This window comes from Thermobia domestica, chromosome 8 (genome assembly GCF_964235325.1).
Source record: "Thermobia domestica chromosome 8, izTheDome1.hap1.1, whole genome shotgun sequence".
Taxonomy (NCBI): Eukaryota; Metazoa; Arthropoda; class Insecta; order Zygentoma; family Lepismatidae; genus Thermobia; species Thermobia domestica.
In genome coordinates, this window is record NC_137461.1 from 140678353 (window position 1) to 141141145 (window position 462793).

General features: G+C 35.4%; 3 protein-coding genes across 13 annotated transcripts; 2 read left to right on the plus strand and 1 right to left on the minus strand.

Moving 5' to 3' along the window:
• Positions 1 to 550: 550 nt before the first annotated feature.
• Positions 551 to 87888, minus strand: LOC145693249 (uncharacterized). Of its 8 annotated transcripts, none has more exons than XM_081769068.1 (18): positions 87703 to 87888; positions 77679 to 77807; positions 72323 to 72461; positions 65632 to 65869; positions 61942 to 62063; positions 55122 to 55293; positions 52743 to 52849; positions 51004 to 51113; positions 48917 to 49024; positions 46741 to 46928; positions 43891 to 44051; positions 42363 to 42502; positions 39343 to 39538; positions 34653 to 34726; positions 28615 to 28857; positions 19022 to 19207; positions 7742 to 7882; positions 551 to 1886 (listed from the first exon to the last, which is right to left on the minus strand). In XM_081769068.1, exons 1-18 carry the CDS (start codon positions 87835 to 87837, stop codon positions 1746 to 1748), a joined length of 2730 nt encoding a protein of 909 aa, XP_081625194.1. In that variant the 5' UTR covers positions 87838 to 87888; the 3' UTR covers positions 551 to 1745. The 8 variants fall into 8 exon arrangements, with proteins under 8 accessions (XP_081625194.1, XP_081625193.1, XP_081625191.1 ...); XM_081769067.1 differs by having other exon boundaries at positions 52743 to 52852; XM_081769065.1 differs by having other exon boundaries at positions 52743 to 52852; positions 55122 to 55296.
• A 35488-nt stretch (positions 87889 to 123376) lies between these two features.
• On the plus strand, positions 123377 to 411939 carry LOC145693250 (bcl-2-related ovarian killer protein-like). Of its 4 annotated transcripts, XM_081769075.1 has the most exons (5): positions 123377 to 123544; positions 209122 to 209196; positions 250023 to 250111; positions 363984 to 364725; positions 411653 to 411939. In XM_081769075.1, exons 4-5 carry the CDS (start codon positions 364006 to 364008, stop codon positions 411791 to 411793), a joined length of 861 nt encoding a protein of 286 aa, XP_081625201.1. In that variant the 5' UTR covers positions 123377 to 123544; positions 209122 to 209196; positions 250023 to 250111; positions 363984 to 364005; the 3' UTR covers positions 411794 to 411939. The 4 variants fall into 4 exon arrangements, with proteins under 4 accessions (XP_081625201.1, XP_081625200.1, XP_081625202.1 ...); XM_081769074.1 differs by lacking the exon at positions 209122 to 209196; XM_081769076.1 differs by lacking the exons at positions 123377 to 123544; positions 209122 to 209196; positions 250023 to 250111 and adding an exon at positions 284650 to 285087.
• Positions 411940 to 419227: 7288 nt separating this feature from the next.
• On the plus strand, positions 419228 to 421611 carry LOC145691847 (uncharacterized). The gene is made up of 2 exons (XM_081767162.1): positions 419228 to 421383; positions 421486 to 421611. Exon 1 carries the CDS (start codon positions 419253 to 419255, stop codon positions 421101 to 421103), a length of 1851 nt encoding a protein of 616 aa, XP_081623288.1. The 5' UTR covers positions 419228 to 419252; the 3' UTR covers positions 421104 to 421383; positions 421486 to 421611.
• Positions 421612 to 462793: the final 41182 nt, after the last annotated feature.

The window sequence follows — 462793 nt, forward strand, 5'->3', positions numbered from 1 at the left end:
CCATACAATTGCTCCAATTATTATTATAATAAAACAAACATGGAAAAACAAATACAACAATCACTATTTGTTCAGGTCGCGGTTTCGCTTATAATCTGCGAAGTGTTCTGCTGGAATAGCTTTGGTTAACTTCTTGTTCGACTTCAATGGATTTTGATCAAAATTTGACACATATAGTACTAAAAACTACATAAATATATCCGTAACAATCCCTATCGCTCTGTACATCTTTCTCTTCCAAGAACACATACTTAATATAGTCATTAAAGGGGTGTCTCCCCTAACTAGGAAATTTGTTATTGTCTTTCATGTTTGATAATGATTATCACGAGCGAAACAGTTCGCCATAATTTGTTTCATTTTTATAAGCATAAAAACGAGCAGAAACACACATTAATATACTGATTTTTATATGCCCGTACTATTATATCTCTTATGTTGAAATTATTTGGTTTTCTTACATTCAATGATATTATTGTAATTACAATCGACTTATTTTACGAAACAGCAGGTTGTGAATATCACTAAATAACAACAATAATGCAGTATATAAAGAAAGTTCTCATTTTTTTTTATCCTCAAAACAAGTACAGAAAGATTTCTACATGCATATTGAAACAAAAACATATGCGAAAAAAAACTCATTCATAATAATGAGAAATAGTACAAATATTCCTTAGGAATGGGGATGTTATCAACTTTAGTTGAAAAAAAAAAATCAATGATCAGGTATTGATTTCTCTCATACGTTCCTTATGTTGTAACATAATATCAACTTTACGCTTTACGTATAGGAAAAGTAATGCATTCTATAGAGTACGATTCCACTTTATAGTAAATATAGACTACAGAAAAGCACCAGAACCAAACTTTGGGGTGTGGTTCTTTATATCAAAGCGAAGGGAGAAAATCTAATAAGCATGGATCAAAGAATATGTTCTTTTAGAGGTATAAGGTGTCGAAAATGCGAAACATCCAAACTTGAAAATATGAGACCAATCTCAAGCAGTAAAGAAAATTACAAAGAAACTACAAGTTCTACTTAAATATCCATGTTTTCGAACTAAGAACGGTAAGTCAGATTTCTTATATTTAGTCCTGTCTTCTAATCTGCCGATTCGCAAACATGAATATTTAGATAGAACGTATACTAGTTTGTCTATAATTTCTCTGACTGACTGAGCTTGATCCCATATTTTCAAGTTAAAATGTTACCAAAGCTCATTTTTAACACTTTTGGTATATAATAGGTCAATTTTTAACTCATCTGATTAATTTTGCTCTTATCTAATCTTAGGGGCCATCCCCTGAAGTTTGATGGTATTTTCTGCAGCCTGCATATTTCAGATACATACTTCATCTTCATCTACATCATTTTTTTAACTAGAGATACTGTGTATAAAATATATATATATGATCATTTTTATATATAATACTTATCGTCATAAACACACACTTTAAGGAAGCAAATGTACAATACATACAAAAAATTACTATTTCAACCTTTATAAATATTTACAATTAGCATCAGTTTCTTTTAGTTAAGGAGTCATTCTAGATTGTAAGAACTTATAATACAAATGAATATAATATATATTCACAGTTCTACATAGACACATATAAACATGGAATGAGTTTATACTTTCTGTTTTCAGAAATTTTAAACAGAAACAGTAAACAAAATAGTCTGTCTGTACATAATCCACTATCATAATATAGTGTCGCAAGAACTAGAAATGTCCATTTTATAAATAACCTACATTATAAGAAGTAACTAATCTCACTTGCTGCCCATCTTGTGTTGTAAATTCGATGGCTTGACCATTTTCAACTATTTGCGGAATTCCACCCTCAGAAACGACAACTTCTTGTGGCACTTGATCTTGCTGGAAATAACACGAACAAACTACACATTACACACTAGATTCAATATCAAACAAATGAGACACAGCTATTTTAAAATTAAAAACAAAAAGACCAACAACTCATAATGCAAAAATACTAAATTTATCTGGGAGGACTGTTAAAGCATCTTAGAACACAGAACCTTGAAAATAAAGTGGGAAGAGGTAAAAATAACTACCGAAAGTTCCTCTCTGTACTTAGTTACAAGTATAGTCAGTTTCAAATTATATAAATTTTACTACCACTGGTTAATGCGTCTGTAACACTAAAGAAATTCAAACTACAACAGTAAATAATACTAAACTAAACTTCTGGTGCAACACCCCCTAGGGGCCACGGCTTGTGGCACTCATGCTTTTGGAGTGATGTTTGATCAGCACATTGTCTCCCCCACCGTTCTTGACGGAGTTCGCTACTTCTTTCTTTCAAGTATCTTCCCAACTGTCCTCACAACGCTGGGAGGACGTCGCAATGCTCATACTATTTGGTGAGTACAAATGGTCACCCATCTTTCCTCGGACCAAACCCGCCACAGTTTGACTTGGGTGACCTCACGAGAAGCGATACTCCAGCGCGGCTAGAGTGCTGGCAACGGCAAATACAAGATTATAGAAAAGCGAAGTCGTTTTAATTTTACATCCCATAGATATGCCTTGCAGACTGCAAGATTAATGACATGAATGATTATGAAAGATTAGTGGAATTAGAATATGGGGGAAAAAGAACCCCGAGAAAATTTATGGAGGTGGCGCTCTTCACGAACTAACGTGACCTAGGATCGAACACGAGGTAAGTGCTTTACTACCGAGCCTTGTGTCCCCAAGATATGGAATTTGACCAAGTTAAAATACACTCTTGTCCAGAAGTTGAAGGACACCATTGGAAAATAATACATAAATGAAAATCGGGGACGTGGGAAAGATTCTGGATCCCACATTCCAGATTCTGTTATCTAATGACACTTATCACGTGATTGCATTCAAGTATGGCGCTCAATCTGAACGCTTCACATCTTTTCTCTTCGTTTTTAATTTTTCCTTTTTCTTCTGCATATCCTTCCCTCTCTGTCTGGAGAAGCGTTTTAGCGAAACTAATTGTAAGTTAGTGTACTTTTTAGTGTGTGTGTGATCACTAAAGACCTGCAGCTGGCCTAAAATGATGTCATATGTCGCCATTTTTACAAGAAATCGAGAATAAATCCCATTTATTGTGATCATTGGCCATATTTTCCATTTTATAGATGCTTCTTAAGATTTTTTCACCTTCCTATTGGAAATACAAGTTATATTATTCGCCGTTATCGTGGAATGCAGATTACCAGTGAGACACGGAATTTACACTCCTCACCAGAAAGATGAATCGGTAAATATTGTGCAATTATTTCCACGACTCAAACCGATCTTAACCGACGGATGACGTAACTTGCATGTGTACAACCGAAGAAAATGCTTGTGATAGCATGCAATCAGAAGTAAACTGTGTTGTACGGCATGATTGGTTTATCAAGTGCGGAAGTAGCGTGTACCAAATGTGAATGGAGTTTGACTGATTGATCACTGCCCAAGCCAAACTGCTTACGGTAAGAACTTGAAATTTGGACAGGGCATAGAATTTGCGGTGTAAGGCCGCACTAACGATTTTTGGAAATTCGACGAGGATGGAAAGAAAGGGGGATGGGGAAGTGGAAATTATTGTGTTAAAATGGCCATATATCGGAATTTCTGAAGATTAGACATGAAATTCAGTATTTGGACTTTTCATTTAAAATAATTAGATACGAGTTTGAAGTTTACATTTAAAAAATTAACAGGAATAAATGAATGAAAAAGAACAAACAAACAAAAATCATTAACTTGTATGTTAATGTATGAATAACGTAATACACTAAAAGACAAGAAAAATGAAGAAAGCTGTAAATAAGAATAACACACTTGTTTTCTTTTTTAATTGTTACTGTGAAAATTTTAAATATTGGTGACCTCTACAGCTTTATAAGAGTTTTTTTTTTTTTAAATTTAAGTTTCTGGCGCCTTCCATTTCAACTGAGGAAAAAAAAATCTCAGATATTGTTGACTTTTTTTATAGCAACTAGACATGTTTTTAAGAGACCCATATTTTTTTGTTTTGTCGAAAAAAAATTTCCCGCCAAGTAATGGGCCATCAAAGACTGGGAGTACAATTTATGAATTGTAGAAAACATGGAAAATGGTCAACTTCGGAGCCCCACCATTCAGCTATGAAGACAGGTAGAGTTATAATTCTTGTTGTGGTATGTACATAGGGATATAAATAAACTATATTTTATTATAGTTTGGTTTGTGCATACGTATCTTTTTGTACATAAATTAACAAATGAACGTCAGTTTCTCTGAAAAGTCAAAATTTGCGAATTTGTTCGAGTACTTCCGGTTCGAATTTTAAAATTCTGTTTTCACGGTTGGTAAGACCTAGTTACCCGCTTTCAGAAAAAAAATGTATCTCTTCTGTGTGCAACCGTTTCGTCGAAAAAAATTCGAGAAATTGTGAAGTTTTCAAAAATCGCCACTTTTGGGCGCCACTTTTCTCGAAAAAACACCATTTTTTAAAATTCTGAAATTTTGTCAGATGGTTCAACTTTACATGAATAATAAACACACCAAATACCATTTTCGACCAATGCTTTATGAATTAACTACAACCTTTTGAAGTTAGCGAAGTTTCGTTAACTTTGATGTCTCAGTTGGCAACACTGGAAACAATAAAAGTGCCACAATTTGATGATGTTTGTGATTCACATTCATTAAATAACGAACAAAAGCTTTTTCTAGACTGCTTTTTATCATTTTGATCAAAAGGGCTCTCTGAAAGAGTAAAATGAGCCTCCCGCTACTCCTCCGTTTTCTTAAACCGAAGTAATCTGAGATAGAAATTACTAAACACACAAATTTTAAGTTCACTTAAAATGGTCTTGGAAACATAATTTCACTGATTTGTTTTACACATGAAGCAATCATTTCCTTGCTTTGCGCCTTCTTCGCTAACAGCATGTAACCGTGCAGATACTCCAATAGGTGTTGGTGCACTCAACTCGTAGCACATTCTCGATAGTCACAAAACATTTATTTTCACTTCTCTTATGCTCTTCTGCAAACCTGTACCCTGTTGAAGGTCCACGTGGAAGCATAAACAGCACTTCAACTTCACGTAATTCATGATTTATTATGAATATTTTTGCTACCCACCACTGGTTATCATATTTGCATGTAACAAAAGTTCCTTTTTGCAGACTTCTTAATCTACACTCTGAATTGCAGAAGCTCGATTTTGGGGAAAGAATGAAGTTAGTTCATGGTAACCCGTTACTGCATAAAAACTTCGCCATTTTACAAAAGCCAAAGGTGACTTCGTTGAATACCAGTTACCGGTCGCACACTTTTCCATTCTTGCTTCTTTTTTAAAAAAAATGTCGAATTCAGTTCTAGGCAACAAAACGAGAGTAATACCCAGAGTTTTTACTTGCACTATACTCACGAATTCTTCTGCAGTTTTAATACTGAGTATCTGTTTTTGCCTAAGGTTATGCCGCGTTGCCACTTCTTTACAACCCCCCTTCCCCTTCCCAATACCGTCACAGAGACCTTCCATGGCCGGTTTCACTGAAAAAACACTGCTTTATCGGACCTGTCAGCATCTCGAACATCTGAAAGCGATTTTTAAAGTGGGATGCAGCACCATCAGAAATCACTGACACGGTTTGGGAAATTGTAGGCACTTATTTTCACGTATTCGAACCTTTTTCTATAACCTATATTTTCGCTTTTCTTCGAGTGTTTTTAGAATCTTGTCCATGGCTATGAGTACATGTGCCGAATTGTGTGTTTTGTCGTCGCTTATTACAACAAAATTGTCAGTTGTTTCATAATAATATACCACTGCCGTAAAGATGGAAATCTGCTCATTTTTCCAGTGATAACTCTGAATTCATTTTGCAGAATAACAGTCCAGTTTTCAGAGAAGTCCACATGAAGTAAAATAGAATTTGAATCTTGAAATTTTATACGATGCTTTTCGGTAGCAATTAATTCTCTTTGGATTTTCTTGATGTAATCATGAATTACAATTCTTACAGTTAAACCAGCAACGTACGATATGAAAACAGAAAGTGGCACAGTTTCTTTTCTTAACGAGATCATTGTTTTTCCATATGGCATACGTAACACTTTCATTTTCATGAGGATCAATAATTGAAGACTCCACAGTTATTCCTTCCACTCCAGAACATTCACCAGATTCTTGAAGAAGACAACTGTCATTTTCTACGGATCATACTACTAAAGAAAATAGTCACTCATGACAGCCTCAATACGGGCTGCACTTTTGAGTTGTTGCAAAGCAGTAGCAGCTAACTTAAAATTTGCACAAATACACACAAACACTCTTCTCTCGCAGGTTGCGGACCCATTTTGGTCGAATACTATAAAATGACCCATTCTTATATTGGAATTGTTCTGTTCAAAAAGTCTGTAAATTTCTGTGATGGAACGCGTAAGAAAACGTTTCAATTTTGTAACCTTTTGTCCATATTCGATCACTGTAATGACATCGCACTTGTTGAGACTTTGTCTGGAGCATTCCAAATCATCACTGAGGTAATAGTTCAGGCTTTTTATAGATAATCAGATTTATTGGTGGGCCGTTCTAAGTAAACTTAAAATTTGTGTGTTTCGTAATCGTAATGTCCACCTCAAATTACTTCGCTTAAAAAACGGGCGAGTGGCGAATTTTACCAAAATAATAAAAAGCAGTCAGGAAAAAATTTTATTCTTCATTTAGTGAATATGAACCACGAACATCATCAAACTATAACACTTTCATTGTTTCCGGTGTTGCCAACTGTGACATCAAAGTTAACGAAACTTCGCTAATTCATGAAGCATTGGTCGAGAATGGTATTTGGTGTGTTTATTATTCATGTAAAGTTGAACCATCTGATAAAATTTTAGAATTTTAAAAAAAGGGTGTTTTCGGGAAAATGGCGCACAAAAGTGGCGATTTTTTAAAAATTTCACAATTTCTCGATTTTTTTTTTTCCGTGACGAAACGGTTGCACACAGAAGTGATACAATTTTTTTTTTTTCGCAAAGCGGATAACTAGGTCTTACCAAAAGTGAAAACAGAATTTTAAAATTCCAATCGGAAGTACTCGAAAAAAAATTCGCAAACTTCGACTTTTCAGAGAAACTGACGTTCATTTGTTAATTTATGTACAAAAAGATACGTATGCACAAACCAAACTATAATAAAATATAGTTTATTTATATCCCTATGTACATACCACAATATGAATTACAACTCTACCTGTCTTCATAGGTGAATGGTGGGGTTCCGGAGTTGGCCATTTTTCATGTCTTTTACAACTCATAATTTGTACTCCCCGTCCTTGATGGCTCATTACTTGCGGAAAATTTTTTTTTCGACCAAAAAAAAAAAAAAGAAAAAAAGTTCAACAATATCTGAGATGGTGATGGTACATGCTCTGTCTGAATTGAAATGGAAGGCACCTCCTAACAAATGTCACTATTGAAGCAAGCTACTTGCAAGTGTGAATCCTTGAAAACAGCTCTCTTTGTTAGTTTTAAATGTAAGATATTTCTTGCCTTTTAATTCCTACAAACGCAATTAAGTTATATTTTTCAACTTTAAGAAGCTTAACATTTTAAAATAGTTTCTTCTATACTAATATAATTGCAATTTTAATTCAAACGTTTAGTCTTGACATTTATAATATAGTAGCAAGTCTTTACCAAGAGTTCTAGTTATTTAGAATCAAATTCGTAAATCCCAAATATTTACTTACCATACCGCTCATGTCATTTACTTTTAGCTGCATATGTTCATCAGGTTTGCACGGAATAACTTCACCTTCGGGTGTAGCCAATTGAATGGGAAGACCATCATCAGTCATTACATGCAGAGCCTGACCATCAGCTGCTGTCAACTGTAAGATAAATGAAAATAATACGCTGATACACATAGATATTAAACTTTTTTTTTTTTTAATGGATCGATTTCTATTATATAAGGAACAGCCACCGGTAAAATAACGCTAATCTTTGATTATTATATACCTAAATTTATGGAATTTTTGCAGTCAAGTGCAATCACTAACATCGTTATATCAACATCTTTGCATTACTACGGCAGAATAAGTCAGGTCTCGTAACGAGGGAAGTTACCCCCCCTCTTCATAATAACGCTAGGCACAACTAGTCAGTAATACACTACTACCAGATCCTAATCTGTCCATATACGATTTTCATGCACTCGTAGCATCGGCAAGGTTGGAGGTGATCACCTCCACTTTCAATAAGGTCAAGATGTGCAGGACAGGTTTCACTCAATCAAGCACACGAATTCTTTAACAGAGGAATATGTCGCTTGTTATCACCGTAGGAATAGACTGTGGTTAACGATGAAAAATATTAAAATATGAGTGTTTTTCTTTCTGTTGAGAAAGTGAAGACTGCGTTATTTAAATTAAACAGAGAAGTGAGAACATTCGGTCATAATATTTCTGTAGTTTTAGCGATTAATTTGTTGTAACTAAGCTGATATGTGTTACCTGTTCACAATTTGTTAACTTAGAAGACTAGCTATTGTGAAGAGTGAAGCTAATATGGTTATTCTGCCAAGTGCTGAGTAATGAATTAATTTGTGATTTCCACAAGCGACTGTGCTGACTGTTGACTGAAATTTCATTCCCAGATCTGGTTGATGATAGTGTCTTACTATTCAATAATTTGTTAGATAAGAGTAACCTGAGTTTTCTCGAAGCACTTCTCACTGATGTAGTAGGTAAAAGAGAACTTTGGATTAATAGCGCCCCCTCAGTTAACATTTTCGTTCCACTCGCTTCCGCAGTATTTTAGTTGACTGAATCTGTATAACTACTCATTGATGAGCTTCACTTCACGAAACAAACAATAAATAAATATAAAGTAATAATAATCCATACTTTCCCATTTTATTTTAGTTTTTGTATTAAATTTCATTAAGTCATCCAACTGAACGTAAAATATTAGTCAAAGTAAAATTCCGGTATTTAGGTACAGCAAGTAGAAAGGTCTCCAGAAAATAAACAACAGATATGTTGGGAATTCGAAATTCAATATAGAGTTATTCATGAAGTTTTCTACTTACTGGTAAAAGTATTGAAGTATTGACTAGTGCTTCTACTATTTCTAGTAAAAAGTAATTATAATTTTACACCAGTACTCTCATAAACCGTTAAGGCAAGTTACATTATTACTAATGTGACAGCCAAATATACTCCTAAAAGCAAGTTAATTAGCCTCATTACATCTAGAAGGCACGCTCAAATTTGCAAATACATTTAATATGAATAGAGAATTCAACTAAAGGTACAACATACAAATATTATTTAGATTTTTCGGTGTATTTAACAAAACTATACCATACGTAAATAACAAATGTAACGCTGTTCGAAATTGGTTTCTCTTATGCATTATTATACTAAAAATTTACAAAATTATCTATTTCAGAAAGATTTGTATTGCATGAGTTTGTGCAGTCTCGTTCAAAAACATCCTGGCTATCTACCTCTCTTGAAAAGCCATATTCTTTGTTACAAGCGAAAATAGTTAAAACAAACGTCAACTTCTGTAACTCCTAAGATCTTTATGCCGAATTGAAATATTTAATTATCCTACATTCTGTTGCGAGAATATTACGTTTTAAAAAGATATAGAGACATTAATATAGGGGGTGTTTGGAAAACTTGATAACCCTCATTGTAATCTTATATACATCGGATGCATTTTTCTCAAAATAATTTAATCATCGTAATAATTAACCATTTATGCATATAAAGTTACTAAATAAATTCGAGCTGGTGGTTAGAGCAGGCGATTTGGCATACTAATTTATAACTTAAATCGCTTTTATGCAACAAGTTGATTCCTGTGGGTTATCAACTCATTTGGCCACATCGTTTAATTAGGTTTTTAGTTTGGTGTCCTTTTCAGCGTATGAGACATCGACATCAGCTTACAGTGGAATCCGAACCATATGAGCTTCAGCCATGAATCAAACCCGGGTCTTCCGCGACGAAAGAGCGTACGCTATATAACCCTTCAATTAGGATATAGCAATGATTAGACCCAGACAACAAAAACTGTATTTTATAGATAACATTGTCTCATAAGTAGAAGCATAAAATTGAAATAAAATGTTTTGATTTGATTTTGGGTGTAGCGTCCTTTTCAGTAGCGAGGCTACATGAGACATGGACCTACAGTTTAACGTAATTAGTCTGAAAAACTATTTGCTATATTCGAAGAAAACAAACTATTACAATAATTAAAAAGACTAACTTTCCATCCCATTCTGGGAACGCACGCTAGGATGAGTTGAAAATGACACTTTCAAACTTTTTTTTTTTTTTTTTTCGAAATTGAAAACAGTCTAGTGCGGAAAAGTTGTGTAGATGTATATAGTGAGCTTGAAAAATCTGAGTCAAATCGGACATCTTGAGTTGCCGTTAGCGTCATTTTTCGGCGCCCATGCAAAGCAAGTTCCTTTTTTTTTTTTTACACTTTTCAAAGGAATTCCTTCAATATTTTCGTTAAAAAAATAAATTCAAGTTTTACGTCCCACGGTTATGCTGGTTAGACTAAAAGAGACGGTAATGACGAGAAACGAATGAAATGGTGAAATAAAGAAAGTGGGAGGAAACGAGAGAACCCAAGAAAACCCAGTAATTGTCCACCACGAAGTTCACTTGGCGCGAGCCATAGCCATATATATTTTCGTTAACTGACGAGTTACAAGCATAAGTATTAACTAAACTGTTCCTTTTGTGGTGCCAAACATTCGAGTAAATTACATCTTCAAAAACATTACCAAGTTAATCCCCGATTTTTGCCAAACCTGTTTTAAAGTGAAAATACTAAATTTATGACGTTGGCTTTTTATTTATGAATGATAAATCTCTGTATGATCTTTCGATTATACAACTCCCCACTTGTCTGTAAATAGGTACAGCGGGCGACACTTCTAAATGGTACAGCCATATGGAGATTTACGGCTAAGGTGTACCATTTAGAAGTGTCCACCGCTGTACAACCTGGAATTGACCACGGGCAAGTGATTGTGTGTTACGTTCATTCCACCTATGCCCAGCCGAGCCGTACAATCCATTTGGCACATCTTTAATGTTTGCAGTCCAATGTCTCAATAACAATTCTTCTCTGTTACAAACTTCCATAATTTCTTACTTCTATCAATTATGCCTCGATTAGAGTTTAGCTTGAATCTAAACATTGAACAGTGATGAAATATTTAGACATTGTGATTGTTCCCTGTTAAGGTATATTTTGTTATTATTGTCAGCTACCATCTCATACAAGAGGCAAAATTTGATAAACAACTCGGAATTCATATCAGACAACTTGTCACAATAGATTGAGATCGGAATGAGACCGAACTCTTTCTAATTCGATTACAGGCAGCATCTGCGTGATCAAGTTATTTACCGATAAAGCACAAAAATGAGTATGGTTCTGTTAAATATTCATTTAGCTAATGAAGTAGGTGAGGGAGAGGGAATTCGTTACTATGCAACTTGCAAATACATCACTGTACTGGTTTTTAATCTTTTCTTCTATTAACCGAATAGCATCTCCCTTTGATCTTGCGTATATCACAGTTCCATCGCAGTCAACAACCGTTAAATTTTCAGTTTTCATAATAACATCCTTTAAATAGTCCGTAATACTTGATTTAATATCGATGGATGTACCAGAAAGTGACGTGACGTGATCAATATATTTCGACTACGGCTCTGCAGGCAGAACATATTTCTGAATTACACTCTGCATTGATTCTTCCAATATTTACTAGTTTGATAGTTCTAGTCTTTCTTTCATCCCAACAGACAGGTTTCGTGCTGATAATGTCGTCAATTTATTTTTCACTAAGTTTATAACATTTTCTTTGCATCTTTCTTGACAGTTTAGTTTTGTCAATCACTTTTCTTATATCTTCTTTAGTCAACGGATCCTGTAAGTACTAGTTTTTTAACAGAAAACTTGCAGTTTTATATGTATCCCTGGAAGACACTCCTATCAAGTCGCATGCACTTGCAAATACAGGTAACCTAATGGTCATTTGAGATGTAGCAATGGGTATCTCTGACATATATTTTCTTCTGAGTCTGGTGGTCTGTTTATTAAATCCAAGCACAAAGACATCTTCCATTTCCATACGAGATTGAGAAGATGAGGCCATAGAGTAGGTTGACTCTATATATCTGGCCAAGTTTCCGGCTGAATCAGATTATTTTCAACTTCTTTCCATTCGTTTCTTGTATCTTCCCATACTACACTTATCTAAGCCTGTCATAACCATATTTTTCTCTGATCAATAAGACGACCAAATTATGCACAATAGTTGGGACCTCCTACTTATTTCGCCTGTGTATTTGAACAGATGCTTGTTGCAAGTACAAATATCAAAGATGATCTTCGCTTGACTTTTGGAAGGAAATACAGAATTTGGAACACTACACCTAACAAACTGAGAGTAACGCGCCATGGTTTCGTATCTCAATAAAGTTAACAATTCATGCTTTTGGTGCTACAAAATGGGCACGCCGCTTTCACTCTTCTTTTCGTCTTCCTTCTTCAGCAGAAGAATTCATTCCGATGTAAACTTACTAACTCAAGAAAGAAAAAGGATCTATATAAAAGATCTGCACATAAATACGAAGGTTTACGATTCTCATAAAATCCGTAAGACTATTTCTACTTACGTCCTTCTACTCGTGCTAAGTCGCACGCAAGTACACAATCGGATTAAATGACTGAAAACAAATTTAGAATTGTTTCCTCGCATCAAGTCTAAGGAACAGAAGTTTAGGCGAAATTCAGTACATGCGAGAACTTTCTCGTAGCTACTGTTTAACGTACGCGCCTTTGGCCGAATTTGATTCTCGGTGAGAACTCATGTCGTTCGGATCCAACGTTAAGCTGTAGATTCACGTCTCCTATAGCCTCGGTGCTGAACAGGAGATTAGACTCCATATGAACAAACAAAATCAACCAGTACAAGAGACAACCATATAGAAGTTTTCCTCAAATATCAACGTGAAATGTTGCTCTAAAACCACAAGAATAATGAAAGAGGGGCATGTACTTGAGAAATAATGTTGTTTATGTTCCTCTTGAGTGTTGCGATTATTGTAAAAATGAAAGGAAAAGGAAAGTAAAGTATTAAAAAATTTACACATATTATATATATATATATATATATATATATATATATATATATATATATACAGACTGTCCCATAATTCGTGTGTAAACTTTAATTTCATAGTACTCAGAACTGGTAAAAGCTAGAACTGTGAAATTTGTAGGCAATTTAGAGGAAGGTCGGAAGATTTGTTTGATAGCAAAACGAGATCGCGGGTGTTATTGTTTGCGGAGTTACAGGGTCAAAGGTCAAAATGCGATTTTTTCCTTATGGGATTTCAATGTTAAATAGTAGTCTCACATGTCATTTTTTTGAATATCCATCTCCGGTAGCAAAAATTGGTATATCGACATAAATTCTGATCCGAAACAATGTGATAACGAGAAATGTGGGCAATCGTGACCCGGTGACCTCTAACAGGTCATCTGTGACCCTTGAAGAAAAAGCTCCCTTTTTAACAGCTTATTGTACACAACTAATTCAGTTGAAGATAATGTTAAAAACACATATGCACAAAGGATCTACCGAACATCCTTTTTAGCAAAACGAAGAGGTCAGCAATATCATCAGAGGTCAAAGGTCATGTAGTTAAAATGTCATATTTGATGTGTTAACAAATAAGAAACTGTAACATTGGAAATAATGCTTTGAGGTGCCATAGAACACATGCATAAAGATCCTTCCAACAAGTGTGTATGGGCATAGGAAAAAGGTCATCATAAGAGGTCAAAGGTCACGCTTTTAAAATTTCATGTTTGATGTGTTAGCAACTATGGAACTGTGACGTTTGAAAAATGATTTGAGGTACCATGGAACACATGCATAAAGGTGCTTCGAATTGGTGTGTATGGGCATAGCAAAAAGGTCAACAATGTCAAAAAAGGTCAAAGATCACGCAGTTAAAATTTCATGTTTTTAAGTGTTAACAAGTATCAAATCGTGACGTTAGAAAGAATGATTTGAGCTGCCACAGGACGTACGCATGCTGCACAGGACACAGGTCCTTCCACTTGGTGTGTATGGGGATAGGAAAAAGGTAAACAATGTCATAAAAGTTCAAAGGTCACGTAGTTAAAATATCACATTTGATGTGTTAGAAAATATGGAACGGCGACGTTTGAAAAATGATTTGAGGTACCATGGAACACATGCATAAAGGTGCTTCGAATTGGTGTGTATGGGCATAGCAAAAAGGTCAACAATGTCAAAAAAGGTCAAAGGTCACGCAGTTAAAATTTCATGTTTTTTAGTGTTAACAAGTATCAAACTGCGATGTTGGAAATAAGGATTTGAGCTGCCATAGAAAATATGCATAAAGGTCTTTCCAATTGGTGTATATGGGCATAGCAAAAAGGTCAAAGGTCACGCAGTTAAAATGTCATAGTTTATGTGTTAGCAGATATGAAAGTGTGATGTTTGAAAAGTGATTTGGCCTGCCATAGAATACATGCAAAAAGGTGGCCATGGAATACATGCAAAATTAATGGTCAACAATGTCATAAAAGGTCAAAGGTCATGAAATAAGAAGTTTATAGTTCGTATATTGGCAAGTATGAGACGGCAATGTTTTAGAACTAATTTAGTTGGTATGGTATATAAAATTAAGAATGCTTATTTGGGCTCTCGGAAATCTTTTCTTTTAAATAACAAGAATACTTTTAGGAAGTCATTATAGAATGAGCACTATTGTGTGCAGGACATTCTAGATCATAGTGGGTGCAACATATTATTTCGTCTAATAGATTCCAAAAAAATATATTATTTGAGTAGCATTTTCCAATGAAAATATCACATTTAAATGCAAATCACTTAGGAGTTCCCCCCCCCCCCCCAAAAAAAAAAAATCCTGAGAACAGACTGTACTACAGATTGTTCGTTATTTCTTTGTATCCATATCAAATAGGATAATGCATTGAAAATAAACTGTTTCCAAGCAATGCATTGTGTTATGAAGTTTGAGGGGAGAACAAAGATGTCCCGTATTCTCATGAAAAATAAATATGGAAGCTTTAATATTGCCTAGATGCTTACCTAGGAAATTGAGAAGAAAAAATAAAAATAATTCCACTGGAAATAAATTGCTTCCCCATATGTAGGAAGAGACGCACTCTTATCGTTTATTTATACCCTTTCGTGGATGAGGCATAAACGCGATCTGTTTATGTTTTGGACTCACGTCAAATAATAAGTCTGTTTCGTTCACAAGGGTGGTTTGGTGTTAGTCGAATGATAATCTGGTCGGACAGGGACAGTGAGGCAGTGGAGTGTGGAGTTGAGCTTAAAATTAAATGACTTTGTGAAATGTGAATTAAATGAGTGTGTTTTGTGAATGTGTTGTGAATCTTGTGTGTCTTGTGAGTGTGTAAGAAAATAAAAACTGTTACATTTCTTATTTTCCCTATACTCATAGACCTACGTGTTTGGAAATGTGTGGGTGTGTGCGTGTGTAATTGTGTAAGTCACAATTTATACTCTAACAAAGGAACAACGTGCCGATTTGCCTACAGTTCTTAGTAGAAATTAGGTTACAAAAACGCGGAGAAAGGCGTTTGCACGGTGGGGTATGAAAATAAGCAATACCCAAATTCTTCATCTTTACAAACAGTTTCGGAATAACTGTTTTAGCAAGGAACATCTTTCTCAGCGACAACGAAATGCAGGACCACCTGTAAGGATCTCTACAGAGGATACTAAACCCAAAGTGGTTCGTTCTGTGCCTAGTTCACTAAGAAAATCAATCTGTCGCCGGAGTGTTGCATCCAACGTTAAAAGAAGTTCGCTGAGTAGGATATTGCGTGTGCTTGAGGTTAAGGCGTACAGTATGAAGATTGTACATAAATTACATGATGATGATTTCGATGCCAGAATTTTATTTTGTAATTGGTTGATAGACAGATTAAATGAAAATCCCATGTTTTTATTTCAACTTATAATGTCAGATGAAGCTTTTTTTTTGTTTTTTAAATGGTTCGGTGTCTTCGTCACGTGAACGATTCTTGGGACCCAGTCCACCGGCGGAATGAATTGAACGCTGTGCTGATCAAAGGGGTATTATGGTGTGGATAGAACTAACAGCAACTGGTATAATAGGGCCGTTTTTCTTGGAAGGAAACGTTAATCAACTTATATACCAAAATATTTTGTGAGAATTTCTTTTCCCTGAACTTGATCGCTTAAATCTTGGTCCACACAATGATATGTGGTTTGAACAGGATGGTGCTCCAGCACATTGTACTAGGGCAACATTACAAATTTTAAGAGGAAGGTTTGGAAACCGTATAGTTTCTGATGTTGAGTGGCCAGCTAGAAGTCCTGATCTAACCCCATGCGACTTCTTTTTATGGGTCTTTCTTAAGCAACAAGTTTATGAAACTCCTTCAACAACACCGTGGGACGTAAAACTCAAAGATTTCATTTCATTTTCCTTCAACAACACTTGAAAAACTTCTACGATCGATACAGCGTGCCGTTGAACAGATAACTCCAGACACTCTTGAAAAAATCTTCACAAAGACTCTTATACATAGAGTGAACTTAAGTTTAGCACATCACGGAGATCACCTGGAGTAAATTGCAAAGTACTATTAATATGTTTCAATAAGAAAGAAGAAAAAAACATTTTGAATGCAGTTTTGCAAAGCTAAATAATTAACAAAAGGTGGGACTAATACTATGTTCAATTCATTGTTTTAAATATCACAGAAACATACCTACCATTGCCTGCAGGATCTGAATTACAAAATTAGGCTTCTTCACCTTATGGCAATATTGACCTTTTCATTATGGTCATGTGCACCCCTTGGAAGGACCTTTCTGCATGTGTTCTATGGAAGCTCAAATTCGTATTTAAAACGTCAGTTTTATACTTGCTAACACATCAAACATGAAATTTTACCTGCGTGACCTTTGACCCCTTACGATATTGTTGACCACACACACACACCTATTGGAAGATCCTTTATGCATGTGTCCAGTGGCAGCTCAAATCCTTATTTCCAACATCGCAGTTTGATACTTGTTAACACTAAAAAACATGAAATTTTAACTGCGTGACCTTTGACCTTTTTTGACATTGTTGACCTTTTTGCTATGCCCATACACACCAATTCGAAGCACCTTTATGCATGTGTTCCATGGTACCTCAAATCATTTTTCAAACGTCGCCATTCCATATTTTCTAACACATCAAATGTGATATTTTAACTACGTGACCTTTGAACTTTTATGACATTGTTTACCTTTTTCCTATCCCCATACACACCAAGTGGAAGGACCTGTGTCCTGTGCAGCATGCGTACGTCCTGTGGCAGCTCAAATCATTCTTTCTAACGTCACGATTTGATACTTGTTAACACTTAAAAACATGAAATTTTAACTGCGTGATCTTTGACCTTTTTTGACATTGTTGACCTTTTTGCTATGCCCATACACACCAATTCGAAGCACCTTTATGCATGTGTTCCATGGTACCTCAAATCATTTTTCAAACGTCACAGTTCCATAGTTGCTAACACATCAAACATGAAATTTTAAAAGCGTGACCTTTGACCTCTTATGATGACCTTTTTTCTATGCCCATACACACTTGTTGGAAGGATCTTTATGCATGTGTTCTATGGCACCTCAAAGCATTATTTCCAATGTTACAGTTTCTTATTTGTTAACACATCAAATATGACATTTTAACTACATGACCTTTGATCTCTGATGATATTGCTGACCTCTTCGTTTTGCTAAAAAGGATGTTCGGTAGATCCTTTGTGCATATGTGTTTTTAACATTATCTTCAACTGAATTAGTTGTGTACAATAAGCTGTTAAAAAGGGAGCTTTTTCTTCAAGGGTCACAGATGACCTGTTAGAGGTCACCGGGTCACGATTGCCCACATTTCTCGTTATCACATTGTTTCGGATCAGAATTTATGTCGATATACCAATTTTTGCTACCGGAGATGGATATTCAAAAAAATGACATGTGAGACTACTATTTAACATTGAAATCCCATAAGGAAAAAATCGCATTTTGACCTTTGACCCTGTAACTCCGCAAACAATAACACCCGCGATCTCGTTTTGCTATCAAACAAATCTTCCGACCTTCCTCTAAATTGCCTACAAATTTCACAGTTCTAGCTTTTACCAGTTCTGAGTACTATGAAATTAAAGTTTACACACGAATTATGGGACAGTCTGTATATAGAAAAAGTTTTTCGATCAACCCTAACGCACGCCCACGTGTGTCTTATGTTACCCCATAGTCACAAAGAAAAACCTTTTTACTAACTACAAACTCCTGAAACTTTCCCTTTTATAGTTGCAGAAAAGTTGTGAAACCACAAAACAGTGGCAACTTTTCTTTAAAATAATCATTGTAATACTGGTACGATTGTCTATTCCAAATATTCAACTCCAAATTCAAATTACTTATTGTCTACGATAACTGAAGGTAGACTTTTTCATCATCATTATTATTTAAATAAAACTCAGTACTATCGTCAATAGCAAATCTGAAACTTCGAGTAAAAGTGTTCTGATTTTATGAGCCTTATAAGCGATCATTTTACTTACAGGTTATGCGATTACTACCGAGACCATTTGCATTCCCGAGACAGCGTTTCTGGCATCGCTCTACCCTAGTAAATCCGTTCTTGTTAACTTTTCCTGATGTTTTGTCTCCTGTTTTTATTCTCCGTGACCAAGACACCCAAGGGGAGTCATCAGCTCGGAATTGCATGTGGTATTCAGGAATCGCCTAAAGTTGTAAGTAGAATGATTATTAGAATTCTTGAGCGTGTCATTAAGCTGTCTTATGTAGCAATCCTTGATGCTTGGCTACTTTTCATAAAATTCAAATCGAAAGGTACCTGTATCTGATTTCCATCACGTACGGTGAAATGTACAGGGTTCCCATGCTCGTCTACAATTTGGAACTCAGCACCATTGGACTCTGGAATTTGACCTTCTCTTTCTACTACTTCGCTCACAATATCACCTTCTGCAGGAGGCTTCACTGAAAGAGTTCCATCAGGATGAATACAAGCGGTATCATCCTGGAAGAAGAAGGAAAAATGGTTTCTTACAATTAACTGCTTGAATTCAACATACTGACTACATGCTAACACCATTCTCTAATTTAAGTTCTCATATTAAGATTTATTCTTTTAAAGTTTTACGCCAGGGGTCCAAAAATCTTCTGACTAGATGTTTCAATAACACAAATCCAGTTTGATACATGTTATGGCCTTAAACTATAGTTACTGATATAAAAAGTAGAACTGACTTAGTAACGATACTGTTTTTGAAAGAGTAACTTCGTCTAATTATGAAATTTCATCTCCTCACTTCATATGGTTCTGACTTAACACCAGAACATGAGTCTTTCTTTTCCACCGACATGTTAAAATAACTGATCAGTCGAGATTGCTTAATACCCTGAGTTTGAATATCTGATGCTGCGCATGTTACTGTTATGCTGAAAGCAACAAAATTTGGCTAACTCTAAAGTAAAACCACACATATATCATAGAATAAAACGATGTAGTACGCAATACTCGTAATTCAAGGAAATTAAATACAGCGGAGTCTTTTCAATTCGAAGGGATATATATGTTTGAGATTCGAGGTAACTTCCAAGCTCTGATCTTTCAATAAATTTATTATAACTTGTTTTTAATCCATCCAAGGACATTATATATATATATATATATATATATATATATATATATATATATATATATATATATATATATATATATATATATATATATATATATATATTTAAATTCCTACTGGCACGTAATTAAAATTACACTTTCTGTTTATTACAAAATATATACAATTATTATTTAAAAAGTAGTTAACAAGGAGCCAAGACAACATGATAAGTCATCAATTACAGTTGAGTTTGTTTTTCTAGTCGCTGCCTTAATCTAAATTTTTGGGTAATTCATATTCTGGTCACACTGTAATTCCTATGAATGACAACACTGAAAATTCTTCCGATTCGTATTTTCGGGTGTAGAATAACATTATCTATTACTGTAGTAAGTTACATTTCATTATCTCTTTTCACTTACGAAAAACGGCCAAAAGAAAAATAGTTAGCTTTTGTATCATTTTTAGTAGTCTGCCCTCTTAAGGTCTTACACAATTTGGTATGGAATGCAGCTTCAATGATGACTTTTGAAAATTTTCTAAAGTTCTGTCAAGTATAGTTCGAGTTTCTTCTTTCACTGCTTCAGCGTTCAACTCCTGAGTGACATCACTCTCTTCTGATTTCTGAGATAAAACTTGTTCAACAGCTTGTAGAATATTCATATTTAACTACTTCTTACACGATGCACATATTTTCTGTTCACAGATTAAATGAACATTTGCCTTGTCTGCTACCTTTTTCCTGTACTGTAAACAGATTGTACGCAGAGTGCTTAACTGGAACGCTGTGTAATTTCAAAAGGTCGCAGCATGATCTCTGAAACAGTTCATACTTCCTCAAATACAATGCATTGTGATGCCAACAGATTGCCTCCAGATCTGCGGATATACATGTCTTAGCACAAGAAGGGTCTGTTTTTCTGGCGGCAATATTTCTACACTTCTAATTCTCTTGCTCTTTGTGTTATTCATTTTATAACATTCTTCGCTTTTTGCATTCCAAAAGAACATGGTTTGAGTTTTTGACTAGTGGCCATTGTTTTATTTCAAATACAGAACACTGAAACGATTGAACCATTTAACTTCAATCGCTTCTATGAATCGAATTGATCTAACTCAATTATCGAATTAACTACACATTACTTATTGCCCCAAGTAAAATTAATTATGTAACACACACCCAGACTGTACTAGCAAATCAAGTGTTGCAGGCACGGTGGTAACATATTCCTCCCCAGTCTGTAGACAACTTAACCCACTACACCAAGAGGACTGCTTTTATAATATAGGTCATGGATTATTCCACACAGTTCGAGAATGTTTTGAGAGAAAAGCAATCTAGAATGCAGTTCTACAATATTCTGCAAAATTTGAAACTGTTCCCAAGCATTATAAAATATTCTGGAATGTTTCATATTCTTCCGGAAAGATCCAAATTGTTTCGAAAAGATATATATTATCCTATAATGTTCTACAATATTCTGCAAAATTTGGAACTTTTCCAAAGCACTGTAAAATATTTTTGAATGTTTCATATTCTTCTGGAAGTGTATCAAGAACTTCCACTAGGGGACAGAAATGAAGTACCAAGCTTCAAATAAGTACCAATTTTCCAAAATGTCTAAAATAGTAGGGGTCTAGGATATCTGAATTAATGCAAATAACCTAAAGGTGGCAACATTGTTCACCATAATGCCTATATGTGCATATGTATTACTGAGCATCTCACATATCTACCTATTTTAACAGTGATATTAATTTGCGTTGAGCATGTAACACTTGTGTTTTTTTTTTTTTTTTTTTTTTCAAAATAAACAAATGGATGAGTTCAGAGATTCCTTGCATTATATATATATATATATATATATATATTACTAGTTATGTATAAGAAGTAAGTGTTCGGTCATGCTACATTTGTGTACTTGGGCCTTTCCTGACCTCATTTCGACGCAATCTTTGGGATACTTCACCCCCTACACCACAGTTCAAACATATATATCGTAATTTGTAATTTAACAATTCATAAATTTATAACATTTTATCTTAATATTTTTACCTGAAATCCACAAACTTTGGAGTTCTTTGAGACCATTTTCACGCAGCTAAGATCTTGAGCTATAACATGTTCAATTTAGAGTGCAGTCTCAAAGCAGAATCTCGGAAGCTGTGTACGCTATTTTTCCAAACTTTGATCGCCTTTAACTTTAAATCTATTTGGTCAGGAGGAAAAATTTTACCCAGGTTATGACTCTTGTACTACTAACAAATGATAGAAGTTTCAAGACAATCTGAGATGGTGGGTTAAATGGCCTGGATGAAGTCACATGGAATGACCACATACTATTGTCCAGAAATTTCTCCCATTATTTTTCAACGGCCCCATCCGCTTAACGATCATTCCCTGGAAATATACATAACCTTTTATTCCAAATCAACTACTGATCCTCAATTTCTAAATATCCTTCAAGCATAGGATAATATTATACCTATGAATGCAGAACAGTTTTGGCGCTCCGTTCTGGCTTCATCATCATCCTCGTCGATAATAGCTCCACAACATTGATTATGAATTACTCATACCACCGTGCTGTAGCATTAGAGTAACTTTCCAATCATGTATGTTACAGACCTCTGATGAAGAACCCCACCAAGATCTCTTCACTAAAATTTTCTATGTTTCTCAGAACAGAGATGCGAAGACACTTAAATTACCATCTTATTCGTGAACCGTCCTTCTGGTCTCAAGCTCTACTACACTTCAACTTAATAATAAAACTCATATTATTATGCTTGTATATTTAGCAGTGATCTAGATCTAACTTCAAGAGCTCTACTTTCCTTTTATCTGCCACAATGTATGTTAAAAAAAATTGTGCCAAGAACTAACACATCTAACAAGTCATATTAAGTGCACAGAAATTATCCGCCAAACAACTTCTTCAATAGAAAGTAACGTGCACGAATCTTCCTACATTAGGTTCAAAGTATCTAAATTAATCTGGATGAAGGGAAATTAGATATAAAATACGGATAGTGTCACCAGAAGTTTTTCTCAAAAATTTAAATTACTATGGTGTATCTCACCTTGCTTTTCTGAGAATGCAAATGCTCGAAGGTTTCTCCCGAGAGCAACTGAACTTTGGGGGGGAGTGGATTGTCTGTACCATACTGACTTCGTTTATAATTTATGAGTGCCTATTGATAGTGATAGCGGATCCTCATCGTTGTTAGGCATTAAATTTACAATATTTTGTGTGTTCCTGTTTTGGATTCTGTGATTTCTTCCTAGACAGTGATTACAGTTTATCTTCTTGTGAAGATAATATAATTTCTGTGCATTTAATATTGATTTATTAAATATGTTTGTTCTTTGCGTAAGTTTTTTTCAGAGCAAATCTTGACAGACAAAGGGAACACTAGAGTTCTTAAAATTATCTACGTGTATTACAGGATAAATATATAGGTATAATAATATCACGGTTTCTTATTATCATTCCTTGGCTAAGCGGTTAGCGTACGCGCCTTTGGCGCGGGAGACCCGGGTTCGATTCCCGGCGGGAGCTCATGTGGTTCGGATTCCACGTTAATCAGTAGGTCCACGTCTCATATAGCCTCGCTGCTGAACGGGACGATAAACTAAAAATCAATCAATCAATCTTATTATCATCAAGTTAATAATAATGTGCCAGACAGCTTCCTTCTTAACTTACTACGTACAATCACTCAGTTTCCTATCTTACTTTTGCTTTTTTCATTTTGTATTCTGTCTATTATTGTCATTACTTTTTATTCTACATGACTCGTTTTTATTGTCCCATTAATTTTATCTTTCTCTAAGAATATACCGCCCGGAAACAATTCTGCATTATCTTGTATTCCAACTTAGCTCCCACCACCTGGATATTCTACATCTATTTGAGTTCTTTCATTTTTAAAGTTTATAGTGTATTTTGTATTCTTTGATTTTACAGTTTACCAGCGGCGGCTGGTACTATAGTTGCATGGTTGTGCAACCGGATATTTTTTTAATACTAAAACTATTTTTAAGTATTAAAGCAGTGTATCAGTAAAAAATTAACCTCTGCTCTTGAGCGCAAAACAGTATTGATGCATTTCTGAAAAAAGTCAATTAAAAAACGGAAAGAAAGAGAGAGATTTACATTTCCGGTGGCAGCGAACGTTGCCACTGGAAGCAGTAACATTGAGCATATGGCAGCAAGCTCCTATCTCTTAACATGGGGAAGTGGATTTATTCTTGCATCGCTCCTATCTTCCCGTATAGCTCTCATGCGGTTGCCTTTCTTCCGCAACTGGTCAGCTTCTGTAATAGTTACGAATTCCTCCGCTTAGCAGCGCTTGACTCAATTCATAGGGTGAGGAGACGCTTGGAAGAAAGAAGTTATTCACAAAACATAAACTCGCAAAGAACAAATATAAGTCTGGTGGTAGCAGGGACGAATTCAAGCTGAAAGTTTGGGGGCGATCGTTCGAAGTCAATAGATTTTATTTAACATTTATAATACAAAAGTGAAAATTCTTGGGATAAGATTTATTTTTTAAAAAACCCTATTCTGGGGGGGGAAGGGGGGTCGATCCAGTCTCGAAGAAGAAAATGTCTTACTACTGGTCTAATTCCTAGCTCTGTGTCTTTCGTGCACATGATTCCGTGTTCGATTTCCGGCGGAGAGCATAAATTAATATCAAATCATTCATTTCCAATACTCATTTGTCTTCTTTAGCCTAATTTGCAGGAATGTTAAACTTTTTTTTTTTTTTTTTTTTTTTTTTCATTTCCGAAGGAAAACATCATAGATTTCATGCTTCTTTACAGACAAAAATACGTGGTTTCTGAAAATGGACTTTTTGTACCGTATATTTATACAAAGAAATGCTAACAAAATGCATATTGTCGGAGGAGAGAGGTGTTTCTGGACCCTAAAGAAAATAAAGCGGAAAATATTTGCGGTAGCGATGATTTTTATTCAGAGAAACTTGGCGAGCAGCATTTCAGATTTCAATAAAGTCATAGAAAAATTTGAAGCCCAAAAGATCGAAGAAAGACTTTCCATTCTAAAATAATGCATAGTTTATATAATTAAATAATTTTGTTTAACTGTGTGCATGCAATTTTCTTGCTTTTTTTCTTCTTTTCAGATTAACGCCATCATTCATGGCTTACAGCACATACTATATATTAGATTTATCTCGTGTTCAATAACATGAGTGTAGAGGTTTTGTACATAAATAGTGTATAAACGTACATTGATAGTGGTTGTTTGAAAAAAAGGAAATAGCTTATATATTAAATCAATATTAGAGAAACAATTTAATCAATAATATACAAATAGAGCTTAAAAGACTTTCCTCTTCATATTTCCTGAATATTTTTTGGGGGGAGGGGAACACTTGCGCGTACCTACATACCTTTGATATTGCAACATTGCAACCGGTACTTGTACAGACTACGAGCCGCTACTGCAGTTTAAAGTGTATTTTTTAAAAAACGTTTTTAGTGTACTTTTGTGAGATTGTGTTTTCACTTTCTTCTGATAGGTAACTTACTTTCCATTCAGACTTCGCGATTCCTCCTAACTATAATATAACGTAACCTGCTTTTCATCTCCAGGTGAGTTTATAAAATATGTTCGTTTCTTTTAATTTTACATTCCAAGCCACTTTTTATTATTTCTTTCAATTTTACATTGCAATCAACTTTATATTATTATATCTTTGTAACACAACAACATTTAACTTATATGTCGAAAATAAATTTAATTAAATTTCAATATTTGGCTTAGTTGACAGTGTTCATATCATACTTTTTAAGCAATACCGAGTTGCACGAAACTACCATAAATAAATAAATAAATAAACTGTCATAAGATGTCATATAAAATCATCTGGGGCAAAATAATACCAAAAATCGTGATAATTATAAACAAAATCTTAAACTAAAGAATGTCGCCGTTGCCTCCAGTGGAAACAAAAGCTCTACAGCTGGGCTGCATGTGTTGTTATTGTCAGTAGAAGATGGTTGAATCGAGATCTAAGAAATACTGCAGATGATATGTATAATTAAATTTCTTAAAATGGAAACATAAAAGAAGACAATTTGATATAGATATTGCATAGTATACACAAAAGGCAGGAACTAGAAGCAACATAGTTTTTTTTTTTTTTTTTTAAGATACTGACAGGGGGCCAATGTAGTGTCAGAACAATTTTTGTACATTTTGAAGTTCTTTCATATTTTTTGGATATGTTCAAGTTTGAAAGCCTAGCAAATTTTCATACTTGAAATACCGGTGATGGCGCTACTAACGTCGAAACGAAAATGGTGTCGGCATCCGAAAAGACGCATTGGGTGTGGTGATTTGCAGAGACAAGAAGTGCTTCAAATGTACCAAAACTTTTGCCATGTTTACCACAAGGATCCTCCACCACGCAACAGTATCCAGGCGTGGATGGAACAATTTCTATCGACAGGTAACAGGAAGTGTAGTGAAACCGCACAGTGGTGGGAAATCAGAGGCAGTAAGAGTGTGTTTCACTCGTAGTCCGTGTAAGTCAATTCGCGCGGTGATCAGACACCTGGGAATTCCAAGGTCAACTGTGCACAATGTAGTACACTGTACGTACGTATACCTGTTGCGTGATGGAAAGTCCTTGTGGTAAACATGGTAGAAGTTTCGTTGTAGTTGAACAACACTTCTTGTCTCTGCAAACCACCACACACATTGCGCCTCTTCGAGTACCGATGGCATTTTCCTTTCGGCGATACTAGGTGCCGGCACCGGTGGTCCTACAAGCAATGTCGAACTACTCCTCCCCCCCCCCCTTTAAAATGCGAGTTTTCTTTTTTCCCTATTTCTTGCCATACTGCACCCACCCATTTGTGAAAATCGACAGCTCCATTCCAGATATCCTGTTATCATTTTTGAATCTTGTTTACAACGGTCTATACATGGCATGCTGCGCTCAATTAACGCTCAGCTGGAAGGTATATGTAGTGCTCGTCCTTGATATTCTAATGAACACAATTGAGCATACGAAACCATTGTAAACATTTTTCAAATTCCAAGACTCATAGTGGTCTGGTCTCATGTAAATAGTTGAAAAGTGACCAAAAGCACACGAAAAAGTGACCAAAATCTCATCATGCTCCTTTTTTCCTGTCAATTTCTCCATCACATCTCTTTTTGATTGTTGTTTTGTTTCATCTTTTCTTCTTTTCGAGCTTCCTTCTTTCTTAGGTTTTCTAGGTATGCTTTGTAATTACGGAAAGCAGATTTAGCAGATGTAAGAAGCTTCTGAGTGAATGGAACCAGTTCTGGCCTATTTCCGTATTTCTTCACCCCAGACATTATATTTAACTTAAAATTGAGAGTTCTTAAAGTCATGAAATATTCAAATTCATCACCTACTCGTAAGAAGAACATACAAGAAGCAAAACACAAGACGAACATGATGAGTAACATACACATACAACGTTGAGCGGAGCGTTAACTATTACGAGAGAAAACTAAAAACCTATAATGATAGAAGAAAGAATGGACACAGAAGGGTTCTCAACCCCACCTTGAGAGCTTAAGCATCCACCAACCATACACTGTGCTTTAGAAAGAATAAAAGCTGAAGTGAGAATAAAGCTGACTGTTTCACATGTGTCAGCAAGTACTGAAGCTTTCAGAAGAGTAATGAGTAACAAGTTTTTACCTTTTTCCATTTATTTTTATATTTTTCTTAGAAAACTGCCAATGCAAAACATAAATCACATGAAATAGTGACTTTACCCCCCACAAAAGTAACTTTTAGTTTTATAAGTGACTCCCTATGAGCCCTGAAATTGTAGTATTTTTTACTTTTAAAAGACGTTAACATACCAAGGTAAAAAGAGCTACAAAACATGTAAAGCTTGTTTTTCTTTCGAATTTCTGTCACTGCACTGACGCCGTATGTATATACTTTTCAAACAAAACTAATATGTTGCCTCATCTTCCACACTTTTTTGTTCATACTATGCAATATATATATTACATATTGTCGTTTTGTATGTCCATTTTCAGAATTATAATTAGACATACCATCTGCAGTATCTCTCAGATTTCGATCCAACTATCATCAAATTTTATGGTTTAGACAGTGACACGGTGACAAAATTCTTTTAGAGAACCGAAGGATACTTGAATTGCGGACATAGTAGCTTTGTATTTATTGAAGGAAAAGTAATCAATAGAAAAATGTTTATCCTATACATGATGGTTCAAGTAGCCTTCGGTTCTCTAAAAGAATTCATTCCAAAGCATCCTGCGGGAGGTGTATTTACCCTGTGCAGGAAGCTACTACGAGCCAACAGAATTTGATCTGGCATGGCAAATATTTGAATGCACCTTTGAACTGAGAGATTTATGGGTTTACATTCGTCGAAGGATTCGACTCTTCAGAGAATCGAGGACTCTATTCGTAAATAAATAAATAAAAATAAACCTTTACGTAACACATGTGTTAACGTATTTTACAATTATTATTTCAGTTAAAATCCAAAGATGATTTTTAAAAAAGCAACAGAGAGAACTCTGTACCAGATTATGAAGCCAACGCGGATTATGTATCATAGTTCTAAACAAGCTCTTTTCCAATCAAATTGTAAAAGTAAAATCAAAATTCCATGCAGGACATTATTAAGTAATGGTGGAAGAACACGCATAGAAGCATCATTAAAAAACTGTCAAGACAGAATTCTAGTTACGGACAAAACTCTTGAAAACACTAATAAAACTGAGTGGTGAATATTAGTGCATACCTTCATAATTTTTCCTTCTTCATCAGCATTTACAGCGTTTACAGCGTTTACCCCTTCAACCAAATGAAGTGTCTTTGCTTCGTTCGGATCATCAGGATCTTGATAAGCGACGTAGATAATTTGCTGGACATTTTCATCTACCTCTGCACCATCTGGCATCTTTATATCTTCATCACTCAGACGTGTTCGTATAATGTTCCAAACACTATCTTCAACAGGTACAGATTTATTCTCACGGTGAACCTACAAATTTTGGAAATTTTCATTAGAAAATTGCATTACAATCAAAACAAAAAGACTTAAAGCTTTCCATATAGAGTAGGTTTCTTAAATTGATCTGTAAATTCTTTAAAAGTACTATTTATCTTCCGATTATATTTAACCTAAGTTTAATTTCTATTCACTAATTTTACAACTGACATCAGTAACAAAGTACAATTGCTTTCAGAACAAAATAGTGCCTTGACAAATGCAGAAAACTTTGTTGTATTAAAAAAAAACACTCTTCAAAAAAAAAAAAAAAAAAGTCATAAGCACAATATTTCCACACAACCCAAACAGCATGAGCGTATATAAGCCGTAATCGACCATTTAAAAAAAAAAAAAAAAAGTAATATGGCAAGCGTTTATTTAAAACAGGCCGCCACTCTGTCATTATCTTCCGTCAGTTTTTAGTGGCACTGACCATGAGTACTTAACAACGTCTGATAAGTAAATTGTTACTATATGAGTTCAAATATAAGTAAAACACTGTAGTAGCAACCGAAAACATTACTCATGCGAAATGAAATGAAAGGAAAGGAAATCTTTGAGTTTTACGTAACATGGTTATGCCGGTTAGGCTAAAGGAGACGGTGATTATGAGAAATGAATGAAATGGAGTAAAGAAAGCGGGAGTAAACGGGGAAACCCCAAGAAAACCCACGAGCACGGTGTTTGTCCACCACAGAGTCCACACGGCGCTCATGCAAAAGGAGAATGCGCAGTTAACCACAGTACAACAACTCTTTGGTCCAAAAATTTCGTGCAAGTTATAAAAATGTCGAAGATCACCCAAGATCCAATCACTCCAAAACAACAGATTTTGAAGTCATACCCACGTCACCGAGGAAAATCCATCCACCAACACATGACGATTGTCAAACCAACTCCCCATGTCCCAGTCCACTGTAGTGCGTCACCTTCACAAACTTGTGAAAACATCAAGAGATGCCATATTGTACATGAATAGATACCAGCTCAGGCCCCGAGGAGAGTGGATGTGTTCCGAAAACTGCTGCAAAATTTGCGTGATATACGTCTCCTGAAACATTGTTAGATGCGACGAAAAGTGGGTGTTTTTCCGAAATCCGAATGTGCAAAAACTGGTTCAGCAAGGACCAATTTTCAGAATTGGATGTCAAACAGGTACGTTTCGGGCAAAAAGTCATGCTGTGTTGTGTGTGTGGTGAAAAACGAGCGGGTAACTCATTTTGAGTTCGTTCCTAACGTTCGTACAATTAATGATGGCCTTTATTTCGAACAGCTGGAGCGGATGAATGCTGCATTACGCCAAAAATATTCCGCATTAGTGAACCGGACGCGCGCACTGCTGCAACAGGATACAAAACCAAACTTGGCTCGAAAATTGCAATAAAAAGTTGTGGAACTTGATGGCATCGACTCCCTGTAAAAAACAATATGGCATGTTAAGATGTTCGTTAGTTACAGATATAAGGTAACCAAAGAAAGTTCTTGCCGTTTCTGACGTCCCATTGATCATGCACTTACAGAGAGGAAACGAACTGACGTACGTGCCTGACAAATGATCGGTAGTTAGTCTGATCATCGACCTTTAGTAATACAACCACGTTACGCACAGACAGCAATCATAACTCGTCCAGTGTCGAAGAGAAATGGAGATATCGAAGCAGCTTGTTCGCGTGTGTTTGTTGTATGACTTTAAAATGGGTCTGTCGCTGCCGCATTTGGGGAGAATGCTGTGAACCAATGCGCCGCCAGGTATTGGTTCCAGAGATGTGAGCCTTTTGGATGAACTTCGCAGTGGACGACCACATGTGTTGAAGACGAGTTCCCGAAAGCAGCAATTGAGAATAACAGTGTTCTAACGTGAGATGAACTTGCAGAAAAATTCCATGTTTCCGCTGAAACAATCAGATTGCACCTGTATCGGACAAGAAAGTCATACAAGTTATGGAAGTGAGTACCCTACACATTGTTGGCAGCCAACAAGGAACGAGTGAAAGCCTGTTCTTGCTCACTCGGCACCTGAACACACCCATCTTTGATCGCTTGCTCACTGGTGACGAAAAGTGGATAATCCACAACACTCCCAAGCGTACCGGACATTGGTTGTTCCTATTCCTCACACGTCAAGGTCTCCTCTGCACCCACGAAAGGTTATGCTCTTTGTATGGTGGAATTGTCGGCAAGTAATGCATGACGAGTTCCTTTCACCTGCTCAGACCATCACTGCTGACCTCTACTCTAAAAAATAAGCCGGCATTGGTGAATAGCACGTTCCTGCAGAATGCCAAGCCATATGACAAAGAGGACCCGGGAGACCCTTCAGCAATTTGGCTGGGAGAAACTGCGCCATGCACCATATTCACCGAATCTTGCACCAACAGATCAGCACATGTTTCATTCCCTCGACAACCATATCTGTGAGAGATCCTTCGCAAATTGGACAGACCTGCGGAACGCACTCACTGACTTCTTTGCATCAATGACCGCCGAGCTTTATCCCCAGGGTGTTACTATCAGGGTAGTTGCAAGAACGCTGGAAAAGTCTTATTCTCCTGCATCGTTCTTGTGTGACGGAAATGTCGTGCAACATGAGGACACCATGTCTGCTGGACATTCCTAGATGCATGAGGACAAGTTTAGGTTACAGTGCACAGAGTTCAGCACAGTAACAATCTGCACTGATGCCTCCACCTCACCTGAGAAAGACATGGGTGATCACTCCCACCATTCCAGCAACAATTCCTGTGGATGGAGAGGTGGCTTAGGAAACCATCCAGGACGTTGATCACGATCCAACCATTGTCCTGATTATTTACAAATCCATTTCTCATCGGAAGTAGTAACCCGAAGCAGGAAACTTTCTCAATTATTCTATAAATTTAGAAAACTGCACATCTCCAGATAGTGATTCTCATTGACCAACCTCAACTCATGTGACACCAACTGATTCAAATTTTTCACCGCTGATTCAGAGATCGCACAGCACCACCGTGGTACGGTATATGATAAATTCGTCTGCAATGACACTATCACTTTTACGAACGTCAACTTTCACAGTGTTTGTGCTCACGGGATTAATTTTGCAATGCTGTGTCACCGAAACGAAATTTCAGAAAATGGCGGATGATGCGTTCGTTCGCTATTTCTCACCCAAATGCACTGTTAATATTCTTTTTGCGACTTGCTGTGCAGAATGTCCTAGTCTGAATTCGTAAAGAAAAAACGCAATTGTGTGTTCTCCATGTTGCACTTTCAGACTCTGTTTATTTAACAACGCACTATCTCCTGATTGACTAGATACCCCAGGCTGATTGTTGGACTTCTACTACGTTTGTAACGTTAGACATGACCTTACTCCATCCCTGTGTTGTTTCTGAGATGAGTTTTCTACCAGATGTCAAACTGGTTCTCATACATACCAACCTAATATACACTACATTTACTAATTACACTATTCTTGAAAATCATAATGCAAGAGTATTTTTTTTTCTAATTTAAACGTCAAACCACTGTTTGCTTAGTTTAATACAGGGTAGGATTCAAAAGTAATGAGCCTTCGTTCAAAAAGACAGATTTATTGAACTGATCGGTACAACTGACTAATAGTCTTCAAAATAGGCACCTCCTGCATCAATGCACTTCTGCAGGCGGCTTTTCCATGACTCAAAGGCTTCCCCGAAGGCCTGTTCCGGGATGGCTGCAAGGGCTACCTTGGCATTTGCTTTGATGTCCTCGATGGAGTCGAAACGTTTTCCTTTCAGCGCTGATTTTAAGCGCGGAAACAAGAAGTCAGGAGGCGACAAGTCCGGACTGTGGGGAGGATGGGGTACCACAGGAACGTTAACTCGGACCAGGTAGTCAGTAACGATGAAGGCGATGTGGCTGGGGGCGTTATCGTGGTGAAGCTTCCAGCTGTCCTTGATGTCCCTGCGCTTGCGCGTGACGCTTCTTTTCAGCCTTTTCAGGACTTCCTGGTAGTAAGCAGCGTTCACGGTCTGTCCGGGCGGGACAAACTCTTAGTGGACGATCCCCGTCACTTCGAAAAAGGCGATAAGCATGGTCTTCGTCTTCGATTTGCTCATCCGCGCTTTCTTGGGATGAGGTGAGTTTGAGGTGTGCCACTTAGCGCTTCGTCGTTTTGTTTCTGGATCGTACTGAAAAGTCCAAGTTTCGTCGCCGCTTATCATTTTTTCGAGAAAGGCAGGATTGCCTTCGCACAATTGCAGCAGGTCTTCACATCGAGGCACTCGGTTCCGTTTCTGTTCTTCAGTCAAAACTCTCGGCACAAGTTTCGCGCAGACTTTCCGCATTTGCAAGACCTCGATAACAATACGTTGCACCGTTGTCTCTGATAAGTTCAGGGGTTCTGCTACTTGGTAGAGACTCAAACGCCGGTCGGTGTTCAAAAACTCACGCACTCGCTGCACATTCACGTCAGTACGGGCCGACGACGGGCGTTCCAGATCGGGGTTCGTCAGTCACCTCTTCCCGGCCCTCACGAAAAGCCTTGTGCCACTTTTTAACTTGAGAATAGGACAGACAGTCCAAACGACTGTTGAAGCATGGCGAACGTTTCGGAAGGAGACTTGCCCAACCGGAAACAAAATTTGATCGCGTAGCGTTGCTCTAACGAACTTTCAATATTACCGTGTCACGCACCACCGTATAGGGGTTACTGTTAAGGCCGATGCTACCGCTCCGAAAGCTGGGAGCCAACTGACCCACGTTGCGCTGTGAAGCCAACACCCACCACCACCGTCGCTGTCAAGCGGAGCGCGCTGCAGTGTGCACACGCGTCAGCATAAAGTGAGGTTCATTACTTCTGAATCCAATCTGAATTCTTGTTTTGGATAAAAATACACACTCTCTATGATTTCCTAATATGCACGAATATATATATAAGTGCGATTTTTAACTCCGAAGCATGTTTCGAACTCAAGCTCTTCGGCATACCTATTTGCAGTCGATTACTTGTTTTCCTTTCCTGAAACTGAATTTTCGACCATATTTTTGTTATAGTACCGAATCGCAATACGAATCATCCTTCGCTCACTATATCCCCTACATGTAAAAAAGTGTAATTATTTTCTTATTTGAGCTAAAATTTTCGATAGTTGACGTCGAATTTCCTGGATTGACTTCTTTTGTATATAAACCTAACATGAACATCTGCAGGTAATATACATACCAATTTTATGACTGTAATACAGTTTCTTGCATTGAACTTTACATGTTCGCCTTAGGATCTAATCATCTCAATACCTTCAACATTCCTTTCAACAGAGTTGTTAGTCAAAGGAAGTTCGTCCATTTTTATGTCTTTTGCTTCTATTGTCTTTTGTTTCAAACATTGAATAAGAACATCAAACCTTATTTGTCGCTTATTATTGTTGAAATCTTCAAAAACCTCCAGTATACAGTAGAAAGAAAACCACCGACATATTTGAACAATATATGTCACTTACTCAAGCTTTTATGCATGTAAGAGTACATAACTTTCTTGATTAATCCCTCAATTGGCAATCTGTTATTTTTGACTACATACCGCTCAGAAAATACAATAAAAAATACATTAAACACAACATACACAAACTAATTCTTTTGTTTTCCCCTAAATCTTCTCACTGCTATCGAAGAGGTGGTAGTTAAAAACGAAAATTATAGCTTCTAACATAGACTACCAAACGTAAAAAAAAAAGTAACAAACACTTCTATTTTCATTAACAGATTGATAAATGAAATAATTTCAATTCAAAAAATAGACACCAAAATGGAAACCTCTTTCTTACCTTTCGATGTTTGGTTAGGTTAGAACAGTCAGCAAAAGCCTTTCCGCAAGTATTACAAGAATATGGTTTTTCTCCTGAAACAAGACACAATGACATTCGTTCCTAAAATTTGGATTAGATTTTTTGTACAATTTTACTACAAAATACTTTGATGAGACACATTTGATTGCGAAGTTAATTGTGAGAATGTTATGTCAGAGATTATTTAGACAAGTACTTCGACAACTAATCGGTGTTTCTCTGAATACTAGAATTTCGCATTTAACGATCTACCTCCAAAGTACATTAAATATATCACAGAACAACTTTAATAAATTAAATACAAATGTGTACATTTTCCTGTTCCTAGAATTTAACCAATTTAAATTGTTAGTAACATTAATTTTGCTTATCGCTCAGAAAAATGATCATTAGTTATCTTAACAATACAAGCCCTCCCCGCTGGTCTAGTGACTGTCGAATGTGCTTTTGATGCACGTGGTCCCGGATTCGATTCCCGGTGGGAGAGCACAAAAATTTAACTCATTTTCATTAATCCTCTGTCTCCTTTAGCCTATAGACCATAAGCCTGGAACGTTAAACGAAAATAAAAATAAAAAAAGAAACCATTTCATCTTAATACAAAGAACGTTTTTTTTTTTTTTTTTTTTTTTTTGTTTGTTTGTTTGTTTGTTTGTTGTTGAAACTTAGTGTCCGTTTCTATTACTAAGGCAATATATAAAGTAGACCTACAGTTTAAGATGGAATCCGAAATCACCGTGACGCATTCAATGTTCTTTTCCATGGGAGTAGAATCCAGGACATGCGTACCAAAGGAGCGTGTGCTAGCCAATGAACTAGAGGACAGTGTTTGAAAACTCCCAATAAGACTTTTACCTTGAAAGTTAAGCCGATTGTTGAAATACACTGGTGTTGAAAACTTAAGCATAATGATTGTTCGAGGATGTAAGAGCACAAAGAACATTCCCACACACCTCGCACACATCAAATGGAACAGGCCACATTTGCACGAACCATGATAGAAGGGGATCACAAGCGCAAAGGCAAAAAACAGACTAAAACTCACATACCACAAAAGACTGTGAGACGCACTGCCGGCACCGACGTTGAGGAACTCTTGGGGCAGCTAAATCTACTTCTCACGAGAAGTGCAGAGCACTCCATATTCTGAGGGCGGCTGGCGGTCTCCAACACGTTTTCCTAGTGCGTCCCAAGCATACTCAATCAAGTTTGGTACCGCTGGCCACTCGATGCGTTGTGTATCTTCATCGCTAGATCTCCATCGATTAGTTCGATAAGGACGGTCAGTTATCCATGAGCACAAACTGGGACCGACAGCGCCCGTGTAAAACCGCACATAGGAATGCAGAACCTCGTCCCTGTGCCTTTGGGCAGTGATGAATTCTTCATCACCTTAATCCCTGCCCAGTCCGGTACTCCACTACCATCATACTGATCTCTTTCCACAGTATTCATGGGATGAAAGCACGTTCTTTGTTCGCGTCAGGTCAATGTATGATGGGAGTCGATCTCGGAACTGTATCGGAATTACATCTGTGACTAGTACGAGGCTCCATTCATCGTGGAGTCTGGGTATTCTCGACACCAATATCATTGACACTTTTTGTGCGCTGAAGTACGTGGAACACAAAATGCTGGTCGTGAGTATACAGACCATTGGCACCAGTCTCCGGTACACAATTTGGCGCGACACTATCACCCCTGAGGTGGTTGTAAGCTCCGCTGACAATTAACGTGCGCGCATAGCTCGGTTGCGATGCGTAGCTGTGGTCACCGACTGTTGTGGAGTTGTCACCGACTTCCATCGGGCATACGGCTGACTCTCCTGTGTTAATAAACTTATTCTACAACCTAAAGACTGCAATTTGTGGCACATTGACGTCTTGTGCTACTGCTGTCTGTGTGCCAGCTCGTTCCAAGCGCCTGATGTGGCCTTGGTAAACGTCTGCATGACGTCTTTATGCCATATTCCTACTGTCTATTCCAACATTCAACTCGGCAGTACCCTCTGCCCACTAAAACAGACCTACACAGCATGTGCGCAATTATGCTCCACGCACTAGTATTTGATTCCTTCCACACAGGGACAGGCTGATACTTCTCACGGCCAGTTCAATGAACTCACAAGAAATACGCGCCATCAGCCACATTCTCGTGCTCGCAACACTCTTCCCAGCCCCTACCTGGAACTTCTTGCATTATGCTTAAGTTTTTGGACATCAGTTTAGTTTGTATAAACCCTTAGTCCAATATAAGAAAATTTTTTGTCAGTCCTCGATAACTATTGACGAGTCTAGTAAGTAATAATTTTCCACTCCCGCTTAGGTATACAAATATATATATATATATATATATATATATATAAATAATATATTATATACAAGGTGTTAATGAACTATACCCACAAACTGTAAGAGGTGATTCCTCACATCAAAATAAGAGAAAAAGTTCATATGGACCTGTAGGGAAAGTCAATACTTTCAGAGCTAGGGCTGTCTAAAATCACAAAAAAGCCAAATTTCAACAGACCCTATTTCGAATTCCAGAAACTGTGGATGGTGGTCCTTATCAGTGTAAAGGAAGAAACACATATACAATCCAAAAATGTGTATTTCATTAATGTTCAATGGGTATACAAAGTATTCCATACAGGGTGAAGTTCCCAGACATGCCATCAACCGAATTTTGAGATATGCTCTGACTTTATGATTGGTCCAAAGTAGGCAAATGATGAGCCTTGATAGCAGTGAACACAGAATCCTTTGGCGAGATGTCGGAAGTGTTAAGGAACGTCAGCAGCACGGTCTCTCGTACTCTGGAAAACACATGCTGCGATGTTATCTTTCACGTTTATAAGTGAAGAAAACGTGAAATATACAGTGAAGAAATACATCACATCACACGTTATTCTGAACGCAAAAAACATGGAGCCGCCGGTTCCTAACATTTCCGACTTCGCTCCGAATTATTGGATGCCCATTGTTGTCAAGGCTTACCTCCTGCCTACTTTGTACCCTCCCTGAAATCAGGGTATATCTGAAAACTCTATTGAGAGTATATCTGAGAATTACACCTGTAGGGAATACCTTAATAAACAAACTCCATGGTTCTGGATAATCATAATAACATTTAAAACACAGTTCTGACCAGAACAAAATGAATTATATTAATAACTATAAGTATTTTGTTACAGTTTCAAGGACCTAACGTCCTCTTTATCAGACATTTAGAAAAGACATGACAGCAAATCTTATTATCTTCCTCATATATATATATATATATATATATATATATATATATAAAACATGCTAACTAACGGCTGAGGAAGATATAAGATTTGCTGTCATCTGTCTTTTCTAAATGTTTGATGCAGAGGACGTTAGGTCCTTGAAACTGTAACAAAAAACTTATAGTTATTAATATAATTCATTTTGTTCTGGTCAAAACTGTGTTTTAAATGTTATTAAGGGAATACCTTGTATACCTATTGAAAATTGACGAAATATGCACTTTTTGATAATGTATGTGTGGCTTCCTTTACGCTGGTAAGGACTACCATCCACAATTCCTGGAACTTGAAATAGGGCCTGTTGAAATTTGGCTGCTTCGTTATTTTGGACAGCCCTAGCTCTGAAACTATGCACTTTTCGCCATAGGTCCATATGAACTTTTTCTCTTATTTTGATGTGAGGAATCACCTTTTTACAGCTTGTCGGTATAGTTCATTAACACCCTGTATATATACATATATATATATATATATATATATATATATATATATATATATATATATACCGAACCGGGAATGGAAAATGAATTACTTATAAAATTACAGTACAATAAAATAGCTATGAAACATCAAGGTGAATCACTTGGAATGTAGCGTCACGTGATAAAGTAATTGATTCTACATTCCAAATCACCACTCACCTGGACTCTTCAGAATCTTAGGAACAAACATGATAGAGAAATGGGAAAACTTCAAGGAAACTTTGGGATCGAACTAGGGATCGAAAGTTTAATTTTTTTATTTCATTTCAAATTTGTAATTTCGAGTTTAGCGTTCCTTTCAGCAGCGAGGCTATATGAGACGTGGAACAAAGAACTAGCGAGGTTCACGTGGGATTCGAACTACATGAACTCCCGCCGGGAATCGAACTTTGGTCTCCCACGCCAATGGTACATACGCTAACCTCTAAACCACGAGGGAACTCATTTCAAATTCACAAATTATATTTAAAATATCCACAGCGATAAATCACTTATTGCTGTTCGAAGAAAAATATTTAAAAATGACCGCATCTTCACGTTTAACTTGCATCAATAATTATATAAGACAGAATTTCGCAAACTTTCCCTTTATCCATTTCAGTTTGGAGTATGTAAAATAGGAAAAATTATTTATCGAACAGTAAGTAACAAATATTCTGCATAAATATGACTTAAGTTTTTAATTTAATATGGAAAGGAAGTTTTTTAAACTCCTTCCTTATGACAATTTTCCAGTCTTGCAAACTTTTTCATTTTTTTTTTTTTTTTTTTAATTAACCATGACATTACCACAACAAATTCCCTGATTTTTCGGACATGTAATCCTGCTTATTGTTATTACCAATCTTACAGTTACTAAAGGAGAAGGATAGAATGAAGTGAGATTAAAGCTGTCAACCTGTGTGCAGGCGTACGTGTTTCTTCAATGCCCATTGTTCTGTGAACCCTCTATTGCAATAGTGGCATTGGAATGGTCGTTCCCCTCGATGGCGACGAGTATGACACTTCCACGTATCTTTGTGAAGGAAGGTCTTTCCACAAAATTCACACTTCCACGGTCGCTCGCCTGTGTGTCTCTTGATATGGAGTTTAAACTGTCAACAAAGAATAAAATATCTTGATATATTTCACTACGAAAAGAATATTACCTCTAAACACATTTCACTATGTCGTTATATTATTTTGAGTATACCTAGGTATAATTTCCTCTTCAACAACAAAGTCTGAAACAATATTACCTCTTCAACTATCGAGTCATACTTTTCTTACAAAATATGCTAACGTTATATAATATATTACATGCTATTAAAAAAGTAAGAATAACTTTGGAAACATTCATGGAAACGCATAAGTACGTATTATCCAGTATACATCGTCCTATTCGAATAAAATTCGCGCCACAGATTGCATGTCTGTAGAAAGTATGCTTCTAGTAATTTAAAGTCATCAGGCAACACAATGAATGTAGATGTGTGCACAATCCTGTGTCCGCAATACCGAATCGACACCAGCGAATACCTTTTCTGAAATTAAGTAACTTGTCAGGACAGGCCAGCGTGATTTATAGTAAGACTGCGACAAGGGGTGGTTTTTCTGCAGAATTGCCGCTCGCTTGAGTCGTGACGTGTCAGTCTATCGATGGTTTATGCTATGGAAGCAGAGAGTTTTCACAGTACACGTGCCTTCCAGTGCCTCCTTGATGTACGAGGAATGCATGGGTATAACTCGGTCCGCTTCGATTAGACAGGACAGCAACCGTCAGGGCAATCGGAGCCCCCGTTGCCTCCCATTAAGCGCAAGAATACTAAATCGATTGTTGTATGCAGGTTTATATTCCTGCATTCCTCTCACATCTCGCCATCGCCAAGAACTTCTCCGGTGGTGTCAGGAGTCTTTTCGGTGCCCCCTTCCCCGAACAGACAGAACGGCAACCGTTAGTACAAGGGTCGTTCAAGGTTGACCGGGATTTTCGTACGTAAATAATCGATGAATAGCCGGATCATCATGAAACTTCGGGTGATGTAATGTATTCCTTCTCGAGTAACTAGGGTCCGGCATGACGTGTTTGGCGCATGCGCAGCAGTTGCAGCGAACATGGCGGCAAGCAGTGTGTCTGTGGCTTTAGAGCAGTGGTGTGTAATCAAATTTCTTGTGGAGGAGAAAGTTAAACCAGCTAAGATTTTCAGAAGATTGGAAGCACAGTATGGTGAACAAACGATATTACGGACAAGAATGTACAAATAGTGTGAACAGTTTCGCAAAGGACGGGGGCTGGTGACAAATGAAGCACATGGACATATTCGCCCGACTGCAGTCACACCAGTGAATATCGCAAATGATTCTTGAGAACCGGCGAGTAACAGTGCGGGATATTGCTGCCGAGGTGAATATCAGTGTCGGGAGTGTTGAGACAATCATTCACGACCACTTACGCTTCCGCAAAATCTGTGCAAGGTGAGTTCCCCGCCAGCTGACATTTGATCAGAAGTGGACACTTCCCGAAATGCGCTGGGAAGTTCTGCCCCATCCTCCCTACAGTCCAGATTTAGCCTCCAGTGTTTATCATTTGTTTGCACTCCTTAAAGACTATCTGGGAGGGAAGAAATTCACGACAGATGAAGCACCGCGGAAAGATGTCCTCCAAGGCTACGACAACAACCAAGTTCTTTCTACGTCAAAGGAATCAGGGAGCTGCAACAACGATGGCAACAGTGCCTCGACGCGCACGGAGAATACTTTGAAAAGCTGACATGGTTTGGTGCTTCTTGTGCTATCTGTTTCCTCTGAAGAAATAAAAGTCCCGGTCAACCTTGAACGACCCTTGTACAATCAGAGCCACTGTGGTCTCCTATGTAAGTGCACACATACTAAATAATCAGGTCTATATTCCTGCGTTCCTCTCGCATGATTTCACATCTTCGGAGGTGAAATGGCAAGGTGAATTGGGAACAGTGGTATTGAGTGATGAGAGTCGTTTTTGCCTTTAACATAGTGATGGCCATGTACGTGATCTGCAGATAACCCGTAAAACCCAGAGTGAGTTAGCCTCGTCACACAAGACCTACATCTAGCATTCCGCAGTACGAAGAGTGCGGGGTATTATGGTTAGTCTGTGGTACATTTGTGAATCCTGTCTTCCAATTTTGTGGACACTTGCGGGACTATTTCATAGTAACATAAGCACGTCCTCATACTGCCAAGGAAACCCACAGTGTTCTACTAGATATTCTGGTCTGGATGGTACATATCCGGATTTTGGTTTGATCGAAGACTTGTAGACTAGTGGCACAACACCGGCAGCCGGGCTCTGGTAACGACCAACTAACTATGTCAAGATTAACAGCGAGTATGGAATACCATACCCCAGAAATTCAGCATCTGTATGAGCGGCTACCTACCCGAACAGCTAGCCACCCATGTGGTTACACGCATTATTAAGGGAGTATCGCTAGTTTTCGATCACTCCGTATAACTACGTACTGTTCATGTACAGAACATGTTTTAAGTTTATAGTGAGGTCAAATGTGATTTGCGTAATTTGAATAGTTTTCGTTTACAGGAAGTTACCTGTTAAAGTCTATTATAGTTAGAAATAGCTTGATATAGCATATAAAGAAACAGGTACAACAACACAAGATTGTCATGTGAAGATAAGTATTGATGAGCCTTAGTGGTTGCGATTGTGTGTGGTTATGTAACTAATTGTGAGGATTACATATTTGCATTAAATTGGATATATCCTAAGATAACATTTTATCGGCGAAGCAAATAAACCTTACAAGGGTATTTATTAGTCTATTTAAGCATAGTGTTTTGCGAGAACTAAAAGTATTTCAACTCTAACTTTGCTCGAATGCTTCAAGCAAACGTATATTTAACTTCTTATTGAAACTTAGAAAAAAAAAATCAGTCAGTTACCTGAGAAGAAGTGGTGAATTTTCTTCCACAATAATCACAGCAGAAAGGCTTCTCGCCTGTGTGGATGCGAATGTGTTCCTGAAGATTACCATTCTGAGAGAAATTCTTTCCACATACTTCGCAATGATACGGCTTCTCGCCTAAAATAAATTTTAAATAAATAAATTCAACAAAATGTAAATAAATGTTATGGAAAGTTTTAAAATTTAAATTTACTTTATCTCACGTCTTGAAAAGTTAGCAGATTGATTTTGAGTTTAGCGTCCCGTTCAGCAGCGAAGCCACATAAGACGTGGACCTACAGCTTAACGTGGGATCCGAACCACATGAGATCTCGCCTGTACGCTGTAAACATAACCACGAGGAAGCTGAAAAAAGTTAACAGAAACTCGACTCTTTGTGATGACAGAAGAAGGGTAGTCCAGAAACCCTTTAAAAAAAGAAAAAGTGAAAAGCTGCATACTTCTATTACTCAGCAAAAATATGTGACAAATGAAATATATTTCTTATCTGCAATACCTCAAATAGATTAGAAAAATGGCATTTATGAGTTTTAACTTATAAGTTTTCAGAACCAATAGCTCGTTAAAAAGCAAATAATAACAGTAAAAATAATAAAAACAAGAAGTATTATCTTAAACGTGAGTAAAAAAAAGTAACTTCAAAGATACCGAAAATGTATGGAAATGATTTTTAATGGAGTAGCTCGAAATCTATAGAACTTAAGAACTGTGGTTTAACAAATTACACACTAACTAGTAAGTATATTAAAATTATATTGCAGAATAATAGAGAATTTGCACAATTGATTTTATTCGGTTAATCTGTTAGACAAGAACTCGTCTCGTTTACAGTAACTCCTGAAAAGGCATTCTTTGTAAGTGAAAAGGGAAATGATACTAAGATCTGACATTAACTAACTCTAACAAACTACATAAGTAACGTATTAAGGAAATAGATGGTTCAACGCCTCGGAAACAAGAAACGGTTATTAGATCCTATCCCATGCGAATCCAACCCAATCGGGATTGGTAAAATTTTCTTCCAGAAGATCCTGTTTCTTACTGTTCTTTCATCATCTTCTAGGCCTACGTAGAGGTATCCTACCAAAAGATTTTCCAACTAGAATTCTATACCCGCGGGAGTTTCCTACATAAGCAAAGTGTCCTGCTCATCTTAAGCATCCTGATACAACTCGTATAACATTCTGTGACTGATTTCACTTACACTATAATTACTGAGGTTAGAAGAGCTATATGCTGTGGTTCAGTATCTCTTTAGTAGATTGTTGGCTATTGGCACAATAGCAATGTTACACTATTTGGAACGAAGTAGTATACTACTTCTATCGTTAATATTTTATTTATTCCCCATTAAACTTGTTTTATTTGTTATCTTGTTACTACCATATTATCCCTACATCTAAAAGAACAAATACCGTAATCAAGAAATACACAAACTTCGGAGAGGAGTTATCACACAAATCTATTGAATTTGCGAATGAATATCAATTATTAACTGAACTTACCTGTATGCCACCTATAGTGTAAAGTAAGGCTTGTTTTATGTGCAAAATGCTGTCCACACAATTCACAGAAATACTTCTTCTCGCCTGTGTGCTTCGGTTGATGATTAAATAAGTTGGCTTTTGTTTTGAAACTAGCTCCACATAACTTACACACGTAAGGCCTGAAAAACAAAATTACCACTAAGGTATGTTTTTTTCCATAACAGAAGAGTTTCTCAACAACTTACGTATCCGAAATACTTATATATAACAAAGCTTCTACTTACAGAAATATGTCGGTATTATTCTAGAGGAGCTTTTACTTTAAACATATTTTCATTTTAGAAAATTACACGGATAAGACACTAATGTGATAAAAATAAAAAGGAGACTGAGGCTATAATAAGAGGATATGTTCTCGTCAGGCCTTTCAGAATATGTATTTCGTACGAATGAGATTTTAAGACTTAATTACTAGAGACCGGATGTTAGGCAAAATGCCTATTCTTTAATATTAAAGATATGATCAAAAATAACGTTTTAAAGTTTATATAGGGGGTTATAGTTTCGATTTAAGCCAATTTTATTTTGCCTATTTTGCCTATTTCGACCTTTACTGCCTAAATAATTGCTTTAGTGCCTAGTGTTGCCTATTCTATGCATTTTCTTCAAAATAAGCCTTCATTGGAAAAATATATAATTTATATAACATAAATAATACATACATATATACGTATATTAGGTATTTGTAAACACAAGCACGTGGTACGTTACAATATATACACAGGGTGAACTTCAAAGATGTGCACATACTTTCGAGGTGATGAATGATATCAAAAGAACACAAAAAGTTCTCTTGTAGTTTGTCGAATTCCGTGTCGTGTGGAGTGATAATGATGCCAACTTGGAATCGAAAATCGAATATTGACAATTGGACTGGAACAGATAGATGTGCACATACGTTGGGAGGTGATTCGTGACATGCAAAGAAGACAAAAATCCTGTTGCATGTGGAATTCCGCATCGTGTACTATTGACAGGGGTGCCAACTTGGAATCGAAAATCGAATCCTGACAATTGGAACGGAACAGATAGATGTGCACATACGTTAGGAGGTGATTCGTGACATGAAAAGAAGACAAAAAGTCCTCTTGAATATCACGAATCACCTCCCAAAGTATGTACACACTTTTATGTCTCGCTCCAATTGTCAGGATTCGATTTTCGATTCCAAGTTGGCCCCCCTGTCACTCGTATACGACGCGGAATTCCACAATATGCAAGAGGATTTTGTATTCTTTTGATGTCACGAATCACCTCCCAAAGTATGTGCACATCTTCCAGGTTCACCCAGTATATGTGGAATGCATAGCAAGCTTCCTTTTTATATATGCAATAAAAGAAGATATTGACAAAGAAGTATGTTTCTATATTCTTTCAGCATTATTTATGACTTTAATCTATTTTTTAATGGTATTGAGTATTCATTATTTCGAGCTACATTTTAGTGCCTATTTTACTGCCTATTTTTTAAAATTTTTAGTGCCTATTTGCCTGCCTATTTTTTAAAATTTTTAGTGCCTATTTGCCTGCCTATTTTCTAGGTTTTTAGTGCCTAAACATCCGGTCTCTATTAATTACATACAGAAGGGAACGTACAAACAGTTTTATATCCCTACTGAGAAACCATTTTGTTTTATACTGATACAGAAAGATCAAGTAAAGAATGAGACGCTATCATTAAAAGTTTTATGAGTAAACAATAACGATTACACACTAGTACGAAGGAATTTATTTCATCAATACTCTATCGTATGTACAAGGAGTGAATGATAAGTTTGCGGCCTAGGACATTAAATAAAAGAAAATTTACAATTTAAAAAAAAAAAAAAAAGAACATTTCACAATATACTCTCCCTCGAATGAAATGCATTTCTCACATCAGGCATACCACCAAAAAATATGCTTTTTCTTTGCTTTCAAAATGGCTTTCTGCTGGCGATTTGATTTTTATTCCCATGTTCAAATCTCCGGCTTCGTAATTGGAAAAAGAAAATAAGTCATTCGAAGCCAAGTCTGGACTGTAGAATGGGTGATCTCTCCCTTTAAAACCTATATCTTTTAAGGCTTGCCTCTAAACTCTCGTTTCTGATAGACTGCTTCACGAATCTGAGCCAATAAATTTGTGTACTATTGACAATTCACCGTAGTTCCCTCTGACAGATAATCGATCAGCAAAACATCTTCAATGATCCGAAAAAAAAAAAAAAAAAAAAAGAAAAAAAAATTGCTATATGCTTCCAAGTCGACTTTTCCACCTTGAATGTCTTTGGCGACCTTTCTCCTTTTTTAATCCACTGCATGGATTCTTGTCTCGACTCCGGATTATACTGGAGAATCTAAGTTTCATCTAGAGCTACGATTCGGATACAAATTTCGTCGAGATTGTCTCCGGCTAATTCCAAAAAAAATATTTACAACTCTCCAGTACAAGAATCATTGCTAAATATCTAAGAACTTGTCAGCTGCTCTCGTATATTGTAATTTAAAAGTTTTTTGGTTGGCAAGAGTACAAACAAATGAAAAAAGCTAAAAGTGAAAATATATTTAGAAGAGAAACGATTAAATTTCACGGAATATTTTCGTCTGAACTTAAGGTTAATGAGCATTTTTTTAAAATTTATTTTACTTTAAAATACCATAGTCCATCTTTTTGTATTATTTCATATTAGGTAAGTTTTCAGGGTCCAAAATTAATAAGAAAAAGAAAAACCTAGAATACTTGGTAAGAACCTTTATAAATATTATCAAAGTAAGTATTACAATATACAAGATGAAAATAGTAAGTGAATAATAAGACGTACAAAATACCTTTCATCTGAATGAACAAGTTGATGCCTCTGTAGAAGTTGCTTATGTTTAAAGCCTTTCCCACATTTATTACATACAAAACGACGACCATTATTATGTTCAGCTTCTTTATGATAAACAACTGAACTAGGATGATTTAACAATTTGCCACATATATCGCATGGATAACCTTTGTCAGTCTTTAGAACCTAAAAGTATTCAAAAATATTTAGTGAGAAATAAGGTCTGAGGAAAAAAAAAAAAAAAAAAAAAAAAAAAAAAAAAAAAAAAACTTTATATGTGAACAACCAAACGGAAAGACGTGTTAAAATATAAAATATTTTGTGGAATAAGAAAATATGTCCCCAATATTTTGTTTTTATCAACACACTAGATAAAAAAATGAATATGTACGTTGAATGACTTTACATGCTAGCAGTACCAGAATTAATTTAACAAATCTTTTGCAAGTATTCGTGGAAAAGAAGTTACAAAAATCTAAAATTTTACCTGGTTTCAAGAATAATTTTCAATATGCAGCTTGCCAAAATGTAACAGTAAGGTGTTTTTTTTTTTTTTTTTTTTTTTAAAAAACTTAAAATATACAGTTTTTTACTTAGACAAATTACGAGTTGATATATACTCATGCTATATACACTGGTCAAAAGAATAAGGAGAGAAAAATCAAAACAGCAAAAACAATCTTGGAAACTGTGCAACACTGTAATGTATTTCTGCGTGTATTAACGTAACAAAAAAGTAGATTTATGCTGGATTATGAGTACGACAGAATCTTAAATGTCTTTATGCAAACAATACGTCAAAAGGCATACGAGAAGTACATGTACACGTCAGCAAAACGACAGAAACAAACACAGTCACAAGAGCAACTGACCTCCGATGTGAAAGGTAATCTCCTCAATGCGAATTCACTTTGGCATTTAATTGATGAAGTTATGAATAGAAGCCTGAGGAAGTCATCACCACTGCTCCCAGAAGATCACTTCCAATTGTTACAGAGTAGCGGAAGTGTCAGCCCAGCTGCAGTGTGTCTTTCCAGTGCGCGTTAGACGTGCTCTTAGCATGGTTTCTCAATTTATGGTAGGCAAGCGGCTGCTTGGTGGTACGGAAAGGTCGAGAAACTCTGCTATATGGGATTTCAATCCGGATTATGCTATCCGTTCGATGTCTTTCATTTGAAACACGTCGTTCACCATTCGCTCTCTAAAAGCAATTATTATCGCCCATAGAAATGAACAAATCCTAATTGCTCGAGCTTAAAGGTGCGACATGAGGAAAGAATGTCTTTACCACTGGGATGTCAAGCCACCATTCAAAGACTTGCAGGTCGATACGTATGCCACCATGGATTCCTGCACAGACTATACTTCTATTACCACTTTGGAATGAGCTCTACGTTCCTTCCAGATCAGTTCGCGAAGCCTATCAGACATGACACTCAAGCTCGAATTATCCAAAACTGAACTCTATTCACTACTGCCCCCAAAGGCTGCTAAGTTTTACAGCACAATGTATATGGGCTTGACGAAGATTGGTCAAAGGGATACATACTAACGGCCTTGGTACATCGAGAAGACTTTCCCGCGGGCAGTTATTGACAACCATCTTGCATCCTGTTGCTGCGATGTATCTCACGTTACAGGTCAATAGCAATTTGTCAGCTGGTTTGATGAGCCGGTTGTAAGCTAAGTTCAATCGTCTCTTGTTGATGTTGCTCATGGACGGCCATGTTTTGGCTTTATTTGCAATTTCTGTCTGTTGAAGGCGTGTTCACAGAGGAAAATAACACTGCGACACACAACAAGGATGACTGCTAATTTCCGTTGTGTCTGTCCTGCTTACCTTTCCACGCCATCGACTCCCCTAAAATCGCGCTGTGACTGTATAGTTCTATAAAACATTTCAGCTACAAAATACCCAATATGCATTCGCGCACTATGAGCAGCACATTACTGGGATTGCCATGTGACATCGAATCTTATCACGTTCAATGAGCAACGCATTCTTAAGTCATACCTGACTGCTGTACCGATAATCCAACATAAATTATTGCATTTGTAAAGGTGACGAGAACTACATGCAGCAATGCTGCACAATTTCCATTGTGGTTCTGCTGTTTCAAGCTTTCCTGAGTATTTTGACTCATGACTTCTACATACTACATCTTCACACTCACCTCATGCGACAAAGCATGACCTTTTAAACTATTTAAATAGGCGAACTTTTTCCCACAGACTTCACAAGAAAAAGGTTTTTGACCCTCATGAATAGCCTTTAGATGCACCTAAAAGACAATAAATTTGTGGTTACAGGCATAAATACAAACGGGAATACAAGTTATTAAAAAAGGGAGACAGTAGCAATAAATCTTAACGGATATTCATGCAGGCTTATTGTTTTTAAAAGAAAACCAAGAGTTTTTAATATAAAGTAATTTTATGCATATTCCCACTAGCGACGTTATGGACGAACTCTACAAGATATCGCCAATAATTTTTTGTTTCTTTAAAGATGACATAGATTAAATATTGTAAACATAACTCTAAAAATAATGCAAATTGACATATCATTTTTAATCATAACTTACCATTACAAAAATTACTCGTATACACATACATCATAGCCTGATTGTCACCAAACGAAAAAAAAATGATAAAAATAACAACGTTCAAGGCAACACTTTAGCACGCGTTAAGAGATGAATAGAGAATAAAATAATTGAGCGTATCTTTACATGAAAAATTATCAGCAGAAATGAAAAATAAAAATGCATGCAATATAAAAGAAAGAAAAAAAAATGAAGATATATGGAAGAACACGATAGGATGATATAAGAAGATATCATTCAAACGTCTCACTTTCAAGTCGATTTAACAAACAGCAAGGCTTCAACAATATCTCTGATATAGAGTTCCTTTTAACTTATGACGAATTTACAACTAAGAAATTGTTATGGGAAACAAGAGCTGACTTTTTCAACAGTAATAAAGTTGAATATTACTCTTTCTAGATTCATATCATTTTTAACTAGCTGTCTAAGCAATTAATTTTTCGGTAATCACAAAAAATGTTCCAGAAAAATAAAATTCTAAACGCATATCAGGCACAAACTATAATTATCTTCATTCCGTTTTACTTCGTCAATGTCGTATTATCGACAGTTAATGGAAAACACATTTTACTCAATTACTTTAGGATAATAATTAGAATTACGCAATGATTTTAGCCAACAACGGGACACACAATGTCAAAGCCAATGCAATGTAATTATTAGTAAATGATGTTCCATATAGTAACAGCTGTATTTCACTTACCTTGATATACAGCAAAATATTTTGGATGTAAATAGAACAACTTCTGTGTTTTGTTTGTTTGTTTGTAATGAAAGCCCCTTTTATCAGCATATCCCTTGTTGCTTGTTGGTTGGGTTGGAGTTTAGCGTCCCTTATGCACTGCGAATATATGAGACAAACTCCAGTTTAAGGTGGAATCCTAACCACCGTAATGCGTTCAAATTTGAAGGCTCTCCCACTGGGAACCGAACCCGGAATCGTGTGAACTAAAGACACCAACCATTAGATCGGCAGAGCTTAGGCGTGTTCTTATTATTGACCGAAGCAACTGTTTTAGCAGTAATTGAGTGATTCCAAGTCACTGCCGTCATTATTAATAATATATATTTTATTAATAGTAAAATATATTAGTTTTGCTATTTTAAAGATTTTCCTTATAGTCATTATCGAAAAGGAAATTAAGTTAAGAGATCTGAAAAAATGCGATTGCTAGTTTTATGTTCGTATGGCCCGTAAGTTAAAGGAAACGGATCATTGACGAAAAAGTGAATGATTATGAAAGAATTGGTAGAATAATGTAGGAGGAAAAAGGGAAAACCCCGAGAAAATCCACGGACCCGATGTTATCCACACAAACTCACTTAACCTGGAATCAAAACAGAGGTAAGCGCTCTACCACTGAGCCACAGTGCCCCTAAGATATAGTGAGTTTTAGTGTGCACTTACAAGAATTAATTTTAAAATGTGGAGTCAATTAAAAAAGAAACGAGTGATGTGGAGAAGACCATTAATGTCTAAGATGGAAAAGAGGGAGAGAGAAAAAATGTAAAAAATGCCATTTTTTTCTGAATGGATCCAACATGATTTAATATCATTCTTCTAGTGAACATTTATCTTCCTCGACAGTGTTATCTTTATTTCTTTCGCAACGAAGTACTACGTAAGATGCTATAACTTACTGTTTATTTACCTCGTAACTCTGTTTAGTCTGAAATGACTTATCACACTGATCACAAGGAAACCTATTTTCGGAAACTAGTTCTTCGGGATCCTTTCCATCTTCCAAGCCTTCAATAATACCTACAAATAATAATTTGAAATATTAATTAGATTCATACAAATAAATACTCTTAATAACTCAATGCTTTTGTAATACATGATCTGCAGCAGCAGACTGTACAAAAAAGTCACTTTTTCAAGAATGTCTTTTTTTTTTTTTTTTTTTCGTCCCACTTCCACATCATCAAGAAAATATTTCTGAATTTCTGTACAAAATAATAAACAGAATCTTTGATGCACACATTTTTTCTTCTAAGTGTATTCAGATTAAAAACAAATTTTGACTTATTCAAATTTATCTATAACAAAAAACGTTATTTCGGAATACATTTTACTTTGAGTAATTAATAGAAATTAACACTTTCGTTCACAGTTCCTAAATGAAAGTACACTACATTCCAATAGATACTTAAAACTGATTTCATAATCATTCTCACGCAACACAAAAACAGAAATTTTGAAATTATACAGAGTCCGCCAGAAAAATGTATACATTCTTTGTCATCCTGTATCAGGATACTGGCATTGACAATTGCTTTGAAATTTAAGTATGTTGTAGTATGGTTTTTCGCCCAACAGATTCGCTGTCGTATTAGTATAGTAATGAGTAGTAGTAGTAATAATACTAGTGGCAGTGGCACCAATAGTGGAATTAGTACTAGTATTCGTAATCGTAATAGTAATAGCAGTATTAGCAGCAGTAGTTGTAGTATTAGTACTACATACGGTGTAGCAGTTTTACCTATCTTCTCTGTTACTCGTAACGCACTAATGAGTGTAATATAAGACTTTTACGTCCATGAGCTGTATTATGCAGGTAGTCTAAAAAGTCCCCTGACGCAGGGTAACTCAGTTATTATCAGAGTTACAGCAAAATATAAGAAGGAAAACAATCTCCAAATATGATGTTTTCAATCTAAAGTGAAGGAATTCTTAAAACCGAACAAGCAGTTTGAGCTGTACACTCTTTACGCGCTCAATGTTAAATGAAAATGCAACGTTGCCATTTACCTAGACCCACAACGTAAGTGAATGAAGTTACTGTTTTTTACACTAACATGTAACGTTGCATTTTCATTTAACATTGAGCGCGTAAAGAGTGTACAGCCCAAATGGCTCGTCCGATTTTAAAAATTCCGTCACTTTAGATTGAAAACATCATATTTGGAGATGGTTTTCCCTCTTACATTTTGCTGTAACTCTGATAATAACAGTTACCCTGCGTCAGCGGACTTTTGCAACACCCTACAGGATGGACAGAACAAGCACAGATAAATAGACGGACAGAAAGGGATATAGAAAGTAAACCTTGGGTAACATTTTACACAACTTTTCCATTCGAGGACATAGATATTGCAATGTTATCACGACATATATCTCATTTTCCATTGAATATTGAACGATTGACTTGACTTATCACGATTGGTTGTTCTCAGGCCGATTACGTCCGGCCCGTCTTCGGGCCTGGGTTTGCAGGGTTCTGATCCGTATTGCATTCATATTTCATGGCTCTCCTAGTAGGAATCAAATCGGAGCCCCGCGCCACTAGACCAGCAGGGACATTGTTATTTCTCTCGAACCTAAACGTCTCAGAAGATAAATTGACAATTTTGTCAACTTTATAGTTTTCACTGTTACTACTATACTCACCCTCTCCTGTGTGTTCCGAAGTCTTTTGATGAAGGTCTAAATTTTCTTTATTAGTGAATCGTTTGTTGCATGTACTACATTCAAATTTAACTCCTTTATGGAAACTCCTGCTGAAAGAATGCAAAGTATTAAAAAAAGAAAACAAATGTTGAAATCTGTCAAGTAATCAAGAAGGTTCAGTGATTATTAGAAATATTCAAGCTGCACAGTGTTACAATAGCTCTTTTCCAACTAATGAAACTGCTGAATGATTCTTTCTTTACCTTTATGACCATAGAATATGGTTGAATAATTTACTTAATACATATTCTTTATTTTAATTAATTTTTACCAGTGTTGTTAGATTATGAAACCGATATTCATTGCACAAACTATAAAATAGTAAGTGTTCAATTTAAAGTAAAATATACTGCATATTTGATTTATAGAACAGTGTGGCACCAAAAATTAGTCCAGTTCCGACTATTATACAAATTGTTTCATATAATTTGTAAATTACGTATTACATCAGGCAAAATGCACACAAGATGATCATGGATGAAGCATGAGCCTACGTGAGCGTGGAGTCAAAACGACACGCCACGCCGATAACAATGATCCGTCTTCTCAGGCGCATTTCGGTGTTTACAATGGTTTCTTGTGGTCCGACGTTAATTTGCCTATATTTACGTGGAGACTGCGACTGAAAACGTTCTAGACATGTTTCCCAATTGTCAGATTCCCACCAAGTTAATAATTCAAAGTCCGCTCAATAACTGAAGAGCATAATCTATTGCGAATGCGCCCAAAAACAGGCCTGCAACTGCATAGACACCTGAGTTGACAGGAAAAATACAGGAAGTGATTACCACAAGTCCAGCAAAGTCAAGAAGCAAGAAACGACTGACCTACCAAATTGGTTCCTCTGACAGAACGTCTGGATGTGTATTCCAACAGTTGTACATATGAGCGTATCGTTTGACTGTGGTGCATGAATTTAAGCCATCACCTAAAAGGTCAGATATTGCAATGGCTCAATTATATGACAGCAGATGATCATCTGGACCAAATTCTCTTGTTTACGAGTAATGAACCGTGGTTTTATTCCTCTGGGCACGTGAAATCCTCAGAATACGAGATCTTTATTACGAGCTACTTCAGCACCCAGCGTATTACTGGCCCTATTCTCTGTCACGAAACAGTGAATACCAATGCATATCTCATATTATTTGAAGAATTCTATGCACAGTTGCTCAGTTACGAAAAACAGTGCTATCATTCCAACAAGATGGTGCAATGTGCTATACCTCTACGTTCCCTGTGAAGTGGACTGGCCGTTTCCAGATGAGACCAATTGATCAGCAAAGATTTGTCGCCCTGATATCTGGACCTATCCATACGCGATTTTTACCTTTGAGAAATCTGAAAGGAAAGATCTATGCAAACAATCCCCATATCTTTACGGCAACTGAAGGACAATATCACATGCGCATTGCGCAGCATTTCTCATGTGAAACTGCAAGCTGCCTTGCGAAACATGTTAGTCCGTAGACAACAGTGTTTATTGGTCAACAGTGACCACTTTCATCATCTATTGTAATCAATAAGTATATGATTCATTGATATTTCAAACGTATTGTCGTATCCTATATTGATCGGAACAGGGCTAATTTTTCGTTCTGCACTCTGTACCACTGTGTCAATGAAACTAATTATAACCATCTTATGTTTAGATTTCTTTAAGCTTTACAGTCCATAAACCCAACTGTTTAGAAATTAATAATTTATAGGTAGGAACTTTCTTTATATTACATGTAAATTTATCATTTGTAACTCAAAATTTCCTAAACCATTCTTATTAAACGGTTCGACTTAGACGATACAGTAAAATAGTCATCAAAACTATAAAGAACTAAATACTACTTCTGAATATTCTAACGCTATTATAATGTAAGCCGCTTGAAGAATAATCTTAAATAAACTCGACGATACAATCTTTTATCTAAACCATTACAGACCGTTACAAGAAATCATGTTAAATGTTCAAATTTTGCTGACAGGTGCCAGCATTGTCAAGACGGTCAGGACACAGGTAACAAAAGGTTTTACTGGGAATAAGATGAGTGGGAATTAATATTTTATATATATACACTAGGGTAAACATTTTTTATATCATATACAATTAATTCCCCATATACCCTATCCCCAACAGTGACTGATAATGATGACAGCTGTCAGCAGCAAAATTTCGACGTTATGATTGATTGATTGAACAATCTATAATAGTTCAGAAGACTAAAATGAGCTTTTTTTTTTCAGTTTATTGATTACTAAGGCTAGTTTAATTTCTATATTCTTTATCACCAACGAATTAAAAGAATAACAAAAATCACCTATTACCTGTGTATTAAGTAGCGCCCTCTATGTTGAAAACCTTTGCCACATATTTCGCATTGAAATCGTATCTTCCTGCGTCGTCCTCTGGGCCTACCTCGACCTTTTCCTCGACTTACAATAACTAATTCACCTAGATCTTGACCTTCCTGAGTTTCCAAATGCCCAATTACCTCACCTTCTGAAACAAACACCAAATAAAATTCTACATTTTCAGCTTTTTCTAAGCATAAGATGTTGCGCAAGAGTTTAGAGAAGACAATCTACAGTGAAAAAAATCACAACGAATTGTATACAAAGTTACAGTTCCTTTGTTACTCCTTTCTTTCCTTTTTATGAAAAAAGGTTAAATATTACAGGGTTTCTATTGATCAGTACAAATCTATTTCCCTGACTTCTCTCTGACCTTTGATAGAAAATTCCCTGACTTTCATGGCAGGTGTCGGATGACATTGATATATAAATAAGGAATAAATACCGGTGAAGATTTATATGGGAACATTTATTCTATAGAGACAAATAGTAATCAATTGCTCATACGTACATTCCACATTCCACTTACCTCCCATAAAAAGCTGAGCAATGTCCCATATTGTGATCATTATTTACCCACAAATGTCTGACAATCAATTATTCTGAAAATACGAAACTTCTTATACATTCATTTAGCTGATAGTGGTTGGTTAAACTGAATTTAGTGTACAATTAATGTTAGAAAAAATATATTTTATATAATTTCCCTCACTTTCCCTGATTTTTCCTTGAGTTTTCTTGACCTGCACCATTTTCCCTGACTTCCCTCACTAGTAGGAACCCTATATTAATTAACAAATTTTACCAAATGTTTAAGTTTTCATTATCGTAGTCATGAAACAACGAAAACTTAAATTTGTTACACATAAAATAACGAATATTCTTGAAGTACGTTTTACAACTGATTTCTGGTGCGAGATGCTCCCTGTGTGATGTTTACCCTATAGGATGGAGATCCAAATAGAGCAAGCATTACAATAGATAATCATTAATCGAATATTTCGCCCGAGTATTAACGGCGAAACAAGTTATAACCAGATTAATAGCTTCTTTCACCGCTAACAACACGTAGAAGAACATTCACACAACGACCTTATAAATAGATTAAAGCTTCAGCATCATTTGAACTGAAAAAGAAGATACAACAATAAAAGATTCGTATCAATATATATCGCATCAGGCGCCACACCATGGAACAACACGAGGTAGCAATACTCAACCAATCTGACGCTGTCACTACGAGTAGAATAAATGTTCTATTTTTAAATAATAGTATACTTAGATGACTTGAACAATAAGGCAACACTTTTGAAATTACAAAGACATGTAAATGGCAAATACAAATAAAATTAGGGCTGTGTGTCCATTATGAATGCAATTGCTTGAACAATTTCTAGCAGCGTTCGTCCATTAACTTGTTTCTTCCATACTTCTCGATTCGTCATGCAGCTTCTTTGTCCTTGCTGCTCATGTGAGTTCCCACCTACCAGGTTTACGTAAGCACAGGTAGAACTATGATTGGCTGCTGGAGGCGGCCAAGGCCGTCGACTGCTACCGTCTGCTTCGCTGCTGATATATCCGTTGTGAGAACATACAATGATTAGTTACATTATGCGTGGAAAAGTAGTAGACTTCAAAATAAAATGATTAAATTGTCTGAGCTGGACCACCAAAAATAATGCACAAATAAGTTTATTACACCTGGTTCCACTTTTATTTTGTTTATAATTTCACTAAATATACCATGCGATCCAAAAGTCGCGAACAACCAAATTCAACTGTCCATAGTGCTATAGTTGAAAAGTTCCAGCGGCTATCGCAAGATGACACAATGAGTATTAACAATACATCTCGACACTATTGAGATGTGTATTGAGCACATGACGCTTGCATTAGAGCTTTGTGTACTCCTTGGTGAACATGTTTTTCCAAGAGCAAAGAGATTTCATTGTTGAACATTATTTTGCCAGAGGATTGTTATGCACGTGTTGCAGACTAATTTCGTAAGAAATATCCTGGTGTGGCAGTGCCTTACAATTGAACCATTAAGAGATTAATCGGCCGTCTTAGGGAATGCGTATCTGTTGCAGACAAAGAAGAGAACCGGGAGACCGCCTATTTTGACTGATGCTAAACTGTTGATGTTAAAAATGTGATGCAGCGTTTGCCCTTAAAAAGATATCAATACACTCTCAGATTTCATATGGAAGTGCTCAGAGCAGGGTTATGAAAATTACAGGGTTTGTTATAATAAATAAATAAAAAAGAAAAACCTAGTGGATTTTATTGGGTAAAATTGGGTTTTATTAAATCTTGTACACATAGTTAAAGATATATTTTTTATTTAAAATACACTTTACGCACTAATTTTCTATTGTACACATGAAACTGGGATTCCATAGTAGAGTGCGGTGAGTCACCTCTGGCACGGGTTCCTGGTTTGATTCCAGTTCTTGCTATGTGAGCTTTATGGTGGACGAAGTCCGTATGCATGGGTTTTCTCGGGGTTCTACAGTTTCATTCCAGTTTCGTCACCACTATCATTCATCTCATCATCATAAATCTCTTTAAGTTTCAATATATAGTCGGTAAGACATTGAATTAAACAAAAAAGTCGCACAAGGGAATCCATGAAGCGTCATCCGCGTTTCGTGGGACACACTTTGCACCATTAACACTCTCTTACATTTCAAATTCTAGAAAGAAGGACGTAGACAATTTTGTAGAGTAACAGAGAGGTGGGTCGTTCGTCCTGACTGAAGATTCCTTTTGTTTCCCTCAAAATACGCCAAGCAAATACTGGGATAGTACCTTAAATTCAGGAGCTAGAGATAAAAAAAAAGGGCTTAATTGAATGGATTAAAAAAAATTGAAATGGAAATGGATTCGTTCTTTTCTCATTTCTAATTTACAATTTGCTTTCTCACAATAGATTTTACGATTAAAGGGCCTTTGTAACATACGATAATTGTACTATACGTCACATACTCCATCAAATACACAAGAATAATTCGAGTTTTATGACCTGATTGCCGTTAGTATTGAGAAGCCAGAGATATAACCTCAGTAATTTCCTTTTTTAAGTGAAGCGTTCTCGATTTGTAATTAAGTGACATATGGAGAAAGGCATTTTATTATTTGTTTATACTAATACGCAAGGATGTACTACAAAAGCAAAAGGGAATGTAGTCGCATTAGTTTCTATTCCAGACTAGCTGAAATGCCCGTTCCTTGCACGGAGAGAATTAAATTCAAGGAAAATGTTTGAGCTTCCTCTTCCCCTTAGGATACGCATATCAATGAAAGTGAGTAAAAAATACCTCCATAAAATATTCTATTTCTGGAATGAATTCTGAACCATCTTCTCCCTTAGAACACGCCCTAAAGTTACATGATAGTACCTACCTCAAGCTGGGAGTTTATGTTCAAAAACTCATTTCAAACTGTTCAGCCATTTCCCCTAGACGCGATCACAAATAACAGGCAACGCTGATTTAAATGTGAAGAAAGAAGAAAGAAATTATAGAAAAATGACCTCCTTCCCCTAAAAGGAAATTTTCAAAAACGGGAAGTGGCGTGTCCCCTTATTTTTAAGGAAAAGTATATATACATCGAGTTTAATCTTTCTAATTGGCGGGCTTGTAACATACTATATTTTTTTTTTACACAGATTCTGAACCCTTAGGATGAGCCCTAGAATCAAAGTAGTATGATAAAAACCCAGTTAAAGGTAGACACTATTTTCAAAAATTCATTTTAAAGTGATTAACCGCTTTCTCTTGATGCGATCAGAAACAACAGGCCACATTGCTTTCAATGTAAAGAAAGAAATTATAGAAAATGTCTTTTCCCTCCTTAAAACGGGAATTCTCAAAAACGCTGGGACTTAGGTCCATTTATTTTTAATGAGAAATTTATATACCAAGTTCCATCTTCTTCACTTGAAATATTTAAATTTTCGCACAGATTTTAACTCTCTGCTTCCCCTCCTTAGGATGCGCATTTTAATCAATGTTACAGGACTATAAAACCCAGTTAGGTGTGTGATAACTACATCCAATAATTCATTACAAACGGTTTAGCCGTTTCTCCATGATGTGATCACAAACAAGATTTTTTTCATTTTTATATGATAGATTATAATTAAACACTGTTACAATGAATCTGATCGAGTGAGAACAAAATTGGTTATGCATGATTCCCAAACACTTTTTTTCAATGGTATTCAGTTTTGATTATATTTTTTGATAAATACATATTTTAGGCTAATTCTGAGACACAGGCATGCACTAAGAAACACAATTGAAGGAAGTAATTATAATCACATTAAAGTTATTATTTCAATTCAAGTTTTGAAGTATATTTTTGGATTTTTTTAGGGTGGGTTATTGTGTTTTATCCCCCCCCCCTGCAAATAAAAAAAAATACTGGGGAATTTTGGACTGCGAAAATGTCATCAATTCTGGCTCTTAGAGCGACGAAGATGTTACACTTTTGTGCATATATATTTGCAGTGTTCAGGAGTTGAAGGAACCAGATAAAGATAAGCGTGTAGTGTACTGTACTGTACATGGCTTCATTCGCAATGATGAAATCGCAGATCTTGACCATGTTTTCTTCACTGATGAGAGGTGGCTTCACCTTACTGGCTACATGAACAGTCAAAATACTCGAATTTGGTCAGCTGAAAATCCAAATGTTACACGAAACCTCCTTATACTCTCTGAAAATTGGAATTTGTTGTACCATATCACGTTGTCGTATAGTGGATCAAATTTCCTTTGAAACTACAGTGAACAGTGTTGTGTACCAAGATATCATTACACAATTCATTGTGCTTCTTGACGAGGATAAACGTGATGGTTGATTCCAGCAGGACTGTGCCACATGTCACACATCCAACGAAACCATGCGCTTCTTGCGTGAGTTTTTTGGCGAGTGTAACATCTCTAAAGGATTATGGACTTCACGTTCATCCGATCTGATGTTCCCTGATTTCTTACTATGGGGTTACCTTAAAAGTAAGGTTTCTAACAACAGGTCACACACACACACTAGAGGAACTAAAGATGAATACAACAAATTAGATTAACATCATAAGTGTACACGTGCTCAACAAAGTGGCCTCAAACATGGTGAAAAGAATTCGTACGTGCACTACTGAACGAGAAAGTCATTTTGTACACATGTTATGAAAATATACATTACCAAGAATTCATATGTTGTGAAAATATATAATACTATATCAAACAGTGTTATTACTTAACTTCGTCTGTTTTTTATTATTTTTTTGATAAGCACAACATTTGCATCACCCGTTAGTTCGACAACTGAACCAAATTCTAGTTTGGATCTAACAACTAACTTACAAAAGTATACATAGGAATTGTCACTTGTAAAATCAGACCATTACCTGAATATTAAACCTATTGTTTTTCTCATTTCCTTGCACTATGTCATTTGCATGACTACCGAATTTTAGTGGTTTGTCATACATAATGGTTATCTTTAGTTTGTTCTTTGTTTATTGTTCCTCCATTAATATATTTACTGACACAAAACTAGGTCTTGTCAATAAATGTCTTATATTTAGTATTTTCACAGTTGAACTCTAATCAATTAATTTTACAGCAGTAATATACCGTATCTAAATCTTTCTGTAACACATAATTCCACGCTTATCAGGGAATGAAATTTAAGTCTAAATCCAATCGCCAGATCAGAAAGTTTGGTCACTATTTAGGAAACAAAGTAAGGGCTAAATCCCTATCATCAAATCGAATTATTCTGCAATCAACAGCGACCGGAAATTTCTCGTCCTGTACTTATTATTAAGTTGTTCAAGCCCATGGTTGACAAACAAAACGGAAATATATGTGTTTCCCCCATCTAATTCTGAGGAAAGGAGAAGTATGGTTCAGAGTTTTAAATTCAAACATCAAAAATTAAGTCGAAGGCTGAGTTGTGATTACAAATAAGTAGGGAAAAATATTCCTCGGATTACGATAGAAGTAATTACGCATCTGGATACGTATGTCTAAGTTTCTCCGATAACGAATACGAAACAGTAAATGAGATTGGAAGTATTGCAACTGCCAGCATAGCGGACTGAATATGTTTCGTAGTGCCTGCTGTGTCTGAAGGTCAAACTAGTTTCGAATATTGGCCAGATTTAGCTTTTACGCTTTCGGTATTGGTTCAAGGTAGAAACGGGAGGTTTCAAGTGCACTTCTCGTATATAGGGTACTCGGTTGGCCAATTTGAGGTAGACAATTTTGAGTCGCGAAGTTAAATTTATTTCAGTCCCTAGCGATAAGTAAACTGTACGTATATGGTGTTTCTACGAATGAAGGCTACAATGGTATTGCGTGAGAAGGCAGGGGTAACTAACTTTCCATAGGTGCTTATTTATTTCTCTTTGCACGAGCCAGTTATTTACGCGCTAAGGTGTTTGTGTGTGTGAACAAGGTGGGGAGATCCTCTGTTAATGAGTACTGATGTTTAGGGTCTTGAAGCAGTTTTCTAGGAATGACATAGTAAAGCACGAATAGTCAAAATGATAAATCTTATGTGATAAGTGTGGAAGCTTATAAACTGAAGGTATTGCATGTTGTTTGTAGATTTGATGTGTACGTCAGTCTCGAGGCATCCATTCTAACTCCAAATAATAGTCTAGAAAGGTATTTGTATTTACTGTTTTCAGTATTTCTGACCGCAAGTATCATGAAAGTACACATATGTTTCAAAATAATACTTAACATTCATACTCAAAATGATAAAATTAGTATCTCACCTTCCTGACTATCTTGCTCAACAACAGTAGTCTTTTCCTCTGTTTCAGTTTCATCATCATCAATAACACCTTCTTCTTTAAATATTCGTTCAAGTTCTTTTCCTTGAACTGCCTCCTTGAATCTAAAAGAAATAATATTTTTAGCAGTATTTCAACAACAACGCTGCACCCAATTATAAGTTATGAGCACTACAACACAGGTAAACTTTTACTAGTAGTTACAAGTGAAGGTTAAGAGAAATTAGGATAACGGAAAGGTCTTGAAGATACTTGAATATTCCGAAGTTTAAGACAAGGTTTTCAATACAAAGTCATATCGAATATTCTGGTTTGCCTTACTTTGCATGTTCCTTCTAAACTAAGGTATTTTTAACAACGCCAATTACTGGACAATTCGTAACATTATTTAGTGTACAAAGCGAATCAAAAGCAGTTCGAAATAAATTCAAACCAAATCAGTAAAACTACGCAGTTGCACTTTAACAATTTTATTCGCGAATACTAACAACAAAAACGGGTTATTATTTTTACTTCTGATATAATGAAGATAAATTTATATGATAATAATTGCTACATTAAATAACAATATTATTACAAAAATAGAACCCTAAGTCATAAGAAGAATTTTCTGAGACGAAATGTTTAAGATAAAAGTACTTCTTGCACCATACGCACCAAATACGCTCAAGGTTATTACAGTTAGGGCACTCCTCATCACCAATCCTAAAACAGTTCCGACGGTGAAAAGAAATTAGCATATCCAATTTAACGAAGGCCAGATCACGAAAATGTATTGATACAAACCCAATAATGCGGTGATTTCGTTTGTTTGTGAAAAACATAACGTATCCTGCTTTCGTTATTACAGTTAGACATTCTAAAGGATCTGAGAAGTGCAAAACCTGCAATTACTTCTAACTGTTTTTGATTTGTTTTGTACACCAAACACTGGCGTACTCATCGTGCCACATTTTCCAATAGATGTCGTTGCTAAAAATGCCTTAGTTTGGAAGAAATCTGGACCAGAAGATTCAACAAATTTTAGAAGTACTCAACGGGGTAACATTGAGAGTAGTTTTGAGTAGGCCATCAAGAGCTCTACTGAATGACACATAAAACGTTTCATTCCGTTGTCCTAATTCTCCCTATCCTTCCCTGCTAGAATAATAACTGGGAAGTGGACCGGAAATGAAATGAAATCTTTAAGTTTAACGTCCCACGGTTATGCCGGTTAGGCTAAAGGAGACGGTGATAATGAGAAATGAGTGAAATGGTGGAATGAAGAAAGTGGAAGGAAAGGGAGAACCCCGAGAAAACCCACGAGCACGATGTTTGTCCACCACAAAGTCCAAACGGCGCGAGCTGGGATAAAACCAGGGACCCCAAGCACCGAAGATGAACGCTCTACCACTAAGCCACCGCGCCCCCTATGGGAAGAGGACTGGGTGGCGCAGTGGTTAACGCATCGGGGCAGTATGCCGGAGATCCCGGTCCAGTCAGTCACTTTTTCACTGCGTTAGATTTCGCACCTATACAGGATTTGGTGTGTTAAAAAAACTTGTTTCCCCCTTTCATTAGTATAGATGGCCCTATTTGCTTTAAATTGATTCGGCTCAAACGCGAATAGGATTACCCTTCGGTGTCATACAGCAGGTGAGATCGCAAGTGAGATATTCAACCTCCTACAGCCAGTTAGGATTACCAGTGTGTTCGTCTACCGGAGTACAGAGAGAGAGAGAGCAGTAGGTGTTCACTGTCACGGTGCGTGCTGGAAGGATTCTAAGACCATCACATTGCAATGAAATTGGGTGCGGAAGAAAAATATCATGGAAACGAGGGCTTCGGCTCTACAAACGCCGCAAAGGACATTTCTTAACTCTGTAGCTACGGCACAACAGGGTCATAAGAGAACGTAAGTTTTTTCAGAAGTTCACACGTGATTCACACTACATCTTGCTTACGACCATCACTTCTCTCACAGAGCAGATGAAACTTCTGCATGGTGTACGATTTCAGAACTTAATTGATATAAAGCGTGCTGTAGAGCACTAGGTAAGAGGCCCGCAAAAAATTCTTAAAAGGAGATAGCCTGAAAAGTTTCAAGACGGTACATGCGCACAATGCAAGTTATATTGAAACACTACTACGTAACAGAAACGAAAGTAACAAAATTTCCCCCAGAACTTCAGAAACATTCTTCGTATAAGGACTATTGTTCATTAAATAATACAACAATTATATGCTTCGCTAAGTACTCAAATTCTGAAACTAACAGATATGCTACATACACATTGCGGCAATTACGAAGCGATTTTTTTTTTCGAAGTTGGTCCTGAGACGTAAGTTTTTCATAGCTGGATACATATGCAGAAATTTCCAGTTCACTCTGTCGCTTCTGACATTTTGAGCACCTATGTATTGGCTGGTTTTGCGTTACCTCGTAATCGCTTAAACAATGGAACAAAGAGAAGATACAAAGTTCTGTGCGCGCTTACAGAGAACTCCAACGAAACATGTGAGCTGTTCAAAGAGGATTAGAGGGACAACTGCCTTTCTTAAGTTATTCTCGAATGGCGTAAGAAGTTAAGTGCCAGTAGGAAATCTGCGGAAAATGACGAGCGCCCAGATTATAAGCAGATCTGTCAGAACAACTGAAATGATTGACGAAGTTCGGGATACCATTTCCAATTACCAAAATGCAAGACTCATGGTAATATCAAATGTCGTGGGGGTGAATGAGAACACTGTTCGCCAAATAATAACGCATATTTAAAGAAACGGAAGCTTCCTCTAAGTTTTGTGATCCATTCCTTAATGGAAGAGCAGAAACTACAGTGAATGTTTGTGAGTTTCTGATCCAAAATAGTGTTTATGTACTACTAAAACCCGTATATTCGCCAGATCTGTGCTGCTGTAATTACTTTCCTTCCACAAATCAGAAGCACCACTGGTGGGTTGCATTTTGACAATGTTTCAATCTTCCAGAAAGCAGTGACTTTGAGCATCATTACAGTCCCTCCAGAAGCCATTCCATGATGTACTAGGTCGTGAAATGCTTGGGCGGACAAAGGAAGTTCCTACTTTGAATAAACCGAGGGAAATTGATTCCACCTGTTAGCCATTTATTTTTTTACAGGTGTAGTTTGGCTTTCTAATTGCTGCGCAGTGTATTACTACCAACGACCAAATTCTTCGCAATCAATAAATAATAAGTTTCAAGCTTCATAATGGTAATTATATATGCTCACATTTATCTATTCATAAACCGATGATCCGTCATTGCCAAGATATACATCAATTCTACATTTCTAATAACAGTTATACCACATAATCTGCGACTATTACGAACACAGGCATCCTCCATTAATCAATCAATTTATATCAATCATATTTCTTTCTTTTCTTGTTTAGATGTTATCCCATTTGACGAAACCTTCACTGTCAACAAAATATATTAAACATTCACAACATCTACAATCTAAATACGCTCGACAATCCGAACATTTTCCTTGCCATTGCTTTTCCTTGAAACCAAAAGTGTTTGCGTATTACATGCATGAATTTATAAATTTTGCAAAAATTTACATGCAAGAATTTTGAATCTGTTATTAAAAAAGTATACACTTAACAGAGAAATAAGTCTTTTTTCTCAAGAAATAACACCCTTCAATGATTTACTGCTATGAATACCTCTGTGGAATTTTTCTTTTTCTTCTGCGTGTTCTTCCATCCCCATCCACTTCGTCTTGTTCATCCATTTCCTGAATTGCATCTGGAGATTCTGGCAGTTTTTCAGCTTCCTTCTCTTCGCTGGGCTCTGCAGGCTTTTTGGGAGGACGCCCACGTTTCCTACGTGGTCGCTCTAAGCCTTCCATTTTCAAGGACATGTCATGTTCAGGAGCAAATAATGAAGTGCCGTCAGGAGTAACTGAAAAATTATGAACTGTGAGTTTCTGAGACTTACTAGTGAAAGAAATTGTACTATACAAAGACAAGACTGTACGAAAAAGTACCTCAGTTATCTACTGCAATTTCAATTATTTGACATTTCTTTACTCTAGAAGCTATTTCAATTTTTACTTATTTTTGTAAAGCCTGTACACTTGTTCATAAGGTTATCACTCTACTGTATGTTGTATATTGCATTCTTCTGCTGAACCCATCAGTACTTCTTATTCTTTTGGCCCTACGTGTCTATCATAATGTTTCAGTGTTTCTACACATGTAAACCCGTTTTCAAAATCCAGAGAGCGTATCTGTTACCTTTTTGGCTTACATTATATGTATATATTATGCGAGAAACTCAACTGATTTTATTCTTACACTATACCCTGTAAAGCTGCAAATTAAACGGTACTTCGAAGAGAAAAAAGAGCGCCTGGCAGGAAATCGAATTCTGCTCTCCGGATTATCGTACTACTGAATTAACCATTAAACAATCCAACCCGGAACGGTAACCCTAAAATGCAAGATTCGATTCTCAGCCCAGTTATATTTTTGCCCTTTCAATTTCATTGAATTTACCTTACATACATAATGCACTTTCAGCAAATAGTGATTTTGAATAGCCAGTAAGAAAAAAAATAAACGCTTTAGAATTATTGCCAAGAAATTTATATCATGTAATACAATAATAATGGAATGGAAGACAAATTTCTTTGCAATACATACATAACATTAAAACGCTCAGGAATTTTCACAATCATTCTACTTTCCAAGTACATATATTTCCTAAAAGCCCCTGCACTACCTAGCTTTCGGCTCTTTCCTGGAGTCTTGAGCACGGAGGGTGGAGAGAGAAAGGTAAATAAAAACATCAAGAAAATAAAACGAACGCACTCACAAGGCGGTGAGCAATGTGAGGAACACCTTATCGAAGCTCCTGGTCACTCATCTAATGGAGAAGCAACACGCTGTAACATTACTAACACAAGTTCCTTGACAGAGTATGCGCAAAACCTTTCAAAGCCAAGCAATTACGAAGTATTTGCTACGGCAAATTCAGGAATTTGCGGGAACCTTGTTCTCCAGCGTACAATTGTATGGTGTACCCTCTCCAGTAATAGAACAAAAGGAGGCTCTCAAAGACGGTAGAGACTTGACGAGGTTTTGAAGCTTTAAATCAACATCATAATGTGTAACATGACAGCGATGATACTTTGTCGAAACTGTTACACACGTGTTTTAAATATATTTAATACTTTCGTGAGAGAGTTTTTTATTAATATGTAAGGAACGTATCATGTGGTGAAGGTCTTTGTTTTATGTTTACAAAACGTAAACAACAATTACTGATTTCTGATTGGTTTTATCTCCGTACATGACAGAGATTCTAACGAGGTATACTTATTTGAATTAACGACTGTCGCCATTGGTTAAAAATTCTTTTAATGGTTAAAAATTATACCGCAGCTCGGGAAGTTTTCTAGCAGAAGAGATGGCACCTGTTCAGCTGAGTGATACAGCATCAATATCGACTCTTTTAATACCGTTATTACTGTCTACCTTGACCTATAGTTTGGATTTTTTTAAATAGCTTCCATTTTTCCGCATGACGTGCCAAGATAAAAATCTCATGACTGCCGACCGGAAACCGAATTCGGAACCACACAAACCGGGAAATACATTTTTACTTACATTTAGAAGAATTATCTTTAAATGCAAGACAGTATTAGCGGTAGATCTGATGGAGGTACAGATAAAACGAGTTGTACCCATACTCTTCTGGACACCAGCGCGGGTAATCATTGTTATAGATCAGCCTTACATTTTTGGCGGATCCGTTTAATATATTGAATAGACAAATACTTGTAACAATGCCAGAATCCTTGAGTCTCGCCCTTACGTACTAATGCAACTCCCCTAGCGAGTGGAGCCTACTGTCACGAGCAATGACAACACCCGACCGTTATACGGCAAGCTCACCTCCCCCTTGGAGAATATAGCCCTAAGTTAACGAATCCCATGGTATGACCACAGTTCGGCAGAGTCCAACTTAACCAGGAGCCTCGGGGCATCCCGAGGAGGCTCGGTTGCTGGCCCTGCCTACCCACCTGTCGTTCCACCGCGCCAAAAGACAGAACGCTGTTTTACAACCACCACCTTACGAATCTAAAGCATGCCTTAGCCTCCCATTTGGGAAGTATCCGGAAGGTTTTCCTCTTCCAGTTGGAACAACTGGATATTAGATTCTGTCTACCTCATTTTATGGAAGAGTTGCATTGTTATTGGAGATACCAATGGGTGATGTCCATCTGCACCATGAAGATATTCCCATTTGGGATGCAGAAATCGCTCTCCCCCGGTAGGAGCAACTACAATAGCCTGCCTCACATCGTAACGTGGTGAGATAATACATACACTCCTGGGCTTAATGGTTTGTGTATTTATCTGTTTATGGCTACCCTATCGGAGAAGGCACGGCACCATACGAAATAGTCTATTACGGCACCCTGCCTCCTCCAGTAGGGGAACCATCACCACTTCCACTAAATACAAGGGACACTGAAATAAAAGTTAAAAAAAAAAAAAAAATGAAAAATGTTACATAGTTGGAAAACGAGAGGAATCAGGAATATGCTACCCCGTATGTTTTTCTCCCTCTCCTAACATTTTCTGCTAGGTAAGAAAAAAAAAAGAAAGCGATTGCACTGACAACGTTGTAACTACTGACTACTTCAATACTATCTTCCATTTGTATTTATATAAAAATATGTCCATTTCTTAATCTTTTTGAGTGAATCTGAATGGAACTGTTAATATTTTTATTCCCACGATGGAAATTTTTCTCAAAATCTGTTACCAAGTTCTTCTATGATATAGAACTGAGGAAATCTCAATCATTCTCTTACTAAATAGCAATGTTTCTTTACAATTATTTAAATTATAATTTCATCTGCACTAAGTACCAGTAAGCACAAAACAATCAACATACGAAAATCTGTTCATTGGAGATTTAACGACTACCCCTCATTTGTGTGATTGATATTTTGGACACTTCGTCCTTAAAAAAAAACGCCTGGCAAGCAAACTGCGTTAGCCTCGCTGAGAAATTTATGTCATTCCATCATTGATGTTTTTATTTGTATTTTTACACATTGATTACGTGAATAATTCGAAAGACAATGAACTACTTCTAAATGGGTTTATTTTCCGTTATCTCTTTATTTACCAGATACATTATCTAAATTGTTGTTTGTTTGCTGAAAATCGCCCATTTCAACACTGAGACTATATGACATAAGCCTATAGCTTAAGGTCGAATCCGAACCACATTATTGAGTTTAATGCTCTCCTATCAAAAATCGAACTCGGGACTACGTGTACCAAAGGTGAGGGCGTTAGCCACTAGACCAAAGGGAAGGCTATAGATTGTCTAGATCTTCTGAAATAAATAAGAACAAGAAGAAAAAGAAGATAGAACAAGATTAAGAAAGTTTAGTTACGGAAAAATTTCTCCCTTGATACAAAAATTGATTTCTTGACAATTTGCTTTTTGATATATATGGGGTGACATGAGTATAAAGATGTATACATTTTAATAACTTAAAGGAGTATTGGTACTAAAATAAAAGAACATACCAAGAGTTCCAAAAATTAATATGTTGCTGAAGCACTTTGTTCAATATATAGTGAAGAAAGCACGCAATAATGTAACCTGAAGAAGTCCGGAAGAAGTACAATGATCTTGGAGAAATATTGAGTTCTCGAAATACAAATTTAATGTGTTCTGTTCGCTCAATTTCAAATTATTCTTGAACTCTTAATAAGTGTGGAAAGGTGGTAGATGTGTACAATACGTCCTCTTCATAAATCATTTATCGAAACTTTGTAACTATAAATTAAATCTACTAAGATAAAATATTTCATTTACGTTAATCACGGCATTTCATATTAGATATGTCTTCCATTTTCATCGTAATAACACAAAGCCGATGAAAAGTCTCTGGAAGAGCAAAAATATGTTAACCAATTGATGTGTGATCATCAGTTAGTTTTCGTCATCACTATTTGATGCCCTTTTACAGTTGTAAACCTTTCAATTAACTATCTCCTAAACTATCTTACAACTTGGACCAAAACATATGCTAAAAGCAGAGAAAGGTTAACTATTCGATTACACAAAACTTCACGACTACCAACTTTTACATTATTCGACTACTTTGTGCATTACAATGTAATTAATTAATATAATAACTTTGTCTGACTTTATTAATACAATCTTAATGATTTGAAACATTTTGACTACTTAGCTATATCAACTGAATCTTACGTCATTGTTCGCAAATGGTAAATGTTTTCCTAGATATAAGTATACGGTACTCACCACACCATTGTGGCCAAAATTGTTTTGTATGGCTTATGGTTTCGACACTGGGCTATTATTTTTTTCTGATCCTCATATTCACAACTTATCTCATAAGCACTAAAATGAATAGCATATTTTTATCCAATCGTTAAATGATTACCGATTGAGGTGATTTAAAAGAAACCTGGAAATCATATTTATTTGCTACTTTCTTTTATGCGTGAACGTGAAGTTTAGCCATGAGGGTAATGATACCCAATTGGCGGCAGTCTTACTTAAAAGTATAATTCTGACCACACTTCTATAAATTTGCAAAGCTTGTTTTCTTCACTTTTCTATTTTCTTCCCCGGATCTTTCGACTGATTATTATCAGCATAATTTTTCAGCGAAACCACCCAGTACACTGTTCAAGAGAGAAGAAATGAATTCAAATTTTACTTTGGACAACGAAACATATTTGTTACGAACGTCGTAACCACATAAGGTTAGGTTCCTGTAAAGCTTATATATTAATTTTTATTTTTATAATAGTAAAATATAAACTAAAAGATATGGAATTAAATATACTGATGACATCGATAGTGGCCATTTTTAGTTGATCTGCAGTTACCACGGCACAGAGATCTGTTTTGTTTCTGAGTACTATTGGAGCATATAGGAATTTCCCGGTATGTCGTACGACATATTTTAGTAATCCTTGGCTATCAAAAATGTTGGTTGTTTTCTTCCTGATACTATAGGCTAAAGTTGTACTTCAATCCTTATGCACTTGAGGTGAACCATAATTGGCAGAAAAGGCGGAAACATTTATGCGAAGATGCTTGGCTAAGTTATCATTTATCGGCAAGGATTTGTTAAGAAAATTATTATCTTTCACACGATATCCTAAAATGAGTTAGCAAAAGATAGTAAGTACCATACTATTGAGTTTAGCTAATTTATCCTTACAATACATCTCTTCAATATTAAACGCGCCACCCCTTTTACACGTTAACAATCGTTGTTAATTTTAAATCAGTCACGGAATACTTTAATAGTTTTATTATTATTATTTACTTACGCTGATATTGCTTGTATCCATTGTATGTTAAAAAGAAAAGAAAATGCCAATAACATGCCACTACAAAACACTCACGAAGTGAGTTGTAAATCTGTAATTCGTAGAGGCATGTCGGCAAGAAATATAGGAATAGAATTAGGGAGAACACCAGAGACGCCAAGGAAGGCTAGTCAGCGGCATTTGAGAATTTACAACATAAAATTATGAATGTAAAAGCAAAAAATATATAAAACCTCCTCAATACTAGAAAGAAGTGTATATTAGTCCTATTACCTAGGTATATGAGGTCAAAAAGTCCAACATTAAATCTCGATAGTGAGAATTAAGACAAGAAATAGAATTATATTTTTTTTTCTAAAGAAATTATAAACTATACATTAATCAATATGGTTCATACAGACCTTTCCTACAAAATATACATTACATTTAAACCTTAATGCTACCTTAAAATATTTAAGTATTTAATACGGTAACACTGACTTTGAAATTAACTAAACATGGCGTCCTTGTAATGTCATTGGATATTGTGATATTTGTGATTTTGTCCGATCGTTTGAAAGAATTCAGTTTATATTTACTAATCTAATTTTAATGGAACTTTTTAGCTACAGTGTAGCTTTTGAACAAACAGAAATAACCAGATTTAAGAGAACTACATACGTTCAATTTGCAAGTAGGCAAGAAGTTCGTTGATGCGAAAATCTAATACGCAAGATGTATATAAATTTCTTGATTTCTACTTGTGTCTATGTGGGACTACAAGAAGACATCAGCCCGATGTTAAAAATCGGGCATCCATTAAAAAATAGAATATAATGGTGAGTGGAATTTTATTTAAATTTTACCGTCTCACGACTACGCTCGATGCTAAGCTACATAGTCATGATGACAATAAACGAAATAGTGGAAGGTAATAGTAGAATTATGAAAACCAAACACACACACACACACAGTAATTGTCCACAACAAAGCCCATTTGGTGCAAGCACCATATCCTTATAAACATACTTACTTTGAATAAATATAGTATTTGTGCCATCTGTTGATTCGATCATTTGTGTTGGTTCTCCGGTAGCTAAGAAGTGACCAATCAAATTCTCTGTTCCCTGAACTTTCATCCGTTCTCTTGCCTCCTTTTTTTCTCTTTCCACCTGGAAACACAACGCACATATGAATTAACAGTTTACCAAACGCTAAAAGAAATCGTACTGTTTTTATCTATTTTATAATGTGCGAACTATTTACATCCTTCCAAAAAAGTAATACTAACGGAACTTTTCAGTTTTGTTCCCTTAGTAACATCATAGTTTATATATGAATGAAACAGAAGCCTTTTCGTTATATCGTAGTTCCGCACCAAGCCTACTCATCAGTCGTAAGTTATCGATTGGTAACATCGGTCATGCAATTTGTCGGAATTTTTAGATGGTTTTCACAAAAGCTGTTGCAGTCTTTCTTTGTGTGGGAATATGCGAAGGTTTTAATTATACAGTTAAAAACTTTCCTATAAGCGTCCTAAAAAATGTAGAAAACTACAAACGGTTTCGGCAAATGACTGTTGCTTCACAGCGTGACTGAGAAAGTAAAGATGCTTAATCTATAGCATTGCGTAGTTGCTTATTAGCAGAGAAGAGTCAAAAGTTATGTACATTTTTTTCCAATGCTAGAAAGGATAATTTTAATGGTAGATTAAATTAAAAAACGAAGAGACATAGAATTACTATAAAAAAACAAAACCAATTAAGATACCAATCTTTGATGCACTATACTTGGCAAAAATGTTTACTTTCTTCAGTCCTTAAACTGAAAGAAAAGCACATGCACAAAGGGTATTAACTTCAGAAGAAAACGACGGTTACAATTACCAACGGAAAACTTATAACGTAGCAATGTTACGCACATATAACATTAAGTTCGTTGTCAAACTTGCGTTCATTTCATTATAGATTGGTTCGTTGTAGGAGCTTCAGCTCTTATTCAGAATAGATAACTGACTTTGGTTTGTTTGAATTAATATTCGAATGCATTTTTCAATAACCTAACTTAAGGATTTCACTGGAATTTTTGTTCTTGGAAAAATGGTAAAGAGGGATGATCGCTGAATTATACATATAGCCAATTGCTCTGTCATATACTCAAACTGTATATATGTAACTGAACATCAAGAGCGAAGAAAGTGTGTCTAAGTAGCATTGGTTAGCGCAGTACGTAAGGTCGAATGGATAGAGTACGGAACTGGAAGTGGGTAAGTTATACTAATACTACAAAGTTTTTTTTTTTCCACCTGTCAATGCTTAAAATTTAGAAACAAGTCTGCCATAAAAGAAAATATAAAATATTAAACATGTATACACAGTGATAAAAGCAGTAGGGTAAATTTAGTAACATAGTGGGATATCACTGTAATCCTCTTTTGCCAGGGTAACGTGACAATGGTAAAGAAAAGCCCAAGTTAATATGAAAGAAAAAGAAGTCACGTATTTGTCAGGATTGTCTCAATTGAACTGGAAACAAACAAACAAACAAAAAAAAAAGCATTTAGTGACAATAGAACAGGTAACAAGCACGTAGGAGGAACCAAGAAATAAGTATAAACACTAGGACAATCATAATACGGGTAGGACACGGAGGTGACTAAGAAACATAAAAACTTGAGGGATCACTCGGCGATCAATCTCCGAGCAGAACTACGTCTAGGACAAAGTCAGCTCGAAGCTGAGCATGATTAGAAGATTCCACAAGCAGATGTTGAATATGTTGTCTAGCTCCACAGGCCACACACAATGGTGAGGTCTTCGTTTAGCTTAATAGAAATCCACGTGTTAAGTAATAATGCTTAACGCATTGGAATTCGTTCCTCACTTCGCGGATCTTAAGCTGGTGGTCCAGACACCAAATGCAGGTTTGAATATATGTAATCCATTGTTGACAGCCTGGTCCCATCCGAGCTTCCATCGTTGATACACCGAGCAGTAAACAGCGAACGCAAATCCATGCTGAGGTATGGAGAGATCAAGCTCTCTTCCCTTATGGGCAGCGACTTTTGCTGCACGCTCTGAATCTTCATTACCAGCTATGCCAACATGGCTTGAAATCCAGCAGAGTTGTACCTCTCATTCCTATGCTAATACCCTATGACATGATAAGGCTTGCTAGACGAAAGAATTTTTGCTTTGCATATCAAGGAGGTTACTCAGAACACTTCGCGAGTCGCAACAGATTAAGATTTGCGTCGGTGGCGTAAGCTTGTGCAGTTCGCACGAGCACGTGAACTACCAAATATCGTGCGCTTTTTGTTGTTCCTTAAGATATTTAATAATATTTAGTATATTATGATATTGTTATTTCGTTTCTACCCTCCGCTTGCTTTACCCCTTGCGTATATGCATTCCATCATCACATCACTACGTTTACAACAGAGCAGCGAGCGTGATAGACTGCTCTGTGTGTAGTTCAAAAGGATAGGGCAGCTGAGGGGAGGAACTGCGGTCTCCTAACGTTCAAATCAAGATTTGAACTTGCAGCGTTGACGGCTGTTGTTGACAATTTTCCAGTAATGTGGCGCTTTAAACAGAATCAAAGAATGAACTGCAATTTAAAACAGAAAGCTACAGTAGTATATAACTCATTCTAATGAAAATAAACTAATGGAACAAACAAAATTACGGCTTTCCGAAGTCGTACCGAGAGGAATGGGAGGTTTAGAACCCATTCTCCAGAGATGCTTAAATTAACGCAGACCAAACTTAAATTTTAATTTATTTTAAAGACTTCTTTTCAAATACTATAACTGTTCATAATAAAACTATATTTGCTTAGTAGAGAAATGATTGATGTAGCCTAAAGATTTTATGTTACACTTTGTATTCTTTCTTTTCTTAAAAGAAAATATAATTCTATATTTTTTCTTAGAATATAGATGGCAGAACTTTAATATAATTATATCTCGTTTCTCGAGTGTAGAACTACATCGGATCAATCGTATATAGATGTAATGTCTTAGAGTATTGAATTCCTCTTCGAAACTTTGTACTCATCCACTACAATTTTCTTCATGCGTGACAAATATTCTATCACGATTCGTTCGCATGATAATTTCTGTTAATATTCATATAATCTTGTAGAAAAAGAAGTCACATTTGCTCACTTTTGACTGATTGCATCAAATTTTGGGGTGTCTGAATATGTTGTATGTCTCCAAAGTCTAATTCGAAGTATGTAGGAGTCCGAAGATTCTAGCAGCTCTGGTGTTTTCCGTGGTTTGGTTACTTTCATGAAGTGTCCTGTCCTCCTCATTTGTATAGTGACTAGTGTGTCTTTGGTGGACAAGCCATTCCGGGTAGGAGAGCATCAAACACATTACAGTAATCTCCTTTTTAAACTCTAAATCTCGTCTTCTATAGCCTAATTTCTAACAGAGAACGTTAACAAAATAAACAGTCATGAAGTGTCTTGAGACAACAATGCAAAAGCACATGGACGAAGCGTTCGTAATTAAAGATGTCTCTGCAACTATCATAATAATTTGATACATTATATGCTTCGTGTATAGTGTTAGTTCACAAAACAGCATACTTGGTAATTCAAATATACAAGATAGCAGACTTTTGCAGTGTAATGCAGATTCCATTTAGTATATTGTCGTGAAATTGATGGTGAAGTCGAAATTGAGAGAGAATAACATTCAACAAAACTCGTAAAAACCAATGTAAATAATCCGATGTTGACTTCAGAAACTAAAAATTATTTTACCATTTTAAAGAATATAGAAGCATTTAAAGGAGTGCTGTAGCTCAAAATAGCTTCAGTGCGTTAGCTATAGTATCAACAGAGAAAAAATTGTCAAAACTAAACTTCAAAAGAGTTATTGACAAGTTGATTGTAGAGAACATCCGAAGTGATTTCATATACGAATGAAATGGGGCATTTTCTATGAATTGGTACTTCTTATTATATGTAAATATACCATATGTGGTTACTTTCATTGATTTTTATCGTTTTTCTTATTTAGAACGCTGAAAGAATTCTAGAATTAGAATTTTCTAACGGCTGTGAACTACCGAAAAATTATGTCACGAGATGGCACTGATCTGCGTATATGACATGCAGAAACAACGTAAAGTTTGCAAAATTGCAATCAGTTCCGCAGTGAATATTTAAGAAGAGGCATGTAATTTAAAACTATAAATGTGTAGTTAGAAAAAAAAGTGAAACTTCTGAAATTCGTGAAGGCTAGTGCTTGGCTTCTTATAGTGGGCAGGTAGAAATAGCACGCTAGACGAACTATCTTCCATGTGGGCGTAGGTAGAAAACTGAACTGATATAACAGAGGAACTTCGATGACAAGGTCATCCAAACGTCCCACAGCATGAATTTCGAAAGGCCTGATAGCGTTGAGTCGTGCCTGATTATGTTGGTAGCGTTTTCGTTTCCAGCGCAAAAGATGATGGATGGTGAGGCATTGATTTTAGTGGAGCATCAGTCGATGACGTGTTGATTTAAGGATGACTCGTGCGTTTCAACATACAAGTAAAGAAAACTTTTGATCTTAATTGTATTTCAGAAGCTAAATAGGATTTACATAATTATACAGGATGGATCAATTATCTTGATAAGCCCTTGTAACTTTTAAACTAATGGACAAAAAACACTTGAAAAGTTTGTACGATGCAAATATCGGCAAGGCGACATTGTTTGGCATACTGTAAACTACTTGTGAAATCATAATAAATAAATATAGAAAATTTAGTTGTATCTTTTGTTACAGGAACAATTGTTACATGAGGCGTTGGATGGCAAAGTGGCCTAAGTCAGTTTTGAGACATTGTGAGACTTTTATTACAATCGATATAGAAAAAGCAGACACAAATGGTTCTTTGTGCTGCCATCTGTTGGCCTATGGCCTGGTATTTTAACTTTGAGATACGCAACTTTGTCATGGTTATGGTTTCAAGTTCACGAAATGACTTAATCTCGTAAAAAAAAAAAAAAAAAAAAAAAAAAAAGTTACGCAACTTTGCCACCCAACGCCTCATATAGCAACATTGAGAGTCGAATAAAGAAAGATATCAACTTTCATTGATTTAAAAGCAGCAGCTAAATCGATTTCCGTAATAATTTGTACTCGTGTTCACAGAACTATGTGAAAATAAATGGAAGAATTAAAAAATTAAATTAGACTGAGGAGAGTTAAAACTGATTTTTCAATCCATATTATGAGATTCAAACTACAAAACCCAAGTTAACTTACAAGAAATTTGTCGCCACCCATGAAAAATTACAAATGTTAAGCAAATACATCTATTCACAAGACACAGCCAATGTTGTTATTCATATTTATATTATTATGTGATTTCTACACAAATCACCTGATCCTTCCACATTTCTCGTATCTTTCTTTGACCATCAATAAGGAGCTCAAAAAACTGCACCGTAGCCTGTAGCTGAATATTGCAGCCAGGGCAAATTGTTCGAGGAAGTTTTCCGTCGTCATGAATCTGAAAATAAAACATAATGATTACTTTAATGGTTCTCGGAATACCATTTTCCAAAAATTTGATATTTTATTTTCCAAATAAGTACCAACTAAATTTTGAGATAATTATCTATATAAGACAGTGTTAAACAATATTGAAATGTACGGACCTAAAATACGTACTTCAAATGCCAATTGTGGGGTTAGAACGCCATGAAAGAAATGAAATCTTTAAGTTTAACGTCCCACGTTTATGCCTGTTAGGCTAAGGGAGACGATGATTCAAGTAAGTGAATGAAGATGGAAGAATTGGCGGAATAAGAATGTGGGAGGCAATGGAAGTATCCCGAGAAAACTCGATGTTGTCCATAAACTTACTTGCCGGGATCGAACCAGGGACCCCATGCACCAGAGATAAGTGCCCTACTATTAACCCATCGTACTCCCTTAGAGCACCATGAAGTATGCTGTTCGCGGAAGATGGCATTATTCAAAGATAAGACGGAGAAGAAAACTAGAAGTATGAAGAATAGTATTGGAAGAGGGAGGCATGAGGATAATCAGAATAAAGACAATATAATGCACTCAATACAGAAGATGTGAGCCTCTTAGAGCTACAAGAAAAGAGACTACTAGGGTCTACCTACCTGGAAAATCTCGAAATTTAAGTATCTTGGATCATAGCTCGACTAGAAGGGAGGGTTATATATAGAAACACAACACAGAATAGAATCTGGCTCGCTAAATTAGAAAACGATAAGCGGAATGATGTGTGACAAGAAGGTAAATACTACATACAGTAGTGAAACTTGAGCAATCATAAGGGCCCAGGAAGGAGATGGAAGTGGCAGGGATGAAAATGTTAAGATGCATGTGTGATGTGACGAGGAAAGATAGAATAAGGAACGATTATATAAGAGGCATTGTTACGGTGGGATCCTTAAGTAAAAGTCTCAAGAATTGAGGCTGAGATGGATTGAACATGTATAACGAAGAAACGACTATATGAGAAAGAAAAATGGCAAGTTGAAAGTAGCAAGAAAAGAAGAGGGGAGACCCACGATGAGATGGACGGACAAGATACACGATGATCTGAGGTAGAAGGGATGGAGAGTAGAAGATGCCCAGGATAGAGAATGGAAGAAAAGAATTAATAACAGGAACATTGACCCAATATAAACATGGAAAAAGGAAAAGAAGAAGAAATAAAATTTGTAGGAATTTGTAAGGCTTTGCTACATTTGTTAAATACTTAACGTTAAGTATGGCTCGGTTATATTCGATGAAACGCTACATAGATACATTGATGTGATGGCGTAATGAAACTATAAGTGTGTCAGTCAGGGTGTGAAGACAAACCAAGCCACATGAATTCATGGAAATTTATTTTTATGATTATTTTCTCCTCTTAGGGCGAAAATGTTAAAGTGTGATTTGTATAAGAAGGTAACATCAATGTCATAATGTGCAATTTTCTGTTTACTGCTTGATAAAGACATCTTGATATTCCATTTTTCTCTAGTGTTCAGCGCTTGAATAGGGGGATATTAGTATATTTGTTTGTTATAATAAAATAAAAATCGCACCGTACTTATTTCTGTGACATACTTTTAGCTAAAGTAACATAAATAATGTCGTTACCATGTAATCCGCCGTATAAGAAACAATACACAAGTATACGAACTCGAGCAAGAGTAGCGGACTTACTTAGAAGTTAAAGTGTCTTCGCTTTAACCGCCCGTGTTCTCACCCAGTCTCTGGGTTCTCAGGCCCCCCAATATTCCACTGGGTTACAAAATTCCCTCCCACAAGCATGCATTCCTTGTCGCTCTGCGCCAGACTGAAAATAACTTTCCAATGCTGGACCAAACTGTGTTCAGAAATGGTAAAAGCACGTCTCATAGCATTAAATTTCAATTTTCGGCTCTAGTCGCGACCATACCCTTTAAATATTGATACAGTGGTTAGCATTTAATCTGTGTATTATACTTTTTTTTTTTTTTTTGTTGTTGTTGTTGTTTTCGAAGCCGGAACGGATAACTTTTTATTTAAGTTGTGGAAAATGTTATGTTGGCAATAGTTATCTGTAATTTCGGAACTATTTTACTTGCAGGAAAGATAACGACCTAAGACTAGTAATAATTGATTGGATAACACGTGTTTTTCCGAAAAGCAACAATTTTACAATGATATGTCCTGTCTAGCAATTTATAGACATCACCAAAGAAAGCGTCAGAAAATATTGTAGTTAAATGAATAAATCACAAAAAATTGAGATACACCGCAAGACTGTTCTTATTTGAATTATGTATCCTTTAAAAACTATCAGTGAAAGTCAGATATATTCAGGAAAAAAAAATACGTTTGATTTGTGAGGTAAGTACATACACGGTGTCTCAAAAGTCCCCTCACATAGGGTAACTCTGATATTATCTGAGTTTAAATAAAATGTAAGAGGAAACTGCCTCCAAATATGATGGTTTCAATCTAAAGTGAAGGAATTTTTTAAATCGGACGAGCCTTTTCAGCTGTACACTCTTCATGCGCCCAATGTTAAATGAAAATGCAACGTTGCCATTTGCCTGGACCCACAACATAAGTGAATTATTTTATGTCTTTTACGCTAACGTCTAGATGGCCAGCCCCATGTCATTCAATTATGCTGTGGGTCCAGGTAAATGGCAACGTTGCATTTTCATGTAACACTGAGCATATAAAGGGTGTAGAGCCAAAACGGGTCGTCCAATTAAAAAAAAAAAAAAAAATCCTTAACTTTTGATTGAAAACATCATATTTGGAGACGTTTTCCCCTCTTACATTTTGTTGTAACTGATAATAACAGTTACCCTACGTCAGGGGACTTTTGAGATACCCTATATATTTATCTTAAAATACCTTCAACCAGAAGCTGTGACTTAAGTGTTCAAAGCGTTAACTACGTAACAACTTCACTTAATCAACATTAAATTGGGGTGCAGAGTGGGTGGATTGATTTAAATCACTTGATTTTTTAAATAAAAATCGTTGATTTAAATCGAATTCCGAAATAAATTAAAGTGAAAATAAATAAAATCCCGTTTCTGTTCTGTTATTTCGATTATGGAAGTTGATAATCATAATACAATGAAACTCAAATGTACAGTATAGTATGAAAACAAGTGTCACGCAGAGGATGATTAGGAAAAATCCCGTTTTGAACAGGTAACGGAGCAATCCTGCTTTCTTCTCGTAACATTGGGCTTAGGTTTTAAAATCGTTAACTATTCCAACGGCAAAATCACTATCGACATTTAAGACGAAAATTCTTTTTTGTGCGTGTCTGTTTGTTCCAAGATAATAGGGCGTATTAAGAGGGGTCCTATCCCCTCTCCATTTTTTTTTTTTTAATTTTATAACTTTACGCGAAATTTATGTATTTCATGCCGCAAGCTAGTTCTGAGTTTTTAAAAATAGGCCACTGCCAAATATCAGTAACTTTTGTGAAAAAAAAGTGTCATTTCGATAAACGTTGCTGTACTTTTTCCTTAATGCTTAACCTTTTAAATTATATCAGCTATTTTTAGGTGATAGGGTAGAATCTTCATTATTCGATTAAAAAAGTACCAACAAGGCTTTTTACTTCGTTTTCTTCAAGACTGGAGCATTTTAGAACACGTTAAGTGTGTGATGACGTCATAAATTTAAAAATATATTTTTTGTTATGCGTTTTTTTTTTTTTTGTGGGGGACATTTTGCGGCCGGAAGACTGAAACTTTGCACACTCGTTTAGTGCACCCCTTAATAATTTTCAGATCTCTGCGTGGAAACAGCGGAGTCCAGAGGGGCAAAAATGTTTTAAAAAAGGATATTTTTAACCAAAAAAATAGATTTTTTCGTGATTTTCCCGCCTCAGATGGAGACATATGAATGGTACCGTTTGAAAGGCTGTTCTATTCTGAAGAATATGATGTACGTACTATGCTCCTAGGATAAACAGGAATATCTCAGGAAACTGTTACCTGAGATCTTGTTTTATACGGAATCTGGGGTATTTGGGGACTATTATTTTTCGCGGGCTTACTTTTGCATTTACAAGATTGAAATTTTGCACATTTACTTAGTGCACCACTCAGTATTTTTCAGTTTTGTTTCTGATCTCTGCCTTAAAACAGGGGGAGGGGTCCAGAGGTAAAAATTAAAAAAAAAAAAAAAAAAAAAAAAAGAGAGAAAATTTCTTATTTCGTGATTTATATGTCCCAGATACATGATGGAGGCATTTGAAGGGTACCATTTGGAAATTTGTTTTACTCTGAAGAGAATAATATACAAATCATGATCCTAGGATAAATAGGTATGTCTGAGAAAATTTTTATATTATATCCGGGTCATCTGCGGCACTGTGGGAATGTTCCTAGTTCATTGTTAAATAGTTTCCTCACCCTTACTACTCAAGATAGAAGCTTGAAATTTTGTACACACATTTAGTACACCCTTTAGTATTTCCCAGTTGACATTGAGATCTGTGCGTTCCACAGGGGAATCCAGAGGTGACAAAAAAAAAAAAAAAAAAAAAGAATTAAAAAAAATGCCGATTACTCTCAAAATTTCCCGCTTCAGGGATATGATAGAGAAATGTGAATGTTACCGTTTCAAAAGCTGTTGTATTCTAAAGAAAGTGATGCATGTACCATGATCCTAGGATAAATAGGGATGATGCTATAGCTGCTTGACTGAAAGTCTATAATTTACCTTTAATAACAACCATAATTTAAAAGGGTTAAGAAACATTGTCTGGGATTGATATAGGTTAACGATTGGGGATAATTCAAAATTCAACCCCAATACTTTCACTTAAATGGCATAATGAGCATTTAATAGTAATTCCTAATGCTTTTTCTTCAGTTCGCGGCTTGTATTATACGAGGAGAAAGATTTGATTTAAATCAAAAAAAATTGATGTAAATCAAAAAAATCAACAAAAATGATTCTTTTAAAAAAAATCATGATTTTTTCCACCTTTGGTGCAGATTAGGAATAGAGCTGCCAAGGTTTGGAAATCTGGATAAAAACTATTACTTTAAAAACCAAGACTAACATCTAAAGAACTTAAAGGAGCAGTTCGACTTAGAAATGCATTTTTTACAATTTATTTCCATTTGTAGAGTTGAAAATTCTAAAAGGAATGGTGTTTGTTTGATCGCGATACGTTCAGTCGTTAGCGAGTAACAGAAGAAGAAAGATTTTGTGATGACGTCATAGGTGGGCAAAGAGCGAGAGCAGGCTTACAATACATACTACACAGTGCCAAGCATTTCGTTTGTGAGAGGTGCGGTGGCACGTTCTAAGCGCGGTTTCCTTTTCCAGAACTGGTTGCAAAGACTTACAAATATCATCTGCATGTAGAAAATGATATCTGATGGTGGGCTGTACAAACATTTTTATAATATTATAAAACGTATCCTATAAAGCATGAATTCAGCGTTAAAAAAAAAAAAAAAAAAAAAAAAAAAAAAAAAAAAAAATCGAAACCAATATGTAAATAGATGGCGGACGAGATTGCTGCAACACCTAAGTACCTTTTCTTTAATCATTCTTCCGATTCCCAAACATAAGTATGTTCATTTTCACGTTTTGTTGCAATTTTTAACGTTGACCCTACAATTTTGTGCTTCAAGGTATGTACAGGAGCGCAACATATGAGGCAAAAATGAAATAACATCTGTAAAGTTTGCCAGAATACGAAAAACACTTCACCGGTTAAATTTCTTTTATTCTCATAGCTGTCCGCGGAAAAACTCTCATCACCCGTTTCATCTTCATTGTCACATGATACAGAGAAATTAAACGATGAATCAATGTCTTGAGGGACAGTCATCGTCACTGAGTCCTTCTACAAGCCGGTATATTTTACTCCCTAATTCACATTGTATAGCTTATTTCTAAAGCAGTATCTTCAGAATCATGAGTGACATCGTCTCTATTACCCTCTAATGCCTCGTCTTGATTACAACCGTCAATTGCGTCTTGTACGATATTTGTACGTTGGTAACTGGACATAGATCGGTGCTTGTTCAATGGCTCGGATTTTAAACCTTTCAATAATATACTTGGAACAGCATTCTTTCTCAGTTTGCGTGTAAATAATTCTCCTGGCATTAGCCAGAAGTTAATCTAGACGGTAAAAACTCAGGGGGGGGTCAGAACCCAGACTATGACATGTATATCATGTTTACTAAAAACTTTCAAAAATATCTAAATAATAGCTTAAATCAATTTTGTCACTCAAAAACTGGGGGGCCTAGGCCCCAGTCTAGATCCGCCACTGGCATTAACTTTTCTTTCAGTAAACTTGACTTCTCGAAGGCAGGCTCTTCAAGATGTTTGGAACACGAGTGATTTTATTTGGTACATTTTTTCCCATTGATTTTCTTGAGCCATAATTTATATCGATCTGGTGATTTCTCACGACTTAGAAACGTAAGAAAAGATACTTTACGTCCTCAGCTTCAATTGCACAAGAATTACAACCGAAAACACAGCAGGTGTTAGGCATTTCTATTTCACTTCACAGACAAAGCACGCGCTTCACTAACACGTGTTTTCTACTTCACACTAGTGTTCCATTCAGGAAAAAAAATCCGGGGGTGGGGAGAAAGGGACACTTAGTATTCGGAGAGGCACATTATTTTTACACAGTACTATTATATTTATTACATTATAGACGTATTATTTTGGTCTCCTCCGGGGGAATCTCTCAGGGCTCCGGGAGACAGTGCCACCATAAAAACATGTCTGGAAGAAACACTTTCGCACAACAAACGTAATTATTGCTCTCTCTCTCTCTCTACTCTTTTTTTATACTAATGCTATAGGAAAAACAACTATCAAAAACTTCCCTCAAGAATTCAACACTAACAAATCCAAAACACAATCTATTAAATCCAATGCACTATTAAAGGTTTATCAGCTGCGTACAAGGGAGTGGTTGCTGACTCACATTGAGTTTCTCGCGTATACCACCAATGACGTCAGCATTTACGATTCATCAAAAACAAATGTCTGTAGAAGCTGAACGAGACGGCCTATCAAGATATAAAAAAATACGGGTCTCTTATTTTTTGTTACTCTTTCTATTGCACCAAACTTGTTTTTAACTCGAACTGCTCCTTTAATGGCATATTTTTGTATTTGGGGACGAGAATTTTTTCGAGTTAAAATTTCTTACTTTGCTGGTTTCTGTACTTTTTGTGGGCTCAGGTTAGGATAGGTTAACTTTGTATTGGACTCCCAGTTCCAAAACTATCCCGAACTTACTTCTGTGGCACAGTTCCAACTAGTGTAACAAATAATGTGCCCTTGTCATATAATCCGCTGTATAAGAAACAATACACAAGTATACGCACTGATCAAGCTACGGGTAAATTATACAATACACGCTCCAGCTCCGCATATATATATATATATATATATATATATATATATATATATATATATATATATATATATATATATATATAAAATCTTTTTGTCCACGACAAAGTCCACACGGCGCAAGCTGGGACCGAATGCCATCGATAAGTAGGGCCACTTTAGAAGGGCATAGTAGAGCAGGGTAGGGGTAGGAATGGGTTAGCTTAAGGTTAGGGAAGTTATGATCCATTTTCATGAAAAGGTTTATTCTAATTGTGGGGGCCAATACAAAGAATGAAGGTAAATACACGGTTTAGGTTACATGACATTTATTCCGAAGTTGCTCGTCCGCCTGACTTTTGACAAAATTCGTAATACGAAAGCTACTGAATTTTAAAACTCATCAATTTTTAGGACTGCTTTAAAAGGGTATAATAGAGCAGGGCAGGTTAGGGTAGAGCAAGAGTAAGGTAATAATAAGTAGGGTAGATAAGGATCGGGTTAGCTTAGAGTTAGGAAAGTTTGAACTCATTTTGTTAAAATTAATAGAGTGTAATTTCTCGTCTATGCGTAAGGATACCAACTGAAGCGTCTCTGTTTTCCCACAATCCAACCATGCAGTAACCTTGCGCGAAGTAATTCCCTCCGCTTGCCAAATAGTTCCATGTTTATATAACGACTTATAATGAAAAATAAACAAATTCCGCTTTCCTCACATATTATCAAGCACACAATCGAGCAAATTATCCTTTTCTTGCCGGTAAATTTTCACTTCGGAACTTAGTCCGGTTACATTACAGTGTATTTGGCATTTATTCCGAAGTTGGGCGTCCGCTTTCACCACGTTTTTTCGCTGATATCTCCTTTGCACACTTTCTGCAATTTGTTACTAGGTTCATTAATCCGTGCTCTTCACAAACTTTTAAAAGATTTTGTTCGTTATCAACGTATTGCTTCACAAATGTTAAAACTGTTACTTCATTGCCCTTGTACAATCGCCATGTTGATAACATAAATGCTCGTTTCTTTCCCACAATGCAACTGTTTTGTTACCTTACGCCAAGTAATTCCCTCCGCTCGCCGTATAGTCCCATGTTTATAACCGCTTATATATAACAAATAAACAGATTTTTCGAGATTCTTATATATTATCAAGCACACAAACGATCAAATTATCCATATCTTTCCTGTAAATTTTAAAAATTTTGCTGGAAACGGACGCCCAACTTTGGAACTTAACCCCATAAAATTAACAGCGTGTAATTTCCCGATTCTGAGTGAGTATACCAGCTGGAGCGGGCATTGCAAAGTTCACCCCAAGCGACTTTCGCCAACTTACCTGAAGCTAAAGTTACTTCACTTTAACTGTCAGGGTAATAGTTAAGAACAGCTACTTCTCATCTCCCGTGCACGAGGATACATCTTACTGTTGCACTACCTAAACACCCTAAGTACAAGGGCAAGAACTCAGTCTATTACCTACTTATTAACATCCTAGATAGTCAATGAATAATTCCTGAAAGTATGGCGTTTCTCGTCCTTCCCTAAATGGGAAGTACGGCTCCTTAACTGTAACCCTCCAATCTTTCACTAGGTTACAAAATTCCCTCCGTACGCATGTCTAATAACAATATATAGTCGCAAACAAAATACGATTTCCGTAAACATATGATCTCTATAGCTAATACATATACTGACAACCCGATGCTTAATTTACACGTAAACTGATTTGTACTCAGGTTACGAAATCATAAAAGAGTGCAAGGCTTTTAATTTGAATATATTGTCATCAAGAAATTTAACGCCTACTACGAATGCGCGGCAATTTATGTATATATTTAAATAAAATTATGATCACCTCAAAACACCACTATAAGTTCGAAAAATAATGTTTGTTGTCTTTGACAAGCTTCAAGGGAGAGAGTGGCATACCCCACAAATTATTTCTTTTAAAGCTATAAAGTACACTAGATCTATGACTTGCTTACTATCAGCTGTAAGAAATCACATGCTGTAGCAAAATTAATAAACTTCCAAATTTATAGTTTATCTCCGAGATATACAATTTCAATACTTAAAACAATTAGGAAATATTAGACACATCTGCATACCTTCGAGTAAGTGTCAACACGAAATTAAATACAATGTATTAAATAAACATCAATACAATCAACTCACATGAAGTCCACTGTACTCTACTTGATAATGCACTTAATCTTAACTTCGTCTACAAAATATATTTCTATACTACAATGTTTGAAAACTAATAAAGTATACAATTGATAATTGAGAATATAAATATATTTTCTATATTAGTTCTGTATAAGCATGCTTATTGTGACTGACAGCTACATTTTTTATTTTTAATATGATCATACTTTTATTATCTTGCGTCAGTTATACCACTGATTAATGTAGTATTTTGCCAGACGAAAAATGTGCAACCAAGATCAGTATACCCTCTACATTTATGCAACAAAGGAAGTCAAGTTGTTATCCCATTTCAGAGATATTACATGCAATTATACCTTTAAAGGAAGATAACGGTTCACCAGAGAGCTCAAGTTTGGTTCACTATCATCTGCTGAATACAAATATACACCACTAGGATTTTCTTCAGCACATAATCTGCAATAAGTTGAATCATATAGTAAAGTGCCCATAATGGCGGACTTCAGTGTTCTTGGATGTAAATTTATGACCAATAGCGATTATCGATATCTATACTGCAACGCTAACATGAAACAGGAGATTCTATTGGTGCTTTCATACTCTGGGTGTTTGCATGCGCTCTTAAAAAGTAATGCGCTTGATTTGAATTAAAGAATAATTGTGAAAATGTAAAATTCTTGGAATAAAATCAAATTTTTAAAAAAATCCTGAACAAAACACAGGTGCGTCGTTGCGGATAGGGGTGGATAGATACAGGGTGCGTAAACAGTTGAAGCAGGGAAATGGGGAGAGGAGACAGGAATTTTTTAATAAAATCTGATATGTTTCGACTAGAGATGCAAAAAAAGCCGGCTTTTTTGAATCGATGGTCTTTTGCACATAAAAAGCCGGCTTTTTTGGAAAAAAAACGAGAATTTTGGAAATTTTGGCTTTTTTCATTTTCATGATTTTGCTGTTTAAATAGCTTTCTTATAGTATACTCTAAAGTTAAATAAGATTCCATGACCTTAATGCCACATTTCGCCAGTGTTGGGTAAGTTACTTGTAAAAATGTAACGCGTTACAAGTTACTTTACTTTCTCTTAAAATGTAACGCGTTAGTAACGCGTTACTTGCCCAAAAAAGTAACTGTTACTTTACTTCAAAAGTAACGCGTTACTTTTAGGTCCGAAACTCTAAATATGTGGAAAAAAATATTACTTCAATTTTCGGTAACTATTACTCCCGTTATTATTATTATTATTATTATTATTATTATTATTATTATTATTATTATTATTATTATTATTATTATTATTATTATTATTATTACACGTTCTGAATGTAAATGCAAGGACAAATTTTTACTTGATATATGAACATTTTCATATAATTTAATATTGATAAAATGCCATACTGCGTTACTCGTAGGGATGGGCAGGAGCGAGTTTTCTTTGAAACTCGATTCGACTAGAAACAGACATCTTTGAGCTCCACCCGACATCTCGGCTCGAAAGATTTCCTCCAACTTGACTTGAATTGGGGTCGAATTTCGAGTCGAGTTGAGCCAAATCCGGTGTGTAATTTCGAGTATATTCTTCAAGTATATTACATAGACAATATAATTATTATCAATGACACTACTACTACTACAACTTATTATTATTATTATTATTATTATTATTATTATTATTATTATTATTATTATTATTATTATTATTATTTATAACAACACTGTATATAAACATGAAAGATAGGCGGTTTGTATTTGAATACTAAAAACTAGTTGATTGCCAACCTCGCTAGTCGTGAAGTCTAGGAGTCAAGGCATTGTTCACGAGCTTCTGAATTTGGGTTGAGGGTCTAGATTGAGTATTCGTGCTCGAGCCAAACACTGTTAAAAGTTATAGGGCACTGGCCAAATACCTTCAAAACTGCTCGACCGGGCTTTAGAAATGTCAACGACTCAAGAAGCGCGGCTCACAGCTCATTCACTATCGACCCGAACCGAGAAGTGAGCCGAGCCAACAGCTCACCCAAACTACTCGGCTAGAGCCTTCGGCTCATTTGAGCTAAATCGAGCAGATGGCTCATCCCTACCAAGCTAGCTCGAGCCGATGGTTCACCCCCAAGTTAGCCGGCTCGAGCCATCTTCTCAGTTGAGCCGAGCCGAGCCGAACTGACCTTGTTATAAAACATATCATGTGGTCTTGCTATCGAGACGAGACGAGATGCGAGCAGTGTTCCCTCTCGTGAGCAACACTAAATGTATTCCATATTACTGCTTAGCTTACATTTCTCATGGCTTTTGCTTTCCAGTGTAATCAGGCCATGATTTAAAGACAAGTTAAAACGAACGAGCCATTTATCAAACTCGACTGGACTCGATACTCGACTTGAATTCGAGCCGAGCCGAGTTTTATCTTGACTCGTGCTCACCCCTATGCGTTAGAAAAATAGTTACTTATCATTATTCTGCTAAACTAATTATATAATAATAACAATGTTGTTATGTAAAATTAAAAATACAGAATATAGAAAAACATCACACTACGACTAATAAAATGAGAACACATGAACTAGGGGTGAATCAAAACTTGCCAGTAACTCTAAAATCGATACATGCTTTTTAAAGCTAGCTATAATCAACGGGACTCTAGGATAAGCAAACTAATCTGAAAGAACTCAAATATTACATACCATCAGCAAATTATTTTCTAGTAATAAAGTAGACATACTCATCAGAACACAGTTTATTCATATTAACCCCGTACTGTATATTGTTAATTATGGCATCCTAGTTGTTAATACATATTTCCCGCCGGGGCACTTCAGACACTTTACTTTTAATTCTGTCCACCATCATTCTCAGATCTTAAGAAAAAATATTCTTTCAAATGTTCGAACGGTAAAATATTTTCGTTCTCCATCTTTATTAAAAAAAAAAAAAAAAACACCAATGAAACTAAAATAGACTGCCGGTATCATTGCACTCCTAGTTCACTCACTGAAAGTATTGATTTGGAGCTGTCAAAATCTACGACAAAATCTTCCAGATGCTTGCAATCAGTACATGTGATTTCCCTAAGGCTGTCCTCGTCTTCCAAAAGCAGCAAGTGGCAATACGAACTTATCTGTTTCTGTGTGTGTCGGTGACTGTCGGTCACTGATATACGTAGTTCATGCTCGAGTGTTTCATTCTGAGAAATTCACTTACAGGAAAGACATTTGTTTCCGAAAAAAAAAATACATATAATGTAGTTACTCATCCGAAATGTAACGCGAAAAAAGTAACGCAAACTAGATACGTTACTTAAAAATTTGTAACGCGTTACCGTTACAGTTACTTTGGAAAAAACGTAACGCGTTACTAGGAAACGTTACTTAAAAAGTAACGCGTTACAAGTAACGCGTTACTTGCTTTACGTTACTTCCCAAGACTGCATTTCGCTCTGGAATTCATAATCATAATGGATGGAGCACATGATTTATGAATTAAAGTAAACATAAAGTACATAGTATTTGAGGGCAATTTTAGAAGCTATTTAACTTGATTTTAAATTCTGAATTATCGACATTTTTTCTTCTCTAGATCATTTCTTTTTAGTCATCCGTGTTTCACTTCTTAGAGCTTAGTACTCTAGCTTCTAGCACATAATTAAGCTTATGTTTTTCAATATATCCATCAGAGCGTACGTTTTTCAATATATGTATCTGTCAGAGTGTACTTCCACATTTCCGTTATACTGTAGCTGTGCAATGATTTAACAATAATCTTCCAGACACAACCTTGAATACAATTTGATAGAAATAATCAGTATCGGATTTAGAAAAAATATTTGGGAGGTTTTTTTCTTCTGAATAATGTTTGTTTTTTCTAAAAATTTCTAACTTTTATTTAAGAGGAGCTTAAGTTTATGAGTACAGGCATAACAAATATTTCGTTTCGTTTGTATATTCAGCTATAATCTTTCAGATACAACCTTGAAGACCATTTTGTACTGATAATCAGTGGCGGATTTAGAAAAGTATTTTCGGAGGGGCTTTTCTTATTAATGCTTAGTTTTTTCTAAAAATTCCTAATTTTTTGTTTGAGGACAGCTTGAAGTTTATGAGTAAAAGCAAAACAAATATTTAGTTTGTTTTAGAAATTCCGTAATTTCGGGGTAGAGGCTTCAATCCGGAAGACATCCCTACCCTAACCCTCTTCTCAAATCCATCACTGCTGGTAATTAATAATAACAAAGATTTAAAAACGATTAGAAAGTAAGTCGGCCAGGACTCACAGTACACGTACTATCTCTACATTCACAGATGGAATTAAGAAAAACTTTTGTCAAAATGGTTGAATGCGGGGTTGAACCCCGGACTTCACGATATAAGCGCAAAAGCTAACCACTCACTCATGTTTGTTGTGCAGTTGTGCTTGACTTAAATGTATTCTCTCTCTCTCTCTTTCTTTCTCTATGGCCACAAAAGCTCTCCATTGACTTCTGTCCTTATCCATTTCAATCCAGTTTCTACTCTGTATTTCTATTTCTGCTAGATCCATCTTAATATTGTCCTCCCATCTGGGCCTAGATTTTCCTAATGGACGTTTCCCGATTGGATTTCCAGTTAAAACATTGAAAGCGTTCCTACTTTCTTCCATTCTGGGTACATGACCTGCTCACCTGAGCCTCCTAGAGTTGATGACTCTTGTTTGGTAAACCGTATAAATTATGTAGTTCCTCCTTATGAAGTTCCCGCCATTCTCCATTCCCGTTCCTCTTGGGTCCAAATATTCGTCTCTGAATTTTATTCTAAAATAATTTCAGTTTGTGTTCTTCCCTCAGCGCAAGCGACCATGTTTCACAACCATAAAGCATAACAGGAATGATTATTATTTTATATATTTTAAGCTTTAAATTTCTTGACAGAATTCGCGAAGACAAAATATTTTGAACTGAATAATTACAAGAATTTCCTGATTTTAGTCGACATTTAATTTCTTTGTGGGTATGATTTTGGTCTGGTAATACTGATCCAAGGTATTTAAAAGTATCCACTGTGTCGAAAGTATTAATTGACATTTTAACGCATTCATAATTTGTCGTAACTGCCTTCTATTTAGATTTCTCTGCATTTACTCATGTCCCTGCAAGCGTTTAATAAGGCCTCTGCATTTCTTTCGATCGTTCTATCAGATTTACATCATCAGCATACACCATAACCTGGTGAATACCATTCAACCATAGGCCCTGGTTCCTATTTTTGATTTTTCTTATAGCGTACTCCGGAACAAAGCTGAATAATAACGGCGATAACGCATATCCTTGTTTCAGGCCAATCTCGACGTGGAAGCTCGCATTTTTCTACTCGGACTTTACTCTGGAATTCATTTAAACACTTAATAAATATAGCTTTTTCGGTATTCCAAATTCTGTAAGAATGTTGTACAATGCTTTCCTCCTTACCGAGTTGTAAGCCTTTCTAAAATCAATAAACAGTTGATGTACTGGACTGGGAAAATATATGCCCATTTCTTTTCGATTATTTATCGAATGGTAAATATCTGGTCGATTTCGACTAAATTCACACTGATAATCTTCAATAATTTCATCTGCGTATGGGGTCAATCTTATTACTAGAATGTTAAGAGAAATGCCTCGATAATTATTACAATCAATTTTGTCGTCTTTCTTGTGATTGGAACAATGATTGATTCTTCCACTCTTTTTAAATGTATTCCATAGTTTTTCTATTTTGTAAAAAAAAAAAAAAAAAAAAAAAAGTTTCGTAACTATATATTGAATTAGAAACCTTCAGCATTGGGTAAACCGTGATGGTGGTTATATATTCTACAGCCTAGGAAACCATACGCTCAGATGAACCGTCTATTACGTATATGATCCATGAACAGAAAATTCGATACTTTCCCGATTCGAAACAAGCTTAACTAGCAGTCAGTGCATCACAGAATTTGGGAGCTTTACCGATTTTGCAGATCCGAAGCACCTGATAGGTTGTAACAGATTATTACGTATGTGATCAATCAGTGAAAAATTTGTTCGAAATATTCGTACAATGTATATGAAAATTAAAACTTAACTGAAAAATTTCAAGAATGTACAGAACCACCCGAAACGAAGCTCTTGATGTGCAGATTTCTCTCATGTTTTTCTTTACTTTGCTTCAAAAAGAGGGTGTGTGATATTTTGAAGTAAAAATACTACATACAATTTTCCTAGTTATTTGTGTACCATTTTTAAAAGACTTATTGTATATAAGAGGTTAAAATATTATTACATATATTGGTTAATCCTTTAGAATTCATAATGTAAATATGTTAAGAATTTTAAAAAATCTTTTTGAAATTCATGGTTTATTTTCGAGGTTTCATATTATTATCTGCATCAGCCACTATTTAAATGAGTTCTTTTTGTTGTAGAGATGCGAAACAAAGTCTGCTTTATCAGTTTAAAGCAAAATTTCCAAAAAAGCCCAAAATTTCCCAAGCAAAAAAGCGAAGCAGAAAAAACCGAGTTTATTTTCAAAAAAGCCTGTTTTTTTTTTTTTTTCCGAGCCCTTGCATCTCTAGTTTCGACAGCTGTGTTTCAGGTGGTCTTACAACCCTGGAAAATTTGTTAAATCTATGAGTGGCGTAGTAAAAGAAGACCATGTAGAGGAAAAATTTTTGATCGTATTCAGCTGATTAAAAAAGAAAAATTTTGATCAGTTTTCATGCCGTAGATGAAGATAATTTACAAAGAGATCTAAAAACCCTCAAATTCGAAGGGAAGATTGCGAATGATAATGTGTCAACATTAAAATATGTTCTGAGCTCAATACTAGTTCAACACACTAAAAAGCATATGTGTGAAAGTATTGACTGTGTCAAGAGCTACTGTTCAAAGGTTATTCAGCATAATTAACGGAGTAATGGCACCAGGGGTGTAGCCAGGGGGGGCATCGGGGCCAGGCCCCCCAAATGATTTCCTGCCCCCCCAAATGACCAGCTTTTAAAACATCATTGTAAGATTACCTCTCTTCAGTCACTTAAAAATAACAAAGTTTACATATAATTAATAATTTACGGTAAAATAGTATGGAAAAAGACTATTTTACCATACCAATCGAAAAATAGTATGCTATCTTCTCCTTGTACCAATCGGATAACAGTATGGTTTATTTATTTATTTATTTATTTATTTCTTACAGCAGATTACACAATTTACTGCGATTCATATTTGACACTTTGAAGACAAACGGTTCAACAAGGTACTATAAATACCACCATAAAACAATGGTACTAATAGCTATGCATGCGAACGGGATTCCCCAAAGGAATGGAGAGATTCCCGGACATGCTGTAAAGGAAAAGTGTCACACGTTGTTAATCCCCTAGCGCACACGTAGCTGCGTTTTCAAATATGCATTTTTCAATATAGTAGGTACGACTTTCTAAGTGACGTTTTTAACCGCACTCTCTACGATGTGTTGTTTCCAAGCTGTTGGCCTCTGAAGTTCATGTTCCCACGCTTTCAACACTCTGTCATTCCTAAACGGGATGGAATTTCCCCCATGTTCACTAGGACTTTTTGCTTTTTTTAAAGATTTACTATCACCCGTCCAAGTTCGTCCACGTAGTTACCGTTCACCCTGTATATATATATATATATATATATATATATATATATATATATATATATATATATATATATATATATATATATATATATATATATATATCGGGTGTTGCAAAATAAGTGTTACAACTCTTGGGAGGTGAATCCTGCCACTGAGACAAGAAAAAAAGTTCTCTTGAACTTTCGGCTATCGGACATAGTTTCAGATCTACAAGGTGCCGAAAGCGTGGGAAAATGACTTTCGGACGCCAATAGCTCGGAAACTATCCAACGTAAAGACAGCGGGTAAAAAATTCACTGAAGAAGTCATACCTGCTCTATTGAATTTTGCATGTTTCACAATCCTACCATGCACGCGCAAGGGATTCCCCAAGGGAAGGTAGGGAGTCCCGAATAATCTGCTAAATGAAAATCGGTCGAAATGGCTATGAATTGATGGGGTTTCTACCAGGTAACAATAATTCATTTGTATTAAGTCGATATCTGGAGCAAATACAAAATGGCGGACACTTTCATGCCCGTTGTGTGTGGTTGCATAATTGCCAGGTATGGATGATAGGAAACAGTGAAGTTCTGAGCATTAAGTGTAGCGAATTTGTACTCAGATGCTCTAGAAAGACGTCTGTAGTGTCGGTAGAGCACAACAGATGGAGCAGGGTGATTCACATGTGTGGAACACGTAACGAAAAATGCCCAGAAATGCACTCATACTCAGTAAACGTGAGTTCAAAGCGTCGGAAATGTAAGGATAGGCGTCAAGAACATGAAAGTCAATTCACCAATAATATTCCCTCAAACCGACGCAATATAATGTGCACGGTTGCATACCAATAACGATGCAACAACTGAGGACGAGTTGAAATTGTGCAGGGGGACTCACTAAGAAACTGAGTAAACTAAAAGAATGTCTCTAGTGGGATCTCGTGATCGATATTGAAATGCGGAAAATTTGTGTGTTGATATCGATATGTAGCTAGTGGAGAAATGTCAACATGTGCCACTACTGCTGAGACACCGTTCCGCGTGGGAAAAATAGGAAAATAACTACTCGGGTCTTGAATCTGAGGCCGTGGGCTCACAGTAGGATTGGAAACTGCGACCACGCGAGCGAAAGCAAGCGCTCTAGCCCTGAGGCTCGAGAGAGCCTGACTTTCTCTGTATACATTTCTTTGAGGAGTACCCACTTAGTTTGGTAAGCGCTCTTGTACAGCCTCCCGACATGCTTGTGTGTTACATTTTGTTACTCTTACTGCACAGTTGTAAACAATCAGAGCTTTAAGACGTTTCTTCCTATTTCTCATGTCGTTTTATTTTCCATATGTATGGTGTTCCAACTGTAGTGTTACATGTGACAAATTGGTTCATTTTCGTCTTTGTCTTGGCATGTGTTCTGTGTGTAAGATACATATTTCTGGAGGTATTTTGATATCGAGTACGTCATATGTCCCAGAAGACGTGAGACATGATACAAGTTTGTTATTTTCACGATCTATCACACTTTGAACCATGGATTAAGATATTTCTTTTCCTATGTGTCGACTGTGGGACAATGTCCCAAACAAAGGGGGACATTGATACAATCTAGTTCTAGTTACGTTCTACCAAAAAGTGCGCCAGATGTAATAGCAGAATATACAACGTTATTTTCCTAGTTTTCGCATGTGAGACGGTGTCCCAGCAGTAGTGGGACATGTTGACGTTTGTCCATTAGCTACATGTCAATCACACACATTGGCCACATTTCAATATCGATCATGCGGTCCCACTAGAGACATTCATTTAATTTACCCAGTTTCTTAGTGAGTCCCTTTGCACAATTTCAACTCGTCCTCAGTTGTTCCATCGTTATTGGTATGCAACCGTGCACATCATATTGCGTCGGTTTGAGGGACTATTATTGGTGAATTGACTTTCATGTTCTTGACGCTAATCCTTACATTTCCGACGCTTTGAACTCACGTTTACTGAGTATGAGTGCATTTCTGGGCATTTTTCGTTACGTGTTCCACACATGTGAATCACCCTGCTCCATCTGTTGTGCTCTACCGACACTACAGACGTCTTTCTAGAGCATCTGAGTACAAATTCGCTACACTTAATACTCAGAACTTCACTGTTTTCTATCATCCGTACCTGGCAATTATGCAACCATACACAACGGGCATGAAAGTGTCCGCCATTTTGTATTTGCTCCAGATATCGACTTAATACAAATGAATTATTGTTACCTGGTAGAAACCCCATCAATTCATAGCCATTTCGACCGATTTTCATTTAGCAGATTATTCGGGACTCCCTACCTTCCTTTGGGGAATCCCTTGCGCGTGCATGGTAGGATTGTGAAACATGCAAAATTCAATAGAGCAGGTATGACTTCTTCAGTGAATTTTTTACCCGCCGTCTTTACGTTGGATAGTTTCCGAACTATTGGCGTCCGAAAGTCATTTTCCCACTTTCGGCACTTTGTAGATCTGAAACTATGTCCGATAGCCGAAAGTTCAAGAGAACTTTTTTTCTTGTCTCAGTGGCAGGATTCACCTCCCAAGAGTTGTAACACTTATTTTGCAACACCCGATATATATATATATATATATATATATATATATATATACAGTGAAACCTCTACTAACGGACACCTCTATAAAGCGGACACCTCCCATAACGGACATATTTTGTAATCCCCAAACACTGTAATAGGCAAAAGCACATTGGCAAACCTCTCTAAAGCGGACACTCTATAGTACGGACACGGACAGTCTTTCCTGTCTTTTATAGGTATTATTCACCTCCGTCTTACGGACACTTTCTCTAGAAACAAGTTGAAAAGTACAGTAAAATATAAATTTTTTGTGATTCATACGTGTCAGCAAGGAAGCACATGAGTGTGTGACAACATTTTGCCTCCTCAACTGTCTGCTCAAGAGGAAAGGTCTCCGTTTAACATCCTCGTGTTCTTTGCTTGCACTCTACTCTCACCCAACCTGTTTTAGATACAAAAGTGATTGACAGTTGCCCGCCGTTTGGGATGATAAGTCATTCTACTGTCCGCTGGAATCTCTAACTAAGCAAAAGACAAGTTTGGTGTTTTTTGCCCGCGGGTACGCATCTTGTCTCAAAAGACATTACTGGACTGTAATTAACTCACAAATTAAAACAATACACTGAAAACGTAGTACGTAGCAATAAGTGTAAAGTGCAGAGAACTATAACACCTTATTTCCATGTTGTGCCTCGAACATAGAGTATTGGATGGCTCAAGATAATACAGGTACAGTAACATTTTGTTAATATTCGTAAATACATGACTCATCTAAAAATATTTTTCTAATTGCACAATACCTTGTACTAATTTACGTAAGAAGATAGTGAAACCTCTCTAAGGCGGACACCTCTCTATAGCGGACAATTTTTGATTCCCCACGGCTGTCCGCTTTAGAGAGGTTTCACTGTATATATATATATATATATATATATATATATATATATATATATATATATATAGAGAGAGAGAGAGAGAGAGATAGATAGATACAGATGGTGATCAGAAAAATGGAAACACCTGTAGTTGGCAACACGTCAGATGTATGGGTTAGCAGTGGTGTCGTGGCGCCCGCAGCGCCGGACCGCTGCTGGTGGTGTGTTAGGTCGGTCTCCATACTACGTCAGGCGCAGTAGAACAGCAATGTCCAGTGGCTGCAGCAGACGGAGGTAGTGTAAAATGGGAGGCCTCTCAGATTTTCAAAGAGGGCAAATTGTTGGTGCGCGGTTATGTGGAGTGAGTGTGACGGCAGTGGCTACTGTGTTAGGTGTGTCGCGTGGGACAGTGTCGAAGGTGATGACGGCCTACACAACACACGGGAAAACCACATCGGGGAAGCGGAACAGTGGGCGGAAGAAAATCATGAGTGACAGGTCACGCGGGGTATTAAAGCGCATTGTCACGCAGAACCGTTGTGCCACTGCGGAACAAGTGACGGAGGAACTCAACCAGCACCTTCCCCACCCTGTTTCGACAATCACAGTCCACCGCGAATTACCTGACATGAACTTACGGGGTCGTGTTGCACGGGCCAAACCGCTCATCAGGGACCAAAACGCTTTCACACGCCGCAAATGGTGCCGCGACCATGCAACTTGGACCGTTGAGGACTGGAAACGTGTGATATGGTCGGATTAGTCATCCTTCACCCTATTCCCAATTTCGGGCCGTGCTTATGTGTGGAAAACGCCCAAAAAAGCTTATGATCTGCAGTGTCTCCGTCCAACTGTGAAACATGGCGGCGGCTCGGTGATGCTGTGGGCCGCAATATCATGTGTTTTATTGGGTCCTGTGGTCACACTTAGCGGACGAATCACTGCCAACGATTATGTCGCAATTTTAGGAGACCACTTGCATCCTATGGTCCGGATGTTGTTCCCGGACAATGACGCCATCTTTCAGGATGATAATGCACCCATTCACACAGCTGGCGTTGTTGCAGCGTGGTTTGAGGTACATCGGGATGAAGTTCAACCCCTCCCCTGACCCGCCCAATCCCCAGATCTCAACATAATTGAACATCTGTGGTCCGTCTTGGAAACACGACTCCGGCGACGATTTCCACCTCCATCCTCCCTCACAGAACTGGCCGATGCCCTGCACGAGGAATGGTGTAAAATTCCACTTGCTACCATTCACGACCTCTATGCCTCCATCCCACGTCGCATCAAGGCTGTTCTGAAGGCGAAAGGTGGCCCGACACCACATTAATCTGGTAAATTGCAATTTCGTTCAGGTGTTTCCATTTTTCTGATCACCATCTGTTGATATATATTTCCATTATTTAGAAAAGTTGCGAACTATAGCCTATATAAATTGAATCATACAGAAGGGATTCGAAGACGCACTAGACACCAGCATGATTGGTGAAGGACCCTGTGTGTATTACAATACAATAAAACTCCGTTTTGTGGCTATCGCAGCATTGCATTCATGCCACACGCTTTTCTGGAGTTAGTTGTTAGTGATCGTAACCACCGCTTTAAAAATTCTTCGCGTTCCCACTTGTATCGCTATTTCTGAGAGTATTATTTAAAACTTCTGATTCGAATCATTACCCACTCTTTTCTTCAAAAAAGTTTCGCATGTGAAACAGAAGAAACATTTTTTTCGTGAAATAATATTTTCCACGACGGAACGATGCACGATTTGCAGACTTAAGGATATTAAAAACCTAATTCGTCGGATATTAATGTCGTACTACTTTTTTATTATTATTTTTGGATTTGAATATTTCTGAAGAAATCGAGTTTATTCGCATTCTCGCACTGATTTAGGAAAAAAAGAATTTGTAAAATGGTAAACTGAAGTCCGAAGTCCAAAGAAGATGCTCGAAAGCTTGTTCACAAACGAGATGTCCTGCTCCTTCACGTGTTCAGCCACTTCGAATCTATGGTCGAGGAGGAACAGAACTTTGCATCGTTGACACTGACGAACTTCAAATGCACGAAGCATCCTGGACCTCGGAAGAAGAGTTAAGCCCTGTTTTAACTGCATCTTCCGCAGTACTTTCTCCTTGCCAATCACCAGGGACCTAAAATGATGGGTGCGATCTCCTTGGGGAAACGACAGTAGCATTGAAGAATTAGGATTGGTTAATTAAACAACCTTATGGGGATAAAATATTATTACGAGTCTACCATTTTCTAATACTTTGATTTGTTGGCGAAAATCGCTACAAATATATTCACAATAATATAAGCATTTTGTAATAAAAAGTTCTACAATTAAAAATAGTTTTTTTATTGTAATAACCCATAAAATAATCAAAATAATGAAAAATCAAAAAGTGTTACGTAACAAAGGGGAGGGGTTCGGTCTTGCGCTACGAAATGTGACAAGCAGGAGGGAAGGGGTAACATTTGGTCAAAAATAGCGTTACGTAATATGTGGACGGCTCCTAGAACAGGAAATGGGACATAGATGTTAATAAAATAATGATTTTTTTCTTTTAGTCACGAATCTATATATATAAAAGAGAACGCACAAATCCTTTGTTACCTCATCACGCTAATACGGCTGAACCAATTTCTTTTATTTTTGGGGGGTTATTAGGATTTGGACCCTAGATGGTTTTTATCATATCACTTTAATTTTTAATTACCAGTGTCTTGAGATAATTGACCATTCAAGTGTCCATAACGTACAAATCCTTTGTTAGTTCATCATAGGTATAAAAATAAACGTATTTATATGCAACCCGCATGACCGTGTCACTCGGCGGGTTAACATAAATGACAGGCGATATAATGTTAACATTTACTGCAATCTACTATGGTTTTTATCATATCACTTGAAAGCGAAAACTTCCGGGGTGACCGCAGCGAAGCGGGGCGGGTTAACATAAATGACAGGCGATATAATGTTAACATTTACTGCAATCTTCTATGGTTTTTATCATATCACTTGAAAGCGAAAAAGTAAAAATTATCTAAGTAACAAAGTTTATTGCGTTCCGGGGTGACCGCAGCGAAGCGGGGTGAACGCTGCTAGTAATAAATAAATATGTTTGTTAGGAAATCTTAAAGAAAATATGTGAAATTTCAAAGAAAATCAGCCTTATGTAGATAGGTTCTGTGTACAAGGGCTTAAACTAAAATAGTTATGCACAAAGGTATAACGTTTCGTCCGGGACAGTAATTATTGGTTGAACATAATAAAAACTACTTGGAATATAATTTAGGACAAAAAGCAAATAATAATAATAATAATAATAATAATAATAATAATAATAATAATAATAATAATAATAATAATAATAATAATGATAAGAAGAAGAAGAAGAAGAAGAAGCTAGAAACTAGTGTTTTTTAGTTTCCCGGAAGGAAACCAAAATTTAATTTTTTTCCAGGCGTCAAAAACACTAGCTGCAACATAATTTCTTTTGGCTTTATAGCTGCCCCCCTAAAAAACGACGGGCCCCTCCTACATAAACCGTCTGGCTACACCACTGAATGGCACCACTAAAACATCGACTCGGAAAATCACTGTATGAGGATTTCTGTTGAAGATGTTCAAAGTGAAGAATTTTAAATTTACGTTCTTGAGTGGCATGCGTTCAAATACAAATAAGAGCCTTGGTTAGAAAAGGAATGCATTTGCAAGAATTATTACAAAATTTAATAATGAATTATAGGTAATAGAATAATAAGTATTTTTGCTACATTTAATTCTCTGGTATATAAATTTAATGGATTAGAAATTTGCAATAAAATGTAAATACCCATAAAAAATTAACATGTAATTGATTGCAAATAAAGTTGTAACTAATTTCTCTAATTCGAATTACTTCAAGGAAGCGCTATTTTAAAAAGCTTTAGATATTAGACGTAGTTCAAACTAAAATTTCTTTGCTATTCATTTAGAGAAATCCTGAATGATTTTTCTTTAATGTGGGATGCAGGGCTGCTTTTCCACCTCGGCACGCTAAGCACGTGCCTAGGGCGAAAAAAGAGAAAAAATAAAATACGCTGGTGCAGAAAACATTTCCGTTCCGGTTGAGCTATCTGGTTACAAACAAACTAGATCCCGGCGGCTAATGTAAATGTGATACATATAATTTTACTTTTGTTAATTGAAAATAGAGATTAATATTACTGTACTTGATAAATCGGAATACTTAAGGTTTTTTTAACGTCCAAATAGTTTGTGTCTAAAACGTAGATGGCGCCACCGTCACCAATGTTAACATATACAACTAATAAAATTAAAATAATCAAAAATAAAATGATTAATTCAAAAATTAAGCAAAACCGGATATAATCTGGTTAATAGACGTTACAAAATCTAGGGAACGATACGTGACGATTTCACATATTGTTGTTAGTTTCATTGTTAGAGGTCATCATTGTTAAGTAAACAATCAACTTTATCTGCTGTACTTTCTAACAGAAACTGACCAAACTTTGCACACGCATTTAACATTGAAATATATAGAGAAAGATATGTTTCGATTTCTCATATTGTTGTTAGTTTGATTGTTGAAGACCACTATTGTTAAATAAACGATCGTTGAGTTTCTCCATCGTTAAATAAACTATCAAATTTATCTGCCATACTTTCCACCACAAACTAACCAAACTTTGCACACTCATTTACGATTCAGATATCTATGGAATGGTACGTGTCGATTTCACTTATTGTTAGTTTCATTGTTAGAGGCCACCATTATTAAACAAACAATCAACTTTATCTGCCATACATTCTACCAGAAACTGACCAAACTTTGCATACTCATTTAAGATTGAAATATCTAGGGAACGGTGCGTGTCGATTTCACATGTTGTTAGTTTCATTGTTGAAGACCCCCATGTTAAATAAACAATCAAGTCTATCTGCCGCACTTTCTACCACAAATTAACCAAACTTTGCACACTCATTTACGATTGAGATATCTATGAAATGGTATGTGTCGATTTCACGTATTGTTGTTAGTTTCATTGTTAGAGGCAACCATTTTTAAATAAACAATAAACTTTATCGGCCATACGTTATACCAGAATCTGACCAAGCTTTGCACACCAATTTAAAGTTAAAATATCTAGGGAATGCTATGAGTTGATTTCAAATATTATTGTTAGTTTCATTGTTGAAGGCCACCATTGTTAAATACACAATCGTTGGATTTCTCCATTGTTAAATAAACAATCTACTGTATCTGCCAAATTTTTCTACCACAAACTAATTAAACTTGGCACACTTATTTATCAATGAGATATCTATGGAACAGTACGTGTCGATTTCATATATTGTTGTTAGTTTCTTTGTTAGATTCCACAATTTTAAATAAACAATCAAGTTTATCTGCAATACTTTCTACCAGAAATTGTCCAAAGTTTGCACACACATTTAAGTTTGAAATATCTAGGGAACAGTACGTGTTCTATTTCACATATTGTTGTTAGTTTCGTCGTAGAAGGCCACCATTGTTAAATAAACAATCAACTTTATCTGTTACACTTACCACCACAAACTGACCAAGCTTGGCACACCCATCGGATTACCACTAAGATATCTATGGAATGGTACGTGTCGATTTTACATATTGTTGTTAGTTTCATTGTTAGAGGCCACCATTGTTAAATAAACAATGAACTTTATCTGTCATACGTTCTACCAGAAATTGACCAAACTTCGCACACCAATTGGAGATTTAAATAGGGTTATGGCACTATATATCGAACACTTAAGGACAATCCTATGAATATTTAATCTTTATTTTCTATCAGTGAGGAACAGGGCACTCTTTTAGCGATAAAACTGTAAAGGTGTTATTTATTGGTTGAAACCAACCCTTTATGACAATTATAATTAACAATTTTGAAATTTGAAGAACATTTAAATAGCAAAGTTGTATTACTTCATGTATCGAACGGGTTGTGTTAAATATCGATTATTTAAAAACATACTCGAACAGCTATTTCCAGCGAAATTTAAACCCGGGGCAGTTCACACAGATGTAAATCCAATAATAATAATAATAATAATAATAATAATAATAATAATAATAATAATAATAATAATAATAATAATAATAATAATAATAATAATAATAATAATAAATCGGTCAAGAAGATGTGGAAACGCCTTTGCAGATCAGCTATCCTAAGAGAAATTTTTCGTTATTCACACCAGAAAAATATCAGAATGGTATCTAACTTACAGGCTCCAAGTAGCCTCATTTCCAATGCCTTTAACGAAGGATGTTATCCCTCTGATATCTTCGTCATCCGGAGATGCCATACCAACCTTTATAACATGAATTAAATAAATAAACTTACGTCTTTCTCTGAAGTAGTAGCTGGCAAATTAACATGTTCTTTTAATTTTTCTTCGCTGTTTCTGGATATCTCTGCTTGTAAACTTTCGTCAACGGAATTTCCACATCTTATGTATCTTTTCCTTTCTAACCAATTTTCTAACACCTCCTTGGACATCTTAGAAATTGCGAATCAGTTCTTAATTGGTCAACCCAAACTACTAAACAAATATTTTGGAAATGACGGCTGTACTGAAATGATCAAAGACTTCTGTAACATACTCATACGTGCAAGTCTTTCCTGACTTTTCTTTTCTACCCTCTTCTATTAAGAAATTTTCTTCAAATATTTTTTATCTGAACGAAAACGAAACAACAAAGAAAAATGTTTATTTTTACCCCCTCTCGTTTTTGCTCAGTAGGTTGTGGAAAAACTACTACTGATACTACCCCGTATGCAAAGTGCCGCCAACTATCATCGGTCCGCCATCGCCTTTTGGCGGATAGCCGCCGAAGTGAAGGAGAAATGATTGCCGGCATCGGTCCGATTTCGGTTCCAAGCGGAAAGACACCGAAGCAGAAGCGAAGCTGCAGTCGTCGGAAAGTTAGATGGCAGTTGTCGTTTTTCCGCCACGCGGTGTTATAGAGACTTTTCGACGAATGACAGCTGAATGATGGTGAGAACTCGGCAACGTCCGCTGAGAACTGATCTGCCACCTGTTGTTTCATCTGTCTTTTTATGTGCTAGGACATAAGAACAACAGATGGCAGCACTGCTACTCATGTAACTTGTCAGACAGTTCATAAACTTACAGAACTGTTTCCGTGATCGATTACAGCAGAAAATCTTACGTTATTCGTTACTTGGCAAAAATGTCAAATACCATACACTGCGGAAAGCTTTGCTTGTTGCAAACAATAAAATCCAATTAAAAATTCTGACTGACAATTACTAGTTACTTCTGAGATGCTCGGAAGGCCATGTCTTTGGTGCTAAATTAATATACAACTACGCTAAAGCGGTAGTTATTTTGTGTTTTAACCATGTATTGGTATAGAACTTTCAGGATATAAATACCAATGCAATACGATGTTGGCAAAATTGAGAGTAGAAAATTAATGGCGCCAGAGAAGAGCCCATGTAGCGGGTTAATGGAGGTACTAGTGGTTTCAAGCCGACACTGGTGGTTCAGACGAGGAAAAACGGCGGATGCCGCCTTCCGCCGTGGCGGTAAAATAGTGGCATTCGTTTAATTTCGTAACGGTACCGCCGTGTTAAGCCGTCATCGGCCCGCCAAATTTTCGAGGGCAGGCCACTGCTGTTCGCAGTCGGTGCGATTACGTCTTGCACATGGGGTGGCTGCTCAGTATTTATCGAAATCAATCGCCGCTTTCTTTGATATCATTTGCGGCTACAAATGAACAGTACTAATCCGAGGTTTGCTGTTGTAATTGATGGTATTGTGAACGATTGTAAATTCTTCAAACTAACCCGACGATAGGTCACGTGTTTTGTTATTTTTGTGGAGGTCAACGATTTCTTGGCGCAAATATATTAATTTAATTTCCTCTTAACCCTTGAACTGAAATGAAGAGCACATTTTTTCGGAACCTCCATCCGCGATTAGAATGGAACTGGCTTCACCTCGTATTGCCTCACTCAAATTGTATCCAATTGGCAAATTTTGGATTTGGATCATAGAGGGAGTGAAAAGTGTGTCTCAGAGACCTCGAACTGAAGCGATTACAAACTTAGAGAAAGGGAATGGGAAATGTGTATATATATATATATATAAAATTTAATAAGTCTTGAACCACCGTACCAATCTTGGTAAAATTTTCAACCTAGATAAAGTTCGAACCGGAGATGGTTTTCTCATATCATTTTGATGGTGTAACTAATGGAAGGGGGAAGGATAGCAATATTTAGAAGAGAACGAAAAATGACCGATATTAGTATCGATTCTATAATTTTTTGGAGTCGCTGAGATGAACAGTGACACATCTGATGCCGTTTAAATCCAAATTCAGCCCGCAACATGGAGAAGGGGCAGACATATAAAAACGATCAAAATAACCAATATAATTGTCGAATTCATAGTTTTCCGTGTGGCTAAGATGAACAATGACACTGAAGATGCCATGCTCCGCAACGCGGGGAATATAAAACTCATCGAAAATTATCGATATCAAAGAGCGCTTTAGTAACAGAAAAAGTGACTGAGTATACTTTTGAACTTGCAGGGCGAAATTAATTCATAATATCTTTTTATTTCTGAAATTTTTCCTGGTTTGAATGTGGTTTCCTTTACTAGTGGGCACTAATTTCTCTCTAGGTCGTCGAATAAATGAATTTCGTTGTGCACTTAGGTGCAAATAACCTTACAGGAAAAAGCTTGATCGTTCCAAAGATCAAGGCTAAAGTAAGTAATATTTCGGTTCCAGTTTCAGATGGCATGATAGTAAGGGGGCATCATAGTGTAGGGGTAACGTAATGGCCTTATGGATAATATAGCTATCTAACGTGGGTTCAAGTCCTGTTCACGCCAGAGTTTATTTTTCTATCGCAACAAAAACGTCGCAGAGTTACAAGGTCAGCAAATAAAAAGAATGAACCACCTGCTTCCCAGTGTGCTTCACAACGATTGAGACAGTCCAGTTCACATGACAAGTTATCACATGAAAGAGCTACATCTGACTCTGAACTGCAGTGAGTGTTAATAGCTTGACTCCTTTTCACGATACGATAAAAACAGTGTTTATGTGGTGAATCACCTCGCATGTTATGTGTGGTTTTCTTTTTTGTTTCTTTTTTCTTGTTAGTTGTTTACACGTGGGCCGGATTAATAGATTTGATGTGGTCATTTCTCCCCATATTTTTAAGGATTTTTCAAGTAAGTACTGGTATGTGTGTTTTTTAATACTGACTCAGAGCATGCCCATGTTAAATGCTTTTACCCTTATAACTCATAATATTAAAAGGGTTAGTTCAGCACAAAATTTAGCATTATTTAAGCAGTTTATAGAGCGTCGCCATTCAGATGTATGTTGCCTCACTGAATTGGCTTTTCATTCTTTCGATTTTCTCAATGATTATAATGCTATTATCAATTGTGAAGCTACGACTGGAGTGGCAATCCTTGTGAGAAAAGGTTTAGTTTATGATCGTGTCATGCTCTCACCTGACGGTAGAGCAATCCGATGTTATATCTCAGGTATTTGTATTATCTTATTGTATGCTTACTCTGGATTTCTTAAAATCAGAGAGAGGGGTGAGTTTTTTGCAACAACCATACCGTATATGATTCCCCCCGGTGTCAATCAATGTATAATGCTGGGTGACTTTAATGCGGTGATAGATCACAGAGATTCCCTCCCCCTCCCCCCTGCCCTTCACTAGTTGAGCTTGTGCGTGCCATGAAGCTATATGATGCTCTTATTGTCTCTAATTCTCCGCATGTGATGACATACCGTTGTGTGACCACTCAGAGCAGACTCGATAGGGTATACGTCACAGATCCTTTATGCAAGGCAGTGCTTCACGTTTTAACCCTCTTGTCCCCTTTGTCAAATCATGCTGCGGTTGAAGTAGCCTTTAAGCTTCCTTTTTCTCTTCCCGCTGGACGAGGTCCATCGTATTGGAAGATTAATAACGCTCTTTTGTCTCGTGAGGACGTGATAGACGAATTTATGACACGCTTTAAGTATTGGTGTAAGATGCAACGACGTTTCCCCACTGTTGATATATGGTGGCATTTATACGGTAAACCTAAAATCCGTAGTTTTTTCCAATGGCACGGTAAATTGGCACGACAACAAGACCGCACTCTATCAGAATTTTTCTATCGAGCTCTCAGCGAGTTATGGGTTGCCCTCCCCCCCGTCCTTGGTTAACAGGATCAGAATTCAGGAACTTAAAAGTCGGTTGCGTCAACTAGATTCACACGCATCAATACAAGCCTATTTTTCGGAGGATTTTTATCATTGTTTCCCGGAGGAAACTGCCTCAATATATCAAGTTGATCTTCTGTTTCGGAAGAGGAAAGCTACGTACATTGAATCCCTTCTAACAGCGGATGGAATGGTCGTTTCTGACTCGTTACAAATACTACAAGAATTCACAAGGCATTATACAGCCTTTACGTGTGCGCAGACTCCGGATCTCTCTCTCGCCCCTGAATTCTTGTCTGCTTTGCCTCACAAGTTGACAGAGACTGACTGTCAAGACTTAATATGCCCCATCACTGCGGATGAAATTTTTTCTGTTCTCCGACGAACCAAAGACCGTAGCTTCCCTGGGGTTGACGGTCTGAGCTTTGCTCTTTATAAATGTTATTGGTCTTTTCTTTAAACACATTAGTTTCTCTGTTTAACGCATGTTTATCTGGGGACCCCTTTTCTCAAAACACAGTCATTGTGGTGCTCATTCCAAAGTCCTCCACTGCGTGAATTGTGACTGATTATAGGCCGCTGTCCTTATTACCAGTGGACCTTAAATTATTTACGAAAGTTCTTGCTGCCAGACTCCGTCCTATTATTCAGAAATACATTAGGCCGTATCAATCTGCGATACATGACTCGTATAACATCCAATACACGCTTCGCTCCCTGCGAGATCTATTTGCGTATTATCACCTTCGTAACGTTCCCGCTGGCGCACTCGCCGTGGATTTAGCCAAAGCTTATGATCCTGTAGACCATCAGTTTCTTCATCTGACGCTTAATTCTTGTGGTTTTCCCACTGTTTTTCGACAGGTAATTCATAATCTATATGATAAGGCTCAGTTCCGTTTGCAAATAAATGGACATCTATCCCCAAATATTTCTTTACGACGCGGACTGCGCCAGGGATGCTGCCTTAGCACCGTTCTTTTTGCTTTGGTTTTAGGCCCGCTTTTACATCGTTTAGCCATGTTGTTCTCGAATGGACCCTCCCTGTTCCGCAGTCAAAACATTTTTGGGTATGCCGACGATTTGACCATAACCGGAGTTGATCCTGTCTCCCTACAGGGCGTGTTTCCTGTACTGACCCGTTTCTTCCGATGCTCGGGTTTGCAGTATAACGACAGGAAAACTCAGGTGTTGCCTTTTAATGGTTTCCAGCTCCCTGCGGACATTTGGTTTCTCCGGCCTTACCGCATGTCACTTCACTCACTATTTTAGGCATCCCCTTTAAGTCTAACCCAACTCCCAACTATGATGAAGTATGGGCTCCCCTTTTAACGCAATTTCGTAAGTTGTTCTACTCCCAGCGTTTCCGTAGGCTCCATTTACTTCACCGTATTCATTTTATCAATATCTTTGTTGTGTCTAAGTTGTAGTACAGAGCGCGTGTTTTTCCTTTCCCAGAAATTTATGCCAAACGATTTGAATCCTTACTACTGTGGCACATTTGGCCTGGTTTCTATTTTCGTATTCCCCGTACAGCCCTTTATTTGCCTCGTTCTGCTGGTGGGTTAGGCTTAGTCAATATTCGTATCAAATGCCAAACGTTGTCCATGGCTGACACCTATGCGGCGCGCTCATCTCCCAGCTCTATCACTAATCATTGGGTAAGTTGTTTTTGGAAGGATTATGGTCAACCGCAAACCCACCCTTTTATTCAATTCGTCGATCGGTGTCCCGGCATATATCAAGACTTTCATCCGATATTGGAATTATTCCGGGGTGTTTCTCCACCCTCAACAACACAATGCGCGCTCGTTATATAGGACTCTCACCGAAAACTCTTCCTCTGCCACTATTTTGCGAGTGATACAGCTGTATCCGCAAGTAGGTTGGCCACAAGTGAGGTCTAATATATCGAACCCTGTTATACCTGGGTAAATGCAGGTTCTTTGGTTCGAGGTGGTACACCAACTTCTCCCGACACGGGCGCGTCTCTGTGAAGTTCAACGGGCCCCAGATGCCTTGTGCGAGCACTGCCAGCAAGAGGACACATTAGCTCACCGTTATACACACTGTGTCGGCTCACAACCAATTTGGCTCGCCATGCAGAAGGTGTTGGGACGTATTACCCGCTGACCGCCTTCACAATTCACGGTGCAACATATGTTATTCCCTGATTTTCATTTTTATCCTCCCACTAAACATCGAGCGGTGCTGTTTCTTGTTGCAAGCACTCTCGTATATTTTCAGCGCTACAAACCCTTGTTGGATGCACGCACGTATTTTGATTTTTTGAAACGCGCACGTCGAAAGTTATATGCCCCGGACAGGGACCGGTACTTTTTAGCCAGTTTTTAGAAGTGGTATCGTAATAACTCACGTTCTTCTCTCACCTGTTTTTTGTTATTGTTATTGTTCTTATTGTTTTTATGTAATATAGTAAGCAGGTTTCAGCCTCCTTTTGTACTTAATTATAAGCTGTTTATGTTTGGCTCACGTGGTTGAGTTTCCAGTTTGTACTTTCTGCAAGGAAATAATAAAACTGATAGTGTAGCGGTAACGTAATGGAGTTACGATTACTAAAGCTGTCAGGCATAGGATAGAATCCTGTTCACGCCAAAGTTGCATTTTTTACAAAGTGATAGTGAAGAATCGATTTCTCATATTAGACGTGCAATGCTTAAGAATGTGGAAGCAAACACCTTTATCATGACAGAGACGATTTACGAATGTTGGTTGGGAAAGGGCAAGGGATTTACCAGACATTCGAAACACTTCATTGATCTGCAGTAAACACTTTTCATGTTATCATTCTCAGAAAGAAACATTACAGCATTTGTTGGACAAAGTTGGGTAAAGCAATCGGTGGTGTAGTGTTAAACTAGGAGACTTCCAAGCGGAAAATCTGGGTTCTATATGTTTCATTTATATTCGTCTCTCTCTCTCTCTCTCTCTCTTTCTTGACGTTTCTCTATCCTGTCTTTGCATCTTTCACTTCTCCCCCTCTCTCTCACACACACGCACTTCATGTGCGTGTGCATGTTCCAAAGGCAAAACGGAGGAAGAGACCGATAGACCTGGTGTGGAAAATGTAATTAACTGGCAACTTCAGCGTCTAGTTTTTGTGCTCTGGGCATAGCATTAGCGTTGCCACGAGACGAGACATTTCTCGTGTCTCGTCTCGTCTCGTAAACGAGACCAGACAGAACCATTTAGACGAGACACGAGACGAGACAGACTACTTGTCCCGTCTCGAAAACGAGACAAGACACGAGACGAGACAGGATGTCTCGTGAAATGTCTCGTCTCGTCTCGTGTCTTGAAAATGAAAGCGCTGGCGAGAGTGGCCAAGATTGAAATTGCCAGTGGTCATATAGATTGCAAAAGAAGAAGACATGTTTGTGTGAAAACATGTTGAAAAGCCTTCATAGAAAAGTGTCCTCTGTCTATTGAATGAAACAATCGTGATACATGAGCTTCTAGGAATATCATCATTAATGTCTTGTCCCCAATTCCCCTTGCTGTAAACTGAGGAATTTCATTTTTTTCATTTCTGGCTGGAATGATGACAAACAAAATCAAAGACAGGGAAGATTTTTACAAGGTCAAGAAACCGAACTACCACCACCATCTATTCAATTTGAAAACTGGATAAGGTCTATACTCATTACAGGCTGTAGTTGAAAGTTCTGGCTGAGATGGCGGAAGAGAACAGAACAGACTACACTTGTCTTTATTCTCTGGTGGCGGTATTCTTTTTGCCATATGAAGCGAAATTAACCGAAAGCGGCAATTGAAGTATGTCATCTTGCAACTAAAATTTTGTTTCTCTCTCTCTCTCTCTCTCTCTCACTCACACACACACATACACACAAAAACACACTTTTACCATTTTACCAATCGCTCGCTTATTATACAGCAGTCATGTTGTAAAATTCACCTGTTTGTTGGGAAGGCGGTCGAAGGGCAAAGAAAGCAAAGATATTATCGACGAACCCTTCAAAGTGTTTGCTTTCAGCAAATTTATGATACTAACAATAACACTTTAAGTGAAGAGGTTTTACAGGGGGACCTTCGTTTTGTTACGCGGAAATGTTTGATTTGACCAGAGTGCGAAATTGCCCTCTGCTTCCATGTTGAGAGGAGGGGAATACTTCCCTTTCCTAGTGAATAATATTCATTAGGACCTAGATTATCTTCAGAAATGATTTCTTACAGGGTGTAAAGAACATTTGGTATAATATTCATGGAACTCCGTTGAAAGCAGAAAATATCATGGGAATGATCAAAATTCGAACATTGAAGAACATAATTAACAGAAAAGAAATAGGATACCCAAACCATAATTTTAAACCTGCTATAAAATGTATATCCTATATTTTTACTAATTCCTTACTCCCATGAAAGTATCCTGGGGAAGATATTCTCTCCAATTTTTTCAGACTGAAATCCTTTTATCCCGTACGATTTCGCCCCCTGACACAATACGAAAAAACAAATGCTATTAAAATCCATACATCAAGCCGATGGTCTATCGCCGCAGACCGCTCGGCTTGGTATGAAGATGTACGTTGTATGATTGCGAATAGATCACGACAATATAAGAAACTTTAATCCAAAATGGCCACCCAAACATCAACTTCTTTTTTAGACCACTAGCTAATCTGGGTGTACTGTCATGAGTTTGTTACACAAACGGGGCAACCACCATATAGTGGCACACCCCCCGCGGTTATGGGAACAGATTTGTACCATGGAGGTGAAGACTGGCCCCAAGCATTCTTTGGTCCGATGTGTCGTTCAGCTCCCATTACTATGGCATTTTAAGTAGAGCTTACTGTGCAGTAACATACAAACTTTCAATCAAATACTTTCCATTACTCAATAAAATTATTTGGTACCGAGCTTTTTTTTTTTTTTAAAAAAAAAAGAGTAATTGCAACAAATCTAAACATGCTAAAATGGAAAGTAGTTTTTGGATTGGTATGAAAACCTAAAGGCTGGTGACATCTTTACATCGAACTTTGCTTGTCGTGTAAACATTATTTGACATTAGTGTCTTCATCTTCGACGTACCTATGAGCAATTTACTGTATAGTCGTGTATTGAAACTGGTGAAACAAATTTCAATGTTTCAGAATGTATAAAAAAAGAAGAAGAAGAAGAAGCCAGGGTCGAGAAGCCTCAGACAACTAACAGCAGAGATATATTATCCTGTAAACTATTTGTCCTTGCCTTGTGAGCTTATTTGAATTTATTTTTAAGACCTTTAGGCAACTTTGGGCCACCCCGAATGCATGTTGATGTGAAAATTAGTGGAATGAATAAAGTGGTAGTATACTAGACAACTTCGAGAAAACACACACATTCGAAAAATGAAATGAAATGAAATCTTTGAGTTTTACGTCCCACAGTTATGCCGGTTAGGCAAAAGGAGACGATGATGATGAGTAATGAATGAAATGGTGGAATGAAGAAAGTGGGAGGAAACGGGAGAACCCCGAGAAAACCCATGCACACGGTGTTTGTCCACCACAAAGTTCACTTGGCGGGGGCTGGGATCGAACCCGAGACCCCAAGCACTAGAGGTGAACGCTCTACCACTGACCTACCGCGGCCGCCACACACATTCGATGTTTGTATACCACAAAGTTCACATGGCACTAACCGAGATCGAACCGACTACCACATACACCAGAGGTGAAGGCTTCACGGTATAGCTACCGTGACATTTCTTGTCTTGTGTGTTCTGGGTAATACTTGTAACTTAGTTGTATCTTGATTAGCATGGTGCAGCCTGCTACATTTTACTTTCGTTCCCATGGTATGCTGCTATATTTTTTATGAGACAAGACGAGACAAAACGGGACAAACGAGACGAGAGGAGACGAGACGGGACAGAACCTCTGGAGACGAGACACGAGATGGGACAAGGCATTTTTTCGAGACGAGACACGCTTTGTACGAGACGAGACGAGACAGCCTGAAGTCTCGTCTCGTCTCGTGGCAACACTACATAGCATCTCCAGTCCTGGTCATCTCTGAAAAAAATATTGTTTAAACACAAGGGAATAAGCAAAATATCTTTTTTATCATCTGGGTTACCGATAGTGATGAGCAAATGCAAGACCAAGACCAAGACCCGGGTGGTCTTGGTCTTGGTCTTGGTCTTGGTCTTGCACATGCGGTCTTGGTCTTGGTCTTGCAGTGGAACCCTCGGTCTTGGTCTTGGTCTTGGTCTTGCACACCTAGTCTTGGTCTTGGTCTTGGTCTTGCACACCCAGTCTTGGTCTTGCTTGCAAGAGTCTTGCAAGCTTTGCTTTTAAGAAATCTATGATTTTCATAAGTAAATTTTACTCTGGATATAAGGGATAATAAATCCTACATTGCGTCAGTAGTGAGGGAAATACAATGTATGTTTCTAAATGTAATATAGAGCCTATTTTACCTTCGTGTACGTGTGATGATACTGTACAACATAGGCGATGACCTTTACTTTTTTTTTTTTCAATGGGTGATCACGCTTCACTACTTATAAGATAAATCACAATATTTCGTAATATTTTTATATGTTTTAACAGATCCAATAATCCACTGGTTCCCAAACTGGGGAGGCTATCCCTGACAGTGAGACGCATGAAAGAAAACCAAGACGGCACAGATTTCTGAAATACCATAAACTGCAAAATTATTTTTACACTCTAAAGGCGTCAGATTTTTTCTTTCCAACCACGATTAGCTTATCTTTGTATTGAACAAACTCCCAATTAAATATTGAAATTTTGTTTTACTGATTCTAATATGTACTGTATGGGGCAGAAATAAGAACATACGCAAAAACGATGAAACAGACTTTCGAAATGTGGGCATGGAGAAAAAAGGAGAGAATCAGCTGGGTTGAACGGAAAACGAATGCGAAGGTTTTAGAAATAGTAGCAGTAGGGAAGAAAAGAAGAATTTTAGATGTAATGAAGAGGAGGACATTGGCTGAGGAGGAACTGTATTATGAGGGACGTGCTAGAGGGACGAGGCGAAGGAGATTGTAGTTGAAGAAAGATATTAAGACAGAAAATTGCTACGTTAAGACGAAGAGACTAGCTGAGGACCACAGTCATCTAAGCTTCTCAGCTGCAGCAAGTGACCTGCCAATAATGGCAGAATAGCTATTATTATGACGATGATGATATGTTTTGCAATATTGACCAAAAAAGAGAGAAAAAATTAAAATAATAATAATTAAACCTCTTAATATTTTAGAATATGAAATTAAATTAAATTTGTGAGTTTTACGTCCTACGATTATGCCGGCTAGGCTAAAGGAGACGGTGATGATGAAAAATGAATGAAAATGGTGGAAAGAAGAAAGAGGGAGGAAACGGGAGAACCCCGAGGAAACCCACGCACACGGTGTTTGTCCACCTCAAAGTTCACTTGGCGGGGGCTGGGTCGAACGTGGGACACCAAACACCAGAGCTGAACGCTCTACCACTGAGCCACCGCGGCCCCAATATTTTAGAATAATTTGAGTGAAAACTGAAAACGACTCAACTGTCTGTCTTTTTTATATAAGCTCAATTTATATAAATACTTTTGACTACATTAGAAATACATAACAACGGCATCAAACTTCAAGTTATTTGAAATAAGTACGAAATCACTCTCAGTTGTGAATATAGATTATTTATTGTTATTGTTGTTTATTATTATATCGTTGAATCCTAGATATGCCGTATACCTAAGGGGGCTATAAGTTATATTGATAAACAATTATTCAACGTATAAGCATCCACCTATGAAATCAAACTTGCGGTCATATGCGCTAAGTTTTTTGTCAATGTCATGAAAATGTTATTTCAATATTAATTTTATAAGTACACATTAAAAATTTCCAACGGATGCTTGAACCTCAGAGCCAAGGCCTCGGCACCTATGGTGTACGGAATTGCCGATGTTCAATGCTACATTTCCCGTTAGTTTTGGAAGAAGAACACCATTAATATGTTTTTAAAATGAAATTAAATATCTACTTTAACGTCCCACGATTATAACATTGAGGCTAAGGGAAACAGTGATGATGAGAAATGGTGGAATGGAGAAAGTACGAGGAAATGGGAAAACCTACGCACAGGGTGTTTGTTCACCAAAAAAGCTCACATAGCGCAAGCTGCGATCGAACCAGGACCCCATGTACCAGAGGTGAACGCTCTGCCACTGAGCTACCGTGTGTATAACATGCTCTAGTTTATTTTTGCTTGGGGGCCGCGGTGGCTCAGTGGTAGAGCGTTCACCTCTGGTGCTAGGGGTCTCGGGTTCAAACCCTGCTCCCGCCAAGTGAACTTTGTGGTGGACAAACACCGTGTGCGTGGGTTTTCTCGGGGTTCTCCCGTTTCCTCCCACTTTCTTCATTCCACCATTTCATTCATTACTCATTATCACCGTCTCCTTTTGCCTAACCGGCATAACCGTGGGACGTAAAACTCAAAATTTCATTTCATTTTTTTATTTTTGCTTATCCACTTCTTACGGACACAACTATTCTTCATATGATTTCCCAAAATCCAATCATGGGCCGTCGTGAATGATCAAATGATGACCAAAGTAAATCAGACACTGAAGTTATTATAGCTTGTAACAATTCATAGAATTATGCTGTCGGTCGTCTCGTGAACAACCGATTCAAAAAACGACATACTGTAGCTATATGTTACAGGAGCAGATCGACTCACATGGATTGCATAAACTACTGGGAACACATTCACTCCGGCGGTATTTTTACTGGAGCCAAGAAGTTCACGTGAAAGATGTAATGATTTTTCCCCTTCCTTTTTACATTCTACAAAAAAATTCAAGTAGTGTTGGTACTTGTGCAAGACTCTTGCGCAAGAGTCTTGGTCTTGGTCTTGGTCTTGCAAGTATGGTCTTGGTCTTGGTCTTGGTCTTGCATCCCTTGGTCTTGGTCTTGGTCTTGCATCAGGATTCCTGGTCTTGGTCTTGGTCTTGGTCTTGGTCTTGCATGCAAGACTCTTGCAAAAACTGCAAGACCAAGACTCTTGCGCTCATCACTAGTTACCGAGTGTCAGTCGAATTACCGGGTCACTACGGCTTTGAATCCTCGACCAAGTGGTGGTCCATAGGCTAACCAGCATCATCCCACTGACACTATGATCCGTTTGAGCTCTAGCGTGTTCATTCTATCTGTGCAAATTACAACGTTATATCCGTAAGAGATGAAAATGATGCTGGATGTTCGGAACAGATAAATCTTTGGAAAAGACTAGAAAATGACAGTCTCTTTGCTTATTTGAAAACAACATTTTATTTATACTAATTCGACACAAATTTGTTTCCATCCTATAATTGAATGTGATTTATTCATGTTAAAATTTGAAATATGCAAGATCTGCTTCATCTATAAGGAACATCCAATTTTCCATTTGAACATTTGTAACTTATCATTATGATACGGTTTGTACTTTTAATATAGGATATTTCTGATAAAAAATTACCAGTAAAATAGCACTCATTCAATTTTCTTTCTTTCTTTCTTTCTTCCTTTTTCTTTTCGTTTTTTTTTTTTTTTTTTGTTCACTTTGCGTTAGTAGTCTGGAATGGAAGATATGACCTACGCTACCTACTGGGTTTATTAGAATGTGGTTTGCATCAGTACGTCCAATGAACACTACCGAATTAACAACCGAACCACGCGGAAACAAAGCATATGTGTTAAACTTTTGACATTATCTTTGATGTATCTGTGAGATCTACAGTTCTACTGGAAATTGAGTATGCTATCCTTTATGAAAAAGACTTAATAAATGTTTCAAGCATCTTCTATATATTCGAATAGTCTTGAAAAATGTATAAAAACAAACTTTATTTCTATATTACTGTTGGATTTCTGGTAACGGAACTTTATAATATTAGGTTGTTTTCTTACTAAGTTTAAAATTCCACATTTTTATCTGTTCGTCCTTTTCTTTTTCTTCTTCTATCGCCTTCTCTCTCTCTCTCTCTCTCTCTCTCTCTCTCTCTCGCTCTCTTTCTCTGCCTCATTTCTGAACCTCTGTGTAATAGACAACCATTGGTTTCAATTCTTCATTGTATTTGTTTCAGTTTCTCCCTAAATCAACCTATGAATCTTGTTTCGTCTCGGTTTTGTTATTTCATTTTATCGATACTAATACATGTTTAGTTTCAAATTAGAATTGCGTTCATGTTGTTAGCTAATTTTAGTATGGGAGAGAAGAAAGCAGGGAGAGAGGGGGTACCTCTTTACCAGACACGATTATGGGATAAGAAGGTGTATATTGGGTGGCCTAGCTGCACGGCGTTAGCTGTCGCAATTTTTTTGATGCGGAGTGTACCAATTTTTGGAGTCTGTTAAGTTAGACGCTGGCACTGTGTTTGTTTTTAATGTCTTTCTCCCAGACAGCCATTTTTTTGTAACAAGAGCTTAAGAAAACAGCCAATTTCTCTACTAAACCAAATAAATTTTCTGCTTGGAGCAAATTTACTGTAGAATCAGATACATCCAAGTTTAGTACGTACCCATGCAGAGTGTGTAAATAAAATCTGGATTATCCCTTTTGAAAGGCCCTTGAAGACCGTTGTAACAGCCGTTCATGTTACTCACTCCATCAAAAGAACACGCAATAATATTCGAAATTTTAATACCACATTCATCTAGCTCTGACTCTATACATTCGTACAAAGCAAGTTGACTTGAATCATCAACTGTTAAATTTAAAAGTCTTTCATATGCCTTCCCCTGGATTACGTAGAGGACACAGATTGACAACTGGACCATAACAGCTATATCTTGCGTGCTATCTATCCACCATCACGCTATCTTGAAGGTTTTTCAAAATAATATTCCGTCCAAATTTAACAATTATGTTGATTAACTTGTTGATAAATCCTTTTTTTTTATAAAATCATAAAATTTCATAATAATTCTTTCTCACACGTAAGAAACGAATAACAATATAAATATTCAGTATGGAGTTATAAACGGATTCAGCGGGATCCCCGGTGCGTTCCAATGCATACACTGTCGCTATTCTTCATTGAACACCACTAAATTTCAGCAGTCTACCAGAATTGCTTTCTTGCAGAATGTCAACCAAATGTGTGTACCGCAAACTAAGTTTATATTAATACTTCTTGCAGACTTGAGTTAGTGCGAACGAGGTATAGATGTTTAGCCCTACAGCTTTAAATAATTTTCACACATCTATGCTTGAATGCGATGGAATAGTATCTAAATGTTTGTAAACGTTTTTAATACCAACCAAAAATTTATGTTGTTCCTGGGCCCCAAGGTCCTTGGAGATCACCGACCTGCCGACCTGGCCAGACCGCCCCTGCCCTGACTACTCTATATTTTATATGTAGTTGATATGCCCCAACCCCCACCAGCAATCTATTCTTTACAGATTGCACATGATACCACATTCCTTTCCCTATGTTCGTCGGTATAGATCGCATAAACGTAACTTTATAACAAGCTATTGATAAAGGGTCTTTCCTAGTAAGATAGTGAAATCGGCTTTTGATCCAGATTGGTCGTTATTGATGCAAAAGGTTACCTAAAACTACCTCAAAAAACTTTTTGACCCCCTACCCCCTCCCCTTACTGAATTATCGTATCATGTATGCTCAAAATTGAATATATATTTTTTTTAATTTTGGTGGGGCTGGTCGAAAAATTTTGAAAGTTTCGCAGATTGTAGATACTATCTAGATGTAAATGTACAATTTTTTTCAAAACCATCGATGCGTATTTTCTTTATTTATTTATTTATTTATTTATTTATTTATTTTTTTTTTGCGTGTTGAAAATTTCAAAAAATTGTAGAAAAACATTTGGGAGGGGGGAACACGTCGCTGATTTTTTGGTTAAAAAATTGGTTATGCCCTTAAGTACAACATAGATTTTCTTCGGAGCCTGAAAGTGATGGCAACATTGTCAAAAAGAAATAAAACTTAACATAAACTTGTTTTTCGCACAGTTTTCCCACCATTTTAGGGCCCTCAAGGTGAGGGCCCCTTCAAACAATCCTTTACCGAAGTTCACAATTTTCATTTCTCTTGTGTCTCTTATGCTTCTGTCGTTTTTCGGCTGCTTCGATTGTCTCCATTTCGGTATAGAAACACCACAGTAACAGTGATCCCACTTCAACTGACTCTTGCACAATAAAGTTACACAGCTCGCGGTAGAGAGCGCCACTGTGTGCGGCCAGTGAAACAAGCACTGATAGATACAAGAAGCCGACGCGAAATGTGTGTAACTATCTTACTAGGAAAGACCCTTTGTCAGTTGGTGCCTTGAATGGAAACTGAAACTAAATCCTCAACACCTCAATTGAAAAGCTCACTCTACAATTTAGAAGCTAATATACGCCGAAAAATCAATTTGTTGTGCGGTTTACGAGGAACCAACTGGGATCTCACTGTCAGTACAAACCTCATACTTTATACGTACAAGGTCTTTGTTCGTCCTGCTCTTACTCATGGATATATCGCCTGGTTATCCGCCCCACCAAAGTTCTATGACAGAGTACAGGTCCTCGAACGTCATGCCTTGCGCCTTGCTTACTCACTACCTGCACGAACTCCAACACGAAATTTATCGTCATACAACTATTCCTACTCTTTTACAATTACGTTCAACACTGTATTAATGCCGGCCGCTCATCCGATCCTTCATGAACTATTAGATCAGACTCCAGCTGTACCACGTCACGCATATTTACCAGTCGATCATCTTCTTGCACTCCATGAACATGATCAGGCCACTTCTCTCTACAACCCAGATTGTCGTATTTACTTACCATCACCATCCGCCAGGCCGCTAGCCAGCCCAAAAATGTAGGGGGGCCCGGCCGAAGTTAGGGGAGGCCCGATCTAACTATATTATAGTTCATCACCATATTATAGTTTATTTGCAAGTCTACCGTGAAAATTTTAGGGTGGACAGCGAAAATTTAGGAGAGCCGGCCCCCCGTAGACCGCCCCTGGATACGGGCCTGCCATCCGCATATCTATTTCGCATAATTTCATTATTACACTCCTTTATTCTCACTAATAGGGCTTTCCACTGTCTCAGTCCGTTGTGAGTATCCCCAGAGCAGATTAACGTCCTTGTCCCAGATAGCATCGCGTGTCCTTATATGAACAGCATTTCATTGCTACCATCATATCATCTCTCATCGCAATCTTACGCATTAATGGCAATAAATAAATAAATAAATAATTCATGATATCCACTCCTAATATATTTTTACTACACTTAAATTGATGTCGCTGGCCCAAGAGAAGAAGCTACCTTCTGTGGCCCGCTCATCTATTGATGAGAATGAAACTGCATTTAAATAAATAAATAAATAAATAAATAGTAAAGAAATAAAATATTTCTTATGCACATCTTTAGCAAAATCCATCCAAATTGCGTATGATCGAGGCGGCGTTGATAGACGACGGCTAAGGTGCTAAAACCAACCTATTCTTAAATAAAGTTGGGGCGCTATCCTTAAACATAGGAAGTAAGGACTCAACCTGTCGCATATTCTATTACATTGTTGGGTTGCGTTTTCAGAATGTGTGAGAAGTCAGTTCCTCTAATTCAACAAGAGAAGAAAAGAAAAAAAAATGAAAGAAAATTAAATTTTCGGTTTAACATCCCACGATTAGGCTCTTTAGGATAAGGTAGACGATGAGTAAGGCAAGTGAATGATGATAGAAGAATTGATGGAATGGGAATGTGAGAGGAAACGAGAATACCCGAGAAAACCCACAGACACGATGTTGTCTACCGCAAACTTACTTGGCCGGGGATCGATCCGTGGACCCCACGCACCAGAGGTAAGCGGTCCAGCACTGAGCTACAGTATCCCGGAAAAAGAAAGAAAGAAATCACACTCACTTATAAGAACTATTTAAGTGTTCAGAACTGTAATTTCTTTGAGTTATTAAAAATAATGGAAGAAATCGTTTCAAGGGAAAATCAAAACATATGACGTAAAACACTCCAGAACAGGGACAGCTTTAGGATTTTAAATTTGGGTAGGCCCGCTCCCTTACTTATGGATACATATACACATTTGATTGATTAATGACAGTAGGAAATTACTTTTACAGTAGTGGTTGATGCTATTTGTTAAATAGTTATCTAACATTAATATAAATAATGGAAAATATATTTACTCTTTATTGTATCTTTTAGCGTTTATATATTTTTCAAAATTTTTGGGTAGGTCCGTTTATTAGGCTAAAAGGGACGGATGATTAATGAAGTGAATGGTTATGAAAGATTTGGTGGAATAAAAATGTGGGAAAGAACGGGAGGACATGGCTCACCTGGACTAGGATCGAATCAGGTAAACTTCCCGCACCAAAAGTGAGCGCTGTCCATTGTGCCACCATGCCCCATACCATATAAAATTAGTTCAGTTGTTTGACATTGAATTCCTCAATGCTAGACAAGGAGCAACACCATATTCGACCCTGTTGACACGTCCTGATCATGATATATCAATACATCCTGGCTGATACTCAGCGACTTGAGCTCTGCTTCCCTTCCCTCCTCACACTCGTGTTGGAATTAATTTTTGAATGATTGACTTCGGGATTGGATTGAACACCGCTGTATAAATAGTTTCAGAGTTGCTCGCTAGATGTCGGAGGCGTGTGAAATCCTGCCAGATTACCGGCGGGTTCTTCAGTTCAGTAGTTGCTCGTATACTTGTCGGAAGGTGAAGTGATTTCAGTCGGCAACGCACGCAGTGTACAGAGCAAGTTAACAGTTGTTTTGAACTTTTCGTGTGTTTGTGCCATGTGTTACAGTGGAGGAACCTTTAAATATAACAATCCTTCATGATTGACCACACTTCCTCTTACACATGAAGGTAAGGGAATAATATATTCTCATTATGTTGAAGATTAATTAATAAAACAAGTGCAACGTATGTGAAAATTTACTTTCTGAATACGTTGTGTTTACATTTTTGAAAGTTTATATAAAACATGTTTTTAAACATTTCTTTCCATCAATTTTTTTTTTCTTACATGAACTACTTGCTTTCCTTCAAAGCTCTGAAATATCGTTCTTACTGGATCAATTATTTTTAAATAATAAATCATAGATTATGTTGTAGCTATAACTTTCTATAAAATTAGAATATGTTAAATTACATTTTCCAGGGGTGCCCACAAAGGGGGGCTATGACGCAAACTGCGTCATTGAAATATTTGGGGGGGGGGTAAAAATCTATATAAATATGTTTGAGGGGGTGTAAAAATTAATCGAAAAGATTTTTTTCTTCATGGAAGAACACCTACAGATAGACAATTGAAGGGGGGTGCGTCATAGACATGAGGGGGGCACCACTGCATTTTCAGCCATATAGTTAAGAAGAGAAGAATATCACACTGGTTAATAAAAGAAAATAGTGAGATTCAGATGTATGTACACGGTCTGAATCTCTTCATGAGGACACTCAGAATTATGGTTTAGAATGGAAGAGGAAGTAATTGAACCAGGGACATCATTTGAGGCAATTGTCGCCCACACATTTTAATCAGAAATATAATAATATAGTAATGAAACACATGAAGCTAGTTATAGTGTCAGTTGAGGGTTTCGCCTCCTCTCCATCCCCTATTGAGCTCCCTCGTCACAGTGGCGGATCTAGAAGGTAAAAACTGGGTGTCCAACCAGAACTATACTATAATAGGTATATCATGAGTTTACTTTACACCTGCAAAAATATATAAATATTAGCTTAAATTATTTTTGTCATTCAAAAACTGAGGGCCTAGGCTGCAAAAATATATAAATATTAGCTTAAATTATTTTTGTCATTCAAAAACTGAGGGCCTAGGACCCCCCGGCCCCAGCCTAGATCCGCCACTGTCTCGTGGCTAAGCGGTTAGAGTACGCACCTTTGGCATTGGGGACCGGGGTTCGATTCCCGGCAGAAGCTCGTGTGGTTCGGATTCCACGTTGAGCTGTAGGTCCACGCCTCATATAGCCTCGCTGCGGAAAGGGACGATAAACTAAAATAATTTTAAAAAACTCCATCACCTTAGCAAAACACGAAATGACACTACTGAATTGAACTGTACATGGTAAGGTTTTTATATCATAATCCGCCCTTAAACTAATATCTTCGCGCACATGGCTTTAGATATTGGAGGAGGGAACACAAGGATATACAACTTGGATCAGGCCCGTAGCCAGCCCAAAAACTTAGGGGGGGCCCGATCCAACCATATGATAGTTCATCACAATATTCCTAGTTCTTTTGCAAGCCTACTGTAAAAGTTTTAGGGGGCCAGCAAAAATTTAGCCCCCCCCCCTAGACGCTGGATACGGGCCTGACTTGGATATGATATCTTAATTTTTATACCACAAATGTCTGTTTTATTATCATTTGTATTATTTGTTATTCTTTATGTTTAGTAAATTGTTTTAGGACAGAGGAAATGAAAGCCAAATCTCAATATTTTCTTGAAAGCATCTGGAATCTTGAAGCTTTTTTTTTTTTTTTTTTTTTTTTTTTACCAATTATTTCGGTCCAATATAGGATTCAAAGTGATCTAGCTTACTAATTAAAGCAAAAGCATATTTTCAAAAATTATTTAATCTTTGTAATAAATACAAATTTATCTTCTTTCTTTCTCATCTTACCTTCAACAAAAGGGAAAAAATGAACGTATGACAGAAGCAAAGGAAACAAATTTGCTAAATATCATGATATTCGAGATTGTTGTTATAGCAAAAATGCTAAAAATTTTAAAACTTCAACTTTACCTTTGATGTGTTGTTTATTTATCTTTTATTTATTTATTTATTTATTTTGTTGTTGTTAGATATAACTAGTACATACAACATGAATTACCGGGCGTGATTAAATAAAGAGAAATTGCCTCGAGTACGATTCATTTGAATTTCGGCAAAATGTATCATATCTAGGCAGCGAAAGTGATGCGATAGAATCATATTCTTTATGATCAAACAGGATTCAACTATAATTTTAGTGCAATGGAACCATATTCAGTGCTTTTCTTTAAATGATTCTGCATAAAATTAGTGTGGTGGAATGATCCATTACCTTTATTTAAATTGATTCTCCACAAAGCAAGTAAGTACGGTGGAACCATATCGTTTATGCTTAAAAAATGATTCTGCAGAATTTTTCAGACTCCAGCTGAGTACCGGTATGCATGAGAATTCTGAATATAATTTATACATGGGTATGATTTTATCAAAAATAGCAATTTATTCATTTTTCTCTCTTTAAGAAATATATAGTTTATAGTTTTATACACATATATGTATATACAATATACCTAGGTAAATGTAGCGCTCATCTCTGGTGCGAAGGGTTCGTAGTTTGATTTGAGGTAATGTGAATTTGTGGTGGACAACATTGTCTGCTGATTTTCTTAGAGTTTTCCCAGTTTTCTCTTTTCTCCCACATTTTCATTCCACCAAGAGAGACAGCGAAAGAGAAAGAGAGAGAAAGATTTAGGATTTTACTATAAGAGACTATACACGCTTTTGTGTCATTTGGTCATTGGTCCATTCTATCTTATTCGTTTTTAATAATTAAAGTCTTTACCGGTAATCAAGCTCCGAATTGCACGCACTGCTGGTAATCTTGTTTGATATGCTAAATTATGTTAAAATTTCTGAATTACATGTAGGCCCTATATCTAAGTGTTGCAGCCGTTATTAGTGCACGTGACGCTGTGGATGTGCTCTACACACTTGAGTGAATATCTTGTTCCGTTATTTTGATTGAGGTCGAAATCAAATGTATACAGCTTGTCCTGTCCGTGTAATGATCGTCGTAATTTGGTGCGTACAAGGTACTTAAAATTGACCTCTTAATCATATTGGATCGGACAAATTCCAGCCTACCTGAAAAGACGTGCTTGAAAATGGCATAAACCTAAAGCCTAGGTAAATGAGGAAAAACAAATCGACGGAACATAGCGCCTTGCTTTTCTAATACTATTTCCAATACCAATCCTTCACATACTTGCTATTTCTCATTTTACACAAGGGTTCTGAAGCAACCCGGTACTCAAAAACTGGAACTCGTCAAATACCTGATAGATTGATTGACTAGGTAGAAATGAAATATTTCAGTTTAATGTCCCACGAGTATGCCCTTTAAGCTAAGAGACGTTGCTATAACACTGGGCAATTTCTAGGGATGCACAAGAGATAAAATAGAGCTCTTCTAATAGAAACCTATATATTTGTCAAGACGAGACATCATTTTCACATAATTTTGAGGCGAGATAACATCACTGTCTCGTGATCTACTCTACTAACTGCATTCTAGTTCTTTGGCAAGGAAACACTACTCTTGAGCTTCTTCATAATTATGTTATTAGCGTGGAATCTCTTGTGGTTTGGAACCGACGTTAAACTGTAGGTCTACGTGGGATTCTACTCTATTCTTGTCTCAACCCAACGATACATACAATTAAGTTGTTCCCATATAGGCGAATGATCAACCCTATGTCTTTGCTTGCCTGGTTCCCAGTTCAATTCCGTATCGAACTATTCCGCATCGAGCTACTGAATATTCCGTATCGAACTATTCCGCATCGAACTACTGAATATTCCGTATCGACTTATTCTTATGGTCAAAAATTGCAGAGCTGCTTGAATTAAGAGGTTTCGAATTCTGTTCTGGGAAGCCAGAAATAAGGACAACGGGAGAACGTTCAGTAGCCACATATCACATAAGTGGAGTCTCTGAATGTTCATAGCTACAGGGAACTTACATTTTTTTTTTAAGTTTCCCAATGTATATACAATTTGTTTAAATCATGTTAGTTTTTTTCTTTTTCTAAACAACAAATTGAACGAAATTCTTTTCTAACAATTCATAGTAGTGTACAGGCTAGGAATTTTCAGTAATGTGATGACAGACAATATCAAAAAGCACCAACTTCAGATTTGAAATCCTTAGAACAGTTCAGTGAAAAATCTGGGAATTAAGCAATCTTTCTGTTACGTACGTATGTGTGTATTTGGCACTAGTAAGTTTAATTGCATGAACAACTATTTAGTTTATTTAGACTTAAAATTATTCTTTTGTTTCATCTTTGCATACATACATGATGGCGTAGTTGCTTAACTTACCGCGTTTACTTCAAACTGTTTTGGCGTATAAGTTTGCATAAAGATGTTTCTGAACTAATGTCTCTTAATACGTTGATTACTCCTTTTCACTTTTGAGCCCCCTCATAGCTATGTGGTTAACGTACGCGTCTTCCACGGAGAAGACTTGGGTTTGAACCCCAACGGGAGTTTTTTTTGGGTCGGATTCCATGTTAAGCTGTAGGTCCACGTCTCATATAGCCTCGCTGTTGAAAGGGACGCTAAATTCTAACCCAAACAACCAATTCTTTTCACTTTTTCTATCATTTTTAAACATTCTTAACGTAGTCCTGAGAACATCATAGAAACTATACACAGAAAACTTCAGAATGGAACAGATACTCCACGCTTAGTATCAGTATCTAGATTGGACGAAGTTTGAATATTTAAAATATATTCATATATAACCTAAGAAGCTATAAGAATGATGCTGATATGACCTATTTCAATGCGTGACAATCTTGTTTCTCACTCAAGCGTGAACGTTATTCATTCATGACGGTACATTCTTCTGTTGACTCATTAATCTGATTCAATCGCTGCTATAAGTGAATCCGTTATCTATTCAGAATATCAATCAATGATAAGCTTTATACTCTGTTATATCAATTCATGTTCAAATACATTTATATAATGAACAACTACTGCCACACATTTAGACTTGGAATGTAAGGTTACGAAAGAGAGTAAAATTATAATTCATACTTAAGATTAGCTTTATCTTTGTTTAATCCGTGAACTATGCTAGTGACAGAGACATTTTATGACTTCCTAAAATGCCAATGAGATAAAAGCAAATCAGTGAAGAAAGTTAATAAATTAATTGAATAAACTATTTTTTTATGTCATCATCCCATCTCTTGTTGCGTGGGGATTGCAGTACACAAACACTGTGTGTGGGGGTTTTCTCAGTGTTCTCCCGTTTCCTTCCACTTACTTCATTCTACCATTTCGTTCAATATCACCACCGTCTCCCTTAGTCTCGGAACATAATCGTGGGACGTTAATTTTAAAAAAAATCATGTAGGAGATATATAAGAATGCTAGCAAGTAGAAGGTTATAAATGATCAATTCAGACCTACAGATCCTTTAGAGGTTCGTAAGTTTAGGAAATTTGCCTACCGCTATTTATAAATTAGGCAAATCTCAGGAGGAGGAACTAAGATACCTAAAGAATGCCATACTACTGAATATTGATAGCTTCTGTGTCTTAAAACACAGTATTGCATTTTCAAACATTGCCACTAAGAACCTAAAGTGGGCTCTTTTTTCTGTTTTTAAACTTGTTTTAGAGCCAAACTATGTCTTTTGTCCAAACCATATTTATCTAGAGGACAAAATCAAATATGTAATGCTTATAATTAATAACATAATTACACCTTCGGTAGAAAGTCATTAGTTGTGAATACTGTATTCCTTTCTCTCCTTTAAAGCCAGAAGTCATTCTGGTGCTTTCGTGGCTGAACAGTAGGGCTGTTCCTAATTCCGGAATTCCGGAATTTTTCGGAACGGAAATTCCAATTCCGGAATCGGAACACAGTTTCAAGACGTTCCGGAATTCCGGAATTTCGAAACGTTCCGGAATTTCGGAATGTCGAAACGTTCCGGAATTTCGGAACATTCCGGAATTTCGAAACGTTCCGGAATTTCGGAACATTCCGGAATTTCGAAACGTTCCGGAATTTCGGAACATTCCGGAATTTCGGAACATTCCGGAATTTCGAAACATTCCGGAACTTATTATTGAAAAAATAATTTTTGCTGTTACCCCGAACTGAGAGGTGTGCGCAAAGCTTAGCTTTGAAACTGGATATTGATTCCGCTGTGCTGAAGGAAGGAGTTTTGGTCCACGGCAACTGGTTTGTTTCATTCTCTAGATCCGTTCACTGTGAACGATTGCGCATAAGATTTGGAACTTTGTCTGGTTATCCATAAAGTCTCAATCATAAGTGATTCGGTGTAAATTCCGTGATTTTGTTTGTTGCAGAAATCGGAAAACAGAAATTCGAGCTAGTTCTTCCCTTTAGTTTGGTTTATCTACCAAGAAACACCTTTTTTATAAACCACTTTGTGTATTCTTTTTTAAATGAATACCGACTGTACCTTTTCCATTTATACGAGGCAACCCTAACAAGAAATTGAACTGCATATCTTTTGATTGTATGGCCATTGTTAAGTATAAGTACCTGAAGGAGGGGCAGAGAATCATTTAAAAGAAAATACGATTTTCATTAATTAAAGGGATACGATAGTCTGAAATATTTGAAAAAAATTTTGACCAGTATTTCCGGTGGCCCCACACCCCTGCTTACTGGGAGGGAAGTAGAAATTATTTGTCAATAATCTAAAGAGGAACATGATTCCCAACCCACCGACGTCCGTGCTTAGTTGCTAGATTTTTTTTCTTGATAGTTGGTTGATGGCTTGGCATTTTAATTTGTGATAATCTGCAATAGTGCACAGAATATTATTTTGCTAAGTCAGGTGTTTCCGTTTTGTGAATAAATAGATCATTTCGTTGACTAAAGCTTGATGTGCATATGTAACATGACGTGAACACTAGAGTATAGTTTTCGTGGCATTTCAGTATGCCATAGCATAGCATACGCTATGAAGCAGTGTCCTTTTGAAAATAAGACACTTTTGTATTAAACAATCTGAAATAATACCCTACAAGGGATAAAAGCGAATTTACATGACGTACCCAAAGATCCGAATTTATCGCGCCAAAATCAAAGCTTGGCTTGTGAGCTTGTTACTTGCAAATATAGATACTAAAAATATATTTTAATTACGGAAAAAGAAAAATCAAAATGGCATGGCGAAAAATCAAAATAAGAGAAAAATCTCCTTAACTTTTATTAATGAATAAAGTAGAGATAATATGGGAAAAGAAAGCACTGAGGTCATGGATCGTCTCATCAGAACTAACTATAACGAACTATTCAAAAGTTACATATAAAGCTGTACGGCCAGGACTCTGCCTTTCTACATCTTTACACCTACGCCTCTCGCGCGACAGTTTTATCTTTATTTTTAGCCTTAGTTGCCTAAAAATAAAACTAAATTCAAATTTAGTCATTCAAGTTTAAACTCAACCAGTCGAAATTCAATAAAGTTTTTTCATAACACCACAAAATTCTAGTAATTTGTAATGACAGTTTAATACTATGATGTTATAGCTGGTAGGCAGATATTATTGTGGTACCGTTTAGTATCTTACATAATTTGTTACAAAATAGTGTTTAATATTCTTTTATCTTCAGATATATAAATGTACAATTATTATGCTGCTGCCCGTGTTATGTAAAAATATGCATTATTGATGTTGCATGATGCTGCATGCTGTAAACAGCAAAAAATTTCTTAGAACAAGGGATTACTGTTTAATGTTTTTTGTAACTTCTATAATCATGATGCTACTGCTGTTTTTTTAAATGAAAGCTTTATCAAGCATTATTTGCATAACTTGTCAAAATATACAACGAGAGTAAATCGAATAGAGGTGCAAACTTTACATAATATCTTATAATTATTCACATGTACGCGCTACTCTTTTCTTGTCCTGCGACACTTATTTGAATAACTAACTAAATAAAGGTGTCTATCAGTTAAATACTAAGCATTGGAACCTACGTATGAAGATTAGTTCTAACTCTACTAATCAAAATTTTATGCAAGGTGATAAATGAATTGTGTGAGTGAAAAACATTTAAAATTGGTTTGTTGAGAAATTGTATTAATCACCAATATATTATCAATGTTGTGAAATTCTGATGTAAAAGCATGTTACTTTCTTTAAACAATTACATTGATACAAGCCAACAGAATATGTACATTTTCATACAAAGCTGCAATATGAAGGCTAGTTATGCATTCAGATGAAAGGGTCTGCACCAATGACTAACTAACAACAAGAAAGGTAAATGTTCAATTAGTATACCCGAAATTGTGAGTAGCGATGGTAGAAGTTAAAAATGAAAGAAATCATTTCATAAATGTTAATATTCACATTAAAAGTATTAGCCTAATGTTCATATTTAGCTCTTACGAAATAACTAATTTGTATCAAAAACTATTCGTACTTCGCGTAAATTGATCTTTACAAAAATTGATGTCTTACTTTCCTTGAGTAGAAAAGTTGAAAACTTTCTTTCTCCTGATTTCTCAAATAAATCAGATAAAAAAGACCAACGAGATAAAAGAAGTTTGTTAAGCCAAAAGTCCCTAAAACCCATTTTATGCGATGCAATTTTCTATGCAATCTTGCATGCTAAGAGTCATGCGTTCAAATTATTTCGTGTAATAAAAATTAGAATTCAACTTTCCATAGTAAATTGCACGTGTTTCACCTTGTTCGGAGATAGAACATATGCAATCTACCATGGAAAGTTGGATTCTAATTTTTATTACAGGAAATAATTTGAATGCATGTCTCCTAATTTTGCATACTTAATTGCCTTGTCTAATATCGTCTAAAGTATACTTTACCCTAATTTTTACAAAAATCATCTGGGCATTTATATGAAAATTGACATTTAATACATGCTCTTATAATATTTTATTCACATCATTGTTCTCTAACAGTATTATTTTGTAGCACAGAAATTTTGCTTTTTCTTTCAATAGTAATTTACATTTACATTTTTGTTGCATTATTTGATGACGTCTCAGGTAGCATCAGTAATACCATTTCAGGGTTTCAGTTGTCAAAATTTTCACAATTATGTATTACTCATGTGTACTCCTTGTACTTTAGATTAAAAGTTCATTAATATAATTCCAAATGACATGACTACAAATGTTTCGTGTGCTCTTGTATTGTTTGCTTAATAGTAAAACAAATATTTTGGAATTAAAATGCCAAACATGTAAATTGTTTCCTTGTTGGTACTTCAAAATACAAAATGGCAATGATTGAAAAAAAAATGTAAAAGATAAAGATAAAATGCTGTACTTTATTCCAATAATTGTAAATACCAGAATGCATAACTGTTTAAGACATGTTGCTACTATATTCCATAGATACCAAAGTGAAAACGAGAAAGTATTTGCGAGTAAATTTGTGGGATTAAAGCCTTGTAACAATGTTTGAGAACCATTGCCTCAGAACTGTTTCGAATTTTTATATTCAAACTTCGAACTAATATTAATATTACGATTCCAGAATCAACAGTAAGTTTCAAAATTTCAGTCTTGAAAACAGTTCCGAAATTCATACTTTTGAGCATTCCACAATTCCAAACTTTTGGAATGTTACGGAATTTCGGAACATTCCGGAATTTCGAAACGTTCCGGAATTTCGGAACATTCCGGAATTTCAAACCGTTCCGGAATTTCGGAACATTCCGGAATTTCGAAACGTTCCGGAATTTCGGAACATTCCGGAATTTTGAAACGTTCCGGAATTTCGAAACATTCCGGAATTCCGAAACGTTCCGGAATTTCGGATCATTCCGGAATTTCGGAACATTCCGGAATTTCGAAACGTTCCGGAATTTCGGAACATTCCGGAATTAGATGAATTCCGAATTCCGGAATACGAAATCGAATTCCGAACACCCCTACTGAACAGTAACTACTGTTCACACGCGGAAATGATGAAACCACACACAGGAGAAATAAACTCTGTCATTAGAACAGTTTTGTTCAAATATGTGTAAATAATTTTTTTTGTAGTTTTTCATATCATCAGAAGAACATGTTAAAGCGCTCAACTATATTGAAACATACTTAGCCACAGCATAAGACCATTCGATTTTAGCGATTTGCTGTTGCTCTAATTTTGTATTTTAAATCCTCTGTAATTAATTCGCTTCATCATTAGTCCATGAAAGTGCTTTGGTTATGAACGAGATCAGCACATGGAGAATCAAAATGCATGTCAAAGTCAAATTTCAAAGTTCATTGCAGAAAATTCTAAAGGGATGTTTATGTGCCTTATCTAAACCATTCAATTTTACATAAAAGGGTTTAACATCTACTTAAATTTTTGATTTGTAACGATATCATGCATGCGGAAAATACAAATCTAGCTGCAGAGTAGGCGTTGCATGGTTTTCCATTACATAGACAGCGACTATTTTGATTAACTAGGGATTGTAGTTTTCTTATATTTTGGTCTTTAGAAACGACGTACGTGGGGAGGACATTGGGGAAGCTTCTAATTTTAGTGAACTATTCTAAATATTTAGTACATTATTTTTAATATTTTGCATTATTCTTTAACAATTAGGTTTATATATTATTCTATTTACTCAGGGAAAGCGGTGCTTCCACAGCTTCTATGGATGCTAAATGTTCTGTTGCAGAGGAATCTTGAAATCATGAACAAGAGTAGCTTGTTTATCTTAAAAAGAAAGAAGACATCTATAATAATGTTTCAGGCTGTGTCACTTACTAATCGTGACCCTTCTATCTAAATAGTCAGTGGAGATATTCACTTTACACTTCATCGTTTCCTCATAACTCTTTTCTAATCACTAATTTGTATCTTGGTACTAATACATGCACTAGAGTACATTTTGTAAGGCTGGTTTGCTTTGGTTGTACGTGTATAATTTATTTTGATTAGTGAACGAGGAAACTGAATGGTTGCCTGATGTAATCGATAGTTTCAACAGATGCTAGTAGTTATAAGAGTCCTGCATTCATGCTTATACGGTACCGAATCAAAATGTCTAGCAATACTATCCTTACTTTTTCCTTCTATAAACATCACGTCCATCATATTATGCTTACCAAAGCTGTACCCAGAAAATAATATGGGACGCAGATTTATTATTATTATTATTATTATTATTATTATTATTATTATTATTATTATTATCTTATTTTTAAAAAGAAATTTATTAGAAAAACTTGAAAAAATATTTAAAATATACTACTATTTTATTCAGTTGTAAACTTGAGATCGGAGGGGTGTGCTCTAATTCTTCCACATTCCCTGCCGGCATAGCTTTATTGTTTGCTATGGTGTATACAAACATGTTTTTTTTTTTTTAGTTTAACATCCCACAGTTACGCTTTTTAGTCTAAAGGAGACGCGGATAATTGATGAAAGTGAATGATTGTGAAATTAATTAATTGTATTTGTGCTCTCCATTGGGAATCCAAACCGGGGCCACATGCCAAACACACACGCGCTATTCTCTAGATCAATGGGAAGGGCTGTATATCAACAAGTCAACAATTTCTATATATATATATATATATATATATATATATATCCAACAAACAACCTTTCCCGCTGGTCTAGTGGTTATCTATCCGCGGTTCAAGTCCCTCCGAAGATCATGGGTGGATTTTTAATTGCCTCTGAAGTTTGTGTTCGTTTCCCTATCATATTTAAATAGAAAAAAAGATACAGTGGAATACCAAGGAGACACATATTCCGGTTGGAACGAAATTTTAAAGGAAAAAGTGGCTACCGCACGGGCCTTTGATGCACAGGCTCCTTGGTTCGATTTCCGGTGGAAAACCATTAAAATTTGCATGCATTTCGGTGGTTTGAATTTCACCTTAAACTGTTGGTCCACGTTTCATATAGGTTTGGTCCTGGAAAGGGACGCTAAATTCCATCCATCAATCCGTAAACTAATTTGATTTTTATAAGGAAACTAAAGTAGATCTAAACTTCAAGGTTTTTCATACGGAAACAGTGAATAACATTCTTTTCGCATTTCTTTTTATTATTTTATTTCTTCCTATTATTTCTTAAATTAGTTTCTTTCTAGACTATTTAACATTTAAAAATTACACGATTTATTATTTTTTAACTATGCAGAGTTTTGAAGTAAGCACATTTACAGTGCATCTTGAACGAAATTTAAAATGTGAAACTTTAAATGAATTATCGTTCTCTGTGCATTGCCAATATATTAAACAACTCAATGACAATATAATCCATAAATTGTTGAAGTGTACCGATCATTCTTTTTGGATGTGAAGGTAGCACATTTCCCATTATCGTTTTATTTTAATATTCGCTTATTCAGACAAGTTTTTGTAATGTTACAATCCAAGCAAATCGTTACTGGCTCTATTTTGATAAATTACCACTAAAATGTTTGGCCTTCACGAAATCTAATCTTATAGGGCACTGATTCCCAACCGGTGTGTAGCCATATTTTAGAATTTAAAAATCATGAATAATTTAATATATTTTAAAAAAATAATTTTGAGACAGACTGTAAATCAGCGCCTCCAGCGGCAACAACAATGCTCACAAGGAACGGACATGAACGTGTCATCCGGACATAGAAATCAAACCTAGTCCATTCGATAAACATAACAAAGATGTGTTCATTCACAAAAAAAATAGGTGCCATGGACAACGGAGTAAGTCCCTGGAGCCCATTAAACCTGTTAGTATAAAGAAAATCGTAGACTCGCAGTGAAATGCTTTTGCATCAACATTGTTCATAGGAAAGTCATTGTTTACAGTTCATTCTCTTCAGCATGATACAAGCTTTCCAAAAGTGATATGCATTGGGGTCCATAACGTACTTGAACAGGGAGAATTGGGAGAATGTCGGCGAAATTCCCTCTAGAAATCCCTCCCATCAACTTTGGACCCATCTGGAATGGCCCTGGTAAAAGCACACAATCCAAATGTATCTAAAAGAAATACTACAGGGGATAAGAAACGCGTGTACCAAGTTTTGTATTGATAGAGGGAATAGATATGAGAGAAAAGCTTGTATACCAATACACGCTTTCCCTATTCTGTCTAGCAATACAAAATTTGGTACACACGTTTCTTATCCCATATAGCAGGGTTTGTCAACCTGTGGTACGCGAGCTACGTTTGGTGGTACATACGGCTTATGGTGGTATAAATAATTAATATGCTTGATGGGAGGGATTTCTGGAGGAAATTTTCCCGACATTCTCCCAATTCTCCCTGTTCAAGTACGTTATGGACCCCAATGCATATCACCTTTGGAAGGCCTGTTTCATGCTGAAGAGAATGAACTGTAAACGATGACTTTCCAATGAACAGTGTGGATGCAATAGCTATTTGACTGCAAGTCTACGATTTTCTTTATACTAACAGGTTTAATGGGCCCCAGGGACTTACTCCGTTATCCATAGCACCTAATTTCTGTGTATGAACTATGAACATATCTTTGTTATGTTTATCGAATGGACCAGGTTTGATTCCTATGTCCGGATGACACATGCATGTCCGCTCCTTGTACTTTATAGAAGTGTGTAGTCTTAAACTATTAAAATTTATAATATTACCAGCTGTCGGCTAGCTGGAACTTCGCCCCCATAATTGCTCGTCTTATAGCTTCGCACCTCTTATTTCAGTCTTTAATAATTGTAAATACCAAATTTCGTGTTTCTAACCTTAAGAGATTTCGAGATATGGCTACCCTATTTTCACAATTGTAATCTGCACTCTCTTTTTCTACCACCTTCTTTATTCTCTTGTAGGGGAAATATAAATAAAACCCACTAAAATATGCCTTTAATTAATATACTAAATGAAAAGTCCAAATACCAAATTCAATGTTAGTAACCTTACAGGATTTCGAGATATAGTCGCAACAGTTATTAACCCCATTCTTTTTTCCCACTTTTTTTTTCTTTCTGTGAGAAACATAAAAAAACGGTGAAATGCGCTTCTAGTTATTTTAAATGAGAATGGACACTTTAGTATAATAATTGCCACCCCCATTGCCCCTCCCCCCTCGAATTTCCAAAAAAAAAAAAAAACAACTCTTTAGTGGCACTTACGTTCAAGTTTCTCGCTTAAGCGGTATGGTCTGGACCAACTCATTTTCTCAGGACTTCTCCTTTTAGTATATATATATATATATATATATATATATATATATATATATATATATATATATATATATATATATATATACGTCACAATTATGCTTCAATTATGCTACACAATATACTCCATATGTTTTAATTTTGTTGAATCTCATCTTTTTGGACCTATCGTGACGCGGAAGGATTCTAGTAATAACTTCTAGATGAAATTAAGAAGAACATTAGGGCATAAATTTTGTTCGTAAATTTACAAAAGAAGATGAGAAGAGAAATTATTCTTCGATAGAGTCAAAACAAGAAAAAATCTTCGAGAATTGAGACGAGACGATAATTCTACAAAATTTACCAGACGAGACGGAAAAATATATCTCATCTCGGTTCTGGGGCCGCGGTGGCTTAATGGTAGAACGCTCACTTCTGGTGCATGAGGCCCTTAGTTCGACTCCAGATCACACCAATTGAGTTTTATGGTGTACAAACACCGTGTGCGTGGGTTTTCTCAGGGTTCTCCCACTTTCTTCATTCCACCATTTCATTCATTTCTCATCATTACCGTCTTCTTTAACCTAACTGGCATAATCATGGGACGTAAAACTTAAAGATTTCATTTCTCATCTCGTTTCGTCTCGTCTGCAATACTATACGAAATGGCTCTACCTCTACTCCAGCCCTTAGACTATCCACGGCCTGTCCCGGATATGGGGAGGAGGCATCTTTACCTATTTGTCAAAACTCATCAAAATTATATCTTATTATTTTTCTTTAGGACATCCGAGAAAAAGACAAGGTCGTATTTTGAAAAGATGAAAAATATAAACAAAGACATCCTTTTTTAACCTAGGAACACAAACATGAATGACCGATATATTACTAGTGAAAGTGGTATTTTGAGTTACGTGGGCTTATAGCAATGCCGTCATCAAAGGAGAATTTATCATGACATACAAAATTATATTTTAAGTTTGAAAGTGTGATTTGTTTTTCACTTGAAGTATCAATAAGAAAGCTCCGTTCCGGAAACGAAACATATTTGGTGATCATATCAATACGAAGTGAATGAACGTAAGAAACTGAGAGCTCAGAGACCATAATAAAAACAAACCTGAAAATACACTCTGTGGATGTTGTTACAAGGTAATCAAGAAAGAAGTGTGACCGCATAGATTAGTCTGCATCCGGTAATAAAGGACAACGTAATAGCAAATAATAGCAGCAACATTGCCATAACAAAAGCAAAGTTGGTCAAAAATTATGAAATGTGTACACACGAACCAAAACTTTGGTTTGAATTACACATTGGATATTGATTTACATTTTGAAGTAGTAGTGTGTTGCATTCACAGTGCGGTCAGTTTTCTTTACTGGATCAAAAGATCCAATACATTTCAATCAAAAATTTTCTTTTACGCTTTATATCTGGAGAACTACATGTAGTAGTCAAACCCAATCTATCTCTTTTAAGGTAGTCTGATGTGCTTATTCCGTAGAAAATACGAAAACTCGATTTAGGGGCCGTTCAAAAATTTTGTGGTCCCTAATTCAAAAACTAATTATTGGCCAAGATCGCAAATTTTTAATGCTTTTTTTTTATCCTAAGATTCTTGATCAAGATCGCAATCTTTTGATCCATTTTTTAAAATCATTCCTGAAATTCTTGTTTAAAAAATCACATTTGACAACTCGGAGAAGTGAAGGAAGCCGAAGAGTTGGGATGAATATATCATAATCACAATTTTAAGCTGTAAGTCCCGCACCATATAGTATTGGTATTAAAATAAGCTATTAGATTTCAATCAATCAATCAAGAGACTGTTTTGCACTACAGGGGGAAATCAAGTGGCTACTCTACCCCTGTTCTATTGGATTGCTGGTCTCACCTTGCTTCCTTAGGCCCGTTACACAGTCACGCGGAGCTCCGCGCGCGGAGTCCCGCGTGGCAAGATTGTTCTATTGATTCTTATGGGTGCATACATAGTCACGCGGAGGCTTCCGCGTGCGGAGCAGCCTCCGCGTGGCCCTATCCGCGCTCCGCGCTCCGCGAGGCAGATAAGGCCATTGAGCAAATGGGTGCTTACATAGTCAAGCGGAACTCCGCGCGCGGAGCAGCCACTTCTCTTTAAAATTTAAAAAGAAACGTGCATGGTAGCAAAAGCAAAATGCAAATTGATCCAGATTTCTTTTCTTATTTTTGATAGTGAGTTGCTAAATAATATTTTATACTGTTCTATAATACTATTTTCATATTGTTTAGTGTTATTTTTAATTTAGCTATAATGTCTTCGTTTGTCTTTGCTTAATTGGAACTGTACATGTGGTGCATCTAATATACCACTGTTAACAGTACGTGACTATTGTAATTTTTGGACTTTCTTTCAACAAATTTCAGTTTCAGTTTCAATTATCACGGAGGTTAAATTAACATCATGTTAATGGGATCCCTCTTGTGAGGAACACAAAAAGCGTGACATTCGTGAACAAGCATGGAACGAGATATGTAAAAGTTTTTTTTTTTTTTTTTGTAAAAATGAAGGTATGGACAATGAAAAAAGATAAATTGAGGCAAATAATTTATCTCTACTATTAAATAGTTGATTGGATGTGAAGTTCTAACCAAATGTACAAACATAGGTTATTTTCATTTGTTAAAAACAGTATCTGTTAAATGCTGTATTTTAAGAGCGTGCATATGAATTTTATTTAAATTGCATTTTTATAATTTCGATGGATTTTTTTTTCAATTAGGTCATCGAACGACTGAATTGACGTACGGAAATTATTGAAGTACTTCTCGTCTTCTCGCAAATCTATATACACAGACGTAAAGCTCCCTTCAAACTTCTTTGAGAAACTAAGGGATGAATCTTGAGACATTTATTTTTCTGTGTTCTTCGTTTTCTCTTCTTACAGAAATATTAAGATGCCACTATTGTCGTTTCGAACTTTTTATGTTGACTCGCAACACTGACTGAGAAGAATCCTGTATATAATCACGTGACGCGTAGCGCGTAGCTACGGATGACTGTGTAAGCACACACGCGTAGTGCGGAGGGCGGAAGACGGGACGCGGAGCGCGGAGCTCCGCTTGACTGTGTAACGGGCCTTAGAGTAAGGGGCTATTATTACCAGGGGTAAAAATGCATCTGATAAGGTAGGGGGACGCATGACGTCACGCCGTTCCCCGTGCCTATCTTTGCCCATTGTAATTTTTTTAGGAAGTGGAGGGATGCCATAGATATTTTTGGAAATAGGGTGCTAACGTCCTCCTGCGTTCCACCTCACTTTTAACCCAGATTATTACTTGATTGCCGGTAGAACATGTAACAAGACGTATAACTTAAATTGCATATCCACAATACGGTAAACTAACGTAATATACTGTATATTACATTGAAATTTACCCGAATCAAATCTATAAAATAACATTCATATAGTTATGTTCCAAATTACGCATAATTAATAATTTAAAGGTGTACGTTAGAAATAAATAATTTGTTAAAATTGCATTATATCAGATTTGTTAACTATTTAAGAAGTAAATATGAGGATTTCAGAATATATATATTTTTTATTTATTTTAACAAGAAAAATAATTATTGGATTACAACTTGAAGAAATAGGGCACTCTTATTTGAGTAGAATAATAGAAATGAGAGCTAGGTTTACTAATATGGTAAAGTGCCCAGCTCTGCGTGTTGAAAACGTTCGATGGATTTTGGAGTGGAAAAGGGTGTATTTTTGTTATGTTGAGATTATCCCGTTTTCTCCAAGTTTCCAACTTGGTCAGTTCTTCAGCCATTCTCATCCGTTCCTTTAACTTGTAGGACATAAAATGTCATATTTTATTTAAAACCCTCATGTAATTCCCATTTAAACAGATATTCATCGATCTCAGGCAACATTCTCTTGTTTTTTTTTTTTTTCTTATGCGTGTACAGTCATGTTTTTAAAAACCTTGAGTTCTCACCTTCCTTTCAAGAGTTCTTTTCTGGTGATCCCGTAGTTACTATGTATGTATAATACATAGTCTTGTAAGCAGTGGCGTCTCCAGAGGGAAGTCTTGTAAATAAAAATTACAATTTTATCACTATAGGCTAAGGGAAGAAAATTTACCTGCCAAGCAAAACATTAATGCCTCATAAATTACCATCGAAATAATTTTATATTAGAAATTAATTAATTTGTTCGGCTTCACACCACTTTAAAAATGTTTATAGATAATTGTAATGAATTATTTTGTGCTTTTAAACGCTTTATTATTATTAAATAGATATTTAATTACCAACTCTATTTCTTGGTTTAACAACTATATATTATGATATATGCATAATTCATTTCTCTTGAAATTAAATATGAACAGCTGTTCATTGGTAGAGGTGAGTTCTGTTCAAATCCGTAACTTTTATGTACAGTAGTATGACAAACGCTTAAAATGTGTCAAAAAATGTCTCGAAAAATGCTGGGAGACAAGCTCCGAGATTAAGATAGGCACATGATACTGAAAGAAATTATGGAATTAAGAAAGCGGAAGAAAACTTCCACACACGGTGCTTGTCCAGCACAAAGTCCACTTGGCGTGAGCTGGAATCAAATCAAGAACCCCACGCACCAGAGATGAGCACTCTACCAACCACTGAGCCACTGAAGATCCACAAATGTATTATTGATATTAGATGGTATTATTAGTATTAGTCAGATAGTATTATTAGTATTAATCATATTAATACTAATAATAGATGGTCCACAACACATTTTTAGTTTATTTAGGTATTTGCCATCCTATATAAAAAGTACGGATTTGAACAACTTTCACCTTCACCAGCAAACTTCTCTTCCAATTAGGCAAGCAAGCAAATCTCCAGGTTCGTTGAACACTGTCCTCTAAAAACCAATGTGCGTTCTCCACGTGTTGCCTTTTCCATAATCTGTTCCTTTTACCTAGGTATATGTAATGTAGTGTTTTTGTAAAGCAATAACAGACGGTGCTAATTGACTAGGGAGAGTGATTTTTTTTTAAATATTTTTTCTGTGTATACACTGGTACGCATTCTTCTAAATGTTCTTGAAAGCAAGTGCAAATTAAATATTGTCCAAAATGTTTCTTTTATGAAAGCTTCTATTCATTAGCTTTTTAAAAAATATTATTATTTGTCTTTTTATACCATTGAAAAAATAGCCAAGTTGGATATATTTCTATTTGACTTGAAGTCAATTAGCACTATACATGTTAAAATATAACGCAGTTGTTTATAATAGGAGTGTTTCAAAATTTCAATGTTAGTAGATTTCCGTTTCACGCAAGCTCCCACACACTTACACCCTTTAATTTATAGGCTAGACAGTATTGATTTTAAACATTTAGTTTGCGTGAAAATAGCGAAGTTGTTGTAGACGAGATGCTACTGGGACTGTGTGCTGAGTAAACAATGGAGCTGTTTCTAAAGCCGTTGGAGAGCTGTGTGGATCAAGAGGTGAGCTGGACAGAAAAAAAAAGCGTAATGGAGATGAGAGCCTATGCGCTCGCTACAGCAAACATCCCATTAAAAGTACCGATCACGGTCCTTCGTAGGCTTAATATCAGATAGTTTCAATTGAGTTTAATGGCATAATATCATCATATAATAAATGAATTACAACCAGCAGAGTCGGTAAGGCGTTTCTATCTGGTGACTGGGTGGCGCAGGTTCGTTCCTCGGTAGGGGCAGACTTTTCCTCGTTCTATCCTCGTTCCAATGTGGCTGGATAGACTCTTTGAAATGGGTACTTGGTACATCTTGGAGAAGTAAAGGGGCCGAAGCGCGTGTTCACTTCAGCATCTCCCCTGACTACTAGGAATACGCACGAGACGACACGAGACAGAATTTTCCTGACAAAATTCGAGTCGAGACATCTCTTCCAATAGAAATATATACATTTTCGAGTCGAGACATCACTTTTACAGAACATTTTCGAGAGAATATAGCCTCAAATCTTGTCTCATGTGCATCCCTACTGACTGCCAAAGTCAAGAAGATGTAACTAGAAAATCAGTATTGTAGAACGCTAGAAAATCATCCAATTTAACTGCGAATTTTACATTACAAGTGTTTGGTAAAAAATCGATTCTTGCAAATATTGTTCTGGGTAGTTCGTTGGCAAAATGTATATCGTCAATCTTAGCTTGGAAGACGTGTTATTTTGTCAATGAGGAAAATCTCCATATCAATAATGATTTATTAAATACACAAAAGCAAGAAGTACTTTAAAGGTTTGTATTCCCCCTCTCCCAGGTGAAAATGTGTTTCTATGAATTCTCCACTGTGTGGAACGTTATTTACGCCAACGGGGAACAATGGATCACCTGTGCTATGTGCTAAGACTGGTATCATGTCCTTTGTGTGAACGTTCAGTGCCCTGAGTTCTTCCTTTGTGATTATTGCAGCGGATTTAGTGCCTACTATCCATTTCATAAAGATAGGCCCCTGACTTCGCGGTGCTGCCGTGACGTCCAGTCAAAACTTATACTGCATTGTTGTACCTCGTTGGAATTGTTGGAATGTTGTCTTTTCAATACTTAAGACATACAAATTTTCTTTGTACTGTGTAGTGAGAAAAAAATAGAAATTAATGAAAAAGTGCGTATTTTTTCGTACTTTTTTGGTAAATCAATGTTTATAGGACTATATCTCGGAAATGAGATAACATGAAATAATTTCCTGTGCACGATATGTAGGTGCATCTATTACCTGTAAGTTCTGAAAATTTCATTACTCAACACGTAGTAATTTTCTTGTTATTCAGTAAAAAGTGAGACATCATTATCTCTGAATTGCTGCGGTGTATTAACAATCTGAAAAAACTTTTAGAAAGATCTTAAAATAGCTTTTTCAACCAAACTGTTTTGACTTGTTTTAAAAGATAAACAATCACAAATATGACATTATGATTATTTCTGCTTTGCGCCCTTCGCTATCGCAGTTTATACGGAGTGCTACGTTGCCACATTTTCCTGGCGCGTATAGACTCTCAGCCGGACGGGTATTTAAACTTGTCACGCACACTGTCCGGCACTTTTTAGAGATATTTTTAAAATGTAATGTCTCCACAGATTTTAAACCAATTTCTTAGAAATTAACAGGATATACAATAAATGTACCAAGTGTTCAAAATTAGAAAAGCAAACTCTTATCTTGTTTGGATTTGCATGTGATGGTCCTCGAAAATTTGTTGCTTTTTGTCAGTTTTTCACTTATTGCACGCAGTACAAAATACACTTGCACAGAAACAAGAACATGCACAAAGTTTATTATATGATACAACCTTAGTTGATATGTAATATTGAGTTTACACTTCACAGAAAATCTGTTTTCAGATCTAAGAGCTCCAAGCTACATTAGAATCTGCCTTTGAATAGGAATGACGCGTTTTTTTTTTCGGCGCAGCTTCAGGTTTACTTGAAACAGAGTTACTATCTTGTTCACTCCCGGATACGCCACTGAGCACAGAATAATCAATGTCCTTACTATTAATTACTAACTCATAACCGTCTGAGTCGGAGTCATTCATCAGTTTTGCAATTTCATTATCGCTAAACATTTTGCCTCTTCTTTTTGTAATATCGCCGCTCGTGAAGGAATATCCATTTTTTTTTCAATCAAAAAGCACAAGATATACTCACAAAAATATAAATGCCCATTCGTCCGTTTCATTGCAATGAACCCATATGATGTGAGTGTGTGTGGAAGTTTTTGAGGCCTACGAACCCGAAGGGAAGTGTTGAAGATTTAATCAGTGCGACGTGATTAGACGCAAATACAGCCCTCGTCACCTACTCATTGCATTGTTTACTTTCGTTGAAAGAAAACAAAGGACTCATTCTGTGTTACATTCGGCAGGGGAATTTATCGCAGAACTTGGGTGAACACATGATTGCCAAGGCTACAGTAGGGCTACATTTCTTTAACATGTTCGTAAGCTGTAGAGTGTGTATACTGATAGATCTTGAGGTAGAAATGGAACCATTGTTTATAAATATTAGGGAAGATAGCAGGAGCAGCGATGAGTCAACAAAGCCATGACGAAAGTGAATGAAGTAAGTAGATTAAGAGATGAGTTTTTGGATGTGTTTCTTCAACGTTTTATTTTGATTACATTGAGATGTGTACACTCATGTCCAAAATTATTGTCGCATATCTATAACTGTCTTCTTGTAAGAATATAATTTGATAATGATTTTGCAGGGTACTTTTAATACTGATACTATATGTAGAGTCGGGAAATGTATATTTATAATAAATTTCATAGGAAAAGAATGCGAAAATTAGCATGAGTAAAACAAAATGTTCCTAAATGGATAAGAAAATTTTAGTTTCGTTTTATTGTTCTTATTTACTGCTCTTTTGACATGACTTTGCCGATTATACACATACTAACATTATAAGAAATACCAGGCGAATTCGTTATCAAATTATATTCCTACAATAACATATTTATAGACATGCGACAATAATTTTGGACATAAGTGTGCATGCATTAATATTTTTATGATGTTGTGAAAGGTTATAATAAATACTTTTCCTATTACATTCGTATGAAGTAGGCTTCACGCTACAAGCTTCCTGAACGCGACAACAGTGCACGACAGCGTTGCCGCACTTCCATTTACTGTATGCTGTTTCTTCATATAAGCGCGGGGAATTTAAAGATTGGGTTGCAACATGGCTCACCGCTTAACGCAGAGAATATGTTGAAGTAAACATTTTTTTAAAAAAAATAAATACTCTACCAACTAAACCCTTTTTTGTTTATAGTTCCAAATATTTGGAACACTAGACTTCCAAATTTTCGAACAGTGTTTTGTACGTTTCTCTACCTACCATGGTAAAGGAGATCAGAGCGTCGTACATTTGTTTTAATTACACAAAAAATATCAAGTGATGAAAATTGAACTTTTCACATCTTACAGTTAATGGATGCATCTACATACTGTACACAGGAAATTATTTCACGTGATCTCTTTTCTGATATATAGCTCTATAAACATTGATCTACCAAAAAAGTACGAAAAAATACGCACTTTTTCATTAATTTTTATTTTTTTCTCACTACATAGTACAAAGAAAATTTTTATATCTTAAGTATTGAAAAGACAACATTCCAGCAATTCCAACGAGGTATGACAATGAAATATAAGTTTTGACTGGACGTCACGGCAGTACCGCGAAGTCAGGGGCCTATCTTTATGAAATGGATAGTAGTTATTTACATCAAACCAATAGACAGGACTCTTGAAATAAGTATGGTTTACGTGTATGTTCAATTATCTTTTGCTTGGTATTGTAATAATTTACGTTTTATTTCTTCTTTTGTACATTTTTTGTATCTGCTTTGTATTTTATGTGAAAATATTAAAACAGAAATGCTGCTTATATTTGCCCTATGAAGTGCTCATATTACCCTTGTACTACGGAAGATATGAGCACTGACCACCTACTATACTAATCTGTTTATTACTCACGAACAAAAGTATGTATAACCTTGTACTTTTTCGCGTTTGTAGACGAAAGATCAAGCTTTCTTTTGGTGAGACTTTTTACTTTCTGTAATACATCGTTTTTTAGATATATTAGTATTTTCATTAACTATGCTCATATTCAACTGACTTCCCCCCTCTCTCTCTCTCTCTCTCTCTCTCTCTCTCTCTCTCTCTCTCTCTCTCTCTCTCTATATATATATATATATATATATATATATATATATATATATATATATATATATATATATATATATACAGAGGGTTGATTAATTCGTGTGTCAGTTTCATTTGTTCACTGTGCAAAAGTGGTATGAGGTAAAGCCGTGCAATTTAGTGTAACTTTAGACGAAGGACATAAGTTTTGTTTCGTCATAGAAGCATGTCACTCGTACTAAGGATTGAATAGATATAGGGTCAAAGGTCAAATTTCGATTTTTTCCTTATGGGATTGCAATGGTAAATTCTGAAAGAGCCTGAAAAAACGTAAATCGAAATGATAACAAAGAAAAAGCTGTATGATGTGATTCTATGTCGCAAGCCGAACAAATATGCGTCAATCAAGTGTCATGGTCAGAGGTCACTGTCAGATCAAGGTCACAGGCCATCTTGAGAACCCATTTGAATACACTGAAAACAACGCAATGTTCGTACCTCATCATGCCAAATGGGTTCTCAAGGTGGCCTGTGACCTTGATCTGACAGTGATCTCTGACCATGACACTTGATTGACACATATTTGTTCGGCTTGCGACATAGGATCACATCATACAGCTTTTTCTTTGTTATCATTTCGATTTACGTTTTTTCAGGCTCTTTCAGAATTTACCATTGCAGTCCCATAAGGAAAAAATCGAAATTTGACCTTTGACCCTATATCTATTCAATCCTTAGTACGAGTGACATGCTTCTATGACGAAACAAAACTTATGTCCTTCGTCTAAAGTTACACTAAATTGCACGGCTTTACCTCATACCACTTTTGCACAGTGAACAAATGAAATTGACACACGAATTAATCAAACCCTCTGTATATATATATCGTCCTTAAATTTTGAACACTGCTATATTTACCTTGTACATCTGTCCAGGAGACGAAAAATCTCAAGAAATACTTCATGGACAACCACCAAATTTGATTAGAATGTAGAGGATCAAGAGTTGGAAACCAAGTTAGTTTTGGAGCTGATATTCAAACCGGAAGTGGTAGAAATTTACCATTTCAGGCTTTTATGTTGGTCCCTGTAGAGCGAGAAACGGTAACATATAGAGAGAAGTTGTTTTCTGCAGATGATTAAGGGTCCCAAGAATACCTTTCATATACTCTACTGAAGCCATAATTGGTAGAAATACATTACAACATCTGGTTTCAATATTTATCTATAGAGCAAAGCGATAATAGATAGAGAGTCTCTGTTGTTTGGAATCGATATACTGTCCTGAGAATATGTACGTACTATCTTCTCTCTTAACTTCGTATTCAAACAAGAGAAGACAGAAATTAACCACTCTATGTTTTAACGATGCCCGCCATAGAAAAGAAAATCTTATTATATAGCGAGAAGCGGATTTCTGCAATCAATTAAGCATTCCAAGAATATATTTCATATCCAATTTAATTTCTCTACTAAAAGTAGAAGTGATAGAAATTAACCGTTTCCGGTTTTTACCGTTAATCATTATAAAATAAAAAATGGTAACAGCAAAAAGCGGGTTTATGCAAAATATATCCCATCTCCACTCTAATCTCTCTATATATAGAGGCAGTTTTCTGTAATCGATTGAGCGTCTGAGAAATATATTTTACCTTCATCCTTAACTCTCTACTAAAACCGGAAGTAGTACAAATCATCTACAACTACTGGTATCAATAAGACTGTACGTAGGCCAAGATTGATAAGAGGTAGCGAGTAACGGGTTTTTTGGAATCGATTTAACATTCTAAGAGTAGGTACCATCTCTCCTAGCCTCATATTCAAACCTGAAACCGCAGAAATCAGCCACCTTCGGTTTAACGTTGATCAGTATAGAATTAAACCCATAAGAGATAGTGAGAAGGGTCTCTGTAATCAATTAAACTTCCCAATAATATTTTCTATTTCCATTCCATTCTCTCTTTACTAAAGCGAGAAGTGGCAGAAATTAACTACTTTCGATTTTAACGTTCATCGTTGTATAGTAAGAACGATAACATATGGGGCTACAGTAGCTCAATGGTAGAGTACTTACCTCTAACAGGCACGTAGCCAGGATTTCGTAAAGGAGGGGGGGTCCGTGACATGAAATAATGTGGTTATCACACCTGGGGCTCGATTATTCTAAACTATATTACTGGAACATATATTGGTTCGTTTAGCCAGAATTTCGTAATGTGGGTGTGTGTGTGTGAGGGGGCGGGGGGTAACATGAAGTACTGAAGGCCCAGGAGCTTGATCAATCTAAACTATTTTACTGGCAACATTGGTTTGTTAGGACAATAAAATGAGAATATACTAGTAAGTATTTTATTTAAAAAAATTAAGAAGAAATCTCGAGTAAAAGAATAAAACAAAAAGTATTGAAAAAGATTTTACAATATTTACGTTCCTTCCTCTGTTCGTTCAAATATAACAATTTTCCTTTCATTATGATCTCAACTATTATAAAATGCACATACTCACTATTATAAAAAGTACATATTCAATTATGTCTTGCAAAATATTTTACAATATTTGCGTTCCCTTCTCTGCTGAATAAAATGTTAACAGAACTTTCTTTCCACATAACTTTTTTTTGTTTTCATTATTCCGTTAACCACTGTCTGCTCCAAATGGCAGGTTAAAGGAGCAGTAGAAAACTGTTTCTGAAATAACAGGTTTGATACTGCAGAGAAGTAATGACAAAAAATGTCTATTCTGTTACAGAATTGCACTATGCTTTCGAAAGCTTGAAATTTCCGTGACTAGTAGCAGAAATTCTGAAAATTCCGTACCTTTTTTCTAGAAATTTCAAATTCCCTGACTTTTCCAGGATATCCCGCTCATTCGCCACCATGTATTGCAAGTAATACAAATCTTCTCATAAGAAAGAGTAACCAAATGCTTGTTCTCTTTTTTTATTATTATTATTTTTAATGCTGATTCTTCTTTTTCTCGTTTCTTTTTGTTTCATCCTTATTTTTTGGCATTTCTGGTCTCAAAGGGGGGGGGGAAGGTCCGGACCCGCTCCTTGGCTACATCCTGCCTCTGATGAGTGGGGTCCTTTGGTTCAATCCTCTGTCAAGTAAGTTTGTGGTGAACAACATCATATACGGTACGTGGGTTTTCTCAGGGTATTCTCACTTCCACCCACTTTCTCATTCCACCAATTCTTCCATCATCATCCATTTACTTTAATTATTGTCTCCCTTAGCTTAAAGGACATAATCGTGGAACATTAAACTAAAAGATTTCATTTCATTTCATTTCTCAACGGTAAATTATCAAGAAGCGATTTTCTTCAATCAAGTGATCCAATTATATATTTCACCTCCAATCTAATTTCACTACTAAAAGCGGAAGTGGTATAAATCCGGTTTCTATATTGAGAAAATACCACGTTATACAAGTCAAAATCCTTCACATGGTGTACACGTGGCACTGCTTGCTACTTGTTTAAGTTTACAAAAATCGTTTTTCTCGAAACCTATGCATGAGAATTTACACTCAACCATGTTTTATCTATCTTAAAGAACTTTACCGATTGACATATGCCTAATCTTGGTACATTTTCTTTCATTAAACACTTATATTACTGTAGAAACATTCTCACTTTTATATTACGAATTTTTATGATACTTGGGAAACAAAAGCAAATTATAAGTAATTGGTCATTATTTTCTTCTCTATGAGAAGATGATCATTATTACAGTCGATGGTGTTGGTACAAGAGCAATTTTTATGGGTTTGTAACACATGTTTGCATTCCATTTGGCTAGCCTCCAGAAGAATGTCCCAATACCACGTCCGAAAGACGAAAAAGAAGAAAAAGCCACTGCGCCTACTTACGTTCGTGTGATCACAGTCTGAATTAAAATGATTCCCGTGATTGGCATGAACGATTAGGGAGATGCCGTGTAAAATATCTCTCTCTATAACTTGTCTTGGGTAGTGCAAATGACCGAATTAATTTGCGTGTACCAAATGTTTCTTTCTACCCACTTCAATCTTAACACTTCTATTAGCGCACAGAAGACTGATTTATAATGTGGTTTTTGAAATTAACACAAGCGAAACGCGGGGATTAGTGTATTCAGAAAGTGTTAGCTGGTTAAATTGAAGACTGAGGATTTTCTTGAACGCAGATAGCTATCTAGTTACTTTTAAGGGTTTATGACTTAACGTTTTCTTAAGGATATGGAAGTAGGGTTTCATCTTCAACGCGAATTGAACCCGGAATAAGGAGCATTAAATTAAATGGGTGCTAAGAACCGGTTAAGTCTAACCGGGTCGTTAAGCCTAAGGATTAATCATGAAAACGAACAAGTGAGTTACACTTTCTCATTCGTGATAACATTATTTTATATAATTTTATAAATCTATAGATTTGTATTGCTTATTATTTTCTATAAATGTATATAGAATTGTATTGTTTATTGACATTGTTAATTTAAATTCTAATAAAAGCCCTTGAGATTACACATGGATAAGAGCTTAGATTTCTAGATAAAGTTGTAAATTGTCTTACTTTATAATTGACCTTCAAATTACATATCTTCTAAGTTTCACTTATGTTTGAACTATAATATTAATCATAATAATAATAATAATGAATATAATCGCAATCATAATAATAATAGGTAATAGTAAAATAACTATATAATGAAATTTTGGAGACTTATAATATTAACTTGTTATAGTGAAATTTTGTTATTATGAAATAAGTCAAAATGTTCACGAATTCACCTGTTGTTATACCTACTGCAGCATTTACATTACATCAACCTAAATTTAGAGACGAAAAGGCATAATATTGATACTTCGCTGATTTCCAGCTTTCCCAATGGAGGCACTGTTTCTCAGTGTCATGTCCATTCTGTGATTATTACGTATTTGTGGACGCAAGTACGGCAAGTTTCAGTAACGGGCGAGAGAGTGGAAGAGATTCAGGGTTTTACTCGAGTGGAGACTGCGTTATCGTATACATCAGTGTGCATATTTTTGGAAGCTTCGCTCCATCATTCATTCATCTCATCTCTTTATTTTGACACAGTACATTCTAACAGACGTCACCACCTTAAACTACACTTAAGGCGTCCCAACCTGGGGTTGGGCAACATTCTGGTTTACCGCCTGTTCCATCACAATCATCTTGCTCCTACGGAAACGCGATAAGACGGAGATGTCACCCTCTAGAAAAGATTTCTACGAGAAACATACTATACAGACGCTCATCTAGCTTACATATAGTCATCATATGCACAGTAACACCTTCTGTACTAACATGGCTCCTATGTCTTCATTGATGCCTAGCGCTGCCCCTAGGCGAGAAGATAACCCGCATTTGTTGAACTAATAGAACCTGTGTGTTGTAGTGTGCTTCGCACTTCATTTCATCTTTTCACATCATATCACTTACAGTTATGCTTTTACTTCACTGAAGTTTATGTCTTTCCCTCACTTCATGATTATGGTTAAAAATCATAATGACCGTTATAGTTTGAACAATAAACTTTATGTATCTACTCATATCCCAACCACTGCTTCCTGAACAGCATAATATTCAAACATCTCTTCCCCTACAGAGGGCGTAACCCTCTTGGGATAGTAGTAGCTAGCCTCGGCTAACTGGAGGGAAAAAAGGCTTAATATTTATTAAAATTAAAATTAGGATATACAGACAAAATATACTGTACAGTAACTGAAAAAGCTGTTTTTATAATTTTTCAGCATCCAAAGTTTTACACTGTACACAATATTTCTGGATTTTATTTTTGGGAAAAGTTTGTGATTCTCTTCTGTACAGTCCCAATCACAAAAGACCGTCCCAATCACTTGCGTATCTTTACACTTTGATAAATGTTCTTCATTGTATTGGTACAATCACTTTATCAATTCATAGTTTTAAAAAAACATCGTGTAACACTAAAACAGTGATATCATGACCTGAATTCGTTCCAGAAAGTTATCCGTAGCATAGAACACTCATACCTTCAATCGAAATTTTCCATATGGTATAATAGAGATCCCATTAATTTGTTCTATATTATTTTTAAAATATTAATATAAAAACCAATCAACATGATATTTTCTACAGAATTTATTCTAGAAATAACAATAATGTTAGGGTACAGTAAATAGTACATATGAAAACGAAATCAAAGAAATAAATGTAACAGAAATCAAACTTAATTTTATCTTGCAGAAGATTCGTGACTGTGTTGAAACAGACAAGATGGAAGAGAGGAAAAAGGCAATTTTTTTTTTTTTTATAGAAGAAAAATCCTCTCGTACGAGAACTTTGGATAATTCTGTCTCAGGGGCATTTTCTCTTCTCGGTTGTTTTATCTCATTGGAGTCTGGTTGTGGTTCACTCCGCTTCCTTGAAGCACGTAGCCTGGCTAAAAACCTATCTAAAGACAGTTGCTTCTGTCTTTATTTGTTTGTTGTATTCTTTTAAGAATGTATTTTCGACTTTTTGTATTTTCGGGAGATGTACAGAAGTATTTCCGAAATTTCACCACTTCCTATTCTATCTTTCCTTTTAAATAGGAGCATGCAGATGTTTTTGCTTAAGTTTAATGTAACTTACTTGTTCGATTTCTCTTATTTTTCACTGATATTAGTTAATACCGAAGTTTTGATACAGGCGATGTTTATGAATTAATCAAATTAAGAGAACCTTCATTTCATTAACTCCTTTTTTCAAGCTATGTCCACGATTTGGCCGTTTAAAGAATAAAAATATATAAATAAATTTTAAAGCAAATACAAAAAATAGTGAACATAGCAAATAATAATTATACGAATTTTCTATAGGGAAAGAAATATTTCAGCTATAGTTCGCACCTTCTTTCCGTTGAAATTAACTGGGCGTTTGGTTGTCAACTAAAATCATATATTGTAATGCACACTGATACTTGGTTACATTTTTTTTTTTTTTTTTTTTTTTTGCAATAGGGGAGTGGATGACGATATAAAAGTTTGTTTTGACTATCTATCAGCTTACGAGGAAGAATAGTAGTTTATATATTAAATGACATCCGACTTGTAAAACAAATTAATAAATAAAACTTACGGTCAAACTGTCACTGAGACTTATGCATTCTGTGGCAGTTCGACATGTAAGGATTTGACGTTTATGATCATGTTGCATTCACTTCATATTTCGGGGGCCGCGGTGGCTCAGAGGTAGAGCGTTCACTTCTGGTGCATGGGGTCCTTGGTTTGATCCCACCCAGCTCGCGCCAAGTGAACCTCGTGGTAGACAAACACCGTGTGCGTAGGTTTTCTCGGGGTTCTCCCGTTTCCTTCCACCATTTCATTCATTTCTCATCATCACCGTCTCCTTTAGCGTAGTCGGCATAGCCGCGGGACGTAAACTTAAAGATTTCATTTCATTTCATTTTTCATCTATCACACTACTAGTTCCTTATCTTTTCTCATAAGTATCTTGAGTAACACTTTGAGGTAGTTGTTTGAACAGTTGCAACGACTTGTGGTTAACATAGGACGTAAAATGATCAAAGGAACTAAATACCTAAAATAATTTTCTTTATCCACCACAGAAATAAGAATTAATAATGTATTTCTTTAAAAAAAACTACGTGAACCAAAAAGGGTTTTAATAAGGAAAAATGGGCAAAACGAAATGAAACACTGAATGAACATTGCAGAATATTCTCTGTTTCCTGAATACTTCAAATTTCTCTTATTGCAGTCCCACACACTTTTCTTTCCAATATTAGTCTTACATTCCTAAACGATGTTTGTGTTTCAATTCAGTACATATGGACAGGCATCTTTAATGATCATCTCATTTTTTCTACAGATATGTAGATTTGCTATTTAAATATTGGCTATTTCAATTAAATTTCTTAAATTTGTATTAAAATGCTCATTCTCAATATTAGTGACATATTTAGGACGTCAGTTCTGGCTCTTTAGCAAAAGAAATTCGTAAGCTTGTCCTACTTGAGGGTACTTCTATATAAAGTTTGTTTCAAAGTATTTATTTTCAATGCAGTTAGTTATTACAGAAGTATCAAGTTATTATTTTTCTTTTTGGTCTTAGAATGATGTTCGTTTAAAATTAATTAATAATGTCTACACGCAAAAAAAGAAAAAGAAAAGAAAAAGAAAAGAAAAAAGAAAAAGAAAAAAGAAAGAAAGAGAAAGAAAGAAAGAAAGGTTACTAGTAAACAAGAAAAAGGTGGAGAGTAACCAAGTTAGTTTGTCAATATAGGGACAACAAAGCCGTGTGTCGTGTGTCCCAGCAGCCAAGCCAAAAAGGTTAACGAGAGACGGTAATTGCAACCTTACGTTACAGATTAATATTGCTAGGTTACAGTGTAATAACTCCAGGGGTACACCAACCGATCACGTAGTTACCGCTACCGATCATAGCCTGTAACCGGTAACCTAGTTATAGTACTCGCGCCGAGTCATGAAGCTTTTGCTCTAAACCAATCAGAAATATTTTGCTTGAGCTCCGACATATCGGAAAACTTCGGTACAATTCGTGGAGCCGCTTCCCGAGCGCACACTTGGGGAAACGTCAAACAGCTGAAATTCACCAACTATGTTGCCAAACTTTGAAGACATAGTAAATGTGTATTAAAAAAAAAAAAAAAAAGCATTTAAAATTTACCAATAATAACACTGCACAACAATAACCACTGTAACAATTATTCTAAAACAGTAACAATAACACGAATAGTAACAACGAAAACATAACGCAAGAAGAAACAATTCACAAAACGGAACTTGCCGCCAAACCGACAACACTGTACTCTAGAGAGATGTCTTCTGTGTAGCACGAGAGAGGACACTGACAAAATTTGATGGGTGGGGGTTGACGACTGGAACACACCCTCGCGTTCTATTGGGTGGTGAAATTGTTAGATCTAGGTCAAGCTTCATGACTCGGCGCGAGTACTATAGCATGTTAAAACAACCGACTTCTCGGTTAACAAAACAGGGTGCGAGGACTTTCTAAACGTGTATTTTGATTAATATATTTAATTAATTACAGTAATTGGTATTATTATCTCAGCCACATAACTGATGATGGGAAAACATTAAAAAAAAAATGCAATGTAAGATAGGCAACGACTACCTAAATTTATTTTTCATTTGTACAGTGTGTCCAATATACAATGCAACAGTGAGAATTTGTTTGGGTGTTACTCTTCCCTATAAGCAAAGACGTAAAAAGATTTTGGTATTTGATCCGTAAAGCAACCTAAAACGTATTAGGTTTCCTATACACATCATAAAATTATTGTTACGAGTGTATGAACTATTTGACGACAGTTACATGATTAGTAATGCTACGATCTAGTGCGGATATTAGTACTAAAAACATGTCACATAACATTTTATTCATTTAAATCTCAGAAACTGCATAAACCTCCGTAAATAAACTTTCCTTCACATTTCTCTATTAATTTATGTAAAATACATATTTTAATAACTGTTTTCCTATTCCTTCCGACGTTTTCATAATTGTTAAAGCTTTTCGTTCTTAAAATTGCAAATGGCGACCTTGCTGTTTGTGCTTCTAGTAATGCAGCGTTACCAATAAACAAGTTCTGGAGGGTTAAATTTACCTTGTGTAAAAATCGGTTGATAACAACAGTGTGTTTTAAATTAAATTAACCTTCTTGAATTGGTTACCTTCTTCTAACCTACTTTATAGGTTAATAATAACCAAACACTTGATTGTTTCTACGCAATTATCAGTAACCTTTTTCAATTGATTACCGGTGACCTCTTAAAATTAACCTTTTTTTGTCTCAGAAGGGTTGTTGCAAATTATTAACTGGTTCTAGCAGCCAAATTGTCCATTAACTTCCACTAGGTTACCGCTTATTTTTTTCAGTGTAGTATCGTAATTCTTCTATTTTAGGTAATATCGTTGTGTTTGATAGTGCAAACATTTCTCTTAAATTTTCTCTATTTTTATGAAAATCTAAATAGGCAATACGCAAATTATCTAAAATGCAATGGGCTTACTTCATTCAATAATAATAGTGGAAGAGAAACTTGATTACTTATAATGGGCACTTAAAACAAAAACAGTTTTCTGTGGACCAGATGTCGTTCTTGAATATAGGACAACATGAGTTGAAAATCGTAGGATAGGGCATATTAAATTAATTTTGAACTTGTCTTCAAATAAAGAGGCACTTTTCTCTGCAATACTTGATAAAAACAGACAAATATTGTGTAAAAAATATCACGTAAAGGTTGTCTCTTTGTTTCAAGTTAGGCCATGATGGCACAAGGAATGTGTGTGGAAGTAAGGCTCTATACTTCCTTGATTCCTGCACTCATAGGAAAGATGTAGTAGTCTCCTTTTAGTTTCTCAGATTACCCCAGGTAAAAATTTCAAAGACGTTAGGTAAACTTTTGACCTGCATTGGAACAAGGGTTGAATAAGAAAATTAATTCCCCGTCTCTACCGGGGATCGAACGTGAATGAATCAGGTGACAGGTAGACTTCTTAACAACTATGTTACCGAGACTATTATAAATATTACATGTCCAAAGGAAATATTCTTCATGTTAAAGTGAAGAATAAGTGATTACAAAGTTCATTATGACTGCAAATCATCTAATACAATTTTTCAGAAAACACTTTCTTTCAAGGATAATTTCGAGTGTTATTATAGCTTTATCAAGCTTATCTTTAGCTAGATAATCATGGAAATAAGCGGAAAACTTATCAATTATTCATAGAGTACAAACAACAAAAATGTCAGTTGCATTAATTAATATCCCTTCCTACATTATTAATTACTGCTGAGTTTCGACTTCTATTGCTGGCGAAACGACGACACTGTACATATAAATATCAGAGGGTTATATATATGCTGGGTTAGTTACTAACTACTTCTAAGATGGTGTCACTTCTTAGCAGGCCCGTATCAAAGAGGGGTCTAGGGGGGCTGGGCCCCCCTAAATTTTTACTGGCCCCTCCTAAAATTTTCACGGTAAGGGTTTAAAAGTGAACAATAATATGGTGATAAACTATAATGTGGTTGGATCGCCCCGCCCCAAACTTCGCCCGGTCCCCCTAAATTTTGGGGCTGGCTACAGGCCTGCTTCTCAGTCCTCTAGCTTGCGAGTACTATGGTTAAATTTTATTTTTAGGAAATGTACATTCATGTCCAAAATGATTGTCATATATCTATAACTGTCTTCTTGTAAGAATATAATTTGATAGTGATTTTGCAGGGTACTTTTAAAACTGATACTATGTGTATAGTCAGGAAATGTATATTTGTTGTAAACTTCATAGGAAAAGAATTATAAATACGAAAATTAGAGCCTATAATGAGTAAAACAAAATGTTGCTAAATGGATAAGAAAGTTTTATATCCGTTTTATTGTTCTTATTTACTACTCTTTTGACATGAAATTTGTTACACACATGTCTTTGCCGATTATACACATACTAACATTATAAGAAATGCCGGACGAATTCGTTATCAAATTATATTCTTACAACAACATATTTATAGACATGCGACAATAATTTTGGACATGAGTGTACATTGAGACACTTCTAGGTTATTAAAGGAACGATTTGACCGATATTGTCAAATGTAGCTTAGTACTATGGTTGGTAGCCGAGGTATCTACCAAAAATGCTGCGAAAATATACCTTGTTTCTTTGTTAGTAAAAGTTTAGCTTTTTTTTTTTTTTAAAGTACCGAGACTATACGAGACGTGAATCTCCAGTTTGAGGTTGAACCCGATCCACCGTAATGCTTTCAATGCTCGCTTACCGGGGATTAAACCCATGACAACGTTCACCAAAGACACTCGCGCTAGATAACAGAAAAGGCTTACAAAACTATTGTGTATTAAATAGGAAGCAATATCAAAAATACTGTGGATACATTTTACGCTGCAGGAGAAATTTCTTCAACCTCTAGCTTTGTTATGTGAACATTCTTTGACTTGGAACAATACTTCCGTGATATGAGCTTCGTCAAGTGATTGGCACACTTCATTGTTATGCCTATCGTGGATCATATCGCACTTCAAATCACCTTGGAAAATCATCTGCCGTTTACATATACAGATAGTTATCAAAATAATGGAAACAACTGTAGTTTGCTATACGTAAGATATGTTAGTTTGTAGCACTGAGAATGCGGGTTATTTTTATTATTGTGTAAGGTGATTATCCGTAGTACGTATGCCAATTTTGGAGCCCAGACGCCAGAGCAGATGTTCTCTCCCATCCCCGCTGACGGAATTGACGGTAAGTGCTACCCTGTATAAGGAATTATACGTACAATGTTTCTCTGGAAACTATTCATGACTTATGCCCATAAGACGAAGCGAGACAGAATTTTCGTGACGAAATACGAGATGAAACATAACTCTTCCATTAGAAACATGTGCTTTCCGCGACGAGACATAAGTTTTATGATGAGACAAGACAACCTGAACCCTACTATCTGTAGTTACAGGCCACATTAATCAAGCATGTTCTATTGTTTTCAGATGTTCTCACTATTTTGATAACCATCTGTATATAAGCGAATATAAGCGGTATGGTAATATATAAATGTTCCAACAAAAATTCCTTGGATCGAAACGTATGGGATTTGCATTTACTACAGAGAAAACCAACTAGGTAACAAATGCATAATGCTAACTGTTTGCCTGTCACCTGCAATCCTGCACAACTTGTTTCACTCTCCCTCGCTTGCTTTCCGTCTCATGTGTATATGTTCTAGAAGGTTTATTGTAAGCAACCCGAGCAGAAAGTGCTGAATTATCCAGTCTCTTTGTTCTGGAAATAAGCGAAATAGGTAACGACGGTCGCTTAAAGGAAAACCGTCGAGGAACCTCAACAACCCAAAACACTTTCATTTCCTAGTATTTAAGCTCGCTTGGAATAAATGTAATCCGACTATTATTTTATTCAGTAATCTGCAGTGTTCACGTCACAGTATAAATTTTAGATATTAGTTTGCAACACACATTCCTACATGCTTTTTACCCCTAGCCGTGTGAACAATATCTCTGTAAGGTATCATTATCAAGAGGATAGAAGGACCTACTAGTATATTTCATATTAACACTATGAGAGTCTTTGTTATTGAAAAATACCTTTAAACACATGCCTATCCCTCACGTATATACACGTGTATACGAGATTTGTTTGTTTTCAGCCTCCTTTAAGTCATAAAAGGAGAACCACATGGAATGATGAAACAAGGATAAGACATAGCTGTTCTCATTGGACGTCGTCCCATTCGCTACCTGATAGACAAACTCGTCCAATCATTATAAAGTAACGAATTTGAAAACATATGGAACGCAATTGATGCGTCCACCAAGTGTGAACTACATTTATGTAATTTGATTGCTTCAGCCGGAAGAGTATAACACAGCTGGAATTCATCGTCGAATGAGGAGGGATTATGGCGGGAACTTTATAATGATGTCTGTGTGCACGGCTGCTGCAGAGAGTTTAAAAAAGGACTTACCAGGGGCGGATCCAGGGGGAAGGGCGATCGGGGCAATCGCTTCCCCCCCAGAAGAGGAAACTTTCTTATGTTATATATACAAATAAAACCCATCCCAAAGTTTGGAGTCCTTACACGACAATAACGGCCAAGGGTGGAGTACTGGTGGAAGATGACCTTGCTGAATGCGTGAATCATGTGGCTCATGATGAAAGGTGTATACTATGATTTCTTGAACTGCACTGAGAAAAATACGTTATCCGGACAACGGTACATTGTACAAATATACGAAATCCTAATGTTTACTGTACGGAAATCTGTACGAAGCCTGTAAGAATCCGTATCCTCATGTATATAGAAATTTATACGAAGCATACGTTATTCATATGCTACATAAGAAATGCGCTTAGATGCTGCATCATGCCGCTGCAGGATGTTTGACATTTAACAGTCTTCCATATATTACATACGAATATGTATGATACGTACATCAGCTGTATGTAACATATGCCCATCTGTATGTGAGATTCTGACCGCCTATACACAATTCCTTCTTTCGTACGGAAATTATGTTTATTTGGAACACTTATCCTATACGGAAAGTACGTATAAAACATGTTTTCAGTTATACGTTTGCAGCAGGATGTTACATAGGGTTGTATGTTAAGTCCAAAAACTACATAATTTATGCATGTAACCTGGTTTCTACATACGACACATATGTCTCTTTTTCAGTGTGTCTACTGATAGTGAGTTCTATGAAAGTTCAAACTCAGCGCCTGGAGAGATTAAATTATGCTTAGTGGGCGCATTGAATGCATTTGATACATTTTAAAGCTCGTTACTTCACAATAATTGAATGTGAATCTCACTAACGATGTAGGGCTAGACATCGTCCTATGAACAGTTTTTTTTTTTCTTATTCTCGTTTCGTTATCTCACATGGTTCTTCTCTGGTGCCTTAGCAGAGGTTGAATAAATAGTTATCGTAAATGTTAAAGGTACGCCCTCCATTTGGAACAAGCGAATGAGGTACGTATCGGTGACGTGAAGATAAGGCTTCATCCTTCCTCAACTTCAGCATCAATATAGTAATCAGTGTTCAGCATATTCAACGTGATGTGACCAGCATTGTGAGCAAGGATGTTATAAATAGAGGATCTGCCCATATGTATCTTCATCCTATTAAATCGGTGAAGCCAAAAAGCAACTGAGCATCGGCACGTCCGATTGGCTACTCTCGTTTCTGCCATCGTCTGATTGGCTACTTTCGTTTCCGCCATGATTGTTGGCTCAAAACATTGCGATCCTATTGGTCGGAGTGGGCAGAGTAGGGGTGGCGAAACTGTGACGTATGGCTTCAAGATTTTGTTGTAAGGGCAGATCCTCTATTTTATAAGATCCTTGATTGTGAGCTTGCAATTTTGTTTATTTCAATTGTTTTGCTTCTTTCTTTTCTGTTCGGAATATCTTTTAAGGTACAAATGATGTATCTTGTCATCTACATTATTTAAACTTCATAATTTCAAACAAAACAAACAATCGACTACTGAAATATCAAGAAATGAATAGAAATATAATTATAAATATTCTATATGTAATCAGTGGTCCTATTCAGCCGGTTCGTACCGGTCCGCTAGAACCGGTTGTTAAAATATTTCCAGTTCGCAGAACCGTCTGTTATACCCATATATAACAGTAAATTTTACCCAGTTATACCCAGAACAACTAAATTTTAGTTTAACTATCTTTGTTTTTAGAAATTCTTACAACTACAGGGTTAAACATAACTCTCAGAACATTGTATAAGCGTTTATTTCTTAATCTCAAATGCTCAGATATGAAGAATGAGAACTGGGATCACATGAGTGTAGTGATGAGGGTTATTTATATTTAGAATGCATATATGCTATTATCAAAAATTGTTGATCCATTGCGGATTAAGATCTTTCCAATACTTTTTTGAAAATCATCTATCCTGGATAATTCGTTTCCAAGATATTCGCAGTGTGACAAGTGCTACCTAATTTCGTCAGACCACCTTGTATTAGGATGTAGTGTAGATATTTACTTATCACTTGTGGTATCCAGTAAAAGATTTGCTTTTGTTTACCTTGTATGGTTTGTTTTGTTTCGTAAGAGAGTGTATCTATCTATCTATTCATTTCTCTCTCTCTCTCTCTCTCTCTCTCTCTCTCTCTCTCTATATATATATATATATATATATATATATATATATATATATATATATATATATATATATATATATATATATATATATATAACTGGTAGTCATGTGAAAAGAATTCATGTAACTATTTGATAGATTGGTTCTTTGGTATATATATATAACCCAAAGGTATATATATATAACCGGTTGTTAAAAAATTAGAATAACACCACTATATGTAATGCGTCGCGAACATATAGAGAATAGAGGCACATTACAATATTTTCTTTCCGATATTCATCTCTCTTAAAAAAAAAAAAAGTATATATATTATTAAAAAAAAAGAAAAACATATGTTTACGAAGCATATTTCTTCTTATTTACTTTGTTATCTGCTGTTCTTTTCTGAGCAACAGTAAGCTCATGATCACAATTTTTCCATTATTTTGCATGTGTGACACAATACTTTATTTCATTTCTATAGCCATACATTTTATGATACGAAACTCAAAATTTCCCAAATATGATAATTATCTGTTGCTAGGATAATTTCACACGAATATTCTAAAGACATCGGAGATACGGTAGTAGGAAACCTCCAAACTTTGTTATCCATAAATAGTAGTTGGTATAAAGATATTATCTATGTAAATCATACAGTTTGTCGGATAAAAGCTTTTTAACAGAAAAATAATCTTCAGGAATGCAGAAAATAAAAATAAAGCGCTTAAAAACATAACATAATTTATTGCTATTTTCTATGTTTTTTTATAAAAAAAAATCGTATCATACCGAACAAACTAAAACCATTGGAGAAACTTGGTCATAAAAATGTTTAACCTCTTAATTTATACAATCAACTTTACTTCGTTGGTTATTTGGTTGCCGTGTTACAGATAAGTTAAGGATACAAAATTTTTGGGATAAGTTTTTTTCCATCAGGCATTACAGAATTATTTGATTTTTAAAAAAGCTCTTAATTATTCAAATTTTCAAACGTATTTTATACGTAAGAACCTTCCTTGGAAACAATTGGTTCGATTAGTGAAAACCCCATCGAAATATGACCAACAGTTCTTGATATAATCTCGAACATACCTACATACTAATATATATGAAGATCAAACTTAAAACCTCTTTTTTTTTAAGTCGGTTAAAAATGAAGGTTATTTTATGAAACAATCGTGATGAAAAATAAGTAATTTCATTACTTCACAGTATTATATATATATATAAGAATTAATAAAATATCATTTCAACGTTGAAACAATTTTAAGCACGTTAGTTTTGTGTTCTTAAAAATCGTTGATATCGTTCTTTGGAACGTCGATTACTATAGAATGAACTCATTGCTTCTTGTTATGATGTAGTCAGGAAAAGAAATTGTTTTTGTCTTTTTGTTTGCCAATGCTTAAAAAGTATGATAAGCGTTTAAACGGAAAGACTATGCATAAATAGAATTCAATCGTGATTTTGCAATCTCATAATAACTTATGTTTCAAGAAGATGCTTGCAGAATAAATGATTGTTTTTAATTAATCCAAGAGAAGATGTGTATTTAAAAAAAAAAAAAAAAACATAAATTGTCTGCTCAAATAAAGTTCCAGAGAGATGCAGAGAGATGCTAACAAAAGTAAAGTTTATTATGTTAAGTTACGTTTTCACCTTTTCAGGAAAACCTTTACAAAATATTAATAATATCCAGCAATTTTACAAGAACTACCGGTACTGGTTGGCCCACGTAAAAGTGGCTCAAGTAACCAAAGCATTATTACAATAAGGATTTGGTAACATACAAGTTATAAAATGTGCTGAAAGTGGCTCTCATTTACTTCAATGTATATACATTTCTGGATACGTCTCATCACATTGAGTAATACTGTACACCAGACGCAGACTTTCATCAAGGGAGATCAAACACTCAGTCTCAAACTCTATCCTTTCAGGATAAGCGTATTTTTGTATATATATATATATATATATATATATATATATATATATATATATATATATATATATATATATATATATATATATATATAGCAAATGCTTATTTTTCCATAATACCTTGCTTAATTGAGGGGGTTTAAATACTGTAACCACCCTTGTGTACGCCAGTGCTTGGTCATAGTCGTCCCACCGCGATGCTACAAATTGTACGATGCGGTCTTTTAGCTTCTTAAGATTCGTATTAATACAGCCAAGTAACATACAAACAAGTAACTGACAAAAACTTGAGTCACGGGAATGGAACAGCAAATTCTCGACGCACAGGAAAAAGAACGCCTGATAGAAGATATATATACAAGAGAAAATGTTTTCTAAGCTTTACAATTAAATTAGAGTGCAGCAGTGCTTTGAAATTATATTACAGGAACGAATTTTACATTTTCGAGTAGAGTGGTAGTTTCTTAACTCAATATACACATTTACATTCGTCTACTTTCACTTTGTTTTTCCCCTCTGAAGCTGCTAAGCCGAACTTTTTCCCTTTTACGAAATAGCGACTATAGCGCCAGTTTATCTCGAAATCACGAATCTGCTTGGCTGTTATTTAGTTGTACAGCCTACTGAACTTGAATTTTCATTGGACAATATAAGAAGGCTAGCCTTCGACTACCTAGAGATTTCACCCTCAAGCCCCCACTCTTATTAGGCCTATGGCCTCACACTTCATATTTCGGCCTTTGCTTCCGCTCTTCGCACGGTGAGTTGCGAAGAATACGCATTTCAATTGAAGTGAAATGATAAAAATCCACGTCGGCCCAAGTGCTAACTGTGTTCAAAAATTAATTTCAAATGGTTCACCCGTTTTTCCCCGATGATGAGATTGATAATCTCAAAGTCATTCTTATATATTGACAAAATATTAGAAGTTGACTAGGGATGCGCACAAGTCGAGACATGTCTCTAATCTCGACTCGACTCCACTCGAATTCGAGTCGAGACACACTTTGTAAAATTCGAGACGAGTCGACAAAACGTATTTCTCGACTCGAATTTTCGAGTCTGGACTGCTCGTAAAAATCTCGACTCGACTCGAATGTCTCGAAAATCTTTCTATAATTTTTAATATTATTTTGAAGAAAGTATTCACTCAGAAACAGCCTTGAAACCAATTCCAGCATTTATTACTTTAGAAAGGTACAGAACGCATAAACTTACTAGTTAATCTTTCGAGATCAAGATTTAATTTTCAGCTCAATTCAGTTAATTAAAACTAATAATCAATGTCATGATATTTGATTGTACTTCAAATGTAATAATAATAATAATAATAATAATAATAATAATAATAATAATAATAATAATAATAATAATAATAATAATAATAATAATAATAATAATAATAATATCTGACTTTCTAGTTTGTATAAAACTATTGCGATAAAGTGAACTTAATAATTCTCTGAATTATTAAGAGGTAAATTCTCTGAATGAGATGGGAGGGTGCGGATCCGTCGTGTTCCAAGGAAACAGATCCTTGATACCTGTATTGCGGGACGGAGACAAGCTGGCGACGGCTTAATTATGCTCTGGGGAACATTCACATGAGTATCTATGTGTCTAGTGGAGCTCGAGCAAGGCAGCACTATGACGGCCGAGGCGTACCACATACTGCTTGCAGACTACGTACACCCCTTCATGACGACCATGTTTCCCAACGGTAGTGGCATTTTTCGACAAGATAATGCACCATGTTACAAGGCCAGGAGTGTGATGGAGTGGTTCGAGAAACACAAGGGCGAGTTCCAAGTGATGTGCTGGCCCCCCAACTCCCCGGACTGAACCCAATCTAACACATATGGGATGTGATTGAACGTGACGTCACAGCGCATCGCCCCCTCCCCGGAATTTACGGGAATTAGGTGACCTGTGTGTGCACATGTGGTGCCAACTCTCTCCAGTGACCTACTAAGGATCATTGCGTCCATGCCAAGACGCGTCGCCGTTGTTATCTGTGCCAAAGGTGGACGTACTGACAATTACGTAGATAGTCATAATGTTCTGGCCGATCTGTGCGTATATTTTAACTGGTACATTTTGTCTCGACTCGAATTTCGAGACGTCTCGTCTCTAATTCGAGTCGAATCGAGACAGAAAAATATTTTCGAGTCGAGACATGAGTTGAGACATTTTCTCCAGACGAGTCGAGACAGGCTTAAATCTCGACTCGACTCGACTTGTGCACATCCCTAAACTTGATCCCCTTCTGCTATTATGAACGGATATTCGGAAACGCCGTGGCATATACCAACTTGTTTTGAATAAGGAGTATATATGCCATATTTCATATCCTTAGCATGTCATTAATCTTAAGGGATTTCCATATAAATATATCCTATTATAACAATTGTAACCTACAAACTTTATTCTTTCTTGTCTGTTTTCTTGCATTCTAATTGAATCATTGAGTTCGAAAACCGGCCATCTCCGTCAAAACGAATTTGAGAGTAGTGACAAACAAAACTAAATTATTCAATAAATTATTAAATTTTGGAAGAAGCAGAATTACGTGATTTGTTTTTAACAATCTGTTCTATGATGTGTACTATTTGTTAACAATTCTCTAGCAAACTTTTGCTTTTTGGATAGTTGGTTTGGGGATTAACATCCCTTTCACCGCCGAAGCAACTCTATATGATATGAATTTTGTTTCGCACAATAGTTGCAGTATCCTCGAACCATTTGGTGCGTGCGTGCTTACATCTTACAATTTGATAGCTTAGTTGCGCACGTGAGAGCAGATTTAAAATTGAGCGATCAAACTTTTGCGTAACTATTACACAATTAATAAATGCATCTAAAAGCATCGCTTGATCATAAATAAAAATGTGACGCTGTAGTTTCATACCACGCAAAGTTCGTACACTCTCATCTGAAAGTGATAATAGCTTTAGAGAAAGTTTCTCGCTGCGTAGATAGCTAGCTTTTAAGCATTTATTTTGCAAAAGTTGTTTCATCTAATAAATTTTGTTCTTATCACATTTTTTCTTCTCTTTATTTTTTCTTAAATCTTTTTTGAATATCATTTGTTCTTTCCTTTTTGTTACCTTCTTCAGGAGGCGTTGCTAGTCAAAGAAACTTGAGTTAGTAGCAACATGCTTTTTTTCTTTATTTCCTCCCTCTCAAAATAGCTGGTAATATTTGATTGAATGTAGTTAGGAGTTTTCTTCTCTCTTCCTTTCTTTCTTAGCTGCCTAATTATCCTTGAAATATTGCGCTTCTTACTTCTCTCTCTCTCTCTGCCTGTCTTTGCGTTCCTTCTTCCAATCTCCCTATGGCGTTACAAGACCGTTAGTGAAACTTTGATTAGCTGAAAGAGCTGTTCGTAATACGTTATTGTATGTCTGTGCGTGTGTGTGTGCCTGTGTGTTCCAGTGGGTGGCTGGGTGAAAAATTTCCTACTATTGTAGGCACGCAGCAGCTATATGGATGGGTACAAAAGCGGATTAAATGTAACCTACTTTAGTTCGTTCTTACAGCAAGCAGAATACAGCTAAGGAAGATCTTATTCGTTGGTGGTATAAGATCAACCGTTAAGAAAAAAGGTTTCGGATGTGGTTACGAAATACTAGTATGGAGAAGAGTTGTTCCCGCAAATTCTATATACAACGGGCTAAAGCATATAACGGAATTGTATTTATTTTTAAAAAAAAATAAAGAAAAAGAAGAATAAAGTGAATAATTATGAAGAGTATGCTTATATGAAGTTGTTAAAGCTATCAGTATAAACTGTTGATATATTTTTAAAAATACAGCTTAAGATGGACCACTAGGTGTTCCTAGTGCTATGCTAAACGCTGCTTAAATAGTGTGGCGTTGTCAGGTAGTGTCGACTGTTTACTGATGCCAGATAATAAAGGAAGTATTCATGGAATTCTGCTTGGATACTTACTAGAGAAATTAGTTTTCGACCCTTACCGCAATTCCGCTTCTCGAACTGCAACGCTAGAATCCAGGAATTTTCTTATTATGACTACTACAGTAAACGTACAAATTTGGCAACAACGCATTATGGCGTTCTGCGCAAGTTTCGTCTCAAAATCTATTTCCTTAAATGTAAATTAATATTTAAATAAAATATGAAACATAACACGAAAAACGGTATATATATATCGTAATAAGATCGTTACTTTAAAATACTTTACACAAACAAATAAACATTTCGTAAAACTGAGCACTTCTAGTAAGATCTTACAGCAAGTGTCATCTTGTGTGCTCATTGTAAAACGAATCAAATATTTTTTTATATTTGTTACATTTTTTCGATATCAGAAGACATAACCAAATAAATCACTGTCTTGTGCTGTAGCTGAAACATTACTCTATCTTATAGTACAATATTTATAATATATAATGTTTCATTGCGCAGTACTTAAGGCAATGAGCTAAAATATGTACTGACTTCCGGGTGGTGTTCCATCTTAAAAAATATACTAAACTTTAAAGAAAATTAGCACAGTAATTCCGGACGCTACAGTCCACGAAAACCGATGACCTGTTTTATTGCAGTACATTGAATTATGTAAGTGATGTGTGGTCTACACATCACCCAACACTATTATTTCTGACTTGTTACACCGGCGTTCGCTCCCTTCGTTATGACACTTGGACAATACGAAAAATTCTGTTTCCTCCGGGAAATGAATCCGGGTCTATGCACAACACAGACACACACATTCCAGCCATTCGGTATACTATTTTTTTCACAAACACATTGAACAAGGTGACAGAAACAAGGACTTGTATTATATTGTTAGATGAATTTACATACAATATTTAATTTTTTTAACTCTTCAAACATTATGGAATACTGCTAACATTTTAGAACTTTACTTTTTATATACGAACACAGTTTTTCAGTGGTAGAGCGCTCATCTCTAGTGTGTGGGCTCCCTGTTTCAATCACCGCCCACGCGAATTTGTGGTGTTCAACAACGTGTGTGTTGTCTTTGTCGTAGTTTTCTCCCTTTGCTTCTACATTCTCATTCCACCAATTACTTAATCATTCACTTTTATTAATTATCCGTCTCCCTTAGCCTAACTAGGGATGATAATACCTGGACCAAGTACCTGGGAAAAACCTATATATCGTCTGAAAGCTCTTGCCATGAGAAGTACGAAACCGTTTTCAAATCACGGACAAACCCACAATCTGACCCCATAAGTGGTCAGTTTGTTAGTGCTTGTGACCCTATGTATGGCATATTCGACAAAAGTAAAAATGAATGTTACGATACATTACGCGGAATAGTATGAGCCCATCGTGTTCCTTTTGGCTCATTGCTAGAACGAGATTCGGGAAAGAGTTTGATAATATCACTTTGCACCCCGACGTACCCATTTGGTCAGTGTTGCCAACGAATTGTAAATACAACGCGACAGGTGGTTTGTGCAATACCGGATGTATATCCATGAAATGTGGCATAAACATCATTCGTCACTAGAGAAAATATATTATGGACGTATTCCTCTCCCAAGGACCCGGTTTGTCAGTATTGCCAACCAAATGAAAAATAAGTAGTTGTAAATCAGGTTCGGCACGATGAAACGTTTGTTCACCATGCTTGGCAGAAACATCACATGACACTATAGCAAAAAGTCGTTGAACGTGACCGTCTCCCAACCATTCTAGATTGCCAGTGTTGCCGATAAGCGTATACGTCACAATGTTGAAAATGACGTGCGTATCATTGAACGAATATATAACAAATGTGGCAGATGCAGCATTGGACAGTGGAAAACATTGTGAGTGTCCCCTCTCCCAATCATCCCAATGTGGCAGTATTGCCAACCAATGCGAATATTCAAGATTTTCGCATGAATTATACAGCATTGACAGACATAATTAAACAGTGGCCCATACTAGGTTTGTAGTATGTTAGTGTGAACCCACAACCACGTGTTGTCAGTTATGTCTGCCAATGCAGTAGACTTCATGCGAAAATCTTGAATGTTCAATTTGGTTGGCAACACTCCTACTAGGGTGCTTGGGAGACTGGGGCATTCACATTGTTTTCCATTGTGCAATGCTGCTCTGTCACATTTGTTATACATTCGTTCAATGGCACGCACGCCATTTTGAACATTGTGATGTTAACACTTATTGGCAACACTGACAATCTAGAATAGTTGGGAGACGGTCACGCTCAACGTTTTTTTGCTATAGTGTCGTGTGATGTTTTTGCCAAACATGGTGAACAAACGTTCCATCGCACCGAACCTGATTTACAACTACTCATTTTTACATTTGGTTGGCAACACTGACAAACCGGGGTTCTTGGGAGAGGAATACGTCCATAATATATTTTCTCTAGTGAAGAATGATGCTTATGCCACGTTTCATGGATATACGTTTCATGGATATACGTGTCATGGATATACGTTTCATGGATGTTTATACGTCTCAGACGATTCTACGTAATGTAACGTAATATTCATGTTTAGTTTTGTCGAATATGCCATACATAGGGTCACAAGCACTAACAAACTGACCCCTTATAGGGTCAGATTGTGGGTTTGCCCGTGATTTGAAAACTGTTTCGTACTTCTCACAGCAAGAGCTTTCAGACGATATATAGGTTTTTCCCAGGTACTTGGTCCCGGTATGGAATCATCCCTAGTAAGTGCATAATTTTCGGACGTAAACCTAGAAATTTAATTTCATGTGAAGTTCAACTTTTTATAGTACTTATAAACTAATACGTCCTAAAGTAGCAAGTGTTCTTCTGAAATTCCTGTTTCTATTATGTAATACGTTTAATTTTATGTCAAGTTTTAGCTAGTATATTTTGGTTCTAGACTTTCCTTACACCCTGTTTACAAGACTGAATAGAAGCTTATGTGCAAAGTAGCGTGATCGTTCAAACTCTTGTGTACTTAATTATGGTTCAATTTGCTTAAATTCATTTCCATTGTGAGGAAAGAAATAGTGCGGTTTCGTAATTCTCTGCATCTGTTGAAACCTTGGTACAGCTTCATTGATTTCGCCCGAGTCTCCCTCAAGACTCTTCAAGTAATGCGTTGAGCTTTGAGAAAAGGGAATTCAGAATATGGTAGGAACTCCAGGGACCAAGAAGAACGAAGTAAACTTGTTTTTCTTCATTTTTAGTCTCAAACCAGATTTGAAGATAAAAGCAGTGCCTAAGTCATCATATAAAGTTCACTAAATTGATCACTCTCATTTTATACATTTTAACGTCTATTTGAAAACATTGATTCTATGTGTTTTATTCATTCTATTTGATTAGCTAACCTGACACGTAATTATGAATACTAGTTGTTGGATTCGAGTTTTCTTCTTAATTAAAAGCTCTTTGTATACTTTTAACTTTTTAAGAAAAGTTTTTCCACCAATTAGCGTGCAGTTAATGCTTAAATTTAAATATTACGGCCCTTGTCCTAATAATAAAGAGCAAATAATGTTCATACTCAGTTCGTCACTAACCGTTTTTAAATAATAAAACTGAAACAACACAGTTTCAATATTTCAATTAAGTTGAAACAACACATGTGATCATAACATACATTGTTTTAGAATGATATTTCATATGTTTTTCCACTCTAATGTCGAACAAATTAAATGGTAAAAAAAAAAAAAAAGAAAGAAAGAAAAAAGAAAGAAAAGAAAAGGATTTTCCCACAAAGAACTTATGTTCGGTCTCGAGCATTCTCAATTTGTTTCTCAGGCCTCACATGCAATGAAACCAATGGTGTACGCAGAATTTCGTTAAGGCGAGGGTGTAAGCATTCAATTTCATTTTCTATAAGAATAAGGGTGCTTGTTATATGTATCTGTTAATACAGGAAATATTTGGTTTTCCATAATATCCTGCTCAAGTAGGCTTAAACCACCAGCCTTCTTTCTTTTGTGTATGCCACTAAATGAAACTACAAGCCACATTTGTTATTTCTAGTTTTTAATACTCGTGGAAGGCTGTATATGGAGAGTCGAGGTACTAACGGATGAACGAGTGATAACTACTAGAGGGAGACACGATGGCTTACTGATAGAGTGGGTGGGGTCCCTGGTTCGATCCCGGGCCAAGTAAGTTTGTGGTGGACAACATCGTGTCTGTGGGTTTTCTCGGGGTTTTCACGTTTCCTCCCACTTTCTCATTCCACCCTCTTCCATCAGTATTTACTTGCTTTAATGATCGTCTCCCTTAGCCTAAAGGACATAATTGTGGGACGTTAAACCGAAAGATTTCATTTCATTTGAAAGACGCTACTGACATTAAAGGAGAGAAATATCAAGATAAAATTAAGAGCAAGAACTAGCTTTATCAACCTAAAATTTTAAAGGAAGAACCAGATGAACAAATACAAGCCAATGAAATAGGACATGGGTAAACTCGAAAGGATTTCTGATGTAAATATAATCAGCAATAACACTGGAAACATTCTGATAAAACAAGCAAAATACATAACTATTTTTAACGAAAAAAGGATAAGAAGAACATGCTAAAGATTACTGATAAAGAAATAGCAAAGAATATCACCAAAAGATTCCTAAAAAAACAAGAAAAAACATTTAAATGATTCGCTAAAGAACTTCAAATGAAATAAGAACAAGCTAGAACTATTTTTCTAGTAAAAAATGTACAAAAAATACTAAAAAAACGTCTAGTGATAAAGAACAAGGAAAACAGATTTTTTAGAAAACCTTATAAAAATAGACACTTGAAAAATACCCAGAAACAAACTTAATGAAGAATGACAAGATACAATGATGAAAGATTATAAAGATATGCTAATATAATTGCAAGAAAGAAGAGGTTAATCTTCATTGACTCAATATATTAAGTCATGAAAAAGTTTCATTATTTTAAATGTCAGTTTACTTACTCGCTTTCTACATTAAATTAGACTAAAACACTGTTCAACCAATCATTAATACCTCATATTCAAACTCTACTTTCAAGCGTACTTTCTTGCAGTCTGCTATTTTCAGAAGAACGTCTTCAAGTTTTGCAAGTAAGGAGTAAAATTGTAGATGGGGAAGCTGTTCTTTCAATGTTTGAATCATATGAGAAAATGATTCAGTACTAGTCGTATTGCAATCACTGCCGAAATAATATAACCACAGAGAACGGAAAGTTGCCAAACAATATAGCAAACAATGATTTAATATTGTTTAATAGTGAAATATTAGTATAATAGTAAAATATCAGATCACTTAGTTATTAATAGTTCATCATATGGAAAATGAGAGAAAATGATTTCTTCATTTTGTTGGAAAGTGAAATTTCTTGTATCTTTGAAAATATGTTTCTCCAAAGAATGGATGGTAACTGTAGCAAAATCGATAATAATAATAATAATAATAATAATAATAATAATAATAATAATAATAATAATAATAATAATAATAATAATAATAATAATAATAAATTTGTAGTAAGAGAGATATAACTAATTTAAATAACTGCCAGCCAAAGTACTATACTGGATTAGTCTGTATCTACTTTCTTCTGCAACACCTGTACATGCCAATCTAATATATTACTTAGTTGCCTTGATGTGCGGGTAGTTAAACCGATCAGTAACTGAAAGGTGTTGTGCTGTGGTTTGAGAGAATTATATTGTTTGTAACTCCATTCACAATAATAACATGGCAATATCCCATGCACAGTTCACTTTTGCACGTGGAAAGGGGTTTAACTTTCTTCAACTTTAGATTCTGTTGTAAAAACAATGGATTTGGGAAGGAACGGCAGAAAAATCATAACCATTATGCTAGATAGTGTAGGTCAGAATTAAATTAAAGATAAGGTTTAGTTGAAGATAAACAGAAATGTGTGCAGAAATTTATTTCGGGAGGGGGTCCAAAGCTTTCGGGGAAGTATACATTCAATATGAGGATAAATTATATGAATATTTGTAAAATCAACTCTAAAATTAATCTAAATTTACAGAAAAATTGGGATTTCGGAGGGAGGACCCGCATTTGTAAATTTGATTTCAAATCACTTCAGGATGCGCACCCTTGATGGATGCGCACCCTTTACACAGTTTGTTTGTTACTGGAATGCTTTCGCTTTATTCTACGTTATCATTCTTCCTCTTTCTCTTTTCATTGTGTCTGCCCCAATTTTCTGAACAGAATCTTTGAGTAGCATCCATTCATCACTATTCGTAGAAATATAATTTCATTAAATAAACGAATTCCTCTATTCAATTTTCTTTATAAACTTGTAATATCATCTTCATTATATTGTGTCCAAGTTTCAGAGAACCTCACACTAATATATTAAATTTGTTCGTTTTGTATGTTGCATATACATCTAGTATTCTGAACTTTTCTTTTCTTTTCTTTTTTTTAAATAGCTTTGTATTGAAATCTAACATTTTATAAGTGTGGTAATATAAGATTACTTTAAAAAAAAACACACATTTATGAAACAAAAGCAAAGAATAACCTGTATTATGAAAATATGTATTTGGAAACAGCATAGAAGTAATTAGATGAAACTTTAGCCACCAATATTCACCAGAACCAGTATCTGACGAGCCCTTGCCTTCTATCACAGTAGAGTGTGCAACAGGGTGTTTCCGTTTCAACCTGTCCTTAATATTATGAAAAAATAAACATTTACCATATTAAGATATGTATACAATATCATTATCTTCAAGATATGTATCTGAAACAATATCAACTGGGGACCTTGAACTCCCCCTTGATGAAATTCTATATGCGCTATTGACCTATCACATTATGTGAATTTAAAACAACGCGTTGGAATCGTAGATGATTGACGGTGATGACACAACTATTGCAATCATCGTAGTAGTTCCAGCAACAATGACACAGGTGGTGCGTTAAGCTGTCCACCGGCTCCATATCGACGTCTTCTGCGAGATTTCTTACTGAAACTTTTGAATTTTTAAAAAAACTTAAATTGTGATATATTCTCCCTGTAGCATTATAAATCATGCTTATTCAAAATTTTGTTGGAAAATTGTTAAAGGAGAAAAAGTTGATGTGTTGTTATACTTGATTCACTTACATTGAGCCGAATTTGAACGTGCTACTTACCTAGGAAGTGCCGTTTCCACCACCGGTTGTGTTCGATGTACTGAGCACTTCTTCTGACTATTCTCCGGAATCGAAGTTTCCATTACAGGAGATTGAGTTGCAGATGGATCATGGGTATCTTACCCACTCCTCTTCCCACACTTTCCATAAGCCGGTTACGGTGCGGACTCGACGATGCGATAGGTGCCACTTTAGGAGTCCGAAAGCACAATAGTCCATTAGGTTGGCATCTGAACTCCTCACAGGGATGTCAGAGAAGGAAACTGTCGAAATTCCAGTTTCTTGTTCCATACGGCGATAGAATTCCAACGATGTTTTAAACGTGTTCAACAAATTCATGTCTTATCCGTGCAATGCTGGGATTTCGTGCTGGTACATTTCAGTCAGAACATGAGTCTGGTAGTACACAGCATTGATTTTGAGGTTTCGCTCCACCTTTCGAGACATAGTTTGCTTCTGTACGAGAAACAGATCACAATCATGAACCCTTTTGGAAAATGATTCTAACTGCTCCCATTGGTGTGGTGGACCCAGGACTCTGTATCGCTTATTTCAACATAATGATTCATAGTGGCATGCCCAAAACGAAAATTACGCATGTGACACATTCCTATGACGCACGATGCCGTGAACTTAGCATCAGAAAGGGCTATAATGAACCTTTCCCGGAATCTGTTCAGTTTCGGTGGCATTAGACTACGCTGCTCGATCATACTGTTCAACTTACTACGTAATTAACGAGATGCTATTGCTTGCCTGGTAGGAATCTCACGGCGATGGGTTGCGCATTCGCGGTACAGTTGCACATTGACTTCGGCTCAATATAGATGAATCAACCTCTGTCCAATGCAGTTTTTAGAAACGAAGGATGGTACATCTGTAATACGTTTCCTGATGTGATGTTAACGAAGTGTCATACTTTGATCAATTAGCTATTATAATAAGTTTGTTGTTACGCTATATATTAAAAAAAACGGTTCTGTTATTTTTTCAAATTGTGATCTTGAAACCAATATTCAAAAAAATAATCTGATGAATGTGGCTCTGATGTGTATAATAAGCAAAGCATCAATTTCCCTAATGAAATAGATACTCATTGATTCAAATTGGCATTCTTTATGATGTCTTTAATGTAAGCTTCTGCTCATTAGAGCCCATCTTGTATAAATGCATAAATGAATAAAATGAAATACGTGGGAGTAAATATTAAATTTCATTAATTATATTCATTAAAAAAACAAATTCTAATTAGTTTTTTTTTCATTTGTTGAATATTTATTGTTCACATTCTCCAAAATGTTACGTTTACACAAATATACACCTACTATCGTGTAAAATTGGCTCCATCACTGAAAAAATGTATCTTTAACTGAAATTCTTGAAATGACAGTCTTTCTCGATAATACTTTACAATATCAAGCCACCATAACTTAATAACAGTTCAAGTAGCTACTTAAGTCTAAAAGTAAGTAAACATCTTAAGATGTCATTCAAATTCTGTTTTTTATGCATCAAGATCTCATTACATTAATTATATATATATTTAATATATATATATATATATATATATATATATATATATATATATAATTAATGTAATGAGATCTTGATGCATAGAAACAGAATTTGAATGACATCTTAAGATGTTTACTTAAATTTTGGAGCGGAACCACTGTAAATGGATGCTGTTTAAGTAATTAAATATTACATTAAATCTGTTTGGCAGTAATAAGTACCAAAAAATCAATACGTACTCAAATATTAAGCTGCGTAGGAGATAAAATAACAAGTGTACGTTCTTGTATGCTGCTAATGTTACTACGACTTGATTTGAAAATTTCAATCCCCACCATAGGAAAAATTGTGCTTAGCCAAAATATCAGGGTTAATCAATGCCAGAAATCTTATTCAAATGCTCAATTCAGCGAATGCGTGCGTTACTTGGTCGTATAATGCATATACAACTGATTCATACTATATTTAAAAACATAATGGTCAGAAGCAAGAGCTCTAGAAGGAAGGATTCCTGCACTGTTCACCTTTTCCCGTTTCGCCTTATGACCTCTAGCAATGAAATTTGCATACAAAACCTGTTATCATTGTCCATCTTAATGTAAGGCGGAACGGGAAATCTCGATGTGCATTTTCCCGTTTCGCCTTACAAACTTTATATTAGTAGGCTTTCAAATATATTCATAGACACAATTTGATTTGTTTATTTATATAACAAAACAAGCACAGTTACTACAAAAAGTACAGAACATCTATACCAGATGCTATTTATCTTCCATATGTATACAATGAGCAACAGCATCTAAGTATTGCATTAGAGAAATCTGATTACTGCTCAGTTTACATTTCAAAGTACGAAGGTGAATGTTTAATTGTCTCCACTTATATTTCTGATGTATTGCAGCATGTCCTGCTAAAAGATACAGTCATTTTACACAATAACACACTTGCTTTAATACACATTTGAGTAAAGAACTCAGTACTGATCAGGAACTTTTACTCATCAGACTCAGCGTGAAGCTGCTTGAGCAACATATAGATCTTTAAATGAGACATCTAATCGGAAACCTGTTCTCTGATTGGCTCCTAACAACCAATCATCTTATAGAAAACAAAGTTATACAAAAATTCTAAAATCCCATTCCCTCCTTGCTCTATCCTTGCAAATGCATACAAATAATCTAATTACATGCATTTCAATAACTTACTTAACTGATAATAGCGGACTTGCCTTATCTGGCTACCGGCAAACACCAACATGATAAAGAAGAAAGTATATATTTCTAGGATTTTTTTTTTTTGAAAGTTTAACCTTAGTCTCTACGCTAGACAGATGCTTTCAACATCATCTAGTGCTAGATTGTTTAAAATGTTTCGATGGACACTATTTTTAGAAATCAAAGAATGGTTGCTTTGATTCTAATGTATAAAATATAGTTAAAATGTATAAGAATAATAAGTATTTTCGATAATTTTTGGAAATACTTATTATTCGTATATATTTATTATTATAAGTTGGGTATGCTACCTTATTGAGGCTTTGGTCTTCGCAGTACGTGAATTTAGAATAATAGGTTGTATAAAATGTATCTATAAACTATTAATAAGGAAGCAAAAGTCAATTTGTCTGACTTTGCGTTTTTATGGTTATAAATGGAAGGAAAAAAAGCTCGAAGAAAATTAAACTATCTCGAAGATTAAACTCAGACACCATTATACAATATATAGTATAGCAATAAATTGGCAATTGTGCATCCAGTTAGGCAAATCAGAGTATCACAGCGGATGATTAATTTCATTTTTTGTAATTATTTTAACGTATTAGCGTTGTTCAATTTTCATTTTTAAAAATACTTCATTTTATATTACAAACATTCTTCATTTGCTGTAGGCAGGGAGTGGGTCCTGGAGGTCCGAACCCCCATCCCCGAAATCCCGATTTTTCTGTAAATTTTGTCTAATTTTAGGGGTAATATTACAAATTTTAATACAATTTGTCATCATGTTGAATTTGGATACCCCTCCCCCGAAATGAATTTCTGCTCAATCCCTGGCTGTAAGTAATAAACAAGTTTAATAAACACATAATAAGCGAACCTCATTTGGTACGATATAGTTTGGAGGGTCATCTCCCCATTCTTTTCCCCCGCTACCCCTGTATATATATCGCTATTGTAAGTTCCTTGTTGTTTCCGTTTTTTTAAAAAAATGTTAACTTTACTAAATAAAACTATCCTCCCTTTGAGTTGTGGGAAAGTTTATTCTTTTTTTCCGTGCCTAAGTATGGTCCTGCACTTTTTGCTTCCGATTGTTTGCACTAATGAATATTGGGCTTCGGAGTTTCTGTAAAAATGTTTTCTTTACGCAATAAATGAAACATGATTATAAGAACTATTATTTTAATTTGTTCTTTTTCTTTACATATAAGTAGTAAGCATCAGCGAGGATTTTTTTCACTCTTTAAAACTTTTCTGCGCTCCTGATCTGGGTTCAGTTGTTTTTAAGGAGCTGCAATCCTATTTCTGTAGACAGAATAAACGATTGTCATTGAGGTTAAAAGGAATAAAGTATATGTAAGGTGGATAGTGTACGCAGTTTTAATGTACAACGAAAGAAAAAATAAATCTGTTAAAGAGAAATGAAAAATGACAAAGTTAATTTGAGAGCGTGGAAGCTGATTCGAAGCAAGCTGTATATTGCTCTAACAGGGCTACCAATATATGAATATTATTGTAAGGCGAAACGGGAATTTCCGTTTTGCCTTACGATAACAAATCATTAAGTACCAATTTTTGATTGACGTTTCCTGTGATAATAATCATAAGGCGAAACGGGAAAAGGCTAACAGTAAAGACACGAGAAGAAAGTCTATTTTTCTTTTGCCTCAGGAACCTCAACATTTCAATTGAAATTGAGGAAGTAATGCCTGACTCTTTTTTTCTGTGCTGGTGATCGTAATCAGGAGTTATAACTAAAACGAACCTGTAAATACTGTATTTATGAATGCATCCGATCTTTGGGCTGTGTTAATTGATTTAGGATCCATTCTCTCTAAAGGTAATAGACCATCCATCTCTATAAATTAAACAATGTAACGTAAGACTTGTTTATTATGTTAATGTCATGGTTGTGACAACTGATAACTAAACCTAACATTGTGTAAACATTTATTATTTCATTAACATGTCTTTTCCAAGTTAATTTTGGATCAATAAAGAAAAGATTTCACCAATCATGTTTATGTATTGGTCTTAAATCGAGTCTTTCAGTAGATAGCTGTATACGTTAGTTTCTATTTGTTTTGTTGTGCGGAAAATAGTGCTTAACAGTGATGATTTTTAGGGGTGGCTCAGAGGGAATTCTCCCCCCTCCCAGAGCCAAGAAATTTCCCCCCGGAACATATATCATATTGTGTTCAGTGTGGATTTCCAATATTTTTGTAATACTACTTTTCACTGCCCAATGTATGGACCCCCCGCAGAAAATCTTCTGAGGTAATCACTAGCACATAATAATTATGTATATAAAAGAAATCTAAATAGGTGATAAAAATTTATGGCTACATACTATATCAAATATATGTCTCGGATAGGCTTTGAATGTTTTGATACATATCAAGAAAAACATTTTATATATGCATAAATTTAAACTACTTATTTAATTTATAATAAAAGTATACTTATAATAAATGTACCATATGCTTATCCTTGACGTAATTGATATCGTTACATTTATTAAATGCCTGAAATGTCGTATTGATATGGTCTTAGGTTTATGATGTTTAACGGCATTATATGGGTGATGTAACGTTTTTCAAATTACTTTGATGCATCTCAAAAGTAGAAAGATCAGAATTATGTCACCTTTCTTATTTCCGAACTACTGAATCCTCATACAGCTGAATAATTAAAACATCCACTCTTTCGTTAAGAAAAATCTCCGCTTTGATTCCAGATTACAAAATTAAAAATTCATCATTTCCACTAACACAGAACTATTCACGAGATACTTTTGTGAATTATAAATTAGAGATCTCCAGTCTAGGGAGGTAACCAGAAAAAAAAAAATGAAGGCTGTCAAATGCGATGTGTTAACTATTTATCAACTAACAGACAAGTCATATATAATGCTAGATTGTAACGTCAGAGAAGTGCAAACCACATGTCAAAAGATGATGCTAATATTTACATACTCTCTTACTCTCTCTTGTAAGGAAAACGTTTCTAAATTTTGTAAGAAGGGAATTTCTGTACAACTTGCTTTGCAGATAATTTTCCTCGAGCTAGCACGATTAACGGTACTTTTGCTAGTTGATTTCATCGCTAGGACTACAAGGGGAAATTTTGATCTTTCAAATGGAATATTCATGATGAATTTTGCATTTAATTTCTGGTCAAAGCATGTTAAATGTGTCCGCATTCAGAATACTGGCTGTTATTGCCCTTTTCCCTTCTGTACATATAAATTATTACCATTTTGCCAAGTTGTGCTAAGAACAGAAACAACCTAAACAATACTTTGTTAATTTCCAGAAAAATTGACAAATTAGTATATATATTGTATAAAAAGTATAAAAAGTTAGTATAAAAAGTTGTTCAAGAGTCAGAATTAAATTTGTACTGGAAAGTATTATTATGAAAGTTACATCATAATAAGAATTTCCCTGAAATCTGTTTTCCACTTTGGTAAGATATAATCATATACATTACGATACATGAGGATATTTCGAATATAAGATACTAGAGTTACCTATAACTTCTTTCTTGACCTTGAATGTTCTTCGTAGTTTTAATCTATCCTACAGAATACTGAGTAATTTCGAAAATTTGAATCTTCAGTTACTATTGAAAAACATAAAACAAATAAGCTAGAATGTTGGATGCACATTCTTATTCTCAGAAAAGAGCCTTAAAATTAACATATTTATAGATTTATATCCAGTGAGTAATTGAGAATTTCGAGGATGGATAAATACCCTAATATTATCTCCCTGGCTACGGCATTAGGCGAATATTATTAGAGATTCGTTTTTTTGTCAGTAAATCAGTGCAACTATAGAAAATGAAATTGACTGGCTTCAGCTGTATCTTAATTACAGAACTTTATAAATAAATGTTCTTGATTATTATTTTCTTTTATGATCCATGAACTGTTACGTTAGTTACCCTTTTCTGATAACGACATTCATTCAGCATATTGTTCCTCTGTTTCTATTGTATATGTATAAATGTAATGTAAAATTAGTTTTTTTCTTTCTTTAGGTAACAAAATCCTAATTCAGTTTTCATAAGATTTCATTCTGAAGTCGTTGGAAGAGAGAGTGAAAATCATATTTGTTTTAGTTTTTTTTTAACGATATTTAACAAGTTGGACGTGACATTCAGTAGAGTAAAATATTGTAGCTTCATTGTGTACATGTGTAGTCATGTGTTTTATTGTGCAGCGTTTACCGTGTCTGCCGTGGTCGAATTCGAAATAAATTACGATCGGTATACTTAGGAACCTTACCAGTCTGCCTTACTTAGGAATACACACTTTTTGAGAAGTAGTTAAAAAGTTATCGCTTTTCGATGCCCCTCTTTTTTTATCAAGGCTAGTTGTTTTTCCCAAGCAGGCTCCTAGCCACAACATTAAGACAGAAGTATGCCGAGATCCTTTTTTTTTTGGGGGGGGGAGCTAATTTCAGTTCACTTTATATTCATACATACTGGCAAATAATTGAAAGTTTCAGGGGAAAGGAGGTCGTGCCCCTCGCCTTCGGCTTGCTGTATGCTATAAATTAAAATGATGCTTATTAAAATTTCTAATTATTTACATTTACTGGCAACTATTTTTTCTTTAGTTTACCCACTGTGATTACACAAATATTAATGCTCAAATTTATTATAAATATGGTTAGCTTCATGTGGGCTGGCAGTTAAGCTTATTAAATATTGACTACAGGTAAATAGTAAAATTGTCTGTAATTTATATAGAGTCTACTGTGCTCATGTTGCTTATTTAATCATTTATATTGTGCTCGACATGGAATAAAGTACTCGTAGATTTTATACAAGTAATACAACCTTATTTACATTTCGGCCTTTGTCTTAATAGTAAACAAGCGTTCCTGTTCAGCATCATTACTACCCACATAGCACATGACGTCCCTATGACGTCCTATTTTGATTCCAATTATTCCATATAATTCCCGGAATTATCGGGACAATGAGTAGACATGCCATGGACGTTCTGCATGGGACGTCCTAAAGGATTCTCACGTAGGATGTCCACGGGACGTCCCGAATGGGACAGGAGATCCCAGGGAAAACCATGCCGGGCATACCTAGGACCACTTTATCCCACGATTTACTAGTGGACATCTCATTGAGGTCCTGTTGAATATCCCGTTTTTCGGGATATTAGCGGACATCTGGATGTCCCAAGAAGATCCTATGACTGTCCCAGGAGCAAATTTGGATGATCCCGAGATGCTCCGTTGTCCATTGCGGTCCGATAAAGACAGGCAGGGACCGTAGTGAACTATTATTAACTATTAGGAATTATCATTGCTCACATTCTGAGATTATTTTGTATTATAAATAGACTAAATTCATCGCGAGGAGACGTGAAGCTTGACCTAGATTTATCAATTTCACCACCCAATAGAACGCGAGGATACAGTGTTGTCAAATTGCTTCTAATTTTCGTTTTGTTGTTATTGTTGCTGTAGTAATTTTATATTTTTGCTATTATTATTGTTACCCTTTAATTCGCATAATTGCTAGTTCGTGTTATAGTTCATTAAATACTTTTTTTTTTGCTCGTTTGCCTTGCCCTCTAAATTCGGCAACGTTGTTAATGCACTTCTGCTGTTTCCCTTTTTCTGAAGTGTGTTGCGGAAAACAGCTCCACGAGTCGTACCGAATTCTTCCGATGCATTTCACGTGAGGGAAGGTACAGCTCACAGATGACGAGAAGAACCCTAAAACAGGGGAAGCGGGAAAAGGTCAACGACACGGTCAAGTCCATTTTCGGTTTTTGAGGTGTGGTCTATACTCAGATGTCGTCTGCTACTCCGGTTAGTTATCTGTGTGCTATTTTGTGGTGTCATTTGAAACCCCCATGAGAAAAGTGGGCGAGATCATACCTACGTCACACTACTTCTGCTAGGGTTCTTCTCGTCATCTGTGAGCTGTACTTCTATGATTTGCGTACAGCGCAGGCTTCACAAGTCGCCGCGGCCACTGTAGTCATTCCGCCAAGTCTTCAGGTCGTCTGCAAATTGCCGATACGCTAGTAACATCTCTTGACGTCAGATAGGAGGTAGAGCAGCTAACGACAATTATTAGTCTAACTGAAATATTGGAAATTAGCGTGACTGAGACTGAGAGACGTATTTATAACAAAGAATCTCTGAAAACTATTTTAATTTAACTAATGACGTCAAAATCTCACTAAATTATCATAGTACAATATGTCGAAGAATTAAAATCCTAACCTTTACCCATGAATAATATTGAATTGAAACTGATAGAAAATAGATCTCGCAATAGAAAGGAGGGGCTATCTGAGTACTGAACTTTTATTTTATTTTATTTTTTAAATATTGCATATCTAGGTCTTATACTACTTACTCTATGAGCACCTTCCTGGCTAAGCGGTTAGCGTATGCGCCTTTGGTGTGGGAGAAACGGGTTCGATTCCATTCTAATCAGTAGGTCCCGTCTCATATAGCCTCGCTGCTGAAAGAGACGTTAAACTCAAAATCAACTCAACTATTTACTACATGAAATCAAATGAGACAAATTACTTTATAGAATGGTATTTTATCAAAATTAACGGTTTCTTGCAATACTAAGAAACGTACTATGAAACTTAGGAACCAAAAGAGTTTAAAAGTTGTTAAAGAAACGTTCACTTCGCTTGAAACTGTTTTTTTTTTTCGAAATCCCTACATAAAACTTATGATATAATTGTTTGTTTACATGCGTGCAGTGAATCCGATCATATTCTCTAGTGGATTTATCAAAGATATCCTTAGATAACTTTTCCCTTATTTTCGAAATCTTGGTAATAAATTACGGAGAGTCACAGTTCTCATAACTATTTTTTTCTTGGATTCATTGATATTGTAACATTCATCGTGGTTATTATTTGTTGACACTAGTCCTGTACGGACTTTTCTGCGATCTCTTGATCTTCGAGATAGTTTTGCTGCTCTTCCTAATATAATATATATATATATATATATATATATATATATATATATATATATATATATATATATATATATATATATATATATATATATTCAATTCGTCTTACATGTAAGTTGCACTTTAATATTGAGGAAATGTTTCGTGGCCAATGTACGGTGGTAAGCAGAGCATTTCAATCTCATGTTTCTCCCAAAATTAGATTGACTCAAATAGCCCCATTGTTTGTGTTTGCGAATAAGTCAGTGCCACTTGCTCATGTAACGGACGAAGATTTAGACACATGTACACGTTTCAGTAAATATATGCATTCACACAGCTTTGGCATCTTATTTGCTGTATCATAACATTAAGGCCATGAAAATAGGTGTTGCAAATCACCTTGCTAAGAAAATATTCATATTCCCAGCAACTGTTTAATTAATTGAGAATAATAAAAGTGCCAACGTTTTACATGAACAACAAACTCAAGCCTGAACGAATTTTTTTAAAAAATGAAATGAAATTCTTAAGTTTTAGTATGCGGGCTAGACTAAAGGAGACGGTGATAATGAGCAATGAATGAAATGGTGGAATGAAGAAAGTGGGAAAAAATTGGAGAACCCCAAGGAAACACACGGTGTTTTTCCTCCAAAAAGTTCACCGGGATGGAGCAGGATTTGAACCCAGGAACCCATGCACAAGAGGTGAACGCTGTACCACTGAGCCACCGCGGCAAGCGAACTATCCGGGAAAGTAGGGAAGGAAGTAAAGAAAGGGAAAAGAAACGAAGCAGCCTGGAATCTTTATGTTAAGTGTCATCCTGGCATTTGCGTTATGTGAATGAGAAAACCCTAGGTAAACATCACTCAGGATGGCTGGCTCGAAAAAGCTTTGACACTTTTACGACCGAGTGTTTCCAACCGGGAATCGAACCCGTGACTGCAAATTCATCAATATATGGAACTTTTATTCCTAGAGGATGTCAGGACAATGTCTGAAGAAGAATCAAATCCTTCTCACTTGCCTAGATCTCTATCATCGTAACCGCAAACCACAGGAGACGAATATACAGGATGCTCAAACCAACAAGGCCACAGTGAACCCATAGCTAGAGACAACTAAAAAAAAAAAAAAAAAAAAAAGATATGCGACAGTTGTAGCCACTGCAGACCAAATATATTTGCACACCCAACGAGAGTATAAGATTCAAATCGAAGGTTAGGGCCACGGCTCGACACTCCATGCAAAGCAATGAGAAAGAGAAGAGAGAAATGACAAATGAACAAGTATGCACATCGACACTACTTTAATATACTAAGCAGAGGCTATTTTAATCTTTTATAGCTTTTGACATGGTATGCCATACCGGCCCAATTCAATTACTACATATCCATCATATTGAATTTCACCTATCGTCATACAACAAGTATCACTGTATATAAAATAATCCTAGTTTAAATACTGCTGTTGGATGTATACAATGCGATTAGATGAACATTGTACAAATATTCTTATGTAATAATATAGTGTGAATCATGGGCGGAATTAGGAATTGTCTGCTGGGGGAGGGGGAACGATAAATACAAATGAGAATTGAAGGATCTTATAGATGGCATTTTTGTTTTTTGTCAAAAAAAAAATTGGGGGGCAATGCTCCACCCCCCACCATAGCTCCGCCTATGGTGTGAATCCAATGTCAATTTCACAAAGTTGTGTGATAAATACGTGTTATAGTTCAAAAATATTATTACACAGTACTTCCGCTGCAACGGTGAAGAAGCAGTGAGTGCTTAGAGGCAGTGCATTCGTGTGTAAATTTTCACCTGACAATTCTGAAGTGTCAGTTCTCACCTGTACGATTAATACATCAGTGCATTGTCATTAAATGCATGCTTATTACACACAGAGTGTTGTTTTACCACGTGGCACAAGCCCGGACCTTTCTTATCTCCAGATAAAAGTTAACAATAACATACTAACACAGTACTTTTTATATAGGTGTATATGAAAAAGAAGAGTTGCTTATAAAAAAATATTCTTATTTCTAAAATGCAAGTCTGTTTTAATCGCTATCACAACAAGAAACATGTTTTGTTATGGCTGCCACAAATACTTTGTAACATGGCGATGACAGCAATATGCCATGTAGTCTAGTAAAACGGGCGAGGCTGTTTTGTTCTTATTTTTGCTCTGTTATTTTGGTTTCTTACTTCTTTTTGTAAGATGAACTCAACAAGGCTTTAATTACGGTCCTTAGTTTGTAAGATGACCTCATTCTGGACAGGGAGAAAGTGGTAAATGCCGGCGGCCGGCATCTTTCGTTTTCGGCTTTTTCGTTCTTGCCTTCATACATTTATACATATATATACGTGTAGTCGCTGACACTAAGCAATTGAGCATTATCATAGTTTTAATTCTGCATCATTTTTTTCTTCTTCTAGTTAAGTATTCTTTGCACTATCGGAATATTTTGTCTTTGTCACAGAGTAGCCATCTCTTCTTGATGTTTAGATTCACTTCTTAATACAAAGTGCGGCAGAAAGAATACCTGTATTTGGAAAAGCAAATAAATTCAAAACCAGAGTAGATACAGCATTTTCTTTCCCTCTGGAAACTATGTAGAATGTCGTTTTAAGTCGACGTGTTTTAAACAAAACATCATTGAAGTGCTGAACTCCATTATTGATACACTGAGTGCAACTACGTGTTTCCATGCAAAACTCCTTGAGGATTCGAAGCCGTGACAACTAGCACATTTTCCGATAGTTGTATCTACAACATTAAGAAATTTTCCTTTTAGTTTCAAGCGGGAAAACTTTAATGTGTACCAGACCGATATGATGCCCTGCACGAACCGTCTCTGATTTCAATGCAGAACCTGTTTGTCTGAAATTTAATATCCAAAAATAAACCGTTCTTTTACCAGGAACAGTGGATACGAAATACACACTGTTACCGGCAAACCCGCATTTTTTAAAAATAAAATCCTCAACAATAAAATCACATTTTCCCGACCACGCCATGTTGTACATTGAAAATGGCATGGCATACACCAATATTTAACGACACGCTCCCCACCATTGCACGTTTTCCTTCCGAAGCTATGCCTCTCCCAAATCGCGAATCTATTTTTGACGCACCCTGTATAACTCTGGTCATTTCATAGTTAGTGTAATATTTTTCCTTAAGCAGATATTGCAATATTGTACTACGTGTGATTTTTAAGAGAAAATGCTACAGAGCATGCCACGAGGAAACCAATTTTCTTTGAAAACTCTTTAATTCATAAGAGAAAGTACGTCAAAGATGTATATTATTTTCCTCCTTGAGACCTTTATTAGTAGAAACAGAGTGCGAATTCTCATCGTGTTTAATCTACAGTTGATTTATGTTGCTGTTGCCTACCATTATCAAGTGATAAAAGGTCCATCTTGGAGAAACACAAGGGAGAAACCCGACTAAATTAATAGGATAATTGGAGTAATTATTTACACTAGCATTGTAAGTAATAACAAAATAGTCATCACTAGAGACCGGGTGTTTCTGGATTAAAAATATGGAAAATGTGCAGGCAAATATTCACTTCTGATTTAAAAAAGTCAAAAGATATACCACGTGAGGGAGTTTGGTTTATCACGGTGTGCACAACGAGAAAATTGAAGTGTGAATTTTTGCATTTCCCCTTATTCACCATTTCTCACTTTAAAGCTTTAGTAAGATAAACAAATATTTGAAAATAGAAAATATTTAAGTGTTCAGTTTTGTCGAGTAGAAAGTTATTTAGTTTCATTTTAGTGTTGTATTTCATGACAGATTAGTATTTTTTGCATCCTGAGCAGTATACTAACCCGTTATTCTCAACAACATTGCGGATAATCTATGAAGTAAGGATGATATCCATAATTACTACCATACGAATATATAGGGAACTGATTTTGAGATGAACTGGATCTATAATTTCATCAACTTCTATTTATTTCTAACTTTCTACCTTCTACATCCAGGTTAGGGATGCGCACGAGACAAGATTTGAGGCTGTCTCGTCTCGAAAATGTGCTGTAAAGGTGTCTCGACTCGAAAAATGTATATTTCTCTATTGGAAGAGCTGTGTCTTGACTCGAATTTTATCAGGAAAATTCTCTTTCGTCTCGTGTCGTACGCATCCCTGATCGTGGTCAAAATTGATGGTAATCCATCAAGGAGTTGTTGAGATTTTTTGTCTCCCGGACGGACACACGGACAGACAAAGTAAATATATAAAGGAGTTTTTAGTGAACAGAACTCCTTAAAAATATTCACTAAAATCTAACTCGAAATAATTTAGCATTTAATGGTACAAACACTGAAATTAAGTCTTGAATGGTATTCAAGTAACCTAGAACTATGCCTAAGCGTCATTTGTATACAGCATTTTCTTTTAAATGAATAAAATAAAAGTCTTTGCATGTTCACCTAAATAAATCATTCCATGCAGCATTATAAAAAAATGAAAATAAAATGTTTGAGTTTTACGTCCCACGTTATGTCGGTTAGGCTAAAGGAGACGGTGAGGATGAGAAATGAGTGAAATGGTGGAATGAAGAAAATGGGAGGAAACGGGAGAACCCCGAGGAAACCCACGCACACGATGTTTGTCCACCACAAAGTTCACTTGTTGCGAGCTGGAATCTAACCAGGAACCCCAAGCACTAGAGGTGAACGCTCTTCCACTGAGCCACATGCAGCATTTCAGTTCTTCAGTACATCATCACTAGACATCTGATTTTTATGCACTTAAAATTCGTGAATCATGAAATATGCATGCAACTATGCTGTAAAATGTGTTAAAAAATATACACTTAATATGCATTAACAGTCCAATAAAAGATAGCATTTTCAAGCGTGCAGCAAAGTTATGACAAAGTTTTATAGTAATATTGAAAGTGTATTTTACCTTTCAGTGACTTCTGTTCAGAATTTATTTTTATGACAGTTACAGTTTATATATCTACTCCTAACTTTCTAAAACACAGAAATTATGAGATTAAAATAAACATGGGATTAAAATAAACGGGGCCTATTTTCATTGATGGAACCTTGAATGCTGCACAATATGGAGATATGCTTGAAAACACTTTATGCCACTTTTGTTGGAAGAGAAGGGTGATTTCATCAATATTGGCAACAAGATGGGGCACCGCATTATGGCCGTAATGTAACCGATGGCTCAATGAACACTTTTCCGGCTGCTGGATAGGTTGGCATGGACCAGTTGAGTAGCAAGCAAGGTCCCCGATCTAACTCTGTTGGATATCTATCTTTAGGGACACTAAAGCTATTGTCTACCAGTGTAAAATTATTGACATTGGCTACCTGAAAAGGAGAATTATTACTGTCTGTGAACAAATATCACCAACTATGCTTCGCAGAGTGCTAAGCACAGGGTCACACGGTTAAGGATGTGCATAGAACAGAACGGTGGGCATGCTGAACATGTCATGTGATTGTAATTGTCTCATGTGTGTTAGCTCTCTCTCTCTCTTCCTGGTTATTAAAGAATACGTAATGTGAGATGTTACAAAGCTTGCTTTTTGCTTTATCTTTATTCTTCAATTCGAAACTTCGCACAGCACATTTCACAGCATTTTTAACTTGTTAATAATTACGTCCTAAGTTCAATAAAATTTTAAATCAGTTTGACGGTAGTTTTCGGAATTTTAGAATTTAGAGTTAAATATTTCTAAAAGTATGCGTTTTATGAAAAATTGTTTCTCTTTTTAAAATAATATTGTGTTATCTATGTTCTATAAAACGATACTAAGTTTATCTCTTTATGTTCAACCATAGCGAAGATATTGCTATTTTTATCTGGGTATTGTTCATTTGACCCTTCCGGCGGCCATTTTCCAATATGGCGGCGAAGGTCACCTGAGATTTCAGGGGACTTTTAGTATGTTGTTTAAAACATCATTCCCAACATCTGTACCAATTTTCAGCTTGTTACTAATTTGTTCCTTACTTTTTACTAATTTGACTGCACTAGTAAATGCATTGAAAATACGAACTAAATCTGGATTTATTCCATGCTATAAACATATTCTGAAATAGAAACTTATAGAATGTGCTCTTAAGCACTAATATATGCTCTAACTTTGAAATATGCATTTATATGTACTATACAACTTAAAATTCGAATATTATTGTTGTTAAAAAACCCTACCAAGTTTAACAGAGATGCATATAAGCAAACAAAATATGCATTTAAATAAAAAATCCGATGTCTAATTATCACTACACACAATAATCCAGGGTTTTACAGGTTTTACGCAAAACATTCCAAATTAAGACATTATTGATATTACTTTCTTCGGGAGAGATATATCTCACAGGACTATGGAAGAGATTAATATATCCGATTTTTACAATACGTTTTATGCCTACGGCTGGTACTGGGTTCGATTTTCGGTGAATTTAGGCTTCTTAGGTAGTTGATTGTATGAATGGAGTTTTAGCATCTCTTTTCAGCACCGAAGCTATAATATTATGAGACGTGAAGCTACAGTTTCAAGAGTTATCCGAACCACAGTAATGCTTTTAATTCTCCCCCACTGGGAATCGTACCCAGGACCCATGCACCACATGCACATGTGATTGCCACAAGACCAGTAGGGAGGGCTTAACCTCCTTAAAGATGCCAACAGGTCAGGGTTGTATAACGTAATAGTATACAACAAAATACTTTGGTTTGTGTAATATTTACCTGTACTTTGGGCAGAAAGTACTCATACATATGCACTATACTTAGTAGAATGTTCATTTCATATTAACAAAAGAAGAATGTTTTTAATATATGTAAGTGATTATTATGGGATAGTTGATGATATGGACATGTTTTATGGTTACCTAGTCAGTGAATTTGTGTACTTAACAGTTTTAAGAAAAGGATATTATAAGTTATATCAAATAATAAACCAGTTTAACATCGTTTATAGACGTTGTCAGTTTTATTAAAAAGGTGAGATTAATGGTATTTAAATATCGAAGCTAATATTTTTAATGTCAAAGAAATACTACCACTTCGAATTTTTACCTCAGCAAACGAACCAGGTTTACGACTATCATTTTGATAAGTCGTTGTAAAAATTTTGGTTTACCTCACCCGGGACTTTGTAAATTCAGTTCCCGAAGAAGAAGAGTAAGGTTGAATTTACTTCTATGAATACGAACTTAACCATATTGCGAAGTGGTAAAGTAATCATAAGAAAAATGGACAACGAAACAATGCAGCAGGAATCAAATACTAGTGACAGTGATGAGACTAGTGTAACACCAGGATTGACATCGGAAGATATCTTGTTAGCTTTACAGCGACAATTAATGCAGATGTCTACCGAGATAAAGAAGCAAAATGAAGAATTAAAGCAGACCATGGAACAGAAGATAGAACTGAAGTTTGACGAAGCTAACAAGCAAAATGAAGAATTAAGCAGACGATTGGAACAGAAGTTTGACGAAATGGAACAGAAGTTTGACCAAGCTAACAAGCAAAATGAAGAATTAAGTAGACGAATGGACCAGAAGTTCGACGAATCTAATAAGCAATATGAAGAATTAAGTAGACGGATAGAACAGAAATCAGATGAAACGAAACAAACAATTGTCCAGGTGGTGAACGACATATCCTCACAGTTTGATGAAAAGTTAAAAAAGATATCCGATGATTGTCAAGAAAGGCACAATCACCAAAACCAAGAACTTAGTGCAGTAAAAAAAGATTTAGAAGTAATAGAATCTTCCATTAAACAGCAAAAGATCCAGGTTAGCAACAATTCTAATAACATACGTGTAAATACACAGTTGTTAGCTACTATTCAGGAAGAGATTAGAACGTTACAGGCTAAAGACAACATTTACCGTAATAACTTGGGTAGTGATCGCTTTGAGTTTCCCCACTCACCAGAGATGAACTCGCCTTCGCCGGGGTCTGAGGAGGATATTATCCTAGAAGAAAGTTGTCCGAAGAGTACTGATGAGCGAAACATAGATGGTGTCACGACACAGCACGTCACGGATAGGAACTATCACTCAACAAGAACAAGGAATGAGAAAGGGAAGGTAAAATTAAGTGTTAAGATGAGTGAAATTCGAGCTATGAGCAAATTCAGTGGTAAGTGTAATGAGAATGCTACTTCTTTCTTAGAGAAATTCCAAGACGAATGCAATATAATGTCTATCGATCGATCACAATATATGAAATTAATACCCCATGTATTACTCCCACCTTGTTCCTTATGGTTTAAGGCAATACGTGATCACATTAGTACATATAAGGAATTCAAAGCATTAGTACATTACATTTACATTACATTTACATTACAAAGCATTAGTACAATTAGTACATTGATCGCAAATTATGAAAATGACTTTTTGCTGGCAAATAGAGATGCCACCCTTAGAAATCAACACTTCAATCCTCGATTGCACAAATCTGTTGTAGAGTTTGTTGTAAATGTCTACAACGAATTAAAGGTCGTTAATCCTTTGCAATCGGAATCGAGAATAATAGCATCGATTCGAAATTTGCTTCCATTTAAATTGCAACAGATCTTATTTTCCACACAGTGTATGAGTTTCAGCCATTTATTGATGCTTGTCCAATGCTACGAAACTCAATACCATGCCATGAATCCACAATCAGGAATGGGTAAAAATAAGAATAATTCAGATCATTTGGTGCCTGTTCGGAATTTAAATATACGAAGTATGAATAATACAGAACCTAACCTAAGCCGAGTATACTCTAGCAATCAAAATGAGCAAAATAGACAAGGTTATGTAGAGAATCCGCCTAACCTAATTAATCGTAGCAATTCATATGTTAGACCATATAGTCAAAATAGATTTAAAAATCGACGTAATGTATGGCGAAATTCCAGAAATACAGCGAACTACGCGGATAGACGTAATGGAAGGACAAGAGATGGCACTTCGCATCAAGATCCAGGCATTGAAGTAATTTCTGTACAGAACAATAATACGGGACATAATCACGATTGTGCTGTACAGTGTACCTTATTGGAACCATACACGAGTATGAATTTAAACTAATCGCGGCTGATGTGGTAGGGGTTAAACCCATGTCAGCTATGGATTCTCATGAACATTTATCTAAAAATTTAAGCGATAATTCTTACGAACATTTATCTTCCAATTTACATGTTCATGCTAATTATGAAAATGATCTTTCACATGACGTCATTGTAAATAATTATTCTGAAATAGCAATTAATAGGTGTCAGTACCAATTTATACCGGTTGTAAATCGTTGTTGGTTTGAAGATGATACTGTCAATGATGGTTTTAATATTGAAGAAAATTTTGTATTTTTAAAGTCATATAGTACAGCTAAAATACCTATTAAAGTTAATGGGTTAAGTACCGAAGCTCTACTTGATACAGGAGCAAATGCCTCTCTATTATCGTATTCATTGTGGAAAGCAATTACTAGTAATTATTCGAATCCTAAGTTACAAAAGGCTGAGAATCTTATTATAGTTGATTTTACCGGTAAACATAAAAAGAGAGTAGCAGGAATTACTCGTGTGACAATATCTATTCAAGATTTTGAAATATCAATCCCTATTCTGGTGATAAAGGATCTTAACGAGAAATTAATTATGGGCTTAGATTTATTATCCCAGTTACGTGTCATGCTTGATTTTAAAAACCAAACGTTGACAATACCGGGTATACCTCAGGAAATTGTTCAGAAACTGCTTCCAAAATTAGATAATCTTGCTTGTCAATATAATGATATGTCTCCTATAGTGAATAATGTTTCTATTAGTGCAAAAAGTGATAAATTAAATGATCCACGATTGGAAAAGACACAAAATTTGATGAATGTAAAGGATGACGTATTATTTTCTGAGCATGTTAAATCTCTTGAAAGCAGCCTTGATTTTGCTGATAATACAGTAATAGCCGACTTTAAGAACATTTTATATAAACATCGAAATGTCTTTTCAGAACGTCCTGGACGTTGCAAGGATTTTGTTTATTCTTTTAAAGTTAAAACAGACAAACCCATAGTAACTAAGCCCTATATAATTCCATATAGATACAGGGAGAATGTGCGGCAGCAAATAGCAGATATGTTAAGAGATGGGATCATTAGGCCTTCAAGAAGCGTACACCTTAACCCACTACATGTTGTTCCAAAGAAAAATGGTTCTCTACGTGTAGTATTAGATTTGAGACGCACTAACAGCCACATTGATCTGGAACAAGTGAGGTATCCTCCAGTAGAAGAAATACTAGCTTCTTTACAAGGGAACACTGTATTCGGAAATCTAGATCTAGTGATGGCGTATAATCAGGTCGAGCTACATGAAGATTCAAAACCATACACAGCATTTAGTTTTGAAGGTCACCTGTACGAATACAATCGTGTAGTCTTTGGGCTTATCAATGGTAGTGCAGCATTAGCATCCTGCTTGAACAAAGTTCTAGGTCAAGACTTACGTAGCAACGTGATAACGTATGCTGATGACATCTTAATCATGGGGAAAAATCCACATGAATACCTGAAGTACTTAGATATAGTTTTAGACAGATTGGAAAGTTCAGGCCTTACTATCAATCTACAGAAATCCAAATTTCTGCAGAATTCTATAGAATTTCTTGGGTACCAAATTGATGCCTCTGGTTTACAATTCAGTCAATCTAAAGTTCAAGCCATAGAAGATCTACCTGCGCCAGTAAATGTGAAACAGACACGACAAATATTAGGACTCTTTAATTGGTTTCGCAAGGCCATCCCGTGATTCGCTGAGATAGCCCAGCCTTTATTTATGATCATAAAGAAAGGGGTACCATGGCAATGGGGTCCTATTCAAGAACACAGTTTTAATAAGTTGAAGGAGCGCGTAAAACGAAACATCCATTTGAACCACCCCAGATACGACGTTCCTTTCTATGTACAGTGTGACGGTTCTCAACTTGGAATCTCTGCAGTACTCTGGCAACCTAACCCAACCATTCAGGAACCAGCTGTTATACATTGCGCTAGTCGTACTCTTAAGAAAGCTGAAAAGGGATACACCACGACAGAAATTGAACTTTTGGCTATACGTTTTGCAATACAAAAATTCGCTCCATATCTTAGCGGATGTCATTTTATAGTACTTACCGACCATAATTCATTGCGATACCTCAATAGCGTACAAGGATATAATAACAGATTACTTCGCTGGTCGTTAGATCTTCAAGCTTATGATTTCGAAGTACAACACATTAAAGGGGTAGATAATGGACCCGTAGATACCTTATCACGTCTGTTTCCTGGAGAAGAGCAACATATTTTGTCCATTAACGAATTTAAGATCTTACAGGATGAAATAGCTACCATTTCGATAGAAGATTTAAGAGAACATCAAATGAAGTATCATGAATATAAACAAATCATGGAACATTTATCTTCATGTGGCGAGGGATGTAGTTGTCCCAAACACTGGAATTCCAGATTTAAATTAAACAACGGGATTTTACTTATTAAAGATTTCAAATTCAAATCTAGGAACAAAATTTGCATTCCACCTACGTTAACAGCACGCATATTAAAGGCCTACCATGATGATTTTGGACATTTTGGGTATGTGAAGGTATGTGCCTTGGTTAATAAATCTTTTTACTGGAAGGGAATGAGAGCTCAAGTCAAAAATTATATCAATGACTGCATTGAGTGTATGCAAATTAAGCATAATTATCAGGCTATACAAAAACCAATGCTCTCAATAACACCTGAGAGACCACATTCATTTCTATCGATTGATTTATATGGACCGTTACCCAGAGCAGCTACTGGAGAAGTTTATTTGTTAACAACTATGGATATCTTTTCACGATATGTGGTAGCCTATCCCTTGCGTAAAGCAACCTCCGCTGCTATCGTGAATAAAATTCTGAATTATATATTCCACATTGTGGCGCTATCGAGCATATATTATGCGATAACGGTTCACAATTCAAAAGTGATGTGTTTCTCAAAGCCATGAACAAGGCCAACATTAAAATTCATTTTGTGACTCCGTACCATCCAAGTAGCTCCGTGGTAGAAAATGTACATCGCAATTTTGGTATGTTGTTTCGGCACTTTTGTAAGGATAAACATGCTGAATGGATTAAGCATGTCAACCAAATTACGTACCTTTTGAACCATTCTATATCAGACACTTTAGGTGTGTCTCCTGCTAATGTGCATAATGGCTCTGATTTGATTTTCCCTGTGGAACAGCATTTTGATGTCAAATTAGAAGATTCGACAATTATGGATTCATCCAGTTTAGTGAATATGGTGAAGATCCGAAGACATAACAAGTTTTTGAAACGTAATTCGCAAGTAGAGTCTTTGCAAGAAGGAAAATATCGGATCAAGGTCAATGACTTAGTTTTTGTTAAACAACATCCGCAAAGTAATATGTTGTTAAAGAGGATTTATAAATTTTGTGACATTTTCTCAGGTCCTTATTTATGTTTTAAGGAAATAAATCCTAAAGTTTTCGAATTGTTGAACGCTAAAACGGGGATGTCAATTGGACTTCGCAATATAGATGAGTTAAAGGTTTGGAAACCTACTCCGTATACAAAGGAAAAATGGATGCATCTAGTGAAAGAGTTAGTAGCACCTTACATTCTTGCTCAAATAAATAGGAATGAAAAATAATAATAATAATAATAATAATAAAAATGTATTTATATAATAACAAAAGGATGTCTTTTGTTTCTGTAAAATAGATTTATTTACTTACATGTGCTTATTCAAACGTAGATTGTGTTTAATTTTTGATTTTTGTTCAATTATATTTTCTTTGATTTTCATTCATCAACGATAATTTTTCAATGACTTGAATTCTTTCTTATTAACGTGAAGGATTGTAATTTAATTCATGATTAATCAAGCACAAAAATTGTTTTCATTATATTAATTTGTGTTAAAACTTTCTTGTTAAAAATATGTATTTGATGAAATGAAAGATTTATTATGAATGTATTTATATATATATATATATGTATATGTGAAATGTAACGAATAGATATACAAGGTGCGATCAAAATATGATGGACATATGTTATGTAAGAACTATAATGTAAACGGACCAGTGGTTCTTGAAGATAAAAGCCAAGCCAACTCATGACTTTTATATTCAGTCCCTTTGTCGAGCGACATTTTATACAACAAAATACTTTGGTTTGTGTAATATTTACCTGTACCTTGGGCAGAAAGTACTCATACATATGCACTATACTTAGTAGAATGTTCATTTCATATTAACAAAAGAAGAATGTTTTTAATATATGTAAGTGATTATTATGGGATAGTTGATGATATGGACATGTTTTATGGTTACCTAGTCAGTGAATTTGTGTACTTAACAGTTTTAAGAAAAGGATATTATAAGTTATATCAAATAATAAACCAGTTTAACATCGTTTATAGACGTTGTCAGTTTTATTAAAAAGGTGAGATTAATGGTATTTAAATATCGAAGCTAATATTTTTAATGTCAAAGAAATACTACCACTTCGAATTTTTACCTCAGCAAACGAACCAGGTTTACGACTATCATTTTGATAAGTCGTTGTAAGTATTGATTTCGTGTACATTTGCAAAAGCACTAATCAAAGTCCTCATACTGTTGCGCTCACAAGATTTTTATTTGAGAGTAGTTCCTTTCGTTTCCGCCTTTGATTTGGTAAGAGTAAAAGTAGTTAAGATCCCACGCTAAAGTTCGTCATTTTAAGTAAATTCGATGCTAAAAGTAACATTTAACTCCAAACAAAGGAATTATCTCTATTATTAATGTAATCTTATAGGCCTAATAGAAATACCTGGCCGGTTAAAATTTTCGGGTAATATGAGAGTTCTTCCCTGTAGTCGAAATATTAGAAAGTGTGGTCCTGAGTTTCATTCTTGGTGAGATACAGAAACTTTTTGTATTGAACCAACACTGTTAAGTAATTGGGCGCGTACTTCAATTTAGATGTATCGATCTCTGGCCTAGAAGGTCAGAAACAACAGAGGGAGTCGATGTGGTGATCACAGGTCAAGAGAACCAACTGAAATCCGTTCAAGCTGACTGGATAGTGCTAACTTTCAAGGGCTCTAACTCTAGGGAATTTTTCGTACTGTAGCACCCAACTCTTATTCATAACAAGATCGTGAGCATATGAACTCGTTCGATAAGCGCCTTTTTCACATTTAAGCGCAAACCTAAGTGTGATGTATTACTATCGACTGAAACGCGCAAGAAAGTTCTTACGTGAGATTGATACAATGTACAATAACTTTAATTATGAATGGATACCAGTACTTAATAAATGAAGGTTCTCGTATTTTTTATAATGTTATACAGGGTGATCAAACATGACCTCCCACATTTTAAAGCCTAGTAAAACAAAAATATTGCAGGTAGATATGTATTTATTCAAATAAAAGGGTATTGAAAACAGTTAGTAATCGCTTTATTCTGATTTGAAGTGACACACTAGACAGTATAATTTGAAGGTGATTTCTGAAGGCTACTGTTTGTAATTGCTTAATATTCTCAGACATACGAGTACTTTTAAGTTGGCTGATTTTTTTTTTTTTTTTTTTTTTAAGCGTTGAGCCTATTGTTTGGAAATTCTCGATCCACTGCAAGTTAGTCTTACGTGGAATAGGAAACTTTAAACGAGAAGCTCTTTGCATAGTAATCACAGAATTGCTGCTTTTGAAAAATATTTGGACTGAATACGCGCGACGAGCCTTACACCAAATCATAATGACAACTGAAAACAGCAGAAGAATGGTGAGCGGAAGGGATGGTCATTCCTCTCGCCCTTCCACTGACAGCACTACAGCAGATAATGAAGTTGGGGGTTTTAATTGGGTATTGTTAAAAATAACTGTCTCGTCAATCGATGTGTAACACACAAGAGAACAGAGAGATTCAAATCAGAACAAAGAAATTACAAACTATTTTAAATACCATTTTATATTTTCGAATAAAAATATTTCTATCTGCAATACTTTTTGTTTTATTAGCCTTTAAAATGTCGGAGGTTTTATTGGGTCCGAGTAAATCATTTACTATTTACATTTCGATCAAATTGTCTTCTTGCGAAAAAAACCTGATTAAATCTGTTTTTTTAATAACGGATTTTCTCTTACATTGTCTGTAAATGAACAAACTATTTGTTTTGGCAGAATATATGTGCATGGAAATTTACCTTCAAGCAGCTCATTTTTATTAGCTCAATATGACATATTGATTTATATATGTCTCATGTTTCGACAATGTTATAAATGAACAAAATTTAACGTTTAAGAGTTAATCGTAATTTTGGTTTATATCTCACTAACTATACGGAACACCGTCATCTTCCTAATGTCATATGTCATTAACTATACGCAACACTGTCATTTTGATAATATCATATCTCACTAACTATACGGACCATTGTCATCTTGCTAGTGTCCTATCTCACTAACTATACGGAACACTGTCATCTTGCTAATGTCATATCTCACTAACTATACGGAACACTGTCATCTTGATGATGTCATATCTCACTAACTATACAGAATACTGTCATCTTACTAATGTCATAATACGATGATGATATACTTCAATATTAATTTCATTTTTTTTATAGATGGTGTAGTTATCTTACATCGATTTTTAGGTTTACGAAAAGTTTTTTCTCGATTTCCTCGAAAACTCGCCCATGTCATTTTATTTAGCTCAATGATACCTATCGATTGGCATACGTCATATTTCTAAACAATATTTTTCTCCTAATGAGAATTATTTATGCTAATCTGCATGGAAATTAATGAAAGAGATTGCAACTCTGCTTGGTCCCTTTTCCTTTGCTGAAGTAGCTTTTAATAAGAAATCATGCAGTGATAAATGAATAAAAGGAGAAAAGAGAAGTCCATACCTTAAAAAAAGAAAAAGAAAAAAAGAAAGAGAGATGCCGTCTTGCTCTTGATACCTGCGATGTTGATGGTCAATATTATGTAAATTCTTTCTTCTTGTAAATGTGGGTTAATTCAAGCTGTAAATTTGATTTTTCAAGGCCATTCTTACTAAATTTGCTAGTAGAGAATCAAGTTTTATGTGTAAGCGTGTGAGTATTTATATCGATAAAAAGCAAGAGGAAGTTTACAAAGCTTTTAGTAGCCATTAGCCAGAACTCATATTAAAATCTTATGTTCGAGTGCTGCGCCTTTGGTCTTAAACTTTTTATCTGATATATAAATAAAATTAAATGATCTTGCAATTTGGAACAAAAATCTAGGGTGAAACCATTATTTTTAGGGCAGTTTTTACTTTTGTTTCATTTATTTAATTAATTAATTAATTTTGTTTGATTAATTATTTACAATAGTACATGTGTCACTGCTAGGAAAATCAACGTGTGTAAACTTAGCAGGACCATATTTGAAAATTATAAATATTTGCATCCCGTACGTTTGTAATGCATTTGTACCGGATTGTACCGTAAAAAAGTTTCGTTTGTACTGGCTTCAAATTCGAGGAAATCGGAAAATAAAGTGATTCTGCTGAGTTCACGTGAACATAGCAGAACTATTGACTAATTACTTCAAATTTGAAGAATATGTGTATTCCAATAATAATTGCACAAACATTCAACAAACATTCGAACACAGAACACAAGCCAAATTTTATTTACATTGTGAAAATAAGACCTGTTTTTACCAGGGTTGAAAAAAAACATGTTTTTTTTAAAAAAATCATAAAAAACGTTTTTTATGTTTAAAACATGTTTTTTTTGTTTAAAACGTTTTTAACGTTTAAAACAAAGTACTTTGTTTTAAACAAGAAAAAAACATGTTTAAAACGTTTATTTTGTTTAAAACAATAATCTACATAAGCATATATATTAAATTTTTACACTCTTAGGTACTGCTTGCCATCTATATTCAACCGCTATATCAAGTTTCGGGAACTTCCCTAATCTCGATCCGCCCAAATGTTCAATTCCGGAGAAAAAATCGGGATTTTCCCGATCTCCGTTCACAGAATATGTAGTTTAGTTTCTTTGTGTTACGTTCTACTGGTCGTCTGCATTCTTAATCTTTAAACTCCCATTGACGCAACTGCTGTGTCAGGGCTTTAAACCTCAATGGCTCAGTCTTAAACCTCAAATTAAGGCTGGAAGATGGTTTTGGTACTAATTTATTCCTCAAAGATGCAACTTTCCTGGTGTGCATTTTATGTATGTGGGAGGAGGGTAAATATCGTGTTTTTTTTTGTTTTCAACAGTTTTTTGGGGGCCGTTCCCCCTCTTGGGGGATAGATTCATAAAAATTGTTACATGAAGCAATGAAGTAGGTTATTACATGGTAATATCGTGTTTTTGTACCAGGGTTGGCTGGTTTAAACCAAAAAACGAAAAATGTTCCTAAAAGTGTAAGTGTTTGTAAAATCTTGATGAACACACGTTTGTGGGTTATCACGTTTCACTCCCGTATATTATTCGTATTATATTCAGACCTAAATTCCCCATTCATTACTCAAAAAGATTATACTGCATAAGCAACTTTATATATATATATATAAGTTTATAAATGTTTGTTTTGTGATTTTTTTGTAGTTGTTATTATTGTTTTTATTTAATTGCAATCAAAGAAAAATTCTAAATATTGTTTCGTTTTAATGTTTACTATTGATAAAATACATCGAAATGCCGTACTTTTTGTGTGGGGGGAGGGGGGTCAGACCCCACGAGAGACATTTAGTGAAATGAGAAGTCTCTTTGGTATTTATTTATGTATAAATGAGTCTCAGCCAAAGGGGACTCAAATAATTCGTATCTTTATTCACTTTTCTTACTAATATGCAAATTAAGTCGTTGTATTTCTTTAATTTGGACCAATAAAAGTTGCTGTTAACTAACTCGAACTAAATTAGTTCTTCTGTACTCCGTAGTACTTTGAAATTGTCCATATGTAATTCTGTATAATGCTTTCATTTGTGCAACTGTTTATCTTTTTGTCCTTCTGAAATGACTCTTGACAGTTATATTAAGAAGCATGTAAAAATCAGTACAACGTATTTTTATCAGGATTCCTTCGTAAGTGAGTCGGCAGACGTATCGCATTTGTGGCCAATTAGTTCTGGTTCCGAGTTCAAATGGAGGACAATTTCTCTCGGATGTAACTCGAGAAACGATTTTTATTCCGCTTTAAGCTTATGTGATCCCTTCCAGCATAACCCGGTAGTTGCATAATAACATCAAGGCGAAACAAACTTATTTCTGTCCATATATGATATGAATATATAGAGCAAATTATTTAAACCAAAAGAACCTGGTTTAAACCAAAAAAACGTTTTTTTTTCAATAAAAACCATGGTTTTTGCCAACCCTGATTTGTACTTCTTGCTTATTATGGGGAGCAGGGAGGGGACAAAGTTAGCCAATTTTTGGAGTTTCAGTTTTTTGACGTAAATTACATTTATTTTTACAACAAATATGAATAGCTCAGTCCTTAATTAAACTAGAAAGGTGATTTGGTACCAAAGTATTTTTGAGAGATAAAGCTTTCCGTCACTTGCATTTTATGTATATACGGGGTACGTATGTACGGCCGAGAGAGGGAGGATGAATTTTTTTTTCATCAATTTTTTTTTCATCAGGTTTTGGCGGGTATTCTTCCACTCTGTGTGGTACATCCATAAAAATTGGTATGTGAAGCAATGAAGTAGTCCCCTACATGATAGTAACCTGTATGTGTACTTGTTGTTTATAGAGGAAGAGGGGGTCAAATTTGGTTAATTTACATTTATTTTCGGGACGGTCCCGTATAACACAAGATATATTTCACTGAAGTGGTCTAGAAGCATAATTCTTGTTCGTATACATGATGTGTGCAGCAAAAATGATTTGCATATGGACGTGGTACTATAGTGGGGGAGGGGAGAGAATGTCTAATTCAATGAATGTTTCTCTGCGCATATTTTTTTAAAAAATATTTCCTACATAAAACGAATTCATTACGCAATGGCAGCAATGGCTACCATTTCTTATATTATTGTCACAAGTATGTGGCCTACACATTAGCATCATTTTGTCAGCGCAGGTAACTGCAAGGGTTGCCAGGGCCCCGCAAAGTCAATATTTTCATATTTTTAATGATTTTTTATGTCTGTTCTTTTTCTACGAATACGGCGGGAATTTGACGCATATTATCTCGTTGGAAGTTGTGGTCTATAAGCTTTTCAATGGTGTATATCTCATGAAATGTTCAAATACTTCACTTGAACTTCTGTTGGTTTAGTTATAAGCACACTGATGTGCAGAATTTCGTTCAGTAATTGCTGTTATAATAAGAATATAACTCTGCTTGTAATTTACTCCATGCACAAACCCTGCGGAGGATGGGTTGTTTGTTAGAAAATTAAATTAGCTTCTTCAATTTGATATTTTAGTTGTTTTAAACATGTCCAACCAGCATCGAAAAAAAACACGTTTAAAACAATTTGTTTAAAACGTTTAAAACAAACTGAATAAAACAACAGCCCTCGTTTAAAACATGTTTTAAACACTTGTTTTAAACATTTTGTTTTAAACATATCAACCCTGGTTTTTACATCGACTATTTAAAATGTTTAAATAAGGGGTCTTACTTCAATTGCAAACAATATCCATAATATAAAATAAAAGACATACACAACAAATAAAAGAAATAAATTCATATCTAAAAGTTTTCCGTTACGTCAACTGTTTTGTTGACTATTTATTATTTAGCAAAATTTAAAACAGAATTGAGCAAATATATATATATATATATATATATATATATATATATATATATATATATATATATATATATATATATATATATAATGCCTTCAGAAAGTACTTTAAAATCCAAATTCAGAAAAAATATAAGAATGTACATTAAACTTAATCCACATAAACATACTGTATAATATCTTATAACAGAAACATTAGTTATTCATTACACATGCATTTTAACGTAAGCATTTATATCATGTTTGTCGTTTATAAAAAGTCTAATCACACTCTAAAATACAAAATCATACCTCTCTTACTTTTAAATGGAAAGAAAAACTATTTAGTTTAGGATTCAAAAACAATTTTTGCTATCCCACTTGCTCTATCCATGTGACGGCTCTGATTTCATGAGTGAAATAGAAAAATAATTAGAAAGTGTTAAAAGTCATAGAGAAGGTTCAAAACTGCTGCTGTACTTGATCAATTCGTTACTAGGGTAAGAAGTGAACTTATGTAATGGAAAATGCATTTTGTACACTGAATACTGTATTATTCTTGAATTCCACTGATACGATTAAAGAATAGTCAATGTGACAGACACCAAAATATACGAACATATCCAGATGAATCCTTCGGTATGAAGAGAGATTTTTTTTCCTGTAACTATTAATGCTTCATCATGCTCAATAAATCCAGATTTTATATTTGTCCGAGAATTCATTCCTGTAAAGAACTCGAACCTAGAATCTCCGTAAATGAGGCAAATATACTTCCATGTATTGCAATTGGCTTTACTTGCTCTGTTTTCGTTTTGCAGGTATCAGTGATTTGAGATAAGTGACATACTTTTATGATAGCTAACAACAGATATAGGTAGTTAAATTTTGTTTTTCTGAAGCCGCTACTTACTTTTAGATAAGAATGTTATGTTTTCACACATGTGATAACTCTTCTCGCGTGTGGTGTAATCACCGGAACTCCACATGTGACGCATAGTTATCTAACGGGACAGGAATAATTATTGACTGCATATTTAACGCTCTGAACAATAAGTAACAAAAGTGCTTTTTTTTTCTTTTGTAACATTTTTTAAAATATTAGTTACATATAAAGTTTCAAGAATGGAATAGTAATAAGAATATTACTTGCAACTATACTTTATCATTTTATGATGGAGTGCTTTGGCTCAGTGATAGAGCACTGACATTTGATGCAAAAGAGAAGGGCATCGTTTCGATTCCAGGACACGTAAAACTGGGGTGGTCAACATCGTGATACTGATTTTTCTGCACTTGAATGTATCTTCCCACTTACTTCACCCCACCGGTTCTTCCATCATTTACTTGTATTTATCATATCTTTTTTAGCCTATAGAACATAACGTGATTCGTTAAACTACATTCAGTCATTTTTCTTGTTTACACAATACAAAGTACAGTAAATAAAAATTTTGAAGTTTTCATGTGTGTCATATTATGTATTTTATTTTTTCAAAAAATGGAGAGCGACCCTTCGTGTTTAGACATGGTTTCCATAACACAATAATCTGGATAAATATCAATTATTTAAAAAAATAGATGCATGAAATGTTCAAATGTATTGAAAGAAATATGCTCTATTATATTTCTTGTTGATTTACTGGTATAATATTATGATATTAATGCTTTATTATGTGTGTGTGTGTGTGAGTCTATGTAATATTAGGAAATACCGCCAGGTTTTACTGTGAGCAATATTTTGCGTTCTTCCTTCAACAACTTCCATATAGAAAACGCTAAAAATTCGAACTTGTCATTTTGCCTATATTATGAAACACATATTTAATTATTTTAATGAAGGATCCAAACACCAAATTTCATGTACCAATTTTAAGGGATTCCGAGATATGATTATCTTATTATAATGACTGGAAACGTGTGTTTAAATAAGCAGTCCAAGTACTAAACTTCATGTCTCTAACTTGAACGGATTCCTATATAAGTATGGCTATCTAAACATAATATAGATCTCTTATTATAATAATTGTAATATCTCCCCTTTTTTCCGTTCACCCCATTTTCTTCTCTTCAAGGTCAAATATCAAAAGACACTTGTATATTATTTTACATAAGAAGCCCAAATATTAAATTTTATGTCTCTAATCTTCAGAGATTCCGAGGTATAGACATTTTAATATAATAATTGCTATCCTTATTTCTTCCCTTCGTTGTCTGATTTCCAAAAATCCTTCCTTAATGGTATCTTACATAACAAATCCTATGCATTGCCCAAATCTGACTAGGTGTTTATCACTCACTCAGGACTTCTTTTATATATAGGGATTGAACTAGTCAGCTGTAGATTTCAGAACGGGAAATGAGGAAGTAGGAGGTAATTATTTTCCATCCGGTATTTAAGTTGCTTGTACGTATTTTTATTAACTGTTCATTGTTCTTCGAAGTACATTGTAGCATGACGCCAGGATGCATGCTTATGCAGGGATATTGATGCTCTCAGTGCCAGTTGTGATTTCCATTTCCATTTCTAGAATCTTTGGAGAAAGAGGAAGAACGGAAAACTTATCCTCGATAGATAACTTGGAGAAGGATAAAGCTTCATTTGTAATGACCATTTACAATTTGGCTCAAGCAAACTTCACAAATACTACTGACATTTTGTCTTTGAAAAGGCAGGGGCATGAAATTTGCAGAATTTACATAGCAGACGCCAGGTGAATAAAGTTGGAAACCACTGATCTATACGGTTACATGTAGAGATGCAAAAAAGCCGGCTTTTTTGAATCGATAGTTTTTTTCACATAAAAAGCAGGCTTTTTTGGAAAAAAACCGAGAATTTTGGAAATTTTGGCTTTTTTCATTTTCATGATTTTTCTATCCAAATAGCTTTCTTATAGTATATTCTATAGTTAGATAAGATTTCCACGACCTGAATGCCATATTTAGCTCTGTAATTCACCATCAAGATGGATGGAGCACATATTTTACGAATTAAAGCTAACATGAAGAATGTAGTATTTGAGGGCAATTTTACAGGTTATTTAACTTTATTTTAACTTTTGAGTTATCGACATTTTTTTCCTTCTCTAGATCATTTTAGTTTGTCATCCGTGTTTCATTTCTAAGAGCTTAGTACTCCAGCTTCTAGCACGAAAGTTAAACTTACGTTTTTCTATATATCCGTCAAAGCATATATTTTTCAATATGTCCGTCAAACCGTGTTTCCACATTTCTGTTATACTGTAGTTGTGCAATGATTTAGCAATAATTTTCCAGATACAACCTTGAATACCAATTTATACAAATAATCAATAGCGGATTTAGAAAAGTACTTTGGGAGGGGTTTCTCTGATTGTTTCGTTTTCTAAAAAGTCCTAATTTTATTTGGGAGCAGCTTGAAATTTATGAGTACAGGCATAACTAATATTTCGTTTCGTTTATATGTTTAGCAATAATCTTCCGGATACAACCTTGAAAATCATTTTATACTGAGAATCAGTGGCGAATTTAAAAAAGTGTTTTGGGAGGGATTTTCTTGCTACTAATGTTTAGTTTTTCTAAACATTCGTAATTTTTATTTGACGGGAGCTTAAAGTTTATGAGTAAAGGCATAACTAATAGATATTTTGTTCGTTTTAGACATTCCACAACTTTGGAGAACAGGCTTCAGTCCGAAAGACCGATCCTCTAACCTTCGCAAAACCGTCACTGCAGGTAATTAGTAATAATAACGATTTAAAAACAATAAGAAAGGAAGTCGGCCAACTCCTACACTCCTAGTCGGCCAGTACACGCACTATTTCTACATTCTCAGATGGAATGAAGGAAGGCTTTGTCAGAATGGTCGAATGCTGGGTTGAATCCCGGACTTCCCGATAGAAGCGCAAAAGCCAACCACTCAGTCACGTTTGTTGTGCAGTTGTATTTAGCTTAACTTAAATATATTCCGTAGATTTTTTTTCCGTAATGATATGTTGAATCCCTCTTGTTAAAAATTCAGAAAACTTGAGGACTGGGTAAACCGTGATGGTGATCAAGGGCGCCCATGTTGTGGTTTCCAAGGAGGGGCAAGTATAAGCGACGTTTCAAAAATAGTTTCAAATTTTGCTGTAACTAATGTAAAAATCCTATTGGATTTTCAATATTCTGAAGTACATTTTCCTCTAGGGGAGGCAAGCGCCCCCTTAACCCCCCTGATGGGCGCCCTTGATGGTGGTTATAAAAAACTTGACTGTAGAATTTCAAGAATATACAGAACCATGTGCAGCCTTTAATTGTATCATACAAATCTAAGTATTTCTCTTATGTTTTATTTTAATTTTATTTTGTTTCAAAAAGAGGGTATGGAATATTTTGAAGTAAAAATACTACATACAATTTTGCTAGTTATTTGTGTATTTTTTGAAAGAAGTTTTTACTCTTAGGGTTGGCTCGTTTACACCAGCTGTTTTTTTTAATAACTGGTTTAAACTAAAAAAAATTAAAAGAACAAAAATGCGAATCGTGTGAACTTCATGGTGACATTTCACATGTCAAACCATCTGCATTAGTCTTATTTCCTTTTCACCTTTTAATTAAGGTGTCCCATGTTCAATTCTCGGTCGAACCACAACCCTTCTTTCATGTGTAAACCAAGTACTCTTTCGGATGTCACTTTAAGCAAAAGTCTTCTCCTTGATAACCTCGGTATTACGTAAGGATGTTAAGCCTAAACATACAAAACGAAACCAAATTATATATTTCTGCATGCCTGTTGTTTTATAAGGAAGCGAAGGTTGCTTAAATATATTGATTAAAATTGGTAAAATTTATCGATTGCCTACTTAGCTTCCAACATTAGCTTGGATTGGACTTTCAATGATACCTACATACTAAATTTGTAATTTAATACCTCAGTTTTAGAAAAATAAACACACTGCTGAACAAGACTGCACTTATTTAATATAAAAACACATTTACACGTGACGTTTCGATCTTCTATCCAAGACCCTCATCAGACGTACACTCACGTCTGATGAGGATCTTGGATAGAAGATCGAAACGTCACGTGTAAATGTGTTTTTATATTAAATAAGTGCAGTCTTGTTCAGCAGTGTGTTTATTTTTCTGATTTTATTCGTAAGACGTTGACTATGATTGTGTGTCACTCAGTTTTAGCGTACTGATTATAATGCGTTGACCTTTAAATTTTACATGCAAATTAAATTTTACAGGATTTTCCCGTTATTGTTTTACATTTAAAAGAATGACGGGATTTTCCCGATGGATAGGGCGGGAGTTTCTCAATTTAAGAAATTTACTGACCGGACTTCTTTAAGCTTATGGGACCTCTTCCAGCATAACCCCGTTGTTGAATAATAACACCAAGGCGAAACAAACTTATTTCTGTGAATATGTAATATAAATACATAAAGCAAAATATCTAAATCAAAAAACCTGGTTTAAACTGCCCCCCCAAAACGGGTTTTTGGCATTTTCAGAAACAACCATGGTTCTTGCCAGCTCTGCTTACTTTTGTATATAGGAGGTTAAAATGTGTTTATTATATACATTGGTTAATCCTTTGGAATTCATAATGTAAAAATGTTGAAGTAAAATTGTTTAAAATATCTTTTCGAAATTCATGGTTTACTTTCGAGGTTTTATATTATTGTCGGCATCAACCACTAATTAAATGACTTTCTGTATTATAGGGAAGCGAAACAAAGTCTGCTTTATCGATTTAAAGCAGAATTTTGAAAAAAGCCCAAAATTTCCCAAGCAAAAAAGCAAAGCAGAAAAAACCGAGTTTTTTTTCCAAAAAAGCCGGTTTTTTTCCGAGCCCTTGCATCTCTAGTTACATGTCTTAAGCTATCTTACCTTTTCTATAGAGGAATTCTGAAAACCCAATAATCACTTACAGCAAATGTTCGTAACCAGAAAACCCACGGAACCATTCCAATGGAAGAATATGTATTTTTTTATTAGAGCTATCATGCAGCTGGGTTATTTATGCATGTGGTTTCTGATGTAACTCTTAGAGAGAGAAGATTATGTTCAGTTGAGGTAGCATGTAGGTAGCTATTTGAAATAAGAATTATAGAATTACGGTCGTGTAGATATCCATAAATAATGGCGATAGGCTTCATGTGCTTATCAGACATCACCCAAGAAGATGTAGAAGAATATAAGATCTAACCGCATATAATCACGTGTCTAATTGATTTTTTTTTTAACGGAGGAGAGATACCGAAATAACATGAAGAAACCTGGAGAGTATTTTACATGTTAATTTCAATTATAGGGACCCTGGTACTTTAGTTCTTCGTTGATTTTTCCAGCTACATTGGAGAATATTTCAGTTATTATTATTTTTTTTTTCACTAAAGATGGACAGATTTGGTAGGTCATCACTAGATAGAGACAAAATATAAAAATACACATTTTAAACTATGCGCCATATAGCAATGGGAACAAGGATCTTAATGTGTCATGGCATATTGAGTCGAAATAGCGTGTTTTAAATATTCATATTTTATAATATTTTGACAAAATATTCATATTTAACAAAAATCTTCATATTTCTTCATATTTTGTAATGTCATACGGCTAACCTGATCTCTAATTTTGAAACAACTGACCTTGTGTTATCTTGACGGATAATCTATTTTCCCACCCCATACAGCAGGAAATGTTCTTTCATCTCCTAGTTATATCTACCGATAGAGGAAATTCTCCTAGCGAGTGGGAGTCTCCAGCATTTCCAACGTTGGCGCCCGAGAGTTTTAAGGCGAACTAACAATCCCCTTCTTTGATGCCAGGATGCGTCCCGATATCGCAAGATACTGACTCCCACAGTATTATCACAACCCGGCAGAGTTCCATCCATGATGTAGGAACTCCTTAAAACCAGGCTATAATTCTAGTCCTACCTACCTCAGATTAAGGCTGAGGTATTATCTAGGCAATGACTCGTGCAATCCGCCCTTTGAAAGTGGGATGAACTTTTTCCCCAGCAGGATGTCTCTTCATATTTGCCTTACCTTACCTTTATGAGAAAGGAAAATAATGTCAAAGTAGGATTAACTTGTACCCCCAATATATAATGGAGATATAACGCAAAATTGAGGAAACCAAAATGGTGATAGTTGAATATTCCGAGGCGTGTACCCCTTTGTATGTTACTAAAATAAAATCGAGTTAAATTTCTCATTTGAAGTTCCATGTTTATACCCTGGTAGGGTAAAGCAGATGGATGATTACTGAATGTGAATATTTATGAAACAATTAATGGAATTAGAATTTGTGATGAAACATGAAAACGAGAAAACTCATGGACATGATGTTGTTCAGCGCAAGCTTATGTGGCTTGGGTTCGAACCAGGAACTCCTAGCATCAGAGTTGAGTGTGCTACTGCTAAGCCACTCTTTCCCTTATGTGTTACTTTGTCGTTTAAGTTTGTGCTATATATCAACAATGTCAATTGTTAATGGTAAGCTTTCATTCTGAAACGCGCTGAAATAACCGTTCTTCACACGGAAAGCATAGGTTTATGTAAAATACTTGAAAGGTGTATCTTAACACCTTTTCCTGCTTTCGATGTGGATTTTAACCACAGTAAAATTAGATACTCAGTTTGGCCCATGTACTAACTATATTCAAAACGCATTCTAGACGGTGCCACCATTATTTTTTGCGAAAATCTTAAAATTCAAACCCTTTTCTCCGTTAGGGTACAAATTCTATTCAAAGTGAATTGACAGAATTCCAGATCGACACAAGCTGGTACAAATTCACTTTAAACGGTACAAACATTCATCATTTTAGTCATTTTATGGATACAACATGAAAAATAAAATACTTTAGAAATTGAGCCTCTTTTAGAAGCGGAACTTCCGAAAACACTTGGAAACGTGTCAATCTACATTTGGTAAGTAGTTTATGTATCGAGTTACATCTCTTTAGCTTGAAAGGCACTTTTCGCGTACAGTTTGAACCAGGGTTGAAAAAAAACATGTTTTTTTTAAAAAACATAAAGAACGTTTTTTATGTTTAAAACATGTTTTTTTTGTTTAAAACGTTTAAAACAAAGTACTTTGTTTTAAACAAAAAAAAACATGTTTAAAATGTTTATTTTGTTTAAAACAATAATCTAAATACGCATATACATTACATTTTTACACTCTTAGGTATAGTTTGCCATCTATATTCAACCGCTAGATCAAATTTCGGGAACTTCCCTAATCTGGATCCGCCCAAATGTTCAATTCCGGAGAAAGAAATCGGGATTTTCCCGATCTCCGTTCTCGGAATATGTAGTTTAGTTTCTTTGTGTTACGTTCTACTGGTCGTCTGCATTCTTAATCTTTAAACGCCCATTGACGCAACTGCTGTATCAGGGCTTTAAACCTCAATGGCTCAGTCTTAAACCTCAAATTAAGGCTGGAAGATGGATTTGGTACCAATTTATTCCTGAAAGATGCAGCTTTGCTGATGTGCATTTTATGTATGTGGGAGGAGGGTAAATATCGTGTTTTTTTCAACAGTTTTTTGGGGGGCCATCCCCCTCTTGGGGGATAGATTCATAAAAAAATTGTTACGTGAAGCAATGAAGTAGGCCACTACATGGTAATATTGTGTATTTGTACTTCTTGCTTATATGGGGGAGCAGGGAGGGGGCAAAGTTAGCCAATTTTTGGAGTTTCAGTTTTTTGACGTAAATTACATTTATTTTTACAACAAACATCAATAGTTCAGTCCTTAATTAAGCTAGAAAGATGATTTGGTACCAAAGTATTTTTGAGGGATGAAGCTTTCCGTCAGTTGCATTTTATGTATATAGGGGTACGTATGTACGGCCGAGAAAGGGAGGATGAAGTTCGTTTTTTAATTTTTCATCAAATTTTTTTCATCAGGTTTTGGCGGGTATTCCTCCCCTCTTTGTGGTACATCCATAAAAATTTGTATGTGAAGCAATGAGGTAGTCCCCTACATGATAGTCACCTGTATGTGTACTTGTTTATAGAGGAAGAGGGGGTCAAATTTGGTTAATTTACATTTATTTTTGGGACGGTCCCATATAACACAAGATATATTTCACTGAAGTGGTCTAGAAGCATAATTCTTGTTCGTATACATGATGTGTGCAGCAAAAATGATTTGCATATGGACGTGGTACTAGTGGGGGAGGGGAGAGAATGTCTAATTCAATGAATGTTTTCTGTGTTTTTTTTTTTTTGAAAATATTTTCTACATAAAACGAATTCATTACGCAATGGCAGCAATGGCTACCATTTCTTACATTATTGTCACAAGTACGTGGCCTACACATTAATCATTTTGTCAGCGTAGGGTGGCTGCAAGGGTTGCCAGGGCCCCGCAAAGTCCATATTTTCATATTTTTAATGTTTTTTTTATGTCTGTTATTTTTCTACGAATACGGCGGGAATTTCACGAATGTTACCTCATTGGAATTTGTGGTCTATAAGCTTTCCAATGGTGTATAACTCATGACTCTGTAATAATTAGGGAGGTCACCAGAGCCCCGAACGTGAGAGTCTACCATTTTGTTAAAATCCCTGGCGGGCGTCTAGAGTTAATTGTGTTGTTATGCCGTAGACATTAATCATTATTAGCTACTCATGTTGCATATAGAGATGTATCTTGAAAACTGTTTAGTTAAAATATGTCATTTGCTCCTTGTAGGCTAGTCACTGCTCTTTTCTATGAGTTGTATTGTATTTGTCAGAGAATTTCTTCTAGCTTATGATGTGAGAACTCTTCATTATTATGGAAATGATAGTGATCAAAAAATACCCAAGTTTTGAATTTGTGAATTTAGATCTTAGAATAGTGTATAGTGTGTTTAACCTCCGTTATTCTTGGAAATTAAGAAATGTTGAAATACTTCATTTGAATTTCTGTTGCTTTAGTTATACGCACATTGATGTGCAGAATTTCGTTCAGTAATTGCTGTTATAATGAGAATATAACTCTGCTTGTAATTTACTCCATGCACAAATCCTGCGGAGAATGGGTTGTTTGTTAGAAAATTAAATTAACTTACTCAATCTGATATTTTAGTTGTTTTAAACATGTTCAACCACCATCGAAAAAAACACGTTTAAAACATTTTGTTTAAAACGTTTAAAACAAATTGAATAAAACAACAGCCCTCGTTTTAAACACGTTTTAAACACTTGTTTTAAACATTTTGTTTTAAACATATCAACCCTGGTTTGAACCCCTTCCCCGTAAGGTAATCATTGAAAGTGACATGAGAAAAACCTTAGCCCCGAACCTCGTGCTAATCACACTGAGAAAAATAATTCCAGATTTATTTGAAATTCTTGGGTAACGTGCTTTCTGGTGGCAACGCCATGCCAAGACTGAAGTTCCAGATCCTCAGACGGTGGTGTCGGTCGTACTAATACTCGTATTAATTATGGTGAAACACTTCAGCAGGTGAAAATAACAATTACCTGTTACCGAATTTCACTCCTCCAAATTAAACAAATCTTTTAATTGGATCTCTTTTGAATAGACCCTAAATAGTGGCAAATTTTAGTATTTGAGAAGTTTCATCCTTTGCTAAATACGAAAGCATTCTTTTGAAAACGTTGATACATGTATTCCATTATATTTAATAAAGACTTTACATATCGAATTGTAAACCTGCAACTTTAGCAAGTCCTTACATTAGCGTTTTCTGGATAAATATTGGAAAATGTATATATTATAGAAATTCCCCTTCCCTCTTACCTCCTTAAGAACGGGATTTTCGAAAACGCTCAAGTATTCCATTATTTTTAGTTCAGTTTAAATGTCGAATATTATACCTCCAACTTTAGCGAATCCTTATACCTGACATTTTCTGAATAAATAGTGGAAAATATAAATATAGATATTGGTGCCCATTCCCCTTTAGATGCGGAATTTTCAAAAACTCTGAAACACCTGTTGAGTTTTTCTTAATGGAAAATTTGTATGCCGAACTTCATTTTCCCAACTTCAAGGATTTGTAAGATACCTTATTCTTGGCAAAAAAAAAAAAAAAAAAAAAGGCCCCGTTAACCTGTTTAGGATACTTTTTTTTTTTTCAAAAATCCTTCCTTATCTCTTGCTTTCATGACAAAATGAACTATCTATCAAAATTACGGATTTTATTTGTGTTAGTATTTCGTGGGCGATGATGAATGAGACACTTCTACGCTTTTGTATAGTCTACCCTAATAGTAGGCCTATAGGTGGATAATGATATAAACCTATACCTGATTACGTTTTATAAAAGTTAACGAATACGTGATAAATGTAAGGTAATAAATATACATAAAGTTCATGTTTAAAAAGTACATTATTAAAGCTAATATTTTTTTCATATTTTGGATTTCGATTTTCATAGTAACTTTTTATTTTTTTTTCATACTTTGCCTCTTCATAGTCATCATATTTAAGAAATTTAAATATATCTCAAAACGTTGTTACTATTTCTTACATGCTACTCTTTCTCTCTCTTTTTTTTTTTTTAAATCTAAATACGCCTTACACGAAGTGTAAATTTTGCCAATTACTTCTAATGGATTTTATACCTAGGTAAATTATGCTTTTGTAAGTTTTGTTTCTCTCTTTCGTTGTACTTTTATTTTCATGCTAATCATGAACGCAGTTCTCGAAGCTGATGCTGATATATATATATATATATATATATATATATATATATATATATATATATATATATATATATATATATATGTGTGTGTGTGTGTGTGTGTGTGTGTGTGTGTGTGTGTAGTGAGTGTGGTGAGTGTGGTGTGTGAAAGTGAAAGCAAGGAAACGACGAGGGAAAATAAAATTATTGGACAAAGCTTTTAGTGGCTATCAAAGTAGTTTCTTAAATTAAAATCTTATGTTCTGGTGCTGCCTTGAGAACAGCATATTTCTTTATATTCACGAAATAGATTCTTGTTCTTTTTCTTTCGTATAAAAATAAATGAATCAAAAGCATTTGGAATGTCTTTATATCAGTTTTACAATAAAAGAGTATGCTTGTTCTATACATAGAAGAAACGGTAGAAAGATAAATCCACATAGCAGACGATGGCCTGTAGTCGTAGTCCATTACGCTCTTTTTATGGTAAAAGACTAAAACCAGTTAAATAAAATAAAGAAAGTGAAACGAATTTCATAATATAGAACATTCCACAATATTTTTAGCGTTTGGCGGGGAATAAATGTCCAAAGGTGAGACGTGCATCCATAGTTGAAACAATTAATGAAAATTTTAACGGATTTAAATTAAAAATTAAGACTGAAAAAATAATTAATTAAATTAAAAAATCAATGCTAGAAAAAAAGTAACAGTTAATATCTAAATAAACTGCAAAGTTAATTCATTTTTTTTTTGTTTTTTTTTACGTGAAAATTCTCATATGTTGTGAAAATTAATGCAAAATTTAGTAAATAAAATAAAAGACGTGGGAAAAACCATTATGATGAAATTTTACTGTTTATGTATAGTGTAAAAATATAGTAATAAGGATTAGTGTATAACGTATCATGTCAGTGTCATGTCCTTGTGAAATATCCATTTCACATGTATTTTGAGGGGGAAAATAACGAATATTAATTGATTAAATAATAACGGAAATAATAATTGATTAAATTAAACATTAGCATTTTTTTAACTGAGTAATTTAATCGTTAATTTTTCAGATAATTAATCATAAGCCTCCATATATCAATAGATAGACCTTATTGAGCTAAACCAAATTATATGGGCGAGTACAAAAGCGCATGCGGCGTTTTTGAGAAAATTGAGATAACCAATTATATATTTGTAAACCTAAAACTTGATGCTGCACAAGCACTATGCCAGTTACTGAAGTGAAATTGATATGGTTAACGAATTATAGTCTAAAACTCTTAACTGTTAACTTCTGTTTAACTAAAATATTGTCCAAATATAAGGCATATATCAGTTGAAAGATCACATCGATTAGAATAAAATAATATGCTTAAGGGTTAATTCGCCTGTGTATTTATTTGAAAAAATAGAAACAAACGAATTTCCATGACACTAAAAAAGTTTGTAATTCGTTGCCATTAATATAACTGACAATTTTTATTATTAATATTTTGCTGGGAGAAATTGTTGCTTATTATGTACTGTGTAGGCTATACAGCAAAATACTTTGTTCACTAGCAAATTATATTCTGTGTTATTTCTTTCCCTAATGGTGGCACACATATTCTTTAATCACATATAGCTGCGGTGGCTAAATCAGAGAGCACACTGAGAAAAATCCGTTCTCCGGACAGCAGTATGTTTACAAATATATGGAATCCGCTTGCTTACTACAGAAATCAGTACGGAGCATACGTTATCCGTGTGCCCTTAGATGTTACATTATGCCGTTGCAGGATGTCTGATATCTAACAGTCTTCGGTATATATTTCATACATATATATATATATATATATATATATATATATATATATATATATATATATATATATATATATATATATATATATATATATATATATATATATATATATATGTTACCTTCGTCAGCTATATGTTTTATATAGTCCCATTTGTATGTGAGATCCTGACAGCCTACGTACGCCATATGCATTTTTTTCTCAGTGCGGTTACCTTTTGCGCGTGGGGTCCCTGGATTGATCTCAGCTCCCGCACTGGGACTATGTAGTGGATAAATACCGTGTGCACGGGTTTTCTCAGCATTCTTCCTTTTCCTCCCACTTTCGTCATTCCGCAATAATCATCTATCTCATCGCCGTCTTCCTTAGCCTCGGTATATAATCATGTAACGTTAAACTTAAAAAAAAAAATAAAATAAAATAAACACTTCACGTACATACTTCCTATAATTAAATGTAACCAATAAGAATAATTTCGTATGTCCAATTATAAATAACGCACATTCTGGCCATTTGATCGTGTATACTAAATTCTCAGCGAATGGGTTGTAGTCTATATTGGCTCCCATAGGCATTTCTTTTTCTTTTTACTATTATTTTACAAAACTCCACCATCTCTGAATTTAAGTAGTCCCGAATTAGTTCACAATATTGGCTTCAAACAGAAAATTCTGTTTGCTCACCGGGACTGGGGATGAAGTAGACCGAAGGTGTATGCATTAACAATTTAACTACACGTGTGCACATCTGATCATGCATAAATTGTAAACCTACTTATAAATGGAATTTAATCTGTAGTTTAACTTCAATTAGTTATACAGTATTCCCTTTAGGCTAAAAAAAATAGATCAGAAATTAACATTAAATGATTATGGGAAAATTGCTGGAATGAAATTAGCGTGAAGAAACGGAAGAACTCGACAAAATGAACGCGCATGATGGTTGTCTGCAACTTAAAACAAACCGCTGTGTATAGGTTAGTAAGCTTTGCAGGAAGATGGGTCTTTACTTATCAGTGTTTGTTGAAACAGTCAGATTGTCCGGTGTTTTGAAGCATGTATTAAGTACGGAACAAAAATAAACGACCAAAATGGTCATTAGTTTTAATAGTGATTTTGGTATTTTTTTTCCCCCGTACTTTTGCTGACGTTATGAGAAGAGACGAGAAATAAGTTTTTTTTATCTCGTTCTCGTACAATTTTATAGAAGTCTCGTCTCGTCTTGATTCTCGAAGAATTTCTCATTGCATCTCGTATTCGTTCTCGGAAAGCTTTTCCCGTCTTGTCTGGTTTTGTAAATTTATACACAAAATATATAGCCTATTTTCTCTTTTTAATTTCATCTGGAAGTTATCAGAATCCTTCCGTGCAATGAAATCTTTGAGTTTTACGTCCCACGATTATGCCGGTTAGGTTAAAGGAGACGGTGATGATGAGAGATGAGTGAAATGGTGGAATGAAGAAAGTGGGATGAAACGGGAGAACCCCTAGAAAACTCACGAGCACGGTATTTGTGCACCACAAAGTTCACTTGGCGGGGCTGGGATTGAACCCGGGACCCCAAGCACCAGAGGTGAACGCTCTGCCACTGAGCCACCGCGCCGACAAGATTGAACTTTCGTCAAGAGATATGAGACGAATGAGACGGAGCTATTCCAATAGAAACAGATATACTTTTCGAGACGAGAGAGTACTTCGTGACACCTTTTCCAGATGAGACAGACTCAAATCTAGTCTCGTGGACATCATTAGGTGCAAAATCAATTAATATTGGCTTGGCCTTTATTCTTTTTAGTTGAGTAATGCTATGATATTATTAACTCAGTAATGCTATTACTTTTACAGGCTTATATTACAATACAAAATTGCTAATATTCATAATAGGATAATATGCTTAATGCCAAAAGAACTCAATGATACAGCTGTAGTATACACAATTTTAATATGCAGTACGAATATAGTTACGCTGTAGACAAGATTCGCATTACAATTGCAGTATTACTTCCCTTCTTGTTTTGATTCGTATGTTTACTTTTGTGTATTTTCTTGCTCTTCTCGTTCTAGTACTTTAGAATGCATAGGATTTCATATGAAATAAGTCATTTATACATGTAACCCTATATACATTTTTATGTTGTACAAGCTTCTTACTTTGTACAATCTATGCTTAAGTCATTAGATCTCAATTTTCCTTAATTTTATGGTTTACTAAATGGCTGTAAAGCAAAAGGAAATATTAAAATTGGAAAAGAGAACAGTCCAGAATATACTCTGAAAGAGTGGGGAAAATTTAGAGATTTTTTTATATGAGAAATACGAAAAGATCCATCATTGTGACAGTGTAACATCATATCCTGTCATCTATTTCTAAGCTAAAAATAGCGTGTGGATTTTTTAAAATTTTATTCCGTAATACGTTCAATATTCTAAACAAATCTCTTCTCCAAATTATAATATTGTCTTTTGCTTTATAGAAGCTTTGCAATATATATGAGGCCATTACGCCATTGATGTGGCTAATCTCTTAGTATGGAATCATATGTATTTATAATTAATTAAGAAGCTAAAGGTTTTGAAAGCATATATATTTTTTTATCTCTAGACAATACTGATACACACTAATATACGATCTTTTGAAATCGAATTCGGTCACGAACGGAAATCACTGATCCCAAATTGGGAAATAACCCGAGGCATCTGTGTACTTCATTTTCTAATTCTGTTTATGCTGCTAAAGTGTAAGAGTAATTAATTACAACTAAATTGTCTACGATGCTACTATATTATAGAGAAACTATCTGTAAGTTGCTAGAGGCTTTTTTTCATATGTAGAATATTACTTTTCATTGACTGATTGATCCATTGATTTCATGTTGATGTCCATTATCATTTTCCAAGTTCTATAATACGGATCCTACTGATTAAAGCGTGATACATCTAACTCGTGTAGCCACGTTTGGCCTAATCCTCGTTTCGCCTAACCAATTATCTGACACTTTTATGACAGATAAATGATAATATTTGTGTCCGCCATTTTAGGCGGAAAAAGGATCCTCGTTTGGCCTAATCCTCGTTACGCCTAAAATGGCGGACAATAAGAAAAATCGTGGAAATTCAACTAGAGGGAAATTATATAAATATAAGAGAAAATTCCCTAGTATATAAAGAATTAAGAAATGCAAAGTATATAGATTAATATTATATTAACTATTTTCGAGGAGTTAGGATTACCAAAACTCCTTTATGTATTTACTAGGACCATGGATATATACGAATATATATGAGTAGGTGAATAGCAAAACCCGTTAAATTCACATTTTAAAATTTGTGACAAATCGAGAAAAACTGTTTAAACACGTCATAATTGTAAAATAACATTAGAAACTAGTGAACATTAAAAAATTAAGAATAATGTGAGTGTTGGTCTGTCGAAAGCTGTATAATCACACTAGTCTGTGAATCGCGTTATTGAAGAAAATAGTTTGGATTTAACAGGTTTTGTGTATGTAAATGGAAATAACAGCTTTTGCATCTGGACGAGCGGCCATTTTGTTGAGGCTCAAGAAACAAAACCTATCAAAAAGAAAGGGTGTCAGTCAGAAATCAGTATTATGCCTACTAAAATATTGGGGGGGGGGTTGTATTATCAACTATACATTGGAGAAGATTGGCAGAAATGAATATGGATACATAAATGCTACATTAATTTTGTTCTAAATTGAAAACAATGGATCCAAATGTGCAAAAAATTGAATAATGTAACCTCCTCTCCATCATCTACTAAATGGAAATCCATATCGTCGTCGTCCTCTGGTGCATCACCATTTTCTCGGTTTTCTATTCCTCAAAAACCTCTTTGTAAAACATAAGCTTTGAGCTGCTTTCAATCGTCAAACCCTTCGTAACTACAAGTGGAGTTAATTATACGTATCCATACACATTTCTAAACTGAATTACTATATTTTGGAAGAGTTTGTAATCTTTTATGAACTAACATAGGGTGAATATTAATTTGCCAATTGTCCTAATATATGAATTTGAAATTAGCAAAACAAAATGTGCAAATGTTTAGTTTGAGCAAAACAGTGGCAGAAAGAGAATCAGAAATGGTAAATAAGTGGCAAAATTTTGTAACATGTTGTACCAGAAGCATGTTATAATTTTGAATGATAATTGACACGAGATATTTTAAGAAAGAGATTCTGCTGAAGCTGAAGAGACCGTTTAGAGAAGAACCTAATCCAACAATGTTCTGAAATACAACAATGTTCTAAAAAGTTACCCTGAAATACAAAACAAACTACTTTTAACCATAGATAGTCCACTCACCTTGTCTTTTTGGCTACATTTCGTTTCCAGTTTATCATGTGTCTTGTACGTTTTCTAGACAATTTTGGTGTTGTCTGATAACAAAATTAAGATCATCACTGCTTAGAGTATCGTTTTCTTTCGATTTTGCGTGCATTGTCTAGTAATTATTAAAGAAAAGCAAATAAGCACAGAAAAGTTTCACGAACAGTTAGGTTAAGACGTATAATGTCACCATTTTCAGTCCAGGGTGCGCGGTGGCTCAGTAGTAGAGCGTTCACCTCCGGTGCTTGGGGTCTCTGGTTCGATCCCAGCTCGCCCCATGTGGACTTTGTGGTGGACAAACACCATGCTCGTGGGTTTTCTCGGGGTTCTACCGTTTCCTCCCACTTTCTTCATTCCAACATTTCATTCATTACTCATCATCACCGTCCCCTTTAGCCTAACCGGCATAACTGTGGGACGTAAAACTAAAGATTTCATTTTCTTTTTTTGCAATTTTCAATCCAAAAATAAAAAAAATAATGAAAGCGCACACTTCAAATTCTGCCAAATAAAATTTCGAATGATTTACGAAGAGTTGCAATAAATATTCAGATTACTAAACTAATCCTATACAGTACGAAACCTCAAATTGTTTGAAATATGGAATTAACCGGGTTTGATTCTGCTTTTCTCATTAGGTTATTTGCAGGTTTGGGATTTAACAGTTTATGAAACTGAATATGGAAGAAGGATTTAACTAATTTTGCATCTGTATTTCTCAGTTCTTCACATAGTAGGGAATATGAAATTTTCCCTACTATGTGAAGAAAAATTTCCCTCCAGTTTTATCTCCACGATTTTTTTATAGTCCACCATTTTAGGCAAAACGAGGATTAGGCCAAACGAGTATCCTTATTTCGCCTAAAATGGCGGACATAAAGCTTATTTTTTATCTGTCATAAAAGTGTCAGAAAATTGGTTAGGCGAAACGAGGATTAGGGCAAACGATGCAAGATCCATCTAACTAGAGATATTACTCAGAAGTGCATTGCCGAGTTAAGGGCATAGGCCCAATTACCATTTCTCATTTTCCGAGAATGGGAGTTTTGACAGTCCAAGTGAATTGTTTCTCAGCTGATAACATCTTTTCTTCGACATTAGGCGTTTTGACACGGATCTGACACATTCTTAATGTGTGGGTGTTCTGTCACCAAATCAATAGCTTAATAGAAGTAACGAACCTATCTATATCGGTATATATTAAAATGCTAGGTTTATATGTTTGTCTCCAATCCTTTCGACAATGAGATCTCGAAAAACACAAGCGCTAGAAACGTGCCGTTTTCACTGGTGGATTCCAAATTTTATGTCGATTGTCTAGTTCTATTTGAATATTTTTTTTTAAAAAACGAGGCCGTTATTTCTTTATTACATTTTTAGGGGTACACTGGAAATTTTGATTAAAAAAAAACATCATATCCTATGAGTTGTACATTCCAACAGAACATAGTTGTATGCAGAGGTTGTATATATCTCAGGCATTTTGCTTCGAGACATAATGATAATGAAAAACGAAGGGCAACCATTTCTCCAGGCTAAGCTGAATCTTTATTGTTTGGAGTCTTTTGTCCAGTGAACAGCAGATATCACTGACATTATAATTAATTGCGTATGTGATGTATTTGCTTATTGCATACTGCATGCAAGAAGAAAGAAGTGAATTAAAAGCTCCAACGGAAGTAACTTCAACTTTAAATCCTTCAGCCCATAACTTTGGGGAAGGAGAGATATAGTATATATAAATCATCGGAAATGACCGATATTAGAGATCGCTTCAGTAATAGTAAAAAGTGACTGACTAACGGAACATATTACTAATTTTTCTTATTTTAACCCTAGCGAAGCGGGTGATTGACGTTGGTATTTAAGAAACCGTAGAATGTAAGCCAGCTAGTACCTACGAAACACTATTATAGAAACTAATAGTTGTTTTCAATTCCTTTCGTATACTGTATTAAGGGTGCCCAATAACTATGACATCATAAATTGAACCACAGATTTCTGGTCTATAGAGAAAGGTTTGTGAAGGTTAATAATTTGATTAATATCATTTTATAGATACTACTTGCTTACTTTCTACATTTTTATATTCTTTATTGTCTTTGAATTATTTACTTACATTCAAAAGAGTAGAGTTAAGCTAAACGAAGACACTTAAAGATCATGTTCATCTGAAAGCCCACAATATGGAAATGGACAGTAAAACAGAACAAAATTTCATTGCACGTCTCTGAAACCTTTATCAAATGGTTTAGATTGAATTTCTGATGCTAAGCTATCGACTTCCAAAACTTTAAGTCAGAGCATCAGTAACAGACATGTAAATGAGAAGAATATATAGAATCTGTCCCATCGTTCACACATATACATTTATCTCTGTTTTATAAAACTAATTGAGGTCATTGAGAAGTAATCACTTACCAAATGGTGACATGTCATTTGTTGTGAAAGCCAGTTTTATGGAAAGAACTTTAGTTAACAGTGAACTAATTCCGTTAAGAGCTCTAACAAACTGCAACAGCAAAAGCTTGTGTCTTTTGAATGGGCTTGTAACATTCATTTCCGATGACTTTATCAAGATAGCGAATTTGCAGGTTGTCGTCAATTCAACAGAGGTTTTCTCCTCAGTGACAAAGTAGTGTGACAAATCAGTTTCTTCTTTTCATCCATCATGGCGTGATCCTTCTCTCTGATACTAGTCTATAACGGCAACGGGGATTAGGAAGATTTACGTGACGGGAATTTCTTCTCTTTTTTCGTGATTATATCGTGAGAATAGACTTCTTTTATTGAACTTGCATGAACTCAAAAGTATTATTAAAATAACACTTCAGTATTCCTCCCCTTCTCCTCCTCCTACTAATACTACTGCTAATACTAATAATATATATATTAGTTAGCGTGACTTTTATTCTCTTCACTTACTCACTTTTTAGACTTCCAAACTTTGTTATGCATGAATGTAAGAAGTCTTACAACACAAGTATGTCTTTCTGTCTGTCAACAGATATGAGAGTTAAACAAGTGGGTTTCGTTTCACAGTGTGAAACTACGGAAAACTTTCAAGCTATGAAATTTAATGCTCAAACTTCAAGTAGTACATCTAATAGGCCTACTACTGGTTGCGATAGCTTAATAAGATCAAAGATAGAATCTGTTCCTTTGAAGCATAATCCATATCAGAAAGCCTTACTCGCTGTGCTTTACCGATTTTGTTTTATGGTGATACAGGTTGAAACTGGAAATCGTTAATTTGACCCACTTTCGATTTAAATAGATGGTTAAGGAAGGAGATAGAACCTACTTTTGGGAAGCTTAATTAATTACAAGAAAACTATCTCAATATATTTTAAAGATTTGGCCTACAGAAATCACTATTGAAACCGGAAGTAGTAGTAAATTTCAACCATTTTTGGTACGAGTTGTGATGGTATGTTTTCTTGACACCCGCGATAGATTGCAGAAAACATCTTGTCGCTATCTATTACCATTTCTGTTCTATGGTGATAGATGTTGAAACTGGAAATGGTTCAATTTTAACCACTTCCGAATTCAATAGAACATTAAGGAAGGAGATAAAATGAACTCTTCGGAAGCTGAATCTTTTCAAGAAACTGCATCTCGATATCTGTTACCGCTTTTGCTATACGGAAATCAGCATTGAAACCGGAAGTAGTGGTAAATTACAACCACTGTCAGTTTTCGTAAAGTGTTGCCGGTTATGACGATATGTTCTCTTGACACTCTGAATCGATTGCAGAATACCACTTGTCGCTATCTATTATCATTTTTGTTCTATAATTATAAGTATTGAAACCAGAAATGGTTAATTTGAACCACTTCTGATTTAAATAGAGAGTTAACGGAGAAGGCGGAACCTATTCTTGGAAAGCTCAATCAATTGTAAAAAAAAAAAAAAAAAAAAAAAATCTCGACATCTCATCATTTTTGCTATATGGAAATCAGTATTGAAAGCTGAAGTAGTAGTAATTTACAACTTTTTCCAATTTTGGCAGAGTGTTGTAGGTTGTGATGGGATGTTCTCTTGACAGCATGACTCGTTTGCAGGGAGTTAAATGTTGAAAGCGGAAATAATTTCTTTTAACCACTTTCGGTTTGAATAGAGGGTTAACGGGAGAGATAGAACTTATTCTTGGGAAGCTGGATCAATTACAAAAAAAAATTGCATTATGATACGTCACCGTTTTTGCTCTATGAAAATGAGTATTGACACTGGAAGTAGTAGCAAATTTCAACCACTTCCAATTTTTGGTAATGCGTCAGGATAATCGTGGTACACTCATGTCCAAAATGATTGTCGCATATCTATAACTGTTTTCTTGTAAGAATATAATTTGATAATGATTTTGCAGGGTACTTTTAATACTGATACTATGTGTGTAATTGGGAAATGTATCTTTGTGGTAAATTTCATAGGAAAAGAATTATAAATACGAAAATTAGAAATGTTATGAGTAAAACAAAATGTTGCTAAATGGACAAGAAAGTTTTATTTTCGTTTTATTGTTCTTATTTACTGCTCTTTTGATATGAAATTTGCCACATACATGTCTTTTCCGATTATACACATACTAAATTTTAAGAAACACCTGGCGAATTCGTTATCAAATTATATTTCTACAACAACATATTTATAGACATGCGACAGTAATTTTGGACATGAGTGTACGTTGCCTTGAGATGCTGAATTGTATATACATAGCAATATATATATACACATCGCTATCTGTTCCCGGTTTTGTTTTATGGCAATAAATGTTGAAATCGGAAATTACTCATTTGTGTGCCAATTCCGGTTTGAATGGATAGTTGATGAAGAAGACGATTTAGCCTATCCTTAGGACGCTGAATCGATTCTAAGAAACCTCATTTCGATATCTCTTACCGCTTTTGCTCTGAAAGCTGCTGTCAGAGTGACAGACAAAGTGGTCCTATGTACTTATGCATAGCATAATTTGAAAGTCTAAAACGGTAAGAGATAGTGAGAAGCAGTTTTTGAAATAAATTCAGACTTAAGAAATAGGTTCCATCTCTTCCCTTATTACTCTATTCAAACCGGAAGTAATAGAAATTAACTACTTCCGTTTTTAATGTTGTTAGGTAAACGTCATAGAACAGAAAGAATACAGTAGATAGCAATAAGTTGTTTTCTTTAATCAATTGAGCATCCCAAGAATAGATTCTGTCTTCACCCTTATCTCTCCGCTGAAACAGGAGTGGTATAAATACACTACAACTTCTGGTTTCAATATTGATCTCCTTAGAGCGAAAAGGATAAGAGAACAAAAAATAATTTTCTGAAATGGGTTCAGCGTCGCAAGAATAAGTTTTATCAAAGTCCGTATTCTTTTGCTGAAACCGGAAGTAGTAAAATCCACAACTTCCAACTTAAATGTTGGTTCTCACATCGTAATAATTGTAAAAGATAGCAAGAAGCAGCTTTTCGTATGATATCAGCGTCTGAAAAAGAAATTCCATCTTTAACATTGTCTCTCTATTGCAACTAGTAGTCATAGATGTACTACTTCCGGTTGCAGTAGTGAATTTGAATAGGTTCAAGTCTATTGTAGTTTTATTATTTAAAAAAAAAAAACTCACTTCTTTGGTATTATTACAAGTATAACTTACGGTAAGATTTCGGATTACGGAACACAGTGAGTGTTAGTTGCCTGAAGCATTAAAAATTGGTTTTTGAAATAAAATCATTCAGTTTAACCTCCCATTATTATGCTTGTTAGGCTAAGAGAGACGCATGATTAAGGGAAGTGAATAATGATGGAATAATTGGTGGAATGAGAATTTGAGAGGAAACCAGAGTACGCCGAGAAAACCTACGGACACGATGTTCTCCACCACAAACTTAGTTGACCAGGGATCGAACCACGAACCTCGCACACAAGAGGTAAGCACTCTACCACTAAGCCAAGGTGAATAAGTGAATCGTGGCGAGAACATGCGAAGTGCACTGCTAGTGATTGTAAGCCCATAATACGATGGATGGATACCCCTCTCACCATATACCTATTTCAAATAATACCTATTCAAATAATAGGCCATAAACGAGGCAGCAGCTCTGTGTTGTTGTGGGCAATAATTTCCTTATTCACTGCTGGAGCTGTTGAGTAGTATGAGCTGTCAGTTCACCATTTTAAAATATTCTCTTTAAATTCTGTCAGAATTTTTTATTATAAAAACTTTTACTTATGAGGCTTCCAAAAATTTGAAGTAAACAATTTCCGTCTATGGACTATTATTGTTAGCATCTGAAAGAATATTAAATATACATATCATCTCTATTGTAAACTTTTGTGTTAAATAATTTTCGTTTTAATTATATAAAATCTAGACTGCGCGGAAGAAACAGTATAGGGCCTAAGTCAAAAATTGGCCAAAATAAGATAAGTCAAAATTGGAGATTCATGTGTCATGCTCCATCTCCGGTTAACTTGGTATAAGTCAATTCTAAACATGAGTTGAATAATGGAGTCTTGATACTGTTAGTATAAGTGATTCATACTTATGTTTGGTAAAATAATTTTAAAAAATCACCTGAAAACTTTTTTTTTGACATACTGTTTCTCCCGCACAGTCTAGAACTAAAACTAGTTGTTCTATATTTAGAATAAATAGCCGTGTTCATTTCTACACCACGTGAAGAAATTTGGATTGTATGATGTGACACTTTCTCAAATAATTTTGAAGTCGCAAGTGGTAGTAGATTTCTAGAATAGAGTAGAGATGGAATATATTCTTGGAATACTTAGTCGATTGTAGAAAACCGCTTCTCGTTATATATTTATTAACTTTTTTTTTTTTTTTTTTTTTTTTTTTTTTTTTTTTACTGTATAACGATCAGAAATCAAAAACCAGGAGTGGTTGATTTCTACCAAACCTAGATTGAATAGAAAATTAAGAGAGACGACGGTACATATTCTTACAACGCTAAATCGATCCCAGAAAATCGCTTTTCGCTTTCTGTCGTTTTTGCTCTACGTAGATCAATACTGAAACTAGAAATTGAAGTAAATATTTATCACTTCTCCAGTTTAAATATCATCATCATCAATTAACTCGATTCCTCACTTTTGGCCCATTACATCCTGGCCAAAATTAATGGAAATCTATCTAGTAGTTCTTAAGATTTTTCTCCCGGACGGAATATATAAAGACTTTTGGTAAAACCCAATTCAAAAATTTAACATTTTCTGGTCCAATTATCTTCGAATTTCTTTTTAATTTGAGGTGGTCATATAGATCACCCTCACCCATTCCTTGCTACGCCTCCTGTTTCTCATTTCTAAAGGCCAAAAAAAAAAAAAAAAAAAGATGATTTTGTCATCAGCAGGACAGACATTAATCTTTTTCTAGTTATGAAAGTGAAACATGAGTCAGTTTGTGTGTCACGCTATCCTGGAATGTGATACTACAGATCTGTACTGTTGGTTGTAGAAGAGCAAGGGGAACAATGCCAATCCTATTTATAAAAGATAAGCATTACAGTGAATCACACTAATTCCTAATAGTAAACATTCACACTAATAGATGTCACCACTTGCGTTGCCTGCCTGTCTGACGTCAATAGATGTAGCTACCGTACAGGTATTTTGCACATTTGAAACTATTCTGACGATTTAATTGAAAATTTAAAAACTGCATTGTTTCAATTTAATTAGGAATATTTGAAAACTGGAAGAGGCTCGTAACCATACTTAGATTCCAACATTGATACTTGTGTATTTCTACCAAGGACCTTATAAAATAGAGGATCTGCCCTTACAACAAAATTTTGAAGCCATACGTCACAGTTTTGCCACCCCATCTCTGCCCACTCCGACCAATAGGATCGCAATGTTTTGAGCTAACAATCATGGCGGAAACGAAAGTATCCAATCAGACGATGGCAGAAACGAGAGTAGCCAATTAGATGTGCCGATGATCGGTTGTTTTTTGGCTTCATCAATTTAATAGGATGAAGATACATATGCGCAGATCCTCTATTTATAACATCCTTGATTTCTACAGTAATATATTGTGACGATTTAATTGAAACTTAAACTGTTTCATTTCAATATAATTATTTGAAATGAATTTGTTTCAGTTTAACGTCCCACGATTAAGCCCTTTGGACTAAGGGATACTATGATGAAGGCGAGTAAACGATGATGGAAGAATGTGTTGGAATGATAATGTGGGAGGAAACGGGAGTACCCCGAGACACGGTGTTGCCGATCACAAAATTACTTGGCCGGGGGTCGAACCAGGGACCCCCACACACCAGACGTAAACGCTCTACCACTGAGCCACTGTGGCTCCTTAATTATTTGAAGTGATGATACTGAGCATAATAGTGTTTTGCTGTTTATTATCATAAACATATTTATTTTTAAGCAATAATATTTGTGTAACCGCAAGTTAGTTCGGGGCAAGCTAAAAGTAAAAAAATAAATGCAAACAATTGGAGCTCTTAAGTAAACACGATTTTAGCCAATAGTGTACAGCAGACCGAACAGCTTACTATAAATAGTATATGATAAAATTGAAATCAACATTGTGTTATATTTTTCGAAAAAAAAAAAAAAATTGAAACATTTGTCATGAACAGCAGAAACACTTGAGTGAACAATCATCTTCCTTTGAAATAATTATCCTAAGAGGGAAATGTTTTCTTTTTCGCCAAGAACACAATATCTTACGATTTTCTAAAGTTAGCAAGATGAATCTCGCGATCCTCATTAAAAATTAGTGAGAATGTCTTAGATTCTTAGAAAATTTAGCTTTTAAAAAATGCTAAAACGGGAGAGGAGAAGAAGCAACTTCTATAATATTATAATTTCCCGATACGGAGGAAATGAGTGAACTGTTTGAAATTAATTTTTTAACATTGTTAGCACTTGGGTCGAGCTATTCTTCTTCTTCTTCTTATTCTTTTTAAATAATTTCACTGTGACTGAAATGGTATTCTAAGGGGGAAGGAGTACAAAAGAGTTTCAAATCTAATTAAATAAAATACATTCATAATATTTCGCTTAAAATGTCATTAACCTTATAGCAAAATTCAAACTTATTTGTCTGCATACTATGACACGTAAAGCTATCACGAACAATAAATCATTTTATTTAAAGAATTTACATGTATTCACATGTGTTATATCAATAATTTAGTGGTAGCGCACCCACCTCTGCGTGGGAGTCCTGGTTCGAATCCACCTCACGTCCAATGGCCTTTCTGGTAGAGAAACACTATGTACGTGGGTTTCTCGGAGTTTTCTCTTTTCCTCCCACTTTCTTCATTCCACTATTATCATTCGTCTCATTATAGCCATTTTCCTCAGCCTTGTAGCATAATTTTGACGTTAAACTTATAGACGCGGATCTAAGGGGAGGGCTATAGGGGCTATACCGCTCCGCTCTTGACCTCAGGTATCCATGGATAAAATGGGCTTCAGTCCTACTTTCATTACACTGGATAAAGTGGGGAACTATGGTTTAGCCCCTCCTTGATCATATCCTGGATCCGCGGATATATATATATATATATATATATATATATATATATATATATATATATATATATATATATATATATATATAGAGAGAGAGAGAGAGAGAGAGAGAGAGAGAGAGAGAGAATTTTAAACAAAACTTGAACGTTTCAAGCTGCGGTTTTGAAAGCCACTTGCTTCTCGGTTGAGCCATTCTTTTTTCCTGTTTCGTTGTTATCCATGGTGTTAAATCTTCCAGTTCCACTTTATTATTTACAAACGACTTCTGGCAGCGCATTGTCTCACTCCGGCAAATCCTCTCCACCTGTGACGACAAAAACAAATGCCTTATGACGTCAATCAGAGGATAATGAACCATCCCAAACCTCCAAGTGCACCATATAATGTAAATAGGTTTTGTATGCAGATACCTACAGTTCAGATTGACTAATATTTCTTGTCTACCAATGGCTTTTTAACAAGCTGCATCCTCCCTTGTTTTTCCTTTCCATAGGATAGGAGGATGTGGTGTTTGTTGTGCCATAGTAATGTTGATGATGTAATCAAGCTCCGCTGTTTGTACAAGGTTACACAAAATAGTTCCAACCCTGACCGTAAGAGTTTAATTCAATGTTAGCAGATTGCCTGATGGATGTGTTGTTAACATCAAATATTAACAAGTTCACCGCCATAGTGACCTTCAATTAAATCCGTAGAGTAATGTGAACATCAAACACTGGCGTAAAGTTATACATAGACTCTATAGTCGACACTTGCAAGAACTCAATGGGGGATGATATTACATAATCAATAACATCTTCCGTGACGTTTCTAAATTTTGCTACAAATATCAACACATATTGAATAGTGCTGTTCTATTATTAATGTAGTGAGCTGACTTAGTATTAAAAATGTTATTACTATTTATTCCAGTTAGTGTTACCCATGAAACGAGAAGCACATTTTTAAATTCGAGACGAGACAAAAAACATGAGAATTCTCGTCTCGTTCTCAAGATGAGACAAGAAATTTCATGAGTTTCATGTTCAACACTAGTTTTCTCAAGTTTTCAAGACTTCAAACACTGTTTTAGTGTTACACGATTTATATAAATAGCTATAAGCTGATTAAGTAATTGTACAAACACAATGAAGAGTGTTTATCAACGTTTAAAGGTACACAAGTCAATACACAGTATGTTCTAACAATATATCTGGTTTAAATGCTGTCATATCACATCTTTTGTAGATTTCTCTTGACGCGGAAGGATTCTGATAACCCCTAGTTAAAGTTAAGAAAAAACCAGTGCATAAATTTTGTACTTTAATTTACGAAAGGAGACGAGACAAGAAAGAATTCTTCGAGAACTGAGACGAGACAAGACCTACAAAATTTACGATATAAGACAAGAAAATCTCTCGTATCTCTCGTCTCGTCTCATCAAGTGTCTAATATTAATTCTAATGATACTACTAACAATGAGTAGGATTAAGTCATGCAGCATGCTTATATTGACTTTTTAAATTTTTATTTTTATTTTATTATATTTTATTTGCAAAACTCACCAAGTACTGAGATAGGCCTAGAAATAAAAAGAGGTATAATTGATCTTTAGAAAATTCGTGGCTTGTTTTCTTCTTAACTTGACAGTCGACAGATGCATGATACCCTTGGCGTAACCACAATTTCATAAATGGCGTTGTATCCCATTTGCCTAAAGACTTTTTATAGTAAGATTCACTGTATGCATTTCTGATATGGAATAACACGTTATAAAAACGAACTGCTTTTACATACAGGCAAAATTTCATTTTCGTTGTTGAGATGTAGAAAAATTAAAGTGTTATATCACAACTGCAACATGTTTTAATTGCCCTTTTAAAAGTTGAAAAGTATGAAATATGTGCATATATTAGATGCTCAGAAATAGTATAGATAATTATTATAATTAGTATTATCTTGTTAAGTACTCGATCTAGACAATAACAATAGGAGAAAGCAATTGTTAGAAATGATTCATTCTCATGGACGTCTGCAAGTGGGGAAGAGGGTGGTCCTTCTCTGGAACTCAAATAAATCAATAATTTGAATTAAGTTTGCGGGCAGAAGTAATATTTTCTAAGTTTAATTTTCCATTATTTTCTTTATTTTTAACAATATTTTCTAAGTTCAATTTTCCATTATTTTCTTTATTTTTAACATTTCTAACTTCTTTTATGAAAATGCGTGTTAATGATGCTAGGTGATCATCAAAATATAGAAGTATATATGTCTTTTTGCTGAAAACTATGCCGTGGTGATTGCATACAAATCAGCCCCTGGACGATTTCCACTTCCTAGGACTACAAATTTTATCCACTCTTACGAAAAATTCTGCGGTTCCCATGTTTCTCCATCAGCTTACAAGAGCCCGTGAAAACTCATACCCATGAGCAAACTACTCCTTGCGATTTTTTTTTTCTTCATGAGAAATGACTTACATCATATTGTCGGGATGTTAGAGAAATATTTGTGATTGAAATATAAACAAAATCAAATGAATATTTTTTGAGAATACAGAGCGAAAAGAACTAACTCCCAAGAGTTAACTACCCCTTCTGGATTTTAATTACAAAAATTACTTGGTTGTTAATGAAATATTGATTTTTGAAACTAAAGAAAATCATACAGATGTTTAGGTAAAATCGATTTTTTAAAATTATTGTTTTCCAGTAATAATAATAATAATAATAATAATAATAATAATAATAATAATAATAATAATAATAATAATAATAATAATAATTAATAATAATAATAATAATAATAGTAACAATAATAATAATAATAATAATAATAATAATAATAATAATAATAATAATAATAATAATAATAATAATAATAATAATAATAATAATAATAACTAGAGAATCATACAAAAGCCTTAAGTTGGTGTGGATATGTTGAACGGTATGACCTCTAGGCGAGTTTACATGGGGCCTACAATGGAATTGAAATGAAATCTTTCAGTTTAACGTCCCAGAATTATGTCCATTAGAGTAAGGGAGACGAGAAGACCTACATCGAGACGACAAAACGAACAGACTGACAGACATCGACATCTTTTTTTTGTTTAATTTTTAGTTTATTTGATTTTATTTGTTTATTTTTGTTTGTTTCTGTACATGTACATACGGGACATTACGCGTGTACGTCCGTTGAAATCTCAAATTCGATTTTTTCACAATCACCATAGTTCCTTCGCTCGAAGATAAAAAACTGGATTACAGTAGAACCCCTCTAATCCGTTACCTTTGGGACTAGCGGTATGGTCGGAACGCAAAAAAGGTCGGATTATTAGAAAATACGGAAAATGCGGATTTTCAGCTCTAAACCAACGAACAGTAAGCACTAAAAACTGCATAGTACAGTACAGAAAAGACGCACAACGAAAGAAACGATACAAGAGATGACGGAGCACTAAGGCGAACAGCGGTAACAGCAAGTAAACAACAATGCCGCGATGGCAGTAAATGACAATGGGCCTCGTGAGTCACCGGCCAGTCGGGACAAGTTCGGCTCGAGCACGGTCGGATCAACCGGAGTGGTGGACTAGCCGAGGGCGGACAAGAGGAGTTCTACTGTAGTTAATTTTGTCGTAGGTAACATATAGAGTTAGAATAGATATTGATAACATATTGTCATCAAAGATAGGTGTGGGTTGATAGGAATGAATTATAAATTGATTGCAAATTTGATCTAAATGGATACACATTCAGAGAGGAAAGTATAATAATCATGAATAAAGTTATGTAAAACCGTGTATCTTGTACTGTTCATCTATCACGAGATAACATTTTTAGTATATCTAACATTTTCGTATTGACCGAAGAATACAAGGACGAGAAAAGAAGGAAAAAATTATTTGTCATCGTCATTGTTGCCTTTTTCCTATTAAAAAGTAAACATAACTCAGGTCCTATGTCCTTCATAATGTTTTAAAGCCGAACACTATGACGTCAATGTTTGGTAAATATCGCTTCACATATGTACACAATGTAAAGAGCTTGAGCCATAGACGCTAAAAGTTAAAGTATACAGTTTTCTTGAAGTTAAAGCGTGATTGAATACATTTAACACGAGATAAAATATCCTCTGAATTCATATAGCAGTTCGGATCTCATTGTAACCTATCTTCGTCAGCACAGACGATACGAAGAACTTCTTCTATTACATACTTGTATCTCACTTACACGGAGTTAACATTCCTCACGATGAATTTCCATCTTGCTCGATTCCACACATTATGTATCTTCTGTTTACTTCTTTTGTTTTAAGTCTGTGTTCACACTCTGCCTATTTTCTTTTCGGTGCCCCTCTTTCTCTTGTGTTTCGTACCACATTTTTTCCCATTCTCCTGCCTACATAATTCTTATTTGTTCTTGTGAGTGACCATATCACACAGTAATCTTCTTTTTTCAAAATTTCAAGTAACACTCATGTTGTTTCTTATAATTACATTTCAGACCTTGTCCATTCTGGCGACACTTCACATCAGGCCCGTAACGAAAGACTACGACAGGGAACGGCGATATTCTGAAAGGAGTGTTGGTAGTGATGAAGCTAACATGAGTTCACCTAACACGCATTCTTTACTTTATCTTTTGAGCATAGATTTATCTGAACAAACAACTGAAAGTTTTAGGAGACTGAAGGTGGCCGCAAATGGCTGAACCACGTTAGTCACTCCCTGGCTGCGGGCCTTATATACATCCATCTTAGCGCTCTCATTTCAGGCATATCTAGTTTCTTCTCTTATGCACAGGATACAAAGTATTCTGGATAAAATTGATTGTGCAATTCGACGTTCTCAAGACGTAATATCATATCAATATGATGCAAGGTGTAGTTTGATTTTCTTCCCGTAGAGTAAAAGCATAATTTGATAACTTTAGTGGGAATAAATATTGAGGTACGCTGAAACTATTGCCTAGTATTTATCATCTGCTCATGCTATGTCTTTTTATGAGAGATTAAATGGAAGGTAGTACTACACGTTGTGTACGTACATCAAAGGATAATGTATAACCACTTTACCTTTACAACTATGCCAAATCTGAGTTCACGATGGATACTGTGTATACATCTGGTTGAAAGATACCACGTAGTAGTAGTTGTTTTAAAAACTATTGCTATCACAGAAAATATCGGGGGAGAACTTCGACCTAATTAACACATCAAATCTGAATTGTTAGATTCACCTTCTGGCATAATTATTCTAACGATAAAAAGAAGGTAATTCAAAACTATATACTGAAGCACAGAGACAATTTGACAAATGATGCATTATTAAGGAGAAAAATTGAAATGTTTATACATTTCGATCCTTGTTATAAGGGATTGATACGTTCCGATGTATATTTTCTTATCTTTACATAAGAAGTAGTATTTCCCACGAGATGAAGCGAGAAATGAGGTCTTTGTAAGTTTCAAAATGTATGTACAAAACCGCTATTTTTTTTCTTAATTTTTTTTTCTAGAAACTATCAGAATCCTTCCGCGTGATGAGAGATGTGTAATACAACATTTGAATCATGTTTATTAATGAAGTATATTATGTAATATCTTGCGTATCTTTAAACGTTAATAAGTGCTCGTCATTGTGTTCATACTGTCGCTTTTTTATCAATTCATAGTTTTTAAATATGAATCATGTAACACTAAAACAAGTGTTAAAGATCTAAGACTTGGGTGAACAAGTGTTGCCTACGAGACACGTAAAATTTCTTGTCTCGTCTTAAATTTAGAAAGCACTTCTCGTCTCGTTTCCAAGATGAGATTCAAGATGAGACAATAAATTATTTGTCTCGTGGTTAACACTAACAAAGAGATATCAGACAGGAACATACACTATTTTTTTTCAATCAAAAGCTTTATAGAAAACTAAATCATAACGCATACATAACCATGTCGGTCCCGGCGTCCCCCACAAAAAAAAAAAAAAAAAAAAAAAAGGAAAAAAGAAAAGAAAAGGAAGAAAGAAAAAGAAATTAGATTTTTAAGCTTTACGTCTCACGGTTATGCTAAAGGAGAGGGTGATGATGGGAGATGAGTGAAATGGTGGAATGAAGAAAATGGGAGGAAACGGGAGAGCCTCGAGAAAACCCATGAGCACGGTGTTTGTCCATCACAAAGTTCACTTGGCGGGAGCAGGGTTTGAACCCGGGACCCCAAGCATCAGAGGTGAACGCTCTACCACTGAGCCACCGCGCCCTGCGGCGTCCTCCACAGGGGACATAAAATATGACGATATTATGATCATCCCCTGTAAACAGTTTTCAATGTTGCCAGTCGGATTTTAAAGTTGTAAAGCAAAATATTGTCGTAATATTTTATGTCCCATGTGTGGGATTCCGGGACCGACATGGATAATAAAATTACGATCTTACCTATTTCTCTACATAAAAATCAAAATATTTAGAAGTGAAGGAATTGTATCAGTTTGAACTTTAAACCAGTTGCTTGCATATAATAATCGTTTGTAATCTGCTGTTTACGTCATGGTAAGAAAGAAAACGAAACGAAACGAAATTTCTAGGTTAATGTTCCATGGTTACGCTCTTTATGCTAAAATATACGAGTGACTAATGAAAGTAAATGATAATGCAAGAATTTGTGGAAGGAGAATGTGAGAGGAAACGGGAGAACACACGAACACAATATTTTTCACCATAAACGTATTTGTCCTAGGATCGAACCAGGGAACCCTAGTACCAGAAATGAACGCTCTACCACAAAGCTACCATCCTCCTGTAAATAAAGAAAAAAGATAATGTAAGTGACTTTACGATATCCTATCGAGTTTCAAGTTATGACGAGAAGTGTTTTAAATGCGGACATCTCTAGTAAAATGAAAACTTGCTCGACGAGAGTTACGATTTGCAAGATATTATGTTGACATAAGTTTTCTATTATTTTCGTAATTTCTTTCGAAAGTTATTATCCGTATTGTTATAAGTTAAGAAACAAGTTAGATTCGTTCACAGAGTGGAACTACTTTAGACTTCCCAATCATGTTACCGTTTTCGTTCTATGTCGATAAACGTTGAAACCGGAAATGGCTAATTTGAACCACTTCCGGTTTGATTTGAGTGTTAACGGATGAAATGGAATGTATTCCTGGAACGCTGAATCGATTGCAAAACACTGCTTCTTGATAATTCTTACCGTTTTTGTCATATGGAAATCAGTGTTGAAACCAGAACTAGTAGTAAATTTAAACCAATTTCGGTTTTGGTAGAGTGTTTGGGATAGTCATGGTACGTCCCTTGGGACGCTGAATTGTTTGCTAAAAACCGCTTCTCGCAATCTGTGACCGTTTTCGTTCTGTAGTAATACAGGGTGTCTACTGACCTGGAAAACCTTGAAAACCTGGAATTAGCCTGGAATTTACTTTTGGACCTGGAAAACCTGGAAATAGCCTGGAATTGGACGAGGAACCTGGAAGTTTTAATTTTTTAAAAAAATATTGTTTTGGGGATTGGTATGGAATAAGTATATTTTTGTAAAATGCAAGAAAGTTATATACTACAGCATAAGTCAAAAGCCAATAATAACTTATTCAGTGGAGACGTAGTTGAGAAAGACAGACAGACGTGAGCAGAGTGCAGGCGGTGAATGTTTTTGGAAAGTATGTTGAGGGTACAAGAAGAGACAACAAGATTGTATTTGTTTGGCATGGTCGTTGTGAATAACAGTGACTACAAAAAGAGCTAAATTAGTCCCCGATGAGATTAAGGTATTTGAAAAGGTTAAATTTCATGATCTATTAAGGTTGTGTTTTACACTGAGGGGATACTGGCATACAAGCCAAAAGCTTTCTCTGTAGTTGCTGCTTATTTGCATAGTATGAATCAAGCTTATTTGCTGCTTTGTGAAGACATTGGTTTACATGTTTCTATAGCAAGATTAGTAGACAGGTCTGGAACAACATTCCGCTTATACCCCTGTGTCGAAGATATTTAACAGGAGTCCAATCCCACGGATGTCGCAGTGAACACCATTCCCGGTTTTCCGAAAGATGTATCACCGGAAAAAAATAAAATTGCCCACATCTTAACGGAATTACTTTTTGTATTTAGGTTAACATTTTACTAGTCTTGCAATAAATCCTGTTACACAGTAACAATTAACATTTTATTTTTCAGCCATTAAAATGGGGAAAAGTAAAACTAAATTCCAGGACTCGTGGAAAGGCCAGTGGAAATGGGTTATTAGGTCCAACGATCCATTTAAAGCAGGTTGTAAACTCTGCAGAACTGATTTTGACATTTCAAATATGGGAGCTGGATCATTGAAATCTCATGAAAAAGGAAAGAAACATCAAATAGCTGTTAAAGCTCTTAATGCATAATGTACGATCGTAAAGTTCTCAAGCAATGTTAACAAGGAGCCTTCCTGTACAAAAAAATTCTACAGCGTCTTCCAGTTCAGTGACTAGCACATCATCTACTCCAGTTGTTCAGGAGAAAAATGAAAGCCCAGCAAAAACTAGTGGTGTAATAAAGAGTTATCTTATCAAAGATCAAGCCAAGCGAGTGCAACGGATTTTGTTTCCTTTAATGTTTCCTGAGTGGGAAGTCATGCAGTTACACAAAGACAAAATAGGTTATGTCATCACCTTTGGATTGGGCCCATATTTCCAACAGACGTTATTCGTGAACTACAAAATTGTGAATTTTTTGCAGTATCGTTCGACGAAAGCCTAAACACTATCTCACAGAAAAATCAAATGGACTTAGTAGTCCGTTTCTGGCACACTGACGAAAATAAAGTTTTAACACGTTATTTAACATCAGTATTCCTCGGACATGCTACTGCCCAGGATTTGTTAAGTGCATTTATAAATACTTTCAGGACAAGGGTCTCGATTTTCGTAAGTTACTTCAGGTTTCTCTTGATGGCCCCAACGTTCATTTGAAATTTCTGAGTGATTTGAAGGCCTATCTGAGTGAAGAAAATTGTGAAGGTCCACAGCTTTTGGAGACAGGAACGTGCTCTTTACATATTGTTAATGGAGCTTTTAAGACTGTGCATGTGACAGAGTTTTTGCGAGCGTTGTTCTATTTATTCAAGGACTTCAAGGAGCAGATTTCATGGCAGCATCTGGAACAGCAGTTTTCCCTCTTAAATTTTGTTCTATTAGGTGGGTGGAGAATTCTAAAGTTATCAACCGTGCCATAACTATGATTCCTGCCTTAAAAGTTTATGGTGATTCAGTGAAAACACACTCCCTGGAGACATTTGTCGAGAAGGAGCAAATAACACCTGTAAATGCTGATATGGTGAAACGGGAATATTTAAAATTCTGTTCAGACCAAGACACAGCACGAAAACTATGAAATTTCAGTTACAAAAATGACAGATTAGACGTTTTCCTCCATGATCTGTTAAGTAAAGGAGGTGTCTCCAATGCGTTTAAAACATTGATAAGATATGTGTACTTTTCCATAGCAACGCAGCAGTGGAAAGGAGTTAACAAAGAGTGCATTGTTGAAAAGCTCCAAGAGGAGTGCTTGATTGCCCAGAGAAGTGTGTTGGATGCTGTGCGTGTTGCTGGTGACATACGTAATATGAATATCACAAAGAGTATGATCCAGTATGTGAGGAATGCATCAAGCAGAAGAAATGAATATCTGAAAGACCGCGGTGAAAAAGAAGACAGAGCAGCTCGAGAAAAGAAAGATATTAAGAAAAAAATAAAAGAGTTGGAATTAAAGAAGAAAGTAATACTAACTGATGTCGAAGCAGTAGATGCGTTGGAAGAACAGGTGAAAAAGTTAAAAGGGATGTTGAACTCTAGAAGTTAAATGTCAAAAACTGTTCACTGTGAAAGTTGTTTTCTATATTTGTTCATATAATGTGCGTGGTTCCTTAACATTTTCAGTTTTTTAAACTTTCATGTTACAATATATTTTTAAATAAAATATAATTGATGGCCAGTCCCCATCCAAGAAGAATCTGCAGTAACGTTTAACAATATGGACTACTTTGCGTAAAGAATTTGTATTATATATGATCATTTTCTTTTTACTTCTAAACTAATACTAGTTTGACAAAAGTGGCGGGAAAATAGCTTACTCACCGCTAAGTCCTACCAGTACGTAGCATAAAATACCACAAGAGTACTTTAAAGGGGAGTGCTTGTAGTAAAATACTCTTGTGGTATTTTATCCCATAACTTAGCGGTGAGTAAGCTATTTTCTCGCCATTTTTGTCATTGTTCATCAACACTTACGTGCTACTACTATAATATTAGTTTATTTGAAGTAATGTTTTTGACGGAAATTTACTATTATATAGGGTGAACGTTAACTAAACCGATAAACTTCGGGAGGTGATTCCCGAGCCCGAAACAAGAAAAACAGTCCTGTAACTTTTCTCCACGGCACATAGTTTTGGAGCTACAAGGTGCCGAAACTGTGGAAAAATGAACTTCCGAGGCCTATATTTCCAGACCTATCCAACGTAGAGAGTGCAGCTTAATATCTCTTTAAGGAAGTCCTATCTGTTCTGAACATACGATTTCCTTTGTGAGATTTTAAGCAGCACTCCCTACTTTGGATAATTTTGGAGATATAGGCATCGGAAGTTCATTTTTCCACACTTTCGGCACCTTTTAGCTCGGAAACTATGCGCCCTGGAGAAGAGTTAAAGAGATTTTTTTTTTTTTTCTTGTTTGGGTGCCGAGAATCATTTCCCGAAGTTTGTCGGTTTAATTAAGGTTCACCCCTGTATAGTATTCCTACATTAGGATATTTAAAGCTACTGCACATTTCTCTCAACCGGCCTTCTGGTAGGGGATATTTTAATTAAACATTTTCTTGTGTAAAATGTTTTGAGAACCTACATTTCAGTCAGTTTTTTCTTTTCATCTTGTCACTTAAAGAAACCCACTTGTCATATGCATTCTCTAATTATAACCAGTTTTTGTTAAGAACTATATAAAATTGCATTAACTTATATGTGTTACAATAAATGACACTCTACTGAATAGACCTGGAAAAAAAGGAAAAATAAACCTTGAAAACCTTGATAAAACCTGGAATTTGAAAATGAACATTTAGTAGACACCCTGTAATAAACGTTGAAACCGGAAATTGTTAATTAGAGCCACTTCCGGTTTGAATAGAGAGTTAACGGAGGAGATGAAACCCATTCCTAGAATGCTGAATCGACTGCAAAAACACTGCTTCTCGATATCTCTTTTCATTATTGGTTTGATGCCTGTTCGACAGACGAACGGACAAAGCCGTTATATAAGACTTCCAATCTTTTGCATAGCATGATTTGGAAGTCTTAAGAACTTAGAATTACTCACCCTTTCAGGTGTATTACAAATAAAATGCACAAACATTTTAAAAATATGCTTTATGGTAAAGAAAACGGTTCATGATTCTAAGCGTTATATGCTAGTAGTAAAATGTTAAGGTACGCCGGTTTTACATTAATAAAAATTAAAATTTAAGGGTTTCCGATAATTTTATGTTATATATTTTTAACGATAATATGTGCACTATTATCCTACTGCTTCATAGTAAAATGGTAGATGATTGTCGTATAATTTAGTATAGTTTCATCTTAATAGATGATTGATTCTCATATAGTATCAATTATCATGTTTACACAAAAATGGAATTGTCTATTTCCTCATAAACTACACATGAGGATTTATCCTCAAATATGTATTTTGGTCAGCTCAATGAGATCTGTCGATCTCATCTTTGGACGTTTTTTCATTGTATGCTAATAATATTGTATAAAATTTGATCTTTAAAACTAGAAAAAAAGAAATAAAATATTTGAGTTTTACGTCCCACGCTTATGTCGGGTAGGCAAAAGGAGACGGTGATGATAAATGAAATAGTGGAATGAAGAAAGTAGGCGGAAATGGGAGAACCCCGAGAAAGCCATGCACACGGTGTTTGTCTACCACAAAGCTCACTTGGCGCGAGCTGGGATCGAACCAAGGACCCCTGCACCAATGGCGAACGCTCTACCACTGAGCCACAGCAGCCCCTCTTTGAATTGAAACTAGAATTTCCTTACAGATGCAGATACAACTTTCCCCTTCCCTTTCTTCAAGTTCGTACTTTTAAATACCCACTATGGAGAGACGGTTTCACTCTAATAGAGATATTAACTTGTAAAGATACTAAATGATGCTTACTTTTAGTTGAAACACAGTGGAAAAAGGGGGGGAAAAGAGTTAAATCTTATCTCTTTGATGTTTGAGTGTACTATGACTGAAGTATATTTCTCCTTGATTTTCTTGTTCTTTCTCTTCCATATGGAGGGCACGGTTGCTCAGTATTTTATCACTTATCTTTGGTGTGAAGAGTTTCTGGTTCGATTCCAGGCCATATAAATTTGTGGGAGACAACATTGTATTTGTGGGTTTTATCGGAGTCTTCCCGTTTTCCTTCATACTATCATTCCATCAATTCTTTCAAAATTATTCACTTTCACTAATTATCCTTTCGCCTAAAATACATTAAGATTTTAGTTCTCTTTCTCATCCATAGTTTGTTCGTAGCGTTAGAGCGGGTATCAAGAACTATACTTTAGCCTTCACTTACACTACGAAGAGTTCCTGATTCGATCCCCTATCGTATGAAATTTGCAGTGAACAGCGTCATATCCGTTCGTAACTTTTTTGTAGAGTTTCTCTCGTTCCCTCTTACCTTCTTACTCCAACAAGTCTTCCATAATTTTTCACTTTATTGCAAATAAAAATATAATTGTGCGTTTACAATAGTTTACATAGTTCATAGGTTATCTTAAAATTACCATCAATTTCAGAATACGAATGGCAACGATGACATAAGTAAACTTAAAATAAAATCAGGTTACAAGTTCTAAATTTTTCTATCAATGACCTTAGCATATGAGTAATAATTACAATCCTAAGGTTCAACAAATTTTGAGCTAAAATTGTGAAACACTTGGCTTGACTTGACTCTTTACAGGTATTTTCCGTTCCTGGATTCAAAATATTCTTCAGAACATCGTCAAAGTGGTTATCAGCCTCCTAGGATGTCTGTACTTAGGTCTTAGTGTGAGTTATAGAAGAAAAATCTCGTCCAGAACTTTGCCAGGAGGTAATGTGCCTAAGATCGATGACACATTCCTGCGCTGAATGGCGATACTGATACGTTGAGAAAGGAATGCAGTAGCTCGGGGATCACCTGTTTTGATCGCTATTCGATGACCAACTTCATTAATGAAATTAGATCTTTCGTGACCCCAAGACCCACTGGTTTCTATTGCTACTGTTAGAAACCAATATTTGTCCAATAGGTTTGTGCATTTTAGTGTTTTGTCGGATTCTCTGTGAGCGGCGATAAGACTTGCCTGAATTGAAGAATGGGGTATGTTGGAAGGAGCAAACGTAACGGAACATATGAAATCCCAGACTAGTGCTTTTCCATTTTTCCACGGTACCAAGATCATGCCGTCAGGCCTTTTATCATCTTCATTTATATATTGTATTCATATCTTCACCATACATCTAGTGTATTCGTAATATTTCATTTCGCGTGAGCGTTACGCTTAAGTTGCCAACATACGTGTATTTTTATTAGAGAAAATTACATAATTTAATTACATCGTCCGTATTTTTCTTCATTACAAACTATTATAGTTCGGTGTGAAGACTTTAATGTCTCATATAAAACGTCTAATCCTTATAAATCACAGTAAGTTTTGAAATAAGAGGGCGAAACAAAAACTGAGAGAAGTTAATGTCATAGGGCGCATCGAATGGAGTGCTCCTTGAACAACAGAGACTCTTATCATGAGACCCCGAAGGGTCTCCCGAAAACAAAGTATGTAATGTTTTACATAATTGAAGAGATCGGGAAAAAACACAGGTACAAGTTAGTGAGATAGGGAAAAGTCATAAGGCACATCAAATACAGCGTTCTGCTTAACGCGCAAAGCTTTTTTTTTTTTTTTTTTTTTTTTTGTCATGGGGTTTCGGGGGTCATCCGAAAATTCTAAATAGCAAAGGGTGTATAATTCGATACACGATTAAAAGAATAATGAATAAGCAAACATTTTTTGCAGGAAAATATTTTCGTGTGAAGCAACGTTTACGAAATGGCAGTAGGTAAGTTTTACTAGGTATATACTTATGCAAGAGTTCGCAATGAAACAGTGGCTCTTTCGTAGCTAGTACACCGCACAAAAAACTGTTTATCTTACCATTACCTTTTCAATGTTGTATCAAGTTGCAGACCTTAACATTTAAAATTTTAGGGTGGCCAACTAGAGTTTTATGATAGGAATATTTGTAAGTCAAGCACAGCATTTTATTCGATGTGCTCAATGGCATTTCTCCATTTCACTTTTCTGTTTCACCCTTTTATCTACAATCGTTTCTAGTTAAAAGTACTGACTGTGAGCGTTTTATCTTAAACACCCGGTATATTCCGCGTAAAATTTCTTTTCTTTTATAGAGCAACTTCCTTCCGAAGACCAGAAAGAGTTCATATTTTCCAGTTCATGTGTCATGGACATCTTCCATGTTTTTTGTTATGTGTTCCCAAATAAATATAATTTGGGGGTGGGAAAGCGACACGATATACGAGAAAATAAAGGTGATGTATTCGTTCTTCTAGAAAGCCTACTTCAAACAACAAGACAAAGCAAATGTTGTGCAAGCAATTTATTCAGTACGAGTGTGGTAATATATAAACACCGCAAAGTGTCGAAAGAATAGACATAATATGTGAGTGGAACAAAGAAAAATTAAAGCAAAAAAGAGAACAATTAACGCAAAAATACAAGTTTTGTGAGAAGAGACATAAATTTCACATAATACTGAAAATAAACTCGGTAATCCTGTTGAAAAAACATAGCATTGATACGGATTTATTAAATAATGTGTTTTTATTTCTCACATAGTGTTTTATTTATTTATTTTTAAAAAAAAATCTGTTTCGGGTTTAGCATTCGATTGGAGCACAAGGACTATATGAGACGTAAATTTGCAATTCAAACTTGGGATCAAAACCTCATGTACCCTAGTGGAAATTAAACTCAGGATTATACACGGAGAAATGACACAGTAATTATTAAACATCGAGTTGTTTGTAAATTCTTGTATTACATAACGTGCTAACAGATTATAGCCTATAGATAGTGGTCTAGTAAACGTGTAATATCAAGAATTTAAATTTGTGTTGTAAATAGTTTTCCACTTTTACAATTATCTTATGTGCGTGGGTTTTCTCGGGGTTCTCGTTTCCTCCCACTTTATCCATTCCACCATTTCATTCATTTCTCATCATCACCGTCTCCTTCAGTCTATTCGGCATAACCATTGGACGTAAAACTGAAAGATTTTTAGCTTATGCACCATATCCTATTGTATTCATGTTCCAAACACGATGAAATACACGAATCCTGCGATAGTGCCTTGTTTTTAAGTTTTACGCAACCACGCAACGACTGATATCATGTATAGCCAGGACCACAATTTTTAAGTCCCGTTTATGTGGCGTTTAGTGAGAATTACACGCACAGGTATAGCACATCTAGAAATATGTTTCACAGCTCGCGTCAAAATTTCAGTTAGTGTCATAATTTTAGCCGCAATAAAAGTATTGCAAAACTGATTGGTCATCCCTTAGGACCCTGTTTCTAGTCGAATGGCATGCGTGCAACGGAATCAGCCATCTGTTTTAGCTACTCGTGATTTATTCTTGCCGCACGATAAAGTATCCTTCATTCTTCAAAAATAAGTCGTTAATGTTTTTTTCTCTTTTTTCTTTTTCGAAAGAAAGGTAGTAACGTTACTACAACACACCCTATACTCACCGGGTTTGTCTCTCATTGACATCTACACCATGTAAAAAAATAAATAAATAAATAAATAAATAAATAAATAAAGTCCGCCCGTTTGAGGATGATTAATATATTTGACTTTTCCAACGCATAAGTAACTGAGCACATGTCAATCAATGATATATTGCGCTAAGTGAACCCTATTTTATAAAATAATAATAACAATAAAAAATGTTCATATGGCCTTAGTCTTCAACTTTGTGAATTCAACATTTTACAGCAGCATTCTTCTTCTTTCTTAACGTTAATTGAAGTTTTATATCTTCATATGCAGACCTAGGTTCCGGTTTCAGTTACCTATATCACTGAATGTTGTTATAAATAATTCTTTTGTAATATAGTAATTTTAATGTAATAAGAGGTACGGACCATCGCACTAAACTTTTCTCGCTCAAATTCCTTAAAGTAAATCATGTTTTGATGCAGTATTAATGAAACATTTTCTTGTGAAGTAAGAACCAAATTATAAGGCATTTTGGGAAACCTCATTCAAAGGAAACTCATTGCCAAAAGTGAACTACCCTTTGTAGATTTTTCCATAAGAAATAACTGTTATTAATGGGTATGTTAGGGTTATTAATGAAATAGTAACAATAATAAAATAATATTGTAAAAATTAGAATAAAACAATAACAAAATCTCATGGGGGATGTTTTACAAGATTGGAAAAAAGAAAGCTCACTCCAAGACTAAATTACAAGGAAGTGATTTGTACAAAATAATAATAATAATAATAATAATAATAATAATAATAATAATAATAATAATAATAATAATAATAATAATAATAATAATAATAATAATAATAATTAATAATAATAATAATAATAATAATGAAACACTTATTTATGAAATATGACCGAAATCGCCTGAGTCGTTTTTGAGAAAGTAGTTTGAAAAGAAACCCTTGTGATTATTTTCGTAAGGAATAATTTACACAATATTATAGAGTTATTAATGCAATATTATTTATATTTATGAAATATGAACAAAATTGTTAAAATTGGTTTTGAGAAAATCGTCTGAAGAAAAACTCACTCCCAAGAACAAACTACTTCTCATACATTTTTAATTGCAAATGAGTTATACCATTTCCCATCTCCATCTCTAACCCTTCATTGAAACCAGAAGTGTTAAATTTGCCATTTCCGGTTGCTATATTGGACTCCATATGACAAAGCGATAATATATTCTTTACAATGCTGCTGGTTGAAACATAGCGTCAGTGAAATACAACTCATGTGGTTGTTAATGTGTAGAGGTATTGTGATTTTTGGAAAATGAAGTACCAGTAATATTTATGATATTAATTAAAACTTTAATAAAAAATATGGCTTAACACTTTATTACATATTGCGTTTTCTTCCCTTACAGGTTCATATTATGAAAATGACTTTCTAATTGACGGAAAACTAAGTCTACTCATAAATTGCCAAAGGCTTCAGTAAATTTTCATCTCAAATGTAAGTATTAGGACCAAATGTTTTCGTAACAAGGTAAATAGATACAAGATTTAATTTTATGTGTCTTATATTTATTAAATCAGCACATAATTTCTAGTTGGTCTAATCAGTACGTAATTAGGTTGGTAACCTGCTCTTGGCCCCCTACCTCTTTCCTTTAAGAAACTTAATGGCTGATTATGAGGTTGCTTATGGTTAGAGTTCGAGAGATTTAATTTGATCCACTTGCCACTCAAAGGTTACGTTAGAGCTATTCTTCGAACTGTTGAAATTGTTGTGAAGAGAGTTATAAACGGTTTGAATTATATGTGAGTAACTACAGGACAGCATTCACTTGTAAACTGCTTGAAACCATTCATATTCACAGCTAAGTTTCTCATGGAAAGAAGTGGATTCACTTGATCGAGTGTCCGTCGACAGGAGTCGTAAATCTATTGGATTTAGATGTATAGAGTATTTTAGTAGAAAGTCAAAGAAAGTCTCGCTAAGCATAACACAATATATCCTATTATAAACATTACGCTAATAGCCTTATAAAATCCACACAATAATTCTTGAACGAAAGTGAATTTTTTAGTTTATTTTTCAATAAACAGCTAGTGTTCGGCCTGGTTCGTTAACGGAGTCAATCTCTTCAAGGGTAACGGCGACTTTAACGATGGCTATCCATATCTAATATATGGATAATGAGATTTTCGCGTGATTTTCTTTCCTGTCTTTTACCAGAGGCTACTTTTTTGTTTATATTTGACAAAGCTTAGTACTAAACCTTTTTTTTTTTAGTGTTCTATAGTTAGTATTCATTAAAACATCATTTTTGGAACAAGTTTTAGCAGTCATTTTCTGTCTTTCTGGTTTTGAATAAAGACTTATTTCGTATAGTCGTCAGGAAAATCGGGATATCCATTTCTTACGTATTTCTTTTCTATGGATTTGAAAATAAGAATCAACTTTAAAAAAAAAAAAACGAAATGAAATCTTTGAGTTTTACGTCTCACGTTTATGCCGGTTAGGCTAAAGGAGACGGTGATGATGAGAAATGAATGAAATGGTGGAATGAAGAAAATGGGAGAACCCCGACAAAACCCACGAGCACGGCGTTTGTCCACCACAAAGTCCACATGGCGCGAGCTGGGATCGAACCAGGGACGCCAAGCACCGGAGGTGAACGCTCTATTACTGAGCCACCGCGCCCCCCAAGAATCAACTTCAGTGCAGCTGTTTTGACATTTAAAAAAAAATCGTATTTACCTGTGTGTTACTGGAAACCCTTTCAAATTAATCAATTCATCACGAGGCTCTTAGCAGACAGGAAATCTAGGGCTGTGTAAGAAGAAGAAATGTCGGCCATTGTATACTCTCTTTCATGTTTTGGACAATCTGCAGGGTGACATAATTGTTGGCCCTAAGTGGCAATTACTGCATTCCATCAAACCCGGGACTACTCACATCATAGGGACCAATGTTCAGTTTTTACATGTATAGGAACAATGGTGCACGCAGTAATTCGTCAAGGGTGGGTTCAAGTATCAAAGTTAATATAATTTCAAGTATTTGTATACATATCTTAATATGGTAAATATTTATTTTTGCATAATATCATGCTCGACGGGGGTTTAAAACCCGGAAAAACACATCTTGCACACTCCATTGCATAGAAGCAAAACACTGAATGATCTAAGACTATAGAAAATCAGATGATCATGGTGTTTCAGTATACCGTATCTTATTACCCATTTCTATTTGTCTGTTGTACTTATGTTCCTGTTAGTGGCCGAATTCAAAACAGATTATTACATATATGATAACATCGGTAAAAAAAAAAAAAAAAAAACCGACGAAGACGAGTAAAATGAAATTAGATTTTCGTTTTAATAATGCTCATTAAAACCTAATTTAACAATATCAATCACGAATTTTTTTCACTTGGACATTACTTTAATATAATATACGGGTACGGGTAGTATAAATTGTGAGATCTGAATTTATTACCGGTATATCATACCTGTTCATACCGAACCCAATTAGATTACTGATTCCTCCTTAGTTTACCAATTAGTACGTATTTTCAAGCGTATTTCTTATGAGCCAAACATAAAAGAATTAAGTACATTAATGATTTATCACCCCCTTCCTACTCTAAAACAGTTCTTAATTTAACAAGGATAATACGACACATTTCTTAATGTAAGAAAGTTGATGACAATGTCTTAGCGATTATTTCGTTCAATGAACTGAACGCTTTCAAACTTAAACAAGAATACTTGTATCTCTAGTGTACTCGTGCTACAAATGGTAAAAATATTGGTGAAGGTCGGTTATATAAAGAAATATAAATATGGAAACTTGTAAAAGTCTTAAGAATTTTGGTATGTTGAAGTTGATTTAAAAAGGAAGATAAAATGTGTATACGTATCTCTTAATCTGGAAGCTTGTCTTCAGAGACCAATTTAAAACACGGTAATAACATTGCCGCTGCATTCCCTTCAAACGAAAATTAATTTATAGAATGGCAATCAAACCAAGTTAATTTTCTTTCTGAAATTTTATAGTTACCTGTGTGGAATTGATATAAACCAAGGACAAGATCAGACTGGCGCTATTAGGTAAATGCAGACGGTGTGCGTGTGTGTGTCCTGTCCCGTTCTTATTGGAAGCAGATGGAGCTCTAATATAATGAGATCCGTGTTAGGATTGAAGCCAATTTAATGAGACTTTCAGACGTCGTATCTTTCCAGACATTACTAAAAAGTTTAATAATAAAGACCAGCGGTCAAGTCCGAAAACTCATACATAGAGCTAATAATACTTTTTCTCCTTACAAATTTAAGGTGTATCAATACTAAAATCAGTGATGTCTCATTTATATTAGCGGAAATACGTCAGACATGCTTTTTTTCGTTGTCTGCGAAATAGAAATTTCTGACGTCTCCAGTTCTTTCTTTTCTTTTTTTTTTTAAATCAACTTTTCAACTTACAAGGACAACAAGCACATTTTATTAGGTCCTAAGTCTATTGAGTGCTAAACAGTTTTTGAAGTACAGAAAAGGTAAATGAGCTATGTTTTCTTGAAATTTATGTTGCCAATTTACAAAATGTGGAAAATGGAGGTATATATTTTCTTGATCTCATACGCTGCACTGTCGTCAACAAAAATAGCAATTTACCTCTTGTTACGCTGTAAGATTGATACAAACCACTAATAACCGTACTGTCATTGTGTTAGCACACGGAAATTTTTTTGTAACTTAATAACGAAGTAATGACTGCGTATTTGTCAGTGAATCCTTGTGATCTTGATTTTTTATGACCTTGAAAATATGCACATTTTCTGGTAATTTGTAACTCTTATTCAAAAAGAATCCTGACTAGTCATCTAATTTGGACAATTTCTGCGTTCTCAGTCAAAGAAAGAAATTGTAGAAAACAAAGGCTTAATTGTTGTGATTGGTGTCTTTCAGATCTTTAGCTCTTCGTGTTCGTACATCGGCAATGTAAAAAGTAAAATGTTATATCTTTCATGCAAGCTTCATTAATAAACATTGCGCGGCTACAGCTGTAAGTAAGCCTTTAAAAGAACGGTCAGTGGTCAGGTGCTTTTGTTGTATTTTTCAGTACAACGATCCGGTGAATGTGTTCTCAACAACCCTAGAAGGCCGTAACATGTAGGCTATAACTTACCAATACAAACGATACACTAAAACCACTTATTCTACTGCAACCGCACTAAATCATTAAAATAGAATTTCTTGTATTGCTGCATTACATACAATATTAAAACCTAGTCGTTTATAAAATTTTACTATACAGAAATGAGATTTCTAGTTTTACACCCCACGCTTATGCCCTTTATACTGAAGAAGCTATATGATTAATGAAAGTTAATGATTGATTGATTTGATTTTCAGTTTAGGCCTTACAGCCTTTCAGCAGCGAGGCTATATGAGAAGCGGACCTACAGCTTAAAGTGGAATTCGAACAACATGAGCTCCCGCCGGGAATCGAACCCGGGTCTCCCACACCAAGACGCGTACGCTAACTGCTCAGCCAAGAGGGAACTCTGAAAGTTTATGAATACCATATGAGAATGTAGGTGAACCCGAGAAAACCCATGGATAAGATGTCCACCAGAAACTCCTGTAGCCGGGGATCGAACCAAATATCTTTCACAGTAAATGAGAGTGGTCTACACTGAGCCACCATGCCCCATCTTCCTATACAAAATTCTTCGATTACGAGAATTGCTTATCACGAAAATTTATCTATAATAATTATACAGACATTTATGTGTGTCAGATGAAAAAAATTATACATACGTCTAATTATCGATGGAGGAGGGGGCGGAAATCCGGGTGTTAATGACGTCAGGATTTTTCTTTCCTGTTTGGCAAAAGTTCATGCAAAAGAAAAGATAATCTAAGGTAAAGATGCTTATTAAATAAACTCGACGTCGCATGTTCCGAATATAAGATTTAGAACAGGATGTTCGTATTTCCATATAACGATTCGAATAATAAACACAGGGCTGTTTCGATGTGTTCATTTATACAAGTGGATTAAACCTTTCACAGCGAATCGAACACAATTTGCTGATTGTGATACAACAATAGTCTCGAAGATTGTTACTTACGATAGGTTGTAAAAAGAAAATACTATATGCTGTATCACGTATTGAAATGTTGTGTTGTGTAGAACAATAACAAAACCAAAATGTTGAATAACGATGCTGTGATCTGCCGTGTTTTCATTGCAAATTCAGTTTTGCTGCTCCTGGACACAATAGAGATCGTGATAACACCTTTGAAGAAATAACCAAGTAAGAGAATTAACTAGCAAATTACCTAACTCTTGTTTACGAGATTGTCAAATCATTGTTTTCATTACTCGTCTCTTTCGTCTTCCTAGCCGAAGGAATTTCCAATGCCAAAGTCAGTGACGAAAAGGGAGACAGAAACGTGATTATTTACGTCATAATGATTCGTTCGTCCACATGACTTTAATTTTCCTGTTTATGGTATGCATAGTAACGATAGTCGCAAGTAGTTATATTTTGTATATACATATCTGTGAAAGACGGATACATTGTGCTAGTCGATAGATCCCTTATCTTCAGTGTGAACGGTGTTACACTCGATTAATGCAACATCAGCTTGTGGTTAACATCATTCATGAGCAGTGCCAGATTTACATATAAGCTAAACAAGCTATAGCTTAGGGCCTCACTCCCTTGGGGGGAAGAGAAAAAATAAAGGAAAAAATGGCGATAATGTAATTTCAAAATAAGAAAAGCAAATACGATAAAATATATATACAACAACAGTGTTTCGTATTATGTATCTTTGAGGCACGGTGGGAAGTTGTGCATACCACCTTTGATATTCATTTTTTTCGTCCAACTGTTAACTGAAAAATTAAATTAAATTTATTATGTGTGTTTGAAATTGTCTACATTTATAATTTTTATGAAAATCGAAAAAAAAAATCAAAAGAAAATTTTTTCGTTCAGCAAGGGGTACAAAATAAGTTGGCTCCCGTGCCACAAAAAGTTAATTTGTTATGAATGGTGCCCCTGTTTTCCAGCTTGGCATGTAATTGGAGCCTGTTTCTCAGCCCCGCTTGTTTTGGGATGGGGCCTCGGTAACGTACCCCGCATGTAATCGAGCTGTTTCCCAGCCCCACTTGTAATGGGGCCCCGTTAAACCAGCCTCGCTTGTGGCAGAGGCCCCATCTTCAATAGCTTAGCACCCCATCAAATCTAAATCCAACACTGTTCATGAGTATGGATGAGTTCTCTCTTTTTCTGAGTCCTACTGTTTCATTCCGTCAATTCTTTCATCACCATACAGTTGCATAACAAAATGAAATGAAATCTCTCAGTTTAACGTCCCATGATTATGCCCTTTAGGCCAAGCGAGATGATGATTAAGTCAAATGAATGATGATGAAAGATTTGATGGAGTGAGAAAGTGGGGGGAAACAGGAGTACCTCAAGAAAACCCACGAGCACAATGTTGTTTACCACAAATTTACTTGGTCGGATATCGTACCAGGGACCCTACGCACCAGAAGTAAGCGCTCTACTACTGAGCCACCATACCCCACTGTTGCATAACAAATAAATAAAAATGTTTTCGGTACTTGAGGAGTACATATTATCCAACTGCTTAAGCCTATAGAGAGCAGTCATTTCCAAGTACCGGATGTATGACGTAGGAGGGTGATTTTACAATCTGATAAAACCAGAGAAAAACGTAATAAGATGTTATGTATAGCAACATCTGATATATTTAAGAATTAAAATTTATGTACAAATAGTAAGAGGATAGAAATTGAATACAAGCTAAATCAAGTATGTAATATCCACAACCAAGCAAAATGGAACAAAAGTAAGTCTTCCTAATTTGCTACATAAATTGGATGATCATACATCGGATTTGAGTGGCCCTCTCTCTGATTCTTGGCTAGTTTATGATTTCTTCTTCTTCTTCTTCTCTTTACGATCACCATACTATCTATTTATGACGTCTCTCAGGCATAGCATAACAGTTCTATTAATTTTTTAATAGAATATCACATAAAAATAAAGTATAAAGTAAGCAGAAATACAATGGCAATATTTTTGTAAGATACACACCACGGTGTATTTAAGTTCGTGTGTGTTTACTTGCTATTCAGTACCATCGAATGGTAGTGTCAGATGCGGCGTCAGTATCAGATGTGTATGATTTTGCACTTAGCGGAAGCTGCTATTTTTAATGCGTTATTCTTAATATTCTGTATTATTCTTAAATTATTATCGCATTATTTATTAGCTCCCAGTGTAAGCATAGGGGGGTTTACAGTTTCACTTCAGATGTGTGTGTGTGTTTCTTCATTTGTCGGAAATTACTAGCCGAATCTAAACCAAATTACGTGGGCAAGTAGCCCACCTTCTAAAGGACAAGGATCGTTATATTTGGTGGCCAAGCTCAGCTACAAACAGGCTCGTCTTGTATGTGGCACTTTATTTCACTCTGACCTGGCCAGACCTAAATTAAATTTGGTGGAGAAGTAACCCATTGTCTAAGAAATAAAGATCGTTATACTTGGTGGCCGATGTACATGAGGGACAGGCTCGGCTTCTATTTGATATTTTATTTCTCGATATCTAAACGAAGTCTTCTGGGGAAGTATAAGGCAGTGGTTCTCACCCTTTTTTAACTGACGACACATTTTACTGAACATCACACTTGTTTGATATTATTATTATTATTATTATTATTATTATTATTATTATTATTATTATTATTATTATTATTATTATTATTATTATTATTATTATTATTATTATTATTATTATTATAGTGAAACCAATTAGTTTTTATAAAGACTATATAGCACCGAGCGTTATTGCTACCGCTTGAGGTGTTGTACAGTCTGTCTCGATTTTAACTAATTATTATTAAATTCTTCATGATTTTTAAATTCTAAAATTTCGCGACACACCTTAGGGGACTGCATGACACACAACTGTGTTGCAACACATTGGTTGAGAACCACTATAAAGGTCGCTGCATATGATGGAAGAGCTCGACAGGGACAGACTCGGCTCAGCACGCTGAGAGCTTCTAAGTTTGGTTTACGTCGGCTTGTATTCTCCAAGCCTTCAGCTCGCTGAACAAAATAAGTTAAAATTGTCCTTAATTAAAAGTTGTAACTGTTTACATTAAACTTTTTAGTTTACTCACCACCAAATTATGGCTACACAAATATCAATGCTCAAATCTAAATATGGTTAAGACCCTTATCTTAATAACAAACAGGAAAGAACATTGTGTTAATCATCATCATTATCCATTTCCAAATAATAACATTAAAACAATACAGTTTAAGCTGCAATTAAATGATTAGAATATATTAGTATTGAAAGAGAAATATTCATGGTCAAATCTAATATGATTACAGCTTTGTCCTATTTTGAAATAATTAAATTGAAACATTGCAATTTTTAAGTTGCAATTTTTATTATAGAAGGAAAATGTCTCAGTCTGTGAGTAACGCTAATTCAAAATAGTTAACACTCGCCGCTTCCCTACGTAGGAAAGTCGAGAGGCAGCGCATATAGAGCGAAACGGAGAGTATTAACTATTTCGCTTCCTCCTCTATTTTTTCCGCTACAACTAATACAGTAGGAATTAACGTTACTCAGAAACTGACAATTTTCCTTTCATAATAAGGCTGAGTGGTAGAGCGTTCATCTCTGGTGCATGGAGTCCCTGGTTCGATCCCACCTCGCACCAAGTGAACTTCGTGGTGGACAAACCGTGTGCGTGGGTTTCCTCGGGGTTCTCCCCTTTTCTCCCACTTTCTTCATTTCACCGTTTCATTCATTTCTCATCATCACCGTCTCCTTTAGCCTAGCCGGCATAACCGTTAGACGTAAAACTCAAAGATTTCATTTTCCTTTCATAATAAAAATTATTATACCATTCACTCAGGGGAAGCGGCTTTGACAGCTTTTATGGATGCTACGCCTTTGGTCAGGTGGATATACACATTGTTGTTGGAAACTTACATGCAGGACCACATGCGTACCCTACAACTAAAATAATTATTTATTCAAATTACCATTACCAAAGATGTCGAATCAACTGCAGATTTGCGCATTCTCTTCAGTATTGGATGTGCATTCATTTATATCTTGTAGTAGTGTTAGTTCCATTTAACAAATAAAAACAAAATCCATTACAGTGTGGTCCTTTTTATTATTATTTGTTTATTTAACACATGATTTTCTTAAAAATTTATATTTAGATATTATGTACGAAGCAGTATATGCTCCACAAACAATATACCTATGCAAGTCTGTAATTTTGTATTATTAAGATCTCAAGATAACATATATATACACATAAAGATATTATTTCCGTAAACACCAGCTGAAAAGTTGTAGCAAATTTGCCATTATAACTGTATTTTATAGCCCACAGAATACGATGGTTGTTCGCCAACGCACACTTTTGGTTGACAAGGCTGTCCCTGACAAGTCGAGACCCTGCGGTGTTCGGCAACAACAGGTGATAGCACAGCCATTAAACGTGCCATGAAAATGGAAATTAATGTGACAGTAAAAAAGAGAACTCCACACAAAGCCAACGTACGAGTACACAGTATGGCTAGTTTTATTACGAAATTATGACTCACACACAGTGGACGTATCTCCAGAGCATCATTATTATTTGTGAATATACATTTGTATATATACACAAATATACCTTGTGGCTATACCTGTTTGATTACATATATGTACGTAAATGTGTATGAACGGATTGGCTGGAAGGTCGTTAAGATGTGACTTAGGTAATGATGAAAGTTTCGTATCATTGCTGATTGTGAATAAGAATTCCGCACATAAATCTTCGATAACGTATAGAATATTAATATAAGCATATATGCATATGTATACTCGAAGACACTGCATATAAAGAGAAGACACAGAGAATTACAGTCATACGACTTTGCTTCTACAATGTTGCCATATTTACATAACGTAAAAGTTATAAATTTAGAGCTCTAAAAACGCCCGTACCATATTAACGTATATATTTCTCTCTCTCTCTCTCTCTCTCTCTCTCTCTCTCTCTCTCTCAAGGATCTTTTAACAACAGAATTTGTTCTTGTTCCCTGTAGTCAAAATATTAATGTTCGAAGTTACTAGGTCACACTTTTAGCATAAACACATCTTAAGTCTTGGTATGAGAGGAAAAATGCACATTTGATAAAATAACTATTTCGTAGTAATAGAAAAAAATAATTTGTCTGATTATTAAATTCATACTCACTGACAAAAAAGTACCAATAAGGAATTGCCCAATTCAACTGCAATTGAATAAATGTGTAGCGCAATTGAGGGTATGTAAACGATTAGAGTTTCAAAGATAAGGAACATAGCAAATGGCAGATAGAGGACAGTAATGTCAACTGTAAGAAATTCAGCTCTGATCGTATCAGACAGTTGTGAAGGATGCAAAGGGAGTTAGCACAATACAGGAAGATCAAAAATCTTATATAATGCCTCGTTGCTGCATTAGACAACATTACCAATATTTAACAGCGTTCGAAAGGGGCCGCATCGTAAGGTTGCACGAGGCCAGTTGGGCTTTACATGTTGCGATTGCCGAACATTATGGGGCCAGTGTCCTGATTGTCATTGTGGCCTGGTGTTGGGGCCAGTGGATACATAAAAGCACTAACGCACGATATAAAGGTTCCGGTCGACCACGACAGATCACACACTGGAGGAGCGTTATATGTATTCTGCGTGAAACATTATGTGACTCTGTGACATCTGCGCCTGCCATCCTGACACAAATAGTGGACTCTCTTACAACACCCTGCATCATTCGTGTCTCGATGACTGGTATCAGCTGGATTATGGTTGCAAAGTGCCCTGCGTCGGTTGCCATTAACACCAGTGCATAAACGACAGTTTAGATGTGTAGCATTCGATCAGTATTGAATCTTCACGAATGGCAATATATCGTATTCAGTGATGAGTTTCGGTTCTACATTAACATATATAAACATCGTGTGCATGTGTGATGACAGCGGTTGGAGAGGTCATATCCAGCCAATATTGTGGAAAGGTACATCGGCGTTACTCCTGGCATCATGACATATGTAGTCATAGTATATGACTTCTAGTAACCTCTCGTAGTAACTCGCAGAACCTTTTCAGCACAGTGATGCGTGGATGAGATTCTGCGTCCATATGTGTTACCCCTTTTCCACAGTGTTTCAAAAAGACAACGCTCGGCCACATGTACACTTGTGTCTATTTACTGTCTACGTCATGTTAAGATTCTTCCGTGGCCAGCAAAGTCACCTGATCTATCCCTAACCGAACACGTTTGTAACCAGCTCGGAAGACAACCCTGCGCCACTGCCGATATGAAGATCTCGAGGTGCAGTTACAGTCGCTCAGACAACAAAGCAATGACTGCGATCACTTCCAAACTGCATCTATGTATGTATCCGTGCCCGAGCGGATGCTATAACTTACTGATATACAATACGCGTTACGCTAGTACAACCAAACCCCTTGTCAGATTGAGCTGATATTGTAACCATTAGAATACAGTTGTAGGCCTTGCAACCCGTGAAGTTTCATTTCATTCCCTCTGGGTGTTTTAAGTTTTTTTTTTTTTCAGTGAGTATTTTTTGGCAATTTCCAGAACAGGTTACCCTTTAATCTTAGCATACAGAAGGTTATCTACGATAAAAAATTTTCGACTTTCGTTGGCCCTCCCGAATGACGCATTTAACTGCTGTTATGACATTTTAGCCACCACCCTATGGACTGTACTTGTTAATAGTACGAGATATTAGTTGAACGTGATTCATGGAGTGACGAAGATAAGTGAGAGCTTTCTGCGAGAAGTTCACGTTGGAGTTACAGTCGTCCATTATAACCACTCAGCAACAGTGAAACGGTGCAAAGAAGAGAGTTTAATCCTCAGCAAAGCTGTTGTGGGCCTCATCATCTCGCGATATACCCATCAGGCACCCGTAGTACGTGATCGACCGAAAATTGTGAGGAGAGCATGGCCCCCAATACAATTGAGCGTGAGTAGGAGGGCGGTGACAAATGATAATCCCCTATACAGAAAACTTTGGCGATACGAAATAGTACCTTAAAAGACACAGTATCTATCATATGGAAGAACCTCGCATAGGAAGCGCGCCACAAAGCACGTGGACACCGCCACATCCAGGAGAGGTTCCGAACGCAAGAAAATTGTATGAAACGCAGGGGAACAAATGGAAGTAGGTGCGTACGCCATATGAGGGGTGGCTCTATCTAGGTAAGGCCAACAGAGTTTGATCCATTTTCTTCCATCAAACAGACCATAAGAACCATTCTAACTTTGTACTCAGTGCAAGAACAAGTTTTCCAAAGGATTTCCGGTGGTGGAGGAATATTGCAGTCGTAGAAGTACCTTCCAACAGCAAAGTTAACACAGCTTACATCGAGTAGAACGCCATGGACCCTTTGTACGACCCTCTTCTCACCTATATGGTGAGGAGACCTCAAATGTATGGATTCACATAAACAAGGGCTTTAGGCAACCACTCGATCATCCCAGGCATTTTACTCAATAATGGGAATTCGGGTGATCCCATTTTCGTCCATCTCTGCGAAATTCCCGGACATCTGAGAATGTCCTACTGTGGCTTTGGATTCCTCAAACAGGCATTTGCTCGACACCGTCCCCGCACCTTGAAGAGTCTTCGGAAAGTTGCAGAAACGGTTTGAAAGATTCCCTATTCCTATTCCCGTTCTACGAAGGAGTTTGCTGCAGTGGAAACTACGCTCTCGGGCTATCGTTCTTGCTCGTGGCCAGAGCAACGAATACAATCGGTGAGGGGGGGGGGGGAAGGATTTACTAGCCAGGAAGTCAAAATCGACTTCTTTTTATCGTAGGCATTATCCCAGCTACAGCTTTTTCGAAAATAAATCTATTCACCCAGCTCCTTTTTAAAGAATATATTCTTGTAGGAAATTTTAATACTGTGATTCACAACAAAGATCTCAGTGTTCGAATTGGACTGCTATGGCGTACCGGTAGAAAATTAAGATGCTAAAAGTCATGCTACCTTTAAAAATAAGGGTGTACTATGTTAAAGTAATATCCAAGTGCACAATCATTCATTTGTCATTTCTCTCTCGTTTTTTTCTCTTGATTGCTTGCTTGAATTGACTGGTTAGTCCGGTTTTTAGTAAACTTACTAAAATGTAACTTTTTCTTTTTTATTTTCCTATTTATGAAAATGTAATTTTCAACGTGTCAATAACGCTATGCATCTGTTTCAGACACTTTTACAGTAATATGTGACGACAAGTACGATATCACTGTTTGTGCATGGGAATCATAAATAAAAGAACACGTTAATTTTGATGAAAGCTGGTCAATGAAAATCGATAACTCGTTTAATAACTTTTCAGGAAGTACGTATATTGAAGATATGTCAATAGATACAGCATTCTGGTAGTAATTTGTTTTCAATTTGACCACTGTGTTTGATTTAATTCCTTCTATGGATACAATACTCATCAGAGACAGCAGGATGGCAGATTTTTAATCATTATTTTTTTAAAACAAAATTTATATTCTAATTTTCTATGGAATATTTTACTTAGTGTTAGAAATTCCACGTCTCATGTCTAAAACAAGACGAGAATTATGTGTTCAAATTCGACACAAAACGAGTCAAGTCTCGTTTCCGAGATAAGAATCGAGACGAGACAAAACATTTAACGAGTCTCTTGGGCAGGCGAGCACCCAGAAAGTTTTGTTGGTCCAAAGTTTTTTGAGGTAGGTCTAATATGTCCATATAGTATTGAACCTGATATTCTGCACCCGAAAATACGATAAGTTGTTGTTAATTACTACCATCTACATGAATATTCTCAGGAAAAAATGGCAGAGCTAGATCATAAGAAAAAACAGTACAGACGAAGTATAAAATCAAATCTTTAGGCTGCATCAATTATTATTTTTTTTCTTAAACAAATATAGAATAGTGGTGTAAAGAAAGTGTACAAATGATAGTCGAGTTACTGTTTTTTTTTCGGGGGGGGGTGAGAGGGGGAGGCCAAACCTGGTGAACCCTTGAGTGAATGCGCCCATTCTTGTGGGCAACGCTAGTTCACCCAAGTGTTAGATCTAAAACACTGTTTTAATGTTAATTTATAAAGTGATTATGTGAACACAATGAAGAGCATTTATGAACGTTTAAAGATACACAAAAGTCACTACACAATATAGTCCAATAATAAATACAGTGTAAATGTTATCACATTACAGCCTTCGTTGACTTCTCGTGAAGTGGAAAGATTCTGATCAATTTTAGATGAAATTAAGAAAAAAAATCAAAACATATATTTTGTAAGCTATATAAATTTACAAAAAGAGATGAGGACAGATTTTCGAGAATCGAGCTCGTCTCATCTCCTCCCATCTTGTGAGCTAATTATGTTCTACGGGACGGAAACGTGGACATTACAAAAAAGCAATGAAAGCTAACTTCAAACGTTTGTCATCTTGAAATGCGGATTTGAAGAAAAACAGAAAAAATAGTTGGGAAGAACGAAAATCCAATGACGAAGTATTAACAAAAGTTTGAAAAAGAAGACAAATAATACATAAATAAAAGATTAGAAAAAACTCGCTATGACATTATTTGAGCAGAAATTGTCTTTCAATGTACTCTGTAGAAGGTGTAGTGCAAAATAAGGAAGAGAGAAAAAGAAGATACGTTAATGATAGAGCGGAACTCTTACCACCAAAACTAAGAGATTGAAAGAGGATTGTAGGGCACGGAGGCTTCTAATTTGCAAAATACTGATAATGATGATGATGACATAATTATAATACTTAATCATATCGTTTATTGTGTACGTCATTGGAGAATATACACTGACCAGCCAGAACATTATGACAACCTACTTAATATTGTATGTTCACATTTCGATCTCAGGTCAGCAGAAATGCGATTTTGCATGGAAGCAACGAAACCTTTCTATGTGATTGGAGGCATGATGCATCACATCTTTAAACAAATATCACCGAGCTTGGATATGACGTTCAACGACATCCTAAAAGTATTCAATTGGGTTAATATCGGGTGAATTTGGGAGTCATTCACCCAAATCTAAGAGTGTACGATGAACTGTGCTCAGACACACTCGTGCTTTGTCCACTGTTAAAGTTTGGTTTTAATTGTGTCACAGTTTGCGTCGTACTACGTTGTATCAACCTTGAAAGTTAACAAGGTCTGACATTATTAGTGAATTGTGGTCGCCATCCTTTTGGTTTATTGGTGGTTTCACCGTCCTTTCCCCATCTTTGGAAGGCACTAACTACGGCAGCTCACAAACACTCGACAAGTGCTGTTTCAGAGATACTCGTCCCCAGCCGTCTCCCCAAAGTCCCCGTCACAATCTGGCCCCTATCAAACTGATATACGGCCGTCCGTCTCCATTCTTCACACAAACTGATGGAGTGAGATCCGTCACTGTGTGGCTAACGTTCTGCTGTGTCTCGTACCTCTTACAAATGTCCAACGATTTCGTTCAAACAGTAACAGGTTGCTGTAATGTTTTTGCTGGTGCTGTAAATGAAGAATGTGGATTAAATTATTATACAAGAAAAATCTCTGTAAGGTGACTATTAAAATTTCAATTAAAATAGATAATCTAGAAAGATAGGCTTTCTAAAGAGAAGTCAATAATTTGCGAAGGAAGGATTTTCAATAAGGAAGTAAGGGGAAGTGCAATTCAGCCATAAGTTCTTTGATGCTTCTTGTTGCTTCCACTCACATAAACTTCTCTAGTGTACTATTAACTACATCATTAAAAAAAAATAATAATAAAATATGAGGCTGTAAGTATAAGTAGGCCTACCATGTAGTATCTTTTCTTTAAAATCTTGATAGGTCGTCTCGTACAGCTCCTATAGGCGTTTGTTTTTGATGAATCGCAAATGCTGACGTCACCCGTAGGCTAGCGAGGAACTCAATGTAAGTCAGCAATCACTCACTCCTTTGTGCACAGCTAATAAACCTTTAATAGTGCAGTGGATTCAATAGATTGTTTTGTTTTCGTTAGCAGTCTTGCTTTGTGTTGAATTCTTAAGGGACGTTTTTGTTAATTGTTTTTCCTACAGCATTAGTATTAAAAATAGAGAGAGAGAGCAGTGATTACGTAGTGTTGTGTGAGGAGTGTTTCTTCTAGAAATGTTCTTTTGGGGGTGCACTGTCTCCTGGAGCTCTGATAGTGCTCCGGAGGAGACCAAAATAATATAATATAATAATAAATAGAATAGTACCGTGCGAAAACAATATGTGCCCCTCCGAATACTAAATGTGCCCCCCGCCGCAACATTTTTCTGAAAGAAACAATGGTACGAAGTAGAAAACAGGTGTTAGTACAGCGCCTGCTGTGTCTGTGAAGTGAAGTAGAAATGCCTAACACGTACTGTGTTTTCGGTCGTAATTCTCGTATGATTAAAACTGAGGAACATAAAGTATCTTTTTTTTTTTTATGTTTTCAAGTCGTGAGAAATCACCAGATCGATGACTCAAGAAAATGAATAGGAAAAAGATTTGTGCCAAATAAAAACACTCGTGTTTGTTCCAAACATCTTGAAGAGTCCGACTTCGAGCAGTCATGCTTACTGAAAGAAAAGCTAATGCCAGGAGAATCATTTACACACAAACTGAGAAAGAATGCTGTTCACAGTATATTATTGAAAAGTTTAGAATCCAAGCCATTGAACAAGCGCCGATGTATGTCCAGTTACCAACGTAAAAATATCATACAAGATGCAATTAACGGTTGTACAGTAGTCAAGACGAGCCATTAGAGGGTAATAGTGACAGTGTGACTTATGATTCTGTTTTAGAAATAAATGTAAATACATCTACTATACAATGTGAATTGAGAAGTGAAATACACCGGCGTGTAGAAGGAATCAGTGACGATGTTAATGTTCCTCAGGACATTGATCCATCGTTTAATTTTTCTGTATCAAGTGTCATTGATGATCAAACGGGTGACGAGACTTGTTCCACTGATAGTGATCCGAATGAAACAGATTTAACCGGTAAAATATTTTTCGTATTCTGGCTAACTTTATAGATTTCATTTCTGCCACATATACCCCACTTCTGTACATACCTTGAAGCACAAAATTATAGGGTCATCATTAAAAATTGCAACAAAACGTGAAAATGAACATACTTATGTTTGGGAATCGGAACCATGATTAAAGGAAAGGTACTTAGGTGTTGTAGCAATCTCGTCCGCCATCTATTTAAATGGAATTGGTTTCGAAATTTTAGTTCATTTGTAAAACTCTGAACTTATGCTCTGTAGGAAAAGCTACGTTGTATAATAATATTTAAAAAAATGTGCAACTCACTATCAGATATTATTATGCAGATGACTTTTCTAAGTCTGCAATCAGTTCTAGTAAAGGAAATCGCACTTTAGAACCAGTGTCGTAACTTAGATTCTTTTCTGCGGGGCAAGCATTCATATTTGGACCCCCTAGAACAAATTGTTTTTCGCCCTCCCGCAAAATTCGAAAATTCGCAAATTTTTCGCAAAATTCGCCCTCCCTCCCGTGTCTTTCCATCTTTCTCTTACTCTTTGTGGGTACTTCCGCACGCCCCTGGTTCCGTTCCATACATGACAAATTAAGTAAGGGGACAAGATTGACAAATCTCAAATCCATACGAATAAATATTATGTCTGGGGCCCCTAGTAGTAGACATCTTTTGCTGAAATGGTCCCACGACTCATTTTTGTTTTATATACTTTTTGTGTGCTGTTTTCTTTATGTAATGTAATGAACCTGTTTGATGCTTCATTTATAATTTCATGTTCGTATAGTATATGGAGTAAGAAAATTTTGTCTTATAGTGGGCTCCCTTGAATGGGGGCAGCTTCCCTGAAGGGACAGTTCTCTCCCGCCCTGTTTAGAATGTGTCACCGCACCACTCACAAATTAAATGCTTGGCACTGTGTATGGAAGCCTGCTCTCGCAGCTTGACCACGGATGATGTCATCACTCAACTTTGCTCTGTTACTCGCTAATGACTAAACGTATCGCGATCAAACAAACATCGTTCCTTTTAGAATTGTCAACTCTACAAATGGAAATAATTTGTAGAAAAATGTATTTCTAAGTCGAACTGCTCCTTTAAGATTCCACACATATACATCATTACCGTTGAGTTGTTTTATGATCTAGCTCTGAGGATTACCATTAGATCCTAAAGGAATTTATATGCGACGATAGGGAAGGTATACTCTTTCAGTAAATAAATAATCCAAATCGGTGAACCTATATTGAAGTTATGCGTGAACATGTCCACAACAGTGTTTCTTCCAGACCAGTTTTTTGGGAGCACTGCCACCCCGGAGCTCGGATTGAAATGAGGAAATCTGTTTATAAAGTCAGTTAAAATTATTGTATAGAAATATCAAATTACTTTAATATAATGAAAACCTAACACTCCTGATGAATATATGTATATTTTCTGGATGAACTGGCAATGATGTTCTGTTAATTAAATATGATACAGTACTAGAAAAAATATAATAGAATGGTTGCATCCGAGAATCAATTACGGAACGTCTAGTATATAGGCCACATATGCAGGTACAAAAAACTCATCCTACTCCAGTGAGAATAGTGAGATTTAGAACTAAAATAAATATTTGGATGCATCAGTTTTACTGCTTATTAAATTGCGTTATTTTTTTAAATTATTATTTTTAACGTAGCTGCAAGTTCCTCCTTCCAGAAATGTGTAAACGATGTTGAAGTTAGTGTTTCTTTTCTGTGTTTGCTAGTGTGTTTACAGAACAATGTGCGTAAATTTAGGAAAAGAAGAAAAAACAGGTTCTTGTTTTTCCCAGCGGTACTGAGCTAACTACAACGTCGAACAATGTTGAAAGGTAGTGAATCAAAATATAAATGACGGCACAAGTCGTGTTACGAGGTTCTCATCTTACACTTAACCATCCTCCAAGTTCTATATAGTTTTCTTCTCTTCTTTTTTGTTCTCTTCATTTGTATTTTTATGTTTTTCTTTTCCTTTCTTTTGTGTACTTGTTTTCTGAATGTGAAAGTAGCTCCATATAAGTATTCGTATGAGTATATATACATATATGTTCTGTAGAGTTCGTAGTACCTGGGCACTGCCACTACAAGGACCAAGATGTATTATGTTGTTCTCGGCTTCTGTTTGATGTCTTGAGTTACATTATTTTTTCTCTCTACAACCTTCATTGTTTTTGTGTGTATGATGGCGTGTGTATGTGTAAAAGAGAAAGAGAAAGAATAAAATATGTGTTTCTGTGCTTGTGCAAATAAGTAACATAAAAAATATACCCTCTTTTGTTACGTGTAATTAGTCCATTCTTTTTCCTAGGGATATATGCAAAAAATGCTATATTTTTTTTCTCGCTGTTCGCTTATGTTCTCGTAAGAATAGGCTCACAATAGTTAAGTTGTCCCTACACGGAACTCCTCCATTTAAATTTGCCACAATGATGCTTTATTATTACTACTACCAGGTGAAATGCTTCTTCTTCACACGAGAAGAATAAGGTTTATTCAAAAATAACTCAAGTAAACAAATGAATGAAATAAATAAATATCGAAAAGCAACACCTTTGTTTTCTCCTGTTATGCAGGCGCGCACAACAAATATGTATTGTTGGTTGCGTACAAGCAAGGCGTTCGTAGAAACAACCATAAATGTACACAGATTTTGACTCACTCGCCAACCCCCCAAAAAAAGTATGCGATTAGATCTGGTGATGCATCTGTGTACAAAATTGAGTGGGGATATTAAATTTGTAATTTATTATATTAATAATCGAAAACTCCGCAAGAAAATCGAATATTAATATAACAAGTTCACATGTACGCCACGTGAAGGAGTTTGCTTTGTATGGCGTGATATTTTCTTAATTACGTAATATTAAAACTGAAAATGGTAGTAAATTTCTACCACTTTTGGTTTTAGTAGAAGTGTTAGAATGAAGATGGAGTATATTATTGGGATGCTTAATTGGTTGCAGAAAACTGTTTCTTGCTATCTCTTATTGTGTTTGCTCTATATACAATATTGATCAATATTGTAGTGGCCCTGCATAGCATAGTCGCTAACGCACTTGATTTTCGTGCGAGTGGCCCAGGCTTCGATTGCCGGTGGAGACACTTGGTTGAAAAGGTGCAACAACTTTTTCAGGCCCAAGCCATTCTGAGTGAGGTTTTTTCCTGAGTTTTCCTCATTCACAACAGGAAAATACCGGGATGGTACGTAACATAATAATCCCAGGCCGCCTCCTTCCTTCCCCATTCCTTTCTTCTTCTCCAGTTCCCTGGACAGTGTAATCGCCGAGAGACGTCATCCCTTATATTTGTGGCAGGATAACATGGTCATAGATACCGGAAGCCCAGAAATAAAATTTCTAATCCTAATCAATATTGTAGTGGACTTCTATCAATTCCGTCTTTAGTAGAGAGCTAAGGATGGAGACCAATGTATTCTTGGGATGCTTAATCTAGTACAGAAAACATTTTCTCGTCAATATGATCTCAGAGGGAATTTCACTACGCAGGGAGTTAAATAGTACTGCAAAAACACTGGTAACCTTTATTAAACATTATTGGTGATTTGTCTCGAGGGAATTTCATAGCTCCGGGGGGAAATTCCTCCTCCTGGGCCGTCCTCTGAAATCATCACCGCTTTTTGACTGATTACTGGTTTTGCTGTATAGTGGTCAACGTTAAAACTGGAAATGGTTGATTTCTATCACCTCCGAATAGAATATCACCTCTAATGAACTCCATTCCTAACTTTCGATGCTCTAATTGTGGCCACAATTGATGCTGATCCATCAAGTAGTTCTTGATACTTTTTGTCTCCCAGACGGACGAACACACACACACAAATAGGGTAAAGTATATAAAGGCATTTTCGTAACCAAAAGTCCTGAATAAATTAGAATTTAAATACTCATAAATTTTCCATCGTAACGTACTTGTCGTTTACATTGCACTATTGTGTCATTCATTCCAAGAAAACTTCATACACCCGAATTTCAAAATAAAAAAGTTCTTGTATTCCATATTAAATCGAAGCTCTTAATATGTACCAGCTGTATCCATTCCCTGTATCCCTCTTAAGGGTATTTGTTTCTTTAAAGTGATAAGATCAGGTCGAGAATTGTCATAGCCAAAGAAGCATTCAAAAAGAAAAGATCACTCTTAACTAGCAGCCTTAATATTGGACTAAGGAAGAAATTGGTCAAGTGCTATATATGGAACATTGCACTTTATGGTTCAGAAACTTGGACACTACGGAAGTTAGAGAGGAAATATTTAGAGAGCTTCTAAATGTGGTGTTGGAGGAAGATGGAGAAGATAAAATGGACAGAAAGACCAACAAACGAAGACGTTTTAAAACGAATAGGAGAGAAGAGGACGCTTCTAGCCACCATCCGTCGTTGAAAGGCCAATTGGATTGGATACATCTTGCGAAGAAATTGTCTTCATACCACCATAGAAGATGGAAGGAAAGCGAGGAGTAGGGAGAAGAAGACAGTAGCGCAAGCAAAAATGTCACTCCCCGCAGGATTACTTTTGGGCCCCCCTTCCCATGCCCACTAACTTCTCACTATTTTATTTTCCTGTAGAAGACAATGGTTAATAAATCCATGGAATGTAATAAAATTAAAATTAAAATTAATACTCACCGAGAAAGGCAAAAATTATTTTCCCTTATCCTTCGAGAACTAAGATGATTTTTTTAAACTGGTGTTGCTAGAATGGATGAATTTTCACCCAGAGTATATTTCTCTTTTCTAAAGTAAATAATATTGTTCAGGAAAAATCCATATTCCCTATTCAGCTCACTTTTTGTAGCCTATAGTTCTTGGCATTTGCTTCGCGATGGGCCCCCAAACCCTGCGGGCCCCTCAGTTACGCCACTGGAAGAAGAACACAACTGATCGATGACTTGAAAATTAGAATGAAAATATTGGGAGTTAAAAGAGGAAGCTGAAAATTGAGAAACGTGGAAGAAACATTTCCAGGCCCAAACTGAAAATTAAGAGGAAGAAGAAAAAGAAAAAAAACTCATTAGTCCCAGGACCTGCCAATAGGCAGAATACTTAATAATAATAATAATAATAATAATAATAATAATAATAATAATAATAATAATAATAATAATAATAATAATAAAGTGTAAAGTTGAACGAAGGTCACATTTCCTGACTAATACTAAAATACAGTCGATGGCATGTTAGCTTGGCGAATGGAACGAAGGTTGTGACGCGACGTTGCCGTGAGGACCGTGACCAGGTAACAGATACATCTCGTTCTCTAGCAACACCGGAGCCCTCTCATTTGCTAACAGCGTTTAAAGGAAATTCGGAGAGCGACGTTCAAAAACCATAAACACTGTCCCTTAAAATAAGTATGCCGATTTTTGTCATAATGTTCAATTTACAGAGAAAATTCTACAATTTAATGGTTATTAGTTAATATTGACTTTCCCTCTCTCCCTTGTCGTGGCACACGTATATGTCTGAATAGGCCTAATCATTTAATCAGATTTTTTTGTTGGTGGCGTTTAAGAACTTCATCTCTATAAACCTTTATTTCTTCGAAATAGCTTCACCGATTTGAACCAAGATTGGTATCAAGACCATCGATCACCTAACTTGGATACACCTGTCTAATTTGGACATGTCTAATTTCTAAAAGTCAAATTTGGTCAGTCATAAACTAAATCCAACTTAAAATTTCATAGAACCAAAATTATTGCGGTCTTCATGCCATGCCAAATTTGGTTGAGATCAAACAGGGCCAAAGGCCAAATTAGTCAAGGTCGGAGATAGAGATGCACAAAACCCGGGTATTTTGGGGCGGAGCATTTTTTAAAAATAAAAAGTCGACTTTTAAAAGAAACGGAATTTTTCGCTTTTTTTTTTTTGACTCTTTATGACTTTCTCGTTCAAGAATCATTTTCGTTTCCCTGTAGTGAATTGCAGGGTGCGAATTGGCGGGGGGGATGCCAGGGATTTCCCCCCCTGACAAAAATCTTTCCCACCCTGGAGAAGAAAAATTGTATCCCTGGCAGGGATAACTTTTTCCCCCTCTGGAGTATTTTTAAGTGGACATAAAGATAAGTAGGTCTACTTTGCTAAGCTAACCTAAATATTACTTGAGTGAAAATTTATGAAAGATCTCACATCTCAACTGTTTTGTAATTGTTAGTATATATATATATATATATATATATATATATATATATATATATATATATATATATATATATATATATATGGGGGGAGGACTGGGTGCGCATATGGGTGAAATTCATCCCCCCTGGGAAAATTTTTCAATTCGCACACTGGTGAATTGTATAATTAAGAAAGCGCATTTACAATATCCAGTACTTGTGAGTCTTAGGTTCAATTGGGGCTGGCTATCTTGATTGGTTTCCTAACTGGCATTCCAGTTGTGGCCAGGTAGTGTACGTTATGCAAACCCCCATGTTCCAAATGTCGTTCTGGTTTCCTAATCATCTTAACAAGTATGTACTTGGAAATTATACATCTTTATATATGATATGTGCTTTACTGGTTGCCCAAAGTCAATCTGATAAGAAAACAATATCATAAACCAAGAAACATACAAAATTTCGATTTATTTTTTTTATATAAAATTTTGCTTATATCTTTTTCTGGTTAGGAATCATTTTATCTTGAGTTTCAGAAACTTCAATTTACAAAATTAAAGTTATAAATGGCTCTTTTGGGTATGACGTTAGTTTAATGCAATTATTCTCGGAATTTCATCTTTGAAATAAGAAATTTGTGGCTAGTGTTTTAAACATTCTTTCATTCGAATTTTATCGGCTTCAATGAAAGTTATATACAGTTATAATGAAGCTTTAGTTTATTCAGAAATTTTAAGTCATAATTTTGTTACACGAAATCTACACTTTCAGAAGTTATTGATGGTTACTAAACTTTTTATTACAAGTAAAACAACGTTGATCTAATAGCTCTATCAACGGTTCGTTGGAAATGGAGTATGTCCAACATTTTGCACTTCTGTTATCCTATCGAATGACCGATTTCCTTTGATCTTTGAATTTATTCAGGATTTTCTTTTCAGAATGCAATGATTGAATTTATTCAGGACTTTCTTTTCAGAATGCAATGATTATATGTTTTTTCACGTTATAATGGAAAACATAGATGGAAGATATTGTAATCTCTCCACTAAATTTGAAATATTCTTTTTAAAAAACCCAAAATTGCTAGGACAAAAAAGCCGCTTTATCATTATTATTATTATTATTATTATTATTATTATTATTATTAATAATAATAATAATAATAATAATAATAATAATAATAATAATAATAATAATAATAATAATAATAATAATAATAATATGGGAACTAGAAGAAGAATTGTACAGAAATGCAGAATACCGTGTAGGAACGCAGGTGTATGTATAATGACTGTTTTCTCAAGCCTTGTGCTCGTCTGCAAATTACCTACATTTACGTTAGCGACATCTTTTGACGTCAGAAAGAAGGCAGCGCAGCTATTTAGCTTGAGTGCAAACTATTATGAGCGTGACAGACAGGGTGAGGCGTCTTGGTTTTAAAACAAGGATGATGATAATGATGATGATGATGGTGATTATTATTATTATTATTATTATTATTATTATTATTATTATTATTATTATTATTATAAGATTGGATAAATACAAACTAAATACAACTTTCTTAAAAGGCTGTCTATAATCTTTATTATAAATTAATTAGAAATGTTACAGTTTCGGAAGTATATCACTTCCTTCTTCAGACTACTATTCCAACTGAAATCATAAATAATATTATATCATTTTTACCCCTACCAATCAGGAATCACTTTTCTTTAAAATTCAGTATATATGTCCATTGTCGTGGCATTTAAATTCTTAATAGACATAATACATTGTTAACAATTCTTTATATTTCTTTTAACATATATTAACTAAACACTAATTAACTACCTAAATATTGAAAATTTTTACCTGAATATTGAATACTAATTAACTACCTGAATATTGTAAAAACACATAAATAAATTTAACCCTATATTGTGCTTATATTCTACCTTTCTTCTTTCTTCTTTTTTCAATATGTCTTCCCACTCTTTATTAATATTCAAACCACTATTCAAGTTCATAGCTTTATCGTAAATTTCTTTTATCCTCTTCGCTTCTTTCCACTTTCTAACCAGTTGTCTCCCTTCATATTCCATTATATTCGCTCCTTCCCAGTTTACTTCGTGGCCTGTTTCCTCGACGTGCTTGTAAATGGCATTAGTCTCTCTCTTCAATCTTACATCGTCTTTATGTTGTTTCAAACGTTCTTGCATTCTCTTCTTGGTTTCCCCTACATACACCTTATCACACATGCCACACGGTACTTCATATATCACTCCTTTTTTTTTTTTTACATAATTCTGCTGACGTTCTCATCTTCTTTTTCTTTACGATATCTATTATCTTCATTCCTCCTTTCCTGTACGTCTTAATACCTTCTCTCCTAAGAATTCTTCTTATCTTCTCTGATATCAACCCTGCACTTTCAATACCATGCCAACATTTCTTCTTGTCCTCTTGTTTCTCTTCTTCTTCTTTCTCACTTTTCTTCCTTCTCTTCCTGCTCTTTTTCTTGTCCTTTTCACTGCAACCATTCTCTTTCAGTTGTTCCCATAGTCTTTTTAAATCTTCCTCCTTTTGATCTTTCTTCATATTTATCATTCTGATCCTCTCTTCCCTCCTCTAACATGATACTTTTCCTTTCATCATTCAATTCTCCAATAAATTTTTCTAATTGCCTTCTAGTTCCGTTCCATACTCCAAACAATCATCCACATACCTACAAAACAATAGTAATTTATCACCACCTTTTTCCATCACTGTTTTCTCCCATTCATTCATTACCAGATCTGCTATTACTGGGCTTATACATGATCCAATGCTCAACCCATCTTTCATTTTCACTATCCTACCACTCATCTTACAGAAACTATTGTCCCACACAAACCTTAAAGCTTTTTTCATTTTCTCTTCGTCCCAGTTTTCAATTTTTCTGTCCTAGATTACCTTGTCCAGTACTTTTAGAACTTCTTCTCTCTTGATGCTGGGGAACATACTTTTTACGTCCACACTAAACATAAAAGTAATGAGAACAAAGGAAGGAAATTTTATAACATCGTGGTTCCAAAAAGAATGTGCACCAGGAGTTTACTGCAATAAAAGAAGTGATGTTGATGAAGAAACAAAACTGAATTTAATTTGGAATATGGAAGAAAGGATCAGAATGATAAATATGAAGGAAGATCAAAAGGAGAAAGATTTAGAAAGACTATGGGAACAACTGAAAGAGAATGGTTACAGTGAAAAGGACAAGAAAAAGAGCAGGAAGAGAAGGAAGAAAAGTGAGAAAGAAGAAGAAGAGAAACAAGAGGACAAGAAGAAATGTTGGCATGGTATTGAAAGTGCAGGGTTGATATCAGAGAAGATAAGAAGAATTCTTAGGAGAGAAGGTATTAAGACGTACAGGAAAGGAGGAATGAAGATAATAGATATCGTAAAGAAAAAGAAGATGAGAACGTCAGCAGAATTATGTAAAAAAAAAAAGGAGTGATATATGAAGTACCGTGTGGCATGTGTGATAAGGTGTATGTAGGGGAAACCAAGAAGAGAATGCAAGAACGTTTGAAACAACATAAAGACGATGTAAGATTGAAGAGAGAGACTAATGCCATTTACAAGCACGTCGAGGAAACAGGCCACGAAGTAAACTGGGAAGGAGCGAATATACTGGAATATGAAGGAAGACAACTGGTTAGAAAGTGGAAAGAAGCGAAGAGGATAAAAGAAATTTACGATAAAGCTATGAACTTGAATAGTGGTTTGAATATTAATAAAGAGTGGGAAGACATATTGAAAAAAGAAGAAAGAAGAAAGGTAGAATATAAGCACAATATAGGGTTAAATTTATTTATGTGTTTTTACAATATTCAGGTAGTTAATTAGTATTCAATATTCAGGTAAAAATTTTCAATATTTAGGTAGTTAGTAGTTAATTAGTGTTTAGTTAATATATGTTAAAAGAAATATAAAGAATTGTTAACAATGTATTATGTTTATTAAGAATTTAAATGCCACGACAATGAACATATATATTGAATTTTAAAGAAAAGTGATTCCTGATTGGTAGGGGTAAAAATGATGTAATATTATTTATGATTTCAGTTGGAATAGTAGTCTGAAGAAGGAAGTGTTATACTTCCGAAACTGTAACATTTCTAATTAATTTATAATAAAGATTATAGGCAGCCTTTTAAGAAAGTTGTATTTAGTTTGTGTTTAAGATAGACACAAGGTTTTTTTATTGGATAAATACTACACTGCAGTAAAACTATAGATTCATACTGTTTCATGAAACTCATTAGGCTCCTACGAAGTTTCCTTAGGTTACCTGAAAATTTTCAGTGACAAAACTACTCCCTCAGCAGCAAACAACTGGTGTAAATAAAGCGATATTAAGATGCTGGCTATATTCTTTTTATCTTTCTCTCTTTTTACTATTTTTCTTTGTTTTCTTTTTTTTAATGAAACACAGTACATACTATGCAGTAGAATGGATATATGTTTTAAACACGAAGATTCCCTGAATAAATTCAAATTCAGGCAGGTGAATGCATGATCTGATATCTTTTAAATTTCAATGGGTAATTACGATCTCTGTTCACAGTCGACTTATTCCCAACAAAGCAAGAAAAGAAAACAAAAACTGAAAAGGACTTCAGAGAAGGCAAGACTTTTGCTCACGAAAGAAATGGAAGATTAATTGGAAGGCAGATTAAAAAAAGGAACACTAGAGAAAACACGAAGAACGTGAAAGAAAAGGGGAGAAGGAAGTTTATGAAAGTAAAATGAGGTGGCAAAAGACTTGAAGGTGTTTAACAAGGGAGAATATTTAAACGCAGAGTCATCTGGGAATTGTTTTCCGAGAACAATGAGATGCGAATTTATGCAGCGGAGAGAGTTCAGCAAAGAAATGTCGAACCACAGACTAACGCCAAAGACCACCAACTGTCAAGGATTCCTATTTAATTTTTTTCTCTTTGAAGTCAGCGTAACCGGTAGATCTATGACGAATGCGCTATAAAAAAGGTTTAACAATAGGTACGTTTCCCACCCACGTAGAAGTAAACTTAAGATTTTAATTGCATATGTACATTTCTTTTTAACGATAACAATATAAAATAAAATGGATGACGCAACCATTGTCATATTGATGTTTATGTGTTTGTTCAATGTTGATTAGATTGTGTAATTTGCCAAGTAGTTTGGGAACCAGATGCTTAAGTTGCTTTCGCACGACATAGGATTTACGAGGATTGTTTAGTGGGCAACTTAGTAGATGTAAGACAGGCTCCATTGATGTCTCATTAGTCCCAATGTGTTGACGATATAAAGCTATATTTAAGCTGTGGCTACTAAGAGTTCTTGTTCTCTCGAAGCACACTCGTTCCTCGTTTCAACGGTTAAAAACGGGAGAACAATGGTCTGATCCTCATGTTGTCAATTGTCTAAGTTCATACACCAAGTCTATAGTGGCCAACATCAACAATTACATTACGAAAGAAAGCGGGAAAATACAGTAACGAATCAAGCATACTATACGATCTAACAGTGTAAAATACATATAGAGAGTAAATATGCAGCGTGTAATACAGTAAATTTAATATAAGGACTTTCAAACTGAATCGGCTGCTCCAGATGTTATTTGCTGCTTCCGTATCCAATAAAGGGAAGTCCGGGGAATGAACATAGAATTTGATTTTATAAATTTACTATATAGGGCTAGGCAATATATCGAATTAAAGCATTAGAAAAAATATCACAGTGACATTTCAGAGATAAATCAATTTAAAATGTACTTCACGAATAATCAGTTTATAAATGCTTGCAAAAATTAAGTTACGCAAACTTACATCAAGTGTTATTGAATTTTGAAATTGAAAAGTGCATTAAGAAAGTATTTTAATTTTTTTTTATTCATAAAAAATTGTATATGCGCATGATGAAGCAACGTCCTAGAAACAATATTTATGAGTCATTTTATTTATTTTGACTACCTACCTAATATCTTGTATATCTAACTTAGGCTCACAGAATAGGAGCTATGCGATTTAGCATGGAAGCAGTGAGGCCTTGGTAGGTTGTTGGGGCTATGGCACACCACATCTGCACACACAAGCCACATAATTCCTGTAAATTCTGACTTTCAATGACACCCCAAAAGTGTTGAATTGGGTGATCGAATGATTTTAGTGACTTTGCAGCAATTGAAATTCACTATTGTGCTCCTCGAAAGACTGCAGCAGAACGTTATTCTGCTGAAAGATGCCAGTGTCAGCTGGAAATATGATCCACATGAATGGGTGTACGTGGTTAGGAATGACCGATCGATAGCTAGGAGCCGTCATAGTGCCCTCTACACGCACTACTGGACCCATGAATACCATGTGAAGGTTACCTAAATTATAATGGAGCCACCATTGGCCCCATGTTATCCTACTGTGCACGTCTCAATCAGCTGTTCCTCTGGAAGACGCAGGTTCTGATGTGATAATGGCAGTATTGTAATTCATCGGACTATGCAACTTTTTACCATTGCTCTACAGTCCAATGGCGATGAAGACATCTACATTCCAATCGTAATTGACAATACCGTGCTGTTAACATTGATACACGTGTGGGATATCGACTGTAGAGGCCCATATTTAACAATGCACGGTGAATAGTTGCTCAGACATACTCATGCTTTGTCCACTGCAAAGTTTGTTGTTAATTGTGCCATAATGTGTTGTACTAACCTCAACACTCTGACGTTCGACATCTTTAATAAAGTGTAGCTGCCTCATACTTTTTCGTTTGATGCTGGTTTCACGTCTTTTCCCACCCTCAGAAGACACTAACCACGGCAGCTCGCGAATACCGGAAAAGTCGCACTGTTTCCGAGACTCGCAGCTGTCTGCCCATCATAATCTAGCTCCTACCAAAATCTGATATATCACCGGCCTTCTCCATTCTGCGCACAAGCATCACAACACTGACTGATGGAATGAGATAACTGTCACCGACTAGCGAGCAGTTCTGCTGTGCTCTGTGCCTCTTACCCCAACCCCACGACTTTGTTCAAAAAGTACTGGGTAGTCAGAATATTTTGGCTGATGAATATAATTCTAAGAAACACGATTCTCAGTAAGTCTAGAATTTTCTTTCCCTCTTCGGACGTCTGTGCGTGTCAAATCGTTGCACTGAAAGATAACTACAAGGTCTATCAGAGTATAGATGCATGAGAATCGCAGAATTGTAAAGCTACACTTTTTTCTTATGAGAATAGCGACCCTGTAAAACTTATGTGGAATGTAAGAAATGCCGCTGAGCTCGAGCAGTGTTCTGTTCAATCTTTTTGTATATTTTATGTTCAAAACTAGTGCATTATATTTCAGTATGACAGGACAGATAAACGTGAAATTAGATTTGAAATAGCAAAGACATGGTAACTTGATTAAGAAATATCACACAGGAATCCAATTCCTGAATATACGTGCTCGAGTAATGGACATCATTAGTCTACTACAAAATTCTGCAGTAATGATGTAGACCTGATATTTCAACTGCTTCCGTGTCATCAAGTCTGTTAAAGTTGCCAGGTTTATCCGGGTCCTGGGAACAAAAGTTGTGACCTAAGTGACCTTATAACCCATGCCATCACTGATTTCACAGGCACCGAAAATGCGTTCTGTTCTTTTCTTGATCAATTTCTGAAATATTAATATTAGCGTCTTTCTTTCTCTCATTATCTGATATAATAACGATATACTGTATGAGGATTACTTGTCACCTGCGGTTTGTTACTTTTAAAGATCATGCAAAACTACAAAGAAATCTTGTCCAATTCTTGTTTAGTAAATGTGTTTGCACTGGGAATGTAGCACGACTTAGAATGATTCAATCAGTGGAAAATTAACTTAAAGTAGTTTTCGATCACAAGGAACAAAAAAGTACGAATTCGTATGTGTTCATAACATGTTCTAACATAACGTTAAATCTACCATGTATTTTCATTGAATCAATAAAGTTTTATTTTTTTATAATAGTATACAAAGTTTTAAGTTGCTAGTGCATAGTATAAATGGCTTCAAATTTCGTAGAAAATGACATTTTGTGTACTTCAACATATGTATAACTGCTTTAAACTTATCCTTATTCGTTATGTATTCTTTTTTACTAGAGAAGACAAATGTATAGTAATTTATTCTTCTTACAAATAAGCCCATATCGGAGTTTTCCATTTTTGTAAATACTTACCCAGTCGATATGCAAAAGGAAGATCGTCAATGTTATTGTTATGCTTCAAATTACGGTTTTGTTTCAGAGAAATGTACTGGGTTTTTTCCTTAATAATACACACCACAGAGTAGTAATCTTTTTTATGAAATTTTCTGTCTCAGAGTATTGATTTTCTCTGGAAATGCTCAACTGTTTATATAATGAAAAATATGTTTCATTATTTCCATGTGTTTCAGTTTGGCATTCCCTTCTACACATACATAAAGCGAATATATTCTGTGCAGAATATACTATTAGCTTAGCATAGATTAACGACAGGAATAGGTGTAGGTAATTTAAGAAGACTTTCAGGACTATATTTTATAGTTTTTCTTCCGCTAACAATATTATTTTTTCCTATTGCAGAACACTTTGCGTAGAACATGCATCATTGAACATTAAGTTTCTAACATTGTTAAGAAAATGGTTTCTTCAACTGTTACCCTGGGAAGAAAGGAACAGTTACTTTTACAAACAATGATAGTTAATTCACTCTGTTAGCTGAACGAAGAAGACGAAATCTTTAGTTTGTCCAGAGCTTATTATCTATAGGCTAAATGAAGTTATGGATAATGAGAATATCTACGATATAGAAAGATAAATAAATATATCAAATTATTATACTTTAATTTGGGAAATAATAAGAAAATAGAGAAACCGAGAGTAAACTTACGAATAAAACGGTTGTCCATTACAAAGTTCACATTGCACCAAAAGTCAGTATCCTGTCAAGGAATATGTGTACCAATGTAACTAATTCCAAACCATACAAGACATGAACCTACAATATATGAGCATAGCAAGTCGAATCGAATGAGGATATCGAGTTTTCTTGAAAATCTACTGTAGTTATATTTATCTTCAAAAGTAAATATGTATCAGTATTAATATCCATAAATAATAATAAGTTATTTAGATTAAAACGGAGTCTTTACTGATAATAAATCATTAAACATGCCGTCATATATTTCCTATTACCACATAAAGAGAGTAGTTTTGAGATACAATGCAGAATTTCATTCCACTTGACAGACCACTTTTAGTTTTACGAGAAAAGAAAAAAATAAAGTATAAAATTAAATTAGCCTTCCTGTAGCAAGGATATGCCGCTTGAAATTCCTATTTTCAAAAAGAGACTTGATGCTTTTAAAATACTTTATAAGTATAAAGAAGAATGAAAAATAGCTGGATCAAATGAAAAGACAATGAGAATGTGATGGCAGATATTGAGAGGAGTGGAACAATACTGGAGACAATTAAAAAAGGAAAATAAATTAGTTCGGAGTCGAACCCAAAACCTTTGATTACCAGGCAACGATAGATACTATTCACGCATTTCGCACCATGGAATGCACCTCTATATATAAACAGCGTGTACTCAGTTTACTTGCCGACTTCTGTTCACTCTTCCCATTGCAATCTCCTACCTCATAGCCTACCTCAAAGAGGGTGAGTTACAGGAAAGGGATTATTTCCGTTATAGTTTGTATTTATTGTTCCCAAACCTGTCCGTGTGCGTGATGATATTTATTCTGCCTGATCCGTACATACTATATTCGCCGTATTGTAGGCGAATTTGGGTACCTGCCTACAATACAATTTAGCTTCGTACCTCTCATATCTCCTACTATAACAGTACCACCTACAACGTCACCTACATGCATCACGGAACCTTTTATGTTGGTTACCGAAATGATCACATGTTCTTGCAGGTGTAGTCTGTCTGGTGTGACTGAGGGAAACCACGGAAATCTTTAGACAGAATCGTCATCCCCCATGTAGTTATGCAAGTTTCGTACAAAGTGTCACGATATCAATATTGTCGTTGTTACGATATCGACCTCTCGCCAACCCATTCCGTTTTTAGTGCTACCAAGTCTTCCTTTTTGCCTACTTTGAACCTACCTTTATGTCTGAGTGTGTCTGGGAATTCCTTGTGCATCTATTATACACTAGTGAAATGTGCATTTTTAGACAGAGTAGGTGTAACTTCTTGTACACGGAATGAACTGCCAGCTCCATGATTTCTGGTTTGAAATAATGCGTGAGGGAAGTATTTTCTCAAGGGTTTGGGCATCCCTAAGTCCGAGACGATGCATTTTTTTAGCCAGGCTCATTAAAACCCTATATATATCAAGTATAAAACTGAATTAAAAATAATATTGGACAAATGTATACCAACATGAGATTGAAAAAAGAAAGATAATGGGCTAAAGAAAGCGAATTTAACGATTTTGAAATTAACAAGTTCGTTAAAATGTAATTTGCGCACGTGGAATCATTATATAATTTTGCTAAGATGTTATCATGATATTATTTTCGTAAGCAAATTAACTAAGTTGGATACATGGTCATGGGCGGCACATTAATTCACCTGACGTTATTATCTACTTACTCACTATGCATCAAAGTTTTGATGAGAAATTCACTCAATGAAATACCCTTTAAATGACTTTGAAGTAAGTACCATAAAAAGCCGATATTTCGATTACGTGAACTGTACGATGCAAGTAGCAAAGTATGCTATGTTCATTTCCTCCTAACAATTATGACAAGAAATGCTGATTTCTTCTTTCTTTTTTCTAAATAGCACATGGGATTGTTGATATGCAACTCAATAGAACGCCTAGTCATCTGCAACCAGCCACATGTCTGAACATGTGGGTTGTATGAGCAGCAGGCGCTTGACAAATTTTATATTTGAACCTCATTAATAAATTCATTTTACAGTACAACAGTAATAAGCTAGAGTGAAATTTATGTGAAAATATTGTAATTCTCATCGGGTTTAGGTATCTGCACAAAATTTCAAGCTCTAATTATATAGTATTGAAATGCGTGAAATTTCCAGGTTCCAAAATTTGTCAAAGAGAAAAGGAAGATAATAAAACCAATGTTTAAAAAAATTGAAAGAAACCTAGTCTACAGAACGTGTTTTATTACATCAATCATGACCTTTTATTCATCGTACCAGACAATATATTGAATTATGTCAGCTGTAAGCTATGTATGTGTCGTAATTATTAAGTCAATAAAATAATATATCTTTTCCATTATTTCTTCTATAGATCTTGGAGATTTTTAGTACTACAATTTTTCATGGCATCGTGTCGAAAAATAGAAAAAGAGATTTGATTCTCACAAACCAATTTGTCAGAAGAGCATTTGTATTTCGTCTTCCAGACAGGAACACGAGAGAAACTATAACGTGCAAATTCCATCCAATAACATTTATCATTGATTTTCCCTCAGCCAGGGTATCAGCTGTTTAAAAGGAAAGAAAGAAAGAAGGGATTATAATGCGCAAGACAGCTTCAGAACAATGGGTCGTTAAGATTCAGTATAAAAAAAGAAATAGAATGAAACAACAACAACAACAGAGTTCGGGGAGGAGAGGAAGTGAAGTGGTCAAGACACTCAAGAATGCTTGAGTGACGTGAACAAGGAAAAAAATCCCAGATTTTGCAGTTTACAAAGCTTTTTCGTTGAGCATAAGCTTAGTGCAGTGAGAAAAATCACAGCTATGATGCAATTACCATATCCATCGTGTATGACAAGAACCCAAAAAAACAGAGATAAAAAATATATAAAAGAACGGGATACCTTTAACAGAGAAGGTTTTTCCGTACCGTCATGTCATTTCCATTAGACCGTGTCCTGAACGTCATCAATTTCCCATCCTCCTGCGCTGACAAGCGTTCATCCCTTTGTGTGGTGAAGCTAACTGAAATAATTGTGTTACCATTAGTCGTTTGAATATTCATACCTTTGTCTGACTAACTTTTGTAACAGTTTCTTTGTGTTATTCTTCACCTCGCATTACGGGACTAGTTGTGCTATTCTTAGTGTAGCGATACTTGAATTTAGTGCGTGTTATTTTTAATTAATCATATCTTCGTATACATAAAGCAAAAAACGTAAGTATTATTTTATTTTATGTATTTACATGTTTTTGATTTAAAGATAATGGATGTTGTCTTTCGTGTGAAGGTTAAAAAATAACAATTACTTTTATAAAAATCAGGTACAGTTGGCTGGTTGCAGGTGTTCTCATTTTCTTTTCTTTTAAGTTGCAAACACCTTTCCTAATTCAGTTAAGTAAGTCTTACATTTTTCAAATATTGTAAAAAATATTAAAACAAAAAGTACGGTATTGTGTGTACAGTGTACGGGAAAACAGTGGCTTAGAAGAACAATGCTGCTTATGTCTGGTGCGAGGAATCCCTTGTTCGATTCAACGCCAAGTGAGTTTTTGGTGTACACTCCGCATAAAAGAAATTGCGACAGCTAAGGCCCTGCAGTTAAGCCACCCAATATACACCGTATCCATAATCGTGTCAGGTAAAGAGGCCCCATTTCTCTCCTCCTTTCTTCTCTTTCATACTAAAATTAGCTAACAACATGAGCGCAATTCTAATTTCAAACTACGCTTGTATTAGTTTGGATAAAATGAAATAACAAAACCAAGATGAAACAAGATTCATAAGTTGATATAGGGAGAAACCGAAACACACACAATGAAAAATTGAAACCAATGGATGTCTATTACACAGAGATTCAAAAATGAAGAAGAGAGAGAGAGAGAGAAAAGAAGAATAAAAAGGGAGAACGTGGAATTCAAAGGTAGTAAGAAAAGAACCTAACATAAAGTTCCGTTTCCAGAAATCCAACAGTAATATAGAAATATCGTTTGTTTTTATATATTTTTTCAGAACTATTAGAATATATAGAAGATGCTTTAAATATTCATTAAGTCACTTTCATAAAGGATAGCATTCCCAATTTCCAGTAGAACTGTAAATCTCCGAGACACATCTAGGATAATGTCAAAAATTTAACACACATGCTTTGTTTCCGCGTGATTCGATTGCAAATTCGGTAGTGTTCATTGGAAGTAGTGATACAAAATACATTCTAATAAAGCCAGTAGGTAGCGTTGGTCATATCTTCCATTTCAGACTACTAATGCAAATTGTACAAAAAAAGAAAAGAAAAGAAAGAAAGAAAGAGAAAAAAGAAACGAAAAGAAAAAGATAGAAAGAAAGAGAAACTTTAACGAGTGCTATTTTACTGCTGAATTTCTATCAGAAATACGCTATATGAAAAATGCAAACAATATTGTAATGAAAAGTTAGAAATGTTCGAAAGGAAAAGTTTGTGTTTCTCAAATTATAGCATGTTTCAAATTTGAACTATAGGATGGATAGGATGGAAACAAATTTTGTGTCGAACTAGTATAAATAAAATTTTGTTTTCAAATAAACAAAGAGGTTACCATTTTTTTGTCTTTTCCGAAGATTTAGCTGTTCCGAACATCCAGCAGCGATTGCCTCTCTTGCGGATATAACATAATTTGCACAGGCTAGAGCTCGAACGGATCATTGTGTTAGTCGGATGATGTTGGTTAGGTTATAGACCACCACTGGGTCGAGAATTCAAACCCGTAGTGACCCGGTAATTCGACTGAGACTCGGTAACCCAGACGATAAAAAAGATATTTTACTTATTCCTTTGCGTTTTAACAATATTTCTTTCAGAGATTACCAGGACTGGAGATGTTATCCCCAGAGCACGGAAAACACGACGCCGAAGTTTCCAGTTAATTAGATTTTTCAGACCAGGTATATCGGCTCTTGTTACGTTTAAACTTTGGGACACGCATACACATATGAAGTGCGTGTGAGAGAGAGGAGGTGAGAAGTAAAAGATACAAAGACAGGATAGGGAAACGTCAAGAAAGAGAGAGAGAAGGAGGACGAATATAAATATGAAACATAGTTATCATTGCAGTGTATGATGTAAACGCACACACTGTTTACTAGAATTATCGCCTGTGATGCCTTGTAAGTTCTCCAACAGAAGATGAATGTCTGTTTGCAGCCATTATTTTATGCGAAAAAATCAAACTACCTGATGGCGAATCGAACCAAAATTTTCCATTTGGAACTCTACCACTTTACCACTATTCCACCGATTGCTTTTCAAAAACTGTTTAACAAATGGTCTAGTGTTTCTTTGTGAGAACGATAACACGAAAAGTTTATCCTGCAGATCAATGATGTATTTGGAATGTCCTTGAATTCCTTTGCCCTTTCCCAACCAACATTCGTAAATCGTCTCTATCATGATACAGGTGTTTGCTTCCACATTCTTACGTGTTGCTTGTCCAGTATGATAAGTCGATTCTTCACAATCACTTTGTAAAAGAAATCACCTTTGGCGTGAACAAGATTCGAACCTATGTTAAATAGCTGTATTATTTATAAGGCCATTACGTTACCCATACTCTATCATAACACTTTAAATTACAATCCAAATATTACTTACTTTAGCTCTGATCTTTGGAACCGGCTTCTTCCTGTAAGGTTATTTACACCAAAGTGTGTAACGAAATTTATATATTCGACAGCCTAGAGAGAAATTAGTGCCCACTATTAAAAGAAAAACATACAATCAAGGAAAAATTACAAAAATAAAACATTTTGCAGTAATTCCGCCGTGCAAGTTCAAAAGTAAATAATAATAATAATAATAATAATAATAATAATAATAATAATAATAATAATAATAATAACAATACTACTAATAATAATAATAGTTTACATTCACAGTATAGTTGTCTATTATTATTATTATTATTATTATTATTATTATTATTATTATTATTATTATTATTACTAGCATCAATTACCCGCTTCGCTGGGTTAAATTGAGAAAAAAACAGTAATATTTTCCGTTACTCGGTTACTTTTTACTATTACCAAACCGCTCTTTGATATTGGTCATTTTCGATGAGTTTTAAATATCCCCTCCCCACTCTATGTTGTGAGGCACGGCATCTGCAGTGTCATTGTTCATCTTAGCATTCCGGAAAACTATGAATTCGACACTGATATTGGTTATTTCGATCATTTTTATATGTCTCACCCTCCTCCAAGTTGCGGGGCTGAATATGGATTTAAACAGCATCAGATGTGTCACTGTTAATCTCAGCCACTTCAACAATTATAGATTCGCTACTAATACCGGTCATTTTTCGTTATTTTTTTAAATGTCGCTTCCCTTCCGACTCCATTAAGTTATACCGTCAAAGCGTAACTCTCACCATCTCAGGTTCGAACTTCATCTGGGTTGAAAATTTGATCGAGATTGGTTTGGTGGTGCAAAAGTCATTAAGTTTTACTTATTTTTATATATATCTCCCTCTCCCATTTGCTCCCCAAGTTGTCTCGTGAAAGTGAAATGATAAAAGTCATCTCAGGCCCGAACCTCATCTATTCTAAAAAAATGATCAAGATTGACCGTTTGGTTCAAGAGTTATCAAATTTCATTTATTCTTTTTAACTCCTCCCTCTCCTCACAAATAAGTTATATCGTCAAAGTAAACAGACAAATACAATTTTAGGTCCGAACCTCATTTATGTTGAAAATTTGATCGAGATCTGTCGGGTGGTTCAAGAGATTAGGAGCCACAAACATAGCTACTTTCAATTTTGTAATATAGGTTATTATTATTATTATTATTATTATTATTATTATTATTATTATTATTATTATTATTATTATTATTATTATTATTATTATTATTATTATTTGCGCACTTTTGAACTTGCATGTAGAAATTACTGCATAATATGCTTTTATTTCTGTAATTTTTCCTGAATTGTGTGTTATTTCCTTTATAAGTGGGCACTAATTTCTCTCAAGGACGTCGAATAAATGAATTTCGTTACACACTTTGGTGTAAATAACCTTACAAGACGTCGATTCGTTCCAAAGATCAGGGCTGGCTTGTAAGTAGGGTAGGTAATATCTGGGTTGATTTTACGCATGGTAGATAGTGTTGGGGTAACGTAATGAGCTTGTGAATAGTACAGCTATAATTTAGGTTCAAATCCTGTTCGCACCAAAGGTGATTTTTTTTCACAAAGTGATTGCGAAGGATCGACTTATCATACTGGACAAGCAACACGTAAGAATGTGGAAGCAAACACCTGTATCATGATAGAGATAATTTATGGATGTTGGTTGGGAAAGGGCAAGTGAGTTACCAGGATATTCGAAACACATCATTGATCTACCTTTAAACGAAGTTTGAGTGAAGCAATCGGTGGTGTAGTGGTAAAGTGCTAGACTTCCAATAGAAAATCTTGGTTCGATTCCCCATCAGGTAGTTTGATTTTTTCGCATAAAATAATGGCTGCAAACAGACATTCATCTTCTGTTGGAAAACTTACAAGGCATGACTGGCGATAATTCTAGTAAACAGTGTGTGCGTTTACATCATACACTGCAATGATAAGTATGTTTCATATTTATATTCGTCCCTCCTCTATCTCTTTCTTGACGTTTTCGTATCCTTTCACTTTCACGTCCCGTCTTTCACTTCTCACCTCCTCTCTCTCTCACGCACACACGCACTTCATATGCGTGTGCGTGTCCCAAAGTTAAAACGGAGGAAGAGCTCGATATACTTGGTCTGGAAAATCTTATTAACTGGAAACTTCAGCGTCGTGTTTTCCGTGCTCTGGAGATAACATCTCCAGTCCTGGTCATCTCTGACAGAAATACTGTTTAAACGCAAGGGAATATGTGAAATATCTTTATCTTTCGACTGTTCCATGGGTCAGTGGCGTTACTATAAATAAAAGGGCAATATTAAGGGGTCGTAGAACTCTTGAACATAGGAAGTAGTACACTGTTAGATTTTTCTTTAAAATTGCATCTAATAACTGGCAAATGTTTTGCCAGTATTGTTTAATTGTTGTGATTAATGACATGAGGAATACTATTGATATTAATATAATGGATCATTTATCATTATTGACATTATTAATCAATTATTATTATTATTATTATTATTATTATTATTATTATTATTATTATTATTATTATTATTATTATTATTATTATATGAACCCAAATTCTCTTGATATGTACCTCTGTAATCGGTGTAATTTCTTCAGGTTTGCCAGTAGCTCCTTGTAATTTTAGTAAAATTTAACTATGTATGAGGCAGAATTGAAATGAAATAAAATTTCTAGTTTTATGTCCCATTGCTGTGCCCATTAGACTACAAGAGACGGTTAATTGTTAATGAAAGTGAAATTATGAAATACAAGTAATTGATGGAGAAAAAGAGTACACATATGGAGAAAAAAAAGAACTCTGAGAAAATACATGGACACGATATTGTCCACCACAAACTCTCGTTACCTGGGATTGAACCAAGGACCCCTTACACCAGAGTTGAGCGCTCTACTACTACCCCCACCCCATGTTACATTTAGATGAAATGAAATGAAATGATTTTTTTTTAGTTTTACGCCCCATGCGTATTGTATAGCATTATATTTATGAAGTTGGAAACAACATCCATGATGAGTACCATTTTAGTTTATTTCATAGACCTTCGTATTTTCTTGAACCAATAAATTTTTTTTGAACTTCCTTTTCTTTTTTGTCCACAATGTTCTCGAAATTCTAATATTACATTGATTTGGAATAATTTTGTAAAATAAATGAAAAATGGCGCAAACTTCTTTGTAGTTTTAACTACGCTTAAGAGTAATTTCAGTTTTCGAATTAGATTATATCATGGTCTTCCCATTGTCACATCGCTCGAGCGCAAAGCTTTCGATGGACATGGTCTCAGGTTCAATCTCTGCTTTGAGTGGGATCTTGCAGAAAACTATATACTCTACTAGTGATTTGAATCCCATGTTAATGTAAAAGGGTGACCCAAAAGTAAGTATACAGTACCGTACTGATCTGCTCATTGCATTTTATATCATTTCTTATTGTTATCCATTAGGTAAACTTAGTTTCTTTATTATTTGTTCATAATATCTTTTTACTTAATCTTAAGCTTGGAACAACCGAAGCAAATAAATCTATAAGCTAGAATGTTGTACTTGATCAGGTGTATACCTACTTTTGGGCCACCCTATAGATCTCGTTCTTTATGACTTCGATGTTGCATAACGCAAAGTCACAGATAATGTCATTATCATTAACAAATCGGTTACTGAGAAACTATATTTTTAAAATTATAATCATTTTCTATTTTTAATACAGCAAGTACGCTAACTGTCTGTTCTTTCTTTTTAATTATTTTTTTGCCAAATTTATACAATCGATAGATAATACGCTAAATTAGAACTAAGTCGGAGAATGTATTACTTCAAACATATTGACTACCGGAAGTGTGCCAAAATATTCTTTATTAAAACTTTGATCGAAGTCTCTAAAAACTAACAATGGCAATTTTACAAATTCTATACAAGTTATACAAGTTTTATTTAAACTATCGTGCAGTATCTTACAACGAATTATAATGTAAAATGTTTTCGCTGAATACACTGTTCTTTTCTCTGCCCCTTCTACCCCCTCCTCCTCCGTGAACTTAATCAGTGCAGCCTTCATACGACATTCTTACAGTGTATGATTTGAAATCAACCACTACCTAAACATCCTACACCCAAAACAATAAAATATTTAAAATCCTTCAGTTTAACGTTCCATAATTATGCCCTTTAGGCTAAAGAAGAACGATGATAGAATAATTGGTGGAATAAGAATGTGGGAGAAAACAGGAGTACTCCTAGAAAGCACATGGACACGATGTTGTCCACCACAAACGTACTTGGTCGGGAATCGAACCAGGGACCCCACGCACCAGAAGCAAACGCACTATCACTTTTTTTCAAAAAAAAAACCTTCCTGACTTATTTTCTACTGCAACCACCTTTCAGGTCTACTAGACACGACAGGGACATGAACACAGAAACATTGAGGACAGTTAAAATTCCACCGTTGCTACTATAGAAGGACTCGAACCCCCAATGGGCTTCACCTCGCGATCATGAGCCTAACGCCTCAGACCGTTCGGTTACACCCACCGGCACCACTGAGCCACTGTACCTCCTCGAAAACAATAGGAGCAGATATGTATTGAAATTCAGTTATATCTTTGTGGAGGACAAACACCGCGTGCGTGGGTTTCTTCGGGGTTCTCCCGTTTTCTCACACTTTCTTCATTCCACCATTTCATTCATTTCTCATCATCACTTTCTCCTTTAACCTAGCCGGCATAACCGTGGGTCGTAAAATTTAAAGATTTCATTTCATTTTTTCACTTTCATACAAGAATTACACGTTCCTGTACAAATACTGCATCTACGAAACAACTCTGAAAGGGTATACATCATTGATACGTATTTTGCATTCTAGTCTCTCACTTAAATTTTATAGCGTTAAGAAATAAGAACAAGCTATACAATACGTAATCCGACAATAGCATGTAATTGCATTTTTTTTTAATTTAGTGTATCCCTTTAATTCTCGCATAACCTTTTTTCGTATCACATCATATCACAATTAGTTTTTCAATTTTATGGACAAATAAGTTTTCCATTGTGATTTCGAAAGTAATTTTGAAGACCTCGTTCCTCATTTATTTTTCATTACGAAGCGCTATTCAACAAAACTTCGTAGTCATGGTTACTATGAAAGTCCATAGAAGAATAAAGTCAACATTGAACAAAATTAAATTCTAGGATTGATGTGATTACGTTTTATGATCACTAGAAGATATTTGTAGAATGATTTGTTGTTAAATTCTTGAAAAAGAAAAAGACCAGTTATATTTTCCTGCAGGTAGTATTGCACTTATAGCCTTCATATGTATTTACTTTTAATGTGTCAGTGGGAATTACCGTAGCATTCAAGAACATTACAGACTAGCGTAGCATTCAAGAACATTACAGTAGCCGATGGCATATCATGCAAGGCAATGAACATTAAATAGTGCTGAGAAAACCCATTAAGAAACTTAAGTGATCTCTACACGAGGCTACAAGTTTGCAAGTTTGATAATTTAGTACTGTACTTGGGAGTTTGCAACGTGTTACAAATTGTTATGTTTGTGCGGTATGTGTGAAACCGTATGTGTTCAATATACAAGTAGTTTGTTTATTGCTTTTTCTTTTAAAGGAGCAATGTGAAATGAGGAACCCTCATTGGAAGGAAAATGAATTTGACCAGAGAGCATTTTCGCACAGTGATTTATTATGACGTTTACAGAAGACTTAATGCTGAATGGTATACTGTCAAAGTAGTCAAAAACTTAGATCCCACAGAACTATTCGAACACTGGAGTTTCTGAACAGTAAGAATACTAAACTCATGTCTTACCCTGGTTATTCACTACACCTAGCCCCAACGATTCGTTCTTGTTTTCAATCATCAAAAATAAAATGCGTGGGAAGCGATTTGTAAGCCCAAAAGAGGTGGTACAAACATACAAAATGCATGTTTCTGAGGTAACTACTACTATTTAGCATAATAGCTTCAACAATTGGTTTATTTAAATGGACAAATGCATCGCTATTAAGAGTGCATAGTTTGAAAAGAAAAAGAAAATGGCATTCTGACTGCCTTGTTTCTGTCAATTTCCCTAAACTTTCAGTGCAACTCTCCTTCTATAAATTAAACGATATGTGAAATCATGCAGCACGCATTATCAGTAGTCGAATTGAGCCGGCATGAGATGGTATGGCATACCAAACTGCCAAATACCAGCTGTAAAAATTTAAAATCAGCTTTACTATGCTGAAGTGATGCCCAAGTGTATACTCGTTCATTTGTCATTCTTCTCTTTCTTCCGTCTTTCTTCCCCGTTAAGTTGCACTGATGAGTTCAATCTTTAGTTAACTTATTAAAGTGTAGTGCATTTATTTGTCATTTTCTTATTTATGAAAATGTAATCTTCAACACGCCAATAACACTATGCACTAGTTTTAGACCCTTCTGCAGTTACGCGCAATGACACGCATGATATTACAGTTTGCGCGCAGAAGATTTAAATAACAGTTTTGATCCAAAAAGGAGCGCATTTACCGATAAATTGCATACCTAAAACAGTTCTTTGCACACAAGCAAGCCGATGTGTAAACTTATATTGTTCACCTACACTAGACTAAATCACCTGAAATTAGAGCTCAAGAAGAATTATGTTCTGCCAAATGAATGTTAATTTGGTGACACATCGGCTTCCATCATTATTTTTGTTTTTAACGGAGTTCACTGTCTCTTAGTTTAAGTAATTTTATTGTTGCATTGCTTCACTTTGCTAGGGAATCAACACTGGAAAATCTTGTGCCATCCTATAGCGAAACAAGCTGTGCAAGAAAGTTACTAGTTATTGTTGATATACTACATTACAGTTTACATGAAAATGTGGGAAAATATAGTTGATTTGTTAAGTACTGTAGGTAAAAACTATTATACAGTCAAATGAATTAATACAGTACATTTCACATAAGATAATCAATCAATATTTTTTCATATTCGTATGAACATTGTCTGCTTTACCATCTCTAAAAATGAAAGGGCATCTGGTTTACTTTTTTGTCTGTAGAATTTACGTCAGGAATTTTAAATTAACCAAATCTACCTCTTCATATAAACATACACAGAACATTTGTTACTTCAGTGATATCTCAATCAACGTAAAAATCAAATTATGCAATAAAATCAAGTTTATATGACGCACGTAAATGTGTAAAAATCATTATTTGGTGGGTGCATTGTATGCATTTGGTTTCTTTACAGAACATCTAAATCAGATTTATTTTCATCTGTGTTTGTTTTATGTTCCACTGTATTTGTAATACAGGCTAATAATATTGTCTTCCCAATCTGGAAACGAACTCAAGATCACATACCAATCACATGAAGTTAAACATAGTAACCATTCGGCTATCCTTTTTTGGGTGTTCCATAAGGCTGTAAACTACTTGGTTTGTTTTGATGTTATTTTAAGTGTATTAGTCACATCTCTATCTCTTATTTTAATAATTAAAAATTAAAAAGCTACAAAGAATATAATCTTACATTTTTCTTTTTCTTTCTTTTTTTAAATATTTACTATGAACTTGCTACTACTTTTTAGAAAAAATATCGTTGTTTCCAAAATCAATTAAATTCATTTCGTGTACAATTCAACAATAAATAGTACTTTGCAAACACAGACTACTTTAATGCAGAGATATTACTGTATATAAATCATTGTTTCATAGGAGACTGATCAACTGTTAATGTTATTTTTATATTTGAATATGAATAGTTATACCGTATAAAATTGTTACGTGAAATAATGAAGCTGGGTTGTTAAATCGTTTCCTCGTATGCATGAGTAAAAGTGAGGGGGAATGTCGTCCGCCACTTCCAGAAAATATCCGTGATGTACCCCATTTTATATGGGCAAAGATAGACGCGGGGGACGGCGTGACGTGTCCCGTCCCCCTACCTTTTCAGATACACTTTTACCCCTGCTCGTATGAATATCTTAAAGGAAATTATCTCCATTATTAGCTTAATTCTTTGTAATTGCCTTCTGTAAATATGCCTTGATTATTGAACAAAAGTAAGCAGATCTCTACATTATTCCCAAGAAATGCAATAGATCTCTATATTCTTGTCGCTTATCCTTTTAAACAATATACATATTTAATCTTAAATTCTCTTAAACACGTCCTCCATGCAAGCCAAGTCAGTGAAACGAAGTGACGCCTAAGCATTGGTTTGCTTCTAAATATCACTTCCTGTTATTCCCAATGTTGCTCATGATTATTTCCGGCATAAAATGGTCCTACCACAGATTTCGTACTTGATTGATACATAAATAAATTCTGCGATTTCAACTTGATTTTGAAATCTCTTCTGCAATTTAGTAACAAGCATCTAATTTTCTTCGGGAGCCATAAAAGAGAAGAACAAAGGAAGGAAATAGAGAAAAAAGAGAAGGAAAAGAAAGGAAGAGCAAAAGAAAGAAAAGTAGCTTGAATTTGCTTCTCAGTGTTTTAAACTTCTTTCAAAAGTTTATCAACCTGGTAGAATGTCTCAACTTGATAGATTCCCTTAATATGACTTGTATTTAATATATTCAAGACGCAAGGGCCACGATGGCTTACTGATAGTGCATGGTTGTGTTTTTATTCACAATTTATATCGTACCAATATTCGCCTCCATAATGTTCATCGACATTATTCTGCTAATCGTGTTTACTGTGGTCAACTGGACACTCTTTCTTGTTGTGTATGGAATGTGTTGATACTATTCTCATCTGAAAATAAACTGATGGTTTTACTTTAACGACCCACTGTTATGTCCCTTAGGCTGAAGGAGACTGAGGATTAATGAAAGTGAATTATTGTAAAATCATATTTTTGTGCTCTCCCACCGGGAATCGTACCCGGGACCACGTACAGAAAAGACACATACGCTAGCCACTTGACAAGTGGGAAATGTTACTCTAGTCTGAACCACCTTATTTGATATACTTGCTGTGATCTGTCGTTATTTCTCTTCCGGACTACCTGTGGTATTTGTACAAAAGAAAAGAGTAAATAGTAATAGTATCTGAACCTATGCATTATCATTGTGAATAGATGTAATAGTAATTGATGTCCAATACATGGTTTAAAAAAAAAGTAAATAAAGAAATGGTAGATTGCTCACTTTTGGAAGCGTTTAGAAACGAAAACAACACTAGAAGGGAAGTTTCGAAAAGGTGGAGAAAATTCCATATTTCTTTATCGTTGTTGGAGAACAAGAATAACAACAATTTTAAATAAATTTTAAGCAATATTCAGGTAACCACAAGTTACAAAATCTTTTTGAATAATGTGAGTAATATTCTGAAGGAAACGTAGTGCGTTTCGGATAATAGTGTGACTGCATCATACAAAGACCACTGAACAAGGTTTATATATATATATCTATAGATAGATAGACAAACAGACAGACAGATAGATAGATAGATAGATAGATAGATAGATAGATAGATAGATAGATAGATAGATAGATAGATAGATAGATAGATATAGATATAGATATAGATATAGATATAGATATTGATATTGATATGGAACATGTTCTGGATTATATTACTATAGTATCGCGAAAAGACTGCTGAAAACGATCTCTAATATTTGGTGTAGAATACTTCTCGAGTTAAAGATTGTTCCATCGGACGTAGAACAATTGGCTTTTGGTGGGTTGACTCAAGATTACTAAGGTTTGACCCGTGAATTTTACTAAACCAACAAGAACGAAGTCCGTACGTTACATGGTGTGCGGTCGTCTTGATATCGGAGATACCTCTGGTGCGATTGACATTGTTGATCATCTTGACTAAAATTTTTCTTCTTTCACTGTTACTAAATGCTGCAATGGTATTTTAAATGTGAAATTTCGATGAACCAACAAGTTACAATAATAATAATAATAATAATAATAATAATAATAATAATAATAATAATAATAATAATAATAATAATAATAATAATAACGATAATTTGAAAACACTGTCAGAAACGAAGACATTCACCATCTAATGTATTGTTATGAAGAAAAGGGAAAATTTTTATTTTATGAAGTATTATTGATGTTGGTTTTTATTTATTTATTTTTATTCAAAACAAATAAGGTTGGTGAAGGCAGATGTTGGTTTGTCTCTAAAGCTCTACAACCTCACCAAAGTCTGTACAGTCTGTGAGGATCTCTTTCTTTTCTATCACTGCAGAGGGACGCAATATCATATGTACCGTACAATCTTACGTCGAAGAACCAGGTTCCCGCAGATTCCTTGACATTTGACAGAGGAAATTAGGAAGGAAGTTGCAAGTCGTGGAATGAGATGAGGGGTGGCGATAATTCAAACAGATTTCTTTGTTACTTAAAGAATCAAACTCTATGGTAAAACAACAAAGATGCTGCATGCCTCATGCTCTAGCAAATAATTCATCGCAAACATGGGACAAAGGATGGTGAAGTAGAAGAATATTCTTGCGTGTGTAGAGAAATGTTTGAAGTATAAATAATTGAGGAAATTTCAAAAATAACATATGTGAGCAATAAAGAAATGTATATAAATGAGTGAAGTGTTGCTATAGTTATACAGAACAATGTTTTAGAAAACAATAATGTTCTTGCTTGTTTTAAAAAAATCGTTTTGTGACGTTTGAATACAAAAAAAAAAAAAGAAAAGAAAGAAAAAAAAGAAAGAAAGAAAGAAAGAAAGGCAGTGAAGTTATGATTTTATCCAACTACCGTTATTCCAACCAAACTGAATCGCTACCAAGTTTCAGTTACAGGGCCCATTTAAAAGGCTCATTGGCGAAAACTCTATTTTTCTTGAATTTCAGTGAAAAACGTAAAGACAATGAAGAACATAAAAAAACACGTAGAAAGTAAGCCAGATAGTATCAACAAAACGTTATTATATAAACTAGGCTGTCTTCCTGTTTCGCCGAATGCCTTTAGCTACTATATTATCGCGCACTTGGGCAGGTTCATGGAATCAGAAATTCCTGTTTGGCCGAAAACTAGTTGAAGAGACTTTATACTCAGAAAGTGATTTTTCCAAGCAAAGTGTAAAATTTTTTGCATTTTGATTTGTGCGCCGATTTCCATGGAAGGTTAGGCTAATTATGAAACAAACGCTTCACTTAATGTTAAGCGCATATATATATATATATATATATATATATATATATATATATATATATATATATATATATATATATATATGTGTGTGTGTGTGTGTGTGTGCGTGTGTGTGTGTGTGCGTGTGTGTGTGTGTCTTGTTTTCCACAAAATTTCTAAATTAAATGTAATAACTTTTGATTATAATAGAATCCCTTAATGCACAAATAGAAAAAGGCAAAAAAATGAACCTGCAATGAAATTCTCCAAAAGATTAGCAAAATCTACAATTAGGACCGTAACAATTAATAACTTAACTAAATCTGTTTAAAAAATTCATTGTAAAATAACTTTTTAGTCAAATACATTGCTATGAGTAAGTTTAAACTCAAGACATAATTCGCTTAGCTTTACTAAACTTTTCAGCAATTAACTTTGTGTAGACACAAAAAACGACAGATTGAAGTTTGTGTATTATTACCTTCTTTACTGTCTGTTAGGGCAGTCTACTTTCAAATACTTTCATGCATTTGAAAATATTATTTGGAAACTTTAGTCGAGTCTACTTTCGTTTATTTTCTGTTTCAACTATAGGCGTCAGAACATGTGAGCTAAGGCCCCTTGAAACTTCCACGATTTCACCTGTTGAGCATACCTTCAATGTTACAAGATTTTTTTTTTTTTTTTTTAAAAAAAAAGGTGTTATTTATATCACAGTCCATACAAGTTAGGGAAGATTCTCTATGTATAATTCTTTTACAAATTACAGAATTAGGGAGAGGTTGATAAGTTATCCTTAGCATCTAACACAACACTTGCGAGGAAACCGATTCAAGTGTGACACGAAATTGTGGACGAGTTTATGCGCAAACGAAATGTTTTTGTGTACAATTAAATCCATTAGAGGGGAAAACCGTCGATCTCAACAGTTCCGGAGATATACAGGGGTAAGCGGAAAGCTGATGCTCTGATATTTTATGAATTTTCGGCTGTGTTGTGAGTGAATATGTTTGAAAATTGCATTTAAATGTTAAGAAAGATGCACCAGAATGAATAAAAGTGGTGTTGAATGTTGAGGTGAATGGCGTAGCTTTTACCCGAGGCCGGAAAAAGAAGGGGCTATGAGGAATAACAAACGCCATTGACACGAAGAACAAAATTGTATATAACTTGCTAATATATCATGTCTTTAGTTAGTAGAAAATGGGAAAAGGTGATATGAAAATGTATTAATTATATTGCCAAAGGAACAGAGACATTATTATATGAACAAAAATACAAGATCATATTCTGTGCAAAAGCGCTATAGAAAAACAAATCAAAATGAAATGAAATGAAATCTTAAAGTTTTAAGTCCCACGTTTATGCTGGTTAAGCTAAAGAAAACGACGATGATGAGAAATGAATGAAATGGTGGAATGAAGAAAGTGGAAGGAAACGGGAGAACCCCGAGAAAATCCACGAGAATGGTGTTTGTCAAATAATATGAAACATAAACACATATTGTTGCAAACGTAAGTACGACAGTGTGTAGTCATGTGACATACGTATATTAAAACGCAAAGTATGGATCAATAGACAAAAATAGCATCTTCCACTTAAAAAACGAAAACCTGTATGTCTTATATACTGTATATCATATACAGTTCCAATCGGTTAAAAATTGTAGAAATTATAAATGATTGGAAAGTTTGGATAGCACAATTTTTTATATTTTTGATCCTATTTGACTGATGATGCTTTTACTCGATCCAGCGTACCAAGAACCCTGTACATAGAAACATTACATGCCTATTTTAGGCAACAATGGGACTTCGGAATATTTGCCTTCCCCCTCCAAAACATTCCCCCCCTAGAATTTTTAAGGACTCTTTGGTTTTGTAACCCTCATATCTAAGGCGTCGTATTACTAAAGTTTCGTGGATGAAGGAATTCTTCATTTTTAAAAGTCTCTTTTACTTGTACTATCGCTACATATTCAGAAATTCGCAAAATATCAGAGCACCAGTCTTCCACTTATTCCTCTATATCTCCGGAACGGTTGAGATCAAGGGTTTTCCCTCTAATTGGTTTAATTGTACACAAAAACACTTCGTTTGCGCATAAACTCGTCCACAATTTCGTGTCACACTTCAATCGGTTTCCTCGTTAGATTATAAAAGATAATACTTACTATTAAAGAGAAATCAGAAGCACTATTAGTCTGCAGCGTTGCATCTACCATAATTTGAACTGTAATCTGAATTAAGTTAACTTGATAACCGTAAAAGTGGACAAATAAATAAATAAAAGATGTACGTGACTTCTTAAGAAAATTATCATTTTCAAGTTTTGATGCTGTAACTTCAGCTCCTGAGGTCATTTTTAACAATATACCTCCTTATCAATTGCTATTTGCACAGAACACAATTTAACTTTGAAATAATTGTGGAGTTCTATATTACGTCCAGAATAGAACAAACGAATTTTAAATTTTAAAAGCATTATCAAGAATAATTTAAAAGTTAGTCATGCACTGTAATAGCCAGGGAAAGAATTTATTTAAGTTGGAGGTTTCAAAATTATAACGTCAACCACAAAGATTAGTTGAACCAGTGAATGAGAAAAGCAAAACATTCCAGAGCAACTTACTTTTGGACAATGAAAAACAAAATTATTTATCGGAAATAACTTTCAAAAATATTTGTATGAAACATTTGTAGCATATGTTAAGACCTTTCATCATTTCCCAAGTACGAAAAACGCAATGAGATTGAATATTTAGTTACATAGTAATTGAATGTTCCTCTTTGTTTTTGGAATATTCTTCTTTTCCCACTTAGCGAGTCAGTTATTAAGTATAAAGGGAAAATTAATCCATTTTTATGAAAACTGCATATTATTGGTATATTATTAAAGTAATATTATTGTTATTACGAAACTTGACTTGGAACACATTCTTAAAGTTGGAAACAGACTGATTTCGTTGCCCCTGATTGATGTCACCCCAAGCATTGTAAAATCTGAAAGAAAACACACGATACGCTTCATTAAAATATGATAATTTGTAGGAAAGATATAGCTAAACATGTTTCTTTTTATTTATATATTTTTCAAAATGGAGTAAATTTACTCCATTGCTTATATATATATAAGATGAATATACTCCATGCCATTGTCTCACTTCAACCTCAACCAATTTAGTGACGAATATTTTCTTTAAAAAAGGAAATTCATCCCCTTATTCTTAATCGATTTCAAGCCCAGCCGGTGGGGATGATTGGCAACTTTCAAAGAAAATATACACCATATTGCATCAAAATGGAACACATTTTACGGAAGTTATCGTTGGAAAAATATCATGTTATCATTTGAGGAAATTTTCAAGTCGGAAAGAGTGAATCATTCTTTACTCCTCATCCTTGCCGATTTCAACCCCAAGCACTGCGAAAATATCGGGAAGTGCTAAAGAACACACATCATATTGCCTGAAAATCTAACATTTTTAAAATCAAAATTATAGCGGAAAATTTTTATGTCATTTTTAAATCCAGCATAGGGTGGATTTTACACTTCTTGACGGATTTCAACCTTAAAGGCTTATATCCTAAGATTAGAGGAAAATAGATTTATTTATTTATTGTCCTTCAACGGAGAATAGAATCTCCAATTACAGAAGGTACATAATATAATAGTTCATATAATATAATATTATACATAATAGTAAATATAATGATACTGACAAAATTCCTGTAGACATCTGACAACGACAATAACAACTATCGTAAGAGTATAAACTGTTAAACGTGAAGAGTATTACAAGTAAAGAAACTATTGAAAGTTAAATAATTGCTTTACACATACATATGCAAATACATGTATTCACATTCTAATACAATATATTTTTCAACTTCTTTGTATACAGAGACAGAGGTAATGCTAAATCTAGATCTTTGTTTAATACCGAAATGCTATTAAACCTATTGCACATTCTATATAATGGTGAGCCTTTATACATTTCAGTTCTTGGAACATCTACAGTCAACATATGTCGCTTACGTAGATAGCCTGGTCTAGCATTGAGTCCAATTTTTGGTAAGAAATTACTATTGTCAACATAAGAATTCATAATTTTATAGAGAAATAATTGTTGAAGAAACTCACATCTGTTACTCAAACTAACATAGTTAAATTTATCTAGAAGGGTTTTTATACGATATTTTGTTTCTTATAGCAGAAGCTCCCATTGTTTTAAAATAGTGTAACGTGAACAGAGACTAGAATGAAATTTTTTATTGTTTATCAAAACAATTGATTGAAAATATACCTAGAAAGAATTCACGGAAACAATCCTCTTAATTTCAACAAACATAGTGTAGTGAAAGGGAAAGCAAGAACTATTTCTGACAATAGAAAGGTAGACCTGTGACGAGATAAACAAGGACTTCCTGATTGACGTCACAGAGAAATAACAATTTTGTGGTTAAGAAAGTCCAGAAATAGAGAACAGGAAGATAGAAGAGAAAAACAAACTGTGTATAAAAACACTAGTAAAAATTTACTAGGGGTTCAGTTCGTTCAGTTGGTCAGTAAATCATTATCGGACGAAACTATACGAGTCGCGGTATCCGTACGCTGTACACGCGTAGACTTTGTCCGTCTATCCTTATGTGATCACTACTAGTGAATAGATAACTATAATAAGTAATTTACCTTGTCACGTGAGAGAGCGGGGATTTTCATTACTACTGCTGGTAAATAATGATACTAGGAATCTAGTCTGTCATTTTATTCACAGTAAATTTGAATTGAAAGGATGAGCTTAGTTGGCCCTCACAACTAAATCAATTTTTACATATAGCACGACGCGAATGTCGGCACAATACCTTGGACCAACAAGCTCATTAAACATTGACAATCATTTACAATGAAATTATATCTATTTCTCCAGTCCATTACCTAAATAAATAACATTAGTTTGAACCATTAAGTCAAATAGTTTTGGACATGAGTATTCAAGACCTAGATTAATTTCATATGCAAATTAGTTAGAGAACAATGTTAAATTAAAATTACAGTCCTGGCACATGGGCCTAAGGTGCTTGAGGAATTAGTTTAGGATCTGTGTTACCTCTGGTATTATCTTATGCATGTAAAGAAACAAATAAAGAACAATCCCAACTTACATGTTTCCAAGTACATCCAACAGTTGAAAGGATAGACGGACAAAGTCTACGCGTGTACAGCGTACGGATACCGCGACTCGTATAGTTTCGTCCGATAATGATTTACTGACCAACTGAACGAACTGAACCCCTAGTAAATTTTTACTAGTGTTTTTATACACAGTTTGTTTTTCTCTTCTATCTTCCTGTTCTCTATTTCTGGATTTTCTTAACCACAAAATTGTTATTTCTCTGTGACGTCAATCAGGAAGTCCTTGTTTATCTCGTCACAGGTCTACCTTTCTATTGTCAGAAATAGTTCTTGCTTTCCCTTTCACTACACTATGTTTGTTGAAATTAAGAGGATTGTTTCCGTGAATTCTTTCTAGGTATATTTTCAATCAATTGTTTTGATAAACAATAAAAAATTTCATTCTAGTCTCTGTTCACGTTACAATAGAGATACCTTAGGAATTTCTTTTGAATACTTTCTATTTTCTCCTGAAGAGATTTATAATATGGAGCCCAAACAACGCATGTATATTCTATTTTCGTCCGAACCAAGCTATTATACACCATAGAAATAGCTACAACATCATTTAAATTTCTGGTTTTCCGTATAATGAAACCAAGCTGTCTATAGGCATAAAGAACCACTTCAGTGATATGGTTATCAAATGATAAATTACGTGTAATTTTTACCCCTAAATCTTTACATGTGGTAATTTCTTCCATGTTTTCACCATTAAGAGTATATTCGCTCTTGACATTATCATAAATGCACATTTTTTAATATTAAGGTTAATCTTATTTTCTACACTCCATTTATATACTAAATCAAGATCATCTTGAGTTCTATTATATCTGTAATACACCTTACTTCTTTATATAATTTTACATCGTCTGCATACATAAGGTATTTGGAATGTTTTATTGAGAACTGTAAGTCATTAATATACAATAGAAAAAAATAATGGACCCAGATTTGATCCATGGGGTACTCCCGAGGTAGTTACGTATTCTAATGATTTCGATTGTTTGTATTGAACAAAATATTTCCTTCTAGATAAATATGATTTAATTAAATTCAAAAAAGGTTAAGTTAATCCATATGATGATAATTTATTTAAAAGTATGCTATGATTTATTTTGTCAAAGGCTTTACTAAAATCTAAGTAAATCGTGTGTGTACTAGTTTTATTTGAAAATGAACTGTGTATATCTTGAACGAAATTAATTAAATTTGTAGTTGTAGATCGACCAGGCTAAAATCCATGTTGATTGACATCTATAAAGCATTTTACATGATTAAAAATTCTGCTATATAGGATATGTCCCAAAACCTTAGCCGGAGCGCAAATTACAGCAACTGGCCTGTAGCCTGTATATCACCCGACTTAAATATTGGGCAAATTCGTGTTATTTTCCAGTCTTCAGGAAATGTTTGAGTCCTTATTATAAGATTAAAGATTGTACATAGCGGTCGCATTAAGATATTTGAACATGCTTTTAGTAAATATGGAGGTATTCCATCTGGACCACATGAGCGTTTTGGTTTCAGTTTTCTTATAGCACTTTTATACTCAACATCAGTAATTAAGCCTAATAATAACGAGTTCGGTGACAAAGGTAGAATATTTTCGTGATGTGTATGTTGTACAGAGCTATCTGTGTATACAGATTGAAAATATCTAACAAATCCTTCCGCCATATCACTTGCAGTTTCAAGAGGAACATCTTGAAACTTCATTGAATAGTTCATTACATTACGATTTACTTTTTTATTATTTAAGAAGTTCCAGAAAGATTTTGGATCAGATTTAATATTATTTTCTATTTCTCGTAAATAATTTGAGTATGCTTTACTAATCATAGTTTTTACTTTTTTCCTTGTTTGCCTAAATAATTCCTTATATTCTTCCGCTATCGCAATATGTTTCCAATAGTAATCTTTTAATTTTAGCATCTTAATGATTTCTTTAGTAAACCAACATGGATATCTTCTACTTGTTCTTTTTCGTACAAGGCAGACCAATTCGTATCACGCAACATTCTATATAATTGAAGTAAGTCTGCTCTTCGAAAATTGTTATAATAAATAGTTTCGTTCTTGACCCTACTAACATTACTTTTTGTACTTATTAATATTCTTAGAGCAGGATGTTGCTTGTCTTCAGATACCATTAATTCGGCATTAATTCTCTAGTTACTACAGTATTTAAAATGATAAGTGTAATTAAAATGAATTTTGTGAAAGTTATTGTAGAGAAGAACAGACAGACGCATTAATGCCCTTGAGTCGAAGATAAAAGGTCGCATATGCCCTCTTTAATAATGCTATTAACGAATTTATTGAGTATTGCACTGTTTTCATGCCCTCGAACCAATCGAAGAGTACATTTAATTAAGAGGTATCGAACTCAGCTCTAGAAAGTCATTGTACTGTCTACACTACTCAACCAATATTTGTCTCTAGATGGTCAGCTATTAAGCCAAGAAACAGTATAAACAGGAGAAAGCCAAAATTCCTTTACAATGGAATGAAGAAAAAGTAACTCTTTATTTTTATGTGTAGTTTACATTGTATGAAGAACCACGTGAGTTGTTTAGTTGCTGCTTTTTTGTTTTGTTTTATTTCCATAAAATATAGGAAATTACGTCACAAAGAAAGGATGACCTTTAAGGTGCTACCAACTAACTGGACTTTAACAAAAATAACACGTGCCACTTCGTTTCTCTTTATTTTTACAGCTTCTCTTTACAGCTTTTGGAAAGGTGGTAGGGGGAAAAAAGTTTCGCTTCTCTAAGGTTCTTGAGCTTGGATTCCCCTATCAGGGCGTTGTGTATTTATTATTACACACTTTCTTAATTAAAATATCTTTCCTTGAGTAACTGTTGATATTTAAAGAGCATTCAGTGTATTTTTTCTTTCTTACATTTTTCAGACAGAATAACGAAAAAGCAGAGAATAATACACACAGTTAGCTCCATTGCGGTATACTGTGTTAATTGATTGAAAACTAACTAACGTTGTCGGTCAGTCAAAGTTAAAAAAGAATACAATTCAAAATTAAATATAGGAGTTACATTTAATGGTATTCTTATTCCCATATGAACTACATTAATCAGGCTTAATTTGAACCAGTAGTTAATAGCTGAAGTCACACACACTCAAACACAAAGAAATTTGAGAATTTTCTCTTAAACACATACCAGAATTTTCGTATTTGTGCGAAAGGGCGTGGTTTTATTCCAGGGGTCTGTTTCATAGAAAGTACTAGGCTCATACGACTAATATTAGTTTAGCAAACAAAATTTATAATTACTTACTTACAAAATAATAGCACTAGTATTTATGGATGACTCTTCCAAATACTTGTCGATTTCTTAGAATATATATAAATGAGAGCGACAATGTTTGTGACTTCATACCTCTTGAACCACTCGACCGTCTCCATCAAATTTTCAACATAGATGAGGTTCGAGCCTGGAATGGTTTTTATCGTTTCACTTTGACAGTGCAACCTACAGGAAGGGGAGGGGGAAATATTTAAAAATGATCAAAAATGACCGTTATTAGTGTCGAATCCATAGTTTTCGGGATCGCTGAGATGAATGGTTGTATTTTCGATGCCGTTTAAATTGAAATCAACTCTTTATGTTCAAAATGAAACGTATTCTGCCCGTGCGAAGAAAAGATGTTCTTCTAGTGTAAAATATCCAAATTTCGTGAAACTGCTTTCCCGGTGGGAGTACATATTAATTCGATATTACGTGGACTCTACACAAAATGTAAACACTTTAAATACCCGCTTATTTGTAATTCGCTTCAACTTGATAATTCATCTGTGAAAAATTCAGTGCTCAAGTAGAGAATCTAGAAGGAATTCCGAATTACTTAAGACAGGTTGGAGAGGGTTTTATGTTAGGTTGGTGCAAATGAATCTCCGTCCCAGTTGCGACATTTTCGAAGGCAAAAAATAAATAAATAAAAGAAAAAGAAAAAAGAAAATAGTTTTGTTTTCATTTGATTTTGAGTTTAGCATCCATTTCAGCAGTGAGGCTGTGTGAAATGTAGATCTAAAACTTAATGTTGGAACCGAACCACAAGATCTCCGCCAGGAAGAAATAAATAAAAGAAAACTACAATATTTAGTTAATCAAATTAGTCGCCACCTGCAACTATACACTTTTGCTTTCGCTCAGCCAACGATTAGGTTCCGTGGTGAAATAAGCCTGGAGTTTGCCATGCTAAGAATTCCTCACCCGCATATTGCATTGCCTAACCACCAGAGATTTTCCTTCCCAAGAAGTGATCGGAGTAAGACGATGAGTGAGGTAGGGTTTCATACTGTAAATCGTGGAGAGACTACACCATCTTTTAATCGACATATGTGTCTGTGTATTTTTGTACAACATGAAGACACAATGTCCGTTGACCATTGCTGGATGCTTGATGACAAGTTTGTGGTATATTTAATCGAGTTAGGTACTATAACGATGCACAGTGATAACGAAGAGAGACATGATGGAGAATTCCATCATGTCCCACCATTCAAGCAAGAAAACGTTCAGCGTATTTGATAAACCATTCTGAATGTTGATTATGATCCAGCCACTGTCCTGACCATTTATAAGTTCCGTAGCAGATAAATGTTTAATTGGAAGTGGCAATCTGATCGAGGATTCTTTTCCGGTTGATCTGCACATCTTCAGACGGCAATCTCTGTTGACTGGTATCAACTTATTTTGGACCCATGAGTCCAATTTTTTCACCTTACCGATTGCATTAAACGACAGTATTATGATGTATGCTTAACTCACCTACAATAGCACGAACACTTTTCCGAGGATCTGCTTCCAAAGTAGTCGTGAGAACCTCATCCGAACTTGATGTTGGTTTGAATCTTCGGGGCTCATTTTACAACGGAACAAAATTTGAAAAGGCAATGGCGAATGGTGTTTCATTCCCTATTCCTGGCCCAAATGTACTGATAACTTTATTTGTGGCTTTGTAAGTTAATAGTCCCAATAAATGTACGTTACAGCTTGCTGTGCGGAATGAACCAATTTGAATTAGTAAAGAAAAATCATTCGCAATTGTGAGTTCTCTATGATAAATTTTATATTACCCTATTCAACAATACCTTGCCTCCTGACTATCTGGGTACCCCTTATTGTACGTGTATTGAGTTTGTGACAGTGGACACAAGACATCCCTGCGTTGGGTTACTGAAGTGAAGTGAATCCCCACCAGATGTCAAAGCGGACATTTCATTCACATTACACATGATATACGAAAATAATCTTAAGTTCTGAAACAAAAACAAAGGGATAAAAGTGGAAATACACAAAGTGACGACAAATTTGAGAACAAGGAATATTCTTCTCCCTCTGAACGACTTCCCCTCAGGTTAGTTTAAAATTTATTTTAAATCAGTCCGTTACAAATTAGTTGTATTCTTGATTTTCAAAGTCTGATCTGGTTATGTACACACACACCTGCGTTTGGGTGTTAGTATGATACTAATAGTGGCAGTATTTTATGCTAAATAAAAAATGACCCGGAAACGATGTGAATAATATGTGCAAGACTTAATTAGATTTTGCTTGTTTTAAGTAAAAATGTTGTTCGGGACTGTTTCGCATATAGATTTCACCATTCTCATCCTCATTCATAATTCCTCTTCATGTGTTATTTATTATCTGTGAAGCAAAGCTTTATCTCTCTTTGAGTTGTCATCTGTCAGAATTAGCTATTCAGAGAGAGAGGAAGAGACATATGTATATTTAAACATTTCCATCGAAAATCATCAAGCTATGACTGCATTTCAAAAATGATGAGAAGCAATGATGAGAAACATTTCAGAAGCAACGAAATGTCCAATCACCGCTTGCATATACTCGTATGTTTCACTTTGTATTCGAACTCGTTGTTGCTATCCCCTTTGTAAAAATACGTTCCATCGTCACTCAACCTTGTACAAAGAAAGAGAAACAATTAATTTATGACAACAAAAGTACAATGCAACCAGTCACTACACGCACACAACATATACATATCTTATTCTAGTGCAACATTAGTCTATGTAAAATCAAGTACCAAAGGCGTTTAATCAAACATACCACAATGCATTAAATACGTCACTTATAGAATTTTTATTACATCTCTCGTTACGCAAGGACATGCATCATTAGATTAATTAATACACTTACCTATTACAAATAAACACTAATACAAATAATACAAACAAATGCACATACCTATTACTGCAAATAAATACTAGCATCAATACAAATAAATTCTGCAATGTTAGGCCTATAAGCATTTAACGAAATGCTTGTCCAGAGATTGGGTATATACCAATCGATATATCTGATCTAACTGAACAAAATTATATGGGTCAGTGGTGGCTCGTAAGGGAAGTCATACTGTTTTTTTTTTTTTACTTTAAATTAAGCGATCTCATATTGATTCTTCTATACAACAATTATTACTTTAAGAAAGTTTTTTCTCTTTTCGTTTGAAGCGAGAGAATTTTTATTCGTACGACCTTTCTCAAAAGCCACCTCTCATACGGGTGAATAAAAATCTTTCTGATGCTTAGTTTTCGAGAAAATCGACAAAAACATATTTTTTTTAGTAAACCTATGATAAACCTGCCACCTATTCAGGTGAAAATGTAACTGAAGGGATCCTATCTCATCAAACTTTTCATTATAACATTAGCAAGATGATAATTCACAGTATTGCTAATGAGCAGGGCCCGGATCTTGTTGACCTAAAAAAAATTAAAAAGTGACCTATAAAATGACACTAAAATTCCTGTAAAATAACCCTAAAAATCACAAAAATTGACCTTAAAACTTACGTTTTCTCAAACTTTTATTTCATTAAACATTGACATTTTTTTAATATCCATTGGATTTTTAATTAACATTTCTCACTCATACTCAAAAAGTTTTGTTTCAGTTAGTAGCAGTATATTGATCATTTATTTCTATTGATCAGTCCATTGTACGGCATTGTAAGTATTGAAAGCGTCAATTCCCTCCCGAGTTTTAGGAAGCACACTTAAACAATAAAACTTAGCAAGTTTAGACTACATGAAAGTAATAGACAAAAACCTGTTTAAAACCCTTGTACGCCTTCTAATGCATTTTTAGTTATTCACGTGATCACATTCTTTGTGGTTAATAACCCAAAACTATCTGTTTGGCCACCTACCAACCCCCCACATTTCGTTAACCAGCTACAGCTTAGTTTTCATTAGCTTGTTAAGAATGCAGTTTTTCCACCCCAATAGGCAGGAAGCAAGAAAAGAGATTATTCAACTTCGTCTTTTCCACATCCGTAAACCGTGTTCATTTAAAGATTTCCTTATGTAGAAAAAAAAGAATAAAAAGACCATAAGTGACCTAAAAGTTACCTTAAAACATTAAAAAATGACCTGAAATTTCAAAACAGCAAAAAGTGACCAAAAGTTGACCCTAAAAAACTACATTTTTAGAACCTAGGGTTGATGGATAAGGTTTTTTATTTGAACTTGCCTTGTCCTATGCGTAACAGAAAAAAGTTGACTTGTCAACAAGATCCGGGCCCTGCTAATGAGACATAGCCATAATTGTCAGTAACTTCTGAACTTTAATGTTTGTTAAACTACAGGGTGTCCAATATACAATGCAACCCGGAGTTTGGGATAGTAGAACTTTTGAACCGAAAGCGGTACACAAATAATGGTTATACCAAAATGAAGCCTTGTTCATGCATATATTTTTAAACTAGGAAGCAATGATTGAAGTACACTAGGTACCACACAATGTTGCCAGCTGTAACCTAAGGTGTATTTTTTTTTTTTTTTTTTTTTTTTTTTTTTACAAGACATGAAAATTGACTCATAACTCATACGTATAGATGTTCTGTCGTTAATTTTCAGTTTGTATAGTTGGAGTAGCTTGGAAACTATGGAATGGAAAAAAGAATTTTTCATTTCCACCGATAACTAATCGGATGAGGCCTCTGTAAGGGGTTACTAGGGAAAACGTGGTTTTCATAAATTAACTTTCTGAATGGGCAACACTGCTGATGTTTCAGTGCATCAAAAGGTGTGTTAAGGATCTGTCCACATTATGCAATTCCTGAAAACAATGAAAAAGAAACTTTGAAATTATCATGATAAAACTTTTACTTACATGCACCCGGCAACATTGCTATTCATCACGAACTGAATTGTCAGTTCTACGGCAGATTCTGAAAGTGCCCCGTTTTCATTCAATGAATAGCAGTGCTGCCGGGTGCATGTAAGTAAAAGTTTTATCATGATAACTTCAAAGTTTCGTTTTCATTGTTTTCAGAAATTGCATAATGTAGACAGATCCTTAGCACGCCTTTTGATGCACTGAAATATCAGCACTGTTGCCAATTCAGAATGTTAATTTATGAAAACCACGTTTTTCTTAATAACCCCTTACAGAGGCCTCATCCAATTAGTTATCGGTGGAAATGAAAAATTCTTTTTTCCATTCCATAGTTTCCAAACTACTCCAACTATACAAACTGAAAATTAAGGACAGAACATCTATACGTATGAGTCATGAGTCAATTTACGTGTCTTGTAAAAAAATTGATTTACACCTTCGGTTATAGCTGGCAACATTGTGTGGTTCCTAGTGTACTTCAATCGTTGCTTCCTAGTTTAAAAATATATGCATGAACAAGGCTTCATTTTGGTATAACTATTATTTGTGTAACGCTTCCGGTTCAAAAGTTCTACTATCCCAAATTCCGGGTTGCATTGTATATTGGACAACATTATCTGCTATGTAGCCTATCAATGGATAGACAACAACAAGCTAAACAACATGAAATACTTGAAGGTAAGTTCTCATCTGCACTTTTTGAGAAAATCAAATTTTTACGGTATGGCGCTAAAAAGTAGGTAATAGTAATAGTAAACAGTGCCGTATCCAATGCGAGCTCGCGGTTTTAAACCCCTTTAAGAAATAGTAGAAAATAAATATTTTCCATATTAAGATATGTATACAGACACCTGAAATTATATGAACTTTGGAACTTGAATCTCCTTCCTGGCAAGCACAGTGGCTCAATGGTAGAGCGCTTACCTCTGGTGCATGCGGTCCCTGGTTCAATCCTCGAGCAAGTAAGTTTGTGATGGTAAACATCGTCTACGTAAGTTTTATTGGCTACTCCCGTTTCCTCCCACATTCTCATTCCACCAATTCTGTCATCATCATCATCATCATCATCATCATCATCATCATTCACTTGTCTTAATCATCGTCTCCTTTAGCCTAAAGGGCATAATCGTGGGAGATTAAACTGAAAGATTTCATTTACCCTCCTCGTCGTTGACGAACTTCTGCGTACGCCACTGCTAGTAATTATTTCAATATTTATTCAAATAAATTTGTTTGAATAATTACTTTAATATCGAATGTTCAAATAAATTGAACCGTAAAACTACAGATCTTTGGTGTACTTAATGTTTCATTTCAATGCAAGTGTTAACCCGTGGTTTGTAATTAGAGTATCAATTGAGACATTGAGAAATTCCTACACATGTAGTCTGGTACTAAAGCATACGTAGGCGATCTTTTATATTTTATAGACCTAACTCTAAAAGCCAAGGTCTGCTTAAATATTTTGACAGCACTTTCCATTTCTATACCTTTCACATAGACTATTTTGTATTGCTTACAATTGACATGTGTATTTCATTCGTATCGCTCTTGACGACTAACACTGTGACAATGTTGTAAAAATGTTTTTCACAGATTAACAAACGAGGTTGCGACATTTCCGCCCTCACTCAATTTCAACTCGTCCTCTCTCTCTTATCTTTTTTTTTATTTTTTTTTATTTTTTTAATTCAGCAAAGGAGAGAGCATGGCCTACCACTGGGCAGTGGCCTTGTTTTCACAGCGGTATTGAATCTCTATGGAGAGAAGCGAAGCGTTTCACCTTAGTTTAAATGCTACATTTTGTATTTATGGGATGTAGTCAGAGTCACAGGTACGCAAAGAAATGTACTCTACCTACGCTGCACAAGTTTTCCAGCGCAAGTGTTACTGTGAGCTATATACAAAGTGTATCTAAAAAAAATAAGCTAACGCAATTTATTTTTTGAAAAATAAGCTTACATACACAAACACTTAGAGAAAAAAAAGTAAAGAGAGAAAAAACGGAAACAAAAAGAGAGAACTTTCTATTCAGAGTTTTGCATTCAAGTTTATTATTTTATGTTTAGTTGGTTGGATATAATTTCTGTAGTATTTATTTTACTGCACAGATGCTATAACAATGAGCACGTAGACCTATATACCAGTATGTATGTGATTTGCGCTGCATGTGCCTGAATAACAAACATTTCTTTAGGATATTCAGGATGTTCTACAGCCTATTGCAGTGGTTCTCAACCCTTTTTAACTGACGGCACATTTTACTGAACGTCCAGGGCATCGCGATACATTTGTTAATAATAATAATAATAATAATAATAATAATAATAATAATAATAATAATAATAATAATAATAATAATAATAATAATAATAATAATAATATGTATATCTATTATAATAGTGAAACCTATTAATTCTTATAATGACTATATATAGCACTGAGCATTATTGCTACCGCTTGAGGTGTTAACTGGTATAGTCTGTCTCCATTTTAACTAATTATTATTAAATTCTCCATGATTTCTAAATTCTAAAATTTCGCGACGTACCTTAGGGGACTGCGTGACACACCAGTGTGTCTCGCGACACATCGATTAAGAACCACTGGCCTATTAAACAAACCCTAGGAAGACAATCTTATTTGCATTACGACAACCCAATGAAAGTTTCCTCGTGGCTATGTGGATAGGGCACGTATCTTTAGTACAGGAGACTCGGATTTGATTCCCGGCGGGAGCTCATGTGGTTCGGATTCCATGTTCAGCTGTAGCCCCACGTCTCATATAGTCTCTCTGCTGAATAGGACGACGGAACTCAATCAAATCAAGCGACAAGAAAATGGTTTATGTTGAATTTTTCTGAGAGCCTCTAATTGATTATAGAGTGTCAGATGTAAGAAAGTAATGCTGGTGGGGGTCATACTGAAAGTTTGACTTGAAGCTTTTAGATTATTTTTTTTAATCAATTCACTAACTTTTTGCAGCGGTACTATTGAAAAGTACTTAAAACACTGAGATAAAAAGCCACCAAATTTCCTTATGCAAGAAAACCGAATTTATAATAGTTACTTGTGAGACGAATTAATACTCAGATGGGATTCTTTAAAGTGAAATTTAAAGGCCGTGGGTGGATAAGTATAGTGAAATGGCCCCAGATGAATCTTGGGACGACAAGTGGGTGGTATGTAGGCCTAGGTACCCTCAAGATACATTTATCTCTCACGTTTCAAACCTCAACTCTCATTTGTTCATGAGAAATGGCGCAAAATCGGAAAAGTGGCATTTATTTCTAAAAAATGGCTCGATGGATTTTGTTCAAACTTGGATGTGTGTATAGGTATATACAAGGGTTTTGTTTGAAATAATTAACAGCTCCCCCGACTGTTTTCCCCCTTTAAAAATTCGATTCAATATTTGAGCCCCTTTTGACCTACGATGGTCTTCGAGCACAATTATGAAAAAATAAATTTTAGATGTCGCTTAACCTTACAATCACATTTTATTTAAAAATTGTATCGCCATGGTTAAAATTAGCCAAAACCAACCATACTACACGTATAAGAGGGCAATTGCAAAAAGAACAGCTATTGATTTGGCTTTAGCATGGAACAAAAATCTATAATTTCGTTCCTTTCCCCTGGTTCTTAATAAGTATTACTTGAGCCACAATATATGTAAAAGAACATTAGAACGTAAATATTATTTATTTCTACCTTCGATTAGTATTCAGGATACAAACTTTTAATTCTTTTAACATCAATTGTTCTGGTGACTTCCTAATCTTCTACCCATCAACTTTTTATTTATTTAATTCAATACCATAACTAAGGAAAGAGAATAATAATAATTAATCAATTAATAAATTACAATTTCCTTTTCTTCCTTTACAAAATCTGCTCCGTTATTGCACCTCTGATCTTATTCCTAAGACCTGTACAGATAGATAATAGTACAACATAATAATGAAATATACAACAACATACAAAATACCGTTGTAAGCATATTTGATACGTGAATGAATGAGAAATCATACCTGAAAAACGCCAAACTCACTGAGGCCTGCGGTGTCCCCATCCGCCTTTTGAGCCAAAGTGAAACTGTTGATATTAGTGTTTATTTCATATGAATCAATCAGCCTGAACACGAATATGAGGTTAAAATTGTCATTAGACCCCTGTAAGTATCCCATTTGAGGATGCCTGAAGTGTCAGTGTGAGTATTCATTTAAAAATCAATGTTACCTATACCTACAGTGTCCAATCAAAGTGAAATAACCTCAGCTGGAAAGAGAATAACCATCAACAACATAATGTAATGCATCCTTTGTTGTAGTGTCTCCTATAGGTCCTGAGAGGGGGGGGGGATGGAGATAAGAAATAGAGTAGTGAAAAACTGCAATATTTGAATAAAAGGTACATTTCATCCAAGAAATAGATGAAAATGCAAACGGAAAGTGAATTACATGTAAGAAGTACAAGTATTTCAATGTGTGAAACAAATAAGGAAGGAAGGAACATTGTAGTATGTACTTCAGTCCTTGTCACTCTTTTCATTTGTCGCGATTGAATATTTTGCTCAATATTTTTGCTGGTTTTGGGATCCACGACAAATATCTTCCGTAACTTAGGTAATAAATAATGGCTGCAACATTGGAGCAAGAGCTATCTGTTCGCAAACCATCTGCACAGTCGCAATAATACCTGACGACACTTTTGTAATCTTCTGTATTTGATTTTAGATTAAGCATTTGTATGTCTTGCTTTGCGTATGTCTTGAATGCACTGTCATTTTCACTATCTTATCGTTATCTTTAACATACTGCATATTAATATTACCTCTTGCATCCAACATTTCAGCCAAATAACATATTGCCTGTTTATATTGGAATAATCCACAAAACAATCCTTTCAAATATTTTTCGGTCATTCGAGAAAAATCCTGAAGAGCCTGTGAAGAAATAGATGTAAACGCATGTTCTCTTATTCGCAATTTCTTCTGTTCAACAAAGGCTGCAAAGGTGTTTTCGCTTCCAGAAGTTTTCGCATATTTCATGATCGCGGTGATTGCGGAGTGGTTTTAATCTGGTGTCACATGTATGGAGAATTTATTGTGTAGAAAACTAGCAATTCTATAATACGTGCCGATACTAGCTATCATTTCATTGTCAAATATTTCATCCAACAGATTACACATTTCTTTCAGTATTCCGTGTATAGTCAGCTATAGCTTCAACTGCCCAACGAATTCTTGTAACAAACTTGGTATCATTTCTTGTGCAGTGGACAGTTGTAATTTTTTGCCTTTAAATGCAGGCATAGGAACTTCATAACCTTTATCCTCAATATAAGTTTTACAGGGTCTATATTTTAATCCATGGACTATTAATTTACTAATATAAAACGTACAATTCTTATGTAGATGGGGGTCTTGCCCCCCAAGAAAAGTCGCAACAGACGCTCCTGTCTGTCAGTATTCTTTTTTATCGCGACAAATTCACACAATCACAAAGATTAATTGTTTCGTATTTCTTTTAAAGTAACAATGGTGTTCATTCCCAAGTAAATTGTTAAATGTCAACAGTTTCACTGTATCCCAAACTAGGAATGGGGGGCGCCACAGGCCATCAAATTGGGCTCAGTGTATTTGGCACTTCAGGTGTTATTTCTCATTCATTCACTTAGCAAATATGCTAAAGCCACATAAATAGCTGTTCTTTTTGCTTTTGCTCCCTTATAGATAAGGTATGGTGGGTTTTGGCTAAATTTGACCATGGCGTACCTGAGATACAATTTTGAAAAAAAAAATAAAATATGTGATTGTAGGGTTAAAGTGACATCTAAAATTTATTTTTTCATAATTGTGCTCGCAGACCATGATAGGTCAAAAGGGGTTCAAATGTTGAATCGATTTTTTTTGAGGGGAAACGGTCGGGGGGAGCTGTTAATTTTTTCAAACAAGGCCCTTGTATATACCTATACATACAAGTTTGAACAAAATCGATTGAGCCATTCTTGAGAAATAAATTAATGCCACTTTTCCGATTTTGCGCCATTTGTCATGAACCAATCAGAATTGAGATTTGAAAAGTGAGGGATTAATGTATCTTGGGGGTACCTACATACCACCCACTTGTCGTTCCAAGATTCATCTGGGCCCATTTCACTATACTTATCCATCCATGCCCTTTATAAAAGTGTACACGAAAGGAAAAATGTAAATTTTTTATTTATTTTATCTGAATATTAAAATATTTTGAAGCCCAGATCTGCACACCAGTCAAAAGAAATAAGTCTCGAAATTGGTACGTCTGAAAAGTATGGTTATGTTGTGAAGAATTCTTTACGTTCTTCTTTGTCTATTAAATTGAATCGTGTAATTGAGCCATTTTGAATATTTGTAACAAAAATGGTCATATATACAAACAGTGGTGTATACAGAATTTCATCAGGGGGAGTTCAGATTACTAAGTTCATTTTTATTTTTCCAACATTTTTGTATATACTAGGCGCATGTTAAAAAAAAAGGCCGACATTTTTTCTTAAAAGCAAGAAAATGATAGGGCCTAGAAGAAATTTATTGTGATTTATTCTACAAGTACATACATTGGCTATTTTTCGATGCCACCATGAACCCCCAAAGATTTCTGGTAGTGTGACACAAGCTTCGGCTTGGCCTTAATGGTCTCTTATCTTGAGACCTCGGGGCCACTCGAAGGTTTCAAATTGTAAAGTGTAATTTGATCTTCATTGAAACGATAATGGAAAAACAATTTTCATTGGAAGAAGTTTCTGTAAGGGTGGCCATCGTTTACGAAATGACTATCGTTTACTATCTATGAAATAATTCAGAATTTAATAGGACAGCCATTTATTTAATTGTGAGTTTTATCTGACTATCAAAGAATTCAGAATTCAATTGTGGCAACTTCGTAAACTGTGGTCCATCCGACAGACTAATTAGATTTCCTATGATCCTTTCAATGATGTATTAAATTATACACTGTGCAACTTAAACTTTTATTATCCCGGTGTCCCATAACAGAGGATCTTGTAGTACAAACGTAGCACTATTCGATGCATCTTCTGACATTTTCCTATCTTACTTTTTGCTTTACATGGGTTGTAGACCTCGGGCACGGTAGAATCTTTAAGAGAACTAATATACAATTCATATAAGAGATGTGGATTTGATTTTTTAGTGCATTGTGGCATAATAAATAGAAATTTGTACTTACTCCCAATTTTTAGAGTTGTTGTATTTGATAAACGTTGATTATGTTTTTACTATAAATTTAATTTGACTGTTATTGCTGTCCCTCAAGTAAGTCTACGAGCCCTCTTTTCACGTATCGTTGAACTGCTTGTTTTCTGTCTATTTGCAGGTTTTTATTTTTACGTCTTAGGCAAACCCCCCCCCCTTGACTCTCAGGTATACACTAGATAAAGTGAGCTTCAATCCCACTTTCGTTATAGAGCTCTTTCGTGGCTAAGCAGTTAGTGTATGCGCCTTTGGTGTGGGAGGCCCGGGTTCGATTTCCGGCGGGAGCTCATGTGGTTCGGATTCCACGTTAATCAGTAGGTCCACGTCTTATATAGCCTCGCTGCTGAACAGAACGTTAAACTCTAAATCAACTCAACTCAACTCCTGCACTCGTTACACTGGATAAAGCGGCAAACTATGTTTTAGCCCCTCCCTTCATCATATCATGGATCTGCATATATATATTCTATGACTGATTTTAATATGTTACAATATTAAATTATAACATGTATTTCATGTAAATTTATGTTTCTATAAAATGTAAAGAGTAAACTGAGAACGAGGTAGTTATGTCTACGAAATATACGAGCTTTCGTTCAGAATTGTAGGAGTAAATTGTCGTAATTGTAAGACTGTAATTGAAATTTATGAGTTTTCAAGATTAGAATAGATTTGTAGGTAGTTATTTAGTAGCAACAAACTGTAGCGAATAATAATTTAAAACAGATTTCTGCTGTAATAAATTTTCACTGACCTATATTACACTATATTGTCAGGTTAAACCACGTAAAACTTGTGTTTTTGAAAATAAAAAGGGAAACTTGACACGAAGATCAGTCAAATTAACTTTGATCTCCAATATTGGCAACATCAGGTCATTTATGATTGTTTATTTGCAAATTACCAAACATACAAATGCAATTGCGGTTAATTATTTTGTGAAATTAAATTATTGATTTAACTACATTGTGGGAGAATGACTTCGATGCTGATACCTCTGACTAGTATAAATTCGTCTCCATGTCAGCAAATTGTGTCAACGTTTATAAAAGCCGTACAGACTAATGAAGGCAATATAACAATCGCAGAAAAAAAATGGTCACATTGGTAACCTGGAGTCTGTAAACTAAAGCCAGGATTTTATGCACTGAATAAACTTGAATATGCGTGTGAAAATATGCACTATATATAAAATAATATGCACTTATGAATCAGCTTAACCATTTCTACGTTTACTGTGTACAGAATGAATTTCTACAGTACACTACGAAAAGAGAGTATTATTTATTATTGCTTTTTTTTCATTTACTTACTTTTAGATTTTCTAGTCTCAAACTTCCTTTACTGTCTGTTAAGTTTATAGGCCGAAAATGAACTTTCAACAGTAAATGAAGCAATTGGACAATAATTGTACAGCGATATAGAAAATTCGGAACAATCATCTGACAAAGATTTACAGTTCCCACTCATGTGTTCGTTAATTGATTCGATCTTTCCTAATTCTGGATTTCAGCTAAACGCAACGTCTCTTTGGCCTTTTAGACTTCCATCGCAACCATCACAACCTGGAAAAATCTACCAAAACCGGAAGTTGTTGTAATTTACTACTACTTCTGATTTCAATAGTGATTTCTGTAGAGCAAAAACGGTCAAAGAAATCTAGATGCAGTACAATTGAGTCAGCTTCCCAAGAGTAGGTTCCATCTCATCTCATCCCTTAACCATCTAGTCTAACCGGAAGTGATCATTTCCGGTTTCAATCTTTCTCACAATAGAACAAAAACAGTAAGCGAGTAATCGCTTTCTGATACGGATTCATCATCCGAGGAACAGGTTCTATCTTTGATCTTACTAATCTATCGCAACCATTAGTTATAAATATATTACTTGAAGTTTGAGTATTGAATTTCCATAGTAAGTCTACCGCATGTTCACACTGTGAAACGAAACTCACTTTTTTATATTTAAAAAAAATCATCTAGACATAAGTTGTTTTCTTAATAAGTCGAATGACTCGTAGAGAGATGTACCTTGAGTTTCTACACACCTAATTGTTTCAACAACTGTGGGAAAATGTGCATAAATGATATATTAGTATCATGATAGATAGCATTAGTTTCTAATGCTAGAGAAGAGTATTCCAGCGGGTGGGGAAAGTATTTTCTTAAGGGATGTTCAATATACAGGAAACCACCGATTCAGGACGTTAAGAATATTAAACTGATTCGTAACTTCAAATATTTGCAAAAACGTGAAAATACTCTTAGAATATGCACTAATCTTCAAACGATGAATTTGCCTATGCTCATATGTATTTTTAAAAAGTCCGGGATCTACTGATAATGGTCAATGAATTGCCAGCCACGAAGTAGTTTCTCGCACAGTATATACCATACAGTCTCTATACAGTTGTTAGTCACGGAACTATAGATGAGGTCAAATTGCATCGACCAAATACGTTAGTGCAACACGAACTTTTGTCATTCGACATGAGAAACAAACGAGCAAGATATGTGGTTTCCTCCAGGCAGAGCTGCCGGGGCCACCCCGCAGGATTTTTTCCCAAGAAAAACAGAAGAGTGACACACAAGCCAGTAGGGAATATACACACACCTTGGTGCATGGAGGTGCACATAATATTTCATGTAATTATTTATACTAAATATGCAAAAGCACTATAGTATCTATTTTTAATAATTAATACTAATGATAATTATATATTAAATACTATAATGTGTGAATTAGCAAATCTAAAATATTTTGACATATATTTCGAAGAACTGAACTTCCTGCGAAAGTACAGGGATGGGCAATCGTGCCCCTTCCCACTTTAAGGGCGGCCATACCCATGGGAACACCCTATGTAATATGTTGATCAATTACTGATAAGTAATGTGCAAATGAAAGTCGGCATGGCCTAATTAATGAAAATTTATAGAAAAAATAAGATTTGTTGAAAAGATCAAACTAAATAATTACATACAAACACATACATATATGTAAATGTTCAATTTGAGATTGCGTTTGCAGTGTGACCTCTTTTTCCAATCACGAATATCCACAGAAATTGTAGGTTCTTGTTAAAACTTGACAGTTCGCTGTCTAAACCATTTGACGAAGTGAAAGAGTAAAAGGAAAAATAAAGTGAAAACATTGTGGTCATTATCGCCTGTCCTTCTTTCTTCTTCTTCTTTTTTACCTGTCTCAAACATACCATTTATTTTTTGTTCATTTATTTACTTATACTGATTTAGAAAAAAGTGAAACCAGTTCAAGGTTTTAATAGGCAATACTAAACCCAAAGACATCCTTGCTAAATAAAGATAATATATATCTTTTCCTCTTATAAAACATTTATTATTATTATTATTATTATTATTATTATTATTATTAGTAGTAGTAGTAGTAGTAGTAGTAGTAGTAGTAGTAGTAGTAGTAGTAGTAGTAGATATGATTTAGTTGAATTCTTGGCTTGTCATTCCTCTTTTGATGATTTTACAAGTACACTGAGAAAAATTCGTTACCCGGAATCCGTTACCGTTAGCGGAATATTGTACAAATATACGGAATCCATAAGTTTACTACGGACATCTGTAAGGAGCATACATTATCCATACGCTACATATTTACTGCCGTTGTCCCGTTTAGATGTCACATCACGCAGCTACAGGATGTCTGACATTTAACAGCCTTCCCTTTATTACAAACGTATACGTATGTTACATACGACAGCTATATATTATATACCTCCATCTATATATGAAATTCTTACCGCCTATATACAGTCATACGGGAAGTACATATAGATAGAACACTTATACGGACAGTATTATAAAACATACGATTTCAGTTATACATTTGTTGCAAGATGTTGCACATAGTCGTACTTTAAGTTCAAAACTACAGGATTTGCGCATGCAACCTACGATTTTATGTACGCCACGTACGGTTTTTTTTCTGTATAGTGGTACGTCACCGTTAGGACTGTGCGTGTCACTGTACGAAGAAATCAAATAACAATACAGTTTCCTACATAGGTGTGTGTATTTGGTTTCCTATACAGTAAATAAATATTATAAAAACAATCAATTGCATCGAATTGGCAAAGATCGACATGATTTTACGTTCATAAAAACTCGTTTTTCTCGAAAACTACGCATGATAATTTATCCTTAGGCATGTCATTTTTATCAGCTCAATGTATTCTAGTGATTGAAGTTATCTGTTAGCTTTAGACATTGTTACAATTAAAAAATAAATAAAATTTCAGCGTTAAACATGATTTTGGGCTATATCTCATGAATCATACTGTATTTTGTCGTCTTATTAGTGTTACAATTTGAAAAGGTTGATTAGTGCTTATTTTAGTATCAGTTTCATGTTAATAAGCTGCGTGTCTATTCTACAGCATTAGGTTCAAGGTTTACAAATATATATATATATATATATATATATATATATATATATATATATATATATATATATATATATAAATCGATTTTCCCATATGATTTCATTCAGCTCAAGCAGATTATCGATTGGTATATAACTCATCTTTTGACATCTCTTTCTTTTTTTTTCGTTAAACACTAAGAATAGTGCAGAATTTCATTATTTTCAAAATTCCTCTTGATATTTTTTAAAAGTAATTCATCCTAGTAATAGGTATTTTGGCAGAAGAAGCAGGTCACTTGTCGCAAACTGAGAACCTTCCATGCATCACAGTCCTTAGTTAACCTCTTGATCCTCACGTAGCCATTAATCGTTTTAGTTCCGTCCATCTATTGTAGCCTCGTTCACTATCTCACTCTTTCCATTCCGCCGTATTTTCTGTTACGTCCCCCGGGATTAGCTTCTTCAGCCAGTGAAAAATATCACATGCGATTGGAGAACTTATGAATCATTCCGAGGTTTTACAAACTGAAATCTATATACGAATATTGTATAAAAATAAATGAGAGTTTGTGGGTTACCTCATCGCGCAAACTTTTGAACAAATTAAAATGATACTTGGGACCGTATTTACCCATGGGCCAAAGCCAGCAGCAACAAATTTCCTATTATTATTTATTCGTATTAGTACTAGTATATTATCTATAAATTACTTTATTTATTTCATTCATTATATTTATTTCTATTGTTTTACACATTCACTTAATTATTCACTTTACTGTGTCAAATTCTCTACACCGAGATGAATAGTGATACTTTCAATGGTGTTTAAGATCAAATTCATTCCCCTCATCATGAAGGTGGGAAGAGGTGACATATAAATATAATCGAGAACAATCCATGTTAATGTCCAATTTATAATTTTCGAGGTTTTTGAGGTAAACAATGGCATTCCCAATGCCGTTTAAGGGCAAGTTCAACCACCATCGGGCGGCATAAAAGGGAGAGGTGGAAGTGGTAAAAGGATTACATTATGAGTTTTTCTCATTACACTTTCATTGAAATCCGTATCCTAAAGGGGAAAAGGGTTCAAATACGTTCTATAACCTATTCCCCAGTGTCAAAAAAGCAAGGGCGCTGATTTCTCTGTAAATTTGGAGGGGGGGGGGGGCATTCAGATGCAGAAGGTATATATATGAAGATTTGAAGACAAATTGCAAAACATTGTATACTCATAAATACAATAGGGGGGCCTACATGAGCTTTGGGGGCCCTGTCCCCCTCGGTCCCCAGGATCGGCGCCCCATTCCAAATTGACAGATTTAGATATTTCAACTGAAAACCCTGCCCTCTTTCGTCACAGGTTCATTCAATTGAAATTGATAGTTCTCTTATAAAATCTCTTACATTTACTCAGTTACGCTACTTTTCTTGGGTTCCTCCATGGCTATAGTATACTATAGTTAATGTAGGCGACTTTGGTGCGGGAGGCCATAGTTCGATTCCCGGTGGAAGCTCATGTGTCTTGGATTCCACGTTTAGATGTAGGACTGGATATCATATAAGATTGGCGCTGAAAAGCTCAGTAATTGCAGGCACAGGGACTCGGTGGTAGAGCGTTTACCTCTTGTATGTGAGAGAGATCCCAGGTTTGATCTCGACCACGCAAACTTCTGGTCAACAATGTCGTCTTTGGAGTTTCCTCGGTGCTCTCCCGTTTCTTCTTATATTCTCAATACACCAATCCTTCCATATTTTCTAATCATTCATATTTATTAATTGTCTCCTTTCATCTAAAGGCCGTAATCGTCAAACGTAAAACTAGAGAATTCATTTCATTTTATTTCACCAAGCACTGTTAATCCTGAGATTACAGAACACAATTACTTTTTTCTGTTCAGTTATATTTCTCGGAAGTTATACATATACAGTATATATATAGAAAGAGAGAGATTCTCAAAAAATACACAATTTAATAGATGCTATCTGTGTATTAATTTCAAAGTTGAATCGAATTATCATTATAGCATGTAGTATGGCGTTTCCTCACAGATGTCACTTCTCTCATGGGTGTAACATATGGCTATGGTGTGTGGTAACGAAACAAAATGGTCGGTGCACGCTTTACATTTAAGGAACAGAAGCCAGTTTTAAAGTAGTATTTAGAGGTCGATGGATGCGTTAGTTTGTAACAGAACCTCCTACACACTTGATAATTACACTGAGACGCATGACACCACTTGTAATGTGAACAAGGGAAGATCCGGAAGACCTATACAGCTGCAAGTTCTGCTTCTTCGGCCATGGTTTTTGGAAAAGTCTGTAACCACGTTGAGCACACCTTCAGTAACTGTACAGGAGCAGGAAACTTGTGTTTTGCTCTATTATTATTATATGTAATTAACTTCTGATGTATAATTAAATTTGGCACTAATACACAATATGGAGTTTTCTTTCGTAAAAGTATGTATACTTTATTCACGCATTATGTAGAAAATGTAACATGATTTATGTAGAAAAAATGTAACAGGTAACACGTCAAGAATGTAACCAAATGAAAGGTTCGTATTAAAGCTACTCCTCAACATAACGTCAAGTGTCTCAACAGATTTCTTCCGTTGTGGTACAAGTTTTAAAATACCCTGTTCATAGAAGTTCGTCTTTTGGGAGTATAACCATCTGCGTACAACAAATTTTACTTCATCATCGGAATACAATTGAAACGTTGACTGGTCAGGAATTTTTTTTTTTTTTTTATCGGATCAAGAGGAAGACACGTAGTCTGGAGGTGTCAGATCAGGACTGTACGGCGCGTGCTCGAGCACTTCCTACCCAATCTTCTCGAGTTTCTTACGAGCAGAAGCATCAACATGAGGCGTTCATTATCATGAAAACGTTTGACATTTCCAACATTGATATTAATGCGTTTGTCACGAAGCGCACTACGCAACTTTGCTAATGATATATATGCAATGCCAATGAAATGCAACTTGGCCAACTGTATATATATAAAATACAGTCATTGAGTCACCTGGATCATTTTCTTTAGTGGGAAATCGGTATGTTTCCATCACTTGTAACAATACCTACCAAAACAGCATGTCCTTCTTGAACGTATCATGCCAGGTGATCCAGGTATGTCACCAATCGCTGCCCCTTATAGACGTCTGTGATGTTCTTTGGCACCTACCGAGTACTCATTTAACGAAATTTCAGTTTGTCGTGCACCACATAATACACTGTACAGTACGAAATGTTCAACATGTTTGATAAGATTCGAAGATAGATTCTCAAGTCATTACAAATTACGTTTTTAGTGGTCGTGACATGTTATTCGTTTGATGCCGTTACTGGTTGCCCAGCACGTGACAAATCCACAAAGTTTACCCAATCCTCTTCAAAGAATTTGCACCACCTTGAGGTGTTGTTACGATTCATACAGTCTTTCCCATAAACACACACACACACACATCATTTTCTTGTGAATTTCACTGGAGTTTTGTCCTACCTCTTCAAAAATAGACTGTAACATACTCGCTATATTTGCTTAGTAGTTCTATAGACGCTATGGTTACATCTGATCAAACAAGTTTTGACTAAACTGTGAACTTCAATGTACTTCTTTTTCTATTTTTGCAGATCAATGTTATTTATGTGCCCCCGCATATACACAAGATTCTGATTTTGGGAACCAATCGCTTACTAGGACCAAAATTCATGGTCCTATAAAGCAGAATAATAATTGTATTAAATATATTTAATAATATATAATAATATTTATAATAAACTATATTAAAAACCATATGTTATTCTGCTTTTTATTTAAGTGGTATCACATCGCAACACATTTGCTACATAAAATCATAGAAATGTGATTCAAAGGAAAAATTTCATAACTTAGTCTTCCTTCATGATAAAAGAGGGTCATTTTTGATCTCTCATAGGCCTATAGTTGTGGTGAATCTTTCCTCAAAAATCAGACGCTTACCTTTTGATGTTTCTTTCATTCGCAATCGCGCATGTCAATTCGGTATGGACTACACATTATATTACTGGAAACTGACCGTAGAATTGACGACAAAGTGACAATGTGCACTTCGACTTCTCTAGAATTTGGAAATGAGGCATCACAATGAGCTGCCGAAATGCAAGACCTCAGCTTACAGCACGGAAGTTAGATAACTATCAAAACATGGGACTTTAGTAGCAACCCTTTTCTATTTACCTTTCAAGCGTTGGTGAGTAGTTAATAATTTATAACATACTTATTTATTCATAACAGTAGCTCCCTCATCTAATCCAGAAATATCCTTTTGCTCGACCTGTTTTTCATTGAGACGGTGAACGAAAAGTAGATACCAGAAAAGTAATGTATTCGGATAAGACCTAAAAGATAAAAAAATATACTGGATTTGGGTTGTATTTCTGGTCTGTATTTGATAATATGAGTTAGGAAGTGATCGCTTTTGTGAAATTAAGTTAATGTTGTTTTGCCATAAAACTGAGGGTTCACCTCGTGGCTTCGTAATGCTAAGTTTCAATTTTTGTACAGAATTACAGATTCAACACTTAATAAAAATGAACACATTCAAAACCAGATACCATCTTACGTGTTAGGCAATCTGTAGAATGACAAAATTAGTACTTTGAAAAATATACTTTTCCTCTATTTTGTTCCTCATTATCATATATGTTTGATACGTGCAAAAAAAAAAAAAAGAAAAAGGAAAGAAAAGAAACAATGCTATCTCATGCCCACGTATCACAGTAAATAAATAGAATATAATTTGCACTGGTGCCGTAAAAGCTATGCAAAAATTATAAATTGCGATGCAAATTTAAATTTGTTTCGCAAAATTAATGCACAAAAAGAAAATTCTAAAAAAAAAAAAAAAAGAATCTGATACATAAATAACACAGGTTCCCTGAAGTAAACAAAGTCGTGAAATACCATTTACAATAGACACGATATGTTATGTAACTGCATCATTGATAGATTATTAGCTTTATTTTGTAGGTCGCCATCACATTTTATTTTTGCAGCAAAACGTGAAAGTTTCCTTTTAAAGAGCAATTATCATTCATCGTGATGAAATAATTTGTTCCAAATAAATGGCAAGAGCACTAAAATGAAGCCAATTACTATATAGTCGGTTCCACTTTACACTATATGGATTTTCATATATTTTAAAAACAAGACTGTAAATAGGTATAACTGTGTTAGTTTACATTTCATTTATGTATATATGAACATGTAAGTACTGTATTTACGAAAGGATTTTTTGAAAATTGTATTGACTAGCAAAATTGTGTTGTTCTTTGTAGAGTCATGTTATTTCAATCTCTTCACTCAAAGAAATCATTTCCAAGTATTTGGTAAAGTCGTATAAACTCTCTTCTGTGTGCGATGTATGATATATACAGTGAATAAACTGTATCAATCAAATTTTGTGCACAAACATGCATGGTGTTGTTTTCAGTGAAAGTCTGTCTGGCGAGGTCATTTCGAATGAAGATGAGTGTCAGACTTCAAGTTTTTAACAATATTTTTTAGCTTTAACGGATAAAACTGTGTCCAAAGATGAGTTTTATTCCCCTCGATATTTCTCATTGAGCTCAACAAAATGAATCTTTTTTTTCTAAACCAACACATGTCAGAAAAAAATAAGTTTTGTGAAAAATGAGAAAACTATGCTACTCGCTATAGTATATCCAAAAACGTCTATTTATTACTAATATACCAAGCGTCGGCAACAGCTTGATAGGTGTTGTTATCTCCCAAAATTTGTATCTATGGGTAGCAAACACAATAGTTTTGCTAATTTCATGTCTGTCAAAACTTGACATGTGTTGTTTAAAAAAAATCAAATATCGAGAAGTATAAATCTTTGTGTGTAGTTTTCGAATGTTCTCTAAACTTACAAATTGATAATGTACGATAAGATGAAACTAATACGGAGCTATACCATCATCAAACGTTCCAAGCCAACTTTAAAAAACGTAAGAGGTTCTCAAATCGACTCGTACTGCTTAACAGCTGATAATGTGAATACCGTGTACGTGTTCATATATAATTCCGCGACGTGTAGTCCCGTTTTTGTTTTACACGTATGTGTTCACGCATGTTTCGGAGGCTGACTCATTTTACAGAAAGTTAGTGAATACTTTTATGAGTCCTATACCTTTAATTATTTAATTGATATTTAATAAAAAATGTCCACAGCGAGGCTAATTTTGTCCCCGTCATGTAGGATATCTTTAATTTAGGATATTTAACTAAATAAACTACTGGATAACGGTAAAGTAAAAAAAAAAAAAAAAAACAAACTTAAAAGAAAAAAATATTCGACTTCAAAAACATGCTAGAAACAGGGAATAAAAACTTAAAGAAAACAGTATTAAGTGACTTTTTAAAAGCGCTAAAAAGAATAAATTATTTTTTGAAAGTTCTAAAAAGTAGAATCAAAAAGCGATTAACAGCATAAAATTATTCATTACTATCACCAGTGCTGCCACAGTCCTAGCTCTGAAGTGGGCTGAAAAATAGTACCAAATTGAAACAAAAAACGCTGAATTTTATGCCAGTGTACTACATGACAAAACTGAAAGAGGTTAAGTTCTATAACCCTCCCCCCTCGTCTTCTAAGAGTCCAAATCAACGCGTCGATATATATATATCTATAAAATCGCATAAATGTTCGGGTATTTTTATATTCGTCAATATCGCGTTACTAGTAAACAACTTAGCCCGGTAAGCCAGCAATTATGTCAATCTATTTTTCTTGCTATTATCGTTTTGGTGTAGAATCTTTGCAACGACAATTATAGACTTACTTAAGCACACGCTGGTCTTCTTCAGAATACTTAACACTTGTTTAACGTGTGTGTGCGTGTGTGTGCTTTTTTTAAGATTTCAAGATAATATTTCCACCACACTGCTTCTTTCTGGTCTCCTTCATGAGCGGCGCGGATGCGCCCATCTAGCGTCATTTGTTTCCCGGTATAGTTCGAATTACGAATTTTCCACACAAATTTTCTAGCGTTAAGGGTTGCAACGTCACAAAATGAATGTTCAACAGCATTTTTTAAGAGTCCAAAAAGTTTTAGTGACGCTTTTGAAAATGTGACAAATATTTGTTAAATGGTGCTGAATTGGGTAGAATTGTATCAACTTTTTACAAAAAGGGATGAAAATGCCAGCGTGGTACCATCGGGCCGATGCATGACAAAAAGGGCTGAATTTGGTACAATTGTATCAAGTGTGGCGACACTGACTATCACACTATCTAAAGTTCATTTAACGAACCTTCTGATCCTGATGTAAACATTGCAGAATGGTTTTACTCCACCAGTCATCGGATGATTGGCTATCGGTCAGAGCTTTTTTCGAGAAGCACGTGCTTGTACCTTGTCGGTGTTTTACGTATTTCTCGCATACGGCCATATTGTAAACTGTGATTCGCGAGTAAGATGGGTCAAAGTCACTTTCTACACATGCATATTCTCTTTTATTGCACTAATTCAATTTAGTTCTTAGATATAGTGTTGTTTCTGTTATTTCATTGTAAGGAAATTGTATTTCTGGTAACGAGCCTGACCACATATATTTGTTTACATGAGGTACTGAATATTCATTGAATAAATTATATCAACATTTTTGAAGTCTGTGGCGAGTCAAACAAATTAATCTCTAACATATAATTAGTTTCAATATTAATAGTTTTACAAACAACTGTTAATCTTTTTTTACATGATTTTTTTTTCTTTTGGTTGCTGTTACGGTAGTTCGGTAATTTATTCGTGAGAGAATAATTTTTCACTTTACTTTGTGGTATTTAAAAAGGAGGAGAAAGAAAAGAAAGGCAAAAAGAAAGGAAAATACCCTAAACCATCCAATTAACATCAATCATTAATATGATAATAAAGGTAATTAATTCAACCTTACAACTTTTTTCAATCTGACGTAAAACTGTTATTTGAATATTGTACAGAAGTGTTGGTGAATGTGATTTAACAACACTACTGTGATCAGCGCGTGTGAAAAAACGTTCTTTATTTTCTTGAAAATTCCGTTTTCATTATATTTCCTTGTGCTTTTGCTATGTCCTTCACATTGGCGATACTCCATTATTTTCCACGTACATAGTTGTGAAGGAAATGTACTCTGAATTTTAAATTTGACATTATAACAACTACTTCCAATATTTTATGTAATTTCATGATATGATAATTCACAGGCGGTCAAATTGCGCTACACATAATATCACATTTTTTTTCGCAGTAGTAGATCGTTATGAACTACAAGTGTTTATAGTTCTATCGCAGGGCATGTGAGTTTGTGGTGGACATAATCGTATCCGCGAATTTTCTCGATGTTCTCCCCTTTCCTCCCGCATCATCATTGCACCAACTATTTCACATTTATTCACTTTCATTAATCATCCGTCTATCTTACTCTACAGAATAATCATAGGATTAAAACTGAAAGATTTCATTTTTTTGCAGGTGCTTTTCATGTTCTTTGATTTTCTTCATTTTTTGAAAATAATTAATGAGCTTCGTCGTTTTTAAATACTGGTAGGGATAGTTGAGTGGTCTCTAAAACATTAGGTTGATGATAGTGACGTGAAACTGCTGTGGACTTAAGTTTCACTGTAGATATAGTTTTTTTTTTTTTTTTTTTTTTTTTAAGCTTCATCGTCATTTCTTGCTTGCATTCCTGTCGTTCTTGATGATAGTGCAATGAAGTTCAGTTAGGCAAATCGACGTCCCGTAGACCCTCGGTAGTGAATCAGCATTATTATGAAAAGCATTGTGCGATCACTGACAGGTGATAAGCCTCTAATTGAGAGTTTCCATTAATTCCGATATTAAAGTTGATAAAGTTGTGCTGAAAACACAATTTTCCATATTTCTCCCGTCTCCTGCTTTGATTTAACCCTGGAGATCGTATGTCCCGTATTTAAAAAAAAGGACCAAAAATGATATTTCTATCTGCCGGGTGTTATTAGAAGAAATTGTTTGCGTAATTATTGTATACTGCGCCATATTTTAATATTGGGATCATTGTTATGACATCATTTTATAGCTGTTGAGAGTAATAGAATGTTTCAGATCTAAGTATCTTTTATTCTTTAATAGTTACTCACTTAATTATTGTCTGTCAACATCGTAGGGTTGTTTTAATATTTACGTTTCTATATATATACAGACGCGGATCCAGGACATGATCAAGGGGGGGGGGCTATAGCCCCTTGAATCTGCGCCTGTATATATATATATATAAGGAGTTTGGTTTGCAAATCAAAACTGCTTAGACATTTACTTTGTCTGTCCACTCTGGAGACCTTAAGAGGCCCTATCACTGCGAAATTAAAATACCGCTAATTTTACAGTAATTATGTGATGTCTTCAAATAGATTAAAGATAATCGTAAAGTGGAACAAGACCTCCCAAGACAATATTATGTTACGTGAGATATCGTTATCACGACTCACTTATCTGCTTTCGATTTCCAACCATTTAGAAAATCGGCATTTATTTTCGCATTTCTAAATAACTGCAAACGGAAAGGTACTAGGTGACTGGTGATAACGGTAACTCATGCAAAATAACATTGTCTAGGGAGGTCTTGTTCCACTTTTCGATTATCTTTTTTCTATTTGAAGATATCACGTAATTACTGTAAAATTAGCGGTATTTTAGTTTCGCAGAGATAGAGCCTCTTAAGAACTCCTTGATGGATCACCATCAATTTTGACCAAGATGTAGAGAGTCAAAAGTTGGAAATCGAGTCCGTTGATGGAGGGGATCCATCCACTGGAAGTGTACAAATCAACCATTTTCAGTTTCAACGTTAACCACTGTAGAACAAAAACGGTGATAGATAGCTAGAAACAGTTTCTTGCAATCGATTAACTGACCCAGAAATACATTTCGTCTGCATCCACTGTGATCAGAAGTGACAGAACCCCCCACCTACCCACCTTAATCTTCCAATCTAGATAGAGCGAAAATAGTTAGAGATAACGAGAAGCGTTTTTCAAAATCCGATTTAGTGTTCTAAGATAGGTACACTCATGTCCAAACTGATTATCGCATATCTATAACTGTCTTCTTGTAAGAATATAATTTGATAATGATTTTTGCATGGTACTTTTAATACTGATACTATGTGTGTATAATCGGGAAATGTATATTTGTGGTAAATTTCATAGGAAAAAAGAATTATAAATACGAAAATTACAATGAGTAAAACAAAATGTTGCTAAATGGACAAAAAAAAGTTTTATTGTCGTTTTACTGTTCTTATTTACAGCTCTTTTGACATGAAATTTATCACATACATGTCTGCCGATTATACACATAGTAACACTATAAGAAATACCGGGCGATTTCGTTGTCAAATTATATTCCTACAACAACATTTTTATAGACATGCGACAATAATTTTGGACATGAGTGTACCACCTCTCTTAACAATAATTTCAAATCGGAAGTACAAGGGTTCAACCACATCCGGTTTCAACGTTGATTGCTATAGAGTGAAAATGCAATAGGTACCAGAAAGTGGTTTTCTGCAATCAATTAAGTTTCAACAATATATTTAATCTCCATTCTAATCTCTCTAGTAAAACCGGAAGTGGTAGAAAACTACTACCACTTCCGATTCAATATTAACCGAGAAAAATAACGCCATCAAACCAAACTTCTTTACGAGGTGCACACGTGATACTGCTACCTCTTTATTATTTTTAATGAATAACGATGAAAAACGTCGTAAATTACGAAGCAACACTAGCAACTCTGAACTTGACAGCAGCTGTGAAAATTTCTGACATCTTAATTTCTTTCCAACTTTTCTCAGCAATTAATTATTATTATTTTTTTCATCCAACTAAATTCACTAATTCCTCGTTCCACCCAGTGAGTATGCTCCTTACTTTTTCGCTACATAGTGTCTAAGGAACATTAAAATCAAAGGAATTGTTAAAAAGAAAAGAACGAATCCCCGAACAACCTTGGCAAAATGCTTTTAACAAATCTTAATTTGAAATTCTTCTTACTTTTTATAACTTCTCTGACAAACATCAATTTGTGCAACATAAGCTTTGTTTGTTCAATGTAATGGTCTTATATGAATTGTACAGAAAAATAGATGTGTTCACAAGTAATATGATACTACGTAATAATATACCAATTATGTTCTCTCACATGATTTCCTTTTGTGGAATGAAGAAGCTCCTATGCTGAACTTTCATGAATATCTGAATAGTATATGCCCACCAGAAGTCCAGTTTTGTTTCTATTCACATATTATTATTATTATTATTATTATTATTATTATTATTATTATTATTATTATTATTATTATTATTATTATTATTATGAACGCTTTCAAAGTTTTAACTGGAAGTCCAATCGGAAAACGACCATTAGCAAGATCAAGATGCAGATGGGAGGACAATATTAAGATGGATCTTGCAGAAATAGGAATACAAAGTAGAAACTGGATCCAGTTGGCCAAGGATAGAAGTCAATGGAGAGCTTTCGTGAATGCGACATTGAACCTCTAGATTTCATAGAATTAGTTAGTTAGTTAGTTATCTATTTTATTTGTGTTACATTACATTTGTTACATTTGCATACATTAAAATAACTTAATATTTACAAAATGGTTAGCGATTGTTGTCTCAATTTCGATTCTATACAGACTATTTGAATTAAGAAGTAGTGAACTCTGTGACCACGCATGACCGAATTCAACATCTTTTACTTTATAACATTGACAAGTTTACAAGTGGTTTCTACAAGTCGTCAAATTTGAATTCGTAAGGTCATAATAATAATAATAAGAATAAGAATAAGAATAAGAGTAAGAAGAACTTCCCTCTTTCTAATTTGTCACATACAATTGATTGTTACGTCCGTTGCCAGCAGCGAGATAGAACGAATAAGAAATAACTCCTTAAACGAAGTGAGATCTGAACTATTTTACATGCGTTTTTGTGCCGCAAGCAGCAAACGAACTCGCGATATAATTTGGTATGTACAGTGGCAACCTTATAATACGTACAATAATAAATTGTCTTTTTAGAAGTTTTATATTAGTTTATAAGACTTGTACCTTTCAGGAAATAGGCCTATGGTCGACTTAATACTTTTCATAGGTTCTCGTACTTCTGCAATGGCCAGTGCCGGATTTAGACATCTTGCGGCACTAAGCAATTAATGCTCGGAGGCCCGTCCCGTGATAATCTGTACACTTATGAAAACGCTCCACCATATCTTTGACAATTTTGCTTTAGACACAGACTGTTTTACAGTACATTCACTTTTTAGCATATAAAGGTATCTTTGGAGTCAGCAGTTTGGTAGATGGCATCACGAAACGCTTTCTAAACGGTGTTGAGTGTGAACTGTGAAGTCATTTTGACAAAATGTAGGTTTACTATTTTAGAGTAATAATGAAATATATCAAACCAACAAAACTTCAAATGATACAATAATAATTTAGAGAGAGAAATGTTCCAAATGTTAGTTTTCCTTTGTGGACTCTTGTTGGGCTAAGCAGAAATCCGATGCCGATAATGTTTGCTATTGAAGCAAGTCACATCGGTAACAAGTTAAGTTTTATTACCAAAGTTAAAGGAAGAGACTACATAATCTACTACTTGTATACAATTTTCTGAAATTTAAAGCGATAACATGTTAATATTTACCGATGTGACTTCGCTGAAGAGACGCCATGTGGGTTGTTTTCTTTTTATGCGTTTAACGTCCTTTTTCATCATCGAGGCTATTTAGATTAGAATCTGCATTTTAACGTGTAGGATTCGAGTCAACGGTACTGTCACAGGGAATCGAAAAGGGTCTATGCACAGGCCAGTAGCCAGCCCAAAAATGTAGGGGGGAGCAGAAGTTAGGGGAGGCCGATCCAACCATATTATAGCTCATCACCATATTATATATTTCTTTTTCAAACCTACCGTGAAAATTTTTGCTGCCTCCCTAACTTCTACTGCCCCCTACGTTTTTGGGCTGGCTACCGGCCTGTATGCACCGAGGACTAGATCTTTAATTGTTATGATATAAACAATATTGTACTGTAATGTCAAGTATCATTGTTAAGCAGAAAATTATTCCGGTATTAATTAATTAATTAATTTATTTATTTATTTATTAGAAAAGGAATCGAAGGCTTTTGATATTGTTGAATAGACTTTGCATTCTCACAGAGATGATAGCGTAGTTTGTCAAACCTGCTCCGAAAATTACTTTCCTTCAACGTTTGATTTGTTAACAGAGAGGAAAGAAAAGACTGGATCATTTATAAGATGTAGCTAGAATCGTAAATTCTATGAATGACTTGTTTGTAAAAGCTATGATCACAATGTCGGCGTTAAAAAAGAATTAAAAAACTTTATGAGTATACAATGTTAGAATGTTACCTCTTTCGTTGCTTCATACTTAAATATTTATCACAAAAAGGATTTGTCCTTTTCTTTTTTCTCTATTTTTTAAAGTTCTTTTTCTTTCTTTCTTTGATGTATTGTGATTTTGAAGTACACATTCATTATTAGCACCTAGGCATGATTTCTTAAGGAGCACCATCCTTGACACATTCAATCTGTTGCATATGAATAGTTTGTTTCTTTCTTCTGTCGTTTTACAATCCTCGGAAGAAAACGAAGAAATGCTTCCCTTTCTTGGATCTCACTATTAAAGAATATGTTCGGAATAATGAAATATGTTTTTCTTTGCTTGCGAATGTTTTGCAATGACATAATGACAATGTTTAAAAAATATTCGACCTTCAATTTGGCAACATGTTAATTTAATATTACTGACTGCTATATTCTTTACGTATCTTCGTACCGAATGCTGTTGTTGGTATGCCCATCATTCTTCAGTGTATCTATTTTACCTTTTGTTTGAAGTACTACATACACTGGTATATATGTTATTTCAAGAAATTGCTATGCAAAAGGAAACTGTTGCAGTAGATAGACCAGAGTCTACCGAGAAACGAACTCGAAAAAAAAATAATCAAATACTTGTAGATTGCAATGGTGTTTTATTCAGTGAAAGTTTGAAAATTTAGAGAGGGTGCTGTGAAAAGGCTTCGGTCCCCCAATCTCCCTTTGCTCTTGGCAGTATTGATATGGACTATTGCACTGAGAAAAATAATTGTAGGTGACATACTTAAAAAGATAGGTTACATGCGTAATTCCTGTAGTTTTTGGACTTAACGTACAGCAGACGTATGACTGAAAACGCATGTTTTATAATACTTTCTGTATAAGTGGTCCATCTATACGTACCTTCTGTATGAAACAATGTAGGCGGTCAGGATCTCACATACAAATGGACGTATGTAGCATATAGCTGACGAAGGTAACATAAGTATATGCATGTGATATACGGAAAACTGTTAGATGTCTGACATCCTGCAACGGCATGATGCAACAACTAAAGGCAGTGCCTATGTAGCATACGGATAACGTATGTTCCGTACTAATTTCTATAGTAAGCAAGAGGATATCGTATATTTGTACAATATACCGCTGTCCGGAGAACGGATTTTTCTCTGTGTGCTGTTAAAATTTTTCAATATTCGGTGTTCGAATAATTCGAATAATTATAATGCTGTTATTTGAATAATCTAATATCCGAACATTCGTTTTAGATATACAAATATTCGAGTTTTAATGCAGACCAGACTTCGTTAATTGAACGTTACGCTCTAAGGTCTGGGAGCAAATGATTGATGTCACTGCTATGAATTCGTGATACGGAAAACACAGCTGTTCGCACTTTACGAGCTTTTGTGCGTATGTATCAACTGAAAAGTATAATAAGGCAATACCGAGTGGGTTGAATTACTCCGACTGCATGGATACCTTCTTCAGGATTGCGAGCTGCAATGTGTTTGCTTTCCGACCTCTGTGTTGGAGATTTCTACTGACGACTGATATTGATTTTGATTCATCCATCCCTTCTTGGGTACCAGTTTTCTCCTTTTTGAAACTTTTTACAGAGCTTATATTAAGTTACTTCGTTTAAGTTAAATTTTGCAGTTAAATTTTTCACATCAAGATATTACCTAGAACTCCGAAATTTTATACGAATATGCAAACCCGATAACAATATAATATTTTCACATATATTTCGCTCTAAAATGAGGAAAAAATGAAATTTCTAGTTTGTCTCTCGGTTATACCCTTTAGGCTAAAAGAGATGAATAATTAATATAGGTGAATGACTGCGAAATTGAAAAATTGTTTACGGTTATTCTATTGTAATCATAACAGTTATATCGTATTAATATTAAAGTAATTTCATATTTCTATTTCTAATATCACCTTCCTTTCACACGTGCTCAGTTGAATTTCGAATTTTGTTGTAATCATGTTAAGTACTTCATAGGTGCGATAGATAATTTATTTGTAGCGATCTATTGCAGCTCTGCATGAAGACGCACAACGGTAGATACGAAATAAATTATAATACCGCCTTGTTATTATAGTATGTTACTATGACCTTCGTAATCACCAAATGATGAGGACAATTGGGGAGCAACTTGAAAGAAAGAAGTAGCGAACTGCAGTCTAGATAATTAGAATTAACGGTGAGCGGAGCCGATGTACTGACCGCACATCGCCTCAAAGATATGAATGAAAGAAACAAAGGTTGGATTAATATCCATGTTGGATTCGGTCATGTGCATAGGTACTCTCATCCATTACCCTCTATGGAGAATTGAAATACATAACTGTTTAAATTGAACAACCGTTTTAATTAATTTAGAATACTGTATCAAATTGAATTATGATGTAGCTCGTACTTGTTTTCCGTACCTTTTATACTAAACTTAATGAAATGAATTTTCATCTTATAGAACATTCAATGTCAGTGCCCATTAGCTTTAGGCATTTTTTTTTTTAATGAACGGTGTTCTTAATCTTCTCATTTCAGTTATCTTTTTTTATTAATTGAAGGAAAATACTAGAAGCCGAATAAGTCTCAAAATTAAAACCCAAATATATTTATATTTATTTATTTATTTTTTACACAGACTGCAGATTAAATTATTGTCTATCCAGAAGTTATTAGTCAAACATATTTCAAGCAAAAAAAAAAAAAAAAAAAAAAAAATCGTTTAAGTAAGCAATCTAGACGCAGACATGTGGCCAGCAGCGAACTTTAGGAGAACAAGTTTAGGGAAACGCATATGCATTTTCTATTTCTGTTCAGTATAATTTTCAGGAGCAAGGAAATTTATGCAGATGTGTCCCGCAAGACCTCCGTGGCGATGTTGCTGCATACATATAATTTATTAAAATGTACTATATTTACTATATATTTTCTTGTGTTTTCCTATACTTTTCGAATAAGGCATGTGAGTCGTGCAAAAACACTTGTCTGGTATATGCAGATTTAAAGGCAACGTAAAGGAATTTAAGGGCCTCACTCCGCTTAAGCTCCGAGCTCCTTTGTAGCTAAGCGGTTAGCGTACACGCCTTTAGCGCGGGAGACCCGGGTTCGATTCCCGGCGGGATATGAAGTGGTTCGGATTCCACGTTAATCAGTAGGTCCACGTCTCATATAGCCTCGCTGCTGAACGGGATGTTAAACTCAACTCAACAACAACACCTCTTGAGCTCCAAATTTACACTGTGTAAATGATACTTTTGCAGTTATTCTTTGTTTAGAGCGGACAAAATAACACGTGGTAGATGCACAGTCCCTCTTGACCAAATCTTGGATTCGTGGTTACATAATTAGTGGAATTCGAGAGAATTAAGAAAAAATACCTACAATTATGATTTGCAGAAACTACTCAGATAAATTTTGTGTTAATGTGATGCAGAATAAGTAACAGCGGTGTTTTATCCAGGCACCTTAGGAGGGGAAAATCCCCCCCCCCCAAAGTTGTAGAATTCTCCCCAAATTGTTTTGAAGATATAGGTATAGCCACATACATATTTCCATTTTCAAATTTAATGTGCAATTTATGTTTTTCCAATTTGCAAGTTTTCAGTCGATCATTTTTTCATATTCCGCAAAAAAGTCACATTTTTTCATAGTACCATTTTTATATTTCGTAATTCCCTTGTCATTTCGAGAAAACGCTTGCTAAAATTCACTGCAAAATTCGGTTTTATCTGAGAGGCTGAATACTAAGCAATATGTATCAGCACGAAGCAACGATAGAAAAAATATCAGTGTGTTGATCGGGTTTTAATGTGGTCCTGTTTGTCTTTCTTTGAGGTGTAATGCTTGGAGTTTCTTCTTATAATAGAGTTATTTGAAGTATCCGAAATTTAATCGACTAGAACGTTGATGATATGTCGTGTGAGGAAAAAAAACTCACACGTGGCTTTTACCATTAGACAATGGTAGTGCTCTTTGTTCAGTATGTAGTAGTGCTATATATTTTAAAGATAGACCACTTCTAGAAGGTTCTAATGATATTTTCATAACGAAAGGTTTCACAAACTGGAATAAAAGTACAGGTGAAAATCCAAGAGATAATAAACTTTTAAAAGATGAACAAAGCGAATCTCGTAGAAAAGCTTTTGGTAATGATTGGGAGGCAAAAAAATGTACTTCTGTATATTCGATGTTACACAATCTGAAAAACAGAAAGAAGAAAATTTTCAAATGTTAAGTGACAGTTTCATCAGTTACCGGGAAACCTGACAAACTTAAAAGCAATACAAGCTATCATGAATGATTCCAATTTGGAGCTTGTGAGGGTAGGGGACAGTCGTTGGACGTCTCACTTTCGGACTGTTCGGCAGCAATCAGGGGGTTTGTTGTTAGTAGTCCAGAACAAAAGCTGTCTTATTGCACGCTATGTTGGAACCAATTAATTCCGAATTTTGCAGTCCGAAAAACTTACTCTTAACGATTTACCAGTGAAAGTGTCAGTAGCAAGCATTCGTTTGAAGGATATTATGAGTGATTCATCAACTTATTTGGAAGCATTCATAAGTATCACAAGAAAGTGATGGAAGAAAGTCTGTACGCATTGCTGGAAGAAGGTTTTGAAGACTATGATAAGCTCCATAAAGAAGTTGTGCTGTCATATGTGATAGCGTTGCTAGAAATTGTTGCTAGAAGATTTGGGAATACCGTTAGCAAAGTTTCTTTATCGTCTCAAGGTGTTCAACTGTGGTGACGTTATGTCTATGGATAATGCAATACAAGAATTCAGATCTTTCGGTTTTTTTTTTTTTTTTTTTTTTTTTTTTTTTTTTTTTTTTTTAAGTTTGAAGAGTGGGTAACTGAATATAAGCGTTTTCATTCAACTTTAAAGAAGTATGCAGAAAAGAATGTGAAGTTGAGTGATATCTCATGTAAACTTCAAGTGGATGATATTGGAGCGGTTTTCCTACACTATGACATTTAGCTGTCATATTAAGTATGTGTCCTATAGGTACCTGCAAAGTTGAAAGATCATTCTCAAGTATGGCACGAATTTGGGCTAAATTAAGACAACAACTTACACCACATCACTTAAGTTCACTTGTGTTAATATCCATGGAGGGTCCTCGTGAACTGGAGCTTTTCCATATAAGAAATATTATAAAAATCTGATGTAATGCATCCCCAAAAAGAATTGCACTGCCTTTTTTTAAAACTTAAAATGTAAAATATATTGGTTTAATAAAAATGTGTATTTAAATATTTAGTTCATGAAAAGGTAAGAACCTTCTAGATTAGTCTTAATATCTTAACAATTGAATAAATATGAGTCTTTATCTGATCAAAATATTATTAGTAATGATTCTTGTATATGGAGAAGCTTTATATTTCAATAGTTAAAAATTAATGTGTAGCAGTGAAGAACAAAGATACAGTTCTCTGAAACTATATAGACGATTTCTTGCACACAGTAAAAGGTATGGGTTGCATAAGGTATATGGTTACTTTCCACATTTTTAATGGGCTCCCACCCCCTTGAACTTTAGATTCCCCTCCAAAACCGAGGGGACTGGATAAAACACTGAGTGGCAGTCAGTTTTCCATTTCCTGAAACGCCAATATTTTAGATTTACCCAGTTTTAGATATAAATTACTGTTAAATCGAGATTGCAAGGAGTCGGTTAAAGTCACTTTTATATTCGTATATGCATAAAATTGATATTGAATCATGACATGTTAGGAATTTTTAACTGTATATGCAATAAAAGTGCATGTTCATATACACAGATACCTTACTCTGTAAATGTAAGGTTGAATAATGAATTAAACGCAGAAAGCTTTCAAAATATCGTGATTTCCCTATTATTTTTCTTTCTCTAATATTGATTATTGAAGTACCTGATATAAAATACAGCAGGAAGTCGAAAATCCGAACTAATTTGGACCGCAGGTAGTTTGGATTTTCAAATTGTTCGGATTTTCAAAAATGACTAAGAAAATGCAATTTAGGCTTAAATATACTGTACGGTATGCTCTTTTATCGATACAGTATATACAGTAATTACAATACCTACGTAAAACTAACATTTAATGTTTCTGAAGAATCTGCTCGTACACTAAATTACACTTGTCTTGTAACTCACACTTAAAACTTAACTTGTATAGGCCTAAGGGAAAATAAAAATAAAAATATGTATGACAAACAATTACATATAAATGAGCTTTTGTAAAAACATTGACTTCAGACAACGCCGACGGACAACCCTATTGTTTGTTTATCGCTAGGCTAATACAAAATGTAAAAAGCTTCTAGGAACCGCGTTCGGATTTTTGATGTTCGGATTATGGACGTCCTACTGTAATGCAATTTTTGATTCAATTATTTTAATATTTTATATTTAAAATAATTTGTGCTATGTACACATTAATTTACAAACATTAAATTTCTTTATATACGAGTGTTTATTAGTAATTTTTAACGACAAAGGAATTAAGATAATGTATCTCTCTCTCTCTCTCTCTCTCTCTCTCTCTCTATATATATATATATATATATATATATATATATATATATATATATATATATATATATATATATATATATATATATATATATACAGGATGAGTAAAAAGTCCTTGGACACCTGCATAAATCGACGGGAAAAGTAAAAGGTCATGATGGGAACAGAGGTTTGAAGAGAGGCCGCAACTTTTGGAGTGTATGTCATTCATGACCGCCATCTTGAAATCCGCCATTTTGGATTCAAGTCATTTTTCTAAATAGGAAGGAGGATGTATGACACATCAAATAACACTAGCTTGAGCTCAGGAATTTAGTGGTGTAATTTGTTTTTTTTTTCTATCTTGTACAGTTTAGAAGTTATTAATGTTCAAAGGTAGGAAATTACCTTGATACCTCCATCTCGTGCAATGCACAACTGTAGTCGCCGCAACTACTCTGACTGCACACGGAGGAGAATGACTCCTGAAATTTGGTCACAGGCTTGTTGGATGCGTTCCTCCAGGTGTCTCAAATCACATTGTCTCAGCATACACTATCTGCTTAAGATGTCCCCATAGATAAAAATCAAGGGGCGTTAAGTCAGGGGATCTGGGCGGCCACTCCACGGAACCACGGCGACCAATCCACTCCCCTGGCAGTTGTTCATCCAACCATTCACGGACACCAAATCCATAGTGTGGAGGGGCTCCATCGTGCTGAAAATAAGATGGGAAAATGCCGTCCGCATTCAGTGTGGCAGGGAACACAAGGTCCTGCTGCAGCATCAGATACTGTGGTGCAGTTAAGGTGTTGTAAATGAAAAATGGCCCAATGATGCGGGTGTCCTATATGCCACACCACACAATCACCTTCACTGAATTATGTTCTTGACTCAGGTCAACCCAGTTCGGATTTGCGTCACACCAGTATCGACAATTATGTCGATTAACTTCCCCGTTCAAAGTGAAATACGCCTCGACACTGAACAGTATGCCCTTGGCAAACGCAGGATCCAGCTCGTGTTGTTCAGTAGCCCACATGCAGAACTCCAACCGGCGATCAGGGTCATCCTCGTTCAGTTTATGTTGCATGCGCAGCTTGTAAGGATGCCACTGATTGGCGTGCAATATCCAGACAACGGAGGACGGAGGATTGGCTTATTGCACATACAAGGAACACACGACGGGTACTTTGTTTAGGACTTTTCACAAACGACGCAACAACCGCCGTTGCAGTTTCCTCATTGGTGGCAGCCTTTGGTCGCCCACTACGTGCCCTATCTTAAACAGAGCCCGTCTCCCGGAATTTGGTGATCACGTGAGCCACCGTGCTGTGCGATACCAGTTCTCTGTCTGGGTGCCGTCTGTTGTAGTCAGCTGCTATTGTTCGGTAGCTGCGTTCCCCTGATATAAGTATGATTTCGATTTTCTGTTCACGTGTCAGACCCATTTTAGATCACCTGGAACAAAGAGAGAACTTGGTCAGTATCAAGATAATTTCCCACCTTTGAACATTAATAACTTCTAAACTGTACAAGATAAAAAAAAAAAAAAAAAAAAAAAAACAAATTACACCACTAAATTCCTGAGCTCAAGCTAATGTTATTTGATGTGTCATACACTCCCTTCCCATTAAAAAAAATGACTTGAATCCAAAATAGCGGATTTCAAGATGGCGGTCATGAATGACATACACACCAAAAGTTGCGGCCCCTCATCAAACCTCTGTTCCCATCATCACTTTTTACTTTTCCCGTCGATTTTCAAACTTATGCAGGGGTCCAAGGTCTTTTGACTCACCCTATATATATATATATATATATATATATATATATATATATATATATATATATATATATATATATATATATATATATATAGAGAGAGAGAGAGAGAGAGAGAGAGAGAGAGAGATCAGGAAGTTATAATCTTATACGCTAAACCTAAACTTTCCGGCGCAAAGTCATATATAAACAGCGAATATCTCCAAAATCTACTTGTATTACTTCTGGCTCTTTAAATTGGAATTATCTTTCTGTTAATTTCCAATTGCTTTCTAATTGCCTCAGGACGGTAGGGTCAACTCATAATTTCCATCGAGAATCGCACCCTGGAACCAACATCAAAGACACTTTTTAACCATTTGGTTACGAGAAACCACTAATTTTTCGCATTCGAAATGAGGTAATAATGCTGCTTCAATGCTGATTAAATTATTCTGCTTATTTATTATGCCACCGACTTTTTAATAATCATACATTGTAAAGAGAAATAAAAGAGCTTTCTTGAAATAAATGTGTTGAAATACAATATTATTAAGTTTTAAGTACGGTATTTATCCTTCAAGAGAATTGCGATCTTTTCCATCATGTTAAAGCTGGAAGAAAATTACAATTATAAACTCAGGTAAATATTTGAAAATAGAAAGAGGAAGAAAAACAAAAGAATTGTCGTTTCTTGAATATTTTTAAAATGTTGAGAGTTTGGTTTATTCAAGCTTCTGATATTAAAGCAATTTTCTTTTCTTTTCTTTTTTCCTTTTTCTTTCTTTTTTCAACAAACACCAAATTAGCTATTCAGAAGAAGTTATTTGAATGCTTGGGTATTCATAATTCATGACAGAAAAGGTTATACCAAAGAGCGTGAGAAAGATAATTGGACAGATTGCCAAGTAGAACAAAATATCCTTGCTTCTACCATGAATTAAAACAGAGTAGTAATAATACCACACAACTAATAGCAATAGTACCAGAAAAAATGAAGTAGATTTCTCATATTGTACGCTCGCTTGTATGAAAATGTCAAGGACATTTCGAGAAAAGAAAGGGAAAACAACAGTTATGTCAACAAGTTTCTGATATAGATATATATCGTACCATAAATGAATTATCTGTGTTTTAATCTACACTACATTCATTCTCAAATAATGCTACCAGATTATTTATTTTGGAGTTAATTACCAATTTATGTTGGTTACTGGAATTTTATATTGCAAATGATTTTTGATAGCTGTCAAAGCTAAGAGGACTTTTTACAATCTTAAAGACATACTTAATCCTTTTAGATCAACCTTTTTTTCTTTCTGTCATGGATGTTTAAAGCTCTTTACATTTCCTTTCAACAGCTGACCAATAAAATTCGCAGAACTTCGTGTTACAAATGTTTAATTTCTATTGTATATTATTATATATTAGATCTGTCGTTGCTATGTGTTTAGCGTACTTACATCCGGCGCGGGAGACTTGGGATTTGATTCCCGGTGATAAGTCATGGGATTCGGATTCATAAGAAGGAATGTAGAGAAATATAAAAGCAATAGTATAATTCCTACATCAAGACGAAATTCTCTAATCATCAGAGTATATAGAAACTTCTAAATATCTTGCAAGTGACCTACCAGTGACGGAAGAAAACATTATGATTTATTGTACTAGCAGAGGTAGAAACACGTTCCCACTAGCTCAAGCTCTCCATTTACTTCACAATTTTTTATGTAAATTTAATTGGCGTCTTCAAGTATATTTGTTCTAGACATCCCTCTCAATTTTTACATGCCAGAGACGCCCGTGGATACACGTTTCAAATATCCTTGGTGCCAAATGGGGTGCTAAAATCCAATCCAACCACCCAACATTGTTAAGTGCTTTTTTTTAAAGAAAAAGATAAAATAAAAGCATAACATTATGTAGTCGTGACTTTAAAAAGCAGCTCTGATCTCGTAATGTGAATACTGTATTAATTCCAAAGTAGCAACTGTGAGTGGATAAAATGAATTAGTTCTCCTTGCTCACCCCAATTTTGACCCCTTCCCTTCCTCAGTTTAAGTTGATCGTTTTCTCAAATCAATTCTCATTCTGAACTAAGAAAATAATACAAATATATTTCAAATAGTTACTTATTTAAATAAAATATTTATTTTTGACGTAAGCTAAATCCTGCATGACAATACGTAAGATTCCATGGGCAGAGGAAACAGTTTCCCGACTAGTTTCGCTGTAAGGATCCTACTGATGCAAGTGTATAAATATTCCTCCATTTATATTATAGGGGTACTCCCTGCCCGCAAAAAAAAAAAAAAAATAAAATAAAATAAAATAAAATAAAATAAAAAAAAATAAAATAAAATGTCCTGAGCAACAACAACAACAACAACAAAAACGGTTCTCTGGATCCTGGTGCGAGACTACTACAATAGATGCAATAAAATAAAAAAATGAAAGATATTAAGGTAGAAGTAAAATTCGTTAATGCTTTTGCCTACATTTTGATAGATATGTAATATTTGATGCTACAAATACGCTTTATGTGTACTTATTATATACACTATTACCTAGACTGCTTATGATTTCTCATGTTGTGTTGTTAACTTAATCTTAAATAAGTTTCCTTTATTTATATACTGAAAAACATTTTTGAAACTTTATCAACAGTTTAGTTTTCATTTTACGCACTTTTTGCAGTTTGTCTGAAAATTTTTCATTCATAAAATGTGATACGAAAAAATATGAATAATGGCTTATTGTTAATCATAAAACTTTTTCAAGAAGGAATTTTTCGTATGCCTCATAAAGAACCACATCCTTAAACCTAAAACAAACATATATTTTAACAAAGTATTATCTCTAATTTAATTCCCTGATCCTGTACAGAAGGAAAGGAAAGAAACTTAATAACCACATGGACCAAAATGTCAATCTTGGAACCCATAAAAGAATTTAAAAGTAATAAAAGATGAATGCTCTGTAGCAGACACTGTTATATGGGGCTGACAGTTACTGCTATCTTGACTTATGGCATATCTCTTTTTTTGAAGTCGTAAAAATTACATAACGGCATTCTGTATAAATAATGGTCATCTCTATTCTGCTTGACCAAGTGTATTTTGAAGCAACATGTATAACTTGCATGAGCTAAAAATATCATGCGCATCAACAGAGTGTCACAGCTGTCTTGACACCTTTAATCTTGGAATCAGGGAGATCTTAGGGTCTTATTCGGTGCTAACTCCTGAGCTTTCGTTTTGCTTCCCCAAGATATTCTTATAAGCCACAGTTGCCAGTATTTCCTTCTATTTTTCCTTTTCCACTGAAGAAAAAGAAATGTATATCTCCTGTAAAGGCATACAGGGTGAGGCAAAAAGATGTTAACATTAAATGGGGGTTTACCCACATGAAATTACAAGGCAAGGATTTGGTTACAGAGTTTCGATTTGGCACCCATACCGGTCAATGCACTCACGGAGACTCTCCACTGTTGATTGTATGGCCCTCTGGGCTATTTGGGCAAAGATAGCAGCGATGACCTGAGTGATGTGGTGCTTCAGCTCGTCCAGAGTCATTTAATGTTAACATATTTTTGCCTCACCCTGTAATGTAATAGACTAACAAGTAGACCTCACCACTTCGCCGTTCCGTTAGCAAAAGGAAACAACTACTGTCCTAATGTAGGGTTGAATATAAGACACTGACAAAAATTTGAGCTGCTAATGAACACTTGAAATATGGGAAAAACGAAATAGAAACATGAATTTGGGAAAGCCAAGTACAGTATAATTTGATAGTTGCAAGACCGATATTTTTTCGAAATAGATGGAGGAGCAATAGTTATGCCTTCAACTATGTAAATCGAATTAGGAGGGATGTTTTTATGGCATTCCGGATCATGACCGCCATCTTGAAATCCGCCATATTGGATCGACGCCAACTTTCTCAAATGGAAAGAGGGTCATGTGAGGTATCAAGCAACAATGATTTTTTCCACCCAATCTCATACGCTAATTAGTTTGTCAATATCTAGAACGGTTTACAACTTACAGTTCTTTGAATGTTGAAAAATTGGTTGTTTGTAGCAGATAACAGATAACTACAGTGGTAATGAGCATAGCTCCAGAGACAGCATTCTTACTGAACAAAATTACGGCAATGCAAGAAATGAAAGTCCTAAGCATTCATAAAGTATTTCTGACCTCGAAACTTCGTGTGTGCGTTTGTACATTCAAACTGAAACTATAAGCAGTAGGGGCAGCACGATGAAGAGAATAGCAATATTGATTGCCAATTGCATTCCTGGTCTTAGCAGCTACGGTATGAGGTAGGAGCTTACGTGCATCGTGTACCATTCTACAGCGACAAACTCTTTGTGTAGGAGACAAGTGCAGGAAATATATTATTCTCACTGTCAGTTCTACCCATGAACTTGGAAATGTTTGAAAAATAGTTATTTCGTTTATTGCATTGTGCCTGTAATTCTGCGTGGTATCTGCGTGTGTGTGTGTTAGGGAGAATGTGTGCAGGCAACAAATATAGACTAAAATACGACACACCATGGCGTTAAATAAGGCAAACATTGCCATGTACCTCTTCCAGCAGTTGCAGACATTACGGTTCAAGCACAAAGCAACAAATATATCAGAACAGGAAAGAGTAATCTCAGATGACATAATTGGATTCCTAGCGGATGAAGAACTGGAATTCGAAATGGAATACACTCTGGATATTCTAGAAGGGGCACATCATGAGATAAACAATCAAGAAGCTAGTGTAGAAGCGAAAGGGGGTAATCACACAACAGATTCCAAAGATGTCGACAGAATACCAAGTGTCCAAGAAACTACGTCAGACGCACCACTTCCATGACCATCGAAACGCAAGAAAGGCGCTTCACTCTCAGTTCAGAAGACGAAACAAATTAATAACTACATGACACAACATCCAAACCACGATAAAAAGACAATATGTAACCGATTTCGCATTAGCGAGTGGACCTACGATCGTGTTGTTTTTTTTAAAAAAATAAAGGACTATCACGCGAAGTCAAGCGTTCCATTTTACAGGAGGCAGACTGCTAAAGAGTACGTTCACAGCATCAAACAGACGTTGCCTAATTTTGAGTTTAAATATGTATGTGATGCTGACCAAAGTGGTTTTCAATGTGAAATGCATCGCCTGAGAACTTTGGATATAAAAGGCAAAGGAAAATTGTGGCTCTTGCAATAAGTGTAAATGTTATGACACATTCCTACACAATCATGCTTTTAATTAATTTAAAGGGAGAGTTAGTTGGTAAGCTGTTCATTGTTCTCCAGGAAAAGAACATCTGGTAAAATAAGATTACATGAATTGCGAGAATGGTATGTGAATTACTATTGGCCAATACAGGGAGCAGGAATTCACTTATGCTGGATAGCTGAGAATCATTTAATAATGAAAAGGTGCGAAGTACAACAGCTCCAACTGGGAAATCAGTGGAAGTCCGACAAATTACAAAAGGTACCACCGGCATATTTCAACCTTTGAATGTATTTCTTTAGATAATACAAAATATTGGCGTACCATATGTGATTATGCAATAAAGGACGAACATTTCCATTCAAAACTACATGACAGAGATACTTTTGTCACTCTGCATTCCCTTGTGTACAATCAATTCCAGTCTCCTCGCTTCATAGGAATGATTCAATAAGCATATTGTAAATCAGTATCTATTGATGAGCCGATTGAATGGTTCGAGGTGCCGAGGAAGTACGCTATCAATATTCTCGGCATTAACTTTTGAAATATTTGTAAAGCTTAATTTTTGTTAGGTGCTCATGGTGCTCTGCAAAATTCTGTTTTGACTATTTTATGAATACTGATGACTTGAATTTCTTGCATTTCCGTAATTTTGTCCAGTAAGAATGCTACCTCTGGAGCTATGTTCATTGTCACTATAGTTATCTGTTATCTGCTACAAACAACGAATTTTTCAACATTCAAAGAACTGTAAGTTGTAAACCGTTCCAGATATTGACAAACTAATTAGCGTATGAAATTGGGTGGAAAAATCGTTTTTGCTTGATACCTCACATGGCCCTCTTTCCATTTGAAAAAGTTGACGTCGATCCAATATGGCGGATTTCAAGATGGCGGTCATGATCTGCAATGCTATAAAAACATCCCTCCTAACTCGATTTTCATAGTTGAAGTCATAACTATTGTTCCTTCATCCATTTCGAAAAAATATCGGTCTTGCAACTATCAAATTATATTGTACTTGGCTTTCCCAAATTCATGTTTCTATTTCGTTTTCCCATACTTCTAGTGCTCATTAGCAGCTAAAATTTTTGTCAATATCTTATATTCGACCCTACTCTAGGACAGTAGTTGTTTCCTTTTGCTAACGCAACGGCGAAGTGGTGAGGTCTACTTGTAAGTGAAAGTAGATGAGGCACTATTAAAAATTATTTCAAATGTGTCGCTGTTTCTGAAACTTTTTTCTTTTTATTCTGATTATATTTTTACGTTCCACAAATACACCCTGTACACTGGAAAAGACTGTTAAAATCTAGTGGGGGAATGAAGCTCGAATCATACACAAAAACGTGAAAGGTGAAAGCTATAGCTATTTATTAACCTACCACTAATTTGAGTTTTAAAGACCCTACAGATCTAAATGGTTAATTATGTCGCCATTGATGCTGAAGGCCTATGCCCAATTTCTGGTAGGTATGCATGAAGTTTGGATTTTATATTAGGTTATAAGTTCTGGAGAGCGTGGTGGCTCAATGATAGAATACTCAACTTCGGCGCAAGTGGTCCCTGGGTCGATCATAGTACATGTAAGTTTGAGATATTGACAGTATCGTGCCTTGGGTTTACTTAAGATACTCTTGTTTCCTCGTACGTTCTCATTCCACTAATTCCTTTATCCACTTTCATTAATCATCCGTCTCCATTATCTTAACGGGGATAAGTGTGAAATGTTAAAGCTGTCACTTCACTTTTGAAAATGTAGGTTCACATCTCAGAGAATAAAAACGTTAAAAAAAAGGGGGCGCTAAACTATAAACAGTCAATAAATCTGAGTTTCAGCACTTCAGGACAACTCATATATCAAAATTTTGTTTATCCTATCCATGTACTTGTTACAACTACAGGCAATTTCTCTTGGAGAAGAAATCCTCGATGGAACAGGTATGTTGATGTTTCAATTTTTGGAGGATCTGAATATTTTTCTTAAACATTTAATGCAAGTTCCATAATATAGTCGCAATGAAAATTGAAAAATACATATATACGTTATCTTTTTTGGCTATTGAAAGAAAAATATTGTAAACTAAAGTTTATGAAATCATCTGCTCACAATGATTTGTACCTGAATGAATGTTCGAACCACCATTTCATAGAAAAGTATGCTCTTATATGAACTTGAATTGACAGAAGATAAAAATTGTGAATAACGTAGAACGGAAGAGACAGGATAAATTATCAAAACAGCGGAAATTACAGTAAACTCATATTGTAGATCAAAATCACATTGCCTGATGAGAATGGCGGCGTAAACACTGGAAGAACTTTAATCCTTTATGGATTTTTGGAAACTTTTGTTACCATAGAATAGTATCGTCTTTGATCGCTTGTTTGAGACTTTCAAATTTCATCCGATTTTCCACTGAAAAGTATCTGTAATTCAACAAGAAAATAATTATATAAGGGAAGTAGGGGTAATAAGAGACAGGGATAATAAGAGTCAAAATGTCTGGTAGGTTGGTTTATTATCATCATGGGCGTGGATCATGGGTCAGAGTTGATGACGATGGGTTTTGGTGGGAAGTGAATCAAAGTAGGTCATGGTGGGTCGGAGAGAGTCAGTGGGTTAGAATGGGTCATGGTGGGTGGTGAATCCAGTGGGTCGTGGGTCACAGTGGGTGGTGGGCCAGTGGGTCATAGGTAGTTTTCATTGACCCACACCATCTCTGATTTATACTCACCAATATAATTTTATTAAGCTTTATCGGCATGTTTCATATTTGATTTTTTTCATTAATTACTAAAATGTTTTAGAATTTATAATAATAATAATAATAATAATAATTAATAATAATAATTGCATTTCTTATATTTCATTTCATTCTTTTAATGCTCAAAAATACATTTAAAAATAAAAATAAAAATATCTGAATTTCCCGTACGATGAATTTCGTTAATTAAGTTATGTTATCACTAAAGCCAGAGCCGGATTAATGGAGGGACTTAGGAACATAGGGGGGCTATAGCCCCGAGCCTCCAGGTGGACAGGGGGCACCACTCTAATCAAATCTAAAAAGAATCATGATATAATCATCATCATAAAATAAAATATGACCAAAAATATGAAACATATTGCCTTAACTTTCCTACCGTAGTTTCACAGAAATGTATTAGATGAAGTCAGCAGGGGTCACTTTTTTTTTTTTTTTTTTTTTAAGCCCCGGCCTCCAGATGAATTAATCCAGCCCTAACTCAAGCTAATCAACAAACTCCAAGAATTAGATGTACTTTCTCTGGTAGCAGTAAAATTAACTGAAAAGCTTAAACATAAGTGTCGTTGACGTAATTGTGCAATTACTATTCGAAAAGACTGTCATTACAGATTTTACACTTTAAATTACTTAGAATAAATCATTAAACTTTTTGTCGTTCATTGAGGATAGTTTCCGTTACGCGTTTAAACATTTTTTTATGTATGCGTCTTGCGTTTGACAGGAAAACTATATAATATACTGTTTTGGGGTGGAGGGGGGAGTAAATAATTTACAGTGCGTTCACGCCTCAAACTAATGAGTGTAAACTTTACAATTATAGTCGTCTTTCCTGGCCTTCCTGCAAATATTCTCTCTGTATTCATGTCTAGCAACAGGAAACCATCGAATACAAAACGGAAACTCGTTCCATTTCGTGCTTCTATTGACGTGATCCACAAATGAAAGTCGAGGTTATATACGCACTGAAGTCATAAAACATGGTCGTGAGCTTGCACTTCACACCAACACACTCACATGCAATATGTACCTTCTACATACGTATGACATTCATTCAGGACATTTATAGCACTCATTTTGTATCAACTTGACCGGACAGGTATATTTATACTTTAAATTAACTAACACTATATTTCTTTAGCTTAGTTTGTTTGTTATAATTTGCACATGTTCCGTGCCAAAAGATAAGAGAGAAAACGCAAACGTACATACCTAAACATATACAATATATATATATTCTCATTAAAAGAAACTTCTTAAATCTGAACGCGAGTCATTCATCTATATCAATGGAGTGGAATGAAATGAAAGTTGTATGACCCAAAATATTATTGTTTAGGCTAATGATTATAAGTTGGTGTTAATGATGATGGAGGATGCCTAGACAAGTTACATACATCATGTTTGTTTGTGACCAAAATTCAAACTCAGAAATATAAACTTCAGATATAAACGTTCTATCTTTAAATTACTATACAGTCTAATCCATCATTAAATCAAGTGTTAATGTATTTTGTTTATTACAATAATATAATTAAAGCAAGAGGAGCAAACGTACAGTAATAATGATGCTTTTCTGTTATTGATAATATGGAATCTAGCGACAGATTCTGGCATTACTCGTAAAATTTCTGTTTCCAGTGTTTTCAAGTGTGTACTTCACAAAACACCGTTTATGTTTCTCCACATTCATATGGTCTTATTCTTTCATCCCCTTTTGTTTACCTTTATGTTTTTCTACCCCTTTGATCGAATATCTCACAATTTGGATTATGTGAAAACCAGAGACAATTGCGATCACTTTCTTTTGAGGGTCACTACAAAAATATGTGTTGTGAGAGTGGCGATCACGTTTATTTGATATCGAGCAAAAAAAAAAAAAAAAAAAAAAAAAAGCCCAGACCGTTGAATGAGTAAATTACTCACATAAAGATGTATGAAAAGTTGATGCATAACTAAGAACATTACAACAATCCAATATTTGTTGTGTTTTACTTACAAAACCGAATGACTCCGTCTTGGAAAAGCCGTCAATCGGTCCCCAACAAGATCGTCAAACGATTTGTAATATGTTTAAGAACTTCAGCAAGCACTGTACGCAAGTTTATATCATTCATACTGACTTCTAGAGCACCCAAGACGAAACGAATGTATTTCAGGATGAATAAACCAGGATGAAGAATGGTTATTCAGCCACGGTGAAGCACGTGCTAATAGGAAGTTAGAAGAATTCTTGGATTATTTTGTACACCAGTAGTGGATAGAAAATGAAGATAACCAGCAGAGACACATGACTAATAACGCAGTAGAAACATGAAATAATAAATTGAATGCATCGCTCGGTAGACCTCATCCGACGTTTCCAGACTTGATTTCATGCCTCAAGTCGGATGCAGAAAGCACGCACATGAAGTTTATAAGAAGGAACTTAACATAAAGGGGGCAAGAAATGATAAACAGTATATACAATGGGTAAGAGGATTGGGAAAATCGTTCAGAAGTACGAACTTGCAAGTGATTTTAGAAAATGCCTGAGAGTTTTGCCTCGTGTTCGAGAACTGGATTAATTCACAATGTCCGGTGAAACTGACGACGCATAATGGTAATATATAGACTATATTAACAGTACCAGATAAGCATGTGTTAAAAGAGGGAGCACGGTGGCTCAGTGATAGAGCGCTTACCTCTGGAGCATGGAGTCCCCGGTTTGATTCCCGACCAAACAAGTTTGTGGTGGACAACATCGTATCCGTAGGATTTCTCGGGGTACTCACGTTTCCTCCCACGTTCTCATTCCACCAATTCTTCTATCATCATTCACTTGCTTTAATCGTCGTCTCCCTTATTCTTAAATGCATAATCTTGGGACGTTAAACTGAAAGATTTCATTTTTGTTAAAAAGCGACAACGAACTGAAGATCAATACTAATTTTAAATACGTATGTTAAACTAGTTGCTCGTTATTCGGAGTTCCGACGATTGTTTAGCCAATCTCCGACTTGGAAAATGTGTGAGAGAAATTGGTTTTTGATCATTAATGTTGCCATATCTATAATATAATAATAATAATATTAATATTTTGTTTTTTAAATTATGGAACCCCAATAATATGTTGATACTTTCAATTGATCGTAGTGGTTCTGACACCTTTGATCCATCATTTAATCAAAGGAGAAGGGGCTAAAAACGTCCATGTTTCATTTTGACCATTGTAAAGAAAGATCAAGTCGTGTAAGTGCTATTTCATCCTATGTAAATCTAGACCTCAATGAAAGTTCATATTTGCATTTTAGGAGTGATTTATTAATTTAATAATAATATACTGTACTTATTTCAAATCGCCAAAAATAACAGACTAATGAGTTAATAAACTCTGGTAAAGACAGTAAAAAAAGTCACGTAAAATCTACATTTATGAATAAATTTGTATGAGAATGGGCTAAAAAGTTTTTCATGTTGATTAATATCTCGGGTTATGGTGAACATAATTTAATGAAATAAAAATAAGCGTCTCCTTGAAATCTAGGCTTCTGGAACATAATTTTCCACATAGTCACCATTCACTTTCACGTACTTCCTCCAACAGCGCACCAGTCTGTCCATGGCGTCAATCCTGGGTGGGCGTCATGAGGCAATTGAGGAGCCATATCAATTAAGAAGTAGAGAGCTTTGCTTTATATTAGGTGGCGTTTCTAACCGACACACTGAAAATTACGCTTCGTATGTTGAACATGCACAATTCATAGCTCTTCGTGGTTGTAGCGCAAGCGAATTTGATATTTATATATGTTTTAACTCGTGTAAGTAAGTGACTTATTCGAATAGAATCAAATGAATAATGTCAGAGAATATACTCTGACCGGTTTTGTATCATTCATAAATAACGACACTGACATAGTTACTGTTTGATGAAGTTTCAACGTAAACCAGTTGAGAATGCTCCAAGAGCATTGCCAAAACAAACTTTAGAAGAATAAATTTTTCTTACTAACTTCTACAGGCTTTATACAAATTGTTCTATGTACTTTATTATTATACTCATTAAACAATTTTTGTAATATATCTATCCATTATTATTTTCTTCAGTACTATTTTTTTTCACGTGTTTTGTTTAAAAGTTCCATTAAAACGTTCTGCGATATGTTGTTTTACGAAGACATATGCTCAAAATGGAGGATTCGAAATTGAAAAATTCGCAATATATCATCTCTCTATGACTTACGGTTCCCGAGATATGGCTCCTTAAATCTCCTAAAATCCGAGCTTTTTTGGCCACTATCTGGGGAGCGGTGGCTAGTTGGCCAGTGACCACTGATTACTATTTGGTACTAAATGTTCATCATCCTCTTAGGTATTGATCAACACCAATATGATCTCTCTATGACGTACGATTCTCGAGATATGGTACCTTAAATCTCCCGAAATCTCTCTTTTGGTCAATATCTCCGGAACGGTAAGAGTGACGGGAAAAATTACAGAACTTCTTTGAGATAATTTTTGATACTCTATCGAATGAGGGCTCAAAATTGAAAAATTCGAAAATAACAGACATACATACATACACACACACACACACACACAGAGAGAGAGAGAGAGAGAATTCTGTAACGAACTTTTTACGTTCGTTGAAAATATAGTATCTTAACCGGCCAAATCTGTGGCATGTATTGATTTCATGTCTTTCCTGTCACCAACAAAAATTCTCTGAACCATTGGCTAATACTGTCAAACCATCAAGCAGGTTGAGCGTGGTCTTGCCGCTGCTACGAATGTTTTTGTTTTTCAGTTTTGCACTTAATAATTTAAATAATAGAAAGATTTCACAAGATACTGAAACTGGAGACAATACGCTCTGAAACATTTGAAATACATTTCTTTCTTTTTCATTTTTAAAATAAATTTCAAAGTCTATGTGCGGTTCGCAAAATTTTAGAGTTGCGCCACAGTATTTCTCATGGACAGAATCCAATTGCTTGTTATTTATGTGCAAGGGCCAATGCTTTCTAGACAACTAGGAGAATGGTTCCATAAATCTAAAGAGTCCTATTACAATTAAGTCTTCTGACAGAATTAAGACACAAGGATAAGCCTTCATGCACCAACTCGAAATCAAGACGTTTAAATCTTCTCTACCTATTTGCATCAAGAATTAATATCCATATATACAGTACGTTCAAAAAATGACTTCGTACTGGATGTAGCTATTTGTTATTGTGAGAAAAGGACTGAAACATTCACTTTTCTAATTGTATATACAGGGTGTTTCAAAACAATACCGACAACGTTTGGGAGGTGATTCCTGACACCAAAATAAGGCAAAAAGTATAGATCAACCTGGGTGCACAAATGCTTCCTTTTGGAGTTACAGGCTGCCGAAAACATGAAAAAATGAACTTTAAAGGTTCATAACTCCAAAAATATGGGACCTACCGTATTCGGGTCAAGACTTCACTTAGGAACCAATATGTGCGCTATCCAAAAACGCGTTTCAAATTCCTAAGATACTCACCCATCAATTTTTATAGATGCAGTTTGGCTACAAGCATATAATTTAAAGTACTCACCAAGTACCTCTATAAAAATTGTTGCGGATATACCGCAGGATTCTGAAACATGGATATCTGGATAGGGCACATAGTAGTTCCTAAATGAAGTCTTGACCCGACTACGGTAGATCCCATAGTGTTGAAGCTATGAACCTTTAAAGTTCATTTTTTCATGTTTTCGGCAGCCTATAACTCCGAAAGGAAGCATTTGTGCACCCAGGTTGGTCTATACTTTTCGTTTTATCTTGATGTCAGGAATCACCTCCCAAAAGTTGTCGGTGTTCGTTTGAAACACCTTGTATATGTTATGGTATGCAAATGCCCGTCACAGACAGGAACGTAGCTAACTTTAACTTTCAACTAAATAGAGGTACTGCACAATAAACACAGTTCACGCTACATTGTAACTAGTTGTACTCAAAGATCGGTCAGAATTCTGTTGAGTATCGAGTAATACAGGTGTTAACAATTGAACAGGTGTTTCTTGATTGAACACGTGTTTCGTGCGGGTGATAAGTATGGTGAATCTGTGAAACACTATTCATTGAAAAGAGGTTTAACATCATTCGTTGAACTGTTTCAGATCGACTTAAAACTATTAAAGTGCTGAGGGATGTTATCACATATAAGGTACGTACATACAATTTATCGATCACAATCTTTACTTCGAGTGTTCGGAAGGATGTGTAGAGAACTGACCTGTGGGTTCAAGCTAAGATATACCATTTTCAACATTTACTACAGTGGAGTAGTTCTATGTATCTCTTTGCCATAATCCATTCCGGAGCGACTTTTTGAACATACTACGTGTATTGACCTATAATAAAAAATATTTTTTTAATGAAGAAAGCTTCACATATCCACATACACATACACAATTAAACACTCTCACATATAATTATCATGGTCGTTAGTTGAACATTTGTTCGCATGGAAACAGATTGAGTCAGTGTAGAAATCCTATCTTTGCTGCAAGAGATTCGATCTCGGATCTCGTGAGATTGTGGTTGGTAACATCGCGCTTGTGGGTTTTCACATGGTTCTTCCATGTTTCCTTGTTTTCATGTAATTGATTATAATGGATAATTATCATTCATTATCACTAGTAAATGTCTTCTTTAACTTGAAAGTAAAATACTCTATTATGGGACGTTAAATCAAAGATCTTATTTTATTTTTTAATGTACAAGAAAGTCATGCTAACTTTTTGGACTATGTAAGTAAACACAGTGTAATAAGTTGAGAAATAAGATAAAATAGGATCCCACTAACTCAACTCCCAATAACTCAACATTCCCCATATTCGGTCACATGTATATGCAAGGTGGCCCATAATTATGTATGTGATGTTTCAAAGACTGTGATAAAGAAACTAGCAACATAACTTGAACGTAAATTCATCATACCTGTCCTTACAAGAATTTTAATCTCTGTTCTCCATAACATGATCCATCAATGCACCGTCCAAATCAATACATGCCCGGAGACGAAGAGAAACGTTGTCACAAACAGCTTGACAGACAGACCTGTACTAGTATCCTGTGGAACTCTTCTGTGATAGCTTCCCGTAGTTCGGCCAAATTCCGTATGTGATGTTGATACACTGTGTCCTTTAAAACACACAATAAGAAAAATTAAGGTGGTGGCAAATCGGGAGATCGATCTGACCACTCCACAGACCTACGTCGACCGATCCAGCGTTTGGGAATCTTTCGTTCAGCCCCATCATCCTGTCTGGCACACACTAACGATTCTAAGTTCAGTGACCGCTATCTCCACTCTCAAGCTACACAGTGGTGCCATATCAAAACATTTTGTCCAGAATTACAAATGCTACAGTCAGTCAAACATAATATACATAATTATGGGCCACCCTATATGTGTAGGTATAATGTAAATTGCTACAGTATTTCTGCTGATCAAGCAGAACATTACCTTTGAAATAAGTGGTGGACTATTAGTGCTTAGACAGTAATAATATCTAACATTCTTTATACAGTACAAATAGCAAAGGTGCATTTTAATTACTGTCTTATTTGAATTACAGTGTATGAATGTGCGTATGTTCTGTTCAAAGAGTTGCTACGGTATTCATTATTAAAAATTTTTGATCCTCTCCCTTTCTGTCAATAATTCCAATATCTAATGCATTTGGTGATTTTTTTTTTTTATTATTTATTTTAAGAAATGGTAATTTACTCTATTCCTCCTCTTCAACATTAAATTAAGTTGACAAGATTAGTCACAGTGAAGGACTAAAGGCCGCTGAAGGAATGCTTCGTTCCTTAGAGCAACGTACGTTTGCGTGGACATTTTATTTCTTCGTCGCCTAAGTGATGAAGCTGCAAGAAGTTGAAATGAATGATATATTTTTCTATATAGAACTAGTTTAGTTTTGTATGTCAGTTTTTTTTAATTAACAATTATAGCATTTCAGGGTATGTTGTACTTTTAATGCGTTGCTACGATTTTCATTAGAGTAGCATGCAGTAAACTATTATGAGTTGTGAATTACTCACCCTTTATCCCGTAAAACTCGACACCTTCAGTAACTCGATCCTCTCAGTCAGTATTAGTTTGCGGAACTCTATTGTCACAAATAGTTAATTGTCGTAATATATATATATATATATATATATATATATATATATATATATGTATGTATGTATGTATATATATATATATAGAGAGAGAGAGAGTGAGAGTTTATTGCAATTTATATATAGGATAATACTTATTAATATATGATTTTGCGAATTTAGAAACTAGTATTTTCGTGTCTATTTATAGTTTCTAAATAGTGTAAACTACCTAGCTACGTATAAAAGTTTACTGAAGTAATATTTTGCATGACGTTTGACATATTGACAAATTAACAGTAATAATAATAATAATAATAATAATAATAATAATAATAATAATAATAATAATAATAATAATAATAATAATAATAATAATAATAAATAGGACGTTTTGGTTTGGTTGTAAAATAAATTATAACGTACAACTGATTTATTATGCAAGGTCTAGTTACGGTTTGATTTTTTACAATGTAATTATTGTCATATTCTCAGCGTGAACTTTGCCTTCCTTATTATAAATAAATATCAGAGCAGGAGATCTTGACTAGTGATCCATTGTGCTTCCAAATGAACTGTACACTTACGAGAAGATAGAAAGTGTTGTTGCCACACCCTGCACACCAACCAGTTCGTGATGAATGTGCGGTTGACGCCTTCGGAGTTTTGCAAAAGACCTTAAACTTATTTTAACACAGACACTCCCTCAATGTGAAATGAATAGATCATTGGGAAACGGTCCATTGCAGTCAGCGAGACAAATTTTTTTCTTCTTCTTTTTTAAGTCATCTCTAAAACTGATGTTACAAATTTGCAATCTAAAATAATCTTACTAGAGAATGAAGATGTCATTTTGGTATTAAAATTACACTGGCGACTCGTGTTTATCGGATATCCTGACTAGGGTTAAATTGTATTAAACAGACAAACAAAGAAAAAATGAATTTATGTTGTATTGAAATAATATACACATTCCAGTTATGACAGAGATAAATCTATGTGCAAAATCTCATAGGGAGTTCCATGGTATACTAGTTGTAATACATTTTTCTTTATCAAATTGTAAATGAAATTGCATGAAAGTTGCTTGTTCGTAAAATATAAGAAGATCCATAGTGCGATGGACAATGCCAAATGAAGTTTACAACCAGAACATCTGTATTATTTTCCATTCCAACTATAGTGAATTTATTAACAAGGGCTCTGGCCTCCATGTTGTATGTTATAGTGCATTGAAATCTAGATTCATTACAATAATAAAGTTCCTGCCACAATCATTTACCAAGATCTATGAATAACCAAATGATGCACATTAATTGGGTGACCCAGAGTCAACCCATTGACTCCCAATTCAATTATTTGTAGTTTTCTTGATCGTAACTCATTACCTTTTAATTCAAGGAACTCCCAATCGCTTCATAATATTGGACCAATAACAAAAATTCTGTGCCCGACCTGGAAACGATTCCACGAACATGTCCTAATATATGGGTATTTAAGAGCACAGAATCCGATGTTAAATATGCATAATATCGAAAGCATGGGTTATAGTTCTTTTATTCATAATATATCATTAGATTGTATAGAGTTTACATGCATTTAAAACATATTCTACAAAAATATTAACTGATTTGAATATGGTTCCTAAATACTATAATATTTTCATGTTAAGCATAAAAGTTCCCACATCAATTATTTTGAATAAGAAATATTCTCATTTCTGGATTCATTAGTTTGGAACTTCTTCACTAAAACTTGGGTTTCACGGATTTCTTTCTATGTTCTTTATCTCATGGAATTTTTCATTTTTACAAACGTAGTTACTCGAAAAATAATACCATAGCATTTTTTCTGTAAATTTTCCTAAGTAATGACTCCTTACTATTGATAATGAACTGTATATGATAAAACCTTAATGATGGTAATCAATATCTTAACTAATAAACTAGCAGACAGCAGCAAAGGTAAAAGTGAACGTCTAAGGCACTCACTCGAGATGCCAGCTGAAATGGCTCTCTTATTTCCATGGATTACAGAAACATAATCTTCTTAAGTGCGAATGTCGAATGCACTCAATGTGCCAAAATACAATATTTTAAAACGCAACCAAGTCATATGTGGATGTCGGATGCGAACACAAAGTACAGTATTTTAATCATGCACGTTTATGCTTATCAATTTTGCTAAAACTTCTCTCAATTTTAATCGAAGCTCCAACTCAAAAGATCTAGCTGGAAAATGTCGTTATCCTCGTTTAATACTCCGTCGAGTTTCCGCTCATTCAAACCATCCTTCTGATGATGACTTGGTTCTGTTGAAATTCGGAATTATTGTTTGATTGTTCTTGTCATATGTTTACCCAATGTTTTATATTGAGCATTTGATAGGGATTTTTTTTGCAAAATAGTTCATATATGATTCTATTTTTATTTTGAATTTCGTTTTGTTGACATAGTTTATATATATATTATTTAATTATTTTTTTCAGGTTGCTCATCTGGTTGTAATGTATGTCTCCAGAGAGCAAGATGGCTGCGACCACCACCAGCACAACCTCCAGTGCTGCAGACACGTTCCCGACAGTACCTCCAATCCAGCGACGGAAATTCAGTTTTCCTGCATCTTTACATTCCAATCTTCTAGGTCTGGGCTCCAGCGACGGAGCTATCGCGAACAACGCTGCATCAGCACGTCGACGCTTCAGCAACGTAAGCGACGCTGTGTCACGAAAACTCTCAAATACAATCGGCTGGCGATCAGTACCTTCACAAGAAATCGTAGCACAAGGCAAATCGCTCTGTGGTCAATACATACGCAGTAGACTAAAGCGATCCGGGATCTTTAATCGAAAGTGTGGACTCCAACGATTAAGGAGTGTGGCTAATCTTCCGGGTGGATACGTTGTGTGTGAAGTGTTTCACCAGTTGCATATTATTGGACAAGAACTGGAACGAATGCATCCAAAGTTATATACATCAGTGTGTAGACAAGTGTGCGTAACTTTAACGTCTGAGAAGTCTGTTTGTGGAGTTTTGGCTGCTGTTGCAAGAGAGTTATTTAAGTTAGATGTGACGTGGGGAAAAGTCGTATCATTGTTTGCAGTAGCTGGTGGACTAGCAGTGGATTGTGTTCGCCAGGGACATCCAGATTACCTTCCAGGACTCGTGGAAGCAATGGGTGCTGTAGTTGAACAAGAATTAGCTGCATGGATAGCTAGTAATGGAGGCTGGGTAAGTGATTTGAGACCTTCATTATTGTAAGAAACATTAATCTGAGATGAGGAGACACTGCATAAGGCCTGTAACCAGGAGTAGGGTTAGAGGAATTTATTATATTATTCAGACGTTCCGAATTTTACGAAATTTAGTAATAAATTGTTTAACCTATCCTTGACTACCGTGCTAAACTTGAAACATACTTGTTTTTAATTATAGACATGAAATATGATTTTGGAATTGTTCAGAAAACTCCTTGAAAAGTCGTATTACTAAATACTGCACAAGTTTCAAATTTTTTAAAAAATCTGAAACAGGTTGATTGCCACGGTCAAAATGTGTGTGCAACATAGTGGGGCCAAATGACCAATTGCGAGGTCAAGCTACAAGTACAAGGCACATTCAGGAGCCTAGACAACTTTTTGTCTGGTTTGCACTTGTTAGCAACCACCTAGTGAAATCCACACAGGGGTATCAAGGTCTCAAACAGTTATTGTGGTGAGACCCAAAGTGGGTGTCGCGCGGCTTCAGTAAGACTGTTTCCTAAGACATTTTTGAGTTTCATTATAGCAATCAACTTGTGAAAATGTCCGTAGAGTAACGAATTAAAAAAGACATGAATATACGTTTATGTTGATGTGAAGCAAATGTTAGTGCTTATCATTGCTGAGAGTTTCTGATCTTCAATCTATTAGTGTAAAAGTAAATAAATTATTTGAAGAATTTATTAAGTATAACCTGCTGAAATATTAAACCAATCGCCTACATTTTTATATTTTGTGTGTCATGCTATACTTTTGCGTGGTATTCCGACGCTAAAATATTCGATACGATGGAAAGAATGGAAAGTGTGGAAAAAATCAATCACTTTTCTAATTCATAAGATGACAAAATTGATTGCAATAAATATAGTGACAATTCTCTTTTGTCAACATCTTATAAAGTCTTCTCAAACATTCTGTTAGCAAGACTGTCTCTATACACAGTTGAAATTATTGAAGATTACCAGTGCGGATTTAGGCGAAATCGAACTATCGATCAGATATTTCCCATTCGTCAAATACTCGAAAAGAAATAGGCACACGGCAAACCGGTACATCAGTTTCTTTATCGATTTTAAGACGGCCTACGACTCTGTTAGGAGGGAAATGTTGTACAACATTCATACCGGATTTGGTATACCAAAAAAGGTAGTTAGATTAATTAAAATACGTTTCAGTGAATCCCAAAATAAAGTCCGCATAGGATAATACTTATCCATAAGCTTTTACGTCGAGAATGACCTGAAATAAGGAAATGTATTGTCTCTATTATTATTCAATTTTGATCTCAAATACGCTATACCTGGCGGGAGCTCAAGTGATTCGCATCCCACGTTAAGCTGTAGGTCCGTGTCTCAGCTTCGCTGCTGAATGGGACGCTAAACTTATACCAATTCAATTCAATTCAATCCGAATACGCTATAAATAAAATCAACCACAGCAACCAGGGCCTCGAGCTGAATAACACTCACCAGGTTATAGCTTATGCTGATTATATAAATCTGATAGGGAAAGAAATGCAGAAGTTAGATTGGGACAATAGAAGGAAATGCAGAGATTTTATTAAACACCTGAAGGGACATAGGTTTAGAAGTAAATGCAGATAAAACTAAACACGTGGAAATTCGCCGTGATCGTAATATTGTAAATTACGGATACGTTAAAAGTATAAAATAATACTTTCGATAAAGTGAATACTTTAAAATAGCTAGGATCAACATTAACAGACCAAAACTATATCCAGGAAGAAATTAAATGTCGACTGAATGCATGGAACTCGTGATATTATCCAGTTCAAACTCTTGTTTTCGCGAATTCTGTCGAAAACTTCGAAGCTTAAAATATTTCTATTTCGTACCTAGGCCAGGGTGCGAAATCCTGGGGGGGATGAGGGCCCCCTCACTTACTGTTTTTTGAAAAATAATCCCCCTCACTGCAGAGTTACTGGAGGGGAAGAGAATATGCAGATATTTGTCAGAAGTCATACATATTTCTTGAAAATGTAACGTTAGTTTCCCTACAAAATACTTTCAAAGGCATGTTTCCCATTAATACATGTTCAATACACTTATCAATATATTTGGAAATATTTCAGGAGGAAAAGTATAATGAAAATCACGGAAGTGCAGTTAGCGTTAAGCAAAAATAAAAATGCAGTGAATAATTAAACTGTGCTTTGATCTGGCAACTCTGAAAACAAAATAGAAATGGGATCTGAAGTAATTATTCTTTTTTTGTCCTTCTACTACTAAGATGATCATACTTGAGTGCGGTGTTATTGACTTCTTGAATGTAACAAAAATGAAACGTAGGAAGAGTGCTACGAATAACGTAATTACTAACGATAATTCTGAGTCAGACAATAAAGTTCGCAAACTAAATAGTGACAATTCGCATGTTACTAATAATGGGTCGCTATTCACGAATGCAGTGAAAAGCAGTGACGAATGCAGTAGTGGTGAAACGGGTGAAGCTGAAAAGAAGTGTTTTAGTGCAAATGTGATGGAAGCTTCTAAAATACATTTATGAGAGAGTTTGTGTGATGGAAGTGATAAAACAATGTCAAGTAAAATGAACCAAAATGTAACATTGTTAGAAGAAAGTCAACCGCCCATGGAATGGAAAAGATTTCAGAATTCGTGGAATCAAGATAGATCATGGCTTGTTTTCGAAATGAAGGCAGGATAGGAGGTGATGATGTGTATTGTTTGTAAACTGCATGCTTCTTTCATGTGTAAAAACAATAATATTAAAACTGCCAATAATGACTTGCCGTGGTCATCGAAAGGTGTTTCTCGGAAAAATGAAAATTTGGATGCCGTATACAGACATGAACTAAGTTCAGTTCATCGGTTGTGCTTAGATGCAGAAGTTACTTGTCAGAATAAGGCACTGGAAAAAACGCAGAAACAGCAAGGAAAACGTGTCTGAGAAAGCAAGAACAGCAATTGGATGTAACGGTATAAAAGTATTTCGTACTGTGTATACTAGTGCAAAGCAAGGTTGGAGTTTCAGGAATCACCCAGAACTGATTAAATTACAACGTGCAAATGGTTTAGATATGGGGACTCATCTCCATACAGACAAAAGTGCTGCTTTGATAACACGTTTCATTGCAGATCAGCTACACAAGAAATTGGTAACATTTTTTGAAGTTTACTGATTGCTTCTCTATATCTGTTGATGAGTTTACAGATCAATTTTCTGAAAAGCATTTGATTTTGTATATTGCGTAGGCTACGTGGATGAGAGGAATATTGCTCGAAGCTGTTTTTATACCTAGATAAACTAGTACGCATTGAAAAAGCAGATGCAGAAGGAATAGAAATGAAGATCATTGAAGCTTTCGCAAATTAGGGCATTGATTCAAATATTATTAAAGAGAAGCTTGTGGGTCTTGAATCAGATGGCGCATCGGTTCTCGTAGCTAATCACGATGGAGTTGCTGCTCGCATTAGAAGAAATTTTGTTCCCCACTTAGTCAGTATTCATTGCATGGCTCATAGGCTTGATTTAGTAACAGAAAATGTTTTTGGAGTCGTGAACATAGTACACCACTTCGAAAATCTGCTTAACGAACTTTATAAAGTCTTCAGAAAGCCTTCTGCATTTGCTCGCCTCGAAAACATTGCCAAAGTCATTGGCAAAGAAGGTATTTTGAAAGTAAAGAAACTGTTTCGAATCCGTTGGATTTCCAGTGAAAAAGATGTGCTCTTAGCCGTATATAGAGACTATCATCCATAATTGATTGTTTGTCTTCTGCCGAAATGAGAAAAGAGTGGAGTGAACAAACGGTGTTAAACTTTGAATGTTTGTATCGTAAGCCAACTTCAAGACAAACCATACTTATGTTAGGGTTGCTTTTAGACATTGCACATGTATTAACTACGGTCAGTACAACAATGCAAGAAAAATCTGTATTATATCGAGAAATAAAAACTCAGCTACGTACTGCGGGCACAACTCTTACTGAAATGAAAGAAAATGGTGACGTTTATCTCACGAATTGCAAAGAGAAGTATCTGTGTTATTGTGTTGACAGTAACTCGACATCATTTCAATTCGAGCGAGTAAAATGTCAAATCTTACAAGGGATTTAGATTAACTACGAAGACGATTTCCAGCAGATGAACTGATTTCCTGTTTTAAAGTATTTGATGAAACTTTAAATTCAAGAAACTTAACCCATTGTACAGCAATTCTAATGCCTATAACGCTGCTGAATTATTGGGTATAGATCCGTCTATAGCTGTAATAGAATGGAGACATTTGAAATCTGGTCTCAAATCTATTGATGATCTACCCGTATTTAAACTGCTGTTGCGGAAAATAAAATCAGTTACACTGTCGACTGCAGAATGTGAGCCTCGTTTCAGTGTTGCACATGACTTGAAAAGCTATTAAAGAAATCGATTAACAATAGATACATTACAAGCCTTAATGACAGTTAAATTGTGTAGACCACCCTTGAATTTGTGGAATGCATTAAGTGTTTCACAGTCTTGGGTTCAGGAGGGGCACCATATGGCAGACAATAAATATAGCACTATACAGAAGAATGAAGATGAGTATAAACATAATTTATTTCTATAAAGAGTACTACAGGTTACCGATAGTCTCGTGTTTGTCAGATTTAACGGATGACTGTAATTCTTATTTTTTTTATATACAATTTCTCATTTCGGTATTGTTCTAACTTGAAAAATGAAATGAAATCTTTGAATTTTACGTCCCACGGTTATGCCGGTTAGGCTAAAGGAGACGGAGTGTTGTTCTAACTTGTAACCTACCGAGCTCTAACCTAAACAGTATTCTTTTAAATTGTGTTTATATTAATAAAGGACATGAGCCAATAGACTCGGATTTATATCTCAACAAATATAAAATTAAATACTTAAATGGCCAATCATTTTTAGATGTAACACTAGATAATAATATAGCCTGGTAGGCCACCAGTTAGAACAATAGCCTTATTTCTATTTTTGATGGTTTATTAATGCACGCTTGTAGAACATATTGAAGGTCAATAAAATAAAGCACAACGTTTTAGTTCAGAGTACACTTTTCTTGTATTGTTTAAGTTTTATTCAATACGGAATAGCATAATTGGAAATGAGTGTGTTTTGCGACAAGCTGGTAAGCTTAGGTTAGCTTCTTTTCTTTTCTTTCTGATAGGTTACGATTTTGTGTACAGGTATTATGTTTAAAAGAACTTCCCCCTCACTTTGAATGAGATGATTTCGCACCCTGACCTAGGCGCAGATGGGAGGACAATATTAAGATGGATCTTACAGAAATAGGAATACAAAGTAGAAACTGGATCCAGTTGGTTAAGGACAGAAGTCAATGTACAGCTTTTGTGAACGCGGCATTGAATCTCCGGGTTCCATAGGCCATAGAGTTAGTTAAGGTATCCTGTGATGAGTTTTACTATTTTTTCAGTTATATTCGTCTATAGTGACGGACGATCGTGCTTCTTGGGACACGCGTACTTTATCATTTGTGTATTCTTTATTTAATACTTTCGACATTTCACTTTCGTATTTAAGAAGATTCATTGACAGAGGGAGAAACGTTGTTTTCAATTGTAACCTAAACACTAATTTGGTACAACCACGCAATCTAGAGAAACCGTTATAGCTTATATAAACGGATAGCTTAATCTTTGTTAGGCTTAGGCGTACATCAGTTATTTCAATCGCATTGGAAAGTTATTTTTTTCTTTCTTCAGCACTGGTAGCCAAACTTTTACCACACCTAAGGTCACTGGACCTTAAATGGAATTGAGATTTCTCGAAGTGCATCACTTTGTTGCTGTAATAAAACCCATTTTTCAAATCCCAGTCAAAAAGAATAGACATAATGAAATTAAAGCGTACAAATTAACTCATATAACAAGTGTAATAATTCGTTTCTTACAGCAAGTTTTTTTTTTTTTCAGCAGAAGTTAATTTGCATAAGCGTTGTGATGAATACATTATTAACCACACAAGAGTGTCTACTAACTTCAATTAAAATGTTACGTTTTGTTTTTCTTACAGTGTCTTAAATATTACAGGTTAGATTTATTGCCTACCGCTTTGCATGTACTGCAAATAAAAAATATGTTTTGTATTGAACAAAGTACCAGCTAGTGTACTGACTTTGTAATCCTAAGATCCTGGGTTTGAGTCACGATGCTGGCTACATTTACTGAGAGACTGAATTACATTGTCGTTACGTGGGCGAATAAATACACATATCACACAAAATGAACCAAATGAAGACTTTTATCTATATGTAATATATGACACAATATCACACTATATTTAGATTTGAGTAGATGTTCTGTATGGGTTCTTTCTACTGAAAAATGCACTTAAAAAGTTCGTGTCATAATTTGGACAAAATTGTAAACACAATATTTTTGTTAGTGGAGTTTAAGGAGCTAACTAGACAAACAAAATAGTAACATCACACTTTTTCTCTTCCTTTGGAAAATATAAATTAAACGTAAAGTTTGCGAAAAAAATAAATAAAACTTTACTCCCACTGGCAAACCACCCATTCTTTCATTTCTTTTTTTTTTTAAAAAAAAGAAATAAGTCGTGTCGTAAAATTAAGAGTGAAATGTTTATTTATGAAACAAAACAATCAAGTTGTTGCAGCCATTTCGAAAAACATGATAAAACAAAACTCATGCACTCACCAGTAATAAATCTTTTCTGAATTTCTTACAACAGTGAATTGCGCTATAATATAGAATGGTTAATGAAATACATATTCCTGAAACTCGAAAAAATAGTTATATTCGTTTCCAAGACAATCGTCCGAATAAATGCCGTTCTACCAGTAAAATAACCTTTCTGCATTTTCTTAGCAAATAACCTGCTATCTTCTGCATTTGACAATGGAATGGCTTGTTATACTATCTTAACTTCGTTTTCCAATTATACGCATATCTCGGTACCAAAACAGAAAAATCGTACGTGAAGATGAAAAGGTTAGCTCAATACCGTGGAACATGGAAGCTTCTCAGTTTCGGTCCGGTAAATGACCCGCCAATAATGGTAGAATTCTTACGATGATTATTACACTGGTCGGCAAAATGAAACTTTTTTTCGCTCCCACGAATGAAAATAGGTTATTCCTATAGGGTTGGAGCTCCTGAGTTCGAATCCGTAACCCATTTTTCTCCAGGACGTACCAGTTTTCAGGGAGGAGGGGGGGTGTTTCAATATCCGCCCAAAGATGCTATTCTCCACCCATAATAATTTGCACGTTATAATTTAAATATCAATATAAATTATGCAGATAAAATTGCATAAAAAGTTAAACACTTACGTGTCACTTGGTTTTCCTACTCCTCTTGTAATTACTACAGGGGTCTCGCGTGTCACATTCCAACAGAAGTCTGCCAACATATTCACGCTCCATTTACTACTGTAGCTCCTCTCCATGGTAGTTATTTGCTGGTGAAACCTTTCCCCGTGTTCGTCAGAGACCTCCCCCAAGCTGTACATTTCAAGGAAGAAGTCCAGGTGGCAATGCAGGAAGTGTAACTTTAGAGACATATTACATCCCAAGTTACGAAATGAAGTAATTAACCTGCCCACAATGTCTTTGTAATCAGGTAACTTATGATTCCCTAGAAAGTTACTGCACACTTCTCGAAAGGCCTCCCAAGCCTCACTTTCCACTTCATTAAGCTTAGAAGAAAATGTAGTATCCTTAAAAACGTCTCTGATTTGAGGCCCGTACAAACACCTTCTTTCACCTTGGCCTCGCTCAGTCTTGGGAATAGTTTTCTGAGATGATTAAATGCTTCACCATCCCGGTTCAGGGCCATGACGAAGACCTTCATGAGCCCTAATTTGATATGAAGGGGTGGTAAGAATATTTTCTCTGGATCCACAAGACGTTCATTAGCCACGTTCATCTCCCCTGGGACCAGTTGCTTCCTTGGCGGCCATTTTGTGATGGTGTACTGATCTTTGGCTCGACTATCCCAATGACACAAGAAGCAGCAGTGCTTTGTGTAACCTCCTTGTAAACCGGTGAGGATGGCAATAACCTTAAGGTCAGCGCATACAGACCACTGGAACTGTTCTTACTTTATTTTCTGCAATAGGTTTCGTATGTTCTCGTATGTTTCTTTCATATGTACAGCATGAGCAATAGGGATGGCTGGTTTTTTATTGTCATTGTGTAGCAACACTACCTTGAGACTTATCCTAGAGGAATCTACGAATAGCCTCCAATCTTCAGTGTTGTAGTTCAACTTCAGTTGTCCCATAAGCGATAGAATGTCACTGCAATACCAAATCACCATTCTTTGTAAAATTAGGAACTAGGCCCACCTCTCTTTTCCTATACATCGGTGTAATCACATCTTGGTTTAGTAGATTCCATTGTTGAAGTCGTGATGCAAGCAACAGGGCCTTAGACTTGGGAAGATTTAAGTCTCTGATCAGATCATTCAGCTCTTCCTGACTTATGACATGTGATTCATTAGTGTCAGGTACTGGAGCGTAATTGGGATCTGACTGTGTACTCGAAGATTGTGCAACATCCTCACAAGCAGCAGGTTCTTCATCGGATGAAACACTGCACAGGGTGTATGAGTCTGGTGGTACGGGTACAGGAAGACAAACATCATGTTTCACAGACCTCCTCGCGGAATCCATGTTAGGATACTGTATTTTATGCTTCATGGTTGTTGAGAAACCTTTTACATTAGTCAGGCAGAAGTAACAGTGTGAAACATGATCACGGGGCTCGCGCCAAACCATAGGTACGGCGAACGGCATCGATTTATATGTACCTTTCAACCATCCTGTGAGAGTACGCGCACACGAGTTACAACTTTGTTTCGGAGCCCAAACGCGATCCTGGTCGCCGATTTTACACCCGAAGTACAAATGGTAGGCTGTCTGCAGGAACGGTGACAATGGCCTACTTTGTCCCTTGAAAATCACTTCCCCACATATGTAGCAGAATGAATCTGTCGAATTGTTGCAAGTTCTCGGCATGTTCGTTTAACACAAACGTCAATATTTCACACAGAAATATTTTTCACCTACTGTATACACAGACACAGCGTAACACCACCTTCTAACACGAAGATCAACTCGAAACTGAAATGTATTTGTTTCACGCGACAACGTGGTGTATGTCTTGGCGCCTTTTTTCAACAATCTGTCTATCGTCTAGACAAAAGGGAGCCGACGAATGATCGCAAGTTGATTACGAAACGTTTCTCCGTCAATAACGCCTAGGTTTTGGTGTATGCAGTGTGGAACGACAATAAATTTTTGCAACCCAAGGGGAGGGGGTACGTTTCCAGCGGTTCGTGAGCTAGAGAATAGAATGTTCCTGGGATATAGCCTAGTAACAGTTCTTGGATTAAGATAAAAATTTAGAATTATGCACTCCAAACACGGAAAACATATATTAAATACGAAAAGTACGATTTTTCTGTCAATTATGGAAACAGCACCCCGCGCAAAAGAAAAAAAAAACTTACGTGCTGGAACTTTCTCGATGAGATATTCGTAATCAGCGTCTCGAAATCTATCCGGTACACCCTTTCATCCTCGTGGGAGGATTTCCATGCCGACCAGTGTTATTGATCAAGTCATCATTGTTGAATTATACCAGTGAGCTATAGATCCTCTTTGTGAAGAGAAAGCAGGAATTGATAGGATAGGAGAAAACAGCTCAAATGGATTAACAGACCATAAATCGGACCTATGAAGTTTTTTCTTTTTCTTTTTTTTTTAATTGGACAAGAGTTCAATGTAAATGACAGATACTTTAATGCGGATATGCTGATGGAAGTTTCATGGGTATATTAATATTTTATGCCCACGAAACCCATGAAGCTTCCATCGCTACACAGGGCTGGATTTACCACTAGACCAACGTTCGTAGGAAAGTATATTGAACGAAAATATAACTAGTAAACGAAAAGAAAATGGCAAAAGTTAAATAATTATAATAATCTATATATTAAAATGCTAGGTTTTGTATGTTTGTGGTCAAGAAAAGTTTATATGTTTGTAGCCAATCCTTTCGACAATGAGTTGTCGAAAACCACAAGTGCTAGATTCCAAATTTTGTGTAGATTTGCCAGTTATTATTCAAATTTTCAAACAAAAAAGTATATTTTTCTATTCCACATTTTAGGCGTCGTTTTGGCCCTATTTAGTATTGCCACTAGGTTGATACCCTTGTGAAAAGCAACCAGTAGAGGAGCTACGTATAGCGGGTTGATGGACATTTCAGGCGCTTTGCTCTAATCTGAATTACAAAAAAAAAAAAAAAAAAAAAAAACTATTGCAAGCTGGCAATTTTGAAGGCTTGTAGACCCATTTGCATTTGCTATAATCTATTACTTATCCAAATTTGCCAGAAACTCATCCAACATTCTATATATTAAAATACTACATTTATATGTTTGTCTATAGCAATTCACTCCCTTTGAGAGTCTTCGTGTCCTTTACTTGTGACTTACACAGATATAGTGAGAAGAGGGAAGGAGATTCACGCTCACATTAGAACTGTGCGCTGTGTAAATATTTCAGGTTCAGCTAGTAATAATAATAAACATGATTAAAATCAGACTAACTCCCTCCAATATATTGAGTGTGATGATTAAATAGACATCTTAGCTGGGAAGGAAGCAAAGAAGAACTTTTTAATTATTTTATAGATAAATGCTTATACAAATCTGTTTTTGGACAATGGCAACAAATTTTCTTATACTGTTTCATATCATAATACATTTTCTCCTATTTCATTTACTTTCATGATTTTAGCGTCAACAAAGAAGGAAATATTGAAAAAAGTTTTATTTTTTGTATTCAAAATAATCATTTTTATTACAGTAGACAACACAAACCTTAACAATCAAAACAATAATTCTATTAGTTCCAGTGATATTTTTAGTGTTTGAATTTTCACACTATTACCGACGAAAATTCAGAACTAATTTCTTTTGTTATTGCACTACTGTATATTGTAAAAATAAAACTTATCATTCTCTGTAACTTTATTTTTGTAAAATAATAATAATAATAATAAATTTGTAACAATTCAAACCTTTTATTACAGCAGATTCAAATTGAAAAATCATTAAAATTTACACAGAAACGTTGAAACAAAGTTGTTCATTTAAAAAGGAAGTTTTTTCTTGTAAATTTTCCATTGTGTTAAAAATTTTGTACATCGGGGTGAGAGGCGGCAAACATCTTTCGTTCTAGGCCGAAACATCAAATCCGGCCCCGTTGGTACAGCTGCATTAAGGTTAATATTGAACTATTATGCCAGTTTTAAAAAATCTTACTTAGGCCTAAGACATAAAATGAAAAGTATTTATGGTACATGGTAAATACAAGCTCTCAATAAATACTTAGCTATACATCACTGCTTCCTCAAATCAAGCGAGCGGAAGAGAAGACGAAGATCAAATATGTCCAGTTACTGAACTATAGTTTATTCTTAGACCTTAGTCTGCATTCTTCAACTACAGCACATTATGAATAATTATAATAGCAATAACAGTACCTTATCCATTTTAAGTACACAAAAATTTTAAAACCTAAACGATGATTGCAACTCTTTGTTATAACTGACGAACACTTGTTTCATGAAGCTTATTGGCAGCATCATCACTAACTTTGGAAACTATTAAGTTACAAGCCCATTTTATTATTTATGACATTCCTTAGAAAATTAGAAGGTAAAAGAAAGATCATAATCCCGTCAATTGCCTTTTAAATTAGTAGAAATTACTCATTACAGACATAAATCGTTAAATCCAGTATAAATTGAAAAGAAAAAAGAAAATTATCCATACAGAAGCATAAATATGAATTTATGTTCATAATAATATTAGGCTGTAGCAATCAGAAACCTAATGTGCGCTGAAATGAAATGGTCATAAATAAGACGAGTCTTATTGACGCTCTTTAATACCTCTATAATTATCCAGTTTTCTTTTAATATCGAAAGTACACACGAAGAACTCCATTGAATACCAATGTGTTTGTCTGTGTTATTTACATTCATCTTCAGCCAAATGATACCTCTTATGTAAATTATAATAGTAGTAATGTATATATATATATATATATATATATATATATATATATATATATATATATATATATATATATATATATATATATATATATATATATATATATATATATATATATAGTGTGTGTGTGCATCACAGTGAAATCCCTTGCTTCAATCTACACAACCTCATATCAACAAAATGCATGTGTCTGTGATGATATATATGAAAACAAAATGACCAAACAAACCAACAAAATCTTACGTTAGTGCGAATGTAAAGCGTGGATTAAAAAAAAAGATCAAATTATACAGACGGAACTGGATGTGTTGGGTAGAACTACTTTCACAACCACAGGCTATGTACCGTAGCTTTTTTCTATATTTTTTTATAACTTCGTTTCTTCCCCCCTATCCTTCTTACCTGATGAGAGGCCGGTGATACAGTAACACGAAATGAGTGACATTTTGCAGTAGAATCCATACCTTGTATGACAATGTTAAGTTGTTATTACTCATAGTGGATAGAAATTATTTATATAAAAAAAATTGAACCCAAAGGGCATTCATTATATGTGGGCATTGTGGACATAAAATATCTTTATATAGCTACTAGTGTTTGAAGAACATGTTTTTGTTCATATTAATTTACTGCTTTGTACAATGCTACGATTGCTTTTGTCTTTTTTTATACATTTTTATTTATTATGTTTACCAAAAAAAAGAGTAAAATTTCAGTTTCAGGTTTATAATTCAATCCACTGCACATGTTTGATGACCAAGGATAGAAAGAATTAGCTTTAGCGAATTGAGCAAAAAAATAAATAACCACGATTTTTTTAAAAGAATATTATTTCACATGCTTCAAAACGCCCGGGAAAATGTACTAACTACATTTTCAAAAAAAAAAAATCTATGACTCAGAGTGGTTTTTTTTTTAATTTTCCGTGATATTTTTAATCGTATTATATCCTTTTAAAGGTATTTATTCCATTAATGAAGCTAGTTTTTCCTTCTTTTCTTTCATGCAAAAATCTAGAACGGCATGAATTATTTTGATACATATGATAGATCTGGCAGCATGAGCGTCTCTCAGATATAAAAATTGACGAAGACGACTAAAATATAGAATACCTATAGACTCCGAACAAAATTTACGTCAAAGTAAAGAACTCAAGTTAGTAGGATCAGGTTTCTACCTCTACTAGTACAATATTAATCATAGCATATACTTCCATCATTGGTAAATATTTCAAGTTTCTGTATACCTGTACTATTGATGTTGCGAAAATTAGGTTTTGTGTAGGAATTGTACCATTAATACTATTCATTAATTTAATCTTTCTCAACCTTTCTTTTCCTCTGATGGCACTTTCTGTCACATCACTAAGTGTAATTTCTTTCTTCTTCAACAATCTTTTTAATTATTTCGTGTTATATTGTTTCACTTCTATTGTGCCTAATTACCTTATTGGTTTACCATTCCAATCAGTTAAGTTTTTCTAGTCTCCTCAACATCAAATTTCGAAGAACTCAAGTTATTTTATTTTATTTATTTATTTTTTTTTTATCTTTTCGCAATGTCCATGTTTCTTCTTCGTATAATGTAATACTCATTATTTAATTCTTGTTAGTGACTCTTCACGCAGTGACTTTCATAGTATGCTTATCATCACTATCACTATAATAACTATCTTAAGCCTGTTATACATAATCAAATATTCCATCATATATTGTATCAAATGTTTCATCAAAGTGGAATTTGAACGTGTAATATACTAAGTTGTATGCAATTTTCGGGTTGCTTACAATTGTTACAACTGTTCTAAAATAAAACAGTTTTTTATTTCTATTCTATTTCTATCCAACGTTGCATCGAAGAAAAAAACGAAAATCAATGTGTAGTAGCTCTAAAAGTGAGTATGGCGTGGATATGGGAAGCGGTTAAAATTCTTATTGATACATATTATAAGCAACATCTTCTCTAATATAATTATTAAACTAAAGAACGTTCTGTCTTAGAGCTAAATACCGCAGATGGCATCCCAAAATTACAAACTTTACAGAAAAATGAACAAAATTATACGAAATTTAAGCATCAGACTAACAAATATGCATAATTAGTGAAGAAGGAACAAAGCATGAAAATAACAAGTATTTGGAAATAATAATCACTAGTAAAGGAAGGAAATGAAACATAAGTAATTATAACACAATACATTAACAATTGTGCATTAGCAATTAAGCAATTATAACATAAGTAATTTAACATAACCACAATTAATTAGGAATATAACGTTGAAAATAGCTTCATGTACCTGTGATCAGGGAAGCCATCAGGGGAACCTTAGCCAGTTACACTATTAATTTTTACAACGTTATTCTTATTCATTATAGTTACACCACTTTGTGCAACCATAAAACTACATATATAGTCCAAACGGCCTAACAACTGAATGATGAAATATAAACAGGTTTAAATATAAACGGGAAATAAAATATATAAAATTCATTTTTATAATTGATCGTTTATAGTGTGTGCAAAAGTTTCAGTCAGCTTATTCGATTAGATTACCATCAAAGAAAAGTTTGATTCTGAATTTGATAGAAAACTATGATTATGTGTATTGGGCCTTAAAACTATTTCACATTTTTAACGTGCTTTTTGTTTATCATTTACATTTTATAACTTCGTTAATACTGCTAAGTATTCAAACTTGCTACCTATTCTAGTTTTTTTTCTTTTTTCTTTTTTTGTTCAGACCTACAATCATCACAGACCTGAATCATCCCACCCACCACTGTCTTAATCTTTGTCATATTTATTTTAATTTCAAATTATGTTTGCAATTTATCTTTCCTGACATGTTAATTTTTGATTCAGATTCCGCAACGGCAGGCATATCATCTGAGAAACAAATATATTAATTCTTCTAGTTCATATTAAACTAACTTGTTCCCTAATCAAACTCTTCTTTGCTACTCTTCTACGTAGTAAATAATATTACTGAAACGCAACATTTGTGTCGAACATGTATTTCAAATTCACTATTCTATATAATTTCTTGTATTTCAGCTATTAATGGCTTGTTCATATGTAAGTTTCTAAATTATCGAATATTAAATACACTTCCTTCACTTTACCCGAAAAGTTTCGGTCTACTTTATTCGATGGAAGCTAATTGGATCTTTGTATTATGTATCCTCCCAAATCATAACTGATCAGCTTCCTTACTTCATCTGTATAATCTCTTCCATATTCGAGGGTGACTTTTTGCTGCGAGCGAGGTGAAACTAAGGCTAGTTTTAGAAGGAAGCATTTATCGTAGCAAAAATCGTATCATCGATATCCTACCGTGTAAAGTAGCAAATGCTATAGCATTTCCCATGCCATGGCATATCCTATGGCATTTCTTGTCGATAGAACCTACTCTATTTCGTAGCATTTTCTCCAGCATTTCTGGTCCGATTGCAGCGCCGTGGTGTGTCGAAAGGAAGCGAAAGATTTAGTCAAATATCCATGCTATTTGTTTTGTGTGAGAAATTGAATTATAGTAAAGAAAAATGAGTTGGAGTAGGGATGCTCTTTATCCACATACTTCTTTGTGGTTTTCGTTTCTAACCGGCGAGAACTGTTGTTACAACTACTATATCTACCTCACGCTTTAGTCTCGGAGCCATAATTGCGCTCTTCTCCAGTGATTTGTTTGTCACGTCACGACAAGATGCTTATCAAAATGCTACCGTGTAAAAGCACCATGTACTTTTGATGCCATAGAATATTATATGAGAATTTTGGCAGCACCCCTGCTACAAGAAATGCTACAATAAATGCTTCCGTCTAAAACTAGCCTAAGACATTACTGTTAGAGCATTTGTATGTATGCAGTATATCGCCAGATTTGAATGAAATTTGGACTAAACACTGTGTATCTATAGAAGACATACTGACCTTAGTCTGAAGGTTCTAGCTCATCGGCCACCGGAAAGGGAAGAGTGATCGTAGTGTCTGTAGAAGGTATGCTGCTAATGGTATTAAGATTATCGTACAAAAGGGTGTATAACTAAGTGTGGATCATTCCGAGGACAACGACAGCAAACGTTTATTTTACAATTATCTTCGAGCATAACCCAGTGGTGCTACTCAGCCGGCTCGCTAGAACCGGTTGTTAAAATATTTCGAGTTCGCAGGACCGTTTGTTATACCCAGACATAACAGTAAATTTTACCCAGTTATACCCAGGAAGAGTAAATTTCAGTTTAACTATCTTTGCTTTCAGAAATTTTTACAGCTACAGGGTTAAACATATTATATCTCAGAAAGGGTATAAGCGTTTATTTCATAATCTCAAGTGCTCAGATATCAAGAATAAGAACTGAATCACAAGAGTGTAGTGGTGAGGGTTATTTATATCTGAAACTCATATGTACCATTCTCAACAATTGTCGATCCATTGCTAGATTAAGATTTCCAATGCTTTTTGACAACCACCTATCTTGGATAATTTGTTTCCAAGATATTCGCAGTACTATCTTAATTTCGTAACCACCTTGTATTAGGATGTTGTATAGGTATCTACTTGTTACTTGCTTGCCACTTGTCACTAAAAATGTTGCTTTTGTCTAGCTTGTATTTTTTAATTCTTAAGAGAGTTATAACTATCCATCTACTATCTTTTTCTCTTATAAATATAGGGTGTTAATGAACTACACTGACAAACTATAAGAGAGGTGATTCCTCACATCAAAATAAGAGAAAAAGTTCATATGGACCTATTGCGAAAAGAGTATATAGTTTCAGAGCTAGGTCTGTCCGAAATCACGAAAAAGCTAAATTTCAACAGACCCTATTTTGAATTCCAGAAACTGTGGATGGTGGTCCTTATCAGCGTAAAGGAAGTCACACATACACAATCCAAAAATGCATATTGCATCTATTTTCAATGGGTGTGCGGGATATTCTGTACAGGGTATAATTCTCAAATATGCTCTAAATAGAGTTTTCAGATATACCCTGATTTCAACGAGGGTCCAAAATAGGCAGGAGGTAAACCTTAACAACAATCAACATCCAGTGCTTCGGAGGGAAGTCGGAAGTGTTAGGAACAAGTAGCTTCATATTTTTTGTGTTCGGAATAACATGTTAAACGATGTATTTCGTTACGGTATATTTCCCGTTTTCTTCACTTATAATAGTGAAAGAAAACATCGCAGCATGCTTTTTCCTGAGTACGAGAGACTGTGCTGTTGACGATTCTTAACACTTCCGACATTCCGCCAAAGTATTCCGTGTTCACTGCTTTAAAAGCTTATCTTTGCCTACTTAGGACCAATCATAAAGTCGGAGCATATCTCAAAATTCGATTGATGGCATGTCTGGGAATTTCACCCTCAGGGAATACTCTGCACACCATTGAACATTAATGAAATAAGCATTTTTGGATTGTGTATGCGTGACTTCCTTTATGCTGATAAGTAGCACCACTTCACACGATTTATCAAATTTGAAATAGGGCCTATTGAAATTTCGCTTTATCGCGATTTTGGACAGCCCTGGCTTTGAAACTATGCACTTTTCCCCACAGGTTCATAGGAACTTTTTGACCTATTTTGATGTAAGGAATCACCTCTTACAATTTGTCGGTATAGTTCATTAACACCCTGTATATACCTATAGGGTGACGCACGAAATATCATACCATTTGTTTTGTTCGTTATACATGCATTTATCATCAAAATATTACAAAATTAGTGCATAATTAACTGTACAAGCATGGAAATTTAGTTTAATGTGATCACTAATTTGTTTCACAACCTTTTACAAGCGAACCTTTAACAACCTTCCTACACAAGTGTTCCGAAATTAGACAGCACAATTGCATGATGAGAGCCCTGAGTTGAGTTGCACTTGCAGGCTTCCTTGCGAAGACATTATCTTTCAAGTAGCCCCAGAATAAGAAATCACATGGATTGATGTCAGAGCGTCCCATCTTGGTGACGCTCAGAAAACCGATGTGACATTATCCGCCCATCAAACATGTCATACAAGTAATCAAGAACCACATTCGCAGTGTGTGGGCGGGCTCTTTCTTGCATGAACCATTGCGTTTGTAATATAAGACCTACTACTAAGAGTTCTAGAATAAGTCTGTTTTGCAACATATCCTTATATCGATCTTTGTTTATCGTCTCATCAAAGAAAAATAGTCCGATGATTCCATGGGAGAAAATTGCTTCGCAAATAGTGACCTTTTATCCATAGTCTTCCCTTTCGTGCAGAATGTGAGGATGTTCACTTGCCCAGAAACAAACTTTATGCTTATTCACTACACCATTTAAATGAAAATACTCCTCGTCAGTAAACCATGTGTTGTGCAGAACGTGATCCTCTTGCACTGACCATTAAGCGAACTGATGGTCTTTGTTTTGCTTGTCCTCTGCTGTTAGTTTATGGACAACTTTTATCTTGTAAGGTAACATGTGAATATCAGAATGTAGAATCCTTTGTATGGACCGACGAGATAGTCCTAACTCAGCAGCCGTCCTCCTTGTTGATTTGCTAGGATTTCGTGTCAAAGCAACGCGAACTGCTTCAATGTTTTCAGGAGTGCAGACACTTGGTTCGCGCGTCGATTCGTCTCTACCACAGAGCCAGTTGTTTCAAATTGACGATACAATCTCTGAATAGTCTGTTTACATGTACGAAAGTGTGCATGTAAACGTCTTTCTGTCACTACAATACTCCTCATTTCTATAAAGAAAAAAAGTACAACTTTCACCTTCTGTTCAACACTCAATCTGCTCTTATACGCCATCTTAAAAACTGATGTTTGGCGTCAAGTAAATATTCGATACTAACTTCTCGTGACATCTACCGGATTTTCCAAGAACCAAAGTACACGAATACGAGTTTTCAACATTCCATCTATAATATTACATGTGTAATAAACAAAACGAGTGGTATGATATCTCGTGCGCTACCCTGTATATACAGATCCGGTTGTTAAAACTTAGAATAACACTACTGACATAGTTATACACTGAAGCAGCGGGAAATTCCAATGAATTGTTACTCGCGTATCGATAGTCCATTGGTGGTGTACATGATAGTAGGCAGAGGGTTCCTATAGCCGACGTGCTCTTTAGTGCCTCCGCGGCGTACCGCAGTTCTAGAAACAAGGATCATTTGAGCAGTCCTAACTGGCAGGACGGTGACCGCCAGTGCAATCTGAGCCTCCATGTTTTCCCGAACACTAAACATAGTGTACGCACGAATACTAAACAATCGATAGTTTGAAGATTGATCTACCATTCTGCAAACTCTAAACAATTGATTGTTGAAGATTGATCTACTTTCCTTTCGCACTATTAGTCCTGTCACCCAGGCCCGTATCCAGGAGGGGTCTAGGGGGGCCGGGCCCCCCTAAATTTTGCTGGCCCCTTAAAGTTTTACAGTAGGTTTGCAAAAGAATTATAATATGCTGATGAACTATCATATGTTTAGATCGGGCCCCCCCTAACTTCAGCCGGGCCGCCCATAAGTTTTTGGGCTGGCTACGGGCCTGCTGTCATCTGCTCATCGCCAAGAACGTTTTCGGTGGTATCAGGAGAGACTGTAGTGGCTAGGCGAAGGGAGAGCACTGGTATTCAACGATTAGCGTTCAAGTCTCTGTTCATCATGCAGGGAAGTATAATTAGTATACGTCGTGCATTCGTGATGTCAGTCCTGTCTTCCAACCGTATTCGGACACTTTCTGGAACCTAATCTTCCGGCAACATATCGCGCGTCTCCATAACGCCAGGTGAACCCAGCGTGTGTGCCCGTCATACGCCTTCTACTCTAGCCTACTAGGTTTCCAAAACTAAATCTTATCGAGCACGGACGGGGCGGATAGAACGGCACGTAACTTCCCGAAAGCTCTCAATACGATGATCTCCAAGAGAGATATCCGGCAGCATCTGAACGAATACTTGGGATAGTTACATGTCCTATTAAAACAATCACTGTAACATGTTTCGTAACATGCTTATCTTGTGCCATGTGTGCCTCGTTAACAGTACCATCAATCGTCTTCTTTTTGTATACCAACCTTGTCCTAGATCTATGAATTCCCACTGTTTGGTCTTAAATGCGGTTGCATCAGTGTGTTTTTACTGTCTTTATATATTTTGTTTGATTTCTTAGCTAGTGAAGTCTTAACACTCTGTAAGAAGTCTTATGAGGAATCTCGTCAGTTGATTATAAATCCCGCCCGAATATTTCTTTTTATCTTATTCTATGTTCTTAAATGCACTAAGTATATTATACCTATACCTTTCTATTCTTCATTTCACTCTATATTCTTTAAGTGTTCTTTTGTATCGCAGTTTCTTTTTTAGCTAATGTCAAAAATACGCAGTTTACTCTTTTCGTCGTCCTTAATTTGATTTTTTCTTTAAAACTAAGGATACTATATATCGTACAAGTTGAACAAACTACAAACTTATCCGATCGGGATAAAAGTTGGCATGTAGTAGACCTTGGCTTAATATATAAATTTGTGAAATACCTGTGTTATGCAAGCAGGGTTTGAACCACCGGGGGCAGGGGATCAGAGGGATTTCCCCCCCCCTCTCATTAAGTATAGGTCATTCCATGTCAAATCACCTAATTTTAAAACATGACCGTGCTTGAATGTCTAAGATTCTCTTCATTTTTTTTTTCATATATTAATAATAATGAAATTATGCTAAATTAATTTTTTCCGATTTTTTGGATGAGAAATGGGCCGGGGAGAAATTTTTGAAAAAATGTGAATTTTGCTTCAATTTCAATTTTTGTCACAGCATCATGGAACTAAATTGCCATAACTTCCTTATTTTTGAAGTTATTGGGCTCATCCAGGTGTCAAATGAAAGCTTAATTTCTGCTCTTTCAGAAGATCCTAAGGAAACGTTACACTGTCAAACATTAGGGGACATACAAAGCAAATTTTAGTTGTTTTTTTCAAAATGCAAATTATGCCGTTGCTCAAAAGTTACAACTATGAAACTTTTGAAACTTTTTTGTACATTCATCTTAACACGTAGTACATGGTATGGTTAAAAATAAAGATGGTGTTTTTTGTAGTTTTGTATTTATTATCTTTTACGTACGGAAATATACAGTTAAGTGTTGTTACAAATTGTGTCATTGCTCGTAAGTTACAACTATGAAACCTTTGAAACTTTTTAAATAGAATCATCTTAGCCCATACACGATATGGTTAAAAAATAAAAAGGGTGCTTTTGGTATTTTTGTAATTATTATTTTTTGGTATTTTACATGTATGGAAATGTACAGTTTTACGTGTTGTTACAAATTGTGTCATTGCTCGTAAGTTACAACTATGGAACTTTTGAAATTTTTAAAAATAGAATCATTTAGCCCATACATGATATAGTTAAAAAATAAAAAGGGCGCTTTTGGTATTTTTGTAATAATAATAATAATAATAATAATAATAATTGGTATTTTACATGTATGGAAATATACAATTTTAAGTTTTGTTACAAATTGTGTCATTGCTCGTAAGTTACAACAATGAAACTTTTGAAACTTTTTAAATACAATTATCTTAGTATATAAATGATATGGGTAAAAATAAAAAGGGTGCTTTTCGTATTTTTGTATTTTTTTAATTATTATTTTACGTGTACGGTGGTCATAAGTTACCACTATGACACTCTTGAAGCTTCTTTTTATAGAATCATTTTATCACATACATGATATAGTTAAAAAATAAAAAGGTTGCTTTTGGTATTTTTGCAATTATTATTATTATTATTATTATTATTATTATTATTATTATTATTATTATTATTATTATTATTATTATTATTATTATTATTATTTGTGTTTTAAATGTACAGAAATATACAGATTTACTGTTGTTAACAGATTATGTCTTTCCTCTGAAGTAGTGATGGGCAATTCCGGAATTTTTACTTTCCAGATTCCGGAAAGTAAAATCGGAAAATTTTCGGAATTCGGAAAAATTCCGATTTTGTAAAAATCTGGGATTCGGAAAAATCCGGAAAGTGAAATTTCCGATTTCGGAAAATTTTGGCCATCCCTACTCTGAAGTGACAACTGTCACACTTTAAAACTTTTTCAAATAATCATCTTAGTAAATATTAGGTATACTTAAAAATAGAACTGGTGTAATGTGTAGTTTTGGTATTACCATAATGTTATATTTTTGTACTTTAACTATGACTTTCAACTTTTTTCCCAATTGTATCATCGCTTACAATTATCAAACTTTTTTGACTTTTTATTGGATTAGTTTGCATTTACTAGGTATGATTAAACTAGGGATACCCTTTTTTGTAATAATCTTGCAGTTTTGTGAATGGAAAATATAGGCCTAGCAATGTAAGGGGTTGAGTGATTATTACATACCCTATCAACGGAAATAAGAAACAATAGACTAATGTACATAGATGAAAACAATAAACATACATACCAGTAATACTTATTAGAATTACATAGATTTACAGACAAAATTTGTGTCCTATATTTCACAGCTCATTCTTTTCATTGATGATATATCATCTTCTTTTAACTTTGCTTTCAGTTGCGCAAGTCCGGCCTGATTGACTTGTAAGAGATGGAACATGAACTTTCCAGATGATATTTTCAAAATGTATCCAACAAAAGTCTTCATTTTCTGGACAGTAGAATATAGAAGGCCCAGAGCGATTCATGAATTGCACTCTGACGTACAAAAATAATAATTACAAAAATAGCAAGAGCACCCTTTTTATACTTTAAACATATCGTTTGTGCTAAAATGATCCTATTAAAAAGGTTTCAAGAGTTTCATAATTGTAATTTACGCACAATGACACAATTTGTAACAAAACTTAAAACTGTATATGTCCGTACATGTAAAATACCAAAACAAAAAATAATTACAAAAATACGAAAAGCACCCTTTTTATATTTTAACCATATCATGTATGGGCTAAGATGATTCTATTTAAAAAGTTTCAAAAGTTTCATAGTTGTAACTTACGAGCAATGACACAATTTGTAACAGAAGATAAAACTGTATATTTCCATCCGTGTAAAATACCAAATAATAATAATAATAATAATAATAATAATAATAATAATAATAATAATAATAATAATAATAATAATAATAATAATAATAATAATAATAATAACAACAATTATTATTATTATTATTATTATTATTATTATTATTATTATTATTATTATTATTATTATTATTATTATTATTATTATAAAAATACCAAACGCACCCTTTTTAGCAACGGCACAATTTGTAAAAACCCTAAAATTTGCTTATGTCCCTTAATGTTTGACAGTATAACGTTTTGCAAGGTTACTTAAGACCTACTGAAAGAGCAAAAATTAAGCTTTCATTTGATACCTAGATGAGCCCAATAATTTCAAAAATAAGGAAGTTATGGTAATTTAGTTCCATGATGCTGAGTGCCAAAAAGTGAAATTGAAGCAAAATTCACATTTTTCAAAAGTTTCTCCCCGGCCCATTTCTCATCCAAAAAATCGGAAGAAAATTAATTTAGCATAATTTCATGGTATTTATGTATGAAAAAAAAATTGAAGAGACTCTGAGACATTGAAGCACAGAAAAATAATAAATACTATTTAAATAATAATTAAAGGTCTAATTTGAACAGACAAAAATCAAATGAAAGATTATTTCTTTTTTATAAACATGCGTAATTCACTTCTAACATAGTTCAATGTATTACTGCCATCTCAAACTGGCTAAAGACTGGTTAAAGACTCATTTAATTGTAAGTTTCTATATTGGCGTAGTAGTTTTTCCTTGCTATCTTTCTATTTGGATTGAATTTACCTCCATATACAACATTCAACTTCCTCTATCCTTCGTCTTGTCTACGTCTATTGCATATTTCTCCGTCTTTGTCTATTTCCCTTCTTAATTCGTAGTTCAACTTTCTACACATTACTTTACTTTCTTCAGTACAAGTTTGTTTCCATGCTTTTCTTTCCCTAGTTTTTCATAGTTTCTTCTCTAAACCATGCTTCTGAGCTGTAGTACCTTCATGATACCGTACTTTTAGTCGCGAAATTTGACATTCTCCCGTAGCTAGTTAGTTCCTGTACCTACGTTGTCTCAACTCATACTTTTCTACGAAATTTCATTACAAAACTGTTTCTATTTGCCAATTTTCATACTTTTCAGTAGCTAACTTGTTCTCTCCTATTTTCCTTGCTAAATATACAGTATTTTCCAGTGGGATTCCACTTCAGTCAGCTTAAGATAGTGATCTGACAATTGCGTTTTTTTCTTACTATTTGCATTCAACATCTACCAATTATCTGTATATGCTTCAATACCATTTATTAATTGTAGTCTTTCTCCACCTCTAGTACAGGACTCGGAAAAAATCCTTTTCAGAAGTCGTTTCAAATGTAATAGTACTACATAAAAGCAATTATAATATTAATATGTTTGTGTTTTTGCTATTATTTTACTTCTTAAAAAAAGCCGTCGTAAAAAGAGCTCTGTCGTGTATTTTTTTAATTGAAAATTGAACATGACAATGCTAGAAGATTTTATGCACGTGGATCGGAAAATATATAGATAGAGTCTCTTCAAAGTGTACACTTTATGTTTACTATTTTTAAAAAAATGCATTTTTGACAATTTCGCCTAAGCCTTTGGCCCTTTGTACACTATAGGTTAAAATCGTGCTTGGTTAAAAGCTTTAGTTGTCGTAGTAATACACAGCGTAGTATGTTCATAATGAATATAATCATTCCCCATTTTTAATTGAATCAATGTTTATAAGTTGCTATTAAATCGTCACAATAGTTTTTAATCTGCAAATTACTTGCACACCAGTGGCATCTATTGCCAACAGGCAAGCATGCAGCGCAGTTAGTAAGATAGCAAGACGAATTAAGTTGACAGTGTGCTATTAGCAATTAGCATTACGCGTAGTCTGACATGCTTTTGTATTATAAAATAGCTGAAATGCCAGTTCTTTGTACGGGGAGAATATGTTTATGGAAAGTATTTGAATTACTCCCCCCCCCCTTACACATGAGGGAATGAATTTAGGCTTAAACGACATTTGGAGTGTCAATATTCATCTCAGCGATCCTGAAAACTATGGATTTTGGGATTACTTTTATACGTCACTCCTTCGCTCTCTATGCCAATGGGGTATGGACTTAAAAGAATCGAGACCATCACTGTTTATCTCAGCTAACCCAAAAAGATGGATCGGAGACTAATATCGGTCGTTTTCAATTATTATTTTATGTCACGCTCTCACTCCTTCTCCCTCGCTTGCCGAAAATGTGCTAAAAGCATAATAGTAATAATAATAAATTTAAAAATTCGGTGCAGTGGTCTCGTCAACTTAGCCGTCAAACATCATTTCATTTATTTTTATTTAGATAGGTAGGATATAGCCACTTTCACATTAATTTACTCTTAAAACATGTACTTCCATGAAAATGAACCAAGTTAATTCTTTTTTTTAAAAAAAAAAATGTGTATTTTTCGTAATATTTCAGATAAATTTCCACTTATGGATATGAATTTCATAATCTCAATTTAAAAGAAAAATTACCTGGGCTTATAAGTGAAAGGAGACTTCTGAACTATGAGTATTTTGAATATTTTCTTTCTCTTTCTCTTTCTCTCAACTCTAAGGCAGTATTTTAAACAGTGTAATATATAGAACAATATATATAGGGGATACACTATTCAAAGTGACCTCTCCTTGTAACTTCTAAACTAATTGACAAACAAGCTGACATTTTGTACTAAGCAAATATAAAAAAGGATTTCGAGAATACCGTCCCTAGAAGGGACGAAAAAAGGTTAGAAGAAAAAAGGATGGGAGTTACAATTTATTGTTGTAATAAGATGGCCATATCTTGAAATTCCTTTTAAGGTTACAGATATGAAAATTGGTATTTAGGCTTTTAATTTAAAATGATTAGACATGTTTCAGCGTTTTCACATGTTTCCCTTATAAGGGAAAAAAAGGATGAAAACTGCAATTGTTATAATAAAATGGTCATATCTCTAAATCCCTTAAGATAAGAGACATGTTAGGGACATGAAACTTGGTATATAAAGTTCTTATTCAAAACAAGATGACATTTTCGGAAATTCCGCTTTTAACGAGAGAAGCCACAATTTCTGTTTCTTTTTCTAAATATAAAAAAATGACTTTAACGTTGTCAGTCTCATCATAAAGAGAAAATGGGCGAACCATTTAATATGCATTTCTGAATACAGTTGGGACTTGGGCTGACGTTAATTTTTATCATTTCCATTTGATTGAAATTCATATTTTAAGCGGAAAAGAGGCTTAATTTTATTGCAAAGAATATTTCCAAAGAAGTAAAGTTAAAACATGAGGTGCGAGGTAATAGGCCAAGCAAATGTGGAGGTTTAGAGGCGAACGTCTGTGAAGTTGTCCCGCCTGCCTAATGAATTTTTTTCTTATCTTAAAGGATAGAAATTTGAAATTTTAAAGAAAATTTAGACAAAGATATCAAATAAAAATTGTAAAATAAAAATTTTCAGTTATAGAAAAAACATTTCAAATATATTTTAAAACTACAATTTTCAAACATGATCAAAAAAATTAAACAAAAATTTCCAAATACATTTATTTATTTATTTTTCAAAGTCAATACTATGAGTCATGACTACATTCTCTAAGATTCAAAGTCTGAAATTGTTGTTGTTGCTTACCTATCGGTTTCATAATTGCGTATCAGGTTTCAAGTCCTAAAATTTTCCACCAAGGACCTTAGATTATGAATCGTAATTACGTTTCAAAAGTTCAAAATTTACCAACTAATAATATTAATACAAACATTTTCAAACAACGATCGAAAAAATTTTAAACTACAAATTTTAAACAGATATTTTATCAATTTTAAAAACCTAAACAAAAATTTGAACGTGATCAACTAATCGGACTAAATCAAGAATAACATTCAATCTTTGACTATGAGCTGTGACTAAAATTCAAAGTACAAAAAATTTGTTAGTTTTAGTAATTATTTACCAGGTTTTAAGTGTTAAGTTTTTCTATCAATGACTGTAGGCTATGAGTCATAATTACAATTCTAAGGTTCAAAGTGTTAATTGATGAACCAATTAACTTGCACCAATTTTTTTTCACTAATGACAGACTATGAATCATAACTGCAAATCCTAAGATTAAAGTAATAATTGATTAACCAATCATATTGCACCAAAAATAATTTTCACGAATTGCCTTAAACTATGAGTTGTGGTTAAAGTTCAAAATGTGAAATTACTGTTGTTGCATACCAGTCCATCAGGTTTCTAGTCAAAATTTTGAATTCCAAATTCATATCTACAAAATTTGATCCCTAAATTTTGGGAAGGGTTCTGAACTCAAATCATGATGTACTTGATGTGTGAAAAGTTCAATCTGAAAAATGCTTAATGTTGCACATTTATCTATTAAACAAAAATTTTCAAACTAAAGACTTTAATCAAAAAACATGGAAAATTTTAAACAAAGACTTGAAAGTGATCAGCCAAACAGATTACACTAAGAATAACTTTCCACCAAGTTCAAAGTGTTAATTTGTTGTTGATGCATATTAATCGATTGCCTAGCAGGTTTTAAGTTCTAAAATTTTACAACAATCACCTTAGACTGTGAGTCGTAGGTACGATCCTAAGGTTCAAAAATTGTGCAAACAAAGCTTTTCAAACAAAATTTTTAAACCGTAATCGATATATTTTTAAAATAAAAAATTTAAACAAAATTATCAAAAATTGTAAACAAAGATCTGAAAGTGATCAGCCAATCAGATTGCATCGAGAATAACTTTCTATCAATGATCTTATACTATGACTTAACTAAATTTCAAAGTGTGAAATAATTGCTGTTGTATATACGAGGGCGGGACAAAAATTATCTACACTTTTGTCATAACTTTTCTTACATTGCGCACTTTGTCTTCTGTCCTCGCATATTTTATTGTTATACTGTTGTGGTAATGCTGTAAAAGTGTGATCTTAATCCCTCCTTTTTTCTTCCTCCTGTTGCAGATATATCATAGCTGCTCCATTAGAAGTTTGCACCAAAGAGGAACAACGAGCAGTGATCGGATTCCTCTGGTCGGAGGGTGTCAAAGGGCCAGACATTTATCGCAGACTACCATCGCAATATGGGAGAAGTGTACTATCACGTAAAACTGTGTTTTTGTGGCTCGAGAAGTTTAAAAGTGGTCGAACAAGTAACGCATGAAGAAGGAGCAGGACGGGCATCAACCTCCACTACAGATGATAACATTCAGCAAGCTCGAGAGATAGTTCTGGCGAATAGGCGAATTACTATCGATGAGGTAGTAGCTGCTTTGAACATCAGTCATGGCTCTGCCCATCAAATCATCCACGACGAGCTCGGTTTTCATAAAGTCTGTGCACGGTGGGTACCAAGAAAGCTTACTGTAGAACACAAGCTCACTCGTGTTAGGGTCTGTTAACGCCTACTCACTCGCTTCAACAATGAAAATGATGCATTTTTAAACAGAATAGTCACCGGCGATGAAACATGGGTTCATCACTATGAGCCAAAATCAAAGCGCCAGAGTATGCAGTGGGAACACCCTGAATCTCTGACGAAGAAAAAAAATTCAAGACTGAGCCATCCACAGGAAAGATTATCTTAACTGTGTTTTGGGACTCACAAGGGCTCATAATGGCAGAGTTCATGGAAAAGGGAAAGACGATCAACAATGCGAGTTATAGTGAAATGTTGGAAAAGAATCTGAAGCCGGCAATTTGCAACAAACACCGAGGTTTGTTGTCGAAGAAAGTTTAGTTGTTGCATGACAATGCACGGTCACACACGGCTCATCACACTATTGAAACCATCAACAAGCTGAAATTTTTTAGAGCACCCTCCCTACAGCCCAAAGCTATCTCCATCTGACTTTCACTTGTTTGGGACACTCAAGGATGCTTTGCGTGGTCGCCGATTTGCCTCAGATTTAGACGTGCAAAATGCGGTGCAAAAGTGGCTTCACGACCAACCGAAAACCTTTTGACTCACCCTTGTAGATCATAAGGTTCAAAGTGTGAAGTTGTTCATATATATCAATAGGTTGCAATAATCACGTATCAGCTTTTAAGCCCGAAATTTGGAGATGGGACAGGAGCCAAGCAATCGGATTTCACCTTTTCACCAATGACCTTAGACTATGTCCTGAACTCATCCATGTGAACATATGATGTAGCAGTCTCTAATCTTATATTAGATGAGATGAAAATCTCTCAAATTTGAACTTTGGCAATTTTTTTATCCATGTAAGGGATCAACGTGAACCATCAAAATTTACAAAAACATATACTCTAGTACTAGAAAACAATTACCAATTTTATTTTTTGACGATTCCTAAATGAAAGAGTAAAACAAATGTGCCTCCCGAATTTTGAAAAGAATGTATCTAGGTACTCGTGCCCAATAAAATAAAATGAGACCTTGTATTCGTCCATATGGCCATATTCAAATAAAACCAATACTGAGAAGATAAATTACCCCCATGCCGTGAACGTCGCCAACACCTAGTGGTTCACTTGCCGGTAAATGTCGATCGTCGATATACCGATGCGTCAAAGGCTTGCCGTAGTGTGCCACTGGTGGCAGTGTTTCGTCGAGTCGAAACAGATGTCTAGAGTCGGGATGTTGAAGTTACCACCATGTAGCCGTAGCCGTGAGGACTTTATTTCGGTCCGCGCTTCTTCGATTCGTCGCAGAGAATCGCGAAGGGTCCAACACAAACTATCGCCAGGCATGTGAATGCGGTTTTTATTATATGTTATTTTTTCCTGACGAATTGTTCCTAAAGCAAGCTCCATGGGTCAAGAGTAAAACTTGCTTCTACATCATGAAGTAAAAAATCTTGAGATGAGTGCGTATAATTGCATTAAAAATTTAGACGGCAACTGTCACCGATTATTAGAAAGTGAATATAGGAGAACTATGAAATAAGGTAAATAGACGCGCGTTATTTTGTTATAAAATTACATGCCGAACAAATTTTATCTGATCCCGAATGGTTATCGTCGAATATATAGGTTAAAGGAGCACTCTGATTGGCCAAATTAAAAAAAAAAACTCAACGATTTATTCCTTTACAAGGTTTCCTTCATCGCCTTCCTGGCGAAGTCGGAAGAACACACGCCTACTAATCGTAAGGTTGGTGGTTAGCGCCTACCCCCGGGTACTTTTCTTTAGTGTTTTTTTACACTCACTTTAATGTAAATAAATTGTGCATATAAACGATTTCACGTATTTTGGGGGAGTAATTTTGTGGTTCATTGGCGTTTCGTCGCTGGGCCACTGGTGGTATAATATTCAAAACGGAAGTGGAACGTCCACGGATCGTCGCTGCGAGGTCGCCAATTTTTGGCGAGATGTCGCTAATTGCCCATCGGTGGTTCACCGACGCTTACGGCATCTAGTAGGTCACAAATTTCCAAAATTCAAAATTGCGTGCAATTTCTTACCCACAGAAGGAAACAACATTGTCCATCCAAATTACAAAAATATATGACTTCGCCCTAGAGACCATTTACCAATTTTTTGGTTGATACTTTCTAAAATTTAGGAGTGATACAAATGTACACTTTTCAAAATTGTAAGGGAATGTATCATGATACTCGTATTCTGTTCAAGAGAATAAATTAATATATTCCATCATATGATCGTATATTGCATTAAAACATACCCTGGAGCTTGTTTCTGGGCTAGGAACCATGACCCATGAGCCAGATACTCATGAGCCCAGCTGACACCTACATTAGTAGGAGCCCACTTGAAGATAAAATTTTCTTATCCCATATGACACGATATGAACATGAATATAGAAATGACACGTTGAATAGAATCATCACATCTTCCTCTAAAAGAAAATCATTTTTGAATCAAAAGATCCAATATATTTCAGACAAAAAATTTCTTGTAGACCTTATATCTGGAGAATTGCATAGAGTGTAGCCAAACCCAAACTATCACTTGACTCAATATGATGCGCTTATTTCGTAAAAATTACGAAAACTCGATTTAAGGCCGTTCAAAAATTTTGTGGCTCTTATCCAAAAATGGATCAAAAGATCCTACATATTTCAATAAAAAATTTTCTTGTAGACCTTATATCTGAAGAACTACATATACTGTAGCCAAACCCAAACCATCATTTAACTTAGTATGATGTGCTTATTCGGTATACATATATATATATATATATATATATATATATATATATATATATATATATATAAAACGAAAACTCAATTTAGGGACCGTTTAAAAATTTTGCGACCCCTGATCCAAAAACTAATTATTAGCCAAAATCGCAATCTTTTGACCCATTTTTTTTTATCATCATTCCTAAAATTCTTGTTAAATGGAGCAAAAGTGTGATCTGTGCCCATTTAAGCAAAATATCTATTACAGAACCCCGAGAAATATTACAAATTTCTTAAGGCTTTAAGATGTGTCGAATATAATGCCTTCAATGTAACTTGTGAAACATGGAATGAGAGCACCGTACCATTTCTTAAAGAACTGAAAATATTAAGAACTGCTCCTGCCCCATCATCTGTACAAAATATATTTCCCATAGTAAAGCATAAATGTAATCTTGGCCCTACTTCAATGAAATGCTAACTGCGGCTCCTAGAAGTAATAAAAATGTTTATTAAGGATTTATATTCTAGGGGTCACAAATTTCATTCTTTAACAGGGAACCCTCCTTAATATTTTTCTAGGGGAGTCAAATATTAAGTGCTTGCTCTCCCAGAAAAAAGTTCCAAATTACCGCGCTCGCATTTGCACACAAACAAAAACCTGATGCCTTGCCTTTTCATTTTCGTATAGTTTTGACTGTTTGGGGACTTTTGTTACAGATCTGTACCATGGCATCGACTTTCGGAATTTGCTTTATAAATGTCTAGTAAAACTTTTCCCACCGGTTTTTTTTTTTTTTTTTTGCATTCATTCAGCGGGTAAGCATCAGAGAATATGTTTCATTGGCATTTTGCAGTTACGCATGCGATGCCTGGAGGCAGTGACATGGACGAAAGAAAAAAGAAAAGGGTAAATTTTAGAGCTTTTTTTTTTTAAAAAAAAAAAATCCTGACACATCCCTATTAATCCTAGGATCCGCACCTTGTTGTATTCGTAATGAAGGTATGTTTCCAACTGTACCACTCAAATTTCCCTATTATATACCAGAAGCGAAAATATCCCGCCCAAAGTGGAAAAGGGAATTTTTCAGGAGATTTTTTTCTTTTTCGGGAATTTCTCCCCTCAAGTACATGATAGGGACATGTGAGTGGTACTATTTGAAACCTAGCGTCATTTCAAAGAAAACGAGGTACGGACCATAATCGTAGGGTAAATAGAGATTTTTTTTTAATCTGAATTTTCCCATTACTCATTTTTAGTCAATGCGTTTAATAAAGTAGCTACACTGTCATCCCTATTTGTTGTAGTATCATGGTCTGTATCTAATTTTGTTCGTAATGATGCAGCGTTTCCAATTGTACCACTACCGTTGTGACATCATGTATCTGAAGAGATAAATTTCCGAAAAAGGAAATTTTTGAAAATTTGAATTTCCCGCTACTTTTTTATACATTTTGGGCGGGAATTCCTCCCCTCAGCTATATGATAGGAGCATGTAAGTGGTACGATTGGAAACGCTGCTTCATTACGAACAAAATTAGGTCAAACTATAATCCTAGCATAAATAGTCTTGGTGCTAGAGCTGATTTACTAAATTTCCCTCCCCATTTTGGGTAATAATTACTAATGTATTGTTATTCAATAAGCTCTAGCGTCAAAAGTGTTCATTGTAGAATCATGGTTCTACCTCATTTTGTTTGTAATGAAGCAACGTTTCAAACTGTATCACTCACGTGGCGCTAGCATGTACCTGGGGGAACAATTTTTTAAAAAAATGATTTTTCGATATAAAATTTCTTTTTCCCAATTTGAGCGGGATTTTTCCATTTCTGTACATAATACGAAAATTTGAGTGGTACAGTTGGAAACATTGCTTTATTATGAACACAATGAGGTATGAACCATGATCCTACGATAAAGAGTCTTGACACTAGAGCTTATTCAATAATAGATTAGTAGCTATTAGAAAAAAATGTGTCGGGAAAAATAGTAAATGAATTTTAGTGCCAAGACTATTTACCCCAGGATCATGGTACATACCTCGTTTTGTTCGGAATGAAGCAGTTTTTTTTGAACATTCGTATGTCCGTGTCCTGTACCGAATGGGAGACATTCGCGGGAAACAGGGACTTTTTTAAAAACAAATCCTTTTTCCCACTTTGGGCGGGAATTTTATTGCCTTAGATACATATTAGGGAAAATTGACTGGTACAGTTGGAGACACTGCTTAATTCGTAACAAAACGAGGTATGAACCATGATCCTACAATAAATAGTCTGGACGCAATAGCTGCTTCACTGAAAGTCTAAAATTTACCTGAAAAAGTGGAAGTCTACAACGACTCACCAAAGGTAGTCGTTAACCCTGGTTCAGTTAATATAGGTATATCTCTAGTGACAGTAATCGTTTACACCTTAAAATATCTTCTGAAGTTATATTCACTAGTATGCTCACCTTTTCTACTGAAATTACAAGTCCATGATGAATATTGAATAATTTATTCTTTGATTCCTTTTTAATATATGTTCACACCAACTGACTTGCAATCAAACATGTTAAGTGAGTATCTATAAACAATGACATAGCAACCAACTACACAATAATGTATATTTCTTATATTAGAACATTCTTCTTTTGTTATTTAATTAACATTATAATAGGTATAGTGCTTGTGTAAAAGCACTTTCTGCCCGAGATATATGTAATTATGAGCCGATACAAAGTATCTCGTTATATAAAATGTCGCCCGATAAAGGGACTAAATATAAAAGTTACAAGGGAGCTTGACTTTTATATTTAAGAACCACTGATCCGTTTATAATAATGACATGATAATAATTGTGTTCTCTACATTTTGATCGCCCCTCATATATCACATTGTTCAATTACTTTATATAAATACATTTATACTAAAACATTCATTCCATTATCATTTATCTTTGACAACAAAGTTTCAACACAAATCAATATAATATAAATAACCTTTGTGTTTAATCAATTATGAATCGAATTATAATTCTTCACATTAACAAGACAGAATTAAAATCATTTGGAAATTATCATTTGTTAATGAGAATTAAAGAAAATTAAATTAAGTAAAAATCAAAAATTAAATGTAACCTATGCTCGGACGAGCAAAAAGAAGAAAATAGATTTATTTTTACACAAACAGAAGTCCCCCTTTTTTTTAGTCTCCTTCATTCTTATTTATTTGAGCAAGAATGTCAGGTGCAACTAACTTTTTTTACTAAACGCATCCATTTTTCTCTTGTATACTGGGTAGGTCTCCAAACCTTCAACTCATCTATATTACAAAGTCCAATTGACGTACCCGTTTTAGCGTTCAACAATTCAAAAACTTTAGGGTTTATTTCCTTGAAACATAAATAAGGACCTGAGAAAATGTCACAAAATTTATAAATCTTCTTTAACAACGCATTACTTTGTGGGTGTTGTTTAACAAAAACTAAGTCATTGCTCTTGATTCGATATTTTCCTTCTTGTAAAGACTCTAATTGAGAATTACGCTTCAAAAATTTGTTGTGTCTTCGAATTTTGATCATATTCACTAAACTCGAAGAATCTACGATGGCCGAATCTTCCAACTTGACATTAAAATGTTGTTCCACAGGGAAAATCAAATCAGAACCGTTATGTACATTAGCAGGAGACACGCCCAACGTGTCTGATATCGAATGATTCAAAAGGTACGTGATTTGATTAACATGCTTAATCCATTCGGCATGTTTATCTTTACAAAAGTGTCGAAACAACATACCAAAATTACGATGCACATTTTCTACAATAGAGCTACTAGGATGGTACGGAGTTACGAAATGAATTTTAATGTTAGCCTTGTTCATTGCTCTAATAAACACATCACTTTTGAACTGTGAACCATTATCACATAATATGTGTTCGACAGGACCACAATGTGGAATGTATACGTTCAAGATTTTATTTATGATGGCAGCGGAAGTTGCTCTACGCAGAGGGTAAGCTACTACATAGCGCGAAAAAATATCCATAGTAGTAAGTAAATAAGTTTCTCCTGTAGCTGCTCGTGGTAACGGTCCATATAGATCGATAGATAAGAACGAATGTGATCTCTCTGGAGTTATTGATAGCATAGGTTTTTGTACAGCCTGGTAGTTATGTTTTATTCGCATACATTCAATACAGTCCTTGATATGATTTTTGATTTGAGCTCTCATTCCTCTCCAATAAAAGGATTTATTAATCAAGGCACATACTTTCACATAACCAAAATGACCGAAATCGTCATGATAAGCTTTTAATATGTGGGTTGTCAACGTAGGTGGAATGCAAATTTTGTTTCTGGACTTGAATTTAAAATCTTTAATAAGTAGAATTCCGTTGGATAATTTAAATCTGGAATTCCATTGTTTGGGACAATTACACTCTGCACTACAAGAAGACAGATGTTTCATGATTTGGTTGTATTCATGATGGTTCAGTTGATGTTCTCTTAGATCTTCCATTGAAATGGTGGCTATTTCATCTTGTAAGACTTTAAATTCGTTGATGGACAAAATATGTTGTTCTTCTCCAGGAAACAGACGTGATAAAGTATCTACGGGTCCATTATCTACTCCTTTAATATGTTGTACCTCAAAGTCATAAGACTGAAGCTCCAACGACCAACGAAGTAGTCTGTTATTATATCCCTGTATACTGTTAAGGTATCTAATGAATTATGATCGGTGAGTACTATGAAATGGCATCCACTGAGATATGGAGCAAATTTTTGTACTGCAAAACGTACGGCCAATAATTCGATTTCTGTAGTTGTGTATCCTTTCTCAGCTTTCTTTAAAGTACGGCTAGCGCAATGGATAACGGCCGGTTCCTCGATGGTCGGATTTGGTTGCCAGAGTACCGCAGAGATTCCAAGTTGAGAACCGTCACACTGGACATAGAAAGGAACATCATGTCGAGGGTGATTCAAATGGATGTTTCGCTTTACGCTCTCCTTCAACTTCGCAAAACTAGATTCTTGAATCGGACCCCATTGCCATGGTACTCCCTTCTTTATAATCATAAATAAAGGTTGGGCTATCTCAGCAAATCGTGGGATGGCTTTGCGAAACCAATTGAAGAGCCCTAACACTTGCCGTGTCTGTTTTACGTTCATCGGTGCAGGCAAATCTTCTATGGCTTGTACTTTAGATTGACTGAACTGTAAACCAGATGCATCAATTTGGTAGCCAAGGAATTCTATGGAATTTTGTAGAAATTTGGATTTCTGTATGTTAATAGTAAGACCCGAACTTTCCAATCTATCTAAAACTATATCCAAGTATTTTAAGTATTCATGCGGATTTTTTCCCATTATCAAAATGTCGTCAGCGTAGGTAATTACGTTGCTGCGTAAGTCTTGACCTAAGACTTTATTTAAGCAGGAAGCTAACGCCGCACTACCATTGATAAGCCCAAAGACTACACGGTTGTACTCATACAAATGACCTTCAAAACTAAATGCTGTGTACGGTTTCGAATCTTCATGTAATTCGACCTGATTATAAGCCAGTACTAAATCTAAATTTCCGAATACTGCATTCCCCTGTAAAGAGGCTAATATTTCTTCCACTGGAGGATACCTCACTTGTTCCAAGTCAGTATGACAATTCGTACGTCTCAAATCCAAAACTACACGTAGAGAACCATTTTTCTTAGGAACTACATGTAATGGATTAAGGTGAATGCTTCGTGAAGGCCTAATGATCCCATCTCTTAACATGTCTGCAATTTGCTGACGTACATTTTCCCTGTATCGGTAAGGAATTATATATGGCTTAGTCACAATAGGTTTGTCCGTCTTAACTTTAAAAGAATAAACAAAATCCTTACAACATCCAGGACGTTGTGAAAAGACATTTTTATGTTTATATAAGATATCCTTAAAATGAGTTTTTACTGTATCATCTATAAAATCGAGGCTACTTTCAAGTGATTTAACACACTCAGAAAACAATACACCATCTTTTGAATTCATCAAATTTTGCGTGACTTGTGTTAGTTGATCATTTAATTTATCACTTTCTGAACTTACAGAGACATTATTCAATACATTAGGAACACTATTATATTGACAAGCAATATCATCAGATTTAGGAAGAAGCTTCTGAACGATTTCTTGAGGTATGCCGGGTATAGTTAATGTTTGATTTCCGAAATCGAGCATGACACGTAATTGAGACAATAAATCTAAACCAATGATTAGTTTTTCATTCAGTTCTTTTATCACTAGAATAGGAATAGATATTTCAAAATTTTGAATGGCTATTGTAACACGAGTAATTCCGGCTACTCTCTTTTTGTGTTTACCAGTAAAATCTACTATAATGAGATTCTCAGCTTTTTGTAATTTAGAATTCGAATAATCACTAGTAATTGCTTTCCATGACGAATATGATAGTAAAGAGGCATTTGCGCCTGTATCCAATAAAGCTTCTGTGCTTAACCCATTTATTTTGACAGGTATTTCAGCTGTACTGTATGATTTTAAAAATACAAAGTTTTCTTCAACACCAAAACCATCATTGACATTATCATCTTTGAACCAACAACGATTTACTACAGGCATAAATTGATACTGACATCTATTGACTGCTATTTCCGAATCATTATTTACGAATACATCATGTAAAAGGTTGTTCTCATTATTGACATTACCACATAAATTTGAAGAGAAATGTTCACAAGAATCAATACATAAATTAGAAGATGAATATTCATAAGAATCTATAGCTGATATGGGTTTAACCCCTACCACATCAGCTGCAGTCAGTTTAAATTCATACTCGTATATGGTTCCAATAAAGTACATTGTACCGCACAATCATGATTATGTCCCGCATTATTATTCTGTACAGGAATTGTGTCATTATTTTGATTTTGATACGAAGTGCCATCTCTTGAACTACGGTTACGTCTATCAATGTAGTTTACAGTATTTCTAGAATTTCGCCATGTATTTCGTCTGTTTTTGAATCTACTTTGGTTAAATGGTCTAACATAATTATTGTCACGATTAGTTAGGTTAGGTGTGTTTCCATCATATCTTTGCCTATTCTGATTGTTCTGATTGTTTAAATTTACTCGATTTAGGTTATGTTCCGTATCGTCTACATTACGGATATTTAGATTTCGGACTGGTACTGATCTAAAGTTATCTGAATTGTTTTTAATTTTGCCTACTCCCGCTTGATGATTCTGTGCCTGGTATTGAGTTTCATAACATTGAACAAGCATTAATAGATGATTAAAACTCATGCATTGCGTAGAAAACAGGATTTGTTGTAATTTAAACGGTAGTAGATTTCGAATAGATGCAATCACTCTAGATTCCGATTGCAGTGGATTTACGACTTTTAATTCATTATAAGTGTTTACAACAAAATCAACAACAGATTTGTGCAAGCGAGGATTAAAAGGTTGGTTTCTAATCGTAGCATCTCTGTTTGCAAGTAAAAAGTCGTTTTCGTAATTTGCGATCAACGCTGCTTTGAATTCCTCATATGTATTGACGTGTTCCCGTACTGCTTTAAACCATAAAGAACACGGTGGGAGTAATAAATGAGGGATTAGTTTCATATATTGAGATTTATCTATACACATTATACTGCACTCATCTTGAAATTTTTCTAGGAAAGAAGTAGCATTTTCATTACATCTACCACTAAACTTACTCATAGCACGTATTTCGCTCATTTTTACACTTAACTTTACATTTCTTTCACCATTTCGTGTTCGTGTTGAGTGAAAATTTCTACCTACTGCGTTATGCGTGGTTCCACCATCTCTTTTCCGCCCATCTATATTCCTTGGTTGAATTCTTTCCAAAATAATGTCCTCATCGGATGGATTACTTGAAGAAGAGATAACGCAAGGTTCACGTCGATCTGCTGCGGGTGAATGCGAGGGCATCTCTTGTGAATGAGGGAACTCCAAACGATCATTAACCATGTTGTTGTTGTATGCGTTGTCTTTAATCTGTAACGTCCTAATTTCCTCCTGTAAGGTAGATATCAATTGTGTATTTGCACGTATTTGGTTAGAATTATCCGTCACCTGAATCTTTTGCTGACGAACAGAAGATTCTATTACTACAAAATCCTTTTCTACACTATTGACCTCTTGGATTACATGATTGTAGTTATCCTTGCAATCTTCAGATAATCTTTTTAGCTTCTCATCGAATTGTAACGTGATGTCCCTCACAGCTTGGATAACCGATTGTTTCGTCTCTTCTGACTTTTGATCTATTTGTTCTAATCTTCTACTCAATTCTTCTGACTTTTGATCTATTTGTTCTAATCCTCTACTCAATTCTTCTGACTTTTGATCTATGTGTTCTAATCCTCTACTCAATTCTTCTGACTTTTGATCTATGTGCTCCAATCGTCTACTTAATTCTTCATATTGTCTACTAGATTCTTCGGATTTCTGCTGTACCGTTTGTTTTAATTCGTTAGACATCTGAGTTAAATTTTGTTTCATAATTTCTAAATCATCCTTTCGGCTTTGTTCCTGTCGTTGTTCCTGTCGCTGCAATGCTATTAAAATTCTATCCTCTAGGGTCAACATTCCGGGTGCAATAGGAGCTATATTCTGCTCGTTGTTAGCACTGTCAACAGTTTCATTCTCTACTGTCTCACCAATCATGATTTTTCTTGTGATTATTCTGCCACTTCTAAGGACGGTTGAGTTCGTATTCATGAACCTTCTTACTAAGGTAAATTCACCCTTACTTTAGACTTCGGGATATGAATTTACAAGATTCCCGGGTTCCGGCACCAAAAATTTTACAACGACTCACCAAAGGTAGTCGTTAACCCTGGTTCAGTTAATATAGGTATATCTCTAGTGACAGTAATCGTTTACACCTTAAAATATCTTCTGAAGTTATATTCACTAGTATGCTCACCTTTTCTACTGAAATTACAAGTCCATGATGAATATTGAATAATTTATTCTTTGATTCCTTTTTAATATATGTTCACACCAACTGACTTGCAATCAAACATGTTAAGTGAGTATCTATAAACAATGACATAGCAACCAACTACACAATAATGTATATTTCTTATATTAGAACATTCTTCTTTTGTTATTTAATTAACATTATAATAGGTATAGTGCTTGTGTAAAAGCACTTTCTGCCCGAGATATATGTAATTATGAGCCGATACAAAGTATCTCGTTATAAGTCTCAAAAGAGTTAATCACTGTTGCTTAAAAATTTCCCTTTGGTGCTATCATTTTTGAACAACTGTATATTAGATACATTGCATCAGAAGCTCTTCTTGGGTTAAAACCTTCATTTCATGCCTTAGACATGCATCCCGTAGGCAGATAAATTATCCCATAGTAACATAAAACAGTCGGAATCAGAGATGAAGTTACGAATGATCTTCCTCACTGCGACGGGGTGTCTCTTTCTAGGAAAGACATTCTCACGTTCTACCACACCCTTCGTTGTTTCGTCTCTATGGATGCAAGAATTAATGAATACTCATGGACTTAGAATATGTTACACTGTGCTCATAGTAAATAGCCTACACAACATGCAACAATACTTTGTTATCAATAACTCCTCCCCCTATTCTTTTCCGATCACGTAAAAGCGAGTAATGCAACAGTTCAAGAAAAACAAAACAGAAAACAAGAATTTAAAAAACTTGCTTGGTGTTAGATATGAAAAATGTACACCTCCGTCGCAGGTAACATATATAATTCTTAGAAAAAAAAAAACATGACCTACTTAAGCCTACGTGCACTTCTACCTAATCTGTTTTTAAGCGATTCGCGAAAAAGAAATGAGTTATTGTTACGATTGTTACTATACGTGACTGACGTAAATTCAAATTATTTAAATTGGCCTACTAAATTAAAAAAAAAAAAACTAACAAAAAATGAGGTGTATGTTCTGAATTTGTGCCGGTATTCCTTCCTCACACAAATTGTTAACCTGTAGTTTAAATTTTTGTGTGTACTTAAAATAAAATAGGCTATCTATATAATAATGCCAATTTTTACTTAAACGAGAACAGGATTATCCAAATTTCCAAATCGAGCAGTACGTCCGGGCGTCTCTTAAAAACTTACACATAATGGGAGAGGGTGAGCTTCACCAGTATTCGTACGTTGTTCATCAGCTTACAAAATTTAGGAACTAAGTTTAGGTCATCATCATTCTCATCATAGGTATTCTACCCTTATTGGCAGGTCACTTGCTGCAGCTGAGAAACTTGCATGCTCCACGGTCCTCCGCTAACATCTTCGTCTTCACGTATGATCTTTCTGTTTTTATATCATCTATTAATTATAGTCTTCTTCGCCCTCTCCCTCTCTTTCCTACCACCATACCCTCTAGCACGTCCCTCATGATACAATTTCTTCTCAGGCAATGCCACAAAATTTCTCTTTCAGTTTCTTCTCAGGCAACCAGTTTCTCTTTCCCTTCTCAATAATATTTAAGTGATCTTTTCTTTCCCACCATTTCTAACACCTCGTTCGTTTTCCGCTCCACCCAACTAAGTTTAGAAGCAAGGTAAAATTAAATACATATTTGAAAATGTGAAATATCGATGTCGATATAGAACATTTTTTAAATGTAATCTGAACTGTAAAATGTCTACATAATAAAAGTAAACTATTCAAATTTCAGTGAGCTCGTTTGTGTCTATAGTTAGCGTACGAGACTCTGGCGCGATTCCGGGTGAGAGCCCGTGATCGGATGTCAAATTAAGCTGTTAGTCCATGTTTCACATAGCCTCGCTCCCATATACGTAGTCTACGCTGAAAGGGACGTTAAATCCCGAACCATATTTATTCCAGTGTCAGATTTTTGAGTACATGGGTTTTGACTCAAAGTTCATGGCTGAGCTAAGCCTTTTAATACACGTAGTATAGATTTAAGTAGGTAGTGGCGTATACAGGCAGGAATTGCGAGGTTTGAGCAAGATATTATGAAAAATAAACGTGTATATAATCACGTTCCCGATTGTCTGCCCCTCTCCCTGATGAAGTTCTGAATACGTTATTGTAACTAGGGTGATTTTTTTATACTTGTGTTTAGTGTTGAGTACACTATGGATCATGTGCGTTATTTATCTATGGGTGCACTTGAAAATCCTAAACACGTAATAATGAACGAGTTTTAACCTACAATCTAATTTAAACATTGCAAGACGTAGTTGAAAAACTTAATAGATTAAAATTAAAACTTAAAAAAAAAGTAGTTGATTAAGAGTGACGGAGGCTATAAAATACATGTAATCTATGAAATAGCCAAGAGAATAAGAAGAGGAATAAGCAGATAAAATAAAACATTTACGTTGTTCCAACCAGGGCTGGCAAGATAATTTACTCCTTACTTTTTTTTAACGTCAATTACACGTAGAAAACCACTTTTTATGCAGTGTAAAAACCTATTTCATAACTAAAACTATTCAAAATCAAAACAAAAACAAAAACAAAAATACAATTTTTACAAACTTGCTAGTTGCGTCACTGAAGCAGTTTAAATTTTCGGAGTTGACATTGATAACAGAGACTGTGAAAGAAGAAGAAAACATGAAAGAAAATATGAGTGAGTTAATATTTCTCACTGTTTACCCCCGTTACAGACCGCGGAACGGACAGAGCATTGAAAACTGAAACCGACAAAACACCCAACAGCACGTGTGAAGTGCAGTAGATTTTTATAAGTACAGAAAGCCTTCAGACGAGGTGACTGCGAATGTGCATGGCTATCAAAAGCAAATTGTTGTTGCATTGAACAATCGCTCCTTATTTCATCATGGATTCTCTGACTTAAAACTTTTGTTTACCACAGAAGATTTAAAGCGTAATTATGATATGCTTTCTAAACATAAGCAAACGCGGAAATCGCAATACTTATTTGTTATTTGTTTTACAAAGTCAATATGACAGTTTATAAAGTCCCCAAAACCCAGCGACAGCCCATACAAATTTGAAAGAAAGCTTTCAAATCCTTTTTCTTTGTGCCAAACCAAACAGTAACCCAGGGCGAGAAACTTTTTTCTTTAATTTTAATTTGTAGACTTGTTTCCAGTTTTCTTATTTTAATTTGTAGACTTGTTTCCAGTTTTTTTTATATGCTTTACATATTTTACGCGTGTTTTATGTGTCACATGAAAAACCTTTTTTACTATTAATTTTCCAACGCTAAACCAGATATTCTATAAAGGCTCAATAGTGCAGTATTGCAGTGATTATTCTGGTTTATTTTATTTATGCATTGGGATTGTCTTTGTTTCTCTTTAATGTAGGGTTGCCATATCACCCGATTTTCAGGTTCTACATTCACCCCCGCTTAATAATCTCTAAATCACGAAAACCCACTCTCTTTTTGGATTTTTGCAATCGAGACTTTTTAAAAAAAGTAAAGAATATGTTAAAAAAAAAAGTGGCATAATCATACACATTTTGGTTCAACCCATGAATACTAATGTATGAACTCAGGGGTGGATATTTCTTTGATGACCATTCTGTCCAGTTCAGCTGAACAAGTCTACGTTTTAACCTAGTCAGTGTGTTCACCTAGTCTTTATATATTCAGATATGATTGCAAATTGAATGATGGTATCTTTAGCATTTTGTTTAGATTAAATTCATTATTAATATTTATTTCTTTTAAAATGTTTATGCTGTATTTCATATATTGTGAAACCGTGGTAATTTTTATGTTAGTACGATATCAAGTAGCAATCTTTAAAAATGATTAGAAATTTTATAAGGGATGAACCGACTCCTAAATATGTTTTATCTTTCTTATGATAAAAATTTTGAAATTATTTTGTGTTTGTTAGAGAGAAAACCGTATGAAAAATATCTGCCATATATCGCGTTTTTTTTTTTTTTTTTTTTTTTGAAAACTTTCCTTACAGTATCTTTACAATTACAGATATCTTACGGTAATACTTACTTTACAGTTCGATACTCACATTTGTTGAATTTAATAAAACATTAAGGGCAAAAACTAAATTTGCTTTCCTTTAATTTCGTTAGAAAAATATATTTGAAGTGTCACTTAACAAAGAAATTACTTTTAAAAAAATGGTCCGAAGGATCCCAGGTCAGCATTTGTAATACACAAGCTCACATCAGTATTTACAGTTTAGAATCTCCCGCTTTTCTGATTTTAAAATACGGCAACCCTACTTTAATGCTAAGTACTCAAGTATTAAATAATCTGAGTTTCAGCTACAGATGAAACCGTATTTTTAAACGAGAATTTAGTATGTTGCAATTGAATAACTTCCTCAATCATCATAGGATTTCAACAGTGGGTGATATCAATAAAACGGAGAAGTTACTCATTACGCCCAATTTTGAAGTAGTTACTCGCATTGGTATCAATAAAAAGAGAACTGAGCACTAGTCGTCTCGGCTGACCTCGGAGAAGCCCCGCCCTTTTGAAGTAACCACACCTCTATTCTCGGGCCGAGTAACTACTACGCGTTTGATATCAATAAAAATCAAAGACTCCTCTGTGATGCTAGTAACTTCTCCAAATTTGTGGAGCAAGCTAAATAGGTGACTCCGTGCGAAATATGGCAGGGTATATGATTGTTTACTACGTAGAAAAACTTATATACTGCATAGAAATGTTGGAAATGGAGATTACTAAAAGCATTATAAGTTTATGAAAGAAAATGTTGTGATTAGCACAACATTTTTTAAGGAGAATCAACCAAAATTCGGGGTGGTGGACTACGTAATGATGATAAGATGCAGGTTTTCTTCAAGGGCGCCGATCCTGTGGGGGCCAGGAGGCCCGGGCCCCAAAGCTCATGTGGGCCCCTATTGTATTTATGAATATACAATATTTGGCCTAATTAGAGTGCAATTTGTCTTAAAATCCTGATATATATACCTTCTGCATCTGAATGCCTCCCCCCCCCCAATTTACAGAGAAATCGGTGCCCTTGGTTTTCTTGCGTTACGTGAGTGATCCGGGATTCCAGGTCGGAATGTCAGGGGATTCTGGTGTGGCTCAAAGTACTGTCTATGACTACCTGAAAATGGATTGTTTCCGGAAGTGTGCGTAATATACAAACAGCAAAGGCAGAGTGGCAAGAACAATATACATTTCCGAGTGCTATCGGAGCACTTGACTATACACAAGTGGCATTAAAGAAACCTAGTATTTTGGAGAGTAATACGTTAATAGGAAGAGCTATTTCGTGGCTAAGCGGTTAGCGTACATGCCTTTGGCATAGGAGACCCGCGTTCGATTCCCGGCAGGAGCTCATGTGGTTTGGATTCCACGTTAATCAGTGGGTTCTGTCTCATATAGGCACGCTACTGAAAAGGACGTTAAACTAATAATCAACTCAACTCAACGTTGATAGAAAGGGTGTATACATGAGAATGTATTTTGTTTATGTCAAGGCGAAAGGGGACACGTATGGTGTGGAAAACGCAATCAGATGGACGTGATTTATGACGTGGGTGGCTGGAATTTTTTAAAAAGAAAACAAAGGAGCCAAGTGTCTGATTTCGTTCTTAAAGCCAAACAATCTACAAAGACCTTGGACAACACGTGATATGCGCTTGTCGTGTTAATCTTAATATTGCTGGATTCCAATCAACATCCATCAGCTCAAATAGGTTCATTCCCATGGTTTCAGTATTACTTTCTTCTTTCCCTTTTTTATTTTTTCTTCTTTTTTATTTTTGTTTTATTCTCGCTCGAATATTAAAGATTATCTTTTGAATTTGTGTCTCAGTCGTAGATGTATTTGATATTTCGTTGCATTTCACTGTAATTACCTTCAAAGTTTCGGCTTTCCTTCGTTTACTTTCTGGTAGCTGTGACTGAAAGTACCACTGGAAACTCTTTTAGAATATCCACAAATGCACTTTGATTGAAGCTATCGTTGCTACTTGCCCGTTTCATGGCTTTTAAGATGCTACGCCATAGGTTAAAAACAACGAAATGACTGCGCGATGAATGGGAGAAATGAGTAATCACTTCTTTTATTGATACGACTCAGTGCTACGTGCAGAGGAAGCGAGTAAACGTTCATAAATCTGGAGCAGACTAGACCTGAGTAGTGACTTGTTTTATTGATACGAAATTGAGGGAGGAGATTATTCCAGGTGTAGTTACTCCGATTCTCGAGCAGGACTTCTCAGGAGTAGTTACTTATTTTTATTGATATCACCCAGTATTCAAATTGCAAAGAACGACTGAAATCTTGTTGGAAACACACCTACATTCCTTTGACAATCACTACTTCATAATTTCCTTCCCTCATGCATAACATTTTTTTAATGCTAACTCCATCTATGAATGTATTGGTGTAGCTCTACCGTGATTAACATGCAGATAACTTATGTTTTCCATGTTCTTTAATATCACAAAATAATTTGTATTTTATTAGATATGTGAACTCGTAAAAGTAACAGGGTCGAACCTTACGAAAGTAAGCGTTCCGTTACTAATTCTTACACAATGTTATTTATTATTGATCAGACTGAACAAATATTTGGACTGCAGTTTCTAAATGTGTTTCTTTTATTCTCTTTAACAGTCTGCTTTGCTGACCCATTGCAAAGTTCAAGATGATGAACCGTCTGTGGCCAGCCTGCTGGGATTAATAGCGGTCTTCATTGCAACAATATTGTTACTCATCTTTCTCCTGCGATGGTTCGGAAAATTTGCTTTTATATAGAACTGATAGTATAGTTGTTAGAAGAAAATGGCGAATCTTTGAAAAAGTTTTGTGCAATGAAAATACAATATGTAGAGACAAGTAATTTCTAGTATTTATGTGCCAACATGTTATAGAATAATAAAAATATTTAAATGTTATATTTATATGTGTGTTTTGTAATAATACCACACCCTTTCTTTACTCTCTTACCACACTATAAAATTCACAAATTCTTTGAAAAGGATAAAGAATTTACTTTTAAAAAGACGAAAAATAGAATCCTTCCTTGCCATACAGAATTATAAAGTGACCAAGTAATAAGATCATGTCCTTTCAGCACTCAATGTTGCAAATTTGATCCCATGGAAAGCAAACGATCTCGAAACCTTATACCCAAATATTTGGTCAGCATTCGTCGGAGCAGGAGACCCGGGTCCAATTTCCTGTAGGAACTATAGTAGTAGTGGTCCCGTTATATCTCGCCGAGTCAGCAAAAATTTTCTCGGTTCTGATTGGCTGAGAGAGGTCACGTGACGTTAGGCCCCGCCCACGCGGGAAATTCAAATTTCCAGGTCACGTGGTATGACGTCATGAGTCACCCTGCGGGGAAATCCCTCATTCTCTTTTATGACCGGGATTTTTGAAATTTGTTCCCTTTTACGGGTAAGATGAGTGATTCTGATTGGTTGACAGCTGTCACATGATCTTAGACCCTGCGATATTTGAAATTCGTTCCCTTTTACGGTAAGATGAATGGTTTGGTACCACGATGCTGATTGGCTGATAGAGGTCACGTGATCTTAGGCTTTGGGACTTTTTTTAAAAAATGTTCTCTTTTACGGGTAAGATGAGTGGTTTGGTACCTTGAATTTGATCGGTTGATAGCGGTCACGTGATCTTAGACCCTGGGATTTTGAAATTTGGGTATCCTCTTTGATGAGTACTTTGGTACTACGATACTGATTGGTTGATAGAGGTTACATGATCTTAGACCCGCTACACGGTGAACAGGTTACATGGTATGACGTCATGTTTTACCCTTGCGGGGAAATCCATTACTAATTCGTTTCCTTTTACGGGTAAGATAAGTGCTTTGGTACCTTGATTCTGATTGGATGATAGAGATCACGTGATTTTAGGTCCTAAGATTTTTGAAATTAGGGTGTCCTTTCTGATGTATACTTTGGTATCTCGATTCTGATTGGTTGATAGAGGTCACATGATTTTAGACCCGCCACACGGTGAACAGATTACATGGGAAAACCCCCTCACTCATTTGTTTCCTTTTACAGGTAAGATGAATGTTTTGGTACATCAATTTTGATTGGTTGATAGAAGTCACATGATCTTAGCCCCCCCAGCCCATGCGAGAAATTCAGAGTGCTATGACGTCGATCCTGGATTTTAGAACGTTGTCCCCTTTTTATGGTTATCCTTAAAGTTCCCATGGAGGGTTCAACCCCTCCTTAAATAACCCTTTTCGGTATCATGATATTGTACTGAAGTTTACATTAAATATTATCCTTGTCTTTGACAGATAAGATGATTACCAGCTTTCTTACCTTGATGGAGATCTTGTCCTTGAATTAGTAGCCTATGTCTCTGGAAGTAACAATGGTGAAAGAGGGGTCCATCCTTGTCGCTTGTAGATTTCTTATAACGCATTGTTGTGAGTTTAAGCGATTTTTTTTAAACGCTCAGTAAGCGCTTCATTAATGGAAACAGTGTTGCCAGATTTGTCTTACCGAAACTGCTCCGATTCTTTTCGAAACGGTTCCGCAGAGTGCAAGAAATTTTAAACTAAATTTTTTTCGAACTAAAAAAATTTTAAACAAAAATTTTCAAACAAAAAATTTTCGAACTAAAAATTTTGAAACAAAAATTTCAAAAAAGTTTCGAACTAAAAAATTTAAACTAAAAACTTTTGAACTAAATTTTCAAATCAAAAAATTTTCGAAAAAAAATGTAAATTTTCGAACCCCCAAAAAATTTCGAACTAAAAAAATTAAAAATTTTTCGAAAAATATTTTAAACTAAAAACTTTCGAACTAAAATTTTCGAACCCAAAAAAATTTTCGAACTAAAAAATTTCAAAAAATTTCGAACTAAAAAAAATTGAAACAAAATTTTGTCGAACTAAAACATTTTTAAAAACAAAAGTTTCGAACTAAAGATGTAAATCACATCTAAAAATTTTCAAATCAAACTTTTTATCGAACTAAACTTTTAAAATTTTCGAACTAGAAATTTAAACCGAGTTTAAGAAAAATCCTAATAAATGTTTTTTCCAGGAATCGAACTCAGGTCTTTCAAACCAAAGATGTGTATGCTAACCGCTTAAATGAATTCGGTTTTAATCGATCTTGGTGGGTTTCGAACCATGGTCCTTGAAAAGGATACACATATACTTTAAGAAAATAAATCTGACAGTGTAACGCTTCTCAAATCAAACTTTTTATCGAGCTAAACTTTTAAAATTTTCGAACTAGAAATTTAAAGCAAGTTTAAGAAAAATCCTAAGAAATGTTTTTTCAGGAATCGAACTCAGGTCTTTCAAACCAAAGATGTGTATGCTAACCGCTTAGCTATGAATGAATTCGGTTTTTAATCGATCTTGGTGGGTTTCGAACCATGGTTCTTGAAAAGGATACACATATACTTTAAGAAAATAAATCTGACAGTGTAACGCTTCTCAAATCAAACTTTTTATCGAGCTAAACTTTTAAAATTTTCGAACTAGAAATTTAAAGCAAGTTTAAGAAAAATCCTAAGAAATGTTTCTCCAGGAATCGAACTCAGGTCTTTCAAACCAAAGATGTGTATGCTAACCGTTTAGCTATGAATGAATTCGGTTTTAATCGCACTTGGTGGGTTTCGAACCATGGTTCTTGAAAAGGATACACATATACTTTAAGAAAATAAATCTGACAGTGTAACGCTTCCGTTCGTGGATTAAAATAAAATGCTGATAGACTTTTTTTTTGTGTTGACATAGAAGCACATATGATTGAAAATGCAAACGTCAGCGGATCGCATTACTTTTGTTTTACTACGAACGTGTCAGCATGATTCATGAAAAAAGCAAACATTGACATTCTCGTATGGAATATGAGGAAAATGAAATGTCGTCACAGTTACGACAAGTAGTGACATGATCCTGGCAGAAGGGAATTGGCATCGGAATTGCGATACTAGATGTTGTAACTATTGAGTAACGTGAATGACGTCACGATCGATTGTTACACATCGTTTTGGTTCGTGATTCATGACAAAAGCAGCGAGCGTTTTGATTGGTTCGTTGTGATGTCATTTTATAAATTTCCTCGTTTCTGATTGGTTGATGATGACATCGTTTTCGCAGCGACCTAAATAAAAATCTAAATTTCATTTTTCAAATCCTACACCGCTCTCAACTATCGAGTGAGAAGGTTTGTTTTTTAAAAGTGTCTTCATTTAAGAAGCTTTACTGCACCGACTTTTTGTTCATTGAATTTGAGGTAAGTTCAGTGAGATTTTATTTTTCACACAAGATTCGAAAATCATTTTTATTTTATATTTGTGGGCGGATCACGAATACACTGTTTTACTTTTAGTACGAAATATTTAGACTATGAAGAAATTAGTGGAATGGGAAAGTTGGAGTACGAATCAGGACCCCCACACATTAGAAGTAAGCACGATAAATGATATGGTTTAGCGTCCCTTTAGCGAGCACCCGTCGGGAATTGAACCATGGCCAGAAAAATGTGTACGCTTAGTTTTGAAAAGAATACATTACAAAATTTCACAAACTATGCCTGAGAATAATATGGTTCGATTCCCTTTGAAAGCATTATTTTATTTTAGCGTCCCCTTCAGCTTAACGTGATATTCGAGCAACCGCCCGGGATTGAACCAAGGCCAGAGGTGTGTACGTCAATCATTTAACTTAGTTTTGAAAAGAATGTATGATAACGCGTGAGAATATTAAATTTCAGAAAAGGCTTGACAGTGATCCGATGTGTGAAAGCAAACCCCACCGAGGATTGAACCAGGGCCTTCCACATCCGAAGCATGTACGCTAACCGCTTAAATAAAAAAGAGTGCATGAATATGTGGTTAAAAGATTTACGCTATACAGATTTTGTTTCGACAATTACGTATGTGTTACGTTAATGGTTGGTGAATCTCTTCAACTTGCAAACGCATCATTTAAAGGTCGTTGTGAGTAGAAAAAATGCTTACGCGTACTTTGTCACATCTCAGTACTGTTGAAACATTCATTCATTCATGCATTCTTTTTATCACTATAGAATGGTAGGTCAGTTACATGCTGATGTAATGGTCTCGAGTTTGACAGCAATAAAACACTCATTTCAGTAACATAATTATTTTTTAAAAAAACTTTGATTTCTAGTACACGTGCTTTCATAAGGAGATTCTGAACGACACCGCCAGGAATCAAACTCAGGACCTTTACATGAATTGCTTAGTTAAGAATTTATCATGAATGTTATGATTTCCTGTTTATCAGGTGATTAAGATTTTTCTTTCTTCTTTTCTTTTGTAGTAAATTCACGCTGCACAATTCCTTTTTTTCCCATTACATATTTGTTTTACCGTACCTGTTTGTTTGTTTTCATTTTTAACCATGGCCGAATCGGGTTTTACTGTTTGTAATGAAATCACTCGTCATTATAGACGATTTATGTACGTTTATGTATTATGAGGTGTGTACGTCAACCATTTAGCTTAGTTTTGAAAAGAATGTATGATAACGCGTGAGAATATTAAATTACAGAAAAGGCTTGACATGCCCCCGACGTGGAAAGCAAACCCACCGAGGATTGAACCAGGGCCTTCCACGTCCGAACCATGTACGCTAACCGCTTAGCCACAATAATAAAAAAAAATACACTATACAGATTTTGTTTTGACAATTACGTATGCGTAACGTTAATGTTCGATGAGTCTCTTCAACTTGCAAACGCATCATTTAAAGGTCGTTGTGAGTGGAAAAAAATGCTTACGCGTGCTTTGTCACATCTCAGCACTGTTAAAACATTCATTCATTTCATGCATTCTTTTTATCACTATAGAATGATAGGTCAGTTAAATGCTGATGTAATGGTCTCGAGTTTGACAGCAATAAAACACTCATTTCAGTAACATAATTATTTAAAAAAAACTTTGATTTCTAGTACACGTGCTTTCATAATGAGATTCTGAACGTCACCGACAGGGAATCAAACTTAGGACCTTTACATGAATTACTTAGTTAATTATTTATCATGAATGTTATGATTTCCTGTTTATCAGGTGATTAAGATTTTTCTTTCTTCTTTTCTTTTGTAGTAAATTCACGCTGCTCAATTCCTTTTTTCCCTTACACATTTATCGCAATTGTACCTGTTTGTTTGTTTTCTCCTTTGTTAACCATGGCCGAATCGGGTTTTACTGTTCGCAATGAAATCACTCGTCATTATAGACGATTTAACATTGAAGGCAGAATGCTCGAAGTTCAATTCAACGCACCACCCGTAGGAACCGATATCATACAGTATGTGCATAATAGTTTCCAAGCAATGCTGGACCATTTGTTAGCCAATGTCGACGATGAGGCGATGGTTGGTTTATCAGTAATATCACCACGCAATACCAATAAGCCATTTTGGGTGAGTTTTCGCCAAGCACGAAACCTATCACTGGAAACGATGTGGGCCTCGTTCGAAAGAGTGTTACAAAGTAACAATTCATTTCTCCTGCACGAACCATTTACCGTTCATTTTCATCGTGTGGATATTCCAAGAGGATACGGATATGGAGATCGTTTAGCCCAAGGAATACTTCAAAACGAAGAATTGTTACGTTGCAAACGAGGGATTGTACGTGTAAAAAATCAAGATTCAAGGTGTTTGGCGTACGCCCTTGTTATTGCTATTGGCCTGAAAAAATACAAGAATGTAGATGTAAAACGACATAAGCAGTATCAAAATCAGAGAAAATGTATTGTGGACGATGAAGTTGATGCGTTATGTTCAAATGCAGGAGTCAATTTGGATCATGGTGCCAGTGTAAATGAAATTCGACAATTCCAGGCATACCTCAAAGAATATAAAATTACTGTGTATACTAGTTTCACAGGCCGTGACATCATGTACGAGGGGCCCAACGATGAAAATCGCACTCCCATAAATTTGATTTGTTTGGCTGGTCACTTTGACATCATCCAATCTTTAACTGCTTGTTTTGCAACCAAGTTCTACTGTGAGGCGTGCCATAAAAAGTATAGTGAACGTAACAGACATGTGAAAAATTGTCCTGTAACATGCTCCAAATGTTTACAGAGACCACTATGCGACAAGAACCAAACGCCGATATTATGCAAAGACTGCAATCGTCAATTTTATGGCGAAGAATGTTTTAACAATCATCGTAATATTGTATATCATCATGGGGAACCTGTATGCAAAATGGTGAAGCAATGTACTAGATGCTACAGAGTATATTCCTTTGTGCATACTGGACAACGCCTTCATGATTGTAATGAGATCTTTTGCAATGTTTGTAAGAAGATTGTTCCAGGATCGCATCAATGTTTTATGCTTCCTGATCGACAATGTTTGAAACCTGGTGTTCCTTCACTCATGCACGCAAAGAAAGCCTTATTGATATTCTATGATATAGAATCTATGCAGGACACGAATATTGGCGATAATACGTATGTACACATTCCAAATTTATTGGTTGCACAACAAGTATGTTATGCATGTGTTGAAAACAATAATATCCAGCAGTCTTGCAGTACGTGTGGTCAGCGCCAGCATATTTTCCAAGGAGAGGATCCAGTTTATAATTTTCTCCAGTACTTGCGGGAACGTCGTCCCAATATAAATAGGATTTTCTGTGTCGCGCACAACGCGAAGGGATACGATGGACATTTTATCCTAAAGACCATGGTAGAACAATGCCAATGGAGACCTGACGTCATATTAAATGGAACCAAGATATTGAGTTTAACCTTGAATAATCTGACGTTCATTGACTCTTTGAACTTCCTACCTATGGCATTAAGTAAATTGTCAAAAGCGTTCAATTTACCCGCAACCAAAGGCTACTTCCCGCATTTCTTCAACACCAAGGAGAATCAATCGTATATTGGACCACTTCCAGAAACGAAGTATTATGGTGCAAATGAAATGGCCGTCGAAGACAGAAACAAGTTCATGCATTGGTACAACGATCATCGTAATGATACGTTTGATTTTCAGAAAGAAATTCTCAAGTATTGTATTCAAGATGTCAATGTACTGCGACAAGCATGCGTTTCGTTTATGACGTCATTTGAAACAGAAACCAAGTGAATCCCTTCTTGGAGACGATCACGATTGCCAGTGCTTCCAATTTAGTATTCCGCCGGAATTTCCTTAAACCTAATACCATTGGAATTCTACCGGCACATGGCTATCGATGGAGAAGTACCCAATCGATCGCTGCAATGCAATGGCTGGCCTACATTGAAAAAACCGAAGGAAAACAAATCTTACATGCGGCCCGACAAAAAGAAGTGTTTATTGCGGGATTCCATGTTGATGGCTACTACCAAGATCCTGAGACGTTAGAGGAGCACGTCTACGAGCATGCTGGCTGCTTTTATCACGGGTGTAAAGTATGTTTTACTACAGGCCGTAATCAGCCCATCTACAGCAATCCAGAAGACACCATGGAATTCCGTTATGAACGAACGCAATGCAAAAATGCAAGACTGCGTGAATTGGGGTACATTGTACATGAAATGTGGGAGTGCGAATTTAATCAGTTCTTGAAACAAAATCCTGCAATGGCGACGTATCTGAAGAATCACCCGTACATGAACCGCAGACCATTAAATCCAAGAGATAGCTTTTTTGGAGGAAGGACCAATTGCGTGAAATTGTACCACCAAGTCGACGAAAAAGCAGGAGAAGTAATAAAATATTTCGATATTGTCTCGCTTTATCCTTATGTAAATAAGTGTGCTAAATACCCTGTAGGCCATCCTAGAATTTATCTACAGGGTGATGAAAATATACCACCAATAAATAAAGTCAATGGTCTGATCAAAATGACGATATTACCAAGTCGCCATCTTTATCATGGTCTCCTGCCTTACCGATGCAACAAGAAACTACTCTTTCCACTGTGTGCTGCGTGTGCCGAAGAAATGAACCCAGACCCTACAGCAACGTGTACGCACAACGATCAGGAGCGATGCCTCACTGGAACATGGGTATCATATGAAATACAGAAAGCAATAGAATTAGGATATCAACCGATGGAAATTTTTGAAATTTGGGATTATGACATTGAACAATATGATCCCATCACGAAAACATGTGGCTTGTTCACGGAATATATCAATACTTTTCTGAAATCAAAAATGGAAGCGTCTGGCTGGCCCAGTTCCTGTGTGACCGAAGAAGACAAAACAAAATTCATACAAACCGTCCTGGAGCGTGAAGGTATTGCATTAGATCCGTCCAAAATTGAAAATAATCCTGCACGAAGAAGTTTATCTAAGCTTTGTGTTAACTCATTATGGGGAAAGCTTTGTCAGCGTTCAAACTTTAGCCAGACCACAATTATTGATCGGCCGGAAGAATTTTATGAAAAACTCACTTCCCCCGACATTAAACTCCATCAAATTGTACCCATCAATGATACGATGTTATATGCGTTCTGGGAGTACAATGAACATGTGCCTGTTCAAAACCGAAACACCAATGTCGTGTTAGGTGCATTTACAACATGTCAGGCACCTCTGGAACTGTACAAGTACCTGGAAATGTTGCAGGAACGTGTTTTATATTTCGACACGGATTCTGTAATATTTACAGAAAAGCCCGGGGAGCCAACCATTGAACCTTCTACGTACTTGGGATGCTTATCGGATGAGATGGAGTCTTATGGACCACGAGCATACATCAAAACATTTGTTAGTGGAGGACCGAAAAATTACAGCCTAGAAATATACAATCCAGATACCAACGTCACCAGCTACATATGTAAAATTAGAGGATTTACATTAAACTACAATGCAGGACAACAATTAAATTTCAACACGCTAAAAGAAATGATTACAAATCAATGCCGTGGACAAGTCACCATCACTATCCCCCATAAGATATGCAGGACCAAAGACCATACCATCGTCACACGCAAAGAAGAAAAAATGTACAGCATCCGATACACAAAACGTCGATTTAAAGAACTCAATTCTTATGATACGGTTCCGTACGGGTACGTTAAAAAACAGAAGTTGGAACTGGAAAAAGAAGATGAAGAAGAAAAAACTGTAAACACCCAATAAGGCCGCCATTTCTTTTTCCTTTTCCTTTTTCCACTCCTTAACCACAAAGCAGCAACACCCAGAAAAATGAAGTACCCAGAAGAGATCATAAACCATCAACACCACCATCAGTGGAAGAAATGTAGTCATCTCGTACCGAAGGGGGAACCTTGACCATAAAGCAGCAACACCAAGAAAAATGCAGTACCCAGAAGAGTTCATAAACATCCATCAGTGGAAGAAATGCTGTCATCTCGTACCCGAGGAGGAAGATGAACCTAAACAGATCCATCATTTACGAGTAAGTTTTATTTCTCTCTTATCAATATTGACTCGTTTTTATTGTTTCAGAAAAAAAAAGAAATTCATAAAGTAATCCGTCGTTTCTTCTTTTTCTTTACAGGATACGTCTACAACATTCGAAGATGATGACACGTCCAACATATTCATTAAACTAGATCCTGTATTTATTATGTTAATAAACATGTATAGGAAGAGCACATACTTTTCGTTAAAATACAACAAGTTGAAAAAAAAATATGTTTTATTATTTCTTGAAACCCTGAACACTTGTTTTCAAATCATGGTAATCTTGAAAATTTAAGGTGGAAAATATATTCAAGATTTGGTTTACATGATTTTGTTCGAAAAAATAATTAAAGAATTTTTTAGTGTCCAAAATTTGATTTTTAATTTAGTTCGAAAAAATTTGGATTTGAAAATTTTTAGATGTGGTTTACAACTTTAGTTCGAAACTTGTTTTTAAAAATTGGTTCGAAATTTTTTGAAATTTTTTGGTTCGAAAATTTTTTGTTCGAAAAATTTTTGATCTGAAAATTTAGTTCGAAAGTTTTTAGTTTAAACTTTTTTGTTCAAAAAAAATTGTTTAAATTTTTAGTTCGAAAATTTTTGTAATTTTTGTTTCAAAATTTTTAGTTCGAAAATTTTGTTTGAAACTTTTTGTTTGAAATTTTTTTTGGTTCGAAAATTTTTAGTTTTGAAATTTTTTTTAGTTCGAAAAATTTTTAGTTTGAAAATTCTTGCATTCTGCGGAACCGTTTCGAAAAGAATCGGAGCAGTTTAGGTAAGAAAAATCTGGCAACACTGTTTCCATTAATGAAGCGCTTACTGAGCAATAAATCGCTTAAACTCACAACAATGTGTTATAAGAAATCTACAAGCGACACCCTCTTTTACCTGTAAAAGGAAACAAATGAGTGAGGGGTTTTCCCATGTAACCTGTTCACTGTGTGGCGGGTCTAAAATCATGTGACCTCTATCAACCAATCAGAATCGAGATACCAAAGTATACATCAGAAAGGACACCCTAATTTCAAAAATCCTAGGACCTAAAATCCCGTGATCTCTATCATCCAATCAGAATCAAGGTACCAAAGCACTTATCTTACCCGTAAAAGGAAACGAATTAGTGATGGATTTCCCCGCAAGGGTAAAACATGACGTCATACCATGTAACCTGTTCACCGTGTAGCGGGTCTAAGATCATGTAACCTCTATCAACCAATCAGTATCGTAGTACCAAAGTACTCATCAAAGAGGATACCCAAATTTCAAAATCCCAGGGTCTAAGATCATGTGACCGCTATCAACCAATCAAATTCAAGGTACCAAACCACTCATCTTACCCGTAAAAGAGAACATTTTTTAAAAAAAGTCCCAAAGCCTAAGATCACGTGACCTCTATCAGCCAATCAGCATCGTGGTACCAAACCATTCATCTTACCGTAAAAGGGAACGAATTTCAAATATCGCAGGGTCTAAGATCATGTGACATCTGTCAACCAATCAGAATCACTCATCTTACCCGTAAAAGGGAACAAATTTCAAAAATCCCGGTCATAAAAGAGAATGAGGGATTTCCCCGCAGGGTGACTCATGACGTCATACCACGTGACCTGGAAATTTGAATTTCCCGCGTGGGCGGGGCCTAACGTCACGTGACCTCTCTCAGCCAATCAGAATCGAGAAAATTTTTGCTGACTCGGCGAGATATAACGGGACCACTACTACTACTATGTTGTTTAGAACCACTGACGACGCTAGAGGGGGCAAGGGGGCGAGCGCCGCCTGGTGTCAACTCCTACCCTCCACACTCGTAGAATCTTAAAACATTTTAAATATGGTATTTTATACGTCAGTATTATAGCCAATCTCATTGTCAAATTGTATTGTCCATGCATTTACTATGCGGCAGATTCTTTCTTCTTTGAGTGTCTGGGTATGAACGTATGTTTCAGTTTTCTATTATATCGCTTTTTCCGATGAACTTTAGTTTATTTCTTTCTTATAAATTTTGATTTCCAACAGTAAGAATAGGAAACTCTTTTTTAGAATTGGCTATATTGTACTGTAGATCCGATTCAACTGGAAACAGAACTGTCATTGTGCCTAGCAAACAACAGTAGTAGAGTTCGTCGACTTGTTTTCTTCGCATTCGCATTAGATTAGAAACAAAAGCAAGATAAAACCATTAATTATATTGTATACATTAAATAACTCGTTTGTGTTTATCCAGATATGAAAGTTTTCAATTACACATTTTGTTTTATTTAAAAGTATATATATATATATATATATATATATATATATATATATATATATATATATATATATATATATATATATATATATATATAGGGTTTGTTCGGGAAGTAATAGGACTGATTTTATTCCGCCATGACTGTACTTTGGAGCGTGCGTCGACTGGATCCGGTAGAGAGCGTTCCTAGCTAACGAACGAGCGGCTGGTCAGTTGCCTCCGAGCACACGGAGAGTCAGGACAGGCTTTTTCGCGCGACGTGTTTCTGTGAGTGGTGCAAGCCGAAAATGCAGCGTTCGTTACAGCAGAGGTACGCGATTAAATTCTGTGTAAAAATTCGGTAAATCTGCGACAGAGACGTTTGATATGATCAAGCAGGCTTACCCAGATGATGCTTTAGCAAGAAGTGGTGTGTTTCGGTGGCACAAGGCCTTTTCGGAGGGCCGGGAAGAGGTCGCCGATGAAGATCGTGCTGGAAGACCTTCGACTTCGACAAACACCGACAATGTGACTCGTGTGCGCGAAGTTTTGAACTCAGACCGTCGACTAAGTATTCGTTTAATTGCCCAAATGTTAAATTTACCAAAAACTGTGGTTCATGAAATTGTGACGGAGCATTTGAACATGCGCAAGGTGTGCGCGAAGATTGTCCCAAAAGTGCTCACTGACGACCAGAAATTGCGGCGAGTGGAATTGTGCCAAGAAAATTTGAACATGTGTGAAAGTGACCCCCAATTTTTGAATAACGTAATCACAGGTGACGAATCATGGATCTTTGAGTATGATCCCGAGACAAAGAGACAATCTTCCGAGTGGCACACGCCGGCGTCTCCTCGCCCAAAAAAGGGAAGAATGAGCAAATGAATGAAAGTGAAGAATGAAGGGAAGAATGAAAGTGAAAACGATGCTCATTGTCTTTTTTGACATCAAAGGCATCGTCCACAATGAATTTGTTCCTGCTAGACAAACCGTCAACGCCAACTTTTACGTGGAAGTGCTCAAGAGACTTAAACGAAGGGTCAATCGGGTCCGACCAGACATCGGAGCCGACTGGAAGCTGCACCACGACAACGCCCCGGCTCACACCGCCTTTCTTGTGAACAGCTACCTGACCAAGGCCGGCATCCCAACGCTTCCGCAGCCGCCCTACAGCCCAGATGTGCCCCCCGGACTTCTTTTTGTTTCCTCGTCTGAAACGCCCGATGAAAGGCAAGCATTTTGAGACGACAGAGGGGATCCAAGCAGCTTGCACCGCGGCTCTCAAGGCTATTCCGGAGAATGACTTCCGTGATGCCTTCAATGCTTGGAAATCGCGCTGGCAGCACTGCATCGACGCAGAAGGAGCCTATTGTAACGATTGGCTCAATATTTTTTTAAATCGACTCAGTCCTATTACTTTCCGGACAAACCCTGTATATATATATATATATATATATATATATATATATATATATATATATATATATATATATATATATAGGGTGGGTGCGCCGTATATGGAATACGTTCCTAATATGAAATACCAGACTATTTTGTCTACTATGTGCTGCTACCGAGAAGACTACATAAACTTGTACACAGTGACGCCCTCAGTCTGCGTATGAGTGGTTTTCTGCCTAACGGTAACAACATTTTCTTTTGCTGCAGAATATTTTTTTGAAGAACTTCGCATATATTTCCAGGCTGCTGAATGTACGCAAAGAGGCATGTATTATTGTTGAGTTTGTGGTATTTAGATTACATATATAGTGTACCATAAGGACATAAAGATTTAGTACACAGAGAATCACGTAAACATATGAAGGGAGAGAAATATTCAAAATGGCGAGTTTCCTAATATGGAATACTAGCAGGATCCTAATATGGAATATTCCTAAATACGTTCATACGTATGTGAACTAGAAGTGAAGAAGAATAATAGAATTGTAAGTTATATTAGACCTGAAATATTATTTTAGACCGAGCATCAGCGAAAGTCTATTAATCGAGACGTTTGGCATTTGTGTTGTCTGTCGGTGTGGATTTGTGTCTGTGTATCTCGCGATAACTCCTGAACGCGTGAACCAATTCGAATGAAACTTTATTGGTTCAAATGTAACAACTGTAACAAATGGTCGTCTACAGTGCAAAGTGAAGAGAACAGCACAACAGTACCGATTGAAGTAGCGAGTCAGCTAACCACAACTACAGCCACAGCATTGCAACATACGTGGTCGAAAGCCAGGTCAGGCGGAAGTAGTTACCAGCACTCCATGCAAAAACGATTTAGAAGCTGCTTCTACTTCATAACAACGGGGCTTTACCTTATCATTGCAAGTAGTTAAAAAAAAAAATTAGCTTTCCAAGGCCTGCCCAAGAAAATCCAATCGAAACAACCAAAGAAAAGGACATCACGCGACTATAAGTTAGAAAGTTAATCCGAAGAGTCAGTGAGTGACTTGAATGAAGATACTGACAGTTTAAGTTATCCTACTGACAATGACAATGATAAGGAATATGAACATCGTGGTAAATTGTGGTCACTCAGTGGGTGGGTGATTGGTTAAAATGTCCAGTTTGTAAATGATGGTCCCACGTAATGTGTCCCATGAAAGGTGGGGAAACATATGTTTATGGTCATTCTTTTGCAAAGTAAAACTGGAATCAGAATTCGGACGCCTTAAGGCATATTAATCCAGTATGTTTGAACTTTTTCTTTTATATAGTGCATTTTTTATTTTATTTGTCGCACGTAGTTTGCTTCCTCGAATATTTCGTTTTATTATTTTTATTATTGGTTGTACCTAGTAAACATGCTTATTCCAAGGTAAAAGGCATTATAGCTACTTCAGAAGTTAAAATAAGTAGATATTACAGCCCATTACAGCAATTTACAAACAAAGGCTTAATAATGAATAAGTCCAGTCAAGTTCGATACTTATCTTTATACTACGTAAAATTCTAGTATTTTTGCTGTTTTATGTTTTAATTATCTTAAGAATGTTATGTATTTTTTGTTTACTTGTCTTATAGACCTACCAAATATGATATATAGGCGACAATGCCTACAACGAGACATTTGGATAATTCGAGCATGGGCACGATCCCTGCTCAGACGGCCCATCCGGAGTGAGGTTTTCCCTGGTTTTCCTCACTCATCAAGAGATTCCTGAGGCTAGGGCCGAATCCTTTTCATTTCGTAGATATATCTTAAGGGTCGACGCGATCTTGGAGTTAGAGGCTAGAACCTTTCTCTGCTCCTTTCCTTAAACTAATAAATACTTTTTATTTCTTAAATAAACAAATAAATTGCTCGAATGTATTGCCCATGCTCGGGTTGTTTAAATGTCGCATTGTAAGCAGAGGTGTATATTTTTTCTAGTATTCCATTTTAAGAACAGGTAGTGTTCCATATTAGGAGCGGGGTGTGCCTAATATGGGAAATTGAGTTTCTTTCAATTTCATAATATTGTAAAAAAATCAATAAGTGGAACAAACTTTCGTACCTGTATTTTGTTTTGCAAAGGTACCGCAAGTATTATGATGTATAATATTTTTGTTCTGGAATACACATTTCTGAGAAATAAAGAAGAAACAAAAAGTATTCCATATTCGGTGCCTTTACCATATATATATATATATATATATATATATATATATATATATACTAGCCTTTGACTAGCTGGGGGCTCTGCCCCCAGACCCCAGAGTCTGCTCGGCCTACGGCCTCGCATTTCTTATCTATCGGTCTTTGCATCAACAGTGAATTTTGTGAACTTGCTCTTCATATTTCCTGAATCTGCTCATCCGCGGGCTTCGTCCCTACACACTGTCTTTGCTCGGCCTACGGCCTCGCACCCCTTGAACCCACAATTCTATCGTTTGTTTTCCCATTTCAATTATCTAAAAGATAAGATTTTGTATTCCAAGAAAACGCCCATTTAAATAACAAGATAATTTTTTCATCCCCCTTTAGAACCCTAAAAATTAAAAATATTCACTTTTGGCAATTTTCCTGTCCGTTAGTTCTCAAAGGTTACAATCATGCCAAATTTCATCGTTCTAATCCTGCCGGAAGTGCCTAAACATTTTGGGGTGTAGAAGATGTCCCATATAAATAACTTGGGAAAGATTTTTCAGTTCTCCATAAAACCACTCTACGGTTGGAAATTTTTATTTCTGATGATTCACTTAGGAAACGCTAACGAAAACGTACAAGCATACCGAATTTCAAGTTTTTATCCCAATTCTAAGTACGTAAAACATGAGATTATAGATCCAAAAAAGGCCCCTTTTAAATAACATGGGGAAATTCTTCATCCCCTCTTTAGACCACCTAAAAGTTAAAAATATTCACTTTTGGCAATTTTCCTATGGGTTGTCCCGAAAAGCTACAATTATGCCAAATTTAATCATTGTATCCCTATAGGAACTGCTCAATAATTTGGGGGTGTAAAAGGTGTTCCATATAAATAACACTGGAAAGATTTTTCACTTCCCCATAAAACCACTCTAAACTTGGAATTTTCTATATTTATTGATTTACTTAGGTAGTGCTAACGAAAACGTACAAGCATACCGAATTTCAAGTTTTTATTCCAATTCTAAGTACCTAAAAAATGAGATTATAGCCCCGAAAAAAGTCCCACTTAGATAACATGGGGAAATTTTTCATCCTCTCTTTAGACCCCCTAAAAATTAAAAATATTCACTTTCGGCAATTTTCCTGTCGGTTAGTTCCGGAAAGCTATAATCATGCCAAATTTAATCATTGTAGCCGTAGAAGAAGTGCTCAATAATTTATGTAAGCTCATGTAGTTTTATATATAGTTAAGATATATACACTATGTGATCAAAAGTATCCGGATATCTGGCTGAAAATGACAAGTTCGTGGCGCCTTCCATCGGTACTGCTGGAATTCAATATGGTGTTGGTCCACCCTTAGCCTTGGTGACAGCTTCCACTCTCGCAGGCATACTTTCAATCAGGTGCTGGAAGGTTTCTTGGGGAATGGCAGCCCATTCTTCACGGAGTGCTGAACTGAGGAGGGGTATCGATGTATGAGGGGTATCGGTGAGGCCTGGCACGAAGTTGGCGTTCAAAAAATATCCCAAAGAAGTTCTGTCGGATTCAAGTCAGTACTCCGTGCAGGCCAGTCCATTACAGGAATGTTATGGTCGTTAACCACTTCGCCACAGGCCGTGCAGTATGAACAGGTGCTCGATCGTGTTAAAAAATGCAATCGCCATCTCCGAATTGCTCTTCAGCAGTGGGAAGCAAGAAGGTGCTTAAGACATCAATGTAGGCCTGCGTTGTGAGAGTGTCACGCAAAACAACAAGGGGTGCAAGCCCCCTCCTAGGAAAACACCACCACCTCCGAATTTTACTGTTGGCACTACACACGCTGACAGATGACGTTCACCAGGAATTCGCCATACCCACACTTTGCCATCAGATCGCCACATTGTGTACCGTGATTCGTCACTCCACACAACGTTTTTCCAAAATCCAAGTTTTCTCACCTCACGCCTAACTGTCATAGTACTTGGAGTGGATCCTGATGCAGTTTGGAATTCCTGTGTGATGGTCTGGATAGATGTCTAAATATTACACTTTACGACCCTCTTCAACTGTCGGCGGTCTCAGTCAGTGAACAGACGAGGTCGGCCTGTACGCGTTTGTGCTGTACATGTCTCTTCACGTTTCCACTTCACTATCACATCAGACACAGTGGACTTAGGGATGTTTAGGAGTGTGGAAATCTCGCGTATAGACTTCTGAGACATGTGACACCCAATCACCTGACCACGCTCGAAGTACATGAGTTCCGCGGAGCGCCCCATTCTGCTTTCTCACGATGTCTAATGACTACTGAGGTCGCTGATAATGAGTACCTAGCAGTAGGTGGCAGCACAATGCACCTAATATGAAAAACGTGTTTTGGGGGATGTCCGGATACTTTTGATAGCATAGTATATATATATATATATATATATATATATATATATATATATATATATATATATATATATACGTGACGTCTCCATATTGTCTGCCATATTGAGCAGAAACGTGCGAGGAGCTGCTGAAAAGTTTGTAGCCCAACCCAGAAGTAGTACACGTGAAATAAAATTTTAGCTATTTTACATTTCTTCCCCCTCCCCCGAAGTTCAATGCTTCCTTGCACGATGCTGCTCCAATTTTTGAAGACCAGTTAAAAAAAATCTGGAGACTGTTCCTCGCACCACTGTTCATAGCACTTTCCAAAATGGCGTCTTTTCAAGTGTCATTTGAGTTTGGGGAATTAAATGAAATCTTTGAGTTTTACGTCCCACGTTTATGCCGGCTAGGCTAAACGAGACTGCGATGATGAGAAATGAATGAAATGGTGGAATAAAGAAAGTGGGAGGAAACTGGAGAACCCCGAGGAAACCCACGCACACGGTGTTTGTCCACCTCAAAGTTCACTTGACGTGAGCTGGGATCGAACCAGGGTCCCATTGACCAGAGGTGAACGCTCTACCACTGAGCCACCACGGTTCCAGTTTGAGGAAAAAGTAAGAGACGAAACTAAATCTGGGGAATAAGCAGGATGATCTAGACATTGAAACCCTAGAACACACAATGTCAGTTGTACTTTCAGTACTTGATATACAGATGCATTTTCCTGAAGAAACAGATTTTTTGTCAGTCTTTCGCGGCATTGCGCTTTCAATTTGTCTTTCAGTTTTGTGAGCAATGCAGACATTCTCCACTTAATGCCTAACACTTGGGCAGGTAGTATATGAGCATGACTCCATACTTATCCCAGAAGAATGTTGCAGCAGACTTTTGTCTCTTGAACTTCTTGCAGCGAGGGGAATACGAATCACTCCATTGACTGTTGCTTCGTTTTAGGATCTAGTGGTACAGGCCCCCACAAAAGTATCTCCCCCTAAGTGCCCTGATTCCATTACTTGAGGTCCAGGTCATTTGCAGTTGTGAGAACGCCTAGACAGATGCAACCCAACTTACATGTAACTTTTCTGGCAGCAGTTGGTAGCACTGAGTCAAGTCTTTATGCAAGTAAAATTGTGAGTAGATGACGCACGAAACATTTCTCCATTCTGAGATCAATCTCTGGTTCAGAGTGTGTTGCCCAATGAACATCATATGTTAATCCCAATATTGTTGTGTATGTAATGTCATCGGCGCAAATCTGTCTTCAACATTGGAGGGGGGGGACGAGTAAGACCGTTCCCGTATTTTTTTAAAAGTGATGTTCAAAATATTTATGAAATTGGAAAACAATGCTGTGTAGGATCAGCGGAGCAGAGTTATCTTCAACATTGGTAGGCGGGCAGATTTGAGGCTTATTCTGGAAGGGAGGCAGGCCGGTAGCCAGCCCAAAAATGTAGGGGGGGGGGCAGTGTGAGGTGCAAGGAGTAATAGATATAAACTATGCTCACAAGGCAAAAGCACCAACACAACAACAAAATAAAAAGATGGTGGAGTGACAAGGGATATTCAAATTTATGTAAATATTAAAATAAAATGCTAATGGAAAGCTCTTATGTATGTAAATCCCTTCTTGGAGTGTAAAGGATGATCTCCTTCTGGAGCCGCCACTGCCACACTTGATAATTTTAGAGCATGAGTAAAAGTTAAAACAAAATCTCAGGGTTTTGATTACAAAATATATCTCAGGGATTTCTGACGACAGCTATGGTCTCAGCAGCTACTTGTAAAGGGTTCCAAACATTTAATAAGGTTAAAATAAAAAACATAAAAGGAATGATTTCAAACCAACAGGTAGCAGCCTGTTATGTACCCTTTACACTCATAGCTGTGTCTCTTTGGTTCACTGGGCGTGAAGCTTTCCTGGGCCCCATTCAGGAAAGTGGTCAGAAGTACTAGAAAAAGGGTAAAATGTTCCCTTAACTCTCAATCCTGGAATAAAAACATTTGGATTAGCTATAGGGTACTCACCAATCAGGAAAATAGACACCCTCTCTTTACTGGTTGAAGACAGATATTTATTCTCCAGCTTGAATAGCCAGATGACTGAAGACTACACGCACAGATATCATTTTTACATAAACCACTCACTTACTTGAAAATACTTTCACTGGTGCACCAATCACACTGATATATATATATATATATATATATATATATATATATATATATATATATATATATATATATATATATATATATATCATTAACTTGGACACAGATTATTATTTACACCCTGGAGATCGGTTTGACCTCTTAAAATAGTACGCTGTTAGGCATACAGAAAAGCTCCTCATTATTATGAGTTTATAGTCTCTCACAGTCTCTATACAGAGAGGAGGAGTAGAGAGGATAAAATAAAAAAACAAATAAAATAACACAAATTAAAAATCAACTTAGAAAATTTCACACAGTTCCATGCTGGTAATCTGTCGACTTAATGTCCACTTCTTTGATAGTCTCTGCCTACTGGAAGGGACTGGAATGTTTCTGTGATGGTAATCACACGCAGGATACACTTTGTTCTGCCGCTATCATTTTTACTAGGAATCTGAAATGTCCCTGGACGGTGATGCAGTAATCGAATGTAGGACGCCAAAACATGTCACAACTGACACAGAAATTCGTCTGTATACCACTTCATTTGGTATTCTCCTTGTTAAAAGTTCAGGAGAGGCTCTGTCGTTTACTGAGACAGGCCACTAGATCTCGGCTGAGATCTGTTGATATAGATTACAGTATTCCATGACAGGAATGTTATTTTAGTGCCACTGCACTATTGAAAGTTAAGTTCACAGCTATACTGTTAAACTGAAAATGCTTGCACTGGCATGGCCAACATAGACACAGTTCAGGTGTCTGATAGTAAAAATTTGTAAATTAAATACTTGAAAAATAAAGTGTTTGGTAATAGAAGAAAAATTTCACTGTTTCTCTTCCGCTGTCATATACATCTCACACACTGGCTTGTGAGAATCACTATCACATAATAAAAATACTATCACACCCGGGTACACGATACATGGGTGACCATGTATTTTAAAACATCAGAGCTCCTGGGGACCGGAACGTCTCACCGCTCTGGGTTCTAACATCCAAACACTCTCGAACTTTAGCAGCAACTGAACATGACAATGTTCACCAAAAGCTAGTAACCTCCGCGAATTCCAGGAAATTCAGGGACTCGCTCTTCCCAGAATAGTCACAAAAAGTTTCATAGCTGGAGGCTAAACTGTGTGTGGTCTCTCCAGTCAAACTACTTTGAAACGCCAACCTGCTCGTGCAACGAGCAAAGAACTCGTGATACGTGCTGCCCTCACCGTAGCGAGCGGCAGTTTTGAAAGTTCCTGTTCAAAACAATAGTCTATGACAGGAGTATGATACACACAACTTATTTCACTTATAATAATTATACAAAGAATATTAACACATGATTATACACACATAAAGGTAGTAATATATATACAGAATGCAATTATATCAATATTTACAGATGACATCCCTCATAGTATGCGTAGGAAGCCTTTTTCCATTAGCCTCCCTATATACGTCTGCTAGAATCCAGCAGCCATCATGCCAAGAAAGAGAGAGATGGAAACATCTGTTGTTTTGAGTAAATTTTGACAATAACACAAGATCTAAATGTCTTGTACGTTGGGAAACACGATGACAAATAAAGTATTGAATTTTAACGGTCTTTCCAAGAACTTGTGAGCGTAATACGGTAATATTAATTATTTATACATAAAAATAGTCAAAATAAAGTACAAGTTTTCAAATACGCAGTGCATCATGGGAGAAAGAGAGATAGCTTCGTTCAGTGACGCTAACGGACGCTGCTTCGAGAGACGCATCGAGCCTGGGACGTGTGAGATTCTTTTCAAATGTGTAAAAATGACACCTATAGAAATTGGAAATCTATCGTGGTGACGCTAAAAATTTTATGACTTTTTCAACAAAGCCTGGAGTGCGTCTATAAGCAATGTTTCCACCTAGACATTTCTATACAGAGGAAGCTACCAGTATACTTCCTATAAACAATCCTTTCAGTCTTCCTTGTTCATCTAGGGTTTTCTCCTCCCACTAGTAGACAAAGACCTCACACAAACTCTCAGCTCAGAATGCTGTCGCCAAGAAAAAAATCTCTGTTCAAGCTCTCTCAGTAACACGAAGTTCAAACTTCTATACATGAAGTAAATAAATATAGTGACTTCTTCTTTATTCTTTATATGCAGAATATGTAAATCCCATAACGCATGTAATATATACATTCAATTTCCCATTAATGAGATGCACGCAAAATTTTATGATATTCATAACCTATGAAGGAATAAAAGTACATACATGAATAAGATATATAATCAAAAGCATATTAATAATATCGTATTACGCTCGGTGTTTACCCAATAATATTCATAAAGGTTACATGATATGCTAAATGAATGCTAATTAATCAGCAATTAATTTATCCACAAATTATCATCAATTACCATATTGATAGGGAAATGTGCACTCATCTGCAATTTGATATGCAGATGAAGGTGAGGGCACTCGGCCTTCCACACCAGCCGAAGTTAGGGGGGCCCGATCCAACCATATTATAGTTCATTTGCAAGCCTACCGTGAAAATTTTAGGGGGCGGCGAAAATTATGGGGGGCGGCCCCCCTAGACCCCCTGGATACGGGCCTGAAGGGAGGGGAAGATGGGACACTTATTACGGTAGGTGAATCTGATTTCTGAGGTGAACATGTATATTATATATCAAGCAATGTAAGTGAAGTAGTGGTACATATCAGTAATACAATCAGTGCCTTGAACACATTCTGAAATCTGAATACATGCATATTTATAATTGGTATGTTTCTACTTAAGCATCCACAATGATCCACATTAAAATTTTTGGACACTTGTTTTATAATAATATAAATAATGACTTCCCCAAAACTATGAAGAAAGAAAATCAATTGTGTATGACGCAACAATACCCTTATCTGAGCAAAATGATGGTGATCTCAACAGCATTACAGTAATCGTTATAGGAATTAAACAAATAGTTGAAAATAGACTAACAATAATTAATGGCAAATTTAATGAAATGAAGTTTCAAACCTTTACATCATTAAGGTGAATACTTAACAAACACTACAGTATGAAGCTTTAGGCATAGATGCAGTCCTAAACTTAAAATTAAGCTTACTACAAACACAGCAAAGAATAATATCACTGCACAGTACAGTATTATTCATTCAAACACTTTTGCCTGTTATAGAATTAGGTATATATATGTGTACCAACGTATTAAGCTCATACAAAAGGAAAACTCTTATTAAATTATGCCAAAAGTATTTTTCCTTTTTTTTTTTTTTTTTTGTTATAAATGCTCTCATTACGTCTTTCAAGTTCAGTGCATTCAGGAGTGTTCTATGCACATGACACACTGCCAGGTTGTTCAGTCTCTTTTGTGTCATTGAAGACCGTAGATAGGTTTTCAATCTTCGCAATGTACTGAAACTTCTTTCTGCTTCGCACAAAGACCCCGGCACAATTAAAAGTAAACGTACCAGCATTTCAACCTGTGAGAACATTACGGGAACTTCAGGAGGTATTGTCCTGAGCGTTTCAACAACTGCATTAACACTTTTGCAACTGTAAGTCTTTCTGAACATTTGCAACTCTATCTGTAGGTCATTTGGGCATAGTTCTGGGAAGTTCTTAATTGTGTCATTTATTTTTATCATAATACATAAGACAATCTTCCAATTTCCCTACTTCGTTCATTCCAACCTGATCAAACCGCAATGACAGCGCTGTAACTGCAGTATCAACTACTCTATAGTACTCTTGTCGATAATATTCCTCTGCTGTGGTACTAGTGTGTACAAAAACACCACCTAGGCGACCAGGAATCTGTCTCCTTCTAGGTAACTGGAGAGGTGTCAGCCCATTCTGAGTAATTTCCTTCTCACAGTCTTTCCACAAGTCCTGAAATGCTTCCTTAGACCTGAGACTCTGTAACTCATTTGTAACTATTGTAACAGCTTCTTTCAAACCACTTACACTCTGCTGCCTATCTTGCAATGCCTGGTTTAATCTCTCCAGAATTTCAATTACCTTTTCAGCTATTAGCAGTCCAAGGAACACTTCTCCCTGCTCCAATTTTACAAGAAGCCCACATGCAGAATCACGGTTGAGGTAATTTGACTGGGTAACATTTTCTAATGTTTCCAAAATCTGTCCGTATTGTACAATAAGAGCGTGAATTTGACGGCCAAGCACAGTCCATCTAGTTGGACACAGGAGTCTTAACTTTCTTATGTCATTTTCTTCCATCTCTTGGTTGCAACACACATTCTGGAAATCTCTTTTCAGTTTAAGTGATTCTGAAAACATGACACCTACTTCATGGGTTCTTAATATTGCACTCTTCACCACAATACTGGATTCACATGCTTCTTTACTTACAAGATTCACACAGTGAGCCCCGCAGTGAACAAATGTAGCTAGAGGTTGGTTTTCCCTAATTATTGATTGAACACCTTTCACTTTACCACTCATATTGCTTGCACCATCATATGCTTGACCTCTAAGTAATACCCAGTCTTTTCAAAACATCCAACAGCAGAGATGATATTGCCTGTCCTGTTGTAGTATCTGTCTCATAAAATCCAATAAAGGCTTCCACAGGATGAAGATCTTGATCGACATAGCGTATGCATATACTTGCCTGCTCATTTCCAGATATATTCCTTGTACCATCACACACACTAGTGCGAAGATTCCATTTCGTGACGTCTTAATGTTAGTAATGATTTCCCTTACAATGAAATTTGACAAAATTGTCAATATTTCATTCTGTGTGTCGAAATTCGTCCATGTTGTTGAATATTGAACCATTCACGAACTTCCGGAATATCATTTCCCTTCAGTTTAAGCAATTCTTGAAAATTACCTTCATTATTCTTGTGTCCTCTTAATGGCATACCCTGTCTAGCTAGATAAACAATAGTGCTTATTATTACACTGGGACATTTCCTGGCCTTCTCCTGGAATGCTTGACACTGAGAAGAAAGCTGAACTTCAATGGAATTTCTCATCTGATGGAAGTTCATTACTGCTTGCTGATGAGAATGTGATTTGTTGTGTGTTGAAAATTTCTCTCCTGCTTTTTTCCAGTTGAAATAGCCGGTTTTTGAGAATGCATCTTCACACTTGGACATCATTTTCTTCGCAGCACAAGTGTCCACATACTTTGTGCAATAAAAGCACAGAACACCATCACTTTTACGATTGTCTTGGTGAAGCCATGGGAACTTCTTATACCATTGTATTTGAAACAGTAAAGTTCTTGATTGAAGGTGCTGTTTAGGATAGTTCATGGGACCTGGTTGGTTTGGTTCGTGATAATCCATATTAGACGCTGTTCCCTAACTGGATGAGCAACTGACAGATCCAAAACATTCATCATTAACATAACTTCCAGTTGCCATATCAACGCTGGATGTACTAGGGTGTGATGTTCCTTGTGGTTCCATCTTGCAACTTTCTTGACGAGCCTCTGGTGAATCCTGTAGGTGAGGGGGAAAACTCTTATTAAAATTTGAGCAACAGGAAATGTGTATCACATTGACATTCTTCTTTCGTCAGTTATGAAAATCAAGCACTGAAATCGTGATATTTATAAATTATTTATGTCAGAAAATTACAAGAGTACAACAGGCACAAGCCCAGAAATTTTTATTTGGGAGGAGGATCTAAAGTTGAAAATGTCTTCCACTCTTTTTTAAATTTCAAAACATTCACTTACTGCCAATCAAGGGCGGATCCAGGAGGGGCAATCGAGGCAATTTCCACACTCCAGAATAGGATAATTTTGAAAATAAAATAAAACTTAACCTAAAATTGAAAATCTTGATTTTTTCAACTTTGTATTATAAATGTAAAATAAAACATGAAATAGGTATGCCTTACTTTTTTTACGTTGCAGAAGGAAATTGAAGCAACACATCTCAAGAAATTACTTTCCTTGGCGTTCTTGATGAGAAAATGTCCACCTTTGAAAATTCGGGTGGTAATTTCTGTTCATTCTTTTCAAGATACGATATTTTGCTCTCTCCGTCCGTTCTCAAAACCGATCTCTCCTTCTTAGTCTGGAGGAAAAACCCTACTTTTGGACCAAACCAAAAATTTCAGTATGTCTAATGTTTTTCAGCAGTTTTTAGCTCATTTGAGGGTGCTGAATCTGAATCTACCGGGTGTACAAATGTACACCTTGAGCATTTTGAGTAATTCAAGATGGTGGCCAATATGGCGGCTGTAAAAGTGATAGGAATATTTTTGTATATTTTATCAAGATGGGTATCAAATTATATGTTTTTTGGATTGCAGATTCCAATAATAAAGTCAAAAATGTTATAAAATTGATACAAATCGAGATATTAAATATGGCGCCCAATATGGCGGCTGCAAAAGAAGTTGTCATTTCTGAAACCTATTTTTGAAGAAAAAATATATACTGACATGAGTAATAATAAATCGAATAAATCGTAAAATCTTAATTTTGTGCTCACAGATGGCAGCATTTTCATAGAATTTAGGAAAAATATCTCAGAAACAAAATAAGAGATACTTCCAAGTGAAATACTAGAACGATTTATGAAAGGCGAACATGTTCTGCGTCACAAACCAGGTATCTGGAATGCTATATGGTTAGACATGTTCATTGAGAATACATTTATGCGTTATGGCCATGGACCAGGAGGTATAATCGGACTTACATTAAATCCATCAGCAGTGAAGCGATGGGCTTTCAGCCTTCACACCTGCAGTCGTTTAGTAAATGACATTTATGTCATGCGAGATGCTGGACGAGATATGGAAATAACTAAGCATAAGGAAGGAATGCCATCTCGAGTAAAAGGAGATCCTGCAGACCGAATTAAGTTAAAGGAAAAGCTGTTTCATTGTATAGATCCTCTGAAGACCGATGATCACCCAAAAACTATTGTGAATATTGTGACAGGGAAAATTTGTTCCCAGAAAGTGAATGTTGATAATGCTGTTGACATAGGTGAGAAGACATTGTGTTCTTACGAAGAAAAACTACCAACTGGTTTTCACGATTCAATCTGAACAACGGTTCGTAATGTTTCTTGCGATGACGTCAAAAGAACAGCTAGTATTGGTGTAATTGACACAGAACTGTTGTACACGCGTGCAATGTAACTCACATCTACAAGAGATATTGATGCTAAAGGAGTAATTTCATATGAGCTTGCCGCTGTCCTCAACATCTTTGTTTGGTGAATATGGGACTCCCAGGTTCTGCAAAAGTAAGTCAAAACTGAAACAAATATTACAGGTAGAGAAGTCTATGAGATCGTACAAGCACGAAGATGCTATCATACTTGGTTGTGCTGTTTTGTGGGTGATCAACTGGCCATCTAACGGAACTGTTTTTGACTTCATAAAATTGTATCGGTCATATGTGCTTGAAAAATTGAACAAATGCAACGTGTACCTGATATTTGACAAATACAAGGAGTACAGCACCAAAGGAGGAATAAGAAGCGTCAGAAACAGGATCAACATGTAGCAGGTATCATAAATTGTCTTTCAACACGTCCTTGCCCTCCCAACAAGTTGTGCTGAATGTTACGAAGAATAAGGTACAACTAGTACAGCTGATCTGCAAGTATCTAATGACAGAAGGGTTGCCATCAGATTCCACCAAAAGCCTATTCATCACTGGACCAGAAGATGTTACAACAGAAATAACTGCTGATTGTATCAAGGAACGTCCAGGTATGAAAAACACTCACGAAGAGGCTGTCATAATTATCACACAAGTAGTGATGGTAGCCACTGAGCTGGACAGAAATTGTACAATAAATGTAATTAGTGATGACACGGATATTCTTCTCCTCCTGATGCAACACTACCACACACAAAAACTTACTTGTAACATTTTTATGGAGGCACCTCAAAGTCATAGAGAAGTTATTGACATTGGATTGTCTGTGTCCAAACACCATGGTATTGTTTCAAACTTACTAGCACTTCATTCTCTTTCTGACTGCGATACAGTTCCTACTCTTTATGACATTGGAAAGCAGAAGGCAATGAAAGTACTACAAAGTGGGAAGGAGCTTAAAAAGCTTGGAAATAAGACAGCATTACTTGAAGATGTGATTCAGGAGGAAACTGAGTTTATAGCTTCTTGCTATGGTAGTAGGATAACTGGCCCTACAATGTCTGGTGTCAAAAGAGATGTCTGGCTGAAGAAATTGTCAAAGAAGTCTGACGTACATATCCCGAAATTGAAGAGCTTGCCACCAACTACGGAGGCATTCTCTGAAAATGTAAAAAGAGCTCATTTCCAGGCTTGTATTTGGAAACAAGCAGATAAACCAGACCCACCAGACATGGATCCGACACATTTTGGGTGGTATCGTGATGAGTTGAACAAAACATTGGAACCAGTTACTGTACCACCGGGAACTGTGATGGCACCGAAAGACATCTTGAAGATGGTGAGTTGCGGCTATTCTTCTGTAAACATGTGTAAAGGACGTTGTGGCTGTGTGGTTAATCATAATAGCTGCACTGACTTCTGCAATTGTGAAGCCTCTAAACGATGCCAGAATATCTTCACACGTCAAAATACTAGGAATCTAGAAGAAGAAAACATGGATACTTCTTCTGACGAAGACTGACAAGTGACTGATCTGTGATATTTATTATTTTGTTGCGGAGTAACATAGAAACATCGACATTTTGTATTGTAAATGTACATATTTCGCATTAATGTGGCCAGCAACATAATTCTTGATTAAGAAAACGTCCAGGAAAAAAATATAAGAAAATCTTCAAACCTAAGCTTTTTTTTTTTCACACAGAAAGGAATGGTTTTGTAAATAAATATAGAGAAGCCCAAAATGTGGGGGAAAATGTTCTGGAGCGCAAACAAGGTGAGTTGCGGTGACGGAGAAAGCATCAACACCCAGTCCAAAATTTCAGTGTATCAGATATTGTTCTAAGTATGTACTTAGCTCGAGGGTCGCGAATCTGAATATTCCAATTGAATATATTGATTTATATCAATTTCATAAGGTTTCTGAAGTAACTATTGAAATCTGCAACCCCAAAAACATATAATTCGATACTCATGTCGATACAATACTCCAAAAATATTCTTGTCAATTTTACAGCCGCCATATTGGGTGCCATATTGAATACCTCGATTTGTATCAATTTCATAACATTTTTAACATTATTATTGGAATCTACAACCCAAAAAACATATAATTTGATACTCATCTTGATAAAATATATAAAAATATTCCTATAAATTTTACAGCCGCCATCCTGGCCGCCATCTTGAATTACTCGAAACGCTCAAGGTGTACATTTGTATACCCGGCAGATTCAGATTCAGCACCCTCAAATTAGGTAAAAGCCACCGAGAAACATTAGACATACTGAAATTTTTAGTTTCGATGGATTTCCTCCAGACTATCTTGTTAACAATTAACAGACAATAAGCTATAAATCGTATTTATCCGCAAGTGTTTTGTCAATATTCCGATTTTAGAAATATCAGTTTGATAGGTACAGAGCCGTAGCTAAGGGGGGGGCCAGCGGGGCGCCCGCCCCGGGCGCTGATAGCAAGGGGGCGCCGAATGAGCAAGGAGAAAGGAAAAGTGGTGTTGGACATGAGTAAAAGACGAGTCGCCCCCAGAAAGTATTGGCGCCCAATTGGATCAACATTGCTGTCGGTTATCAATGAAATACGTAGATTTCTGAAAAAATTTTTGCTCGCTTCGCTCGCAATACAAGAGTTTAAATAAGTCAAAACAAGTTTTTACGTATTACTTAGAGAGTTATTTAGATGATTTCTTCATGACATGTGGTATACAAGGTGCCGAGTAATGACTTATAGTGCACGCAGGAACATTTTCAAAATCAGAAAACAGTTGAGAATGCTCCAAGAGCATTGTCAGAACGAACTTAAAAAGAATGGAGAGATGATATCACGGGATCGGTAAGCCTTCTCTTTCTCGCAAAAATTAACAAAACAGCATCTCTCTATGACTTACAGTTCTCGAGATATTGTTGCTTAAATATCTAGAAATTCGGAAAGTTTGGCCAATATCTGGGGAACAGTGACCAGTTGGCCAATAGAGAGTTAATCAGTGGCCACCGGTTACTATTTGGTACCAAAATGTTCACGATTCTCTTAGATATTGATCAACTCCAATATGATCTCTGTGTGACTTATGGTTCCCAAGATTTGGCTCCTTAAATCTCCTGAAATCGGAACTATCCTTTGGCCAATCATAGAGAGATGATATCACGAGAACGATAAGTCATAGAGAAATGATATCGGTGTCAATCAATCCCTAATAGAATGTTAAACATTTTCGTACCGATATTAACTGATGGCCACTATCCAACTAGTCACTGGCCATGGCCACCAGTTAACATTTGGTACCAAAATATTTACCATCCTCTTAGATATTGATCAACATCAATATCATCTCTCTACAACTTATGGTTCCCGAGCTACGGCTCCTTAAATATCTAGAAATTGGCCATTTTTTTTCAATATCACGGGAACGGTAAGTCATAGAGAAATTATATTGGTGATAATCCATCCCTAAGAGTATGGTAAACATGTAGGTAACGATAATAATTGGTGGCCACTGGCCAAACCAGTGGCCAGTTGGACAGTGACAACCAATTACTATTTGGTACCAAACTATTTACCATCCTTTCAGATATTGATCAACACCAATATAATCTCTCTATGCAGATTGGTGAATGCCAGAGAAGTATGATGTTGGAAACAAGATGGGTCCTGGGGGCGAAGCCCCCAACGAGGTCTGGGGGCAAAATTCCCAGAATAGACCTATATTCAACTTTGTTACTGCGTGCATGGGGATCATAACCTAACACTTGCTCTCACATTCATCCCAGCTCAATTCAAAAGCAGCATTGCATCCAGAATGCGGTTTTCCTATAACATTTTCATGCGCTATATTTCTCAAAAGTGCCAATATGTGCAGGTTTTCTCTTTGCATACAGTAAGAGCAATGCTTCCGCTACGACATATTAAAAAATCACAGATATATTATACCATATTTTCTACTAAAATGCCATTCTATCGTTTGACCATAGTTTATATGCTTTCAGTACCACAGCATTTTCCAAATATGATATTAAGTAGGGGATTATCGTACGGATATGATAATGATATTAGCATCATTCCAAATATGATTATTGACTACATCATATCAACATTCTAAATATACAAAACGATACATACATGTCGATCGTCTCACCATGTTTACCAGCCACTGAATATCTACACGCAATGTAGGAATTGTCGCATTTAAAGTCAATTTCCTATCTTCTGTCACTAAGCAGCGCCTCTCCGGCTTCGGCGGATAACCAAATTTACACGTCCCATGAATTCATTGTAAACTGCTATCACTTCTTTTCCTGTACACTATCTTATGTGTACACTATTAAGGTTTTATTATAACAAATTATATCGAGTCAATCTTTTGCTTCATTTGTCGAATTTTTGCTAAGAATTGCCTGTTTGGCCCCAGTGTGCGACGGTGAGAATAAAGGTATGAAAGTGAGAAGAGTGAAGAGACACATTCAAGCTGCTGTTTACGCGGAAATATTAAAACTAAATGGAAACGAGGGGAACAATAACATTTTCGAAATTCAAGCAGTTGTAGAATAGGGGCTTAAGGGATCAGAACTTAGCCCAACAAAATTCGACTTTTTCAGACACTAATCACTACCAATTGTTACACAATGATTTACTTCATGTAACACAATGATTTACTTTTAAATCCCATTGACTTATCAAATGCTTCCAATTAGGAGGAATTTATTGGGGTCATTTTTCATCAACATTTTGTATCGCCGGCATATTATTTTGTGCATACGTGTCTAGTTGTGTGATGTTTTTATCTATCTACATACATACAAAACATAAGTACACACACTCTTTATATATGTACGTGTTAGTGTATTTTAATGTGTTAATTAATAATAAGTACCTTAAATTCGGAACTTTCGTTCATTAAGAAATTAAGTAATTACTATAATTTCAGACATATTTAGTAGCCAAAGTATATTTTGGATTTTAAGTACAAAAATTGAACATATTCTTCACCTCCATCGATCAATACTTAGAAATTCACAAAGAAGGATCCTTCTGAATTTCCATTACATTTCACAAAATATTTCTTACCGTAAAAAGATCGAAATTAAAATGCTATTGATGTGGTCACATACAGAATAAAATTAAAAACTTTACAATTATTACTGGAAATTAATACTGTCACCCATTTCGAACAATTTAAAAGCACATAGTTTTTAATGTATTGAAATTTCATTTCTTTTCTATAGTATGAAACGCTGTAAATAGTACTAACTTTCCATAACTGTTCTCTTACTGTATACAACCAAAGGTAGTTTTGTCAAGTTTAACAAAAAGTCCAAAATGATACTCTTGAAAACAGCTCTTATTTGAAAAACGATACATAATCATCGTTTTTGGTTGTTGCAATGGTCTTTCCAAGAAGATTAATAAAAATTCAAAGTAGCATAACAATAAAAGCTTCTTTATGATATATATGTATGTAGGGGGCGCCAAATTCTACTTCGCCCCGGGCGCCGAAATATCTAGCTACGGCTCTGGATAGGTACAGGAAGCAAATTGTTTTATTTGGGAGTTTTCGAATAGTGTTAAGGATCAAGATTGGACAAGTGAGGGATACAATTGAAAATAGCAAGGAAATGAACGAAATAATAAAATGCATCGTATGAATACGAATTAAAAGTTCTTCTTTCAAAAGTATTTCGCATTTTTATTATTTTTTTACGTATTATTATTATTATTATTATTATTATTATTATTATTATTATTATATTATTTATATTTTCCTCTACTCCTCGTTGTTGGAACAGGCGACATAGTAATATAAAGGTAATATCCAAATATATTACTGTTTCTCTGCGGTTTTTATTATTATTATTATTATTCTGTGGTTTGCAAGAAGTTTCTTGCAATTCTGTATGTATCCAGTATTACGCTTTTCTGTATCTTCTTTGTTTTTTCTTCAATTCCAGTGGTTTCAAGTGTCTTTTTTAACATCTTGTGAACCACCCCGGTACCTAATATAACCATTGGTATATTATTATTATTATTTGTAACCCATCAGTATCGATTTTTAAATAAATCAATTCTACAGAGGAGCAGAGTTTCGTTTTCTAAAGGATATATATATATATTTGCAATACACTCTTATCTTGTTTTCAGCTCTAACGACCGCCCCTCCCAAATATTCAGCCTGATTCCGCCCCTGCTTTCAATACTTTCACATAAGTATCACACACAAAACTTATTCATGACACTACTTAACGTAAGATTAAAAAATGTATCTAACATGTGGATACACTTAAGTTACATACCCATATATGCATATAAGACAATATATCCTGATAGCTTATAAATTTTTTGCTTATCTAAACATTTTACTGTTTTGAACAAAATTATATATAAATATTTATATTGGAAAGAACATTTTCTTTTAGTATGAATTTCAGCAAAAAATGTAACATATTCGAATTTATAGAACAAAACCTAAGCATCAAAACTAACGTGTAGCACAGCAAAGCATTAAGGAAAATAATGTTCTTGTTTTTGGCTATTCTTTTTTTTTTTTTTTTTTTTTTTTTAACTTTTAGAAATTCTAACACAAGTTTCCTTAACACAGATCGTGTGTATCAAGAATTGTCCTCAAGTAGGGCTATACAAAACTCGGATTTGACTGGTAGCCGTTTTGCAGCAGAGATGATTTGCTAAACACTACTTGCATATAGCAATGAACTTGTGAACTTCCGTAAATGCACCCCTGGTGTGGCCAACAAGAAATATATTAATCCAATGTTCTCGGGATTGCTGCCAGAGTAGGTGTTGCTGTGCTGAGCTTTCGTTACCATACAGCGGCAACATCTTCAGAGCTCTGAAGATGTTGCCGCTGTATGGTAACGAAAGCTCAGCACAGCAACACCTACTCTGGCAGCAATCCCGAGAACATTGGATTAATAGTAGACGCCAGCAAAGCTTCAAGATCATAAGAAATATATTATTTAAAGAAGTTGCAAAGTTCTGGGAAGGGGGGTCCGGTCCCAGTGGACCTGCGTGGGTGCGCCCCTGGAGTACAACATTATAATAGCCAAGAGAGAAACAAAAATACTGCTAAGCATGTGTACTCATTTCCATATGACAGACATAGTTCTTGAAGTTCTACTTCATTTTTAAGACTATTGAGGACAATTGGACAAATACAATTTATAGGGCACTGCCCCTCGCGATTGTTATAGAAACATTTTGGGGGTAAATTCATGACATGAGGATTTCATAGTGTATTGATTGAAACCACCTGCGTGGCTTGGTCTGGGCACCAACTTTGCTCACACTGGTGGTGATGTGACTTCTCGCACGGCATCACAAATCACTAGTCCACTACATATATAAAATTGTGTACTTGATCTCATCATGCCGCGACAATTATTTTCAGCTTGTGATTTGAATAAATTACTTTCTCTACATTAGAAACAGTATTGTAAGATTGTAAAATGTATCATTTATCAATTACAAATATTTCTGACCATGAGTGAAACGATCCTGTAAGTTTATATCGATTAATTAGGGCTGTTTTACATCTGCATGAAGGAGGACGAAATGACGACCTAAATAAATAATTTAAATATAATCAGACTATATAGGGCTATATTTCCGAGGCTAATAGTTATACTTAATTTCAGCAAATGTAATGCACGGGCGAACGTACACACACAATCACACAGAAACCTTTCTCTGTTTTTCTCTATTTCCATAGTTATTGACATGTTTGCAGCCAATAATTAATGATATTCTCTTTAATGTAATGGTATATAATACACGTTTGCACTTAAATAGATTTGAAGTTTTGAGCAACAGAATACCGAAAACATTAGTTAAATTAAACTCACCCCTCTTGTTTTGTACTCTTGGTCCAAAATGTTATCAGGAGATTTCTCAATCCTCCAGGAATCAAACGAAAATCTTGCTTTCTTCATTTTCACAATATAAAATGCTAGTGCGATCGGTTTAACCTTCACCTCAAGAATGAGCTGTCACCCACACAAAATCATGTGATATCTTTATGTCTATCACAATTCCCCTTTTATCTCTGCCGACACAGTTTTGCAATGAATGGTAACTATTTCTGTGGTTGCGCTGCAACACAAGTATATTAAAACGTCTATAAGTTTATGAAGTGTAATTATGAAAATGATACAGTATAATACACCTGATGAGGCATGTTACGCAATGAATTCAGTGGCGGATCTAGGTCTGGACCAAGGGCCTATCTCCCGTTTTTTGAGTGACAAAAATAATTGAAGATATTATTTATATATTTTTGAAAATTTACAGTAAACTCATGATATACCTATCATCGTCTGGATTCTGGCTGCCCCCCCCCCCACAGCTTTTACCTTCTAGATCCGCCACTGAATGAATTATCCATTATGGATAACAGTGCATATTAGGTTGTTATATATGGGAAAAGGCTAGAAATTTGAGAGCTTGCAATAGTCTTCTAACGTAGGCCTATATATAGCCGAGAAATCAATTTCATCCCACTTTCCATTGTGGCAGTCCGACACAAATCACCACACTTATCCCCAAAAAGCACTTCTCAAATCGGATTATTGGGGTCCCCCAGTTCCAATATTGGAGGGACATGTTCCTCCGTTTCCCCGGGATTTGTGCCCGTATCTACAGCTGAGTCAATTTTCCAGCACGAGGAGAGGGACATATCCTGTTCTGAAACTTATTGCAATTTGTGTCCAAGTAGAGGGAGCGGAATTCATAAACATTGATGTGACCAAAATGCGCCAGGACACGAAGTTCAGTTTGAAATATTAAAGAATAAGATTCTTTTTAAAAACGAAACAAATCAAGGGATATCAATTTCATCTCACTTTCCTTTGTGGCAGTCGGACAGAAATCATCACATTTCACCCCCAAAAAACACATTTCAAATCGGATTATTCGGGGGACAGTCCCCCCAGTTCCAAGATTGGGGGGACATGTCCCCCTCGGGATTTGCGCCAGTGTGTAATGTATTATTTCATTATATACTGTATATTCAAAGAAATGAAAACACTGATCACACACGAATCAGAAAATGCTTGAAAGTAGACGAAAATATCAAATCTAGAAAAACTGCTGGAAATAAGTTTGTAAATCATTGTCTCCATTGACAGAAATTCTCTAAATCTCCTTATTTTAACATATTTTTCTTTCTAAGGAAGAGAAGATCTTGCTTGTCACACTAAGTATGCATTGAAATAGAAATTGAAACAAGAACACTTGAAAAAGTTTCAGCCTGGCCGGGATTCGAACCCGTGTCTACCGTATAGAAGTTCAATGCGCTAACCACTTACCTACCGCGCCACATAACCTTCCACTCAAACTAATACCTAGTTAAAATGGTTTCATGGAAAAATATAAACAAGATACTCAAATATAACAAAAACCAACAAATATAAACCAAATATACTCGAGATTTTCTTGTTTAACTCAAAAACAAGTTATATAGACGTTCCTCAATGAGGAAAATATCACGAAACGTTCTTCAAGTTGAGACTACGTCATTAGCAGAGCCGTAACTTGTGGGAGGGGGCAGGAGGCAACTGCCCCCCAGAGAAGCTCCCCGCCGTTCGAGGGGGTCTATTTTAAGAAAAAAAATTCTTACTCCATCTACGATAGGTACATAAAATTAGAAATGAAGCATCAAATAGGGTCGCTACATTACATAAACAAAACAGCACCCAAAAGGTAAATAGAACAAAAATGAGTCCTGGACCCATTTCAGTAAAAAATGTCTACTATTAGGGGCTCTAGAAATAATATTTATTCGTATGGCTTCCAGATTTATCAATATTGTCCCCTTAATATTTTTGTCATGTATGGAATGGGTCCAGGGAGTAACTAACGGAACCGCAGACTTAACGTGCGGGAGGGCCCACAGGCTACGAGGGAGCCATAAAGATTAAGAGAAAGTTGGAAAGAGGAGGCCCAAGAATTATCTTCTAGGGGCCCAAATAAGCTTATTAATGCTTGCCCCCCAGAAAAAATCTAAGTTACGGCGCTGGTCATCGGCTGCAGGGATGGTCCCGATTTACAGTGCATTTCGTCTTTCCCATAACTTCTAATTTCCAAAGAAGAAAAGACGACATAAATTATTTTTACATTCTTTGAATTGTATCAACACGTGTAAACGGTTCTATGTTTATGTTCCATAACTACTAGTTTATTTTCTTATACTCATATGAGGAATTAGTGGCATATTGAGCCGGTGGCACTAGCCGAGTGATCTCGGGCGTTCGGCTTCTGATCATGAGATGCCAGTGGCGGCTGGTACTATATGTTGCATGGTTGTGCAACCGGATATTTTCTAATACTAAAGATATTAGGTATTAAAAAAGGTATTAGGTATTAGATATTATATTTTTAGGTATTAAAGTAGTGTATCAGTAAAAAAAATAAACCTTTGCTCTTGGGCGCAAGACAGTATTGATGCATTTCTAAAACATTGAATTAATAAAAACTGAAAGAGAGAGAGATTTACAATTCCAGTTGCAGCGAGAGTTGCCACTGGAAGCAGTAACGTTGAGCATATAGCGGCGAGCGCCTATCTCTTAACATGAGGTGCGTTTGCAGTTGCAGCTCGTTGCGCAACTGGAGTATCGTCAGCTTCTGTAATAGTTACGAATTCCTCCGCTTGGCAGCGCTTGACTCAATTGATAGGGTAATATACAGACGCTTGGAAGAAAGAAGTTATTCACAAAACAAACTCGCAAAGAACAAATACGCGTCTAGTGGTAGTATTGTTTCTTTCTTTCTTAATATCGGGGGAGTTTTGCGGTTCAAAGTTGGGTGGTTGTGGTTCTAAGTATCTATTCATTATGATTAAAACAGAGGAATTATCAAAATATAAAATAATTCTGTATTTTAATTTTGTGCTTGTATCGGTGCAGTTTTTAAGAATGTTTACTGCCTCAAGAACTGTCCCTATCGGTTCTCTTTCAAGCAAGATGTTTTCCTTTTTTTCTGGGGGGGGGTTGTCATATTACCAGCCATGAAATCAAGAGATTCTAACATGGAACACCAGGAAGTATGTATAAATGTAGTCAACGGGACTTAACACTGTATTTATGATATTTCTTCCCACTCCACCCAGTTAAGTAATTTGTAATTAATTTCTCATCAATACTTTTTATGGCCATATACTAAAGAAGATGATGGGAATGAATGAAATGTTGGAATGATGAAAGTGGGAGGAAAAAAACGTATACGGTGTTCGTCGAACACGAAGCCCACTAGACGCGACCTGGGATCGAACCAGGGGCCGCAAGTAATTTACAATATAGGAAATAATTTGTGACACTGAAAGAATAATAATCTTACTATGCACAGAAGTATACATATTATTTTTGTGTTTAAGAGGTTGCTTGATTTTGTTTTCACAAAATTTCTCCAATTCAAAACATCGTTACAGTTAAGAACTGAAATAAAGAAGACACAATAGTCAAATATACATATATGATGATGTACAGAAATTGAATGGTAAACCAAATCAAGTCAAATGAACATTGATAATAGCAGAAATATCTAGTCCTTGCAATCGCAGTTCGTTCTTTTTCTCTACTTTGAAATATACATCTACCATTCCCAATAGAGAAATTCCTATATTCAAGATATTTTCAGCATCAAATTCAGTGATTTCGAATTCATGGTTTATTCCCATCGATTGAAAACTAACAAATCATTCCAAATATTAATATTTAGTAAATCATGTCTCGAAGGAGAAAAAGTCCTATCACTGGTCTAATTCCTAGCTCTGTCTCTTTCATGCACATGATCCCGTGTTCAATTTCCGACGGAAAGCATAAAAAATTAATCTCAAATCATCCACTTTTAATAATCATCTGTCTTCTTTAGCCTAATTTGTTGGAATGTTAAACTATTCTTTTAATTATTATTTTCGAACGAAAACATCTTAGATTTCATGCTTCTTTATAGTACAACAGCAGACAAAAATACGTGGTTACTGAAAATGGACTTTTTGTTCCTTATATTCATACAAAGAAATGCTAACAAAATGCGTATTATCGGAGAGACGTATTTCTGTACCCTAAAGAAAATAAAGCGGAAAATATTTGCGGTAGCGATGCTTTTTATTCAGAAAAACTCGGCGAGCAGCATTTCAGATTTCAATGAAGTCATATAAAAATTTGAAGTTCGAAAAGAACGAAGAAAGACCTTTTATTTTAAAATAATGCATAGCTTATTTAATTAAATAATTTTTGTTTAACTGCTTGCTTGAATATATGCAATAGGACTAGTTCGGGAGAGTAATGTTCCCGGAAGTAGAAACGAGAAACAGTTCTGATTGGTTGGCGTTATCCACTTCTTGCTACGTTGCATTAAAATAGCAGAAATCAAACGCTTGCTGCTGTCGGCCTTCGTGGCCGAGTGGGCTAGCGCTATATGCTAGTAATGAAATTCTCTTTTGGCGTGAGTTCAAACCCGGCCCGAGTAAAGTTTTTTTTACATTTTTATAACACTTATTAAATTAAAATAATATGAAAATAATACTTAAAAAAGTGATTTATTTACTTTTGTGCAGATAAGTAGTTGTAGTACTTATGCCCTTGTACTCCATGATATAGGGCTCGTTTTGTTCCCCTTGTACTTCATGATATAAATTTTGTGACCAACTTAAAACAACTGGCTAGGATAACGCGTAAAACAGCTGGCTAGAGTAGCGCGCGGAAAAACGTACTTCCGGAAGTATTACTCTCCCGAGCGGGTCGTTATGCAATTTCCTTGCTTTTTCTTCTTTTGGATTAACACCATTCATGGCTTACAGCACATACTATATATTCAATTTATCTCTTGTTCAATAACACGAGTGTAGAAGTTTTGTACCTGGGTATATAAATAGTTTATGAACGTACATTTATAGTGGTTGTTTCAAATAAAGAAAATAGCTTATATATTAAATCAATATTAGAGAATACACTTCAATCAATAAATATACAAATATAGCTTAAAAAGACTTTCCTCTTCATATTTCCTGAATATTTTTTTGGATAAAACTCAGGAACGCTGGGGGAGGGAAACACTTGCGCGCATCTACATACCTTTGATATTGCAACCTGTGCTTCTACAGACTACGAACCGCTACTGTGAGATGCAATCCACTAGAGGTTCCAATTCCTCTGAAGAGCAAGGTCGGAATTTTAACTGTCCTCAGTATTTCTGTGTTCGTGTCCTTTTAGTGTTTGGAATACGCCGAAAGGACATGAGCTGCCAGTGACGAACAATACTCCGGTTGGGGCGATTTGTTTAAAAAAAATGTGAAAATACGAAACTGGGTTCAAATCCCGTCGTGGCGATTATTAATTTTTCTGAATGGGAAGATAATATTTATGTAATTGGTATATTTATGTATTTATGTAATATAACAACCAACGTTTATGTAACATGTTGGTAACGTATGGTATATTTATGTAATATAACAACCAACATTTATATAATATTGTTTTAAATTGTTTAAGTTTATATTTATATTGTTTAAGTTTAAAGGAATATTAAAGTATTTATCCAGTTTTAGTAGGTGTAATAATATTGAGGTTAATTCATATTTATAATCTTGTGTATATTGTTATACTGTAGCGACAAGGTTAAAATCCTTGATTTAGTAACAACTCGCGAGAAAGTGAAGTGTAGTATAGTGGAGTGGAGTGCATAATAATGGAGTTTCTAATAAGAGAAACTTGTTGAGCTCCAAAACTGTGGATAAAGGTAAACACCAAGACGTCGAAAGAAGCGGAACTTAAAATCAGCAAATTGCGATGGATCAAGCGACACTTCCTTTAACAGTTCCGAAGTTATCCATTGACTATAGTTTGTGCATAATTTGCCAAATCAATACCAAGGTAGAATTAGTTGAAAATCCAACCTCACATGAACAAATGCTAAACTATATCAGAGACAGCCTTTAGTATAGTGACGAACAGTATGTGGCTGCAGCTGGGAGGTTCCGAGGAATCACATCTGACACGCTACTTGAGCGAAAGGCTTCATGGCATAGGAGTTGCCTCCAAGCCACCAACAACCGCAGTAAACTTTACCGATTAAAGCGTGTAACAATCACTCCGCGGAGCAATTATTATTCAATATATTTTTAGAGACCATTGAAATTAGTTTTTATAATAAATGTTATTTGGGAAAGATTTTTTTTATGAGTTAAACACCTTCTATTAATCTCCGAGAACCGTTTGCCAGCGGGTATCCAGGAAAGACAGCTGGTTGTAATCTATTCCTTTTTTTTGGGGGGGGGATGCATCGACCACCTACATTACTGAAAAAGGCCAGAAACGTTCCTTCGCACTTTGGCTACGAAGAAAGCACACCACCCAAGTTAAAGAAAGAAGCAGAAAAGTGGACAGTGGTCTCCAGAACTGTCATCTAGTTGAAACAACGCCACCCTTCCAATGGACTTTTGGAAGGGGGACACAGGTCACCAATACAACGACGAGTTTACACTTTTAAAATAAAATAAAATTGAAAAAGAAACACCCGGGAGAAGGCAGTCAGTTCGAACTCCGCGGCACTAGAGGACAAACACGTAATAACAATACACGCACACACATTTTTTAAAAAATTGTAGTTAAGTGAAGTGCGCAGCCAATATGCATGGCCAAGTAACTCAAACGTGGTACTCTAGGAAATTCATTCGGGTGTCGATATTGCTCACACATGCAAACTCTACACATATGTATATATATTTACTCTGCTAACGATTTTTTTTAATTCTTGTTAATGAAGAAGGAAATTAACGTGGTAGTGGCGCATTTTCTGTTTGTCTCTACATGTTCTATGTGAGTAAAATTAACTGTATATTAAATAGTTACGAAACGAGGATTTCAGTGATGTGGGTTGGAACTTCAAGTGGGACGAAATGCAATCAGAGTCTGAATAGCGGCAAAAGACCAGAGACAATCCCTCATCATATTCATGGAAAATTAAAAGCGTGTAAGGTACATGAAGACACTCGAGGTAAGATGTTTCTATTTCCTTGTGTTGATAAAACTATTAGACGTGCGATGGACATCACTGTGTCATTTGCTCACCATTATTACCATTTATTCCACCACCATTTTGCGACAATTCCACACCAAATCCTGTGTTGGCGGAATGACCTCCAGGATAATTATTTTAGAAAACAATGAACATTAGTTCCCAGGACCTCAAAGACTGTGATCTTTTAACTAATTTATTCCATAAATCGACATTAAGTTCCACGGATTATGTAATTGTATTATTATTTTTTTAAATATCAAATTAAAAACTTTATTGTTTTTATCAGTTTTTTTGAAGAGTGCTATGTTTAATCCAATCAACTTATTACGAATATCTTTGTATTTTTAATTAATCATTTTTTATTTGTATACTTTTGTCCAATATGTATATATTGATTTCCTGTGAGTATCGACAACACATTTAAGCAATTTAATATTCAGTGATGTTACCTAAATTATATGTATATGTGTTTATCCTTAACGAGACAGATTTCTATCGATTCAAACTTTACATTTCTTCTTTCATATGACTAGTCATTACAAAATTAAACACCATTCTAATTCTTCCTACTATCCCCTAAAGTCTCTTCTCATAGATAGCCAAGGCCGAGGCAAAATAACTATTATTATTCATTCTAATAAATCAACTGGTTGTTCAAATCATTATCAAAATAATTTAGATAGGTTTAACTAATTTGTATGGAAAAGAAATTTATATTTTTGGTTCTAACGAAAGAAATCGTGACTAAAAGCAATTCAGGAGAAAAGAGCAAAATCTGAAATTTCAGATTAAAAACAAAAGTATTTTTTTAAAGTATCACCAAAATTATACACTTTGTATATTTTCATTATTTATTTAAATGTTATAAACTATTTGTGGTTTGTTAGAAAAATCATTCTAAACAATAATTATTCGTGCACAAAAAGGAGGAGGGGACTTGAATCAGCTTTTAATACTTACCAAGGTTAAATCCTTTCACGCCCATTTTTTAAATCCAAAATAATTATTACTATATTACCGCTAATTGTACAGTAATTATGTGATATCTTCAGATAATCGAAATGTGGAACAAGAGCGACCTAGACAATATCATTTTACATGAGAAACCGTTATCACGACTCACTTATCTGCTTTCGATTTCGAGACATTTTGAAAATCGGCATATTTTCGCGTTTCTAAACAGCTGAAAACGGAAAGCCACTAGGTGACTTGTGATAACGGTACCTCACGCAAAATAATATTGTCTAGGGCGCTCTTGTTCCATATTTCAATTATCTTTTATCTATTTAAAGATATCACATAATTACTATAAAATTAGCGGTAATTTAATTTCGCCGGGATGAAGACTCTTAATATCTGTTGTAATACTAAAAGCGGTTCAGTATTACTTTTCAGTGCATTGTTGTGATAACTTCGATTTGGTTATTAAAGTTGAAATTTATTGAATTTCAAATTCATATACAGTAAAACCTGTCTTCAACGGACCCCTTATTAAACGGAAAACTGTCTTAAACGGAAATATTTCACGGTCCCATGAATTTTGAAGAACAAAATGTGTAAAAGTCCCTTCATTAAGCGGAAACTGTGTTACGCGGGCAACGGAAAGAAAAATAAACATTTAACGGAAAATTCTGAGTTCCGGACTACAGCGTTTAGATGTTTAGACATTCTGTGAGACATATACATTACACTGTTTGCGATAAAATGTTCGTTCTTTTGTTAAATATTTCTGGACAGTGTTGACCTTCCCCAACCACTATTCATATTCACCCCCACAAATTGTCCTTAATCCCCGCAACTTAATCAAGAATCATAAGGAATGTCGGAAAGAAGAAAACGAGATAGAGGAAGAAGAGGAATACGATACCGAGTAGAAAAAATACATATCAAAATGCTCTCAGAAGTTTAAAGGAACTGCAAAAATTTACCTTACGGAAAAAGGATTCTGATTCACTTAGTATAATTTCTCACGCTAAAGTGTATGCGGAAAGTCAAGCAGCAATGTACACAGAAAACCCTGCTTGGCTATTAGAAAAATAGATAACGTGTGCATAGTATATTTTGTATTCATTTTAGTTTTTTGTGTATTTATTCGTAGAAGAAAGAAGTACTGTAATCGAACAATGTTCGTACAGCAATATATTTTCTCAGTATGTCCCTTTAAAAGCATGTATTTAAAAAAAAAGAAAAAGAAAAGAAAGGTCTACCTCCACTAAGCGGAAACCTGACTTTAACGGAAATTTTTGCAAGTCCCGCTCGATTCCGCTAAAGACAGGTTTCACTGTATATAAAAGTGAGATTTGTAGAACTCGTTTACAAAATTGCCTTTCTCTGAAATTAAATTTGGCTATTAACCAAAAAGGGTGTTTATTCATTTATGTATATCCATCTTTCACCCATTTCATTTTATGACTGGAAATTAGAGAGCATTATTTATATCTGCATTACAAGTACGTAGTCAGAGTGATCTTCAGAAATTCAAAATTTCTTTCAGTACATTTATTATTATTATTAGTGCGTATTCTTATCAGAGACGAGAGCGTTTAGCTCTGTGCTCATGATAATGCATTTCCGAAACTCACTCTGATTACCGCCTTATTACTTTTCAGCTGCACAGCATGTGTTGTAGAAAAGATCTGGAACAAAGCATTCTTTCGGTTTTTTTTTTTTCCTCCACTCTTAAGACGTTCTTTTCTCTAAAGCCCTGGAGTCCGTTGGAGAAGGTTGGGTCTTAGACTGGGGTAGAAGACGAAATAAACTTTTTGGCGCGCCCAGAGAACAAATTCTCGCCTCCGTAGGCTGAACCGAGGTTTGACTCCAGACGGACTCAAACCCCGGTAAGGCTCAGTGTTATATTTTACAAGCGAAGGTTTGAAAAACAGAACCTGTCTTCTCTGCTCGAGCCAATGGAATTAAGCACACCCAGCACTTCCAGGTTGACAGGTTTTTAGTGTTCCATTTAGTAATAGTGAGTGTCTTTCGCAATGGGTCTCACACCAGAGAAAATCCTCTCAGAAAACTATCATGTGATCAGTCTCAGAAAAACCTGTGATGCAATAAAGAAAAGGGGAAACGAACACTACAAATAAAAATTAATACAGCTATCAACCAAGAAGAAAGGCTATGCTATAGATGTGCAATATCTCCCATGTTGGACGAAGAACGTAAGCCATGTTAAGAACAGCATCAAGTTCAACTGTGAATGTTAAGGATGCTAGCAGTAACTACGAACTTGGTGTTGTTCCACGTGCTCTCTTTATCACAGAAGTTCAAATGCTGTTACCACCAAAGAGCGATCTTTTATGCAATGCATTCTGGAGACTTTGACTGTTGCAGATCAACATGTAACTCCTGTGGTTCATTCTCGAATGTGGGTTGCAATATTCGATGGAATGGCACTGCTGCAGTTCCTTGATAAACTACCATCTATCACAACATGCGAAGATCTGGCTGATCACTTCATCAGTCATGTGAAGAACTACTTCGACAAATATGATGAAGCGTTTAGCTGATAGTTTGAGAACCGCTTACTGATTCAACCACAATTAACAGCGTTCCTGTGAAGATGCTTTTTTCACATGAAGAAACTAAATCTGAAATGACGGTGTATTTAGCACATAAGATGGTAGCATGGTGCGTTAAGAACAATCTAAAAACTATTGTTGCGTGGAGTAACAAAATGGCTTTTTCACACCGTGATGTAAAGCACCTCTAGTTCCCAGGAAGAAGCAGATACGAAGATCATTCTTCACACTGTTATGTAACAATCCGAGGTGCAGCTTCTATTGACATTTACTCACCTGATAGCGATGTTGTAATTCTTGCTCTACGGCGCTACCCTATGCTTTGCCCGGACGCTTCGTGTGTTGTTGGAACTGGTCAGAAGAAATGAAGAATTTATGATGCTCTACGGTCAGCAAAAGTCAATGCCTTTCCAGGATTCCATGCCTTTACTGACTGTAGTACAACTGGTGGATTTGCGAGAAAAGGCAAAATTTCTTGCTGGAAGACTTTCCAAACGTGCAACTGCACATGTTTCAACTTTTACGGAAATGGAATTGGAAAATAAACCATCTCAATCCATTTTCAGTGCCGTCGAAAAGTGGATGTTGTACATTCAGAATGCCAAGAATTCAACTGTTGATGATACACAATGGATTATTGAGCTCCTTCGTGGCTAAGCGGTTAGCATACGCGCCTTGGCGTTCAATTCCCGGCGGGAGCTCATGTGGTTCGGATTCCACGTTAATGAGTAGGTCCACGTCTCATATAGCCTCGCTGCTGAAAGGGACGCTAAACTAAAATCAATCAATCAACAATGGATTATTTTTCAGAAAAAGTGTTTGGACTCCGAGAAAATGCCTCCAAGACAGCCAACTCATCTTGCCATACTACAAGCACATTATCAATGTAAGGCGTGGCAAACCCTAAACTTCTTTCAACTGACAACGGTTATAGCTGGACTATTCAGAATGGTGTTTTCGTTCCTCTGATGACTACAGCTTCCCCTGCTCTATCTACTTTAGTTGAACTAGTGATATGTTCGTGTCATAAAAGTCAGTGTTTGAATAAATTGTGCTTCTATTGGCAACACATGCTTCTGTGCACTGATCTATGCATATATGGAGATGATGACATACATTTGTGAGAATAGTAAATGTGCTGATCATTCATCAAAGCTCCTCTCAGTAAGTATCTCAAATTATGCTGTATGTGAGCGGTGCAGTACACTTGCTGAAATATTCTGCGATAGTGAGTTCGAAAATGAATGAATATATGATTTATATGAAAACATCCTGTACATTCTATCATTTTTATGAGTTTTCTTTGCTAATGTTGCATTAGGGGTCATTGCTTTATAAACGTTCATACTGTACCCTTTAAAATTTGAAAAAAAAAAAAAAAACTATTTCAAGTGAAATGTAAAGGCAATAAATATATTATAAAACAAGAAATTTTAAAAATAGAGTTACCAAGATACGTTGACAACTCAAGACAGTAAATACAAAGGAAATTTTAGTGGTAAGAAGTTTCTTTCAAAACTGGAAACCCACTACAGATAGCACAATAAGTGTAATAACCAAAAATATTACTCCAATGTAGACTTGCAATATTAAAAAAAAGATAATCTAAATCGGATGAAAAATAACATACGAATAGTTTTATGTATAGCTCAGCCGCCATTTTGAAATGGTCGCCATATTGGCCTGCGGATTTTTTTCACTTGGCAACATCAAATTTGTCATAGGTAATGCATACCAAAACTAGTCTCACAAATGCACCATTAAAATCTCACAGACGTGCGATTTTATACCACTTGCTCCTGGACTATTACACTAATCATTCATTTACCTTTTTATTATTTACTTAAATAGTATTCCTACAATGTATTTATTTACAGTATCGCCACTTAGCTCCATAGACAGAATGGTTAATGGTGAAAGGAATCATAGGCAGCACTCTTATAACGGGCGGAATTTTAACTCTTGTCTTACAATTGGCAGCACCTCAGGATTGCTCGACCATGTCAGTCGGATCTTATCTCTATTAGGTTTTCGCATTTCCTTCAGATCTTTATATTGTAAGAGCACTCTCCGCTGGCGTAGTGGCTTGCTATTGTCTTTGACGCATGTGGTCGTAAGTTTGATTCGCGGATGAAGAACACGCAAAATTACACTTATTCATCTCCTTTAGCCTAAAAGGCAAAATCGTGGGATGTTTTATATAATGCTTACGAGGGCGGGGTGAAAAGTTCTCGGCCTGACAATGAAAGACTAGAAATTTCAGTTCAAAAATGATTTTATTTTTCGACAATCTTCCTTAACTTCAATACACTTGGTCCATTGTTTCTCTATCAGTAATCCTTCGCGAAAGTAGAGTCGGGAAGGTTGTGAAAATAGTCATCCACGACCTTCTCAACTTCTTCATTTGATGTGAAGCGCTTCCCAGAAAGAAATTTCTTCAAGTTTGGGAACAGATAAAGTCCAATGATGCCAAAAAAGGAGAATATGGGGATGGCCGAGCAAATCGTACCACAAATCCCAGTTTTCCCATCGCCAACGCACCCTTGTGCACAGGTACGTTGTCCTCGTGAAAGATGATTTTGTTCTTCAAGCCAGGTCTCTTCTCGCGAATTTTGGCATCCAGGTGGTTAAGAAGGTTGGAGTAACATTCGCCTGTAGTTGTTCTCCCTTTTGAAAGGTAATCAATTAACAGGATTCCTTTCACATCCCAAAATATACTGGCCATGATCTTTCCAGCCGATAGATCGTCTTCGCTTTCTTCGGCGCTGCACCACCGACTTCCATCCACTGCTTGGACTGCTGTTTCATTTCTGGTGTGTAGTGGTGAACCCATGTCTCATCCATTGTCACAAATCGCCGCACAAAATCGGTCGGGTCTCTTTTGAATCGCTCCAAAGATTGCTGCGAAAATAGTTTCCGCATTTGCTTTTGGTCGGCAGTCAGCAAATGCGGCACCCATCTTGCGCAGGGCTTTCACATTCCTAGTTCTTTGTGCAAGATGTTTCGCACCCGTTCCTCCGATATCCCCACACTCTCAGCTATCTCACTCGCCTGTCGACCAACACGATATCATGCACTTTTTCGATTGTTTCCGGTGTGGTTGAGTTTTCGGCCTTTCTTCACGTGGGTCATCTTCGAGGGATGCGACCACGTTTAAATTCAGCTACAAACTTTTTAACGGTTGACATGGAAGGAGCAGAGTCCTCGTAAACTTTCGTTAACTTCGGACGAATTTCCGTAAGGGTTAATCCATCCAAAACGAAAAATTTGATTACCGCATGATATTAAAGTTATCCATTTTTACAACTAACGTGCAAGACGTCTAACTGCAACAATCCCTGCACATAAACTACTTGAGAGAACAAGTTGACACTTATACGAACAACTGAAAAGCGCCCCCAGGCAAGAACAATAAAATTTTGTTGATTGGAGTGCCATTTCTGGATCAGGCCGAGAACTTTTCATCTCGCCCTCGTATACGCATTTCTTGCAAAATTTGTTTCTTTTTTTTTTGGGGGGGGGGTATATTAAAATTATTCGAATAATTATTGTCCAAATAACGAATATTTGAATTTTAACAGTACCTCATTAGTATCTTCTGCATTAAGGGAATTATTTCTTACTTTATCCTAGACCTACACAATGTTTTCTTTACAATACACTTTGATGTAATACTTGACTGAGGTTAGTTCGTTGTCTTTTCGTCTGATGCTTCTTTAAATCCATTCATGTTCGTAACTTCCCTCTGATTCATAAATTCAATTTTCTACACTTAAAACCGGTTTCTGTCAACTGTATGTAACCGACTTGTTACCACTGAATTACAATCTGAATCTTCAGTATATCTGCCGCTCGGCAGCTGTTACTTCATTTGCATTGATTCCTCACAATGCTAGCTGAACCCTGCGTTACGACTTATCCCATTCAGGTAATTTACCCTCAAGTACTTATACTTCCTCTTTTCAGTTTGATGTGGGGATGTATACTTGCACTACTGTTGTATTCTTATTAGAACAACTGACGATATTGAGAGTTCGATCCAGAAATCCCTTCAGTCCGGCCACCTTTGCTGACCGGAAGTTATTCCTATTAGAACAAGCACATCCGCCACATGGGATATTCATTTATCTCTAGGGTTATACAGTATTGTTTCGCCCCGCGTTCTTCAGTGAATCATTTTGAAACTGATCGTTCTCAAGATTAATTTTACTTGTGCAAAAATACAAGATATTAGATAACTTCATGGTCAGGGCCGCTTGATGTTTATATAATTAGCCGGTTTGTATGCAAGAACTAAATTCGCTCTTTCCTTTCATTGGAAATGTTTTTAACAATAGATACGTACGTGACAATTAGTATGTGCTCACATGTATATATAGTCTCTGAATGTCACTTTTTTCTACACTTAATTACATTTTAACATCTTATTACACTTTTTTTTTTAATCTGCACAATTTTTTCCGATTGCAAAAGATGGCTTTGGAGGCTCGAATTTGGCATCTTTGGTTTACTGTTTCCGAAGATACCCAAAATTGGACTTTGATTTTTTTTTTTTTTTTAACTCAAAACTGTCAACCAATGCGCTCGTTTTTTGGTAAAGGGTGTACATGCGTTGAACCCAAACAAGTCTTTTCATGATCACTATAATTTCTTCTCTTCTATCCCAGCAATCTAGCGAAAGTGTTGTTCAATTATAGCATCACTAAGTTGTACTACTCAATCTTGAATACATCATAACCAAGTTATATAAGGCAATGGAAAGCTGAAATATCGCATTATCGAATACAAATAACCAAAAGAAGTTCTTGCCGTTTTTGACGTCTCATTAATCATGGGCTCAGAAAGGAAACAATTATGCACATGCCTATCATGCGATAGGGTGTTAGTCTGACCATTGACCTTCAGTAATACAGGCACGTTGCGCGCACAGCACTCATAGCTTGTTCTGTGTCGAAGGGAAATTGAGGTATAGAAGCAACAGGTTTGTCGTATGACTAAAGTGGCCCAGCTGCCGCATATGCCAGGCATTTGGGGAAAGTACCGTGAACGATCGCCAGGCACTGGTTCCAGAAACTCGTTCGGCAGATGTGAGCCTTTCGGATGAACCTCGCAGTGGACGACTATGTTTGTTGGATAACTATGCCCTGAAAGCATCCATCGAGGAGGACAGTGGTCTATCACGTGATGAAATTGCAGAAAGGTTGTTTCCGCTAAAACTGACTGCACCCGCATGAGCTAGGAAAATCATAAAAGTTAAGTGGATACCCTACACATTGTCGGCAGCCAACAAGGAACAACGAGTGACAGTGTTTTTGCTTGGCATCTGAACACACTTATCTTTGATCTCTTGCTCACTGGTGACGAAAAGTGAGTCCTCTATGACTCAAGTGCACCAGACTTTAGTTGTCGAAACGCGATGC

Bases quoted from the DNA above. Each gene is read 5' to 3' on its own strand.
- LOC145693249 (XM_081769065.1), bottom strand. From the start codon at position 87,837: ATGGGCACTTTACTATATGATTCAACTTATTGCAGATTATGTGCTGAA. The intron at 65,870-72,322 runs GTAAGTATGTTT...ATAATTTTTCAG, and splicing joins AAATACTATATTTATTCAAA to TTACTCCTGACGGCACTTCA. The intron at 44,052-46,740 runs GTATTTTGTACG...TTTGTTTTTCAG, and splicing joins CTTGTTCATTCAGATGAAAG to GCCTTACGTGTGTAAGTTAT.
- LOC145691847 (XM_081767162.1), top strand. From the start codon at position 419,253: ATGCAATGGCTGGCCTACATTGAAAAAACCGAAGGAAAACAAATCTTA.
- LOC145693250 (XM_081769075.1), top strand. From the start codon at position 364,006: ATGTCTCCAGAGAGCAAGATGGCTGCGACCACCACCAGCACAACCTCC. The intron at 364,726-411,652 runs GTAAGTGATTTG...TCTCTTTAACAG, and splicing joins TAGCTAGTAATGGAGGCTGG to TCTGCTTTGCTGACCCATTG.